Source organism: Bufo bufo, chromosome 4 (assembly GCF_905171765.1).
Source record: "Bufo bufo chromosome 4, aBufBuf1.1, whole genome shotgun sequence".
Lineage (NCBI taxonomy): Eukaryota > Metazoa > Chordata > Amphibia > Anura > Bufonidae > Bufo > Bufo bufo.
In genome coordinates, this window is record NC_053392.1 from 227,192,824 (window position 1) to 227,623,953 (window position 431,130).

Here is a 431,130-nt window from a genome sequence, read left to right on the forward strand (position 1 = left end):
ATTGCAGGTAAATTGGATATTTTTTTATATTTTAATAGAAACATAGAAACATAGAATGTATCGGCAGATAAGAACCATTTGGCCCATCTAGTCTGCCCAATATACTAAATACTATGGATAGCCCCTGGCCCTATCTTATATGAAGGATGGCCTTATGCCTATCCCATGCATGCTTAAACCCCTTCACTGTATTTGCAGCTACCACTTCTGCAGGAAGGCTATTCCATGCATCCACTACTCTCTCAGTAAAGTAATACTTCCTGATATTACTTTTAAACCTTTGTCCCTCTAATTTAAAACTATGTCCTCTTGTAGCAGTTTTTCTTCTTTTAAATATTCTCTCCTCTTTTACCTTGTTGATTCCCTTTATGTATTTAAAAGTTTCTATCATATCCCCTCTGTCTCGTCTTTCTAATATTGGTATTTTCACATGCGGTTATGCCCATGATGTTAATTTTTTATTGTTTATTTTTATATCGGGGAAAGAGGGGTGATTTAAATTTTTATATTTCAAAAAATATTTTTTTAAACTTTTTTCCCTTTTTTTTTGGTCCCCAAGTGGCTCCCAACATGCAATCATGATATTGCAATTTGCATAGAATAATGGAATTTTCCCCATTGTCCTATAAAGAAACCACTAGTACAATTCAGAGCTTCCACCTGCCGGCATGAATTGTAATATACAAGTAATGAGCCTAGAACAGGCTCTGTCTCATTATTTACATGGAACGCCTTCCCCGATCTCCACTCGACATAGGCGTTACTGCCCAGGAAATGTGTGCTCTACTGCATCTGAGGGGTAAAATGTCCGCCATAGGTATTACCACTGTTCACTGATATTAGCCAAGGATGTCTGCTGTGTGAAATAGCAGTCATCCGGTTGCTATGGCACTCTCTCCACTCTGAAGCGGGCGCTATCTGACATGTACGACGCCTGTCAAGAAGGGGTTAAACTGGACATAAGGGTGGGGAACAGTGCAGACCTAGTCTCGCACAAACGCTGTTCTTTCCTGCTTGGACGATCTGTCCTAAATGACAGCCCCCAACTGCCATGGAAGCACCCAGAAATTTTGTCTAGGGGGAGCTCAAGCAAAATTGTAAGCCCCGCACATTGTTATAAGCCCCTCCTACATATAATAGGCCACTCCCAACAAACACCATACAGCTGAAATTATATTTTTAAGGATGAAGGTAAGAATCTCACCCTCATCTTACATAGACACCCTGTATTTAATACACAAGGCCCCAACATAAAGCATTTTTCCCTCCCTGTGACAGGAATCACCACCCAGTTCTACTGCCTCAATGGCAGGAGCTGTTGCAGCTTCACTTCCTCCCTCTTAGTCCTGAAGGTGTCAAAAGAGGAGTGGAGGAGGAGCTGCATTATATTTAAGGTGTGTAGGTCTGGGTGGAAGAGCCGACTCTGCACATCATAAAGAGAGGGGACTGCCTGACATGGCTGCACTGCCTGCTTTATATTTATACAATAGACAACAGCAAGCTCCAGCCAGGAAGCTCCTCCCCTCTTTTTCCTCCCCGGATCTTGCTCGCGGTCTGTGGTTCCCCCTATCATCCGCCACCTGCCCATGGCCTACTGCCCCCCTCTGCTGTCCTCAACCGTCCAAAACCCCCTGCCCCATTTGCAGCCACCACCATGATTATAGCTGTCCAGCTCTACATCCTCCTTCTGCAAATGACAGAGGGAGGAGCCGGAACATCCCCTCTGCTTCACAGCACCACATACTTCTTACATCCTGTAATGTCACATTTTATGTAAACTTTCTCTTTCCTCATCTTCTCCATTCATACCAGGCCGCCATAATGATTTTTCAGCCATCTCTTGTGTCTACAGAGATTGACAAACAGACAATAGTTTCCCACTTTTCCATTATACTCCCATCTTCTAATCACCCCATCTTGCCAACCCCAATACTGTGCTCCCCAGTACTATACTGCAGGAACAGTTCCCCTGAAAATACTAGTACTAGAGATGAGCAAATTTCTCAAATATTCGATTCGGCCGGTTCATTAAAAAACTGCTGCAGAGATCCTTTATAATGGTGTAGAACACTGTGCATTGCAGTAACACGCATAGGGAGTCTGCTGTGGTAGGGAAATAATACTGTGAGTCAGTATGACATGCAGATGACAGGCGTCGCTCTTAGAATCACTGCACATTTTACTTATTTGGGCAGTCACGGGGCCAAAACTGACCAAATAACTCAAGTATGAACTCAGCCTTACTGTCACGATGGAGAGTGGGGGAAACTCCTCACTGTATAGTTGGAACTGTTACTAGGCCAGACTACAGTGAAGGGAGCAGGCCACAACCTACAGCCGCCGTAATCCTGACCCTGAGCTCCTGACCGCATGAGCGAACCCTGAAGGTGGGAGGGCTCATGCACTGGAACCTGCTGACCTTGACGTCCCTGGCTTAGGGGTCAGGAATAGGAGACAACCGGTTCCTCAGGGACTCAGATGAACCGGAGTCTCCAGCTGCCTAGTAACAGGTGGAAGGGAAAAGACCATGTGCAGCAACTGGATCGGCAGGTAAGAACACCGGAAAACTCACTTACCTGCCGCTGCCACCATAACTGGAATCCGTGCATACGAACTGGAGCCCACACACCAAACAGGCACAACACAAACAACGCATAGAGGACACTAGCATACCAGTTACTGCCTGGACCCCCATGCAGCAAGGTGCATGGCAGCCCCAGACAGTGCTGCATACAGGCTTATGGTTCAACACTCCGGAAAACCAGCCCCCTCACGGAGGTACCACATACAACAGGGGAATATCTAGCAGACATGCTGGAAATGACATAAACAGACCAGACAGTCACAACACACTAGAAATAAATACACCCTGAACAAAACCCACACCAATCAACAAAGGGTAGGATGGGAAGGAGAAACTGGGAAGACCTTGATGACCACAAAGGTGGCCCTCACTGGGCAGATGGTAAAGCTAGGAGCAGTGAACCACCAGCACACACCAAGCCTGGAGGAACACTGAGCTTCAGGCATCCAGCATATGCTAAATAGCCCAAAGCAACCACACCCACACCAAGAACACACATTAACCCCAAGTTGACCAAATACATTGAAGAAGCAACTAAAGGGGAATTGCACTAGGAACCCCCAAAAATCTGGGGGGGGGACAGCATTTTTGCTCGCCGGGTACATTCTTATTTAGTAAACTGTGAGTTGTTTATATCATAAAATTTTAAGTGTGTGTGTGTGTGTGTGAACCCCCCCCCCCCCACACACACACACACTTACAGTTCTGAAGACTCAGGGGTGCTGGCTGGCTTGGCCGGGCAGAAGGAGTGTGGGAGACTGTGAGGCCTTTTTCTCCAAGCTGCTCCGGATCAGTGCTCTGGGCAGCTGGGCTCCGGGCTGGAAGTGGGCACAATAAGAAAAAAATATTTTTCATTACACCTCAGGTCAGACCACCAATCGGACCCCCAATGTTAATCAGACCTCAGCTAACAGCCCCAATAAGATCCCCAATGTTAATAAGACCTCAGATCACACCTCAGCTCAGACCCGAATATGAATGACCCCCAATCATACCTCAGATAAGAGCCCCAGTGCTTCTCATCAGTCCCCCAGTGCCTCTCATCAGCCCCCCAGTGCCTCTCATCACCCCTCCAGTGCCTCTCATCAGCCAGTAATAACAGCCCCCCAATCATGTGCCAGTAATAACAGCCCCCCCAATCATGTGCCTGTAATGACAGCCCCCCTCCCAATCATGTGCCAGTAATAACAGCCCCCCTCCCAATCATGTGTCAGTAATAACAGCCCCCCCAATCATGTGCCAGTAATAACAGCCCCCCAATCATGTGCCAGTAATAACAGCCCCCCCAATCATGTGCCAGTAATAACGGCCCCCCCAATAATGTGCCAGTGATAGCCCCCCCAAATCATGTGCCAGTAATAGCCCCCCCAATCATGTGCCAGTAATAGCCCCCCCAATCAAGTGCCAGTAATAGCCCCCCCAATCATGTGCCAGTAATAGCCCCCCCAATCATGTGCCAGTAATAGCCCCCCCAATCATGTGCCAGTAATAGCCCCCCCAATCAAGTGCCAGTAATAGCCCCCCCAATCATGTGCCAGTAAAACAAAGTATTGTGTATATATATAAAAAAAAAAATTAACACTTATACTTACCTCTTTGGAGCGATGCGATGCAGGCCTCTTCCGGCCTGTCACTGTGTCCCGACTCCAGCGCTGTATGGCTCAGGCGGCGCGATAACGTCATCGCGCCGCCTACGCCGGCCTCTGATAGGCTGCCAGTACTACTAGGCCGACAGCCTATCAGAGGAACAGGAAAGGGACACACCTCCCTGCTCCTCCGCAGCCTTCTGTTTGTATCGCTGTCCTGAGGACGGCGATACAAACAGATCACTATGGAGATGAGCGCTTCACTTCCACAATGGAAGCGCTCATCTCAGTGACTGCCCAGCCGCCGCCGCACACATTGCCCCGCTGCGCTGGGGGGGGTTTGACCATACCTGTCCCCCCCGCATTATTTCCTGGGGGGGATCCGTCCCCGTCCCCCGCTTCCTACGCCCATGCAAGCAAAAGGCAACAGGTTGCCGCAGGCAACAGCATGCGTAGCAAGCAAGTTACGGCGCAAACAGCAGAACTTGTGACACTGCCACAACATAATAAAATAGCAACACATTGCCACCGGCAACAGCAAGCGTGGCAACAGTGTCACGGCATACACCATAGTCGTCAGCTGATTCCACATAGATGTCTACAGAACCGGTTCTATTAAACACATATACAAGTAGAGCCCCCGACAGAGTGGAGAGGGTGTCAGCAGTAAGTTTGTGTTGACGTCACTGATTAATTTGCCCTTCCTCTGAGCCGTCAGAACAATAAACCCCAGCAGCATCAGTAAACCACAGAGTGACCCGGTGACAGAGTGGGGAGGTGGGTGTCAATACGAGTACCAGCTGAAGATGGTGGGTGAAAGAAGGAGCACTTGGCATCAAATGTGTGGCAACAGGCGGGTGGCAGCATCAGAATAGTAGCTGAGGCAGGTAGGCAGAAGAAACCGGTCTCTTTTGTCAAAGTGTTGGTGTGGCACCATGGATCATCTAGTGGGTGGAAATCCTGGCTGATCCACACCTGATTCATCTTGACAAAGTTCAGTCTCTCCACATTTTGGGTGGACAGGTGAGTTCTTCTTGGGGTAACTATGGCCCCCGCCGCACTAAACACCCGCTCTGATTCCACACTACTGGCCGGGCAGGACAGCTTTTCCAGGGCAAACTCTGCTATTGTGGCCACAAATCCAGTTTGTCTGCCCAGTAGTCCAGCGAATCTTCAATGTGGGGTGGCAGGGTGCTGTCCAAGTATGCCACCACCTGCGAGTTCAGGTCCTGCTCCAGGTCTAGCTGCTGGTGAGTAATTTCTTAAATAGGCAGGTGAAGAAAGCTGCTCATCAGCGACTCTAGGCTAAAGCTGCTGCTGATGGAGCTGGAACTGCTCCTATCCCCCCCACCCTGACACAGCAGCCTTGGCAAAGGAATAGGAGCGCAGAGGGCCCCCCCGGTCCGACCTGTGAGAGGATGGACGATGGTGCAGATAGGCAGCAGCCAACTGACTACATAGGATGTCTCTATAGTAGTTCAGTTTGTCCTCCCTCCCAGCGGGTGTAAAAAGGGCCCCCATTTTGGACCGGTAGTGAGGATCCAACAAGGTGGAGAGCCAGAAGTCATCCCTCTGCCGAATGGTGACAATTCGGCTGTCACTATCCAAGCAAGTGAGCATGCATTGGGCCATTTGTGCAAGTGACTCAGAGGGACTCCCTGCCTCCATCTCCACTGCATACTGCCATGGTGTGTCTGGGTCCTCTGCCTCATCTTCCTTATCGCCCTGGAGGGCCTGAGCAAACGGCAGGTGTCAAGCATGAGCTGCCACTGGCTGACATCGAAGTTACACAGGGGAGTACTCCTGTTAGCTTTGGATCCTCAACAAATCATTTATGGCCTTTCTCTGTTCGTACAGTCGGTCCAAAATATGGAGGGTGGTAATCCAACGGGTGGAAACTTCGCATATCAGCTTATATTGGGGGATGCCGATCTGCCGCTGCAGCTCAAGGAGGGTGTGCTTTGAGGTGTACGAGTGGCTGAAGTGTATGCAAAGTTTCCTGGCCATTTTTAGGATGTCTTGCAGATGGATGGAAGACTTAAGGAAGCGCTTGACAACCAGATTGAACAAGTGTGCCATGCAGGGTGCATGGCTCAGCCTTTTTTGACTCAGCGCCGACACAATGTTATTTCCGTTGTCGGTCACCATGGTTCCGATTTTGAGTTATCGCAGAGAAAGCCAGGATTCAATTTCTTGAAGAAGGACACAGAGCTGTTTCTCCCCTGTGTGACTCTGTTCAACTAGGCAAACGAGTTGTAGAACAGTGTGACACCGCCGTGCCCTGCACATGTGGTATGCTGTAGGAGCACTGTGAATTATCCCTGCAGTGGAGGCTGAGGACACGGTGCAGGAGGAGGAGGTAGAGGTGGACATTGTCGCAGGACCAACGGCGTGAGAACGTGGAGGCTGAAGCAGCGTCACCTGGCCAAGTTACTGGTGTGGCTGGGCAGGAACCACATTTACCCAGTGGGCCGTAAAGGACATATGTTGTCCTTGACCATAGTTACAGCTACCGACCAATTTTCCTAAAAAAAAGGCTGTATCACAAACATATTTCACCACTGAATGGATAACCGACGTAATTCGGATCATACAGAAGAAAGTTTACAATCACCCATCAATTTTCCCGTATTCTTTTTCCTATAAATACACCCCCAAAAAATAAATATAACAATCACATTTCACCGCAGAACGGCTAATAGGATGTTTGTATCTATCCTATTAATAAACCCTATAAATGACTGTAGTACATTGGAACTTCGCCGCTGAACTGCAAATATTTTATTTTTACCACTAATTCACACCAAAAAGGGCTGTACATTCCTCACTTCAACTCACAACTCACAACTCTTTTTTGCCACTAATACATGCCAAAAAGGACTTTAGAACATATCAGCAGAACGGTAAATATATATATATATATAATTATTTTTTTCTTCCGATAATACACCCCAAAAAGGGCTTTGGAGCATATAACTGCACCACTGAACGGCGAATACATTTTTATTTTGCCACTAATACACAACAAAAGGGGCTTTAGAACATATAGCTGCATTGCTGAACGGCAAATAGGCCCTTATTTTTTTCCACTTATTTACTCCACAAAAGGCTTTAGAACATATAACTGCACCGCTGAACGGCAAATATTTTTTTATTTTGCCACTAATACACAACAAAAAGGGCTTTAGAGCATATAACTGCACCGCTGAACGGCAAATATTTTTTTTTATTGTGCCACTAATACACGCCAAAGAGGGCTGTAATTTTTGCACTTCGCCACACTACGGATAATAAGCCCTTTTTTCCCACTAATACAAGCTAAAAAATGCATTTGAATATATAACCGCACCACACAAGGGCAAATAAGACGTAGAATTATTTCCTTTTAATAAACACTGTTAATTGCTGTATCAAACAGCACTTGCACCCCAATAACAAGAAGGGTTTGCTGGAATTACAGAGCTGTATAAGGGCAATTTGGATCCCAGTCAGTGCAGCAAGGTGTAATAGGATTGTTCCTATTACCCAGGCTGTAACTTCCCCAACTGAACCCTGTTCTACATAAATGCTGTAGAATGATTCCTCTCTATCATTTCCCTGAAATTGTAAATGTAATGTTTTTTTTAGCCCAATGAAGTATTTCCTAGCACTGTCCCTTGCACCTTCTGACATCTCTCCCTGCACTAAGTACACTGGAAAATGGCATAATCTAAGATGGCTTAGGCTATTTATAGGGTTGTGACATCACAGAGCTGGCTGGCTGCTTATTGGCTGCATGCATGGCATTATGGAAGATCCCACGTTCCCAGAGTTCCTTGTTCCATGTCCTCACACGTGCAGCAGCCATTTTAGGAAAAAATGAGAGGAAATTTGGATTTGGTGCGAATCAAAAATTCCCCCTCTTAGTGCCCACAGTTGATCTAATGTCCCCATAGTGAACCCCATAATGTTTGCCAGTATGAAATACCCCTATATAGTACCCCCAGTAAATTCCCCCATAGTGCTCCTCTCCCCCTTCTCCATGGTGCCCCCCATAATGTACCAGTAAAAGATACCCCTTAGTGCCACCACATGACCCCATAGGGCTCCTCTCCCCCATAATGTGCCGGTAAAAAATGGCCCTTTAGTGCTACTAGATGCCACCATAATTCTTATCTCCCCCATAGTGCCCCCCCCCATAATGTGCCAGGAAAAAATGCCCCTTCAGTGCCACCAGATGCCCCTATAGTGCTCCTCTCCCCCATAGTGCCCCCCATAATGTGCCAGTAAAAAATGACCTTTCTTAGTGCAACAAGATGCCCCCATAGTGCCTCTCATAATGTGCCAGTAAAACAATGCCCATTTAGTGCCACCAAACGCCCCCTAGTGCTCCTCTCCCCCATAGTGCCCCCATAATGTGCCAGTAAAAAAATGTGCCTTTAGAGCCACCAGATGCCCCTATAGTGCTCCTCTCCCCCATAGTGCACCCCATAATTTGCTAATTAAAAAAATGCCCCTTTAGTGCTATTAGATGCCCCCATAGTGCTCTTTACTCCCATAGTGCCCCCTATAATGTGCCAGTAAATAATGTGCCTTTAGTGCCACCAGATGCCCCCATAATGTGCCAGTAAAAAAATGCCCATTTAGTGCCAGCAGATGCCCCTATAGTGCTCCTCTCCCCCATAGTGCCCCCATAATGTGCCAGTAAAAAATGTGCCTTTAATGCCACCAGATGCCCCCATAGTGCTTATCTCCCCCATAGTGTCCCCCCATAATGTGCCAGTTGAAAATGTGCCTTTAGCGCCACTACATGTCCCGATAGTGCTTCTCTTCCCATAGTGCCCCCCATAATCCGTGCTTCCATCGCAAGACTGACCAGGTGAGCGCTGCCCACGGAACTTTCATACCTTTGTGCCCCCATAATCTGGCAGTAAAAAAATGCCCTTTCTTAGTGCAACTAGATGCCCCCATAGTTCCTCCCATAATGTGCCAGTAAAAAAAGCCCCTTTAGTGCCACTAGGTGCCCCCCTAATGCTCCTCTCCCCCATAGTGCCCCCCATAATGTGCCAGTAAAAAATGTGCCTTTAGTGCCACCAGATGCCCCCATAGTGATTATCTCCCCCATAGTTCCTCCCATAATGTGCCAGTAAAAAAAAGCCCCTTTAGTGCCACCAGGTGCCCCCTAATGCTCTTCTCCCCCATAGTGTGCCAGTAAAAAATGTGCCTTTAGTGCCACCAGATGCCCCCATAGTGTTCCTCTCCCCCATAGTGCCCCCCATAATGTGTCAGTAAAAATTTCCTTTCTTAGTGCCTCCCATACTGTGCCAGTAAAAATGCCCCTTTAGTGCCACCAGATGCCCCCATACTGCTCCTCTCTGCCATAGTGCCCCTATAATGTGCCCGTAAAAAATGCCCCTTTAGTCCCACCAGATGCCACCATACTGCTCCTCTCTGCCATAGTGCCCCCATAATGTCCCAGTAAAAAAATGCCCCTTTAGTGCCACCAGATGCCCCCATACTGCTCCTCTCTGCCATAGTGCCCCCCATAATGTGCCAGTAAAAAATGCCCCTTTAGTGCCACCAGATGCCCCCAAATAATTGTGCCGCCTGAGGAACAGGGATCAGAGACGGCTACCCCGCCACAGAATCCATCTCTATCGCTTCCTTGAGGACAGAGATACAGATGAATATAGAGATGGGTGCTTCCACAATGGAAACCCTCTTCTCCACTCCTACTGCCCTGACAACGCCGAACCCACTTAGATCCAGGACTGTGCTGCCCGAGGCAACCGCCTTACCTAATTGGCAATGCGGCCCTGACTGGAAAAAAAAAAAGACTGCTTTTAGGAGGGGTCCACCTGTTGGTGTGCCCCTGCTAACCGGTCAACAGTCTCTATGATGGCTAAGTGCAGGGATCAAGTCCAAGCACCTGTAGTTAGAACTGCAGGGACCTATTCACACAGATGGAACCCAAAGATAACAAACAGAAATAAATCAAGGTCACAGGCATACCAGATCAAAGACATAGAATCAGGTTTAACAGAATCAGGATCAAGGAATAAACCGTAACCCATGCAGATCAGCATACACCAGGAAGGAAGAAGTTCATGCACAGAACAAAAAAAAAAACAAAGACATATCAGACATTGATAAACTATCAGGCTGACCGCTTGGGTCAGGACAGAAGTCAAAAACACTCTGGTCAGTATAGCATACTGGTAACATTCTAGTGCACCTGGTAGCATGTGTCACATGGCCTGTTATAGTCGGGGCTTGCAGCCCTATCCCTTCTCTCACTGCATGAGTGATCTCACTATGGAGGTATGTGGGAGATTGGCTGTAAGTTGGATCTTAGCACCATTCAGACAGTGTTGACAGGTAGTCTAGTGGTAGGAACCATGCCACACTGAGATACCTTGATGGTGGTGCAAAAGGGCTCTGTTGTGTTCCTGACTGGAATACATTGGCTAAAGTCTCAGTTTTCAACATCAGCCCGAGGGATTAGCCAGTACTGTCAGTTGCATATCATTGTGATGCCATGCACCAAACCACTTTACGCCTCAGGCCCAGCCGCCACTACATTTACCCAGTGGGCAGTTAGGGAGATATAATGTCCCTGCCCGTGCTTACTGGTCCACATATTGGTGGTTATGTGGACCTTGCCACTGATGGCGTTGCACAGTGCACACCTTATTTTTCCGCCAATTGTTTGTGGAGAGCAGGGATCCGCCTGGAAAAGTAGTGGCGGCTGGGAACCACATACTGTGGGACATCCACCGTCAATACGTTTTTAAAACTGTCCGTCTGCACCAGACAAAATGGCAGCATTTCAAAGGCCAGAAATTTTGAAATGCTGGCATTAAGGGCCAGGCCTTGCGGGTGGGTAGGGGGTACTTCCTCTTTCTCTCCAGTGTTTGGTACAATAAAAAAAAATATATATAGATATACTAAATCACCAGTCCGCAAGAAACTGCTGCAGGTCCGAGAAGTGTTGTGGGGTAGATTACACTGTTAAGGAATGTACATAAAGGTTCGGACCACGCGTATCATAAATATTCGGTATAAAACAGATTATTTTTTCTTCCTCCCTTCAAAAAGTAACCAAGGTCTGCAGATCTCCTACTGATGGCTATCCTGCAACTTACAAAGAAAAACAATAGGGTAGATCCGTAGGTTTAAACTGCCCTGTGGTGCACAGATTGTACTTACACGGCTCTCCACCAATATCAAGCGTATGGCAGATATCCTCTGTAAGCTGGTTGGTTCCCCGCGGGGAAGATGCACGCTCACACGCTGTTCAACAGGGCTCAACCACGGATTAATGACAGCATACACCTGGTGAGTCTACTGGGATTCCCAACTTCTATGATTCAAGATTTTCTGTGGATACAAGTTGCTCCCACCATAGTGAAGCTCCGATAACTCGCTGTGTAGAATTCTGCCTAGATTATAATTACATTTGGTTTAAGGGCCATTTTTACCTCCAGAAGGTCGGAACGGCGAAATTCACCCCCAGTTTCACGAATATTTTTATGACCGTGGGAAAAATATTATATTGACCCCAAGGTGAATAAATGCGAAAAAAGTGGGACATTAAAAATCTGGAAAAGATATATAGACGATTGCCTGGTGATATGGGAAGGAGAAAAAAATCAGCTAGAGACGTTTATTGGGGGTCTAGAAAATAAAGAATGGAATCTCAGCTCCACTAGCACTGTTAGTGCGGTTTCGGTGGATTTTCTGGACCTAACTATTTATATAGAAGAGGGAAATTTTAAGACCAAGACCTTTTTCAAGCCCACTGATGTCAACGGGTACATAGATTTAACCAGCTGTCACTATGCCCCTTGGCTCCAGAATATACCTAAGGGACAGGTCCAGAGAATCCACCGCAACTGCTCTGACACAGCTATGTTTAAAGAACAAAGCAAGAAAATAAAAGAACGCTTCCTAGAAAAAGGATATGAGAGTGAACAATTGGAAAGATTTATAATAGATACAATGAAGCAAAGAGAAGAGACCCATAATGACCCAAAAATAGAGAAGAAAACAATAGATTTTCATTTCTCCTTTATAACCCAGTTCACACAATGCTCTGGGGAACTAAAAAACGCAATAAAAAAAAACTGGCCTATTCTGAAGAATGATCCAGTACTCGGACCTGTAATTCCCGCACAACCACTGGTCATTTATAAAAGAGCACTGAATTTGCAGAATAAATTAGTACATAGTGCCATCCGACCTGATGGGACAAGTAAAAAAAGGAAAAATAATTTTAACTGGTGTGGATTCTGTATTGCCTGCAAAAACAGAAAAAGAACAGAGAGAATACAAAGTAGTACTACAGTAAATAGTGTGGTGAAAGGAAAGCAACTAGAAGTAGTGGGAGAGATAACATGCCACAGCAAAGGGGTCGTATATGTACTGGAGTGCCCATGTGGCCTCCAGTACATAGGACGTACTATCAGACCACTCAAGGTCCGGATACAGGAGCACATAAGGAACATTAAGAAGGGGCTAGAAAGTCATGGTGTCTCGGGGCACTATAAAAAATACCACCAAAAAAATCCAGAGGGATTAAAATTTATGGGAGTAGAACTGGTACAAAACCATTGGAGGGGAGGTAGTTTTTTTAGATAAAATAAATAAAAAAGAAAGTAGATGGATATATGAGTTGAGCACGCTGCAACCGGGAGGCTTGAATGTAGATTTTGATCTTCAAGCTGTTTTAAAATAACTATAGAAGTTGGTGAAACAACCATCACCATGTGAATTAGGATCAAGAGTACTGCGGTTTTCCCCACTCAGTACTAATGGATGCAAGTATAGGGTTAAGTGATAGAAAAAACAGAGGAGGCGTTCTGAGTAGCACATCAGGTGCTCCATTAACACTAACCTACCAAATAAAAGCGAAGGGGGAGGGAGAGATGATGTGTGCCCCTGACGAAGCTCAAGGAGCGAAACCTGGGTCGGGCAAGGAAAAAGACGCTGGGATTTTAAATGCGATTTTAAAGTGCATGTTTGCAAGTATGTACTAATAAACTTTTTAAAAGAGTTATCGGAGCTTCACTATGGTGGGAGCAACTTGTATCCACAGAAAATCTTGAACCATAGAAGTTGGGAATCCCAGTAGACTCACCAGGTGTATGCTGTCATTAATCCGTGGTTGAGCCCTGTTGAACAGCGTGTGAGCGTGCATCTTCCCCGCAGAGAACCAACCAGTTTACAGAGGATATCTGCGATACGCTTGATATTGGTGGAGTGCCGTGTAAGTACAATCTGTGCACCACAGGGCAGTTTAAACCTACGGATCTACCCTATTGTTTTTCTTTTTAAGTTGCAGGATAGCCATTAGGAGGAGATCTGCAGACCTTGGTTACTTTTTGAAGGGAGGAAGAAAAAAGAATCTGTTTTATACCGAATATTTATGATACGCGCGGTCCGAACCTTTTATGTACTCTCCAGTGTTTGGGGCTTGACACTTGAAAGGGGTGTAAAGGAGGTGTTTTGCACCAAAAAAAAAAAAAAAAGAGTTTGTGTTAGCGACAGAATTAACACAAGACAAGGCAACAGTAAAAAACTGTAGTCCGTGTATACCCCAAAGGATTCTTAATATTATAGCAGCAGTCCAGATGACAGGAGCCGGTCCTCTCTCCTGTATGTAATAATAGAAGAAAATAGGTTCTGGTCCGCGCTTCTCCCAGCAAAGATGTAGCCACTTGTGCACACAGGTAATTTGTTTCTCACAGGCAGACGCCCTGTTCCTCACTCCACGCTGCCCAGCAAAATCTCCTAAACTCCAGCACCTTCAAAAAGACAGAAACATAGTGCAGCATCCACGAGACTTATAAATAAGATTCTATGTGAGTACAATAAATAGAATCTTATTTATAAGTCTCGTCTCGTGGATGCTGCACTATGTTGCTGTCTTTTTGAAGGTGCTGGAGTGTATGAGATATTGCTGGGCAGCGTGGAGTGAGGAACAGGGCGTCTGCCTGTGAGAAACAAATTACCTGTGTGCACAAGTGGCTACATCTTTGCTGGGAGAAGCGTGGACCAGAACCTATTTTCTTCTATTTTGACAGAATTAACAGACTGATTAACTATAGAGATGTCGCAAACATAAAATTTTCCGTTGGCGAACGCGAATTTCCGCAAATGTTCGCGAACGGACGAACCAGCCGAACCGCCATAGACTTCAATAGGCAGGCAAATTTTAAAACCCAAAGGGACTCTTTCTGGCCACAATAGTGATGGAAAAGTTGTTTCAAGGGGACTAACACCTGGACTGTGGCATGCCGGAGGGGGATCCATGGCAAAACTCCCATGGAAAATTACGTAGTTGACGCAGAGTCGGGTTTTAATCCATAAAGGGCATAAATCACCTAACATTCCTAAATTGTTTGGAATAACGTGCTTTAAAACATTCAGTGTGTGTATACGATCAGGTATGATCAGTGACAGACCAAAGTCTGGCAGACCAAACTCCCCGTTTAACGCACCGAAACAACCGCAAAGAGTTATCAATAGTTGACACACTCATGACATAAATTTTATTCCTCTATGCGTCAATCTTGGTGTAGTGATGACTGTGATCATGCGCACGTTCGGGAAATTGCAGGCGATGGCAGTTTTTCAAAGCCTATGGTCGTGCTGAGGTAGTTCAGTGACAGTTAAGTGACCCAGAAAACAATGATTCTGCAGTGTGGGCCCATTGTTGGCCTAGTAGGCTTTAATGATCACCTTAGATGATCACAAAGAAAATTAATGTTTTTTCTATGAAAAATTATCCAGCCGATCGCTTTTGGTCTGTTCACAATGAAGCAACGACCTTATCATCTGGGGTGTGCCAACATTGCCAACACACTCATAGAGGTGATTGCTTCATTGTGATATGCAAGCCCCTTCACCACAACAAGGTAACGATCACGAAGGGGAATTGACACATGTATGTGCCTTTTTTTTTGTTTTGCTTTTGCAGCCACAGTGCAGCACCAGAGGCCAGAAAAATTAGGCATGTACACATGCCTAAAAAAATTAGGTATTGTTGCAGCCGCAGCTGTAGCAGCGGCCGGAAAAATTTATGTTTTCCAGGTAGAAAGTGTACTAAAATATTGCGGCTTGAACCCAAGTTGGTGGCGGAGAAGTCACGCAAGTCATCCGGCATGCAGAGATTAAATACAGCAGTGTGGGGACCATTTTTAGCCCAAGGCATCTCATCAGGCCTTTTTTAGTCAAATGCATCCCCCACTGTCAGTCCCTTCGGGATCCATGCCTCATTCATCTTAATAAAGATTAGGTAATCTAGACTTTTTTGATCTAGGCGACTTCTTTTCTCTGTGACAATACCTCCTGCTGCGCTGAAGGTCCTTTCTGACAGGACACTTGAAGCGGGGCAGGCCAGAAGTTCTATCGCAAATTGGGATAGCTCAGGCCAAAGGTCAAGCCTGCACACCCAGTAGTCAAGGGGTTCATCACTCCTCTGAGTGTCGATATCAGCAGTTAAGGCGAGGTAGTCTGCTACCTGTCGGTCGAGTCGTTCTCTGAGGGTGGATCCCGAAGGGCTGTGGCGATGCGTAGGACTTAAAAAGCTCTGCATGTCCTCCATCAACAACACGTCTGTAAAGCGTCCTGTCCTTGCCGGCATGGTCGTGGTAGGAGGAGGATTACTTTTACCTCTTACCTCTTCCCCTGTTAGATTCCCATTGTGCTGTGACATCACCCTTATACGCTGTGTAAAGCATAGTTTTTAACTTGTTTTGGAACTGCTGCATCCTTTCCGACTTCCGGTAATTCGGTAACATTTCAGCCAATTTATGCTTATACCGGGGGTCTAGTAGTGTGGCCACCCAGTACAGGTCGTTCTCCTTCAGCCTTTTTATACGAGGGTCCCTCCACAGGCATGACAGCATGAAAGACCCCATTTGCACAAGGTTGGATGCCGAGCTACTCATGTCCCGTTCCTCGTCCTCACTGATCTCATTAAAGGTCTGTTCTTCCCCCCAGCTACGTACAACACCACGGGTACCAGATAGGTGACAACGAGCACCCTGGGATGCCTGCTGTGGTTGGTCTTCCTCCTCCTCAAAGCCACATTCTTTCTCTTCCTCCTCTTCCTCAGAGTCCTCTTCCAGCGTTGCCGCAGGTCCAGCAAGCGATGATGATAAGGCTGTTTCTGGTGGTGATGGTGACCACAACTCTTCCTCTTCCTCTTCACGCTCATCTACGGCCTGATCCAGCACTCTTCGCAGGGCACGCTCCAGGAAGAAAACAAATGGGATGAGGTCGCTGATGGTGCCTTCTGTGCGACTGACTAGGTTTGTCACCTCCTCAAAAGGACGCATGAGCCTACAGGCATTGCGCATGAGCGTCCAGTAACGTGGCAAAAAAATACCCAGCTCCGCAGGGGCTGTCCTAGCGCCCCATTCATACAAATACTCGTTGACGGCTTTTTCTTGTTGGAGCAGGCGGTCGAACATTAGGAGTTCCAACGTGCCGGGCTGTCGCAAATCAAGCGTCTCACTGGCATGTTGTTTCGCCGCTAAATATCGGAAAAGTGCGCCATGACCGTGTAGGAACGCCTGAAATGGCCACACACCTTCCTGGCCTGCTTGAGGACGTCCTGTAAGCCTGGGTACACAAAGAATTGTATGATCAGATTCAACACATGTGCCATGCACGGCACATGTGTCAACTTGCCCAAATTCAATGGCGCCAACAGATTGCTTCCGTTGTCACACACCACTTTGCCGATCTCCAGTTGGTGCGGGGTCAGCCACTGATCCACCTGTGCGTTCAGGGCGGACAGGAGTGCTGGTCCGGTGTGACTCTCTGCTTTCAGGCAAGTCAACCCCAAGACGGCGTGACACTGCCATATCTGGGATGTGGAATAGCGCCTGGGGAGCTAAGGGGGGGGGTGCAGTTGATGTGGAGCAAGATGCAGCAGCAGAAGAGAACTCAGCCGAGGAGGTTAGCGAAGAGGATGGAGTAGGAGGAGTAGAGGAGGTGGCAGCAGGCCTGCCTGCAGGTCGTGGCGGTGTCACCAACTCCGCTGCAGAGCCACGCATTCCATGCTTGGCAGCCTTTAGCAGGTTTACCCAATGCTCAGTGTACGTGATATACCTGCCCTGACCGTGCTTTGCAGACCAGGTATCAGTGGTCAGATGGACCCTTGCCCCAACACTGTGTGCCAGACATGCCATGACTTCCTTTTCCACAATAGAGTATAGGTTGGGGATTGCCTTTTGTGAAAATAAATTTTGGCCGGGTACCTTCCACTGCGGTGTCCCAATAGCTACAAATTTTTTGAAGGCCTCAGACTCCACCAGCTTGTATGGAAAAGCTGGCGGGCTAAGAGTTCCGACAAGCCAGCTGTCAGACGCCGGGCAAGGGGGTGACTCTGTGACATTGGCTTCTTACGCTCAAACATTTTCTTGACAGACACCTGACTGTGGGTATATGAGCAGGAACTGCTGAAGGTGAGAGGCGGAGTGGCAGGTGGTTGAGAGGGGGCAAGGAGGACAGCAGTGGTTGACGTGGCTGAAGATGCTGGACCAGGAGGAGGATGGTGGCTTTGAGTTTGTGTGCTGCTTGTACTCATGTGTTGATCCCATAGGCGTTTGTGATGTGAGATCATGTGCTTTCGCAAAGCAGTTGAACCTAGGTGGGTGTTGGACTTCCCAAGACTCAGTTTCTTTTGGCACAGGTTGCAAATGGCATCGCTGTTATCAGAGGCAGACACACATAAAAAAATGCCACACTGCTGAGCTTTGCAATGACGGAATTCTGGTGGTGGCAACAGCATGCGTTGATTGACGTGCTGTCTGGCTGACCCCGGGTGCCGATACATGCTGTCTGACTGTGCCACTAGCTCCTTGCGACGACCTCCCCCTGCTTCCAACTCGTCTCCTCCTCCTCTCTGTCTCCCCATCTGAACTTTCCCCTTATTCTTCTTCTCTTTGAGCGGGCACCCACGTGACATCCACGGACACATCGTCATCATCAACCGCTTCACTTGTATCTGACAACTCAGCAAAGGAAGCAGCAGCGGGTACAACATCATCACACCGTACGTCCATGTGTGTAATGCTGCCTGACTGAGACATATCCCTGTTATCTGCATCCTCTGGCAATAATGGTTTCGCATCACTCATTTCTTCCAACTGATGTGTAAATAACTCCTCTGACAGATCAAGTGAAGCGGCTGTGGTGCTAGTGTTGGTGGTGGCGGTGGGCGGGCGAGTGGTAACTTGAGAGGGGCCCGAAGCTGAGCTGGAGGAGGATGGTGCGTCAAGGTTCCGAGCGGAAGCTGTAGAGATTGGGTGTCCTGTGTAAGCCAGTCAACTATGTGCTCAGAATTTTTCGAGTTCAGGGTACGAGGCCTCTGAACACTGAGCATTATTCTAGGGCCAAAGGAAATCACAGCACCACGACCACGATGGCCACTGCGGGGTGGCCTGCCTCTGCCTGTCATTTTTTTTTAGATTAGTGGTACTATGCGTGCAAGCTACTGTGCCACCCTATATGAGTGGTGGGCAGTGGGCACAGTACAGTCTGTGGGCCTCACACACACTGGCACGCAACTGCAATTATATTACAGAGAAAAAAATTTATGACTTTTTATCTGCAAGGTACTGTGCCACCCTATATGAGTGGTGGGCAGTGGGCACAGTACTGTCAGTGGGCCTGGCACTCACTGGTAGGCAACTGCAATTATATTACAGAGGAAAAATTAAATGACTTTTTTATCTGCAAGGTACTGTGCCACCCTATATGAGTGGTGGGCAGTGGGCACAGTACAGACTGTGGGCCTGGCACTCACTGGTAGGCAACTGCAATTATATTAAAGAGGAAAAATTAAATGACTTTTTTAACAGCAAGGTGCTGTGCCACCCTATATGAGTGGTGGGCAGTGGGCACAGTACAGTCTGTGGGCCTGACACACACTGGCAGGCAACTGCAATTATATTACGGAGAAAAAAATGTATGACTTTTTTATCTGCAAGGTACTGTGCCACCCGATATGAGTGGTGGGCAGTGGGCACAGTACAGTCTGTGGGCCTGACACACACTGGCAGGCAACTGAAATTATATTATAGATAAAAAATTAAATGACTTTTTTATCTGCAAGGTACTGTGCCACCCTATATGAGTGGTGGGCAGTGGGCACAGTACAGTCAGTGGGCCTGACACTCACTGGCAGGCAACTGCAATTATATTACAGAGGAAACATTAAATGACTTTTTTATCTGCAAGGTACTGTGCCACCCTATATGAGTGGTGGGCAGTGGGCACAGTACAGTCTGTGGCCCTGACACTGACTGGCAGGCAACTGCAATTATATTACAGAGGAAAAATGTAATGACTTTTTTATCTGCAAGGTACTGTGCCACCCGATATGAGTGGTGGGCACACAGTACAGTCTGTGGGGCTGTGGCCTCTCACACATGGACAGGCAACTGCAATATATATATAGAAAAAATAAATAAAAGCAGACTGATGTACCAGCCCTAAAAAGGGCTTTTTGGGGTGCTGTCAGGACACTGTCCTTACAGCAGATGAGTCTTTGAGGACTGGAGTGGACACCGAACACTGGCCTAGCTAACCCTTTCCCTATTAAATCCGCAGCAGCAGCAGCACTCTCCCTGCTCTAACTAACACTGCAGCTTCAGAATGAATCTTAGATGGATGCTGTCCTTGCTTTTTTATAGGAGGTGGGAGGGTCTGGGAGGGAGGGCATGCTGATTGGCTGGAATGTGTCTGCTGACTGTGAGGTACAGGGTCAAAGTTTGTTCAATGATGACGTATAGGGGGCGGACCGAACATCGCATATGTTTGCCCACCGCGGCGAACGCGAACAAGCGATGTTCGCCATTCTATTACAGTGTCAAGGATGCAAAGGAGGCATTTTGCATCCCAAAAAATAGCTATAGGTCACCGACAGAATTAACAGCCAGATTAAGTATTGTATTTCTGTGTCACAGATGCAAAGGAGGTGTATTGCATCCCAAAAAATGGCTATAAGTGACACACAGAATTAACAGTCCAAATAGGTATTGTATTTCTGTGTCACTGGTACAAAGGTGTTGTTTTGCACCCTCAAAAATGCCTATAGGTCACCCACAGAGTTATCAGCCTAATACTGTCCCTCACTGCAGCAGCGTCCTGTCCCTACACTAGTTAGAGCAGAATGGCGGCGCAACACGTGATCCGGCATTTGTGCAAGCAGAGTCACGTGCTGCGCCAGCCAATCAGAGCCATGCCAAAACTAGGCATGACTAGTACCCACAGTTTAAAAGCTTATTGATTGGCTGCACTGTAGCCTTTCAACAAGCTTTATTTATCATCCGGACACTAAACCCGAACACCATAAAATCTGTAGTATCTGACAGCAATTTCACTCTACCTACACAATTATGGATTAACGGATTTACTTATGTATAAAATAATGTGAACCCCCCCAAAATCTGTAGGATCAGGTCACAATTGCACCTCAGAATCAAGGATGAATGGATGTAATTATATATAAAAGAACGTGACCACCCCAAATTTTTTCAGTAAATTTTACCTTTCTGATGTCTGTATTCAGCCCATAGCAACCCTATTTCTCTGTGCCTCTATTTCAGCATCTTACTAAAATGGCTTCTGCTGCACTTCCTGTGATGATGCTTGCCATGTTCTTGAGGCCATCCTGTATTTTCCTCACTTCCCATAACCCCTTGCTCTCCTCACATGAACTAGCAGGACCAATCAGAATGCAGATAACCTCTCCCACTACCCCAAAGCAGTGTGTATCCTCTCACCAGGGGCGTCGTTAGGTGAAAACATTCGGGGCTTGAGCCCCGGATGTTTTGACCAGTGCCCCGAATGTTATTCTGGCAGGGCCGGCCGCGGCCGCTCTGACTCTCCTGCGCTGCGCAGCACTACTCTACACCGGCCCCGCCATCCTAATCTGTATCCTGCAGTAACTGAACTTTAAATTAGCGTTCATCTCAATACTATCTTACACACTCAGCTCCGGAAACACGCAGTGCGGGCGGCGCTCGCTCACTGATGTCACACGCCTGCTCCTCCCACTAGGTGGCGCAGGCGCGTGACGTCAATGAGTGAGTGCAGCCCACACTGCCTGTTACTGGAGCTGAGTGTGGAAGTCAAGATAGTAATGAGATGAGCGCTGATTTAAAGTTAAGTTACTGCAGAATACAGATTACTGAGGGGATGATCTGTGGGGTTGCCCAGACGGCTAGGCCCTTCACAGTAGTTATTAACCCCTTTCAGCAGTCCTCCATTCACTGAAGAGGAGACTGCTGAAAGGGGTTAATAACTACTGTGAAGGGGGGACTGTTGAAAGGGGTGAATAACTACTGTGAAGGCCCCCCCAGGTGATGAAGGCTTGGCTTCATGGGGTGGGGGCGTGGCTTCACGGGGGCGTTATACAGTGGGCTTGTGCCCCAGATGTTTTCAGACCCTAGCAACGCCCCTGCCTCTCACATATAGCTAACCAGAGACAGACAAGCCCTGCATTACATGAAATCAGTAAGCATTTGTTTTAGGCTCTTATTAATCACATTAAAAGTTTTTTTAGGAACCATTTTGGGTTATATAGTGTATTAAATAACTTTTATTATTTTAATTTTAGGGGGAAAGATAAAAAATCTGCAATTTTACATTATGTAATTTTTTTTCCGGTGTTCGCTGTGTGGTAAAATAATGTAATTTTATCATGTGGGTTGCTACATTGAGGATAATGTCAAATTGCTACATTTTTTTTAATTATCTTTCTCTCCTCCTGTCAGCTCTACAGATGATCCCTCATTCTCCTCCACACTGATAGGGAGGGGGAAAAGGGGGAGCTGCTTTAGCTACTCATATCTCTGGTTTGGTACCAGCTAGAGATATGGGCTTTGTATTTTTTGATAGCTAACATTCCAGACTTTACCACTTTACCAGGCTTTTCAGACAATACCAGAATGACATATGTTCAGTACATATGTGGCAAAGGGCAAAGGGCAAAGCGGATACGAATGGTTTAAGGATCCTATCTATGTAGACACCACAATTTTGAGTGATTGAATTGACCCCAGAGAATATGACAAATCAATCATAATCAAACCCTCAGACAAGGGTGGTAATTTGATTATCCTCAATTATGCGGCTTACCAAGGTATGTGTCTTGACCTCCTCAGGGACAGAGAGGGCTATAGGGTGCTGCCCGCGAACCCCTCTACCTCTTTCTTTGATGATCTCATCAGGTGCTGAGGCAGTTCGTTGTGTCCCTACCATCATACACGAGGGACACAATGGACTTCCTCAGCAAGATCGAAATGATCAATGTGGACCTAGGCTGTTTACTGGCCAGCGTGGATGTTGAGTCTCTTTACAGCTCCATCCCGCACAGTAAGGGTATATATGCTGTGGAGTACTTTTTGAAAACCAGGGATATTCACTGTAGAACCCATAACGCCTTCGTTCTCAGGCTTGAAGGTAAGGATCCATTGGATCCATGGGTGTCATTATTTTATTTATATATAATTAAAAGTTATGTTTTAGGATACTTGCTCTCAGTGATAGTTGTTTTGCCTCTTGCAAGTTTTTCTCAACAATATTAATCAGTGACTCTGTTAAAATTCACGGCTCTATGGCTGGTTTCCTATCCGGCACATTATATATACGGAGGCTCTTATTGAGGAGGCGAAAGACAGAGAGAAACCGGGGGTTTCAAGTCTAGTTACCTGCAAGGTAGTTTTCTTTAATGTATATACTGAATATATAAACAACATCAAGTCTTGGTGGGAGATTAAATCCCTGGAGAGCTATTTGGAAAATAAAATTATCCCTAAGGGACTACGCATCGCTATCTTTCCAGCACCTCATATACGATCCCCCGACCATCTTGAAGCCTGGCAGAATGAGCTAACTAATAGCTCGCTCAGACCTCCTCCTAGAGGAGGAAAAAAAAGTATTTTGAAAAATCATCAGTAACTTTGAAAGAACTCATAGATACTACGTTATCATATAAAGCTGATGCAGACTTCAAAAGGCGGGAGGCTTCGTTGCAAACTGCAGTGGAAAGATTCCAAGGACTGATCAAGGAGCGGAAACACAGACAGTTTAATAGAGACCTTAAAGAGTTTAAGGAGAATAGGGCGTATCAACTGGAGGTGAAAGACCTGCCGCTCCCATCAGAATCAGAAGCATCATCATCAGAGCACGAGTGCTCTGACTTGGAATTTCCACAACCAAGAGGAAGAGGCAGTAGATGGGGCCAAGGGGGGTGAGGTCGTGCTGGTAATAGGAGATGGCCACGGTCAGTAGGACAGAGAGGAAGGGGAGGCGATTTTTCCTCACCTTCACTGGCTGGTTCCTCCTCATCATGCTCACGGGGGATTTTTTATCACAAGGAACTCCCTACCAACTCCGGGATCGGACGGGTCCAGTGAAAAATTAGAAAATGAGAATGAATTACAGATCGTTAATCTATCGTCACGCACTTTGAGCCCTGCCGAAATAGAATTATTGAAGAAGGGGTTGTCTTTTGTTCCAACCACTAAATTCAACCCCTTCCTGTGGGTCAAAGACCTGCACCTATTTGGCAGACGGCTAAAATGGCATAAATATATGAAATTAGGAAATAAATCTACATGTGAACAACTGGGTATAAGTGAAAAGGAGTTTAAGGACCTTAAAATCCTTATGGATCTGTGGGAAGAGGGAGCGAGAGCCCCTGGACAGGGCCCATTCACAGATCTAAGGTTAAAGAGCACCAGGTAGCCCCCGCCCCTGAATTATGACCCTATTGATATTTTCCTGGAAATGACGATAGCCGAGATTGAACGGCTTAATCCTACAATACAGTCTTTTCATAATCTTTCAGGACGGGAGATGGAGGCCTTGTTGTGCCTTGAGAAGGATACGTCCATAGTGATCAAACCGTCCGATAAGGGTGGCAACCTGGTGTTCCTTGATATAAAGCAGTATAAATCTATGTGTGAACATTTACTCAGTGATCGCGAATGTTATCATATTCTTACGTCAGATCCGACCGAACTGTTTATTAACCATCTCACTGGTATTCTTGATGGAGCACTACGTAAGAATATCATTAGTGAAAGTGAGTATTTATTCTTGAAACCCAAATTCCCGCAGATAGACACATTCTGTGGGCTAACCAAAATCCATAAGGGGGTTTCACCCCTAATGGGTCGACCCATAGTCTCTGGGGTCAATTCAATCACTCAAAATTGTGGTGTCTACATAGATAGAATCCTTAAACCATTCGTATCCGCTTTGCCCTCCTTTACAAGGGACACAATGGATTTTTTTGAGAAAGATAGAGACCATCAGTTTTGATCCATTGTGTTCCCTTGTAAGTATTGACGTTGAATCACTATATAGCTCTATCCCCCATACGAAGGGCCTTATGGCAGCTGCCGACTACCTTAAAACAAGAGCAGTGTGCTTTAATTCACACAATGAATTTGTTCTTACCATATTGGAATTTGTTTTGACACACAACTACAGGTCCTTCTAAAAAAAATTAGCATATTGTGATAAAGTTCATTATTTTCTGTAATGTACTGATAAACATTAGACTTTCATATATTTTAGATTCATTACACACAACTGAAGTAGTTCAAGCCTTTTCTTGTTTTAATATTGATGATTTTGCCATACAGCTCATGAAAACCCAAAATTCCTATCTCAAAAAATTAGCATATCATGAAAAGGTTCTCTAAACGAGCAATTAACCTAATCATCTGAATCAACTAATTAACTCTAAACACCTGCAAAAGATTCCTGAGGCTTTTAAAAACTCCCAGCCTGGTTCATTACTCAAAACCGCAATCATGGGTAAGACTGCCGACCTGACTGCTGTCCAGAAGGCCATCATTGACACCCTCAAGCAAGAGGGTAAGACACAGAAAGAAATTTCTGAACAAATTGGGCTGTTCCCAGAGTGCTGTATCAAGGCACCTCAGTGGGAAGTCTGTGGGAAGGAAAAAGTGTGGCAGAAAGCGCTGCACAACGAGAAGAGGTGACCGGACCCTGAGGAAGATTGTGGAGAAGGACCGATTCCAGACCTTGGGGGACCTGCGGACGCAGTGGACTGAGTCTGGAGTAGAAACATCCAGAGCCACCGTGTACAGGCGTGTGCAGGAAATGGGCTACAGGTGCCGCATTCCCCAGGTCAAGCCACTTTTGAACCAGAAACAGCGGCAGAAGCGCCTGACCTGGGCTACAGAGAAGCAGCACTGGACTGTTGCTCAGTGTTCCAAATTACTTTTTTCGGATGAAAGCAAATTTTGCATGTCATTCGGAAATCAAGGTGCCAGAGTCTGGAGGAAGACTGGGGAGAGGGAAATGCCAAAATGCCTGAAGTCCAGTGTCAAGTACCCACAGTCAGTGATGGTCTGGGGTGCCATGTCAGCTGCTGTTGTTGGTCCACTGTGTTTTATCAAGGGCAGGGTCAATGCAGATAGCTATCAGGAGATTTTGGAGCACTTCATGCTTCCATCTGCTGAAAAGCTTTATGGAGATGAAGATTTCATTTTTCAGCACGACTTGGCACCTGCTCACAGTGCCAAAACCACTGGTAAATGGTTTACTGACCATGGTATTACTGTGCTCAATTGGCCTGCCAACTCTCCTGACCTGAACCCCATAGAGAATCTGTGGGATATTGGGAAGAGAAAGTTGAGAGACGCAAGACCCAACACTTTGGATGAGCTTAAGGCCGCTATCGAAGCATCCTGGGCCTCCATAACACCTCAGCAGTGCCACAGGCTGATTGCCTCCATGCCACGCCGCATTGAAGCATGCTTTGTGTCATTTCTGCAAAAGGATTCCCGACCAAGTATTGAGTGCATAACTGAACTTCATTATTTGAAGGTTGACTTTTTTTGTATTAAAAACACTTTTCTTTTATTGGTCGGATGAAATATGCTAATTTTTTTAGATAGAAATTTTGGGTTTTCATGAGCTGAGCGATTCGGCGTCTTCAGGGGAAACCCACCTGTGAGTTTCCCCTGAAGACGCCGAATCGCTCAGCGAAACATGTAGGGAAGCAGGCTTCAGATTTTAGGCAGGAAGGCTATTTAGGGATCCACAACATGTGTATGTGAGCACTCAGTGTGCAGCTCAACCCTTTGGTGGCGACATTAGTCCAAGAGGTGAATCACATCCCAGTATCAAAGACCATATCCCGTTAATAGCCTGTCCCTGAGAGTTTTAACCTTCTGCTCCCAAGATTTATATGTTGTTTTAGCAATTACAATAAAGATTTAGTTTTAGTGCACTGTCGGTGAGGTTGCAACAACACGCTAAGGTCCTAGAGATCACCTGATTATTTTTTTCTCTCTAATGAATAGCGTGGCAACCTCCTGTGGGATCCATTTGTTTGTTAATAGTGATAAGATGTTTTGAGACCTGCATTATCATTGTTTGTGGCTTTCTTTATATACATACCTGGAATCATCTGGTTCCGCTTGCAATTGTCTTGTACGGTGCATATTGTTGCACGTACACTACTACTGTTTATAGTATATTGGTCCCCTAAGGAACCCCCATAATTATCTTCCAATAATAAGGGGGGGGACGCGTCAGATACACCATAGCTAGCCTTTTCTCAGTTAGCTTAAGGACAGTATAGTCCTAGGTGCGAGAACAGGGAACACCTACCATCAGGGTGTGTCCCTGGGTTGAGAAGTGTAAGGGATCAGTTAAGGGATAGTTCACATTCCCCGCATCTGACTGGTTGCTGCCCTGGCACCTTACTTCCTCAGCCCTCCTGTAGTTGATAGCTTGTAATATTTGTCAAAGGATCCATTGGATCCATGGGTTTCATTATTTTATTTATATATAATTAAAAGTTATGTTTTAGGATACTTGCTCTCAGTGATAGTTGCTACACTCTATACTAGCTTGCGGACCTAGGACCTGCAACGTCTGTCCCTGTTGTTGCTATGGTATATCTGTCATAGCTTATCAGGGACAGTCACAAATTTTTAGGCATATATCACAAAGCGGTGTGTTGGTGCAGTGTAATATCCACTATTTACACGCAGCGCTCACCACAGCTCTCACTGGCAGCAGCTTTAGATTTAAGCTCTACCATCTGAGCTGTCTATGCCTTTTCAGTGCCTGTTGTGTCATAATTAAGTGGGTTCACACCCCATACCTTTTATATTTGAATACACAATAAACATTTTTTGTTTTATTTTAATGTTCTAGTCAGGCTTGTGAGATATTAACTATCGAAACATATACCACTCATATTCTGTTTTGGTGTTATTATGAGGTGAAACTGAAAAATATTAAATTATAACGTACAAAAGCATTTATACAGCAGGGTGTACTATACCATATAAAAAATGAAACGTCAGTTACACTTTAATAAGAAAACTATTACTGCATATAGCTCACTTCTGCGAATCCTGACCTACAGTAACTTACTGTAAGTCAGTGAGGTGATATCCGTCATGTGAAGGATCTAGCTACACATTGCAGTTTCTGCTCTACAGGTGTAAATAAAGCCTAAGGGATTTATTTATGTAAAAAAAAAAAAAGAATATGAACACCCTAAACTCTGCAATATCAATCTGTAATTTCATCCCAGTTACATAATTAAGGATTAACAAATGTACTTATGTATAACAGAAAGTGAACACCCCAAAATGTATAGTATCAGGCTGCATTTTCACCCCAGAATCAAGGATTAACAGATTTACTAAAAATGAACATGAACACCACAAAATATATAGTATCACACCTTTGTACAGTTTCACCCATATTACACAATTAAGGATTATTAGATTGAATTATGTATAACAGAACATGAACACTCCAAAATCTGTAGTATCAGGCCACAATTACACCCCTAGAATCAAGGATGAATGGATATATTTTCAGTATGTATAAAAGAATGTGAACAGTCTAAAATCTGTAGTATCAGGCCACTATTTCACTCCAATTACACATCTACGGATCAATGGATTTAATTGTTTAAACTGGAACACCCCAAAATATTAAATATTAAACCGCAATTTCACCCCAATTTCACAATTAAGGATTAACGGTTTGAATTATGTATAAAAGAATGTGAACACCTCAAAATCTGTAGTATTAGGCTGCAATTTCACCTCAGAATCAAAGATTAATGGATTTACTTATGTAAAAAAGAACGTGAACACCCCAAAATCTGTAGTATTAGGCTGCAATTTCACCCCAATTACACAGTTGATGATTAAATGATAGAATTATCTATTAAAGAACAGGAATGCCCTAAAATCTGTAGTATCAGGCCACAATTTAACTCCAGTTACACAATATAAAAGAATGTGAACACCCCAAAAACAGTAGTATCAGGCCGCAATTTCACCCCATTAGACAATCAAGGATTGGCAGATTTACTTATGCATAAAAGAACGTGAATCCCCCCCAAAATCAGTAGTATCAGACCAGAATTTAACCCCAATACAAGAATCAAGGATTAATGGAATTACTTATGTATAAAAGAATGTGAACTACCAAATCAGTAGTATTAGAACACTTTTTAAACCCAATTAGTGCAGCAAGGTTTAATAGAATAGCTTCTCTATTAGCCAAGTATTACACTGTTCAATTGACCTCTGCTCTTTTCCCTATAGTGTGGATAAAGCCCCCCTATTATATCTCTACACTATCTCTAAGCTGTCCCTGAACTGCTCAAAAGCAATATTTTGCATAGAAAGTGTTCCCTAATCACTGTCCCTAGTGCCTGTAACGTTTCTCCCTGCACTAAGTTCACCGGAAAATGAGATCCGGCAGAATAATGCTTTTTATAGGGCACTGACATCACAGGTTCTGGCTATCTGTTGATTGGATGGCTGTGCGGCATTATGGGTGATCCCTCGTTCCCGGGCTTTTTACTTCTTCTTTGGCCTCATGCACACGACCATATTTTTTCACGGTCTGCAAAATGGGTTCCGTAGGGCCGTGATCCGTGACCGTTTTTTCGTCCGTGGGTCTTCCTTGATTTTTGGAGGATCCACGGACATGGCCGTGCGGAGCCAAACGGATCCGTCCTGAATTACAATGCAAGTCAATGGGGACGGATCCATTTGACGTTGACACAATATGGTGCAATTTCAAACGGATCCGTCCCCCATTGACTTTCAATGTAAAGTCAGGAGTTAATATACCATAGGATCTGAGTTTTCTCCAATCCGATGGTATATTTTAACTTGAAGCGTCCCCATCACCATGGGAACGCCTCTATGTTAGAATATACCATCGGATTTGAGTTACATCGTGAAACTCAGATCCGACAGTATATTCTAACACAGAGGCGTTCCCATAGTGATGGGGACGCTTCTAGTTAGAATATACTAAGAACTGTGTACATGACTGCCCCCTGCTGCCTGGCAGCACCCGATCTTTTACAGGGGGCTGTGATCAGCACAATTAACCCTTCAGGTGCCGCACCTGAAGGGGTTAATTGTGCGTATCATAGCCCCCTGTAAGAGATCAGGGGCTGCCAGGCAGGAGGGGGCAGACCCCCCTCCCTCCCCAGTTTGAATATCATTGGTGTCCAGTGTGCGCCCCCCCCCCTTTATTGTAATATCATTGGTGGCCAGTGTGCGGCCTCCGTCGCCCCCCCTCCCTCTATTGTAATATCGATGGTGGCCAGTGTGCGGCCTCCCCTCTCCCCCCCCCTGCCCAATCATTGGTGGCAGTGGAGAGTTCCGATCGGAGTCCCAGTTTAATAGCTGCGGCTCCGATCGGCAACCATGGCAACCAGGACGCTACTGCAGGCCTGGTTGCCATGGTTACTTAGCAATATTACAATATTAGAAGCATCATGCTTACCTGCTGCGCTGTCTGTGACCGGCCGGGAGCAGGTAAGTGACAGGTCTGTGCGGCGCATTGCTTAATGATCTGTCACTTACCAGTAGGAGGAGCTCCCGGCCGGTCACAGACAGCGCAGCAGGTAAGTATGATGCTTCTAATATTGTAATATTGCTAAGTAACCATGGCAACCAGGCCTGCAGTAGCGTCCCGGTTGCCATGGTTACCGATCGGAGCCCCAGAGCGATTAAACTGGGACTCCGATCGGAACTCTCCGCTGCCACCAATGATCGGGGGGGAGAGAGGAGAGGCCGCACACTGGCCACCAATGATATTAATACAATAGAGGGGGGGGCGGGGGGGGCGCACACTGGCCACCAATGATATTACAATAGAGGGAGGGGGGGTCACATGCTGGCCACCAATGATATTACAATAAAGGGAGGGAGAGGGGGCCGACGGAGGCCGCACACTGGCCACCAATGATATTACAATAGAGGGAGGGGGGTGGGGGGGCCGCACACTGGCCACCAATGATATTCAAACTGGGGAGGGAGGGGGTCTGCCCCCTGCTGCCTGGCAGCCCCTGATCTCTTATAGGGGGCTATGATATGCACAATTAACCCCTCAGGTGCAGCACCTGAGGGGTTAATTGTGCGGATCACAGCCCCCTGTAAGAGATCGGGTGCTGCCAGGCAGCAGGGGGCAGTCATGTACACAGTCCGTAGTATATTCTAACTAGAAGCGTCCCCATCACTATGGGAACGCCTCTCTGTTAGAATATACTGTCGGATATGAGTTTTCACGAAGTGAAATCTCATCTCTGAAAAAGCTTTTATGCAGACGGATCTTCGGATTCGTCTGTATGAAAGTATCCTACGGCCACGGATCACGGACGCGGATGCCAATCTTGTGTGCATCCGTGTTCTTTCACGGACCCATTGACTTGAATGGGTCTGTGAACCGTTGTCCGTCCAAAAAATAGGACAGGTCATATTTTTTGGACGGACAGGAAACACGGATCACGGATGCGGCTGCAAAACGGTGCATTTTCTGATTTTTCCACGACCCATTGAAAGTCAATGGGTCCGCGAAAAAAAACGGAAAACGGCACAATGGCCACGGATGCACACAACGGTCGTGTGCATGAGGCCTTTGTAACATGTTCAGCAGCCATTTTAGAAAAATCTGATTCATCATTATTCGGCTTCATAATGAATGAAAATATTTCCTGAAATTCGGTTCAAATTCCACACTCACATATTATTTTAATCCTGAAGATCATGCACATGGCTGTGGTTTTGCGTGCAAGCCACGTGGAGAAAAACACTATATGGGAGTTGCACGTATAGAGCTAGCTGCAGCCAAGCTTGGCATAGGTATGCACGTTTTGAGCCTATGCCCACAGTATTAGCGGCATCATCATTTCCCAAGCTGACAAAAATATTAGCAGATCTAACCCTGGCAGTTCATTTGTAGATTTTTGCCACACATTGCCTCCACTCTTTATTGCCACTGCAGTAACCATTCTTCTCCTCAGATGTCTCCTCCTCCCTTTTGGCACCCCAATTCAGCTCCCTGGTCCTGTTTAACACAAAATCATTGTCATAGTATTCACCCTCTCTGTCACTTTTAGCAGACTGTGATATGTCATGGTGGTGTCACGGCTTTTTGGTAGTTTGCCCTGACACTTTCGCCGTGCATGCTGCTTGCCTGTGGCAACGTGTTGATGTATTGTATGCATGTGTACTTTCCCTTTAAGGCTGCTGCCCTTCCTTTCTGGTGTGCACAAGGTTAAGGTGTGAGCAAGGTGGAGCTGGGTGTGGTCTCAGTTCTCTTCATATACTGTTGCTGTGAGACTGAGATCATTGTTATGTCTGCCTTTGTATGAGAAGGAGCTTGCTCCTTTCTTGATGCTATCTGAGGGCCATCCTAGTTTGACATACTGTCACGGTGGGGAGTGGGGGAAACTCCCCACCATACAATGTCAGGGAAGAAAGGAAAGCCACCAGGCTTGAAACCAAGGATAAGGTAACCTCCTAACGCCACCTTCAACCTATCCCTGACCTCCTCACTGTATGAGCCGGCCTCGATGGTAGGGGGTATCATACTCCGGTACCTGGGACCTTCTAACCCTAACGATGCCTGGTAGTAAGGACCACAACGTCACTTACCTGCCCACCACAACTAAAAGGAACGAGTCATCCGCACCACCACCACTGGATCCTGTGAAAAGCACTGCAGCCCAAACACACAAAATCTGGACTCATTACAAACGCCAAACACAGGAGCAGAAGTAACTACCTGGACCACCAGACAGAGTTGCTAAATTGAGTTGTGGTTCCCCCTCCGGGGAACCCCAGGGACCTGCTTCTGGAGGTACAGACAAACAGGGGAAATATCAAACAACCAAGCTGGACTACAGACATCAAAAGACGAGACATGGAACACCAAATGACATACAACCAACACCCTGCAAATCACACACCATACTCAAAACAACAAGTGAGGATAGGTAAAGGAATAGAAACAAAGGGAACACAAGGGGATGACATTGCAAACTAGGATGGCTCTGAGATAGCATCCAAGATAGGAGCAAGCTCCTTTTCATACAAAGGCAGACATAACAATGATCTCAGTCTCACAGCAACAGTATATGAAGAAACCCGAGACCACACCCAGCTCCACCTTGCTCACACCTTAACCCCATGCACACAAGAAAGGAAGGGCAACAGCCTTAAAGGGAAAGCACACACGCATGCTATACAACACGTTGCCGCATGCAACGAGCATGCACGGCGAAAGTGTCATGGCAAACTAACAAAAAGCCGTGACAGGTGGGTTCCTTGGTCCCTCTCCTGAATCTCTGCTCTGTATTTGCCCTGACTGCCATTGTTGCTACCATTTCCCCCACCATCAATACTGTGGCTACAGGTGCCACTATTACCACCACTCACTATTACCACCACTCACTATTACCACCACCAACATAGATATGCATGAGGTACACCACATCCCCCCTGAACCTCCTCCTCAGTGCAGTCCAAATGCTGACTGCTCTCCCAGAAGTTATCAACAGTGGGATTCTCCTGTACAGGGTTCATTTTAGAATATGATCAGATATCATAGTCAAATATCAGAATGTCACTTTGAGGCAAAATGTTCTCCTTGATAACTGACTCTGACATTTGACTTTGATATCTGACTCTGATATCTAATGTCTGAGTTTGATATCTGGATAGCTGACTCTGACATCTAATGTCTGACTTTAAAATTTCACTCTGACTTTGATATCTCATTTTAATATCTGACTACTGAATACTCAAATGTGTGTTTTTTTTTGTTTGCTAATTAAACATTTTTGCCTGAATATCTAATAAAATACATACAATATGGGTTGCTAGCTAAATCACAGACAAAGAAAATTACCGCTCAATAATAGGTGTCCCTGTGACTTAATGGTAGTTTCTGGGTTTGAAACCTGCTTGCAGACAAAAAAAAAAAAAAAAAAAGTTATTTAGTTTTTAAATCAGCTAAATAGATGACAAGTTCAAATGATGTTTGACTTTGATGCCTGACTTTCCTCCCGAGTCAGAGTCAAAGTGACTTCAGATACGCTGTGTATTTGCTAGCTAAATCATATAGACAATGAAAATCCATGATAAACAAATTGAGCCTGTGCCTCAAAGGTAAGATATATTTTTCACACATACGTTTTGAGTTAAAAAAGGAATGAAAGTTTGGGGCTCAAAGGGGAATGAAAAGTTTTTAAAGCTAATTAGATAGCAAATTCAAATGATGTTTTACTTTGATGTCAAACTTTTCTCACTGGTCAGATTCAAATGAATTTCAGATACAATGTGTATTTGCTTGCTAAATCACTAAAACCCCTAAAATAAATGAACCCTCTTTTGCATACCAAGTATGTGAACTACCAATGCACCCTAAAGAGAACCCAGTACAGCACGCTAAGTAAGTGAACCCTTTTTGCACCCTAAAGTAAAAGTGAACCCCATATTGCACCCTAAAATAAGTGAACCCTCTATTGCATCCTTAAGTAAGTAAACACTTTACTGTATTTTTAAGTTAGTGACCCCTACTGCAACCTAAAGTAAGTGAACTCTCTTTTGCAACCTAATGTAGGTAAACTGCCGATACACCCTAAAGTAAGTAAACCCATTATTGCACTTTAAAGTAAGTAAACCCCTTATTGCAACCTAAAAAAAAAATAGCTTGGTATTGCAACCTAAAGTAAGTGAAGAATGTGAATCCCTTATTGCACCCTAAAGTATGTTAAACTCCAACGCATCTTAAAGTAAGTGAAACCACTTTGCACCCTAAAATAACAAAACTCCTTATACCACACTAAAGTAAATTAATTCCCTATGGTACCCTAAAGTAAGTGTACCCACTTTGCACCCTAAGGTAACTGAATTCCTTATGGCACCCTAAGGCCCCATTCACATTACTGTATTTTTGGTCTGTATCCGTTCCTCATATTTTGTGGATCAGATGCGGACCCATTCATTTCAAAGTGGTCATAACAAAATGTCGACATGTTGTCAGCATCTGTATGTCCTTTCCAGGGGCGTAGCTATAGGGGAAGCAAGGGAAGCGTCTGCTTTGGGGCCCAGACCCACAAGGGGCCCCCTCAGCAGTAAGGCTAAAATATTCTATTGTCAGGGCCCCCTCAACAGCATTATACAATGACTGTATATACAGTGACACTGTGGGAAACTGAAGGAGTGGCTATCAGGCCTTGTCTGAGAGCTTAATCTTGAATAGCCACAGGAGTGGGGGTTGGATGTGAGTTAGGGCTTGCGAAGAAGTTGCTGGGGGGGGCATTCAAAAATTTGCTGTGGGTCCCAGTGAGTTGTAGTTACATCACTGGTCCTTTCCACAGTCCTGCAAAATAGATAGCACATATCCTATTCTTGTCGGAAAAAAGCCGGCACACCACTATAAGGAGGCAGTGAAGACAGGGAGGATGCCAATGAAAGGGTTATAATATAATACTGGCAATAAATAGCTCAGGGAATTACTCAATGAAGCAGGTAAAACTGCTACGGTCGTTGAGACCTTCAGGTACATATCTCTGTGTTAAGATGGTAGATCCATTTGAGTTGCTTTCTAAGGCCTCATGCACACGGCCGTTGTGCGGCCGTTCTATGCATTGGGGATAACAACATGTTCAACATGGTAGAAGACTGTCAGTCATCAGCAGGTGAGCAGGGAGAGCATGAATTTAAGAATAACCATGACTCTTGTCAGGAGGCCGTGACTCTTTTCCAGGCCTAGTCAGCAACCACTTACTTTTAACTTTTAAATGACAGACCGCTGAAATCTACTCACCTGTCTCTACTTTATGCTGCCGTTAGTATGGGCAGCACAAAGTTGATGACAGGTTCCCTTTAACTGTGCAGAAAGGTGTTTGATTTATGTGTACGGTGTAATTTGTAATTCATTTCATTGGTGGAAAAATTGCATTATTGCTGTTGTTACAATGCAACACATTTAAATACAAAACAGATATGAAAAAAATTGCTCACAGTGTTACTGCTGTAAAATGCTTTTCCTTTAATGCTACACAGTTAACTGAAAAATTAACTGAAAATATACAATAGTTTCTATGCAGCAATAGCCTAAGAGATCATTTGCACAACCGTATGGTCACCGTGCCTGTATTATGGGCCACAAATAGTGGTCCACAATGCACAGGCACTGGACGTGTGAATTCCATATTGCGGTGCGGACCCATTTGACTTGAATCGGTCCGCGATCCACAAAATAAGGCAAAACATAAGACATGTCCTATTTTTTTGCGGTGCGGAAGCATGCTCCCAAAAGCCCACTGAAGCACTATAGAGTGTTTCCGTGGGTTTCCGATTCATGCTCCCACAAAAGATAGGAAATGTCCTATCTTTCGCCATATTGTGAGGATTGTGGACTCATTCAAGTCAATGGGTCTGCCTCCACAGCATGCAATATGGGCACGGAGGCCTTGCATTCATCTGAATGAGCCCTTGGTGGAAACTTCAGGTTTGAATAAAAACACCACTGCCTTTCTGTTGAAATGAGGGGAAAAAAAGAAGTTATTGCATGTGGCTGCTTTCAATGTACTGCAGAAGCTGCTGCAGCAGTATTATAGGATAGTAACTTGCAGCTAGATGGCACTACCTATGCCAGCCACACCCAGCCTCAGCTTCTTACTCCCTGAAAGCTTTCCCTGCTCAAATGTTCTATTTTACACAACTGACTCATTCAGGCTGTCTGTCAACCTGGGAGCCAATCAGGACAAGTTCTCCCCCCTCACCCCACTTCCTCAGGGTCATGTGAGCATCCTTCTTTTTCCTCCCTTGAGGTTTTTCCCAACATATACAGTAAAATTAAGATGTTCACTGTTTTTCTGGATTTGTCTGAAACAAACCTGAAAAACTTTGCTTTGCGGATACATTTTTGGGAAATTCGTAAAGAACCCGATTCGTTATGAACCAGTTAGCTCATTCTTATAACATGGCACCTGGAAGAGGGAGCCTGTCTTAAACATCCTATTGAATCCCTTTGGTTCTAAACATGAATCGAAGTTGACGAAGTGGAATTCGACCCAAATTTCAGGAAAAATTTGATTAGTCACAAAGCAGAATTTCCTTTTGCTTCGTGGTAACAAATCTTATTTTTTCTAAAATGGCTGCTGCACATGCTACAAAGAAAGTAAGAACCCCGGGAATGAGGGATCACCCATAATGCTGTGCAGCCAGCCAATCAACAGATAGCCAGCCCTTGTGATGTCACAGTCCTATAAAAATCCTCATTCTGCCCGATCTTTGCCATTTTACTGTGAACTTAGAGCACGTGACAGACGCTAGGGACTGTGGTTAGGAAACACTTTATTTACAAAATATTATTTTTGAACAGTTCAGGGACAGCTTAGAGATAGTGTAGGGATATAATAGGGAGGCTTTTTCCAAATTTTGTGAAAGAGCAGGGGTCAATTGAACAGTGGCTAATAAAGAAGCTATTCTATTACATCGTGATGTACAAATTGGGGTTAAAAACGTTCTAATACTACTGATTTTAGGTTGTTCACATTCTTTTATACATAAGTAATTATATTAATCCTTGATTCTGTTATTGTAATGAAATTGCGGTCTGATACAACTGATTTTAGGGGGTTCACATTGTTTATTTACTTAAGTCATTCCATTAATCCTTGATTGAGTAAAATTCTGGCCTGATACTACAGATTTTGGGGTGTTCACGTTCTTTTATATGGGTAAATTCATAATCCTTGATTGTGTAATTGGGATGAAATTGTGGCCTGACACTACTGATGTTGGGATGTTCAAATTTTTTTGTTATACATAAGTAAATCCATTAGTCCTTGAATACTATAATCGGGGTGAAATTGCGGCCTGAAACTACTGATTTTAGGGTGTTCAGGTTCTTTTAAACATATGTAAATCTGTTAATCCTTGATTGTGTAATTGGGGTGAAATTACGTCCTGATACTGCATATTTTGGGGGTTCATGTTCTTTTATGCATAAGTAAATCCATTAATCCTTGATTGTGCATTTGGAAAAAATCAAGGGGTCAGATTTTGTGGGGTTCACATTGTTACTTTACATAAATAATTCCATGCATCCTTGATTCTGCAATTAGGGTGAAATTGCCGCCTGATATTACAGATTTTTGGGTGTTCAAGTTCTTTTGTACATAAATTAATCTGTTAATCCTTGTTTGTGTAATTTGAGAGAAATTGAGGCCGAATACTAGAGATTTTGGGGGTTTCACAGTTATTTTACATAAATAATTCCATTCATACTTTACTGTATAATTGGGGTGAAATAGTGGCCTGATACTACTGTTTTTTTTTTTTGGGGGGGGGGGGGGTTCATGTTCTTTTATACATAAGTGAATCCATTCATCCTTGATTCTGTGGTGAAATACTGCTATTTTACTCTTACAGTTACTGTTAAAGTATAGTATGTCTGACAGACAGGTGTCAGTGCTTTCTAAGGGGACGGGCAGAGGCAAAGATGTTTCTGGAGTTTGCAGAAGTGGCAGCAGAAGAAGGGAGGGTGGTAGCATCAGTAGCAGTAACAGGCCAGATCTGCCAATGTCATTCAGCGATCGTGTTTTGACCAGCAACCCAGCTGTCCTTGAATGATTGTGTACAAAATGTAAGAAAAAGAACTGGATCGCACATCCTCAATACTATGCTTTTATCTAACTGCTTCACAGCATAATTAAATGTCGCTTCTCAGCGTAATTTATCGTATACCTACATCTATGCTGCATGCTATACATGAGGCATTAGTATACAATTTGATCATAAAGCATAGGCCCACTCACCGCGACAAGGTTGCCTCTTCGAATGGGACCCTATTCTAAAATTTGGCGCAGCACTGCACGGCGACAACCGAGGCAACAGCACCACCCCAGCAGGCAGCGGGACCCAGCAGTCAAACAGCGCCCCCGCTGTCCGACAAAGCCACCATGGCACTGGTCCCACCAACCCACCGGGACAGCACAAGAGCAACAATGGCCGCCGTGCAGTACTGCACCATGTGGACAGGTGTGGGACCAACCCCATCACATACTCTCACCATGTGAACAGGTATGGAACTCACCCTTTCACATACTCTCAGGAACTCCAGCTGAGAGGTAGGAATATATACCCTCATACAGAAGCCTGCTAATTAAAAGCACCTGGGCCAAATGGGGAGGAGTGCTGATACCAGGAGGGGAAAGAGCATAGATTCTACAATACGTACAAAATGTAAGAAAAAGAACTGGATCACACATCCTCAATACTATGCCTTTATCTAACTGCTTCTCAGCATAATTAATGTCGCTTCTCAGCGTAATTTAGCGTATACCTACACCTATGCTGCATGCTATACATGAGGCATTAGTATACAATTTGATCAAAAAGCATAGGCCCACTCACCGCGACAAGGTTGCCTCTTCGAATGGGACCATATTCTAAAATTTGGCACAGCACTGCACGGCGACAACCGAGGCAACAGCACCACCCCAGCAGGAACTCCAACTGAGAGGTAGGAATATATACCCTCATACAGAAGACTGTTGGGTCCCGCTGCCTGGAGTGCAGTGCTGCACCAAATTTAGAATAGGGTCCCATTCGAAGAGGCAACCTTGTCGCGGTGAGTGGACCTATGCTTTTTGATCAAATTGTATACTAATGCCTCATGTATAGCATGCAACATAGGTGTAGGTATACGATAAATTACGCTGAGAAGCGATATTAATTATGCTGAGAAGCAGTTAGATAAAAGCATAGTATTGAGGATGTGCGATCCAGTTCTTTTTCTTACATTTTGTACTTGAATGATTGACTCGGTCTTCAACATCATCTCAACTGACATCAGACACTCCCAGCCAGGAGTCGGTGGGTTCCTCTGATACAATGCTTAGTTGGCAAGGCCCAGGTACAAACATTGTGCCCCCATTTGTCCTGAACCTTCCTCTTTCATTTTCTGTTTGTTCTGCTCGGGAAGTATTGTATGCCATCGGCACTGCTCTTCTGTGAGGACAAGCTAATTGAGGACAGTCAGCAGCTACTGTCCAGCCATGATTTGGAGTAGAGATCCGCTGCTTCCTCTTGTAGATGGGCAAGTAGCGATGATGAGATTTGTGTAGGAGCAGGTTTTGTGAGCGGTCAGACAGGTGGCCCTGAGACCGGTGATGGTGAACAGGGGACTTCATCATCATCAAGGAATAAGGGTGGCAGCTTGCACGTGAGACAGCGGCTGAGCCAGCAGGGTGGTAGCGTGGCCATGAGTCAGCAGGTTGGCAGCAGTGTGAGGTCTGGAACCAAATGTGCCCTGGGTAGATTTTCTGCTAGCCTTTAGCCTACCTGTCCGTAAACAACTAACAGTAACTAACAGTACATGGGTTCATAGAGGCAGCGGCAGTAGGCAGTCAGCATTCAGTGTTGGACGGATTATGCCCTGCTCATCGGTGTGTGAATTTTTCATCAAGTAACCGGAAGACATTAGCATGGCCATGTGTAGAATCTGTGGGCAGAAGGTAAAGCTTGGCCAGGGTGCCAATGTTTGCACCACGGCCCTGCGTCAACACATGCAGCATCACCATAAAGTGGCCTGGGAAAACAGTAGCGCTAATGTAGTGGTACAGCCTGAGGCATCTCCTACAGGGATGCAACCCTTTTCCAGCAGTCAAGGCTCCACCACCTGCCCATCATCTAATGGTCCTGATGCTTCTCCTCCTACTCCTCCTCAGTAGAGTTCAGCGGACACCTGGATGTTTGGGTTCGACGGGTTCAGTCGAACTTTGGAAAAAAGTTCGAGTTCGGGACCCGAACTTGACCTGAACTTGACCCCGAACCCGAAGTCAATGGGGACTCGAACTTTTGAGCGCTAAAATGGCTGTAAAAATGTCATGGAAATGGTTAGAGGGCTGCAAGTGGCATCAAAATGTGGTTAAGAGCATGGCAAGTGCTCTGCAAACAAATGTGGATAGGGAAATGACTTTAAATAACATAAAATATGTAAAAATAAAAAATAATAATCTTGATCTAGGAGGACGAGGTCCATATGGAGTAGGAGGTTGAGGAGGCGGTGGATGTGGTGGTGTAGGTGGAAGCGGCAGTGAAGGAGGAGGAGGTAGCCTACACTGGTTTTTGGATTACAATTTTATTTTTTAAATCAGGGTACACCCCAAAACATTGGGAAATATAACCTGTGATAACCCCCTGCAGTTGTGCTAAACACACGCTTAAACAATACACTGGCTGCAGGGCAGGCCAGCACCTCCAAGGGGTGAAGGGTAGTAATGGACTAACATCTGCTGGGACGGTTCGCAAACGGGATCAAATGTTCGCGAACCGCAAGTTTGCGGCGGGTCCCATTCATTTTAATGGCAGGCGAACCTGAAAAACCTTCAGCTCATATTTGCAGCCAAGAAATAATTACTAGAAGTGCACAAATAGTCCCACAACATGGACAGTGACATACCAGATGTATTATTCTAATTTGCGATCTCCATTCATTTTTGTTTTCAATGCGAAATATCGGCAATTCAATTTTCGTGTACGCGCATGTGCAAATGCACTATACAGTACCGAAATGCACTATAAAGAAAGTATATTGGTATATAACACCCCGCTTCAATCAGTTTTTTTGGGGGACGACTGGTATATCACACCAGTAGAAATTATTTGTTCCAATAACGCTTGTCCCTCTATATACCTGCAGTATCGCAGCAGAACCGCACACAACTGTCGCACAATATAAATGCACTATAATATACTTTCTAACATAGAAAGTATATTATAACATTGTACAAGGAAGGCAATCCATTAGAATATACATAAAGATAAAATCCTACAATTTTATTCCAGACACGGAGGCTTCGTATTGCAAGTTCAAAGCTGCATGACCACCGTAGAGAAAACATGAGGTGACGGCGAAAGTAAAAATCCCGAAAAGTGGACTCAGGCGACCAATCAACCGCCCTTAAGATGTCTTGCAACCGTGCCCCAGAAGCCATCATGGAGGTGGCCGAAGCGCTACGTGTGGAATGAGCCGTGAAGACGGAAGTGTCCACACCCGCAAGGGAAAGGATCCATTTGAACCAACGTGCCAAGGTGGTACTAGACACTGGAGAAAAGGGGGAATGATACGAGAGGAAAAGATTGGAACAGGCGGGAGAACGGTGGACCGCCGTTCTGGACTCGTATTCACGAAGGCAGGCAACCGGGCACAAAGCTGGCCTCGTCGGAAAGGCCGGATAAGAAACCAAGCGTGATGACGTCTTAGTACGTCTAGAGATGTGAAAGGTCACCCCATCTGGAGTGAACGACCTAGCGGCAAAATCCAAGGCTTGCACGTCAGAAACCCATTTGCAGGATACCAAACACAAGAGGGAAACCAATTTGGCAGAGAGTTGGCGCAGGGAGAGATCCGTGTTGGAAGGCCAGGAAGAAAAAAGTGACAGAACACAGGATACATCCCAGGTGGACGAATACCTAGGTCTGGGAGGGCGAGACAGGCGAGCCCCCTTAAGCAGACGGCACACTAATGGGTGTTGCCCAGCCGGGCAGCCATTAAAACCCTGGTGCGCCGAGGAAATGGCCGATCTGTACACGTTAATGGTACGATAAGCCCGACCCTCCTCGAACAATGACGTTAAGAATCGAAGGACGTCTGAAACAGGGGCTGATACGGGATCCAGGTCTCGTCCAATGCACCAGCCAGCCCATGCCTTCCAGGCGGATCGATATGATCGTGTAGTTCCGGGAGCCCAAGCATTGGCCAATAAGTGTCTAGTCGAGATCGGAAGTCCCTGGAAATCCCAGGGGACCCCAAAATCCTCCACGCCAGGAGGGGCAAGGAGCCCTCTATCAGGAGGGGGTGAAACTTACTGTGGGAACCCAACACAAGATCCGGAAGTTCCGGCAATAGACTGGGGATATCCACCGCCAACTCCAGGAGTTGCGGGAAGCATGCCTGAGACCTCCAGAACGAGGTTAATAGAACCAACTCGGCCGATTGGCGTCTGACCTGAAGGAGCACCCTGGGAATCAGGGCAAACGGAGGGAAGGCGTAGAGAAGCGAGTTGGACCAATCCTGGAGAAACGCGTCTACAGCTTCCGCCGCCGGATCCGGCCGCCAGCTGTAAAACCGCGGAAGTTGGGTGTTAAGCTTGTATGCGAAAAGGTCGACGGACATCGGGCCCCACAGAGAACAGATGGCCAAGAAGACTTCTACCTTGAGCTTCCAATCGCTGCTGTCCGACCACTGGCGAGAGCTGCAATCTGCCTCAATATTGTAGAGGCCTGGAAGATAGTGTGCCCGGACGAGCAGGTTTTTGGAAAAACAATAGTTCCAAAAGTCCTTCGCTAAACGAGCCAGCAAAGCGGAGCGAGTGCCGCCTAAGTAGTTGACATACCTCACAGCGGACACATTGTCCATGCGAAGGTGTATGCATGCATTCACAGTATCGCTCGTAAAACTCCTGATTGCGAAGGATCCGGCCAGCAACTCGAGGGCATTGATATGGAGGTTGGACTCCTCCGGCGACCATAGGCCCCCAGTGGATACCCCGTCGCAATGGGCTCCCCATCCGAGGAGCCTGGCGTCGGAGTCCACCGTGAAATCCGGTCGAGAGACAAAGATGGCTCTGCCGTTCCAGGCCGACAGGTTGTGGATCCACCAAGACCGTTCGTCTCGCGTCTCCACATCCATGTCTGCATAGTAGAATCCCCTGCGAAGATGGGCAATCTTCAGGCGTTGGAGAGCCCGATAATGGAGGGGAGCTGGGAAGACCGCCTGAATGGATGAGGAAAGGAGGCCAATTATGCGGGCCAGATGGCGTAGCGAAAGTTGGAGACGACGTAAAGTGCGTCGCAACTCTTTGCGGATCGCACGCACTTTTGCCAGGGGAAGGCTGAGAGATTCCGACTCCGAATCCACTAGGAAACCCAGGAATTCCATGCGCCTGGACGGGGACAGGCAGGACTTCTCCCGGTTGAGAAGGAAACCTAGCCGCGAGAGGAGGTCTGTTGTCCATTGAAGATGGGACAGTAACATCTCTCGGCTCTGGGCCATGAGAAGGATGTCGTCCAGATAGATGATAAGATGGACACCCCTGACCCGGAGCCGTGACACTACTGGGCGCATGAGCTTGGTGAAACACCAAGGAGCCGAAGAGAGGCCAAAGGGTAGACAGGCAAAACGCCAGATCTCCTTGTTCCAGAGAAACCTGAGAAGGTCTCTGGATGGATCCGCAACCGGCACCGTAAGATATGCGTCCTGGAGGTCTAACTTTACCATCCAATCCCCAGGAAGAAGCAGGTCCCGCAGCAGGTGAATGCCTTCCATTTTGAAGTGCCGGTAGCGCACTAGAGCATTTAGAGCGCGGAGGTTGATGACCGGACGCATCTGACCTCCTTTTTTCTCTACCAGAAAAATGTTGCTTTATACCCCCGGCGAAGAGGAGGGAGCCCGCTCTATGGCCCCCTTGCGGCACAGGGCGGTAAGCTCCTCCTGGACCAAAGCGTGGTCCGCAGAGGACAGAACTATCGGGTGGGGGAGCGGGATGCGGTCTGGGGAATCTATCAGGTCTATCTGAAAACCCCTGACCGTGGAGAGGACCCAACTGTCCGAGGTGATGATCTGCCAGGCAGGGAAAAAATGCCAGAGTCTGCCCCCTACAGGTGGATTGAAAGAAACATGAGGAAGCGGCATTCTTACCGTACGGGCATCTAGATCCGGGAGTGCCTCTGAAACCTCGGGAATGCCATGGTCTTCCACGGGAAGGGAAGAACGGGTTGTGCTGGCGTGACTCCTGGAAGGAGGATCCCTGGAAGCCAGACGACTGAGAAAAGGAGCCTCGGCCCCCGGTGCAGGCCTGGTTGGATGATCGGCCGGACAGACGGCCCCTGACACTGCCGGCCCTGTTAGAGACCCGGCCCTGAAAAACTCTTCTCATGGAAGATTGTGCCTTGTCCAGGGCCGTGAAGGCCCCTACGTAGCGACCTAGGTCTTTAATAAAAGAGTCTCCAAACAAGAGACCCTGGGCATCCTTGCCCGGCTCAATGAGGGCGAGATTTGCCAGTTTGGGCTCTATTTTAAACAGGATGGCTTTACGCCTTTCAATTGACAGAGAAGTGTTGACACTCCCAGCCATACAAATTGCCCGTTGCACCCAACCACGGAGTTCCTCCGGGTCGACCTGTATATTTTCCACTCTGGTGGATTCAGCTAGGTCAAACAATTTCACCAGCGGGCCGCAAATATCTAGCAGCTTGTCCTTACAAGCTTTTAACGCGGACTCCAGTCCCTTACGGGGGTTCCAACCTAGTTTGGCTAAGAATTGCGTCATCTTAGGGTCCACCGTAGGGGTATCGCACACCTTATTGGGGACAATAGGCCTAGGACATTCTGCTTTAAGTTTATTGTGGGCCACCTTACTGAGCGGGCGGCGGACCCAGAATTCTAGGTAACTGGACACGTGGTCCGCAGGGAGCCATTCCGCGGACCTAGGATGGTGTAATGCATCCGGGTCAAATAAAGGATCCCCAAAAGGGTCCGTGAGCACCCCCTCCGCGTTAGCGGAGCGTACAGGGAGCGAGCTAGAAGGGGGGACCGTTTGTGGTGGTGGGTTTAGAAGGACCCGGGTCCTCCATCTCCATGGCGTCCTCAGAATCGTGCACATACTCATCCTCAGCCTCCTCACTATACCCGATTTCTGAGTCGGAGTCGCTCTCATATTGTGCTCTAGCACATTTCCACTGCCGCGCCTGTTCTGCCTGGCGTGGTAAGGCTCTTTTGCGTGGACGAGGCACGCTATCCTGTGGGTGAGACACGTCACCAATCATAAGAGTTCTGGAGGCCTGAGCATCATTATGGGAGTCATCTACCGCAGGGGGTACATCATGCCCCGAGCGTGAACTCTGTGCTGCGCACTGAGCGTTAGTGGAGTGTGCCAGGAGTGCCTGAGACAGTGTGTGGGAGATGGTGGCAGAGACCGAACCCATGGCAGAGGCAATAGCATCAGCCACTGCCTTCTGCAAAACCGAATGGGTCCCCAGAGGTGGCTAGACTGGGGACATATGGGGTACTGATTGTCCCAGACTGAGGGACAGCAAGGGCCTGAGGAGAAACGCCTTCCCCAGGAGGGGGGAGAGGAGTGGTCGGATCAGACATGATACCGCCAAGATGGGAGAATCTAATCTGATCTATGGATCTAACCTGATTACAATAGGCAAAAGCACCGGTAAAAGCGCGATGCAGGGAGCGATGTCCGCAGGGCACGGCAGGCAGTGCGACCAACAAGATGGATGCCGAAGTCACATGAGACTTCCGGCCTCCGGGACGCGCGCGCGGGTGCGATCTCGCGAGACTTCCGGCGGTACGGCCGGAGCCATGGCGAGAGAGGCAGTGGGAAGCGCGGCCAGAGCGGGGAGCGCAGGGGGACCCAGACCAGCGGAAAAACGCACAGCGGGTCAGGGGCAGTAGGCGGTAGGTGTACCTAAATGGATAAGCAATATAAGGGTAATACAATAAAACGAATCACAATAAAAATACCAGCAAATGTACAAACACTAGAGGAATACTCATCTCCTCCTGTGAGCAGCAAAGAAAGAGGGGGACTGTTAGGTGGAGCTGGTTCTTATACTGGCTGGGTCAGGGAGGAGTGGCCTGTTACATTGGTCACTAGGTGTTTTTTTTCTCTTCCTGTGTCTGTTGCTGCTATATTTTAAATAAAGAAAGAGAAAGCAATACGAAGCCTCCGTGTATGGAATAAAATCATTGAATCAAAGGAGGTGGCGCGCATCAAATAAAGAAGCATTTCAGAAATGTTATTCCCTATCACCTATGCAGAGCAGGGGTTTATTCACGTCTTGAGGCCTCCTGCACACGACCGTTGTGTGCACCCGTGGCCGTTGTGCCGTTTTTTCAGCTTTTTTTCGCGGACACATTGACTTTCAATGGGTCCGTGGAAAAATCGGAAAATGCACCGTTTTGCAGCCGCATCCGTGATCCGTGTTTCCTGTCCATCAAAAAAATATGACCTGTCCTATTTTTTTGACGAACAACGGTTCACGAACCCATTCAAGTCAATGGGTCCGTGAAAGAACACGGATGCACACAAGATTGGCATCCGCGTCCGTGATCCGTGGCCGTAGGTTACTTTCATACAGACGGATCCGAAGATCCGTCTGCATAAAAGCTTTTTCAGAGCTGAGTTTTCACTTCGTGAAAACTCAGAACTGACAGTATATTCTAACACAGAGGTGTTCCCATAGTGACGGGGACGCTTCTAGTTATAATATACTACGAACTGTGTACATGACTGCCCCCTGCTGCCTGGCAGCACCCGATCTCTTACAGGGGGCTGTGAACCGCACAATTAACCCCTCAGGTGCTGCACCTAAGGGGTTAATTGTGCATATCATAGCCCCCTATAAGAGATCAGGGGCTGCCAGGCAGCAGGGGGCAGACCCCCCTCCCTCCCCAGTTTTAATTTCATTGGTGACCAGTGCGGCCCCTCCCTCCCTCTATTGTATTATTTTCAAGGAAGACCCACGGACGAAAAAACGGTCACGGATCACGGACCTACGGACCCAGTTTTTGCGGACCTTAAAAAAAAACGGTCGTGTGCAGGAGGCCTAAATTGTATAATGTCAACCCAAGAATGTAACAGAAAAATTACAGAAATGTATTAACCTGTCTACTTGGTAGGGGTCTATGACAGAAAAAAATTGTTTATTGTCACCCGAAAATGTAAAATAAAAATTCTTGAAATTTATTAGGCTGTCAACTAGGTAGAGGAGGGGTATATTACACCCAAAAATTGGTGAATTTGACCCTAAAATGTAACTGAGAAATGTTATTTATTTTTTCACCGGTCTAATAGGTATAGCAGTGGTACATCACACCAAAAAATTGGTGAATTTCACCAGAAAATGTAACTGACAATTTATTTTTATTTTTTACCGGTCTGCTAGGTATAGCAGTGATTAAAATACAACAGTCAGAGAATACACATAGATTTGCGTTCACTAAGGCCTCATGCACACGACTGTTGTGTGCATCCGTGGCCGTTGTTCCGTTTTCCGTGATTTTCTGCGGACCCATTGACTTTCAATGGGTCCGTTGAAAACTCGGAAAATGCACTGTTGTTCATCCGCGGCCGTGATCCGTGTTTCCTGTCCGTCAAAAAAATAGGACCTGTCCTATTTTTTTGACGGACAACGGTTCACGGACCCTTTCAAGTCAATGGGTCCGTGAAAAAACACGGATGCACACAAGATTGGCATCCGCGTCCGTGATCCGTGGCCGTAGGCTACTTTCACACAGACGGATAGCTAATCCGTCTGCATAAAAGCTTATTCTAACACAGAGGCGTTCCCATGGTGATGGGGACGCTTCAAGTTAGAATATACTAAGAACTGTGTACATGACTGCCCCCTGCTGCCTGGCAGCACCCGATCTCCTACAGGGGGCTGTGATCCGCACAATTAACCCCTCAGGTGCCGCACCTGAGAGGTTAATTGTGCGTATCATAGCCCCCTGTAAGAGATCAGGTGCTGCCAGGCAGGAGGGGGCAGACCCCCCTCCCCTGTATTTAACTCATTGGTGGCCAGTGTGGCCCCCCTCCCTCCCTCCCCTGTATTTAACTCATTGGTGGCCAGTGCGGCCCCCCCCCCTCCCTCCCCTGAATTTAACTCATTGGTGGCCAGTGCGGCCCACCTCCCTCCCTCCGCAGTATTATATTCATTGGTGGCCAGTGCGGCCTACCCCCTTCCACCCCCCCAATTAAAATCACCTTCCCCCATCATTGATGGCCAGTGCGGCCTCCCCTCTTCCCCCCTAATTAAAATCACCCCCCCATCATTGGTGGCCAGTGCGGCCTCCCCTCTCCCCCCTCCCTAATTAAAATCACCCCCCCATTATTGGTGGCCATTGCGGCCTCCCCTCTCCCCCCCTAATTAAAATCACCTTCCCCCATCATTAATTAGGGGGGAGGGGAGAGGGGAGGCCGCACTGGCCACCAATGATGGGGGAAGGTGATTTTAATTAGGTGGGGGGGGAGAGGGTAGGCCGCACTGGCCACCAATGAATATAATACTGGGGAGGGAGGGAGGGGGGCCGCACTGGCCACCAATGAGCTAAATACAGGGGAGGGGGGTCTGCCTCCTCCTGCCTGGCAGCACCTGATCTCTTACAGGGGGCTATGATACGCACAATTAACCTCTCAGGTGCGGCACCTGAGGGGTTAATTGTGCTGATCAAAGCCCCCTGTAGGAGATCGGGTGCTGCCAGGCAGCAGGGGGCAGTCATGTACACAGTTCTTAGTATATTCTAACTTGAAGCGTCCCCATCACCATGGGAACGCCTCTGTGTTAGAATAAGCTTTTATGCAGACGGATTAGCTATCCGTCTGTGTGAAAGTAGCCTACGGCCACGGATCACGGACGCGGATGCCAATCTTGTGTGCATCCGTGTTTTTTCACGGACCCATTGACTTGAAAGGGTCCGTGAACCGTTGTCCGTCATGTGTTAGAATATACTGTCGGATCTGAGTTTTGATGATCTAACTCAAATCCGATGGTATATTCTAACATATAGGCGTTCCCATGGTGATGGGGACGCTTCAAGTTAAAATATACCATCGGATTGGAGAAAACTCCGATCCTATGGTATATTAACTTCTGACTTTACATTGAAAGTCAATGGGGGACGGATCCGTTTGCAATTGCACCATATTGTGTCAACGTCAAACGGATCCGTCCCCATTGACTTGCATTGTAAGTCAGGACGGATCCGTTTGGCTCCGCACGGCCAGGCGGACACCAAAACGACTTTTTCTTCATGTCCGTGGATCCTCCAAAAATCAAGGAAGACCCACGGAAGAAAAAATGGACACGGATCACGGACCTACGGACCCTGTTTTTGCGGACCTTAAAAAAAAAAACGGTTGTGTGCATGAGGCCTAATAGTGATCCTATATGATAAAGAGTACCCTATAATAACGTACCCACTCAGTGTACATAAACATACACAAACATACTGAAGATATACTGAGACTAAAACGGGTATAGTAGCAAAATACATCAGATAAAAAAGGTGGACCACACCTGAGGGGACATAACATAGTCACACAAAAATAAGGAAAAAAGGGGCAGTGAAGCAACCAAAAAATTAGGTCATATATCGAACACCTTGACACATAAGGATATCATATATAGATCTCCAAGCATACATATGCATATGAAAGACTTATCCAATATGTCTAGAGATGTCACTAATGTCTAGATCAGGGATCGCCAACCTGCGGCTCTCCAGCTGTTGCAAAACTACAACTCCCAGCATGCCCAGACAGCCTCTACAATTATCAGCCTACATCCAGGCATGGTGGGAATTGTAGTTTTACAACAGCTGGAGAGCCACAGGTTGGCCAGCCCTGGTCTAGATCGTATTAGTATGCACCTGCATGTCTCCACATGGACAAAAAACTGCATGTGCACTATACTAAATCCCACATGAAGACATGTGCATAACAATCAATCACTTTAATGGTCCCATGCATGTAAATGACCGCTATAAGTAAAACCATATATAAAGGTAGCGGGGATTAATCACCCAGACGCCCGCATCCACAAAGTGAAAAACTGGGATCACAGAGATCAACCCCCGCAACATGCACAGAGTAGCTACAGTTGTGTTCAAAATTATTCAACCCCCAATGCTGTAAAGGGTTTTAGGGAATTTAGTGTACATTTGTAATTGTGTTCAGAATGAAATCTTACAAGGACTTTTTAAAGAACCAAATGCAACTAAAATGACATCAATTGTTTTTGTAATACAGTATTGAATGTTTTTTTTGTGATTTCTTCATTGACACAATTATTCAACCCCTTAAAGACTACCACTCTTAAGAACCGAGGTTCGTTCAAGTGTTTTCGATCAGGTATTGAAAACACCTGTGGATGTCAAGGAGCAGCAATCAAACATAATAAGCACCAATTAGGCAGATTTAAAAGGACTGTGATACTCAGCTCCTTTTAGACATTTACTGGTGTGTTTACAAACATGGTGAAGTCAAGAGAATGGTCCAGGAAGACAAGAGAAGAGGTGATTTCTCTTCACAGGAAGGGCAATGGCTATAAGAAGATTGCAAAGATGTTAAACATACCAAGAGACACCATAGGAAGCATCATTCGCAAATTCAAGGCAAAGGGCACTGTTGAAACGCTACCTGGTCGTGGCAGAAAGAAGATGCTGACTTCGAATGCTGTGCGCTACCTGAAGCGCAAAGTGGAGAAAAGTCCCCGTGTGACTGCTGAGGAACTGAAAAAAGATTTGTCAGATGTGGGTACTGAAGTTTCAGCTCAGACAATAAGGCGCACACTGCGTAATGAAGGCCTCCATGCCAGAACTCCCAGGCGCACCCCCTTGCTGTCTCCAAAGAATAAGAAGAGTCGACTGCAGTATGTCAAAAGTCATGTGGACAAACCACAAAAGTTTTGGGATAGTGTTCTGTGAACTGATTAAACAAAATTAGAACTGTTTGGGCCCATGGATGTTTGGAGGAGGAAGAACAAGGCCTATGAAGAAAAGAACACCTTGCCTACTGTGAAGCATGGCGGGGGGTCAATCATGCTTTGGGGCTGTTTTGCTTCTACAGGTACAGGGAAGCTTCAGCGTGTGCAAGGTACCATGAATTCTCTTCAGTACCAGGAGATATTGGATGAAAATGTGATGCAGTCTGTCACAAACCTGAGGCTTGGGAGACGTTGGACCTTTCAACAGGACAATGATCCCAAGCATACCTCCAAGTCCACTAGAGCATGGTTGCAGATTAAAGGCTGGAACATTTTGAAGTGGCCATCGCAGTCACCAGACTTAAATCCGATTGAGAACCTCTGGTGGGACTTAAAGAAAGCAGTTGCAGCGCGCAAGCCTAAGAATGTGACTGAACTGGAGGCTTTTGCCCATGAAGAATGGGCGAAGATACCCGTAGATCGCTGCAAGACTCTTGTGTCAAGCTATGCTTCACGTTTAAAAGCTGTTATAACTGGAAAAGGATGTTGTACTAAGTACTAAGATTGAATGTCACTTGGGGTTGAATAAAACTGATAATGATGTGAGCACAGAAAATACATTTGTGGTTATTTCATTATAAATGTTATGTTATATTTGTCTGACTTACAAGTGCCTCTTTGATTTAATTGTAAACAAGATGACTGAAATGATCAAAATCAATGTCAAACTGGCCAAAACACTCAATTTCAGTGGGGGTTGAATAATTTTGAACACAACTGTAATTGTGCCAAGAGAAGTGATAGTTGCAACAAAAGGTAGCCTCACACTATAAGGTTACATACCTATAAGAATAAAGACCTGTCCTACTCAGGAGAGCCAAGTCCCCCGACGCGCGTTTCGGGTGCGATGCCTTCTTCTGGGGGATGTGGCTTGTCCTTCACATGTGTCCATATTTAAAATACCTGGCTCACCTGTATGCAATTAGATTTAATTTGCAGACTCCTTAGTCTGCCAAAAATGACATCACATCACCGGAAAAACAGTGGGCGTGCCCTGCCGCCCGATGACCAGTCAGGGGGCAGCGCACGCAGTACCGCCCCATGATGCGGCGGTCACGTGATGGCCAGTCACATGACTCCTCGCGTCATGTGTCAGGAAGGTCCTTGAACCATAATGCAAGAAATACTTCTGCACCAGGAACATCCTCAAACCTGGTGATATATTAAATTTAGGGGCTAAGATTGAATACTGCCATACATAGATGCGGATATCCCATCATATATTGATAAAATAAATAAATAGCTGCATACCCAGTTCATGTATATATACAATAAATAATAATAAATAGATATGTGCTAAAGAAAGGGGGGGAGGGGGAGGAGACAATTCATAATGAGCAGAATACAAAGTACACGTAAAGAATAATAAGAGATGTAAAACATCACATCTCCCATCCATATCCATCAGATCTCCCATCCATATCCATTGCCATATATGTTATAAGTAATAATATAGTGAATAATAATACAAGTATAATAATACATGCGGTGAATGAAGAGATGTGAAACATCACATCTCCCATAAACACTCCAAGATTGTGCATAGAGCACGAGACCATGTGACACAATCAATAATACGTGAAAAAACATTAATATATAGAGATATGTGTATAAAAATATATATGTAAATACAAATCAATGTATACGTGGTGTAATTAAAAAGTACAAAAATATTGTGCAGAGTGTATCTCATACATAGATAAAGTGTATCTCATATATAGACAAACAAACATCCATACTCATTAACACACATATATATATATATATATATATATATATTTATATATATATATATATATATATATATATATACATGTTGATAGCAGCAATTCAAGTTAGCCAAACTAGTGGGCCTTCAATATATATATTTTTCCGGTTTCTTCGGAGGTCATCAAAGATGAAAATAACGACACATACATATGGTGAAATAAGTGAGCTAGGTAGAAAAATAAAAAAGTATTAGCTAAAAACACATACACAAAAGACGAGCATAGTATACGTAAACTATGTCAAGCAATAACTATATATAAACATAAAAATAAATAAAAATAAAAATAAACATATACATAAAAATTGGCGTGGCACTCAGAGATAAGGAGCGAAAACCAGGACATCATTAAGATCCCTTGGTTGCATGGTATCCAGGGTCCAAATCCACCTTGTCTCGCGTTGGGCAAGCGTCTTCATGACATTTCCACCTCTCATTCCCAAATTCACGTGGTCAATGCCACGTATTTTCAGGAGGGATGAATTTCCCTGATGACATTTCTTAAAATGTTTGGGAATGGGTTTCAAGTTAACTAGCTCGTTAACATCATTGGCCTTCTCTATATCCCAAATGTGTTCCCTTACTCTGATTTTTTGTTCCTTAGTAGTAAGGCCTACGTAAATTTTTTGACATGGGCAAGTTTCATAGTACACTACTGCTTTAGTAGTGCAGGTAATACTATGTCCCTTAGAACCAAAAATTCCACCACTATCTGCAGGTCTATAGTAAGACTTGACTAGATGATCACGTAAGCTCTTCGAGCGCCTGGCTACCAGTGATGGATGGGGGGACAGATATTTCGCCAAAATCGAATCCGTCCTCAAGATTGGCCAGAGCCTTCTTAGTAACTGATACATATCTTCCCATTGGGAATGATAGTTGGTAATGTACCTCACTATTTCAGCAGGTTGTTGCCTCACCTTGGGATTCACCAGACTCTCTTGTGGTGTATTTCTTGCTCTATTATAGGCTTTTTTAATCGATCTTTTACTGTACCCTCTTTCGAGGAATCGATTTTTCAAAATATCTGCTTGTCTCTCAAAGTCATTTTTACTGGAACATATCCTCCATATTATAATAAATTGACCAGTTGGGATTTCCCTAATGGTCTGAATAGGATGTGACGAGGATGCGTGCAGTAGTGTATTTGCAGATGTCTCCATTCTATACACATCCATCTGTAGATAGCCAAAGTCATCGGTTTTAATCATGACATCCAAGAACTCTACCGTCTTGGCATTAAAGTTGTAGGTTAAATGAATATTATAGGTATTGGTAATCAAACTTTTCATAAATCCCTGCAGTTCGTCAGCGGAGCCATGCCAGATGAAGAAGATATTGTTGATGTACCGGGCCCAAAAAATTACGTACCGAGATCTGACATGAATAGCTCCCTCTCCCACAGCGCCAGAAAAAGGTTGGCATACGAGGGCGCAAAGGCCGCCCCCATAGCCGTCCCCTGGAGCTGCAGATAGCAGGAGCCATTAAAAGTGAAGAAATTGTGTGTCAATACGAAGTGTAGAAGTTCCATAAGATATTTAAAATAAACTCCATCTTTATCACTCATGGATAAGAAATATGATGCAGCTCTCATTCCATCCACATGTTTAATACTCGTGTACAAGGACTCTACATCACATGTCACAAGGAGCATGTCAGAGTCTATATGGATACCATCTAGGTATAGCAGTGGTACATCACACCCAAAAATTGGTGAATTTCACCCGAAAATGTAAATGACAATTATTATTTTTTTAACCTGTCTACTAGGTATAGCAGTGGTACTATACACCCAAAAATTTGTGAATTTCACCAGAAAATGTAACTGACAATTTATTTTCATTTTTTTACCAGTTTACTAGGTATAGCAGTTGTATATCACACCCAAAAATTGGTGAACTTCACCCAAAAATGTAAATGACAATTTATTTTTATTTTTTTACCTGTCTACTAGGTATAGCAGTGGTACTATACACCCAAAAATTGGTGAATTTCACCAGAAAATGTAACTGACAATTTTTATTTTTATTTTTTTACCAGTCTACTAGGTATAGCAGTGGTACTATACACACAAAAATTGGTTAATTTCACCCTAAAATGTAAATGACAAAGTAGTGAAATGACATAAATCAATTTTTTTTATTTTTATTTGTATGAGGTGGAGTTCCATATGGAGTAGGAGTTTGAGGAGGAGGTGGACGTAGCGGTGTAGTTGGAAGCTGCGGTGGAGGAGGACGAGGTAGCCAACACAGGTTTTTGGTTAAAATTTTATTTTTTAAAATTAGGGTACACTCTAAAAGAGTGTAAAATATCCAAAATACAAGAATGAGCAATTGCGCTGCAGTATAACAATGGCTGGTTAGTGCCGGTATACATGTCTATTCTGCACAAGGTACGGACAAGTCATGAGGGATCCATGCCTGGTTCATTTTAATGAACGTGAGCTTGTCCACATTGGGTGTGGACAGGCGGCTGCGCTTGTCTGTGATGACGCCCCCTGCTGTGCTAAACACACGTTCAGACAATACACTGGCTGCAGGGCAGGCCAGCACCTCCAAGGCAAAAAGGGTAAGCTCAGGCCATGTGCCCAATTTGGAGACCCAGAAGTTGAAGGGGGCAGACCCGTCATTCAGTACGTGTAGGCGTGTGCACACATACTGCTCCACCATGTTGGTGAAATGCTGCCTCCTGCTAAGACGTTCCATATCAGCTGGTGGTGCTGGTTGTTGTGGCGTGCTGACAAAGCTTTTCCACATTTCGGCCATGCTAACCCTCCTTCTGAGGTGCTGGCGGTGCCCCAGCTGCATTGGCGACCTCTTCCTTGTGCTTCCGCTGTGTCCCGGCTGTCAGGTGGGAATGCCACCAGCAGCGCGTCTACCAGCGTGAGCTTGTACTCACGCATCTTACGATCACGCTCCAGTGAAGGAATTAAGAACGGTACGTTGTCCTTGTAACAGGGATCCAGCTGCGTGGCCACCCAGTAATCAGCAGTTAGAATGTGGGCAACTCGGCGGTCGTTGCGGAGACACTGCAGCATGTAATCGCTCATGTGTGCCAGCCTGCCCAGAGGCAAGGAAAAGCTGTCCTCTGTGGGAGGTGTATCGTCTGTGTCCTCTGTATCCCCCCAACGCACCAGTGATAGACATGAGCTGGTCTGGGTGCCACCCTGCTGTGACATGGTTCCTCTTCCTCCTCAATCTCCTCCTCCTCATCCTCCACCTCTTCATCCTCCAGAACTGTGCCCTGGCTGGACAATTGTGTACCTGGCGTTTTTGGGTGCAGGAACCCACCCTCGGAGCCACTTGTGAATAATTGGCCGGAAACCCTACGAAATGATCCCTCTTCCTCCTCTTCCTCCTCCTCCTTTGCCACATCCTCTTCCATCATCGCAAGTAGCGTTTTTTTTCAAGGAGGCATAGAAGTGGGATAGTAACGCTGAGAACGACGTTATCGGCACTGGCCATGTTGGTGGAGTACTCGAAACAGCGCAACAAGGAACACAGGTCTCGCATGGAGGCCCAGTCATTCTTGGTGTAGTGGTGCTGTTCCGTTGAGCGACTCACCCGTGCATGCTGCAGCTGAAACTCGACTATCGCCTGCTGCTGCTCGCACAGTCTGGCCAGCATGTGCAAGGTGGAGTTCTACCTTGTGGGCACGTGGCATATGAGGCGGTGAGCGGGAAGGCCGAAGTTACGCTGCAGCGCTGACAGGCGAGCAGCAGCAGGGTGAGAACGCTGAAAGCGCGCACAGATGGCCTGCACTTTATGCAGCAGCTCTGACATATCGGGGTTATTTTTAAGGAATCTCTGCACCACCAAATTCAGCACATGTGCCAGGCAAGGGATGTGCGTCAAACCGGCTAGTCCCAGAGCTGCTACGAGATTTCGCCCATTATCGCACACCACCAGGCCGGGCTTGAGGCTGACTGGCACAAACCACTTATCGGTCTGTTGTTCAAGGCCCGTCCACAGCTCCTGCGCGGTGTGGGGTTTGTCCCCCAAACAGATAAGTTTTAAAACAGCCTGCTGTCGTTTACCCCTGGCTGTGCTGAAGTTGGTGATGAAGGTGTTACACTGACCGGATGAGGAGCCGGTAAAGCATGAGGAAGCGGAGTAGGAGGAGGAAGCAACAGGAGGCAAACTGAAGTGCCCTGCAATCCTTGGTGGTGGAAGGACATATGCAAAACTGCTATCCGCCTCAGGCCCAGCCCATTTACCCAGTTTGCTGTTATGGAGATATAACGTCTATGACCGTGCTTACTGGTTCACGTATCCGTAGTCAGGTGCACCTTGCCACAGATGGTGTTGCGCAGTGCACACCTGATTTTGTCCCCCACTTGGTTGTGCAGGGAACGGATGGCTCGCCTGGAAAAGTACCGGCGGCTGGGCACGACGTACTGTGGGGCATCCACCGCCATAAGGCCTTTAAAACTATCTGTCTCCACCAGACGAAATGACAGCATTTCAAAGGCCAGTAATTTTGAAATGCTGGCATTCAGGGCTAGTGATCGTGGGTGGGTAGGAAGGTACTTCCTCTTCCTCTCCAGCGTTTGGGAGATGGAGAGCTGGAGAGGAAGAGGAAGTACCTTCCTACCCACCCACGATCACTAGCCCTGAATGCCAGCATTTCAAAATTACTGGCCTTTGAAATGCTGTCATTTCGTCTGGTGGAGACGGATAGTTTTAAAGGCCTTATGGCGGTGGATGCCCCACAGTACGTCGTGCCCAGCCGCCGGTACTTTTCCAGGTGAGCCATCCGTTCCCTGCACAACCAAGTGGGGGACAAAATCAGGTGTGCACTGCGCAACACCATCTGTGGCAAGGTGCACCTGACTACGGATACGTGAACCAGTAAGCACGGTCATAGACGTTATATCTCCATAACAGCAAACTGGGTAAATTGTGGGACATTGTGGAGATGCTTGGTGACCTAGGTGGTGGTGTTGCTGGAAGATCCTCTGTTTGCGGGGTGGCAGGTGGCACTGTCACTCCACAGGTGGATGAAGAGGCCGAGACTGCAGCAGAAGAGGAAGCAGGAGGAGCCATAGACCTTTCTTAGTTTTTGAGGTGTCTACTCCACTGAAGCTCGTGCTTCAAATGGGACATGGTGTCGAAAAAACAGTCCAGCAAAACCTGCCTTCCAAAAACCATATGGCATTCCTTTCCTTCTGCGCCCTGCCGTGTGCCCGTACAGCAGTTTACTACCACATATGGGGTGTTTCTGTAAACTACAGAATCGGGGCCATAAATAATGAGTTTTGTTTGGCTGTTAACCCTTGCTTTGTAACTGAAAAAAAAAAATTAAAATGATAAATCTGCCAAAAAAGTTACATTTTGAAATTGTATCTCTATTTTCCATTAAATCTTGTGCAACACCTAAAGGGTTAAAAAAGTTTGTAAAATCAGTTTTGAATACCTTGAGGGGTGTAGTTTCTTAGATGGGGTCACTTTTATGGAGTTTCTACTCTAGGGGTGCATCAGGGGGGCTTCAAATGGGACATGGTGTCAAAAAAACAGTCCAGCAAAATCTGCCTTCCAAAAACCAAACGGCGCACATTTCACTCTACGCCCCGCTGTGTGGCCGTACAGTAGTTTACGGCCACATATGGGGTGTTTCTGTAAACGCAGAGTCAGGGCAATAAAGATACAGTCTTGTTTGGCTGTTAAATTGAAAAATTAGGGTTAAAAATGGGTTAAATTGGAAAATTAGGCAAAAAAATGAAATTCTCAAATTTCATCCCCATTTGCCACTAACTCTTGTGCAACACCTAAAGGGTTAACGACGTTTGTAAAATCAGTTTTGAATACCTTGAGGGGTGTAGTTTCTAGAATTGTGTCATTTTTGGGTGGTTTCTATTATGTAAGCCTCGCAAAGTGACTTCAGACCTGAACTGGTCCCTAAAAATAGGGTTTTTGTAAATTTCTGAAAAATTTCAAGATTTGCTTCTAAACTTCTAAGCTTTGTAACATCCCCAAAAAATAAAATATCATTCCCAAAATAATTCAAACATGAAGTAGACATATGGGGAATGTAAAGTCATCACAATTGGGGGTATTACTATGTATTACAGAAGTAGAGAAACTGAAACTTTGAAATTTGCAAATTTTTCGAAATTTTTGGTAAATTTGGTATTTTTTTATGCAAAAAAAAAAATTTTTTTTTTACTTTATTTTACCAGTGTCATGAAGTACAATATGTGACGAAAAAACAATCTCAGAATGGCCTGGATAAGTCAAAGCGTTTTAAAGTTATCACCACTTAAAGTGACACTGGTCAGATTTTCAAAAAATGACCTGGTCCTTAAGGTGAAATAACGCTGTGTCCTTAAGGGGTTAATAACTGAATATGGCAGCAGTATATAACCCTGGAATTTCAAACGTCAAGATGCTGCAAGGCCTGAAAAAGTTGTGTATTTTGCACAAAAAAAGGTGTTTTATTAATAAAAGAATCAATCCCCTGTATTTAAAGGGTGTATCTCACACGCCCTAAACCAGACTAGGCCTTCTTTTAATTTTGTTTGCCCAAAATGGCTGTATTTGAAATACCTGAATAGAAGCCCTGTATTTAAAGGTTGTATTTCACACGCTCTGATCCACACTAGGACGCTATCAAAGAATTGTGCCCAAAATGGCTTTATTTCAAATAACTCAATAGAAAGACAGTATGTAAAGGCGGTATCTCACAATGACATCTGCAGCAAAGGCTTCCAACTAAAAATGTTTTGCCCAAACGGGTGTTTGTTTAATTACTGAATTTGACAGCAGTATATAACCCTGGAATTTCACACGTGCTGATGCTGCAAGGCCAGAAAAATTGTGGAATCTGGCAAAAAAGTGTGTTTTTAAAAACCCAGAAAATTATGGCTGTATTTCTAGCTTAAATTGCACACTGACTAATCCAGATGTTGTATATTGCCAAAAAAGTGTTTTTTTGGTAACAGAATAAGAAAGCTGTATATATTAAACATGAATTTAACACTTGCAGATCAGGAAAATAGTGTTTTTTGGCAAAAAAGTGTGTTTTTAAAAACCCAGAAAATGATGGCTGTATTTCTAGCTTAAATTGCACACTGACTAAGCCTGCAAATGCACCAGATCTTGTAAATTGCCCAAAAAATTGTGATTTTCAATGTCCCAAAATCTCAGATGCAGTGCTGGTGCACTGAGCTTGCATAAAATGGCTGCTGCCGCCGCCCACCTAAGTTATTTTTTTTTTCGGTCACTTGGCTCAGGGCAGGATAAAAATAATGGTGCCCTGCACCCACACAACACAATGTATGTAGATCGCTGAGTTAGATTCAGATTTTGAGCAAAGAGTCTCTCCTATTCTCTCCCTGAAATCACTAGCAGCATCCTCTCCCTACAATAAGCACAGCAGAGTGACGTGCAGCGCTACGTGACTCCAGCTTATATAGAGGCTGGGTCACATGCTCCACTGGCCAATCACAGCCATACCATTAGTAGGCATGGCTGTGATGGCTTCTAAGGGCACAGAGTTAAACGCTTGTTGATTGGCTGTTCTGCAGCCTTTCAAAAAGCGGCAAGAAATCACTGAACACCGAACCCGAACTTTTACTGAAATATTCGGGTTCGGGTCCAGGTTCCAAAATTCCTCAAGTTCGGTACAAACCCGAACTTTACAGTTCGGGTTCGCTCAGCCCTACTCCTCAGTCATTTCTCCAGCAATTGTTCACTAAGGGCAATTCTTCACTAAGGTGATTGCAAAAAGACAACAGTATACGTGCACTAATCCAACAGCGCAGAAGCTGAACGTGCTTCTGGCAAAGTTGCTGGAACTACCAACCTTTCCATGTGGTTGACTCTGCACCTTTCAGAGAACTGATGGCTTGTGCCGAGCCAAGGTGGACAGTACCAAGCCTTCATTACTTCTCCAAAAAGACTGTACCAGCCCTGCTCACATATGTTTAGCAGAAGGTGGGCCAGTCCTTGAGCCTGTCAGTGTCTGCTAAAGTTCACGGTGGCGCCGATGTGTGGAGATGCAGTCTTCCAACTGAAGATAGGAACTGTGGTCACAGATAATGGGAAAAACATTGTGTCAGCGCTGTGTCAAGGAAGGCTGACTCATGCACCCTGCATGGCTCATGTCTTTAATAGTGTTGAGCGCGAATATTCGAATAGCGAATATTACTCGCGAATATATCGCAACTTCGATAATTTGCGAATATTACGAATATACTTCTATACATTCGTTATATCGAATATTCGTCATTTTTTCCATCTGAACAAATGATTCCTCCCTGCTTAAAATGCTTGTGGTCAATGAGTCATTGGCCCACAAGCAAGAAGCAGGGAGGAATCATTCATGACTTTAGATGTTGAAAAAAGACGATTATTCTAAAAAACAAATATATAGCACTATAGGGAATATATTCGTTTTGACATTTTTTTGAATATTCGTCTTTTTTTTCCTCTCCAAACAGTACAGTTAAACCCCTTTGGCATACTCCTCCCCACAAGCGCCCCCGTCACCATGGGAACGCCTGGTGGTTAGAATATACCATCGGATCTGAGTTAGATTGTGAAAATCGATGGTATATTCTAACACAGAGGCGTTCCCATGGTGATGGGGACGCTTGAAGTTAGAGTATACCAACAGGCGCATACATATTGGCCCCCTGCTGCCTGGAGTCTCTAATGAGCACTTTTCTTCACCTGCCTACTGAAGAAACCACCCAGCACCAGTAGCAGCAGGACATGGAGCAGAAACTGAACCAGCAGATGGTGGCATACTTGGACTGCACCCTGCCACCCAAGATCCAAGATCCCTGGACTACTGGGCAGCCAAACTTGATTTGTGTCCTGGACAAGGTTTCCTGTCCGGCCAGTAGTATGATGTCAGAGTGGGTGTTTCGTGCGGTGGGGGACATAGTTGCCCCAAAAAGACCTCACCTTTCCACCCAAAATTTTAACCTTTGTAAGGATAATTCAGGTGTGGATCAGCCAAGATCTCCACACGCCAGTGCCTTATGCATCAGACTAGATCATTCTGGGTGCCACACCAAAACATTGTAAACATTGTAGCTGCCCTCCAGCTTCAGTCCCTATTCTGATGGTACCACCTGCCTGATGCCACACACCTGCTTCTTCTACTGCCATCTTCTCTTACTGCCACTATCTTGTGCTGCTACTGCCACTGCTGTTGCACCCCACCCCCCCACTCTGTCACTGGACCACTATGTTGAGCCCTCATGTGGTTGCGACCCTCCCCATTCTGTCACTGGGCCACTATGTTGACTCTTCCTTTGGCTGCCACCCTCCCATTCTGTCACTGGGCCACTGTGTTGACTCCTTATGCGGTTGCCACCCTCCCCACTCAGTGACAGTGCCACTATGTTGACTTCTCTTGCTGTTACCACCTTAACCACTCTGTAATGGGGCCACAAGTGTCTCTGTTTGGCCTTGTTCACATCACCATTTATTTTGCCCTTCTTCTGATCTGTTAGAAGAATGGAAAAATTAAAAACACAACGGATCCTGTCTTTTGAGGATCCGTAAAGGCCTCTTTCACACAGTCAGTATTTTGCTTCAGGATTTGCTCATGATTTGGATGCCAAAAGCAGAAGTGGGTACAAAACACAGAAGACATGCAAATATTACATTCACGTGTCATCTCTGCTTTGGATCTATCCCTGTTTATTTTATGGCTTTAGCAATACTGATCGAATACTGACAAAATGCTGACCGAGTGAAGGCGGATGCTCAAAAGACTGTATCCTTTTTTTGGGGTTGTTCTTGTGATGGATTAGATAGAAGAAGGGGGAAAAAAACTGTGTTGTCAACACAAACTTACTGCTGACACTCTCTCCACTTGTCAGGTTGGACACTACTTGTATCAATGTGTAACAGAACAGGTTCTGTAGAAATCTATGTGGAATCAGCTGACGGTGTAAAAGGAGTGCACTCATTCACTCTATAGTACAGTCTTGGGTCACTGCACGGTTAAATCTGTTATACTGTACCTGATGCTAATATTGACCTGTAAGGCTGAGTATACACTTGAGTTATTTGGTCAGTTTAACTGACCAAATAAGTGAAGTGTAAACTGATTCTAAGAGACACCTGTCAACTGCCTGTCACCTGACACCTGTCAACTGCCTGTTATACTGAGGGTCATAACTGTTTCATGACCACAGCGGACTAGGTATGCATGTTTCTGCAATGCACTGTGTTGTACGCCGAAATACAGGCTCCCTGCAGCTGGGAAATAGCTGATTTTTAACACACTTCATCACAAATGAATTCTGATTGAATGAAATTTTTGGGAAAACTCGGTGAATCGTCCGAATCAAATTTTTGAAAACTTTGCTAATCTCTAGTTTTAGAAAGCACCCGACAGAGTAAGGAGGGTGATGAGGGACTGTTGGTCCCCCTTCCCCCTCCCCCCCCCTTTTTTCCCTGGTTTAGGGGTTAAAGAATAGGCCCCTGCTAGTGGTTAGGAGGGTGATTAGAAGGGGTTAAAAGAAGTAGTAGGTGGAAGGTGAAGTAAGTAAGGAAGGGGAGAGCCGGTGGGAGGAGGAGTATTGGTGGGCATATATAGGGGAGGTCAGTGTTAGGGACTTCCTCTTGACAGGTTAAGCCGAGTTGGTGAGTACTTACCGCCGGCTGGTCTCTTATAAGATGTCCGCAGGTGATGATGCGCTGCGCGCCTCTCTTCTGGCGTGTTTTCATGCAGAGGGGGAAGGATGGCTGCGATCTTTCTTGCGCAGCTTTGATCCTTCCTCGTCCTCTGCCCCTCCTGTGTCTTTCCATTTGGATCCACCGGAGACGCCGCAAGGGGAGTGCTCCACCAGTGCGTCTCAGGGTGTGCGGCGTTCGGCGCGTAGTCGCCGCCCCCCTGCCAGGCTGCGCCAGGTTTCCCCATTTCCCGTTGTGGCGGCCGATGTGTCGGGTCGGGTCCGCGGCTGCTCTGTGCCGGTGCGGGAATCGGAGCCGGAAGTAGGCCGCATGTTGGCTCCTCCCCTTACGCCTTCTTCCTCGCTGGTCACATGTGTCCCGGCGTGGCAGGCGAGTGTAGCGGCCATTATGGGGGCTAATAATAGCAGTGAGGTTGCGGCTGATGACCGCCCCCTTACCTCACCGCCATCCCAAGCTGTTTTGTCCCCCCCTGCTGCAGTGCCTTCCCTCTCTTCCCCTATGGTTGGAGGGTCGGCTGTGGGTTCTGCTCCTCCTACTGGGGGATCTTCTGTTGCGGTTGGGGCTTCGTTTGTGAGCCCCTCATTAGCCCCCCTTTCACAACTTCCTGCCACACTTTCCTCTGCGGCCTCTCCGGTCAGATCCTGCAGGCGCAGGGAGAGATCTTTGTCCCCCACTCCCTCCAGAGAGGGCAGGAGACGGGGGCGGCGTAGCCACAGGAGGCGGCGTTCCAGTCGGCGTTCCAGGTCCTCCCGGTACAGCAGGCGGTCCAGATCTTCCAGGTGGCATTCGCCGTCATCTTCAGAGGGAACCTCGGGCGCCTCGGAAGTCTGTTCGTGCACCGCGATCTGGGCGTGGACGACTGGTGGACGGTGATGTTTCCAGGGCCCCTAGCCTGGCTTCTGTGGCAGTACACAGGGATTCTGTGCCTGTACCTGCAGTGGCGCCGCCGGCGGTTCCGGCTTCTGGTGAGTACCAATATGTAGGTGCGTGGGGAGCGGGAGGTTTCAATGCGGGTTTAGAGTGTTTGTTAAAATCGTTGCTGGATAGGTTGCCTGTGGTTTCCCCTGACCCCCCTGCTGTTCCTGTGATCGGGCCGGCGGAGGCGCCAGTGGTGGCTTCTTCCAGGTTGCAAAGGCCTCCACGATTTTGGCAGGGATCCATAAGGATTCTTGTTTTTGTGGTGTCAGTCCTTTGGGGGCTCATTTAGAGGAGTCGGTTCGGGAGAAAATCTGGTCCCACCAATACGTGGACATATGGTCCTTGGTGTTGGTGGATCAGCATGGGGTGGATAAAGAGAAGCGTTTTGCGGATAAGCCCTATGATAAGCGGTTTAAGGTAGCCAGGACTATGAATAATTGGTTGCAGGCTTTTGCTGTTTTGGGGTGTGTAATGGGGCAGAGGCATCCGGAGTGGTGCGCTGAGTTGTTTATTTACATGGACACGATTTATAGTGCGTATAAGGCACATGGGGGTAGTGCTTGGTGGAAATATGATGAGGAATTTCGGAGGCGTCTTGCACTGCAGCCTGAGCTGGGGTGGAGTGTGAAGGCCACGGATGTCTGGCTACGTTTGATGACGGCGCCGCGGCCTCCTTCCTTTCCAGGGACGGCCACTGGCGTTGGGGCCTCAACTGCCCACGGGCCAGTGGCCGTCAGACGCCCGGGGGCATGTTGGTTGTACAACGAAGGGCATTGCAAGTACGCTGGGTTGTGCAGGTACAAGCACGAATGTTCGGCATGCGGGGGCCCCTATCCTGTGGGTAGGTGTCCTAGACCCCAGGGAAGAGGTTTCAAAAACCCCGCCACCCTTGACCAGAAGGACGCCGGTCAACGTGGCAAGGATGACTCCCTGGTTAGACCGGTACCCCAATAAAGGGTCGGCTGACATTTTGCGGAAGGATTTTTCGGAAGGTTTTTTCATACCGTTTGTTCTCAATAGGTCCCCGGTTTTTGCGGACAATCTTAAATCAGCTAGGGATCACAGGAGGCTCTCAGGGAGAAACTGCAGAAAGAGGTGGCAGCGGGCAGGATTATGGGTCCCTTTGTTCATCCCCCTTATTCCAATTTGAGGGTTTCGCCGTGGGGGGTCGTACCCAAGAAGGAACCAGGCAAATTTCGCCTGATACATCACCTGTCTCATCCGAAGGGAGCATCAGTTTGCCGCAGGACAAGTTGGTTGGTCTCAAGGCTTTGATTGAGGGGTTTCTGGTAGTGCGGAAGGTGACTCTTAAGCAACTGCAGTCTCTCTCTTGGGTTTGTTGTGCTTTGCATGCCGGGTGATGCCTATGGGGCGGGTCTTTTCGTGGCGTTTATCGTTGGCGACGCGGGGGGTGCTTTCCCCTCGTCATCGCATCCGTCTGACCAAGTCGCTCAAGGCTGATTTAAAGGTGTGGCGTGAGTTTTTGTGTTCGTACAATGGCCATACGTGTTATATTTCGCAGGAAATATCTAGTTGTGAGTTAGAGTTGTGTTCGGATGCAGCTGGTTCCTGTGGCTTTGGTACGGTGCTAGGTAAGGAATGGTGCGCTTCCCCTTGGCCGGATGAATGGAGAGCTCTGGGCTTGGTGAGTAACCTAACTTTGCTGGAACTGTTCCCTATTGTAGTTGCAGTGGAGATTTGGGGGGATAGGTTAGAAAATCGTCACATGTGTTTTTGGTCGGATAACTTGCGCACGGTTCAGTGAATTAACAGGTTGTCCTCTTCGTCATTGCCGGTCCTAGCGTTGCTGCGACATTTGGTCCTGCGGTGCTTGGAACGCAATATTTACTTTAGAGCCCGTCACGTTCCGGGGGTGGATAACAGGACTGCTGATGCCCTCTCTCGTTTCCATTGGCAGTTTTTTTGGGACCTTCTTCCGGAGGTGGAGCTGGATGGAATGGCGTGCTCGGATTTCCTGTGTCGTCTAGTGGTCAACAATTGATGACGCTGGTCAGCTCTTCGGTGGCTCCGGCCACGTGGCAGGCGCATGGTAAGGCTTGGGCTGAGTGGTTGGCGGTAAGGGGTAATAGGGAAGTGGCGACACGGAATGATTTGCGTTTGGAGGTCACGGTGGTGTGGATACTAAGGCTGCGTGGGCAAGGGGTTTCGGCTCCGGTTGTGCGGCGTAAATTGACAGGGGTGGGTTTTTATTTTAAATTGTTCGGGTGGCCAGATGTCACTAAAAATTTCTTGGTCCGTCAGGCTATGAAGGGGTGGCAGAAGGAATATGTGGTGCGTGACAGTAGGCGTCCGATTTTGTTTAGTTTGCTGGGCAGATTGGTGGAAGTGTGTCAGGTTGTGTGTTCATCAGGGTTCGAGCAGGCTTTAGTTGCGGCGTGTTTTAGCGTTGCTTTTTTCGCGGCTCTACGGGTGGGGGAGTTAGTAGCGCCTTCAAACTCGCGACAGGGTGGTTTGTTGGTGTCTGATGTGATTCTCAGTAATAATGCGCTGCGGGTTCGGATTCGTCGCTCAAAAACCGATCAGTTTGGGAACGGGGTGTGGATACCTATCCACCCGGTTTCGGGTGGGGCTTGCCCTATAAGATTGGTATCGGTTTACCGGGCAGTACGGATTAGTGGGGGGAATTTCTTCGCGCATGCTGACGGGTCTCCCTTGACAAAATTTCCGTTTTCCTCGGTGTTGCGTAAATGTTTGGTGCATTTGGAGTTAGATCCGCGGGAATTCGGCACCCACTCCTTTAGAATAGGTGCGGCGACAGAGGCGGCTAGGACATAGTTGCCGGAAGCGGATGTCATGCGGATTGGCCGTTGGAGGTCGGCCTGCTTTGCGCGGTCCGTAAGGCCAGACTTATTGGTGAGTTAGGTATTAATAAAAAATAAAAAATAAAAAAAATAAAAAATGGAGGTAGTTACATGCGTGACAGACTTGTTGGTGTTTTTACAAATTCTGTTTCTTTTCAGGGGTCGTTCATCCAATGATCTGGCTGGTTGGACATTTCTACATCTTCTGGGCAGCGCAGAGGGCTGAATGCAGGCCTGGAGGTCGCAGCCTGGGATTCAGGGAAGTTGAGGTGTACTGGAGGGGGCTTCGGGGGCTGAGATGGTCCCAGGTGTTGCCGGAGGTGGTGGAGATTGGACGTCGATCGGTGGGACCAGTGATACTGGTCTTACATGCGGGTGGGAATGACCTGTGTTCCCAGAGGATGTTGGAATTAATGGCGTTGATGAGGTCTGGAGCGCTTCCCTGTGTTCTTCCCGGAATTGGTCATAGTATGGTCAGAGGTGGTGCCAAGAGTAGTTTGGCATGGCGCCAGGGACGGGGAGGCTATGGAAAAGTGCAGGAGGACATTGAATGCTCGAATGTCCCGCTTTGTGCGTTCTTAAGGAGGGGTGGTTGTCCGGCACTGGCATTTAGAGGGTGATGATAGATCTTTGATGAGGCCAGACGGTGTTCACCTCACAGAGATTGGACTGGATATCTTTTTGTCCGGTTTGCAGGATGGCATCGAACAGGCTTTTAGTTTGCTGTGTGGTGGTCGGAGCCCCGTTTAAGATACGGTCCTCCTCCGTGGCGGCATTTGAAAAGGAAAGTTTGTGGTGAAGAGTTATTGGCGTACGTACACCCTGGGGAAGCCAGGGTCTTATACCGCATCGGAGGAATGGTTCGTGGAGGAGGTGGTGTTTTTGATACCGTTTTGTTAAAGGGAAAAATTAGCTGTGGCCGGGTCATCACCCAGTAAAGGATTGGTTGATAAAACTAAGTTGTCGGAGTCTTTTTTTGGTGAGTTGGAAGGGGCCTGGAGGGGTTCCTCCCCCTTTCCCCTTCTTGCCCCATCCCCATTTTAGTACCAGCAGTCTAGAGAGCACCCGACAGGGTAAGGAGGGTGATGAGGGACTGTTGGTCCCCCTTCCCCTCCCTTTTTTCTTTGGTTTAGGGGTTAAAGAATAGGCCCCTGCTAGTGGTTAGGAGGGAGATTAGAAGGGGTTAAAAGAAGTAGTAGGTGGAGGGTGGAGTAAGGAAGGAAGGGGAGAGCCGGTGGGAGGAGGAGTATGGGTGGGCATATATAGGGGAGGTCAGTGTTAGGGACTTCCTCTTGACAGGGTAAGCCGAGTTGCCCGCCCCCCCACCCTCGGGGTTCAGGTTTATTTTTATACCAGGTTTATTTTTATACATTTATAAAAAATAAAAAAAAAGAGAGAGAGAAAAAAAAGGTGATACGTGGTTTTAAGACCAGTTCGGTTCATTATGTTTCTCTTTTGAGGTTCGGTGAAATGTGGAAATTTGAAGTCACAGCTTCAAAGGAAAGTTCGTGGTAAAGAGTTATTGGCGTACGTACACCCTGGGGGAGCCAGGGTGGTATACCGCATTGGAGGAATGGTTTGTGGAGGAGGTGGTGTTTTTGATACCGTTTTGTTAAAGGAAAAAATTTGCTGTGGCCGATCATCACCCAGTAAAGGATTGGTTGATAAAACTAAGTTGTCAGAATCTTTTTTGGTGAGTTGGAAGGGGCCTGGAGGGGTTCCTCCCCCTTTCCCCTTCTTGCCCCATCCCCATTTTAGTACCAGCAGTCTAAAGTATTGAGTTCCTAAATTGATTTTAGCTCCAATCTCTTAAGCAGGTATTACCAATCGCTTCCTCTCCTCTGTTCAGGAATACTGTCAGTAATATGAAATCTCAATTGGGCAATGTTAAGCTTCAGTCTCAAAAAACTGCACTGGTATGGGGCGTTTGACCATATGTTTACGGATGTTGGTTGAATCTGTTCCTGAACTATTGCGTTGTCTCCTCCACATATAGTAGACCATATGCACACTGTAGTAAGTATATCACAGATTCCAACTTGCAGGAATAATGCCCATTAGAAGTGTACCTCTTGCCATTTCTTGGGTATGCAAAGGAATTCCCTTCAAACATGCTGTTACAATTGCAACAGCTTAAGCAGGGATAGCAACCTGATCTATCAAAAGAAGGCCCCAAATTACCAACTAGATCTGCATGGACTAGTATATCTTTAGACCTACTGTAAGACATAAGGGGGGACGGGACTGAAGTTCCTCAGTGTTTGAGAAGTACTGTGACAGAATGTGCCAATTGTATCTCAGAATGCCTGCAATACTGTATGTCTGCATACTGTAGTGTGCAAATGTGGAGAAAAATTGAATCCTTTGAGTCATCACTCTATTTGTGTGTAAAGTAGTCAATAGCTGCTCACATTACTGTTGTCTTACTCTGTGATGTCTGTGTATGAGAGCCCCGGGATATCAGCACTGTAAAAATCTATTTTCCCACGCTTGTCATTGTCATCTACCAATGACTCATCAGTGACTAAGATTCTCACCCTAAGAAACTGAATGTAGGGGACAGTTTCCACCATGCTTTTCAGATGGACACATTTTAGATTACTGTCCCTATCTTAATGAACATATCAGTGTATAGGCAGCCACCACGGACATAGACCACATCTACATCATGGAGGGACCATATGGTAGAGAGTAGCAGAGGAAAGTCAGAAAGTGAGTGAAAGTCAAGATGTGTGTGTGCCCGTTTGTTGATTGGATGGCAGCTGAACAGACAAGGGAAGATAATGTAAGTATATAGATAGGGGGTAAGGTGGGTTAGAGAGGTTAGATAGGGAAGAGAAGCTGCCAAAGATAAGATTCGGTGTGTGACCATCTTTGTAAGTGGCAGTCACTCTGGCAGGCCAAAGGAGGATATTAGAGATGACCGAATTTCTAAAAAATTTGATTTGGCTTGTTCGCCAAATTTTCCGAAAAGATTCAATTCGATCTGAATTTATTTGCGGCGAATTGCGTTAAAAACAGCTATTTCCTGGCTGCAGAGAGCCTGTATAGTGGTGTAGAACACTGTGCCTTGCAGTAACACGCATAGAGAGGGCTGGCGTTAGGTTAGAGGGAGGCAAACAGGGCAATTACCCAGGGCCCCCATTGTCTATGGAGCCCCCTGCTTCAGTGCTGCTGTTCAGCTGAACGTCTGAGGAAGCAAACGGGCGGACAGCTGAACAGCTGCACTTTACAATGCAGTGTAAGGTCCCCTCCCTCACTAGTGTTCAGCGCAAATATTCAAAAAGCAAATTTTTATCTCGAATATCGCAAATATTTAGAATATAGTGCTATATATTCGTTTTTTGAATATTCATTATTTTTTCCATCTGAACACATGATTTCTCCCTGCTTCTTGCTTGTGGGACAATGAGTCATTGGCCCAAAAGCAACTTAAGCAGGGAGGAATCATGACTTCCATCTGAAATGAACACTGAACACTGTTCACTTCAGATGGAAAAAAATGCAGAATATTCTAAAAAACGAATATATAGCACAATATTTAATATAGTGCTATATATTTTTATTTTTATTTTATATTCGTCATTTTTTTCCATTTGAAGTCATGATTCCTCCCTGCTTAAATTGCTTTTGAGCCAATGACTTATTGGCCCACAAGCAAGAAGCAGGGAGGAATCATGTGTTCAGATGGAAAATATAACGAATATTCGAAAAACAAATATATAGCACTATATTCTATAGTGCTATATATTTGTTTTTGACCCACGCCTGTATTGATCGTGTAATATTCACATATAACATGATCATTACCTTTCTGATTTTCGAGTAAAAAAAACCAATGTAGAATATAACGGATATTCGAATTTGCGAATATTCAGTGAATATTCTACAAAATATTTGCAAAATATTGCGAATTCAAATATTGCACCTGCCCCTCATCACTATCCCTCACATATAAGAGAAATCATTACCCTAGTCCTGACAGGACCTGCCATATCAGATGCAGGAGGCGGAGCTCAGCAGAGAAGGGGGATGAAGGACCTGCGATGACCTCACCATCATGTGACCAGAACAGGAGTATGGATTCAATGTAAGTGTCAGGGAAATGCTGGAAGTTGTAGTCCTCTCCTATTATACCTCCTGTTATGTAATATCAGAGTACATTACAAGAGGAGGTATGAGGAGAGGACTAAAACTCCCAGCATGTACAGGCCATTATTATATAATATCAGGGTACATTACAACACCCTGGATATGCTGGGAGTTGTATACTTCCTCTTATAATGTACTCTGATATTACATAACTGCTTGGACATGCTGGGAGTTGTAGTCTTCTCTTATATCTCCTCTTGTAATGTACTCTAATATTACATAATAACTGCTTGGACATGCTGGGAGTTGTAGTCCCATCCTCTTATACGTCCCCCTGTACTGTTCTCTGATATTACGGTAAATAATAATGGCTTAGACATGTTGGGAGTTAGTCCTCTTCTGCTGTACCTCCTGTAGTAATGTGCTCTGAATTAGGCCTCATGTACAGCGGGTCCACAATATGCGGGCATTGGCCGTGTGCTCTCCGCATCACGGATGTCGGACCCATTCAATTGAACCTACGGAGTTTTTTTCAGTTTTTGGGCGATTATCTTAGGTAGGGTCTCATTTTTGGCGGGATGAGATGACTGTTTGATTGGCATTATTTTGAGGTGCATATGACTTTTTGATCGTTTGCTATTACACTTTTTGTAATGTAAGGTGACAAAATATGGTTTATTGAGCAGTTTTTATTTTTTATTTTTTACGGTGTTCATCTGAGGGGTTACGTCATGTGATATTTTTATAGAGCCGATCGATACGGATGCGGCAATACCTAATATGTATACTTTTTATTTATTTATGTAAGTTTTACACAATAACAGCTTTTTTAAAACAAAGAAAAAATGATGTTTTAGTGTCTCCACATTCTGAGCCATAGTTTTTTTTATTTGTTGGGCGATTGTCTCAGCTAGGGGCTTTTTTTTGGGGGATGAGGTGACGGTTAGATTGGTACTATTTTGGTGGGCGTACGCCTTTTTGATTGCTTGCTGTTGTACTTTTTGTGATGTAAGGTGACAAAAAAATTGTTTATTTAGCACAGTTTTTTTTTTTTTTTTTTACGATGTTCATCTGAGGGGTTAGGGGAGTCTGCTGTGATAGTGAAACAATATGTGAGTCAGTATGAGACGCACATGACAGGCGTCACTCTTAGAATCACTGCACACTTCACTTATTTGGGCAGTTACGGGGCCAAAACTGACCAAATAACTAAATTGTGAACTCAGCCTTACAGGTCGATGTTAGCGGCAGGTATAAAAAACCGTACAGAGGCCCAAGATCCTACTGTAGTGTGAAAGAGCGCACTCCTTTTACGCTGTTGTCAACTGATTCTACATAGATGTCTACAGAAACTGTTCTATTAAATACTTATACAACCCCTGACAGAGTGGAGAAGGTGTCAGCAGTAAGTTTGTGTTAACATCACTGATTATTTTGCCCTTCCTCTGATCCGTCAGAACAATAACCCCCAAAAAATGGATCATGTCTGTTGAACATCCACCTTCACTCAGTCAGCATTTGGTCAGTAATCTATCAGTATTGCTAAAGCCAAAAACAGGAGTAGATTCAAAACAGAGATGACCAGTGAATGGAATATTTGCATGTCTTCTGTGTTTTGTACCCACTCCTGCTTTTGGCTACCAAATCACAAGACAATTCTGATGCGACCATACAGGTCTTACATCTGCTACACAGACAGGATTCGTTGTGCGTCTCATTTTTCCTTTCTTCTGACAGATCAGAAAAAGGGTCAAATAAATAATGATGTCAACCAGGCCAAAAGGCAAAATAGTGTCCCAGTCATGGAGTGGGAGGGTGGGAGAACAGTTTGAGAAGTCCACAGTGTGGCACAATGACATAGTGTTGAGGTAGCAGCAGCATGAGGAGACCACAGAGTGGCCCAGTGACATAGTGGGGAGGTGGCAGCAGCATGAGGAAGCCACATAGTGGAACAGTGACATAGTGTTGAGTTAGCAGCAGCAGGAGGAGGCAACAGACTGGCAAGGTGACATAGTGTGGAAGTGGCAGCAGCAGCATGAGGAGGCCACAGAGTGGCCCAGTGACATAGTGTTGAGTTAGCAGCAGCATATGGAGACCATAGAGTAGCAAGGTGACATAGTGTGGAGGTGGCAGCAGCAGCATGAGGAGGCCGCAGAATGGCCCAGTGACATAGTGTTAAGTTATCAGCAGCATGAGGAGGCCACAGAGTGGACCAGTGACATAGTGTTTATTTCGCAGCGGCATAAGGAGACCACAGAGTAGCAAGGTGACATAGTGTGGAGGTGGCAGCAGCATCAAGAGGCCACAGAGTTCAAGGTGACATAGTGTGGAAGTGGCAGCAGCATGAGGAGACCAAAGAGTGGCAAGGTGACATAGTGTGGAGGTGGCAGCAGCAGCAGCATGAAGAGGCCACAGAGTGGCACAATGACAGAGTATGGAGGTGGCAGCAGCAGCATGAGGAGACCTGAGTGGTGAGGTGGCAGAAGCAGCAGGAGACCACAGAGTAACCCTGTGACAGAGTGGGGAGGTGGGTGGCAATAATAGTACCCTCTGACGATGGTGGGTGTAAGAAGCAGCACTTGGCATCAGATGTGTGGCATCATACTGGCTGCATCAGAACAGTAGCTGAGGCAGGTAGCCAGAAGAAACTGATCTCTTTTGTCAAGGTTTGGGTGAGGCAGCATGGATGATCTAATCTAATGCATCAGGCATTGGTGGGTGGAAATCCTGGCTGATCAATGCCTGATTCATCTTAACAAAGGTCAGTCTCTCCACATTTTGGCTGGACAGGGGTAATTATGCCGCACTAAACTCCTGCTCTGAGGCCACACTACTGGCAGTGCAGGACAGCTTTTCCAGGGCAAACACGGCCAGTTGCGGCCACAAATCCAGTTAGGCTGCCCAGTAGTCCAGCGAATCTTAAATGTGGGGTGGCAGGGTGCTGTCCAAGTATGTCACCAACAGCTGGTTCAGGTCCTGTTCCAGGTCTAGCTGCTGCTGCTGGTGAGTAATTTCTTCACTAGGCGGGTTAAGAAAGCTGCTCATCATCGACTCTACACTCAAGCTGCTGCTGATGGAGCTGGTACTGCTCCTATCCCCCCACCCTGCCACAGCAGTCATGGCAGACCTGCGAGAGGATGGATGATGGCGCAGATAGGCAGCGGCCAACTGACTACATAGGATGTCTCTATAGTAGTTCAGTTTGTCCTCCCACCCTCGCGGGTGTAAAAAAGGCCCCTATTTTGGACCGATAGCGAGGGTCCAACAAGGTGGAGAGCCAGAATTCATCCCTCTGCTGAATGGTGACAATTCGGCTGTCACTACCCAAGCAAGTGAGCATACATCGGGCCATTTGCACAAGTGACTCGGAGGGACTCCCTGCATCCATCTACACTGCATGCTGCCACGGTTTGTCTGGGTCCTCTGTCTTGTCCTTCCCATTGCCCTGTAGCTCCTCTGGTTGCTCCTGCTCCTCCTCTCCTGTCACCTGTGTAGAAAACCACTAATTTTGCTAAACTTTGCTTGTGCTCCAATGTCCTACTCCTCCTCCAGTTCAGCACCCACAGGGCTCACGTGGCCGTGAGATGTAGGCAAAACATCTCCAGTCCCCTGACCAGCCAGGTGTACCAGCATCTGTTTCAGGATATGAAACAGTGGATTGACATTGTTCATCCGGTAATCCTGGCAACTGACAAATAATGTGGCATCCTCAAAGGGCCTGAGCAAACAGCAGGTGTCAAGCATGAGCTGCCACTGGCTGACATCGAAGTTAAACAGGGGAGTACTCCTGTCCGCTTGGATCATCAAGAAATTGTTTATGTCCTTTCTCTGTTCGTATTGTCGGTCCAACATATGGAGGGTGGAATTCCAATGGGTGGAAACGTCACATATCAGCCTATGTTGGGGGACCCCGTTCTGCCACTGCAGCTCAAGGACTGTGTGTTTGGCGGTGTACGAGTGGCTGAAGTCCATACAAAGTATCCTGGCCATTTTTAGGATGTCTTGCAGATGGGTGGAAGACTTCAGGAACCGCTTGACAACCATATTGAACACGTGTGCCATGCAGGGCGCAAGGCTCAGCCCTCCTTTACACAGCACCGACACCATGTTCTTCCCGTTGTCGGTCACCATGGTTCTTATTTTAGTTTTTTTAAGTTTTTTTTTATTTATTTTTTAACATAGAATGTGTCATAGAAACATAGAATGTGTTCGCAGATAAGAACCATTTGGCCCATCTAGTCTGCCCAATATATCTGAATCCTATAAATAGTCCCTGGCCCTATCTTATATGAAGGATAGCCTTATGCCTATCCCATGCATGCTTAAACTCCTTCACTGTATTTGCAGCTACCACTTCTGCAGGAAGGCTATTCCATGCATCCACTACTCTCTCAGTAAAGTAATATTTCCTTATATTACTTTTAAACCTTTGCCCCTCTAATTTAAAACTGTGTCCTCTTGTGGTAGTTTTTCTTCTTTTAAATATGCTCTCCTCCTTTACCGAGTTGATTCCCTTTATGTATTTAAAAGTTTCTATCATATCCCCTCTGTCTCTTCTTTCTTCCAAGCTATACATATTAAGGTCCTTTAACCTTTCCTGGTAAGTTTTATCCTGGTAAGTTTTGAAAATACTTTATTTTGATTCATGAGCAGAAAATACAAGAAATACATCAGCCCCACAACAGGGTACTTGTTGCACATATCATACAACAGAGATGCAAACATATTTAAGTACTTACAATAATGGGAAAGTGGGGGGGGTAGAAGTAAAAGAGGGGAAAGAAAAGGGGAAGGGGGAGGGATAGGGGTTTCCTACTTTCCCTAAATCACTTGCTGAAAAGCCCTGTCTATTTCAGGAGGAGAAGCCTCTATATTTTTTCCATGGGGACCACGTGGCCTCGAACACTTGTGTTCTTTTGGACTCCCACCCTGCAATCTGTTCCATTCTATACAGTGCATGACACTTCGCAGTCCATTGGGAGATGGACGGGGCCCTACGACTCTTCCAATTAAATGCTATCAGAATTCTCGCAGCCGCTAACAGTTGGCCTAGCAAGGAGGTGATATGTCTATTACCTTTAGCCTCACCCAATAAGCCTAACAAACACCCTTTAGCTGAGGGGACAAACTTTACACCACTAATCTGTGAACATATTGTGCAAATCTGTGTCCAGTATCCAGAAATATCAGGACAAGTCCACCATATATGCAGTAGGTATCCTTCTGCATTAACCACTTCCCGCAACACTAACGCCGAAAGGCGTCATTGCTGCGGCGCTCACAGGCTACACTAACGCCGATTGGCGTCATCTCGCGTGAGCTGAGATTTCCTGTGAACGCGCGCACACAGGGTCGGAAGGTAAGCGAGTGGATCTTCAGCCTGCCAGCGGCGATCGTTCGCTGGCAGGCTGGAGATGCGATTTTTTTTAACCCCTTACAGGTATATTAGACCCTGTTTTGATAACAGCGTCTAATATACCTGCTACCTGGTCCTCTGGTGGTCCCTTTTGCTTGGATCGACCACCAGAGGACACAGGCAGCTCAGTAATAAGTAGCACCAAACACCACTACACTACACCCCCCCTGTCACTTATTAACCCCTGATCAACCCTTATCACCCCCTTGTAAGGCTCCATTCAGACGTCCGTATGATTTTTATGGATCCACTGATACATGGATCGGATCCGCAAAACACATACGGACATCTGAATGGAGCCTTACAGGGGGATGATCAATGACGGGGGTGATCACCCCATATAGACTCCCTGATCACCCCCCTGTCATTGATCACCCCCCTGTCATTCATCACCCCCCTGTAAGGCTCCATTCAGACGTCCATATGATTTTTACGGATCCACTGATACATGGATCGGATCCGCAAAACACATACGGACGTCTGAATGGAGCCTTACAGGGGGGTGATCAAGGACGGGGGTGATCACCCCATATAGACTCCGTGATCACCCCCCTGTCATTGATCACCCCCCTGTAAGGCCCCATTCAGACGTCCGTATGATTTTTACGGATCCACTGATACATGGATCGGATCCGCAAAACACATACGGACGTCTGAATGGTACCTTACAGGGGGGTGATCAATGACGGGGGTGATCACCCCATATAGACTCCCTGATCACCCCCCTGTCATTGATCACCCCCCCTGTCATTGATCACCCCCCTGTAAGGCTCCATTCAGACGTCCGTATGATTTTTACGGATCCACTGATACATGGATCGGATCCGCAAAACACATACGGACTTCTGAATGGAGCCTTACAGGGGGGTGATCAATGACAGGGGGGTGATCACCCCATATAGACTCCCTGATCACCCCCCTGTCATTGATCACCCCCCTGTAAGGCTCCATTCAGATGTCCGTATGTGTTTTGCGGATCCGATCCATGTATCCGTGGATTCGTAAAAATCATACGGACATCTGAATGCAGCCTTACAGGGGGTGATCAATGACAGGGGGGTGATCAGGGAGTCTATATGGGGTGATCACCCCCCTGTCATTGATCACCCCCCTGTAAGGCTCCATTCAGAAGTCCGTATGTGTTTTGCGGATCCGATCCATGTATCCGTGGATCCGTAAAAAACATACTGACATCTGAATGGAGCCTTACAGGGGGGTGATCAATGACAGGGGGGTGATCACCCCATATAGACTCCCTGATCACCCCCCTGTCATTGATCACCCCCCTGTAAGGCTCCATTCAGAAATTTGTTTGGCCCAAGTTAGTAGAATTTTTATTTTATTTTTTTTCTTACAAAGTCTCATATTCCACTAACTTGTGTCAAAAAATAAAATCTCACATGAACTCACCATACCCCTCACGGAATCCAAATGCGTAAAATATTTTAGACATTTATATTCCAGACTTCTCACGCTTTAGGGCCCCTAAAATGCCAGGGCAGTATAAATACCCCACATGTGACCCCATTTCGGAAAGTAGACACCCCAGGGTATTCGCTGAGGGGCATATTGAGTCCATGAAAGATTGAAATTTTTGTCCCAAGTTAGCGGAAAGGGAGACTTTGTGAGAAAAAAACAAAAAAAATCAATTTTTGCTAACTTGTGGCAAAAAAAAAAAAAATTCTATGAACTCGCCATGCCCCTCATTGAATACCTTGGGGTGTCTTCTTTCCAAAATGGGGTCACATGTGGGGTATTTATACTGCCCTGGCATTTTAGGGGCCCTATAGCGTGAGAAGAAGTCTGGGATCCAAATGTCTAAAAATGCCCTCCTAAAAGGAATGTGGGCCCCTTTGCGCATCTAGGCTGCAAAAAAGTGTCACACATCTGGTATCGCCATACTCAGGAGAAGTTGGGGAATGTGTTTTGGGGTGTCATTTTACATATACCCATGCTGGGTGAGAGAAATATCTCGGTCAAATGAGAGCAATCGCCCAGAGTCCCTGGGGGGACAAACAGGTAGTCTAACCTCTGATATGACACATGCGCCACTGAATAGAATGTATAATCTTTCAAGATAGGGTTCAAAGCCCTCCAGACATCCACTAGTCTCATATCAGCTAATTTTTTCTTAATTCACCTAATAGTGACTTGGGATAATGAAGAGGAGCCCGTTGATGTATCTAGTTGCGGATTCAATGCTGCATTGATGTCACCCCCTACTACTACTATACCCTCAGAAAAATCCTGCAGTTTTGCTAAAGTTTTCTCCATCCACACTGCCTGAGCCGCATTGGGAGTGTACAGATTGCCTATTGTAATTTTCTGGTTACCTAATGACCCCTTCAAAAACAGGTAACGGCTTTCTTCATCTTGGAGGGTTGAATGCACCACCAGCAGAACATTTTTATGAATCGCTATAGAAACCCCTTTCGAGGCCCCAGAGGGAGAAGTACTGTGGAACCACTGGTTGTATACCATGTGTGATAGACGTGGAACATGTTTTCTCTTGAAATGGGTCTCCTGCAAGAGAGCGATGCTCACTTTTTGTCTATTAAGAAGCTGGCAAATTTGAGTACGCTTGGGTGGTGCATTCAATCCTCTCACATTATAAGTGCACAGTTTTAACTCCGCCATACTGTAGTTATAGCAATCATTACTTGCCCATAATACATTTTACCAATATACCTTCGGGATATTGCTTCGGAAGTAGGAAGTAGGGATAGGAAAGGGAAAAAGGGGAAAAAAGGTACAAAACATACGGGACATATAAACCTCCTTGAGATTACCAAAGATAAAGCCTCAATGACCCACTGTCTGATCCTAACAGTGCATTTGAAAACCTGAAATGCTACTGTGGTCATCAAGAGGGGGTAGAGAGAACCAGGGGAACGGGTCCTAAATGTGAAGAACGAGTATAAAAATGTTAATGGTAAGACATATCTATAAAATCGCATGTCATTATAATCAGTAGTGAATTCACCCTGCGGCGAGATGAAAGAAAAACCCCAGGGGGTAATGCTGATACTAACGCAACACTGGGAACATGAACATAATCGACTAAGGCTGCATTCACACGTCCGTGTGTGTTTTGCGGATCCACGGATCCGCGGATCCGCAAAACACGGACATCGGCGTTGTGCATTCCGCATTTTGCAGTCCGCACATTGCCGGCACTTAATAGAAAATGCATTTTCTTGTCCGCAATCCCGGATCCGGGCAGCACATCGTGCTGCCCCATAGAAATGAATGGGTCCGCAATTCCGTTCCGCAAAATGCGGAACGAAATTGCGGACGTGTGAATGGACCCTAAGAGGGATTATGCATAGAAAACTTAACTCCCTACAGTCCATAGTGACGGACAACTCAGGCACAGATACAGGCTCTTACAAGCCCTTAGGAAAGTCCCACATCAGATGAGGAACGTAGCAAGACTCTTTACTCGATATCCATTCCTGGTGCCGCCATCATGGGGTCTCCCGATCTCCTCCCCCTGCGGCGATCTTTCGGATGGTTTACCGGGATCCACGACTTCACTCCTGGTAAGTCCGGTAATTCGGTCAGGTCTCTCGCTGAGTGCCAATTAGGGATGTCCATAGAGTCCACTCCCAAAACATTGCATACTAATGGAACATCTGCCGGAGAACGCACCGTTAATTTTCGGCCTGGCGCATTAATCTGTAATCCGAAAGGATGGTGCCAGCGATAAGTAATGCTCTTGCCTCTAAGAACATCTAGAGCGGTTTCAACATCCTTCTTTTCTGAAGGGTGATCGGGGATAAATCTTGAAAGATCTGCACCTCTGCGTCTCCTAAAGGAATAGATTTCTTGGATCTGGCTGCTCTCATTATCTGATCTTTAGATAAAAAGCTGGATAGCCGGCAAATCACGTCTCTTGGAGGTTCTCCCTGTTTCGGAGGAGGGCGCAAGGCTCTATGTATTCTTTCCATGGTGAGATCCCCCACAGGATCGGGGCCCACCAGCGCTGTGAACAGTCACCGCACCCCGCAAGGCCTCAGGCCCTATGTCTTCCGGTAGGCCTTTCAGCCTGAGATTATTGCGGCGACCTTGATTGTCCTGATCCTCCACCATCTCATACAGGTTATTAATATGCGCCTGTGTTCTATCTAGGCTACTAGCCACCGCCGCACTGTGCAATATAATAGCCTCTTGCTGATTTTCCACCTCTTCCACCTTCTCCTTCACTTGCCTTAGATCACGCTTAAAGTCCTGCAGGTCTTTACGGATGGGGGAAATAGTGTCTGCCAGGAGTTCCTTCATAAACCTCCGTGATATCGGCAGATTTTCTCCTTCTAGTTCCTGCTCATGGTCACTTTCTCTGTCAGAGTCTGCCGAAACCTCAGACGCTGCAGGGGTTTCTGCTCTCGGCGCCATCTTGGGAGCTTGCTTGCCTCCTGCCGTGCTCTGTTTGCGGACATATTTGTCCATTTCCCCGTGCCCGGTGCCGGGTTTGATCGGTCCCAGAGTGTCTTTGGACCTTTCTCTCAAAGTCTTGCCCATTTTCTGGCTTGTAAACGCTCAGTAGAAACTCGTTTTCACAGGACCCAGAGCAGAGCTCACAGCGGCATGTGTGTCTCACTCTGCTGCCAAGCTCCGCCCCACCCATGGTTCTTACTTTGAGTTGTCACGGAGAAAGCCAGGATTCAATTTCTTGATGAAGGATACGGAGCAGTTCCTCCCCCTTGTGACTCTGTTCGCCCAGGCAAATGAGGTGTAGAACCGTGTGACACCGCTGTGCCCTGCACATGTGGTATGCTGGAGGAGCACTGTGAATTGTCTCTGCAGTGGATGCTGTGGAAACGGGGATGCTGTGGGGAGGCAGAGGAGGACATTGTCACATGACCAACGACGTGAGAACGTGGAGGCAGAAGCGGTGTCACCTGGCCAAGTTGCTGGTTTGGCTGGGCATGAGCCATATTTACCTAGTGGGCTGTAAAGGACATATATTGTCCTTGACCGTAGTTTCAGATCCACACGTCGGCGCTGCCGTGCACTTTGGCTGACACCGACAGGCTCAAGGACTGGCCCACCTTCTGTTCTACATATTTGTGCAGGGCTGGTACTGCCTTTTTGGCAAAGAAATGATGGATTGGGACTCTCCACCTCGGCCTGGCACAAGCCATCAGTTCTCTAAAAGGTGCAGAGTCCACCACTTTGAAAGGGAGGGACTGCAGCACCAGCAACTTGGCCAGGAGCACGTTCAGCTTTTGCGCCGTTGGATGAGTGCACGCATACTGTAGTCTCTTGGCAATCGCTTCGGTGATTGATTGCTGATGAAATGACTGACGAGGAGTAGAAGGGCGAGGAGCAGGAGCATCAGGACCGGTAGATGATGGGAAGGACAGACAGCTCCCTTCGGCTGAGGTGTTGGAGGCTTGACTTCCTGAAATCGGGTGCGTGCTACTGGGTGATACAGCGGTTGCTGCGGCAGGCTGGACCACCGCATTGGAGCCATGGTTCTCCCAGGCCACTTTATGGTGACGCTGCATATGTTGACGCAGGGCCGTGGTGCCACTAATACATGACAAAAATGGCTGTAATTTTCTCACTTCACCACACAACGGCTAATAAGCCCTTTTTTCCCCACTAATACACGCCAAAAAAGGCTTTAGAACATTTAACTGCACAGCTGAACGGCAAATAAAACTCTTTTTTGCCAATAATACACACCAAAAAAGGGCTGCAATTTTCTCACTTCACCACATAACGGCAAATAATACTTTTTTTTGCTACTAATTCACGCCAAAAAAGCTTTAGAACATATAACTGCACTGCTGAACGGCCAATAAAGCTTTAGAACATATAACTGCACCGCACAAGGGCTAATAAGACATATAAATATTTACCAGTAATACACCCTATTAATGACTGTATCACATAGCACTTGCACCCCAATTAAAAGAACGGTTTGCTGGAATTACAGCGGTATCATCTATTGCAAACCTGAAAGCAGCAGTATAATGGCAATTTGAATCCCCAGTCAGTGCAGCAAAGTGTAATAGGATTGTTCCTATTACCCGGTGTGGTGATGTGAACGCTAAAGTGAATAAGGATCCCGGAAGAGGGTTATATCTCACCCAGGTTCCTCAACTGGGTGAGATAAGTAAAGTTCCAGAATGGTGCTGGCAAGTTGCTGGAGCTATTTTGTTTAGTATTTAAGGGCTGGATTTTACTTGGATTGGGAGCTGGGTTGGTAGAGGGAGCTGCCAATCCACCCCTCTGATTCCAGGGCTGGTTTTCCCTAGCATGAGATATACCCAGGTGTTTGTTTTGTATTATGTTTGTTCTGCTGAGGTGCCAAATAAAAGCGATGTTTGGACCTTAAACTTGCTGTCTGGCGAAGGTACATGTGTGAATTCCCCCCGAAGAAGAGCTAATCCCCCACAATTGGTGGAGGACGTGGGCAGGAGTCCCGGCTGAAAAGAGGCAAAGTGGTTGCTGAGAGCAACGACTGCACACAGGAGCCTGCTGGTGATAATCTGTACTTTTTTTTCCCCCCCTTTGGTGCAAACAGTAAGAGCAGGTGCTGCTGAATACTGCTGTGCTGCAAGCAAAAGTTGTGTTGTTTTAAAGGACCAGAAACCCTAAGGTACAGAGACCGACTGAATTATTTTTTTTAAATAAAATATTTTTTGTGCGGTTTTGACGTCCCATGTGAATTGTGCTCCAGTTTGGCAGAAAACAAGGGCCATGGAGGACATAATGAAGCAGCTGGAGCAGAGAACTAGTCATTTGCTGAAGAGACAGTCCTCAACGTGGTCTGGACACTTTGTAAAATTCCAAGAGGCTGGTGGCGTGCTGGGAGTGTCGGAGGTAAAGTGAACATATACCGTTGCCAAGGGAAACCGTCGGGAAAAAAAAGAGCGGAAGAGCGGTTCGGCTCTTATTAGTTCTAGTGGTCCCTGTAAGAGTCTACAGAATCCTGGAGATGAGGTCCGGATGTGCCATAAGGCCGTTGCTGGGAGCAACCCAGCACGACAGCATGCAGCTGTCCCGCGTCAGAAAGAGTGCTGTTGGAGATGCCATCGGTTCGGAAAGTGTGCACCTGATTGTCCGATGGTCAGGAGACATACATCCAGGAATCCAAGGTGGGAGGTACCTATTATCCAGGAAAAGGATGATGACCTCGGAGGGGAAGGCCCTGGAGACTCCTCACCTCCTAATCCTGTAGAACCAGTGACACCAATGGGTAAGACTGTTCCGATTATTGATTGTGTAGTTGGGGACAATGTGCAGGACATTCGTGTGGATAGGAAGGACTTTCCGGTGGCTCTCACTGAGTGTGAGACACCAGTGCGAACTGGGACTTATGAGCTTGGGGTTGCCGATTCCCTCATGCCGGATAGGAAATTGGGCAGTACTTTCCCCTCACTTTGGGAGTTGTCAGGATATGGAAACACTTCTGCAGTCAGTGATGCAACTCCTGCAGAATTTGTACCTGTCCCTTTAAGGGATGATGTCAAGTTAAATACATTTCCGGATGAAGGTGTGAAGTTATGTAAAATATGTAGTGATAATGAAGGTTTATTTTCTTCATCTGGTATTGTTCAAGAAAAACTTTATGACTTGATCAGGAGGTTTGAAGAATTGCATATAAGTAATGTGGATTCCTGTGAAATGTCTGAGGATGTCAATCCACTTTCTGTGCAGGTTGTGACTGGGGAAAAAGCTTACCCTGTTGGTAAAAATGTGACAGTGCTAGAGGGTGTACCACACTTATCAGGTGGGGATAAGCAGTCTCCCCAGTGTTCTATGGGTAATAAGGAAATGGCCCAGGTGGGAATGAGCTCATTGACGCCCCCAGCTGTCAGGATAACTAATGACACGAGCGGTGTGCGTGACGTATATGCTGTGACTGATAGCGACTCGGAGAATGAGCCTACCATGTCAAAATCCTGCAAAATAAAGGGGGTTACTAATAGTGACCAGAGGATAGTTATATCTGACAAGATGAGAGTTAAGGGGGGTAATGGCAGCCTAGTGTCTCAGGCCCAGATCCAGACAGTTATAGTTGACCTGTCAGGTCAGTACAGCTGCAAACTTAAAGATGGTTCCGCTCACTCCGCGCTGTCCGTGGATGAATTAGAGAAGGGACTAGCGGTCTTCACAGAGCCATTGAAGAAGGCTATAGAAGGGTCAAAGGAGGAGACCCAGAAAGAGACAAGTGAACTGAAGGGTCTACTGCCTACTGTCCAGGAGAAGAGTAAAGACTCCAGAAAGACACCAAAGACTACAGTAGAGATAGACAAAGTGCTTAAAGGAACCCTGGGTAGTACCCCCACAGGGTGTCCAAAAGAGAATGGGGGTACTCCTACATCTGCTGCAACAGAGCAGAGCGAGGAGCAGCTGGAACAGGAGGCCAAAGACCGGGGAGCTTCCAACAAGCTGGTGCAAAAATCTGAGAAGAAACAGAAGAAGTTTGTCGGCTCTTGGTTGAAGAGAAATACATCTCGGCCCGATATTCCGAAGAACGTGACCGAGTGGGGGCTGATGCTCGGGAAAAGGAGACCAAGGTGCTCTCTCTGGTTAGGGCCCTTGAAGAAGCGCTTGAGGCTCGAGATGAATTGGTGAGGCTGAACAAGCAACTTAGAGCAACTTAGAGCTCAAAGGATGACAGCGGGAAGCTCAAAGGATGACAGCGGGAAGAACGTCTGTGAGTTGGAGATGTCTAAGCGTGCTCTCGAGCAGCAGGTCGAAGAAATGAGGACTAAGCTTGAAGAGTTAGAGGCAAGAGCTTCTCGAGATGACAGGTTGGCTCAATCAATGAGAGTCCTCTGATAGATGCCAAGAAGTCTAAGCCAGAGCTTGTTAAGAAGGGGTCTGGAGATGGTGGCGCTGTGGTGCCGACCGAGGCAGAGAAGATGGAATATGTTTCTGCTGAACCCATTGATGGGGCTGATGTGGATGCAGACGCCAAGAGACTCATGGCAGTGGGTAGCCAGGACCTGGTCCTGAAAGACGTTCCCTCCGTCTACAAGGCCTTCCAAATAGCCAGCATCCTGCTGGGGAAGAAGTACGAGGATATGGGTGACCAGTGTGTAGTTCCTGTATCCTACTTTGGGATGGCTCTCACAAAGGGAGAGCAATGTCCCGGCTGACCCTCTGGAGGGAATGCCAGAAGACAAGGAGTCTGTTAACCACCTCAGCTCCCCTAGCTTAAACCCCCTTAATGACCAGACCACTTTTTACAATTCTGCACTACACTACTTTCTCGGTCATACAACTTACTACCCAAATGAATTTTACTTCCTTTTCTTCTCACTAATATAGATTTCATTTGGTGGTATTTCATTGCTGCTGACATTTTTACTTTTTTTGTTATTAATTGAAATTGACCAAATTTTTGGCAAAAAAATGACATTTTTCACTTTTAGTTGTAAATTTTTTCAAATAAAACTACATTTCTATATAATTTTTTCTCTAAATTTATTGTTCTACATGTCTTTGATAAAAAAAAATGCAATAAGTATATATTTATTGGTTTGCGCAAAAGTTATAGCGTTTACAAACTATGGTACAAAAATTTGAATTTCCGCATTTTGAAGCAGCTCTGACTTTCTGAGCACCTGTCATGTTTCCTGAGGTTCTACAATACCCAGACAGTAGAAACACCCCACAAATGACCCCATTTCGGAAAGTAGACACCCTAAGGTATTCGCTGATGGGCATAGTGAGTTCATAGAAGTTTTTATTTTTTGTCACAAGTTAGCGGAAAATGATGATTTTTTATTTTTTTATTGCAAAGTCTCATATTCCACTAACTTGTGACAAAAAAATAAAAACTTCCATGAACTCACTATGCCCATCACGAAGCACCTTGGAGTGTCTTCTTTCCAAAATGGGGTCACTTGTGGGGTATTTATACTGCCCTGGCATTTTAGGGGACCTAAAGCGTGAGAAGAAGTCTGGAATCCAAATGCCTAAAAAATGCCCTGTGAAATCCTAAAGGTGCTCTTTAGAATTTGGACCCCTTTGGGCACCTAGGCTGCAAAAAAGTGTCACACATGTGGTATCGCCGTACTCAGGAGAAGTAGGGCAATGTGTTTTGGGGTGTATTTTTTACATATACCCATGCTGGGTGAGAGAAATATCTCTCTAAAAGTCAACTTTTCCAATTTTTTTATACAAAGTTGTCATTTTAGAGAGATATTTCTCTCACCCAGCATGGGTATATGTAAAAAGACACCCCAAAACACATTGCCCTACTTCTCCTGAGTACGGCGATACCACATGTGTGACACTTTTTTTACAGCCTAGGTGCGCAAAGGGGCCCAAATTCTAAAGGGTACCTTTAGGATTTCACAGGGCATTTTTTACGCATTTGGATTCCAAATTACTTCTCACGCCTTAGGTCCCCTAAAATGCCAGGGCAGTAAAAAAACCCCACAAGTGACCCCATTTTGGAAAGAAGACACCCCAAGGTACTCCGTGAGGGGCATGGCGAGTTCCTAGAATTTTTTTTTTTTTGGCACAAGTTAGCAGAAAATGATTATTATTTATTTTTTTCTTACAAAGTCTCATATTCCACTAACTTGTGACAAAAAAATTACATTTTACATGAACTTACCATACCCCTCACGGAATACCTTGGGGTGTCTTCTTTCCAAAATGGGGTCACTTGTGGGGTATTTATACTGCCCTGGCATTTTAGGGGCCCTAAAGCGTGAGAAGAAGTCTGTAATCCAAATGTGTAAAAATTGCCCTGTGAAATCGTAAAGATACTCTTTGGAATTTGGACCCCTTTGCGCACCTAGGCTGCAAAAAAGTGTCACACATGTGGTATCGCCGTACTCAGGAGAAGTAGGGCAATGTGTTTTGGGGTGTATTTTTACATATACCCATGCTGGGTGAGATAAATATCTCTGTAAAAGACAACTTTTCCCATTTTTCTATACAAACCGGATTCCAAAAAAGTTGGGACACTATACAAATCGTGAATAAAAACTGAATGCAATGATGTGGAGGTGCCAACTTCTAATATTTTATTCAGAATAGAACATAAATCACGGAACAAAAGTTTAAACTGAGAAAATGTACCATTTAAGGGAAAAATATGTTGAATCAGAATTTCATGGTGTCAACAAATCCCCAAAAAGTTGGGACAAGGCCATTTTCACCACTGTGTGGCATCTCCCCTTCTTCTTACAACACTCAACAGACGTCTGGGGACCGAGGAGACCAGTTTCTCAAGTTTAGAAATAGGAATACTCTCCCATTCTTGTCTAATACAGGCCTCTAACTGTTCAATCGTCTTGGGCCTTCTTTGTTGCACCTTCCTCTTTATGATGCGCCAAATGTTCTCTATAGGTGAAAGATCTGGACTGCAGACTGGCCATTTCAGTACCCGAATCCTTCTCCTACGCAGCCATGATGTTGTGATTGATGCAGAATGTGGTCTGGCATTATCTTGTTGAAAAATGCAGGGTCTTCCCTGAAAGAGATGACGTCTGGATGGGAGCATATGTTGTTCTAGAACAGGCATCCTCAAACTGCGGCCCTCCAGCTGTTGTAAGACTACAACTCCCACAATGCCCTGCTGTAGGCGGATACCTGTAGGCTGTTCGGGCATGCTGGGAGTTGTAGTTTTGCAACAGCTGGAGGGCCGCAGTTTGAGGATGCCTGTTCTAGAACCTGAATATATTTTTCTGCATTGATGGTGCCTTTCCAGACATGCAAGCTGCCCATGCCACACGCACTCATGCAACCCCATACCATCAGAGATGCAGGCTTCTGAACTGAGCGTTGATAACAACTTGGGTTGTCCTTGTCCTCTTTGGTCCGGATGACATGGCGTCCCAGATTTCCAAAAAGAACTTCGAATCGTGACTCGTCTGACCACAGAACAGTCTTCCATTTTGCCACACTCAATTTTAAATGATCCCTGGCCCAGTGAAAACGCCTGAGCTTGTGGATCTTGCTTAGAAATGGCTTCTTCTTTGCACTGTAGAGTTTCAGCTGGCAACGGCGGATGGTACGGTGGATTGTGTTCACTGACAATGGTTTCTGGAAGTATTCCTGAGCCCATTCTGTGATTTCCTTTACAGTAGCATTCCTGTTTGTGGTGCAGTGTCGTTTAAGGGCCCGGAGATCACGGGCATCCAGTATGGTTTTACGGCCTTGACTCTTACGCAGAGATTGTTCCAGATTCTCTGAATCTTCGGATGATGTTATGCACAGTTGATGATGATAGATGCAAAGTCTTTGCAATTTTTCGCTGGGTAACACCTTTCTGATATTGCTCCACTATCTTTCTGCGCAACATTGTGGGAATTGGTGATCCTCTACCCATCTTGGCTTCTGAGAGACACTGCCACTCTGAGAAGCTATTTTTATACCCAATCATGTTGCCAATTGACCTAATTAGTGTTAATTGGTCTTCCAGCTCTTCGTTATGCTCAAATTTACTTTTCCCAGCCTCTTATTGCTACTTGTCCCAACTTTTTTGTTGACACCGTGAAATTTTGAATCAACGTATTTTTCCTTTAAAATGATACATTTACTCGGATTAAACGTTTGATCTGTCATCTACGTTCTATTACAAATAAAATATTGACATTTGCCATCTCCACATCATTGCATTCAGTTTTTATTCACAATTTGTTTAGTGTCCCAACTTTTTTGGAATCCGGTTTGTACAAAGTTGTCATTTTACAGAGATATTTCTCTCACCCAGCATGGGTATATGTAAAAAGACACCCCAAAACACATTGCCCTACTTCTCCTGAGTATGGCGATACCACATGTGTGACACTTTTTTGCAGCCTAGATGCGCAAAGGGGCCCAAATTCCAATGAGAATCTTTTAAGAGGGCATTTGGATTCCAGACTTCTTCTCACGCTTTAGGGCCCCTAAAATGCCAGGGCAGTATAAATACCCCACATGTGACCCCATTTTGGAAAGAAGACACCCCAAGGTATTCGGTGAGGGGCATGGCGAGTTCATAGAAGTTTTTTTTTTTTGGCACAAGTTAGCGGAAATTGATTTTTTTTCTCACAAAGTCTCCCTTTCCGCTAACTTGTGACAAAAAGTTCAATCTTTCATGGACTCAATATGCCCCTCAGCGAATACCTTGGGGTGTCTACTTTCCGAAATGGGGTCATTTGTGCGGTGTGTTTACTGTTCTGGCATTTTGGGCGGGGCTAAATTGTGAGCAACCCTGTAAAGCCTAAAGGTACTCGTTGGACTTTCGGCCCCTTTGCGCACCTAGGCTGCAAAAAAGTGTCACACATGTGGCATCGCCGTACTCAGGAGAAGTAGGGCAATGTGTTTTGGGGTGTATTTTTACATATACCCATGCTGGGTGAGAGAAATATCTCTGTAAACTGACAACTTTGTATAAAAAAATGGGAAAAGTTGTCTTTTACACAGATATTTATCTCACACAGTATGGGTATATGTAAAAATACACGCCAAAGCACATTGCCATACTTCTGCTGAGTACGGCGATACTACATGTGTGACACTTTTTTGCAGCCTAGGTGCGCAAAGGGGCCAAAATTCCAATGAGAATCTTTACGATTTCACAGGGCATTTTTTACGCATTTGGATTCCAAACTTCTTCTCACGCTTTAAGACCCTAAAATACCAGGGCAGTATAAATACCCCACAAGTGACCCCATTTTGGAAAGAAGACACCACAAGGTATTCCGTGAGGGGCATGGCGAGTTCCTAGAATATATTTTTTTTTGCGAAAGTTAGCGGAAAATGATTTATTTATTTATTTATTTTTTTTTCTCTTACAAAGTCTCATATTCCACTAACTTGTGACAAAAAATAAAATTTTACATGAACTCGCCATGCCCCTCACGAAATACCTTGGGGTGTCTTCTTTTCAAAATGGGGTCACATGTGGGGTATTTATACTGCCCTGGCATTTTAGGGGCCCTAAAGCGTGAGAAGAAGTCTGGAATATAAATGTCTAAAAAATTTTACGCATTTGGATTCCGTGAGGGGTATGGTGAGTTCATGTGAGATTTTATTTTTTGTCACAAGTTAGTGGAATATGAGACTTTGTAAGAAAAAAACAAAAAAAAAAAAAAAAAATCAATTTCCGCTAACTTGTGACAAAAAAAAAAATCTTCTATGAAGTCTTCTATGAAATCTTTTTATAGCGACGCAGCGATTTTACAGTGTTTTTGCAGTGATCAGAAAAAACATTTTTCTGTCACTGCGGTGGGGCGGACTGAACGCAAGTGTGTGCACAAGATCAGGCCTGATCGGGCAAACACTGCGTTTTTTGTAGAGCCTATAGAACATGTCCTATTCTTGTCCGCAATTGCGGACAAGATAAGGCATTTTCTATATAGTTCTGGCACTGTGCGGATCCGCAAAATGCGGAAAGCACATTGCAGGTGTCTGTGTTTTGCGGATCCGCGGTGTCCATGTTTTGCGGATCCGCAGATCCGCGGATCCGCAAAACACATACGGACGTCTGAATGGAGCCTTACAGGGGAGTGATCAATGACAGGGGGGTGATCAGGGAGTCTATATGGGGTGATCACCCCCCTGTAAGGCTCCATTCAGACGTCCGTATTTGTTTTGCGGATCCGTGGATCCGCAAAACACATACGGACGTCTGAATGGAGCCTTACAGGGGGGTGATCAATGACAGGGGGGTGATCAGGAAGTCTATATGGGGTGATCACCCCCCTGTAAGGCTCCATTCAGATGTCCGTATGTGTTTTGCGGATCCGTGGATCCGCGGATCCGCAAAACACATATGGACGTCTGAATGGAGCCTTACAGGGGGGTGATCAATGACAGGGGGGTGATCAGGTAATCTATATGGGGTGATCAGGGGTTAATAAGGGGTTAATAAGTTACAGGGGGGGCGTGTAGTGTAGTGTTGTTTGGTGCTACTTACAGAGCTGCCTGTGTCCTCTGGTGGTCGATCCAAGCAAAAGGGACCACCAGAGGACCAGGTAGCAGGTATATTAGACGCTGTTAACAAAACAGCGTCTAATATACCTTTTTGGTGTTAAAAAAATCACATCTACAGCCTGCCAGCGAATGATCGCCGCTGGAAGGCTGTAGATCCACTCGTTTACCTCCGGTTCCTGTGAACGCGCGCTCCTGGCTTGGGCAGGGCAGAATAAGGGTAAAAAGGTGATACTGACCACATATTCCAGGGGAAAATTGAGCCAGAAGGTTGTAGGATAAGGCGGATGCCCTGTCGCAAGCATCCAGTGGGTGCAAGTGTTCACCCCCACAGGTTTGAACAAAGGGGGGGTATGTGGTGATGTGAACGCGAAAGTGAATAAGGATCCCGGAAGAGGGGTATATCTCTCTCACCCAGGTTCCTCAACTGGGTGAGATAAGTAAAGTTCCAGAGTGGTGCTGGCTTCAGCAAGGCATAGTTGCTGGAGCTATTTTGTTTAGTATTTAAGGGCTGGATTTTACTTGAATTGGGAGCTAGGTTGGTAGAGGGAGCGACAATCCACCCCTCTGATTCCAGGGCAGGTTTTCCCTAGCATGAGGTATTCCCAGGTGTAATCACCTGGGATCATTACTGGGGAGTAAAATCCTATCCCAGACTGTCAGTCGGGGGCGTGGTTGCAAACAGAGGCCAGGTGAGGCTTTGGGTGTGTGGTTCCAGCCTGGCTAGGCTGAGAAACCACGAGGCTCGGACATAGCCTGGACTGACCGTGTTACAGCCTGGGGGGCGGGTATACGCTTGGCTGAGAAAGACGGACCTGACACTGTGTCTGAACAGCACTCTATAGGTGAGTCAGGGATTACACCATATGTTTAGTTAGAGCCCAGCCGGGCAGCTGTTTGTTTTGTATTATGTTTGTTCTGCTAAGGTGCCAAATAAAAGCGATGTTTGGACCTTAAACTTGGTGTCTGGTGAATATACTTGTGTGAATGACCCCCGGAGAAGAGCTAATCCCCCACACCAGGCTGTACACTCCTCTATTGAACCCTGTTCTGCTTCAATACTGTGGAATAATTCCTCCCTATCCTTTCCCGACACTTCTAATACTCTTTCCCTGAACTTCTATTCAGCAAAATAAAAGTTTTCAAGTCTTTCCTAGCACTGTCCCTAGCGCCTGCTGAAATCTCTCCCTGCACTAAGTACACTGGGAAATGTCTGAATCCAAGATGGCTGAGGCTATTTATAGGTCTGTGACATCACAGGGCTGGCTGGCTGCTGATTGGCTGCATGCATGGCATTGTGGGTAATCCCAGAGTTCTTTGCTCCATGTCCTAACATGTGCAGCAGCCATTTTAGAAAAAAATACGATTCGTTACCACTAGAGTTGAGCGGACACCTGGATGTTCGGGTTCGGCAGGTTCGGCCGAACTTGAAAAAAAAGTTCGAGTTCGGGACCCAAACTTGACCCGAACTTGACCCCGAACCCGAACCCGATTAAAGTCAATGGGGACCCGAAATTTTGGGCACTAAAATGGCTCTAAAATAGTCCTGGAAAGGGCTAGAGGGCTGCAAAAGGCATCAAAATGTGCTTAAGCAACTGTTCTGCAAACAAATGTGGATAGGGAAATGACTTAAAATTAACATAAAATACAGAACATTTTTAAATAACAATCTGGATTAAGAGGAGGAGGTTGAGGAGGCGGTGGATGGGTGGATGTGGTGGTGTAGGTTGACGTGGCGGTGTAGGTGGAAGCGGCGGTGAAGAAGGAATAGGTAGCCAACACTGATTTGTGTTATTTTTTATTTTTAAATTGGGGTATCCCCCAAAATATTGGAACATAAAACAAAATAAAACTAAGAATAAGTGCACTTCAGTACAAGAATGGAAGGTTAAGGCTGGTATAAATGTCAATTTTTACCACACGTTCACACTATACACTGGTTGCAGGGCAGGTCAGTACCTCCAAGGCTGACAAAGCTTTTCCACATTTGAGCCATGCTAACCCTGCCTTCTCAGGTGCTGGCGGTACCCCAGCTGTGTTGGCGACCTCTTCCTCCTCCTCTGCCTTCGCCTTGTGCTTCCACTGTGCCCCCGCTGTCAGGTGGGAATGCTATCATCAGCGTGCGCTTGTAGTCGCGCATCTTCTGATCAGTAACAGATGTTTTCACTAAATTTAGTTTAGCACGGCTCTCCTGGAGAAGTAGTGGCGGCTGGGAACGAGGTACTGTGGGACAGCAAGCGACATGAGCTGTTTGAAGCTGTCCGTCTCCACCAGCCTGAATGACAGCATTTCAAAGGCCAGCAGTTTTGAAATGCTGGCATTCAGGGCCAGGGATCGAGGGTAGCTAGGTGGGAATTTACGCTTTCTCTCAAAGGTTTGTGAGATGGAGAGCTGAACGCTTCCGTGTGGAGATGCTTGGTGACGGAGGTGGTGTTGTTGGTGGCACATCCTCTGTTTGCTGGGCGGCAGGTGCCAACGTTCCTCCAGAGGCAGAGGAAGAGGCCGCGACAGCAGCAGAAGAGGGAGCAGGAGGGGCCTGAGCCCTTTCTTGGTTTTGAAGGTACTTACTGCAGCCCGTGTCTCGCATGTAGATGCCTGGTCATGCAGGTTGTGCTAAGGTTCAGAACGTTAATGCCTCGCTTCAGGCTCTGATGGCACAGCGTGCAAACCACTCGGGTCTTGTCGTCAGCACATTGTGTGAAGAAGTGCCATGCCAGGGAACTCCTTGAAGCTGCCCTAAATGTGACAGTGACTTATGCAAGTGTAATCCCAGATGTGCAATATATTAGAGGCTTTTTTCACCCCAGTAACCAAAAAGCCGTATTTATGGCCTAAATTTGACAGTCACTTATGCTTGTCTAATCCCAGATGTGCAGTATTTTGGAGGGTTTTTTCATCCTAACCAAAAAGCTGTATTTCTGTCCTAATGTGACAGTCACTTATGCACGTGTTATCCCAGATGTGCAGTATATGAGATGCTTTTTTCACCCCAGTATGCCAAAGCTGTATTTATGGCCTAAATGTGACAGTCACTTATGCACGTTTAATCCCAGATGTGCAGTATATTAGAGGGTTTTTTCACCCTAACCAAAAAGCTGTATTTCTGTCCTAAATGTGACAGTCACTTATGCATGTGTAATCACAGATGTGCAGTATATCAGAGGTTTTTTTTTACCCCAGTAAGAAAAAAGCTGTATTTCTGTCCTAATTGTGACAGTGATTTATGCACGTGTAATCCCATATGTGCAGCATATGAGAGACTTTTTTCACGCCAGTATGCCAAAGCCGTATTTATGGCCTAAATGTGACAGTCACTTATGCACATGTAATCCCAGATGTGCAGTATATTAGAGGGTTTTTTCACCCTAACTAAAAAGCTGTATTTCTGTCCTAAATGTGACAGTCACTTATGCACGTGTAATCCCAGATGTGCAATATATTAGAGGCTTTTTTCACCCCAGTAACCAAAAAGCCATTTTTTTGGCCTAAATGTGACATTCACTTATGCTTGTCTTATCCCAGATGTGCAGTATATTAGAGGGTTTTTTCACCCTAACCAAAAAGCTGTATTTCTGTCCTAAATGTGACAGTCACTTATGCATGTGTAATCACAGATGTGCAGTATATCAGAGGGTTTTTTCACCCCAGTAAGAAAAAAAGCTGTATTTCTGTCCTAATTGTGACAGTGATTTATGCACGTGTAATCCCAGATGTGCAGTATATTAGAGGCTTTTTTCACCCCCGTATACCATAGCTGTATTTCTGGACTTGCAGATAGCCTATGCTGGTGCACTATCGTTGCATAAAATGGCTGCCGATCAGGTATTGATATTGATGATATGAAGAAAAAAAAGTTTGTTTTCAGCAGGTGTTGGCTCAGGGCAGGCTTAAAAAAATTGTGCACTGCACCCACAAAACACTTTTTCTGTAGATCGCTGAGTACATAAACCAGTTCTTGATATGATCGCTCCCTGATCTCTCCCTCACAGCAGCTGCAGCCTCTCCCTACACTAATCCGAGCAGAGTGACAGGCGGCGCTAAGTGACTCCAACTTAAATAGAGGCTGGGTCACATGCTGTAGTTGGCCAATCACAGCCATGCCAATAGTAGGCATGGCTGTGATGGCCTTTTGGGGCAAGTAGTATGACGCTTGTTGATTGGCTGCTTTGCAGCCTTTCAAAAAGCGCCATAAAATCGCCGAACACCGAACCCAAACCCGAACTTTTACGTAAAAGTTCGGGTTCGGGTCCAGGTGCCGAAAAACCTAAAGTTCGGTATGAACCCGAACTTTACAGTTCGGGTTCGCTCAATTCTAGTTACCACGAAATGTGAGGAAATTCGGATTCGGTGCAAATCAAATTTTTTCGGGATATTCGGATCGAATTCCACTTCGTCAACTTCGATTCGCCCATCTCTAGAGAGTATGAGTGATAGGAGGCAGCTGAGTGGCGAGTGTCAATGGGTTATGTTGAAGTTAATTATTTAAATCATTGAATATTGATAGTGGGGATATCAACGGAAATAAATTGTAGGGACCGGTTGTTGAAGTGGCTAGTGGCTGGGCCTGGATGGCGGTAGGAAGGTTGGAAGGAGAGTAGATACAGACAGTGTGTACTTCAAATGACGGAAGCTTAATGGAAGGTAGCAGTGAAGTTGGGCTGAAGGAGCAGTTATCTGATGGGAGAAGACCAACTTCTCTACCGCTGCCAGGATGGGAAGTGTACGTAAAATTAAATCATATGAGAGTACAGCAGGAGAAGCTATGTCAGAGAATGTGTGTCATATTTCTGTTAACCCCTTAAAGACTTATGACGTTCCGGTACGTCCTAAGTTTAAAAGTACATTGCGGCGCAGCGGGGTTTAATAGGAACAGGATGCCCGCTGAAATAATTCAGCCGGCATCCTGTCACAGCGCCGGGGGGGGGGTCATGTGACCCCCCGTATCGGCGATCGCCGCAAACCGCAGGTCAATTCAAACCTGCGGTTTGTGGCTTTTACCTGCGGCGGCGGTGGGCGGTGCAATCGGGTCCCCATGCAGCTGTGGAGGGGACCCGATGGCATGGAAGGCAGCGCAATGTCTGAGGAAAGCATCGCGCTGCCTTCCGGTGACGAGCCTGTGAGATCCAGCCCCCTGGATCTCACAGGCCGGAAGCTGTATGAGTAATACACAGTATTACTCATACAGCCAATGCATTCCAATACAGAAGTATTGGAATGCATTGTAAAGGATTAGACACCCAAAAGTTCAAGTTCCAAAGTGGGACAAAAAATAAAGTGAAAAAAAAAGTTTAAAAAATAAAGTTTTCCCCCCAAAAAATTAAAAGTTTCAAGTAAAAATAAACAAAAACGTCATTTTCCCCAAATAAAGTTTTCCCCATAAAAAGTATGCATATTTGGTATTTCCGCGTTTGTATCGACCGGCTCTATAAAAATATCACATGATCTAATTCCTCAGATGAACACCATAAAAAATAAAAAATAAAAACTGTGCTAAATAAACAGTTTTTTGTCACCTTACATCACAAAAAGTGTAATAGCAAGCGATCAAAAAGTCATATGCACCCCAAAATAGTGTCAATCAAACCATCATCTCATCCCGCAAAAAATGAGACCCTACCTAAGATAATCGCCCAAAAACTGAAAAAACTATGGCTCTCAGAATATGGAGACACTAAAACATGATTTTTTTTTGTTTCAAAAATGATATTATTGTGCAAAAAAAAAGTATACGTATTAGGTATTGCCGCGTCCGTATCGAACGTCTCTATAAAAATATCACATGACCTAACCCCTTAGATGAACACCTTGAAAAATTTAAAATAAAAACTGTGCTATATAAACAATTTTCTGTCACCTTACATCACAAAAAGTGTAATAGCAAGCGATCAAAAAGTCACACGCACCCCAAAATAGTGCCAAAAAAAACATCATCTCATCCCACAAAAATCACACCCTACCCAAGGTAATCGCCCAAAAACTGAAAAAATGATGGCTCTCAGACTATGGAAACACTAAAACATGATTTTTTTTGCTTCAAAAATGAAATCATTGTGTAAGACTTACATAAATAAAAAAAAGTATACATATTAGGTATGGCCGCATCCGTGACAACCTGGTCTATAAAAATATCACATGATCTAACCTGTCAGATGAATGTTTTAAATAACAAAAAAAAAAAACGGTGCCAAAACAGCTATTTCTAGTTATCTTGCCTCACAAAAAGTGTAATGTAGAGCAACCAAAATTCATATGTACCCTAAACTAGTACCAACAATACTGCCACCCTATCCCATAGTTTCTAATATAGGGCCACTTTTTTGGAGTTTCTACTCTAGAGGTGCATCAGGGGGGCTTCAAATGGGACATGGTGTCAAAAAAAACAGTCCAGCAAAATCTGCCTTCCAAAAACCGTATGGCATTCCTTTCCCTCTGCGCACTGCCGTGTGCCGGTACAGCTGTTTACGACCACATATGGGGTGTTTCTGTAAACTACAGAATCAGGGCCATAAATATTGAGTTTTGTTTGGCTGTTAACCCTTGCTTTGTTACTGGAAAAAAATTATTAAAATGGAAAATCTGCCCAAAAAGTGAAATTTAGAAATTGTATATCTATTTTCCATTAATTCTTGTGGAACACCTAAATGGTTAACGACGTTTGTAAAATCAGTTTTGAATACCTTGAGGGGTGTAGTTTCTTAGATGGGGTCACTTTTATGGAGTTTCTACTCTAGGGGTGCATCAGGGGGGCTTCAAATGGGACATGTTGTCAAAAAAAACAGTCCAGCAAAATCTGCCTTCCAAAAACCGTATGGCATTCCTTTTTTTCTGCGCCCTGCCGTGTGCCCGTACAGTAGTTTACGACCACATATGGGGTGTTTCTGTAAACTACAGAATCAGGGCCATAAATATTGAGTTTGATTTGGCTGTTAACCCTTGCTTTGTAACTGGAAAAAAATTATTAAAATGGAAAATCTGCCAAAAAAGTGAAATTTTGAAATTGTATCTCTATTTTCCATTAATTCTTGTGGAACACCTAAAAGGTTAACAAAGTTTGTAAAATCAGTTTTGAATACCTTGAGGGGTGTAGTTTATAGAATGGGGTCATTTTTGGGTTGTTTCTATTATGTAAGCCTCATAAAGTGACTACAGACCTGAACTGGTCCCTAACAATTGGTTTTTTGAAAATTTCTCAAAAATTTCAAGATTTGCTTCTAAACTTCTAAGCCTTGTAACATCCACAAAAAAATAAAATATCATTCCCAAAATGATCCAAACATGAAGTAGACATATGGGGAATGTAAAGTAATAACTATTTTTGGAGGTATTACTATTTATTATAGAAGTAGAGAAATTGAAACTTGGAAATTTGCAATTTGTTACAAATTTTTGGTAAATTTGGTATTTTTTTATAAATAAAAATGATTTTTTTTTTACTTCATTTTACCAGTGTCATGAAGTACAATATGTGACGAAAAAACTCTTTCAGAATGGCCTCGATAAGTCAAAGCGTTTTAAAGTTATTAGCACTTAAAGTGACACTGGTCAGATTTGCAAAAAATGGCCAAGTCTGTAAGGTGAAATAGCGCCGAGTCCTTAAGGGGTTAAACTCAGTTTGTGAGAGATAAAAACATAATGGGCCAGATTTATCATTACTCTGACAGCTCACTCCACTTTAACATATGGCTAAAGTCAGTTTTAGCCAAGTCAGATTTATGATCGGCCCTTTAAGACTGTAATAAATCTGGTTTAACGGTAGCAGTTTATCCGTCAGTAAGCAGCTTTACAAAAGTCGCACGTTTTTATGAAAAAGTCACACGTTTTTATGAAAAAGTCGCATGTTCTATTAAAAAGTCTCATAAGATAAGCATGGTCCTCACTGGAGTGAAATTGCGACTTTTTTTGCGACTTTTTAAATAGTCCCAATATTAAATCTGTCTAGAGATTCATTTACATAAGAAAACACGCACACTTTCAGAAAACTGGCTAGCATAGTGCAGAGCAGAAAAAAGTCGCAAATTTGTGCGCAGTTTTAGCGTTTGGGACTTTTTTTGGGACTTTTTTACTCCATTATTCTGACCTGAGCTAATGATAAATCTGGCCCAATCAATGTAGGAAAGTTTGTTTTAGAGAGAGCGTGCGTTCCATAATGCTTCTGTAGGAGGGGCAGGGGAAGCAAGGGCCAGGGAAATGTTTGTAAAATTTAACGGGTTGCAGAAATTTGTAGATCGATAGTGGGAGGTAGATATGATTGTGGGGATCTTCTCAGGGGGGGCAGGATTTGCAGAGATATCACCAGCAATACGGAGAAGCAGAGAGAGTGTTAGTAGGTGAGAGTAGGAGAGGGTATGATTTGGCTGTATACTGTTTGTTTGGAGTGGAAAGCTTTTATAAGGACCACATCTGAGTGTCACTACCAGAGCTTTGGGACGTTCTCACAGCTCTGTTTCTCCACCCCTGTGATGATGTCACTACTAGAGCTGGGAGGAGTTCTCACTGCTCTGTTTACTTTTGGTTTCCTTCCTCCCAGCTGTTCCCCATGTGTTTGATTTTCTTCTCTTTATATCACCCCTCCTCCTATGGTAGGGTGTGGATTATAGTTCTCATTTCAGTTGTAGCTCTTGCTTTAGTATCTTCACTTGTAGCTATCAGTTCACTGGACCTGTGTTCTGCTGCAGCAAGCACTCCGGATATTGCCAGCCTGTCCTTGGATCCGTCTTCTCTGCGGCTGCAACACCTTCAGCTAAGTGTGCAGACATTGTTGTGTTCCTGTTTATTTTCTGACTGGATCTGAGGTGGCCACGGTTCCCTCCATATACTGAGTAGGGCACCGGTGGCCGTGCCCCTTCCACTATTGTAGGGGTTACAGTGGTCATCAGTCTTAGGCACGTGGGCATGTCTCGTTCCGCCATCTGGATCCGGGCATGTGCTTTAGCAGTATAGGGAGAGCGTTGAGGGACGGACAGGGGTCACCCTTTATCCTCCCTAGTTTGGGTCCGGTCAGTAGCTCTTTACTGTATATACTATTGTTGCTCACACACAGCCGTGACACTGAGGGAGAGGTAAGATGGGTAGGTAATATTAGGCCTCTTTTAGATGGGCGTTGCAGGAAAAGTTGCGGGTACGTTGCGGGAACATGCACGATTTTTCAGCGCGAGTGCAAAACATTGTAATGCGTTTTGCATGCGCGTGAGAAAAATCGCGCATGTTTGGTACCCAAACCCGAACTTCTTCACAGAAATTCGGGCTTGGGATCGGTGTTCTGTAGATTGTATTATTTTCCCTTATAACATGGTTATAAGGAAAAATAATAGCATTCTGAATACAGAATGCATAGTAAAATAGCGCTGGAGGGGTTAAAAAATAATAATAATTTAACTCACCTTAATCCACTTGATCGCGCAGCCGGCATCGCTTCTGTCTTCTTTCTTTGCTGTGTGCAGGAACAGGACCTGTGGTGACGTCACTCCGGTCATCACATGGTCCATCACATGATCCATCACCATGGTAAAAGATCATGTGATGACCGGAGTGACGTCACCACAGGTCCTGTTCCTGCACACAGCAAAGAAAGAAGACAGAAGCGATGCCGGCTGCGCGATCAAGTGGATTAAGGTGAGTTAAATTATTAATATTATTTTTTAACCCCTCCAGCGCTATTTTACTATGTATTCTGTATTCAGAATGGTATTATTTTCCCTTATAGCCATGTTATAAGGGAAAATAATAATGATCGGGTCTCCATCCCGATCGTCTCCTAGCAACCGTGCATGAAAATTTCACCGCATCCGCACTTGCTTGCAGATGCTTGCGATTTTCACGCAACCCCATTCATTTCTATGGGGCCTGCGTTACGTGAAAAAACACGCAAAATAGAGCATGCTGCGATTTTCAAGCAACGCACAAGTGATGCGTGAAAATCACCGCTCATGTGAACAGCCCCATAGAAATGAATGGGTCGGGATTCAGTGCGGGTGCAATGCGTTCAACTCACGCATCGCATCCACGTGGAATACTCGCCCGTGTGAAAGGGGCCTTAAGGGAGTAATAAATAGTTTCTTACTTGATGCCGAAGTTTGAGGATATTTTAAGAAGTGTAGGACAATAGGGGTGATATCTGTGATAAGCAGAGACATTGTTTGGACAGTTATAGTGGTCAACTCATTTAAAACTTGATATATCCGACAATCCAGTGGTGTTGCACCCCTTCCATGTTAACTTCACCAATTACTATATTTTTAAAAGTTGTGAGAGCACTGAAATTTTTAAATATCGCTTATGCAAAAATGTTTTTTATGGGTTTTTTTATGCAAGAAAACTGACACAGCTTCCAGGTAGATTCCTCTCCCATGGTTTTAAATCAACATCGGACTGGCCCACCAGAGTACCAGAGGATCCTCTGGTAGGCCCATGCTCTGATATCATAATGGGCCCCAAAGATCCCAACACTGGTGTTAATCTTGCTGAAGATTGTATCATTAACATTTACCGTTAAATATGTGGACACCTTAAGAACTATGAATGTGTTTGTTTTTTTTTAAACAAAAATTTCTTAGCTGTAAAACAATACTATACTTTTTACCCCTAGGCACACATCTCATTATCAGCCCTGAAAAACCTGAGCTGCAGGTGGAGCTGAAGGGGGTGAAAAGGGAGGGCACACATTGAGAAAGTACATAATGTTCCGAAAGTCAAATGCCTTCAGTTCTCCGCGAGGAACGAAACATTCATCTACAATGACCACACAGAATATACTCAATGAGGGGCAGGAAAATGAAATGGTAAGTAACTTTCCTCTATTTTACACAAAATGATTAGATTTGTATTTTATATTTTCTGTTTGTGCACATAGAAAGTCAACATTTGTGACTGTTATATAGATGAGGAGAAAGGGTACTTCAGGTTTTCTTTACTTTCCTACTAGTATACTGTGTAACCAACCTTTTCCATATTTGAATAGCTACGTATTAGCTAAAATTATTTATTGAATAGTTTGTATTTCCTATAACTACAATATACAGTAGTCTGTCATATCATAGTTGTAAAAAAAAAAAAAAGCATTTGGGTGATTGAGATTATTGTACATCTCGGCGGAGATAGGCCCCTATTCCTGCATCCTATATGCATCTCCTTCACCTCTACCTCCAGCGGCACAGTGCCTGACGATGGCCAGACACGGCTGAAAACGTTCACACATTTACGCCGCATTCTAATGCAAATAAAATCTATGAAAGAAACCTTCTGCTGTGATTTATGATTTTGATGACAACGCGGTTGGGAACCGTATCTACAGCACAAAGAGGCAGGTAGCCACAAAGTTTGGTATAATATGTATGAACTACTATATTATGTATTCCAAAGTGCTAATCAGATTACAGTAATAGGTGAATAATCAAGTTAGATTATTTTCTTTTTATTACTGTCAATATGATCTATATACCACTGCGTGAGTGTACATAGTCAACATTAATCTAAATCCAGACAGAAACTCTCATCTGTCCAGACTAGTGATGAGCGAAGTTTTCAAAAATTCAATTTGGCTGCTTTGCCCGAACATTGCAGGCGCAATGCTGGGCAATGGCACTTAAAAGGCATTTGTCAGCAGATGTGTACCTATGACACTGGCTGACCTGTTACATGTGCACTTTGCCATATGTTCATATGTGCCCGTATTGCTAATAAAAATTATGTTTTAATATATGAGCCCCTAAAAGCAAAGGGGGTGTTGACATTACTCCTAGAGGCTCAGCTCTCTTGGCAACTACTGCACTCTCTGCACTTTAATTGACCGGGTCAGGCAGAGAAAACCTTGTCACGCCTGGCTCTGTCAATAAAAGTGCAAAGGGGGCAGCAGTTGCAGAGAGAGCAGAGCCTCTAGGTGTAACGGCAACACCTAGAGGCTCATTTGAATACATTAAAACTTTATTAAAACATTTTACTCAGAAGGCGCGGATGCCTTCAGCTGCCAAGAGCACATGCAACCGGTCAGCCAGTTTCATAGGTACTAATCTACTGACAGATGCCCTTTAAGAAGGCATTACTCTTTGTGGGGGCCACTTAAAGGAACCAGAGACATAGCTATAGGGCAAGCATTGGAAGTGACTGCTTTGGGGCCCAAACTCACAAGGGGCCAATCCAGGAGGAGGACTGAAAGATATTATGAGGTCCCCCTCAACAGTATTATACAATGACATTATATATAGTGACACTGTAGTAAATAGAGCAGCTGCTGGGCCTTGTCTGAGAGAGTGATCTTGAATAGCCACAGGAGTGAAGGTTGTGAAGAAGTTGTTGGGGGGGGGGCACATCAAAAAATGTGCTCTTTGGCCCAGTCATTTCTAGTTACGCCACTGAATGGAACATTAAGTGGGGCACACTTAAAGGGCATATCTATGTGAGAGGGACAATTATGGGGACACCAAGGGATCATCCTAATGTTAGGACGAGATTTAGGGCTCTAATGCAGAATGGAGTGCACTAAGGAGGGCATTATACATTGTAAGAAGGCACTAAAAGGGCATCTTTCAGTTTGGGGAGGCACTAAGAGATATAATACTGTTTCGGGAACACTAAGTGAGCACCACTACTGTGTGGGGAAACACAAAGAGGATAAGGCCTCTTTCACACTTGCGTTGTCCGGATCCGGCGTGTACTCCACTTGCCGGAATTACACTCCGGATCCGGAAAAACGCAAGTGTACTGAAAGCATTTGAAGACGGAACCGTCTTCCAAATGCGTTCAGTGTTACTATGGCACCCAGGACGCTATTAAAGTCCTGGTTGCCATAGTAGGAGCGGGGAGCGGGGGAGCGGTATACTTACAGTCCGTGCGGCTCCCCGGGCGCTCCAGAATGACGTCAGAGCGCCCCATGCGCATGGATGACGTGATCCATGTGATCACATGATCCATGCGCTTGGGGCGCTCTGACGTCACTCTGGAGCGCACGGACGGTAAGTATGCTGCTCCCCCGCTCCCCGCTACACTTTACCATGGCTGCCAGGACTTTAGCGTCCCGGCAGCCATGGTAACCACTCTGAAAAAGCTAAATGTCGGCTCCGGCAATGCGCCGAAACGACGTTTAGCTTAAGGCCGGATCCGGATCAATGCCTTTCAATGGGCATTAATTCCGGATCCGGCCTTGCGGCAAGTGTTCCGGATTTTTGGCCGGAGCAAAAAGCGCAGCATGCTGCGGTATTTTCTCCGGCCAAAAAACGTTCCGTTCCGGAACTGAAGACATCCTGATGCATCCTGAACGGATTTCTCTCCATTCAGAATGCATTAGGATAATCCTGATCAGGATTCTTCCGGCATAGAGCCCCGACGACGGAACTCTATGCCGGAAGACAAGAACGCAAGTGTGAAAAAGCCCTTAGGCAGCTTTAGAAGTGTGGCTTATTGTAAAAATTGCTTCAGCACACCACAACCAACAGCAGACCCAAGTATCTGGAGCTTCATAAAAAGTAAGTGAGTAACCCTGTTATACAGGTTATACAGGTCGTATTTTGAGTACATTTTCTGTAAAAGAAATTGAAGGAATGTGCACTGATATTACTATGTGTTTTGGTCAGTATTTGGAGATGGCCCAAAACACATAAGAAGAACCAATTTCCAAAAGTTTTTCTCTCTGTAGGTTCTACTTCTGGTTTTGGCTTATCAAAAAGCCGCAACATATACAAATGGGAAAATGTCCCTTGTGTGATTTGCATTGTCTGAAGTAATTGTAGAACATTGTGTATGTTGGTTTTAATTTGTCCTGTGAGGTGTACCACAACTATTAGGCTGGCTTCACATGAGTGAGTTCAACACATTGAACTCGCAGCGTGTGTCTGCAGAAGCTCCCATACTGACCTCCCTACCACTGAGATTATTTTCTCATAACACATTGTACTTTATGTTTACTGGTAAATTTGGGACAACATACATATGTTCAGCGTCTTGAGTAGCCTAAATTTGGGGTCTTATTCAGAAATAAATCCATAACTGTACAAGTAGCCAAAAGATAGTCCAAACAACACTTAAGTGTTTTGGACATGCACTGTATCCTTATTCATAGCAGTATGCTTAGTTTTAAAATAACTAGCAATGCCACAGACACATGTGTTCTTCAATTCCATCCAATACTTATTTATTTACTTCTTGTTGAGATCATATATACAAAAACATATAACAAATCAGTAGAGGAGCATTGTATCAGTAACATACAGGGAGTGCAGAATTATTAGGCAAATGAGTATTTTGACCACATCATCCTCTTTATGCATGTTGTCTTACTCCAAGCTGTATAGGCTCGAAAGCCTACTACCAATTAAGCATATTAGGTGATGTGCATCTCTGTAATGAGAAGGGGTGTGGTCTAATGACATCAACACCCTATATCAGGTGTGCATAATTATTAGGCAACTTCCTTTCCTTTGGCAAAATGGGTCAAAAGAAGGACTTGACAGGCTCAGAAAAGTCAAAAATAGTGAGATATCTTGCAGAGGGATGCAGCACTCTTAAAATTGCAAAGCTTCTGAAGCGTGATCATCGAACAATCAAGCGTTTCATTCAAAATAGTCAACAGGGTCGCAAGAAGCGTGTGGAAAAACCAAGGCGCAAAATAACTGCCCATGAACTGAGAAAAGTCAAGCGTGCAGCTGCCAAGATGCCACTTGCCACCAGTTTGGCCATATTTCAGAGCTGCAACATCACTGGAGTGCCCAAAAGCACAAGGTGTGCAATACTCAGAGACATGGCCAAGGTAAGAAAGGCTGAAAGACGACCACCACTGAACAAGACACACAAGCTGAAACGTCAAGACTGGGCCAAGAAATATCTCAAGACTGATTTTTCTAAGGTTTTATGGACTGATGAAATGAGAGTGAGTCTTGATGGGCCAGATGGATGGGCCCGTGGCTGGATTGGTAAAGGGCAGAGAGCTCCAGTCCGACTCAGACGCCAGCAAGGTGGAGGTGGAGTACTGGTTTGGGCTGGTATCATCAAAGATGAGCTTGTGGGGCCTTTTCGGGTTGAGGATGGAGTCAAGCTCAACTCCCAGTCCTACTGCCAGTTTCTAGAAGACACCTTCTTCAAGCAGTGGTACAGGAAGAGGTCTGCATCCTTCAAGAAAAACATGATTTTCATGCAGGACAATGCTCCATCACACGCGTCCAAGTACTCCACAGCGTGGCTGGCAAGAAAGGGTATAAAAGAAGAAAATCTAATGACATGGCCTCTTTGTTCACCTGATCTGAACACCATTGAGAACCTGTGGTCCATCATCAAATGTGAGATTTACAAGGAGGGAAAACAGTACACCCCTCTGAACAGTGTCTGGGAGGCTGTGGTTGCTGCTGCACGCAATGTTGATGGTGAACAGATCAAAACACTGACAGAATCCATGGATGGCAGGCTTTTGAGTGTCCTTGCAAAGAAAGGTGGCTATATTGGTCACTGATTTGTTTTTGTTTTGTTTTTGAATGTCAGAAATGTATATTTGTGAATGTTGAGATGTTATATTGGTTTCACTGGTAAAAATAAATAATTGAAATGGGTATATATTTGTTTTTTTGTTAAGTTGCCTAATAATTATGCACAGTAATAGTCACCTGCACACACAGATATCCCCCTAAAATAGCTAAAACTAAAAACAAACTAAAGACTACTTCCAAAAATATTCAGCTTTGATATTAATGAGTTTTTTGGGTTCATTGAGAACATGGTTGTTGTTCAATAATAAAATTAATCCTCAAAAATACAACTTGCCTAATAATTCTGCACTCCCTGTATTGTTAAAACCTCAACACTTAGGCCTCTTTCACACTTGCGTTGTCCGGATCTGGCGTGTACTCCACTTGCCAGAATTACACGCCGGACCCGGAAAAACGCAAGTGTACTGAAAGCATTTGAAGACGGATCCGTCTTCAAAATGCTTTCAGTGTTACTATGGCAGCCAGGACGCTATTAAAGTCCTGGTTGCCATAGTAGGAGCGGGGAGCGGTATACTTACAGTCCGCGCGGCTCCCGGGGCGCTCCAGAATGACGTCAGAGCGCCCCATGCGCATGGATGACGTGCCATGTGATCACGTCATCCATGCGCGTGGGGCGCCCTGACGTCACTCTGGAGCGCCCGGGGAGCCGCACGGATGGTAAGTATACTGCTCCCCGCTACACTTTACCATGGCTGCCAGGACTTTAGCGTCCCGGCAGCCATGGTAACCATTCAGAAAAAGCTAAACGTCGGATCCGGCAATGCGCCGAAACAACGTTTAGCTTAAGGCCGGATCCGGATCAATGCCTTTCAATGGGCATTAATTCCGGTTCTGGCCTTGCGGCAAGCTGCGGCGTGCTGCGGTATTTTCTCCGGCCAAAATACGTTCCGTTCCGGAACTGAAGACATCCTGAACGGATTTCACTCCATTCAGAATGCATTAGGATAAAACTGATCAGGATTCTTCCGGCATAGAGCCCCGACGACGGAACTCTATGCCGGAAGAAAAGAACGCAGGTGTGAAAGAGCCCTTAAATACAAAAAACATTTTTAAACTAATCTGTTCTTTACTGAACATTGATGTACAGGTAAAATTTGAAAAATTTGAATATTGTGCAAAGTTAATTTATTTCAGTAATGCAACTTAAAAGGTGAAATTAATATATGTGATAGACTCATTACATGCAAATCGAGATATTTCAAGCCTTTATTTGTTATAATTTGGATGATTATGGCTTACAGCTTATGAAACCCCAGTCTCATTTTTGAGGTACCCTTTGCTCAGGGTCTATGGATTAATTAGCTGACTAGAGTGTGACACTTTGAGCCTAGAATATTGAACCTTTTCACAAAATTCTAATTTTAAGATGCATTAATTCAATTCCTTTTAATTTGCATTACTGAAATAAATGGACTTTTGCACGATATTCAAATTTTTCGACTTTCACCTGTATGTTCTAAAGCCATTTTTGTCATGTATTAGTGGCAAAAGAACAATATATTTGCCGTTCAGCGGTGCAGTTATATATTCTAAAGCTATTTGTGGAGTGTATTAGTGCAAAAGAAATATATATTTGCAGTTCAATGGTGCAGTTATATGTTCTAAAGCCTTTTGTGGAGTGTATAAGTGGAAAAAATGAAAATATATTTGCCATTCAGCGGTGCAGTTATATGTTCTAAAGCCCTATTGTGGAGTTTATAAGTGGAAAAAAGAAAAATATATTTGCCGTTCAGCAGTGCAGTTATATGTTCTAAAGCCTTTTGTGTGGTATATAATTGGGCAAAAATAAGGGCCTATTTGCCGTTCAGCGGTGCAGTTATATGTTCTAAAGCCCTTTTGGGGAGTGTATAAGTGGAAAAAATAAAAATATATTTGTCGTTCAGCGGTGCAGTTATATGTTCTAAAGCCCTTTTGTGGAGTGTATAAGTAGAAAATAGAAAAATATATTTGCCGTTCAGCAGTGCAGTTATATGTTCTAAAGCCTTTTGTGTCGTATATAAGTGGAAAAAAATAAGGGCCAATTTGCCGTTCAGCGGTGCAGTTATATGTTCTAAAGCCCTTTTGTGTAGTGTATAAGTGGAAAAAAGAAAAATATATTTGCAGTTCAGCGGTGCAGTTATATAAGTGGAAAAAAGAAAAATATATTTGCAGTTCAGCGGTGCGGTTATATGTTCCAAAGCAATTTGTGGAGTGTATAAGTGGAAAAAAATAATGGCTTATTTGCCGTTCAGCGGGGCAGTTATATGTTCTAAAGCCCTTTTTCGTGTGTATTAGTGGCAAAAAAAAAGTATTTTACCTGCGGCTGTAGGGGGGACCCGATGGCATGGAAGGCAGCGCGATGTCCACAGGCCAGAAGCTGTATGAGTAATACTCACTGTATTACTCATACAGCCAATGCATTCCAATACAGAAGTATTGGAATGCATTGTAAAGGGATTAGACCCCCAAAGGTTCAAGTCACAAAGTGGGACAAAAAATAAAGTGAAAAAAAAGTTGAAAAAAAGTTTTCTCCCAAAAAATGTTACGTTTCAAGTAAAAATAAACAAAAACGTCATTTTCCCCAAATAAAGTAAAAAATGAGCCCCTACCTGAGACAATCGCCCAAAAAATAAAAAAAACTATGGCTCAGAATATGGAGACACTAAAACATCATTTTCTTTGTTTTAAAAAAGCTGTTATTGTGTAAAACTTACATAAATAAAAAAAAGTATACATATTAGGTATCGCCGCGTCCGTATCGACCGCCTCTATAAATGACCTAACCCCTCAGAGGAACACCGTAAAAAATTTCAAATAAAAACTGTGCTAAATATTTTTTGTCACCTTACATCACAAAAAGTGTAATAGCAAGCGATCAAAAAGTCACATGCACCCCAAAAAAGTGCCAATCAAACCGTCATCTCATCCCGTAAAAATCATACCCTACCCAAGGTAATCGCCCAAAAACGGAAAAAATTATGGCTTTCAGACTATGGAAACACTAAAACATGATTTTTTTTGCTTCAAAAATGAAATCATTGTGTAAAACTTACATAAATAAAAAATGACATGACCTAACCCCTCAGGTGAATACGGTAAAAAAATAAAAATAAAAAACTGTGTAAAAAAAGCAATTTTTTGTCACCTTACATCACAAAAAGTCTAATAGCAAGCAATCAAAAAGTCACACGCACCCCAAAATAGTGCCAATAATACCATCATCTCATCCCACAAAAATAATACCTCACCCAAGAAAACTGAAAAAATTATGGCTCTCAAACTATAGAAACACTAAAACATGATTTTTTTTGTTTAAAAAAAGAAATCATTGGGTAAAACTTACATAAATAAAAAAAGTATACATATCAGGTATCGCCGCGTCCGTGACAACCTGGTCTATAAAAATACCACATGATCTAACCTGTCAGATGAATGTTGAAAATAACAAAAAATAAAAATGGTGCCAAAACAGCTATTTCTTGTTACCTTGCCTCACAAAAAGTGTAATATAGAGCAACCAAAAATAATATGTACCCTAAACTAGTACCAACAAACCTTCCACCCTATCTCATAGTTTCTAAAATAGGGCCACTTTTTTGGAGTTTCTACTCTAGGGGTGCATCAGGGGGGCTTCAAATGGGACATGGTGTAAAAAAAAAAACAGTCCAGCAAAATCTGCCTTCGAAAAACCGCATTCCTTTCCATCTGCGCCCTGCCGTTTGCCCGTATAGCAGTTTACGACCACATATGAGGTGTTTCTGTAAACGACAGGATCCGGGCAATAAATATTGAGTTTTGTTTGGCTGTTAACCCTTGCTTTGTTACTGGAAAAAATGGATTAAAATTGAAAATTTGCCAAAAAATTGAAATTCTTAAATTTCATCTACATTTGTCAATAACTCTTGTGGAACATGTAAAGGGTTAGCAACGTTTCTAAAATCAGTTTTGAATACCTTGAGGGGTGTAGTTTCTTAGATGGGGTCACTTTTATGGAGTTTCTACTCTAGGTTTGCATCAGGGGGGCTTCAAATGGGACATGGTGTCAAAAAAAAACAGTCCAGCAAAATCTGCCTTCCAAAAACCGTATGGCATTCCTTTCCTTCTGCACCCTGCGGTGTGCCCGTACAGTAGTTTACGACCACATATGGGGTGTTTCTGTAAACTACAGAATCAGGGCCATAAATATTAAGTTTGGTTTGGCTTTTAACCCTTGCTTTGTAAAAGTAAAAAAAATATTTAAATGGAAAATCTGCCAAAAAAGTGAAATTTTGAAATTGTATCTCTATTTTCCATTAATTCTTGTGGAACACCTAAAGGGTTAACAAAGTTTGTAAAATCAGTTTTAAATACTTTGAGGGGTGTAGTTTCTTATATGGGGTCACTTTTATGGAGTTTCTACTCTAGGGGTGCATCAGGGGGGCTTCAAATGGGACATGGTGTCAAAAAAAACAGTCTAGCAAAACCTGCCTTCCAAAAACCGTATGGCATTCCTTTCCTTCTGCGCTCTGCCGTGTGCCCGTACAGCGGTTTACGACCACATATGGGGTGTTTCTGTAAACTGCAGAATCAGAGCCATAAATATTAAGTTTGGTTTGGCTTTTAACCCTTGCTTTGTAACTGGAAAAAAATTATTAAAATGGAAAATCTGCCAAAAAAGTGAAATTTTGAAATTGGATCTCTATTTTCCATTAATTCTTGTGGAACACCTAAAGGGTTAACAAATTTTGTAAAATCAGTTTTGAATACCTTGAGGGGTGTAGTTTCTAGAATGTGGTCATTTTTGGGTGGTTTCTATTATGTAAGCCTCGAAAATTGACTTCAGACCTGAACTGGTCCCTAGAAATTTGGTTTTTGAAAAATTTTAAAAAATTTCAAGATTTGCTTCTAAACTTCTAAGCCTTTTAACATCCCCAAAAAAATAAAATTTCATTCCCAAAATGATCCAAACATGAAGTAGACATGGGGAATGTAAAGTAATAACTATTTTTGTAGGTATTACTATGTATTATAGAAGTAGAGAAATTGAAACTTGGAAATTTGCAACTTTTTACAAATTTTTGGTAAATTTGGTATATTTTTATAAATAAAAAAATATATTTTTTTTACTTCATTTTACCAGTGTCATGAAGTACAATATATGACGAAAAATCAATCTCAGAATGGCCTGGATAAGTCCAAGCGTTTTAAAGTTATCAGCACTTAAAGTGACACTGGTCAGATTTGCAAAAAATGGCCTGGTCCTAAGGTGAAATAAGGCTGTGTCCTAAAGGGGTTAAATAAAAAAAAATGTAAAAAAATAATAATAAAAAATAGACTACTACTGTACTGTACATCTACTGAGACCTATACAGTGGAAGTCTCATATTATTATTTTTTTTTCTTTTTAAAGTGACTTGCTGTGCAGTTATATAGTGTAGTGGTTAAAGTTCTGGGCTATAACGCAGAAGCTGAGAGTTCAAATCCCATCACAAACTTTTTCAGAAATAGAGGTTATATTAGATTTATATATTTTATATTTTTTCTAGTAATTGTAAAAAATGTATGGAACAAAATAAATGTGTAATTACTAGAAAAAAATATATAGATAAAATCATACTTCTGATATATATGAATGCATAATATGTGGGAAACTACTACTGATGTTTTAGCCATAATATATTTACATATATCATAATATATTATATATTCTAAATATATAATAATATGTGTAAATATATTATGGCTAAAACATATATATATATATATATATATATATATATTTAAATTAAGTTTATCCTCTATGAAAAAGTTTGTGACAGGATTTGAACTCACAGCTTCTGCATCACAGCCCAGAACGTTAACCACTACACTATATACTGTAGCTGCATAGCCAGTCACTTTAAAAAAAAATAAAAAATATGAGACTTCTACTGTATAGGTCTCAGTAGAAGTACAGTACAGTAGAAGTCTCATATTTTTCTTGTAACTGGCTATGCAGCTATTATAGCTAAGTGGTTAACTGCCTTGTCTCTAATACAGCAGGTCATGAGTTTGAGTCCTGGCAGAAACTCTTTTGCAATACAGGCTAAATTAGATTTAAATGCACTTGGGTCTCCCTAAGCACTGACTCCATATATGGACATAGCTATATATGGAGTCAGAGCATGGACTCCTAAGCCGAACTACAGTCCCGACACCCTTCCCTCTTCAGAGCAGGGGGTGCCTTGTTTAATGATCGGGTTCTCCCATTGACTCGGTAGAGCACCCGAGCATCGCAAAGTGTTTTACTCGAGCACACAAGCACTTTGGTGCTCGATCAACACTATTTATTTCCTGATTAATGTCCAAGACATTTATTAGAGAAAACCTTATTTTCTTTTGCCAAAAATTTTGTGTAGTGGGTTGTCTTGACAGAAAACCTGCCATAATTTCTCTGCATCTATATAATTTTCTTTGCTTTCTCTGACTGTGTGGCTCCTTATGGGTCAAAAAGATAGGGTTTCCCCTTTAATTTACAAAATATCAACAAATGCTGACCCCTAGCACATGTCAAGGCACCTCTCACTTTTAATTATTTACAAATGGTCCATAAGATCAAAAAACGCCTTTTAATTCCATGTGCTACTTTCTATTTATTAAAATGTAACATTTATTGAATCCATATTATAATTGCCTATTGACTAAATAATAAATATTAAAAAATATCAGCTGTGTCACATAGTTTCTTTTTATCTATATCTACCAATAAACACTGTTTCCTTTACAGTATGAATAGATGGCTAAGGGATATAGTGAACCTTCTCAGCGTGCTAATGTAGGTTCCCTCATATTCTACCCTATGCCATGTAATATTTTCCTTAGGCTGTTCATTAGTCTTTTAAGCTATGTGCACTTGCTGTTTAAAAATAAGCTCAAACACTACCCCCCAACATGTTTCGCCAGCTGATGTAGCGTCCTCAGGGGATTTGGGGACAGTGTGTTTGAGAGGGGCGGAATGTTGTCTTAAACCCTCTGATGAGGATAGAGAAGAACGTAACTATCCCCAAAGGTTGACATGTCAAGATTGAGAGTAGCGATAAGCTAATCCAGCACTTCGTATCTTTGCTTGACGGTGTTTATTACACAAACCAAAGTGTAAGCGGTAACGGAACCCTCAAAGTGCAAGCCCCAATGCGGTCTACATGTTTTGAACCAGATGGTTCTTAATCATGATTAAGAACCATCTGGTTCGAAACATGTAGACCGCATTGGTGCTTGCACTTTGAGGGTTCCGTTACCGCTTACACTTTGGTTTGTGTAATAAACACCGTCAAGCAAAGATACGAAGTGCTGGATTTTCTTTTCCTTCAAGTTTGTCAGCTGGGGTCTCATCCCATCCGTGCACCTTCCAAACTGCAGACTTTTACCATTATATAGCGATAAGCTAACCATGCGAATGACGTCAGCATCAGAGGGTGAAATTTGGCGAAACAGCCAAATAAAATTTTGAATACTTTGCTCATCTCTAGATATAACATACACAACATCTGTGAAGGATATTACAAGGGTTAAGCGGGAAGTTTCCCACCCAGAAAGTAACTTACATGTAAATGTGGCCTCATCTGATGTAGGAATTGAGCTATGCTTAAGAAACCGGTATGATTTTGAAACGTGTAGGCTGTTTTATGGGCTGTGCACTACTCTTGGTTTTAATGTATACTTAATAAAGAAATAAATATTTTAATGGAATTTTGCTAAGTCCTGGAATAAAGTCCATTCAGTTTACTGTGCTATGGCTTCAGTGGGACTCTGCCAGGGGGCAGTAACAAGGTGTCAAACAGAAAGTGTATAGTTGAAAAGACTAACTGAATATATACAGCCGATGGCAATGTGAATGAACTAATATTAGTATACTGCTGTTAATGTGAGCCTGCAGACTGTATTCGTGTAACTGTCCGAATGATTATGTACTGTAACACAGGAGTATTATGGCACATAGTATGCACAATTAAAAGATTCCATATGTCTGTTACTGGGCTCCAGCTGTGTATATGTGTGTATATACTATATAGAAATACACACAGTTGATATTACCACATCCACAATGACCCAATCTATTAAATTACGTATCTCATTATTTAACCTGCACGATTTTTGGTCACCTTGACTCCCAAAATAATTGAATAAAAAGTTATCAAAAGATCCAATGTATTCCAAAATAGAATCAATAAAATCTATAGCTCACCTTACAAAAAATGACCCCCAGACATAGCTCCATGGGCAGAAAAAAGATGTCAGTATATGGGGACACAAAGCATATTTATTTATTTCAATGTATGGAGAAAAGAGAGATAGGCGGCCCTGCCAGACGTCACATTTAAATTAACACCCCGTCTTCAACTATCTGTCTTAGGCCTCTTTCACACGATCGTTTATTTTTTTCCGTTTTGCGGGCCGTTTTTTGCGTTCCGTATCCGGTCCGTATACGGAACCATTCATTTCAATGGTTCTGCAAAAACAGCGGAATGTACTCCGTATGCATTCCGTTTCCGTATTTCCGTTTCTCCGTTCCGTTGAAAGATAGAACATGTCCTATATTTGGCCGCAAATCACGTTCCGTGGCTCCATTAAAGTCTATGGGTCCGCAAAAAAAACGGAATGCATACGGAAATGCATCCGTATGTCTTCCGTATCCGTTCCGTTTTTTGCGGAACCATCTATTGAAAATGTTATGCCCAGCCCAATTTTTTCTATGAAATTACTGTATACTGTATATGCCTTACGGAAAAACGGAACGGAAAAACGGAACGGAAACACAACGGAAACAAAAAATGGAACAACAGATCCGTTTAAAATGGACCGCAAAACACTGAAAAAGCCATACGGTCATGTGAAAGAGGCCTTATACACGTCTATGTGGTGCACAGCTTTGACAGTGAACTTGCAAACATGAGGAGAGAAATAGAAGAGCAGCACTCACCGGCGTGGTTCAAATCCTTTATTCATACAAAAGAGATAAAATCTTTGGGCAGGAGCATACGGTGCGATACAGCTGGAGTGAGCGGCGACGGCCGTTTCACGCTAACTTGCGCTTCGTCAGGCTATCGCCGCTCACTCCAGCTGTATCGCACCGTATGCTCCTGCCTGAAGATTTTATCTCTTTTGCATGAATAAAGGATTTGAACCACGCCGGTGAGTGCTGCTCTTCTATTTCTCTCCTCATGTTTGCATATTTATTTATCTATTTATTTATTTTAGAGCACTTTCTTTTTAAATTTTTAAAATACAAAAAACATTTAAAGAGGACCTTTCACTACAATAAAAAATTAAAACTAAGCATACAGACATGGAGAGCGGCACCCAGGGATCTCCCTGCACTTACTATTATCCCTGGGCGCCGCTCCGTTCTCCCGGTATAGGCTCCGGTATCTTCAGATTTTCGGCTCAACTGGGAGAAGCCTGCCGGCGTCTCCTTCTCCCAAGTTGGAGTGCTGGCCAATCGCAGAGCTCAGCTCATAGCCTGAGAGAAACAAAAACCTCTCAGGCTATGAGCTGAGAGCTGCGATTGGCCAGCGCTACAGCATGGGAGAAGGAGACGCCGGCAGGCTCCTCCCAGTTGAGCCGAAAATCTGAAGATACCGGAGCCTATACCGGGAGAACGGAGCGGCACCCAGGGATAATAGTAAGTGCAGGGAGATCCCTGGGTGCCGCTCTCCATGTCTGTATGCTTAGTTTAGATTTTTTATTGTAGTGAAAGGTCCTCTTTAAACTTGGTATGTCTGTATTCTTACAGACCCACAGAATAGAGTTAAAGTGTCATTATTACCACACAGTGAACACCATAAAAGCCAAACCATTAAAATAATGTGGAATTGTGTTGTTTTTTCACAGTCATCCCATTTGTAAATTTGGCGTGATGTACCCCATAATAGTGCACTGAAAAATAGAACTTGCCCCCACATAAAGCAAGACCATATACAGCTATGTTGATGGAAAAACAAAAAAGTTATCTCTTTTTCAATCCAGAGATCAAAAAATGAAACAGAAAAATCACTGAACCTGTATTACCAAACTAGGCCATGTCTTTAATGATTTAAATCCCTGCCTTTTCTATGCTTGGGAGTCTAGTGGAAGGTCCGGTGATTGACAGCCTACCCTAAATGACTGTGTGCTGTCAATCACTAGGTAGACGCACCCCCTGGTCTTCAAAGCAAAGGGCAGATGTTTAAATGAATACAGGTTACCATGAACCTTTTTCTGTAAATTATATATCAATCTTCTTAACTCTTCCTGCTCTGTAAAATGTTGCCCACAGATTAGACTGCACTTACAATCTGGCAGGTTTCCCTTAACTGAAATTTCCTGGCCAAGCTGGACAATGGAATGATACTACAGGTGTTCAATTATTTCCCTTTACAAACTCATAGTCATCTTTTACACCTGTCTGGTGCTCTTTGCACCTATGAATTAACAAAACCATGGATTTCAACCACAAACAGCAAACTAAAACAGAGTTAAAAAAAAAATGCTATACTTACGTACCCTAATGCTCCAATGGAAACACATCTCTGCACTTCTTCACAGCAAGTGTGGCGTACAATAACATGTAGGAGTCCAAGCAAGGGAGCCATGGAAGTGCCAAAGGAGATTAGTATAATGTTGGCTGTTTCAATTTTAAACTTTGAAGATAATTAAGGTCGATTAGTGTGTGGAAGTTTTCTGTAGTATGTCCATGAGATTTTACAATATCATCCATTTTGCTGCTTCTGCATTATTATGCAGATTTTCTACCTCAAATTCTTTCTACAGTATTCTGTTTTAGAGCCCTAGTGTGTATGTTTGTGTCTGAATGCCCATGGCTTATTTTATTCCTGCAGATCTTGCACATTGGAATACTTTTTTCTTCTGGCGCTGCCAGATGGGAGATACTTACGCACTGCTAGAGACAGCTGAGCGTGGATTAGGTCTGGCACATTTTGGGACTGAGCCCATAGTATCAGCGGCGTCGCCAGTTCCCAAAGTAGATCTGGTCGTGGCAGTTCTTTGTGAGTTTCTGCCTCTGCTTTTTATTGTTGCCAATGCCACTACCCTCTTCCTCTAATGTTACCTCCTCCTCAGCACCCCGATACGGCTCCCAGATCCTGTCCAACACAGAATCATCATCAGAGTCCTCTCCCTCCCCACCACTTTTAGGCTAGGTCTACACGACGACATTTGTCGCGCGACAATAAGTCGTGCGACAGATAGGGCACAACTACACTGCAACATTTGTAGCATCTTGAATGGATTTTCTGCGACTGTTGCGTCGCAGTCGCAGCATGTTGCATGTTGCAGTGCGACACCATAGACTGCCATTATAAAAATTGTTGCGCGACATTAGTGCAACAAAATGTCGCGCGACAAATGTCGTCGTGTAGACCTAGCCATATCAGACTGTTATGTCATTGTAAGCTTCTTGGCCCCTCCCGATTACCTGCACAGTATTTGCTCTGAGTGCCACTATCGCCACCACTGCCGCTACTGCCACATTGGCTACAGGTGCCCCTACTACCACCACTAAATCAGTTATGCATGGGTTCCCCTGCCTCCTTCTTAACCACCTCCCCATGGCATTACAAACGCTGACTGTTCTCACACAACTTATCAACAGGGAGAGTCTCTTGATTATCTTCTGTAGTGTGTGGTGGGGTTTTGTTGCCTCTTCTTAGAAAAAAAAGATGCCCCACTAGAAGAGGGCAGTGATGACAGAAAGGATGAAATTGAAAGGCCCCTGTGGAGTTGCAAGGAGGAGAAGCAGAAGGAATGCTGAGACCCCTGATTTTTTAAACACCTTACATGTGGCTCTAATCATTTTCCTGGACCTACAACAGGAATGAGGAGTAAACGGGCACCATGTGCATTTGAGGCACAATGTGGTGATTTACACTGCTTGTGCTGTCAACTGTAGGGGCTCTTGGGTGAAATAATAAATGGAACCCCTGAGAAATTCTCCCATTTTGGAACTTTCACACTCAAGGTATTTATTAAGGAGTCTAGTGAGTAGTCAAATTTCAGGGAAAATTTGATTCGCCTAGAAGCCAAATTTCTTCTCGCTTCCTGGTAAGAAATCAATTTTTCATGAAAAGACACACCATACACTTTGAATTGTTAGACGGGTTCTACAGGGTACTAAAATAGCATAAATATGGACGTAAACTTTTGTTTGGATACACTGCAGTGTTCATCAAAGACCACATTTTTTATTTTGCAGAGCAAATTTTGATGAATTCGTTTACAGACGCCATGTTGCTTTCACACAGCCTCTGGGGTACCAGTACAGCTATTTTCTGACAACCATATGGTTTTTATTTTTCTCTCTATGAAGCTGTGCGAGCGCATATTTTTGCAGCATGAGATGTCATTATCATTGATTCTTTTTTGGGGTATATATGACTTTTTGATCATTTTTTATTTTACCTTTTAGGAAGCAGGATAAAGAAAAGTTAGTAACTCTGTGGCTGCTTTTTAGGTTTTATTATGGTGTACACCATACAGGAAAAAAATAAATGCTATCTTTATCCTGCTGGTCAGTACGACTAAAGAGAAGCCAATTTTATGTAGATTTTTACACTTTTACAGAAAGTGAAATGGATGGTATAAAAACGAAAACAAAAAAGTGATGTGGGGGGGGGAGGTTTGATAAATTCCCAACCATGTGTTTTACAGTATAAATTTATATTCTCTTTATTTTCCTAGGAACTGTTCGGTTATAAGAAAAAACTGACTCGAAATATCCTTTGCATTATTGGTTACATCTTTACCTTGGGGATCCTTAAAATAATTTTCTACTGGAAACCTCAACTGGATGTCTGGTGTCACTGTGTCTCATGCAGCTTGGCAGATGCTGAAGTGATATTGCTCAGAACCACTGTAAGTAACCATATTGTGAAATTTATTTAATGAATTGCAACAGTAGATTTCATGTGAAATCATTCCTTTAGCCTTGGTTCACATCACGTTTTCCCCATCTGTTTAACATACATATACAAAAAATGTATACGTTAAACGGATGCATCAAACTGATGCAATACAGTGGCATGCGTTCATCATAGAGTTCCATTGTAAAAAAAAAAATATATATATATACTTTTTTCTTACCAGACTGTGCAAAATACAAGGACTTGGTGTGCTGCGTTTGTGTATCCTTTTTTTTCTAATGTATGCGTCAAACGTAGGCATAAAACGTGATGTGAACCCACCCTTACACTTCTCCCTATATGATTTGCTCCTAATATTTGTCTCATCACCACTAAACCACTAAACAAAAATTGCCCCGGAGTATAATTAAAAGATATATTTTTTCAAGTCGTGTAGTGAATATTATTTATCAATTATCTTCAATTTATTTAAAAGGTCCTCAGCAATATATGGTATTTTCTCACATTTAATAGCTACATATTTAACCCTTTCAGGGCCAGAGTTTTATATATTTTTTGTTTGTTTTCGTTTTGCGCTCCCTGCCTTCCCAGATCCATAACTTTTTTATTTGTCTGTTCACATAGCCATATCAGGGCTTGTTTTTTGCGGGACAAGTTGTACTTTTCAACACCACCATTTAATATTGCATATGATGTAGTGAGAAGCGGTAAAGAAATTCCAAATGGGGTGACATTTAAAAAAAAAAAAGAGCAATTCCACCACAGTTTTACAGGTTTTTTATTTATGATGTTCATTGTACGATAAAACTGACCAGTTACTTTTATTCTACAGGTCAGTACAAATCCGTCAATACCTTATATGTATAGTTTTTTTTGCCTTTTGATAGTGATAAAAAAAATTAGAAAGTGGGTTGCCATATTTTGACCCCTAACACTTTTTTTGTAATTATGTGTACGGAGCTGTATGGGGGCTCATTTTTTGTGGGGCGATCTGAACTTTTCATTGATACTATTCTGGGGTGTGTATGACTTTTTGATCACCAAATGAATCGACCAAAATCAGTGAATCGGCCATTTGGAAGACTTTTTCCGTTTTGCTGTTTGCCGTGTGGGGAATATATTTTTATACTTGGACGTTTTCGCACATCGCGACACCCATGATGTGTATTTTTTAATTTTATTAGTTCTATTATTTTTGTTTTGGGGAAAGGGGGGTGATTTGAATTTTTATTTTTTTTTATTTTTAAAACCTTTTTTTTTACACTTTTTTATAGTTCCCATAGGGAACTATAGCAGGCAATCATTAGATTGCTATTCTCATAGACCCCAATGCACTCCATGCAGTCTATGAGAAAATTAATTAAATTGATTGTTTCCTATGGAGCCCTATTACAGGCAAGTGCTCCATAGAAAATACTATGCAGCAGCCTCCTGTCATTCATAAAGACAGGGGCTGCTGCATACACGCTCTGGCTCCTCCGATCGCCACACGGGGGAGCCGGAGCATCACCGTAAGCACGCGCTTCCGGTGTTTAACATGCTCAGATGCTGTGGTTGGGATTGACCATGGCATCTGAGGGGTTAAATTTCCTCGATCGACATTACTGCCAGTTTCGGACATGAGCCGTGGGGGTGTCTGCTATAAGAAGCAAGCGGCCACCAGCGGCTATGGTGCCCGCTCCGCTCAGGAGCAGGCACCATCTTTAAAGCCCCCGCCAGCACCGTTCACGGTGCTGGGCGTTAAGGGGTTAAAGTGGTTGTCCGGGTTCAGAGCTGAACCCGGAAATAAGCTCCTCTTCACTCATTTGCAATGTATGAGTGGAACATTGAAGCATTTCTAGCTCTGTTGCTCCCCCTTGTCCTGTGCTTCCTAGTGCAGGACTAGGGCTGTTTGTTTACTGCTTGTGACGTACCTGGCTTTTTCTCAATATGCTTGGCGGAGGCTACTGCCTAGCAGTGATCCCGGTGACATCACCGGCTATAATAGGCTATAATAGGCGGTAAAGCAGCCTAGAGCAGCGCTAAAGACTACACATTAGTGCCAGTGACATCACCGGGAAGTCCCTGCCTAGCATACCCATGTGAAGCCTGGTAATTCACTGGTAGTAAAGAAAAAGATGTAGCCATCCGTGATACAGCGCAGGGCAAGGGGAAGCATCACAGAAAGGAAATGCTCCATTGCTCCACTCAGACATGGTAAATGAGTGAAGGAGAGCTTATGTCCGGGTTCAGCTCTGAACCCAGGCAACCCTTATAAGCAAACTGATTTGGCAATTTTATGTCTATAAATGGCTAATAATCTCAGTGGTGAGGACCAGAGCTCATGCTCCTCACACACATTAAATGCAATTTTATCCGATTAGGTTGCTATTTGGTCCTTAATTTCATCAGTATTTACAGTATAAGCCAGAACCAGTGGGTCCCAGCAGCAATGGTTGCAGAGCAAGCCAAGTATTGCATCCCCTAACCTGTGGCATGTGATGACCATGTCAACACCACATAGAATAGACCACATAGCGCTTAATGAACTCCATTCACTGAGCAAACAAGAAGGCAAGTAATAAACCTCTTCTATCTTCTACTTGGGTCCCTTATAGCTCAAGACCCAATATGCTAGAGGCTGGTGCTGGTGGGAAAGAGATTCTCCTGCAGTTCTGGTTGAAGATAGAATGGAGTCCGTAAAAGAAGGAGTGATGTCACTTTTCACATCTCGTCAATGGTCAAGTAGTTCTAAGCTATATAATTAATGCTTTTAAGTTCTTCCTTTAGCCTGAATGAGGCTCTGTAAATTAGGGTTTAGGGTTAGAAACTCGAGGTAAGTGGGTTCAGCCTAGATTACTGACTCTTGTTTGGTATATACTGCTGTATATACAGCAGTGTATTAATATGGGAGGTATGAAGTGTAACATATGCAGTGAGTACAGATATAAGAGGATAGGTTTACCTTATGGTCACTGTGTGAGATACATGAGGTATTGGGAGTTAAGATTAATGTTACTTGTTGTTAGGGTTAGTATTAGTATTATGGTCAGGGGTTAGCATTAGTGTTAGGGTTAGTATTAAAGTTAGTGATAGTATTAGGACTAGATTTAGTATTAGATCTAGAGTTAATATTAGGTTTAGGGCACATGAAGAGAAAATGGGAGGAACTCCTTTTACTCACTCTATTTACTGACTCCAGAGGGAGGACCTCCTTTTACCTACTCCATTCCAGTTTCAAACCTGCAGTTCTGTTTTCAGGTGATGAAGGACCTTTGATGTCATCACAGGTCCTGCAGCTGCACCCTCTGAACCTAGGAACTACATAGTTGCCAATGCAGTTCCTTTACTCTTATACAACTTAGGACCTGTGATGACATCATCACAGGTTCTTTACCTTTCTAAGGCTTCAAACCACACTAATGATGCAGGGTTAGCATCATCAGTGCAGTTATAGTAAAGTGATGTCAGGCTGATGAGTGAACCATAGCAGTTTGATGCCGGGGACAATAGCCCCACTCCCTTCATGCTATGTCAGAAGGGAGGTACATCTCTCCATTATACTTTTTCTCTGTATGTTCCACCCCAGGTTTTGGGCTTACAATAACTGATGTACATTAGTAAATAATAACTTAATAATTAGTAAATTGTAAAAATTTGTCTTATAAATACTGATGTACAACAATTAACTCATAAAGGACAGAGGAAGCCCAGTACTGTCTAATGTTTAAGACAGATGTCACAGGTGATAATAACTGTGGCATCTGAAGGGTTGAACAGCTGGGACTGTGGCTGTCTCTGATCTCAGTCACAGATGTTGGGTGTCAGCTGTATAACAAAGCCGGCTTCTGTTATGTATGGAGTGAGCTCAGCTTGTTACAGTACATCCAGGTGCATGGAGGGCACATTTTTGCCACTGAGACCAACGGGAAGCTGTTTATTAGTGTTTTGAACACATATTATGGGTATTTTACATGTTGGAATGTGCAGTGCTTTTCTGCCATAGGAACATGTCTAGTTTCTGAGAGAACATCCGAGACGCCCTAAGCATTCTATTTACATGATGTAGCTGTTATTTTTTTTTTTCCGTCTTGGAGATGAATAGCCATACATGTGCTGTAAATATGGTTTATGTCTGCCAGTGGGAGTTGCAGCTTGCCTAAAAGGGTCTTATTGATGGGACATGAGCTACCTACTTATCCAGGATGTTAGAATACAGTGCTCCCTCAAAATATAATGGCCTCAGGATACAAAATTTTCAATATAAAATTGTCTTTTCTGGGCCATCGTACATTGAAACTAGACTGAACATACAATGATCAACAAATCCAACAAACCAATGGGGCAATTTCTCTGATAAAACACCTGTTTGGTTGTCTAGTAACTATTCTTTACAGTAAAGTTCAGTACTACATGTTCTGTACTTCCCTCTGTCTGTGACAGGATGAGCTGCTCCTTTAGAGATCAGGTAAGGGTGGCTCACTTTATTTTTCTGGTATTTTTCTGCTATTTTATTTTTCTGGTATTTCTGGTATTTTTCTGGTGTACTATACAGTGATTTACAGCTATTTTTGACTGTTATATGTAAAGACCTGATTTATCTGTCTTATTGGCTTATTTTTCTTAAATTTTCAATATCTCTTAGCTTGGGATGACATTTTGGAGCTTTAGAACCAATTACTAGTTTTTCATAAAGTTATGGACTGAACTTACAACGGTTTCAACATACAATGGTCTTTCTGGAACCACTTAACATTGAAACTTCAGGGACCACTGTTTTGTTTTAGATGGATTAGTGGCAAGTTAGTCTAAGACATGAATATGAAGTGATTGATAAAAAGAATGGGATAACCTGCACATTCAGGATGGAAAGCCCTGTGATTACTGGTGAAAGATGTCATTGGTCTTCTGGCTGACCACAGTGACCTTGTTGGCAGGGGAAGATGTTTTCCTTTGATCACTGAAATATCTGATTGTGGGTATTGCACTGGAAGAGTAAGACTGAGGACCTTAAATATATGGCTGATTTCTGCATCTGGGAAAGAGCTGACTTTTCCCACACACTTCCCCTTTTTGTCAATATTGTTTTATTGATAAGTCATGGCACTTAATTAGAGGAGAGATTTTTCACTGAGTACTAGTGTGGACATTTGCTTGTTGTTTATAGCTTTAAGTTATGGTGTAACTGATTGATCAATTGTTTTAGTGAAAATTAAATGGGTTGTCTGGCCTAGGAGCCAACAATCACTATGGTTCTAATGTGTATGTGTCCCTTGAAAAAAAACAAAAAACACTCACCTGTCTGTGATCTTATTGCCCGTTCCCGGGTGCTTACTATCCCTGCAGGACCAGGAAGTGATTGATCACAGCTGCTTCAACAGTGCATTACTGCTTTGAAATATATTTTATATAGCCTAAATAAGGGGCTGTGGCCAAAAAAAATTCCACTAAGATCTGTGTCACGTGATTTATTTAATTAGATATATAGTTATTGTATGTCATGTACTTGAAAAATAATATTGTCTGTTTTGTTTTATTATTTTCTAGACAATACACAGTTCAAACAAGTCTACAAATGTTTAATTAATCAAAATTCATACATCACTTATATAATTGTATGTCCACTTAAAAACAGTACAAAGTAGTCACCAGTGCATGTAGATGTTGGCCTGCTGTCATAGACACTGATATACTGGCTGTGCATTAGACTACATATTAAATATTAGATGGTATAGCATATTCAGAAGCTACATGAGAAACTAAAATGTACATAGACCTGTTAAAATATAGCAAACACATGACTCAAAGAATAAACTCAAAGAAGCCTATACATAATGCAACATCCATGTAATGAACTATCCTTTATTTCAACTATACAAACGTAAACACTCAAACATCAATGATTTACTGGCTGTGCATTAGACTACATATACATACTAAACATTACATGTTATAGAATATTCAAAAGTTAAATGTGCAAATAAAATGTACATAGACCTGTATTTGCATAATAAAGTCAAAGAAGCCTACAAATAATGCAATATCCAGGTAATAAACTATCCTTTGTTTCAACTGCACAAACGTAAACACTCAAACATCAATGATATACTGGCTGTGCATTAGACTACATATACATACTAAACATTAGGTGTTATAGGATATTCAAAAGTCACATGTGCAACTAAAATTTACATGTATATGCATGGCAAACACATGATTCTAAGGAAAGTCAGAGAAGCCTAAGGCAAGATCCAAATAATAAGCTATCCTTTATTTCAACTATGCAAAAGTACATACTGAAATTGCAAAGTAAAGTTGTATAAAATATATCCTAAGGCTGTGATGGCTAACCTCTGACACTCCAGCTGTGGTAAAATTACGACTCCCAAGAGGTACACTGCTTGGCTGTTCTCAGAACTCAATATAAATGAATGGAGCATGCTGGTAGTTGTAGTTTCACCACAGCTGGAGTGCCAAAGGTTAGCCATCACTGTCCTAAGGAAATAGTAAAGCCACTGAATACATAGGGGGGAATTCATCATGAGGAGAATAGTTGAAGTCAGTTTTGCTTGAGTCTGTGTTGGAGCACATTGTGCCACATTTATCAAATGTCACAGGTTGTTTGATACATTTGATTTGTCCTTAAACCTAACACTTCTTTCTAGAGAAGCTACTCCAGTTTTCCTACTCCACCCTCCTCCTGGAGTGAGATTGCGACTTTTTTAAAAAGTTGCAATGATAAATCTGGAGTGAAACTCATTAACATAGCTAACCACAACCACTTTTCAACCCATATTACAAAACTGGAGTGATTTGTGTAAAAATGCAAAAAGTCGCTAAATTGTGTGCAAGTGTAAAAAGTTTTAAAAAGGCTCAAAAGCCCTATTTTGCGACTTTTTGATGCCAGAGTTCTGGAGTGAAGGTATGATAAATCAGGGCCATAGAGTATTAATAATATTATATGCTGAGTATGGCTATAACATGGCATTATCACCAGTAAATACATAAACCCTTTAAAGTTATATTGTTCTGGGCTAGAGGAGCCACAAAACCATTAGCACATGTTTCACTATATGTATCTTCTTCAGAAGGCTCCGTGTAAATAAAACAGGGGATGTACACTACTCACAAAAAGTTAGGGATATTTGGTTTTTAGGTGAAATTTATGGAAAACTTAAAAGTTCACGCTACAGTTTATTTAGTACTTTAGTGGTGAGCCACAACTTTTAACTGAACTTTAATAAAGATATATGAACATGGGACCAACACAGATGCCTTCAGATACCAAGCGCACATGCAACAGATCAGCCAATTTCATAGGTACAAATCTGCTTACAAATACCCTTTACTCTCTCTACCCCGGACCAATTTTCACCCTCCTGCCCAGGCCATCTTTTACAAATCTGACATGTGTCATTTTATGTGGTCACTTTGGAACACTTTTGTTTATCAAAACCATTCTGAGATTGTTTTCTCGTGACACATTGTACTTCATGATATATTTAAAAAATTCTCAATTTTCTAAATTTTTATTTCTCTGCTTTTAAAACAGAAAGTAATACCTCATTAAATATTTACTACTTAACATTTTCCATATGTCTACTTTATGTTGGCATCATTTTGTAAATGTCATTTTATTTTTTTTAGGACGTTAGAAGGCTTAGAATTTTAGAAGCAAAACAAAACTTTTAAGAAAATTTCCAGGTCTGAAGTCACTTTGTGGGGCTTATACAGTGGAAACCCCCCATACATGACCCCTTTGTAGAAACTACACCGCTCAAGATATTCAAAACTGATTTTACAAACTTTGTTAACCCTTTAGGTGTTCCACAAGAATTAAAGGAAAATGGAGATTAAATTTAAAAATTTCACTTTTTTGTCAGATTTTCCATTTTTTCTTTTTTTTTCTTTAACACATGGAGGGTTAACAGCCAAACTCAATATTTATTACCCTGATTCTGTGGTTTACAGAAACACCCCATATGTGGTTGTAAACTGCTGTACGGGCACACGGTAGGGCGCAGAAGAAAAGGAGCACCATATGGTTTTTGGAAGGCAGATTTTGCTGGACTGGTTTTTAGATGCCATATCCTATTTGAAGCCCCCCTGATGCACTCCCAAAAAGTGACCCCATTTTGAAAACTAGGGGATAACGTGCCAGTTTTATTGGCACTATTTTGGGGTACATATGATTTTTAATTGCTCTATATTATGTTTTTTGTAAGGAAAGGTAACCAAAAAATTGGGACCGTTTTTATTTTGTATTTTTTTACAACATTCATCTGACAGGGTAGATCATGTGCTGTTTTTATAGAGAAGGTTGTTACGGATACAATGATATCAAATATGTCTACTTTCTTAGTTTCAGTTTTACACAATAAAGCATTTTTTAAAAATAAAATGTTTTTGTGTCTCCATTTCTGAATGCCTATTTTTTTTTTATTTTTCTGCCGATCGTCTTCTGAAGTTCTGAGGGCTTGTTTTTTGGAGGAAGAGTTGACGTTTTTACATACCATTTTTTGATCATTCATTATTGCACTTTATGGGGCAAGGTGACTAAAAAATTGGTTCTTTTGGCACAGTTTTTATTCATTTATTTTTACAGAGTTCAGCTGAGGGGTTAGGTCATGTGACATTTTTATGGAGCAGATCATTACGGACATGGCAATACCTAATATGTATACTTTTTCTTATTTATTTAAGTTTTACACAATAATAGCATTTTTGAAGCAAAGAAAAAATGATGTTTTAGTGTCTCCATAGTCTAAGAGCCATAGCTTTTTTTTATTTTTTGGCCGTTTGTCTTAGGTACGGTCTTTTTTGTGGTATGAGGTGACAGTTTGATTGGTACTATTCTGGGGGGCATATGCCTTATTGATCACTTGGTGTTGCCGTTTATGTGATGCTAAGTGACAACAAATGGCTTTTTGTGCACTTTATTTTTACGGTGTCCAGCTGAGGGGTTGGTTCATTTGATATTTTTATAGAGCTGGTTGTTACGGATGCGGCAATACCTAATATGTATCCTTTTTTAAATGTATTTCACTTTAACACAATAATAGCAGTTTTGAAGCAAATAAAAATCATATTTTAGTGTCTCCATTGTCTGAGAGTCATATTTTTTAGAATCAATAAATTTTTATTGAAATATTTTTAAACATCTACAGTTTTTCTCACTCGCAGGTGAGAAGGCAAAGTTGAGAGTCATATGAACATTCAACCTCCCAGACAAGGAGATAAACATGAGAGTCATATTTTTATTAATTTTTTGACCGATTGTCTTAGGCAGGGTCTCATTTTTTGTGGGATGAGGTGATGGTTTGATTGGTACTATTTTGGGGGGCATACGCCTTTTTGATCTTAATATGTATACTTTTTTTATTTATTTCACTTTAACACAATAATAGCATATTTGAAATAAAAAAAATTATCTTTTAATGTCTCCATGTTATTTGAGCGATTTTCTTATGTAGGGGCTTATTTTTTGTGGCATGAGGTGACAGTTTTATTAGTACCATTTTGTGTGATATACACTTTTTTGATCACTTGGTGATGCACTTTTTGTGATGTAAGGTGCCAAAATTCCTTTTTTTGACAGTTTTTTTTAATGGTGTTTATTGGATTTTGTGGATCATGTGATATATTTATAGGGCCGGTCGTTACGGACACGTTGATACCTAATATGTGCTTTTTTTTTCTTTTTTTTTTAAATAAAATTTGGGGAAAAGGGAATTTTTTTCTTTTTTTTACTTAAAACTTTATTTTTATTTTCAAAAACCCTTTTTCTGCTTTTTAAAAAAAACTTTATTTCTGTCCCACACTGGGACTTCAACTTTTGATTGTCTGATACCCTCTGCAATGCATTACATTACATCTGTAATGCATTGCTTGTTAGTGTATTCCACTATTACACAAACAGGTTGCCTAGGAGACCCAGCCTGGGCTGGATCTCCTCGGCCCCCTGTAGAAGGCAGGTCCCGATACCATCCAAGGCATTGGGCAGCCTGTGCATATCATCGGACTGCCTTGTCATCCATCGGGTTCCCGCCAAAGCAGCACGGGGACCCAATGGGCTCCCTTCTGACCGTGGCATATAAGGGGTTAATCTGCTGGCATCAGCTTTTACAGCGATGCCAGTGGATACAGCAGGGGCCCGGCTATCAGGGACGCCTGAGGTTTAGGTTCCCTAGTGACTAGTGAAAGTGTTGGTAAGTCCAGTGCTTCTTTGTTTATACTGTGTTATCTCCCTCTAGTGTTCCTGGTATACTCCTAGCCTGTCGCACTCTGCCTGTGTATCCCTGCACTAGTCAATCTCAGTTTTGTTTGTGTTTCTGCAGTGAGCCCCAGTGGGAGCAGGTGTAGAGAATGGGAGTGGTAGTGTCCCTGACGTAGTGTTGTAGTGCCACTGTGTCTTACCTCAGACTATCACTCCTTGGGGTCCATTGCAGTGAAAGTTATAGCTAGAGATGAGTTCACAGTAAAAAAAAGTCACTAGTATACGTATCTGTATCTGTAATCTTGCGCTGCAGGCTTTCAATGCGATGTGGGCAGAGCCGATGTGACCAGCTAGAAGGGGCCGGCCTGAGATAGAAGTGTGGAGGGGTATTGAAAGAGGTGGGTTTAGATCTATTAGGAGCGAGTACTAGAAAGATGGTTTTAGTTGTTTTATGTATTTTGATACTGTGAATCTGTTGACTTTTATTGAAATTATTTATACACTTCTTTTATGATAAATTTTGATGTATTTTTGAATTGTATTTTTATATTGTAACAAAGGAGGTGTGACCCTGAGTTGTGACACAGGGAAAGGGTGTGCCTTTTAATGGTATTTAAGATTGGTTTCTGATGCTAAAAGGTTTGCTCCTGATGAAGCGTGACAACAAAACCTGGGTCGGGCGATACCGAAGTGTGCATACCATTGTTTTATGCGTTTTATCAGAGATACTGTTGTAAGTACAATAAATCTTTGCACATGACGGTGGCAGTCTGGGCTTCACTATTGTTGCGAACCTTAATTACCCACAGGAGTGTTGGAGAGAGGAGGGATCCTCGGGTATACCCCTTGCAGATCCTTCCCCGTGCCTTTTGTAACCCGTACCAAGAAGGAAGGAGGTGTATCAAGCAGCACGGTTTTCCACTTTCTTAAAAGCTAGAGATGAGGACTCCCCTGCATAACAGAAACGGGACGGATCCGTTTTGCAGCCCATAGACTTCTATTATGATGGAATGAATAACGGAATGCCTCTAAAGGCATTCCGTTATGCATTCCGTCATAGAATTGCGTTATAGTCCGTGGTAACGGAATCCATAACGCAATTCACCTTTTACCAACAAAAGAATATGAAATTCGCTCATCTCTAGTTATAGCACTGAAGAATAAGGCCAGAGTTGAACATAACACAGTATTTTTTAAATAAGTGCAACATAAATCTTTAAATACAAACAGCAGCACAGACTTTAGAGCAATTCTTCACTAACCCCAGCAACGTTTTGAAGACCGGTTGGTTGGTGGCAATTCAGGACTTACGGTAGGTGATACTGGCCTAGCGGTTGTTTGGTGAAGGATGGCTTAGTTGTATTCCCTCACTTCACAGCAGTGTCTGCAGAAGATGGATTTAGCAGTTCCCTCTGATTTCTTTATCTTCTCAAGGCTTTACAAGGCAAATAAAGTAATGGTTCTTTCTGGAGAATTCTCTGTAGGAGAAGGAGCGCTGCAGTATGTGCAATGCATAACAGTAAACAGTTTGTAGTACCCCCAGGTCTGGCTTACCATATTTAGTTTACCCATTCCGTCAGTCTATCTTGTACCTGCATTAAGCTACACTTCTAGTATGGTTCCTGGACCTCAACCAGCATTCAAGCCTAAGTGACTATTCAGACGATATTTTTTGTTATCTGAGCTCATGGTGCTTTATCCAGAGTCCCTGACCCCAATGGGTGAGCTTCCAACTCTACTGGGACTATTCCAAGAGGCAATGGTCTGGTTTCTCCCCTGCAGTAAAGTCCAGATCCATGTACAGAGATTAAAGGGTAAATACCAGGGGAGCACTGAAATAGCACCCTTAGAGTTTAGTCCAAAGTCAAACCAGTGGCTACCCATTCACTAATCCATAACAACCAGAATTAGAAGGTTCACCATTTTTGCCTGTTCTCTTCACAGATTAGATCAAGTTCAAACTGAGCACATGTGACAGCCGTGAAAGATACCATGATGAAAGTGAAAGTCATAATGTCTACAATGTCATTCAACATGACGGGTTTGGTGGTGGGACAGTGATGATCTGGTGAGGCATATCCTTGGAGAGTGCTGTTAGGTACTAGGATAAAATTATTAGAGTCATTATTAGACCTTACACTGGTGCAGTGGGCCATGGCTTATGCAGGACAATGACTAGACTCTTGTGGCCACAGTGTGTGGAAGTTCCTAGATGCCAAAGCTATCAATGCCATTGACTGGCCCTAACGTTCCCTCTAACTGAATCCAAATGAGAATCTCTAGGACATGCTTCATATCAGTGCATTCAATTCTGCCAAAAAGTGGGACAGACTTCCAAAATTAAATATATGTACATTATATATATATATATATATATATATATATATAGTAAGAAGGTACAAGGAATCATCGTGGATGATAGGTATGTGTCACCGAGGTTCCTGGCCTCGGTGGAGTAAGAGGCAGTTTTCATGTGTCAGCAGCAGTTGCTGTGTGACACCTTGCTATCTAGTATGGCTGTAAATAGCTGATCCATGAAGGCTCTTACTGGGAGTAGTCAAAGTGCTGGGTGGGTGACTACTCCCCACAGTCCAGGCCGGGTTTTGACAGGCATATAAAAAACAGCCAGCAGTGTCATGTGACTGGATTACTCCTCTCTGACACTGGAGCTGTGTGAAACTCTGCTGAGATCTGAGGTCCGTGTGTGGGCTGAAAGCTGAAGACAGTGTGTCAGGCGAACAGGCCGCCTAAAGCCTGAAGGTGAACTTTCTGAGGCTGAGCATTTAGCAGGGTGTGGATTAAACACCAAGGATCAAAGGTGAATGTTTTTCTATATGAACTGTTTTGGGTGTGATCTAACACCAATACTGTGAACCTGCAACTAGTGTGAATAAACACTGCAGTTTTTGAGTTACAAACGTGTATTTGCCTCTATACTGCACCCGCTTGTCCTGTCTACCAGAGCGAATCCCCACAATATATATACAGTACAGACCAAAAGTTTGGACACACCTTCTCATTCAAAGAGTTTTCTTTATTTTCATGACTATGAAGGCATCAAAACTATGAATTAACACATGTGGAAATATATACATAACAAACAAGTGTGAAACAACTGAAAATATGTCATATTCTAGGTTCTTCAAAGTAGCCACCTTTTGCTTTGATTACTGCTTTGCACACACTTGGCATTCTCTTGATGAGCTTCAAGAGGTAGTCCCCTGAAATGGTCTTCCAACAGTCTTGAAGGAGTTCCCAGAGATGCTTAGCACTTGTTGGCCCTTTTGCCTTCACTCTGCGGTCCAGCTCACCCCAAACCATCTCGATTGGGTTCAGGTCCGGTGACTGTGGAGGCCAGGTTATCTGGCGTAGCACCCCATCACTCTCCTTCATGGTCAAATAGCCCTTACTTTCAAAGTTTTCCCAATTTTTCGGCTGACTGACTGACCTTCATTTCTTAAAGTAATGATGTCCACTCATTTTTTTTTACTTAGCTGCTTTTTTCTTGCCATAATACAAATTCTAACAGTCTATTCAGTAGGACTATCAGCTGTGTATCCACCTGACCTCTCCTCAACGCAACTGATGGTCCCAACCCCATTTATAAGGCAAGAAATCCCACTTAATAAACCTGACAGGGCACACCTGTGAAGTGAAAACCATTTCAGGGGACTACCTCTTGAAGCTCATCAAGAGAATGCCAAGACTGTGCAAAGTAGTAATCAAAGCAAAAGGTGGCTACTTTGAAGAACCTAGAATATGACATATTTTCAGTTGTTTCACACTTGTTTGTTATGTATATAATTCCACATGTGTTAATTCATAGTTTTGATGCCTTCAGTGTGAATCTACAATTTTCATAGTCATGAAAATAAAGAAAACTCTTTGAATGAGAAGGTGTGTCCAAACTTTTGGTCTGTACTGTATATATATATATATATATATATATATATATACATATACAGTACAGACCAAAAGTTTGGACACACCTTCTCATTCAAAGAGTTTTCTTTATTTTCATGACTATGAAGGCATCAAAACTATGAATTAACACATGTGGAATTATATACATAACAAACAAGTGTGAAACAACTGAAAATATGTCATATTCTAGGTTCTTCAAAGTAGCCACCTTTTGCTTTGATTACTGCTTTGCACACTCTTGGCATTCTCTTGATGAGCTTCAAAAGGTAGTTTCCTGAAATGGTCTTCCAACAGTCTTGAAGGAGTTCCCAGAGATGCTTAGCACTTGTTGGCCCTTTTGCCTTCACTCTGCGGTCCAGCTCACCCCAAACCATCTCGATTGGGTTCAGGTCTGGTGACTGTGGAGGCCAGGTCATCTGGCGCAGCACCCCATCACTCTCCTTCATGGTCAAATAGCCCTTACTTTCAAAGTTTTCCCAATTTTTCGGCTGACTGACTGACCTTCATTTCTTAAAGTAATGATGGCCACTCGTTTTTCTTTACTTAGCTGCTTTTTTTTTGCCATGATACAAATTCTAACAGTCTATTCAGTAGGACTATCAGCTGTGTATCCACCTGACTTCTCTTCAACGCAACTGATGGTCCCAACCCAATTTATAAGGCAAGAAATCCCACTTATTAAACCTGACAGGGCACACCTGTGAAGTGAAAACCATTTCAGGGGACTACCTCTTGAAGCTCATCAAGAGAATGCCAAGAGTGTGCAAAGCAGTAATCAAAGCAAAAGGTGGTTACTTTGAAGAACCTAGAATATGACATATTTTCAGTTGTTTCACACTTGTTTGTTATGTATATAATTCCACATGTGTTAATTCATAGTTTTGATGCCTTCAGTGTGAATCTACAATTTTCATTGTCATGAAAATAAAGAAAACTCTTTGAATGAGAAGGTGTGTCCAAACTTTTGGTCTGTACTGTATATATATATATATATATATATATATATATACAGTACAGACCAAAAGTTTGGACACACCTTCTCATTCAAAGAGTTTTCTTTATTTTCATGACTATGAAGGCATCAAAACTATGAATTAACACATGTGGAATTATATACATAACAAACAAGTGTGAAACAACTGAAAATATGTCATATTCTAGGTTCTTCAAAGTAGCCACCTTTTGCTTTGATTACTGCTTTTCACACTCTTGGCATTCTCTTGATGAGCTTCAAAAGGTAGTTTCCTGAAATGGTCTTCCAACAGTCTTGAAGGAGTTCCCAGAGATGCTTAGCACTTGTTGGCCCTTTTGCCTTCACTCTGCGGTCCAGCTCACCCCAAACCATCTCGATTGGGTTCAGGTCTGGTGACTGTGGAGGCCAGGTCATCTGGCGCAGCACCCCATCACTCTCCTTCATGGTCAAATAGCCCTTACTTTCAAAGTTTTCCCAATTTTTCGGCTGACTGACTGACCTTCATTTCTTAAAGTAATGATGGCCACTCGTTTTTCTTTACTTAGCTGCTTTTTTTTTGCCATGATACAAATTCTAACAGTCTATTCAGTAGGACTATCAGCTGTGTATCCACCTGACTTCTCTTCAACGCAACTGATGGTCCCAACCCAATTTATAAGGCAAGAAATCCCACTTATTAAACCTGACAGGGCACACCTGTGAAGTGAAAACCATTTCAGGGGACTACCTCTTGAAGCTTATCAAGAGAATGCCAAGAGTGTGCAAAGCAGTAATCAAAGCAAAAGGTGGTTACTTTGAAGAACCTAGAATATTACATATTTTCAGTTGTTTCACACTTGTTTGTTATGTATATAATTCCACATGTGTTAATTCATAGTTTTGATGCCTTCAGTGTGAATCTACAATTTTCATTGTCATGAAAATAAAGAAAACTCTTTGAATGAGAAGGTGTGTCCAAACTTTTGGTCTGTACTGTATATATAAAATTTTCTATACAATAGTCATCATTGGGTGTACCTACTAGTGCCCAATCACAGACACTGGTAGACTGGCTGTGCATTAGACTGCAGAATAAACATTAGATGTTATAACACAGGGGTCAGCAACCTTTGACACTCCAACTGTTGTGAAACTGCAACTCCCAGGGAAGCAAGTGTGTATGTTGGAAGTCACAGTTTCACAGCAGGTTTAGTGCTAAGCATTGCTGATCCCTGTTATATCATATTCAAAAGGTACATGTGCAACTAAAATGTACATAGACCTGTATATCCATAGCAAACACATGACTCAAAGAATAAAGTCAGAGAAGCCTATAAACAACAATGCAATATCTAGGTAATAAGCTATCCTTCATTTCAACTATACAAAAGTACATACTCAAATAGCAAAGTAATGTGTTATAAAATATATCCCAAGGATACAGTAAATACACTGAAAACAGAGAGTATTAAGCCACAAACCCCTTGGCACACCTTTTGCTATACACAGCTTCATTTGAAAGCTCTGTCTAGGTGATACAAGGGGTATATACTATATTTTTCAGACTAAAAGACAGACCTGACTATAAATCACACTCCAGGTTTAGACAACCGAAAATTGGAAAAATGTTTTCTTCTTATACCGTCTTTAAAGGGGTTCTCCAGGAATTAAGAAAATGAAAATACTTAAATATTGCTTCATTATAAATATATTACCAAATACCTTTCATTAGTTATAATGGCTCATTTTGTCTGGGGAGCAATCATTAGGAAAAATAAAATGGCCGCCATCCTACTAGTCCACACAAAACCTGTCCTAATTACACAGGAGGAAAAGTTAAAGAGCTACACCATCTTCCTCTCTTACTTGTCAGGGATTATGATCCTGAATAAAGTTTAATATGATCTTCAGATGAATCTCTGCAGGAATGAAGTTCATTATGAGATATGAAGTACAAAGAGGATAATGGGGGTGTAGATAATGAGCATTGAGCAGGCCCATATTAACTGTCCTGTCTGTCCTGTCTGTCACCTTATGAAGTACATTCCTACAGAGATTCAGTTGAAGATCTTATCATCTGTATTCAGGATTATAATCATTATAGCTAATGAGATGTATTTGGGAATATATTTAGACTAAAGTAATATTTAATTATTTTCATTTTCTTAATTCCCGTAGAACCCCTTTTTGTAAAGTTTACTAACTTAAAGTCACTAAGGCTTTCACCTAAAATCCGGCATTTATTCTAGAAAGCATCTGGATTAGTGATGATCGAGCACCAATGTATTCGGGTGTTCGGGCCGAACACACTGCTATATATACTGCACCATTTTACTCATCCTCTCCACCAGAGGAATGAGAGATGAGAAGTTCTCTTTGTAGCGGGGGTCGAGAAGAGTGAACAGCCAGTAATCCGTGTTATCTAAAATGTGTATAACGCGAGGGTCGCTGGAAAGGCAGACTAACATGAAGTCAGCCATACGTGCCTGAGTACCAACAGACAAGACGTTGATGTCGACATTAGGATGACTCTCCATCTCCTCATCCTCCTTCTCTTCTGCCCATCCACGCTGAACAGAAGGAATTAAAGTTCCATGGCTCCTCCTCCTCTTCATGGTCCAATTCGAGCTAAGAAGATGAACTGAGGGTGAGCTGGCTATCACCCTGTGTAATGTTCTCCCTGATTTCCTCATCTGCCACATTCAGAGCGTCGTCCTTAATTGTGAGCGGCGATCGTTTGAGTAGACACAGCAGTGGGATGGTTACGCTGATAATAGCATTATCGCCACTAACCATCTGTGTGGATTCACAGAGGTCTGACATCAATGCCCACTCCTCGCTTGTTAATAGTGGCAGTTGACTCGAAAGGCGACGACCATGTTGTAGCTGGTATTCCACAACTGCCCTCTGCTGCTAAAGAAGCCTGTCCAACATGTGGAACATAGAGTTCCAGCGCGTGCTCACGTCGCACAACAGTCGGTGAGCTGGAAGCCGCAAGCACTGCTGCAGCGTTGACAGACCGGCTGAAGCTGTGGACGATTTGCGGAAAAGGAGCACACATGCTGCGCACCTTCACTAGAAGCTCTGTCAAATTGGGGTAGGTTTTGATAAACCGCTGAACCACTAAGTTTAAGACTTGGGCTAGGCATGGGATGTGTGTCAGGTTGCCGAGCTCCAAAGCCGCCACCAAGTTACATCCATTGTCAGACACAACCATGCCTGGTTGTAGGTTGAGTGGCGAGAGCCACAGCTCAGTCTGGCCCCATATACCCTGCCACAGCTCTGCGGAGGTGTGCTGTTTGTCCTCTAAACAGATCAACTTCAGCACGGCCTGTTGTCGCTTACCCACAGCAGTGCTACACTGCTTCCAGCTAGCGACTGATGGCTGACTGCTTCTGGAGGTGGAAGTGGAGGAGGAGGCGGCGGAGGAGGAGAATTGGGAGTTGGAGCTAGTAATATAGCTGCTGGCGGAGACCCTGATAGACATAGGGCCCGCAATCCTGGGTGTGGTTAGCACCTGTGCCATCCCAGGGTGCGACTTACTCCCGGCCTCCACAACATTCACCGAGTGTGCGGTCAGGAAAATGTAGCGTCCCTGGCCACCAGAACTTGTCCATGTGTCCATGGTTAAGGGGACCTTCCCAGTAACTGCGTTGGTTAGGGTACGGGTGATGTTCTGGAACACATGCAAAATGGTGGCGACTGGGGACTGTGTACCGAGGAACGGCCGCCGACATCAGGCTGCGGAAGGCCTCAGTGTCCACAAGCGTAAATGGCAACATTTCAAGGGTCAGTAATTTCAAAAGTTGCGCATTTAGTGCTGTGGGTGGGTGAGTATTTGTGCTTACGTTCAAATGACTGTGTTATGGACATTTGGACGCTGCGCTGGGACAGGGAAGTGGATGTTGTTGCTGATGGTTCATGCGAAGGTCCAGGTGCAGGGCGAGGGGCATCCGGGCCTGCGTCTTTGACAGGGGATTAACCAGCAGTGCGTAACACAGGGGAAAAGGAGGCATTGGTGTGACCCGCAGACCCAGATTGTGGACCCAGGCATTCGGCCCATTTGTTAGGGTGCTTGAATGCCATGTGGCGGATTATGCTGGTGGTGGTGAGGTTGCTAGTGTTCACGCCCTGGCTCATTTTGGTACGGCACAGGTTGCAAACTACTACTTTTTTGTCGTCTGCACTTTCCTAAAAAAAGCACCATACTGCGGAACACCTACCCCTTGGCAAGGTTGATTTATGCATGGGGGTGGTCGGTGTAACGGTTGCGGGCCTGTTTGGTGTGGGCCGACTTCTCCCTTTTGCAACCCCACTGCCTCTTTCAGCCTGTTGCGGTGCTGTGGATCCCTCCCCCTCTGTACTGCTGTCCTCGCTCGGCTTTTCACCTTCCCATGTTGGGTCAGTGACCTCATTGTCAACCACCTCCTCTTCCACTTCCTGACTCTGCTCATCCTCCTGACTTGTCCTAACCACAACCTCAGTGATTGGTAACTGTGTCTCATCATCATCCACCTCATGAACAAATGATTGCCGTTCACCACCGTCATCTTCTTGAGACTGTGAAGGCTCAAGAGGTTGGGAATCAGGGCACAATATCTCAGGTCCCTCTTCAAGCCTGCTGGGGGCGCGAGGGCCAAATATAATAGTGGCGGTGGATAGAGCTCCTCGGAATATCCGAGTGTGGGATCACTCATTTGGCAAGCCTCTCCATGGTGGGAGGAAGGATGATCGGAGAGAGGATTCGGTTGACCAGACTCTTGGCTACAGAAACTGGACTTGGTGGAAGAGAGGATGGTGCTTAACCGACTGGAAGAATTATCTTCATCAATCCAACCGACCAACTGTTTGCACTGGTCCGACATGGACAGTGTTGTCCTGCACCGCCCAGCTAAGTTGGACATGAAGCTGGGTACGGTGGATGTTTTTTTTTTCCTGGTGCACTGGCAGCAGGCACAGTTTCATTGCGCCCAGGGCCACGGCCTCTGCGTGCACCATCAACATCACGCCCACTTCCCTGTCCATTAGTGCTCGCCTTCTTCATTTTAATGGTTTTGTCACTATATGTGGCGCAGATTGTTTTACAGTCCCTTAAAGACACAGTTTTCTTATGCAGGACAGTATATCTCACAGAAACACACAGAATATGGACACTAGATTAGGCCCAGGTTTTTGGATTTTGACCTAAAGAAACAGTTTCTGATGCAGGACAGTATATGTCACAGAAACACACAGAATATGGACACTAGATTAGGCCCAGATTTTTGGAATTTGCCCTAAAGAAACAGTTTTCTGATGAAGGACAGTATATGTCACAGAAACACACATAATATGGACTACTGGCATTACAGTGATGGCAGTACTTACCTGCACGTTTATTGGCTGCTTAGCAGCCGCAAAACGTACGGGAAGGAGACTCGAGCATGGCGCTCGAGCACATGTGGTACTCGGCCAAGTACCGCCATGTTCTGTGCATAGCGATGCTCGAGGCGAACAAGTATTAGGCCGAGCATGCTCGCTCATCACTAATCTGGATCACTGTTGGATCCCATTATAGTCAATGGGGATCTGGCGTGAAATGTAGAATCAGACAGTGCCAGATCAGGTGTATCCTGGTAGGCGGTTCTCTGCAGGGACAGCCTACCAGATAAGTTCACTGGAAATGAACATAGATTAACACACACAGCAGTGCAGTACACACATTATACACACACAAGCTCTGCAATAAAGATGTAGCCAGGCTTAGAATAACACTTGGTGCACTATTAGCATGCTATAAAGTGCATAAAATGAATTTTGGGCCAAGCCAGACTACTGTATCTATCATCCATTATAGCTGGACCTCTTTTATTCACCTTGTCGAAGGGGATAGAGTACAGTAGGTATGTATTTTTTTTTATTTTGATTACCAATATAGGGAAGCACCACTGTGTGAGGGCTTAACTACAGTACTGTGTGGAGGCACAAAGGCACCAGTGCCAGCTGAAGAAGGAGGAAGGCAGGTGAGTATGAAAGGTTTATTGTTTTTATTGTAATTTATTTCTGCGTGTGCTTATTTTTTGGCTTTCAGATCTATTATTTGGACTACAACAGATTCAGTGGACTACAAAGGCCTCTTTCACACTTGTGTTGTTGGGATCCGGCGTGCACTTCCGTTGCCGGAGGTGCCCGCCGGATCCGGAAAAACGCAAGTGTACTGAAAGCATTTGAAAACGGAGCCGTCTTCAAATTGCGTTCAGTGTTACTATGGCAGCCAGGACGCTATTAAAGTCCTGGTTGCCATAGTAGGAGCGGGGAGCGGGGGAGCGGTATACTTACAGTCCGTGCGGCTCCCGGGGCGCTCCAGAATGACGTCAGAGCGCCCCATGCGCATGGATGACGTGATCCATGCGCTTGGGGCGCCCTGACGTCCCTCTGGAGCGCCCGGGGAGCCGCACGGACGGTAAGTATACTCCTCCCCCGCTCCCCGCTACACTTTACCATGGCTGCCAGGACTTTAGCGTCCTGGCAGCCATGGTAACCACTCTGAAAAAGCTAAATGTCGGGTCCGGCAATGCACCGAAACGACGTTTAGCTTAAGGCCGGATCCGGATTAATGCCTTCCAATGGGCATTAATTCCGGATCCGGCCTTGCGGCAAATCTTCAGGATTTTTGGCCGGAGCAAAAAGCGCAGCATGCTGCGGTATTTTCTCTGGCCAAAAAACGTTCCGTTCCGGAACTGAAGACATCCTGATGCATCCTGAACGGATTTCTCTCCATTCAGAATGCATTAGGATAAAACTGATCAGGATTCTTCCGGGATAGAGCCCCGACGACGGAACTCTATGCCGGAAGAAAAGAACGCAGGTGTGAAAGAGCCCTTAGAAGAGCTGCATGGAATTTATTTAATAAAATGGTTAAAGAGGGCTGGGTCAGGGAGTGTTTATTTAAATAAGAGCTCTCACGAAAAAAAATAATTCTCTGTGAGTTTTACCCTCCCTTCTGATCCCTAGGGCTCATGCATACGACTGCGCAGTGTTTTGCGGTCTGCAAAATGCGGACCTGCAAAACACAGATGCCGCCCATTTGCGTTCCACAATTTGCAGAACAGAACGGACCACCCATAATAGAAATGCCTATTCTTGTCTGCAAAACGGACAAGAATAGGACATGTTCTATTTTTTTTTTTACGGCCCCATGGAACGGAGCATCTTTTGCTGCCCCTTTGAAGTGAATGGGCTCGGATGCGGAACCAAACCACGTTCGTGTGCATGAGCCCTTATGCGCATGCATCAGCTGAGGCCAGTGATTAGCTGTAACAGTTATGGAATGGGACTACCTGATGACAGGGATTGGAAACGTCATGGAGCAGATCAGCAGTGCTGGAGAGGTGGGACATTAAAGGAGAGCATAGCTTTTGTCATTTTATAATATTTCCTGCTCATAGACTGCTTTCTAAATATTCCAAATGACCCTTTTAAGGCTTTGGTTGTAATATTAGTGATAGAAGTAGTTGTTTCTATGTTGTGTGCATTAATTAGAAAACTGAATAGAAGGATGCAAAGTTGAGTTTATTATTACTTGATAATAAGGTATGTTTTTTTGTTTTGTTTTTTTATGACCACACAGGATGAATTTAGGAAGTACACCAAGAAGAAAGTAAAATGGATCCATTCAGATTCATCACATGCTTCACCTAATTCTGAAACAGCAAAGATGGAAACATCTGAACTACACGAGTTGTTAATTAGGCCTCAGACTTGGGTAAGTTCTAATAAAACTGTATACAGTGGTCCCTCAAGATACAATTGCCTCAGGATGCAGTATTCTCAACTTACAATGGTCTTTCCTGGGCCATCGTAAGTGGAAACTAGACTCAACATACGATACAATACCTCAGACTCAGATCCAACCAATCAGCATGGGCATTTCTCTGGAAAAATCTGTATTGGTTGACGAGTAGCTCCTCTTCATAGTACAGTGTGGTACTACATGTTCTGTATTGCCCTCTGTCCTTCCCAGGATGAGCTGCTCTTTTGGATGTCAGGTGACAACAGAGTGTGCTATACAAGACCCTGATCCTGCTATGTAAGTCTCTGTACTCTACCACCTGTCCAACACTTGCTAGGACAGGCAGGGCAGGATGTACAGTAGAGCAAACGATGTGGCCGCTGGTGTACAGGAAGAAAAACAACTACAATATCAAATTGAAGTGAAATAGCCGAGCTCACCTGGTTTAATTAAACGTGGAAGCACAGGCGGTGCTGAGAACACAGCACTAAACCATTTATTTAAAAAAAAGAGGGGGGAGTCCAGCTTCCAAAAAAAGCCACACAGCTTTTATTTCTTCATGCTCATAAAATCCAGTGATTCACACAACATCTATGCATTTCAGGTCAAATCACAAAGACCTTTAATAATGACAATGTTGTATTCCAAAAAACACAGGTGCCTTTATTCCGGCCATATCCAATCAAAGGGGCAAAGGGGCAGAGAAAGGCACAACTGCAGTTCCTAGATAATTCAGTTAAAAAGACAACATCAAAAAAATTTATAAAGCAAGAAACAGAAAAAACATAAAGCTTAAGGAGGAAAATCAACTGCATCTTCTACTCCGCAAAGTCTATTGTACTGTACATAACCTCTAAATACAATACAGTCATACAGTAAGCACGTAATACCACTATAAAAGGGCCAAATAATACCTCTACACCATGCCCATCACATAGTGACTGAATACTGCTGCTGAATAAAAAATTATGGTAAAACTTGATAATGAGTCCAATATTACCAGCATACAGTGACCATATAATGGAAGATTTACAGACCGCATACCAACGTGTCCGTCCTTATGTTTCTTGTTGGCTAATATATCCCTAGATGTGTGGTGCCAGATTTATAGCTAAAAAAAAACACATGATTTTGCAATATTATATCATGAAATCTCACTATGTGCAATCACCAGTAGTTGTGCTGTAATTTGCAGTCTGTCACGCATTTATGCTGAAATTATTTTATGAGGCTTTAGAGCTCATAAAGGGGTTGTCTGGTTTCAGCTAGCAACTGGACTACCTTAAGGATTAGCTTAAAATATAGAATTGAAAACAGTTTGCTTGCAGATCCAGTGCTGTCACTTCAGTTATCCTTAGTACAGGTGTCGTCTGTTGGTAAACAGGTAAGAGAGGCGCACCATAGGGTAATAACGTATAGGAAAGGTAAGTATTGGGCTCCAAATAGGAGGCTCACCTTAAGGAGTTATGCAAACCTTAGGCACAACTCTAGAAGAAGCTTGTCTAAGTGGTAGAGGGTGGATCCTAAGAATGGGTGGTCTTATCGGAAGATCCAGATTGATGTAGGTTGTCAGTAGTTTTTTAAGCAGAAGATACAACGCGTTTCAGGGATTTATTTTCCCTTCAGCAGGTAAAAACTGCATGTATAACATATTAACACTTAAAGCAGGTATATATAGTAACATAGTAACATAGTACATAAGGCCGAAAAAAGACATTTGTCCATCCAGTTCGGCCTGTCATCCTGCAAGTTGATCCACAGGAAGGCAAAAAAACCCTGTGAGGTAGAAGCCAATTTTCCTCACTTTAGGGGAATAAAAAATTCCTTCCCGACTCCAATCAGGCAATCAGAATAACTCCCTGGATCAACGACCCCTCTCTAGTAGCTATAGTGTCACGGATGGTGTACAGGAAACAAGACAATGCAATACAATAATGACTCACTGGATCCACAACTAAGGAACAAAAGGGAGACCCCTACATGAGACCTGCCACTCTCCCTAATTGCTCAGCCTATGCGAACACCCCAAAGGTGGATGGGCGCATATCCACGTACCTCGGCTATCCAATACCTGAAGACCCTACAATAGTGAGGGGACACGACCACCGGCTCCCTACACTAGACACGGAGGGAGTCAGGGTCTCCTGAAATCCAGCAGACAGAAAATCACAAATAAAGGAACAGCACTTATCTTGCAGAGGACTGGGAAACAGAAACAGCAAGCACACACACTCCAGGAAGTTGTATAAGCCGCAACCTAATGCATCATGGGGAGGAACTTAAAGGGAATCAATCAGTCCAACTGCATGACAGCTGAGATAGACTAACGAGATGAGGAACTTAACCAAAACAAAGAAACTCAAGGAGGAGGATCTGGAAAGCTCCTGTCAGAGCTTCTCAACTGTCTGGTTGTGACAGTACCCCTCCCTCTACGAGTGGACTCCGGACACTCAGGGCCCACCTTCTCAGGATGGGACCTATGGAAAGCCCTGATGAGACGAGTGGCCTTAATGTCCGTCACTGGGACCCACATCCTCTCCTCAGGACCATAACCCTCCCAATGAACGAGGTACTGGAGGGAACCGCGGACAAGACGAGAATCCACAATCCTAGAGACCTGAAATTTAAGATTTCCATCAACCATAATCGGAGGAGGAGGCAAAGGCGAGGGTACAATAGGTTGAACATAAGGTTTCAATAAGGACTTATGAAAAACATTATGGATCTTCCAAGTCTGAGGAAGATCAAGACGGTAGGCAACAGGATTGATGACAGACAGGATCTTGTAAGGCCCAATAAACCTAGGACCCAACTTCCAGGAGGGAACCTTCAATTTGATATTCTTGGTAGACAACCACACCAGATCACCAACATTCAGGTCCGGACCAGGCACACGTCTCTTATCTGCCACACGCTTATATCTCTCACTCATGCTCTTTAGATTATCCTGAATCTTTTGCCAAATAGATGACAAAGACGAGGAGAATCTGTCCTCATCAGGTAAACCAGAAGACCCCTCTCCCGAGAAAGTCCCAAACTGCGGATGAAACCCATATGCACCAAAAAATGGTGACTTATCAGAGGACTCCTGACGACGGTTATTTAAAGCAAACTCAGCAAGGGACAAAAAAGAACACCAATCCTCCTGATTCTCCGCCACAAAACAGCGCAGATATGTCTCCAGATTCTGATTGACGCGCTCTGTCTGGCCATTCGACTGTGGGTGGAAAGCAGAAGAGAATGACAACCGAACCCCCAAGCGAGAACAGAAAGCCTTCCAGAATCTGGAAACAAACTGCGTGCCCCTATCAGAGACTATGTCTGAAGGAATACCATGCAATTTGACAATGTGGTCAATAAATGCCTGCGCCAGCGTCTTAGCATTGGGCAAACCAGGAAAAGGGATGAAATGCACCATTTTGCTAAAACGGTCCACCACCACTAGAATCACAGTCTTCCCCGAGGAAGGAGGCAAGTCCGTTATGAAGTCCATGGACAGATGTGTCCAAGGACGGGAAGGAATGGGTAAGGGAAGGAGAGGACCTGATGGCCGTGAATGAGGGACTTTGGCACGAGCGCAAGTCTCGCAAGCTGCCACAAAACCCTCAACCGACTTACGAAGCGCAGGCCACCAGAATCTCCGAGCGATGAGATCCAGTGTGGCTCTTGCCCCCGGGTGCCCAGCAAGGACCGTATTGTGGTGTTCCTTAAAAATCTTGTGTCTCAAAGCGAGAGGCACAAACAACCTCCCAGGAGGACAAAGATCAGGAGCCTCTGACTCAGGGGCGTACCTAGAGCATTTGGCACCCGGGGCGAACCCTTTGTTTGGCACGGCCCCCCCCCCCCCAAGAAAGTTAAGAAAACATGCACAAACTTTTTTCAATGTTTTCAATAATATTTATAAATAAAAATAAAACCCCTTAATAAAATAAACCTCTGCACACACCCTTAACGAAATAAACCCATTAACCCCCCTTAATAAAACCCATTAACCACCCCTTAATAGACCCCTTAACCCTTCCTTAATAAAATAAAAACCTGCACCCCCTTAAACCCCAGTATAATAAACATTGGTGATGCAGTGCGCCCCCCCAACACCCTAGTATAATAAACATTGGTGACGCAGTGCGCCCCCCCCAACATAATAAACATTGGTGGCGCAGTGCGCCCCCCCTCCCTAGTATAATAAACATATAAACATTGGTGGTGCAGTGCGCCCCCCCAACACCCTAGTATAATAAACATTGGTGGCGAAGTGTGCCCCCCAACATAATAAACATTGGTGGGCAGTGCGCCCCCCCTCCCTAGCATAATAAACATATAAACATTGGTGGTGCAGTGCGCCCCCCCCCAACACCCCAGTATAATAAACATTGGTGGCGCAGTGTGCCCCCCCCAACATAATAAACATTGGTGGCGCAGTGTGCCCCCCCAACATAATAAACATTGGTGGCGCAGTGTGCCCCCCCAACATAATAAACATTGGTGGGCAGTGCGCCCCCCCTCCCTAGCATAATAAACATATAAACATTGGTGGTGCAGTGCCCCCCCCCCAACACCCCAGTATAATAAACATTGGTGGCATAGTGCGCCCCCCCCCCAACATAATAAACATTGGTGGGCAGTGCCAATGAGGGTTAAAAAAATAAATAAAAATTAACTCACCACCTCCAATTGATCGCGTAGCAGCCGGTCTCATGTACTTTCTTCAGGACGCAGGACCTGTGGTGATGTCACTGAGCTCATCACATGATACATCACATGATCCATCACCATGGTAATGGACCATGTGATAGAGGCTGGAGCTCAGTGACGTCACCACAGGTCCTGAAGAAATTACAAGGAGACCGGCAGCAGCTACGCGATCAATTGGAGGAGGTGAGTTAATTTTTTTTTTTTAACCCTCATTGCCACTGCCCACCAATGTTTATTATACTGGGGGGGGGGGCGCCGCAATCAATGTTTATTATACTGGGGAGGGGCGCACTCAATGTTTATTATACTGGGGGGGGGGGCGCCGCAATCAATGTTTATTATACTGGGGGGGGGGGCGCATTTAATGTTTATTATACTGGGGGGGGGCACTCTGAAGATAACTGAGCTGTTAATACAAATACAGGAGGCGGGTGCTGGAATCACATAGCCGGCACCCGACCTCTATGACAGGGAGCGGCACCTGAGCGGTTAACTGCAGCTGATCGCAGCTCCCTGTCATAGAGGTCGGTTGCAGGCTATGTGATTCCGGCACCCGCCTCCTGTATTTGTATTAACAGCTCAGTTATCTTCATTGGTGGCGCAGTGGCCACAGCCCCTCCCCCGGCCCTGTCCCTCTTCTTATTGGCCGCGGCGGCAGCAGCACAGGGGGAGGGAGAGACCATCTGGAGCCCTGCCCCTATCACAGCGCCACGCCTGGGCCGGCCCACTCGCCACATTTTTTTTTTATCCTCAGTCGCGGCTGGCACCCCCCTTCTGAGTGGCACCCGGGGCGGGCCGCCCCCCCCGCCCCCCCCCCTTGGTACGCCACTGCTCTGACTGGGCTGCCTGCACCTCTGCCTCCAATTCAGGAAAAAGAGCAGAGACCACCACACCTTCAGCCAAAATGGGACCCGGGTCTTCAAAATTCCCACCTCCCGGAAAACAACATGACAGGGCATCTGCCTTCTTAACCCCAGGGCGGAACGTGACAACAAAATTAAACCTTGAAAAGAACAAAGACCATCTGGCCTGTCTCGGGTTCAGACGCTTGGCTGACTCCAAGTAGGCCAGATTTTTATGGTCAGTAAACACGGTAATAGGGTGTCTGGCTCCCTCTAGCCAATGGCGCCATTCATCAAAAGCCAACTTGATGGCCAACAATTCCCTATCTCCCACATCATAATTTCTCTCTGCGGAGGAGAGTTTCTTCGAGAAAAAGGCACATGGTTGCCATTTGGCAGGAGAGGAACCCTGAGACAAGACCGCACCCACCCCTACCTCAGAAGCATCAACCTCAACTATGAAGGGTAATGAAATATCAGGTTGTACCAGGATGGGAGCGGAAGCAAAACTCTCCTTGATATTAGAAAAGGCCTTACGCGCCTCTACCGACCAGGAAGAAAAATCTACCCCCTTTCTGGTCATATCAGTGAGTGGTTTAACAACAGAGGAATAATTCAAAATACATTTCCTGTAATAATTGGCAAAGCCCAAAAAACGCATCAGCGCCTTCTGATTCTCAGGAAGCTCCCACTCAAGCACAGCGCGGACCTTCTCGGGGTCCATGCGAAAACCAGAAGCGGAGAGAAGAAACCCCAGAAATTGAATTTCTGGAACCGCAAACACACATTTTTCCAGTTTCGCGTATAATTTATTCTCCCGCAGAATGAGCAAGACCTGACGTAAATGTTCCTTATGAGTCTTGAAATCAGGAGAAAAAATCAAAATGTCATCCAAATACACTAATACAAATTTTCCCATTAAATGATAAAAAATGCTGTTCACGAAATGCTGAAAAACGGCTGGGGCATTCATCAAACCAAAAGTCATAACCAAATTCTCAAAATGGCCCTCAGGGGTATTGAAAGCCGTCTTCCATTCGTCTCCTTCTCTGACCCTGACCAGGTTGTATGCCCCTCTTAGGTCTAATTTTGAAAAGACTTTAGCCCCAACAACCTGGTTAAACAGGTCCGGGATCAGAGGAAGCGGATAAGGGTCACGAATAGTGATACTGTTCAGCTCCCTGAAATCCAGACAAGGTCTTAAAGAACCATCTTTTTTCTTAACAAAGAAAAAAACAGCGGCAACAGGTGACTTCGAGGGTCGTATGTGTCCTTTTCTCAGACTCTCAGAGATATAAGCACGCATAGCGACCCTCTCAGGTTGGGAAAGATTGTATAAACGAGATTTAGGCAGCTTGGCGCCTGGGATGAGATTAATAGGGCAATCGTACTCCCTGTGCGGGGGCAAATCCTGAACTCCACTCTCAGAGAAGACATCCGAAAATTCAGAGAGGAAAGGTGGTACAGTCTTAGTAGAAACCTCAGAAACAGATGTCATGAGGCAATTCACTCTGCAAAAGTCACTCCAACCATTTATTTGCCTCGCTTGCCAATCAATGGTGGAGTTATGTTTAGTGAGCCAGGGTAGCCCCAACACAAGAGGAGTAGGCAAACCGCTAAGGACAAAACATGACACATCCTCAACATGAGCATCACTCACAATTAAACGGATATTGTGAACTATGCCCTTTAATGATTTCTGAGAAAGTGGAGTGGAATCAATAGCAAAAACAGGAATATCCTTTCCCAAAGTGCATACCTGGAAACCATGAGTTATTGCAAATTGATTATCAATGAGATTGACAGCTGCTCCACTATCCACAAAAATTTCACAAAAAATGCCCCCTCTCTCTAGGGCTACCCTAGCAGGCAGGACAAAACGGGAACTACAAGCAAACGGAAAACCTTCAATTTCCGCCTCAACCCTGCCAATAGTAACAGACGGAACATTTTTAAAAGATTTTTTTCCTTTTTGTTTCTTTATTACTCCCAGAAAACTGCCTGAATCTCCTAGAGGGACAAACATTTGCCAAATGATTTATACCTCCACAACAAAAACAAACCCTCCCATGCGGGCTGAATCTTCTATTGTCAGAGGCAATCAACACCAGCTGCATGGGCTCCTGCTCAGAAGGGGCTGACAGCGACTGAGACCTCTGCGCACAGAAAGAGACCGCTGCACTGTCCCGGGACTGAGTATGACAGGAAGGAGAGATCTCTCCTCTCTCTCTAAGACGCCTGTCAATACGAACAGCCTGAGACATAGCAGAGTCCAAGGAGGTAGGTCTCTCATGAAAGGCAAATGCATCTTTCAATCCCTCTGAAAGACCATGGCAAAATTGACTTCGGAGTGCAGCATCATTCCAACCAGTATCAGCTGCCCATCTCCGAAATTCTGAGCAGTATATCTCTGCGGATTGTTTACCCTGGCATAACAGACATAGTCTAGACTCAGCCAAAACAATACGATCCGGATCATCATATATCTGACCCAGGGCTAAAAAGAATTCATCCACTGAACGGAGGGGCCGGGCCCCCTCTGGCAGCGAAAAGGCCCAGGATTGAGCGTTACCCCTGAGCAGCGATATAATGATCCCCACCCTCCGTTCTTCATCACCAGCGGAATGGTGAAGAAGGCGAAAATGGAGTTTGCAAGCCTCTCTAAAACGCACAAAATACTCACTACCCCCGGAGAACGTATCCGGGAGCGAGATCTTAGGCTCAGAACAAACTCCATGAACACAAGCTGAACCGGTCACTTGAAACTGAGAAAAAGTCTTACGGAGATCAGCTACCTCCAATGAAAGACCCTGGAAGCGCTCAGCCAAAAGTGAAACCGGATCCATGCTTGAGACGGTTTTGGCGGCTTATAATGTCACGGATGGTGTACAGGAAACAAGACAATGCAATACAATAATGACTCACTGGATCCACAACTAAGGAACAAAAAGGAGACCCCTACATGAGACCTGCCACTCTCCCTAATTGCTCAGCCTATGCGAACACCCCAAAGGTGGATGGGCGCATATCCACGTACCTCGGCTATCCAATACCTGAAGACCCTACAATAGTGAGGGGACACGACCACCGGCTCCCTACACTAGACACGGAGGGAGTCAGGGTCTCCTGAAATCCAGCAGACAGAAAATCACAAATAAAGGAACAGCACTTATCTTGCAGAGGACTGGGAAACAGAAACAGCAAGCACACACACTCCAGGAAGTTGTATAAGCCGCAACCTAATGCATCATGGGGAGGAACTTAAAGGGAAGCAATCAGTCCAACTGTATGACAGCTGAGATAGACTAACGAGATGAGGAACTTAACCAAAACAAAGAAACTCAAGGAGGAGGATCTGGAAAGCTCCTGTCAGAGCTTCTCAACTGTCTGGTTGTGACATATAGCCTGTGATATTATTACACTCCAGAAATACATCCAGGCCCCTTTTGAATTCCTTTATTGTACTCACCATCACCACCTCCTCAGGCAGAGAGTTCCATAGTCTCACTGCTCTTACCGTAAAGAATCCTTATATACATATAAAAAACACAAAAAAATTGGTTAAATGTCAGAGGGGGTGTTTGGGGGTGGTCCAGGGGTGTGGTCCCCCAAGAAGAAGCACCAAATGCAGACCAAAATAGTAAAATAAACATGTATATCAATAAAATACACTAAGACATTGGTGGTTCAAATGGTCAAACATAAGAATTTTTTATACTCAATAAATAAATCAGTATTCAAAAAATCTCTGAGAAGGGTCACATGATCAAGCCGGGTTCACGTGACCACAGTAGGGGTCACGTGACGTCTGTTTTCCTTAGTTGCCAGATGCATAGTATGCAGGCTAGTCTGGACAGGTACAATGTACTATCTGATCTTAGGGCCTTGGAGGAGAAGGTGCCCAGAGCGGAGTGCCGTGGTCACGTGACCACAGGGCCGATCATGTGGATACCACGTTGCTAGGCAATCTGACGCAAATGTTAGAGCTGTATGCCTGGTTAAGCTGGAGGGAGCGGCAGTGTGATCTAGTCACCTAAAGTGACAAGAGGACCCTATGGGGAAAAGGAACAAACTGTGGGCATTAAATAGATAATGAATTCATAAAGAAAATAATAAAAGAATGTGGGCACTGATTAAATAATAATGAATAAGTAATAATAATTAATAATAATATATAAAATATAAAAAATGTAATAATGGTCGAGGGGTTAGACTATATTCGCAAATGTGGGGTAAGAGTGTAGACTAGGGACATAAGCTCACAGAAGTAAGGAATGACGGGATGGCTGGAAGGATTATGAATGAACAGGGATGATGACTGATAATAATAATGATGGAGGTGACAGGTGGTAAAAATGAGTAAAAATATATTAATCATGACAGTCGATTGGTAAACTATGACAGGTCAGATTGTTACATGGTTGGATAAATTATTGCAAGAATAAATGAGATGCGAGGGACATTATTAATAAAACAATAATATCAAAGCTACTATAAACTAGCTGATCATCCCCACAGCTAGAAAACCAATACAATCTGCAACATTAAACATAAGCCGCAGCATCAGCCTGGTATGATGAAAAAACACGGGCTGAACGCTGCATGCCATTTAAATAAAATACCTGACTGGCTACAATGTATCTTCTGTGATATTCAATCACTTTATTTTGTATCACCTAGAAGACTGAATACACCACACACGCTGACACTCCACACTGCTTGTCAGCCCATACACACACTTGCGCCCAGTCAGGGACTCTTAACTACTACTGCTAACTGTTCATATAGAAGCTGAGATAATCTGACTATGCTAATTGCTTATACATCCTTGGCTCGAGGTGTTTCCTAAATCTAAACCTCCTCAGGTTTTTTCAGTTATCAAGGCGGTTTGTCGCTGCCCACCCTCAAAGAGGCAGCGCTTCGACACTAGTACGGCCGTGAAGCGGCCACCGCAGCCGCTGACTTTTAAACACAACCCCCCCCCCCTGGTATATTGAGGCCACACCCACTCAGTGTCACCTGATCGGAACAAAGCGCTCCTGTATCCAGAGGCTGGCCAATACAATGGGGGACCATAACAGGAGGGACACTTCCCCTTTTTAAAGATGGTCATACAGCAACTAGGTACCCTAGATGGACAAAAATTTGGGCACAGCAATATGACAAAGGAAGAATGGGATGGGTTGAGAGCTTTGGAATCCGACCATTCTATTATAATCAAACCTTCAGATAAGGCCTCATGCACACAACCGTTTTTCGGGTCCCCATCTGAGCCGCATCCGTTTCTCCGTTCCGAAGCCCTGCAAAAAAAATATAGCATGTCCTATTCTTGTACGTTTTGCGGACAAGAATAAGCATGTCTACATTGGGCCGCCCATTCCGTTCTGCAAATTCATGAAGGCACACGGGCGGCCTCTGTTTTTTGCGGATCCGCGGTTTGCAGACTGCAAAAAACGGAACGGTCGTGTGCATGAAGCCTAAAGGTGGAAATGTGGTTACAATGGATTGTAACCAATATATAGATACTGTATGTGTCTCAGTATTGTGAAGGAGCGTAAGTGTTACAGCATTTTGCCAACTAACCCCTTGACATTAGACAAAAAAGAGCTGAATGAAATACTCTCACAGGCCCTTTAATCCAAACTCATCAGCAAAACTGAGATGGATTTTTTGTTGCCTCCATATCCAAAAATGGCTTGTTTTTATGGCTTACCGAACGTTCATAAAGGCCTGAACCCACTTAAATGGAGACTGATAGTCTCAGGTACGGAGAGTTTGACTCATCCAGTCAGTACCTATGTGGATGAAAAATTCCGGTCTTTTGTCACGGCCCTTCCATCTTATGTCCGTGATACTACAGGGAGTGCAGAATTATTAGGCAAATGAGTATTTTGACCACATCATCCTCTTTATGCATGTTGTCTTACTCCAAGCTGTTTAGGCTCGAAAGCCTACTACCAATTAAGCATATTAGGTGATGTGCATCTCTGTAATGAGAAGGGGTGTGGTCTAATGACATCAACACCCTATATTAGGTGTGCATAATTATTAGGCAACTTCCTTTCCTTTGGCAAAATGGGTCAAAAGAAGGACTTGACAGGCTCAGAAAAGTCAAAAATAGTGAGATATCTTGCAGAGGGAAGCAGCACTCTTAAAATTGCAAAGCTTCTGAAGCGTGATCATCGAACAATCAAGCGTTTCATTCAAAATAGTCAACAGGGTCGCAAGAAGCATGTGGAAAAACCAAGGCGCAAAATAACTGCCATGAACTGAGAAAAGTCAAGCGTGCAGCTGCCAAGATGCCACTTGCCACCAGTTTGGCCATATTTCAGAGCTGCAACATCACTGGAGTGCCCAAAAGCACAAGGTGTGCAATACTCAGAGACATGGCCAAGGTAAGAAAGGCTGAAAGACGACCACCACTGAACAAGACACACAAGCTGAAACGTCAAGACTGGGCCAAGAAATATCTCAAGACTGATTTTTCTAAGGTTTTATGGACTGATGAAATGAGAGTGAGTCTTGATGGGCCAGATGGATGGGCCCGTGGCTGGATTGGTAAAGGGCAGAGAGCTCCAGTCCGACTCAGACGCCAGCAAGGTGGAGGTGGAGTACTGGTTTGGGCTGGTATCATCAAAGATGAGCTTGTGGGGCCTTTTCGGGTTGAGGATGGAGTCAAGCTCAACTCCCAGTCCTACTGCCAGTTTCTGGAAGACACCTTCTTCAAGCAGTGGTACAGGAAGAAGTCTGCATCCTTCAAGAAAAACATGATTTTCATGCAGGACAATGCTCCATCACACGCGTCCAAGTACTCCACAGCGTGGCTGGCAAGAAAGGGTATAAGAGAAGAAAATCTAATGACATGGCCTCCTTGTTCACCTGATCTGAACCCCATTGAGAACCTGTGGTCCATCATCAAATGTGAGATTTACAAGGAGGGAAAACAGTACACCTCTCTGAACAGTGTCTGGGAGGCTGTGATTGCTGCTGCACGCAATGTTGATGGTGAACAGATCAAAACACTGACAGAATCCATGGATGGCAGGCTTTTGAGTGTCCTTGCAAAGAAAGGTGGCTATATTGGTCACTGATTTGTTTTTGTTTTGTTTTTGAATGTCAGAAATGTATATTTGTGAATGTTGAGATGTTATATTGGTTTCACTGGTAAAAATAAATAATTGAAATGGGTATATATTTGTTTTTTGTTAAGTTGCCTAATAATTATGCACAGTAATAGTCACCTGCACACACAGATATCCCCCTAAAATAGCTAAAACTAAAAACAAACTAAAAACTACTTCCAAAAATATTCAGCTTTGATATTAATGAGTTTTTTGGGTTCATTGAGAACATGGTTGTTGTTCAATAATAATAAAATTAATCCTCAAAAATACAACTTGCCTAATAATTCTGCACTCCCTGTATGTATGTGATCAAAAGGGTGGATGGCCTTCAGGTGGATATGTACGTATGCCTGGCCAGTTTGAATGTAGAGGCACTGTACAACTCAATCCCACATGATAAGGGATGTGCAATTGTGGCGTCCTTTTTGCAACAAAGATGTGTACATCTGTGGCCCCATAATGACTTTGTGTTACGATTAATGAAGTTCATTTTGAACCATAATAACTTCATGTTCAACAACAAAGGGTACCATCAAGTGAGGGGCGTGGCGATGGGGATCTCCCCCACGTACGCAAACCTCTATTTGGATGGTTAGGAACGGGATATGGTGGAGGATTGCACTCTGGTTGAGGTATATTGATGACGTGTTGATTCTATGGAAAGGGGACGAAGATACCTTTCATGATTTTGTCCAGAACCTCAACAACAATGATTGGGGTCTGTATTTTACATCTGAGATCCATTATCATTCAATCACGTTCCTTGACCTTACCATTTATAAGGATTCAGATGGATACATTGGCGCTCGGCTTTTTAGGAAACAAACGGCCAATAGCTTATTTGATTGGCACAGCTGTCACCCATTGGCCCTTAAGCGTAGTATTCCATGGGGACAATATCTGCGTCTCCGCTGCAACTGTACCAACTTACGGGACTTTTGCATTTCTGTGAAAGGTTTGAGACAGCGGTTTTCAAACCGCAGCTATCCCCTTCTGTGCTAAATCAAACATAACAACATGCTTTGGGCTGTCATAGGGAATCTCTCCTGACCCCCTCCAAATGGATATCTGAATCACAACAGATTTGCATTATCGGAGAGCTTGATGATGCTCATAATCAAGTGAGGGATATCCTATTTCGATACTTGGGGAATACTGTAGGCTGACCCACATATTGGGCATTTAGTAGGACATACCCCGGCGATTACATATCACCAAGGTAGGAACATCTAAGACCGTTTATCTTTAAATCATTAATATTTTTGTTTTCTTTTTAACATACCCAAATCACTGTAAGAAATACAAGCTTAAAGGTGACGTAAACCAGTGTTGGCGCAAATCACCTTTTGTAAGCAATGCTAATAAAATTATGATAATAATAGCAAAAAGTATTACATGGTTGAATGAAAAATAATACACTGAACAAAAATATAAACGCAACACTTTCGGTTTTGCTCCCATTTTGCATGAGCTGAACTCAAAGATCTGAACGATATTCTACATACAAAGAAGACCCATTACTCTCAAATATTGTTCTCAAATCTGTCTAAATCTGTGTTAGTAAGCACTTCTCCTTTGCCAAGATAATCCATCCCACCTCACAGGTGTGGCATATCAAGGTGCTGATTAGACAGCATGAATATTGCACAGGTTTGCCTTAGACTGCCCACAATAAAAGTCCACTCTGAAATGTGCAGTTTGATCACACAGAACAATGCCACAGATGTCTCAACGTTTGAGGGAGCGTGCAATTGGCATGCTGACTGCAGGAATGTCTATCAGAGCAATGAATGTTCATTTCTCTACCATAAGCCGTCTCCATGGGCATTTCAGAGAATTTGGCAGTACATCAAACCGGCCTCACAACCGCAGACCACGTGTAACCACACCAGCACAGGACCTCCACATCCAGCATGTTCACCTCCATCATCGTCGCCCGGACAGCTGCAGCAACAATCGATTTGCATAACCAAAGAATTTCTGCACAAACTGTCAGAAACCATATCAGGGAAGCTCATCTGCATGCTCGTCGTCCTCATCAGGGTCTGGACCTGACTCGAGTTCGTCGTAACCGACTGGAGTGGGCAAATGCTCACTTTTGATGGCATCTGGCATGTTGGAGAGGCGTTCTGTTCACGGATGAATCCCGTTTTTCACTGTTCAGGGCAGATGGCAGACAGTGTGTGTGGCTTTGTGTGGGTGAGCGGTTTGCTGACGTCAACGTTGTGGATCGAGTGGCCCATGGTGACGGTGGGGTTATGGTATCGGCAGGCGTATTTTATGGACAACGAACACAGGTGCATTTTATTGATGGCATTTTGAATGCACAGAGATACAGTGACAAGATCCTGAGGCCCATTGTTGTGCCATTCATCCACGACCATCACCTCATGTTGCAGCATGATAATGCATGGCCCATATTGCAAGGATCTGTACACAATTCCTGGAAGCTAAAAACATCCCAGTTCTTGCATGGCCAGCATACTCACTGGACATGTCACCCACATGTCTGGATCAGCGTATACGACAGCGTGTTGCAGTTCCTGCCAATATTCTGCAAATTTGCACAGCTATTGAAGAGGAGTGGACCAACATTCCACAGGCCACAATCAACAACCTGATCAACTCTATGCGACGGAGATCTGTTGCACTGAGGCAAATATTGGCCACACCAGATACTGACTAGTTTTCAGACCCCCCCCCCCCCTTACCCAGTAAGGCAAAACTGTGCACATTTCAGAGTGGTCTTTTATTGTGGGCAGTCTAAGGCATACCTGTGCAATAACAGGCCTCTCACTCAGTTAAGCCAGTACTCTCTGCTCTGCACTGATGAGGGACAATCACCCCAAAACAGCTGTCTGCAGATGAGGTGCTGGCTTATTTAATATCCAAGTCATGTCTCAAGGCTTATATTAAGAGCTGAACATTGACTTATAGGATAGCTGCCTTACATCTGGTGGCATTAGAGGCAGAGCTTGTTAAGAGCTCATTTGCATCCCTTCCCTCCCAGAATTCCAGAGGAGCATGTATGGCCTATAAGTTTCCTCACACTGATTAAGGTGATCTCTCCCTAAGGAGAGTAGTTCCCCCCTGACGTGGACACAGGCCTCTCACCCAGTTAAGCCAGTACTCTCTGCTCTGCACTGATGAAGGGCAATCACCCTGAAACGGCTGTTACATCTGGTGGCATTAGAGGCAGAGCTTGTTAAGAGCTCATTTGCATCCCTTCCCTCCCAATATTTGAGAATAATGGGTCTTTTGTGCATGTATAAAATGTTTCAGATTTTTGAGTTCAGCTCATGCAAAATGGGAGCAAAACAGAAAGTGTTGCGTTTATATTTTTGTTTTGTGTATTAAAAACAGATAAGTAAATAAATGAATAAAAAATGAATAAAAAATGTTCGGAAGTGGAGGCCATATCTTACAGATTGATATCAAAGGCCTCATTCAGACCATGTGGGTTGAGGCAGTTGAGCTTATACATCCAAATCATCTACTGTCTTCATAATGTTTGGATGATGTTACAGCAGTCTGGATTTACCTACTCTATGGGTGTAATTTTAAAGGCAGAAAAAAAAAAGGCCATGGTGATGTTCTGCTGCATGCCTAGAAACGCTGTGCTGGAGATACTTTTTCTTAATAGTACAGACTTAAAGGGCTTCTGTCACCCCCCAACCACCATTTTTCAGTTTTTGACTTATTATATTTGTTAATGTAAGCAGATTCCATATATGCCCCTCTTACCTCGGGCTGTGCAGTAATTACAGTAAAAAACGTACTTTTATTATATGTAAATTTCTTCACTACCAGCAAGTTGGGCGGACTTGCTGGTAGCCGCCGCATCCTCTGTTTGAAAAAACGCCCCCTTCTCCACTTGATTGACAGGGCCAGCGAGCGCTCTCCTCCTCTCACTGGCCCTGCCTGCAGCCTCAAATCCCGCGCCTGCGCCGTACCGGTCGTCATTCGGCGCAGGCGCTCTGAGAGAAGGACGGCCGCTTCTTCCTCAGTGCGCCTGCGCCGATGACGTCAGCCCTACACCCGGAAGAGATTTGAGGCTGCAGGCAGGGCCAGCGAGAGGAGGAGAGCACTCGCTGGCCCTGTCAATCAAGTGGAGAAGGGGGCGTTTTTTCAAACAGAGGATGCGGCGGCTACCAGCAAGTCCGCCCAACTTGCTGGTAGTGAAGAAATTTACATATAATGAAAGTACGTTTTTTACTGTAATTACTGCACAGCCCGAGGTAAGAGGGGCATATATGGAATCTGCTTACATTAACAAATATAATAAGTCAAAAACTGAAAAATGGTGGTTGGGGGGTGACAGAAGCCCTTTAAGTCTGTTCCGTAAAGTCTGGATAGTCCGTCCTATATATTGTAGGCCGCATGGGCATTCCAATAGGTAAATGACATTGGCCGATCCACACTGTTGATGACTCTTGATTGAAAAAAGGTCACCGTTATAGATGCTACGAAAAGCAGTAGATGTGCAAATAGAGCTACAACAGAGACACTTGGGGAGGCGGCACTTAATGCCCAATGGTTGCCATGTTGGAGATGGAGACAAAATGCACTGTCTCTGAGGTCGCAAGATATTAGGGGCAAGAATGTTCTTGAAGATATTGGCCCTCCTGAACGTAAGTGGGGGTCGGGTGGGCAGAATTTTGGGTAAGTGGGGATCTAGCTTGAGAATATGCCAGTGTTTTGAAAGGACGTCCCTAATACCATTATGGTGACTGTTGTATGTGGTGATAAAGTTTGAACTCCATGCACCCTTTGTATTACTGCCGCTTCCTGTGGTATTGTTACTAGGTTTCTTTTCACTATTGTATTTAGATAAACAATCATTTTGTGAAAAGGCTTTGGCTCTATCAAAAGCTGCTTCAATGATTGTGGGTGGGTATCCTTTTTGAAGAAATCTTGTGCAGATAATTTTTCTCTGAACAGTGAAATCCTCATCCCCAGAGCAGTTACGTCTCACCGTCTGAACTGACTAAAAGGGATGTTTGTCTTACACTTCTCATGATGAGAGCTGGAGTAGTCTAAATAGCTATTGCAGTCAACTTTCTTGAAAAAAGTACGGGTCACTATTTCCTTTGCATTGATACTTAGTTCCAAATCTAGATATTCAATTTTTGAATGATCGTATGTCCCTGACAGGGTGATACCCCAGTTGGTAGGATGTAGATGTGAAATGAAGTTTTCAATTGAAGGGGTATCGCCGTTCTATATAAATATTAGATCGTCAATGTAGCGACGATAGAAAATAATTTTGTCTGTCCATAAATTTGACTTGTAAATTAATGTGTCTTTAAAGAACCCCATGAAAAGGTTAGCACAACTGGGCGTGAAACGCGTGCCCATCACAATCCCTTTGGTTTATAGATACAGAGTGCCTTCAAAGATGAACACGTTATGCGTCAGGATGAATCTGATACAATCTGCAATAAATTTTTATGTGTATATAAACTTGCCTTAAGTGTTAATATGTTATAAATGCAGTTTTTACCCGATGAAGGGGAGATAACTCACTGAAACGCGTTGTATCTTCTGCTTAATAAACTACTGACAACCTACATCAATCTGGATCTTCCAGCTGGTTCCTTGTGCCGAGGGACGTTTTTCTGAACGTGTTTACTTCAGTTATCCTGGCAGGTTTCTGTTCACATGGCTGCAGAGCTGATGTCACGTCAACATTGCAACAGTGCAACCAGTTGTTGGCCTCAGCATTGCACTACTGTAGTCTAGTATCTTGCTGAAACCAGACAACCCATTTAAACCAATTTTGAGGTAAAGTAAGGGTGGACACGTGTGGAACGCTCCATAAGTTAAATCTAGGGGCTCACGGGTAATGTATTCTCTAATTGGAATTGTTCATTTTCTTGATTTTCAGAGTTATAGTGCACCCTTAGTGGCTTTAGCAGAGTAAGGCCATATTCACAGAGTCAGTGTTCAGTCAGCAATTTCCATCAGTGATTGTAAGCCAAATCCATATGCGGGTCCTAACCCAGAACAGGCGCAGATCTTTTTATTACACCCTATCTCTGTGCAGCCTCCAGTTCTTGTTTTGGTTCACAGTCACTGATGGAAATCACTGACCAAACAATGATGTGTGAATATGGCCTCACATGACATCCCCGCCCACCTGTGTTCCCATAGAGACAAGAGCCCCTCAGACATTATCATTAACTGCTGTACAGACATAGTAATAGAAGGAACGCCCCAGTCCCAGCAGTAAGCTGTACAGACATAGTAATAGAAGGAACGCCCCAGTCCCAGCAGTAAGCTGTACAGACATAGTAATAGAAGGAACGCTCCAGTCCCAGCAGTAAGCTGTACAGACATAGTAATAGAAGGAACGCTCCAGTCCCAGCAGTAAGCTGTACAGACATAGTAATAGAAGGAACGCTCCAGTCCCAGCAGTAAGCTGTACAGACATAGTAATAGAAGGAACGCCCCAGTCCCAGCAGTAAGCTGTACAGACATAGTAATAGAAGGAACGCCCCAGTCCCAGCAGTAAGCTGTACAGACATAGTAATAGAAGGAACGCCCCAGTCCCAGCAGTAAGCTGTACAGACATAGTAATAGAAGGAACGCTCCAGTCCCAGCAGTAAAGAGAGTTTACTACCCGTCCCACACATATGTTTCTGGGATGGGGGGGATGGGTAAGCCATGAACAGAATGAATAGTGAGGGAGATTTATCATTTCCATTGTTTCTGAAAAGTGGCGTAAAAACTTGCAAACTATGTGTTTGCGACTTTTTAACTGCGCCTTTAAAAAAAAAAAAGGTTGTGGCAATGGCAAGGAGGGGGCGTGACCAGTCACCCCAACAAATTTATGTTCCTTTTCGCCAGTTTTCTGACTCAAATGAAGCCAGAAATCTATGGCAGCTCTTAGCTGTCAGAGATTTTTGTTTAGGTGCACGGACTGCCGGAGGAGGGGGATCTTTTGAGTGGGGGACAGCCCTTTGTTACACAAGGACTCTGATAAATACAGGGATCTCAAGTCTCCCTGAAGTTCAGGGAGTCTCCTGCTATTAGATAGCGGCTCCCTGACACCCGCATGTGAGACAATATATAGGAAAGGTTTATCTCAGTCAGATAGCAGAGCAGAGAGATAAGAGAAGTGACAGGACAGAGTTTAGATTACAGGTTGAATTAACCCTTTAGGGTCAAAATGGCTTCTCAAGGAGATATATATGTTAAAGGCATCCCTTCTTCTGTCTCATTCAGTAACTATATAACTATTGAGAGAGATGCATTTTTTTTAAATACATTTACACATTTAACCCTCCATTTTAATTATATTATTTACCCCAGTGTTAAATTCACACCCCCTGGATGCTTTAATCATATATATAAATATGATAATTTGGGGCAGGGTAATGAGCCCGGTCCTCCACACCATAGAGCAAAGTGTGCAGATACTGCATATGTTTGGAAAATGTAATAAAAAGTTTGTGAAAAAAAAGAAAATAAAACCTCCCTGAAATGAGAAGTGCACCTCCCTGAAATGAGTTTTTGCAGGTTGGGATGTCTGTAAATACATTTGTACAAATCGAGCCTCCTGTCTATCATCACACAACTTACTTCCAGCTGACAGCCTAGAAATCATCTATGGGGAAAAAGGGGAAACAAATGTAGTCAGACAGCTCTGTATACAGTGTACAGGGGGGTCACACATCTGTATATACAGTGTACAGGGGGTCACGGATATCTATATATAGTGGTGGGGTCACACATCAGTATATAAAGTGTGTAGGGGTCACAGATCTCTATATACAATGTACAGGGGGTCACACATCTGTATATACAGTGTACAGGTGGTCACAGATCTCTATATGCAGTGGTGGGGGTCACACATAAGTATTTACAGTGTGCAGGGGTCACGGATCTCTATATACAGTAGTGGGGGTCACACATAAGTATTTACAGTGTGCAGGGGGTCTCACATCTTTATGTACAGTGGTGGGGGTCACACATCTGTATATACAGTGTACAGGTGGTCACAGATCTCTATATACAGTGGTGGGGGTCACACATCAGTATATATAGTGTGCAGGGGGTCATGGATCTCTATATACAGTAGTGGGGGTAACACATCAGTATATAAAGTGTGTAGGGGGTCACAGATCTCTATATGCAGTAGTGGGGGTCACAAATTAGTATATACAATATACAGGGGGGTCATAGATCTCTATATGCAGTGGTGGGGGTCACACATCAGTATATACAGGGTGCAGGGGGTCACAGATCTCTATGCAGTGGTGGGGGTCACACATCAGTATATACAGTACACAGTGGTATCACTGTATGGGGGTGGTCACATATCACTATATTCAGTGTGCAAGAAGCAGAGGGCACACATTTACAGATGAGACCAGTGACTGCTGCTGATATCACTGACCTCAGTCATACTGACAGCTCAGAAAGGGTTAAATCTCCTGACTTGTCGGTCTGGCTGTAATAAACATGTCAGTGATAAGATAACAGTGCCCGTTTACTGCCTTGCACAGCAATTGTGGCCACATTAGTGCTTTATTTTTTACAGTAATTGTACCTTTTTAGTGCATCATAACACAGTACCCCTCACAGCCCTTACACAGTGATTGTGCCCCATTAATCCCTCAAAAACAGCAAAAGTGTGCCTGAAAAATAGTAAAATAAATAACCTCCTAACCTCTTTTACACAAAGAATAGAGCACTTCAGACTGCACTTTCTTTCTGACCCATGGCCTGTTTTGTTATTGGCATGGCTTCGATGAGCGCAATAACGTCAATCATATCAGCGTGTGTTGAGTTCCCAAATGGACTGTGGGCTATGGCTGAATATGGTGGGGCAGGGAGTTGTAAACTCCCTGCTCCTCCATTGTATTTAAAGGGGTTGTCCGGGTTCAGAGCTGAAACTCGACATATCCCAATTTTCGCCCAGGCAGCCCCTCTGACATGAGCATTGGAGCATTTCACGCAGGGAAAATTACTTTTTGGGGAGATCCGGTGACATACCGGGCTCTCCATGGTGAAAGCTAGGAGGAGGCAACCGCCTAGCAGTGATCCCGGTGATGTTGTTAGCCGTGTACCGGGGTGGGCTCCCCAGGATACAGTGAAGTCAAGAAGGAGGAAAGCAACCCCAACACCAGCTTTTGCCAAAATAGAATTTTACTTGAAAGTGGCAATAAACACAACCACAAATGCTAGGAACATACAATAAATTTACATACACCCAGTTCAAAAGCTGAGACCCTTGTGCTGCACAGCACGGCGCCCTCCGATGGATGCAGGAGGAAAGTGTGGTAATTTACCTACTGGCGGGCACAACTAAATTGCCACACCTTATCTGTTATCACCCTAAAAACAAGAACCAATGTATGGGTGTGTTTCAGGCTATCAGCACAACAGCTTACAATCTTACAAGGTTTTACAGTATTCCCCCTCCCATAACTGGTCCTGTAGCACGTGCCTGAGTATTCTTCCTGAGCAAAAAAACGCCAGCCTGGCTTGAGGTTGTTAGAATTTTATCAGCTCTCCAATGTGAAATGTCCCTTTAAGTTATGGAGTCCTTGAAATGAACAGTAGTAACACTTGTGGCCTGACAGAAACAGAAACCCTAACTAACTACAGGCTTGGTCTCAGTCTCTAGGCGCCAACACTGTGATGAGGTGCGTGCACAAACTTACCAACCCGGGTCTGCTTTGCAGCCGTTGGTGACTCTGGATAGAATCAGGGTCTTGGACATGATCAGCTTCACTTAGCTGCAGCTCTGGTCACTGAGGGAGGCTCTCACACCTGGATGCCGTCAGATTCTCTGTTCACACAGTTCTTTAGTTTCACCTCCCTCTAAGATGGCTGCTCTCTCCTTCTCTTCTCTCCAGACTCTGTGTAAACCCCACCTCTCTCATGAATATGGAGATATATGTGCAGTCTGTAGCTATGTTTAGGAAACAGCGTCATCTTGTGGCCAAACAGCAGAATGTCAATCCAGAACATTTAATTTAATCTACACAAACAGGGTTCAGACAAGGAGAGCTGTTTCCACATCTCACAATGTCACCAGCACTAATGGGCTTTAGTGTTGCCCTAGCCAGTAAAATGGCTAGGGCAGTGCTAAAGCTGGCCCATCAGTGCCGGTGACGTCACCAGGAATGCTGCTAGGTGGAAGCGTCTGCCTATCAGTGTAAAAAATATAAACAAATAGCCCTTGCCCTGTGCGATACAGTGCAGGGTGGCGGAGACCATTGAAGTATGAAATGATACGGATGCTGATGTCAGGCAGCCTGCCTGGGTGAAAATGGGGATATGTCCAGGTTGAGCTGTATTTTTATATTGTGTAGCCAAAATGTGATGTGAGTGATTTTGGTAGTTTTGTAAAGTATTTGGAAATGAATTTACAGGTACGATACATCCGAGTACAGAGGACTCGCTATGTGTGGAATCCATCAGAAAGCATGTTTCAGAAAATTGGGTGAGTGTGGTGTACAAGCTTTGTTATGTTTCTCTATTACTAGTTTGGAATGTATAATATGTCTATCTATCTATTTTAAGGGTTCTGGAAGAGAATCACTCATGTTCTGACATACATGCAAAGTATGGACTGGGATTAAGCAGTGAAGAACAAAAAGCCAGGTACCAATGTTTCTATGAGCCATTTTTAGTACTTTTTCCATATTATGTTGATATAACCTACGATAAGCCACCCTCACCACTTTCCTCCAAGGGAATTTATCTCCTTTTGAGACAGTTTTATGGCACAAATGAAGACAGAAATCTACATCAGCTTTGAGCTGCCATAGATTTCATTCAGGTAAAAATAATCCTAACATTTGTATAGCACTTTTCTCCTGTCGGACTCAAAGAGCTCAAGAGATGCAGACACTAAGAGCACGCTCAGTGTTAGGAAGTCTTTCCCAAGGACTTCCTACTTAGGCTACTTTCACACTAGCGTTCGGAGCGGATCCGTCTGATGTTTCATCAGACGGATCCGCTCCGATAATGCAGACGTTTGCATCCGTTCAGAACGGATCCGTCTGCATTATTACTTAGAAAATTTTAAGTCTGAAAGTAGCCTGAGCGGATCCGTTCAGACTTTACATTGAAAGTCAATGGGGAACAGATCCGCTTGAAGATTGAGCCATATGGTGTCATCTTCAAGTGGATCCGTCCCCATTGACTTACATTGTAAGTGTGGACAGATCCACTCGCCTCCGCACAGCCAGGCGGACACCCGAACGCTGCAAGCAGCGTTCAGGTGTCGGCTCACTGAGCGGAGCGCTGGCAGGCGGATGCATTCTCAGTGGATCTGCCTCCACTGAGAATGCATTAGGGTCAGACGGATGCGTTCGGGGCCACTTGTGAGCCCCTTCAAACGGAGCGCACGAGCGGACACCCAAACGCTAGTGTGAAAGTAGCCTAAATCGGTTCTGACCCTACCTAGCCAGGATTCAAACCCTGGTCTCCCATGTCAAAGGCAGAGCCCTTAACCAGTACACTATCCAGCCACTGCTACATGGACTGTCGGAGGAATATGCCTAATTTATGACAAGGCCAGCAATGCAGCAGATTTAAAAAATAAAATAGTTTTTGATAAATCTCCCCAATTGCATGTGACATAAGTTAGCAGTCATGAGTAAAGAGATATTTCATAACGAATAAAACTGCAGCACTCTGTGTCTTCCTTTAGTGAAGATTTATTCACCAAGTCAAAATGCAATGTTTCGACTACAGTCTTTTTCAAGCAAATATTGAGGAGGATTTATAGTATATACTATCCCTATGAGTTGTAAATAAGGTACTCTCTGTCTCGCCTCCTCAATAGCACGATCTGCCCTGCATCTCCCGGCGGATGATTAGTTACCCTGTCAGGGATACAGAAGGGCAGAGCAAATATATATGCTTAGTACATATGTTAATTTCTAGGAATATATAGGAGTCAGCAGGGAGGGAAAAATAATGAACCCAACTGTCTTCACTGTGAGCGCTGTTCTGTGCTGTTTAGACAAACATGCCTTAGCAACGTTCGTTTAGAGAGTTCTACTAGGGGACATTCCAGGGCAAGTTTTCTCATATACTGTAGATGTAAAGTTCTCTAAATAAAGTGTATTTTCATACTGTTCCCTCTCACTGACCTTGCACATTAGAAGAATGTATTACAGATGTCTTTAACTGAACTGCAGCACCTCGCTAGGTCACTATACAGTGGATGGAACCTTGTGCTTCCAGCTCTGTCCACTAAATATTTTCCAGACCCAGTGGCTGCCACAAACAGGCATGTGGGGTGACAGATCCCCATAAATCTGGTATTGATGACCAATTTCTGGGGATATGTCATCGATAGTTAAGTACCAGTAAACCACTTTAATATTTTATTTTTGTATTTTATATTGTAATTCTAGACAAAAGTTGTGTGGGCTAAATACAATTGATGTCGAAATAACCCCAATATGGAAGCTACTATTTAAGGAGGTAAGATTTTGCAATAGCATGCACCCCTCTTCAGTATATGTCATATAAAAGTATATCCTTGTATGAAATGTAGTCCAGTGACTATGAAGTATTGTATGTCTTTGGTAACAGCACACCAAATTATTTAATTGAACCTTTCACTATTTAAAGGCAACTGTATCTTCACTACAAAGAATCATAGTTGGCCCACAAGGTTTGTTTCTGCTCAGATTGCAATACTGGTACTCAAAGTTTTTTGTAAATATGCACGGTGGTAAGATATTGTGCAGTAATCCAGATCTGGGGGTATCTGCAATGTGTTGTAATGTTATGCATTTCATGTTTTTGGCCGTAAGAACCAGTCAGTAGCGGTATGGATAGCAAAAGATTTGTAGAACCAGGGCTATCCACCCAGTTCCTCCCGTATTGGTAGCAGTGGGCTGTTCCTGTTTCTGGCCAGGAGTGGGAGTTAGAGAGTATCTATAGTGAGGAGAGGAAGCGGACTGCAGAGCTCCTCCTCCTGTTACCTATACAGGATTTTTCAGAGAGACCAACACCATACAGCTCCAAGAAAACACTTGAACCAGACATTAGAGTTATCAGTAGAAAACTATGTTACAGACCCTGCTGCAAGGCGAGGAACTGCGACTCACACAACCATCACCCAAAACTACCACTAGTCCAGATAGTTCAAATTTGACCAGATAGTGGACACCTATACCCACAAGTGCCCAATTGCAGTCATCCAACCTGTCACTGATATAACAAGGGATGGCAGAAGATGAAAAGTTTCCGCATCTTGCTGACTGCCCTGTAGCTGTTGCGGACCCATATGGAGAAAGTCGCATGGAAGAGGAAGTGGAGGATGAAGAGGAGAATAAGGAGATATCACTGGAGGAAGAGAAAGAGAAGGAGGAGTCACTTGTGTAGGAGGATGATGCTGCTGATGATGAAGACACTGGCCATGATTACCAGCAGGGCCGATTCTAGCTCTTCTGCTGCCTAAGGCAAAAATTTAAATGGTGCCCCTCACACAAAAAAAATAGTACGAAAGCCAAACCAAACACGAGACTATCCTGCCAGATCTGGGGCGGTACAAGTACAGATAATGTTGTTGATATCACCGGCAGTCCTATGTAACATCACAGGTAACACAGGTAAACCACAGATAACATTAGTGCTGATAATGTGGTAGTGTTACCTGCATTCCTATGTAAAACAACAGATAACACTAGTGTAGATCATGTGATAGTGTTACCTACGTCCTTAGTGTGCCTCCCTGTACCTCTCCCATGGAACTCTATGCTGGTGGCGCTGCCTCCTCCTCCTTCTTCTTCTTGCCCCGCACAGAACATTCTAGGAAGTGCAGATAATGCTGGGTTAACCGCTAACCCAAAAAAATGCACAATAGGGTTATAGGAGACTAAGTACCTGGGGTATGTCATTGGCTGCAGACTTATCAAACCTCAAGTGAATAAAATAGAGGCAATTCGGAATTGGCCCGACCTGTCAACACTAGGCAAGTAAAGTCATTCCTAGGAATGGTGGGTTATTACATGAGGTTTATTCCCCACTTTGCTACAGTGACCGCACCATTGACAGGGCTCTTGAAGGGACGCCTTCATAGTACAGACTGACGCCTCCGAAGTAAGCCTCGGTGTGGTATTGTCTCAGGAAGTCAATGGGGAGGAGCATCTCGTTGTCTTCCTAAGCTGCAAGCTTACCCCAGCCGAAACCAGGTACAGTATAGTGGAGAGAAGGTGCTTGGCTATCAAGTTGGCACTCGAGTCTCTCCGCTACTATTTTTTGGGGAGAAAATTCCGCCTGGTGACTGACCACTCCCCTCTCAAGTGGTTGAGCTGGGCCAAAGAGAGAAATGCCCAAGTCACCAGGTGGTTCCTGTCCTTACAGAACTTTAAGTTCTCTGTAGAACACAGGGCAGGCCGGTTACAGGGAAGCGCAAATGCCCTGTCCGGGGTATACTGTATGGCATGTGTTTACCCCCTCAAGATTGAACAAAGGAGGAGGTATGTAAGAAGGTACAAGGAATCATCGTGGATGATAGATATGTGGAGGCCAGGAACCTCGGTGGAGTAAGAGCCAGTTTTCATGTGTCATCAGCAGTTTCTGTTTGACACTTTGCTATTTAGTATGGCTGTAAATAGCTGATCCGGGACGGCTCTTACTGGGAGTAGTCAAAGTGCTGGTTAGGTGACTACTCCCCACGTTCTAGGCTGTGTTTAGTCAGGCCTATAAAAAACAGCCAGGTATGTCAGGTGTGGGGAATGATCTCTCTGTGACATTGGAGCTCTGGCAAGCTCTGTACAGGGATCTGAGCCTTGTGCCAGGCTGGAGGCCTGAATCCGGGAGGACTGCTCTGTTCTGAGCTATGCCGATCGGGTGTGGATTGACACCCAGGACAAAAGGTGACTGTTTTTTTTTTAGGGCTATCTGGGTGTGAACTAACACCAATACTGCAACTGACCTGTTGTAGTGTGTACTTCCAACAAGTGTGAATAAACACTTAAGTTTTTGAGTTATAAACTGGTCTTTGCCTCTATACTGCATCCGTTTGTCCTGACTACCAGAGCGAGTCCCCACACTTCCTTATGGTAGTAATGCCCACTGTGCCCCCTTTGCAGTAGTAATGCCCACTGTGTCCCCCTTATGGTTGTAATGCCTACTATGCCCCCTTTGTAGTAGTAATGCCCACTGTGCCCCCTTTGTAGTAGTAATGCCCCTTTTGCCTCCTTATGGTAGTAATGCCCATGGTGCCCCCTTTGTAGTAGTAATGCCCTCTCCCCTCTGTTCTGTGCCCCACTTGTAGTATTAATGCCCTCTCTCTGTTTAAAAAAAAAAAACACAGTACCTACTCACCTCGTCTCCGTTCCTGAAGCTCACAGTCCTCTCTACCCTGGAGAAACAGATCGCTCTGCAGCACTGTGTGGGTGGAGCTTATGCAGATTTCCAGGCTGCAGGCTTCTCCCACACAGGCCGGCAGCATGATCCGTGCCTGCAGGTTGAATGGAGGAGCAGGGAGAATTCTCCCTGCTTCACCATTGTGTGCGCTGCTGGCCTGAAGAAGGGGAGGAGCGCGGGGAGCTGAGTGGTTGGTGAGTGACAGGGCCGCAGCTCCCAGCACTCCAGGAGGGGAAGGGTGTTGCAGCTTTAAGGGAACACTGGCAGCATCCACTAGCACTGTTTAACTGCTGTGTGGAAGCCGCCCCCTCAAAAATAGTGAAAACTGCTGCCTGAGGCGAGATTCTTAACTCACCTCATGGCAGTCATGTTATGACTGGGGAGTGGAGTCGGAGAGAACTGTGGCCTCAGGCACACTTGCAAGTATGGGAAGCTAAATTCTTGTTTGCTTATGTACTGAAAGACATATCTTTAGCATCAAGAAATCTGAATAAAAATAGATAGCCATACTTTTAGACTTTACTGTCAAAGCAAAATGTGTAAATGTTTTCCTGTTACCGAAAGGGAGGTGCTTTATTACCAGCATATACTGTGCATGCAGCTTGTCATAGCCTTCAGTGAGAACCTGCTACCTCGGTGTCTGACCAGGAGCTCCCTCTCCGCCTCCTGCTGAGTCAACCACCTCTCACAGACTATGCTACCTCAAGCAGTAGAAGCCTCAGCAGCAGTACTGCTAGCAGCCATTTCAGTCTCATGAACAGTTCTTTCATATGCTGCCCCAGGCTGACGCAAAACAGAAAACAGAATCATCCTGTCTGAACAAACAGGTTCAGTCCTACCTGGCCTGTGACTTTTCTCCTGCATATACCTTGATCCCTGACCCCATGAAGATTGGAACAGTGACTGGAACTGGCTCAGTTTGTTCTAGCTGTAAGGTATTGTCCAGCCTCCAGTGTCATCTCAGACAGGATTTTCAGCATGGCAGGTAGTGTTGGCACACCCAAATGGACAAAGTTGATTTCTGCCAATGTACAAAACATTACTTTTGTCTAAGTAAATGAGGCATGGATCAGTGAGGATTTTCAGACACCTCCAGCTAAAGCTGATGAATAGATCTGTCATTGCTGATGAGAGCTTTTTATCACCGGCCCCAGCATGCCACTGCCGCTGTATGCCGGCCTACCATCATGTTCTGTACCATAATCTTGCTCCTGCCTCTGCAGCAGTTGCTGCTCCCCACTGCTAATGCCCGTACTGCCATGCCTATTACTCTTACTGCCACTTACATTAATGCTACTGCCTATTCCATTTGCCCTACTGTCACCACCATTACCCCTACACAGCCACTACTACTACTACCCCAACACAGCTGCACACACATCTACTGGTCTATTCCATTTTTGCTGCTAATGCTGGTGCTACTATTGCTGTCAGCTATTACCCTTACACAACTTAACTATTTAATATCCACACTGTACTGCTGCTGCTCCCAAATAAAAAAAGAACAAGCCAATATTTTTTTCGGACAATTAATACTTGTGTGTGCATAAACATGGGCAGGCATACTGCTCCCAATAACAAATAATTTTTGGAGGGAACATGGATAGCAATCTAGAAACATATATTGCTTAGGCACCCTTCTTTAAGGGAGGGTGCCTTAAATACCCCGGGAAAGAATTAGGGTGCATGTATGCAGATCCTTTAAGAGTTTAAGAGTCACAGGGAGCATGTATGTGTACCCTAGAGACAGGATGGGGAAGCTTATGAAAGGAAGGAAGGGGAACATGGAACTCTGGCTGCTAGGCCCACTGCTTTAGGGCAGCAAAAAATTTGCAGGTCTGGACTGCAGGAACTACAGCAGCAAGGTGAGTAGAGTGGCACGCCAGCCCAGAGACTCGTGTCAATAGGTTATTGGTTTACTTGAAAACATGGGGCCCCGATCCTAGGGGAGGGCCGTAGCATTAAGGTTAACAGCATAGATCAGAGCTTACTTCAACCCAGGCTGTGAAGTAGGAGACCTTTAGGCCTCTTTCACACAACCGTTTTTTTTTTCTGTTTACGGGTCGTTTTTTGCGTTCCGTATACGGTCCGTATACAGAACCATTCATTTCAATGGTTCCGCAAAAAAAAACAGAATGTACTCGTATGCATTCCGTTTCCGTATTTCCGTTTTTTCGTTCCATTGAAAGATAGAACATGTCCTATTATTGCCCTCAGATAGGATTAGGTGGCTGTGTCTTCGCCAATGCCATTAACCATTACCACACCACACTATTAAATAATGCGGGCGCAGTTGCGCCTGCCAGGCTTGAGCAGGTATATGTGTGAATAGGGAAGATGCTGAGATCCGGCAGTAGCTCACACACACAGATGAAATAACTCCAGTAATACAGACCCCTCAGATAGGATTAGGTGGCTGTGTCTTCGCCAAAATGCCATTAACCATTACCACACCACACTATTAAATAATGCAGCGGCGCCTGCCAGGCTTGAGCAGGTATATGTGTGAATAGGGAAGATGCTGAGATCCGGCAGTAGCTCACACACACAGATGAAATAACTCCAGTAATATAGACCCCTCAGATAGGATTAGGTGGCTGTGTCTTCGCCAAAATGCCATTAACCATTACCACACCACACTATTAAATAATGCAGCTGCGCCTGCCAGGCTTGAGCAGGTATATGTGTGAATAGGGAAGATGCTGAGATCCGGCTGTACCTCACAGTGAGGTACAGCCAGATCTCAGCATCTTCTCTAATCCATATTCACACATATACCTGCTCAAGCCTGGGAGGCGCAGCTGCATTATTTAAAGGGATTCTGTAAGATTTAACCCCTTTAACCTAAGCATATGCTCATGTCCAGACTAATAAAAAGAATCCTAAGCTGGCCTTATTAAACCTCACTGTGGCTCTATTTGCCCAAAAAACAGGTTTTTATAACCTGTCAATCACTTACTTAAGGTGCCCAAGGGGAGGTCCGTTAATACAGGGTGCCCAGCCGCACCCCTCGCCGTCCAGGTGCCCAGCGTCGCCTTCCCTGTCTTCAGCGCCGCCTTCTACAGCTCAGCGCCACCTCCGCAATCCTCCCCGTCCCTCTGCCAGATCCTGTGCCTGCGCACTAGGCTCAGCCTGATGCGCCCGTGCGGACTCCTGGCCGCGGCAGGCTCGGGATCTGGCAGAGGGACGGGGAGGATTGCGGAGGCAGCGCTGAGCTGTAGAAGGCGGCGCTGAAGACAGGGAAGGCGGCGCTGGGCAACGGACGGCAAGGGGTGCGGCTGGGCACCCTGTATTAACGGACCTCACCTTGGGCACCTTAAGTAAGTGATTGACAGGTTATAAAAATCATTTTTTTGGGCAAATAGAGCCACAGTGAGGTTTAATAAGGCCAGCATAGGATTCTTCTTATTAGTCTGGACATGAGCATATGTTTAGGTTAGAGGGGTTAAATCTGATGACAGAATCCCTTTAATAGTGTGGTGTGGGGATGTTGGGGTGGGAGGTCCGAGAGGTATGTGGGGGTGGGAGATCCGGGAGGGGGGGGCCCATAATTTTTTTTTGCTATGGGGCCCAGTCATTTCTAGCTACGCCCCTGCCGGGTATTGCTTATTCAAGTACTGAGTCTTCTCGGAAATGTCTGCCCAGTCCTAGTTCAGACACCAAGATCAATTGGTGCAAATGGAACTGATCAGTGCAAAGAAAAATGCAAATTTAATGCTTTGTTCTCCAGCTGCATTACCCACATTCAAATGGGTAATGGGAAATGATTGTCTGTTGGCATTTGACCATACTATACAGGTGGTGCCCATACTGTTTTAGGTGCCACTTTGTTTAGTTACACAAAGTTTCACAATTTTTTATTTTATTTTTGAATAGAAAAGTCAATGGGAAAACGTTTAAACATAACACATGAAGAGCAAGTTCAAATTTGGGGAAAAAACAGGAAATGTCACTTCAAAAACACCTTTTCTAGAGCATTTTATAATTTCCTTTTGGCCAACATGTAACATCTGACTCCCCAAAAAAGAAAAAAGCCTGTCACATTGCTGTTCACTGTGACACTTGTTGACTTGTAGGCTGGCTATATGCTCTCTTGCATACTGACTGCTAGCTGTGGCCGTCTTAGGCCAAATGCACACGACCGTGGAACACGGACGTGAGCGGTTCTTGGTATCCCGGCCTGGCATCCTGCTGACAGCAGGAGCGCACGGCGTCATTGGTTGCTATGACGTTGTGCGCTTTATGTATCATATGAGTGTATTACTGTAGTGCAGCGGCGGCATGAAGCACACGGCGTTATAGCAACCAAAGACGTTGTGTGCTCCTGCTGTCAGCAGGATGCCAGGCCGGGATACCGTGTTCCACGGCCGTGTGCATTCGGCCTTAGTGTGTGAGCTGTGTCCTGTGATTCTCCTTGTGCTTATATCGCAGTGTGGTTCATTGTGACACTCACTGCCACCCTGCTATTTAGATCTTTGTGCAATATGCCTGGGAGTTCAGTATTTCTCCAGGAATGCCGATTGAAGTGTGCTTTCTCTTCTGACCAGTGGCTTTGTTACTCCACCCTCCCATTCATTAAATGGGTTGTCTTACTTCAGCAAATGTAATTTATCATGTAGAGAAAGTGAATACAAGGCACTTACTAATGTATTGTGACTGTCCATATTCCCTCTTTTGCTGGCTCGATTCATTTTTCCATCACGTTATGCACTGCTCATTTCCATGGTTACGGCCACCTTGCAATCCATCAGCGTGACTGTGCTTACACACTATAGGAAAAAGCACCAGCCCATGTGCGCTCCCAAGGTCCCAGCCACCAGAGAGGTCGGCACTTTTTCCTATAGTGTGCAAGCACAGCCACCGCTGCTGGATTGCAGGGTGGTCGTAACCATGGAAACGAGAAGTGTATAATGTGATGGAAAAATTAATCCAGCCAGCAAAGGAGGGAATATGGATAATAATAAAACATTAGTAAGTGCCTTGTATTAGCAGGAAAAAAGTGGAATGTTATGCAATGGCCAAGTTAATCCCCTGACCTGAATCTGATTGAGCATGCATTTCACTTGCTGAAGACAAAACTGAAGGGAAAATTCCCCAAGAACAAGCAGGAACTGAAGACAGTTGCAGTAGAGGCCTGGCAGAGCATCACCAGGGATGAAACCCAGCGTCTGGTGATGTCTATGCCTTCCAGACTTCAGGCTGTAACTGACTGCAAAGGATTTGCAACCAAGTATTAAAAAGTGAAAGTTTGATTTATGATTATTATTCTGTCCCATTACTAGTGGGAGGCTCATATGCAAACTGTTGCAATTCCTGCACCGTTCACCTGATTTGGATGTAAATACCCTCAAATTAAAGCTGACAGTCTGCAGTTAAATACATCTAGTTTGTTTAATTTCAAATCCATTGTGGTGGTGTATAGAGCCAAAAAATTTAGAATTGTGTTGATGTCCCAATATTTATGGACCTTACTGTATGTCTGCAACCATCCTGAAAAGGGCTGTCCACCTATTTCTCAAACCCCCAAATATGGCTAGACCCACAGTAATACTTACATGATTCCCGCTACTCCATTGCTCCGACGCTGGCTCTGATAGTTCTGGGTCTCCCAGCATCAACATTATGTTTGAAATGGGGCACATGATTTCTGCAGCATATTACTGGCTGCAGCAGTGATGTCTCACCTGTGCAGCACATGACCCAGTCATATTCCACATGGGTGATGTGACTGCTACTAGTCATTCACTGCAGAGGTCACATGCCCCACGTGAAAATGAATGTTGATGCTGGGAGACCAGGCACCTGCAGAACTGGTATCTTTCAAAGCAACAGAGCTGGAACTAAACGGCATGGATCATCACTGAGAGTTTGGCGACAGTGGGAGGGTCTAAAAAAAGTGGACAACCCTTTTAAAGATACGCACCACATGTCTCATTCACACGTCAGTGATTTCCATCAGTGGTTTTGAGCCAAAACCAGGTGCATCTCTAAACACAGAACAGGAGCAGATCTTTCCCTTATAACATAGTACTATAATTTTCTATTTCTTTCTTTTTACAGGTATTAAACCCAATTTACGGTTTTTCAGTTTACTCAATAAGTATCTGGCTTGTAAATAATTATTTAGAGTTTTCCATAATCATATTACTGTTGAGTATTATATCTCTTTTTTCAACAACTTATTTATTGAGAAAGGTGAGGATTTTAATGTTATTTTCTTAATCTATTTAAAGTTTGCGATGAGAAACATTTTGTGGCCTTATCGGCATGGGTATAGAGACTCATTTCTGGTAACTCAGAGTTTATATACTTCACTTTAGGCCCCATTCACACAACCCTATTTTTTGTTCCGCATTTTTAGTTGATAGGTTGCGGACTCTTTCATTTCAATGGCTCTGCAAAAAATGCGGACAGAACACAGTATGTCCATTCCATAGCCCGGCAAAAAAAGATATAACATGTCCTATTCTTGTCCGTTTTGCGGACAACGATAGGCATTATTACAATGGATCCGCATGGGTGCAACATGGACGTCACATGCACGTCATCTGGATTTTTTGCAGTTCCATATTTTGCGGACCACCAAATCCATACGGTCGTGTGAATAAACCCTTAGGCTGGGTTCACACGGGCATTGCGGGAAAAGATGCGGGTGCATTGCGGGAACATGCAAGATTTTTCCCCGCAAATGCAAAGCGTTTTAATGCGTTTTGCACACGTGTGAGAAAAATCTGCATTTTTGGTACCCAGACCCGAACCCGGACTTCTTCACAGAAGTTCGTGTTTGGGTTCAGTATTCTGTAATTTTTATTATTTTATAACATGTTATAAGGGAAAATAATAACATTCTATAATACAGAATGCTTAGTAGAAGGTCAATTGAGGGTTAAAAAAAATAAATAAAATCAATTCACCTCCTCCAATTGATTGTGTAGCTGCCGGTCTCCTGTTCTTTCTTCAGGACCTGTCAAAGGACCTCTGGTGACGTCACTGAGCTCATCACACGGTCCATCACCATGGTGATGGATCATGTGATGTATCATGTGATGAGCACAGTGATGTCACCACAGGTCCTTTGACAGGTCCTGAAGAAAGAACAGGAGACCGGCAGCTACGCGATCAATTGGAGGAGGTGAGTTAATTTTATATATTTTTTTTAACCCTCAATTGACCTTCTACTAAGCATTCTGTATTAAAGAATGCTATTATTTTCCCTTATAACCATGTTATAAGGGAAAATAATACAGTGAATAGACTTTCATCTTAGCAACCATGCGTGAAAATCGCACCGCATCCGCACTTGCTTTTCAGATGCTTGCGATTTTCACGCAGCCCCATTCACTTCTATGGAGCCTCCGTTGCGTGAAAAACGCACAATATAGAGCATGCTGTGATTTTCACGCAACACACAAGTGATGCGTGAAAATCACAGCTCATGTGCACAGCCCCATAGAAATGAATGGGTCCGGCTTCATTGCGGGTGCAATGCGTTCACCTCACGCATTGCACCCGAGTGGAAATCTCACCCGTGTGAACCCAGCCTTAAACTGTAATAGATCTAATTGATGGATGTGATCTAGTGAAAGTGACTTCTTGTATAGTCTCAAGATTTTCTTTAGTTGATCCGATATTTACATTTTTCATTTTGACTTATGGAAAGGATTTGAGTGCCTTCCAAACAGAGGATGTCTTATTATCATTTTTGGAAAAATTCTCTCAGCTTTCTTTGTGTTTGTATTTGCAATTGGGCTAAGTAATATTATATTCAGCACCCAATTTGCAGTTTTTCTTTTTTAGGTAAAATAAGTATGTTATAAGTCAAGGAGACTAGGACATGGTCGAAAGCAGTATGTTGCCAATTTTTGAATTGTTGTAGAATGAGAGAAAATTTACTGGGAAAAGAATATAGGGGTACATTTATTAAGTCTTAATAAAGCTCTGCACTGGTCGTGGATCCGCTGGAGTTATGAAGAGGAGCCGGCCTCTACATAACTTTGGTAGATCCAGCGCTGCTTCTATATGGGAGACAGCTACCTAGCTGTCTTACATTTAGACCTTTTTCTACGCCTGAAGCAGATGCAGAAAATAGTAAATGAGACGGGCCCACTATCCCGTCCTCTTCCTCACCCATGCCACGCCCCCTTTTTTAGACCCGGCGTGAGCGAGGAAAAGTATCAAATTGAAATCTGCGCCAGAAATACACCTAATATAGGCGTATTTCAGCTTCATAAATGATCCTCATATTCCTTGATAGCAAGTTTTTGTTCTTTTTGTTTTAATTTTATCTTTTTTGTATTTCACTTTTTATTTTTTAGCATTCTATTAAACTACATAATATGGTGGCATCCCACAACAACATAGTGGTTTCTGTGCTTCAAAGGAATGGAGGTAGGTTTTTTTTTTCTTTCTTTTACTGTAAGCCTTTGTTTTATTTTTGCTATTTTTAAAATTTTTAAGTATGATTCATTAAAAATGATAGTTTCCAATAGTCTACAATAGCAATTGGCTCATCGGCCCTTCCAATATAAGGTGTAGTAATTTTCTGCACATTACACGTTAAATCAAACATGTTTAGAATGATAAACCGGTCATTCTAGATTCAGAGAATAGAAAATAGTTTCTGTGATTTCTTAATGTTAATTATCCTAGCATTTCATTTGATGGCATAACGAAGGTGACATAGTTTTATCTTGTCTAATCAACAAAAACCATGTTGTATGTCTGCTCGTCTCAAATTAGAAATATCACCACTGCAAATAGCATTAATGTATGCAATTAATGTCCAATTTTTCAGAAGCTTTGATAGATCCATGAATTCATTCCAAGAATATTCAACCTATCATGACGGTGGTATTGGTTACTTACCGTCCGACCCCTGTCACCCTCCTTTTCCCCATCCCCCCGATAAGCTACCTCCCCCCAGTATCTTATCCCTAACATTCCATAATGAAAATTCAGACACCGGGTTTGGAATAAATCGGCCACAGCAGCCGTCTTTTATTAACATACAAAACATAATATATTAAATAACAATTCCCTCCGAGGGGAGGTCCTTGAAGCCCCTAAACAACTGCAAATACCCCACCGGGTGAGTCATCTTGCCTCCAGCCGTTGTCCACCAGCTCAGAAGCACCACTGAATGGCCCCTTTTAAATCTGCTACCACTGGGAGTCCAGCCCCAACCATGGAGCCCTCCCAGCATCCTCCTCTGTGAATATGACCAACTTCAAGGACCTCCCCCCGCCACTGATGCGAAGACTTGACCGCCTTAAGTCTGTGCATCCCTCCATAACCTCAAAGCCACTTCAATGAATTGCTAGGTTCCACATGTCCAAACCGACTGCATTTAAGTGCACCCCTTTAGACCTCCAAAACCCCCCCACACCCTTCTCAAGCTCCATGTGTCTCACCGCCACCGCCCCATTCCTGGCCATTAAATCGACCCATTGCCCGGTTCACCTTGACTCTTGCCCTGTTCACACCCTCTACTGAACGGGCACCCCTCCACACCATCCTTGGGACTATATCAGACCAGACTGTCACCATCCGCGGGAACAACGCCCATATCCTCTACAGATCAAATTTTATGCCCTGCAATAACTCACGGAACGGAACCAAGAACAAACCAGTAATAACATCTCAGCAGCAACCGCCCTTCCACTCGACCCCAGACCGTTCCCTTACAAACTATTCAAGCGAATGTAGGATTTAAACCGAATAGACTCCCATCGCCCAATCCTTTTTATGATCTCGTCACCCAACCCCCACCTCGCTGCTTCAGTCGCCGCCCTGATTCTAAAGGAATGACTCGAGAACCCTTCAGGACCCAACCCCAGCCGAACCAAACATTTCGAAAAAATCGCTGAAAACTTAAAACGCGACAAAAAGGAGTCATCCCTGTGCGCTAACCACGGCAACATCCTGCTCCTCCTATCCCCCCAACTATGTGCCCGGTGCAAGACTCTGCACCGGGCACATAGCACAACCTGGAATACAAAACAGCACTACTCTCCGCCCCCGTCCCTCCACATCTGTCTTATAGCGGCGAATGATGAATTCCAACCTGTCGTGGAACAACTCCACATCCGCCCTTTGTAGCCCCCCCGCCCGCCGGACCGTCGGGCAAACCAACTCCCCCAAACGTAAAGCCCCAAAAAATGCCAATGAAAAGGCCAACCTAAATAACCGCCCCTCCGAGGCGGAACTACAAACCTCCCCCAACTGCTCCCCCAGCTTCAACAATAACCTAAAGGACACTGGTCTCCTGCTATCTTCCCCCGCCCGGGCCCGACGCCACCCCTTCAACGCCCGCACCACCAAAAATGACTTCGTCACATCTTGCCACTTCCTACACTTAAACCCAAACGCCAGCCCGGCCATGCAACTGTTCATTTTTGCCACTGACCAACCCTCCTCTCTACAGTGACCCACAAACAATAGCATCGGAACCTCCAACTCACCGTCCCCAACCCCCAACTTACTGCACCAATCCTCCCAGTACTTCCACGCTTTCAAGTACATCACCCACGTGCCGGCCGCCAGCGATGCCTGAATGAGACCCGCTACGGTTCTTCCAGTATCGCCCATAGACAACTCGGGCACTCCCTCCCAAATTCTTCCGCGTCTGGTGCCAACTGCCGAAAACGGTCCCACTGTGAACGAGAAAGAGCGTCAGCTATGCCGTTGTCAACCCCTGGCACATGAACCGCCACCACCCACGCATTGATCAACAGACACTCCAACATCAGCCGTTGCAGTAACCGCACCACCAAAACCGATGAGGCCGCCAACCCATTTATCGCCTGCACCACCCCCAGGTTATCACAGTGGAACCGCACCTTTCTGTCCCGGAAAACCTCTCCCCACAATATCACTGCCGCTACAATGGAAAAAAGTTCCAACAATGCCACATTTTTTACCCAACCTCTTTCAACCCAGCTATCCGGCCACCTTCCCGCACACCATTGCCCCCCGCAGTAAACCCCAAAACCCTTGCTCCCCGCCGCGTCCGAAAACAACTCAAAATCAAACGAGTTCACCACATCCCCCATGAATAGAGAGTGACCGTTATAACTTTACAGAAAAGAACTCCACACTTTCAAGTCCGCTCTCAATTCTTTCCCTAAACGAATGTAATGTTGTGGTGCAACCACTCCCGCCGTTGCCATTGCCAACCTTCTACAAAATACCATCCCCATGGGCATAATCCGGCACGCGAAATTGAGCTTACCAAGCAGTGACTGAAGCTCCCGCAACTGCAATTTTTTTAAACGACACGCCCTCGCTAACTCTTCTTTCAAATCAACTAATTTATCTAAGGGCAATCTACATTCCATCCTGTCTGTGTCAATCACTATTCCCAAAAAACTCAACTCTGTAACCGGCCCAACCGTCTTGTCTTTAGCCAACAGGACCCCAAACCCCCCAAACAGCGACTCCAACGTATGTAACAACAATGCGCACACTCTAGAACCCGGGGGACCAATACACAGAAAATCGTCCAGGTAATGAATGATAGATTCACAACCCGACAAATCCGCCACCGCCCACTCCAAAAACGAGCTAAACGCCTCGAAGTATGCGCACGACAGGGAACAACCCATAGGCAAACACCTATCTACGAAAAAATCCCCCCCCCCCAAAAAACACCCCAACAGATGTAAAAAATCCGGATGTACCGGCAGCAACCTAAACGCTGCCTCAATGTCAGTCTTTGCTAGCAGCGCCCCTCTCCCAAATTTCTTAACCCACTGCACTGCCGCATCAAATGAGGTATAAACCACCGAGCACAAGGCCGGGTCTATACCGTCATTGACCGACGAGCCCTTTGGAAAAGACAGATGATGAATAAGCTGAAACTTATTCATCTCCTTCTTCGGAACCACCCCCAATGGTGACACCCGCAAATTCGGCAATGGCGGGTCCAAAAATGGGCCCGCCATCCTGCCGAGACTGACCTCCTTCCTAAGTTTCTCTGCCACTACCTCTGGATGCTCCAACGCTGACCTCAAATTTCTTCTAGACAACTCCGCCTCATTCTGAACAAACGGGATTCTAAACCCCACCGAAAACCCTTCCCTTAATAACGTCGCCGCTTCCCTATCCGGATACCTGTCTAGAAACGGGCCCATCCTTCCCAGACGTACCGGCTCCCCCTTTGCTATTGAAGTTCCCCCCCCCCCTTTGTCTGCTACTCCTAAAGCACCGCGCCGCACCGTGTGACCCCCCACAGACCGAGCACTTGTGCTTAAATTTACACTTAGCCCCGATTTTACAGGTTCCGTCATTAAATGCGAAACAAAGGCCCTTCGCTGAGGCTGATGCAACGTTGGTCTGCCGTCCGCCTCCTGAATCCCCCCAAAAGGACTGGCCCTGTCTAACCTGCGCAGTAACCTTCAACCACAAGGCTATATCCTTATGATCCCACTTTATCTCAGGACGCACCGCCTTCCGCTGCTTGAACTGTTCGTCGTACCGCAACCACGCTATCCCCCCATATACCCTATATGCCTCACCAATTGCATCCAAATAGCAGAACAGCGCCGAACAGCACTCCGACGCCTTCTCCCCTATCACACTTGCCAATATCGCGAACGCCTGCAACCAGTTTGCAAAGGTCTGCGGTATCAGGCGATACCGCCGCTTCTCCTCCTCTTCCTTCTTACCCTATCCAGGTTAAATGTATCCAGAGGGAGCAACGAAAAAATTTCAACATATTACCCCCTCCAGATCTTCTCCCTCACCTCCTGTTTTAAATGCGCCCCCAATGGGCCTTCAAAACATACGTAGACCTCTCCTCTCGCCCTATCGTCCAGTCGTACCGTCCGCTCCTCTGCCGCGCCCCCCGCCTGCGTGTGCACCGACGACACTGCGGACTCAACCCCCGAACTGACCCCCCGACCATGTCTGATCCACCCGAGGGCCCGGACACACCCCACGCCGGCAACGGAGACGTTCCCCCCACACCCCATCCTGCTAGCAAACTCGCCAGCCCCTCAATAACTGCCCTAAACCCCTGCTAAGATCTAACGGGGGCCCCCCAACAGCCCCAGCCCCCCCACTACCTGTGCTAACGTCCCCCATGAGGCCTCACCTGGCTGCCTGGGTGCTGTGACCCCACCAGCCGGAGATCCTGACTCCAGCAGACCGATCCTCCGCGTTGTCGCCTCTTCATCCAGTCCCCTAGCCATGCCCAGGCTAGAGATGTCAGATCTTCCATCCTCCCGGGCTTGCTCAGAGGGGGCGGAGCTTCTTCCTCCCTGCAGCGTGGATACTGAAGACAGGGGCCTGCTGCCGGATGCCGTTGGAGCTGCAGCAGCCCCGTTCCTCCCGACGTCCTGCACACGCTGGGGGGTCTCTACCTCCGATCCTGGGCTGGAGACCCCCGCACCCGGTCCAGCTCCCACACCGTCCATTCCAGAAGACCGAGGTGACCGGGCCCGGCCACCTCGCAGGCTCTGCCTACAGTTCGGATTCCTCCCATGCCGGGGAGTACTGGAGGAAGCGGTCCCCTGGAGGGGCTCTGTTTGCGGCGCTGAGCCCGGGGGGGGTTGAGATGACTGCGGGCTGTAGCGCGCCGGCGACCTGGCCCGCCGCGGCCGGTTCAGTATTGGCTGAGGCACGGCTGGAGCCTCAGCCGCCCTCCGAAGCATCTGCTGCACCTGCTCCTGGATCCATCCCGCACCGCAGACCTCGGCTGCTGCCCTCAGCTGGCTAATGGTCGCCTCCAGCTGCTCCATCTCAGGTACCACTATTTAACCCTTTGACCACTCCCACTACACTTAAACCACCCAATCCCCCCTTACCAAAGCCCCCTGAACCCACCCCCTTTAAACCCAGCCTATCACCCATTACCTGGGGTCTCCCTGAACCAAACCCCCCGTCATGATGGCCTCCCCTAAAGGCTCTGCCCCCCCGTCTGGCCATAACTTTTTACATAATCTGAGGCCATTAATTTTTTACGCTTAAGATGGTCAAACATTTTAGCTGTCAGCTGAGTGATTATTTGGCCAGTTATATCTCTGGCCACAGTTATCTCCCCAAGTAGCTCAGGAAGTTATGCCTGGGAAGTCCCCATACATATTAGATGGTCAGCCAGTCCCATCAAAATTGCCATGTTTGGCTGATATAAATCTTATGTTTATAGCTAACTTTAGAAATCACCTCAATGGATAAATAGCGAAAACACATAATACATTTGATCTTGGTAGCTGTGGAAAAAGCTGTAATCAATAAATTGATACACAAGTCCATAAACATCCTTATAACAATAGAATGGCTGGATACATGCCAAAATATGTCAAAATACAATATGACTCAAAATTTTTGGGATTCATTTTGGGCGAATCACGCATAACGGTACCCACCATTTCACACTTGCGAGAGAAACAGGGCAGGGAGGATGAGCAAAGATAATCACATGACTTGCCCACAATGCTTTGCAGTGACACAGACGCCATTATGAGCTCAACCAATGATGTGATAGGTTGTGTCTGCAATGTCTCTGATAGGCACCAATTACAGACACCAGCTTGCGATTTTAAGGTCTTAAAGGGACAGTGTAGTTATATATTTAGTTAGCTAGATTAAATTACTCGGTACAAAGTCAGATTTTATTAGTAGGGAGAGCATAGGGGCAGTTAGTGTACTGGAAATGGGTGTGCAACAGTGAGGGCAGCTTCTAAAGCTGGTCAAAGATCATTTAAAAAGACAGTACTCTTTATTTCTGTATATGCTAGTAATTTTCTTGTCCAAAAACATATTACAAATCTTCATGTTATAGCAGTGGGTGTGAAACCACTTTGTTAACCAACAGATTTTTGGTTTAGGATTAATCCTAAGGGCATTAATACCCAAGTATTTACCTTTTAAGCCCTATACAGGGATTTAGACATTATTGTAGGTGAGCTACTTCTTGGAGTAGTTTCTGTGAGGATAACATCTATGAGTTATAACAGTGTAGGACACATTGGAGTCAGACAAAATTGTAGTCAGGGACAGGTTGAGATCAGGGATGGCAGAGTTCATGCAATACAGGAATAAGTCCAAGCTCAGGGCAAGCATCGTAAAGGCAAATCTTGTAACAGGGACCAGTCAGGCAGTGAAGAGTCAAAATAAACAGAAGTCAGCTCACAGGCATACAACAGAAAGAACTAATTTTATAGGAACTTAGAAATAAGAAACCTATTGCTGAGGTACCATCTCACTGGGGATTGAAATACTGTACTCAAGGTCGCCAGCCATTGACTAAGGAAGTTTAGGGTGTGCATGCTGAGCCTTTATGGTCCTTTATGGGCAGAGGATGAGAGCCTTTTCTGGCAAGCAGGAGGTATGTCCAGTGTATCAGGTAATGGTAACAGAACAGTGACATCTGTGCCACAGCTGCCACCATAAAGCTTCTATAGTTCATAAGTGATTCATAGACAAATTCCCGGCACCGCCTGCAGCATATATTTCACTGCATATGCTGAACAAATCCACCCCTGTTGCCAAGAAAAACTGTTGCAGTTTTGCTACCATTTACACTTGCGCAATTTAGTGCATTTTAGTGCATCAATACCAGTGTACAATGTATATTTAGAAAGAGACATTTAATTGTTACTCCCAAAAAACTGTTGCAATCTTGCTACTATTTATAATTGTGCAATTGTACGCATTTTAATATGTCATTAAGGCTGGGTTCACACGGGCATTGTGGGTGACGTGCGGGAAAAGATGTGGTGCGTTGCGGTAAAATGCGCAATTTTTCCCCGCGAGTGCAAAGCGTTTTAATGCTTTTTCCCTGCGCGTAAGAAAAATTGGCATGTTTGGTACCCAGACCCGAACCCGGACTTCTTCACAGAAGTTTGGGTTAGGTATTATGTAGATTTTATTATTTTCCCTTATAACATGGTTATAAGGGAAAATAATAGCATTCTTAATACAAAATGCAAGTAAAATGTCCATTGAGGGGTTAAAACTAATAAACAAATTTAACTCGCCCCATCCACTTGGTCGCGTAGCGGATCTCCTCTTCTTTCTTCTTTCTTCAGGACCTGTGTAAAGGACCTTTGATGACATCATTGTGCTCATCACATGGTCCATCACATGATCCATCACCATGGTGATGGATCATGTGATGGACCATGTGATGAGTGCAGTGACATCACCACAGGTCCTTTTCCTCCTGGGCATCAAAGAAGAAGACAGAAGAGAAGCCAGGCTGCGCGAACAAGTGGATGAGGTGAGTTAATTTATTTTTATTTTTTTAACCCCTCTATCACTATTTTACTAAGCATTCTGTATCAAGAATGCTATTATTTTCCCTTATAACCATGTTATAAGGGAAAATAATAATGATCGGGTCCCCATCCCGATCGTCTCCTAGCAACCATGCGTGGAAATCGCACCAGATCCGCACTTGCTTGCGGATGCTTGCGATTTTCAGCCCCATTCACTTCTATGGGGCCTACATTGCATGAAAAATGCAGAATATAGAGCATGCTGCGATTTTTACGCAACGCACAAGTGATGCGTGAAAATCACCGCTCATGTGCACAGCCCCATAGAAATGAATGGGTCCAGATTCAGTGCGGGTGCAATGCGTTCAACTCACGCATTGCACCCGCGCGGAAAACTTGCCCGTGTGAAAGAGGCTTAAGTGTACAGTGTATTCATAGCAGAGGATGTTTAATTGCGCCTGTAATTCTTAGTCAAAAAAACAGGTACAATCTGGCCATTTATAAATGTGCACTTTTCCACATTAATTTGTCGCTACCAGTGTATAGTGTACTGTTTTTATTACAAAAAAACTTGTTGCAATTTTTCTACCATTTAAAAGTGTACAGATAAGCGTATTTTGCAGCATCTCTGAAAACATATAGTTTGACTGTTTCTATTTGTGCTCTTTTTTTCTTCAAAACAAAAAAATTCTATTTAACACAGATTAGCATATTTAACCTGATCTATTAGTCTGTAGGTGAAACCTGTAAGGCTGTGGTCCAATGTAGTCATTTGTCTCCAGAATGTTGGGCATTATTTTATTGTACTGCGTTCAAATTTCATTTTTCTTTCTAAAAAAAATACTGTGACACAACCTGTAGTCAGAGCAACTACCACTCTCATTATTCACTCTGGCTCCTCAAGGGCTCGCTGCAGAGGCATTATGTGGGCTTTATCCTGAAGACATGATGTGGTATGTAATACCACTATTGTTTGTTTCTTTTTGTTTCTTTTTTTTTTTCCTCTTCTTTTTTATTTCAATTATATAAAAACATATACAAAATCACAAAAGTCCAAAAATCCATATTACACCAATGAATAATATAATAACATTTTACCCCAAATACCTACCCCCACCCTTTGGAGAGAGAGAGAGAGAGGGACGAGGAAAAGAAGAAAAAAAAAAAAAAAAAGCACAAACATCCGACCCTAGTATAACCATTTTTTCCATATTTCATCAATTTTTTCAGTTTTTTCAGTATATTTCTCGGTTACCCGTTCCACTTTAATCAAATTAGCAACTGCTTCTCGCCACTGTCCCACTGTAGGGGATCTCCATTTACCCATTTCCTAAGTATAAGGAGTCTAGCTTGAAATAGTACTTTACCCAAAACCAGTCGTATCTCTTTATTTAACTTCATGATGTTCAGTTGCCCCCAATATGCAAACTACTGGGTCTTCAAAAACTTGAACACCCAGAAATACTAATACAGTCTCTGCAATTGCTTTCCAATACCTAAAAAGTTTGGGGCATCTCCAAAAACAGTGTATAAGGTCTGCGTTCTCTCCCCTACATTTTGGGCACTTATTAGAAGTTCTCACACCCATTCTCTTTAACACCCAAGGAGATCGGTGTAGCCTATGCACTATAAGAAACTGAGATATCTTATGTGAGCCCCTTTCCGACACCATGGTATAACTTCTAAGAGCATCTTTCCATTTTTCTTCCGTAAAAGACAGAATCTCTTTTTCCCATTTTCCTCTAGCAAGTATTGTAATCCGTTTTTTTTCCTTCCATCAAAATCCCATATCGCAGCATGCTCTATATTGTGCGTTTATCACGCAATGCAGGCCCCATAGAAGTGAATGGGGCTGCGTGAAAATCGCAAGCATCTGCAAGCAAGTGCGGATGCGGTGCGATTTTCACGCACGGCTGCTAGGAGACGATCGGGATGGAGACCCGATCATTACTATTTTCCCTTATAACATGGTTATGAGGGAAAATAATAGCATTCTTAATACAGAATGCATAGTACAATAGCGCTGGAGGGGTTAAAAAAAAAATAAAAAAATGTAATTCACCTTAATCCACTTGCTCGCGCAGCCGGCTTCTCTTCTGTTTTTTTTTTTGCTGTGTGCAGGAAAAGGACCTGTGGTGACGTCACTCCGGTCATCACATGGTCCATCACATGATCTTTTACCATGTTGATTGATCATGTGATGGACCATGTGATGACCGGAGTGACGTCACCACAGGTCCTTTTCCTGCACACAGCAAAGAAGAAGACAGAAGAGAAGCCGGGCTGCGCGAGCAAGTAGATTAGGGTGAGTTAATTTTTTTTTTTTTTTATTTAACCCCTCCAGCACTATTGTACTATGCATTCTGTATTAAGAATGCTATTATTTTCCCTTATAACAATGTTATAAGGGAAAATAATACAATCTACCCAGCACCTAACCCAAACTTCTGTGAAGAAGTTCGGGTTTGGTTACCAAACATGCCGATGTTTCTCACGCGAGTTCCAAACGCATTACAATGTTTTGCACTCGCGCGGAAAAATCGTGCATGTTCCCGCAACGCACCCGCACCTTTTCCCGCAACGCCCGTGTGAAAGAGGCCTAAGTGATTCAATTCCCTCTCCAACCCATTTTTATTCATTCCTGCCTTCCCACTAAACCATTCAAACTCCCTTTTATCTGACTATATTGTGTTATTAAATAATAAAAAAAAAAACAATTAGGAACAGCTAATCCACCCTCTCTTACTGGGAGCTGAAGCACTTCTTACTTTATCCTAGGGATAGCACCTTTCCAAATAAAATCCCCCATTAGACTATCTAATAACCTAAAAATCTTCTTCGGCAACCTCATTGGGGCATTTTGTAGGACATACAGTATTTTTGGAAGAAAATTTTTTTTTATTAGGTTTACCCGACCCTGAATTGACAACGGTAATCTTTTCCAAATATGTATTTTAGTTCTAAGTTCTTTTATTAAGGGGAGTACATTTAACTTTTCATATTCTTCTATATTTCCGGAGATTTGTATACCTAAATATTTAAAACTCTCGTGTTTCTGAAGCACATGCACCCTTGAGTCCCTCTGTGAATGCCCGTTCCCTAATAACATCATATGGGATTTCCCCCAATTAATATTTAAACCAGAAAAAAAAAAATATCTATTATATCTATTACTTTATTAAACTGATCCCCAGTGTTGTGCATAAATAATAAAATATCATACTTGCCAAGGGCTCAATTGCAATAGCAAATAGTAATGGGGAGAGAGGGCATCCCTGCCTAGTGCCCCGGTAAAGGGCAAGAGGCAGGGACAAGCTCCCGTCCACCATCACCCTAGACCTCGGATTGGAATATATAAGTTGAATCCATCTTATAAATCCCTCCCCTATGCCAACCCTTTTCAAAACTGCCCATAGATACTCCCACTCGATACAGTCAAATGCCTTTTGGGCATCCAGTGAAGGTATAGCTTTCTCACCAATTTCTGTTTTATTAGCTTCGATATTCAGGTACAACCTTCTTATATTTGAATAAATCGTTCTTCCGGGTATAAAACCTGTCTGATCTTCATGGATTATACCTTTAATCACCTTAGAAAGCCTACCTGCCAAAACCTTTGCCAGAATTTTAACGTCCGTGTTTAACAGAGATATTGGTCTATATGAACCAGGGTCTAGTTGTTCTTTACCCTTTTTTGGAATCAATGTAATAATTGCTTCTTTCATGGAGTCTGGTAAGTCACCTATTTTTTGAGCCTCACACAGTGTTGTTCTTAATTCTGGTGTTAACACCTGCGCAAAGGTCTTATATATTTCGAAAGGGAGTCCATCACACCCTGGTATTTTTGCAGGTTTCACCTTACCCAAAACCTCCTTTATTTCTAAAATAGATATTTCTATTTCCAGATATTCCTTTTGGGCCTTAGATATCTCTCTCAGAGCAATCTGATCTAAGTATAGGTCCAAATCTATTTTTGAATATTGTACCCTAGACTTATAAAGTTCCTGAAAGTAGTCCGCAAAAACTTTTTTAATTCCTTCAGGTGAACTAACTATTTTGTTCGTATTGTCTCTAATCGCCCCTATCCATGATTTCCCTCTCTGAATTTTTACCATACCCGCTAAAATTTTACTAACCTTTTCTCCCTCTGAGGCTAACCGAAACCCTTGGAAGAGCAATTCTTTCCTACTTCTCTCTAACTGATGTATTTTTAGCTTTTCATATTCCTCCTCCCATTCCTTCCTATTATTTTCAGTAGGGTTCATTATAATACTAGTCTTGCTTCTTTTAATTATTTTTCCAGTAAATTGCCTTTTTCTTTAGTACTTTTCTTCCAATAATTCACCTTTTTAAACAACAATCCTCTTAAATATGCCTTGGCAGTATCTCAAACTATAAATCTACTAGCGGAGTTATTATTCTCCTGGAAAAAAAAAAAATCATTCCACTATTATACTTTCTTTATCTGAGATTAATAATAACCAATGAGGATTAAACTTAAACATTGGCAAGTTTTTCTTTCTGTTCAAGTCCAATTCCATTACCACAGCACTATGATCGGATAAAGCCATAGGCAAATACTTTATCTTAATCCTATTTTGGGACATTACATTTTTATTTCCCAAAACCATATCTATTCTTGACCACATTTGATGTGATTTAGAATAACAGGAATACATGGTTTCTTCCGGGTTCAGATATGCCAGACATCAATCCAGTTAAATTCCAAGGCCAGTTTAAACAAATCTACATTTTGTCTTCTTCCCCCTCTGCTAGACATTCTATCGATCCATTACGGTATTGTAGTCTCCTATCGCAATCATTATACATTCTTGTCTATACAACAAGAATCTATGCAACTCATACAACACCTCTGGCTTATATGGTGGTGGAATATATATATTTGCGATTACCATTTTAACCTCTTCTATGTTACATTGTAAGAGAGGTACCTACCACAGTCATCCGCCTCGTATGCAACACACTCAAATTTAATCTTATCATGTATCAAAATTGAGACCCCTCTGGAATAAGTAGTGTATACCGAATGGTACCCTTCCACTATCCATCTCTTCTCCAACCACCTTAAAGATTCTTTATCTAAGTGTGTCTCTTGGAGGCAAACGATGGCTGGCAAAAACCTCTTTATCCACTCAAAGATAGCGTATCTCTTTATTCTCTCTCGTAAACCTCTTACATTCAATGAAAGAATCTTAACCATCTAGCAGAGAGGGAAGAGGAGAAAAAAATAAAATAAATCCACACCCCCTCTCTCTCTTCTCCAAGATACCTCCCCCTCCCACCCTTCTGAATAGCCCCCCCTCTGCTGATCAGCAGTCGAGGCAGCTCCATTACTTAGCATAATGGCTCCTTATCCCCCTCTCCACCCTCCCCCTCAAAAACCCATCCTGTCCACCCATTCGTTAACGTCTACCGGTGTCTGAAAGAATTCAACCCTTCCTTTATATTCCACCCTTAATTTTGCCGGAAAGAGCAAGCTATACTTCAAACCTGCTTCTTAATGGTTATAAACTCTTTTCTATGTGCATTAGTGTCAGCTGAATAATCTGGGAAGAGTCTTATCTTTTCACCATGTATCTGGTATTTTTCAGAGGTTCTAGCATCAGACAATATTGTATCTCGATCCTTAGCAAGTAAGCATTTCACCAACATATGTCTGGGGTAATCCCCTGGGACCCTCTTTTTTGTTGGAACCCTATGTGCTCTTTCAATAGCGAACAAGGGGGAGAGAGTACCCTCCTTACAATTCTCCTTTATCCATCGCTCAATGAATTCTATACAATTGTCCCCTTCTTCCCTTTCTGGGATCCCTACGCATCTTATATTTGTTCTTCTCGATCTATCTTCTTGATTTATAAATTTTTGTTCCATCTTATTATTTATCTGTTTTAGAAATACAACCTCCTTCTCTAATTTCTCAACAGAGTGCTCCAGAGCGGGAATCCTTTTTTCCATCTCATGTAATCGCTGTCTTATTTTCTCCAACTCATCACGTATTACACTGACATCAGTTTGCACTGCCCCAATCTGTGTCACTATACTCCCCATTACATTTTCCATCCTCGAGACAGTGCAAAATACGTCTTTTATCATTTTTACATCCATCTCTGCGGGTACAACAGGGGCTCCCTGCTCTCCTGCGCCACCCACCGTCCCGTTCTCCTGCGTAAGAACATGCGTCTCTGTATCTATAGTTTTTTTCTTTCTGTAGAGAACTAGAACCTGTGGAGTTAGGGATCAGAAATTTATTTAAACCATGTTGTTTTGGCCCACTCTCTAACCCTGTTACTGATTTCCTACCACTACCACCAGTAAGACCGCGGTGTTCCTCCTTTTTCTTGGGGGGCATTTTTATACTTGCTTTTTTTTTTAACCCTTTCCCTCCCCCTTTTCTCCCTTTTTCTTTCCCTCCTCTTTCCCCGCTCACCACTATTACAACTATTCCCCGACAATTATCTCAGAGGTACAGAGGTACAGTTGTCTTAATCAGAAACATTAAATCTAATATCATCTAATACAACTACAGTTTGCAGTATATTAAAATATTATAACAAACAGTCCAATTAGACAAAACCATACGTTTCACCTTAGTCCAGATATTGTTAGTATTATTAGGGAGAAAAAAAAAAGGAAAAATTATTTAGGACAAAAGATGTTAATAATAAGAGGAAAAAAAGGAATCTAGTAGACAAATTATCGACGCATTTCCTGTTATCCAGAGGTAGTCACATAAGATAACTCCAAAAAATCTGTGTTTCTTAATCTGAACACATTTATTCAAAGAGGGGGAGATGGAGAAACCACAGATTCGACGAGACAGGTGCCAGCCTGATACCTTTCATGAGAGGGGTTAGATTAGGTTAGGATTGATTAGTCCCTGGTTAGTCCGGGAGAGTTTGGAGAAATTAGAAGGGGTTAATCCCATGAGAGAACTTCTACAGAGGGTTAGAGTCAGGGTCAGGATTACAATAGAGGTATAAATATATATACAACGGTCACTGTACACTGTACTTCACAACCGTCTAGATGTCTTCACCCCTTTTTTTTTCTTCTTTCTTTCCCTCTTCTCTCACTTTTTCCTTTTTCCTTCCACAAAGGACGATCAATCCCCACATACAAATGCTGCAGAGTTTCCAAACAGCCTCCAATTTCCACTCTCCCCTCACCAGCTTCCAGCCCCTTTCTTTTTTCACCCCTTTTGGCTATAACGCGGCTTCTATATTTGTAAGATAAGGGGCACCAAATCGGCAGGGCTCCTCTCTGAACAGCCGCTCACCTCCAGTGATGCCCCTTAATAGCGTTGAATCCCGCGTCGGGCCACCCGGGAAGGGGGTTAAGCAATTCCACAAGGCAACCTTCTCCGCATACTGCTCTCAATCGCTCCAGCTGACATCAAGTTCCACAACCGAAGCGTCACCAGGTCCTTTACTCCTCCACTCCTCTGCACTGAAGACTCACCACCCAGGTATCAGCCACGGCGTCCCCAGCAGACACATCACAACGGCAGCGGGCGGGCAGATGGGACGACCAGTGAGCAGGGGGAAGGGGGGACGGAGCCTAGTGTCAAACGTCAGACGCTCGCATGCCCATCCCCATGTTTGTTTCTTTAAGTTCAATTCAGTTTATACCTTTGTAAGTCAAGTTTCTCAGATCAGAACTATAAAGACTTTTCTAGGCATATTACATTCAAGTGTCTACCTTCTTGTAGTAAAATAAACATACCATTGACTGTTTTATCCCATAGTGCACAATGCATTGATATCACTTAGAGCAGGCATGCTCAACCTGCGGCCCTCCGGCTGTTGCAAAACTACAACTCCCAGTATGCCCGAACAGCCTACAGCTATCAGCCTACACCAGGGCATTGTGGGAGTTGTAGTTTTACAACAGCTGGAGAGCCGCAGGTTGAGCATGCCTGTCTTAGAGCGTCTAACCAAATGTACTAAACTCATAGCATTAACAATTTAATCAGCAACAATAAAAGTTAAATTATTTGAGCCATATGATCTGCTGTATAATAATTCCGTTCTTAGGGTCCATTCACATGTTCGCAAGTGTTTTGCGGTCCGAAACATCCCCTTAAATATAGTAAGTAGTGTAAAGTGTAAATGGAACTTAGTCTGATTATGTAATTTTTACTCATACTCACTTGAATTTCAAACCAGTGGTAAAATGTTCTCCATTATATGCATGTGCTTAGGAGTCCTCTTGCTTCAGAATGCAAGTGAGTATGAAGATAAAAATTACATAACTGGACTTGGCATCACTTACACTATTAACCTTTTACTCTTGTTTGGGAGTGAGCTGACAGATTACCTTTAAGCAAAGGCTAAGGATATAATAGAATATGAAGGACAACTACCTTTGTTCTTACTCATACTATACTCATATTTTTTTTTTACAAAATGCATATACAGTGATCCTTCAAGATACAATGGCCTCAGGATACAATATTTTCAGCATACATTGGTCTTTCCTGGGTCATGTTCATCATAAGTTGAAATCACAGTCAACTTACAATGCCACAGACTCACATCTAACCTATCAATATGGTTATTCCTCCGGTAGAACACTTTTATTGGTTGTCTAGTAGCTTCTCTTTACAGTACCGTGCAGTGCTACATGTTCTGTACTGCTCTTTACCTGTGCCAGGATGAGCTACACTTTGGGACACAGGTGAAGGAAAATGCATTTTTTTTGCTATTTTTCTGGTACACCATGTATTTTACAAAACCTTGAAGAAGCCAGTGTCATCATAGAAAGTGGTTTACATCTTTCAGCATCTATTCCTGACTGTTATGTGTAAGGACTTGCTTTATCTATCTGCTTATTTTTCTTAAATCTTCTAGTTTAGTTATGGACTCCAATTACAATGATTTCAACATACAATGGTCTTCCTGGAACCAACTGATATTGTAACTTGAGGGAGCACAGTCTACAGTTTTTGTTACCATTTTTCCTCCTCTCATCCAGAAATACAGGGAGTGCAGAATTATTAGGCAAATGAGTATTTTGACCACATCATCCTCTTTATGCATGTTGTCTTACTCCAAGCTGTATAGGCTCGAAAGCCTACTACCAATTAAGCATATTAGGTGATGTGCATCTCTGTAATGAGAAGGGGTGTGGTCTAATGACATCAACACCCTATATTAGGTGTGCATAATTATTAGGCAACTTCCTTTCCTTTGGCAAAATGGGTCAAAAGAAGGACTTGACAGGCTCAGAAAAGTCAAAAATAGTGAGATATCTTGCAGAGGGATGCAGCACTCTTAAAATTGCAAAGCTTCTGAAGCGTGATCATCGAACAATCAAGCGTTTCATTCAAAATAGTCAACAGGGTCGCAAGAAGCGTGTGGAAAAACCAAGGCGCAAAATAACTGCCCATGAACTGAGAAAAGTCAAGCGTGCAGCTGCCAAGATGCCACTTGCCACCAGTTTGGCCATATTTCAGAGCTGCAACATCACTGGAGTGCCCAAAAGCACAAGGTGTGCAATACTCAGAGACATGGCCAAGGTAAGAAAGGCTGAAAGACGACCACCACTGAACAAGACACACAAGCTGAAACGTCAAGACTGGGCCAAGAAATATCTCAAGACTGATTTTTTTAAGGTTTTATGGACTGATGAAATGAGAGTGAGTCTTGATGGGCCAGATGGATGGGCCCGTGGCTGGATTGGTAAAGGGCAGAGAGCTCCAGTCCGACTCAGACGCCAGCAAGGTGGAGGTGGAGTACTGGTTTGGGCTGGTATCATCAAAGATGAGCTTGTGGGGCCTTTTCGGGTTGAGGATGGAGTCAAGCTCAACTCCCAGTCCTACTGCCAGTTTCTGGAAGACACCTTCTTCAAGCAGTGGTACAGGAAGAAGTCTGCATCCTTCAAGAAAAACATGATTTTCATGCAGGACAATGCTCCATCACACGCGTCCAAGTACTCCACAGCGTGGCTGGCAAGAAAGGGTATAAAAGAAGAAAATCGAATGACATGGCCTCCTTGTTCACCTGATCTGAACCCCATTGAGAACCTGTGGTCCATCATCAAATGTGAGATTTACAAGGAGGGAAAACAGTACACCTCTCTGAACAGTGTCTGGGAGGCTGTGGTTGCTGCTGCACGCAATGTTGATGGTGAACAGATCAAAACACTGACAGAATCCGTGGATGGCAGGCTTTTGAGTGTCCTTGCAAACAAAGGTGGCTATATTGGTCACTGATTTGTTTTTGTTTTGTTTTTGAATGTCAGAAATGTATATTTGTGAATGTTGAGATGTTATATTGGTTTCACTGGTAAAAATAAATAATTGAAATGGGTATATATTAGTTTTTTGTTAAGTTGCCTAATAATTATGCACAGTAATAGTCACCTGCACACACAGATATCCCCCTAAAATAGCTAAAACTAAAAACAAACTAAAAACTACTTCCAAAAATATTCAGCTTTGATATTAATGAGTTTTTTGGGTTCCTTGAGAACATGGTTGTTGTTCAATAATAAAATTAATCCTCAAAAATACAACTTGCCTAATAATTCTGCACTCCCTGTAGTAACATTCTTATAAATAGTGGCCCTGATTTATCATACCTTTACTCCAGAATTCTGGAATAAAAATGTCACAGAAATAGGGATTTTGTGACTTCTTGCACTCGCAAGTGCAAAAGTTAAGCGATCATGCAACATTTTGTAACTTTTTTGTACTCACAACTTTTTGCATTTTTACATCGCTCACTCCAGTTTTGTATTGTGGGAGGAAAAGCGGGTGTGGTTAGTTATGTTAATAAGTTTCACAGCATTTTTATTATTGAAACTATTTTTTATTTTTTTAAGTCACAAAAAAGTCGCAATCTCACCCCAGGAGGAAAGTGGAGTAGAAAAACTGGAGGAGCTTCTCTAGAAAAAAGTGTTAGGTTTAAGGATAAGACAAATTTATCAAGTAAAATGAGACATTTGAATGTAGCATAAAGAACTCCAACACAGACTCAAGCAAAAACTGACTTAAAATCTTCCCCTTATGATAAATTCCCCCAGTATGTTTTACATTAAAGTTTAATCAGTTTTCAGTTTCTATGGTTAGTGAAATCTTAGTTGAAACTGCACCTTATAAACAACTTTTTTGCAATATCATTAAGCTAGTTTTGCTGGAAGATGGATGATAACATAAAAACTATGCTGGTAAAATCTTTTTCATCATGCAGCCAGGGCCGGCGCCACCGATAAGCAGAGTAGGCCACCACGTAGAAAGCACTCTTGCTGGGAGCGCCAGCGGTCTGGAGTCTGTCCGCAATAGAAGTCACAATAGCAGACTGCTACTAGCTGTGGCGTTGCGAGGGGGTGCTGCGGGTGCGGGCCGCACCGGGTGACATGTCTGATGGGGTGATCCCGGTCTGGACCCAACACGCACGCCTGCACAGCAAGCCCCAGTCCTTTAAACTTACACTGTTCCAGCTCCCTGGCGGCGGCGGCCCCGTCACTGCACTATCCTTCTGAACGCGTACAGCGTCAGGACATAGTGCGCGCACTATGACCTGACGCTGCATGCTGTCAGGTGACAGTTCAGCACCAGCGGGAAGACGGGAGCGCGAGGAAGAGGAGCCACAGCATTCTAGGTAAGTATTGTAGTATGTAGTTAGTGTTTTTGTACTGTATTTGAGGTGTTATTGGAATATTAGTCTTTAATATCTCTCCTGTCTCACAGTGTTTTTCATTTTTTTGTTATTTATTTTACCATCCTATACTGTTTTAATATTTCTATTGCAATTTTTATGTTATGTTTGAAAATTTTGTTGGCACTTGATATATGTGCAATGCTGCTATTTTATGTTTTGCATATGAGAAAATGTTTACAATTAAAATGTTTTAATTAAATGTTCTATTTTACAATTTTTATTATTTGCTCGAAAGGCTGATTGGGGGAGGGGGGATTGTAACAGGTCTGCTGTAGAATATCTAAAATTAGCTGGTCAAGTAAAATGTTTAATGTAAAAATCATTAAATAGGTGGCCGACAAATAAGGGTCGGGTCAAAGGGCATGGTCAATGGGCGGAGTCAAGGGGGGGCAGCAAAATTAGCTTTTGCCTAGGGTGGCAAAAATCCTTGCACCAGCCCTGCATGCAGCTATATAAAATACATATCTTAGAATGCTAAGACCTATATAGACTTAGATTTATACTGTATTAATTCAGTTCTTCTTTCCAGTGGTTAAAGAGGTTGAATCCAAATACCTGGTACCTGGAGATGTGCTAATTATATCTGAGAAAAAGTTTTACCTTCCTTGTGATGCTTTATTGATATCTGGGGGATGTATTACAAATGAGTGCATGCTAACAGGTAAAGTAAGATATAATATTTTAATTATATATTTCATATATTGCATGAAACAGTTGATAATATTACATTATGCCTGCAGTTAAAGGTGTTCCCTGACCCCATAAGCCTTGCTTAAATTATACACCCCGCAACAATGATTTTGCTGTTAAAAGAATAATATGTGATTTAGGCCTCATGCACACGACCGTTTTCTGTGATTTTCTGCGGACCCATTGACTTTCAATGGGTCCGTTGAAAACTCAGAAAATGCACCGTTGTTCATCCGTGGCCGTGATCCGTGTTTTCTGTCCGTCAAAAAAATAAGACCTGTCCTATTTTTTGGACGGACAACGGTTCACGGACCCATTCAAGTCAATGGGTCCATGAAAAAACACGGACGCACACAAGATTGGCATCCACGTCTGTGATCCGTGGCCGTAGGCTACTTTCACACAGACGGATCGCAGATCCGTCTGCATAAAAGCTTTTTCAGAGCTGAGTTTTCACTTCGTGAACTCAAATCCGAGAGTATATTCTAACACAGAGGCGTTCCCATGGTGATGGGGACGCTTCAAGTTAGAATATACTAAGAACTTTGTACATGACTGCCCCCTGCTGCCTGGCAGCATCCGATCTCTTACAGGGGTCTGTGATCCGCACAATTAACAGAGATCAGGTGCTGCCAGGCAGGAGGGGGCAGACCCCCCTCCCCTGTATTTAACTCATTGGTGGCCAGTGCGGCCCCCTCCCTCCCCTGTATTATATTCATTGGTGGCCAGTGCGACCTACCCTCTCCCCCCCACCTAATTAAAATCACCTTCCCCCATCATTGGTGGCCAGTGCGGCCTCTCCAGTGCGATGTCTGTGACCGGCCGGGCGCTCCTCCTACTGGTAAGTGACAGGTCTGTGCTATAGGCAATGCGCCGCACAGACCTTTCACTTACCAGTAGGAGGAGCGCCTGACTGGTCACAGACAGCGAAGGTAAGTATAATGCTTCTAAAATTGCTAAGTAACCATGGCAACCAGGACTGCAGTAGCATCCTGGTTGCCATGGTTACCGATCGGAGCCCCAGCGATTAAACTGGGACTCCGATCGGAACTCTCCGCTGCCACCAATGATGGGGGAAGGTGATTTTAATTAGGGGGGGGAGAGGGAAGGCCGCACTGGCCACCAATGATGGGGGAAGGTGATTTTAATTAGGTGGGGGGGAGAGGGTAGGCCGCACTGGCCACCAATGAATATAATACTGGGGAGTGAGGGGGGCCGCACTGGCCACCAATGAGTTAAATACAGGGGAGGGAGGGAGGGGGGCCGCACTGGCCACCAATGAGTTAAATACAGGGGAGGGAGGGGGGCCGCACTGGCCACCAATGAGTTAAATACAGGGGAGGGAGGGGGGCCGCACTGGCCACCAATGAGTTAAATACAGGGGAGGGGGGTCTGCCCCCTCCTGCCTGGCAGCACCTGATCTCTTACAGGGGGCTATGATACGCACAATTAACCCTTCAGGTGTGGCGGGTGCTGCCAGGCAGCAGGGGGCAGTCATGTACACAGTTCTTAGTATATTCTAACTTGAAGAGTCCCCATCACTATGGGAACACCTCTGTGTTAGAATATACTGTCGGATCTGAGTTTTGACGATCTAACTCAAATCCAATGGTATATTCTAACATAGAGGCGTTCCCATGGTGATAGGGACGCTTCAAGTTAAAATATACCATCGGATTGGAGAAAACTCCGATCCTATGGTATATTAACTCCTGACTTTACATTGAAAGTCAATGGGGGACGGATCCGTTTGCAATTGCACCATATTGTGTCAACGTCAAACGGATCCGTCCCCATTGACTTGCATTGTAAGTCAGGACGGATCCGTTTGGCTCCGCACGACCAGACGGACACCAAAACGACTTTTTCTTCATGTCCGTGGATCCTCCGGATCCTACGGACCCCGTTTTTGCGGACCACGAACGTTGTTTGTTTCCCTGTCCGTTCCGTTTTTTTTTGCGGATAGGATGCAGACCCATTCATTTCAATGGGTCCGCAAAAAATGCGGACAGCACACCGTATGTCCGTTCCGTAGCCCCCCAAAAAAAATATAGCATGTTCTATTCTTGTCTGTTTTAGGTATTGTTACAATGGATCCGCAAAATAAAAAACAGATGGCATACGGATGTACCACAAAACACATACGGTCGTGTGCATGTAGCCTTATACTAAAATGAACGCGCTGATTCCCATAGTCCTAACTTTTTTATTTTTCAATTCACATAGCCTTATTAGGGCTTATATTTTGCGGGACAAGTTGTACTTTCTAATGGCACCATTTACGGTTGCATACCATGTATTAGGAAGCGGGGAAAAAATTCCAAATGGGGTAGAATTGGGGAAAAAACTGAATTCTGATAAAGGTTTTTATTTTTATTATTTTTTACACTGTACACTATGCGTTAAAATTGACCTGTTATCTTCATTCTCCAGGTCAGTACAGTTACAATGATACAACACTTGTATAATTTTTCTTGCGTTTTAATAATGAAAAAGAAATTAAAACCTTTGAGGAAAAAAATAAAATTTATAACCATATTCTGACCACTATAACTTTTTTGTAGTTATGTGTACGGGGCTGTGTGAGGGCTCATTTTTTGCAGGACAATATGTTCTTTTCAGTGATACCAATTTGAAGTGTGTTTACTTTTTAGGAAAAAATTATTGGGTAGTTGAAGTGACAGAAAATTGCAAAAAAAAATTTGTTGCGTGGTGTTATAGGGAATCAGCTTGCCTATATTTCTTTCTGTAGTAGACATATCTGGATTTGGCTTTGTTCGCATAAAGTTTTCCCCCCCATTTTACATATAATTTTTTGGGAGGAAATGGATACAAAAGAATAGTTCAGTACACTTTTCAATGCTTTTCCATCCTGTAGAGTCCAGCAAAAAAGTATATGTTAAATTGAAACATTTTTGATTATGGCAAGTCATGTGCATATGTTAAATGTGGGACAAAAACAAAGCCTTAAAAGGGGTGTCAGAGATAATTATAAATGTTGGACAACTCCTACAATGTCTAAAATAATAATTAAAAAAACAACTACAACAAATAACATATTCTTCCCCCTTACTCCAGCTCCATTCTCTATGGTGCTCCTCTGGTACTCCCGCCGCTGCCGTTTTTATTTTTGTGGGCCGCATGTGGAGGCATTCATTTCAATGGGTCCGCAAAAAACTGAAGCCGTCCCTGTTGCCGTCCGCAATTTGCGGAAACGGGCACCGGCAATATAAATGCATATTCTTGTCCGCAAAGCGTGGACAAGAATAGGACGTGTTATATTTTTTTTAACGGGGCCGCGGAATGGAGCTGTCCGCATCTTTTGCAACCCCATTGAAGTAAATAGGTCTGCATCCGAGCCACCAAAACGGCGGCTCGGATGCGGACCCAAACAACGGTTGTGTGCATGAGGGCTTATTCTGTGTGCATTCCGTTTCTGTATGTCCATATGTCCTTTCTGCAAAAAAAAATAACCTGTCCTACTATTGTCCGCATTACGGACAAGGATAAGGCTGTTCTATCAGGGGCCAGCTGTTCCATTCAGCAAAATACGGAATGCACATGGACGTCATCCGTATTTCTTTGTGGACTGCAAAAGCTCTTACTGTTTGAAAAAAAAAAAACAGCAGGAGTATCAGACGAGTGCTTCAAAGAACTGCTAACGTGGAAGTCCTGGGATAATTTCCTCTGTCTTCTTATAATCCTCTTTTGGATGCCTGCAACATCGACTGGTATCCGAACATGTCAATGTCTATTTTTTTTTTATACTGCTTTTTGCTGAAACTAGAAGGTGCAGAAATTGATCAACAAAGCAGTTCTGTGAACCTTTAGATGAGCCTGTGTGTACATAGGCCTCTACTATGGCAATTCTTTGTGGTAACTACATTGTATTGGATATACGCACAACACAAAGGAGATGGGCCTGAGCGCTAATTGATTGCTATAGGCAGCTAGAGAGATTTACTGTAAGATAATTTTCATAAATGAGACTGAGAACCATTACCCTGTACAAACCACACAAGGGCTCATGGTGGTTTCCTGCTGGTGGTGGTTTCCTTTTTTCTCATGGTGGTTTCCTTTTTTTTTTGCATGTTGTTTTTTGTGGATGTTGCTACTGATAGAAGTTGCCCATTCAGTTTACATTTTTTTTATTACGTCACTATATAAAAAAAAATATTCTGAAATCTTTCAGTTTTCATTCTGACTACTGAGCCTCATAATTGGTCGACAATTAGGGGTCTTTTATTATCAGATATATGCCAATTTTGGGCGCATTTCTGGCAAAGATTGAGACACAAAAGTTATTTGGACCACAATCTGCAACGTATTTTTTTTAATAAGCTTTATTGGAAGCTCAACAATACACATAATATTTATATATAATGTATATCAATATAACAACAGAAAATTGCAATAATACCAAAACATAACAGATCCTTCGCCTGAAGTTGGAAAGTAAGATAACATAGCAGTCAAAGTAGTTAGAGATCTAGACATTAACACCGCTTAAATGTCCTATACAATTCCCAAGCTTTCACTTCATGAAGCTATCACTTCATATTTTCTTTGAATTCCATCATCTGTGTATTCATTTGGACATAAGAGCTACACATGAGCTGTGAGATGATGGGAAAGAAAACACAAAGTGACAGCTTGCAAAGAGACTGATTTCTAACTCTTGTATATAGGAATCATCAGAAATTTTTAATGAAAACAAACTGAAATATTTTTTTTTAGCCCAAAATGAGTAAAATGAAAAGCAATCATAACAAAAATTGCCCTTGTGTGAATAGCATTCAAATCATCTTAATTGTTGTTCACAGATCAGAGCAGCAGCAGAAAGATGGCTGTCCTAAAATCTTTAGTAAATAGAATTTATTCATAATAATCAGAAACTAAAAGACATAAAATATGTTTTTCACAACTGCTTTCTTGTAAATAAAATCTGCTACTTTCTCATTTGAGCTAGTTTTAAAATTGCATGATTTTTCTTTAAGGTGAAAGTGTTCCTGTGACAAAAGTTCCTTTACCAAATGTAGATAATGGAATTTCTTGGAAATTGCACAGTGGAGAAAATAATCGAGCACACATGCTGTTTTGTGGAACAGAAGTTATAAAGACAATACTCCCTGTTGAAGGATCTGTAAAAGCTCTGGTCTTAAAAACAGGTGAGAGAACTGAAGAAGTGAAGTCAACACAGGGCATCCTATAGTAGATGATACGGGCAGTGTATAGGTTAGTGAAAAGCCATGCAGGAAAGCATATGTGACATATAAGGATGAATGAATCAATTCTAAATTAATCAGATTAGTTTAAAATTTCTCAAAAAATAATCCATAAAAGGAATTCAAAGATTTTAGATTAGTTTTGGATGAATCATCACAGTGCCCAGCAGCATTACTGTTAATTTGGGCAGGGAAAAAACTATTATTGCAGTGTGATTAGGGACAATATAGGCAAACTATAGGGAAAGAATAGAAATATAATTGTGTAGATTTTAGGGAATAAGGAAAAGCTTTAAGGGAGTTGAGCATTGCTGCTGGTAACACTGTGTTTAAGGCTTCCTGCACACCCAGGAAAACCATGGATCTTCAAAATACAAGTAAATCAAAGAAATGTCACCATAAACACGGCATCCTTATATTGGTGGTAGGTGGGTGTAAATTACATTTTTAAAATAGTGATTTTAAATGCAAATGATATCATTAAAAAAAAATTCACTGCAAACATTGCATCATTATATTGGTAGGAGGACACATTACATAACACTGTGTGTTTTATAGCACAAAAATTATTAAACCAGTATTATGAAATGCATATATATCGTAGTTCATAGTTCATTTCACTGCAAACACTGCGTTATTCCTATAGTAAATTGTCAATACCAGTGTGCAATGTGTTTGTAAAAGGGGAGGAACATTTAATTGTGCCTCTGTCTTTAAATTACAGAAAACACATTTGCAATTTTGCTAGTACCTTTCAATAATCTGTGTATTGCAAACCCGCAACTTCTTATTTGGGAAACTCATTACTTTTCTTCTATCGGAAATCTGTGAATTTTCATTTACATAAAATTTAAAAGAGGGAAATAAAATACTCAGGCTCATCCTCCCAGAGTCAGAATGTGGGTAGCAAAAGTAGCAGTACCATCCATCTTACCAGTTGAAGTAGCAGAGCAGAAGGCCACATTTTTCCCTGGCTTCTAAAAAGGTTCAACATTATTATTATTGAGGACAAAGAAGATGAGATTGTGGAATGGATGGCTCACTCTTTAGAAGGTTTAAGGGGATGTGGGGGAGCCCAGGCATAGCTGTGATGGTGGTAGTGGGACCTGCAGCCATGGTGATGGTGGTAGGGGCAGTAGTAGTGACAGTGGCTCTCAGGTCAAACACAGAGGAGAAAATTGAGAGAGGGGCCACAATTATATAGCACAGTCTGATAAAAGTGGAGGGGATGGTGAGGACTCTGACAATGTTTGTATGTTGAACAGGACCTGGGAGCCGGATCAGTTTGCCAAAGAGTAGGCTTTATCAGAGAAGGAATAAAGAGCAGAGCTGACATATGACAAGAACCTCCCAAAAAACTGACAGGCCCAGTTCTTCTTCTAATATGTACGCTTGGGAACTGGTGATGTAGTTAATACTTTGGGCGAAGGCAAGTCAAGATCGGCTGCTGCTAGCTCTGTGTGGAGTGTGTGAGTAGCTCCCATCTGACAGTTTTTCTACACAGTGCTCTAGTTGTGCAACAAGATTCATGCCACAGTGAACACCTGGAGCAGCTGTTTCAGGCAGACACAATATATGTCTTTAACGGCCCAGTGGTTCAAAGTTTTTCGCAGTGAAGCAGCAGCACAGCAAGAACCCCAGGTCCTATTGACACCTCCACGTTTGTGTCAGTCTGGTTCTTACACCAGACATTTATCTGTCTTCTCCTCCATGGTCATCCTCCTGTCCCCAATAGCAGCTTATCAGAACATTGCTCCCACTCCCCCTCCTATCATATTTGTAAAATGAAGCATTGCTATGTCTTGTTGGAGCTAATTGGCCTGGGCGAGATAGGCCACACAGTCGATCAGTTGCTAAAGTGCATCAAGTAGCAAACATCCTGCTGGTAGACTCCCCGTCAACTTCATCTGGGCATGGTGGTCACAGACAATGGCTGAAAAATTGTAGTTGTGCTGCATTTTGGGGAAGTGACACATGCTCCTTAGTTGTGCAACACATTTTGAAAAGTACACTGTCTTGCAGAGGGTGCTGGCAATGTCCCGGAGACTGTCACCGCATTTCAGCCATTCTTATGTGGCAAGGAACTCCCTCCTGGACTTTAAGCAATAGAATGGCCTTAAGTTCCAAGTCAGCGGAATTCCACCCGACAGATCCTAGATCATTTGCACCAACAGCGTGAAGCGGTAAATGATTTTGTTGTGCACCAGACCACCTCAGCAAGGAACATGTGTTGTTTTGAGGTCAGGCAATAGCAGCTCATCAGAGACACCTATCGCACACTGAACCGCTTCAAAAAAGGCCACAATATTTGTCAGAAGGAACAACTGCAGCATAAATTGTCATCCCCCTAATATTTATCTTAGAAAAGATGCTCACACTGATGTAACAAGGGACATCCAAAGAAGAACAGCTTATTAGGGAGGATGAGGATCTGCCACTGGATGAGCAGGAGGATGATTATTATGACGATACCCGCCACAATGATCAATTATCTCAGTGTGTGTGTGTGGGTCAGAGCCAGAAACAGCTGGGTTATCTGCCACACTGGTCATAATGGCAGATTGTATGCTTGCTTGCTTACATAATAATAAAATGGTGTATCATTCACATGAAACAGTCTGATTTCCTGATTACTGGATAGCCAAGCTTTTAGACCCTCACTATCAAAGCAAAATGGGAGAACACTTTCCTCTAGCTGAAAGGGATGTCAAATTATTGTGTACGCTGCTTCTGCAGCTTTTGGCGAGCAAACTCCTGAGTCACTCACCTCCTGTCGTCTCTCCTACCACAAGTAGCAGAAACTGAATCAGCAGCAGCCAGTTCAGTATCATCAACATGATGGAGGCATGATTAAGCAAATCAGCAAACTGAGAAGTATCACCTCAACACTCAAGTTCAGTACTACCTGGATTCTGGCCTTTCTCTAGAACAGGGATGGCCAACCCGAGGCTCTCCATCTGTTGCAAAACTACAACTGCCATCATGCCCACACTGCCTACTGCTATTAGCCTACAGCAGGGCATGGTGGGAGTTGTAGTTTTACAGCAGCTAGAGAGCTGCAGGTTGGCCATCCCTGCTCTAGAAAATACCATGACCCCATTGACTTCTGGGCAGGTGGCCCAAACTGGTCCAGTATGCTCTGTCTGTTCTCTCTTGCCCAGCCTCAAGTGTCATCTCAGAGAGGGTTTTCAGTACGGAAGGGGACATTGTGACACCAAAACATAAAAAGTTATCCTCCAGCAATGTACAAAAATCACTTTTGTCAAAATTAATGAGGCATGGATCTGCCACTGTCAGCCTGCCTACCATCATGTTACATATAGCTGTTGTTGCTGCCGCCATCATACCGCTGCCACTTTCAGCCTGCCTACCATTGTGTTCTGCAGTATAAATACTGATAATGTCTGTCTGCCTACTTTTCTGTTCCATACCATCTGGCTGCTGCTGCCACCATCATGCAGCCACCACCGTCTGCTTGTCTACAGGGACCTGATGCTGCTCTCTCCACAGCTGCTGTTCTGTGCTGCCAATTCCCTACTGCCACTTCAATTACAACTACTACCATTACCATTACAGAATCACCACTACTGCTACTAATACTACTACCCCAAAAAGGCACACACACATCTATTGCCTTGTCTGTTCCATGCTGCTACTTCTGCCACTACTGTCACAGCCACATGCCATTATTACTCTCCTCACACATCAGTGGTTTTCTACTTACCGTGGATCAATGGAAAAATCAAGGGAGCACGACAGTGGCGTAACTACCGGGGAAGCAGCTGCTTCGGGGCCCGCCGCCCCAGGCAGCGTGTGTGACAGTTTATTTTCAAGTTAGTTAAATATCGATTCTTGTCTTAATGTTCAGGGCCCCTTCACAGCAGCAGCGGCTGACCAGGCCCCCTCGCTAATGTGATCTAATCTTACTGTCTCCTAAAGTCTCCTGATGTGTCTGGGATTCAAACCACAACCTCCAATGTATCAGTGTATCAGAGGCAAAGCATTTACCCACACAGCCATAAAGGCTGCATTACAACTGATTGAAAAAATATGAGACTTCTACTGTTATAGCTGGCTAAGTGTACATCTTTGGGTGCCCCAAAACACCCAGCACTACTATATCTCTATATGACAGCTGTCCCAGCACACTCAGCTCTGCTATATCTCTATATATGAGCAGCTGTCATGTGTATAGATGTACACTTAGCCAGCTATTACAGTAGAAGTCTCATATTTTTTCAGTCAGCAGCAAGGCAGCTCTTATGGTCTTGTGGTTAAGTGCTTTGCCTCTGATACAGAAGGTCGTGGGTTCGAATCCCAGCAGAAACTTTTCTGAAATACAAGCACTGACTCCATATATGGACATACAGGGCGGGACACAGGAAGAGGCTGCATCGCTGACATAAAGGTAAGTAGAAGTGTTTATTTGTTTTTTTTAATACCTGACTGTTACTGCCATGGGGGGAGCGGGAGGCACTTGATACTGGCACATGGGGGGAGAGAGAGGCACCTGATACTGGCACATGGTGGGGGAGAGGGGTTGGCACCTGATACTGGCACATGGGGGGTTAGGGGGTGTTGGCACCTGATACTGGCACATGGGGGGAGAGAGAGGCACCTGATACTGGCACATGGGGGGGAGAGGGGTTGGCACCTGATACTGGCACATGGGGGGGAGAGGGGTTGGCACCTGATACTGGCACCTGGGGGTGGAGGGGGTTGGCACCTGATACTGGCACATGGGGGGGGAGAGGCACCTGATACTGGCACCCTGGGGGGAGGAGGGTTGGCACCTGATACTGGCACATGGGGGGAGACAGGCATCTGATACTGGCACATGGGGGGAGAGGGGTTGGCACCTGATACTGGCACATGGAGGGGGAGGGAGAGAGGCACTTGATACTGGCACTTTTTTTGTGGGGGGGGGGGAGATGGCACTATGATACTGGGACATGCGGGGGGAGGAGAGAGGCACTTGATACTGGCATGTGGGGGGGTTGGAACTTGATACTGGCACATGGGTGGGTTTGGCACTATGATACTGGCACATGGGGGGGGGGGAGAGGCACTTGATACTGGCACTTTTTTGGGGGGGAGATGGCACTATGATACTGGGACATGGGGGGGGGGAGAGGCACTTGATACTGGCACATGGGGGGGTTTGGCACTATGATACTGGCACATGGGGGGTGGGAAGGAGAGAGGCAGTTGATACTGGCACATTGGGGGGGAGATGGCACTGATACTGGGACATCGGGGGGAGGAGAGAGGCACTTGATACTGGCATGTGGGGGGGGGGGGTTTGGCACTTGATACTGGCACATGGGTGGGTTTGGCACTATGATACTGGCACATAGGGGGAGAGGCACTCGATACTGCCACTTTGTTTGGGGGGGGGGAGATGGCACTATGATACTGGGACATAGGGGGGAAGAGAGAGGCACTTGATACTGGCACATGGGGGGTTTGGCACTATGATACTGGCACATGGGGGGTGGGAAGGAGAGAGGCACTTGATACTGGCACATTGGGGGGGGAGATGGCACTATGATACTGGGACATGGGGGGTGGGAAGGAGAGAGGCACTTGATACTGGCACATGATTGGGGGGCATCTATGGGGACACTTACTGGCACATTATTGGGGGGGCATTATGGGGGACACTAGGCCGGCAGCCTATCAGAGGCCGGACACTAAGGGGCATCTACTGGGGCACTATATATGGGGCATTTTATACTGGTACATTATGGGGGGCACTAGCAGGAAGGGGGGAGAGGAGCACTATGGGGGAATTTACTGGGGGCACTATATAGGGGTATTTTATACTGGGACATTATGGGGGCACTATGGGGACATTAGCTCAACTGGGGGCATTACAAGGGGGTATTTTTGCACTGTCACATTATAAGGAGAATTATTACTACTGGTGGGGGGGCATTATAGTGGGCTTTATTACTCCCCCATGGTATGACCCCCTAGTAGCAGCACCAGCCTCTCCCTGCTCTGCTATCCCTCTGCCCCTTCTCCAAATCCTTATTATGAAATCTTTATCATAAGGATAAAGTACAACATCAGCTCCGCCGAGCCCCCGGCCAAGTGTTGAAGTGGTGTCCGAGATCCCCAAGGGTCAAGTAACTAAGTTTTCATATGAAATATGTTTGTTATACACATATAGCATCCACTGTGCCACACAATATACAGTATACCGCTACACTGTGCCAAAGGAGTGGGGTTTACACAGGAGGAGGGAGGTGCGAAGCGCGCTGGAGGGGCCCTTACAAATATTTGCTGTGGGGCCCAGTCACTTCTAGTTACGCCCCTGGAGCACGCACTACTTTGATCCATGATGCGGACCAAAAACATGTTGGGTCTATGAAAAACCACTGACACAACACAGAAGGCATTTTCTCTGTCAGTAGATTTTCATGGACCATTGGTAGGAGGTGCTCTGAAAATGAATGTTCAACTGAGCAGTGTCAGTGGAATATGTATGACAGACATAGGACAAAAAATGGATACAAACCAAACCCGGATTCTTCATGGATGAAATACGGGTCGATTTTCCAGGGATGTCAAATGGACATGGAAATATGAAGGAGGCCATATACTGCTATTTGTAAATAATACATTTGCTAGAACGTTGTTGGCCATGCCCCTCCCCGCACTAATCTCCAGCATTTTTGACTTTTTAAGAGCAGTAAAGAGTTACACATGTTATCAAAAATGGCAACAGGGAATTAAAATGTTTTTGTTCATCTAAAATGTGGATTGGATGCAGACTGAAAATACGGTCGCGTGAATGAGGCCTTAGAGTAACAACTTGGTAATCAGCAAATTCAGGTGATTGTGTGTATTGATTTAGAAAATCCTGCTCATGATGTTGCAATCTTGTCATTTATGGCCTGTTGCTTCACAATATACATATCCATATTCAGTATACCCATGTACCCTTAGTGGCTATGGATACAATTTTCTGGTACTAGAAGCTCTACATCCTACCAGATGTCACAGAACATCCTAAATTCTTCTTGTGCAGGGTCCAATTTAAGCTGCGCTCAGTAATGACATGGGTATATACTGCTTATGTAACCTCTGCAGCTGCCATCTATTATATTTTGTTGTATTACCAGAATGCACCATTATTGCTGGCAAGAAGTGATATATCCTCATTAGTTTGTGTATGGGTGAAACTTAGTAGTACAATCTTATATCTCGTTGTAGAGACTTCTGGCCCTGCTGAGGTTAGAGGAAGGTGGTGGATAGAGCAGTTCCTGTGACATATTGCAGTGCACTCAGTAAGCAGGCCTGAAACCTGTAGTGTGTGCACAGTGTGTTGCTGGAGTGTTAGCAATCATACTAAGCTTATTCCAATGTCTACCATACCCTGAAGATGCTGTATAAACTTTCTAGAGTGTTCTGTCTTCATACACCTTCACACAATGTGCAGTCTGACATTCAGCATAAACCATTCCTGTCTTCCAAATAAGAGGACTGTTCTTTGTAGTCTAACTTGTTTATTGGTCAACAGGTCGTAAATATGTGATTGATTGATTATATATGATTGATTGGTAAAACAGGATTGTTTGGTAAAAGTACAAGAATACAAATAACATGTATAAGTATTAAGCATAGCATATACTATAACATTACATTAACACTGAAGCATATGGTAAAATGGCTGCCTATACATAAGATTGCATGGCTAGCTAACAGTAATAACAACTCCCTGAGGAACAATTACAACTAACTGAACATCTCTGCATCACACAATATCCCTGAAATGAAGGTAGATCTCTCACTAGATATGATTTTACAAGGATGGTGGAGTTTGAGAAGGAGACATGCATAGGACAGCTCTGCTGATGTGTCCTGGAGACTAGAGACTTCTCTTTATCAGGATGCTTTGCCCTCTCACAATGAGGTGCACCACCCATGATGCAGTAGCATTGTAACAGGAAAAACAAAGTGTAATACAACTTAACACCGCTAGATGGTACTATAACCACACTAAACACTTCAGAAATACCAAGACTGAGACAGACGTGATTTGTAATGATTCTCTAACTCACCTGGGCAGAACATAGATAGAAGGCTGGATCAAACTGGACTTGGGCCAGACTTTGCAAAAAGGACCAGGATTGTAAGTAAATAGTGCACTACCCAACGGTTGGGTTTTAGGTATCAATATATCCCGGGTAGCCCAAAGTAGATGGCCTTATTAAAACTAAAAAAAGAAAGAGACCTACTACTCCCACCACAGAACTTTTGTTTGGATAGAATGTACATGACAGACTGGCATTGTGCCTTGTGAGCCTGTATTCTGAAAAAAAATTACAAGCTGTGCCTGGTTCACCATTATCATGACTCCTTGGCTTCATTCTGCACCAACATCAAGGGCGCCCATCATACAACATCAGCCAGGAGAGCTATACTGTATATAGGGACGCGCCCCAGGGAAACAAAGAACCACTATCATCACTATTCAAACTCCCCATGGTCACTGTACTGTTGTAGGGGCCATCAGAGGGATTGGTGGCCCTGAAATATCATCACTGTGATATTGCAAATGCCATCTTGGGGCGTAGCCACTATCCCTGTTCCAGTCGTTACCACGGAGCCCTGGGTCACTGCACTTGCTAGCATCATTTTATTTCTTATTGTGCTTTTTAAGGGTATACTCACACACAGCAGATTTGTTGCAGAAATTTCTACAACAGCTCTATAGATCTGAATGAGGTTTGTAAAAGTCCCTTCAGTTTCTGCAGGCACCAATCTATTCATATGTATTGGACAGATTGTCAGTCACAGAAATGTCTGTAACAGATCTGCCTGTGAACATACCGTGACTGTTCATCACATTAATAAGATATATTGGGTGATATACTGATGATTTATAGGTATGCAATCCATTTATCTTCTTCAGCTTTGTAATTACAGTATGTGCCAAACTCACATGGGTTCAGCAATTTAAATACTTTTGTAACTGTTTGTAAATCTTTTAAATCTAGGGTTCAACACGGCCAAGGGAGACCTAATACGTTCAATTCTCTACCCAAAACCTGTTAATTTTAAACTTCACAGAGAGGTGTGGAAAGTCATCACTGGATTAATGGTGCTTTCTGTTACTGGAATAATTTATACTATTGTCATTAATTCACTAAATGGGGTAAGTATTTCTTCCTGTTATGGTCTCTTATCTGTTAAAGGCACTTTTATAGGAAGGGTGTAAGCAACTTCTTTTTTTCAGTGCTATAAAGGCATATTGTTACTAGCCTTTTTGTATACTTTCTTACATCTATGGTAATATGTTAGAATTATCAATCTTACAACCATTAATATATGATGAATAATTTTAAAAGGATCAAATATTGTCTTGTAAGTGGTAAGAACTTATGGGGTTATTTATCAAACTGGTGTAAAGTAGAACTGGCTTAGTTGCCCATAGAAACTGATTAGATTTTGCCTTTTATTTTTGACAGCTTCTTTGGAAATGCAAGTTGGAATCTGATTGAATTGAGCCAGTTCTACTTTACCCCAGTTTGATAAATGATCCCGTTAATGTTTGTCGTTGTGGTATTGTGATTTAATGCTTAAATTCTTAAAGGGGTTGTCCAGGAATAACCAACTTTTCAATGATGCCCATAGCCTTCCCTCCACTATGGAAAGATTCATACTTATCTGCTTTCCACCACTCCAGTCCTGCACAGAGGCTCCCATGTGTCCATCATCCAGTATGCATCTTGCTTACTTCAGGCCAGGCATGGGCAGGACCACCTGCTCAGCTGCAGCCAGTGACATGTTGCTTGTGGAACTGACTTGTTCTATTGGTGGCATCCTTTTACAATACAATGCAGGAATTCATTTAGCCACCCATTCTTTCACAAATATTTGTACAGGCAGACTCTGCATGGCTAGATGCTTTATTTAAATACCTATGGCATTGGTACTGAACGAAACACCCAAATTCAATCATTGAGGAGTTTTCCAATACTTTTCTTCATTCTGTTTAGACATTTATGAGCTCACAGTACATGGTATACAGTTGTAATATTTATACTGGAAATGAATGTTATTTTATCAAGAAAAGAGAATTTACGAGCACCATCCATGTGGATTGCATGATTGAATAGTTACATAGTTATATAGTTAATGTGGTTGAAAAAAGATGTAAGATCATCAAGTTCAACCAAGGACTACTTTAGGTGGGGATGTGCATTTTAGAAAAGGGGACTGAGACCCAGATTTCTACACATTTTCATAAGCATTAATGTTATTTACTTTTAACAATTCATCTAAGCCTTTTTTTTTTTATTACTCACTGTTACTGTTGTGACCACATCCTTAGGTAGACTATTCCACAGATTTACAGTTCTTAAAGTAGAAGCTTTGACACCTTTGGAGACTGAAATTTTTATTCTCCTGACAGGGGCAGTTCCCCCTTGTCTTTTGAGGGCATATTACATGGAACAGCTTTTCACCATATTGTTTTGTAGAGCCCATTTATATATTTGAATAGATTAATCACGTCCCCCCCTTAGACATCTCAAGACTAAATACATTGAATTATTTTAATCTTTCCTCATAACTTAGACCCTCCATATCAGTTTAGTGGCTCTCCTTTGTACGTTTTCCAGCTCCAGAGCATCCTTTCTATGGACTAGTGCCCAGAACTGAACTGCATATTCCAGATAAGGCCGCCCCAAAGCTTTGTAAAGTGATAATATTACATCCCTGTCTCTCGAGTCCATGCCTCGTTTAATACATGACAATATCCTGGTAGCCTTAGAAGCAACTGATTGACATTGTACGCTGTTAGTTAATCTACAATTTACAAGAACACCCAAATCCTTCTCTACATTTGACTCTCCCACTGTTACATCCCCTAAGACATACTGTGTGATGCACATTGATTATAGTTTTATATCTACAGTTATATATCTACCAAGATATATAACTTTATATTTATCCAGATTGAACATCATTTACCAATTTGACGTCCAAACGCGCCTTGTGGTTTATGGACATTGTTCATAGACTGACCAGTACTACATAGCTTGTTGTCATCTGCAAAAAAAGAAATAGTGCTATTAATCCCATCCTCAATATCACTAATAAATTCAGTTGCAATAAAAAGTATGTAAACCCTTTGGAATCATATGGATTTCTGCACAAATTGGTCATAAAATGGGATCTGATCTTCATCTAAGTCACAACAATAGACAATCACAGTCTACTTAAACTAATAACACACAAAGAATTAAATGTTACCATGTTTTTATTAAACACACCATGTAAACATTCACAGTGCAGGTGGAAAAAGTATGTGAACCCTTGGATTTAATAACTGGTTGAACCTCCTTAGGCAGCAATAACTTCCACCAAACGTTTCCTGTAGTTGCAGATCAGACGTGCACAACGGTCAGGAGTAATTCTTGACCATTCCTCTTTACAGAACTGTTTCAGTTCAGCAATATTCTTGGGATGTCTGGTGCGAATCGCTTTCTTGAGGTCATGCCACAGCATCTCAATCGGGTTGAGGTCAGGACTCTGACTGGGCCACTCCAGAAGGCGTATTTTCTTCTGTTTAAGCCATTCTGTTGTTGAATTACTTCTATGCTTTGGGTCGTTGTCCAATTGCAACACCCATTTTCTGTTGAGCTTCAGCTGGTGGACAGATGGCCTTAAGTTCTCCTGCAAAATGTCTTGATAAACTTGGGAATTCATTTTTCCTTTGATTATAGCAATCCGTCCAGGCCCTGACGCAGCAAAGCAGCCCCAAACCATGATGCCCCAACCATCATACTTCACAGTTGGGATGAGGTTTTGATGTTGGTGTGCTATGCCTCTTTTTCTCCACACATAGTGTTGTGTGTTTCTTCCAAACAACTCAACTTTGGTTCATCTGTCTACAGAATATTTTGCCAGTACTGCTGTGGAACATCCAGGTGCTCTTGGGCAAACTGTAAATGTGCAGCAATGTTTTTTTTGGACAGCAGTGGCTTCCTCTGTGTATCCTCCCATGAAATCTGCTTAGTGTTTTACGTATCGTAGATTCTCTAACAGGGATGTTAGCATATGCCAGAGACTTTTATAAGTCTTTAGCTGACACTCTAGGATTCTTCTTCACCTCATTGAGCAGTCTGCGCTGTGCTTTTCCAGTCATCTTTACCGGATGGCCACTGCTAGGGAGAGTAGCAGCAGTGCTGAACATTCTCCATTTATAGACAATTTGTCTTACCGTGGACTGATGAACAGCAAGGCTTTTGGAGATACTTTTATAACTCTTTTCAGCTTTATGCAAGTCAACAATTCTTAATCGTAGGTCTTCTGAGAGCTCTTTTGTGCGAGGCATCATTCACATCAGGCAATGCTTCTTTTGAAAAGCAAACCCAGAACTGGTGTGTGTTTTTTATAGGGCAGGGCAGCTGTAACCAACACTTCCAATCTCATCTCATTGATTGGACTCCAGTTGGTTGACACCTAACTCCAATTAGCTCTTGGAGATGTAATTAGTCTAGGGGTTGACATACTTTTTCCACCTGCACTGTGAATGTTTACATGGTGTGTTCAATAAAAACATGGTAACATTTATTTCTTTGTGTGTTATTAGTTTAAGCAGACTGTGATTGTCTATTGTTGTGACTTAGATGAAGATCAGATCACATTTTATGACCAATTTGTGCAGAAATCCATATCATTCCAAAGGGTTCACATACTTTTTCTTGCAACTGTAAATAATAGGGGAACCAGCACTGAATCTGAATCATTAACCACAACTCTATGGACACGGTCCTTCATCCAGTTTTCAATCCAATTGCAAACTATACTTTCTAGGTCTATAGACTTTATTTTTAATCCAGGCATATTGCCTGGTGGAGTTTATCAAGCTGATTAAAACTATACCTTTCTTTCATCTGAATGTTGAATAGCTGCTGAGATATCTGTGTTTTACTTATGCAAATTAACAATTTTGAGCACTAAGGGGCTGGCTATTACTCTTGGAGCACTGATTTTGTAACAGCCCTGTGCTCTGCACGCCCCCTCCTTTTTGTGGACAGCAGAGGGGTGTTACAAAATCAGTGCTTCAAGGGCTCTGGTCAGCCCCTTAATGTTCAAACTTACTCATCTCTGCAGATGTTCAACATACAGACAAAAGAAAGGTACCATATTAATCGGCTTGATCAACCTTACCAGGCAGTATCCCTGGTTTAATTAGCTTAGCCATGCTGAAACATATGTTTTAAGTTAGTGGTATAAAGTAGAACTGGCTTAGTTACCCATAGCAACCAATCAGATTCCACCTTTCATTTTGGACAGCTCCTTTGGAAAATGAAAGGAGGTGAGCTGATTGGTTGCTATGGACAACTAAGCCAGTTCTGCTTTACACCAGTTTGATAAATGACTCCCATACTCTTTAACAAGTTTTTTTATTTTTTATTTAAAGGGGTTGTCTGGGCTTTTAATATTGATGACCTCTCCTCAGGTCATCAATATCAGATCGATGGGGGTCCGATACCCAGGACCCACGCTGATCAGCTACTTGAGGAGATGGCGCACACAGTGCGCATGTGCCGTCTCCCGTCTCTCCTCCAATTCACCGCTGCTGTCTATAGGACCCCCGTTGATCTAATATTGATGACCTATGCTGAGGAGAGGTCATTAATATTAAAAGCCCGGAGAAGCCCTTTAAGGTTTAGTATTATAAATAGTATTTTTTGTCTAAATCATTCATAAGTTTTTTTACAGAAAATACCTCATGCACACACACTGTGTCTGATTTTTCGGAATGGAAATGTGCATTCTTAAAAAAATGGATAGCTCCTAACTCCTTCAATGGTAAGGGCTATCTTAATCAGCAAAAATGGACATGAATATGACCCACTGTAATATTCTCAGATCGGGCACACAAACCTGTTAAAACATGGATGTGTGAATAGCTCGACTGACTTGTGCAGGTCAATGTGCGATCTGTTTTAAAAACGGAGGGTGGCACACTGAAGAAAGATACTGTAGGGTTGTGTGCCTAACCACTTCTAGTTCTAATGATATTATGAATTATTATTAACTTTTTTTGTTTCCATATATTTTGTAGGCTACAGCAAAGGATATGGTAATCTTGAGTCTCCTCATGATCACTCTTGCGATTCCAGTTTCTCTGCCTCCAACGTTGACCACCTGCACCCTTTACTCACAAAGTCGCTTAAAAAAGCAAGGGATATTTTGTATCAGTCCTCAACGGATTATTGTGTGCGGACAGTTGAACCTTCTCTGTTTTGATAAAGTATGTCTTACAGCTTTACCATTTTTATACATATAGTAATCCCAACAATATTTACTGTTTAAAGGGAATTTGTAACCCTGATTTTGGACAAATATCTACAGTAATACATGCATAGTATTGCAGATATAAAGTCAAAATCACTCATTTTGACTTTCCTACTGCCCCCTTCCCTCCACTTTCAACACTCAGAACTGTGTTGAAATACATTGTCAGGACTACTGTGCATGAGCATGAGTCCTCTCCATTATCTTAGAATAGCAGAACAGTTCTAAGTGCTGACAGCATAGGAAAATAAAAAATAACAATCTGGACTCCATATCTGCAGTACTGCTCATGTATTACTGTAGATAATAGTCCAAGATCAGGATGACAGATTCCCTTTAACCCCTTCCCAACATCCGCCGTTCATGTATGGTGGATGTGGGGTCTTTAAAGATGGAGCCCGCTCCCGAGAGGAGTAAATACTGTAGCTGCCGGTTGCCTGCTGTTTCATACAGCAGGCACCTGTAGCCAATTTCCGCAATTGGTGGTAATGCCGACTCCGGACATTTAACCCCTGAGATGCCCTGATGGCTATGTGAACGGAAAAATAAAAAAGTTATGGCGCTGGGAAGGCACAGAATGAAAAAATTAAAAATAGAAAATCACAGCATCAGGAAACAGTTAACAGTTTTTACATCATAGAAATTATTTGCTTCTGGACATCCATTAAATTGCGTCAAATTGGTGTTGAGATTGGCTGTCTTTTGAGAAATTAATAACTTGCTTGCCTTTGCATTTGATGTGGTGATTTAAAATGTAACTTTTATTCACTTTATTAAAATAACATATCATCAAGGGGAGGTATCCAGCTTGAAACTCTCCTACTATGAAATAAAATGGAGAGCCGTTCTGAAAGAAAAGCTCCTATTCTGGTGGACACAGCCTGTCCTTGAATTATATGTACCCACTGTAGTACAAATGCTTATAGTTAGATTTGGTTTCTCCTTCCATAAACAGCTGATTACTGGGAGTTACAGAAGTTGGATCTGTGGTGATCAGCCTTTGAGGTTACATTTGAAAATGTATTTCTTCATTCCCGTTTATCAATAGTTCTCCAGTTCCTATTGTTTATTTAAAGGGACACTGACAGGCGAAATCAGCATATATAGTTAGATATATCACATTACAGGTCTTATAGAGTCTTTTAAAAGCATATAACTATCCCCCCTGTCCACCTTATAAAGAGCGAAATATAAAGTTTTATAACCTGCTTCTCCGTTCAGCAATCTGCCCAAGGGGCGGCGTTTCATGTGAAAATGCGCCCAGCCAGTCTTCCCAACTGCCGTTCTTAAGCCCCGCCCAGCTCATCATTATTCACTTCGCTGGGCGGCGGCTAGAACTCTCCCCAGTCCCGATCCTGTGCCTGCGCAATTCAATCCTCCGGGCATCGTTCATGCCCAATCTTCTGCGCCTGCGCCCCGCCGTGCCGTCGGACGCACTATAATTAACCCCTTATATGATGTGAGTGAGCAGCGCTCTGAAGCGCTGCTCTGAACAGTGCATGGCTGAGGCTGCAGCTGCCTCGAAGACGCAGGCTGGTGTGTGTACGCAGGCGCGATCTAACGGCACGGCGGGGCGTTAGATCGCGCCTGCGTACACACACCAGCCTGCGTCTTTGAGGCAGCTGCAGCCTCAGCCATGCACTGTTCAGAGCAGCGCTTCAGAGCGCTGCTCACTCACATCATATAAGGGGTTAATTATAGTGCGTCCGACGGCACGGCGGGGCGCAGGCGCAGAAGATTGGGCATGAACGATGCCCGGAGAATTGAATTGCGCAGGCGCAGGATCGGGACTGGGGAGAGTTCTAGCCGCCGCCCAGCGAAGTGAATAATGATGAGCTGGGCGGGGCTTAAGAACGGCAGTTGGGAAGGCTGGCTGGGTGCATTTTCACATGAAACGCCGCCCCTTGGGCAGATTGCTGAACGGAGAAGCAGGTTATAAAACTTTATATTTCGCTCTTTATAAGGTGGACAGGGGGGATAGTTATATGCTTTTAAAAGACTCTATAAGACCTGTAATGTGATATATCTAACTATATATGCTGATTTCACCTGTCAGTGTCCCTTTAAACTGCACTTTACACAGCAGAGCTCACAATCTAAATTCACTATTAGTATATCTTTGGAGTGTGGGTAGAAACTAGAGTACCCAGAGGAAACCCACTCAATCATTGAGAGAACATACAAACTTCATGCAGATATTGTCAATGGTTGGATTCAAACCTAGGACCCCACTGCTGCAAGGCACCAGTGCCAACCACTGTGCCACCATGCTATTGTGGTTAGCATTGGTTGTGTAAAGTATCACAGCTATGTTTAAAATATCTAGTGTAAGTTATCAGACTAGTATGAGAACTATTGGGCAGTTATTGATAAGTAATTGTTTATGATATGAATCTGTTGTTGTTGCTTAAACCTACAGACTAGTATATTTTTCTTCAGACAGGTACATTAACAGAAGATTGCTTAGATTTGTGGGGCATTGTTCCTTCTGGAGGAAACAGGTAGGTTCATATTGACCTTTTTCCATATCTGAAAAACACCATGTTGGAGCACAAACATTTTGTAAGCAATTATTTGTTAGAAATTTTAAAATGTTTAAAGTGATTTAAATATCATATTCTAAACCAGAATGAGGCTGGCACTACCTAAAATATGCAACTGTCCACACGGCCAAAACTGCCCAAAAAGACAATAGGGCACATATATTAAGACAGGCGTATAAACTGGTAAATGAGACAGGCCTGCAGGCCCGTCCCCTTCCTCGCCCATGCCACACCCACGGCTTTAGACCTGGCGTGAGCGGGGAAAAGTCGCAGATTGCGGCGCAACTAACCGTGCCTATTATAGGCATATTTCAGTCTAAAAAATTACCCCCAATGTTTATCTAAAAAAGATTCAAATTTATTAAACACAGAATGTTGGCTGAAAACAAGAACCTCCAAAATACCAGGTTTCGTGTTACAATATGCTCATAAACCTTACAACTCCCTCCCCTATAAAATATTCAGTGTCAGTATGAACTATAGTGGAATCACAACCATATGAGTATACTATACCGCAATTTATAAAATCTTAACTCACTACCATAGATAAAAGCTCAAACAATAAGTACACATATAATCAAAGGTGACAGAAGCCTGTAAATTCTAATCACCTATAGCTGATTTGTACAGGTAGTCATAGCACCTAGCAGAAAAGGAGGGAGGGGAGTGCTCCTCACGCATACTGTATCGTCACTAACTGTGGCTTCCTCAGAGGTAACACACTTGAACATTGTAGTGCTTTATATACAGTGAGGAACAGAAGTATTTGAACACCCTGCGATTTTGCAAGTTCTCCCACTTAGAAATCATGGAGGGGTCTGAAATTCACATTGTAGGTGCATTCCCACTCTGAGAGACAGAATAAAAATAAATAAATCAGAAAATCACATTGTATGATTTTTAAAAGAATTTATTTGCCTCGTACTGCTGAAAATAAGTATTTGAACACCTGAGAAAATCTGTGCTAATATTTGGTACAGAAGCCTTTGTTTGCAATTACAGAGGTCAAACGATTCCTGTAGTTCTTGACCAGATTTGTACACACTGCAACAGGAATTTTGGCCCACTCATCCACACAGATCTCCTCTAGATCTGTCAGGTTTCGGGGCTGTCGCTGAGCAACACAGAGTTTCAGCTCGCTCATAAGATGTTCTATTGGATTTAGGTCTGGAGACTGGCTAGGCCACTCCAGAACCTTGATATGCTTCTTACGGAGCCACTCCTTGGTTATCCTGGCTGTGTGCTTCAGGACGTTGTCATGTTGGAAGACCCAGCCACAACCCATCTTCAATGCTCTGACTGAGGGAAGGAGGTTGTTACTCAAAATCTCACAATAAATGGCCCCATTCATCCTCTCCTTAATACAGTGCAGACGTCCTGTCCCCTTCACAGAAAAGCACCCCCAAAGCATGATGCTACCACCCCCATGCTTCACAGTAGGGATGGTCTTCTTGGGATGCAACTCATCCTTCTTTTTCCTCCAAACCACGACGAGTGAAGTTTAGACCAGAAAGTTCTACTTTGGTCTCATCTGACCACATGACTTTCTCCCATGCCTCTTCTGGATCATCTAGATGGTCATTGGCAAACTTCAGACGGGCCTGGACATGTGATGACTTGAGCAGGGGAACCTTCCGTGCAATGCATGATTTGAAACCATGATGGCGTAGTGTTCTATCGACAGTGACATTTGAAACTATGGTCCCAGCTCTCTTCATGTCATTGACCAGCTCCTCCCTTGTAGTTCTGCGCTGATTCCTTACCTTTCTTATCATCAGTGATAGCCCACGAGGTGAGATCCTGCATGGAGCCCCAGTCCAAGGGAGACTGGCAGTCGTCTTTAGCCTCTTCCATTTTCTAACAATTGCTGCAACAGTTGATCTATTTTCACCAAGCTGCTTGGCAATTGCCCCGTAGCCAGCCTTGTGGAGGTACACAATTTTGTCTCTGGTGTCTTTTGACAGCTCTTTGGTCTTGCCCATGGTAGTAGATGGGTCTAACTGACTGTAGGGTGGACAGGTGTCTTTAAAGAGCTCAGACAGGTGCTACTAAGTTAGATTAATGAGTAAAGTAAAGGTAGACTTTTTAAAGGCACAGTAAAAGGTCTTTGAGAGCCAGAATTATTGCTATTTCTCAGGTGTTCAAATACTTATGTTCAGCAGTGTAAGACAAATAAATTCTTTAGAAATCATACAATGTGATTTCCTGTTTTTTTTTTTTGTAAATTCTGTCTCTCAGAGTGGGAATGCACCTACATTGTGATTTTCAGACGCCTCCATGATTTCTAGGTGTGAGAACTTGAACAACCGCAGGGTGTTCAAATACTTCTGTTCCTCTTTGTACATATGCTAATGAATAAATCAATAAATGTGTGTAAGAAAGTAGAGATTGCCCCTTCGGGAGGAAGGGGTTATGTTTAGGTTAGTATTAGTAACATAGTAACATAGTAACATAGTAACATAGTACATAAAGCCGAAAAAAGACATTTGTCCATCCAGTTCGGCCTGTCATCCTGCAAGTTGATCCAGAGGAAGGAAAAAAAACCCTGTGAGGTAGAAGCCAATTTTCCTCACTTTAGGGGAATAAAAAATTCCTTCCCGACTCCAATCAGGCAATCAGAATATCTCCCTTGATCAACGACCCCTCACTAGTAGCTATATCCTGTAATATTATTACACTCCAGAAATACAGGGTGGGCCATTTATATGGATACACCTTAATAAAATGGGAATGGTTGGTGATATTAACTTCCTGTTTGTGGCACATTAGTATATGTGAGGTCATTTGACACATCAAACTTATTGGGAATTTCACAAGAAAAACAATGGTGTGCTTGGTTTTAACGTAACTTTATTCTTTCATGAGTTATTTACAAGTTTCTGACCACTTACAAAATGTGTTCAATGTGCTGCCCATGGTGTTGGATTGTCAATGCAACCCTCTTCTCCCACTCTTCACACATTGATAGCAACATCGCAGGAAAAATGCTAGCACAGGCTTCCAGTATCCGTAGTTTCAGGTGCTGCACATCTCGTATCTTCACAGCATAGACGATTGCCTTCAGATGATACGAGATGTGCAGCACCTAAAACTACGGATACTGGAAGCCTGTGCTAGCATTTCTCCTGCGGTGTTGCTATCAGTGTGTGAAGAGTGGGAGAAGAGGGTTGCATTGACAATCCAACACAATGGGCAGCACATTGAACACATTTTGTAAGTGGTCAGAAACTTGTAAATAACTCATGAAAGAATAAAGTTACGTTAAAACCAAGCAGACCATTGTTTTTCTTGTGAAATTCCCAATAAGTTTGATGTGTCAAATGACCCTCTTCCTATTGAAAAAACAAAAGTTGGATTAAAAATGGCCGACTTCAAAATGGCCGCCATGGTCACCACCCATCTTGAAAAGTTTCCCCCCTCACATATACTAATGTGCCACAAACAGGAAGTTAATATCACCAACCATTCCCATTTTATTAAGGTGTATCCATATAAATGGCCCACCCTGTACATCCAGGCCCCTCTTGAATTCCTTTATTGTACTCACCATCACCACCTCCTCAGGCAGAGAGTTCCATAGTTTCACTGCTCTTACCGTAAAGAATCCTTTTCTATGTTTGTGTACAAACCTTTTTTCCTCCAAACGCAGAGGATGTCCCCTCGTCACAGTCCTGGGGATAAATAGATGATGGGATAGATCTCTGTACTGACCCCTGATATATTTATACATAGTAATTAGATCTCCCCTCAGTCGTCTTTTTTCTAACGTGAATAACCCTAATTTTGATAATCTTTCAGGGTACTGTAGTTGCCCCATTCCAGTTATTACTTTAGTTGCCCTCCTCTGGACCCTCTCCAGCTCTGCTATGTCTGCCTTGTTCACTGGAGCCCAGAACTGTACACAGTACTCCATGTGTGGTCTGACTAATGATTTGTAAAGTAGTAGGAATATGTTCTCATCACGGGCATCTATGCCCCTTTTGATGCAACCCATTATCTTATTGGCCTTGGCAGCAGCTGCCTGACACTGTTTTTTGCAGCTTAGTTTGCTGTTTATTAAAATTCCTAGATCCTTTTCCATGTCAGTGTTACCGAGTGTTTTACCATTTAGTATGTACGTGTGACTTGCATTATTCCTTCCCATGTGCATAACTTTACATTTGTCAGTGTTAAACCTCATCTGCCACTTATCTGCCCAAGCCTGCAATCTATCCAGATCCCTCTGTAGCAGTATACTGTCATCTTCAGTGTTAATTACTTTACACAGTTTAGTGTCATCTGCAAAAATTTATATTTTACTGTGCAAGCCTTCTACAAGATCATTAATAAATATATTGAAGAGAATAGGGCCCAATACTGACCCCTGAGGTACCCCACTAGTGACAGTGACCCAATCTGAGTCTGTACCATTAATAACCACCCTCTGTTTTCTATCATTGAGCCAGTTACTTACCCACATACAGATGTTTTCTCCCAGTCCGAGCATTCTCATTTTATATACTAACCTTTTATGTGGTACAGTATCAAATGCTTTGGAGAAGTCCAGATATACGACATCCATTAATTCGCCGCTGTCAAGTCTAGAACTTACCTCCTCATAGAAACTGATTAAATTTGTTGGACATGACCGATCCCTCATGAAGCCATGCTGATATGATGTTATTTGCTTGTTTTCATTGAGATCCTCCAAGATAGCATCTCTTAGAAAACCTTCAAACAGTTTACCCACAACAGATGTTAAACTTACCGGCCTATAGTTTCCGGGGTCTGTTTTTGCACCCTTTTTGAATATTGGCACCACATTTGCTATGCGCCAATCCTGTGGAACACTCCCAGTCAGCATAGAGTCTGTAAATATCAGAAATAAGGGTCTGGCGATGACATTACTTAATTCTCTTAGGATACGGGGGTGTATGCCATCTGGCCCTGGCGATTTGTCTATTTTAATATTTTTAAGTCGCTGTTGTACTTCTTCCTGGATCAGACAGGGCACTTTTAATGGGGAATTTACTTTGACATTCTGCATTTCATCTGACAGTTTATTTTCCTCAGTGAATACAGTGAAGAAAAAAATATTTAATAGATTTGCTTTCTCTTCGTCGCTCTCTGCAACTCCCCCTTATTACTCTGTAGAGGGCCGACACCTTCAGATTTATACTTTTTACCATTTATATAATTGAAGAACATTTTAGGGTTAGTTTTGCTCTCTTTGGCAATTAATCTCTCGGTCTCTAGTTTGGCGGCTTTTATTTGTTTTTTTTACATATTCTATTTTTTCCCTATAGTTTTTCAGTGCTTCCTTGCCACCCTCCTGTTTTAGTGATTTAAATGCTTTCCTTTTGTCATTTATTGCCTTCTTTACAGTTCTATTTATCCACATTGATTTCTTCTTGTTCCTTAACCTTTTATTCCCATAAAGTATGTACCTCTCGTAATTAGATTTTAGTATGCTTTTAAAAATATCCCATTTTGTGGCGGTATTTTTTATTTTTGAGGACTTTGTCCCAGTTAGTTAGCCCTCTCTTAGTTGGCTAAAGTTTGCTTTTTTGAAGTTTGGTATTTTTGTTCATCCCTGTAGATAATTGGAAGGTTATTACTTTATGGTCACTATTTCCCAGGTGTCCCCCAACCTGCACATCTGTTGTTCTGTCAGGTCTATTGGTTAATACGAAGTCCAATATGGCCGTCCCTCTAGTAAGGTCCTGAACCAGTTGGGAAAGGTAATTCTTTGGTTATTGCCAAGAACCTGTTTCCTTTATGAGATGTACAGCTTTCAGTTTCCCAGTCTATATCTGGGTAATTGAAGTCCCCCATAATAACCACCTCATTATGATTTGCTACCTTGTCTATCTCGTTTAGTAGTAGATTTTCTGTGGACTCTGGTATATTAGGTGGTTTATAATAAACTCCTATTAGTAATTTATTATTATTTTTGCCTCCATGTATTTCTACCCACAGTGATTCCTCATGTTCATGTCGCTCACTTATATCTTCACGGACTGTGGGCTTTAGACAGGACTTTACACAAAAGGCAGACTGCTCCCCCTCTCTGGTATTGACAATCCTTTCTAAACAGACTGCAACCTTGTACATTAACTGCCCAGTCATAGCTATCATCCAGCCATGTCTCAGTTATTCCCACTATGTCATAGCCCTCCTCACACATCACTAATTCTAGTTTACCAGTTTTTAGTCAGGCTTCTGGCATTAGTATACATACAATTAAGAGGTTTATGTATATTTTTTACCCTACACCTTTCTTTCTGAACTGTTCTAGTCCCTCCTTCCATTCCTCCCCCAGTCACACTCCCTTGCCCCCGGTCTCTATCTGCACTATCTTCCCATCCTATAACGTAACCAGTCCCTAGTTTAAACACTCCTCCAACCTTCTAGCCATCTTTCCCCCTAACACAGCTGCCCCTTCCCCATTGAAGTGCAGCCCATCCCTACAATAGAGCCTGTAGCTGACAGAGAAGTCGGTCCAGTTCTCCAGGAACCCAAACTCCTCCTTTCTACACCAGTTCTTGAGCCACTTGTTAACCCCCCTAATCTCCCGCTGCCTTTCTTGTGTGGCTCGTTGTACAGGCAGTATTTTGGAAAACACTACGTTTGAGGTCCTTGCCCTAAACTTTTGACCTAAATCCCTAAAATCATTTTTAAGGACTCTCCACCTTCCTCTAACTTTGTCATTGGTTCCGATATGGACCATGACTGCTGGGTCTAGCTCCTCCCAATAATCTGTCAACCCGATCCGTGATGTGTCTAACTCTAGTGCCAGGAAGAGAACACACTGTTCGGCGATCGCGGTTTTTGTGACAGATTTCCCTTTCTGTACCCCTAATAATAGAGTCTCCCACTACCATCACCTGTCTGGCCTGCCCTGCTCTCCTGGTCCCCTGCTTACTGGAGCTGACATTCCCCTGACTGGCAGAGGAAGTGTCCAACTGCAGCAGTGCTGTCCGTGCAAACTTGTTGGGGTGTGACAGATCAGGGCTAGCCTCCCTGGTACTCTTCCCTCTACCCTGCTTCTAACTGTTACCCAGCTAGCTGCCTCACTTTCCTTAGCCTCCTTGCTATCACCCTCCCCCTCATCTACCCCATAGAGCAGGGATGGCCAACCTGAGGCTCTCCAGATGTTGCAAAACTACAACTCCCAGCATGCCCAGACTGCCAACAGCTATCAGCCTACAGCAGGGCATGGTGGGAATTGTAGTTTTACAACAGCTGGAGAGCCTCAGGTTGGCCATGCCTGCCATAGAGTGCTTGCTCAGTGAGCAGCAAACTCTTTTCCAAATTGTTAACGCCTCTCAGTGTTGAAACTCGCCCGTTTAGATACTCAATTTGTGATTCCAAACGGGTAATTTGCTCACATTTTGAACAATGATATGCACCCTTGAACGGAACCCAGGACTGCATACATCAGACAAGATGTGCACTGGACGGCGCTGTCAATTATGGAACACAAACTAATGGGGATTACACAATGAAATCGAAAGATACAATATAATGCAGTAATAAGAAACTGATTTACTGAAGTCCCTGAATCTGAAGTCACTTAATCTAAAGTCACACACTAATACAAACACACACTTAAATCAAACACGCGGCGCGCAAACTCGCGTTATATGCCTGCTCTCAAAACCAGCCTGTTTTGTTTCCTCTGGATTCAAAGTTAACCCATTAAAATAAAACAAACTTAGGAGTTGATGACTTTACATAGGGGAAATAGGGGCAAATGTCCACAAGTGTACATACTTCATGTAACCCTGCTCCGGGGCACTGCACATGTCAGGGCCAGTGACAATTTTTTTCTAGTCTCAGACAACATTATGTCAAATGCTTCTATTTTGAGATCTTACTTTACTTTTTATGCCCCTGGAGTATGATTGCAACAATTTTTGTGGCATTTTTAACCATGCCCACTTTTACACATAATTCTGGGGCTTCATACATTCTCCTATATGTCTATGAAAGTTGTGTGTGTATTAAAGCAATATACTGTTTACTGAATAGCTAGTTTATTATTCTGCATATTAATAGGATATTCTGGATTACAAAGTAATGTTTCCACATAGAGATCTTGAAATTATGAGGACTGAACCACAAACATATTAGAAAGTTATAGATCTGATTAGTGTACATAAAATTAGAAATCCTTTTCTAAATATTTCTCCCTATCGATTAATTATTACTCTGTTGTCTAGCAGATTTCTGGAGGCAGTGCCCATTACACCTGGATGTACTTTACCCTGGAGTCCTTTGATTGGAGCAATGGCCAGTTGTCATTCATTGGTGTTAATCGATGGAAAAGTACATGGAGATCCACTAGACATGAAGATGTTTGAAGGAACAGGCTGGGTAATACTTATTCTTAATTGTGCTATGCAATTTTAACACAGTGAGTAGATTTATCAAGACTAGTGTAAATTAAAACTGGCCAAGTTGCTCATACTAAGCAGATTCCACCTTTCATTTCCCAAAGGAGCTCTGAAAAAAAAAAGGTGGAATATTATTGGTTGCTATGGGCAACTGACAAATCTGGCCCAATAAAGTAACATATTTCCTGTGTCTTTTTGTATGTTCAAACTTTCTCAGGAGCTTGAAGAATGCAAGACAGATGGGGAATCTAGTTCATATTCTCTTGTCACACCAAGATCACATACACTAAATGTAAGTTTTGGCAAAACTTAGAAGGAAATTATTTGGTGATGTTTGTATTGTAATGTTTACAACTTAATTTATCCTTCCCATCGAGAGCTCCATAAAGGTTTCTGCCATTTTTTTTATGGCAAGAACAGCACAGCATGCAGCAGTATTCTTGCTGTCAAAACCATAGAAGCTTCAACAGAACCCTCACAAGCTCCATTTTAAGTACGTGAGGTCCGCCAACACTATTTCGATTCATCATACTGCACAATATATCTGGCACAGCATTATGACTTCCTTTATAAATAGAAACTATAGCTCTAAACAGAGATTAAATACTATATTTATTTTCCTCTTGACTATCAAATTTCTGCAGTCCAAGCTCACATATCTGTTTTATGGCGTCCTCCAGCCACAGACTCACTGAGAAAGGTCCAGCAGGGCCCAAACATCTGGTACTAACTGAGTGGCTGTTCATTGACTGCTAGACATGCCTTTACAATGCACTTAAAGACATTTTGCCAGTTAACAGACTTTTAGAGGGAGGAGCATCATTGAACAGAGAGAAGCAGATGGTCATTTCAACAAATTTGATGCCATGTATGTCATTCTGATCTAGCTGTTAGAAGGTGCTATGAGCAGTGGTTATGTGAGGATGTACACAGGGCGAACAGGCTCTAGACAGGTCAGATATACCACAAGTAGAGAAGATCGTTTGATCCACCATAAAGCACAAGAAGCTCCCACAGTTTTGTTGTTCACCATTCAGACACAGGTAGCACCTTCATTAGACACCCCTGTTTATGCCCAGACCATTTCCAGGTCCTTAGCAGAAATAAATTCGGTGTCAAGGCACCCTGCCATGGACAGCCAGCCACCGTCACCTTCATTTGCAGTGGTGTCATACAGTACAAGGTTAGACTGCTGCAGACTGTAACTGTATCGTCTTTAGTGATGAATCCAGGTTTAGTTTGGGATCCCATTGCAGTGTCCCACTCAAGTGACCGTGGGCCCCGCAAACGTATTTTAATTATGTATTAATGTCATGTGATATGCCTGTATTTTGTATTTTATCTCCTGTCATATACTCCATGTCACAATGTTATTCCATATGCAAATATCCTTTACACAGGCCTAGTCAGGGTGCACTACACTTGTATCTCCACAAGATGGAGCAGTGTCAGTGTGTGTGTGTGTGTATATATATATATATATATATATATATATACACTCACCTAAAGAATTATTAAGAACACCATACTAATACGGTGTTGGACCCCCTTTTGCCTTCAGAACTGCCTTAATTCTACGTGGCATTGATTCAACAAGGTGCTGATAGCATTCTTTAGAAATGTTGGCCCATATTGATAGGATAGCATCTTGCAGTTGATGGAGATTTGAGGGATGCACATCCAGGGCACGAAGCTCCCGTTCCACCACATCCCAAAGATGCTCTATTGGGTTGAGATCTGGTGACTGTGGGGGCCATTTTAGTACAGTGAACTCATTGTCATGTTCAAGAAACCAATTTGAAATGATTCGAGCTTTGTGACATGGTGCATTATCCTGCTAGAAAGTAGCCATCAGAGGATGGGTACATGGTGGTCATGAAGGGATGGACATTGTCAGAAACAATGCTCAGGTAGCCCGTGGCATTTTTTAACGATGTCCAATTGGCACTAAGGGGCCTAAAGTGTGCCCAGAAAACATCCCCCACACCATTACACCACCACCACCAGCTAGCACAGTGGTAACAAGGCATGATGGATACATGTTCTCATTCTGTTTACGCCAAATTCAGACTCTACCATTTGAATGTCTCAACAGAAATCGAGACTCATCAGACCAGGCAACATTTTTCCAGTCTTCAACAGTCCAATTTTGGTGAGCTTGTGCAAATTGTAGCCTCTTTTTCCTATTTGTAGTGGAGATGAGTGGTACCCGGTGGGGTCTTCTGCTGTTGTAGCCCATCCGCCTCAAGGTTGTGCGTGTTGTGGCTTCACAAATGCTTTGCTGCATACCTCGGTTGTAACGAGTGGTTATTTCAGTCAACGTTGCTCTTCTATCAGCTTGAATCAGTCGGCCCATTCTCCTCTGACCTCTAGCATCAACAAGGCATTTTTGCCCACAGGACTGCCGCATACTGGATGTTTTTCCCTTTTCACACCATTCTTTGTAAACCCTAGAAATGGATGTGCGTGAAAATCCCAGTAACTGAGCAGATTGTGAAATACTCAGACCGGCCCGTCTGGCACCAACAACCATGCCACGCTCAAAATTGCTTAAATCACCTTTCTTTCCCATTCTGACATTCAGTTTGGAGTTCAGGAGATTGTCTTGACCAGGACCACACCCCTAAATACATTGAAGCAACTGCCATGTGATTGGTTGACTAGATAATTGCATTAATGAGAAATAGAACAGGTGTTCCTAATAATTCTTTAGGTGAGTGTATATATATATATATATATATATATATATACATATATACACTGCGTGCAGAATTATTAGGCAAATGAGTATTTTGACCACATCATCCTCTTTATGCATGTTGTCTTACATCAAGCTGTATAGGCTCGAAAGCCTACTACCAATTAAGCATATTAGGTGATGTGCATCTCTGTAATGAGAAGGGGTGTGGTCTAATGACATCAACACCCTATATTAGGTGTGCATAATTATTAGGCAACTTCCTTTCCTTTGGCAAAATGGGTCAAAAGAAGGACTTGACAGGCTCAAAAAAGTCAAAAATAGTGAGATATCTTGCAGAGGGATGCAGCACTCTTAAAATTGCAAAGCTTCTGAAGCGTGATCATCGAACAATCAAGCGTTTCATTCAAAATAGTCAACAGGGTCGCAAGAAGCGTGTGGAAAAACCAAGGCGCAAAATAACTGCCCATGAACTGAGAAAAGTCAAGCGTGCAGCTGCCAAGATGCCAATTGCCACCAGTTTGGCCATATTTCAGAGCTGCAACATCACTGGAGTGCCCAAAAGCACAAGGTGTGCAATACTCAGAGACATGGCCAAGGTAAGAAAGGCTGAAAGACGACCACCACTGAACAAGACACACAAGCTGAAACGTCAAGACTGGGCCAAGAAATATCTCAAGACTGATTTTTCTAAGGTTTTATGGACTGATGAAATAAGAGTGAGTCTTGATGGGCCAGATGGATGGGCCCGTGGCTGGATTGGTAAAGGGCAGAGAGCTCCAGTCCGACTCAGACGCCAGCAAGGTGGAGGTGGAGTACTGGTTTGGGCTGGTATCATCAAAGATGAGCTTGTGGGGCCTTTTCGGGTTGAGGATGGAGTCAAGCTCAACTCCCAGTCCTACTGCCAGTTTCTGGAAGACACCTTCTTCAAGCAGTGGTACAGGAAGAAGTCTGCATCCTTCAAGAAAAACATGATTTTCATGCAGGACAATGCTCCATCACACGCGTCCAAGTACTCCACGGCGTGGCTGGCAAGAAAGGGTATAAAAGAAGAAAATCTAATGACATGGCCTCCTTGTTCACCTGATCTGAACCCCATTGAGAACCTGTAGTCCATCATCAAATGTGAGATTTACAAGGAGGGAAAACCGTACACCTCTCTGAACAGTGTCTGGGAGGCTGTGGTTGCTGCTGCACGCAATGTTGATGGTGAACAGATCAAAACACTGACAGAATCCATGGATGGCAGGCTTTTGAGTGTCCTTGCAAAGAAAGGTGGCTATATTGGTCACTGATTTGTTTTTGTTTTGTTTTTGAATGTCAGAAATGTATATTTGTGAATGTTGAGATGTTATATTGGTTTCACTGGTAAAAATAAATAATTGAAATGGGTATATATTTGTTTTTTGTTAAGTTGCCTAATAATTATGCACAGTAATAGTCACCTGCACACACAGATATCCCCCTAAAATAGCTAAAACTAAAAACAAACTAAAAACTACTTCCAAAAATATTCAGCTTTGATATTAATGAGTTTTTTGGGTTCATTGAGAACATGGTTGTTGTTCAATAATAAAATTAATCCTCAAAAATACAACTTGCCTAATAATTCTGCACTCTCTGTATATATATATATATATATATATATATATATATATATATATAGAGCTTAGCTCAGACCTAAGTTAGGCTGTGCAGAACTGTGCAGTTCAGTTCAGTTCAGTTGCTGGTTGAGGTAAATCCAAACCAGTGCAAAAGAGCTCAGGTCAATCCAATTGAGAGTTCAGTTCAATACAGTTCTCTCATGAGCCTACAAGAAAGCAACAGCAATGTAACTGAATAACTGGAGGGAGGCCCCTTCCCAGCCTCTCTACTCTGTCCCTGTGGGCTCCATAGCCCCGTGTTAAGGCCTACAAGTATTCTTCCTAGAGGTGAGCAATCCGCTCCTATAGATCCCTCTTCCAGGGTGACCAATGTCTAAACTGTATGCAGCCGAGTATATAAGGAATTATCACGTTTATGCAAGACAAAGGATTAGCAAGATAGTCATTACCTGAGGACTTATTATGCACTTTTGTAGTAGGTGTAGGAGATAGCTTGAAGCATCTACATCTCCAGTTTAAATCCTGAGGACAGTAAGGCCAACTGTCAGAACAACATTGGAATAGAAGTTTCAGGATTCAGAAAAGCACCTTTAATCAAGGATTAGGATCAGGCCGGAGTTGTGACCAGTGTAAGACTTTCATTATTACCAGCCTAGTCTGAGCAGGAGCTTTCTTATGTGTTACAAGAGCCTGTACTTCATTGAGGATTTGCATTTCCCTTTCCCCATATGTATGGGAGATTGTGCTTAATGCCGGATTGCATCAAGAGACTGTTTAATGCCTATGGATGTATTGTTATCAAGAGTCATCATCAGTAAAGTGCCATTTGGAGTTTCATCCTGCTTTCCTCAGATTCAGTTCCTCTATTAACACTATAGTAAATGGTTGTACCTCCATACAAAAGGTACTGGCGTCACGACTACAAGGGACATTGCCACTGGCACATTAATACAGACCACCAAGGCCACCTCAAACCAACATATGGCCAGTGTCCCTTACACCAGAGTGTGCCCCAGAGAATCCTTGTGCCATTCTCCTTTTCACTTATGCGAGCCTGCCCAGGGACGACATAACCGTGAGTAACCAGAACTGTATTAACCTCGGCCCACCTATTGCTCACACCGTGACCTCACACGTAATTCACCTGCAAGGTCTGGCATACCGCACCATGATGGTTGGGTTCAAGTATGGAGGCCTCATGGAGGCCTCATGGAGGCCTCATGGAGAGCGCTTCAATCCTACCTTTGCTATGAAGAAACACACTGCCCCAACTGCTGCTGTGAAGGTATAATGGAAAGATTTGCACCTGTTCTGTGTTCTGTTTCTGATCTGAATCTGGTATACCAGTATAACCTCAGTCTTCTTTTAGATATTTTTGAGATTTGGTGCAATTTTTGCTAGCTTTTTGCAATGTTTAGGAAAATAATTAACCCTTTCCGGACATTTTATTTTTTTTATTTTTTTTCCTACATCGCCTCCAGAGAGCCATAATTTATTTTGTTCACATAAATATATAAGGCCCCTTTCACACAAGCGAGTTTTCTGCACGGGTGCAATGTGTGACGTGAACGCATAGCACCCGCACTGAATCCTGACCCATTCATTTCAATAGGTCTGTGTACATATATTATTTTATGCATCACTTCTGCGTTTTGTGTGAAAATCGCAGCATGTTCTATATTCTGCGTTTTTCACGCAGCCTTGGCCCCATAGAAATGAATAGGGCTGCGTGAATAGCGCATTGCATCTGGATGCAATGCGTTGCGTTCCGTTTTTAAAGCATGTTACTTAGCAACAGTTGAAGGTAGAGTCCACAGGAAATGAGCATTTTCTGTGTCTGGCTCCTGCTACCTGTGCAGAGCTGCTTTATTGGACATATTGCTGCCCTTGCTGAGCCACAGCGAAGATGCCAAGGCAACCCACCAAGCCTATGGATGTGGAGAAGCTAATAGTGATGGTCCAGGAGAGGCCCTGCATTTGGGACACCAGGTCGAGGGACTATCATGACAGATGACAAATACAAAAAGGATGGGTGAAAGTAACACAGGCGCTGTTCTCAAGTGTGTGGTCAAAAAACCCTGAACAAAAGCGCATGAGCGCATGAGTTTAGGTAAGTGCACTGTCCATATATATATATATATATATATATATATATATATATTATTCAGTTTCTGTTAACATTGTCCTCCATTACATAGGACACGGTAAACGGAAACATTGTTTGACATGTGCTATGCTACTGACAATATTGTTTGACATGTGCTATGCTACTGATGACACCCAGCAGCATCAGCAGGGGGTACCCCGAAAGTACAGGTATTTAGCTCCTATAAGTAAAACAGATGAAAGGTCCTCTTTAAAGAACAACTAATGTTCTTTCGTGACATAATGGACCTGCGATGTCATATATCATATATGCTTGGTAATGTATAGGAAATTCTCGGACTAGGACTAAAATCAAATTTGTAATTTGTTATACATTTTTTTTAATGCTTTCTCTATTAAAGAAAGGAGGACAACCTGGAGGAGGAGAGTGACCAGGCTGCCCAGCAGCATTCTTCCGCAGCTGAGGAGGATAATACCCATTCACAGGCTGCGGAAGATATGGCCGAAGCAGGACCTTCCACCATCTCCATGCCCCACATCCCTCCTGCAGTGGAGTCGGCCCCTTCACTTCAGCTGCCGGCACGTCGGAAACAGTCGTTGCCAATGCCATCAGCTGAAGTGGAGGTGAATAGTCGGGTGCTCGACTATCTTTCCCGAGCCCGCCAGGAGGACCATTATGAAATTTATGGTTGTAGTCTGGGCCCTCTTTTGAAGATAGTGCCTCTGGATCTGTACTTGAGGACCAAAGGTGCAGTTGGGATTGTTCTGGAGGCAGCCACCACCTAGGGCTCCTCCACAGATACCCATCAGGCCTCCCCACTACCCTCCTCCTCGCCAAACATTTGCCCCTCCACTCCAACAATATGGCCAGCAATACATTGGTGAGACATCTTATATGCACCAAGCTTCCTCCGCATCTTAGGCTGCTCCACCCCAGCACTTAGGACCCTCTTCTCAGGCACTTACCAGCCCTCTCAATGTGAAGGTCCCCCGGCCACACCAGGACGTTATTATAATTTATAATTATGTTGGTTATAGTGTAAGAAATTATCATTACATTGTCAGATCAGACTATTGTTTTTTATTTGTTTATTTTTCAAATAAAAAAAACAAAAGACAAAAAAGGTTATTGGTTTTATTTTTTCTTTAAAGTAATACACAATGTATTTTGATATAAATATAGTTCTAAAGATGACTTGTTATATTGTAATAATGAGGGATTAGTTTATATTTCACACACATTTCAACTTACATTATGCATGCAAAATATGTAAACTCATAACCCACGTTAGAGTCCCTAACTTAAAAAAAGCAAAAATACTAACTAAAAAAATTATCCATCCAGGATAGATACACTGTATAGTCAGTTTGAGGGGACGGGGAAAAAAAATTATGTTGCTCCATGTGAAGAGTGCTGTTGCTGAAAAGGGAATGAACCAACTGGAGACAATAGTCTAAAAATAATTCCCTCACTCTCAGTCCTGCTGTACCAGGTCTTCCAACTTGAGGGGTCTCCATGGGCTGCTGCTGTAAAGACGTCTTCATCTTCATCAGAAGTGGCCTCATACATGCAAATGTAGTTATGGAGAACTACACACGCTTTAATAACATGATTAACATTTTTCGGGGCCAGCTAGTTGGCCAAAAGAAATATACACCATTTGCTGGCTAAGATCCCAAAGGCACACTCCACAAATGTTCTGATAGGCTTTCTACACACATATCCCTCGTTACTGTCATGAGTAATAGTTGCAAAAAGGGATGATTGTTGGCTTTTGGGCCAAGGGTAGCCGTATTTCTAAAACTAAGCAGTTTATGAATTGTTCAAATGCTGCTGTTGTGAAAGTATATTGTAAGTGGACAAATGTCACTTGGCAATGTGGTAACCGTGGAAAACCACCTGCCATTGATGTTTGAGGTGAACTTTAGCTATGAAGATGTGCGAGAATGGATTGACACACTACAGTAGAGCTTCTCACCTCAAAAATGAAGCAGAGGGCTACCAAACCTGTGTCTAAAACAGTTCAGCAAACCCTACTGCACATGGCTCTGAAGCGGATGGATGGTCACTGCACCTCTGCAAATGAAGTTGCAGCTTCAGAAAAGGCTTCAGTTTTTGCAGCAGTATCAGAATTGGACCTCCACTGATTGCAATGGGTTGCCTTCTCTGATTAGTCATTTTCTGCTTCTCCGAATGGACGGACATTGGCATGACTGGCAAGAAACATCAGAGAACAAATACCATGGAACTATTGCTTGAAGAACAGAAGCTGATGGTGGCAGCATTATGGTCTGTGGAACATTTTCCTGGCATTCTCTGGACTCATCCATGTGGAAGGCACTCTCAACCAATTTGAGTATAAATCTATCCTTGTAGATCACATACAACTGTGCATGCTGATTGTCTTCCCTGGGACATATGGGATCTTTTAAAAAGACAATATGACATGTCACACAGCTAGAAATGTCCAACATTGTTTGGAAGAACATGACCAAGACTCACAAGTACTACCCTGGCCATTTAATTCCCCAGACTTGAACCTAATTGAGCATCTCTGGGACCACCTTGATTGTCATATTTGCTCTATGGATCCTTCCCCACACACCCTCCAGCAGCTGTGGGATGCACTGCAGTCAACATGGCTCCAGATACCTGTGACAACCTATCAGGACTTTATTGAGTCACTCCCAGCCGTCTAGCTGCTGTCAGAGCTGGTTGTGACTCTGGATATTAGCTGGTGGTTGTAATAATGTGACTCGACTGTGTGTTTTCCCCTTTATAATCAGTTGGGTAGGTGGTACAATTATGTGGCATTTTATCCATTAATAATTATTAAAAATGCATATAAGTAGTGTGGGGTTTCGCTCTGGTAGACGGGATTAGCGGACGCAGTATAGAGGCAACAACAAGTTCTTTGGATCAAACAGTTCAGTCACAAGCAGTCATAATCAAGCAAAAAAGTCACCTTGCGGTGTTGGTGGTAATTCATACTATGCGGGCATTCTGCCTCAAAGAGTCTTTGAGCATAGCAGCACCAACCTGTTTTCACGCCAAACAATTAGCAAGCCTGCATCCAGACAAAAGGCTCCCAGATCCCAACACAGAGACCTGGCTTCTGAGCCCAGCTGCCTATTTAAGGACAGCCAGGTGCTGCCAAAACCCTGACCGGCACTTAAAATCTGGTCCGGTATTTGACTTCACCTGGCTGTAAATCAGCCCAGCAGCACATGCTGGGAGGAAAATACCTGTTTTCCCAGACCAAACCTATCACTACTATTTTCCAACACTACTGTTCCACACAATGTGTTATCTTTCCCAATGTGCTGCCTTTATTTAAAAGTATATAATGGACACAGGTCTGGTAAATTATTGAAAGCAGTGCATAAGAGATGATTTTTTTTTCTTTTTGATAGGTACCAGTTAAAGGATTCTGTATTTTTTACCAGTTTCCCTTCTCCTCAAGTCTTCAACGCATGACTGTTATTACTAAGCCAATAGGAGAATTGAAATTCTTGGCTTTTATGAAAGGAGCTCCAGAGATGATAGTTCAGTTTTGCAGGAAAGAAACAGGTATTTTAGAAAAATACAACTTATGTGAACTCTTGTTTATCTGTGTACCTGCTGTAGAGGCAGACCATGCCATTAAGGCCCCATGCACATGACTATATGTGTTTTGTGGTTCACAAACTGCAGATTCCCAAAACATGGAAACTGGCCTTATGCCTGCAACCACTTTTTCCACCTCCTGTAGAATATCCTATTCTTGTCTGCAAAATGGACAAGAATAGGACATGTATCTTTTTTGCAGGGCTGTACAATGTTTCATACAAATGCAGACAGTATGTAGTATGCTGTCTGCATTTTTTGCAACCCCAAAAAATTGCGGATCTGATACAGACCAACAATACAGTTGTGTGCTTGGGGCCTAAATTAGGTCCAGTGAAGGGACTGATTTCTAAATCCATTGACAGCTAAAAACTGTTTTGCTTCCCAGGTTTTACAGCATTGCTTGTACTTTGGAAATCCAGACTAGGTCACAATGCTTTAAATCATATCATTTGGAACATAAAAAGCACAAAATAAATTACAAATTCAATCGAATAAAAGAGACTGCGCTGCCAAAAGAAAATTACTTTTCTTTATCTCTCTTTAACAAACTTCTCTCCTCGGATATAAAGGGAAAAAACTGGGTTTTCACCAGGTTCACAAGATGTAACAAAATCCTCCTCTGAATTTACAAGTGCAAGATTCCATTCACATCACCACTTGTGTCCCCACAGCTCCATAGGCTTCAGAAAACACCTTCTTTGGTATTCCTTGATCTTCTCATAGATCCCTGTTTTCTCATAAACCAGAGAAACGATCCTGAAGAAGCGTTGTAGCGAAACCCGGGTCGGGCGTCTGTGCAGGCTGATCTGAATGCTTGTTATATTTTTAATTTTGTGAGTATAATAAATAAATTTTTATAATCGCACACCTTAAGTGCTTTACTATCCTCCGCGTTTCTCTGGTTTATGAGAAAACAGGGATCTATGAGAAAATCAAGGAATACCAAAGAAGGTGTTTTCTGAAGCCTATAGAGCTGTGCGTATTCATCACCACTTGTGTCTCCAGTGGTGATGAATACGCACACTGTGAATGGAATCTTGCACTTGTAAATTCCGAGGAGGATTTTGTTACATCTTGTGAACCTGGTGAAAACCCAGTTTTTTTCTTTAAATCCGAGGAGAGAAGTTTGTAAAAGAGAGGAAAAGAAAAGTAATATTCTTTTGGCAGCGCAGTCTCTTTTATTTGATTGAACTTTGGATAAGTGACAAAAATCCATTTGCGGCTTGCAGCGCCGAGGATTCACCGTAAGATAACCAGAGACATTTTTCTTTGTATTTTGAAATGACAAGAAATGACAACCAATGTAATTATTATTGACTTCTTACATTGTCCAAACTATTCTATGTGATTTTTTTTCCCACCGTGTACAGTGCCAGACAATTTTTATTGCATCCTCGACCACTATACAATGCAAGGTTACCGTGTCATTGGCATTGCTTATAAGGATTTCAAATCAAAAGAGGAAATTAATGTGGACCGCTTAAAAAGGTAAGTGGATTTAAGTGACTCTTATGTATGCAGTCTTTATTAGTGTTGAGCGAGCATGCTTGGCCGAACATCAATTCGGCTCGAACATCGCTATGCTCGGCACATTGTGGAGTTCGGCCGAACACCGCGTGTGCTCGAGTTAGTCTATTTTAATCTAATTTAGCCTCTATTTCTATGCAGAAGATCGCTGCACAGTGAGGGAATCCCTCAGTGTGAGTCCGCAGCTTAGAAGTCCCTGCTCTGACTCCATATATAGCTATGTCCATATATGGAGTCAGTGCTTTGGGACACTCCGGTGTATTTAAATCTAATATAGCCTGTATTTCAGAAAGGTTTTGTCGGGATTCAAACTCATGACCTTTTGCATTAGAGGCAAGGCACTTAACCACTCAGCTATAATAGCTGCATAGCTGCATAGCTAGTTACCGGTACTTAAAAAAAAAAAAAAAAATATGAGACTTCTACTGTACTGTACTTCTACTGAGACCTATAATGTAGAAGTCTCATTTATTTTTTATTTTTTTAAAGTGACGGGCTATGCAGCTATATAGTGTAGTGGTTAAAGTTCAGGGCTATGATGCAGAAGTTCAAATCCCATCACAAACTTTTTCAGAAATATTTTAAATATATATAATAATATGTGTAAATATATTATGGCTAAAAACGTATATATATATATATATATATATATATTGCTGCATTCGTGAACCCATGATGATCTCTTGTCTGCAGTGGTGTCTGAATCAGTGTGTGTATATATACTCATAAGCACTTCCTACTTTGCTCTTGCTATATATATATATATATATATATATATGCTGTGAACTGTGAATAATGCTTTCTAGTGCAATGTTGTTGTTGTTTTTTCTAGTGTAATGCTTTAGTTTAAATGTCAGTTCTTGTTCCTCTGTCCATGGCATCTAGGATTGCTCCAAACAACATTTCATTGTATTGTACATTGTATTGTACAGTGACAATAAAGGCATCTTATCTATATATATATATATATATATATATATATATATATATAAACAAAGAGTAACAGCAGCACAGTGAAAAAAAGTAGTTAGGATGCAAAATCCTCTGGAAAGGTGGACAGCCTTTCCTGTAGTATAGTATATCCACAAAATAGGCAGCACTCTAATTGTGGAAAAGGTGATGATAGGTTTATTCCCAGGCAACGTTTCAGCCCACACACTGGAGCCTTTGTCAAGGCCCCAGTGTGTGGCCTGAAACGTTGCCTGGGAATAAACCTATCATCACCTTTTCCACAATTAGAGTGCTGCCTATTTTTTGGATATACTATATGTATATATATGTATCCAAAGATGAGGCAGCACTCCAATAGATAAAGTGAAAAAGGTGGACCCTTTATTGACCCCTCTGCAACGTTTCAACCGCTCAATGCAGTCTTTATCAAGCATATAAAATGGTGTCTCACAGGGGTATATATACCCAAAATGCATAGCAGCAAGTTAAGTGACAATTAAACAATCATTTAATATAATAGCGTATAAAAACTGTATACAAACCATTCAAAGATGAGAATACAATCACATGTGAAGCGCAAATGCAGCATCAATGGATATGTGCAAATGTGCAAATTATTAACAAACATGATTCATTTATACAACATATAGTGTGTAAATTGTACCCAATCAATCACATGTGCATGTGTTTAATACCAGCAACAGCTGTTGTAAATCTACATAAAAAGAACTTACACAGAGGGGACAAATGTGCGGCGCCAAGATCCGCATCCCATGAGCATGACTGCGCATGTCCAGGAGCCTAGCAACCACACTCCAAACTATCGGGATCGGGATCAATCACATGACTGACCACATGACCCGAGCAGACATCGCGAGACCAAGCAGGAATGAGCGCCTCGATACGCCAAGCCGACGGGGAGGAGCCAGCGTCAATAGGCCACGGGGAAGCACTAGGCACAAAGAAAAAAGGTCCAACGACCAATAAATATAGATAATTGTAAATGTCTAAATTCAATAAGTGAAGACATAAATAAAGCAACTGTACTCAGGATATATATTTTTGGAGTTATCATGGATCAATGGTTTTTATAAAATAAAAACCAAAAGGGGAGAGAAACCATATATAATATAAAACATGGCTATAACACCATACATGTTCCTCACCACAAGTATATGAAAATCATTAAGGGTAATTTTAGAAATGAACTTGAACCACCACTCCCAAAATCTCCATATACATGCGGCCAGCAAAATGATCATTAAAGTAAAATATCATTGTGCCCAATGAAGAAAGAAAGAAAGAAAGTATATTTGTCGTAAAATAGTGACACCATTTGTAATCACAAAAACCAAAGCAGAACCCAGCAAAGAAACACAAGGCAGGTAGAGTACAACCAATTACATCACATTCCATTTGAATTCAACATTCAGACCAAATGGTCTCCGAGAATGGAGGCGATGGATCCAGTATAGCTCCCTTTGTTTGAGAGCCAATGTCTGATCGCCTCCCCTCTTTGACAAGATGATCTGATCCAAAATCATAAATTTAAGGTCCTTCTCATTGTGTCCTGCTTCTACAAAATGTTTCGGAACAGGCAAGTCTTTCCTTTTACGTCTTATAGAGAACCGGTGATTGTTTAAACGTGTCTTCATGTCCCCAATATACAGGAGATCACATGGACATGAAAGCACATAAACAACATATGCACTATTGCACGTCAAGAAGTGGCGAATGTCATATTGGTTCCCAGACATTGGATGAATGAATTTGTCACCTTTGATCATAAATGAACAGTTTACACAATTCAAGCAAGGGAAACATCCCTTTCCACGAGTTCCAATATAGGTCTGCACCAAACCTCTAGTAGGAATGTCAGCCCGTACCAATTTATCTCGTAGATTGGTAGGGCGCGCCTATAAGATAGAAGAGGGGATTCAGTAAAAGCTTCAATCTGTGGTATTCTACTTTTCAGGATCGACCAATGTCTCCGAATAATATTGGCAACTGATCCACTCTGTTCAGAAAAGGTCGATATAAAGGGGATCTGATCCATTTTATTAGATGTGGTTTTAGTTTGTTGTGGATGTCTAACCCGATCTAAATGTTTGTGAATCACCCGAGTGGGATATCACCTCTGTCGAAATTGTGCACTATCTGAGCCTAACGAATAGGCAATTTGTCAGGGTCCTGCACTATCCTTTTAACCCTAAGTAACTGATTATATGGCAATGAATGTTTTGTAAGTTCTTTTTATGTAGATTTACAACAGCTGTTGCTGGTATTAAACACATGCACATGTGATTGATTGGGTACAATTTACACACTATATGTTGTATGAATGAATCATGTTTGTTAATAATTTGCACATTTGCACATACCATTGATGATGTATTTGTGCTTCACATGTGATTGTATTCTCATCTTTGAATGGTTTTTATACACTATTATATTAAATGATTGTTTAATTGTCGCTTAACTTGCTGCTATGCATTTTTGGTATATATTCCCCTGTGAGACACCATTTTATATGCTTGATAAAGACTGCATTGAGCGGTTGAAACGTTGCAGAGGGGTCAATAAAGGGTCCACCTTTTTCACGTTATCTATTGGAGTGCTGGCTCATCTTTTGATACATATTATCTTAATTAACTGCTGAGCCTGCTTTCTGAAAAAGTTTGTGACAGGATTTGAACTCACAGCTTCTGCATCATAGCCCAGCACTTTAGCCACTACACTATATAGCTGCATAGCCAGTCACAAAAACAAAAAGAAAACAACAAAATGATACTTCTACTGTATAGGAATACTTACTAGTAGTAAGTATTCCTCTAGAGTAGAAGTATCATATTTATTTATTTTTTAAGTGACTGGCTATGTAGCTATATAGTGTAGTGGTTAAAGTTTTGGGCTATGATGCAGAAGCTGTGAGTTCAAATCCCATCACAAACTTTTTCAGAAATAGAGGTTAAATTAGATTTATATATTTTATAATTTTTTAGTAATTGTAAAAAATGTCATGACACATACTAAAATCTATGCCAGCTACCTTGCTGGCATAGATTTAAAGGGGTTGTCCCACAAAAAATATTCTACAGTTCTCACATCAGCAGCTGAATCTGAATACTTTTGTAATTGCATGTAATTAAAAATTTAGCTTAGCCACTGAGTTATGTATATGTACAGCGCCACCTGCTCTTATTTTTTTTTCTTATTTCTTTGACCTGCTCACTGTGAAGGCTGCACATGCTCAGTTTCATCCTTCAACTGCCTCCTGAGCTGTGATAGGGAGAGCATGACACGCCCCCTTAGCTACAGCAGAAAAGACACTCCCCTTGAGCTGCCAGCTTGATATAAATCTAGCAGAGCAATGAATGGGGAGATCTCTGGATCCATGTGAGGTACAGGGCTGGTTCTGGCTTTGCTAGAAAGAGACTGTCATGTACTATATGATGTCTAATTTTCATTTTTTACATTAGTCATGGGATAACTCTTTTAAGTCATTTTCCATGCCAAAAACTGGCATGGAAAATGATAAATGAGATGGGCATGGTGGCTTGCCCACACTCCGCTTCCTTTTCTCGGCACTCAGGAAAAATGGCATGAGCGGCAAAAAGTTGCAAGAATCTCTACAACATTAATATGCCAAAAATGGCTTATACAGTAACTCATAATAAATGTCCCCCTTTATGTTGAGTTCATGTCATGTTTATATCAGGCCAGGATTACACATTACTTTCTAAAAAACACATAAAAAATGCAATGCATTTTGTATTTACACCCCAGCTAGCTGTACCAGTGGAGATATCCATACTCACCTGCACCTCACAGTTGAGTTATGGCTCCCAGGTTCTTTTCACTGGTTTTCTGGTCCCTATCTTCCAATTTCCGCAAAAAATCATGTGCACCGCTGCAGCCAATGACTGGTCTCAGTGATGGTGTCCCCGAATGACATAAACCCAGCAGTAATTGGACCCTGTACCCGAACCCAAACTTTTCAGTAAAAGTTCGGGTTCGAGTTCGATGTTCGGCGATTTAATGGCACTTATTGAAAGGCTGCCAATGAACAAGCGTTTAACTCTTGTGCCCTTAGAAGCCATCACAGTCATGCCTACTAATGGCATGGCTGTGATTGGCCAGTGCAGCATGTGACCCAGCCTCTATATAAGCTGGAGTCATGTATCGCTGCACGTCACTCTGATCTTACTAGTGTAGGGATAGGATGCTGCTGCTATGAGGGAGAGAATAGGAAAGAATCTATTATCAGAAGTGCTTGTTAACTCTGCAATCTACAGCGATTTTGTTTTGTGGGTGCAGTGCACCATTTTTTTACCCTGCCCTGAGCTTAGTGACACAGAAAAATAACTTTTATCCGTCTGTTAGTTAGGTGGGCGTTGGCGGCCATTTTGTGCAAGTTCAGTGCACCAGCACAGTATATGTGCATTTGTGACAGTCAAATACAAGCTTTAAATACTGCAGTTATATTCTGGGTTTAAAAAAACAGCAATTTTTTGCAAGATAATACATTTTAGGTCCTTTGCTGAATTTGTGACAAATACAAGCTGTAAATACTGCAGTTATATTCTGGGTTTAAAAAAACACCAATTTTTTTGCAAGACGCTACATTTGGGACCTTTGCTGCATTTCTGACAGTCCAATACAAGCGTTAGATACTGCTGTTATATTCTGGTATTAAAAAAACACCCATTTCCGGCAATATAATACATTTACGGCCTTTGTTGCATTTGTGAAAGTCAAATACAAGCTTTAAATACTGCAGTTATATTCTGGGTTTAAAAAAACACCAATTTTTTGCAAGATAATACATTTTGGGTCATTTGCTGAATTTGTGACAGTCAAATACAAGCCTTAAATACTGCAGTTATATTCAGGGTTTAAAAAAACACAATTTTTTTTGCAAGACCCTACATTTGGGGCCATTGCTGCATTTCTGACAGTCCAATACAAGCGTTAGATACTGCTGTTATATTCTGGTATTAAAAAAACACCCATTTCCGGCAATATAATACATTTACGGCCTTTGTTGCATTTGTGAAAGTCAAATACAAGCTTTAAATACTGCAGTTATATTCTGGGTTTAAAAAAAACACCTATTTTGTGCAAGACCCTACATCTGGGGCCTTTGCTGCATTTCTGACAGTCTAATACAAGCGTTAGATACTGCTGATATATTCTGGTTTTAAAAAAACACCCATTTTGTGCAAGACACTACATTTGGGGCCTTTGCTGCATTTCTCACAGTCAAATACAAGCGTTAGATACTGCTGTTATATTCAGTTTTTTTTTTTTAAACACCCATTTTGTGCAAGACACTAAAATTGGGGCATTTCCTGCATTTGTGACAGTCAAACACAAGCTTTAAAAACTGCAATTATATTCAGTTTTTTTTAAAAAACACCCATTTTGTGCAAGACGCTACATTTGGGGCCTTTGCTGCATTTGTCACAGTCAAATAAAAGCTTTAAATACTGCAATTATATTCTGGGTTTAAAAAAACACCCATTTTGTGCAAGACCCTACATCTGGGGCCTTTGCTGCATTTGTCACAGTCAAATACAAGCATTAAATACCGCTGTTATATTCTGGTTTAAAAAAAAACATCCATTGTGTGCAAGACACTACATTTGGGGCCTTTACTGCATTTGTCACAGTCAAATACAACTAGTCAATACTGTTGGTTGACAAATTAACATTTTTTGTGACCGTGAAGTAATTGTATAAAATTCGACTGTCACACTGTTGTGTGACCTCAAGAAATTTTCATCTTTATGACACCGGCACTGCCTTACTCTCAGTGAACTAAATTGTTTACTATTGGCGGTTACATTGTCACATGACATAAACCATCTGTTAGGAGAGCGTCAAATAAGGGACGTGGCCCCGGTCGTGGAGCTGCTGGTGGAGCTCCTGTTGCAGGGAGAGGACATGGTCGATCTGTGCCAGCTACATGCACAAGTGAAACACGTTCCTCAGGTGCGAGTAGGCGACACAACCTTAAGCGTTATTTGGTAGGGCCGAATGCGGCTCTACGAATGGTGAGGCCAGAACAAGTACAGGCGATAGTAGATTGGGTGGCTGACAGTGCCTCCAGTTCCTTCACATTGTCACCCACCCAGTCTCCTGCTAAAAGATCAGAGTTGGCACCTGCAGCCGATGTCCATCAGTCTTTCAACTCACCCCCTTGCAAATCAGCCAAGCAGTTTGAGCCCCAAGTCATGCAGCAGTCTCTTCTGCTTTTTGATGACTCTGCTAGCAGGGTTTCCCAGGGCCATCCACATAGCCCTGCCCCAAAAGTGGAAGAGATTGAGTGCACCAATGCCCAACCACTTATATTTCAGGATGAGTACATGGGACCACCGCAGCACGACTTGGATGATGACAAAACACAGGTGCCAACTGCTGCGGCTTTCTGCAGTATGCAGACTGACAAGGATGGCTGGGGTGAGGACTGGGTGGAAGATGATGTGAAGGACGATGAGGTACTAGACCGCACATGGAATCAAGGTCATGCGAGTGACCTGTCTAGTTTGGAGGAAGAGGCGGTGGTTGCACAGAGGCACCAGCACAGCAAAAGAGGGAGCAGGGTGCAAAAGCGTCTGTTACATTCTTGGTTGACATTTTACCATTTATGCTGTGAATAAACCCCTGCTCTGCATAGGTGACAGGGACCTAAATTCTAAAAAATTGTCTGTTACATTCTTGGGTGACATTTTACCAATTTTGCCCTATACAAACCCATGCTCTGCATAGGTGACAGGGACCTAATTTTTGTAAAATCGTCTGTTAAATTGGTGGGTGACATGAACACAGTTTTACCGTGAATAAACCCCTGCTCTGCATAGTTGAAAGAGACCGAAATTTTTAAAAAGCGTCTGTTCCATTGGTGGGTGACATTAACCCATTTTTGCCCATGAAAAACCTCTGCTCTGCATAGGTGACAGGGACTAAAATTTCTAAAATTCGTCTTTAATTCACGCGCACCCCCTCCTTTCATTCGATCCTTCCGCTTTAGCAACTTGTCCCACATTTTCGCTCAATCACATTTCAGCCATTGACCTACCTTGGATGTGATATCCCTTTCTCAGGCTCCCTCTCCAGCATGGAACCCTGATTCCCCGTTACCCATGATCACCATGGTAGGTGCAGAAGAGAACATCAAAAGTTGATAGAGAAGATATCTAATTAGATCGTGGACGTCACGGGGACGTTCGATCAGGCAGAAGTTATCTAGAGTCAACAAAGCGGCAGCAGGGCCTCTCCTGTCTAACGTTTCCAAATCCAAAATACCCCAGTGACATTCCCTGTAATTTTTTATTAATCATTCCATTAACAGAGCATCTTAAAAGTCCTGTATTGTTATTTATCGTCACTACCTCCCTGGGTCGGGAGTGTGTAATTGCCGTACGCCCCCTCCTTTACTTGGAAGCTTCTGCTGCAATAATTTGTCCCACATTTCCACTCGATCACATTTAATTTCATCCAATGACCTCCCTTGGATGTGGTATTACTTTCTCAGACTCCCTCTTCGGCCTGGAAACATGATTCCCCTTTACCCGTGATCACCATGGTAGGTGCATAAAAGAACATCGAAAGTTGATAGAGAAGATATACAACTGGATCGTGGATGTCACGGGGACGTGCGACATGGTTGAGCAGTATGTGTGCACACGCCTACACGTACTGACTGATGGGTCTGCCCCCTTCAACTTCTGGTTCTCCAAATTGGGCACATGGCCTGAGCTTGCCCTTAACGCCTTGGAGGTGCTGGCCTGCCCTGCAGCCAGTTTATTGTCTGAATGTTTGTTTAGTACGACTGGAGGGGGTTATCACAGGTTATATTTCCCAATGTTTTGGGGTGTACCCTAATTTAAAAAAAAAATATATAAATTCCAAAAACCAGTGTTGGCTACCTCCTCCTCCTCCTCCACCGCCGCTTCCACGTACACCGCCACATCCATCGCCTCCTCAACCTCCTTACTCCATATGGACCACCTCCTCCTAGATCAAGATTATTATTTTTTATTTTTATGTATTTTATGTTATTTTAAGTCATTTCCCTATCCACATTTGCTTGCAGAGCACTTGCCATGCTCTTAACCACACTTTGCTGCCATTTGCAGCCCTCTAGCCCTTTCCATTACTTTTTTAGAGCCATTTTAGTGCTCAAAAGTTAGGGTCCCCATTGACTTTAATGGGGTACGGGGTAAAGTTCGGGTCCCGAACTCGAACTTTTTTGTGAACCCGAACATCCAGGTGTTCGCTCAACTCTAGTCGTGAAGCTGAATTTCCTTGGTAACAAATCAATTTTTCCTGAAATGGCAGTAAAAAACCAAAAAATATATACTCACCTGATCCATTTGCTCACAGGAGAGGCCATCTTGATTAAAGAAAACATGCCAAATCTCGCACACTGACGTGAGACGTCATTGTGCTGGCCGGGCGCAGTGATGCCATTGATGTCACCATGCCCAGCCAGCGAGATGACGTGGTGAATCACGTCAGCATGCGAGATTTGGCGTGTTTTCTTCGATCAAGATTGTCCCTCCATGAGAAAATGGATGAGGTATGTATTTTTTTGTTTTTAACCCATGATTAACCCCTGTTGAACGCGGCATCTGAGGGGTTCAGTGACGGGATGGGGTGGGGGCGCGGCCTTGACCGACTGCAACTCACATCACAACCACTGGGTGGCTACACATATAGAAAAGACATCTTGTAACACAATATTGCAAATTCATGTAATAAATAGTGCTTTTCAGTGCAGTGCTGCACACACTGAAGGATAGGCCATCACTTAGTAAAGCTCGGACAACCCCTTCAAGAACTTTTTTTTTTGCTTCCAGAGAAGAAGTGGAGAATGAACTTCAGTTTCTTGGTTTTCTGATCATGGAAAATAGACTCAAGTCTGAAACAAAACCAGTTCTTCATGAACTTAAATCTGCAAACATAAGAACAGTTATGTTAACAGGTAAGGGTGAGATAGGATAAATGTGTTATGAGAATGTTGTCATATATGATATATTGCATTTGTTGAAGGCTTCTTATTATTGGTCTTTTGGAAAGTAGAGATGAGCAAATTGAATTTAAACAAATCAGATTCATTACAAATTTCACAAAAATTCAGTTGCCAAATGAATACATAGTTTTGGCGATTTACTTTGAACGAATCTTGTAAAACGATGGCCCCGCCAATTTACTGTGAAAATTTGAGGGGGGAAAAGCCAGATAGGATAACGATGGAGGATCACATGACCCTGGTAGGGAAGGGGGCTTTCCCTGATTGGATTAGAGGCTGACAATCTGTGAGCAGGAGGCAGGAGTTTGGCAGGTCCTTAAGTCTCTGGGCTAGCTCATAAGCAAAGATGCCATTCTGAGCTCAGCATGCCTTGTGTTTCAGAGATAGTTGAAGGATATATTTAGTTTGATAGATCGAATAAATAGATATAAATCCCAGAGTTTTATCAGGGAAAGCAAAGGGTCAGAATTCTGTGTGTGCTTGATTTTACATTCACATGACTGTCTACTCCTGCAAGCTTCTGTGTGCTCCCGGGTCCGCGGGGCTCGCTGCAAAAGATAGGACATGTCCTTTCTTTGGCTCCAACATGCGGATCGCGGACCTATTGAAGTCAATGAGTCAGCCATGCAATGATGGGTGCACATTTTGCAAATCTGGAAAATGGACATGGTCATGTGAATTTACCCTTAGGCCTCTTGCACGCGAAAGTTGTGTGCCTGTGGCCGTATTGCGGCCCGTATACGGCGACGTCCACAATACAGTTGAATGGGTCTCGATCCATCCCGGCCGCCGCACAGATGTTGCCCGTGCATTGGGGACCACAAATTACAGCCTCGAATGCACGGAACAGATGCACAACGTTCGTGTGCAAGAGGCCTTATACTGAATGCAGCTGTTGACAAGTGGCAAGCTTGAAGTAAGGCACTGTAGATTTGCAATAACTAAAATAGTGCAGTGCCTGCAGAAACATCATTTTATTCAGCAGCCAGATTTAAAAAAAACAAAAAAAAAACCTCAAGCTTCTGCAGTGTGTTATAGCCATATTCCCAGGCAATTCCAGCACCGCATAACTTAGGTGCATGTTCCGGCGGCATACAACAAACTTAAACCTACGCCAGCTCCCTTGCCATTTTCAATGCCACAATCTGACATAGAAAATTATAAATCTGAAGGGCCTGTCGGCCTGCCCTCTTACACGCCACACCCCCTTATTGGCGTGAGCGTCATAAATCTGCACCTAATATACGCCAAAAATTTTTGTATATTGGTTCATAAATGACTGCCAACGTTTTTAAATGAATATAAAAATGTAAATCATCCCCCCTTTCCCCCAAATTAAATTAACCACTTACCGTCACGCTAACGCCGAAAGGCGTCATTTCTGCGGCGCTCCCAGGTCACACTAACGCCAATAGGAGTCATCTCGCGTGAGCCGAGATTTCCTGTGAACGCGCGCACACAGGCGCGCGCGCTCACAGGAACGGAAGGTAAGAGAGTTGATCTCCAGCCTGCCAGCGGCGATCGTTCGCTGGCAGGCTGGAGATGTGTTTTTTTTAACCCCTAACAGGTATATTAGACGCTGTTTTGATAACAGCGCCTAATATACCTGCTACCTGGTCCTCTGGTGGTCCCCTTTGTTTGGATCGACCACCAGAGGACACAGGTAGCTCAGTAAAGTAGCACCAAGCACCACTACACTACACTACACCCCCCCCCCGTCACTTATTAACCCCTTATTAGCCCCTGATCACCCCTGATCACCCCATATAGACTCCCTGATCACCCCCCTGTCATTGATTACCCCCCCTTGTCATTGATTACCCCCCTGTAAAGCTCCATTCAGACGTCCGCATGATTTTTACGGATCCACTGATAGATGGATCGGATCCGCAAAACGCATCCGGACGTCTGAATGAAGCCTTACAGGGGCGTGATCAATGACTGTGGTGATCACCCCATATAGACTCCCTGATCACCCCCCTGTCATTGATTACCCCCCTGTAAAGCTCCATTCAGACGTCCGCATGATTTTTACGGATCCACTGATAGATGGATCGGATCCGCAAAACGCATCCGGACGTCTGAATGAAGCCTTACAGGGGCGTGATCAATGACTGTGGTGATCACCCCATATAGACTCCCTGATCACCCCCCTGTCATTGATTACCCCCCTGTCATTGATCAACCCCCTGTAAAGCTCCATTCAGATGTCCGCATGATTTTTACGGATCCACTGATAGATGGATCGGATCCGCAAAACGCATCCGGACGTCTGAATGAAGCCTTACAGGGGCGTGATCAATGACTGTGGTGATCACCCCATATAGACTCCCTGATCACCCCCCTGTAAAGCTCCATTCAGATGTCCGCATGATTTTTACGGATGCACTGATAGATGGATCGGATCCGCAAAACGCATCCGGACGTCTGAATGAAGCCTTACAGGGGCGTGATCAATGACTGTGGTGATCACCCCATATAGACTCCCTGATCACCCCCCTGTCATTGATCACCCCCCTGTAAGGCTGCATTCAGATGTCCATATGATTTTTACGGATGCACTGATAGATGGATCGGATCCGCAAAACGCATCCCGACGTCTGAATGAAGCCTTACAGGGGCGTGATCAATGACTGTGGTGATCACCCCATATAGACTCCCTGATCACCCCCCTGTCATTGATTACCCCCCTGTCATTGATTACCCCCCTGTAAAGCTCCATTCAGACGTCCGCATGATTTTTACGGATCCACTGATAGATGGATCGGATCCGCAAAACGCATCCGGACGTCTGAATGAAGCCTTACAGGGGCGTGATCAATGACTGTGGTGATCACCCCATATAGACTTCCTGATCACCCCCCTGTCATTGATTACCCCCCTGTAAAGCTCCATTCAGACGTCCGCATGATTTTTACGGATCCACTGATAGATGGATCGGATCCGCAAAACGCATCCGGACGTCTGAATGAAGCCTTACAGGGGCATGATCAATGACTGTGGTGATCACCCCATATAGACTCCCTGATCACCCCCCTGTCATTGATTACCCCCCGTAAAGCTCCATTCAGATGTCCGCATGATTTTTACGGATGCACTGATAGATGGATCGGATCCGCAAAACGCATCCGGACGTCTGAATGAAGCCTTACAGGGGCATGATCAATGACTGTGGTGATCACCCCATATAGACTCCCTGATCACCCCCCTGTCATTGATTACCCCCCTGTCATTGATTACCCCCCTGTAAAGCTCCATTCAGATGTCCGCATGATTTTTACGGATGCACTGATAGATGGATCGGATCCGCAAAACGCATACGGACGTCTGAATGAAGCCTTACACGGGCGTGATCAATGACTGTGGTTATCACCCCATATAGACTCCCTGATCACCCCCCTGTCATTGATCACCCCCCTGTCATTGATCACCCCCCTGTCATTGATCACCCCCCTATAAGGCTCCATTCAGACATTTTTTTGGCCCAAGTTAGCGGAATTATTATTATTTTTTTCTTACACAAGTCTCATATTCCACTAACTTGTGTCAAAAAATAAAATCTCACATGAACTCACCATACCCCTCACGGAAACCAAATGCGTAAAATTTTTTAGACATTTATATTCCAGACTTCTTCTCACGCTTTAGGGCCCCTAGAATGCCAGGGCAGTATAAATACCCCACATGTGACCCCATTTCGGAAAGAAGACACCCCCAGGTATTCCGTGAGGGGCATATTGAGTCCATGAAAGATTGAAATTTTTGTCCCAAGTTAGCGGAACGGGAGACTTTGTGAGAAAAAAATTAAAAATATCAATTTCCGCTAACTTGTGCCAAAAAAAAAAAATTTCTATGAACTCGCCATGCCCCTCATTGAATACCTTGGGGTGTCTTCTTTCCAAAATGGGGTCACATGTGGTGTATTTATACTGCCCTGGCATTCTAGGGGCCCCAAAGCGTGAGAAGAAGTCTGGTATCCATATGTCTAAAAATGCCCTCCTAAAAGGAATTTGGGCACCTTTGCGCATCTAGGCTTCAAAAAAGTGTCACACATCTGGTATCGCCGTACTCAGGAGAAGTTGGGGAATGTGTTTTGGGGTGTCATTTTACATATACCCATGCTGGGTGAGAGAAATATCTTGGTCAAATGCCAACTTTGTATAAAAAAATGGGAAAAGTTGTCTTTTGCCAAGATATTTCTCTCACCCAGCAAGGGTATATGTAAAATGACACCCCAAAACACATTCCCCAACTTCTCCTGAATACGGCGATACCACATGTGTGACACTTTTTTGCAGCCTAGGTGGGCAAAGGGGCCCATATTCCAAAGAGCACCTTTCGGATTTCACAGGTCATTTTTTACAGAATTTTATTTCAAACTCCTTACCACACATTTGGGCCCCTAGAATGCCAGGGCAGTATAACTACCCCACAAGTGACCCCATTTTGGAAAGAAGAGACCCCAAGGTATTCGTTGATGGGCATAGTGAGTTCATGGAAGTTTTTATTGTTTGTCACAAGTTAGTGGAATATGAGACTTTGTATGAAAAAAAATAAAAAATAAATAAATCAGCATTTTCCACTAACTTGTGACAAAAAATAAAAAATTCTAGGAACTCGCCATGCCCCTCACGGAATACCTTGGGGTGTCTTCTTTCCAAAATGGGGTCACTTGTGGGGTAGTTATACTGCCCTGGCATTTTCCAGGGGCCCTAATGTGTGGTAAGTAGGTAAATGACCTGTGAAATCCTAAAGGTGCTCTTTGGAATATGGGCCCCTTTGCCCACCTAGGCTGCAAAAAAGTGTCACACATGTGGTATCGCCGTATTCAGGAGAAGTTGGGGAATGTGTTTTGGGGTGTCATTTTACATATACCCTTGCTGGGTGAGAGAAATATCTTGGCAAAAGACAACTTTTCCCATTTTTTTATACAAAGTTGGCATTTGACCAAGATATTTCTCTCACCCAGCATGGGTATATGTAAAATGACACCCCAAAACACATTCCCCAACTTCTCCTGAGTACGGCGATACCAGATGTGTGACACTTTTTTGAAGCCTAGATGCGCAAAGGTGCCCAAATTCCTTTTAGGAGGGCATTTTTAGACATATGGATACCAGACTTCTTCTCACGCTTTGGGGCCCCTAGAATGCCAGGGCAGTATAAATACACCACATGTGACCCCATTTTGGAAAGAAGACACCCCAAGGTATTCAATGAGGGGCATGGCGAGTTCATAGAAATTTTTTTTTTTTGGCACAAGTTAGCGGAAATTGATATTTTTAATTTTTTTCTCACAAAGTCTCCCGTTCCGCTAACTTGGGACAAAAATTTCAATCTTTCATGGACTCAATATGCCCCTCACGGAATACCTGGGGGTGTCTTCTTTCCGAAATGGGGTCACATGTGGGGTGTTTGTACTGTCTGGCCATTGTAGAACCTCAGGTAACATGACAGGTGCTCAGAAAGTCAGAGCTGCTTCAAAAAGCGGAAATTCACATTTTTGTACCATAGTTTGTAAACGCTATAACTTTTACCCAAACCATTTTTTTTTTTACCCAAACATTTTTTTTTTATCAAAGACATGTAGAACTATAAATTTAGAGCAAAATTTCTATATGGATCTCGTTTTTTTTGCAAAATTTTACAACTGAAAGTGAAAAATGTCATTTTTTTGCAAAAAAATCGTTAAATTTCGATTAATAACAAAAAAAGTAAAAATGTCAGCAGCAATGAAATACCACCAAATGAAAGCTCTATTAGTGAGAAGAAAAGGAGGTAAAATTCATTTGGGTGGTAAGTTGCATGACCGAGCAATAAACGGTGAAAGTAGTGTAGGTCAGAATTGTAAAAAAGGGCCTGGTCTTTAGGGGGGTATAAATCTGTGGTCCTTAAGTGGTTAAAGATAAATAAACAACCAAAAAAATAAACATCATAGGCTTCGCCGCATCCATATACACCCGCATGTTGGTGGAGGTAGTAGTACAAGTGGCACTTGTAGCCCCGATGATGGTGGTAGGGGCAGTGGTAACTGTAAAGACAATGTCACTTGGGGAAAATATGGAGGATGGAATCAGGACGGGGGCCAAGGAGCTTATAATGAAGTATCACAGTCTGATAAAGGTGGTGGGGAGGATGAGGACTATGATAATGACTGTGTGTTGGACAGGACCTGGGAGCTGGATCGGGGTGCTCAGTAGTATGTGACATCAGATGAGGAGCGTGGTGGCCACGGTGGCAATAAAGAGCAGAGGCAAAATACGGCCAAAACCAACAAAAGAACTGGCAGAGCTAGATCTGCTTCTAGATTTTGATCAGTTTAGAAACTGATGATGTCACTGATACTGTTGGCTGCAGGCTCAAAACATGCCAGATTTAGGCCAAGCTTTGCTGCGCCTAGCTTTTTGCAAGTATCTCACATATGGCACACAAAACCACTTCCATGTGCAAGATCTGCAAGATTAAAATAAGTTGTGGGTAGGGATGGGCGAACTTGTGTTTTACAAGTTCGAGTTCTGGGTTCGGGTTCCGGTCTTATTAAATTTTAATTATGGATTCTGGACATCGGGCCATAATGAAATTCCACGACGGAATGCATAACAGAATGCCTTTAAGGCCTCATGCACACGACCGTTGTTTTATTCCGTGTCCGTTGTTCCGTTTTTCGTGATTTTCTGCGGAGCCATTGACTTTCAATGGGTCCGTTGAAAACTCGGATAATGCACCGTTTGTCATCCGCGTCCATTAACCCGTGGTTCCAGTCCGTCAAAAAAATATGACCTGTCCTATTTTTTTTCACGGAAAACAGTTTGCGGACCTATTCAAGTCAATGGGACCGTGAAAAAACGCGGAGGCACACAAGATTGTCATCCGCGTCCACGCGTCCGTTTTTTTCCTATCATTTGCATGGCAAACTTGACTTAGACTTTTTTTTACTTTCCTTCATGTCTGGTGATCCTCCAAAAATAAAGGAAGGCATACGGAAACAAAAACGGTAACGGATCACGGAACAACGGAACCCCATTTTGCGGAACGGAACACAACAACGGTCGTGTGCATGAGGCCTTAGAGACATTCCGTTTTGCATTCCTTCATTATAGAAGTCTATGGGCCGCATAACGGATCCGTCTGGTTTCCATTATGCAGGAGTCCGTTATGTCATAAAACTGACTTGTGCTTTTCATTCTCCGGGTCAGTATGATTACGGCGATACCACATTCGTATATTGTTTCTTGTGTTTTAATACTGAAAAAAAATAAAAACCTTGAAAAAAAAAATTGGTTTCTGCTCCCTATAACTTTTTTGTAGTTATATGTACAGAGCTGTGTGAGGGCTCATTTTTTTGTAGGGCGATCTGTACTTTTCATTAATATCATTTTTGGATGTGTATGGCTTTTTGATTTTGATAAAAAAAAATGTTTGCGGCGAAGTGACCAAAAAATAGAAAATTGTGCTTTTTGACTTTATGTTTCACTTCAATGTTTGCCGTATGGGATAAATATTTTTATATTTTAATAGTATAGGTGTTTTCATATGCAGTGATGCCTATTATGTTGATTTTTTATTGTTTATTTTTAGGAAAGGGGGCGATTTTGAATTTTTAAAAACTTTTATTTTTTTACACTTTTTAATGGTTTTAGTAGGAAACTTGAATAAGAAATCTTTAGATTGCTTCTCTAATAGAGCAGGTTTTTGTGGGCCTCAGGAGTGCAGCGCTCCCAGGAAAGCCACCTCACATTCACTGGTCACAAATAACCATGGCATGTGAGGAGTTAAATGCCTGCAATAGGCATTATCACCGATCGCAGACATTAGCCTCAAGTGTCTGCTATGTGAAACTTGGCAGCTACAGTATGTTGAGAGCACTATTCTGGAGCGTGCTCCATCTTTAAAGTGCTAAGGGGAAGCTCTATGTTAGTTGATGACTTAATCACCTATATTTTTTATTTACTTAGACAGAGTGGGAGTGGTGATTCTTTGTTAAAACTTAACTTTTAATTAATTCGATAGAATAAGGTCCCTAGATATTCATATTTGGTACAAGAAAAAAGTGCATGATAACACAAGGGATAGAAGATGAATTAGTGCACGGCGGCACATTAAATAACCGGTAGTCCTACCGTTTAGCCGGGGTCTTCCGGTTTTCGTAGATGTCCAGTAGATATAGTATTACTGTAAAAAAGAGCAGTTCAGGCTGGACAGGGGTATTAGTGGGTTAGAGGTACCTAGACAGCCCTAATATATGGGTGCTATCACCGCCCTAGCATCCTATTCACGGAGCACCCGTTCTAATAGGAACGACCCCGTCTGGAACCTTGCCCTTTTGCTACTTGGCCCTATTGTGCCCTAGTGTAGCTAATCCCTACACGCATGTTTCGTATAAGAACTCATCAGGGGAGTATTGAGCACACACAGAGGGGGAATACAGTATAATAACGCATGGTGTTGGTATCCTTAGTCAATGATCAACACACACAGTTATAGATAAAAAAGAATGACACATTGATACCTTGCAGGTGGTAGCCTCTATTCCAGGCTCCACACATGTATCAGGGCGCAGTACTTGCCTAGCGATGAGCAGACAGTTTTGAAAGGGCAGCCTAATGATGAAGGGATCCCTCTCAGGGAGCACAGCGATGTGTCCTGAGGCCAAGATGTAGCCTGCTTGAGGAGAATCGCCCGCTCATATTTAAACACAGTTTGGCCTCAGAGCGAGGCTTGAAGCGCAGCGCGGTGACGTCAGCGGGGCAGTCGGCGTCATCGCGCATGCGCTGTCCATGCTGCAGGTAGACAGCACTGGTAGGATACATGTTGACGCGGTCAGGTAGGGGCGCGTAACTACAGATGGCCGAGGATTATGTCATCAGCCCGGGACACATACTATCCAGCGGCCATTGTTTACTAGGTTGCCTAGTAACCGGGACATTTTATGGCAACCTTCGTTAAGACACCGTCTATAGCAAAAGCAGTGTATATTATGGTGGCATTTTTTGCAGTAAGATTAAAGTGAGAATATTCTGGTCGGTTAGGTTTTTAACTGGATACATGGGAAGTGACACATGATAGGTGAAATTCTCCTATCAATGTGGATGAGCCTGTCAAAAAATCAGAGACAGGGATTAACATCCATTGTTGTCTTTTGCTATGGTTGTCAGGAGGGTAACCAAACAGGGTTATTTATATGAGTCCTAGGCTCATTATCTTATGTTATGGCTGTCAGATGAAACAGCCAAAGCAAAGTTGTTCATTTAGACCCTGGGGAGCTGCAGTGCGCAAAGTGTGGATCCAGCGTGCTTCATGTTGTAAAAGTACGCGGTCCCAATCACCTCCCCGCAGAGGGGGGGGGTGATTACCTCAATACCCATGACCTTGATACTTCGCGGGTCTCTGTGGTCATAGTCATGTACATGACAAGATACAGCTGTGTCTCTTCTATTGGTAATGTCCCCCAGGTGTTCGCCAATGCGTCTACGCAATTCTCGCTTCGTTTTGCCTATATATTCCATAGGGCATTTGCAAGTAATTCTGTAGATTTTTGAAGGTTGACACTGATGAATGATTTTCCTGTTTGGATAGTGCTACATGCAATGCATCCACTGCACCTGAAGCAGCCTAGAGGTCTTCGATCCAACCAGGTGCCTTTCGCAATTGGGTTGTGGTGACTGTGCACCAGCAGATCCTTAAGGCTGTTTCCCCTCCTAAAGGTGATCTGTGGATAATTAAAGATCCTCTCCTTAATGTCTGGATCCATCAATAAAATGGACCAGTGCTTTTGTAGGATGTTTCTTACATCGCTGGCAGCTTCATCAAAGGTACCAGTTACCCTGATTTTCTGTTTTTTATCAGGGAGTTTGGTTCTGGGTACCAGTAGTTCAGTTCGTGATGATGATAGTGCCAATTGGTATGCTGACCTTAATGTTGAGTCAGGGTATCCTCTGGAGAGAAATCTGTTCCTCAGGATCCCAGCCTGTTTCACGAATTCAGCTTTGTTGGAGCAGTTGCGTCTTAGACGCAAGTACTGGCCAAGTGGTATTCCCCTCTTTAGAGGTAAAGGGTGGCTGCTGCTCCAATGTAGGACGGAATTTGTTGATGTTGGCTTACGGTATATTGTAGTAGCGAATTCGTCCTAGCCATTTCTCTGGATCAAGATATCCAGAAAGGGTAAAGTGTTTTTGTTAGTCTCGTATGTGAAACGTAAACCCATCTCGTTTTCATTCAGCTTTCCCACAAATGTAGTGAAAACTGGTACGGATGCATTCCAAATGATGAATATGTCATCAATGTTCCGGGCCCACAGTACGATGGGCCCGGTCCATGATGACATTGCTTCACTGAAAACGTTGTTGGTCTCCCACCAGCCCAGGAGCAAATTTGCGTAGGATGGTGCACAAGAACATCCCATCGCGGTGCCCCTGAGCTGGTGGTACCATTTCCCATCAAAGAGGAAAAAATTGTGTGTTAGGATATATCTCAGAAGTTTGAGAACAAACTGATTGTGTTCGCCAAACTGTTGACCCCTCATACTTAGGTAGTAGTTGACTGCTTTGAGGCCTACCTCGTGAGTATAGGGCCTCTACATCTATACTCGCAAGGATAGACTGTTGATCTAATGTAATGCCATCTATTCTTTTGAGGAGATCCATACTGTCACGTGTATAAGAAGGCAGGGAGGTAACAAATGGTAAAATAATCTGGTCAACATATTTGCCTAGATTTTGACATATGCTCCCTATCCCTGATATTATGGGTCGTCCTTTTAGGGGATTTGTGCCCTTGTGTATTTTGGGGAGGCTATAAAATGTTGCTGTCACTGGAAATTTTGGGTATAGAAAATCAAATTCTGTCTCTGAGATGATCCTGTTCACTTAGGCCTCTATTAGAATGTCACGTAGCTCAACCAAAAAGGGGGGTGTCGGATTGGAGGTAAGTGTGCCATAATTCTGTTTGTCTCTTAGGAGTTGTAAGCACATTCTGCAGTAGTCTTCCGTATCCATAATTACGGTATTGCCCCCTTTATCCGAGGGTTTGATCGTAACTGTTTCATCCTTTTTTAGGTGTGAGATGATTTTCTGTTCTCTGCTAGAGAGATTGCATGGTAAGCCTGAAGCTGATAATTCGCACAGATACCGTAAGCCAACATCCACACTACAATATACCGTAAGCCAACATCAACAAATTCCGTCCTACATTGGAGCAGCAGCCACCCTTTACCTCTAAAGAGGGGAATACCACGTGGCCAGTACTTGCGTTTAAGACGCAACTGCTCCAACAAAGCTGAATTCGTGAAACAGGCTGGGATCCTGAGGAACAGATTTCTCTCCAGAGGATACCCTGACTCAACATTAAGGTCAGCATACCAATTGGCACTATCATCATCACGAACTGAACTACTGGTACCCAGAACCAAACTCCCGGATACAAAACAGAAAATCAGGGTAATTGGTACCTTTGATGAAGCTGCCAGCGATGTAAGAAACATCCTACAAAAGCACTGGTCCATCTTATTGATGGATCCAGACATTAAGGAGAGGATCTTTAATTATCCACAGATCACCTTTAGGAGGGGAAACAGCCTTAAGGATCTGCTGGTGCACAGTCACCACAACCCAATTGCGAAAGGCACCTGGTTGGATCGAAGACCTCTAGGCTACTTCAGGTGCAGTGGATGCATTGCATGTAGCACTATCCAAACAGGAAAATCATTCATCAGTGTCAACCTCCAAAAATCTTTCTCAATTAAAGACTTTGTAAATTGTCGTACTAAGGGTGTTATCTACAGAATTACTTGCAAATGCCCTATGGAATATATAGGCAAAACGAAGCGAGAATTGCGTAGACGCATTGGCGAACACCTGGGGGACATTACCAATAGAAGAGACACAGCTGTATCTCATCATGTACATGACTATCACCACAGAGACCCGCGAAGTATCAAGGTCATGGGTATTGAGGTAATCACCCCCCCCTCTGCGGGGAGGTGATTGGGACCGCGTACTTTTACAACATGAAGCACGCTGGATCCACACTTTGCGCACTGCAGCTCCCCAGGGTCTAAATGAACAACATTGCTTTGGCTGTTTCATCTGACAGCCATAACATAAGATAATGAGCCTAGGACTCATATAAATAACCCTGTTTGGTTACCCTCCTGACAACCATAGCAAAAGACAACAATGGATGTTAATCCCTGTCTCTGATTTTTTGACAGGCTCATCCACATTGATATGAGAATTTCACCTATCATGTGTCACTTCCTATGTATCCAGTTAAAAACCTAACCGACCAGAATATTCTCACTTTAATCTTACTGCAAAAAATGCCACCATAATATACACTGCTTTTTCTACAGACGGTGTCTTAACGAAGGTTGCCATAAAATGTCCCGGTTACTAGGCAACCTAGTAAACAATGGCCGCTGGATAGTATGTGTCCCGGGCTGATGACATAATCCTCGGCCATCTGTAGTTACGCGCCCCTACCTGACCGCGTCAACATGCATCCTACCAGTGCTGTCTACCTGCAGCATGGACAGCGCATGCGCGATGACTCCGACGTCACCGCGCTGCGCTTCAAGCCTCGCTCTGAGGCCAAACTGTGTTTAAATATGAGCGGGCGATTCTCCTCAAGCAGGCTACATCCAGGGCTGGGACAAGGCCATTTGGTGCCCAGGGCGAAGATGGCAAACTGCGCCCCCCCCCCCCGTTTTTAAGAAAGAATCAATGTTGTTTCAAAACAAGAATATACTTAAAGCAATAGAACAAAGGACTGTGGGACTTTGAAAGTCACAGACACTATAAAGTTCCCCCCCATCATCATGTGCCAGTATAAAGTCCCCCCCATCATCATGTGCCAGTTTTGTAATAAGCCCCCCCAATGTGCCAGTAACACTATTGTAAAAAAAAACAAAAAAAAAACACTTATACTTACCTAAGTGTCAGCGATGCGATGCAGCCTCTTCCTGTGTCCCACGCTGTAATGTAAGGCTCAGGCGGCACGATGACGTCATTGCGCCGGCCTCTGATAGGCTGCCGGCCTAGTGCCTGCAGCCAGGGGCGTACATAAAAATCACTGGGCCCCATAGCAGGAATCTAAATTGGGCCCCCATTCCCCTTTTATAGCCCCTCCCTTTGTTCCATGAACTATTCTTGCTGCTGCGTTTTATAATTTATGCCATCAGGGCCGGAATGGGATTACAAAACAGCCCTGGCACACAAAAGAGGTATAATAGATGCAGATGTATATTATATACAGCAGTGTACAGTTATGTGAGGTACGCGGTATAATAGATGCAGTGTGTACAGGTATATAGTATATTCCCTAGTGTTCTGATATGTGAGGTACAGGGTATAATAGATGCAGTGTGTACAGGTATATAGTATATACAGCAGTGTACTGATATGTGAGGTACGGGGTATAATATATGCAGTGTATACAGTATATACAGTAGTGTAATATGTGAGGTACGAGGTATAATAGATGCAGTGTGTACAGATATATAGTAAATACAGCAGTGTATTGACACCTCGTACCTCAGATATCAGTACACCGCTGTATATACTATATATCTGTACACACTGCATCTATTATACCTCGTACCTCACATATATAGTATATACAGAAGTGTACTGATATCTGTACACACAGCATCTATTATACCTCATACCTCACATATCAGTGCACTGCGGTATATACTATATATCTGTACATATTGCATGTATAATACTGTGTAATATATGCAGTGTGTGTGCATGTATGTGTGTGTATATATATATATATATATATATATATACAGAGCAGTGTATTGATGTGACACATAGAAGGTATAATACTGTAGATGCAGTGTTTATAGAAATATGTGGTCAGTTATGCATTATAGTCACTGTGAGGTACATGAGGTAGTGGTAACTGTCTGAAGTAGTATACATGAGTGAGCAATGAGTAAAAACAGGGCATGGGGGGGAGGTAAATGATGAAAAGTGGAGGACCTCCTCTTACCTCTCCATTCCAGTCTGTATGGATCAATACAGAGCTGCTTGTGAACTTTTAATACTTGCTGTTAGGGGTTGAAGGACCTGTGATGATGTCATCACAGGTCCTGGCAGATGTACCTTTGAAACCTAGGAACTACACCATTTTTGGTGCAGTTCCTTTGCTAGATTCTGCAGGACCTGGGATGTTGAAGATGATGTCATCACAGGTCCTGGCAGATGCACTGTTCTAACCTGGGAACTACACTTTACACTGTGCAGTTCCCTTACAGGACCTCTGATGACATCATCAAAGGTCCTTTAGCTTTAGAAAGGTAAACAGGAGTAATTAGGGGGCGGGGCCTCTCCTCCACTTCGGTGCCTGCCTGCAGCCTATCAGAGGAAAGGGAAGGGACGGCGGCGGCGGCGGCGGCTCACTTGGGGGGGGGGTCATTTTAGTTGGGGGGGCACATGGGGGGGCACAGCATGATGTAGGGGGGGCCGTGGCCCCCTCTGGCCCCCCCCTGGCGACGCCACTGCTGCTGGCACTTCACCTGCGCCCCCCTCCTGTCCGCAAATGGTAGCGCCCAGGGCACCCGCTCCTTCGGCCCCTGCCTTGTACCGGCCCTACATCTTGGCCTCAGGACACATCGCTGTGCTCCCTGAGAGGGATCCCTTCATCATTAGGCTGCCCTTTCAAAACTGTCTGCTCATCGCTAGGCAAGTACTGCGCCCTGATACATGTGTGGAGCCTGGAATAGAGGCTACCACCTGCAAGGTATTAATGTGTCATTCTTTTTTATCTATAACTGTGTGTGTTGATCATTGACTAAGGATACCAACACCATGCGTTATTATACTGTATTCCCCCTCTGTGTGTGCTCAATACTCCCCTGATGAGTTCTTATACGAAACATGCGTGTAGGGATTAGCTACACTAGGGCACAATAGGGCCAAGTAGCAAAAGGGCAAGGTTCCAGACGGGGTCGTTCCTATTAGAACGGGTGCTCCGTGAATAGGATGCTAGGGCGGTGATAGCACCCATATATTAGGGCTGTCTAGGTACCTCTAACCCACTAATACCCCTGTCCAGCCTGAACTGCTCTTTTTTACAGTAATACTATATCTACTGGACATCTACGAAAACCGGAAGACCCCGGCTAAACGGTAGGACTACCGGTTATTTAAGGTGCCGCCGTGCATTAATTCATCTTCTATGCCTTGTGTTACCATCTTTAAAGTGCCAACATCTGCTATACATCTGCATTGGATGTCGTTAAGGGATTAACGAGCTTGAGGGAAGGGATAATAAAAAAAAATATCAAGATAAAAATAGGAATCGGAACTGAAACAAATTTCAAGAAATTTGCTAACCTCTAGTCCTATAATGATGACATAGAAGAGTGCTAAGCCATCTCAATATAGAGATCATTTTTTTAATTAGTTTCATCAGATGAAACTGTGACAGTGATAAGCTGGTCACTATGGGTTCCTCCTCTGATACCCTCAGCAAAAAACTGGTTTTGCACTTAATTGAAAAAAATTACAGTTGATGCATTTATTCCTCTCAAATACATGTCTGTATTCATTACACTACTCAGGTATATAAAACAGTGATCTACATTAATTGGCTCATTGTTAATTTTTTTTTAAAGGTGACAACCTTCAAACGGCTTGTACGGTGGGACTGAGCTCTGGTATGGTATCTGAGGCTTCCAGGTTACTCATGCTGGAAGCCTGTGAACCCTATGGAGAAAGGCCAGCGTCATTTACAAGCCAGTCAGTGGAAAGCCACAGGGACAAGTCACAGACACAAAATGTAAGTGTTGCATGAGGGTGTGTTGGGCAAACAGACAGGTTCTTCTACATTTTCTTTAAGTAGAAAAACATTCCAACTTAAAAAAAAGTATGAAGGTAGATCAATTTCCTAACCTACACAGTTTATTTAAATGGATTGTCAGCAGTGAAAACAATATTTACCATTGTTTGGTACAAAAACATATTTTTCCTAAAACCATCTGCCTTAGGCTACATGCACACGACCGTGCCGTTTTTTTGCGGTCCGCAAACCGCGGATCCGCAAAAAACGGAAGCCGCCCGTGTGCCTTCCGCAATTTGCGGACCCGAACGGCGGCCATTGATATAACTGCCTATTCTTGTTAGTTTTGCGGACAAGAATAGGACCTGTTATATTTTTTTGCGGGGCCGCGGAACAGAGCAACGGATGCGGACAGCACACGGAGTGCTGTCCGCATCTTTTGCGACCCCATTGAAAGTGAATGGGTCCGCATCCGAGCCACCAAAACGGCGGCTCGGATGCGGACCCAAACAACAGCCATGTGCATGAGGACTTTGCATTAGGCCTCCTGCACACGAACGTGTGCGCCCCCTGGTCGTGCTGCGGCCTGCAAAATGCGGCCGCAATGCACGAAGACCCTTCGTGGGGCAGCCGCAGCGGATCGCGGACCCATTCACTTTAATGGGTCCGCGATCCGGCCGTTCCGCAAAAAGATAGGACATGTTCTACCTTTTTGCGGAACGAAAGTACGGGACGATACCCCGTGGCACAACGGCCGTGTACATGAGGCCTTAGGGCTCATTCACACGACCGTGTGAAGCCCCTGCCCGTGCTGTGGACTGCAAATTGCGGTCCGCTAAGCACGGGCACCTGCCGTGTGGCAGCCGCATAGGGATCGCGTCCCCATTCACTTGAATGGGTACGCAATCCCTCCGTTCCGCAAAAAGATAGAGCAAGCTCTATCTTTTTGCGGTGCAGAAGCACGGGACAGAACCTCAGAAAGAACTCCGTAGGGTTCCGTTCCGTGATTCCGTTCCGGAACACTCTGCATCTCCGGATTTGCGGACCCATTGAAGTGAATGGGTCCGCATCCGTGATGCGGAATGGCCATGGAACGGAACCCGTGTATTGCGGATCCTCAAATGCGGTCCGCAATACGGGCACGGGCTTCACACAGTCGTGTGAACGAGCCCTTAATGGTACGACCACGTGGCGCAGTCATGTCATGGTCCTGCCACAGTTAGGGAATGCATTGCAACGGTTCCCGTATGTTTAATGCAGTCTTTAGGGTTGTGTTTTTTGTCTGCATTCATTTATGTACTGTAGTTTAAACTGTTGTGAATGTTTGCATTTCTTTAGCATTCTGATTAACTTAGCGATACATGTAGTAAAATATGTTAAACATTTACCACAATCAGCTGATCAACTATATCAGGAATGGCCAACCTGCGGCTCTCCAGCTGTTGCAAAACTACAACTCCCAGCATGCCTAGACTACTTACAGCTATCAGCCCACAGCAGGGCATGGTGGGAGTTGTAGTTTTACAACAGCTGGAGAGCCGCAGGTTGGCCAGCCCTGAACTATATAGTCCAGGGATCAGCATCCTCCAGCAATCCAGCTGTTTTGAAACTATAACTCCCAGAATCCTCCTTTTACTTCTGTGGGAGTTACAAGAACAGCCGAGTAATGCCTCATTCACACAGTCAGTGTTCGGTCAGTGATTTTGGGTCTAAACACAGATTAGGACATGCACTATAACAGAACAGACATACTGATGCGGACAGCACACCATGTGCTGTCTGCTTTTTTTTGCGGACCTATTGAAATAAATGGGTCCGCATCCTATCCGCAAAAAAAATGGAACAGAAACAAACAACGTTCGTGTGCATGTAGCCTGAAGGTTACGTTTGCATGCAGGCAGTTGTAGTTTCACAGCAGCTGGAGTGCTGAACAGTCCTGATCCTTATAGCCAATGAGCTCAGCAGCTGTGTGCGGTTGACCATGGATACAACAGGTGCAGTCGTCACAGCTTAGAAATTTCCACCTCTATCTCAGAAACCTATTTCCCCTTTGACTTCTATTGGGAAATATGATGCTGTGGTTCCTAACCATAGCATGATCTCACCCAGGCTGTGCCATGTTGTACCCTTAAGCCTCATTCACACGTCAGTGTTTTAGGCAAGGATATTGAAGCCGCAATTCTTATTTTGGCCAGCAGGTGGCAGGCCAGCATAAGAAAAATGAGCAAGTCTGAACAATTAATGGATCTAAAAAATCCATGATTGTTCAGAATTTTTTTTTAAAAAAGCTCAATACGAGTTTCTAAATCATAAAAAAGTTAAAAAAAAACATCGAAAATATATAAAAAAAATAAATAAAAATAGAATAGAAAAATAAATACATAAAATAAACATCACAGGTATCACCATGACCTAAAACACCGGTACTATTAAAATATAAAAAATATTTTTCCAATACGGTGATGAAAAAAAGGGTCAAAATGGCCAATTTACAAATTTTTCATTGCTTCTCTTACCCCAAAAAATGTTTTAGAATGTGATAAAAAAAAAGTCACACACACTCAAAAATAAAAAGGGTTATAGCAGTACTCATGGGAGAAGTGATCCAGTTTGTGCTGCCAGTGGTGATTGGTACCAGTCTGTAGTGCCCCCGTATTCCAAAAGTAGAAGAGAAACCGCAGTCCGCAGCACACTATGGTCTTCAGTATATGGACTCATGCACACGACCGTGGTGTGTTTTGCGCTCTGCAAATCGTGCATCCACAAAAGAAGGATGGCGTCCGTTCGCGTTCCAATTTGCAGAACGGCATGGACAGCCTTCAATATAAATGCCTATTCTTGTCTGCAAAGCGCGGACAAGAATAGGACATGTTATATTTTTTTAGTGGGGCCACGGAACAGAGCAACGGATGTGGACAGCACATGGAGTGCTGTCCGCATCTTTTGCGGCCCCATTAAAGTGAATGGTACCGCATCTGAGCCGCCAAAACGGCGGCTCGGATGTGGACCCAAACAACGGTCGTGTGCATGAGGCCTATTATTGTGGTTTATTCACTAAACCAAATTGCGACGTTTCGACCAGTGTGGTCTTTATCAAGCATCAAGTGAAATGTGTGCATACAGGGATATATATACCCACTCCCTCATATCACATCAATTACCATACCAAATCACGTCATACATATGCATTGCAACTTCATAATCATGGTAAACCAATACATAGAAGTGGACCTCAGAACATAATAAGGCCTCATGCACACGACCGTATGTGTTTTGCTGTCCGCAAATTGCGGATCCGCAAAAAAAAAACGGATGACGTTCCGTATGGCATCCGTTTTTTTTGTAGATCCATTGTAATAATGCCTATTCTTGTCCACAAACTAGAAAAAAATAGGACATGCACTATTTTTTTGGCGGAGCAATGGACATACTGATGTGGACAGCACATGGTGTGCTGTCCGCGTTTTTTGCGTTTTTTGCGGACTCATTGAAATGAATGGGTCCGCATCCTATCCGGAAACAAAATACGGTCGTGTGCATGAGGCCTAAGGATGCAGATTACACCTACTTACTCCAATCACCGTGCAACAATGATTTTGCTACTGAGAGAAATGTGATTTAGGCAACATGCACACGACCATGTGCCCCCAGTGGCCGTATTGCGGCCCACATACATCGGATCCATAATACACCGGCCGTGTGCATTCCACATCACGGATCGCTAACCCATTCACTTAAATGGGTCCGCAATCACGGAGATGCGGAACGGAGGCATGGATCGGAACCTCACGGAAGCACTACGGAGTGCTTCCGTGGTGTTTCTAGCCGTGCCTCCACACTGCAAAAAAGTAGCGCATGCACTACTTTTTTGCGGTGCAGACCGTCGGATGCGTGCTCCATGGTCTGTGCCCGTGCATTGGCGATGACAATTTGCGGAGCCCTAACGTTCGTGTGCATGTAGCCTTACACTAAAATGAGCACGCCGATTCCAAATATGAACTCGGAATTTGCCTGACATGTCTAGATTTAAACCCCTTAAGGACACTGTGATTTTCCATTTTTGCGTTTTCGTTTTTCACTCCCCACCTTCCCATAGTCCTAACTTTTTTATTTTTCCATTCACATAGCTTTATGAGGGCTTATTTTTTTGCTGGACAAGTTGTACTTTCTAATGGCACCATTTAAGGTTGCATACCATGTAGTAGGGAGCGGGAAAAAAATACCAAATGGGGTAGAATTGGGAAAAAACACAATTCTGATAAAGGTTTTATTTTATTTTTTTTACACTGTACACTATGCAGTAAAATTGACCTGTTATCTTCATTCTCCAGGTCAGTATGGTTACAACGATACCACACTTATAATTTAAATTTTAATACTGAATTTTATTTTAATACTGAAAAAAATATATAAACTTTAAGGGGAAAAAACTAATTTCTGACCCCACTTATTGCTGAAATGTAAATAAAAGCTGAGAAATGTTTTTTTTCCACAATAATGCTTCTTGTACATCATCTTATTATCTATTGGGAGACACCTATGTCATTTCCCGTCAAAAAATTACTTGCTGGTTGAATAAAAGTAACTTTAAGTCAAAATTAGCCAGGGGTATGAATAATTATGGGCAGCACTGTATGTAATATCATTGTAATTGTACTGACCCAGAGAGTGAAGGGTACAGGTCAGTTTTGCCACAAATGGAACACCGTGGGAACAAAACCTGTGAAATGGTGGAGGAATTAAATTTTTGGCCAATTCCACCCCATTTGGTATTTTTTTCCTTCTTCCCACTATATTGTATGCCATATTAAATAGTGGCATTAGAAGGTACAATAAGCCCTCATACAGCTATGTGAACGGAAAAATAAAAAAGTTATGGCTCAAGGAAGATAAAATAAAAATTGAAAAGTACAATGAAAACACAAAAACTAAAAAAAACTCTGGTATCCTATAGAATATTTCAGGTAGGGTTATGTGGAACAATAATTTGCCTTTCATTATAGAGACTCTGTTAAGCTGCTAACAGTGTCTGAAAACCAGCTGTCAAATGGTAATAGCATAAAAAATAGAATTTTAACGAGTTTCTGAGGTGGTATATGCTTTTCAACATGGCAAATATGCACAATCTGTGTGCTTGAATTTCAAATCATCCGTAGCTATGGGTTGGCATACATTTTAACTATTCCAAAAAAGTAGAAAAAAGCATGGATTGCACATCCCCATATTATGCATTGATCTATTATTGCTTCTCAGCAGAATTCATATCACTTGTCAGTGTAAATAATAACAAGCCCTAATCTACATAGCGTACACAAGGGATTAGTATACGTTTTGATCAAAATGCATAGGCTCACTCATCACGCCAAGATTGCCTCTACAAGTGGGTACCTACTCTAAATTGGCATAGAGCAGCATGGCGACCACCACGCTGCAATACCATGCCAGCAGGTGGCACAACCCAGCAGTCCAACAGCACCCGTGCTGTCAGACTAAGCCCCTATGGCACTAGGCAGCACCAACACACAGGCACAGCACCACAGGAAGAATCTTGGCGTGGTGACTGGGCCTACTAATGCCTAGTGTATGAAATGTAGATTAGGGCTTGGTATACTATTGCAGGGAAGCAATAATAGATCAATGCATAGCATGTGGATGTGCGATCCGTGCTTTTTTCTCATTTTTTTTTATTTTTTATTATAGTCTGTCTCTTTCCTATGGTATCAGCATTCCTCCCATTCATCCTAGTTGCATTTAATGAGCATAAGGCCTCTTTCACACGAACGTAAGGGCTCCGTGCCATGCTGCGGACCGCAAATTGCAGTCTGCAATGCACGGGCACCGACCATGGGGCATCCGCATGTGGATAGCAGACCCATTCACTTGAATGGGGTCCGCGATCAGTCCGTTTCCGCAAACAGATAACACAAGTTCTATCTTTTTGCTGAACGGAAGCACGGAATGGAACACCACAGAAGCACTCCGTAGTGCTTCCGTGGGGTGGGGTTCCGTGCTTCCGTTACGTTCTGCCCCACATCTCCGGATCTGTGGACCCATTCAAGTGAATGGGTCCGCATCCGTGATACGGAATGCACATGGCTGGTTACCTGTGTATTGCAGAACCGCTGTATGCAGTCCGCAGCACGGGCACGGAGCCCTTACGTTCATGTGAAAGAGGCCTAAGACTGCAGAAGGGTTAATAAACTTCTACTAGGTCCCAGTTTGTAGTTCCTGAGACCACATGGAAAAGTAAGCTTTTATAATCTGTCCATGTTGTGCGGTGCTGCATGGCGGCTGTTGTTTTCTGTGGTGCTGGGCCTGTGTGTTGGTGCTTCCCAGTGCCATAGGGGCTTAGTCTGACAGAGGGGTGCTGCTGGACTACTGGGTCTCTGGCTGCCTGCTGGCGTGGTGTTGTGGCTGTGGGTGTCGCCATGTGGCGCTGCAACAATTTAGAGTAGGTACCCACTCATAAAAGGCAACCTTAACATGCTGAGTGGGCCTATGCATTTTGATCAAAACTTCTACTAATGCCTCATGTACGCTATGTAGATTAGGGCTTGGTATACTATTATTTACGCTGACAAGTGATATGAATTGTGCTGAGAAGCAATAAATCAATGCATAGCATGGGGATGTGCGATCCATGCTTTTTTCTTTTCTTTTATTGGAATAGATTTTAACTATAATTTACACCAGTGTCTGGCATAAGTAAAATCAAATCTGTCAGGCTGCAGGAGACCATGTCCCTTCCCACTACCTCACCCACTGTTCTTGTCACTTTTAAAAAGTGGAGAGAAAAAAAAAAAGAGTGTCATAAAAGTTGCAAACCATGAAATGATACATTAATTTCTACAGTGAACTACCTCTGTCTCACGTTTCTACATTATGTAAGATGTAGTACCAAGCAGGCAGTTGTGACATTGCTCATTTATAGCACCATTATTTTTCTGTGTTTGTGTCACTGTGCTCTTACCTGGATACCGTCAATCCCCAGGGCTAGGCTGCGGAGCAATAGAGGGGAAAGTTGTAGGAGGTGAAGAATAAGTCGAGTCCAGTCTTGGTGAAAGTTCAACAGCTTTTGACGTTGACACAATATGGTGCAATTGCAAACGGATCCGTCCCCCATTGACTTTCAATGTAAAGTCAGGAGTCCCTATTATACCATCGGATCAGAGTTTTCTCCAATCCGATGGTATATTTTAACTTGAAGCGTCCCCATCACCATGGGAACGCCTCTATGTTAGAATATACCATCGGATTTGAGTTACATCGTGAAACTCAGATCCGACAGTATATTCTAACACAGAGGCGTTCCCATAGTGATGGGGACGCTTCAAGTTAGAATATACTAAGAACTGTGTACATGACTGCCCCCTGCTGCCTGGCAGCACCCGATCTCTTACAGGGGGCTGTGATCCGCACAATTAACCCCTCAGGTGCCGCACCTGAGGGGTTAATTGTGCGTATCATAGCCCCCTGTAAGAGATCAGGTGCTGCCAGGCAGGAGGGGGCAGACCCCCTCCCTCCCCAGTTTTAAATTCATTGGTGGCCAGTGCGTCCCCCCCCTCCCTCCCCTGTATTTAACTCATTGGTGGCCAGTGCGGCCCCCCTCCCTCCCCAGTATTATATTCATTGGTGGCCAGTGCGGCCTCCCCTCTCCCCCCCTAATTAAAATCACCCCCCCATCATTGGTGGCCAGTGCGGCCTTCCCTCTCCCCCCCTCCTAATTAAAATCACCTTCCCCCATCATTGGTGGCAGCGGAGAGTTCCGATCGGAGTCCCAGTTTAATCGCTGGGGCTCCGATCGGTTACCATGGCAGCCAAGATGCTACTGCAGTCCCGGCTGCCATGGTTACTTAGCAATAGAAGCATTATACTTACCTGCGATGTCTGTGACCGGCCGGGCGCTCCTCCTACTGGCAAGTGACAGGTCTGTGCTATAAGCAATGCGCCACCTGGGCCGCACTGGCCACCAATGAATTTAAAACTGGGGAGGGAGGGGGTCTGCCCCCTCCTGCCTGGCAGCACCTGATCTCTTACAGGGGGCTATGATACGCACAATTAATCCCTCAGGTGCGGCACCCATTCAAGTAAATGGTGGCCGTGTATTGTGGAACCGCCATATGCGGCCCGCAATTCGGCCATGGGAGCACTTACAGTTGTGTGCAAGAGGCCTTAGTTCCAGCAGGTTTTGTGGTAAACTGGCAGGCACTTTACTATTCTGCTTTCTCTCTCTGCTGTGCTAAACTCAGGCTTTAGTTCTGGTACCTTTGGAGTGGGGTGCCTTTGACTGCTGACTTCCTCGCAATACTCAGTCTCTTAATCTGTAAAGAGTCATGGTGCTCTATGAACTGCTTCACTCTGGAGACTCCTGCTGCAGGTGGGGCGGCCATTCTTCTCACTGCGCCATCTTGCTTTGTCTGCTTCCAAGTCTAGACTCGACTAGACTACAACTCAACTGACTATCACTTCCTGCAACCTTTCCCTTGGTAGGAAGCAGGACTAGCCCACTTGTGCCTAAAAGGGGGAGAATAGAATAAAATGTCTAAAGATCTCTCTTCCATATCCGCTGCCACCTGCTGGTGACCCAGGTATAATACATGAACATAACAGTTTCATAGCAAGATTATGAATGCACAGTATAGGAGGACCTGGAATAAATACACAAGTGACATTATTGTTAGCCTATTAGAGACAGTAGCAGGGTATATGAATGGCAGTGCCACTCTGGAGTACTACATATGCATTTATGTTGCAGAAACAGATGTCTAGGTAAATCCTTTGCAGCCACTATTGCCGTCCAATTTAAAATGTTAGAGGTCTGTGAACGTCTCCAGAAGGACTTATATGCTACACCACTGAAAAATGTAAATGAATGCCTGTCTTTCAGGAATCCATGAAACGTATTGCAACCACAGCCTCTGATATTACTTGGGGATTAAATGCAACTGCAGGAAAATATCATTATGCGATGAGTGGGAAATCCTATGATGTTTTAAAGAAACATTTCCCTGACATGATACCTGATGTAAGTAATAATTTCATTTTTAATTTGAAATTGTAGTGTCAATGACTCAGAGTCAAATAGAACAATTGAAGGGCACATGTCAGCAGATTTGTACTTATGACACTGGCTGACCTGTTGCATGTGCGCTTGGCAGCTGAAGGCATCTGTGTTGGTTCATACTGTATGTGTCTGCATTCCTGAGAAAAAATATGTTTAATTATATGCAAATGAATCTCTAGGAGCAACAGGGGTGTTGCCGTTACAAATACATTCTCCGCTCTCTCTGCAACTGTCACGCCCACTCCACTTTGATGACATCATCACTGCCTAGCTCTGTTAATCAAAATGGAGGGGGTGCCGCAGTTGCAGAGAGCAGAGCCTTTGGGTGTAACAGCAACGCTGCCGTTGCTCATAGAGACTCCTTTGCATATGATAAAACATACGTTTTCTCAGCAATGCTGGCACATGTGAACATGGGACCAACACAGAGGCCTTCAGTATCATAGGTACAAATCTGCTGACAGATGTTCTATAAACGTACACTTATCACTTCAAACCATATCATTGAGAAAATGTAAGTAATTATTTATCTGGACAAAAGGAAAAATGATTGATGCATTACAGCTGCCTTGCCCAGTCCATGCATATTATATTGAATCATGAAGCCATGACTGCATGGGGAAAAAACAGCTGTAATTAAAGGTGCAGTCACACAAATGCATTTTTTATCCACATCCAATCTGCATTTTTAGTAGATAGGATGCAGACCCATTTCCTTTCAATGGGTGTGCAAAAAATGCGGACAGCACACCGTGTGATGTCCGCATCTGTACGTCTGTTCCATTGCCTTGCAAAAAAGATAGAACATGTCCTATTCTTGTCCGTTTTTGTGGACAAGGATAGACATTGTTACAATGGATCTGCAAAAGAAAACGGATGCAACATGGATGTCACACACACATCATCCATATGTTAGAAGAGGTTGTGGCAGTTGTGTGAGTGATGCGTCCTCTTCAACGTTTCTGTGCACGCTGCTTTCCTTGTAGCAGCGGTAGAGTGTAATTACACTTGCAATTGTCCTCTTAGAAATACATATGGGTTTGATTTTTTCTTTTTTGTGGGATGAGTTTGTAATATCACCATTTCATGGTACACATAAAATGTATTGCAAACCTGCCAAAAAATAGAAAAAAAAAAAGATTTGTTAAAGGGAACCTGTCACCGGGATTTTGTGTATAGAGCTGAGGACATGGGTTGCTAGATGGCCGCTAGCACATCCACAATATCCAGTCCCCATAGCTCTGTGTGCTTTTATTGTGTAAAAAAACGATTTGATACATATGCAAATTAACCTGAGATGAGTCCTGTACATGAGATGAGTCACGTACAGGACTCATCTCAGGTTAATTTGCATATGTATCAAATCGTTTTTTTGACACAATAAAAGCACACAGAGCTATGGGGACTGGGTATTGCGGATGTGCTAGCGCCCATCTAGCAACCCATGTCCTCAGCTCTATACACAAAATCCCGGTGACAGGTTCCCTTTAAGTTGAATAGAAAATAAAATGCAATTCCAAAATGTTTTTTGGGTTTAATTTTTGGTGATAATATTTTTATTGAGTTTTTAAAAATAAAGCCCCTTTTCACACGGGCGAGTATTCCACGCAGGTGCGATGTGTGACGTGAACGCATTGCACCCACACTGAATCCTGACCCATTCATTTCAATGGGGCTGTGTGCATGAGCGGTGTTTTTCAAGCATCACTTGTGGGTTGCGTGAAAATCGCAGCATGTTCTATATTCTGCGTTTTTCGCGCAACGCAGGCCCCATAGAAATGAATGGGGCTGTGTGAAAATCGCATCCGCAAGCAAGTGCGGATGCGATGCAATTTTTACGCATGGTTGCTAAGGAGACAAGGGATGTATGACCCGGGACCCCATTTACTTTATTATTTTCCATTATAACATGGTTATAATGGAAAAGAATAGCATTCTTTAATACAGAATGCTAAGTATAATGTCAATTGAGGGTTAAAAAATAATAAAAACATAACTCACCCCATCCACTTGATCGCGCAGCTGGGATCCTCTTCTTTGTTTTTCTTGAAGGACCTGCAAAAGGACCTTCGCTGACGTCATCGCACTCACGATGTGGTGAGTGCGGCGATGTCCGTGCAGGTCCTGCTGAAAGAAGATAGAAGGTCATTCTATCTTCATTCATCAGGACCTGCTCTGACGTCACCACGCTCACCATGTGGACGTCAGCGGAAATCCTTTTGCAGGTCCTTCAAGAAGAACAAAGAAGAGGATCCCATCTGCGCGATCAAGTGGATGAGGTGAGTTATGTTTTTATTATTTTTTAACCCTCAGTTGACATTATACTTGGCATTCTGTATTAAAGAATGCTATTCTTTTCCATTATAACCATGTTATAATGGAAAATAATAAAACCTACTGAACACCAAACCCGAACCCGAACTTCAGTGAAGAAGTCTGGGTTCGGGTCTGGGTTAGAGATGGCCTTGTGGTTCGCCCGGCGGTCATTTTGCGGCGAACTTTGTGTGTTCGCGATTCGCCGAACATGCAAACATATGGAGAAATTCGCGCCCGCCATATTCTTTTACATTATGAAGAACTTTGACCCATGACACATCCATCAGGTGGTACAGGACAGCCAATTGAGACATTTCAGCACATGGACACACCCCCTACCTTATAAATAAACCTGATCTGGCTGCCATTTTACATTCAATGTTTTGCCAGTGTAGGGAGAGGTTGCTGTGTGGAGCAGGGACAGGCTGTTAGGGACACCAAACGCTAGCTAATAGGGCCACAAAAGTCATTTTAAGGACTGGTATAGGTGTGCTATCGATAGGTGTGATACACAGAGGGGTGCGATATACTTATTATATACTTTTATAATGAGTCAAAAACACATAGATCTATATAGTGATCACCTGGAAGTCAGGGACCCTAGGGCTAGGGGCTTACTAGGGCCATTTTTATATCGGGTAAGGTTCCGGATGGGGTCGCTCTTATCAGGGCGGGTGGTCTGTGGTTAGGCTATCAGGGCCAGTATAGCACCCCCCTGTAGGGCAATATCACGGACAGTTCTTTGCCCACCCTGTCCTTCAATACCACATCATCATCTAGCCCAGGGATAGATGGTTTTTGCTTTCCCTCCGGGATTAATGGATGTGCACTGGAACCCCCCGGATTGTGGTAGGACATATGGTTTCTGATTTGGTGCCGCCGAGCACCTGATTTAGTGCCGCCGAGCACTTGTTATTGCCTACCACATCTATGATTTTTGCTTAAAGGGGTTCTGCACTTAGTTTTAACTGATGATCTCTCCTCTGGATCATCAGTATCAACTAGCGTGGGCGGGGCTAAGCTCTGTTCACTTGTATGGAGCTTAGCCCCGCCCACGCTAGTTGATACTAGTCGTGACGTTACTGGGCCGGCAGTAAACAACGAGAAGGCCGCGCCGCTGCCGGAGCGCCGCTGCCTTCTCAAACAGCTGATCGGCGGGGGTCCCTGGTGTCCCAGAGGATAGATCATCAGTTAAAACAAAGTGCAGAACCCCTTTAACTTTAATATTTTTGAGGGATATCTTTTCCATTCACACGTCCGCAAAATGGGTCCGCAAAATTGCGGAACGGGTGCAGACCCATTCATTTTCAATGGGGCTGGAATGTGCTGTCCGCATCTGCATTTGCGGACCCGCACTTCGGCATCTGTGCTTCCGTTTCCGCAAAAAAATGTCCTCTTCTTGTCCGCAATTGCAGACAAGATTAGGCATTTTCTATTATAGTGCCGGTGATGTGCGGTCCACAAATTGCGGAATGCACATTCCCGGTGTCCATGTTTTGCGGATCCGCAAAACACTTGCGGACGTGTGAATGGACCCTCATAGTAAAATTATTAAAAGTTACGTTTTATCTTTATGTATATTCTAATGGATTGCCTTCCTTGTACAATGTTATAATATACTTTCTATGTTAGAAAGTATATTATAGTGCATTTGTATTGTGCGGCAGTTGCGTGAGGTTCTGCTGCGATACTGCAGGTATATAGAGGGACAAGCGTTATTGGAACAAATAATTTCTACGGGTGTGATATACCAGTCGCCACCCAAAAAAACTGATTGAAGTGGGGTGTTATATACCAATATACTTTCTTTATAGTGCATTTGGGTACTGTATAGCGCATTTGCGCATGCGCGTACGCGAAAAATATATTGCCAATATTTTGCATTGAAAAAAATAATGAATGGAGATCGCAAATTCGAACAAATCATCTGGTATGTCACTGTCCATGTTGTGGGACTATTTGTGCACTTTTAGTAATTATTTCTTGGCTGCAAATATGAGCTGAAGGTTTCGCGAACCGTCCCGGCAGATGTCTGGGTACCACATTCAGTTTTTTATCACGCGTGTGCAAAACGCATTGCACTTGCACGTAAAAAACTGAACAACGGAACAAAACTCAAAACTGACTGAAATTGCATGCCTACTTGCCTAATTTACCAGAATGCACCTGCATTGCATCCGGCCCTCACCCGCGACGCCCGTGTGAAAGAGGCCAAAGAATGACATATATCGTTATCATGTACAGTAGGTACACTCCATTTCAATACTAGGACATTATATGATCCTATAAAGATTATAAATATAGAAAAGGAATAAGGAAAGTGAAAAAGTAGGGGGGTGATCAGGGAGTCTATATGGGGTGATCACCCCCCTGTAAGGCTCCATTCAGACGTCCGTATGTGTTTTACGGATCCGCAAAACACATCTGGACGTCTGAATGGAGCCTTACAGGGGGGTGATCAATGATGGGGGGTGATCACCCCATATAGACTCCCTGATCACTCCCCTGTCATTGATCACCCCCTTGTAAGGCTCCATTCAGAAAATTTTTTGGCAGAAGTTAGTGGAAATTGTTATTTTTTTTTTTTTTTTTTCTTACAAAGTCTCATATTCCACTAACTTGTGACAAAAAATAAAATCTCAAATGAACTCACCATACCCCTCACGGAATCCAAATGCGTAAATTTTTTTAGACATTTATATTCCAGACTTCTTCTCAAGCTTTAGGGCCCCTAAAATGCCAGGGCAGTATAAATACCCCACATGTGACCCCATTTTGGAAAGAAGACACCCCAAGGTATTCACTGAGGGGCATATTGAGTCCATGAAAGATTGAAATTTTTGTCCCAAGTTTGCGGAAAGGGAGACTTTGTGAGAAAAAACAAAAAAAAAAATCAATTTCCGCTAACTTGTGCCAAAAAAAAAAAATTCTATGAACTCGCCATGCCGCTCATTAAATACCTTGGGGTGTCTTCTTTCCAAAATGGGGTCACATGTGGGGTATTTATACTGCCCTGGCATTTTAGGGGCCCTAAAGCGTGAGAAGAAGTCTGGAATCCAAATGTCTAAAAATGCCCTCCTAAAAGGAATTTGGGCCCCTTTTTGCGCATCTAGGCTGCAAAAAAGTGTCACACATGTGGTATCGCCGTACTCAGGAGAAGTTGGACAATGTGTTTTGGGGTGTCATTTTACATATACCCATGCTGGGTGATAGAAATATCTCGGTCAAATGCCAACTTTGTATAAAAAAATTGGAAAAGTTGTCATTTGCTGAGATATTTCTCTCACCCAGCATGGGTATATGTAAAAAGACACCCCAAAACAGATTGCCCTACTTCTCCTGAGTATGGTGATACCAGATGTGTGACACTTTTTTGCAGCCTAGGTGGGCAAAGAGGCCCACATTCCAAAGGGCACCTTTCGGATTTCACAGGGCATTTTTTACACATTTTGATTTCAAACTACTTCTCACGCATTAGGACCCCTAAAATGCCAGGGCAGTATAACTACCCCACAAGTGACCCCATTTTGGAAAGAAGACACCCCAAGGTATTTTGTGATGGGCATAGTGAGTTCATGGAAGTTTTTATTTTTTGTCACAAGTTAGTGGAATATGAGACTTTGTAAGGAAAAAAAAAAATCATAATTTTCCGCTAACTTGTGACAAAAAATAAAAAGTTCTATGAACTCACTATGCCCATCAGCGAATACCTTAGGGTGTCTACTTTCCGAAATGGGGTTATTTGTGGGGGTTCTCTACTGTCTGGGCATTGTAGAACCTCATAAAACATGACAGGTACTCAGAAAGTCAGAGCTGCTTCAAAAAGTGGAAATTCACATTTTTGTACCATAGTTTGTAAACGCTATAACTTTTACCCAAACCATTGTTTTTTTTTACCCAAACCATTGTTTTTTTAATCAAAGACATGTAGAACAATAAATTTAGAGAAAAATTTATACCCTGCTCAAAAAAATAAAGGGAACACAAAAATAACACTTCCTAGATCTGAGTTAATTAAATATTCTTCTGAAATACTTTGTTCTTTACATAGTTGAATGTGCTGACAACAAAATCACACAAAATCACACAAATAATTTTCAACCCATGAAGGTCTGGATTTGGAGTCACACTCAAAATTAAAGTGGAAAAACACACTACAGGCTGATCCAACTTTGATGTAATGTCCTTAAAACAAGTCAAAATGAGGCTCAGTAGTGTGTGTGGCCTCCACATGCCTGTGTAACCTCCCTACAACGCCTGTGCATTCTCCTGATGAGGTGGCGGACGGTCTCATCAAGGGATCTCCTCCCAGACCGGGACTAAAGCATCTGCCAACTCCTGGACAGTCTGTGGTGCAACGTGACGTTGGTGGATAGAGTGAGACATGATGTCCCAGATGTGCTCAATTGGATTCAGGTCTGGGGAATGGGCGGGCCAGTCCATAGCATCAATGCCTTCGTCTTGCAGGAACTGCTGACACACTCCAGCCACATGAGGTCTAGCATTGTCTTGCATTAGGAGGAACCCAGGGCCAACCGCACCAGCATATGGTCTCACAAGGGGTCTGAGGATCTCATCTCGGTACCTAATGGTAGTCAGGCTACCTCTGGCGAGCATATGGAGGGCTGTGCGGCCCTCCAAAGAAATGCCACCCCGCACCATTACTGACCCAATGCCAAACCGGTCATGCTGGAGGATGTTGCAGGCAGCAGAACGTTCTCCACAGCGTCTCCAGACTCTGTCACGTCTGTCACATGTGCTCAGTGTGAACCTGCTTTCATCTGTGAAGAGCACAGGGCGCCAGTGGCGAATTTGCCAATCTTGGTGTTCTCTGGCAAATGCCAAACGTCCTGCACGGTGTTGGGCTGTAAGCACAACCCCCACCTGTGGACGTCGGGCCCTCATATCACCCTCATGGAGTCTGTTTCTGACCGTTTGAGCAGACACATGCACATTTGTGGCCTGCTGGAGGTCATTTTGCAGGGCTCTGGCAGTGCTCCTCCTGTTCCTCCTTGCACAAAGGCGGAGGTAGCGGTCCTGCTGCTGGGTTGTTGCCCTCCTACGGCCTCCTCCACGTCTCCTGATGTACTGGCCTGTCTCCTGGTAGCGCCTCCATGCTCTGGACACTACGCTGGCAAACACAGCAAACCTTCTTGCCACAGCTCGCATTGATGTGCCATCCTGGATAAGCTGCACTACCTGAGCCACTTGTGTGGGTTGTAGACTCCGTCTCATGCTACCACTAGAGTGAAAGCACCGCCAGCATTCAAAAGTGACCAAAACATCAGCCAGGAAGCATAGGAACTGAGATGTGGTCTGTGGTCACCACCTGCAGAATCACTCCTTTATTGGGGGTGTCTTGCTAATTGCCTATAATTTCCACCTGTTGTCTATCCCATTTGCACAACAGTATGTGAAATTGATTGTCACTCAGTGTTGCTTCCTAAGTAGGGATGAGCGAACCCGAACTGTATAGTTCGGGTTCGTACCGAATTTTGGGGTGTCCGTGACACGGACCCGAACCCGAACATTTTCGTAAAAGTCCGGGTTCGGTGTTCGGCGCTTTCTTGGCGCTTTTTGAAAGGCTGCAAAGCAGCCAATCAACAAGCGTCATACTACTTGCCCCAAGAGGCCATCACAGCCTTGCCTACTATTGGCATGGCTGTGATTGGCCAGTGCAGAATGTGACCCAGCCTCTATATAAGCTTGGGTCACGTAGCGCTGCACGTCACTCTGCTGATTCAAGCATAGGGAGAGGTAGCTGCTGCGACGTTAGGGCGAGATTAGGCAGATTAACTCCTCCAAAAGACTTAATTCAGTGATCGATCTCCAGCTGTGGATCATTGAAGTGCTGATATTCAATTGCCCACTTTTTTTAGGCTGCCCAGAGCGTTTTTATATCACTTTTTTCTGGGGTGATCGGCGGCCATTTTGTGGCTTGTGGTGCGCCAGCACAAGCTATCACCAAGTGCATTTAACCATCAATAGTGTGGTTATTTTGTGCTATATCCTACATCAGGTGCAGGCTGAGCCTGTGTCACCCAAGTGCATTTAACCATCAACAGTGTGGATATTTTTTGGCCATATACTACATCAGGTGCAGGCTGAGCCTGTGTCACCCAAGTGCATTTAACCATCAACAGTGTGGTTATTTTTTGGCCATATACTACATCAGGTGCAGGCTGAGCCTGTGTCACCCAAGTGCATTTAACCATCAACAGTGTGGATATTGTTTGGCCATATACTACATCAGGTGCAGGCTGAGCCTGTGTCACCCAAGTGCATTTAACCATCAACAGTGTGGTTATTTTTTTGGCCATATACTACATCAGGTGCAGGCTGAGCCTGTGTCACCCAAGTGCATTTAACCATCAACAGTGTGGTTAGTTTTTGGCCATATACTACATCAGGTGCAGGCTGAGCCTGTGTCACCCAAGTGCATTTAACCATCAATAGTGTGGTTATTTTTTGGCCATATACTACATCAGGGGCAAGTTGAGCCTGTCACCCAGCGCCTAAAAAATAGGCCTGACATTTATATTCAACCAAATCTGTACTGTTTTAGCTGGTCAAATTATTTGTAGTGACCGTAAAAGCACAGTTTTTGTTCTGGGTTGAAAAACTATTCCCAAATTTGCCATTCTCATAAATAAGTAGTTTCTGCTATATCAGGCCTACTTTAAATCTATCCCAAAAAGGATATCTTAGATTCAAGGTGCTGATAGTGTCATTCTGAAAAACTTAACACACACGCTACAGTGCAGATACAAGTTTAGTTCTGTGATTAAAGGTAAATCTGTCACACAGCGCGTAAAAAATAGGCCTGACATTTATATTTAACCAAATCTGTCCTGTTTTAGCTGGTCAAATTATTTGTAGTGACCGTAAAAGCATGGTTTTCGTTCTGGGTTGAAAAACTATTCCCAAATTTGCCATTCTCATAAATAAGTAGTTTCTGCTATATCAGGCCTACTTTAAATCTATCCCAAAAATGATATCTTAGATTCAAGGTGCTGATAGTGTCATTCTGAAAAACTTAACACACACGCTACAGTGCAGATACAAGTCTAGTTCTGTGATTAAAGGTAAATCTGTCACACAGCGCGTAAAAAATAGGCCTGACATTTATATTTAACCAAATCTGTACTGTTTTAGCTGGTCAAATTATTTGTAGTGACCGTAAAAGCACAGTTTTTGTTCTGGATTGAAAAACTATTCCCAAATTTGCCATTCTCAAAATTAGTAGTTTCTGTTATATCAGGCCTACTTTAAATCTATACCAAAAAGGATATCTTAGATTCAAGGTGCTGATAGTGTCATTCTGAAAAACGTAACACACACGCTACCGTGCAGATACAAGTCTAATTCTGTGATTAAAGGTATATCTGTCACACAGCGCGTAAAAAATAGGCCTCACATTTATATTCAACCAAATCTGTCATTACTTGTGTGCCTGTATTAGTGTAATACGGTACCTAAATAGATAGCCAGACAGTGTTAGGTGTCTGTAAAAAAAGGCCTGAATTTTAATTCAATACATTGGCCCGAATAATATTTTTCTTATTGTGGTGAACGGTAACAATGAGGAAAACAACTAGTAAGGGACGCGGACGTGGACATGGTCGTGGTGGAGTTAGTGGACCCTCTGGTGCTGGGAGAGGACGTGGCCGTTCTGCCACAGCCACACGTCCTAGTGTACCAACTACCTCAGGTCCCAGTAGCCGCCAGAATTTACAGGGATATTTGGTGGGGCCTAATGCCGTTCTAAGGATGGTAAGGCCTGAGCAGGTACAGGCATTAGTCAATTGGGTGGCCGACAGTGCATCCAGCACGTTCACATTATCTCCCACCCAGTCTTCTGCAGAAAGCGCACAGATGGCGCATGAAAACCAAGCCCATCAGTCTGTCACATCACCCCCATGCATATCAGGGAAACTGTCTGAGCCTCAAGTTATGCAGCAGTCTCTTATGCTGTTTGAAAACTCTGCTGCCATGGTTTCCCAAGGGCATCCACCTAGCCCTTCCCCAGGGGTAGAAGAGATAGAATGCACTAACGCACAACCACTTATGTTTCCTGATGATGAGGACATGGGAATACCACCTCAGCACGTCTCTGATGATGACGAAACACAGGTGCCAACTGCTGCGTCTTTCTGCAGTGTGCAGACTGAACAGGAGGTCAGGGATCAAGACTGGGTGGAAGACGATGCAGGGGACGATGAGGTCCTAGACCCCACATGGAATGAAGGTCGTGCCACTGACTTTCACAGTTCAGAGGAAGAGGCAGTGGTGAGACCGAGCCAACAGCGTAGCAAAAGAGGGAGCAGTGGGCAAAATCAGAACACCCGCCGCCAAGAGACTCCGCCTGCTACTGACCGCCTCCATCTGGGACCGAGTACCCCAAAGGCAGCTTCAAGGAGTTCCCTGGCATGGCACTTCTTCAAACAATGTGCTGACGACAAGACCCGAGTGGTTTGCACGCTGTGCCATCAGAGCCTGAAGCGAGGCATTAACTTTCTGAACCTTAGCACAACCTGCATGACCAGGCACCTGCATGCAAAGCATGAACTGCAGTGGAGTAAACACCTTAAAAACAAAGAAGTCACTCAGGCTCCCCCTGCTACCTCTTCTGCTGCTGCCGCCTCGGCCTCTTCTGCTGCCGCCGGCTCGGCCTCTTCCTCCGCCTCTGGAGGAACGTTGGCACCTGCCGCCCAGCAAACATGGGATGTACCACCAACACCACCACCTACGTCACCAAGCATCTCAACCATGTCACACGGCAGCGTTCAGCTCTCCATCTCACAAACATTTGAGAGAAAGCGTAAATTCCCACCTAGCCACCCTCGATCCCTGGCCCTGAATGCCAGCATTTCTAAACTACTGGCCTATGAAATGCTGTCATTTAGGCTGGTGGACACACACAGCTTCAAACAGCTCATGTCGCTTGCTGTCCCACAGTATGTTGTTCCCAGCCGGCACTACTTCTCCAAGAGAGCCGTTCCTTCCCTGCACAACTAAGTGTCCGATAAAATCAAGTGTGCACTGCGCAACGCCATCTGTGGCAAGGTCCACCTAACCACAGATACGTGGTCCAGTAAGCACGGCCAGGGACGCTATATCTCCCTAACTGCACACTGGGTAAATGTAGTGGCGGCTGGGCCCCAGGCGGAGAGCTGTTTGGCGCACGTCCTTCTGCCGCCAAGGATCGCAGGGCAACATTCATTGCCTCCTGTCTCCTCCTCCTCCTACTCAGCTTCCTCCTCCTCTTCTTCCACCTGCTCATCCAGTCAGCCACACACCTTCACCACCAACTTCAGCACAGCCCGGGGTAAACGTCAGCAGGCCGTTCTGAAACTCATATGTTTGGGGGACAGGCCCCACACCGCACAGGAGTTGTGGCGGGGTATAGAACAACAGACCAACGAGTGGTTGCTGCTGGTGAGCCTCAAGCCCGGCCTGGTGGTGTGCGATAATGGGCGAAATCTCGTTGCAGCTCTGGGACTAGCCGGTTTGACGCACATCCCTTGCCTGGCGCATGTGCTGAATTTGGTGGTGCAGAAGTTCATTCGCAGAAGTTCATTCACACCCTGCCGCTGCTCGCCTGTCTGCGCTACAGCGTAACTTCGGCCTTCCCGCTCACCGCCTATTATGCGACGTGCCCACCAGGTGGAACTCCACCTTGCACATGCTGGACAGACTGTGCGAGCAGCAGCAGGCCATAGTGGAGTTTCAGCTGCAGCACGCACGGGTCAGTCGCACTGCGGATCAGCCCCACTTTACCACCAATGACTGGGCCTCCATGCGAGACCTGTGTGCCCTGTTCGAGTACTCCACCAACATGGCCAGTGGCGATGACGCCGTTATCAGCGTTACAATACCATTTCTATGTCTCCTTGAGAAAACACTTAGGGCGATGATGGAAGAGGAGCTGGCCCAGGAGGAAGAGGAGGAAGAGGGGTCATTTTTAGCACTTTCAGGCCAGTCTCTTCGAAGTGACTCAGAGGGAGGTTTTTTGCAACAGCAGAGGCCAGGTACAAATGTGGCCAGACAGGGCCCACTACTGGAGGACGAGGAGGACGAGGATGAGGAGGAGGTGGAGGAGGATGAGGATGAAGCATGTTCACAGCGGGGTGGCACCCAAAGCAACTCGGGCCCATCACTGGTGCGTGGCTGGGGGGAAACACAGGACGATGACGATACGCCTCCCACAGAGGACAGCTTGTCCTTACCTCTGGGCAGCCTGGCACACATGAGCGACTACATGCTGCAGTGCCTGCGCAACGACAGCAGAGTTGCCCACATTTTAACGTGTGCGGACTACTGGGTTGCCACCCTGATGGATCCCCGGTACAAAGACAATGTGCCCACCTTACTTCCTACACTGGAGCGTGATAGGAAGATGCGCGAGTACAAGCGCATGTTGGTAGACGCGCTACTGAGAGCATTCCCAAATGTCACAGGGGAACCAGTAGAATCCCAAGGCGAAGGCAGAGGAGGAGCAAGAGGTCGCCAACGCAGCTGTGTCACGGCCAGCTCCTCTGAGGGCAGGGTTAGCATGGCAGAGATGTGGAAAAGTTTTGTCACCACGCCACAGCTAACTGCTCCACCACCTGATACGGAACGTGTTAGCAGGAGGCAACATTTCACTAACATGGTGGAACAGTACCTGTGCACACCCCTCCACGTACTGACTGATGGTTCGGCCCCATTCAACTTCTGGGTCTCCAAATTGTCCACGTGGCCAGAGCTAGCCTTTTATGCCTTGGAGGTGCTGGCCTGCCCGGCGGCCAGCGTTTTGTCTGAACATGTATTCAGCACGGCAGGGGGCGTCATTACAGACAAACGCAGCCGCCTGTCTACAGCCAATGTGGACAAACTGACGTTCATAAAAATGAACCAGGCATGGATCCCACAGGACCTGTCCATCCCTTGTGCAGATTAGATATTAACTACCTCCCCATAACAATATATTATTCTACTCCAGGCCACTTCCTCATTCAATCCTATTTTTATTTTCATTTTACCATTATATTGCGGGGCAACCCAAAGTTGAATGAACCTCTCCTCTGTCTGGGTGCCGGGGCCTAAATGTGTGACAGTGGACTGTTCCAGTGGTGGGTGACGTGAAGCCTGATTCTCTGCTATGACATGAAGACTGATTCTGTGCTGACATGAAGCCAGATTCTCTGTTACGCGACCTCTCTCCTCTGCCTGGGTGCCTGGGCCTAAATATGTGACAGTGGCCTCTTCCAGTGGTGGGTGACGTGAAGCCTGATTCTCTGCTATGACATGAAGACTGATTCTGTGCTGACATAAGGCCAGATTCTCTGTTACGGGACCTCTCTCCTCTGTCTGGGTGCCGGGGCCCAAATGTGTGACAGTGGCCTGTTCCAGTGGTGGGTGACGTGAAGCCTGATTCTCTGCTATGACATGAAGACTGATTCTGTGCTGACATAAGGCCAGATTCTCTGTTACGGGACCTCTCTCCTCTGTCTGGGTGCCGGGGCCTAAATGTGTGACAGTGGCCTGTTCCAGTGGTGGGTGACGTGAAGCCTGATTCTCTGCTATGACATGAAGACTGATTCTGCGCTGACATGAAGCCAGATTCTCTGTTACGGGACCTCTCTCCTCTGCCTGGGTGCCTGGGCCTAAATATGTGACAGTGGCCTGTTCCAGTGGTGGGTGACGTGAAGCCTGATTCTCTGCTATGACATGAAGACTGATTCTGTGCTGACATGAAGCCAGATTCTCTGTTACGGGACCTCTCTCCTCTGTCTGGGTGCCAGGGCCTAAATGTGTGACAGTGGCCTCTTCCAGTGGTGGGTGACGTGAAGCCTGATTCTCTGCTATGACATGAAGACTGATTCTGTGCTGACATGAAGCCAGATTCTCTGTTACGGGACCTCTCTCCTCTGTCTGGGTGCCAGGGCCTAAATGTGTGACAGTGGCCTGTTTCAGTGGTGGGTGACGTGAAGCCTGATTCTCTGCTATGACATGAAGACTGATTCTGTGCTGACATGAAGCCAGATTCTCTGCTATGGCATGAAGAGACTGATTCTCTGCTGACATGAAGCCAGATTCTTTGTTATGGCATGAAGAGACTGATTCTCTGCTGACGTGAAGCCAGATTCTCTGCTATGGGACCTCTGTCCAATTGATATTGGTTAATTTTTATTTTTTATTTTAATTCATTTCCCTATCCACATTTGTTTGCAGGGGATTTACCTACATGTTGCTGCCTTTTGCAGCCCTCTAGCTCTTTCCTGGGCTGTTTTACAGCCTTTTTAGTGCCCAAAAGTTCGGGTCCCCATTGACTTCAATGGGGTTCGGGTTCGGGACGAAGTTCGGGTCGGGTTCGGATCCCGAACCCGAACATTTCCGAGAAGTTCGGCCGAACTTCTCGAACCCGAACATCCAGGTGTTCGCTCAACTCTATTCCTAAGTGGACAGTTTGATTTCACAGAAGTGTGATTGACTTGGAGTTACAATGTGTTGTTTAAGTGTTCCCTTTATTTTTTTGAGCAGTGTATATAAATGTCGTTTTTTTAAAAAGAAATTACAACTGAAAGTGAAAAATGTCATTTTTTTGCAAAAATTCAGGTAAATTTCGATTAATAACAAAAAAAGTAAAAATGTCAGCAGCAATGAAATACCACCAAATGAAAGCTCTATTAGTGAGAAGAAAAGGAGGTAAAATTCATTTGGGTGGTAAGTTGCATGACCGAGCAATAAACAGTGAAAGTAGTGTAGTGCAGAATTGTAAAAAGTGATCTGGTCATAAAGGGTGTTTAAGCTAGGGGGGCTAAGGTGGTTAAAAGGGTGAAGGTGTTCTTTTGTGGGTACTAATACTAAATGCTTACAGGTTGGTGCAGGCTGGCAGGGCATTAGATGTTGTGGACAGACACAGTAGGCCGGAAGGATATGGTGTTTCTCCCAAATATTATTTGGGGGGAACTAGGCCTCTCATCCAGTTAAGCCAGTACTCTCTGCTCTGCACTGATGAGGGGCAATCACCTCAAAACAGCTGTCGGTAGATGAGGTGCTGGTTTATTTAAATAACTCAAGGCCTATTTAAGGGGTTAAACATTGACTTGGTGGTATTAGAGGAAGAGCTTGTTAAGAGCTCAGTTTCAACTAATATTTTGTGGCAGGAAGACCTGAAATGAAAATATGAAAATTGTGTATATATATAATTAGAGTTTGTGTTGCAGATACTTCTTAATGGAACAATTTTTGGCCGAATGACGCCAAAACAAAAAACTGGCATCATAGAAGATTTGCAAAAAATTGAGTGAGTAATATTATTATTTTTTCTTCTTCCTCTAACCTAAAAGTAACTAAAATATGATGTTTACATTCATTCCACAATATGTTATATTGATTTGGTCTCCTTTTTCATCTTATCCTGAATATTCCAAACACGTTTTAATTGTTATAATGGTTCCCAGTCCGGTGGGGCAGGATGGCGGCAGGTATGGGCACTGCTCCACTCATCCTGTGTAGCAGGATGTGCTGTTACTGTGCTGTGGTAGCAGGTCCAGGTGCCTGCATCGTGTGTGTCTACTGGAGATAATCTTCATTGAACCTAAATTCATTCTGCAGTATTGCAAGGGTCAATCCTCCTTTGATTCTATGTGCAGCTGCTTCTAATGTGTTAATCAGCTCTGCTACATGTGCTGTCTGTCTCACTCTCTGCTTGAGCAATAGGTTTACTAGCTTGCCAGGTACTTCAGAGTTGCTATAATCTGCTTTTATGCTTGTGTACTGGTTTCTACTTGATTCCAGGATTCTGACTCTCTGCTGCCTGACCCGACCCATGCCTGATCATCATACTGACCCTGTCCTGACCTGCCTGCTCTGACTTTCACGGATTTGGGTTAGCTGTCAACCACACAGGGACTACTCCAGGAGGATAACTACCTGGTGGCTAGGGTTGTCACGATACCAAAATTTAGATTCGATTTCGATACCATAAAAAAGTATTGTGATACTCAATACTATTCGATACCGCGCAAAAAAACTAAAACACCAAAAAAGCCATGTGCATTCCACATTTTATGGAACGTCCGGCCCATAATCGAACAGTCCTATCCTATTTTTTTGAGGGACAAGGTGACTAAAAAATGGCGAATCGCACGTTTTTATTTTAATTTTTTCCTGTTACGACGTTCACCGCATAGGAGATTTTTTTTATATTTTAATAGTTTGGACTTTTCAGATGTGGCAATATTTATGTTTATTTACAGTATTTATTTTTTAGATATTTTATATGTAAAATTGGGAAAGAGGGTAATTTAAACTTAATATTTAGGTGTTTTTTTTTTTTTTGCTTTTTTTTTTTTTTACTTTTTATTTAATAACTATTAGTCCCCTTACGGGCTAGAACCTGGGATCTTTTAATCCCTTGTCCTATTCACCCTAATAGAGCTCTATTAGGGTAAATAGGACTTCACACTCTCCCTTCTGCCCTGTGCATTGTGCACACAGCCACAGGGAGCCTACAATGGCAGCCAGGGCTTCAGTAGCACCGTGCCTTCCATGGTAACCAATCGGAGCCCCGCAATTTCACTGCTGGGGCTCCGATCGGAACTGCCACTGCCACCAATGAGGAGGGGAGGAGAAAGACCCTGTGGCCACTGCCACCAATGACTTTAATACTGGGATGTTGGGGGGACTCACTGCGGCCACCAATAACTTTAATACTGGGGGATATTGGGAGGGCGCACTGCACCACCAATGAAGATAACTAACCTTTTAATATAAATACAGGTGGCGGGTGCTGGCGGCAGAATAACATACCTGCCACCCGACTTCTATGACAAGGTGCTGCGATCCGCGGCAGTTAACCCCTTAGGTGCGGCGGTGTATTAAACATTAGTTATCTTAATTGGTGGCTCAGTGGCCACAGCTTCTCCCCTCCTCCGCCTCTCTCGCTTCTCATTGTTGGCAGTGGCAGCAGCAGCACAATGGGGAGGGAGGGACTCCTTCTCCACTGTGCTGCTGAGGAGAACATGGAGCACGCTGTTTGCGCGCGCCATGTTCTCTGATACTAGGCTGCGCAGTAGCGCAGCCTAGTATTGGTAAAAGGCAAATCTCGGTATCGAATCTATCCGGGTACAAAAGTATTGATTGGGTATCAATAATTCGATACCCGGTGCAACCCTACTGGTGCCTCCTCTGCAGTGAAGGCCAGATCTCTGTATAGGGGTTACAGTGTGAATACCAAGAGACTGCCAGAATAACAACCTTACGTGCAGCCCAAAGTTGAACCAGTTGGTTAACCAAGTGTTTCCGTACCAACTTATTGTAACATTGACAATTATCTGGTTCAATATTAGCTTTACTAGGAATACTATACTTCTATTTATAATGTTTTCTACCTAATTTCCAAATCTTGCATTTTTAATGCACCTAATTTGGTAAGTAATTTGGGTTGAGTAAGAAAAGAGCACTATTTTGTATGTTTTAACTATTTTTATTTTTTATATTTTTTAGCTATTACGTTGGTATGTGTGGAGATGGAGCAAATGATTGTGGGGTAAGGTATTTTAGTATGTAGTTCTTATGGGAGTCATTATATTGTCCCCTTTTTCTCCTAGGGAGGTATACCTTTATAATTATGTTGGACTGTGCCATGATGTGTTCATTTTATGTTTTGATGAGATAAAACATCTGGGTGCTTCTGTGTAACAGCAGAGGCCTGCGGAGAATAGTATGGATCAATAACTTTAAAGGGAACCGGTCACCTCTACTATGCTACCCTCACTGAGCGTTTCTAAATGTTCATTGTGTTGCCCTATACATATAAATTACACTTTTCATTTCATTTGCAGACGAATTCAATAAGTATTATGCATTTTTGTACTTTCTGCCTTTTATGCAAATTAACATAAAAGAGTTATATCTTACTTGTGTGACCAGAGAAGAGTCATATTTTCAAGCTCTGACTCATCTCAGGTTAATTTGAATATGTATCAAATATTTTTTTTTACACAATAAAAGCACACAGAGCTATGGGGACTGGGTATTGCGGATGTGCTAGCGGCCATCTAGCAACCCATGTCCTCAGCTCTATACCCAAAATCCAGGTGACAGGTTCCCTTTAATATATGGATCCTAAACATGGTCATGTGTATGAAATTCATATATTCATCAATCCTGCCCATTTGCAAAAGTATTGCCTTTCAAATGTCCACAGTAAAATAGCTCTAGGCTCCGTTTCTACACATTTCATCTGAAACAAACCACAAAAGCTTCAGATTTGTTTAGCAGACACATTTTTGTGAAATTCGGAATGAATATGAATCATTTAGAATCGATACGCTCATCTATATTACAGACAGATTGCAGAAGGAAAAACTACTAAAAAATGCCAGAAACAGGTGATATAATAGTCGGAAATATTGTTATCCCACACACTCACATAGCAGCTTAAAAAACAAACAAACGCTGAAACAACATTTACACTTTAAACACAGATGTTCATTATCTGACATTTCTACTGAAATTCTTTCTGCCACAGTCAAAGTTGTATTTGACCACACACTGGATCAAGGCATTTCTATGCTCTGCTAGACAAAGCCTGGAGGACCTGAACCGTCCTGCCTCTTCCTCCTCTTTGTTAGGGTAAAGTTCAGGACTCTGATTTGCTGGCAAAGACAAGGCTGCACTTTAAACTGCAGAATTACAGCCAACTGATTAAACTTGAGAAAGTGATGGAGCCGGGACGCGGACAGTGTTCCCTCTAAGCTGTGCAGGTGTGGTTGATATTGTGCCGAGATTGCTGGTACCTGTATTGTGCCGAGATTGCCGTTACCGGCTGAGGTGAGGTGGAAGGAACAGAGCACAGTGGGTGTCAGCATCCCAGCTGCTTAGGAGTCCATGCTCTGACTCCATATATGGCTCGGGAGTCCCTGCCCTACAGTATGTCCATGTATGGAGTCAGTACTATGGAGATGCAGGGGGTATCCCCAAACATTGTCATTGTCACATTGCTACTATTTTTGAAGTGTTTCTGCTGGGATTTGAACAAACCATCTACATTAAAAGCAAGAGCCTTATCCACTGTGCTACAGAGCTCAATGTTCAACTGCTGCAGATATAGTATGGCTAAAAACCTCAGTAATAGTTTCCCATGTATTTATATATATCAGAAGTATAATTTTATATTAGTATTAGCAATTGCATTTTTTTAGTAATTCTAAATTTGTTTTGTGCTATAAATTTGTTGTGTTGTTTGTACATTATTACAAGATTTGGATCCCCACTTTTGATTTTGACCAGGGCCGCATTATAGGCCTATATGGTATTCCCTTTCATCCAAGTTGCACTTGTTATGCTCTTTCCCCTTTCTTTCTTGTGTTTTTGGATCCATCTTGCCAACGCTTTGAAAAGAAGCACCCAAAGAATAGATTCGCAATTATCTGAGCTGTTTGTGGCCCTCACTTGTTTCCAGGACTCTCCTTTCAGAGCTGCAAGCAGTGGACTTGTTTTTAGGATTTATATTAGTTTTAGCAATTGCATTTTTTTTGTTCCAAATTTATTTTGTTCCATACATTTTTTTTGCAATTACAAAAAAATATTTAATTGATACTTCTGATACATATGAATACATAACACACATGAACTACTAATGAGGCTTTTAGCCATAATATCTCTGCAGAATGTTAGCCATGATGTGTTCATTTTATGTTTTGATGAGATAAAACATCTGGGTGCTTCTGTGTAACAGCAGAGGCCCGCGGAGAATAGTATGGATCAATAACTTTAAAGGGAACCGGTCACCTCTACTATGCTACCCTCACTGAGCGTTTCTAAATGTTCATTGTGTTGCCCTATACATATAAATTACACTTTTCATTTCATTTGCAGACGAATTCAATAAGTATTATGCATTTTTGTACTTTCTGCCTTTTATGCAAATTAACATAAAAGAGTCATATCTTACTTGTGTGACCAGAGAAGAGTCATATTTTCAAGCTCTGACTCATCTCAGGTTAATTTGAATATGTATCAAATAATTTTTTTTACACAATAAAAGCACACAGAGCTATGGGGACTGGGTATTGCGGATGTGCTAGCGGCCATCTAGCAACCCATGTCCTCAGCTCTATACCCAAAATCCAGGTGACAGGTTCCCTTTAATATATGGATCCTAAACATGGTCATGTGTATGAAATTCATATATTCATCAATCCTGCCCATTTGCAAAAGTATTGCCTTTCAAATGTCCACAGTAAAATAGCTCTAGGCTCCGTTTCTACACATTTCATCTGAAACAAACCACAAAAGCTTCAGATTTGTTTAGCAGACACATTTTTGTGAAATTCGGAATGAATATGAATCATTTAGAATCGATACGCTCATCTATATTACAGACAGATTGCAGAAGGAAAAACTACTAAAAAATGCCAGAAACAGGTGATATAATAGTCGGAAATATTGTTATCCCACACACTCACATAGCAGCTTAAAAAACAAACAAACGCTGAAACAACATTTACACTTTAAACACAGATGTTCATTATCTGACATTTCTACTGAAATTCTTTCTGCCACAGTCAAAGTTGTATTTGACCACACACTGGATCAAGGCATTTCTATGCTCTGCTAGACAAAGCCTGGAGGACCTGAACCGTCCTGCCTCTTCCTCCTCTTTGTTAGGGTAAAGTTCAGGACTCTGATTTGCTGGCAAAGACAAGGCTGCACTTTAAACTGCAGAATTACAGCCAACTGATTAAACTTGAGAAAGTGATGGAGCCGGGACGCGGACAGTGTTCCCTCTAAGCTGTGCAGGTGTGGTTGATATTGTGCCGAGATTGCTGGTACCTGTATTGTGCCGAGATTGCCGTTACCGGCTGAGGTGAGGTGGAAGGAACAGAGCACAGTGGGTGTCAGCATCCCAGCTGCTTAGGAGTCCATGCTCTGACTCCATATATGGCTCGGGAGTCCCTGCCCTACAGTATGTCCATGTATGGAGTCAGTACTATGGAGATGCAGGGGGTATCCCCAAACATTGTCATTGTCACATTGCTACTATTTTTGAAGTGTTTCTGCTGGGATTTGAACAAACCATCTACATTAAAAGCAAGAGCCTTATCCACTGTGCTACAGAGCTCAATGTTCAACTGCTGCAGATATAGTATGGCTAAAAACCTCAGTAATAGTTTCCCATGTATTTATATATATCAGAAGTATAATTTTATATTAGTATTAGCAATTGCATTTTTTTAGTAATTCTAAATTTGTTTTGTGCTATAAATTTGTTGTGTTGTTTGTACATTATTACAAGATTTGGATCCCCACTTTTGATTTTGACCAGGGCCGCATTATAGGCCTATATGGTATTCCCTTTCATCCAAGTTGCACTTGTTATGCTCTTTCCCCTTTCTTTCTTGTGTTTTTGGATCCATCTTGCCAACGCTTTGAAAAGAAGCACCCAAAGAATAGATTCGCAATTATCTGAGCTGTTTGTGGCCCTCACTTGTTTCCAGGACTCTCCTTTCAGAGCTGCAAGCAGTGGACTTGTTTTTAGGATTTATATTAGTTTTAGCAATTGCATTTTTTTTGTTCCAAATTTATTTTGTTCCATACATTTTTTTTGCAATTACAAAAAAATATTTAATTGATACTTCTGATACATATGAATACATAACACACATGAACTACTAATGAGGCTTTTAGCCATAATATCTCTGCAGAATGTTAGCCATGATGTGTTCATTTTATGTTTTGATGAGATAAAACATCTGGGTGCTTCTGTGTAACAGCAGAGGCCCGCGGAGAATAGTATGGATCAATAACTTTAAAGGGAACCGGTCACCTCTACTATGCTACCCTCACTGAGCGTTTCTAAATGTTCATTGTGTTGCCCTATACATATAAATTACACTTTTCATTTCATTTGCAGACGAATTCAATAAGTATTATGCATTTTTGTACTTTCTGCCTTTTATGCAAATTAACATAAAAGAGTCATATCTTACTTGTGTGACCAGAGAAGAGTCATATTTTCAAGCTCTGACTCATCTCAGGTTAATTTGAATATGTATCAAATAATTTTTTTTACACAATAAAAGCACACAGAGCTATGGGGACTGGGTATTGCGGATGTGCTAGCGGCCATCTAGCAACCCATGTCCTCAGCTCTATACCCAAAATCCAGGTGACAGGTTCCCTTTAATATATGGATCCTAAACATGGTCATGTGTATGAAATTCATATATTCATCAATCCTGCCCATTTGCAAAAGTATTGCCTTTCAAATGTCCACAGTAAAATAGCTCTAGGCTCCGTTTCTACACATTTCATCTGAAACAAACCACAAAAGCTTCAGATTTGTTTAGCAGACACATTTTTGTGAAATTCGGAATGAATATGAATCATTTAGAATCGATACGCTCATCTATATTACAGACAGATTGCAGAAGGAAAAACTACTAAAAAATGCCAGAAACAGGTGATATAATAGTCGGAAATATTGTTTTCCCACACACTCACATAGCAGCTTAAAAAACAAACAAACGCTGAAACAACATTTACACTTTAAACACAGATGTTCATTATCTGACATTTCTACTGAAATTCTTTCTGCCACAGTCAAAGTTGTAGTAAAAATATAATGTTAATGTGTACAGAATAGCAATTCTTCATTTTCTCTCTGTACAACTGTCTTTACACAAATTTTATTTCTCCTCTTTTTTAGGCCCTCAAAGCTGCTCATGCAGGAATATCATTATCAAATTTGGAAGCATCAATGGCTTCACCCTTTACATCCAACATCCCAAACATCGAATGTGTGCCCAAACTACTAAAGTAAGTTACTGTTACTTCACACCAGGGGTCAGAATCCTCAGGTGCTCCAGCTGACAACTCCCAGAATCCTCATTTGACTTCTAACTTAAAAAGGAAAGAGAAGATATACATTAATACGGTGGGGTAGGTTAAAAGATGACATTCTTTGAAGCAAAAATTTAAATGTAGCTGATGGTGATTTACAGTTAAACATGTTATACTGAAAACAATACATAAAGAAGTATTTTTTTAAACTCCCTTTTAATAGACTCTATAAGGTAGTAAGGAATAGGATATCCAAAAAGAAGAAATTATCAATTACTGATGGAGTACTGTAGTGCTTCAGTTTCCCACACTCCAAAGACATACTGATAGGGAATGCAGATTCTGAGCCTCATTAGGGACAAAGTGATGCTAATCTCTGTAAAGCGCTGAGTAATATATCAGTGTTATATAAGTGGGTATAATAATAGTAGTTTGTAAGGTTGAAAAAAGACACTTATCCTTCCAGTTCAGCCTGTTATCCTGCAAGTTGATCCAGAGGAAGGCAAAATTCCTTCCCAACTCCAATCAGACAATCAGAATTACTCCCTGGATCAATGACCCTTCTCCAGAAATCTAATAGCTATAACCTGTAGTATTATTATCCATCAGATATACATCCAGGCCCCTTTTGAATTCACCTCTTTAACTGAATTCACCATCACCACCTCCTCAGGCAGAGAGTTCCATAGTCTCACTGCTCTTACCGTAAAGAATCCTTTTCTATGGTTGTGTACAAACCTTATTTCTTCTAGACATTTTCAAGAGATGGGTAAGGTGAGGAAAAGAACGTAGATGCCTTTTAGACATTTAATGGGAAATGGGGAATGTTAAAAAAAAAGTCTCTATTAATTTCAATCAATATATTCAATGTCATGTAATACATAAAATATATTACTGGAACACATGCCAATAATTCCAATATGGTCATTTTGTTAACTATTTGGAATAGGGGCAAGGTTTTCATCTATTGGGGGAGGCATATCAAGTGGCTTTAGTTTGCTAGGAGATAGTTTGAATATCTTTTATTTGCCTACATAGAGTGAGAAGGAAAAAGAAGCTTATAAGGGATGGGAAGGTATCAAAGAGCTTTGTATGCTTGTTCTGGTTCTAGTCAAGTCCAAAGATGAAGAGGCTATTGATGAGCAGCACTACTACCTTGCCCATGTGACACTCCATATATTAGTAGGCCACGGCTGCACAGATTCGACACCCAGGCCAGGCCCATGCCCCGGATTACATCAGAATCCAATCCATATGGCCACACACTGGATCAAGGCATTTCTATGCTCTGCTAGACAAAGCCTGGAGGACCTGAACCGTCCTGCCTCTTCCTCCTCTTTGTTAGGGTAAAGTTCAGGACTCTGATTTGCTGGCAAAGACAAGGCTGCACTTTAAACTGCAGAATCACAGCCAACTGATTAAACTTGAGGAAGTGATGGAGTCGAGACGCGGCAGTGTTCCCTCTAAGCTGTGCAGGTGTGGTTGATATTGTGCCGAGATTGCTGGTACCTGTATTGTGCCGAGATTGCCGTTACTGGCTGAGGTGAGGTGGAAGGAACAGAGCACAGTGGGTGTCGGCATCCCAGCTGCTTAGGAGTCCATGCTCTGACTCCATATATGGCTCGGGAGTCCCTGCCCTACAGTATGTCCATGTATGGAGTCAGTACTATGGAGATGCAGGGGGTATCCCCAAACATTGTCATTGTCACATTGCTACTATTTTTGAAGTGTTTCTGCTGGGATTTGAACAAACCATCTACATTAAAAGCAAGAGCCTTATCCACTGTGCTACAGAGCTCAATGTTCAACTGCTGCAGATATAGTATGGCTAAAAACCTCAGTAATAGTTTCCCATGTTGTTATATATATCAGAAGTATAATTTTATATTAGTATTAGCAATTGCATTTTTTTAGTAATTCTAAATTTGTTTTGTGCTATAAATTTGTTGTGTTGTTTGTACATTATTACAAGATTTGGATCCCCACTTTTGATTTTGACCAGGGCCGCATTATAGGCCTATATGGTATTCCCTTTCATCCAAGTTGCACTTGTTATGCTCTTTCCCCTTTCTTTCTTGTGTTTTTGGATCCATCTTGCCAACGCTTTGAAAAGAAGCACCCAAAGAATAGATTCGCAATTATCTGAGCTGTTTGTGGCCCTCACTTGTTTCCAGGACTCTCCTTTCAGAGCTGCAAGCAGTGGACTTGTTTTTAGGATTTATATTAGTTTTAGCAATTGCATTTTTTTTGTTCCAAATTTATTTTGTTCCATACATTTTTTTTGCAATTACAAAAAAATAATACTTCTGATATATATGAATACATAACACACATGAACTACTAATGAGGCTTTTAGCCATAATATCTCTGCAGAATGTTAGCATTGAGCTCTATAGCTCAGCTCTTTCCTTTAAATAAGCCTTAAATAAACAGGGCGTCCCAAACAGTGAAAAGTTAGATTTTAAGCCACACCCAAAACCACGCCAACCTTTTTAACCTGTGTAAACTTGACCAGTAAATTTTATTGAGAAAGGTGGCAACCCTAACAGCACTTCCTTTCAGGACCTCTATAGGCTCGCTCACTGCAGCAAGCCCAGTTCTCAAAATGTCAGGATGCTAGAGTCAGGATGTTCTGTGAGGAGTGTGAACCTGGTGCTGCCTCCTCCTTCTTCTTACCACACTGCTGCGTTAGGGTAGAAGCTAGAATGGTTTGTGAAGTCACTGGTCACATTCTCCTTAATGGTCACATGACCAAATGTGTATAGGACAGAGCTTTCTTTCCACATGTACTTCTTGAGCTTGTGGAGGTACTTTGGGAGAGAGAGGGTTCTGTATGCCTGCAAGACCCATTCCATTGCTGTAGCTTTTTCTGAGGTAGGGGAACTCATTCCTGTGTCATGAGGGGACATGTGTCGTATTCTGAGGGTCTTGATGGTGCAGATCTGTGGAGGAAGGCTTTATGGGGTGTAAATCTGGCATATTCTTGGGGCCATAAGGGGTGCAGATCTGTGTGTGGGGCATTATGGGGTGTACATTTGTGAGGAAAGGGGGACATTTGGTGTATTCTGGGGCCATGAGTGTGCAGATCTGTGTGGGGGACTTTATGGGATTAAAATCTGTGAGGGAGGGCCGGAATCAACGGAATGTGACTGTGCTGTTGGTACATTATTACAAGATTTGGGGCCCCACTTTTGATTTTGCTCAGCTCCACATTCTAGGCCCTTTATGGGACTCCTTTCATCCAAGTTGCAACTGGTTTGGTCTTTCTCCTTTTTTTTCTTGGGTTTTTTGATCCATCTTGCCAATAGGAAGGGGTGCAACGCTTAAAAAAGAGAAGCACAAAGGGTATCTGAGCTCCCTGTGGCCCTCACTTGTGTTTTCAGGACTCTCCTTTCAGAACTACAAGAAGGGGACTTTTTAGGATTATTTCCCACTTCCAGTACTCAAATACACCTAAGCGGATGTGTGCTTGGGATCTGTTTCTGGCACTCTGGAGAAGAGCTGCAGACTCAAGTATTCTACCCCTCTGTTGATTTCAAGGACTCTGATGCACTAAAGTGCCACAGCTGGAGATTGTTTTATGCTTTAGTTCAAGATAGATAGCGCCCCTCTTTGGCACCATCATGGACTGGGCCAGCTTGGAGGCTAGCAATATGCCCCCCAGTAGTTAGACCTGTTAGCCCATGCAATGTCTTTTTGTATAGGCACTTATGTCCTTAACTTGGTCTGATCATAGCAATAGGTGGGAGGGGGGCAGCGAGAACTGTGACCTTGGACATCTGATGCAAGACAACTGTTATTATTTCCTATCCCCATTTAAGAGAGGCCACCTCTAGAAAAGAACTCTCTATTTTCATATGTTACTAAGCAAAGAAGTAGAACTTTTATTAAGTTCTTATAATATTAATAAAAATGGACTCTAACTTTTTTTTTTTCTTCTGGCACACAGAGAAGGAAGAAATGCATTTGTTACTGCCATTTGTTTGTTCAAATTCCTCATGATGTATACCATGAGTGCGTTTAGTATCCTGATACTTCTATTTTGGGTAAGAAAAAACTAGTCTATCAATATAAGTAACTATATTTTAGCATAGTGCATATTTAGCAGCATTATAGAAATTGTACAAAATCAGATACACGAAGGCACAGTGGTGTATATTAAATGTATAATAACATGATATAAGGATCTCACTGGGGCTACACAGCACGCAACATTGGATCTACTGTGACGTTTTTAAGTGGTGTTGTAGAGCAACACCTGGCATGCCGCAAGTGTTACACGACAGTCGCAAAAATACAAACCTGATGGATTTTGTACCACATATGACTTTTACTGCATTGACTTTAATGTAAGTCTTGCATGCTACTCGCCTGCAACTTTTCTGTAACTTGCTGTGTTTTTACTGCCAAATCACAGCCCTAAAATTGTTGTGCGAAAGCAAGTTGCAGACAAGTCTCACATATTCTTTTGTCACACAACTTTTCTGTGACCTGCTTACACGTGACACATGTAGCCATTTAGCCCCATCCTAAGCTGGACAATGGAGGCAATGCTGTAGTGACGAGCATTCTAGCTCCAGCTCCAACTTCTGATGGAGCTACAGAGAACAACTGTCAGACCCCACTGCTCAGGTAGCGATGGCCAATCCTCTGAAAAAAGGCCCTTTAATATGTGCACATGTGCTTTTTATCTGAACCGGCTTTTAAAGAAAATGTTCACTAAAAGCAATAAAGATTAAATTTAGGGCTGTACAAAGTCATGGATACACCTGTGATTTTTTTTGTAAATTTCCATCAGTACCATGATTTGTAGGTGACTGTGATGTTTCCCTATGAATAAGAAAATTGCAAGGATTATTTTAATTTTGAAGTCTCCTGCAAGTTGCAATAACATCATTTTTACTGTAAATCACTGACTCTGTAGAATTCTAACTTAAGAAATCTGCAAACACATTTCTAATTTGGGTTATTCAACCAAAAACAGTACTAAAATGATTCACATGCAGTGCATTTTAAATTCTTCTGCCTGCAATATTTTAGCACCTAAAGTATTTTAATAACCCCATAAAGACCCATGATGTAATAGTAAGGTGCAGGTATGGTGTCTGAGAAGACCTGTGCTATACTATTATGTTAGTGTGCTCACACAATTAGCAGCAGAACCACTGGCATAACTAGAGTGCTATGGACCCCAGGGAAAACTTTGGATCGCCCCTCCCCCCTCTGTGACCACAATCATTACACCCCTGGTCCCTGATCCCTCAGTTATGCCCCGGTAATGTTCCCCACTGCCCCGAGTAATGTTCCCCACTGCCCCTGGTTATAGTATATTCCCCATTGACCCAGCAGGTAGTTCCCCCCCACTGCCCCAGCAATGTTCTCCTACTGCCCCCAATAGTGTCCCTGATAATGTCCCCCACTTCCTCCGGTAATGTCCCTCACTGCCCCTAGTAATATCTCCTACAGATCCAGCAAGTAGTGCCCCTCACTACCCTTAGTAATGTCCCCTACTGCCCCCAGTAGTGTCCCCCAGTCCCCCACTACTCCCAGTAATGCTGTAGGCCTGGAGCGCATATGATGCACGTGAGTTGAGCACTCTGACGGGGCCCTGTTACATATGAGCGCAGCGAGCACCCTCCCTCTGCCGGGACCGGTCGCGGTTGCACCCTCTGCGACCCTGATCGTTAGGCGCCTGAGCAGAACCATGACTGTAACACAGTCTGGGCTCTGCATTACTGCCGATATGAAAGAAAACTCTCATCCTGGCAGTCTAATGCCTATGATACTGCAGTCTACATGAGCAGCTTAGCATCTAAGATGTTTGACAGAGGGAGGGAATCTCACTGTCAGTCCATCGACACCCCTGGGATGTGGAAGACCTAGCAAAGGACAAAGGCATGACATCGTTATCTGTCAGCAATAACCAAAAGAAACTTTTTATTAGAAATAAATTTTTACAATAGTTTCCTATTTTTTGCTACATGGAATACAAATATTTTATTATTTATATTGAACAGTGCACAGGATTTTGTTTTGCATTTCACCTCAAAAAAGATTAATAAAAGCTAATCAATAAATTCTATTTACACTAAAATAGTACTAAAAGCTACAAACCATCCCATACAAACAAGCCCTCATAAGATACATCTTTATATAACACATGCATAAATGTACAAAAAAAAAATATTATGGGTCTTGAAATGTAGCAAGACAAAAAAAGAATTAATTTTTCCAAGAAACCTGTTTTTACTATTGAAAAGTACAAAGACTTTAAATAAGCTATAAATATGTTTTATTGGCAAATTATTACTAACATGTAAAGTTAATATGATATCTTAATGCAAAAAAAAAAAACACAAAAAAAAAAACAATCCTAGAATCACATTTTCATCCTGCAAAAAAATAACAAAAGCTAATTAATACATTAGACGTACCCCAAAATAATGTAATTGAAAAATATCCTGAAAAACAAGTCCTCATTTAGTTACATTGACAGAAAAATAAAGATGTTAAAGCCAAAAATGGACTGGCCTTCAAGAGATTAAAGGCATTTTCCAGACCCCTGACTTTGCTGACCTATCCTCAAAATAGGTTATCAATATCTGATCGGATGTGATACCCCACACCCTTACCGACCAGCTGTTAGCTGCAGCCTCTGGTGCTGGAACAGGAAGCACAGCTCAGTGTAAAATATAGTGGCCGTGCTGGGTTACTGCAGCTCAGCTCCCATTGAAGTTAAAGTGGTCATCCAGGAATTGATAATAATGACCTATCCTCGAGACAGGTCATCATAATCCCATCAGTGGGGTCCTGAGCCCCCACACCTCCATGATCTGCTGTTTCATAGAGCAACTTCGCTCACTGGAGCTCTGGTGAGTGCAGCCGGCTCCTGCAGCTTTCCAAGCACAGCGCTATACATTGTATATTGGCTGTCTTTGGTATTGCAGCTCAGACCCATTGACTTGAATAGGGCTGAGCTGCAACAAGGACAGTGATGTCACATGGCCTAGGAAGAGGCCTGGGCACTCGTGGAGTGCCAGTCTCTTCTAACAGTTGATCAGCGGGGGTCTTGGGTGTGGGACCCCACTTTTCTGACATTGACGACATATCCAGAGGATGGGTCATCAATATAAATTATTGGGTATCCCCTTTAATGGGAGCTGAGCTGCAGTAACAGACACGGCAAATAGATTTTGAATTGAGCTGCTCATTTGGCTCTGTTCAGAGTGCTAGTGCCAGTGGTGGAGGCTGCAGAGAACAGCTGATCAGTCATGGTGTGACGTAAGCATAACTACCATAGTGGCAGACCATGCGACTGCTATGGGGCCCAGGGCATGAGGGGGCCCAGTTGGGGTGTTCCCCTCTTCTACTAGGGGTGAAAACTTGGTCAGGACTCTACCCACTAAAGGAACTACTTTTAGCAAATGAGGCAGTGGAAAAATGTCCCCAAGGTCATTGAAAAGGGATTTAGGCAGAAACCCTTCTGTCCTGTGTTTGATGCTTGCTATAGGGCCCTTACTTCTCTATGTACGCCACTGATGTGACGTGAGATTCCCTCACTGATTGGATATTAATAATAACGTATCCTGAGAAAGCTTAGCAAACACTTTCATTTTGTAACTGTACAGTATAATATGACCCTTGAGACTTCAGGGCCAGACACGAAGATGTTTTCACCACCTAGAATTAGCCGCGGGGGTGTGGCAAAGAAGGCTGCAAGTTGAGCCTCTGGTGCAATGACACCACCCACGTGGCACCAGCTCATTTACATATTGTAAAAGATTGTTTTTCTTCACATTAAACTTACATTAAGAAATAGGACTACAAGTACTACATTCAGCTGACATACGCACACCTCGCATGCTCATAAATCTGATGACATATGCCCTTTATGAACACTGATAAAACAGTTAACATTTACTTTCTCTACAGAAACAAACAATTTTTGGAAATTACCAATACATGATGCAGGACTCTATCATTTCTGTCACAGTCATGCTTACAAGTGAGTATGATAATATTGTGATTGACAGACATTTCTATGCATCTACGGCTCATTCACACTTGCATATTACAGATCACTATCAGTATTGTTTTTTAGTCCATAGAAGACTAATCATGCTAATACTGCTGGAATGATCAAATATTCACAATTGAGCTGCTAACTATATCTACACTACCCTTGTCTTAAAAGCTGATGCGCACTGCGTCTGCAGATCACGGATTATAAATACAGAGCAGAACAGCTTTAAGGTTGATCTGCTAATCAGTGATTGAGTGATAGTTTAAGCTGTCTGGTGAGAGATAACACCAGCTTAAATTCAATGCTAGGGGCAAGGTTTAAAAGCAACACTATTTCAAACTGCTAAACATCACTCCAAAAGGATATATATTCCCACTTTGTCACTATTATAGAGACAGAGTGTCAAATACCTCTACCTTTTGTCTACTATTCCCCTCATATATATTTTTAATTATTCTCAACAGTTCTTTTGTTCTTTTTGTTCATTTTGTGTATCATGTACGTCAATAAATAATGAAAGTTATGTTTTAACAAAATAGACCAAAAACAGGAATTTTTAGTCTTAGAACTATTGAATTATATTATATATATATATACAGTACAGACCAAAAGTTTGGACACACCTTCTCATTCAAAGAGTTTTCTTTATTTTCTTAAAATAAGAATATAAAAATTACTTAAAATTAGAATATTATGAAATTGTTCAATATTCTAGGCTCAAAGTGTCACACTCTAGTCAGCTAAATCATCCATGCCCCCTGAGCAAAGGGTACCTGAGATTGTGACTTTGGGGTTTTCATAAACTGTAAGCCATAATCATCCAAATTCTAACAAATAAAGGCTTGAAATATCTCGCTTTGCATGTAATGAGTCTATCTCATGTATTAGTTTCACCTTTTAAGTTACATTACTGAAATAAATTAACTTTCTACAATATTCAAATTTAGTTTCACCTGGTGTATGTATATATGTATATATATATATATATATATATATATATATATATATGATATAAGTGAATGCATGTTTCCAATGACTATATGTATATACAGTCAATAGATATATTAGACTGTTTATTCTTTCATGTGCAAAAAAACTGCAATATTTCAGTCATATCACAGGACCTTTCTCAAACTTCTCAGGCTTAAGAAAGGTCCTGTGATAGGACTGAAAACATTGCTATGTTTTTGTACACAGAAGAAGACTCAAGTTGCTGGCACCCTGCTCACTATCTGATGTGCTTTACTTTGGATGTGGTGCTGCTGTACATTGCTTGCATAAATATATCACAGATTACAAAATATTAACAAGAAAATCAGCAGCACTCCACAAATCAGTTTATTCACCCATGTATTTGTAGCTACTAGTAGTGACTGCTGTTTTTGTCAATACAATATGTATAATATATATGTATATTGTGGGGTTTCGCTCTAGTAGATAGCAAAATACAAGTACTTCCTTAACTCAAAACATCAGTGTTTATTCACACTTGAGGCAATTGCACAAAATAGCACATAACTTTGCAGTCTTGGTGTTAATTCACACACAATGGAAAGTTCCTATAACGCAAGTCACCTTGCTTGCAATTCTGCCTTCAGTAGTCAACAGTAGGCTTTAGGGGGCTTGTTTCCCCAGCATGCGGCTCTAAGCCCTCCAGCACGGCACAAAGCCTCAGATCCCAAAAACAGAGACCTCTCTGCTGAGACAAGGTTCCTATTTAAGGACAGATAGGTGCTGCCAAAACCCGGACCGGCACTTAAAATCCGATCCGGTATTTAACCGCACATGCTGGGAGGAAAATACCTGCCTTGCCAGACACAACCCCTCACTATGTCACAATATATACAGTATCTAGTTTGCCGCAGGGGTGTGCCTGATGGCAGATGTGGCTGGATGGATGTAGTAGTAGTTGTACTCATGGTTCTGATGTTCCCTGGGCTCGTGCGGTGACGGGAAGGATGCACTGATTATTTTCTTTGGGGCACAGTCTGGCATCCTCCTACCTCCTGAAAACTGGCGAGAAAAGCAAAATGTTGCAGAAAACACTGCAATAGGATTCAACATAAAACTGACGTATCATATGCTTTGATAAACGCCCCTCTTTTTTTTTTTTTTTTCTTACAGTGAGTTTAACTGGGCCATATTCAAAGCTAGCCCCTTACAGACCTGCAACGAGCCTTCTTTCTCCACCTCTACTGCTCTCACTGGCTTTGCAAATTTCAGTCACCATTATTATACAAGCCAGTGCCTTCTTCCTTCTGCAGCAGCAACCATGGTACAGTGAAAGAAATTTTTTCAGGTGAGAATATTTATTTTAAATGTAAAACAGAAGGATATTGTCATGTATTAAATGAGGTTTGGACATGTGGGTTAGGGATGTAATATTGCCACTTTGCAAAGCTTTGGTGCGGCCTCATCAGCAATATGCAATTCAGTTCTGAGCACCAGTCCGTAGAAAGGATGCCCTGTATCTGCAAAAAGTACAAAAACACTTAAGAAGTCTTAAGAATAGACATCTATAGGGGGACCTGATTAGCTTATATAAATATATAAATGACCCATACACAGGGACAGATTAATGGTTCCAGGAGTACAGAGTACTCCATTCATTAGGGGCCTCCCAGCTAACGCAAACCTCTCTTCCACCACATACTGCACAACATTCAGCAAGACTCAAACACTGCTTTGGAGTAAACCAAGAGGAACTTTCAGTGCAGAGTGCACCATACTGTAGCTTACTTGCCAACATGAGCAAGTCGGTCTGTTGACAGGAAAGTTTTTTTAAAATTTTCTTTTCCAGGTGCAGAGACACCCCTTTTCCTGAAATTCTACCTACTTCTGTGTTTGCCCCACCCCTTTCGTGATGTGTCCTCCATGCCCTGTGTGGGGCTTTACCAACTCTGGGAGTTCAGGAGGTCTCCCATTTTTTTTCTAGGAGTCTCCTGGATGTTCCAGGGGTGTTGACAAGTTTGTACGATAGATATAATAACTTCTACATAACTGTACATAATGAACCTATTCACAAACTCTCACTACATGTACAGTATAACTTAATTATAGATCTATATGTGGTCATACGCATGGACAGCACCTTCACTATGCACTGAGAGAAAAGTGCAAAGTTTGTAGCAATTGTTTTATACCCCAAAATACAGGTTCTACTATTAGGCGGGATTCACAAGAGCTTTTCCGTTGCTCTGTTCCATGGTGGCCCATGTCACATAGTCATTAGAAGCAAATAAATAAAGACAAACATCAATTAATCAATAAATTAGTTTAAATTAACTAAAATTCATCCAATATTAAAATCAAATGGCCATGACAGGAACAGTGGACAGGCTTAGATGAATTCTTAAAATTAAACAACATTAATGCTTATGAAAATGTGTAGACATCTGTTCTCCCTTCCTTTTCCTAAAATTTACATCTGTCCTATGGGGCACATTTATTAAGATCACCATTTTAGACACCGATATTAATATCCCCTACAGCTTCCTATTTTTTGGTCCCCTTACCTCATAAAGTGTAATAGTGAATGATCAAAAAATCATATGTACCCAAAAATGGTACCAACACATAAACTCTTTCTTCAAAAAACTAGCCCCTGCACAAGACGATCAGCAGAAAAAAAAAATAGGGCGTTCAGAAAATGGAGATACAAAAACATAATTTTTGTTTTAAAAAATGCTTTATTATGTAAAACTGAAACAAACATCATAGAAAGTAGACATATTTGATATCATTGCGTCCGTAACAACCTGCTCTATTAAAATAGCGTATGATCTAACCTGTCAGATGAATGTTGTTAATAAAAAATTTAAACAGTGCCAAAACATTAATTTTTTGGTTAACTTGCCTCACAAAAAACGTAATATAGAGCAATTAAAAATCATATGTAGAACAAAATAGTGGCATCTAAAAACCAGTTCAGCCAAATCTGCCTTCCAAAAACCATATGGCGTTCCTTTCCTACTGTGCCCTGCCGTGTGCCCGTACAGCAGTTTACGATCACATGTGGGGTGTTTCTGTTAACCGCAGAATCAGGGTAATAAATATTATTTTATTTTGCTGTTAACCCTTGCTTTGCTATTGTAAAAAAATGATTAAAATGTAAAATCTGCCAAAAAAGTGAAATTCTGAAATTTTATCTCCATTTTCAATTAATTCTTGTGGAACACCTAAAGGGTTAACAAAGTTTGTAAAATCAGTTTTGTATACCTTGAGGGGTATAGTTTTTAAAATGGGGTAATTTTTGGGCGGTTTCTATTATGTAAGCCTCACAAAGTGACTTCAGACCTGAACTGGTCCTTAAAAAGTGGGTTTTGGAAATTTTCAAGATTTGCTTCCAAACTTCTAAACCTTCTAATGTCCCCAAAAAATAAAATGTTATTTTCAAAGTGATCCAAACATAAACTAGACATATGGGAAATGTAAAGTAATAACTATTATATGAGGTATCACTATCTATTATAAAAGTAGAGATATTGAAATTAGAAAATTTGGGAATTTTTTAATTTTTTTGGTAAATTTGGGATTTTTTCCTAAATAAAGGTGAAATACATTGACTCAAATTTATGACTATCATGAAGTACAATGTGTCACGAGAAAACAATCTCAGAATGGCTTGGATAAGAAAAAGTGTTCAAAAGCTATTACCACATAAAGTGACACATGTCAGATTTTCAAAAAATGGCCGGGCAGGAAGGTGAAAACAGGCGTAGGGATGAAGGGGTTAAAAATGGTTTATGATATATCTGCACATTTAATATTGTAGATTAGAGATGAGCGAATTTCTAAAAAATTTGAGTTGGCCGGTTTGCCAAATTTTTCTAAAACATTCGGTTCGATCCAAATTTTTTCGTGGCAAATTGCGTTAAAAAACGGCTATTTCCTGGCTGCAGAGAGCCGTGCATGCTTGTTGCTAGTAGTGGCAACATGTTGTATTGCATGCGTGTGTGCTTTCCCTTTAAGGCAGTCTTCCTTCCCATTCTGGTAAACACAGGGTTAAGAGGTGTATAAGGAGGAGCTGGTGCTTTTCCATCTGCCCAGTCCTTGAGGGCCATCTTATGGGACATCAATGTCATCTGATGTCTTCTAATGTCACCCCTTTGTGTCTGTTGCTGTTACCCTACCTGACTTATTGTATGTTTGGTGTGGGTTTATGTTTAGGGTTTGTTATTATGTCTGGTTTGGTGTTTCATATCTGGCCTGTTTGGTGTTTCAGGTCAACATGGATGCCAGACATATCCTTTGTATGTCCTCACCTCCGCAAGGGGGTCCCTAGAGTTCCCTGGAGGGGGAACTACATGCAGCTTGGCCTGGTGCTGCCTACTCTGCACCCACACCTCTGTCCCTACTTACTTGCACGGTCCGTCCTAACCGATGGAGGACAACTGGCAGCGGCAATCCCTAGCTTGCGTACGTGCAGGGGCCTAAAGGAAGTAACAATAAAGGGAGGGAACAAAGGACACAGACAGAAAACACAGAAGCAAAGGCTTCCCAGGATTGGTAAGAACCGCAACCGGAGTCACATACAAGCCGAGGACAGGAGCCAGGAGATCGCTCCAGTACCAGGAGTATCACAAGGTCTAATGTCAAATACAAGCCGAGGTCAGGAGCCAAGAGATCGCGTCATTACCAGGGGTATCACAAGGTCAAAAGTCAAATACAAGTTGGGGTCAAACAAAGGAAGTCACACTTGCAGGGAATGCTAGTGAGATAGCAAGACCAATCACAGGCAACCTGTGGCCAGCAGGTTACCTGTTTAAATAGGTCTAATTGATGGGTCCAGTGAAACGTGCACGGCCGAGTCCTCTCCTCTTCCTTGTAACTATGTAACTTCTCCTGATGCATGTGATGCCAGCTGCGCTGCAGGGAGAGAGCGGCAGCAGCATCAGGAGGAGGCCACAAGGTGGCACAGTGACAGTTTGGAGGTGGCAGCAGCAGCATGAGGACACCACAAAGTGGCACAATGACAGAGTGTGAAGGTGGAAGCAGCAGCATCAGAAGGAGACCACAGGGTGGCACAATGACAGAGTGTGGAGGTGGCAGCAGCATCATCAGGAGGCCACAGATTGGCAAGGTGACATAGTGTGGAGATGGCAGCAGCATCAGGAGACCATGACAAGGTGACATAGTGTTGAGGTATCAGCAGCATCAGGAGACCACAGAGTGGCAAGGTGACATAGTGTGGAGCTGGCAGCAGCTTCAAAAGACCACAGAGTGGCAAGGTGACATAGTGTGGAGGTGGCAGCAGCATGAGGAGACCACAGAGTGGCAAGGTGAGATAGTGTGGAGGTGACAGCAGCATCAGGAGACCACAGAGTGGCAAGGTGACATAGTGTTGAGGTAGCAGCAGCATCAGGAGACCAGAGTGGTAAGGTGACATAGTGTGGAGGTGGCAGCAGCAGCATCAGGAGAACACAGAGTGAACCGGTGACAGAGTGGGGAGGTGGGTGGCAATACCAGTACCAGTGAAAGAAAGAGCACTTGGCATAAGGTGTGGCATCAGGCGGGTGGCAACATCAGAATAGTAGCTGAGGCAGGTAGCCAGAAAAAAAAAAAACTTTCTCTTTTTTTTCAAAGTGTTGGTGTGGCACCATAAATGATCTAGTCTGATGCATCAGGCATTTGTGGGTGGAAATCCTGGCTGATCCACGCCTGATTCATCTTCTTGCATATCCCTTTCCACTACACGAAAGGGGGACGCCATCCGCCACCTCCTTTAGGTCAATCTCCCGCACTGTTTGTCCCGATTCCACTACAAAAACTGGGCTGGGTTCAGCAGCTGGTTTAGACAGTACATATCTCAAAACCTCCTCCTTAATGGTTTTATTTTTCCTTTTTACCACCTCATCCTCAGGGACCTCCTCATCTCCAAAATAGAACTTGCCCACCGGAGATTCCAGCCGCCTGACTTCCGCCATCAACTTGCCCCCAGGCATGCCTTCATCCCCAGAGGACAACATAACTAGATCCGAGGGGTCCCCCTGCCCACCTGGCAATGAGTCCACCTATGATTCATTTGCCGTTTGCATCACTTTCCCCTGGCTCCCAGTCTGCAGCCCTGGCAGACTAGAACCAGACATGTTCTCAAAATGCAATTTATTTTTTAACCTTTTCAACAAAAGGACCTCCATTTTTTTCTATGGAGGCTTTTCTCTCCTCCAAGACTGCAATCTCTTCCTCCAACTTCTCCAGCCTGGAGGAGAGCATTGCCTTTTTACCTCTTGGCAGCATACTGTCCCGTGCATTCAAATTGCAATATTCCATTTTCAGCTTTGGGGCCCATTACCCCCCAATGGGGCCCATTACCCCCCAATTGAATAATCTTCTGGCCCCTCCGGGAGATATATCAGAGGAAACACTGCTACTAGTACTAGAGACAATGTTACCACTACTGGGCCGAGGCACAGAAACATTATGAGTAATATCACATACCTCGACCCTTGGAACCATTAAATCTGTCTCTGCAGTCTTCCTTTGACCTGAAGCTTGTCCTGCAGCTTGCACAGCAGCTTGACTCGCTGACTTTGCCATGAATTCACCTGTTGCTTGTTCAGCAGCAGGCCTTTCCTCAGCACCCAGCTTTCCCGGGTGTTGATCAAACTTTTCTAACAATGAGCCCAGAGAGGATCCCAGGCTGGTTGTCCTCCCAGGAACTTTCTGGACCCCACCCGATGCTCTGCTGGGTTCTGTCCGGGAATCGCAGCTGCTCCTTGTCGCAGGACCTCTTCTGCCCGCAGTGCTTGCGGGGCTGTCACCAACTCCTTGCGGCCGCATGCTGCGGGGTTCTCTGCATCTTCTCCCGGCCTGTAGGTTTCCTATCTCCGGTGTCTAACAGCGTCGGGACATCGAGACTTGAGTCTCCAAGCTCAAGGGCCATTTGCTGGGCTCCACCATGGCTGCCGGCACGTGTTGAGAAACACCAGCCGCCGGAGGCCCGGGGTTCCATACCAGGAGAACACGCCACCCCCTGGTAAAAGGGCAGCGCTCCCCCGGCTCACGTTGGTAGCCTCTCGGTCCTCTCTCAGAGCTTCAGCACACGAGCAGAAACACAGCTCCTCCCACTGGCCCACCTTCTGTTCTACATACATGTGCAGGGCTGGTATTGCCTTTTTGGCAAAAACATGACGGCTTGGGACTCTCCACTAGTGTTGAGCGCGAATATTCGAATTGCGAATTTTTTTCTCGAATATCGCAATTTCGAGATTTCGCGAATATTTAGAATATCGTTCTATATATTCGCGAAATCGAATATTCGTTTTTTTTCTTTTTTTTTTTTATTATATTTTTTTCTTTCCCACTTCCCTAAAGTTGTTCTTACCTGTCCTTTGGATTCCTGGCTTCCTGGCTGCTCCAGTCAGTGGCGTTTTCAACTTACTGCTATATTCCATATTAGCTAAATTACAATCTAATCTATATGTGTATTTTACGAAATTTCGCAATAGTCGCAATTGCGATGCGAGTAATATAACACGAAATATTCGCATGAAGATTTCAACTTAGCACTGCTATACTCCATATTCTAGCCTAATATGGAATATAGCAATGCTAAGTTAGCACTGCTATATTCCATATTAGGCTAGAATATGGAGTATAGCAGTGCTAAGTTGAAATCTTCATGCGAATATTTCGTGTTATATTAGTCGCATCGCAATTTCGACTTTTTCAAATGTTCTTAATATTGCTCTAACTTCGTCTTTTAGAAATTTCGGAATATTGCTCTAACTTCGTCTCTTAGAATATTACGAATATTCTAAAAGACGAAGTTAGAGCAATATTACGAAATTTCGTAAAATACACATATAGATTGTAATTTAGCTAATATAGTGCTATAATCCCTTTTTTTTCCTGTAATTTTTTTTTGCCTCTTCTGAACTTAAGTTTTGTAAAATATGTACACTATTAAAAATTATTACTATAGCAGTATATTAGCTTAAATACAATCTATGTGTATTTTACGAAATTTCGTAATATTGCTCTAACTTCGTCTTTTAGAATATTACGAATATTCTAAAAGACGAAGTTAGAGCAATATTAAGAACATTTGCAAAAGTCGAAATTGCGATGCGAGTAATATAACACGAAATAGTCGCATGAAGATTTCAACTTAGCACAGCTATATTCCATATTCTAGCCTAATATGGAATATAGCAGTGCTAACTTATAATATATATTAGCCTAGCCATAGTCATTAGCATAGGAACGTTGCCTTATACTATCAAGATAAATTTTCGCAATATGCGAAAAAATAATTTCGCGATAATTGGAATAATTGCGAATATTCGATTTCGACGAATATAACACGAATATTCATGCGAATATTCGCGAAATATTGCGAAATCGAATATGGCACCTCCCGCTCATCACTACTCTCCACCTCAGCTCTGCACAAACCATCAGTTCTCTAAAAGGTGCAGAGTCCACCACATAGAAAGGGAGGGACTGCAGCACCAGCAACTTGGCCAGGAGCACATTCAGCTTCTGCGCCGTTGGCCATGCGCAAACTGTTGTCTCTTGGCAATCGGTTTGGTGATCGATTGCTGACGGAATGACTGACGAGGAGTAGGAGGAAGAGCAGGAGCATCAGGACCAGCAGATGATGGGAAAGACAGGCGGCTCCCTTCGGCTGAGTTGCTGGAGCCTTGACTGCCTGAAATCGGGTGCATGCCACTGGGTGATGCAGCGGTTGCTGCAGAAGGCTGGACCACCACATCAGAGCCACGGTTCTCCCAGGGCACTTTATGGTGATGCTGCATATGTTGACGCAGGGCTGTGGTGCCAACATTGGCACCCTGGCCACACTTCAACTATTGCCCCCACACTCGGTAAATGGCCATGTTCACCTCCTCCGGCGGCTTAACAAAAAACTGCCACACCGCCGACTAGGTGATTTTACCCCCAACACTCCGCACTGACTGACTGCTACCGCTGCTGCTTCCGTGAACCCCTGCACCACTACTTTCCGGGCAGGTAGGCTCCTGCGAAGCGGATGGTCTACCCCAGGAATGTTTGGCTCCCGAACTCCCTCTGCTGCCACCCTGCTGACTCCTGGCCACGCTAGCAACTTGCTAGCTCCGCCGCTGTCTCGCGGGCAAGCTGCCACCCTCTTCTCCCGATGATGATGAAGACCCTAATTCACCTGGCTCCCAAGTGCGATCACCTACATCATCATCATCGAGTACTGTCTGCACGTCACTGATGTCCTCCTCAACGGTCTCTGGGTCAGGAGCCTGACCGTTCACAACTCCAGCTCCCATGCTACTCTACTCATCACTACTTGCCCACCTACGGGAGGAAGCAGCGGATGTCTCCTCCACATTTTGGCTAGCCAGTAGCTGCTGACTGTCCTCTAGTAGCTCGTCCTCACTGTATAGTGTTGCTGAGCCCATAGCATATAATACTTCCAGCGGTGAGAGAACAGAAAAGGACAGAGGCAGGTTGAGGACAGGGGAGCTCACAGGGCCTGCTCCCGGGCCATGCCAACTAAGGGTTGTGTCTGACGAACCCACCGACTCTTGGCTGGGGTGTCTGATGTCACTTGCTACGAAGTGGATGACCGAGTCAACCATTAACCCCTTCAGGACCGGGCTCATTTTCACCTTAAGGACCAGGCCATTTTTTGGAAATCTGACCAGTGTCACTTTAAGTGCTAATAACTTTAAAACGCTTTGACTTATCCAGGCCATTCTGAGATTGTTTTTTCGTCACATATTGTACTTCATGACACTGGTAAAATGAAGTCAAAAAAATTATTTTTTTTGCACAAAAAAATACCTAATTTACCAAAAATTTGGAAAAATTTGCAAATTTCAAAGTTTCAGTTTCTCTACTTCTGTAATACATAGTAATACCCCAAAAAATTGTGATGACTTTACATTCCCCATATGTCTACTTCATGATTGAATTGTTTTGGGAATGATATTTTATTTTTTGGGGATGTTATAAGGCTTAGAAGTTTAGAAGCAAATCTTGAAATTTTTCCGAAATTTACAAAAACTCAATTTTTAGGGACCAGTTCAGGTCTGAAGTCACTTTGCGAGGCTTACATAATAGAAACCACCCAAAAATGACCCCATCTAAGAAACTGCACCCCTCAAGGTATTCAAAACTGATTTTGCATACATTGTTAACCCTTTAGGTGTTGCACAAGAGTTATTGGCAAATGGGGAGGAAATTTGAGAATTTCATTTTTTTGTCTAATTTTTCATTTTAACCCATTTTTTCCACTAACAAAGCAAGGGTTAACAGCCAAACAAGACTGTATCTTTATTGCCCTGACTCTGCCGTTTACAGAAACACCCAATATGTGGCCGTAAACTACTGTACGGCCACACAGCGGGGCGTAGAGTGAAAGGTGCGCCGTTTGGTTTTTGGAAGGCTGATTTTTATGGACTGGTTTATTTACACCATGTCCCATTTGAAGCCTCCTGATGCACCCCTAGAGTAGAAACTCCATAAAAGTGACCCCATCTAAGAAACTACACCCCTCAAGGTATTCAAAACTGATTTTACATACGTCATTAACCCTTTAGGTGTTGCACAAGAGTTATTGGCAAATGGAGATGAAATTTGAGAATTTCATTTTTTTGCCTAATTTTCAATTTTAACCCATTTTTTCCACTAACAAAGCAAGGGTTAACAGCCAAACAAGACTGTATCTTTATTGCCCTGACTCTGCCGTTTACAGAAACACCCAATATGTGGCCGTAAACTACTGTACGGCCACACAGCGGGGCGTAGAGTGAAAGGTGCGCCGTTTGGTTTTTGGAAGGCTGATTTTTATGGACTGGTTTATTTACACCATGTCCCATTTGAAGCCCCCCTGATGCACCCCTAGAGTAGAAACTCCATAAAAGTGACCCCATCTAAGAAACTACACCCCTCAAGGTATTCAAAACTGATTTTACATACGTCATTAACCCTTTAGGTGTTGCACAAGAGTTATTGGCAAATGGAGATGAAATTTGAGAATTTCATTTTTTTGCCAAATTTTCAATTTTAACCCATTTTTTCCACTAACAAAGCAAGGGTTAACAGCCAAACAAGACTGTATCTTTATTGCCCTGACTCTGATGTTCACAGAAACACCCCATATGTGGCCGTAAACTACTGTATGGCCACACAGCGGGGCGTAGAGTGAAAGGTGCGCCGTTTGGTTTCTGGAGGGCTAATTTTGCTGGACTGTTTTTTTGACACCATGTCCCATTTGAAGCCCCCCTGATGCACCCCTAGAGTAGAAACTCCATAAAAGTGACCCCATCTAAGAAACTACACCCCTCAAGGTATTCAAAACTGATTTTACAAACTTTGTTAACCCTTTAGGTGTTGCACAAGATTTAATGGAAAATAGAGACACAATTTCAAAATTTCACATTTTTGGCAGATTTTCCATTTTAATATTTTTTTTACAGTTACAAAGCAAGGGTTAACAGCCAAACAAAACTCATTATTTATGGCCCTGATTCTGTAGTTTACAGAAGCACCCCATATGTGGTCGTAAACCGCTGTACGGGCACACGGCAGGGCGCAGAAGGAAAGGAATGCCATACGGTTTTTGGAAGGCAGGTTTTGCTGGACTGTTTTTTTTGACACCATGTCCCATTTGAAGCCCCCCTGATGCACCCCTAGAGTAGAAACTCCATAAAAGTGACGCCATCTAAGAAACTACACCCCTCAAGGTATTCAAAACTGATTTTACAAACGCTGTTAACCCTTTAGGTGTTCCACAAGAATAAATGGAAAATAGAGATTAAATTTCAAAATTTCACTTTTTCGGCAGATTTTCCATTTTAATATTTTTTTTCCAGTAACAAAGCAAGGGTTAACAGCCAAACAAAACTCTTTATTTATGGCCCTGATTCTGTAGTTTACAGAAACACCCCATATGTGGTCGTAAACTGCTGTATGGGCACGCGGCAGGGTGCAGAAGGAAAGGAATGCCATATGGTTTCTGGAAGGCAGATTTTGCTGGATTGTTTTTAGACACTATGTCCCATTTAAAGCCCCCTGATGCACCCCTAGAGTAGAAACTCCAAAAAAGTGGCCCCATTTTGGAAACTACGGGATACGGTGGAAGTTTTGTTGGTACTAGTTTAGGGAACATATGATTTTTGGTTGCTCTATATTACACTTTTTTGTGAGGCAAAGTAACAAAAAATAGAAATTCAGAAATTTCATCTCCATTTGCCATTAACTCTTGTGGAACACTTAAAGGGTTAACAAAGTTTGTAAAATCAGTTTTGAATACCTTGAGGGGTGTAGTTTCCAAAATGGGGTCATTTTTTGGAGTTTATACTCTAGGGGTGCATCGGGGGGGCTTCAAATGGGACATGGTGTCAAAAAACCAGTCCAGCAAAAACTGCCTTCCAAAAACCATATGGCGCTCCTTTCCTTCTGCGCCCTGCCGTGTGGCCATACAGCAGTTTACGACCACATATGGGGCATTTCTATAAACTAAAGAATCAGGGCAATAAATATTGAGTTTTGTTTGGCTGTTAACCCTTGCTTTGTTATGGGAAAAAATGAATTAAAATGGAAAATTTGCCAAAAAATAGCTGTTTTGGCACTGTTTTTATTTTTTAATATTTACAACGTTCATCTGACAGGTTAGATCATGTGCTATTTTTATAGAGCAGGTTCTTATGGACGTGACGATACCTAATATGTATACTTTTTTATTTATTTAGGTTTTACACAATAATATCATTTTTGACACAAAAAAAAAACATGTTTTAGTGTCTCCATAGTCTGAGAGCCATAGTTTTTTCAGTTTTTTGGCGATTGTCTCAGGTTGGGTATCATTTTTGCGGGATGAGATGACGGTTAGATTGGTACTATTTTGGGGTGCACATGACTTTTTGATCGCTTGCTATTACACTTTTTGTGATGTAAGGTAACCAAAAAATAGCTTTTTTGACACCGTTATTTTTTAAAAATTTTTACAGTGTTCACCTGAGGGGTTAGGTCATGTGGTATTTTTATAGATCAGGTTCTTACGGACATGGCAATACCTAATATGTCTACCTTTTTATAATTTATCAGGGTTTTACACAATAATATTTTTGAAACAAACAAAAAATCATGTTTTAGTATCTCCATAGTCTGAGACCCATAGTTTTTTTATTTTTTGGGCCATTGTCTCATGTAAGGGCTCATTTTTTGCGGGATGAGGTGACGGTTTGATTGGTACTTTTTTGGCGTACATGCAACTTTTTTGATCACTTTTATTACCTTTTTTGGGAAGTAAGGTGGGCAAAATTTCAATTTCCTCATAGTTTTTATTTTTTTATTTTTATGGCGTTCACCGTGCGGGGAAAGTAACATGACCGTTTTATAGATCAGGTCGTTACGGACGCGGCGATACCTAATATGTGTAGTGTATTTTTTTATTTTATTTTTTATTCAGTGATAAATGTGTTTTTTTGAAACTTTACTTTTTTCACTTTTTTTTACTTATTTTTTGACCCAGACCCACTTGGTTCTTGAAGATCCAGTGGGTCTGATGTCTGTATAATACAGTACAGAACAATATATATTGTTCTGTACTGTATTTTACACTTGTCTGAACAGATCTATGCTTTCAGCACAGATCTGTTCAGCACCATGGACAGCAGGACGCCTGAGAGGCGTCCTGTTGCCATGGGAACCTTCCCCGTCTGCTCAGTACTGGTCAGAACTGCGCAGACGGGGAAGGGTAAGCACAGGGCTGAGGGGGGCTCTCTGGGGGCTCTCTCCCTCTCCCATCGGGGGGCTGCAAAGGCACAGCAGCCCCCCGATGGGAGAGGGAGGGAGCTCCCTGCGCTGTTAACCTTTTCCATACAGCGGTCCGTACGGACCGCTGTATGGAAAGGGTTAAACGGCTGACATCGCATCGCAGATGTCAGCCGTTTATACCAGGGTGCCAGCAATGTGCTGGCACCCTGGTATCCCCACTAGAAGCCAACGATCATTGAAAGGGAGGCGGGCGGGGGATCGCGATCCCGCCTGCCGCACCGCCCGCCTCCCGCAGCTTACCGCACCTCCCCACCGCCTGCGACACCCCCCCTGCACCACCCGCCCACATAACATCATTCAGGGGTGCAGGGGGGGTGAAAAAGCTTTATTTTGGGCATAGTAAAGTTTCTGATCCCCGCGGTCAGGGACCGCGGCGATCAGAAACCGCTACAAACCGCAGGTCTGAATTGACCTGCGGTTTGCAGCGATCGCCGACATGGGGGGGTCACAGGACCCCCCTCGGCATTGACCTAAGGTGCCCGGCTGTGTGTGACAGCCGGGATCTCAGCGCTGTCACCATGTCTGCAGACATGGTGACAGTTTATGCCATGACGTGTATACTCATCATGGCGCGCTAAGTAGCAGTGCGCCATGACGAGTATACTCGTCATAGGTGGGGAATATTTTCACACTATCTCCTTCTCTGATCGCTTCCCTGACAGGAATTGGGGCGATCAGAGAAGGAGAAGCACATAGTCCCTCCCTAACCCCCTCTTACCTGCCCCGATGCGCTGTGATTGGTCCCTCTGCAGTAATGGACCAATCACAGCGATCGCGGGCGGGTCAGAGCTCCAATACAGCTCCTGCCGGCTTCTCTGGTTGCCTAGCAACCCCAGCACGCCGGCTTCACTGGAGCTTCAGCGCTTCGCTCCCTGCGCTGACAGTGAAAGCCGATCACGTACATGCACGTGGGAATGCGGTGAGGCACCACATTCCCCCACGTACATGTACGTGATGTTGCGTGAAGGGGTTAAAGAACTGCTGGGTTGATGGTCAAGACACGACCACTAGATGACACAGGGAACTCAGGCCTCACGCTGCAACTCCTGCTGCCACGCACCTTACTCTGTTACCACGAAGCGTGAGGAAATTCGGATTCGGTGCAAATCAAATTTTTTCCTGAAATTTGGATCGAATTCTACTTCATCAACTTTGATTCGCTCATCTCTATTGTAGATATAGGGGGTCATTTATCATTTAAGATTGTTTTTCTGTCAGTTTTAAGTCTAGCTTTGTGTGTCTGCACAAAATGTATGAACTGGTGCAACTTAATAATATATGTGACTTGAGTGTAATGTGGTTTACACCTTTAGGTGTAGAAGTAAAACAGGGGGTTGCCTGGAGTGGGTTGTGACTTTTTTGTGACTTTTGCAAACGCCTTATATAGTAAATGAGCCATAATCCAGAAAAGTGGCGAGGATCACAAAATTACACAAAAATTACAGTTACCATGGAAATGTTGCAGTGCCAATACATTCCCCATGCCTTCCGGAGGATAGGTCATCAATATTCTACTGTTGGAAAACCCCTTTAAGCTTAGGTGCTTATGCTGTGTCGAAAAAATAAAAATAAAAATCATGTCACTTTATGCGACCATCTTGCCTACAAACATAGATCTACTAACCTTAAAATAGAATCAGATGCTTATCAAATATTTTCTTAGACTTCACATCATTTTGGAATATTGGCTAATGAATAATACATTGTATTCTATGTTTCTCCTTATTCAGTGCTTGTCTTCCTAATGAAACTTCTGTCAACCAAACAATGATGATGCCACGCAGTCACTCTCAAAACTTTCTGACCACGACGTTGTGGCCTGTGAGTGCTATAAACCTCATCATTTTGGAATTTGTATTTTCGAAAGGAAGGCCTTTCAGAAAGCCAATGTATACAAACTGTAAGTGCTGATGCTACTGTATGTACCTATACTCGGAAAACAATAATTATTCACCATTTTACATTCAATTTTTATTATTATTTTTTTTATCGCTGTTACAACTACAATTACATCTACATGGGCTGTAATACAAAATAGGTAGGAAGAGCCCCACAACTTCCAAGTGTCATTTATAATACTGGTATATTCTTTGGTGGCAGAGGGAAATTTGAGCCCCTTGGGGACCTAGAAGCCAAGTGATATATCTACAACCACTATAATGTAGTTACGGCCATGTATACTGTATCAGAATGCACCATACATTTTATATACAAATAGGTCCACATATACCAATACTTTAAGACAGTGTCCACTTAGACTGACAGTCTTAAAGATACCACCAACAACCAAAGAAAACACAGGTCCTGAATAAAAAAAATGTCTGACACGTTTTATTAATCCATAATGACACAAAATACAAATGTATAAAAAAGGTATTGCTGAAAACACTGGAGGGAAACAAAAATCCCCCCATACAAAGTGCAAAGTGCACCAACAACACTCAATGTTTCATAGAATATCTATAAACAAAAACTTGTTAATGCTTGCATAATGCTAAGTAAATGTAGAGTATGTGTAAATATTATTAGGCTGTCTTAAAGAGCCAATAAAGTCCAAAAACAAGAAGAAAAAGCATAACCTGCTAAGGCTACTTTCACACTGGCGTTTTGGCTTTCCGTTTCTGAACGGATCTCACAAGCGGTCCAAAACAGATCAGTTTTGCCCTAATACATTCTGAATGGATAAGGATCCACTCAGAATGCATCAGACTGCTTCCGTTCAGTCACCATTCTGCTCTGGAGGCGGACACCAAAACGTTGCCTGCAGCGTTTTGCTGTCCGCCTGACGAAGCAGAACCAAACTGTCCAAAAGTCAATGGTGGACGGATCCGTTTTCTATTGTGTCAGAGAAAACGGATCTCTCTTGCACAATAGAAAACGGATCCGTCCCCCATTGACTTTCAATGGTGTTCAAGACGGATCCGTCATGACTATAGAAGACATAATACAACCGGATCCGCTCATGATGGATGCATGCGGTTGTATTATTGTAACAGAAGCTTTTTTGCAGATCCATGACGGATCCGCAAAAAAACGCTAGTGTGAAAGTAGCCTAGTAGTAGTTTTTCTTTAGCTGTTTCTGCATGGATATCTGCTGGTTTCTACACAAAGCAGTTTCAGGGCTCTTTTATGCCATCATTATTGATTTCCATTGCTCTGCTCCATTATTGGAGCAGGACAACCAAAATAATGTACAGTAAGTGCTGTATATGGCACATAACTAGCATGAATGGAGAAAACCCCAATTATTATAATGGAATCCATTTGACTTCCATCTGGGAGAATGCTTCATAGATGAGAACAAAGTCTTGCATGCATTCTCTCTTTGGCTGGGGACTGACTCTGTGCTAGGGAAAGGGGAGGGGGAGGGACTTAGCTCCACTATATTTGTGCAAGTATACTATATAGTACCAGGGCACTAACACTACAACTGATACTACAGAAAGTGCTACCCAACTTTCCTAGGTGCCTCAATGTTGTTTGCCTATATAGGCAGGAGAGATTTTCACTGCCTGTCTAGGCAAACATTCATTCATCAATACCTAATAGTTCACACTTCAGTTATTTGGTCAGTTAATTCCATGAGTTATTGTTAGCCAAAACCAGGTGCAGGATTAGGTCCGAATTTCTCAAAAAGTTTTAACAATATTCAAATTGGCTTTCCTAAACCTGATCTGATGCCGGCAGATGTTAGACATGATAATCTGTATATGTGTTACCCAAGAATCCAGAAGAGCGTTGTCACACATATAAACTGGTCTCCATAATATAAATCGTACCAACCCAGAGGTCCCCCTTTAGGCCGTGCAACTAAAGATGTTGTTCTTATCTGCATTTCTCTGATAAAGGGCTTTTGTCCTGAAAGAACTAGTTGCTGATATGAGGCTGGCTTGACTATTTTTTCTAGCTTTGCTATATAATCCTGATGAAAAAGCAGGAAAGCATTTCTGCCAATCCACTGTGTGACAATAATGCAGCACTCATTGCTGCTGTGTTCTCCTTACTGTTTACCTGTGCAGCAGCAAGTATAATTCTGCTGTCTCACTTCAATGTAATAGCTTGTTCTTATTCACCTGAGGATACATCATCAGTATAGCAAAGACAGGCGCCTTCAGCAACTTTATTTCACTATTCTGGATCAACTTCAGACAGAGACACATCCAAAGTAACCTTCTACTAAAAGTAAGACAAGAGAATTACAGTATTCCACATATCTTAATTCTGCTGCCATGAGAAAAGATTAGCATACTTTTCTGTTTTGAAAGAAAACTAATTTAAATATCTTTCCTAGAAAGCCAAAGGTAGGAAACTTAGCTTGCCTAAAAAAAAAAACAGGAGATATCCCATCTAATACCAGAAGAATTAATATGTGCAATTTGCTATATACTCTTCATAGAAACCAAGAGTAGTGTCACCTGGCATACAAAACTCAATGTATATTTTTTGATCTCCCTAATGATAAAAAGCACCCCAAAGAGAACCCCATAAGGCAAGTCAACCAAGTAATCCAAGTTTCTATTGAGGTCTTCTGGTTCTCTTGTCCTTCTAGAAAAATAACTAGTGTGCATGTTTCATTGAAAGATGTATATGTTTTGTGGGATGTTGTAATTATTTTGTCTTGGTTTCAGTTGGATATTGCTTTGGAGATTTCCCTGGTTCATCTGATGTTGATCCAAAATGGTGTAGTAAAATTGCTGAAGGTGTTATCTGTTTTTGCTTTATAGATGATATAATCAGGTGAATAGGTAAAAGCTATAATTACACCTCCTTGCTTCTGCACAGCAAGCAGGCAAGGAGAACAGAGCAGCAATGTGAGCACTGCATTATTTTTACACAGCAGATTGGTAGTGATGCCTTCCTCCCTTTTAAACAGGTCTATGTATCAAGGCAGAAAAATAGCTAACATCTGCAACTAGCTCTTTTAGACCAAAAGCCCTTAATCAAAGAAAAGCAGATAAGAACATAATTTCAAATTGTGGAAACCTCTGAGTGCTTACTATTTCTATTATGGAGACCAGTTTATACATGAATAGAATTTTTAATACAATTCGGCGAACTTCAAGCAAATTGAATCCTGCCTGGTTCGCTCATCTCTACTTATTACCTAAAGCTCCATAAACATGTATTTTATATATATACTAGCAGAAGGACGGCATCGCACAGGTATATTTCATCTATTTAATTTCATGTTTCCATGTGTCCTAAAAAGATATTAACAGTATACCCCATAACAGTGACCTCTACAGTATACGCCCCTTTAACAATGACCTCCTTAGTGACGCCCCTTTAGCAGTCATCTCCACAGTGCCCTCCCCTTTAACAGTGACCTCCACAGTGGCCACCCCTTTAACATTGACTTCCACAGTTCCCGCCCCTTCAACAGTGACCTCCACAGTGCCTGCCCCTTTAACAATGACCGCATCTTTAACAGTGACCTGCACAGTGCCCGCTCCTTTAACAGTGATCTCCACAGTGGCCGCCCCTTTAACATTGACCTCCACAATTCTTGCAACTTTAACAGTGACCTCCACAGTGCCTGCACCTTTAACAGTTACCTCTACAGTGCCCACTACTTTAACAGTGACCGCCCCTTTAACAGTGACTTCCACAGTGTCCGCCCCTTTAACAGTGACCTCCACAGTGCCCGTCCCTTTAACAGTGACCTCCACAGTGCCCGCCTTTTTAACAGTGGCTGCCCCTTTAACAATGACCTCCACAATGCCCACCCCTTTAACATTTACCACCCCTTTAACAATAACCTTCATAGTGGCCGCCCCTTTAAAGGTGACCTTCACAGGGCCCGCCCCTTTAACAGTGACTTCCACATTGCCCACGCCTTTAACAGAGACCTCCACAGTGCCCGCCCATTTAACAGTGACCTCCAAAACGCCCATCCATTTAATAGTGGCCGCCCCTTTAACAGTGACCTCCACAGTGCCCGCCCCTTTAACAGTGATCTCCGCAGTGCCTGCCCCTTTAACAAAGACCTCCACAGTGACCGCCCCATTAACAGTGACCTCCACAGTGTCCGCCCCATTAACAGTGACCTCCACAGTGCCCGCATCTTTAACAGTGACCTCCACATTGCCCGTTCCTTTAATAGTGACCTCCCCTTTAACAGTGACCTCCACAGTGCCCGCCCCTTTAACAGTAACCCCCACAGTGCCTGCCCTTGTAACAGTGACCTCCACAGTGGCTGCCCCTTTAATAGTGACTGCCCCTTTAACAGTGATTTCCACAGTGCCCGCTCCTTTAACAGTGATTCCCGTTTAACAGTGACCTTCACAGTGCCCATCCATAAAACAGTGACCTCCACAGTGCTCACCCCTTTACTAGTGACCTCCACAATCCTCGCCCCTTTTAAAATTGACCATCCCTTTAACAGTGACCTCCACATTGGCCGCCCCTTTAGCAGTGACCTCCACAGTGCCCGCCTTTTTAACAGTGACCTCCACAGTGGCTGCCCTTTTAACAGTGACCTCCACAGTACCCGCCCCTTTAACAGTGACCTTCACAGTGCCCGTCCATTTTACAGTGACCTCCACAGTGTTCGCCCCTTTAATATTGACCATCCCTTTAACAGTGATCTTCATAGTGGCCGCCCCTTTAGCAGTGACCTCCACAGTGCCCGCCTCTTTAACAGTGATCTCCACAGTGGCTGCCCCTTTAACAGTGACCACCCTTTTAACAGTGACTTTCACAGTGCCAGTCAATTTAACAGTGACCTCTACAGTGAATGCCCCTTTAACTGTGACCTATTGGCTGATAAGGGACATGTGACCGTGTGTACAGTCTATTTATGGCTGTGTTGTTATGAAAACCTGGATAAATTAAATATGAACTTATAATGACTGACACACCTCATAGGACTGAATATTTAAGGACCTGCAAACTGTTAAAACCTGTGATCAGTTGTTATGTAAACCTGGAGTAGGACCTGCGAGCTTCTATTAGCTAATAAGGGACATGTGTAAAGGGCAGTTGGGATATGAGTGAAAGACTTGCAGCTTGTATTGGCTAATGCAGGTCATTTTTTGGGAATATCTCAGGAACGGTAAGTCCTAGAGAGCTGAGACCCGGTCTAAAACCTTCCCGGACACCTGATGTACGTATGTACACTGCCCGCCCCTTTAACAGTGACCTCTACAGTGCCCGCCCCTGTACCAATGACCACTCCATTGACAGTGACCTCCACAGTGCCCGATCCTTTAACATTAAGCGCCCCTTTAACAGAGACCTTCACAGTGCCCACCCATTTAATAGTGACCTCCACAGTGCTAGCCCCCTTAACAGTGACCTCCACACTGCCAGTGTAAATGGCAGTTTGGATTTAAGTGAAAGGCTTGCTGGCTTCTAGTTGCTAATGCAGGTCATTTTTTGGGAATATCTCAGGCACGGTAAGTCCTAGAGAGCTGAGACCCAGTCTAAAACCTCCCCGGACACCTGAAGTACCTGTGTGCTAAATTTGGTGAAGATCGGTCCAGTCGTTTGTCGCGCATAAAGAACGTCCAGACAGACAGACAGATGTCTAGACAGACAGAAACTCTTTTTTATACATATAAGAGACTAGCAGAAGGACCCAGCTTCGCACGGGTATATTTCATCTATTTCACTTCATGTTTCCATGTGTTGTAAAAATATATCAACAGTATTCCCCTTAACAGTGACCTCTACGGTACCCTCCACAGTGCCCGCCCCTTTAACAATGACCGCATCTTTAACAGTGACCTGCAAAGTGCCTGCCCCTTTAACAGCGATCTCCACAGTGCCAGCCCCTTTAACAGTGACCTCCACAGTGGCCGCCCCTTTAACAGTGACCTCCACAATGCCCACCCCTTTAACAATGAACGCATCTTTAACAGTGACCTGCGCAGTGCCTTCCCCTTTAACAGTGACCTCCACAGTACCCGCCCCTTCAACAGTGACCTCCACACTGCCTGGCCCTTTAACAGTGACCTCCACAGTGCCCGCCCCTTTAACATTGACCACCCCTTTAACAGTGACTTCCACAGAGCCTGCCCCTTAAACAGTGACCTCCACAGTGCCCACCCCTTTAACATTGACCACCACAGCGCCCGTCCATTTAATAGTGACCGCCCCTTTAACAGTGACCTCCACAATGCCCGTCCCTTTAACAGTGACCGCCCCTTTAGCAGTGACCTCCACAGTGCCCGCCCCTTTAACAGTGACCTCCACAGTGCCCGCCCCTTTAACAGTGACCTACACAGTGCCCGCCCCTTTAACAGTGACCTCTACAGTGCCCGCCCCTTTACCAATGACCGCTCCATTGACAGTGACCTCCACAGTGCCCGCCCATTTAATAGTGACCTCCACAGTGCTAGGCCCTTTAACAGTGACCTCCACACTGCGCGTGTAAATGGCAGTTTGGATTTAAGTGAAAGGCTTGCTGGCTTCTAGTTGCTAATGCAGGTCATTTTTGGGGAATATCTCAGGAAAGGTAAGTCCTAGAGAGCTGAGACCTTCCCGGACACCTGATGTACCCGTGTGCTAAATTTGGTGAAGATCGGTCCAGTCGTTAGGTCGCGCATAAAGAACGTCCAGACAGACTTCTAGACAGACAGAAACTAATTTTTATATATATAAGAGACTAGCAGAAGGACCCGACTTCGCATGGGTATATTTCATCTATTTTATTTTATGTTTCCGTGTGCCATAAAAAGATATCAACAGTTTCCCCATAACAGTGACTTTTACAGTGCCCGCCCCTTTAAAAGTGACCTCCACACTGCCCGCCCCTTTAAAATTGACCACCCCTTTAATAGTGACCTCTACAGTGCCTGCCCCTTTAACAGTGAACTCCACAATGCCGTCCGTTTAATAGTGGCCCCTGCCCCCCATGCATGTAGCAATGTAGTTGTTCCGTCATACGATATATGACTAAATATTTAAGGACCTGCAAACTGCTAAAACCTGTGAATAGTTGTTATGGCAACCTGGAGTAGGACCTGCGAGCTTCTATTGGCTAATAAGGGACATGTGACTGTGTAAATGGCAGTTCGGATTTAAGTAAAAGACTTGCAGGCTTCTATTGGCTAATGCAGGTAGTTTTTTGGGAATATCTCAAGAACGGTAAGTCCTATAGAGATGAGACCCGGACATTTGGTTAAGATCAGTCCAGTCATTTGGTCGCGCATAAAGAACGTCTAGACAGACAGACAGAAACTCATTTTTATATATATAAGATACTAGCAGAAGGACCAGGCTTTGCACGGGTAAATTTCATCTATTTCATTCTATGTTTCCGTGTGTCGTAAAAAGATATCGACAGTTTCCCCCATAAAAGTTACCGTACCCGCCCCTTTAACAATGACCTCCATATTGCCTGCCCCTTTAACAATGACCTTCACCGTTCCCGCCCCTTTAACAGTGCCTGCCCCTTTAACAGTGACCTCCACAGTGCCCACCCCTATAACAGTGACCGCCCCTTTAGCATTGACCACCCCTTTAACAGTGACCTACATAGTGGCCGCCCCTTTAACAGTGACTTTCACAGTCTCCACCCCTTTAACAGTGACTTTCACAGTGACCACCCCTTTAACAGTGACTTTCACAGTGACCACCCCTTTAACAGTGACTTTTACAGTGACCGCCCCTCTAACAGTGGCCTCCCCTTTAACAGTGACTTTCCCAGTGACCGCCCCTTTAATAGTGACTTTCACAGTGACCTCCCCTTTAACAGTGACTTTCACAGTGACCCCCCTTTAATAGTGACTGACCCTTTAACAGTGACCTCCACCGTGCCCGCCCATTTAAGCAGTAAAGAAAAATGGCTGGGTTGTTATGGAAACCTGGAGTAAAACTGTGCTTATTCCAGTTGGAATTTGAAGAGAAAGACTTGCAGGCTTGTATTGGCTAATGTGGGTCATTTTTGGGGAATATCTCAGGAACGGTAGGTCATAGAGAGCGAATATCTCGGGAACGGTATGTCCTAGAGAGCCTGATGTACCTGTGTGCAAAATTTGGTAAAGATCAGTCGAGTTGTTTGGTCGCGCATAAAGAACGTCCAGACAGACGTCCAGACAGACAGAAACTCATTTTTATATATATGATATATATATATATATTACAGATGTAGCAGAGTTAACACTCCAAACTCTTTACTCAAATTTTTTTATCTTGATATCCCGAAGCAAAAGCCATTGAAAAGCAATTGAAGGTGTCAGCTTAACACTAGTCAAGCAGGTATGTTGTTACAGTTTCATAATGGTCTTGAACAGGGCCGGTTTTAGACAAAAGGTGGCCCTGGGAAAAATCTAAAGTGGGGCCCCAAATCTTGTAATAATGGGCTAACAACACAGTCACATTCCGTTGATTCTGTAAATGAAAACAAATATGTGAACATGTGTGTTCCCTCCATTCTCCAGGTCAGTATGATTACAGTGATACCACATTTATATAGTTGTGTTTTAAAAACTTGGGAAAGCATTGTTCTTTTCATTGCCATATTCTGACCCCCAAACCTTTTTTTTATAGTTATGTCTACAAAGCTTTATACCATTTTTTGGTGTGTCTGACCTTTTGATCTGTTTTTATAAAATATTTTGGAGGAGGTGATTTTTTGTTATTATTTTCATTCACCATATGGGTTAAACACATTTTAACCTTGGGGGTGTTTTGGGACTTTATGCCTATGATATTAATTTTTTGTTTGTTTTTAATATGTAGATAGGGAGTGATTTGAACTTTTATATATTTTATTAAACTTTTATACACATGTGATCATTTGATCGCTTCTCTACTATACTGCAATGAATTACCATTGCAGTCTATGGGGGTGCAGTGCTCCCATGGTTAACCCCTCAGATGCTGCAGTCAACTGCAACCATTGCATCTGAGTGGTTAATTGTCCAGGGGATAGCACAGCATTCAGGGGTGACAGAAGGCCTCCCTTCCTCCTTCCTAATAGCAGCAGCGCACGTAGCCAGACAGAAGTAAGCTGATTGATGGATGTGGTGGAGCAGCAGTTCACACCGGCAATCTCCACCAGTTGGCAGTTCAGAGGAAAAGGAGAATTGCTTTCCTCTCTTCTCCTCTAGAACGGACCCCGGCTAAGGGCTGGTGGCATTCAGTTTCACTGAATACTTCACTTCCGCCGCCCTCCCTGCCCCGCACTACAGCTTACCTCACTACTTCCGCCGCCCACCCTGCCTCACACTACAGCATGCCTTGCTGCCTCTGGCACCCACCCTGCACTACAGCATGCCTCACTGCTACCGCCCGCCCAGCCTCACACTACAGTATGCCTCACTCTCCCTGCCGCCCACCCTGCACTACAGCATGACTCACAGTCCCTGCCTCCCCCCCACACTACAGTATGCCTCACTGTCCCTGCCGCCCACCCCGCACTACAGCATGACTCACAGTCCCTGCCTCCCCCCCACAATACAGCATGCCTCACTGTCCCTGCCGCCCACCCCGCACTACAGCATGACTCACAGTCCCTGCCTCGCCCCCCACAATACAGCATGCCTCACTGTCCCTGCCGCCCACCCCGCACTACAGCATGACTCACAGTCCCTGCCTCCCCCCCCCCCACAATACAGCATGCCTCACTGTCCCTGCCGCCCACCCTGCACTACAGTATGACTCACAGTCCCTGCCTCCCCCCCACAATACAGCATGCCTCACTGTCCCTGCCGCCCACCCTGCACTACAGTATGACTCACAGTCCCTGCCTCCCCCCCACAATACAGCATGCCTCACTGTCCCTGCCGCCCACCCCGCACTACAGCATGCCTCACTGTCCTTGACGCTTGCCCTGCACTACAGCTTGTCGCTGCCAGCCGGCCACCATGATTTTGGCACGTTTGCTTTATAAGACACACTGACTTTTGGGGGGAAAAAGTGTGTCTTATAAAGCGAAAAATACGGTAGGTAGATAGATAGATAGATAAGATTAGCTACGTAGATAGATATTAGATAGATACAGACTGGCAGGCAGATAGATGGGCACACCTATACACAGCATATATACAGTTACACATACTGTACATTTATTTAGTACATATACACCTACTTGGGGATGTCAGTCTCTCCACATAACTTTGCTGTTATCTAGGTCTGGGAGAACCAGATAGCAGACTGTTGTGCTGTGTGCGGGAGGGGCGCCAGGAATCTTCTGCTTTCTACTGCACCATGCAGTGGGTCCCCTGTTCTATGACCCCTGAGAGCTTGTGCCACGTTGGAATTGCCCAGAGGAGGCCTGTTAAGACCCACCATTGGCACTGCAGCATCAGTGACAGAGAGCAGTAGAGAAGAAATGAAGCTCAAGAGAGCTGGTAAGCTGACATTGCCCCCTACACTTTTCAAGCACCATGCGCCCTGTACCTCCTCATAGTATAGCAGCACAGCGGCTGGCTTAAAAGACAGGCGCGGTGTCCGTGAGTCAGAGCCCCATTTAATTTTATCTTACCCGTGCCGCGGTAGTGCGCTTGCGCTGAGGCGCACATCCCCGGAAGTTGAGGCGCACATCCCCCGGAAGTCACGAGGGGTAAGGTATTTTGACGAAGCAAGGATTTTTGGCAGAATACCGGCTCCCTCGCTCCTGCATGGTTACATTGCTGGCCCAGACACTGCAGTTTAAAGTGCAGAGCTGTCCGCCAGCTCGCTTCCACAGACGTTCAGCTGAACAGAAGCACTGAAGGAGGGGGCCCCTTAGACGATGGGGGCCCGGGGAAATTCCCCCCCCCCCCCTCCCCCTAACGCTGGCCCTGGTTTTGATTGACCAAAATGTCATGTGTGTAGTCACTTGTTAATAAATCATATTTTGCTTCTTGGAACATTTATTCAACAAGGTTATCCATTGTCTATATAATTTTAACCTTACATCACCAAAGTAATCAAGGACTCTGAATGACAAATCTTCCTAGCTATGGCACTATTGTTCCACAGTCTCTATTACAGCTGCACATGGCTGTAACCCAACTTTCCCAAGACCCTGAAAGGCAAATCTGCCTAGCCATAGCAGTATTTAGGAGTGAGGAGGCTAGATTCCGTATTCTGCAGTCCGTTTCAATTCCATGTGGTGGCAACCCAGCTTTCCCCGAACTTAAAAGGCAAATTTGCCTAGATAAGGCATAATTTAGGAGCAGGAAAGGGACTTCATCTTGGTAGATGTGATATTCTAGATGAACAGGCGGCTCACCTCCAGACTAAATGACGTCAGGTGCTCACGTACAAAGGTTTACCCCAATAACCAGAATGCATCAAATTAAAGTATTACGACGAACACTCATACCATAGGGGGCTATATCAAATAGGTAATAAATTTATTGAAATATAAATATATAAAAAAGAAGTATAAAAAAATATAAAAATAAATATCATAAAAATACCATACAACAAAGATGTACATAGTAAATTACCATGTGACTTTCATATCGTAGTTTGTGGCCAGATGGTGATCAATGGATGATCAATAATACTTATTACTGTGTTTGAGAGCAGACTGACTTAGTCCTCCAAATATATATTCGATGTCAAAGGTTTTTTCAAATGTATTATATCAACCACTTTACTTGTTCGATATAATAACGGTGTCTAATTGCATCTGGAGGGGAGAAATAGCAGGCAAGTAGATAAGTAAGCAGTCTTTTTACCGTGTCTTCACCACCCGAAAGTGGTTGTTCGGATGTGCATACAGACCGCACGCCGAGACAACGTAGCTTCCCCTTGCCGTAAAGGTGCCAATCGAGTGGTGTAGACACACGCTGGGTTAGCGTGTTGCGTCTAGGTCGGAGATCTTCCAGGTATGAGTCACGTGTTCGGTGGTGTCTCACGTGGCGTCCCACGTGATTGAATATGTCACCTCTTTAGATATTACAGCGCGCTGTTTCTTTTTCGAATTTTAAATGGTGTATGTCCACAGAGTCTCGTATTATTTGATTTCCATACGCGTTTCAAGGTTTACGAACCTCTTCTTCAGTGGCTATTATCGGTGTCTACATACTATAACCTACTCTTTATATAGTATTATAGAGGTGGGGTTGAATCATCCATTGGTCAGAATTCAAATCAGAGGAGTGGCTGTAAGATTCATAAAGCAACAATGTAGCAAAAATAAGCAACCCCAGTTGTTATACACATATCGAGCAATAGGAGGAACAGGACGATACCGAGACGCAACCTAAACCCTTTTGGATAAGGCGTTGGCCCTTATCTGACTGGGCCCTTTAGCCTTCTGACTGCCTAGGACACTAAGTGGGGTATATCTAATGGTCCCCTGGTCCTATGCACGTTACCGCTTGCGTCTCTGGCCCTGTGTCCTCCACCGTATCATGAGTATATCTAGTTTATCTATTTGAATATGACGGTTTACCCATGACTGTTAATACCCCCTGATGAACCTAGCAATAGGGGAAACGCGTAGTTTTTTTTTTATGAGAACCAACCTGGGAACGCACTGTCTATGATGCCCCTGTGTTATTGGTTTCTTTCAAGACTGTAAGTGATACGTATCCTTGTCCACCTACTTATATACATCTTCTCATTTATCCAGTTCTGTGGGCTGTTGTCCGTGTGGGTATTTGGTTACCTGGGACACAGATTAATACCCGTCAGTTCATGGGGAGCCTTGACATTGACCTTTGAGAGGAGGGTAAACGCAGGGCAGTCAGCCCAGGTACGAGGACAGGGAGTCTCCACCATTAGGAGACGTCCCTGGGCTGAGGAATTACTCAGGGTGAGTATAGGGACAGGCTAGACATATCCCAATGCTCCCCATAGCTGCCCTGTGTTCACTCACCTCCAAAAAACTGTATCAACGGTTGGCTTCCCTGTAGGAACATATTTTATCCTTTTTCATTTTTTCGTCTGTTTCACAATTTTCACTGGTGAACCACCACAGTGGTATTATTTTATATAGTACTAATAAGTAAAAGTTACATTTTAAAGGGTCAATATTGCTGGACACTTTCTGATTCTATGATCCTTCTATATTAAAAATATATATTGATTTAGCTGGACATTCGTTATACACATATAGGTCCCTCTGTCTCTACACATATAATATGAATACCAGTTTAAAAAGCAATAATAACATTTCCAATTATCAAAAAGACATGGTATAGGGATAGCAGGAGGTCGCATTGAAAACACACATGCAGTATTTATGCGGTTTGTCTGCGATTTCTAAACCATCATTTTAAACAGGATATAACTTGACTATTTCCAATGTTAATCAGATGATATGTTCCACTGTCTGGAAGATCTTGGCAAATATTCTTTATCACTAGTAGGTTGTAGACACTCCATGCTGCGTCTGAAGGGGGGAACCAATCCCATATTCAGAGGAAACCAAAAATTTCAAGTTCTGCATTTAAGCCTTTAGGAATAAGGGAATCAAATTCATATATTCTTTTAGATTCAAGTCTGGCCATAGCAGACTTGAATCTAAAAGAATATATGAATTTGATTCCCTTATTCCTAAAGGCCTAAATGCAGAACTTGAAATTTTTGGTTTTATGGCTAGGCAGATTTATATATTTATATTTCAATAAATTTGATACAGCCCCCTATGGTCTAAGTGCCCGTCCTAAAACTCCTTGAGCTGCAAAGGCAGAATAGTGTTCCCCAACATTGCCTCATATACAACATTTCCACATGTTGGAACTCCAACCCCCACATCTTGGGCTGACTATATGAGCAGAAAAAGGCTGTGAACGATTTATTGATGATGCAGGCGGACAAGGGTACTCCCCTGTGTAACTTCGACGTTAGCCATTGACAGCTCATGAGTGAAACCTGCCATTTGCTTAGGCCATTTGAGGAGACCACTTTATTTGTTAGTCACCAGGACTATGGGATAAATGATGTCATTCCACTCCTTCATGTCCTGGAGCAGATGCCGATAAATCTGTCTGGCCAAGGGACAAGAGACAAGGGACAAGAGCCTACATCTCATGGCCCCCTGAGTCCTCTGGGGGCTGAACTAGCAAAAGAGGATGAGGAGTAAAATAGGTGGTTTATCTGCATAAGTGGCATTATGCAGTGGAGAAGGAGGCAGGGAGCCCTCTGAGTCCCTTGCACAAATGGCCAGATGCATGCTGAGTTGCCTCCCTAGTAACAGCTGCATTATCATCGTTTGGCAGAGGGATGATTACTTGCTCTCCAGGGTGTTAGACCCTTACTACCTGGCCAAAATGAGGGCCTTTTTTACACCTGCTGATAAACTCAACTACTATACAGACAGACTATGTAGTCAGTTGGGGGGGGAAATCCTCAGAGCTCACACTGCACTGCCATTACTGCTGGAGCATGTTTTGCCGTTCAACACAAAATGTAGAGGGATTAAACTTTATAAAGATGAATCATGCATGATGCATCAGACCATATAATTCTGGCAGTAATCTTCCGACTGCAGTGTGCTGCCACACCAGAAAATTGTGAAAAATGGTCTGTTTCTTCTGGCCAACTGCTTCAGCCACTATGCTGATGCTGCCACCTGCTTGATGCCACACACCTGCTGCCTCTGCTGCCATGTTCTCCTACTGCCACCATATTGTGCTGTTACTGCCACTGCTGTTGCCCCCCACCTCCCCACTCTATGACTGGGCCACTATTTTGACTCCTCATGCTGTCACCCTCGCCACAATGCGACTTAGCAACTTTGTTGACTCCTTATGCTGTTGCAATGCTCACCGCTCTGTGGCTGTGACGGTCAGTATTTTGCATCAGGGTTTGATCATGATTTGGAAGCCAAGAGCAGTAGTGGTTCCAAAACACAGAAGACATGCAAATATTTCCTTCACGTGTCATCTATGTTTTGGACCCACTCTTGTTTTTGCCTTACCAATACTGATCAAATACTGATGTAAAAAAAACTGACCAAATACCGACAGTGTCATAGAGGTCATGCATGCGGGACTTCTTTTCCATCTGAGTAAAACCAATGCCAAATGCAAATGGCCAAAATTCATGTAAATTAAACATTACACCTCTATTACATGGTTAGTATTTTGCATCAGAATTTAATCATAATTTGGAAGCCAAAAGCAGGAGTGGGTCTAAAGCACAGAAGACACACATATTAAATCTAGGTAGTGCAAGTTTGCATTCCCATAATTTTGACTAATAACTGCAAAGAAAGGGGGATACTGCTCGAAGCGAAGGGTAACACATAAGGCTCCTAATTAGGCATGATGAACTGTAGAAACTCGTCGAGCCTGTGATTTATGAAAGATGTGTAGCTGGGCTGGCTGTTATCCAGCTGCACGAATAACAGTGAGAGTAGTGTTTCAGCCTGGGTTCACACCATTGACTAGAGACGTGTGGGCACGTTTTTTAGGAGTTAGCAGAAGTCTCCATTAAGAGCCGAGTTTGTCCTGGCAGTGTTTATGGGCTTTTGGGTTTGAATACAACTAACCCCCATCGTAGTCTATCCTCGCATGTCAGGACCACTGCACCTTATTTTACTTATTTAACCTAGGGACAGGGGCAGACATAGCCACTGAGCTCCAATTTCTTGGTCAATAGATGTGATTTATACTATTGCACAAGTTTCACAATTTGGTGCAAACAGCACTGGTTCTATTCACCTTTAGTAGTTATTTTAATTAATAATCATTCAATAAAGATTCTTAGTTTTGTTTTTTTAGCAAAACACAGAAGACATGCAAATATTTCCTTCACATGTCACTTCTGTTTTGGACCCACTCTTGTTTTTGCCTTTCAAATACTGATGAATTACTGACCATACTCAGGATCTGTTTTTTTGGGGGGTTGTTCTTCTGATGGATCAGAAAAAAAGGAAAAATAAACATTGATGTCAACACAAACTTACTGCTGACACCCTCCCCGGTCTGTCATGGTGCCACTACTAGTATGAGTAGGTAACAGAACAGGTTCTCTAGCAATCTATGTGAAAACAGCAGATGTAAAATGAAACAGCTCTTTCACTGTATAGTAGAATGAGCGGGTAACACAATACCTTATCTATCAATTAATGTTTATACCCCAAAAATAGTGAAACTATACTGCTCTTTCACAATTTAATGGAATCAGTGGCTAATTGGTTAACTAGCAATATATGTGGAAACAGCAGACAGAGTAGAATGAGGCCGCTCTTTCGCTGTATAGTAGAATCTTGGGCGACTGCACTGTTAAGTACAATTATACCTGACGCAAACCTTGACTTGTAAGACCGAGTTCACACTTCAGTTATTTGTTCACGCCTCGTCATATAATAGACGCATTCTCCGGCAGTCCTTGTGCCTAGAAAAAAAATCTAGGACAGCACAGACCTGCTGTAGATTCCGGACTTCATTTGTACCAGAAAACTGGCATAAGTGAAGATAAATTTGTTGCGGCTGCTGGCCATGCCTCTTTCCTGCCCATTCTATGTCCTCGTTCCAAAAAATTGGTGATGGCATGTAAAAACTGACACTTGCGACTATTTTTTCAGAAGTTGCATTTAAAAAAATTGCTAACGCATACTTTATGACTTTTTAAAGCTACCTTCCTGGCACAAACTAAATGATAAATTACATCCATAATTACATTGATAAATATAATATCAGGTCAACTGTAAGTATATACTATATATTCCGTTTGATCTCCAGCATAACTCCATATGCTACCCAGCTTTCCAAAGTTGCTAAAAGGCATATCTACACAATTATGAATTGAAGGTAAGAAATATCACTGCATAACTAGGCAGATTAGCTGTGGTACTATGTGTGTACTACTGCTGGTACTATTGGCACTATGGTTGACACTGTTACCAAATCTATTCTGTACTATTAGTTAACTTATAGAAACTATTAGTAATAATGGAAACTATTAGTAATAGTTTCACCACAGCTGGAGTACCAGAGGTTAGCCATCACTGGCCTAGTGGTTTTGGTTGTCTCCAAAGTAAGTGCTGAAATGGTATAGGCCATTGGTACATGGTACAGATCATTACACTACATATTTAAAGAATAACTAAAACTTTTGATACCTAATGACATATATCAAATATTTTGATCGGTGGGGGTTTGAGTGTGAAAACCCCTACTGATAGCTGTAATGAAGAGTTTCTGAGCACTATCAAGATGGCTTCATAGACTTTCTGCTGAGAACATCTTCATCAGTGAGGTTCTAAGCTGAGCACTTCCAACTGTTTGTTACAGCGATTGTGAGGTTTTTGGCACTCAAACCTCCGCCAATCAATACATTTGGTACGTCACTATGACATATCAAATGTATTTGCAATGCGCAGTTCCTCCTTTAACCTCAGAGTCAGTATTTTTAATAGCACCACGTTGGAGAATACAGCACTCTCTCCTAATAGGCTTTTTTGTAATAGTGTATAAACTGTTCCAAAATATGTTTTGGCGGGTAAGAGAAATATTTGTATATAACAGTTGTTTTCTGGGTTTTGTTTCTGCAGATATATTTTGCACACTCGTTTTAGCCCAACTGGCTGCCTTTTTATTCATGCTGTTTGCTGATTTTGAATCTGTTTATTATGCCATGGAGGTATGTATGAATGATAACTGAACCAGTTGACTTGTTCTATTAATGTACAGTTTCATATACTTACTTATTATGGTTTGAAATAGACCCATCCAGTTGAGCCAGGAGAGTAGAAAGGATGTGGATGAAAGGCAGTAGGAGTGGTATTATAAATATTATTGTATTTTAACAATAATATATATGTGTCCAGTTCATGCTAAACAGTACATTTACGAGGCCCAGTCACTTGTTAATTATTTTATACACTGTGACAAATTTCTAACCACATCGCATATGATTTGGATTGTGTATCATTGAATGCTGATATTAAAAAGATACCAGATCTTTCAAGATATGCAATTAAACTTTAGCAACATAGAAACATAACTTGTAAGGTTCAACAATTACATATAGTACGAACATCATGTTCTTTTTAATTTTACTGCAGAGTTAATTCTAAGAAAGCATAGATTTCTTGTGAGTTAGAAGCCAAGTTTCCTCATTTTAGGGGAAAAATCTTTCTCAGCTCCTAATCTGGAAACTCCCTGGACCCCTCTCCAGAATTCTAGAAACTAGAACCTGCAATATCATCACACTCCATAAAGAAATCAAGGCCCCTCTTGAAGTCTTTTAGTGAGTTCATCACAACCTCTTCTGGAAGGGAGTTCCAAAGCCTCTTTAATCGTACAGTAAAGAATCCTATGTTGATGTAAAAACCTTCTTTCCTCTATACACAGAGGATGTCCCCTCGTCACAGTCCAAGTCCTGCTTATAAATAGATGATGGGAGAGATCTCTGCACTGAGATTTGATATATTTATACATCATTATTAAATCTCCCCTCAGCAGTTTTTCTCTTAACTAAATAACCTGATTTTACAATCTTTCTGAGTACTGTAGTCCACCTATTCCATATATTACTTTTTTTGCCTGAATCTGCTCAAGCTCTATTTTCTTGCTTGTACATTGGTGCCCAAAATAGTACAGAATATGCAATCCAATTCAGACTGACTAGTGAAGTGCTATGTTCTAGTCATGTGCAACTGTGCTTATTTTGTCGCACCTCAAGATCTTATTAGTTTTGGTTGCAACTGTCTGATTCTGGCTGTTACAGATGAAAGGGTATTCTGGTTTGAAAGTTTCAATTTATTGTTTAGAGAATAGGAAGTCATACAATGTTCTAATATACAGGTATTTAAAATGTTGCTTGCAGACTTTTATTATATCTGCACATTAGCATTCTTTAAATAAATAAAATGTTATGGCCCATTTAAATACTGTGTATTGCATCCATAGGAGGCAACAGTCATGTGACCCTCACATATGTCATTTGACCTCTGGCATTCAGTTAACTGCCCAAGTGAACAGTAGTTTACTGATGAACACAATATATACAGTATATATGATATTATTCGTGCATCATGTCTTTCAGAGTCTGAGAAGAATCTCTCACATTGTTCTCTCTGTATCTTCTTTGTATTGTGTTTTTCTTACACTTAACTTTATTAACAACATGACAACATCACCTAGAGACAGGGAGCCATTTCACAACTCACATAAAGAAAGACAGTCATATAAGTTATTGTAATAACCACAATAAAAACATAATTTCACCTCTAGTCCTATTTCCTTGTGACATGTATGTCATTTAACACTATTGCTTACTGAATGTCATGGGTCACATAATATGAATGATGCCATGATTCTAGTGTTGAGGGAAGTGAGCTTCGGATCATAGATCTGAAGTCGCTTCGGTCAAAACTTTGAATACTGTATGGAGATCGGTCTCCGTACAGCATTCAACTGTATGGGCTCTGCCAAAGTGAAACTGTTTCTCTCCGAAGTTGTATGAGACTTTATTGAATAACTTTGGACATAGATTATTCAGCTGGGAAACAATTTTAAAACTAGCATCCGAAGTTGGCTTCGGTACCCAGATACCAATAGGAACCAAAGAAAGCAGACTTCGGATCCCATTTTTAAAATTGTTTTGAAGTTGAAAAATCGAAGTCTGAAGTTATTCACCAAAGTCTCGTGAGACTTGGAGATAACAAATTTTTACTTCCGCTGAGCCCTTACATTTGAATGCTGTACGGAGACAGACCCAAATGAAGTTTGACCAAAGCGACTTCAGATCTATGATTGAAAGCTCAATTCGCTCAACACTACATGATTCAGTTAGGCTATGGATGCATTACACAACTGATTGGCACCCTACAATTTCACCAGAGGAAGAGGGCCATTAAAGGTTAGAAGAAGCCCCATCATTTTCATTAACCACTCAGATGCTGCAGTCTCTGACCTTGGCCACTGAGGAGTTAAATGACCAGGATTGGAGTTATATCTGATCCTGTTTTACTGCTGTCATTATTCTGTAAATGTATGGCAAACGTATCTAAGGCGATAAATATAATTTATTTTCAATTACTAAGCATAGTGAAGGGCTGAGAATATTATATATCATTCAACATTGTAATGTTCACTAAATCACTGCATTTTATCTCCTCTGCTAGCTTGTCTGCACACCCTATTACTGGAGATTTGAAACATTAGGATTGCTTATCATACTTTTTGTTGCTTCTTACAGCATAGAGGTAAGTCATTTTTCATCACTGTAATCTCTTGCATAAAAACCTAAATGATTTTAAAAAGGTATCTATCAATTAAATTAAATGACCTACTGGGCTGCACTAAGGAGTGAAGGCCTGTAACAAAATTTTAAAGGACCTTAAATTTAAAAAGTTGGCCCTGCCAAAGGATTGCTATGTGGCTTAGTATTTTCTCGTTACTCACCAGGCAGTTTATATATACTGTACACTGTCTATCTCTAGAGCCCCAAGGAAAACAAGAATCTTCTAAAGCTCAGTATAGCAACCTCCAGCACTCCAGCTGCTGTGAAGCCACAACTCACAGCTTGCACAATTCTTCTGCTTTTCTTGTAACTCTCATTGAAGTGAAAGGGAGGATTCTGGGGGTTGTAGTTTCAGAACAGCTGGAATGTCTGAGGTTGCTAATCCTTGTTCTAATGGCTCTTCAGTAAATATACACAGTCAAGTCACACTATTATGACCACCAGCTAATATCCAGAGTAACTGCTATGTGCAGCACAGACAGCAGCTAGGTTGTCACAGGTATCAGGAGCTATATTGACTGCAGTGCATCCCACAGCTGCCGGAGAGGAGGATCCATAGAGCGAACATGACGATCAAGGTGGTCCTACAGATTCTCAATAGGGTTCATGTCTGGGGAATTTTGGGGCCTGGGTAGTACTTGAAAGTCTTGTCATACTCGGACATTTCTAGCCATGTGACGTTGCATTGTCCTATTAGAATATCCCATTCGTCCCAGGGAATACAATCAGCAGGTGAAAAGTGTAAGGATGGATTCATTCCTAACTGATTGACACTGCCTTCCACATGTATGAGTGGGCCCAGAGAATGCTACAAAAACATTCCCCAGACCATAATGCTGCCATCACCAGCTTTCACCATGGCAGCATTCGAACAGTTCACAAACTGCGCAGTTTCAAAAATACTGCCACCCTAGGCCCCAAAGCGAATACTCATCCCTTTTTGCAACTGATAAATCGCCCCTTTTAACCAGGACAGCAACAACCATGACAGCAACAAAGGATGTGCTCTCCACACGTGACTTCCTTCATGAGCTACACTCTGCTGAAGTAGGAATTGGTCACAATAATGTGACTCAATTGTGGCAGATGTCCAAGAAGAGATGTACTGTAGATGCATACAGTATGTGTGGTTCTCTATTTTGATGTGGCTTAAGTGTCTCCAAAACTCCAATAGACTTCAGTGGAGAGGCAATAAAAAATAAAAAAATGTTCATCTGTGTAATTTATTGTTTCAATGCAGCAAGGTCCAAAAGAAGTATTCTCTCTACCAAATAACATGAAATAGATTAAAAACTGGTCTGCGCTGCTCTATAAATAATACATAGGAAAGATATAGCGCGTAGCTTTCCAGCATCTGATTCCCTTGATGTTTAGAGAAGTCTCTTAGAAGAGCACCGTCAATCTATCACCATTGCCAAGGGTTTCTCCACTTTAAAACTTAGGAAGAAAGAAGGAAAAAAGAGGAATCCAAATAGTGAAGCCCAGCCAGCTTAGTTACAGGACCACTAAACCTTCATAAATAGAGTTGAGCGGACACCTGGACGTTTAGGTTCGACGAGTTCGGCCGAACTTGAAAAAAAAGTTCGGGTTCGTGACCCGAACTTGACCCCGAACCCCATTGAAGTCAATGGGGGCCCGAACATTTGGGAACTAAAATGGCTCTAAAATAGTCCTGGAAAGGGCTGGAGGGCTGCAAAAGGCATCAAAATGTGCTTAAGAGCATGGCAACTGTTCTACAAACAAATGTGGATAGGGAAATGACTCAAAATAACATAAAATACAGAAAAATTAAAAATAACAATCTGGATCTAGGAGTAGGAGGTTGACGTGGCGGTGTAGGTGGAAGCGGCGGTGAAGGAGGAATAGGTAGCCAACACTGATTTGTGTTATTTTTTATTTTTAAATTGGGGTATCCTCCAACATATTGGGACATATAACAAAATAAAACAAAGAATAAGTGCACTTGAGTACAAGAATGGATGGTTGAGGCTGGTATAAATGTCTATTCTGCACAAGGTACGGACAAGTCCAAGTCCTGTGGGATCCATGCCTGGTTAATTTTAATAAACGTAAGCTTGTTCACATTAGCTGTGGCCTGTGATAATGCTCTCTGCCGTGCTAAACACACGTTCACACTATACACTGGCTGCAGGGCAGGTCAGCACCTCCAAGGCTGACAAAGCTTTTCCACATTTGGGCCATGCTAACCCTGCCTTCTCAGGTGCTGGCGGTGCCCCAGCTGCGTTGGCGACCTCTTCCTCCTCCTCTTCCTTCGCCTTGTGCTTCCACTGTGCCCCCGCTGTCAGGTGGGAATGCCATCAGCAGCGTGCGCTGGTAGTCGTGCATCTTCCGATCAGTAACAGAGGTTTTCACTAAATTTAGTTCCCTGTCAGCAATGCAGAGCATGGGTTCATTCACGGCAAAAGGGGGTTCATGTCACCTAGCAATAGAACAGAGGATTTTTGAGAAATTTAGGCCCCTGTCACCCAGGCACAGCAGGGGTTCATTAACGGCAAAAGGGGGTTCATGTCACCCAGCAATAGAACAGAGGATTTTGAGAGATTTAGGCCCCTGTCACCCAGGCACAGCAGGGGTGCATTCACGGCAAAAGGGGTTCATGTCACCCAGCAATAGAATAGAGGATTTTGAGAGATTTAGGCCCCTGTCATCCAGGCACAGCAGGGGTTCATTCACGGCAAAAGGGGGTTCTTGTCACCCAGCAACAGAACAGAGGATTTTGAGAGATTTAGGCCCCTGTCACCCCGACACAGCAGGGGTTCATTCATGGCAAAAGGGGGTTCATGTCACCCAGCAATAGAACAGAGGATTTTGAGATTTAGGCCCCTGTCACCCAGGCACAGCAGGGGTTCATTCACGGCAAAAGGGGGTTAATGTCACCTAGCAATAGAACAGAGGATTTTTGAGAAATTTAGGCCCCTGTCACCCAGGCACAGCAGGGGTTCATTAACGGCAAAAGGGGGTTCATGTCACCCAGCAATAGAACAGAGGATTTTGAGAGATTTAGGCCCCTGTCACCCAGGCACAGCAGGGGTGCATTCACGGCAAAAGGGGTTCATGTCACCCAGCAATAGAACAGAGGATTTTGAGAGATTTAGGCCCCTGTCACCCAGGCACAGCAGGGGTTCATTCACGGCAAAAGGGGGTTCTTGTCACCCAGCAACAGAACAGAGGATTTTGAGAGATTTAGGCCCCTGTCACCCCGACACAGCAGGGGTTCATTCATGGCAAAAGGGGGTTCATGTCACCCAGCAATAGAACAGAGGATTTTGAGATTTAGGCCCCTGTCACCCAGGCACAGCAGGGGTTCATTCACGGCAAAAGGGGGTTAATGTCACCCAGTAATAGAACAGAGGATTTTGAGAGATTTAGGCCCCTGTCAAACAGGCACAGCAGGGGTTCATTCACGGCAAAAGGGGGTTCTTGTCACCCAGCAATAGAACAGACGATTTTAAGAGATTTAGGCCCCTGTCACCCAGGCACAGCAGGGGTTCATTCACGGCAAAAGGGGGTTCATGTCACCCAGCAAAAGAACTGAGGATTTTGAGAGATTTAGGCCCCTGTCATCCAGGCACAGCAGGGGTTCATTCATGACAAAAGGGGTTCATGTCACTCAGCAATAGAACTGAGGATTTTGAGAGATTTATGCCCCTGTCACCCCGGCACAGCAGGGGTTCATTCACGGCAAAAGGGGGTTCATGTCACCCAGCAATAGAACAGGGAATTTTGAGAGATTTAGGCCCCTGTCAAACAGGCACAGCAGGGGTTCATTCACGGCAAAAGGGGGTTCTTGTCACCCAGCAACAAAACAGAGGATTTTGAGAGATTTAGGCCGATGTCACCCAGGCACAGCAGGGGTTCATTCACGGCAAAAGGGGGTTCATGTCACCCAGCAACAAAACAGAGGATTTTGAGAGATTTAGGCCCCTGTCACCCAGGCACAGCAGGGGTTCATTCACGGCAAAAGGGGGTTCATGTAACCCAGCAATAGAACAAAGGATTTTGAGAGATTTAGGCCCCTGTCAAACAGGCACAGCAGGGGTTCATTCACGGCAAAAGGGGGTTCTTGTCACCCAGCAACAGAACAGAGGATTTTGAGAGATTTAGGCCCCTGTCACCCAGGCACAGCAGGGGTTCATTCACGGCAAAACGGGGTTCATGTCACCCAGCAATAGAACAGAGGATTTTGAGAGATTTAGGCCTCTGTCACCCAGGCACAGCAGGGGTTTGTATACCCCAGCATTAAAATGGCTCTAAATTGGTCCTTGAAAAGACTAGAGGGATGTAAAAGGCAGTAAAATGTGCTTAAGAGCATGGCAACTGCTCTGCAAACAAATGTGGATAGGGAAATAACTTAAAATGAAATAAAAATAACGAAAAATTATAAATTATTAACCTGCAAGTCAGAGGTGGATATGGAGTCGGAGGTTAAGGAGGCGGTGAATGTGGTGTTTTAGGTGGAGGCAGCAATGGAGGAGGGGAGGTAGCCAACAATTATTATTTTTTTTTTATTCTGGTAGGTAGCCCCCAAAATATTGGGACAAATAAAGAAAAGAAAACAAAGAAACATTGCACTTGACTTAAGTACAAGAATGTATGTTTGATGGTGGTATAAATGTCTATTCTGCACAAGGTACAGACAAGTCTTGTGGGATCCATGCCTGGTTCATTTTAATGAACGTGAGCTTGTCCACGCTGGCTGTGGACAGGCGGTTTGCGTCTGTCTGTAATGACGCCTCCTGCCGTGCTAAATACACGATCAGAGAGTACACTAGCTGCAGGGCAGGCCAGCACCTCCAAGGCATACAGAGCAACCTCTGGCAATGTGGACAATTTGGAGACCCAGAAGTTGAATGCGGCAGAAACATCAGTCAGTACGTGTAGGCATGTGCATAGGTACTGTTCCACCATGTTGTTCAAATGTTGCCTCCTGCTAACACGCTCCATATCAGCAGTTGGGGTCAGTTGTTGCGGCGAGGTGACAAAGCTTTTCCACATGTTGGCCATGCTAATTCTGGCGCTGACACAGGTGAGGTGCTGGCGCTGACACAGCTGCGTTGGCGACCTCTTCCTCCTCCCCTGCATTCGCCTTGTTTTCCACTTGTCCCCCGGCGTCAGTCGGGAATGCTCTCAGGAGCGCGTCTACCAGTGAGGGAATTAAGGACGGAACATTGTCTTTGTAATGGGCATCCAGCAGGGTAGCCACCCAGTAGTCAGCACATGTTAAAATATTGGCAACTCTGCAGTCATTGCGCATTCACTGCAGCATGTAGTCGCTCATGTGTGCCAGGCTGCCCAGAGGTAAGGACAAGCTGTCCTCTGTGGGAGGCGTATCGTCTGCATTCTCCGTATCCCCCCAGCAACTCACCAGTGATGGATCCGAGCTGCGTTGAATGCCACCCTGCTGTAAACATGCTTCACCCCTATCCTCCTCCTCCTCCTCATCCTCTTCCTCCTCGTCCTCCAGTAGTGGGCCCTGGCTGGCCAAATTTGTACCTAGCCTCTGCTGTTGCAAAAATCCATTTTGTGAGCCACTTCTAAAAGACTGGCCTGAAAGTGTTAGAGATTACCCCTCTTCCTCCTCCTCGTCTTGGGCCACATCCTCTTCCATCATCGCCCTCAAGGAGACATAGAAGTGGTATTGTAACGCTGATAACGGCGTCATCACCACTGGCCATGTTGGTGGAGTACTCAAAACAGCGCAACAGGGCACACAGGTCTCGCATGGAGGCCCAGTCATTGGTGGTGAAGTGGTGCTGTTCCGCAGTGCGACTCACCCGTGCGTGCTGCAGCTGAAACTCCACTATGGCCTGCTGCTGCTCGCACAGTCTCTCCCAGCATGTGCAAGGTGGAGTTCCACCTGGTGGGCACGTTGCACATGAGCGGGAAGGCCCAAGTTACGCTGTAGAGCAGACAGCCGAGCGGCGGCAGGATGAGAACGCTGGAAGCGCGCACAGACGGCTTGCACTTTATGCCGCAGCTCTGACATGTCGGTAGTTTTGAATGAATTTCTGCACCACCAAATTCAGCACATGCGCCAGGCAAGGGATGTGCGTCAAACCGGCTAGTCCCAGAGATGCAACGAGATTTCGCCCATTATCGCACACCACCAGGCCGGGCTTGAGGCCCACTGGCAGCAACCACTCGTCGGTCTGTTGTTCTATACCCCGCCACAACTCCTGCGCGGTGTGGGGCCTGTCCCCCAAACACATCAGTTTCAGAATGGCCTGCTGACGTTTACCCCTGGCTGTGCTTAAGTTGGTGGTGAAGGTCTGTCGCTGACCGGATGAGGAGGTGGTAGAAGAGGAGGAGGAAGCCGAGTAGGAAGAGGAGGCAACAGGAGGCAAAGAAAGATGCCCTGCGATCCTTGGCGGCGGAAGGACGTGCGCCAAACAGCTCTCCGCCTGGGGCCCAGCCGCCACTACATTTACCAGTGTGCAGTTAGGGAGATATAGTGTCTCTGGCCGTGCTTACTGGTCCACGTATCTGTGGTTAGGTGGACCTTGCACAGATGGCGTTGCGCAGTGCACTTGATTTTATCCATACTTGGTTGTGCAGGGAGGCACGGCTCTCCTGGAGAAATAGTGGCGGCTGGGAACGACATACTGTGGGACAGCAAGCGACATGAGCTGTTTGAAGCTGTCTGTGTCCACCAGCCTAAATGACAGCATTTCATAGGCCAGTAGTTTAGAAATGCTGGCATTCAGGGCCAGGGATCGAGGGTGGCTAGGTGGGAATTTACACTTTCTCTCAAAGGTTTGTGAGATGGAGAGCTGAACACTTCCGTGTGACATGGTGGAGATGCTTGGTGACGAAGGTGGTGTTGTTGGTGGCACATCCTTTGTTTGTTGGGCGGCAGGTGCCAACGTTCCTCCAGAGGCGGAGGAAGAGGCCGAGGCAGCAGCAGAAGAGGGAACAGGAGGGGCCTGAGCCCTTTCTTAGTTTTAAAGGTGCTTACTTGTCACGGCCTATGGTGTGAGCTGTGACACTGTTGCTACACTTGCGGTTGCCCACGGCAACGTGTTGCTGGTGTGCATGCGGTGGCAGTGTCTCGGCCTTCTGAGTGATTGCCGTGACATGGTTGCCACGCATGTTGTTGCCTGCGGCAACGTGTAGCTTTCTATGCTTGTGTGTGCACTTCCCCTTTAAGTGGCTTCCTTCCCTTGTCTGGTATTTGAAGGGTTAACTACCTTCCTAGTGTTTTGTTAACACTGGGTTTATGTGTGTGTGGGGTGTGGCTGCTTGGGCTATTAGCCTCTGCTGGATGCCTGAAGCTGAGGGGTACTCCAGCCATGGTGTATGCTGGAGCTATCCTCCTGGTCCTTCATATTTAATCTGTCCAGGGAGGGCCACCCTTGTGGTCATAGATGTTCTTATGGGGTCTCACGTTTTATTGCAGCTATGGGTGTCCTGGGTTCCTGTGTGGTTGTGGTGTGTGCTGTGTCCGTTTTAATGGTTGTGTGGACACCAGCACTTGTGCACGGTTTCCAGTCAGTGTGTCTGTGCAGGTAAGTGTGTTACTAGTCTCGCTTACCTGCCATCTCTATAGCTGTATGTGTTTCCCCTCTCCTTGCAGCCTGGCCTCAGATAGAGACTCCTGTTCCTCCATTACTGGGATGAACAGGTCGTCTCTTCCCTGCTCCTTGGTGAGGGATTACCAGGGCGACTTAGGGTTTTTAGGTATCCTGAGTATGAGTCGTCCTACCATCGGGGTCCGCTCATACAATGAGGAGTCAGGGAGAGGATTAGGGACGCGGTAGGAGGTGACCTGCTCCCTTATTACTCCTTTTGGCCAGGATGATCCCCCTTTACCCTCTGACACCGCACGGTGAGGGGTTTCCCCGACTCCCCGCCGTGACATTACTCCACTGCAGCCCGTGTCTCGCATGTAGATGCCTGGTCATGCAGGTTGTTCTAAGGTTCATAACATTAATGCTTTGCTTCAGGCTCTGATGGCACAGCGTGCAAACCACTCGGGTCTTGTCGTCAGCACATTGTGTGAAAAAGTGCCATGCCAGGGAACTCCTTGAAGCTGCCTTTGGTGTGCTCGGTCCCTGGTGACGGTGGCCAGTAGCAGGCGAATAGTTTCGGCGACGGCTGCTCTGCTTTTGCACCCTGCTCCTCTTTTGCTACGCTGTTTGCTCGTTCTCACCACTGCCTCTTCCCTCTAACTCTGAAAGTCAGTGACACGACCTTCATTCCATGTGGGGTCTAGGACCTCATCGTCCCCTGCATTGTCTTACACCAGTCTTTCTCCCTGACCTCCTTTTCCGGTCTGCACACTGCAGAAAGACGCAGGCAGTTGGCACCTGTGTTTCGTCATCATCAGAGACGGTGCTGAGGTGGTATTCCCATGTCCTCATCAGGAAACATAAGTGGTTGTGTGTCAGTGCATTCTATGTCTTCCACCCTGGGGAAGGGCTAGGTGGATGCCTTGGAAGCCCTGCCAGCAGAGTCTTTTTAACAGCATAAGAGACTGCTGCATGACTTGAGGCTCAGACAGGTTCCACAAATAGCACGGGGGTGATGTGACAGACTGATGGGGCATGGGTTTCAGGTGCCACCTGTGCGCTTTCTGCAGAAGACTGGGTGGGAGATAATGTGAACGGCTAGATCCACTGTTGGCCACTCCAATTGACTAGCGCCTGTACTTGCTCAGGCCTTACCATCCTTAGAACGGCATTAGCCCGTCCAAATATCTCTGTAGATTCTGGTGGCTACTGGGACCTGAGGTAGTATGTTCAGTAGGATGTGTAGCTGTGGCAGAAGGCCACGTCCTCTCCCTGCACCAGAGGCTCTACCAACACCACCACCAAGACCATGACCGCGTCCCTTATTAGATGTTTGCCTCATAGTAAGTGTTCACCAAGCAAAGTAAAAAGTGGTTAAGTCTGTTAAAAATAATTAACCGCCAATAAAAACCCTGATGTAGGGTATTGCACTAAAAAAAAAAAAAAAAAAACTCTATATGACAGCGGTATTTGTGGGCCTAAATTTTCTGTCACTTATGCACGTCTAATTCCCAGATGTGCACTATATCAGAGTTTTTTTTTAACCCCAGTAAGCAAAAAGCTGTATTTCTGGCCTAAATTGTGACAATCACTTATGCACGTGTAATCCCAGACGTGCAGTATATCAGAGGCTTTTTTTCACCCCAGTATGCCAAAGCCATATTTCTGGCCTAAAATGTGACAATCACTTATGCACGTGTAATCCCAGATGTGCAGTGTATCAGAGGGTTTTTTTCAGCCCAGGTATGCCAAAGCCGTAATCTTGAATAAATGTACAATCACTTATGCACGTGTAATCCCAGATGTGGAGTATATCAGAGGGTTTTTTTCACCCAGTATGCCAAAGCGTATTTCTGGCCTAAATGTGACAATCACTTATGTATGTGTAATCCCAGATGTGCAGTATATCAGAGGGTTTTTTTCCAGCCCAGTATGCCAAAGCCGTATTTCTTGACTAAAGTGACAATCACTTATGCACGTGTAATCCCAGATGTGGAGATATCAGAGGGTTTTTTCACCCCAGTATTGCCAAAGCCGTATTTCTGGCCTAAAATATGACAATCACTTATGCACGTGTAATCCCAGATGTGCAGTTGTATCAGAGGTTTTTTCAGCCCAGTATGCCAAAGCCCGTATTTCTAGCCTAAATGTGACAATCACTTATGCAAGTGTAATCCAGATGTGCAGTATATCAGAGGGTTTTTTCTAGCCCAGTATGCCAAAGCCATAAATCTTGACTAAATGTGACAATCACTTATGCACGTGTAATCCCAGATGTGGAGTATATCAGAGGGTTTTTCACCCAGTTATGCCAAAGCGTATTTCTGCCTAAAATGTGACAATCACTTATGTATGTGTAATCCAGATGTGCAGTATATCAGAGGGTTTTTTCAGCCCAGTATGCCAAAGCCGTATTTCTGGCCTAAATGTGTCAATCACTTATGCACGTGTAATCCCAGATGTGCAGTATATCAGAGGCTTTTTTCACCCCAGTATGCCAAAGCCGTATTTCTGGCCTAAATGTGACAATCACTTATGCACGTGTAATCCCAGATGTGCAGTGTATCAGAGGGTTTTTTCAGCCCAGTATGCCAAAGCCGTATTTCTAGCCTAAATGTGACAATCACTTATGCATGTGTAATCCCAGATGTGCAGTATATCAGAGGGTTTTTTCAGCCCAGTATGCCAAAGCCATAAATCTTGACTAAATGTGACAATCACTTATGCACGTGTAATCCCAGATGTGGAGTATATCAGAGGGTTTTTTCACCCCAGTATGCCAAAGCCGTATTTCTGGCCTAAATGTGACAATCACTTATGTATGTGTAATCCCAGATGTGCAGTATATCAAGGGTTTTTTCAGCCCAGTATGCCAAAGCCGTTATTTCTTGACTAAATGTGACAATCACTTATGCACGTGTAATCCCAGATGTGGAGTATATCAGAGGGTTTTTCACCCCAGTATGCAAAGCCGTATTTCTGGCCTAAATATGACAATCACTTATGCACGTGTAATCCCAGATGTGCAGTATATCAGAGGCTTTTTCACCCCAGTATGCCAAAGCCATATTTCTGCCTAAATGTGTCAATCACTTATGCACGTGTAATCCCAGATGTGCAGTATATCAGAGGCTTTTTTCACCCCAGTATGCCAAAGCCGTATTTCTGGCCTAAATGTGTCAATCACTTATGCATGTGTAATCCCAGATGTGCACTATATGAAACAGATGTATTTTTTTCACCCCAGTAAGCAAAAAGCTGTATTTCTGGACTTGCAGACATGCAGATAGCCTGTGCTGGTGCACTATCATTGCATAAAATGGCTGCCGATTATGTATTGATATTGACTAACTGAAGAAAAAAAAGTTTGTTTTCAGTAGTAGTTGGCTCAGGGCAGGCTTAAAAAAATTGTGCACTGCACCCACAAAACGCATTTGCTGTAGATCGCTGAGTAAAGAAGCAGTTCTGAATCTTCATAAGATTTCTCCCTGATCTCTCCCTCAGCAGCTGCAGCCTCTCCCTACATTAATCCGAGTAGAGTGACGGGTGGCGCTACGTGACTCAGCTTAAATAGAGGCTGGGTCACATGCTGCAGTGGACAATCACAGCCATGCCAATAATAAGTATTAAGCAGTCTCTATTAAAGGTACAAATAACTGACAATGACAAATCTGGTTAGCTATGTTATAGTATCAGGGCCGTCTTTTAACGCGGGGCAAAAGGGGCAGTTGCCCGGCCCCAGTTGCTCCTGCGGGGGCCTAAGGCAGCTGCTTCTTGGCCCCGATGGCCACTTGCTACAATCGCCGGCTCCGTGTCCCGACCCTATCATTCACTAAGCGACGCATGGCTCGCATAGTGAAGGACTTAACCCGAGAGGACCGGTAAGCGGTGAAAGCTCTATAGCTCTATCTCACTTCTTCCTGTCCTCAGCTCTCCGCTGTGAAGGCTGTGCAGATGTGAGGCTGTGCGCTTCCAGTTCACAGCACAGCAGACTGAAGAGGAGGAAGACTGAGCGCGGGGCGGTGAGGAGCAGGAAAGGTGAGTTTTTATTTATTTTACTTTTAAATGAGCTGAAGAGAGGCTATATGGGGGGCTGAAGAGAGGCATATGGGGGCTGGGGGCTGAAGAAAGGCATATGGGTGCTAAATAGAGACATATGGGGGCTGATATGAGGCATATGGGGGCTGATGACAGGCATGGGGCTCTTATCTGAGGTCTGATTGGGGGGTTCATTCACATTGGGTTCTGAGCTGAGGTCTGATTGGGGGATCTGATCTGAGGTCTTATTGGGGTCTTATTAACATTGGGGGTCTGATTGGTGGACTGACCTGAGGTGTCATGAAAAATATATATTTTTCTTATTGTCACCCTCTAAAACCTAGGTGCGTCTTATAGGGCAAAAAATATGGTACTTGTTTGCTCCTCCTCCCGATCTCCCCTGCCCTTTGCGTACGCCGCGTGCCATGAAGTCACGCGGAGGCACTGCAACGCTAGGGTGAACCAAGCCCCATCTCCTTCTTGAACTGCAGAGAACTATGGGAAAGCAGGTGGATTGGCTATGATATAATCACACACTGCACATTTTTTGTGTGTGGTTGTGGTGGAGGGTATGATTACATGCTAGGGTGTGGGAAGGCGGGGTCCAAGGGGCCTAAGTAAATTCCTTGCCCATGGTCCAGATCAGTTTTTTATCAGACCCCTGGCTAGCAACTCCAGCTAGATATTTTACATTACAGGGGGATTTACCAGTTCATAATTAATATAATATATTAAATCAATAATATCTATATATAATAGATACTGTATATAAATCTATAAAATACATGCAACACTGCCCTCATACACTATTGTAGTGAACAAAAAGATGAACCTGCTTCCGGCGGCACATAATCCTGGCACCCCAGCCACTTGAAAATGCACAGTACAACTCCAATTCCAACACTCCACTTGTATAAAACTTTTTTTCGCCGTATTTGCGGATCTGCAATACATAGGCACCGTTCTGTGTGCATTCCGCATCACGGATGGCAGACCCATTCACTTCACAGGACTACGGAGTTGCTTTCTAGGGTTCCGTTCCGTGCCTCCGACCGCAAAAAGATAGAATATGCTCTATCTTTTTGCGGAACGGAGGGATCGCGGACCCATTCAAGTGAATGGGTCCACGATCCCCATGCGGCTGGGCCACGGTCGGTGCCCGTGCATTGCGGACCGCAACTTGCGGTCCACAGCATGGCACATGCTTCACACGGGTCGTGTGAATGAGCCCTTTACAAGACTTTTTCCACTGATGGTGGGGGTTCAGACACCTGGGCCCCCCCTATGAGTCAGCTGTTTGAGAAGGCATCGGCACTCACAGTAGCCCATGGCCTTCTCTCAGCTTAGGCAATGTGACTAGTGTTGAGCGAATCGCAGTTAACAAAGTGGACTTCGATCAGAATTTTTGTAAAAATTTTATTTGCCTCAAAGCCGAATTTCCTCGTACTTCATGGTAACGGATTTATTTTCCCTGAAATGGCAGTAAAAAAAAAGAAATCTTGCTTGTCTCACCCATTTGAATGCGAAGAGGCTGCCGCGGCCATCTTGCTTGAAAATCCAGTGCAAAATCTCATGCACTGTGACATATGACATCACCAAGACCGTACACGCTGCGCAAGATTTTTGCGCTGGATCTTTAAGCAAGATGGCAGCAACACCCTCTTCGCAATCAAATGGATGAGCTAAGTACAATTTTATATATATATACAGTACAGACCAAAAGTTTGGACACCTTCTCATTCAAAGAGTTTTCTTTATTTTCATGACTATGAAAATTGTAGATTCACACTGAAGGCATCAAAACTATGAATTAACAGATGTGGAATTATATACATAACAAACAAGTGTGAAACAACTGAAAATATGTCATATTCTAGGTTCTTCAAAGTAGCCACCTTTTGCTTTGATTACTGCTTTGCACACTCTTGGCATTCTCTTGATAAGCTTCAAGAGGTAGACCCCTGAAATGGTTTTCACTTCATAGGTGTGCCCTGTCAGGTTTAATAAGTGGGATTTCTTGCCTTATAAATGGGGTTGGGACCATCAGTTGCGTTGAAGAGAAGTCAGGGTGATACACAGCTGATAGTCCTACTGAATAGACTGTTAGCTGCTTTTTTCTTGCCATAATACAAATTCTAAGTAAAGAAAAACGAGTGGCCATCATTACTTTAAGAAATGAAGGTCAGTCAGTCAGCTGAAAAATTGGGAAAACTTTGAAAGTAAGGGCTATTTGACCATGAAGGACAGTGATGGGGTGCTGCGCCAGATGACCTGGCCTCCACAGTCACCAGACCTGAACCCAATCGAGATGGTTTGGGGTGAGCTGGACCACAGAGTGAAGGCAAAAGGGCCAACAAGTGCTAAGCATCTCTGGGAACTCCTTCAAGACTGTTGGAAGATCATTTCAGGGGACTACCTCTTGAAGCTCATCAAGAGAATGCCAAGAGTGTGCAATGCAGTAATCAAAGCAAAAGGTGGCTACTTTGAAGAACCTAGAATATGACATATTTTCAGTTGTTTCACACTTGTTTGTTATGTATATAATTCCACATGTGTTAATTCATAGTTTTGATGCCTTCATAGTCATGAAAATAAAGAAAACTCTTTGAATGAGAAGGTGTGTCCAAACTTTTGGTCTGTACTGTATATATATATATATATATATATATATATATATAATTATTTATATATTTTTTAATGAGCAACCTCTAAAATGCTTTAATATTGATCCCAGATGCCGTGATCAGCGATGAAAGAGACATCTGAGGAGTTGGTTCAATGATGTGGTGCAAATTAATCACAAAACAACATTTTTTGTAAAATTTGGAGAAGCAGCCATATCAAATTTTTAAGAACTTCGCTCATCTCTAAAAGTGACGTCACATACATTGGACACCTAGCCGAAGCACATCTCAGTTCCACTGAAACGAATGGGGCCGAGTTGCGATATCCAGCATAGCTATTATCAACAGAGTTGTTCTTAGCAACCAGAGATAAGACGGTGGCGCTACTGAGAACATCTGTGCCTCCTCAAACAGTTGATTGGTAGAGGTCCTGGGTGTTGGATGCACGCTGATCAGATAATGTTGACCTATTCAGAGGATAGATTATCAGTAGAAAAGTCTCAGAAAAGCTCTTTAAATCATAGATAAGTGCAACTCTCAGTGCAATGGGTTACAAACCTTCACAAGGACACACCCCTCAATCACTGAGTAAACCACAGAAAGGTGTGCAAATGTGCAAATACTATATAACAACATGACAGTATATAGGTGTTAAAGATTGTAATTAGAGATGAGCGAATTTCATTTTTTTAAATTCGTTCACACTTTGTTGGTAAAAGGTGAATTGTGTTATGGATTCTGTTACCACAGACCATAACACAATTCTATGACGGAATACATAACAGAATACCTTTAGAGGCATTCCGTTATTCATTCCGTCAAAAAAGAAGTCTATGGGCTGCAAAATGGATCCATCCCCTTTCCGTTATGCCATATCCTAACCCCTGTACGTTTTTTTTTTATAATTATGTCTATGGAGCTGTGTGGAGCTTATTTTTGTAGATTTTATTGATACTATTTTGACACGTGTATGACTTTTTGTTCAAATTTATATAGATTTTTGGGGGAGGTGAACTGATGGTGTTTTTTTCTGTTCTGTTTTACGCCTTATGGGATAAATAATTGTATATTTTAATAGTACTTTAACGCGAAAAAAAAATAAAAAGATAACCAAATATTTGATTATTCGCATAAATCAATAAAAAAGAAGTGAATAGTGATCTGGAGTATTTAAGACGTAACTTTTACTTCTGATACATTAAAAGATATATCCCTCAATATTCATGAAAGATCGAACGTGTATGTGAATACAGTTTTCCACAATCCCACACACAGGGGATTCGTTGGAAACAGAAACAACTGTGTCCACACTTATACATTCAATGTGAGACACTGTAAGGTAACAAGAGCCGGTATGCACTAGGACCTTAGGTACACAATTATAAGGTAACAACGGCCGGTATGCACTAGCACCTTAGGTACACAATTAAACAATGATGTTAGAGACGACATATGACAGTATATACACTGCTCAAAAAAATAAAGGGAACACTTAAACAACATAATGTAACTCCAAGTCAATCACACTTCTGTGAAATCAAACTGTCCACTTAGGAAGCAACACTGAGTGACAATCAATTTCACATGCTGTTGTGCAAATGGGATAGACAACAGGTGGAAATTATAGGCAATTAGCAAGACACCCCCAATAAAGGAGTGGTTCTGCAGGTGGTGACCACAGACCACTTCTCAGTTCCTATGCTTCCTGGCTAATGTTTTGGTCACTTTTGAATGCTGGCGGTGCTTTGAGACGGAGTCTACAACCCACACAAGTGTCTCAGGTAGTGCATCTTATCCAGGATGGCACATCAATGCGAGCTGTGTCAAGAAGGTTTGCTGTGTCTGTCAGCGTAGTGTCCAGAGCATGGAGGCGCTACCAGGCCAGTACATCAGGAGACGTGGAGGAGGCCGTAGGAGGGCAACAACCCAGCAGCAGGACCGCTACCTCCGCCTTTGTGCAAGGAGGAACAGGAGGAGCACTGCCAGAGCCCTGCAAAATGACCTCCAGCAGGCCACAAATGTGCATGTGTCTGCTCAAACGGTCAGAAACAGACTCCATGAGGGTGATATGAGGGCTCGACGTCCACAGGTGGGGGTTGTGCTTACAGCCCAACACCGTGCAGGATGTTTGGCATTTGCCAGAGAACACCAAGATTGGCAATTCGCCCCTGGAGCCCTGTTGCTCTTCACATGATGAAAGCAGGTTCACACTGAGCACATGTGACAGACGTGACAGAGTCTGGAGACGCCGTGGAGAACATTCTTCTGCCTGCAACATCCTCCAGCATGACCGGTTTGGCATTGGGTCAGTAATGGTGTGGGGTGGCATTTCTTTGGAGGGCCGCACAGCCCTCCATGTGCTCGCCAGAGGTAGCCTGACTGCCATTAGGTACCGAGATGAGATCCTCAGACCCCTTGTGAGACCATATGCTGGTGCGGTTGGCCCTGGGTTCCTCCTAATGCAAGACAATGCTAGACCTCATGTGGCTAGAGTGTGTCAGCAGTTCCCCAGACCTGAATCCAATTGAGCACATCTGGGACATCATGTCTCGCTCTATCCACCAACGTCACGTTGCACCACAGACTGTCCAGGAGTTGGCAGATGCTTTAGTCCAGGTCTGGGAGGAGATCCCTCAGGAGACCGTCCGCCACCTCATCAGGAGCATGCACAGGCGTTGTAGGGTGGTCATACAGGCACGTGGAGGCCACACACACTACTGAGCCTCATTTTGACTTGTTTTAAGGACATTACATCAAAGTGGGATCAGCCTGTAGTGTGTTTTTCCACTTTAATTTTGAGTGTGACTCCAAATCCAGACCTCCATGGGTTGAAAAATTTGATTTCCATTTTTTTATTTTTGTGTGATTTTGTTGTCAGCACATTCAACTATGTAAAGAACAAAGTATTTCAGAAGAATATTTATTTAACTCAGATCTAGGATGTGTTATTTTTGTGTTCCCTTTATTTTTTTGAGCAGTGCACATAATGCACGGCGGCATCAAAAAAGCAACAAAGGTTTGGTGCCAAAAATCACCATGCAAGTTAGGGCACAGCAGCACCTGTATCAAGAAGGTGCACGGCGGCACCAATGAAACCCAGTGTCCTACCCTACAGATGATGGAATCTTCAGACACCTTCGTTTAGAGGTTTCTTGGCAGGGTGGACGGTTTCAAATAGTTGGAGGGTTCTGGAAATAAGAGGGAGTCACAGGAAGGTGATCCTATATGCCCCTGGATGACCCTATGGGGCCCTACAATAACCCTGTTTGTCTATCCACGGAGTATCCCACTAGTTGGGCCCTTGTCCGGAACCTAACCGTGGAATTGCGTTCCCTGTATTGCCCTGAGTAGATCCCGACATGCACGTTTGGGGCCCGACATGTATGTAGGCCTATGAAGCCCAGCCCCCAGGCTGGGTCTAATAGGCAAGCTTTTAGTGCATTAGGCCTCATGCACACGACCGTTGTTTGGGTCCGCATCCGAGCCGCCATTTTGGCGGCTCGGATGCGGACCCATTCACTTCAATGGGGCCGCAAAAATATGCGGACAGCACTCCGTGTGCTGTCTGCATCCGTGGCTCCGTTCCGCGGCCCCGTAAAAAAAAATATAACATGTCCTATTCTTGTCCGCGCTTTGCAGACAAGAATAGGCATTTATATTGCTGGCGTCTGTTCCATTCCACAAATTGTGGAAGGCAACACGGGCGGCTTCCGTTTTTTGCGGATCCGCGGTTTGCGGACTGCAAAAAACGGCACGGCCGTGTGCATGAGGCCTTACACTGTGTAATACACTGATAGGCAATGCAGTACAATACAGATGTATTGTGCTAGAGCAAAAGAAAAGGTTGATTCCAGCTTCAGCGTATAAAAGTTTTCTTTATTCAGCTTGTAGTATAAAATCCGACACAAAGTCACATGGAGAGACACAGATTGTGACGCGTTTCGGGCTATGGTATTGAGCCCTTCTTCAAGACAATACAATGATATACTAAAAACAAAAGCTTTATATACCACACTAATATTCCCCACCAATCCGCTATTGTTGCTTTAAAATGGTTTTTGGAACATTACAGTAATTATACTTTGGAGTTGCAGGAATTTTTATGCTCTGTTATTGATTTTTTGATGAGACATAATTTTTTTATGTTCAACAAAAAATATTATTTACAACAGTCAGGAATCCCTATGGGAGCTAAATACTCACCGTCAATAGCTAATATATATATGGCGTGGTGGGAAAATAATTTTCTTTTTTCTGACCACAATCCCTATAGAGAAGATTTCAAATGGTATGGTCGTTATATCGACGATATGCTGTGGGTGTGGCAGGGGGACACAGAGAGAATAGCTGAGTGCATAGAATATTTCAACAATTGTACTGCATCAATAAAATTCACCTTCTCCAGCGACCCAGGGAAAATTATTTTTCTGGATCTGTGTCTGGAGGGTAACAATCATACCAGCAGGGTGGTTACATACACCCATAGGAAGTCTACAGCTGGTAACACTATTCTCTCTGCCTCCTCCTGCCACCCACCACACGTCCTGAAAAATATCCCAAAAGGAGAAATGATAAGGGCCAGGAGGAATTGCTCTACTCAAGAGCTATTTGAAAGAGAGGCTGAAAATATTGCAGCAAGACTAAAAATAAGAGGTTATACCCAAACCAATATCAATAGAGGTATTAACTTTGCCAGATCAAAAAATAGAGAAACCCTAATTTTTCCAAAAAGTAATAAAAATAAAAATGAGAACATGGACAATGAGAACAAAAATGAGAATGGGGATATAGATGATAGGGAGTGTAAAAATACATTGAAAAAAGAAGAAAAAACCACTAATAAAGAAAAACCTATCATTTTCACCACTAATTATAGCAGAGATTATTTTAAGATCTGTAAGATCATACGTAAACATCTTCATGTTCTAAACTATAATGAAGAATGGCATAATATAGTATCCACAGGGGTAAAATGTGTAGCAAAAAGAGCCCCTACAGTGGGCCAAAAAATCAGCCCCAGTCTGTTTAGGGAAAATTCAAGCATTTGGCCTAAAATAAACGGGAACTATAAATGCGGCAGCAAAAAATGTATCTGCTGTCGACATATGTCCATTTCAAAAGAGGTTACATCCATGGCAAATAATAAAAAACATCTGCTGAAACAATATATAAACTGTAAAACAGACCATGTGGTATATGTTATAACATGTAAAATATGCAATTTACAATATGTTGGTTGTACCACTAATGAACTGAAGGTGCGTATAAGAAAACATTTGAGCGATGTCCCTCATTTCATGTCTCGCAATGTCTCAGCGGCAACTAGACATTTTGCCACTGTTCACAAGGGCGATACCTCTGCGTTTTCTGTACAGGGAGTGGAGGTTGTCTCCACACCTGTCAGAGGAGGTGATCGCAAACAAAAACCTTTAAGTAGGGAAACATACTGGATGTTCATTTTAGACACTTGCATACCAAAGGGTTTGAATAGAAAGCATGATTTAACCCTGCAGTACATGTAGTGCACTATTATATATATATACATTTATTGGCTTCTTTGTATGTGAGGGTTTGTTGAAACACTGTGTCCCCACCCATGTATTCCTGGGAGGGTCTCCTAATCTAGCAACACCTGGGTCTGGGACGCAGTCTCCAATCAATCCAGAAATTGAAGAAGGAGGAGCATATCCATTAGTGTGGTATATAAAGCTTTTGTTTTTAGTATATCATTGTATTGTCTTGAAGAAGGGCTCAATACCATAGCCCGAAACGCGTCACAATCTGTGTCTCTCCATGTGACTTTGTGTCGGATTTTATACTACAAGCTGAATAAAGAAAACTTTTATACGCTGAAGCTGGAATCAACCTTTTCTTTTGCTCTTGGACTTATCAAGTGTGGCTAGGTTCAAGCCACTCCTTTTCCGTGCTTCATGCAGGTGACTAAAGGTGAGAGCTGCTAAAATCCTTTCTCTTTTCAGATGTATTGTGCTGCATTGAAACAGGGATCAGACCCTGTAATATTGAAGTTTCATAGTGGGACAAAAATAAAAAAATTTAAAAGTGAAAATAAAGTGTTTTTAACAATAAAAAATAATTATGTTTCAGTAAAAAAAAAGCCCCTTTCCCATAAAAAGAGACCTAAAATTGTAAAAAAAAGAATAAACTAACAAAAAACTGAAATATTGGGTATCACCGCGTGCGTAACAACCTGCTCTATAAAAATATCACATGATCCACCCCGTCTGGTTAACACTGTAAAAAATAATCAATAAAAACTGTGCTAAAAAAGCAAATTTTTGTTACCTTACATCACAAAAAGTGTAATACCAAGCGATCAAAAAAATCATACACACCCCAAAATAGTGCCAATCAAACCGTCATCTCATCCCGCAAAAAATTAGACCCTACCTAAGACAATCTCCCAAAAAAATATATATATATGGAGACGCTAAAACATAATTTTTTTTTGCTTCAATAATGCTGTTATTGTGTAAAACTTAAACAAAAAAGTAGACATATTAGGTATCTCCACGTCTGTAACAACCTGCTCTATAAAAATACCACATGAACTAACCCCTCAGGTGAACACCATAAAAATAAAAACGGTGTCAAAAAAGCCATTTTTTGTCACCTTACATCACAAAAAGTGTAATACCAAGGGATTAAAAAGTCATATGAACCCTATAATAGTATAATTAAACTGTCATCTCATACCGAAGAAAATAAGACAGTCACCCAAAAAGAAAACTATAGCTTTCAGAACATGGAGACACAAAAAATCTTTTTTTTCAAAAATACTTTATTATGTAAAACTGAAACAAACAACCAAAAAGTCATATTTGTTATTGTCGTGTCCGGAAACAACCTGCTCTATAAAAGTACCACATGATCTATCCTGTCAGTTGAACATTGTAAATAACAAAAGATAAAAACGGTACAAAAACAGCTATTTTTTGTTACTTTGCCTCACAAAAAATGTAATATAGAGCAACCAAAAATCATATGTACCCTAAAATAGTACCAACAGAACTGACACCTTATCCCAAAGTTTCCAAAATGGGGTCATTTTTTGGAGTTTCTACTCTAGGGGTGCATCAGGGGGTCTCAAATGTGACATGGCAACTTAAAATTATCTAAAATAAATGGATGAGAGGGGCACACCGACAACTAGAATCACAATGGAGACCAGCCAGTATGTGAATAAGCTATTTATTAGCAACTCAATAAAATAAAATAAGGTGAGGATCCTCAAAAATCAATCATTAAAACATGCACATTAAAAGACATATAAAACCATGAGATGGTGGTATCGTAGGATACAACAATAACACTGATGGATAATAATGTTAGCTGATTGTAGCAGGTTTATATAGACGGTCTTTCTAGGAAACAGTTCAGGTGCGCAGGTCTAATGCGCAATGTCTCTCTTGTTAATAAGAGTTCAGGCTAAGCCGATAATTGCAAGTACATGCAGAGTCTTTGTAGTATTAGATCTTCACAGCATATAACAAAAATCTGCTGCTAGACTGTACTGTGTATGGACACACTACTCACAGTTTCGATGTAATGGAGCGGCCGATCACTTGTGCTTAGCGTGGCGTCCCACGTGGTACAGCACCGATGGTCTGATTTTAGATCCGCTTATTTATACTGGTGAGTAGATCTCCAGGACAAAGCAAACAATAGGTTTAGGCGCCGGGGTCAAGTGTTTGTCAGGACCCAATATGTTGTTCGGCGTTGCTGTGTGTCTTTTATCCAAACACAAGAAATCCTATGTTTTCTTCCTGTGCGCTGTGTGGAAGCGCTTCTGAAGATTCAAAGACGGTGCGCAGATGGTAGCCTGCGGTTTCTTTCTTTCCTCGAGACTGTGTACACCAGACGCGTTTCGGAGTTGGCAGTGACTCCTTCCTCAGTGGACCACATGGCATATAGCGAACATTTAACCCTTGAAGTGACAGAGCTGCATTGAAAGACTCTCCTACTAAAGAATCTCTACACAGAGGGCTACATCGTTCACATTGCTCCTGTTGAATCATCACTAACAGGTACCAGCCGAATCTGACTCCATTAGCCACGTGGGACGCCACCGTGAGCTATAACCAGACGGCATTTCACAAGAGTGAATGTTTATTTTTTTCGCATTTGCCACACAGGGAATTATGATGAATAATATTTAATCAACATTATTACTGCAAGTTCTAATCGAATATCGTATTCCAGTTTGGACATTTATTCGAAAGAAAACTTGTTCTTATATTTATTCGAACATTTATTTTCTTATGGTCGTAAATTATTTTCACAACATCGAATATATTGAATTGATATCGACCTTTTTTCTTCCAATCAGCATATCTTCATTCAGGTTGCATACTATTAATCTTTTGTATACCACCGCAGATGAATTATTAATGCTTTTTATCTGCACGCTTTTTATTCAAATACTTTTAATATTGTATTTTTTAAGGTGTATTTTTATTGTGTAATTTGTTATATGTTCACTTTTGTCTTGATCTCTATATATCGGTGTAATAAATATAATATTTTGAATAGTCTGTGTGTGGTCCATTGGGAGAGTGCTCAGCCATTCTCTATATACATTTTCAAAGTATGTTAAACTGTATGTATAATTGAGTCTCCACCTCAGGAGAAGGGGAGGGAATATGCTGGGTGTGTTCTATTGTCCCATTGTGTGTTTAAATGGTGATGTCTGTTCTGTTGTCTGCACATGTGTATTGGCGATCTCCCTTTGTCCTCAGAGTTAATTGATTGCTCTTCAGGTTGTCTGGACAGAGAGGAGGATACCATGATGCATTGTGGGGATATGTTGTCCTATGTCCCAGTCTTCATTCTGGTCCTCTGGGGGCTAGGTGAACGATGGGTTGCTGTAGTTACATTGTATGTGTTGTTAATTACTGATTGGTTGTATTTCAAACCCAGTGGGCAGTACTATGTTTGTTTTTTGTGGAATAAAGAGGCTGTACTTCAAGTACAGTCAGACCACTGCTTGACCCTCAAACGGAGCCTTGTCTCGTTATTGGGGGGATTCACTGTATGCTGTTAGAAGACCGATTGCCAGGATTGTATGCTTTTCCTGTTCGTCTGCTAGCAGCTATTCGTGAGGTTCCAGTTGAGTGCTATCTTGTATCCAGTTCGGGAGTTGGTGTTCTGCAGTAGCTGTGCCTGTCTCTCAGAAAGGGGCACATCGCCTAACGGATTTTAACCCCTTGTCTGCTGAAACGTCCGTTACATTGGTGGCAGCAGTGGGATCGTTCCTACATCCAGAAGGACAGCTACAGGAGACACCATTTCTGTGGATTCTACAATTTAAGGACAACGCATGTCTCAGTACAGCGACCCTCTAAAAGCACCAGGATGGAACCAGCAGTGTTATACGAGGAGGAGGACCTGGATGGCCGGATGCATTAAGGAAAGCATCTGGTACCAGGCCCTGGATAATCTACAATACCAGCGGGGTGAGAGACTCCCCAGTGAAGAGCAGCGGTTGCAGAAGCAAGTGGCCCTGCGGATGCCCTTCCTGGGAGAGCAGCCTCTGGAGGAATGGGTGAAGGAACTAGAGCACCGGGTATGGCAGGAGCTATGGCTGGAGGATGCCTACCAGGCGCTTTGGTGGTATATGGCACAGTATATACCCTGGACAGCCGAACATGACAAGCCAGAGGGAGAGGAGTTTTATGGTCCTGGCTTGTTATGGGAGTCCTTTGCAGAGCCTGACTTCGGGAGCCCTGCACAGTCCAGACTTCAGGACATTTTCTATGAGAGGGAGGCTAGGCATGAGTGGGATGACCCCCATGAGGTAGAGCAAGACCTGGCTCACCTAGCAACCCTGGAGTGGGAACTGGAGCAGGACTACCGAGATCTCTTCCACTCCATTGAGAAGGCTCAGCAGGACGGTAAGGTGACAGACCCAGATCCAGACCCATTCAGCTGGGCAGATATTGTAGAGTGTTACTCGGAAGGAACCCAGGTGGCCGGTAGAGATGGGACCGAGTCTCTCCACCGGTCCTGCAGGGAATTGGGAGCCCAGTCTCCATTCCCCAGCGGCAGTGTGAAGTGCAGGGAGAGGAGAGCAGCGTCCTCCCTCTCCAGCAGCAGCTTGATGTTACAGGGGGCAGAGGTAGTTGTTCCTGCCCCCCAGCAGCAGAGTGATATGCCGGAAGGCAGTGTGAAATGCAGGGAGAGGAGAGCAGCGTCCTCCCTCTCCAGCGCAGGCTGAGTTACAGGGGGACAGAGGTAGTTGTTCCTGCCCCCCCAGCAGCAGCATGTTTTTTTGGGAATAGAGAGCCCAGTCTCCTTTCCCCAGCAGCAGGACACTGTATTGGGAGCAGAGACAGTCGGTCCTGTCCCCCAGCAGCAGCATGATTTTTTGGGAATAGAGAGCCCAGTATCCTTTCCACAGCAGCAGGACACTGTATTGGGAGCGGAGACGATCGGTCGCCCTCCCAGCGGCTGTGGAAGTTTGTATGAGGAGAGGAGCTTGTTACCCCCTCTCCCCAGCGGCAGCTTAAGCAACCAGGGGGAGGACAGTAAGCCCACAACAGTGCAGATGGGACTGTGGTCTCTGCACTTACAGCACAGGGGGTAGAGACAGTCGGTCTCCCCTCCATCAACCAGGCTCACAACCTGGCTTCTTCCGTGGTAGCGCTGGCACCAGGGCAGAGTACCGCTGATACCTGCCCTCAAAGCAACCCCCACTCCAAGCCAGGGAGCAACACAGAGACCGGGAGTACCAGCTTCCAACATAACCTTGGTGGACTCACTGGACAGAGACAGGCTACTAAAGTCAACAGGTCCAGTATTTGGTTGTGGGTGGGCTGCCAGACTAACTCAGGTACCGACCGGCGTGAGGTCAGGTATCTGGTTAGTCTTCCCTGGGGGGGGGGGGAGATGTGTGGCGAAACCAACCTCGCCACTGGGCTTTGGAGAGGACTGGCTGCTGGCCTCTTGCCCCTGGATTATGGGCCATATACTAACTTTTTAACCCCTGGTCTGATTCATGCCATTTTTTATTTTGTTGTTCACCTGAATGGAGTGATTGTGAATATGTTAATTTTTATGTGAATGTGATGTATGGTTTTTAGAGTTATGAAAGTTGGGTAGAAAGTATGTTTAACTGTATGTATAATTGAGTCTCTCTCAGGATAAGGGAGGGAATATGCTGGGTGTGTTTCTATTGTCCCATTGTGTGTTTTAAAATGGTGATGTCTGTTCTGTTGTCTGCACATGTGTATTGGCGATCTCCCTTTGTCCTCAGAGATAATTGGATTGCTCTTCAGGTTGTCTGGACAGAGAGGAGAAAACATGATGCATTGTGGGGATATGTTGTCCTATGTCCCAGTCTTCATTCTGGTTCCTCTGGGGGCGTGAACGATTGGTGCTGTAGTTACATTGTATGTGTTGTTAATTACTGATTGGTTGTATTTCAAACCCTGTGGGCAGTACTATGTTTGTTTTTTGTGAATAAAAGAGGCTGTACTTCAAGTACAGTCAGACCACTGCTTGACCCCTTCAAAACGGAGCTTGTCTCGTTATTGGGGGGGATTCGCTGTATGCTGTAGAAGACCGATTGCCAGGATTGTATGCTTTTCCTGTTCGTCTCGCTTAGCAGCTATTCGTGAGGTTCCAGTTTGGAGTGCTACTTTGTTCCAGTTCGGGAGTTGGTGTTCTGCAAGAAGCTGTGCCTGTCCTCTCAGAAAGGGCTTATCGCACTGAACGAATTTTAACCCCATTGTCTGCGGAAACGGTCAGTTACAGAAGCATTTTGAGGCCTTGCTGCCTTAGATGCTGCATTCTGCTGTTGCATGCACTGGCGGAGGAATTTCCACCACAGCGAAAACAGGTGCGGGTACCAATTCCTACCGCGCCTGCAAAAAGAGGGCAGTTTGAAGATGTGTTGGTCACTTCAGATATGAGATCATTCTTGCAGCCAACCCTTCAACAGCTGCCCTCCGGATCCAAGCCTCAGGAAACGCCTAGACCGACCGGTGTCTGACTACATCGGGTTAACGGCCGATGTGGACGCTCTGAGAAGCGAGGAACCCTTTGATTACTGGGTGTGCAGGCATGACCTGTGGCCAGAGCTGCACAATTTGCCATGGAACTCTTTGCTTGCCCCTCGTCGAGTGTCCTGTCTGAAAAGATGTTCAGCGCAGCAGGGGGGATCGTGTACCGATATGCGCACTCATGACAGTGTGGACTACCTCTCACATTTTTTAAAAATGAATGAGGCATGGATCTCGGAGGAATTCAACACTGTGATGACCACGATTAATTGAATTTACTCATGCCAGCCCACACTATCCACCACAACCTAGAACAAAGAATTGTCCTTGCCTTATGTTTATACAGCGGCATAAAAAGGCCTTTTATGTCAGGTGAATGGTAATTTTTGGAGCTTGTACTGGCCGACAGTTACATATTTATCCTGTGACCGCCTAATGTACCTCCAGCCACAGAATCCAAAGTCCTTTGCTATCAGGTGAATGCCTTTTGGCTTATTTTTGGGGCATGTACTGGCTGACAGTCAGGGCAAGTGCCGCCCATAAGCAAAGTAGGCCACCGCATAGAGCGCACTCTTGCTGGGGGCACCCGCGGTGGCCTACTTTGCTTATGGGTGGCGCCGGCCCTGCCCGCCACTCACCCCCTGCAACCTGTGGCTTCCCCGTCTCTATGGGGTATGGACTGCTGGCTGCGCTGCAGAAGTATCTCCGACTCCTCACACACAGCAGAGAGAGCGAACTGCGGGCAGATAGGCATATATAGTGCGACACAACTTCCCTGTCTCCTAGGCGCAGTATGGGCTTTGTCCAGTCAGTGTTTCCCAACCAGTGTGCCTCCAGCTGTTGCAAAACTACAACTCCCAGCATGCCCGCACAACCAAAGGGAGGCGGATATAGCTTAACTCCAAACAAAAACAAAAGGCTACACACGTGCTGCTAATCTGGCAGACCTCTGCACATAGCCTGAGCAGGGCATGACAGCTGTGTACTGGTGCTTATTCTGACACTAGTGCTGGGTTCACATCCTATTTTTGGCTGTGCGGGCATGCTGGGAGTTGTAGTTTTGCAACAGCTGGAGGCACACTGGTTGGGAAACACTGCAGTAGAGATCACTGTTTCTTCTCGTGTAGCACTATACATGCCTATCTGCCCGCAGCCCACTCTCTGCTGTGTGTGAGGAGTCGGAGATACTTCCGCATGCAGCCAGCAGTCCGTACCCCATAGAGACGGAGATGCCACAGGTTGCAGGGGGTGAGCGGCGGGCACCATGGTAGGGGAGAGCACCAGAGCGCTCATGTCAGGGTTTGTGTTTGGCGCCCTCGCTTTTCAGCATGTGAGCTCTGGCTCAGACACGGTAAGTAAGGCAGCAAGCTCCTGTGACAGGAGGAATAGGAGAGGACCCCTACTACTATTTTTGGGTGTAGTGTGCCTCCACATGTGCCATGGAGACCATGTTAAGTTCTTCTATGTGCAGCTTAGTATGGTGCCCCACATTCCTGTCCCGTGAAAAAGGGGCGGGCCAAAGGGCGTGGCCAATGGGTGGAATCAAGGGGGCGGCAAAATTAGCTTTTGCCTAGGGTGGCAAAAATCCTTGCACCAGCCCTGCCAACAGTTACATATATATCCTGTGACCGCCTAATGTACCTCCAGCCACAGAATCCAAAGTTCTTTGCTGTCAGGTGAATGCCTATTGCCTAATTTACTGGCCGACAGTTACATATTTATCCTGTGACCGCCTAATGTACCTCCAGCAACAGAATCCAAACTTCTTTGCTGTCAGGTGAATTCCTATTGCCTAATTTTTGGGTCCTGTACTGGTCAACAGTTACATATTTATCCTGTGACCGCCTAATGTACCTCCAGCCACAGAATCCAAAGTTCTTTGCTGTCAGGTGAATGCCTATTGGCTATTTTTTGGGGCCTGTACTGGCTGACAGTTACATATTTATCCTGTGACCGCCTAATGTACCTCCAGCGACAGAATCCAAAGTTTTTTGTTGTCAGGTGAATGCCTATTGCCTCATTTTTGGGGCCTGTACTGGCCGACAGTTACATTTTTTATCTCTAGCCACATAATCACACCCCTGTCTCACTCCTCTGCCTCTCATTATGGTAGTGTATGAACCGCATTCACCATAAGGACCGTCTAATGTCACAGGGTCATGTGACTGTGCCCTCCACCCCATACTGTGCCCCCTTATACCCTGCATTGTGCCCTGTTACCACACCCTGTGCAGTGCCCTTAGTCATTCCCTGTACTGTGCCCTCTTATACCCTTTTATCCGGTCACTGTATGGCGGTGTTATCTGATCACTGTACAGAGGTGTTATCCGGTCACTGTATGGCGGTGTTATCCGGTCACTGTACAGAGGTGTTATCCGGTCAATGTATGGCAGTGGTAACCAATAACTGTATCCCTTTCCCTGCCCACGCCATCCTATTTTATACCTGGCTTGAGCAATAAAAATATGCAGATTGTGCTGCTAAGGACCTTTGCGCCACAATCTGTGTCAGAAATACGCCTAATATAGACGTATTTCTATATAATAAATGACCACCTAATTGTATTACTATTCGGGGGTAGGGCTAATATCTTTATATTATATAGATTCTAGTGTATTATACTGTGCCCTGTATTTTCCAGTAGTAAATGATCCTTGGGAAGCAAAGTCCTCATCCCTGACCACCAGGACTAGGTAGTGCTCTGTCAGTACATGGCGGCCTAATCTGTTGTCATGGCGGACAGGATACAAGATGCACAGAAAATAAACAAGTGTCTAGGCAAGAAGCTGGGAATGAAGGTCACCTCCTGACAAATCCCTACCAGCTCTCCCTAGACTTCTATGTTATTTCTCAATGCAGGCCGGCCGGGCAGGCGAGCGGCAGCGTGACTGACTGAAGCAGGCGGCGCAGGCACGTGACGTCAGTCAGTCACGCTGCCGCTTGTCTGCATTACGATATAACAGTAGCCCTGTGAGTAGGATATATTGAATGTTATACTACAGAGGGGGCAGCATGAATCATTATTAATTGAATTACACATTTTATAACTGTACTGGAGCGGCGGGGCCGGAGCACAGTGAACGCACCAGCCCCCAGCTCCTCCTCCCAGTCCCTCCCCACTGATACATTGCAGCCTGCCATGCTGGAGCATGGCAGGCTGCGATGTCAAAAGGTGGCGGAACGCCGTTCCGGTGCGTTCCGCCAGAAAAAAAGCCCTGGTTAGTACAAACATAGAAGAGGATTATTTACGGTAAGAGTAGTGAGACTATGAAACTCTCTGCCTGAGGAGGTGGTGATGGTGAGTTCACTAAAAGAGTTCAAGAGGGGCCTGGAAGTATTTCTGGAGTGTAATAATATTACAGGATATAGCTACTAGACAGGGGTCGTTGATCCAGGGAGTTATCTGATTGCCTGAATGGAGTCGGGAAGGAATTTTTTCCCCCTTAAAGGGTTTCTGTCATCAGAAATAATGTTATGTAGCTGACTTACATTAGCAATGTGCTAATGTCAGCTGTACATAAGAGTATGGTTTATAACTCCCTGCCTGCCGCCGTTCTCTTAAAATAAAGACTTTTAAAATATGCTAATGAGCCTCTAGGTGCTACTGGGCGTTGCTTCAGCACCTAGAGCTCGGTCTAATCACACTTGGCACGCCCAGGTCCGGTGATTAACTGTGAGTTCTCCTTATCGTACGTAAATCTTATGCCTGCGCCGACCCGTTTAGTATTCAGCGCAGTGATGTGAAGGACGCGCTTCTAGTGCCGCATTCCTTCCTTCTGCGCAGGCGCAGTGGAGGGTGACATTAACCCATTTTGGGCGATAAAAAAACCCTGCTCTGCATAGGTGACAGGGAATTAATTTCTAAAATTCATCTTTAATTGGCCCTTTCATTTCATCCTTCAACTTTAATAATTTGTCCCACATTTCAGCTCGATCACATTGCAGCCATTGACCTCCCTTGGATGGGCTATCCCTTATTCACGCTCCCTCTCCGGCGTGGAACCCTGATTCGCCGCTAACTGTGATCAACATAGTCGGCGCAGAAAAGACCATCAAAAGTTTGATAGAGAAGATATCCAATTGGATCGTGGACATCACGGGACGTGCGATCGGGCAGAGGTTATCTAGATGTCAACCAAAGCGGCAGCAGGGCCCTCTCCTGTATAATGTTTCCTCATTCGTGTTGAGCGAGCATGCTCGGCCAAATACCTGTTAGGCTCAAGCATCGTCTATGCTCGGCACACCAAAATACTGCAGTGACATTTCCTTTAATTTTTATTACTCATTCCAATAACAGGGTCGTCTTAGGACTCCTGTATTGTTATTTTACGTCACTACCTCCACAAGTCCCGGAGGTGTGTGATTTGCGTTGACCACCCCGCTTCCTTCCTTGGATTGTGTGTAGCTGTTTCTCAAGGCTCCTCTCTCGAATCAAACACTGATTCCCCGTTACCCATAGTTACAATGGTTTTGAGCTGACAATTACATCGAAGGTTGATGGGCCAGACATCCGAATGGATTGTCGCCATCATGGGACGTGCCATCGGCCCCAGGTTAACTAGAGTCACCAAAGCGGCAACAGGCCACCGCCCATAATGTTTTAGAGGCCACCGCCCATAATGTTTTAGAGGCCACCGCCCATAATGTTTTGGTTCAGATCAGCAGATCCTTGCTCTAATGTTTTTGAGGGTCACTCATGCTGTTACAGAACCATTTTGGTGGTGTTACCTACAATTTCTAACATTTTCTTATGAACCAGGCACCCTCCCCTCTTCAGAGCAGGGTGTACCTGGTTTAATGCTCGGGTTCTACCATTGACTTCCATTATACTTGGGTGCTCGATATTTATTGCAGACCCTCATGATATGCTTAAATGTCTAATGGATGCAGGTTCCACCTCTGGAATTGCACTGGTTTCATGAATGGGGGTCCCCTAAACCGTGTTCACTGTTCAGGTAGCACAGAGTTGAAACTCTCATATATCATGTAATTACGTAATATTTTATGAACTGTAATATGACAGTAAGTGATGACAATGTCTGTAAAAGTGCTGTGGAATATGTTGATGCTATATAAATTCATAAATGAATAAATATACAGTATCTCACAAAATTGAGTACACCCCTTACATTTTAAATATTTTATTACTGTATTTTTCGCCCCATAAGTGGGGGGGAAATGCCCCTGCGTCTTATGGGGTGAATACTAATGAGCGCTTCCATTATGGAAGCACTTATTAGTACACGGAGGACCAGGAAGCGGTGAAGGCTTTGTACTCACCGCTTCCTGGTCCTCCGCTGTCGGCTGTGAAGGCTGCGCACAGCGTGAGGGCACTCTGTGACCTCACGCTGTGCGCATCAGGTCACAGCACAGTCGACAGCAGGAAGGGGATCGCGGGCGTTGAGGATCGGCGGCATCCAGGAGCAGGAGAGGAGTTTTTTTTTTTTATTAAACATGAGGCTTCTGGAGGCAAAATGGGGGCTGCTGGAGGCATAATGGGGGCTGCTGGAGGCATTATGGGGGCTGCAGTTTCAGGATGTTTCCAATCTTCTTATAGCCTAGGCCATATTTATGTAGAGCAACAATTCTTTTTTTCAGATCCTTAGAGAGTTCTTTGCCATGAGGTTCCATGTTGAACTTCCAGTGACCGTATGAGAGAGTGTGAGAGTGATATCACCACATTTAACACACCTGCTCCCCATTCACACCTGAGACACATGACACCAGGGAGGGAAAATGGCTAATTGGGCACAATTTGGTCATTTTTACTTAGGGGTGTACTCACTTTTTTTTTTTGCCAGCGGTTTAGACATTAATGGCTGTGTGTTGAGTTATTTTGAGGGCACACAAAATTTACAGTTATACAAGCTGTACACTGACTACTTTATATTGTATCAAAGTGTCATATCTTCAGGGTTGTCTCATAAAAAGATATACCGTATTTTTCACCCTATAAGACGCACCGACCCATAAAACACACTTAGGTTTTAGAGGAGGACAATAAGAAAAAAATATTTTCCATTACACCTCAGGTCAGACCAGCAATCAGACCCCCAATGTTAATCAGACCACAGATCAGACACCCAATGCTTCAGATCAGACCCCCATGTCAGACATCAGCCCCCATCCATCAGCCCACCATGTCAGCCATCATGCCCCCATGTCAGCCATCATGCCCCCATGTCAGCCATTAGCCCCCCATGTCAGCCATCATCCCCCTATGTATCATGCCCCCATGTAAGCCATCATGCCCCCATGTCAGCCATCAGCTCCCCATGTCACATTTCTCCCCCTCCATGTCAACTAACCTCCCTATGTCACATTTCTCCCCTTCCTTTTTACATAATCCCCTTTGTTACATCACCCCCATGTCAGATTTCTCCCACCGTGTGTGTCAGATTTCTCCCTCTCCATGTCACATTTCACCCCCTCCAAACCATGTCACATCACCCCCTTCGTGTCACATCACCCCCTTCGTGTCACATCATTACCCCTTATTGTGTCACATTTCAGTCCCCCCCCCATGGCACATCATATTCCCCCCCCCCCCCCCCCCCCCCGACCGGCCCTGGCCCCATCCCCATGTCACAGACTACAGACATTGTCCCCCCTCCCATCATGTCACGGTCACCATCCCCCCCTCCATTTATGATTGTTGTTTGTGTAATAATTTTTTTTAAAAACATTTATGCCGTGCACTCTGGTGCTAGTGCGTTCATCAGTGACCACCTGCCCTGCTGCTACGGCAATCTGGCTGTGTGTGAGTCAGACTTACAGACACAGTCAGCTCCAGTCCCTGCTGCCGCCCGCCGCATCACTCGCCAGTTACACCCCCCTGGCCTGACACCGTGACCGTGTTGCCGGGCCCGTGCCACTCTGTGAGTGAGGGCTGGGGCCGCACGGCGCACGCAGGCTGGGGCGGGGGACCGGCGGCGCTGCGGCGCAACTCACAATTAAGTGATTAAAAAAAAAAAAAGAAGGTTCATTTTTACGCCCTCCCCCAGGGTGCTCCCTAAGGCAGCCTCTTGGTCTGCCTTATGGTAGCAGCGGCCCTGTAGAGTGGGACTTGCACCTTTCCACAGGATATGCCAGATAGGACAACCCCTTTAATAAAATAATCTTAATAGTTGGAGGTACACTTTAGCTATAATAGTTTATACAGTACTTACTATATGTGAGTAGTGTTTGATTTTTAACAAACCTGAACTCTATTTGTGCAGACTACAAAATATCATACTTTCTTTTAAGAGATATGGCATTGAATAGTGATTTAATATTACTGATTATTGGTTATTTTCTCCAGGTCTTTGTGTACAACAGGAAACTTTGGTTGATCATAAAGAAGATTTTTGGTTACAAGTCAAAGAGCCAGTACAAGAAAATTCAAAGAACTTTGGAAAAGCATACAGACAGCTCTTTGTACAAAGGGATATTTCCTTCAGAGCAACAGCTTTCACTACGAGAAAGAGACTGTGTTTGATGAACCATCCAGTGACAAACATGAGAATTAATACTGTACAGATAAACTATTACTGTATGTGCTCTAGTTTTTACATGATTGTTTGGATTACATATGCACTCTTGTCACTTAAATGCAACAAACATATAGATGTTCAGCTTTATGAATAAATGAGCAAGTTTACTTATAAGTGCATTTCAGCAAGCAATGTGTATTAAATGTCTAATATTTTATGACAATGGGACTGATAGTTATTGATGGTTCTAGAGATAAAATAATACATTGATTCATCCCTTTAAGGCTGGGATCACACATACTGCTTTTCATCTAGTTTTTGAGAGAAAGCTAGAAGTAGAGCCAACAGAAAGGATAAGTAAAGCCATTCCTCTAGGCCTCATTCACTTTAGTGATTTGGTCAGTGATTTACATCAATGATTGCGAGTCAAAACTAGAAGAGGAGCCTGCATCAAGATAAGGTATAATGAAAAGATTAGCACACGTTCTGTCTTATTGACTCATACTTGTTTTTGGCTTTAAAACACTGATGTGTAAACAAAGCCTTATATTTCCTCTATGGCCACATCCTCTTCTGCGCAGATGCTGTATAGTAGTTAAACTAGTCCAGTGTCTACACAAAAGAGAATGTTGCTGTGGTTGGCTAAGAAAGCAGTCATGTGATTGAACCACGCCACCGCCACTATTTTCCTTTCCAGGGAAGTGGTGGCCTTGGCAGTGGCCTGTATATATTGTATAGCTGGGGGCCTTCTGACAAGCAGGTCAGCTAAAAGGATCTTATAAATGTATTGTGGTACAGCATGGACTGTATGCCCATTTAGAGTATATTCCCAGCTAAAAGCTGTGCACAAACATGCATTGCTCCTAAAGCAGCTATTAAATGTCGCCCCTTCAATGAGCATTCATATGATTGTGCTGAGTTTACTGGAGTGACAGATTCTCTCTTTAGCAGCTAACAGCTGTTGTTAATAGAGAAGCAACTTAAGCGGGGAGCACCTCACCATGTGGTCCATATACCCTATTTGGGCTAACTGCTATAGCGATCAACAGTAGAGATCAGCAATTTCTCAAAAACTCAATTCAGACGGTTCTCCGAATTTTCCCAAAAAGATTTGATTTGATCCAAATTCATTTGTGACGAATCACACTACAAAACATCTATTTCCAGGCTGCTGAGAGCCTTATAGTGGTGTAGAACACTGTGCATTGCAGAAACATGCATAGGCAGTCCATTGTGCTAAAGAAACAGTACTGTGAGTCAGTATGACACACAGATGACAGGCGTCACTCATAGAATCACTTCAGACTTCACTTATTTGGTCACTTACGGGGCCAAAACTGACCAAATAACTCAAGTGTGAGCCTTACAGGTCAATGTTAGTGTCAAGAAGAAGTGCACTTCTTTTACACCGTCATCAGCTGATTTTACATAAATGTCTGCAGAGCCTGTTACACGCTGAAACCAGGGCCGGACTGGGGATATAAACCAGCCTGGAAAAGTTGCATACCAGCCCCACAGCGTTTGCGTCATTATTTACTTGTTTATAAAAGGGGAAAGCATTCATTTTAAAACACGTGTGTAAACACGAATATTAACTTTGCCCACGATAGCTCTTTTGTAGAACCCCATTGTTCATATTACCGTTTTACGGCTAGGCAGCGCTAAATCCCGGCCATCAGTGACTGTGACGTCACTGGGCTTTCTGGCAGGCCCATGGAGAGCCCCGGTACGTCACCAGATCTTCAAAAAATGCCTTTGCCCTGCGCGATTTAGCGCAGGGCAAAGGAGAGCATCCGAGCATGAACTGCTCTGATGCTCAAGTCAGGGGGGCTGCCTGGGTGAAAATGGAGGTATGTCCGGGTTCAGCTCTGAACCCGAACAACCCCTTTAATTTATACTCAGATATAGTCCTCCTGTAAGTACCTGGCCTTCCCCCTCTTCCTTACCCCCCTTCCCCTTCTGTCCCCCTCGAATGTATGTCAGCAGCAGCACCAGGAGAAGGACTGGAGCTGCAGGCTGCACAGGGACAAGTGAGTGACTGGCAACCCCTTCCTGCTGTCACAGAGTTTCTGGATTCTCCTGGAAAAGTTGTTGAAGTGCAGCTGCCTGGAGGTGGTGGGCTCCAAGCTTCTCACAGCCACTCTGACCACCATGCATGTGCAGTGTCCCAGGGGGTCAGTAGTGTAGCTTTTAAGTATGCGGGGATTTATAGTGCAGGGCAACCCACTAACCTGGGATTCACTGTCGTCTTCAACCGGGTCAATACTGGAACAGGCAGTTGATAAATGTCGTGACGCCAGTGCCAATTGAACGGTGACACACCGTGTAGTGATAGGTGGAATAATGGAGCAATCCGGATATTTGTTAACAGGTTAACTTTACTGAATGAATTTGTAGTTGGATGGACAGTCAGTGAATACAATTCCAGAGTTGTTCCACAATTTACCATACAGTTACAGCAGTAGTTCAGGCTTTTACTCACAGTCACATAAAGACTAACTTCAAGACAGGCCTCCTAGGATCAGGGATTTCCTCTTACGCAAAATGCAGCAATACCCTTCAGGCAACTATTCTCTCTGCAGGGGTATACTTATTTCTTCTCCTGCTTTAGTTCCTGGCTGTAGGCAATACCCTCAAGGTCCAGACACCCAAATCCTGGTGATAACCCTTGAGCAACGGTTTGGTAGAGGTTTCTTCTCTCCTGATGGCAGGCTCTATCTTTGGAGTACCTCAGGTATAAACTAACCTGGAAATCAGGGTGGGAATGATCCTCCACACCAGTAGTGCGCTTTCTGCACCCCTCACTGGTCCTGAATCTACCAGAACTGAACTCTAGAAACTTCCAACTGACTTCCTAGGCTAGGCCCTGGCCTATTTATACTAACCAGGGGGCTCCCTCTGCTGGCTGGAATATGAATTGCGTGCTGCAGGCCTAACTATCTTAAATGGAGATACACATTATAATATAGCAGTGTCGGGTAACCTTCCCGTATGCTGCACATGGAGTTTCAGCTGCCTGGAAGTGACCTCCAGGCTTCTATGTATGAAGGCAGATAGACTGCTGGGAGCTGCCTGTGTGGAGGCTGAGCAGCCTGCTGATGCAGAGAGCTGTGTGATCACTGTCCCCTCCTGTACAGAAAGCAGCAAGGGACTCTCCAGGAGTGGCATCAGCTGGGCAGATCAGCTTCTAGGATATGGGCTCCATGGGCCCTCTGTAGCCCTCACATGCTTCTTTATGCATCACAGCAAGGAGATGATTGGGGCAGTTGACAGCAGGGCTCTGGCTGGAGGTAGCACTTTGTGAAAGGGTGTCACACAGGTTGTCAGGGGCTGGGAGTGGAGAACATCTTGGTGTGTAACTGGTGTCACTGTGCTGTACCAAGGATCTGCTGGGCATGGTGCCTCCACAGAGGGCAGGGAATCAGATGGACTGAGGAGGACTTGTACTTTGGAGAAGAATATGTGGCTTCATGTGACAGAGCAGAGGAATCGCACAGAAGAGTGTGTGGGTGAGGATACGTCGTGTCTCCAGGAGCTCTGCCCCTGACATCTCCAAGTGATAGACACTGCTGGACCCCCTGGCACCCTGCACACAGAGCCTTCCTGTATGTATGGCTGGTGCCAACTTGTGATCAGATCTGACAGTCTGAAGCCAGGAAGCGCTGCCACCCTGTCCCCGGGTCTGCTCTGTGCATGCACCCGGAGCCCTCTGTGCCCACGCCGGTGATGCCATGTCCCGCAACCATAGTGGAGGTGATGTGGGAGGCTCTGGATAAAAAGCAGCTCTGGAGGTAAAGGCAGGGGCAGGGACCGTTACTACTGGTCGGGGCAACAGGGTGCTGTTGAACTCCAGTAGAGGGGACGGGCTGCTTCTCCTGGGCACCAGTGACACTGGCAGGGGCAGCGGTGTGGGACCGGGAGGGGGCTTGCAGGAGAGCCGCCGGGGAAGCAGGGAGCTTGCATGAGCTTATTGGAGAAGCCGCTGTGGTACAACAGCAGCCAGAGCTGCCGGAGGAACGTGAAGTACCGGAGGCTGCATAACTACCTGTGCAACGTGCTGGAGAGACCCCGGGGCTGGGCATTTGTCTACCACGTCTTTGTGTGAGTACCGGACACCGTGCTGCTGTGTATAATGCACCGCCACTCACCACATGTGGGCATGGCCCTGCATCCAATACATAGCAGGGAAAGCTATACTGTGCATGTATAATGTGTGCAGGGTGCCAGGGGGGTCCAGCAGTGTCTATCACTTAGAGATGTCAGGGGCAGAGCTCCTGGAGACACGACGTATCCTCATCCACACACTCTTCTGTGCGATTCATCTGCTCTGTCACATGAAGCCACATATTCTTCTCCAAAGTACAAGCCCTCCTCAGTCAATCTGATTCCCTGCCCTCTGTGGAGGCACCATACCCAGCAGATCCTTTGTACAGCACAGTGACACCAGGTTACACACCAAGATGTTCTCCCCTCCCAGCCCCTGACAACCTGTGTGACAACCTTTCACAAAGTGCTACCTCCAGCCAGAGCCCTGCTGTCAACTGCCCCATTCATCTCCTTGCTGTGATGCATGTGAGGGCCACAGAGGGCCCATGGAGCCCAGATCCTAGAAGCTGATCTGCCCAGCCGATGTCACTCCTGGAGATTCCTGGTAAACTGGAGACTGTATGTAAACTAATAGTATACACTACATAACCCTGACAGCCTGCACAGTCACATGTGGGCACAGCCCTGGCATCCAATACATATCACAGAGAGCTATACTGTGCAGTATAGCTCATAATGCACAGTATAGCTCTCCGTGATATGTATTGGATGCCAGGGCTGTGCCCACATGTGACTGTGCAGGCTGTCAGGGTTATGTAGTGTATATTAGTGTACATACAGTCTTATAAATTATAAGACTGTATGTAAATAATATACACTACATAACCCTGACAGACTGCACAGTCACATGTGGGCACAGCCTGCCCCTTCTCTACCCCAGGGCTGTTTACATCGGTGACGGCGGCATACACAGGGGTCGGGCTCTGCTTCCGGTCTGCGGCCTGGGCCCGGCATATTTGAATCTGGTGAGGCGGCGGGAGCCTGAGGCCACTTGCAGGAAGAGAGGGGCGGCCACACACAGGACAGCCAGATCCTCAGGATCACGGGCTGCCACTCACAGCGACACCAGGTGGTCGGAGGGAGCAGTGCCGCTCCCACGGAGACCGGCCGGCCTGCTGGCCTGCTCAGCTCCACCCACCTGCCAGTGCGGCCACCACTCCACTACATCAGACTGAGGCTAGCTTTCGGATTCGGCCCGCCTGCCGCAGAAAAAGTGCAGGCACATCTTAAAGCGGCCCCAGGGCGGCGGCCCACCGGGAAATTTCCCGGTATCCCGGTAGGCCAGTCCGGCCTGGCTGAAACAAGTAGTGCCCCATGACCGAGTGGTGAGGTGACAACAGCATGAAGAGTCAACACAGTGGCCCAGTCACAGAGTAGTGATAGTGGGAATCGCATGAGGAATTGCATAAAGAAAAAGCATGAGTCGTCAACACAGTGGCCCAATCACATAGTGGTGAGAGTGGGAATCGCATGAGGAATTGCATAAAGAATCGCATGAGTGGTCAACACAGTGGCCCAGTCACAGAGTGGTGAGGGTGGGAATCGCATGAGTCATCAACACAGTGGCCCAGTCACAGAGTGGTGAGAGTGGGAATCGCATGAGGAATTGCATAAAGAATCGCATGAGTCGTCAACACAGTGGCCCAGTCACAGAGTGGTGAGGGTGGGAATCGCATGAGTCATCAACACAGTGGCCCAGTCACACAGTGGTGAGAGTGGGAAATCGCATGAGGAATTGCATAAAGAATCGCATGAGTCATCAACACAGTGGCCCAGTCACATAGTCCTGAGGGTGGGAATCGCATGATATATTGCATGAGCTGCCAACACAGTGGCCCAGTCACAGAGTGGTGAGAGTGGGAATCGCATGAGAAATCGCATGAAGAATCGCATGAGTCATCAACACAGTGGCCCAGTCACAGAGTGGACATGCTAATTGTCCTTGCGCCTTGATGAAAAATTCCCCACACCGTCAAGTATGGCATTTTGCCCCCACAAATCCGTACTGACTAACCGCTACTGCTGCCTCTGTGAAACCTGTGCACCGCTACTTCATTCAAGATAGGTAGGCTTCTGCATAGCAGGCGGTCTACCCCGGGCATGTTTGGCTACAGATGCCACCCTGCTGACTCACGGCCATGTTACCACCCTGCTGGCTCAGCTGCTGCCTCATGAGCAAGCTGCCACCCTCTTCTCCTGATGATGATGATGATGATGATGAAGCCCCCTCTTCCCTCGGCTCCCACGTGCGGTCAGTCACATCATCGTCCGCCACGGTCTGCACGTCACTGATGTCACCCTCACCAGTCTCAGGCCCACGTGCTTGACCGCTCGCAACACCAGCTCCCACGCAACTACGGTGTATCATCGTTGCTACTTGCCCGCCTACCAGAGGAAGCAGCGGATCTCTCCTCCTCACCTGTCTGTCGGGACATACTGTGCTATAACATTAACTGCGAGGGTAAAAGAGCAATAGTATCAGGCTGCAATTTCACACCAATTCCACAACTACTGATTGATGCATCGAAATAAGTGTAAAAGAATTTGAACACCCTAAAATGTGTAGTATCAAACAGGTTTGGGCAAAAACACAGAACAAGTGCAGATCTTTCCATTACACCTTACCTGTATCTCTAAACAGGCTTCAGTACTAATTTTGGCTAAAAAAAAAATGTTAGTAATAACTGATCAAATAACTGAAGTAGTGAACCCTAAAGTGTGTAGTATCAGGCCGCTATTTCACACCAACTCCGCAACTACTGATTAAGGCATCAAATTAAATGTAAAAGAATTTGACCACCCTAAAAGTGTGCAGAGAGGTGTCTGCTTCATCGAACGGCTTCCTCGGCGGCTAACCCTTTTCGGGTATCTGTTCTCGGCCTTTATGGTGTGATCACCTATATTATTATTTTTTTCTTAAGCTCGAGGAGCATGCTTTCTTTACCCATGCGACATGCCAGACCGCAAGTACTTATATATAAACTAAATAAATCCCAAAACTGTTTGTATCAGACTGCAATTTCACCCCAGAATCAAGGAGGAATGGATGTACTTATGTATCAACACCCCAAAACTGGTTGTATCGGACAGCACTTTCAGTACAGATGCAAGGGTGAATAGAAGTAGTTATATATCAACTAAATACACCCCAAAATGGTTGTATCAGCCTGCAAAATCACCCCAAAAGCAAGGATGAATGGTTGTACTCAGGGGCGTCGTTATGTCAAAACATTCGGGGCTTGAGCCCCGGATGTTTTGACCATTGCCCCAAATGTTATGCTGGCACTGGCAGGGGCGGCCAGCGCTCTGACTCTCCTGCGCTCACATATATTTATAATGTAAAGGGGGAATATCAATCACCAATATTTATGCAAATATTGATAATTAATATTCATAAATAGGAGGAGCCGTCTATTGATGACTCCACCTATTTATACCTTTATATGACAATAATACAATACCTTGCCTTTACCTTACGCTAATCACTAAACTAACTGTATGCGCCTTACTGAACTAACTATCGCCAATGACTACACGTTACACAGATAGTTACTAGTAAAACAAGATATTTATTAACACCTAGTACACTAAGCACGCAGTACATTAATACAGCACTAAATATACAATACTCATCTACACTACACGTTCGGAGGCGGAGCCTAGCAGCAGAGCCTGATGCACGCACCCGTGTGAGCTCTGCAGAGGATCGTCGGTGTGTAGGCACAATAAAGCGTTTTATTAACCCAACATGGGTAAAGCTTCAAAGGATAAAGATAAGGAGTCCCCTGGGACCGGCAGGACGATGTCAGGCCAGGGAGATTTGGACCGATTCGTCAGGAAAGCGGGTCCCCAGAGTGTGACTGGTCTTCCTTATCGGTAACTGTCTTCCGTTGTTAGCCACCCCTGGGGTTGGGGTGACCACACCCTCACTATCTCTCGGCTATGCTGCCGATCTTCAGGTCCAGCCCGCCCCCAAGGAATCTGGAGCAGGTTGACCTTCGCAACCTTAGTCTCTTACTGCACCAACTTTCAAGTATGACTTTTGTCCAACAGCCTCCAGCGGCTGTGTTCATGAAGTGCTGTCTGGTTCTGGCTTAGTTGGTCCGTTAGTCTCTTCACCCTCCGGTACATCCACCACAGTCCTATGTACATGAGTCCGACCAGAACTAGAAGCACTATCACCGGGTGTATCAGTAAATTGAAAAATGACGTTGCCTTAGGACTGTATCCAAAAAGACTCTACCACCATGAGATCTTTGAGTCCATGTCCAATGCTGTGGCAACCGCGGATAAGTGTGTAAGTCGGATGGTGGCCTGTTTCTCCGTTTCCCGAAGCTGTTGTAAGATTTCTTCCTCTTGACCGTATGGATGGAGATCCCCTTAACTGAGCATACTTAGGGTCCTTCGCGTCGGTCCGTACCTTTAAAACTGTGGCTCGATATAAGCCTTCCAGTTTTACCAGACCACTCTGATCATTCCAGATGGCCTGACCAGAGTCACTGCAGTTTAACTTTAACATCATTATACTGGTTCGTAAATAATCAGTGGACACATGTCCTGAACGTAACTGGATTCCCTGGTGATAACCATCTGGGAATCCCTTAACATGCAATAACCCTTCAGGGTGCCTTTTACTGGAATGGGCCTATCAAAATATGTCCTAACCCTTAACCTGTCCTGGCTATCCTTCTCCAGGAAGGTAGCCTTCAGGATGTGCCAACCGCTGTACTCTGCCCCAGTGACATCTTCAGGACTCAGCATTCCCTTCTTGGTGCACAACACCGTGGTAGTGTTAGCTCTCACTTGCTGGTATGGGTGCAAGTGTGGGTCCCTAGACACCCATCTTAAGGATTGATAGGTGTAGGGTCCGAGTCCTGAAAATGCCTGAATTCCTTGAGACAGAGGGCGTGTAAGTCATGTTGAATGGCAGACACATTCTCTACTGGGGTATAATGCTGAATTACACTGTTGGCAAAACCCTCTCTCTGGAAACCATACAGATACCATGACCTGATGTAAAGGTTAGTTTTCGTATGGTTTCCGGATTTGCCACCCAAACATTCCACCATTAAAAGGCCGGTCCATTAAGTGATATGTTAGCCATATCATTGTTAGTCCCCAGGCCCTCCCCTGAAGAGGCCGATCCTGCCGTCAACATGCTTACCACCAGTGTCACAAGCTGAAGACGTATCCCGTTCAGAGGATGCCTAGCTCTTCCCTGGCCAAGTGGTCCCATGGCGTATCTCCCTCTTGTGTTCTGTAATTAGATGGAGTGTGATAAGTGGAATGGATTCGCCATCGACCCACCAAGCCTATTACCCCCCCTTCACCCAACTCGGAACGGTATGCGTTATTGAGTTGGGGAAGCCCGGGTAGCTTTGGCTTGGTCGATGTGAATCCACAGGAGTTCCTGCCGTCTACAGGATTTCTTTTTGTTGGTGATTGGTCTTTGTACTTTCAGCATGGTGTCTCTCATTACGGTCAAGGACCTTGTATGGTCCTTCCCAGTTTGCGTCCCATGGGCCAGCCCGACGGAAGACTTTCACCATTACCATTTCTCCCTACATCGGGCATTGGTTTTTCCCCCTGTAGATACGGTTTGTGTAACCGTATTGCTGCGTGAGGCTAGTAGCTCCTTCAGGTTCTGTTGAACCTGTTGGAGAAACGTGTCTCTGGCGATGGCGTCCTTCGTGGGCTCCGACACTTGGGGTTTGTTGGGGTAGACATAGGGGCATCTTACGTCCGGTCATCATACGGGGAGATACCAGTACTGGAGGCTTCGGTGGCTCGAATACCCATCTAGCACTGCTAAAAGATAGGTTACCCAGGAGGAAACCCTTCTCCAGCAGCGCCTTGGAATGCCAGGGTTTTGATGGTCGGTTCATCCGCTCCACGATGCCCGCTGACTGAGGGTGATAAGGCACATGAAACCTTGCTTTATGTCTAAGAGACCACCAAGCGCTTTCATTACCTTACCCGTGAAATGGGTCCCTCTGTCTGATTCTATCACCCTGTGGGATACCCCATCGTGACAGAACCTGTTCCCAGAGGACGCGGGCAGTGGTGGTAGCCGTTATCATTGACCGTGGGATGGCTTCTACCATTTCGAGAAGACATCCACTATTACCAGTGCGTAACGGCAGTTACGACTTCCGGTGATAATGGTCCAATGAAATCGATTTGTATAGCGGACCACGGACCATCAGCAGGTGGAACTCGCTGCAATACGGCTTCAGGGCAGACGCCCTTGGGTTGACTGAGCACACACCAGGCACTGTTGGGTAACCTCCTCTACTGAATTGAGACATCCCTGGCCAGTATAATTTGTCTCTCAGGAGAGGCAAGAGTTTATTCCGGCCGAGGGTGTCCAAACAGTTGGTGGTTCAATCGCGTCAGCTCTGCTTGCAGATGCTGCGGGACCACCGGAAGAGGAGTTGCTGAGTACTGGTATCGTAACACAAGATCCCTTGCTGTACAGACCAGGGATGTTGAGGTGATTTGATATGTGTCATTAGAAGAGGATCCTTAGTTTGTTCCTCTTCAAATGACACCGGGCCGTCACTCAGATGGGTACGTGCTGCAATCCGGTGAGTTGGTAGTGGCCCCATGCCTAGTTCCCGGAGGGTACCAGACACTGCGCTAGTTTAGCCAGCTCGTCTGCCTTTTTATTGTTACCCTTATCAAAGGTTCATCGACCTTTTTGATGCGCGGATTTTGATAATGGCTGCTTCCGTCATATGTGCCATGCCCCACTCCCACAGCTCCTTCAGGACCGACACATGAGCCAGAGGTTTGTTTTGGCTGTCCAAAAAGCCTCTCCTCTTCCATATGTCATGATGCAGGGTGATGGAGCGAACTACATACGACCTGTCGCTATATATAGTTTGATTCCCTGGGGGTCTGAAGAAACAGAGCTTCTTTGACCGCCTCTAAGCTCTGCACGCTGTGCCGACTTGTGACCCGGTAGCCTGACAAGACTCTGGGTACCAGTGGTCTCATCCAGCACAGCAAAACCCGTGACATATTCCCCCTCCAGATAGAATCGAGAGCCATCAACAAAGATGACTCTGTCATCTGGACATCTGTCTGTTCTGAACATCTGTGGAGAGTCGTCCAGTTCAGGTTGGCCACAGTCATGTTCGGTTCCAGTCAGGTTTAGCAACTGAGACAGAACATACTTGGCCTTGTGGTCCACCTGCAGTTTCCGGCACTGAGATCCATGATCCTTCTCCCGAATTTCTGTTGGAGACTCCAGGAGAGTATCACGGAGCAAGAGGGCTAAAGGAGAATGTGGAGTCTGCAAGGTGAGGGGTCGGAAGCCTACAATATGCTCGGTAGTCTTGACGGCATAGTGTATGGCTGCCAGTTGCTTGGCACATTCATCGAACCCTCGTTCGACGGGCGAAAGTAACCTGGAGAAATATCCCAGCGGTCTGGTCTCATACCCTACTTTCTGAAGAAGGACCGCTGCGATAGACTCCATCCCTGCATGCGCCTGTATGGCCATTTCCCCATCTGGATGTGGAGTAGCCAACACAGGTGCCGAGGATAGATCCCTTTTCAAAATTGAAAAGGCCTCCTCCTGTGTCTCGGACCAGCCTTTGATTGAGGGTTCTTCCCCTCGAAGGAGCTCATAGAGAGGTTTTGCTTTGGCAGCAAAATCCTCTATGAATTCCCTCATGAAGTTGGCCACCCTCAGGAATTTTCTCAAATCCTGAAGAGTTCCGGGTCTGGGTAACTTCACCATGGCTTCCACACGGGCTGTCATGATTCCTTTGGTTCCAAAGGAAATTTGGACCCCAAGGAAGGTTACCTCCACTTTGGCCAAAATTTGCCTTATGGGGACTCAGCTTGAGTCCTGACTTTGCCAGGAGTCCCAGCAGCTCTCTCAACAGAACCAAATGTTCCTCCATGGTTTCTGTATGCAAGAGCAGGTCATCCACGTATTGTAGAAGGCATTCTGGCCGTGAGAACACACTCAGTACGGCTGCCAATGCCTGATGGAAATACGTGGGGCCTGCTGTGTAACCCCTGGGGCAGTACAGCAAACATGTACAGTTGTCCCCCACCGTAAAAGCAAATTTGTACCGGCATGACTCAGTGAGTTCAATGGAGAAGAACCCGTTAGCAACAATCCAAGGTCGAGAATACGCGGCTTTTGCCGCTTATTCTAACCATGATGTCGGGAGGCTGGGCCACACTGGAGCTGACATTGGGGTGTATTTTATTGAGGATCCGGAGGTCTTATGGTGAGCCTCCATGCACTTGTGTCCTTTTTCTTGACTGGCCAGAGGGCATTATTGCATTTTGAGTTGCCCTCAATAACCACACCCCTAGTCTTCAATTCCTGGACTGTGTCCATAATTGAATGGGTGGCCTCTGGTGGAAATCGGTATTGGCGTTGAGGTGGAGGGTCAGGACCCTGAATGCCACCTGAACAGCTCTCACCTCAGTCTGCCACAGTCGTTTTTGCTCTGGGCCCACAGTTCGGGATGCTCGTACACATAGGCTCCAGGTCTATATTGTGTGAGACCTCAGGCCATTTGTGTTTGAGCATGTCAGTAGACTCTTATACTGCTTGCAAAGGTGGTCCCAGACAATGGTCGTTGAATGACAAACACTTTAGCTCGCCTGGGACCCTTCCACACAATGCAATTTGCCAGATCCAGGATCCACTCATTTTGTGTCATTACATCGGTTCCGATAATGTTATCAGAACCGGGGTAATACACATGGGTATCCTGAGGGTGGTGCTACCCGGTAATCTGGACGATTACCTCTTCAATTCTGTGGGCCGTCACCCCCCCTTGTTGGTGATCAAATCCGATCACCACACATTGGGGGCTGTTGGGGTGTAAATCGTGCTTGATATTAGTGATGGATATTTCCGCACCTGTGTCAAGCATGATTTTCGTTTTCCTGTTCTTTTATTTTGGCTTTTATGTGGGGTCTCCTGAAGAGTCCAGTATGATGGGACATTACTGGTGCCAATTCTGAGGGACCCCTAACCTTCAGTCGATGTCCACCAGATTCCCAGTAGGTACCTGTGAGGTACATACTGCCACTTGTCCCTTTCACACCTGAGTATTTAGTGTGGAATCTTTTGATTCCACACCCCCTGGGGACATTCACGGCAGCGCACACGTTTTGGTGATTGACCTGGTGAATGTCTCAGATTTTTATCAACTGTTCTCCCACTGACTTGGCAAATTAGGTTTCATTCTGAAACCATTATTATTGCAGTCTTTTCCGGGTTTGTCCAGTAATTTTTGTGGACAATTCCTTTGAAGTTCCCGTATCGTAAACACAGGAAACCACAAATGTTTCCTGGCTTTTCCCATGCGGGGCCGTGGGGCGAACGGTTGATGCAGACCTTGTGTGCTGTACCCGTTCATCTTGTGATCTAACGTATACAGGCGCACGCTCCCTCACTTTAACGGACTTCTTATTGTGCAGTATATCCTGTCTACACTGTTCAATAGTCATAACCGCATCCGTGAAGGATGGTTCTCTGGCTGCACTCAGCCGGATTGCAGTATCCAGGTATGGGAATTTTTCCACAAACATGCGCACCATGCCTTGTGGAATCCCAATACCCTGATCCTTAGTAACCCTCCTGTACATCGCTTCAAACCGACTACACAATGACAAAGGTTCATTATGGATAGTAGGCTTGAACTTCGACAGGACCTCTGGAGTGACGTCCCAATGACCTGTGGCCAGTCTCGTGAGTATGGAGAGGCGTTCCTCCTTATCATGAAACTGGCCATTCGTGGGTTGCGTCCTCCCAGTTACCTCATACCTTTGTTTAAGGTGTGTTGGTAACCACAATTTTAAAAGCTCCATGCGATATTCCGGAGCCACTGAATTTTATTACAGTGACCCTCGAAAATATTGCATGAAGTAATCGGATCTACATTGGGATCGTATTTTGGGATCTCTTTTGCAAATCCGTAACAGGAAGTTTATCCTTTCCTTAATAGAATGGTTAGGATAAACCCCTTCCTGTTTCTCCGGGACAGTGTTGGAGGATTGGAAGCGGAATTGGCCATCCACTTTCCTCTTCCCAACTGTTGTCCTGTTCCTGGGCACGGCTGCTACTCCTATTCTCCCCGGGTGTCGAGGTGAATCGTAGCGACCGAGTCCACCACTGCAGATGTGTTATCCGCTCTGAAGACTTTGGCGCTGTCGCCGCTGTCTCCCCTGTGCCGTTCCCGAAACGCAAACCTGTTTCGTGGGTACCATACCGTTAGTTCCAGGCCTAGACCAATTGGAGATTGCCTGCTGCAAATGCGCAATGCTTTGCGCCTTTGCAGCCAGGTCCTCCCTCATTTGAACAATTAGCGCATCCGTAGATGCTGCATTGTTCCTGTACTGATTATTCTCAGTGTACAGCCGGGGCAGCTCTCTGTCCATGTCAGAGTAGAGACCCTCCTCATCCGAGAGTCTGGATTCTAACATGCAGATCTCTCTGCCCCTTTCGACTGTACACTGGGTTTCTTCTTGTAACCGAGCCTCTAGTGTGTAAATTCTTCTAACGTTGTCAACACAACAATCGTAGTGGAAGTTTGCCTTATCAGCAACCTCTCCTGCCTTTCCTGTGCTGGCGAGTGTCTCAGTGTGTTCTGCCTTCCAAATGGTATCCTCAAAAGTGTGAACCAATTTTGGCTAACATTTGGAAGCGTTTGTTCGTCTTATTGAAGACACTCCTACTGATACAAATCCGGTCATGAGCGTAAGCCTGGTCCAGCAAAGCGGACCATAGCAGCTCAGCGGATTTGTATGTAGTGGGGATAATGGGATTAAAAGTGCTGTGTCTGCTCAAGTGTTGCAGTGTGGAGAAGTCCATACTCACTTTTTGATGAGCGTTCATCTTCTCTTTGGGGCCGTACCTCTTTGTCCTCAGCAGCTGCTTGGAAGAAGTCCTTTTTCCTCCCAGATCGCTTCTTCCCGACCAGCTGGACTTGTACGCTGCTCCAATGAAGATGATCTCCTTCAGTGACGTGTCCTCTTCTCCCTCCAAATCACTTGAGCGATGCAGTGACCGTGTAAAGCAAATAGTAAAATATTAATTCACAGATAGAACATAGATTCTCTGCTAAAGACTTTGATCTGTGTCTGGTGCTGTAAGGTAGAGTCGCGTTACCTGTCCGAATTAGCAGGTCCTAGACGCTCAGCCACTGACCGCGTCTCTCTTGTCTGATAATTGACAGTATAACCGACCTCTAGCCTCAAAACCAAACACATATTTCAAATCTGAGCAGTCGGCCTGGCTCGCCAATGTAAAGGGGGAATATCAATCACCAAATTTATGCAAATATTGATAATTAATATTCATAAATAGGAGGAGCCGTCAATTGATGACTCCGCCCATTTATACCTTTATATAACAATAATACAATACCTTGCCTTTACCTTACGCTAATCACTAAACTAACTGCATGCGCCTTACTGAACTAACTATCGCCAATGACTACACGTTACACAGATAGTTACTAGTAAAACAAGATATTTATTAACACCTAGTACACTAAGCACGCAGTACACTAATACAGCACTAAATATACAATACTCAACTTACACTACACGTTCCCAGATTTCACCCACAGACTAACTATACAATACACACACACAAATATTAGCAGCCCACCCACCTGATACTACTTACTGTCCCTATGGGGTACGACGAGGGTTAACGGTGGCCTAGCGGGGATGTATTCAGGCCACAGACACAAAACAGGGTTACACGCAATGCAAGGGTAATACCCTGCAAGTGTACAGATAGGGGGTTTATAGATCGTTGGTGGAGCATGGTAGGTGAGGGTTAATAAAGGTCAGGGACTAATCAGGGGAGCCAGGGGAATAGGGATATGGGTATGCAGGGGTTGACCAAGGGACTCAGGGGTAGTGAATAAAGGTCAGGGACTAATCAGGGGAGCCAGGGGAATAAGGATATGGGTATGCAGGGGTTAACCAGGGGACTCAGGCGTAGTGAGGGTTAATATAAGGGTATAATAAAGGGGAGGAGTCGTTGGAGGTATAAGGGTATATAAGGGTATATAAAGGGGATAAGTCGTTGGTGGTATAAGGGTTAATATAAGGGTATATAAGGGTATATAGAAGTCGTTGGTGGTATAAGGGTTAATAGGGGATGATACTTAGGCTTAGTTGCTCGTTCGTCTAGGGGGATGCTCGTTATCCAGGAGTTGATACTCTTCAGGTGGGGGGCGGCTCGGCTACTCTCTCTAGTGCCGGGTCCGCCGGATATTTATCTCCGGCGGCCCGCATTGCCGCACCGCCCACAGGGAGACACCACCATTGGAGACACGTGGATGCGTCTCCTGAATGAGCGCATAGGTGCCGCGCTACATGCCAACAGGCGGGAGAAGCCTTTGATCTCCCGCCTGTAGCACTCTGCATTCCGGCCAGTGAGATGTTAATTTCGCTGCCGGAATGCGCATAATAGAAGGAGGGGAGGCTTCTCCCTTCCTTCTATCATGTATAATTATCTCCAGCGGCGCTGGAGATAATTACAGCAAAGGGCTCAGATTTTGTTGAATCCGAGTCCTTTGTAGTTATCAGGATGACCGGACTTTAGTCCGGTCATTCTGATGCAATCAACCAGATTGCATCTGTGCGAATGCTTGGGGCACATTCACACCGATGCACCTGGTTTCAGGTATAGGGAGGGGGTGGGGGGAATAGACATTTTATACATATATATACATTACATCCATATCATAGAAGGGGACACTGATGTAAGGGGCCATAGCTACACATATATTCTAAGGGGGATTATAGATATATATATATATATATTATCATAAGGGGCCACAGCCGTATATTCTAAGGGGGCACAGTCTATTTCCCACAGGGGCCACAATGAGTCCCTGTGGGCACCCATGGGCAGACGTGCACAGATGCTGGGCACATCTGCGCACATCATCCCAGGATATGGTGGTCAATGTATGCATATATACCATACATGCATGCACGTGTTTGCATGCATGCATGGGTATATATGCATACGTATCAACCCTTCCTCAACAATAAACTCTAAACTGTAATCCTAATCCGCCTGCAGACTTAACTTAACTTGAAATCAGCGCTCATCTCATTACTAGATTCTTACTCAGCTCCGGTAACAGCAGGCAGAGCGGGCAGAGCTCGCTCACTCACGTCAGGCGCCTGCTCCTCCCACTAGGCGGCACCAGCATGTGACATCAGTGAGTGAGCACCGCCCGCACTACCTGTTACTGGAGCTGAATAGCTGAAAGTAAGATAGTAAAGACTAGAGATGAGCGCTGATTTAAAGTTAAAGTTCCAGGATACGGATTAGGATTACAGTTTAAAATGTATACTCCTGTGAGCGGAAGGGGAGGGGGATCTGTGGATGGCACTGTTATGGGGAGGGGGATCTGTGGATGGCACTGTCATGGGGAGGGGGATATGTGGATGGCACTGTTATGGGGAGGGGGATCTGTGGATGGCACTGTAATGGGGAGGGGGATCTGTGGATGGTACTGTTATGGAGGATCTGTGGATGACACAGTCCTGTATGCTGGTGCGCATTTTTGGCTATTATATTGAGTGGACCTGGTCCTGAGCAACCCCACAGTGGCACAGCCGCACAGATCATCCCCCAACCCCCCTTGTACTTGTTCTGCTACTTGCATGCTGTGTGGGCATGAGTTCAGAACTTCAGTCACTTCGGTCCGCAATTCTGTTCTGCGGCGCGTGATCCCGCGAGACCCGTGATCTCCTGCGTCGGGTCTCGCAGGATCACGCGCCTCAGAACATAATTGCTCAGTATGTACTGTATACGTAGTGTTTATCATCATATCTAAACTGCGCTCCCCCTGCTCCCCATGTGTACCGTACTTACAGGTACATGTCACGCTCCTGTAGTAAGCACTAGCAGCTAGCAGGCAGGCCGGGCTGCAGGCGGCCGTAACTCACTGAGGTCACGTGCCTGCTCCGCCTACTTTAAGAATGAAGCAGGCGGAGCAGGCACGTGACCTCCATGAGTTACGGCGGCCCGGCCTGCCTGCTAGCTGCTAGTAAGCACAGGAGCGCAGTTTAGATATGATGATTAACACTACGTATACAGTACATACTGAGCGGCGGGCCAGAGTACAGTGCCTGCACGGCCCCGCCGCTCTCCCCGCCTACTACAGACCCTCCTCACTAATACATCACAGTCTGCGATGCAAATTGCCAGCATTCGCCCCATAAGACGCAGGGGCACATTCCCCCCATTTTTAGGGGGGAAAAAGTGCATCTTATGGGGCGAAAAATACGGTACAGCTTTCATATTCTGTTAGTAAAAAAGCACCCTTTTTTTGCAAAATACTTAATATTGCAGCCCTTGCTGCATCTGTTACTGTTTAAAACAAGTTTGAAATACTTCAATAATTTTCTGGCTTTGAAAAAACACCCATTTTTGGCAATAACCTTCATTTTGGGCCTCTGCCGCATTAGTCAGTGTGCAATTTAAGCTAGAAATACAGCTATGATTTTCTTGGTTTTTAAAAAACACCCTTTTTGGACAAAAAACACAATTTTACAGCCCTTGCTGTATCTGCAAGTGTGAAATTCAAGGGTTATACACTGCTGTCATATTCTGTTATTAAACAAACACCCATTTTGGGCAAAAAACTTAATTTTGCGGCCTTTGGTGCATATGTCATTGTAAGATACACACTTTAGATACTGTGGTTCTATTCTGTTATTTGAAAAACAACAATTTGGGGCAAAAAACTTAAATTGAGGCCTAGTCTGGATCTGTACGTGTGAGATACACACTTTAGATACTGTGGTTCTATTCTGTTATTAGCAAAACACCCATTGTGGGCAAAAATCTTTAATTGCGGCCTAGTCTACATCTGTACGTGTGAGATACACCCTTTAGATACTATAGTTCTATTCAGCTATTAAGAAAACACCCAATTTTGGGCAAGATCCTAAATTTGAGAAATATGAGGAGAGCGTCAAATAAGAGACTTGGCCCAGGTCGTGGTGCTGCTGGTGGAGCTCCTGTTGCAGGGAGAGGACATGGTCGATCTGTGCCAGCTACACGCACAAGTGAAACCTCTTCTTCAGGTGCGAGTAGGCAACAGAAACTGCAGCTCTACGAATGGTGAGGCCAGAACAAGTGCAGGCGATAGTAGATTGGGTTGCTGACAATGCCTCCAGTTCCTTCACATTGTCTCCCACCCAGTCTCCTGCTGAAAGATCAGAGTTGGCACCTGCAGCCCATGTCCATCAGTCTATCACCTCCCCCCCTTGCAAATCAGCCAAGCAGTCTGAGCCCCAAGTCATGCAGCAGTCTCTTATGCTTTTTGATGACTCTGTTAGCAGTGTTTCCCAGGGCCACACACCTATCCCTGCCCCAGAAGTGGAAGAGATTGAGTGCACCGATGCCCAACCACTTATGTTTCAAGATGAGTACATGGGAGGACCATCACAGCACGTTGCGGATGGTGACGAAACACAGGTGCCAACTGCTGGGGCTTTCTAAAGTGTGCAGACCGACAAGGAGGTCAGGGGTGAAGACTGGGTGGAAGATGATGCAGAGGACGATGAGGTCCTCGACCCCACATGGAATCAAGGTCATGCGAGTGACCTGTGTAGTTCGGGGGAAGAGGCGGTGGTCGGACAGAGCCACCAGCACAGCAGAAAAGGGAGCAGGGTACAAAAGCAGAGCGGCCATCCCCTAGACAGTACGCCTGCTACTGCCCACCGCAGCAAAGGACCGAGCACACCAAAGCCAGCTCCAAGGAGTTCCCTGGCATGGCACTTCTTCAGACAATGTGCTGACGACATGACACGAGTGGTTTGCACGCTGTGCAATCAGAACCTGAAGTGAGGCATAAACGATCTCAACCTGAGCACAACCTGCATGACCAGGCATTTAAGTGCAAAGCACGGGCTGCAGTGGAGTAGACACCTCAAAAACCAAGAAATGTCTCTGGCTCCTCCTACTTCCTCTTCTGCTGCAGTCGCGGCCTCTTTATCCACCTCTGGAGTGACAGTGCCACCTGCCATCCCGCAAACTGAGGATCTGCCAGCAACACCACCATCTGGGTCACCAAGCATCTCCACAATTTCCCACGGAAGCGATCAGCTCTCCATCTCCCAAACTCTGGAGAGAAAGAGGAAGTACCCCCCTACCCACCCGCGATCCCTAGCCATGAATGCCAGCATTTCTAAATTACTGGCCTTTGAAATGCTGTCATTCCGTCTGGTGGAGACAGATAGTTTTAAAGGCCTTATCGTGGTGGATGTCCCTCAGTACGTCGTGCTCAGCCGCCACTACTTTTCCAGGCGAGCCATCCCTTCCCTGCACAACCAAGTGGCAGACAAAATCAGGTGTGCACTGCGCAACTCCATCTGTGGCAAAGTGCACCTCACTACGGATACGTGGACCAGTAAGCACGGTCAGGGACGTTATATCTCCATAACAGAACACTGGGTAAATGCTGTGGCGGCTGGGCCTGAGGCGGATAACAGTTTGGCGCATGTCCTTCCACCACCGAGGATTGCAGGGTGCCTCAGTTTTCCTCCTGTTGCTTCCTCCTCCTACTCCGCTTCCTCATCCTCTACTGGCTCCTCATCCGGTCAGCGTAACACCTTCACCACCAACTTCAGCACAGCCACGGGTAAACGACAGCAGGCAGTTTTAAAACTTATCTGTTTGGGGGACAAACCCCACACCGCGCAAGAGCTGTGGACGGGCCTTGAACAACAGACCGATGAGTGGTTGCTGCCAGTGAGTCTCAAGCCCGGCCTAGTGGTGTGCGATAATGAGCGAAATCTCGTAGCTGCTCTGGGACTAGCCGGTTTGACGCACATCCCTTACCTGGCGCATGTGCTGAATTTGGTGGTGCAGAGATTCCTTAAAAATTACCCCGATATGTCAGAGCTGCTGCATAAAGTGCAGGCCGTCTGTGCGCGCTTTCGGCGTTCTCACCCTGCTGCTGCTCGCCTGTCAGCGCTGCAGCGTAACTTCGGCCTTCCCGCTCACCACCTCATATGCAACGTGCCCACAAGGTGGAACTCCACCTTGCACATACTGGCCAGACTGTGCGAGCAGCAGCAGGCGATAGTGGAGTTTCAGCTGCAGCACGCACGGGTGTGTCGCACTGCGGAACAGCACCACTTCACCACCAATGACTGGGCCTCCATGCGAGACCTGTGTTCCTTGTGGCGCTGTTTTGATTACTCCACCAACATGGCCAGTGCCGATAACGCCGTTCTCAGCGTTACTATGCCACTTCTATGTCTCCTTGAAATAACGCTGCTGGTGATGATGGAAGAGGATGTCGCACAGGAGGAGGAGGAGGAGGAAGAGGGATCATTTCGTAGGGTTTCTGGCCAGTCATTAACAACTGGCTCCGAGGGTGGGTTCCTGCACCCACAAACGGCAGGTACACAATTGTCCAGCCAGGGCACAGTTCTGGAGGATGACGGATGAGGAGGAGGAGATGGAGGAGGAGGAACCTTGTTCACAGCAGGGCGGCACCCAGACCAGCTCACTAGTGCATGGCTGGGATGATACAGAGGACACAGACGATACACCTCCCACAGAGAACAGCTTTTTGTTGCCTCTGGGCAGCCTGGCACACATGAGCGATTACATGCTGCAGTGTCTACGCAACGACCGCCGAGTTGCCCACATTCTAACTTGTGCTGATTACTGGGTGGCCACGCTGCTGAATCCCCGTTACAAGGACAACGTACTGTCCTTAATTCCCTCACTGGAGCGTGATCGTAAGATGCGCCAGTACAAGCGCACACTAGTAGATGCGCTGCTGGTGGCATTCCCACCTGACAGCGGGGGCACAGTGGAAGCGCAAGGCGAAGGCAGAGGAGGAGGAAAAGGTCGCCAATGCAGCTGGGGCACCGCCAGCACCTCAGAAGGCAGAGTTAGCATGGCCGAAATGTGGAAAAGCTTTGTCAGCACGCCAACAACAACCAACACCACCAGCTGATATGGAACGTCTTAGCAGGAGGCAGCATTTCACCAACATGGTGGAGCAGTATGTGTGCACACGCCTACACGTACTGAATGACGGGTCTGCCCCCTTCAACTTCTGGGTCTCCAAATTGGGCATATGTCCTGAGCTTGCCCTTTACGCCTTGGAGGTGCTGGCCTGCCCTGCAGCCAGTGTATTATCTGAACGTGTGTTTAGCATGGCAGGGGGCGTCATCACAGACAAGCGCAGCCGCCTGTCGAAAGCCAATGTGGACAAACTCACGTTCATTAAAATGAACCAGGCATGGATCCCACACTACTTGTTCGTACCTTGTGCAGAATAGACATGTATACCGGACTTAACCAGCCATTGTTATACTGTAGCGCAATTGCTCATTCTTGTATTTTGGATATTTCACACTCTTTTGGAGTGTACCCTAATTAATTTTTAAAATTAAAAATTAAAATCAAAAGCCAGTGTTGGCTACCTCGTCCTCCTTCAATGCTGCTTCCACCTACACCACTACGTCCACTGCCTCCTCAAACTCCTACTCCATATGGACCTCCACCTCATAAATATATTATTTTTTTGGGATTTGTACGTATTTTATTTTGTCTGTTACATTTTCGGGTGAGATTCACCAATTTTTGGGTGTGATATACTATACCTAGAAGACAGGTTAAAAATATTAACAAATTTGTCTGTTACATTTTTGGGTGAAATTCACTAATGTGTGATGTACCACTACCACTGCTATTCCTAGTAAACAGGTTAAAAAAATTCACAAATTTGTCTGTTACATTTTCGGGTTAAATTCACCAATTTTTGGCTGTGATGTACCACTGCTATACCTAGTAGACAGGTAGAAAAATCACAAATTTGTCTGTTACATTTTCAGGTGAAATTCACCAATATTTGGGTGTAATATACCCCTCCTCTACCTAGTTGACAGCTTAATAAATTTCACTAATTTTTCTGTTACATTCTTAGGTTGACATTTTACAATTTTGGACGTGAATAAACCCCTGCCACCTCCTTTCATTCAATGCTTAAACTTTAACAAGTTGTCCCACATTTGCGCTTCAATAATTTGTCACACATTTGCGCTTTAATAATGTGTCCCACATTTGCCCTTCAATAATTTGTCCCACAATTGCGCTTCAATAATTTGTCACACATTTGCGCTTTAATAATGTGTCCCACATTTGCCCTTCAATAATTTGTTCCACAATTGCGCTTTAATAATTTGTCCCACAATTGCGATTTAATAATTTGTCCCACATTTGCACTTCAATAATTTTACCCACATTTGCCCTTCAATAACTTTTCCCATATTTCATCAATTTTTCTCCCTTGGATGTGGTCTCTCAGGCGTGGAACCCTGATTCACCGATAACCGTGATCAACATGGTAGGCTCAGAAGAGAACATCGAAAGTTGATAGAGAAGATATCCAAATGGATGGTGGACGTCACGGGGGCACCTCTGCATAGGTGACAGGAGCATACATTTTAAAAAATCATTTGTTACATTGTCAGGTGACATTTTTAAAATTTTGCCGGATAGAAACCCTGCTCTGCATAGGTGACAGGGAATAAAATTTCAGAAATTCTTCTTTCATTCATGCGCACCACCTCCTTTCATTCAATGCTTAAACTTTAACAAGTTGTCCCACATTTGCGCTTCAATACTTTGTCCCATATTTCCACTCTATCATATTTAATTAGAAACAATTAAACTCCCTTGGATGTGGTATCCCTTTCTCATGCTCCCTCTCCGGCATGGAACCCTGATTCACCGATAACTGTAATCAACATGGTAGGCTCAGAAAAGAACATCTAAAGTTGATAGAGAAGATATCCAAATGGATGGTGGAAGTCACAGGGACGTGCGATCAGGCAGAAGTTATCTAGAGTCAACAAAGCGGCAGCAGGGCATCTCCTGGCTAATGTTTCCAAATCCAAAATACCACAGTGACATTCCATATCATTTTTAATTAATCATTCCAATAACAGGGCATCTTAAGAGTCCTGTATTGTTATTTATCGTCACTACCTCCTCAAGTCGGGAGTGGGTAATTGCCGCGCGCCCCCTCCTTAACTTGGAAGCTTATGCTTCAATACTTGGTCCCATATTTCCGCTCGATTACATTTAATTTCATCCATTGACTTCCCTGGATGTGGTATCCCTTTCTCCGGCTCCCTCTCCGGCTTGGAACCCTGAATCCCCACCACCAGTGATCAACATGGTAGGCGCATAAAAGAACATTGAAAGTTGATAGAGAAGATATCCAATTGGATCGTGGACATCACGGGGACGTGCGACATGGTGGAGCAGTATGTATGCACACGCCTACACGTACTGAATGATAGGTCTGCCCCCTTCAACTTCTGGGTCTCCAAATTGGGCACATGGCCTGAGCTTGCCTTTTACACCTTGGAGGTGCTGGCCTACCCTGCAGCCAGTGTATTGTCTGAACGTGTGTTTAGCACGACTGTAGGGGGTTATCACAGTTTATATTTCCCAATGTTTTGGGGTGTACCCTAATTTAAAAAAATAAAAATAAATTTAAAACAAAAAAACTGTGTAGGCTACCTCCTCCTCCACCGCCGCTTCCACCTACACCGCCACATCCACTGCCTCCTCAACCTCCTACTCCATATGGACCCCGTCCTCCTAGATCGCAATTATAATTTTTTATTTTTACATATTTTATGTTATTTAAAGTCATTTCCCTATCCACTTTTGTTTGCAGAGCACTTGCCATGCTCTTAACCACATTTTGCTGGCATTTGCAGCCCTCTAGCCCTTTCCATGACATTTTTACAGCCATTTTAGTGCTCAAAGTTCGGGTCCCCATTGACTTCAATGGGGTTCGGGGTCAAGTTCGGGTCCCGAACTCTAACTTTTTTGTGAAGTTCGGCCGAACCCGTAGAGCCCAAGCATCCAGGTGTCCGCTCAACTCTAATTATAAATATTACATTATATTTAGACAACTGTGTTCCAGGCAGAAAATAGTTTAAAAAAAAACAGCTACAGTAGGGGGAAAAGGATGCAGAGGACAGGTCCTGTATATTCTGTGCAGGCTGCCTCCCCTCCTGTACGTCCGGGGTCTGGACTGTCCAGTTGTACCTGTCAGGTTATGTCTGCCAACAAACAGCCCTTGTCATTTATTGCAGCAGAGAGAGGAGAGAGGGGCTGGCAGCAAATACGTCAGGTCATAAGAGGGTGACATTCTGAACTCACCAGTAAACTTCGGGAACAGAGGAGGCCATTACATTCACAGTGCAGGGCCTCTGGTGAGAGAGAGAGAGAGAGAGAGAGAGAGAGAGAGAGAGAGGAAGAGGGCGGGGCCAAGGTCCTGACTGCTGTGGAGCCGATGCTATGGATGCAGCACCCAGCTCCTCCCTACAGCACAAGGACCGTGCTCTTCTCAGGCACCAGCTCTTTTCCACATGTGTCTGGGCAGCTCAGCAGGGGGCCCCATTTAGGGATGGGAGCCCTGGGCAATTGCCCTGTTTGACCCCCCCCCCTAATGCCGACCCTGGCTGCATGCATGGCATTGTGGGTGAACCCTCGTTCACAGAGTTCTTAGCTCCATGTTATAACATGTGCAGCAGCCATTTCACTTCGTTAACTTCTGTTCGCTCATCTCTAGTGACGAGTAATAATTAATAACCCAAAAAACTATTTGTCTCTAGTTGATTTGATCCTCTTGCAGCTTTTATGTAGTGATGGACGAACATCTGCCGGGACGTTTCGCGAACGCGAACGCCCGTTCGCGATCAAATGTTTGCGAACCGCGCGTTCGCGGCAGACCCCGTTCACTTTAATGGCAGGTGAACCTGAAAAACCTGCAGGTCATATTTCTAGCCACCAAATACTTTCTAGAAGTGCACAAATAGTCCCACAACATGGACAGTGTGACATACCAGAAGGGGATCATTGTCAAAAATTCCCATAAAAAATATGTAATTTAATCAGGAGCCATTTTTAGGCGTTTTAAAGGGAAACTCTCAAAAATGTGCCCTGCTGGAGTCTAGAAAATTTTTATTTTAGGCCACGGGAGTACAGGCCCCAAAAATTAGGCATTCACCTGACAGAAAAAAACTTGTGATTATGTGGCTGCAGGTACATTAGGCGGTCACTGGATAAAAAATGTACTGTAGGCCAGTACAAATACATCTCAAATACATATGTTTAAAAGAACAAAAAATATTAAATTGGATTAAAAACATGGCTAACAAAATCCCCCTCTTGAATAAACTCCAAATGATAATAAGTGAAATTCGATAACTCGTGGTCGTCACAGGTGTTGTGAGCTAGGCGAGTGCGCTTATCGGTCACGGTCCCCCCTGCTGCACTGAACGTCTTTTCGGACAGGACACTCGACGAGGGGAAAGCCAACAGTTCCATTGCAAATTGTGCCATCTCTGGCCACAGGTCAAGCCTTCAAACCCAGTAGTCCAGGGGTTCCTCGCTTCCCAGAGCGTCCACATCGGCCATTAACCCAATGTAGTCGGACACCTGTAGGTCTAGGCGTTTCCTGAGGCTGGATCCAGAGGGCGGTCGTCGATGGGTTGGCTGCAAGAATGATCTCATATGCAAAGTGACCAACACATCTTCAAACCGCCCTCTTCTTGCATGCGCTGTAGGATTGGTACCCACACCTGTTTCGCTGTGGGAGGAAATTCCTCTGCCAGCGCCCTCAACAGCAGAATGCAGCATCTCTCACAGCAAGGCCTGGAAATGTTGCATTCTGACAGTTGGCGAGCTAGCAGTTCCAACAAGCCAGTGGTCAGCCGTTGGGCAAGAGGGCTATCCGGCGTCATCAACTTTTTACGCTCGAACATTTGGGCCACGGAAGCCTGCCTTCTGCCAGATAAATGCGACGATGGCACGGTGGAAGGTGGAGTGGAGGACAAATGGGAGGAGAAGAAGAAGAGGCAGGACGTGGAGCGCCGGGAGTGTGGCTTTGTGGGTCCTCACGGTGTTGCTCCCACTAGTCTCGGTGATGGGAGGCCAGGTGCCTTCTTAAGGCGGTCTTTCCTACGTGAGTGTTGGGCTTACCGCGACTTATGCGTTGACAGCGCAGGCTGCAGATGGCAACACTATTGTCAGCAGCTGACAAGTTAAAAAAAGCCCACACTGTGGAGCCATGTGTCGGCGTCCTAGGAGCACCAGATGTGACTGTGCATGGTGGATGGCTCGCTCCAGATACATTTGCAGTCTGCTTTTTGCCTCCTGTGCACTGTGAATTCTGCCTGCTTATCCTCCCTATCTGCTGCTCCGTCTCTCCCTCTGAACTCCAATCCTCTTCCTCTCATGTGGGCACCCACATGACGTCCATCGACACGTCATCATCGTCACCTTCACCATCACTGACATTAGAGATTTCGGAGTAGGCAGCAACAGCGGGGACCACGCTCCCTGGGCTAATCTGGGTACTGTCGTCAGACCGCTTGGTGGCAGCCAATGCTGCCTCCTCTTCCTCATCTGATGCCAAGAATGGCTGCGCATCGGTAAGGTCTGGGAATGGATGGGAAAATAATTCCTCTAACTCGAATGGAGAGGCTATGGTGGTGGTGTCTTTGGGGGTGTACATAGCAGAGAGTGAAGAGGGTGCAGATACAGAGGATGAGGAGGGTACAGAAGCGGAAGGCTGAGTGAGCCACTCAACCAACTGTGGTGCGTCCTTTGACGTAATCATATGCACCTTCTCCAACTTCCCACTTAGGCTCCGGCCTGGTACACCTGCCCGACCCCTACCACCCCTGCGGAACGCCCTGCCTCTTCTTCTGACTGTCATTTTCAAAATGACCCTGTGCCAAAGTCCCTAGAGAAGAGCAGTATTTGTTGAAGCCGGTTTATCGCAGGGCTAAATCAATATTTGGTGTAGGCAGGTATATCGCACCCCTAAATCTGTACTTTGTGGAAGCAGGTATATAGAACCCCTTAATCAGTATTTTGTAATAGGAGGTATATTGCACCCCTAAATCAGTATTTTGTGGAACCAGGTATATAGATCCCCTGAATCAATATTTGGTGGAAGCAGGTATAATGCACCCCTAAATCAGTATTTTGTTGAAGCCGGTGTATTGCAGGGCTCAATCAATATTTGGTGTAAGCAGGTATATTGCACCCCAAAATCTGTACTTTGTGGAAGCAGGTATATAGAACCCCTTAATCAGTATTTTGTAATATCAGGTATATCGATAAGTATTTAGTGGAATTAGGTATATAGAACCCCTGAATCAATATTTGGTGGAAGCAGGTATATCACACCCCTAAATCAGTATTTTGTTTAAGCCGGTGTAATGCTTGTCCCTATATATAACTGCAGTATCGCAGCAGAACCGCACACAACTGCTGCACAATACAAATGCACTATAATATACTTTCTATGTTAGAAAGTACAACTGCTCAAAAAAATAAAGGGAACACTTAAACAACACAATGTAACGCCAAGTCAATCACACTTCTGTGAAATCAAACTGTCCACTTAGGAAGCAACACTGAGTGACAATCAATTTCACATGCTGTTGTGCAAATGGGATAGACGACAGGTGGAAATTATAGGCAGAGTCTGGAGACGCCGTGGAGAACGTACTGCTGCCTGCAACATCCTCCAGCATGACCGGTTTGGCATTGGGTCAGTAATGATGTGGGGTGGTATTTCTTTGGAGGGCCGCACAGCCCTCCATGTGCTCGCCAGAGGTAGCCTTACTGCCATTAGGTACCGAGATGAGATCCTCAGACCCCTTGTGAGACCATATGCTGGTGCGGTTGGCCCTGGGTTCCTCCTAATGCAAGACAATGCTAGACTTCATGTGGCTGGAGTGTGTCAGCAGTTCCTGCAAGACGAAGGCATTGATGCTATGGACTGGCCCGCCCGTTCCCCAGACCTGAATCCAATTGAGCACATCTGGGACATCATGTCTCGCTCTATCCACCAACGTCACGTTGCACCACAGACTGTCCAGGAGTTGGCAGATGCTTTAGTCCAGGTCTGGGAGGAGATCCCTCAGGAGACCGTCCGCCACCTCATCAGGAGCATGCACAGGCGTTGTAGGGAGGTCATACAGGCACGTGGAGGCCACACACACTACTGAGCCTCATTTTGACTTGTTTTAAGGACATTACATCAAAGTTGGATCAGCCTGTAGTGTGTTTTTCCACTTTAATTTTGAGTGTGACTCCAAATCCAGACCTCCATGGGTTGAAAAATTTGATTTCCATTTTTTAATTTTTGTGTGATTTTGTTGTCAGCACATTCAACTATTTAAAGAACAAAGTATTTCAGAAGAATATTTAATTAACTCAGATCTAGGATGTGTTATTTTTGTGTTCCCTTTATTTTTTTGAGCAGTGTATATTATAGGTATATCACACCCCATAATATTTTTTTTTGTGGGCAACAGGTGTATCACACCAGTTGCAATTAGTTATTCCAATAACGTTTGTCCCTCTATATAGCTGCGTTATCACAGCAGAACCACACACAACTGCTGCACAATACAAATGCACTATAATATACTTTATACACTGTGTGCAGAATTATTAGGCAAATGAGTATTTTGACCACATCATCCTCTTTATGCATGTTGTCTTACTCCAAGCTGTATAGGCTCGAAAGCCTACTACCAATTACGCATATTAGGTGATGTGCATCTCTGTAATGAGAAGGGGTGTGGTCTAATGACATCAACACCCTATATCAGGTGTGCATAATTATTAGGCAACTTCCTTTCCTTTGGCAAAATGGGTCAAAAGAAGGACTTGACAGGCTCAGAAAAGTCAAAAATAGTGAGATATCTTGCAGAGGGATGCAGCACTCTTAAAATTGCAAAGCTTCTGAAGCGTGATCATCGAACAATCAAGCGTTTCATTCAAAATAGTCAACAGGGTCGCAAGAAGCGTGTGGAAAAACCAAGGCGCAAAATAACTGCCCATGAACTGAGAAAAGTCAAGCGTGCAGCTGCCAAGATGCCACTTGCCACCAGTTTGGCCATATTTCAGAGCTGCAACATCACTGGAGTGCCCAAAAGCACAAGGTGTGCAATACTCAGAGACATGGCCAAGGTAAGAAAGGCTGAAAGACGACCACCACTGAACAAGACACACAAGCTGAAACGTCAAGACTGGGCCAAGAAATATCTCAAGATGATTTTTCTAAGGTTTTATGGACTGATGAAATGAGAGTGAGTCTTTTTTTTTTTTTTTTTTTTTTTTTTTATATTGACAATTTTTATTGTTTTATTTGTAACATACAAACAAAGCAATGGTCAGAAACATTGCACGAGAGATCGCAGATGTACAATCTTGTTAGACCAAGTAGTTTTACATTTCAATCTTTGTTGAAATAAAATAGAACAGGTAAACATATAAAAGAAATTAAAATAAACATCAAGAGGGTCCATGAGGTCCAAGAAGATAGGTGAAGCAATATTGAAGAAACATTTTACATAAATGCATTTTAACTGTTTTTTTAGATATATCTCTGCGATAAAGGGTACTGAAGTGCCAGCAATTATAAATCAGGAGTTGTATATAGAATGTAGAACTAGAATAATATTTAGATAAGGTCTATATAGCTTGGATTAGGTAGCAGTTTAGATAAGGTTTATATAGCTTGGATTAGGTAGCAGTATCTATGTGAATTTTCTATATTCTCTCCAAGGGGCCCAAATTTGAAGAAAGACATGCCTGGTACGCTGTTCCCAATGAGAAATCTCTTCTAGACGATAAATTTGATCTAGTCTATTAATCCAATGTTCTAGACAAGGGACATCAGTTGACAGCCAGAGTTTAGGAATTAGTAGTCTGGCTGCTACTATCATGAAAGAGAAAAGTATTGTTTTGCGGGATTTGGATATTCCAATACCAAGACTGAGTAATACAATCTCCGGGGTGCAAGGGAAGGAGGTCTGGCAAATTTTGTTACTGAGTTTGACAATCTCAGACCACCATGGCTGGATAAGATCACACAACCACCATATATGGAGAAAGGAACCCCTCTCTTTACAACACCTCCAACAGGTATCAGTGAAATGTGGATTATAAAGACAAGTCTTATCTGGGGTTTTGTACCAGCGCATCAGTATTTTATAACTGTTTTCTTGAATCAGAATACATCTAGATATCTTATGTGGGGTTATCAAGATCTTTGATATTTCAGGGGGAGACAAATTACGTTGTAAGTCTTTTTCCCAGAGTCCAATCGCAGCAGGCTTAACAGCGGAGGGCGGAGATTTAAGTTGTTTATAGATACTAGATATGGCTTTGGGGGGATATATAGAAGTTCCAATCATCTTGTCAAACCAAAGAAGGTCTTGAACAGGAGAGGTTTTTTTTGCAATAAGGAGCGATTCCTTTCTAATAAAGTTTAAAAGGAAAGGGTTTTTGAGTGTAACCTTGAGAAGGTCACAAATATCTTGATCCGAAAGGATACCTCCATCTTCCTTAAACAGTTTTGAAACCTCCATCTCTATTTTTTCAAGAGCGGGGGGACAACTGTCTCTCAATTCTTTGGGAGCTAGGGTAATCACGTCTTTTATAGAAATGAAAGGAGAAGGAAGGGTCAGAGCCCCCATGTTGGCCAAGAACCACCCCCAGACTTTAAAGGTGTTCCTGATCAAGGAGTTCGGAATAGAGCTGAGGACTGGGGGGGGCCTGTTGGCCAAAAGGAGGGCCCTAATAGGGGAAGGTAGAAAAGCGTTCTCTAGCACTAACCACGATTTATGGGGGGGATTTCTGATCCAATCCACTATTCTTGCAAGTTGAATGGCTTTCATATATGTCTCTGGGTCAGGGAGTCCGATACCTCCCCTGGATCTTGGTTTTGTTAAAGTTTCAAAAGAAATACGAGACTTCTTCCCCTGCCATATAAATTTGCGTATACTCTTGTTAAGGGAGGAGAAATAGGATTTGGGGATTTCGATAGGAAGTACCTGCATCAAGTATGTAAGTCTAGGTATTACCAAGGACATAAGGATGTTCTTTCTACCAAACCAGGATAAATAAGGAAAATTAAGGGAGTCTAATTGGGTGTTTATGGAAGCTAAAAGAGGTTTATAGTTAAGTTTAAATAAGTCTCCAAGAGAAGGGGATAATTTCACTCCTAGATATGTCAACTGTTGGGTATGCCAATTAAAGGGGGAATTGTTTTGGAGGGATGTGAGGCTATGTGGGGAAAGGCCCATGTGAATTATCTGGGATTTAGTTGCATTTATTTTGAAGTTTGATAACGAGCCAAAATAATTGAGGTTAGATAAGATTATAGGTATAGATTTAAGTGGGTTGGTAGTGATTATTAAGAGATCGTCTGCAAATGCAGCAAGCTTAAATTCATATCCACTAATCTGTAGGCCTTTGATGTCAGGGTCTTGTCTAAGGGATTGTAGCAGGGTTTCCATAACCAGGACGAAGAGAAGGGGGGAAAGTGGGCATCCCTGTCTTGTTCCATTGCTAATGGGGAAGCTAGAAGATAATGTGTCATTGACTGACACAGACGCCGAAGAGTGGGTATACATAGAGAAAATTGCATTAATAAATGGTGTTGGTATTTGAAATTTCGACAGGGTTAGAGAGATGTAAATCCAATCCACCCTATCGAATGCTTTTTCGGCGTCTGTGCCAAGCAAAACCAAGGGGGAGGATCTATGGTAGGCGTAATATAAGGCATTTAATACTTTAGTGGTGTTGTCTTTGCCTTCTCTGCCTCTGACAAAACCCACCTGATCTGAGTGGATCAATTGAGGCAATAGGCACTGCAATCTAGTGGCTAACATTTTTGAAAGTAATTTAAGGTCCACATTTAAGAGGGAAATGGGACGAAAATTTGAGCATAAGGTGGGATCTTTGCCTTGTTTAGGGATAACTGTAATAATGGCTTTTGTCATATCTGCAGTAAGTGGATGTTTGTCTAAGGCCAGATTATAGACTGGGAGCAAAAAGGGGAGGAGAATTTCTTTAAAAGTTGAGTAATAGGTTATAGGAAATCCGTCTGGGCCTGGGCATTTTCCTTTAGGGGTCGATTTAATGGCAGCTAATAATTCTGGAATGGTAAATGGTTTGGACAGGGATTCTTTTTGGGATATAGATAGTGATGGCAGTTTAAGGGAAGATAGAAAGATATTAATGTTAGAGTTTCTGTCTAGCGAGGGGTCTGGGAGTATAGTAGGGGGGAGATTGTACAGAGACTCATAGAACTTCTTAAATTGGTCTGCAATTTCTTTTGCTTTATACAGGAGAGTGTTTTGGGGCGATTTAATGCTTTGTATATAGCGGGCGGTTTTTCTCTGTTTAATTCTCTGCATTGCAAACTTAGATGCTTTATTTCCATGTGCAAAGACTTTCTGTTGTGCAGATAGGTAGTATTTAGCAGATTTCTCATTAAGAAAGTTCTTCAGTTCTGTCCTGAGGGAGGTGAGTTCTGAGAGATGTTGGGCTAACAGAGATTGTTTATGTGCTTTTTCCAAAGTATGGATTTTAGATAATAAGTTGGAGAGCTTTTTCTCGGATTGTTTTTTCAGATAGGAACATAAGCTAATTAGTCTGCCCCTAATAAAGGCCTTGTGGGCATCCCAAATTATTTGAGGTGATATATCTTTAGTGTTGTTGATTGAGAAGTATTCTTCTAGAAAGGAGGAAATTTGGGTTGTATATTTAGCATTTCCTAGTAAGGATTCATTAAATCTCCAGTTCGATTTTCTATTAGATCTATGGGGAGGGTGTATATCACAGAATATAGGGGAATGATCAGATAGAGTTATATCTCCTATCCTGGCAAGTGAGCATAACTGAAGGTGTTCTTTTGAGATGAGGATATAGTCAATCCTGCTATAAGATTTATTAGAGGCAGAGTAAAAAGAGTAGTCCAAACCATGGGGGTTAAGGCAACGCCATACATCAGTAACTCCAAGGTTTGAAAGTTTCGTTTGGAGGAAATTAAGGGCTTTCTGGGAAGTAGTTGATTTTTTTGAGGTGGTGTCTAGAAGCGGGTTAAAAGCTAGGTTAAAATCTCCAGCCATTATCAGTGTGCCTTCTTTGTGGATTTCTACTAGGTCTATTAGCGTGGAAAGCCAAGTGATCTGTTCCGTATTTGGGGCATATACATTTACTAAGGTATATAGAGAACTTCCTATCAGACCTTTGAGAATGAGAAATCTGCCTTCTGGGTCTTGTATATGTGAATTATAAAGGAAAGGGAGCTTTCTATGGAAGCCAATACTGACTCCCCTCGAGGCGGCACCCCCTGCACCACAGTGATACCAAGTGGGAAATTTAGAAAAAGAAAGATTGGGATAACTTCCATGTTTAAAGTGTGTTTCCTGGAGGAAAATTAAAGAACATCTTTCCTTATTTAAAAGGGAGAAGATCTGGCATCTCTTTGATGGAGATCTCATCCCTTTAACATTATAAGTTACCACTCTTAAGTCTGCCATAATTGTGGTAGATGTAGGTAGAGGGTACAGCTATAAGTATGAGTGCAAAGTGTGTATGATCGACCAACCAGAATGAAGGGAGGGTACCACCTCGAGGCAAGCGTTGGCTCCAGCATAGGAAAGGGAATTCACCAGACAGGAGATGCACATCAGTATATGGACAGTACATTTTAAATAATTCTTGAGACCTATCAAAGGACAAAAAAAGGTTAACAACATAACAAAATAAACAGAAACACAACAAAAAATAGCGCCAGCATGCTGCTAAGAAATAAGAGCAGACTTGCATTAAGGGCAAGGGGGGATATTGCATTACTTTCAGTAAAATGCAAACATGACGATTCCTCTTTAAGGAGAAAATTTCTTAGGATTTAACTCCAGCTAGAGATATAGAATAACAAATTAGCATCTTATAATGGTCTGTCTGAGTGATTTTTATATAAAATCAATCGTAAGATGACTGTTAACATACAAATCAGACAAGGCAACTTTTCTCACAGCCTAATATTAAGAAGGTGATCGTGAGGTAAAACTATCAATCATCTGTGAGTGTCAGTCGTTTAGAAGAAGATGGTTGACGATTTCTTCTTATCTTATGAGGTCTTTGAGTACGAGGGGTCTCCCATGGACCATCTGAACTCAGAGTGGGAATATCAGAGGCATCTCGGACAAGCTCCCAGTTTTCAATGGGTAGTGGCAAAATTTGCAGGATGTCGTACGCTTTATCCATATCTGCGAAGGATTGAATAGAGATTCTGCGTCCATTGTGGAAGAAGGACAGCCCGAACGGGAATAGCCATCTATACATGACTTTTTTGTTTCTCAGCAGGTCGGTGAGGGGTTTTAAGGATTTGCGCTTTTTCAGCGTAGATTGAGCTAAGTCCTGATATAGGGAAATAGGGTTGTCATCCCATGATAGCTGGGGGAAATCTCTTGCGCCTTTCAGGATAGCTTCCTTAACAGGAAAGTGCAAAAATTTGCAGATTATGTCCCTGGGAGGGTCTGTGGATTGCGGCTTGGGGCGCAATGCTCTGTGAGCACGTTCTATGAACACTTCATGAGTGGAGTCAGGGCCCAGGAGTTTCAAGCAAATCTGCATGACTGTTTCAGGGATGTCATCTGGGCCTACTGATTCTGGGACTCCTCTAAATCGGAGGTTGTTTCTCCTGCCCCTGTTTTCCTGGTCCTCTAACTGCATATAGAGGTTATTTAAGTGCTTTTGGTGAGTGGCCATATTATCTGAGATCGCGATCTGGTGAGCGGTAAGGGCAGTGTTTGCTTCTTCCAGCGCTTCCACTCTTCTCCCTATGTGCTTCACATCTTCCTTAATGGAATTAAGATCAGACTTGAGCGGTTCTAGGCCTTCAGATAGAGCTTTCTTTAGGAAGGATCTGGAGAGCGTTAATGTGTCCACCTCAGGGGATTCATCTCTCACCTTCTCAGCTGCGTCCTCTGCTTGCAGCTTGCTCCTCGGTGTGCGCGGGGGTTCCGGCGCCATTTTGGAATCTCTGGCTACATAGGTTTGTGCCGCTTTCTTTATAAATTTCTCTATTCCGCCCGCCTGTGGATTAGATTTAGATGGTTCAGGGACATCAGCGGGTCTCGGTCCCCCGATCTTGACCATTTTGGGCTGAATTAGCTGGGTATAAGAGCTTCTGTGGGAATCGCTATCTGCAGAGCAGCAGTTCACACAGCCATCCGGCTCAGACGCTAGCTCCGCCCCCCCAATGAGAGTGAGTCTTGATGGGCCAGATGGATGGGCCCGTGGCTGGATTGGTAAAGGGCATAGAGCTCCAGTCCGACTCAGACGCCAGCAAGGTGGAGGTGGAGTACTGGTTTGGGCTGGTATCATCAAAGATGAGCTTGTGGGGCCTTTTCGGGTTGAGGATGGAGTCAAGCTCAACTCCCAGTCCTACTGCCAGTTTCTGGAAGACACCTTCTTCAAGCAGTGGTACAGGAAGAAGTCTGCATCCTTCAAGAAAAACATGATTTTCATGCAGGACAATGCTCCATCACACGCGTCCAAGTACTCCACAGCGTGGCTGGCAAGAAAGGGTATAAAAGAAGAAAATCTAATGACATGGCCTCCTTGTTCACCTGATCTGAACCCCATTGAGAACCTGTGGTCCATCATCAAATGTGAGATTTACAAGGAGGGAAAACAGTACACCTCTCTGAACAGTGTCTGGGAGGCTGTGGTTGCTGCTGCACGCAATGTTGATGGTGAACAGATCAAAACACTGACAGAATCCATGGATGGCAGGCTTTTGAGTGTCCTTGCAAAGAAAGGTGGCTATATTGGTCACTGATTTGTTTTTGTTTTGTTTTTGAATGTCAGAAATGTATATTTGTGAATGTTGAGATGTTATATTGGTTTCACTGGTAAAAATAAATAATTGAAATGGGTATATATTTGTTTTTTGTTAAGTTGCCTAATAATTATGCACAGTAATAGTCACCTGCACACACAGATATCCCCCTAAAATAGCTAAAACTAAAAACAAACTAAAAACTACTTCCAAAAATATTCAGCTTTGATATTAATGAGTTTTTTGGGTTCATTGAGAACATGGTTGTTGTTCAATAATAAAATTAATCCTCAAAAATACAACTTGCCTAATAATTCTGCACTCCCTGTATGTTAGAAAGTATATTAAAAGTATATCACACCCCTCAGTATAGCACACCTATTGATAGCAAACCTATAAAAGTCATTAAAAGGATTTTAAGGCCTTATTAGCTGGCGTTTGGTGTCCCTATGTTCCTAACAGTCTGTCCCTGCTCCAAAATGCAACATCTCCCTACAAAACACATAATGACTGCCAGATCGGGTTCTGTTATAGGGTTGGGGGTGTGTCCATGTGCTGAAACTTCTCAATTGGCTGTCCTGTCCCACCTGATGGATGTGTCATGGGTCAAAGTTCGGCGCTATACAAAAAAATATGGCAAGTGTGAATATCGGCATATGTTCGCATGTTTGGCGAATCGCGAACGAGCAAAGTTCGCCGCAAATTGACCGCCTTGCGAACCTCAAGACCATCTCTACTTGTATGTACGCTTCCTAACTGAAGCATGATGGCATAGTGTTGTCTTACCCTCGGGACCTGTGTGGGGCTGTTACAACCGAATTTCATTGTTGCTACATGAGACGTTTAATCCCTTCCAGGCACAGTAACTTTAGTTTATTTAAAGAAGGGCTGCCTGTAACAAAATGTGCTAGAATGAAATCTGTAGCAAGACCCTGAAATGGTCATTCTGACATCAGTCTTCTGTATGAGGTCTGATGCAGATAACATAGCAGGATGATCGGAGACAAGGACTTCACTTTTAGATAAAACAATTTTTGTAGCTTAAGTGATGCATTTTAACTTTGGCAACAAGCCAGAGCCCTGACCATCTCTATTTGGCTTTCTGTGATAAAAACTTCTTCCAGTTTTTCACCCTTAATCTCTTTTACCATCCTTGTAAATGTGTTATACTCAATAAACTTTCCACTTTTTTCTGCCTATGAGACAAGAGGTTTTGGGTTGATATGTTTTACCTTTACTGATAAAATGAATCCAAAATATTTGTAAGAATTATCTAACATTTTCTAAATTTAAATTGCTCTGCCTTTAGGACAAGTAGTGATACCTCACAAATAGAGTTGAGCGAACACCTGGATGTTCGGGTTCGAGAAGTTCGACCGAACTTCCCGGAAATGTTCGTGTTCGGGATTTGAACCCGATCCGAACTTCGTCCCGAACCCGAACCCCATTGAAGTCAATGGGGACCCGAACTTTTGGGCACTAAAAAGGCTGTAAAACAGCCCAGGAAAGAGCTAGAGGGCTGCAAAAGGCAGCAACATGTAGGTAAATCCCCTGCAAACAAATGTGGATAGGGAAATGAATAGGGATGAGCGAACCCGAACTGTATAGTTCGGGTTCGTACCGAATTTTGGGGTGTCCGTGACACGGACCCGAACCCGAACATTTTCGTAAAAGTCCGGGTTCGGGTTCGGTGTTCGGCGCTTTCTTGGCACTTTTTGAAAGGCTGCAAAGCAGCCAATCAACAAGCGTCATACTACTTGCCCCAAGAGGCCATCACAGCCATGCCTACTATTGGCATGGCTGTGATTGGCCAGTGCACCATGTGACCCAGCCTCTATTTAAGCTGGAGTCACGTAGCGCCGCACGTCACTCTGCTATGATCAGTATAGGGAGAGGTTGCAGCTGCGACGTTAGGGCGAGATTAGGCAGATTAACTCCTCCAAAAGACTTCATTCTGTGATCGATCTGCAGCTGTGGATCATTGAAGTGCTATTATTGACTTGCTCACTTTTTTGAGGCTGCCCAGAGCGTTTTTAGATCACTTTTTTTCTGGGGTGATCGGCGGCCATTTTGTGACTTGTGCTGCCCCAGCACGAGCTATCACCAAGTGTATTTAACCATCGATAGTGTGGTTATTTTGTGCTATATCCTACATCAGCTGCAGGCTGAGCCTGTGTCACCGAAGTGCATTTAACCATCAACAGTCTGGTTATTTTTTGGTCATATACTACATCAGCTGCAGGCTGAGCCTGTTTCACCCAAGTGCATTTAACCATCAACAGTCTGGTTATTTTTTGGCCATATATTACATCAGGGGCAAGTTGAGCCTGTCACCCAGCGCCTAAAAAATAGACCTGACATTTCTATTCAACCAAATCTGCACAGTTTTAGCTGGTCAAGTTATTTGTAGTGACCGTCAAAGCAGACTTTTTGTTCTGGGTTGAAAAAGCATTCCCAAATTTGCCATTCTGAAAATAACTAGTTTGTGGTATTTCAGGCCTACTTGAAATCTATCCCAAAAAGAAAATCTTCCATTGAAGTTATTGATAGTATCATTCAGAAAAACCTAAGACACACACTAGCGTGCTGATAGAAGTGTCATTCTGTGATTAAACCTATAACTGTCACACAGCGCAAAAAAAAACAGGTCTCACATCTCTATTCAACCAAATCTGCACAGTTTTAGCTGGTCAAGTTATTTGTAGTGACCGTCAAAGCAGACTTTTTGTTCTGGGTTGAAAAAGCATTCCCAAATTTGCCATTCTGAAAATAACTAGTTTGTGGTATTTCAGGCCTACTTGAAATCTATCCCAAAAAGAAAATCTTCCATTGAAGTTATTGATAGTATCATTCAGAAAAACCTAAGACACACGCTAGCGTGCTGATAGAAGTGTCATTCTGTGATTAAACCTATAACTGTCACACAGCGCAAAAAAAAAACAGGTCTCACATCTCTATTCAACCAAATCTGCACAGTTTTAGCTGGTCAAGTTATTTGTAGTGACCGTCAAAGCAGACTTTTTGTTCTGGGTTGAAAAAGCATTCCCAAATTTGCCATTCTGAAAATAACTAGTTTGTGGTATTTCAGGCCTACTTGAAATCTATCACAAAAAGAAAATCTTACATTGAAGTTATTGATAGTATCATTCAGAAAAACCTAAGACACACGCTAGCGTGCTGATAGAAGTGTCATTCTGTGATTAAACCTATAACTGTCACACAGCGCAAAAAAAAACAGGTCTCACATCTCTATTCAACCAAATCTGCACAGTTTTAGCTGGTCAAGTTATTTGTAGTGACCGTCAAAGCAGACTTTTTGTTCTGAGTTGAAAAAGCATTCCCAAATTTGCCATTCTGAAAATAACTAGTTTGTGGTATTTCAGGCCTACTTGAAATCTATCCCAAAAAGAAAATCTTCCATTAAAGTTATTGATAGTATCATTCAGAAAAACCTAAGACACACGCTAGCGTGCTGATAGAAGTGTCATTCTGTGATTAAACCTATAACTGTCACACAGCGCAAAAAAAAAACAGGTCTCACATCTCTATTCAACCAAATCTGCACAGTTTTAGCTGGTCAAGTTATTTGTAGTGACCGTCAAAGCAGACTATTTGTTCTGGGTTGAAAAAGCATTCCTAAATTTGCCATTTTGAAAATAACTAGTTTGTGGTATTTCAGGCCTACTTGAAATCTATCCCAGAAAGAAAATCTTCCATTAAAGTTATTGATAGTATCATTCAGAAAAACCTAAGACACACGCTAGCGTGCTGATAGAAGTGTCATTCTGTGATTAAACCTATAACTGTCACACAGCGCCTAAAAAAAAACAGGTCTCACATCTCTATTCAACCAAATCTGCACAGTTTTAGCTGGTCAAGTTATTTGTAGTGACCGTCAAAGCAGACTTTTTGTTCTGGGTTGAAAAAGCATTCCCAAATTTGCCATTCTGAAAATAACTAGTTTGTGGTATTTCAGGCCTACTTGAAATCTATAGCAAAAAGAAAATCTTACATTGAAGTTATTGATAGTATCATTCAGAAAAACCTAAGACACACGCTAGCGTGCTGATAGATGTGTCATTCTGTGATTAAACCTATAACTGTCACACAGCGCAAAAAAAAATAGGTCTCACATCTCTATTCAACCAAATCTGCACAGTTTTAGCTGGTCAAGTTATTTGTAGTGACCGTCAAAGCAGACTTTTTGTTCTGGGTTGAAAAAGCATTCCCCAATTTGCCATTCTGAAAATAACTAGTTTGTGGTATTTCAGGCCTACTTGAAATCTATCCCAAAAAGAAAATCTTCCATTGAAGTTATTGATAGTATCATTCAGAAAAACCTAAGACACACACTAGCGTGCTGATAGAAGTGTCATTCTGTGATTAAACCTATAACTGTCACACAGCGCAAAAAAAAACAGGTCTCACATCTCTATTCAACCAAATCTGCACAGTTTTAGCTGGTCAAGTTATTTGTAGTGACCGTCAAAGCAGACTTTTTGTTCTGGGTTGAAAAGCATTCCTAAATTTGCCATTCTGAAAATAACTAGTTTGTGGTATTTCAGGCCTACTTGAAATCTATCACAAAAAGAAAATCTTCCATTAAAGTTATTGATAGTATCATTCAGAAAAACCTAAGACACACGCTAGCGTGCTGATAGAAGTGTCATTCTGTGATTAAACCTATAACTGTCACTCAGCGCGAAAAAAAACAGGTCTCACATCTCTATTCAACCAAATCTGCACAGTTTTAGCTGGTCAAGTTATTTGTAGTGACCGTCAAAGCAGACTTTTTGTTCTGGGTTGAAAAAGCATTCCCAAATTTGCCATTCTCAAAATTGTGGTGAACGGGAACAATGAGGAAAACATCTAATAAGGGACGCGGACGCGGACGTGGACATGGTCGTGGTGGTGTTAGTGGACCCTCTGGTGCTGGGAGAGTACGTGGCCGTTCTTCCACAGCCACACGTCCTAGTGAACCAACTACCTCAGGTCCCAGTAGCCGCCAGAATTTACAGGGATATTTGGTGGGGCCCAATGCCGTTCTAAGGATGGTAAGGCCTGAGCAGGTACAGGCATTAGTCAATTGGGTGGCCGACAGTGCATCCAGCACGTTCACATTATCTCCCACCCAGTCTTCTGCAGAAAGCGCACAGATGGCGCATGAAAACCAAGCCCATCAGTCTGTCACATCACCCCCATGCATATCAGGGAAACTGTCTGAGCCTCAAGTTATGCAGCAGTCTCTTATGCTGTTTGAAGACTCTGCTGCCAGGGTTTTCCAAGGGCATCCACCTAGCCCTTTACCAGGGGTGGAAGAGATAGAATGCACTAATGCACAACCACTTATGTTTCCTGATGATGAGGACATGGGAATACCACCTCAGCACGTCTCTGATGATGACAAAACACAGGTGCCAACTGCTGCGTCTTTCTGCAGTGTGCAGACTGAACAGGAGGTCAGGAGTCAAGACTGGGTGGAAGACGATGCAGGGGACGATGAGGTCCTAGACCCCACATGGAATGAAGGTCGTGCCACTGACTTTCACAGTTCGGAGGAAGAGGCAGTGGTGAGACCGAGCCAACAGCGTAGCAAAAGAGGGAGCAGTGGGCAAAATCAGAACACCCGCCACCAAGAGACTCCGCCTGCTACTGACCGCCGCCATCTGGGACCGAGCACCCCAAAGGCAGCTTCAAGGAGTTCCCTGGCATGGCACTTCTTCAAACAATGTGCTGACGACAAGACCCGAGTGGTTTGCACGCTGTGCCATCAGAGCCTGAAGCGAGGCATTAACGTTCTGAACCTTAGCACAACCTGCATGACCAGGCACCTGTATGCAAAGCATGAACTGCAGTGGAGTAAACACCTTAAAAACAAGGAAGTCACTCAGGCTCCCCCTGCTACCTCTTCTGCTGCTGCCGCCTCGGCCTCTTCTGCTGCTGCCGCCGCCTCGGCCTCTTCTGCTGCTGCTGCCGCCGCCTCGGCCTCTTCCTCTGCCTCTGGAGGAACGTTGGCACCTGCCGCCCAGCAAACATGGGATGTACCACCAACACCACCACCTGCGTCACCAAGCATCTCAATCATGTCACACGGCAGCGTTCAGCTCTCCATCTCACAAACATTTGAGAGAAAGCGTAAATTCCCACCTAGCCACCCTCGATCCCTGGCCCTGAATGCCAGCATTTCTAAACTACTGGCCTATGAAATGCTGTCATTTAGGCTGGTGGACACACACAGCTTCAAACAGCTCATGTCACTTGCTGTCCCACAGTATGTTGTTCCCAGCCGCCACTACTTCTCTAAGAGAGCCGTGCCTTCCCTGCACAAACAAGTGTCCGATAAAATCAAGTGTGCACTGCGCAACGCCATCTGTGGCAAGGTCCACCTAACCACAGATACGTGGACCAGTAAGCACGGCCAGGGACGCTATATCTCCCTAACTGCACACTGGGTAAATGTAGTGGCGGCTGGGCCCCAGGCGGAGAGCTATTTGGCGCACGTCCTTCCGCCGCCAAGGATCGCAGGGCAACATTCTTTGCCTCCTGTCTCCTCCTCCTCCTACTCAGCTTCCTCCTCCTCTTCTTCCACCTGCTCATCCAGTCAGCCACACACCTTCACCACCAACTTCAGCACAGCACGGGGTAAACGTCAGCAGGCCATTCTGAAACTCATATATTTGGGGGACAGGCCCCACACCGCACAGGAGTTGTGGCGGGGTATAGAACAACAGACCGACGAGTGGTTGCTGCCGGTGAGCCTCAAGCCCGGCCTGGTGGTGTGCGATAATGGGCGAAATCTCGTTGCAGCTCTGGGACTAGCCGGTTTGACGCACATCCCTTGCCTGGTGCATGTGCTGAATTTGGTGGTGCAGAAGTTCATTCGCAACTACCCCGACATGTCAGAGCTGCTGCATAAAGTGCGGGCCGTCTGTTCGCGCTTCCGGCGTTCACACCCTGCCGCTGCTGGCCTGTCTGCGCTACAGCGTAACTTCGGCCTTCCCGCTCACCGCCTCATATGCGACGTTCCCACCAGGTGGAACTCCACCTTGCATATGCTGGACAGACTGTGCGAGCAGCAGCAGGCCATAGTGGAGTTTCAGCTGCAGCACGCACGGGTCAGTCGCACTGCGGATCAGACCCACTTCACCACCAATGACTGGGCCTCCATGCGAGACCTGTGTGCCCTGTTGCGCTGTTTCGAGTACTCCACCAACACGGCCAGTAGCGATGACGCTGTTATCAGCGTTACAATACCACTTCTGTGTCTCCTTGAGAAAACACTTAGGGCGATGATGGAAGAGGAGGTGGCCCAGGAGGAAGAGGAGGAAGAGGGGTCATTTTTAGCACTTTCAGGCCAGTCTCTTCAAAGTGACTCAGAGGGAGGTTTTTTGCAACACCAGAGGCCAGGTACAAATGTGGCCAGACAGGGCCCACTACTGGAGGACGAGGAGGACGAGGATGAGGAGGAGGTGGAGGAGGATGAGGATGAAGCATGTTCACAGCGGGGTGGCACCCAAAGCAGCTCGGGCCCATCACTGGTGCGTGGCTGGGGGGAAACACAGGACGATGACGATACGCCTCCCACAGAGGACAGCTTGTCCTTACCTCTGGGCAGCCTGGCACACATGAGCGACTACATGCTGCAGTGCCTGCGCAACGACAGCAGAGTTGCCCACATTTTAACGTGTGCAGACTACTGGGTTGCCACCCTGCTGGATCCCCGGTACAAAGACAATGTGCCCACCTTACTTCCTACACTGGAGCGTGATAGGAAGATGCGCGAGTACAAGCGCACGTTGGTAGACGCGCTACTGAGAGCATTCCCAAATGTCACAGGGAAACCAGTGGAAGCCCAAGGCGAAGGCAGAGGAGGAGCAAGAGGTCGCCAACGCAGCTGTGTCACGGCCAGCTCCTCTGAGGGCAGGGTTAGCATGGCAGAGATGTGGAAAAGTTTTGTCACCACGCCACAGCTAACTGCACCACCTCCTGATACGGAACGTGTTAGCAGGAGGCAACATTTCACTAACATGGTGGAACAGTACCTGTGCACACCCCTCCACGTACTGACTGATGGTTCGGCCCCATTCAACTTCTGGGTCTCCAAATTGTCCACGTGGCCAGAGCTAGCCTTTTATGCCTTGGAGGTGCTGGCCTGCCCGGCGGCCAGCGTTTTGTCTGAACGTGTATTCAGCACGGCAGGGGGCGTCATTACAGACAAACGCAGCCGCCTGTCTACAGCCAATGTGGACAAGCTGACGTTCATAAAAATGAACCAGGCATGGATCCCACAGGACCTGTCCATCCCTTGTGCAGATTAAATATTAACTACCTCCCCTTAACAATATATTATTCTACTCCAGGGCACTTCCTCATTCAATACTATTTTTAATGTCATTTTACCATTATATTGTGGGGCAACCCAAAGTTGAATGAACCTCTCCTCTGTCTGGGTGCCGGGGCCTAAATGTGTGACAGTGGCCTGTTCCAGTGGTGGGTGACGTGAAGCCTGATTCTCTGCTATGACATGAAGACAGATTCTGCGCTGACATAAGGCCAGATTCTCTGTTACGGGACCTCTCTCCTCTGCCTGGGTGCCTGGGCCTAAATGTGTGACAGTGGCCTGTTCCAGTGGTGGCTGACGTGAAGCCTGATTCTCTGCTATGACATGAATACAGATTCTGCGCTGACATAAGGCCAGATTCTCTGTTACGGGACCTCTCTCCTCTGCCTGGGTGCCTGGGCCTAAATGTGTGACAGTGGCCTGTTCCAGTGGTGGGTGACGTGAAGCCTGATTTTCTGCTATGACATGAATACAGATTCGGCGCTGACATAAGGCCAGATTCTCTGTTACGGGACCTCTCTCCTCTGCCTGGGTGCCTGGGCCTAAATGTGTGACAGTGGCCTGTTCCAGTGGTGGGTGACGTGAAGCCTGATTCTCTGCTATGACATTCAGACAGATTCTGTGCTGACATAAGGCCAGATTCTCTGTTACGGGACCTCTCTCCTCTGCCTGGGTGCCTGGGCCTAAATGTGTGACAGTGGCCTGTTCCAGTGGTGGGTGACGTGATGCCTGATTCTCTGCTATGACATGAAGACAGATTCTGTGCTGACATAAGGCCAGATTCTCTGTTACAGGACCTCTCTCCTCTGTCTGGGTGCCGGGGCCTAAATGTGTGACAGTGGCCTGTTCCAGTGGTGGGTGACGTGAAGCTTGATTCTCTGCTATGACATGAAGACAGATTCTGCGCTGACATAAGGCCAGATTCTCTGTTACGGGACCTCTCTCCTCTGCCTGGGTGCCTGGGCCTAAATGTGTGACAGTGGCCTAATCCAGTGGTGGGTGACGTGAAGCCTGATTCTCTGCTATGACATTAAGACTGATTCTGCGCTGACATAAGGCCAGATTCTCTGTTACGGGACCTCTCTCCTCTGCCTGGGTGCCTGGGCCTAAATGTGTGACAGTGGCCTGTTCCAGTGGTGGGTGACGTGATGCCTGATTCTCTGCTATGACATGAAGACAGATTCTGTGCTGACATAAGGCCAGATTCTCTGTTACAGGACCTCTCTCCTCTGTCTGGGTGCCGGGGCCTAAATGTGTGACAGTGGCCTGTTCCAGTGGTGGGTGACGTGAAGCTTGATTCTCTGCTATGACATGAAGACAGATTCTGCGCTGACATAAGGCCAGATTCTCTGTTACGGGACCTCTCTCCTCTGCCTGGGTGCCTGGGCCTAAATGTGTGACAGTGGCCTGTTCCAGTGGTGGGTGACGTGAAGCCTGATTCTCTGATATGACATTAAGACTGATTCTGCGCTGACATAAGGCCAGATTCTCTGTTACGGGACCTCTCTCCTCTGCCTGGGTGCCTGGGCCTAAATGTGTGACAGTGGCCTGTTCCAGTGGTGGGTGACGTGATGCCTGATTCTCTGCTATGACATGAAGACAGATTCTGTGCTGACATAAGGCCAGATTCTCTGTTACGGGACCTCTCTCCTCTGTCTGGGTGCCGGGGCCTAAATGTGTGACAGTGGCCTGTTCCAGTGGTGGGTGACGTGAAGCTTGATTCTCTGCTATGACATGAAGACAGATTCTGCGCTGACATAAGGCCAGATTCTCTGTTACGGGACCTCTCTCCTCTGCCTGGGTGCCTGGGCCTAAATGTGTGACAGTGGCCTGTTCCAGTGGTGGGTGACGTGATGCCTGATTCTCTGCTATGACATGAAGACAGATTCTGTGCTGACATAAGGCCAGATTCTCTGTTACGGGACCTCTCTCCTCTGCCTGGGTGCCTGGGCCTAAATGTGTGACAGTGGCCTGTTCCAGTGGTGGGTGACGTGATGCCTGATTCTCTGCTATGACATGAAGACAGATTCTGTGCTGACATAAGGCCAGATTCTCTGTTACAGGACCTCTCTCCTCTGTCTGGGTGCCGGGGCCTAAATGTGTGACAGTGGCCTGTTCCAGTGGTGGGTGACGTGAAGCTTGATTCTCTGCTATGACATGAAGACTGATTCTGCGCTGACATAAGGCCAGATTCTCTGTTACGGGACCTCTCTCCTCTGCCTGGGTGCCTGGGCCTAAATGTGTGACAGTGGCCTGTTCCAGTGGTGTATGATGTGAAGCCTGATTCTCTGCTATGACATTAAGACAGATTCTGTGCTGACATAAGGCCAGATTCTCTGTTACGGGACCTCTCTCCTCTGCCTGGGTGCCTGGGCCTAAATGTGTGACAGTGGCCTGTTCCAGTGGTGGGTGACGTGATGCCTGATTCTCTGCTATGACATGAAGACAGATTCTGTGCTGACATAAGGCCAGATTCTCTGTTACAGGACCTCTCTCCTCTGTCTGGGTGCCGGGGCCTAAATGTGTGACAGTGGCCTGTTCCAGTGGTGGGTGACGTGAAGCTTGATTCTCTGCTATGACATGAAGACAGATTCTGCGCTGACATAAGGCCAGATTCTCTGTTACGGGACCTCTCTCCTCTGCCTGGGTGCCTGGGCCTAAATGTGTGACAGTGGCCTAATCCAGTGGTGGGTGACGTGAAGCCTGATTCTCTGCTATGACATTAAGACTGATTCTGCGCTGACATAAGGCCAGATTCTCTGTTACGGGACCTCTCTCCTCTGCCTGGGTGCCTGGGCCTAAATGTGTGACAGTGGCCTGTTCCAGTGGTGGGTGACGTGATGCCTGATTCTCTGCTATGACATGAAGACAGATTCTGTGCTGACATAAGGCCAGATTCTCTGTTACAGGACCTCTCTCCTCTGTCTGGGTGCCGGGGCCTAAATGTGTGACAGTGGCCTGTTCCAGTGGTGGGTGACGTGAAGCTTGATTCTCTGCTATGACATGAAGACAGATTCTGCGCTGACATAAGGCCAGATTCTCTGTTACGGGACCTCTCTCCTCTGCCTGGGTGCCTGGGCCTAAATGTGTGACAGTGGCCTGTTCCAGTGGTGGGTGACGTGAAGCCTGATTCTCTGATATGACATTAAGACTGATTCTGCGCTGACATAAGGCCAGATTCTCTGTTACGGGACCTCTCTCCTCTGCCTGGGTGCCTGGGCCTAAATGTGTGACAGTGGCCTGTTCCAGTGGTGGGTGACGTGATGCCTGATTCTCTGCTATGACATGAAGACAGATTCTGTGCTGACATAAGGCCAGATTCTCTGTTACGGGACCTCTCTCCTCTGTCTGGGTGCCGGGGCCTAAATGTGTGACAGTGGCCTGTTCCAGTGGTGGGTGACGTGAAGCTTGATTCTCTGCTATGACATGAAGACAGATTCTGCGCTGACATAAGGCCAGATTCTCTGTTACGGGACCTCTCTCCTCTGCCTGGGTGCCTGGGCCTAAATGTGTGACAGTGGCCTGTTCCAGTGGTGGGTGACGTGATGCCTGATTCTCTGCTATGACATGAAGACAGATTCTGTGCTGACATAAGGCCAGATTCTCTGTTACGGGACCTCTCTCCTCTGCCTGGGTGCCTGGGCCTAAATGTGTGACAGTGGCCTGTTCCAGTGGTGGGTGACGTGATGCCTGATTCTCTGCTATGACATGAAGACAGATTCTGTGCTGACATAAGGCCAGATTCTCTGTTACAGGACCTCTCTCCTCTGTCTGGGTGCCGGGGCCTAAATGTGTGACAGTGGCCTGTTCCAGTGGTGGGTGACGTGAAGCTTGATTCTCTGCTATGACATGAAGACAGATTCTGCGCTGACATAAGGCCAGATTCTCTGTTACGGGACCGCTCTCCTCTGTCTGGGTGCCGGGGCCTAAATGTGTGACAGTGGCCTGTTCCAGTGGTGGGGGACGTGAAGCCTGATTCTCTGCTATGACATGAAGACTTATTCTGCGCTGACATGAAGCCAGATTCTCTGCTATGGCATGAAGAGACTGATTCTCTGCTGACATGAAGCCAGATTCTTTGCTATGGCATGAAGAGACTGATTCTCTGCTGACGTGAAGCCAGATTCTCTGCTATGGGACCTCTGTCCAATTGATATTGGTTCATTTTTATTTTTTTAATTTTAATTTTAATTCATTTCCCTATCCACATTTGTTTTGCAGGGGATTTACCTACATGTTGCTGCCTTTTGCAGCCCTCTAGCTCTTTCCTGGGCTGTTTTACAGCCTTTTTAGTGCCCAAAAGTTCGGGTCCCCATTGACTTCAATGGGGTTCGGGTTCGGGACGAAGTTCGGATCGGGTTCGGATCCCGAACCCGAACATTATCGGGAAGTTCGGCCGAACTTCTCGAACCCGAACATCCAGGTGTTCGCTCAACTCTAGAAATGAATTAAAATTAAAATTAAAAAAATAAAAATAAAAATGAACCAATATCAATTAGACAGAGGTCCCATAGCAGAGAATCTGGCTTCACGTCAGCAGAGAATCAGTCTCTTCATGCCATAGCAAAGAATCTGGCTTCATGTCAGCAGAGAATCAGTCTCTTCATGCCATAGCAGAGAATCTGGCTTCATGTCAGCGCAGAATCAGTCTTCATGTCATAGCAGAGAATCAGGCTTCACGTCACCCACCACTGGAACAGGCCACTGTCACACATTTAGGCCCCGGCACCCAGACAGAGGAGAGCGGTCCCGTAACAGAGAATCTGGCCTTATGTCAGCGCAGAATCTGTCTTCATGTCAAAGCAGAGAATCAAGCTTCACGTCACCCACCACTGGAACAGGCCACTGTGATACATTTAGGCCCCGGCACCCAGACAGAGGAGAGAGGTCCTGTAACAGAGAATCTGGCCTTATGTCAGCACAGAATCTGTCTTCATGTCATAGCAGAGAATCAGGCATCACGTCACCCACCACTGGAATAGGCCACTGTCACACATTTAGGCCCAGGCACCCAGGCAGAGGAGAGAGGTCACGTAACAGAGAATCTGGCCTTATATCAGCACAGAATCTGTCTTAATGTCATAGCAGAGAATCAGGCTTCACATCATACACCACTGGAACAGGCCACTGTCACACATTTAGGCCCAGGCACCCAGGCAGAGGAGAGAGGTCCCGTAACAGAGAATCTGGCCTTATGTCAGCGCAGAATTAGTCTTCATGTCATAGCAGAGAATCAAGCTTCACGTCACCCACCACTGGAACAGGCCACTGTCACACATTTAGGCCCCGGCACCCAGACAGAGGAGAGAGGTCCTGTAACAGAGAATCTGGCCTTATGTCAGCACAGAATCTGTCTTCATGTCATAGCAGAGAATCAGGCATCACGTCACCCACCACTGGAACAGGCCACTGTCACACATTTAGGCCCAGGCACCCAGGCAGAGGAGAGAGGTCCCGTAACAGAGAATCTGGCCTTATGTCAGCACAGAATCTGTCTTAATGTCATAGCAGAGAATCAGGCATCACGTCACCCACCACTGGAACAGGCCACTGTCACACATTTAGGCCCAGGCACCCAGGCAGAGGAGAGAGGTCCCGTAACAGAGAATCTGGCCTTATGTCAGCGCAGAATCAGTCTTCATGTCATAGCAGAGAATCAAGCTTCACGTCACCCACCACTGGAACAGGCCACTGTCACACATTTAGGCCCCGGCACCCAGACAGAGGAGAGAGGTCCTGTAACAGAGAATCTGGCCTTATGTCAGCACAGAATCAGTCTTCATGTCATAGCAGAGAATCAGGCATCACGTCACCCACCACTGGAACAGGCCACTGTCACACATTTAGGCCCAGGCACCCAGGCAGAGGAGAGAGGTCCCGTAACAGAGAATCTGGCCTTATGTCAGCGCAGAATCAGTCTTAATGTCATAGCAGAGAATCAGGCTTCACGTCACCCACCACTGGAACAGGCCACTGTCACACATTTAGGCCCAGGCACCCAGGCAGAGGAGAGAGGTCCCGTAACAGAGAATCTGGCCTTATGTCAGCGCAGAATCTGTCTTCATGTCATAGCAGAGAATCAAGCTTCACGTCACCCACCACTGGAACAGGCCACTGTCACACATTTAGGCCCAGGCACCCAGACAGAGGAGAGAGGTCCTGTAACAGAGAATCTGGCCTTATGTCAGCACAGAATCTGTCTTCATGTCATAGCAGAGAATCAGGCATCACGTCACCCACCACTGGAACAGGCCACTGTCACACATTTAGGCCCAGGCACCCAGGCAGAGGAGAGAGGTCCCGTAACAGAGAATCTGGCCTTATGTCAGCACAGAATCTGTCTTAATGTCATAGCAGAGAATCAGGCTTCACGTCACCCACCACTGGAACAGGCCACTGTCACACATTTAGGCCCAGGCACCCAGGCAGAGGAGAGAGGTCCCGTAACAGAGAATCTGGCCTTATGTCAGCGCAGAATCTGTATTCATGTCATAGCAGAGAATCAGGCTTCACGTCAGCCACCACTGGAACAGGCCACTGTCACACATTTAGGCCCAGGCACCCAGGCAGAGGAGAGAGGTCCCGTAACAGAGAATCTGGCCTTATGTCAGCGCAGAATCTGTATTCATGTCATAGCAGAGAATCAGGCTTCACGTCACCCACCACTGGAACAGGCCACTGTCACACATTTAGGCCCCGGCACCCAGACAGAGGAGAGGTTCATTCAACTTTGGGTTGCCCCACAATATAATGGTAAAATGAAATTAAAAATAGTATTGAATGAGGAAGTGCCCTGGAGTAGAATAATATATTTTTAAGGGGAGGTAGTTAATATCTAATCTGCACAAGGGATGGACAGGTCCTGTGGGATCCATGCCTGGTTCATTTTTATGAACGTCAGCTTGTCCACATTGGCTGTAGACAGGCGGCTGCGTTTGTCTGTAATGACGCCCCCTGCCGTGCTGAATACACGTTCAGACAAAACGCTGGCCGCCGGGCAGGCCAGCACCTCCAAGGCATAAAAGGCTAGCTCTGGCCACGTGGACAATTTGGAGACCCAGAAGTTGAATGGGGCCGAACCATCAGTCAGTACGTGGAGGGGTGTGCACAGGTACTGTTCCACCATGTTAGTGAAATGTTGCCTCCTGCTAACACGTTCCGTATCAGGAGGTGGTGCAGTTAGCTGTGGCGTGGTGACAAAACTTTTCCACATCTCTGCCATGCTAACCCTGCCCTCAGAGGAGCTGGCCGTGACACAGCTGCGTTGGCGACCTCTTGCTCCTCCTCTGCCTTCGCCTTGGGCTTCCACTGGTTCCCCTGTGACATTTGGGAATGCTCTCAGTAGCGCGTCTACCAACGTGCGCTTGTACTCGCGCATCTTCCTATCACGCTCCAGTGTAGGAAGTAAGGTGGGCACGTTGTCTTTGTACCGGGGATCCAGCAGGGTGGCAACCCAGTAGTCTGCACACGTTAAAATGTGGGCAACTCTGCTGTCGTTGCGCAGCCACTGCTGCAGCATGTAGTCGCTCATGTGTGCCAGGCTGCCCAGAGGTAAGGACAAGCTGTCCTCTGTGGGAGGCGTATCGTCATCGTCCTGTGTTTCCCCCCAGCCACGCACCAGTGATGGGCCCGAACTGCTTTGGGTGCCACCCCGCTGTGAACATGCTTCATCCTCATCCTCCTCCACCTCCTCCTCATCCTCGTCCTCCTCGTCCTCCAGTAGTGGGCCCTGTCTGGCCACATTTGTACCTGGCCTCTGGTGTTGCAAAAAACCTCCCTCTGAGTCACTTTGAAGAGACTGGCCTGAAAGTGCTAAAAATGACCCCTCTTCCTCCTCTTCCTCCTGGGCCACCTCCTCTTCCATCATCGCCCTAAGTGTTTTCTCAAGGAGACATAGAAGTGGTATTGTAACGCTGATAACGGCGTCATCGCCACTGGCCATGTTGGTGGAGTACTT

At 44.3% G+C, this 431,130-nt stretch overlaps 1 protein-coding gene across 2 annotated transcripts; it reads left to right on the forward strand.

The window, feature by feature from the left end:
• The first annotated feature begins 102,293 nt into the window (after positions 1–102,293).
• LOC120997968 (probable cation-transporting ATPase 13A5) lies at positions 102,294–378,180 on the forward strand. Of its 2 annotated transcripts, none has more exons than XM_040428353.1 (30): positions 102,294–102,421; positions 119,783–119,956; positions 142,645–142,779; positions 165,853–165,923; positions 166,004–166,084; positions 167,851–167,920; positions 176,879–177,013; positions 179,134–179,206; positions 199,252–199,383; positions 204,410–204,580; positions 213,646–213,803; positions 218,730–218,918; positions 221,402–221,463; positions 229,710–229,863; positions 230,101–230,175; positions 239,706–239,862; positions 241,272–241,389; positions 251,244–251,368; positions 267,039–267,202; positions 276,090–276,227; positions 291,794–291,873; positions 294,078–294,120; positions 299,287–299,396; positions 303,370–303,466; positions 307,353–307,425; positions 309,568–309,742; positions 323,952–324,121; positions 341,612–341,700; positions 344,189–344,269; positions 377,822–378,180. In XM_040428353.1, the coding sequence occupies exons 1-30, from the start codon at positions 102,320–102,322 to the stop codon at positions 377,996–377,998; spliced, it is 3,579 nt and encodes a 1,192-aa protein (XP_040284287.1). In that variant the 5' UTR covers positions 102,294–102,319; the 3' UTR covers positions 377,999–378,180. The 2 variants fall into 2 exon arrangements, with proteins under 2 accessions (XP_040284287.1, XP_040284288.1); XM_040428354.1 differs by having other exon boundaries at positions 229,713–229,863.
• The last annotated feature ends 52,950 nt before the right edge of the window (positions 378,181–431,130 follow it).

Excerpts from the sequence above, each read along its gene's own strand:
- LOC120997968 (XM_040428353.1), top strand. The coding sequence starts at position 102,320 with ATGTTCCGAAAGTCAAATGCCTTCAGTTCTCCGCGAGGAACGAAACAT. Across the intron at positions 179,207-199,251 it reads TGTGCTTCAAAGGAATGGAG|TGGTTAAAGAGGTTGAATCC; the intron begins GTAGGTTTTTTT and ends TCTTCTTTCCAG. Across the intron at positions 204,581-213,645 it reads AGCTCTGGTCTTAAAAACAG|GGTTCAACACGGCCAAGGGA; the intron begins GTGAGAGAACTG and ends TTTTAAATCTAG.